At 41.3% G+C, this 576,716-nt stretch overlaps 2 protein-coding genes and 1 long non-coding RNA gene across 6 annotated transcripts; 1 reads left to right on the top strand and 2 right to left on the bottom strand.

Annotated features, from left to right (window-relative positions):
* Positions 1–34,217: 34,217 nt before the first annotated feature.
* Positions 34,218–82,413, top strand: LOC128897904 (uncharacterized). The gene is made up of 3 exons (XR_008462633.1): positions 34,218–34,308; positions 82,065–82,255; positions 82,344–82,413. It is a non-coding gene; the product is annotated as an uncharacterized LOC128897904 (long non-coding RNA).
* Positions 82,414–83,273: 860 nt separating this feature from the next.
* Positions 83,274–165,897, bottom strand: EPAS1 (endothelial PAS domain protein 1). 3 transcript variants are annotated; one of them, XM_054168227.1, is made up of 16 exons: positions 165,528–165,897; positions 121,758–121,948; positions 111,102–111,253; positions 110,405–110,489; positions 109,794–109,912; positions 109,491–109,693; positions 99,632–99,738; positions 94,662–94,809; positions 93,692–93,900; positions 93,185–93,384; positions 91,659–91,769; positions 87,740–88,218; positions 86,331–86,469; positions 86,129–86,246; positions 85,444–85,626; positions 83,274–84,598 (listed from the first exon to the last, which is right to left on the bottom strand). In XM_054168227.1, the coding sequence occupies exons 1-16, from the start codon at positions 165,551–165,553 to the stop codon at positions 84,447–84,449; spliced, it is 2,622 nt and encodes an 873-aa protein (XP_054024202.1). In that variant the 5' UTR covers positions 165,554–165,897; the 3' UTR covers positions 83,274–84,446. The 3 variants fall into 3 exon arrangements, with proteins under 3 accessions (XP_054024202.1, XP_054024205.1, XP_054024204.1); XM_054168230.1 differs by lacking the exon at positions 165,528–165,897 and adding an exon at positions 164,908–164,926; XM_054168229.1 differs by having other exon boundaries at positions 83,275–84,598; positions 86,331–86,454; positions 165,528–165,895.
* A 57,566-nt stretch (positions 165,898–223,463) lies between these two features.
* Positions 223,464–545,740, bottom strand: PRKCE (protein kinase C epsilon). Of its 2 annotated transcripts, none has more exons than XM_054168684.1 (15): positions 544,675–545,738; positions 443,132–443,195; positions 348,991–349,150; positions 347,876–347,910; positions 346,460–346,545; positions 340,575–340,707; positions 337,594–337,736; positions 336,409–336,505; positions 334,615–334,829; positions 332,520–332,693; positions 279,348–279,502; positions 256,418–256,556; positions 252,970–253,158; positions 247,985–248,131; positions 223,464–226,761 (listed from the first exon to the last, which is right to left on the bottom strand). In XM_054168684.1, the coding sequence occupies exons 1-15, from the start codon at positions 545,020–545,022 to the stop codon at positions 226,615–226,617; spliced, it is 2,232 nt and encodes a 743-aa protein (XP_054024659.1). In that variant the 5' UTR covers positions 545,023–545,738; the 3' UTR covers positions 223,464–226,614. The 2 variants fall into 2 exon arrangements, with proteins under 2 accessions (XP_054024659.1, XP_054024660.1); XM_054168685.1 differs by lacking the exon at positions 223,464–226,761 and adding an exon at positions 239,395–239,443 and having other exon boundaries at positions 544,675–545,740.
* Between the last annotated feature and the right edge of the window lie 30,976 nt (positions 545,741–576,716).

Below are 576,716 nucleotides of genomic sequence, written 5' to 3'. Positions count from 1 at the left end.
TTGAAAACAGTTACAAAACTCTCACAGTTCACCAGCGCTTTAGGGCATGGTGATGAGGGACTCTGAGGAGACCTGTATGGAGAGACGAAATTATTTTTTTCTGCATATTTTTTACATGTCCTGACTTCAGCTTTCTTCTTGCCTCTGAGTTGCCAAGCTGCTCACAGAAATGTTGGTTTAAGTATAATTAGGTCCTCTCAATCTTTTACCCTGCAATGAAATAGTCTCCATATGTTTCAGCACAAAAGAAGTTCTAATAGCTAAAGTTATTTGTTTGGTCACAAGTAGATGTTCATCCAGAAACAAGTCTGGGTTTCTGTTAAGGCAAAATGCTTAGGCTTTTGTCAGTGTCTTCACTCTACTGTGCCCCCAAAAGTTTACAGTGTTGAAAATCACTAAGAATCCTTGATGCTGCATGCTGCTAAGTGCAAGATGCCTGTCTTTTATTCCATTATAAATGCGATTCACCTGAAGCCTAGGGAGAATTCACAGGACTGGATTGCAAAATAACAGAAGGGATTTTTAATTGTAGATAATAATGAGGTTATGGTCTACACTGAGAAGCATATGCACATTTGAAACTTGCCATAGGATAGCTCTGGTTAGTTTTTGTGTAAGAACATATTTTTTTCTGTGAGATGATAAGGCAAACTTTCATCAGTGGCACAGTTCCATGAGCAATCTGTGTGACCATACATTCATAAAAAGGACTAAGTTGGAGATAAGGCCACAAGACATACCAACAACTGGCAGCGTAGTTCTTCACTCTTTATCTAATGGCAGAGTTCCTTCATTACCATCCATGGTCCTATAGGTCAGCTAGAGTTACTTGTTATGCCTAGTAAGAAATCCTTTCAGAACCCAGATAGTCAACACAATTAGAAATCTTTATGCCCACCTACTGAAATACAGGATATTCTCTCAATAAAGACAATAATCTGTTTTGGAAGACCAAGGAAAGCTTGTCTACTGTACCCCTTTCTTCTAAGATTTTAGGAGATCTGCAAATTATGAAACATTCATCTTTATCCTCATTTATCCCCAGGACAGAGAGATTTTAGGAGGCAGTGAGCAGCTGGATGGGCCATGAAGTCATGGAGGGGGTGGCAAGAGAAAGATATTGTAGAGATCTTAGAAGCTGCAAAGACTCTCATTAAATGTGTGAAAGAGACAGCTGAAGGTGCAAAGGGATAGTCCACTTGAATGGTGTGCACCTATGTTGAAGAATGGCTTAGAGAGAGAGGGTTCCTCCTGAAGCACTTACTGGGACTGTTAGCATTTGGAGCAGCCAAGGGCTGTTTTGCCACCCCCGAGTCTTATTTTCAAGAGAGGGAGTGGGGAAAGTATGGAGAGATATTTTGGAACGTAGTCATAGATGAGGATAAGAATGCCCAGAAATTCATGAAGCCATGGAGAGAGATGATTAACTGTATAAAGAAATTTAAAACAGAAAACGAACTAGCTGCCTTGGCGATGCAATGGCTCAACCCCTTTCAGCAAGAGAATACAGAGGGACTGTTTGGTCTTGGGGCGATTATAGGGCTAAGCCGCCACCGGCTGTTCCAAACCGGTTGTTCCACCTTCTCCAGCGAGTCCGCTTTCATCACCCTCATGTCCAGCACCACAAACACTTTCTTCTCGAGAAGAAGAATTCCCGCCGTCACCAACAGTGCCTCCCCCACCACCTAATGTTGAGATCGGTATTCAAGTATCGCAGGGCAATAAGAGTGATAATAGCGATAGTGATAGTGATAAGGAACTATCAGGTATGATCAACAAATTGATACTAGAGGGAAAGAAAAAGGCAGGGGTCCAGCAACTGGTCTGGAAACCAGTAGAGGGGTCTGCGAGTAGAGTCTCTCATAGGTGATGCAATAGGGTGGACTGGGCAACAATGACTAGGGAGGCAGCGAAGGGAGGTGACTAAGTTCGTAGAAGACTTAACGGCACAGGCTCTTCCTGTGGTGTATACTCGGGACCCTCAGGGCAATATGTTAGGAGAACACCATCCATTAGATTGGAAAATATTGTCACAACTAAGGGCAACAGTGAATGAGAGCAGCTTGCATGGTGAACCTGCACAGCAGATGCTGAATTTTATGTGGCAAGCTCACTGGCAAAGACAATGTGAAATTAGTGAAGCCACACCTCGTGAAATCAACGATCTCCTACATGGGGTGATAGTGGCTCAACTAATGGCCATTTTGCCACCATGGATATACAGGTCCGCCTTGGGCTAGAGGTGAATATGGAGAGCATGCGGACAGCAAGGCAAGTATTACGGCTAGTAAAAACTGCCCCATTAGTACTGTCATATATGTCAGTCAAGCAAGGTTTGGATGAGACATTTGCTGATTTTGTGGACAAAGTTTGTAATGCAATTAATAGGGCTGATGTCCCAGACCGCATGAAAGGGGCCCTGCTTAAGCAGTGTATACTTGAGAATTGTAATGCAAAAACCAGAACTATATTGGTCACATTACTGAGTACAGCAACAGTTGAGGACATGTTGGAGAGAATGTCCCAGGTTCCAGTTGGAGCCCAGGCGTTTGTCTTAGAGACCATTCAGCAGCTTGGGAGAGAGATAGCCAGTGCACAAATGCAGGCATTTGCCATGCTAGCTCCGCTCAATCCACCTAGACAGGAGGAGGGAAGAGATACCTTTGCTACAGGGTACTGACCCTGCTGCTCCTGTCCAGCTTTCTATGGAGCAACTTGAGATCCGGACTTACCAGTGGATGTGACTGTGCTCCAAGGACAAAGACAGCTCCTAGGTGCATTGATGCAATGCAAAAAGAAAAAGGGGGAGAGTACAGTATTGGTGTGGTTTTTTACCTCATTGCAGCCAAAAACAACTATCCAGCAAAAAACGGAAAATTTGGCTGAGTTAATCAAGAAAGGGTGAAAGCGAGTCCTCCAGATTACAGGCGCAGAGCCAGGCACTATTTATTTACCGATAAAGAGGGACGATCTGGAGTGGGCCACTCAGAACTCTCCTGCCATACAGCTCAGCCTGCTATCATCTCCGAGCCCACTGGATGTACAATCATTAGCTTCGTCTGTTTCGAAATGGATCGCCCAACAAGAGGGGATTGCGCCATCAAAGAGGAGCAACAAGCCACTAGCAAATGCAGTTGCGACGTGCAACAGCAACCTGGCAGGAAAATGGACAATGGAAGCACAAACTCTTGGAAGCAGAAAAAGGGGACTTCTTACAGACTCTTGAACTTGCTGCAGTTGTTTGGGCCTTTACAAAGTGGTTACAAAGCCCTTTGAATGTGGTCACGGACTCTCTTTATGTGGCAGGAATCATGGAGTGTATAGAAGATGCAAGGATCAGAGAAGTCAAGAAACAAAGACTGTTCAAATTGTTACGTGCATTACAGGCTGCAATTAGCCAATGTTCATTGCTATATGCAGTAATACACATAAGGAGTCACAAATGGGCAGAAGGCCTAGGGAAGGGAAATGACAGAGCTGACAAATTCTGCACCACTAAACAAGTTCGCTATGGCTAGGGAAGCACATGCCACCTTTCACCAGAATGCAAAGGGATTACATAGACAATTTAAGATTACTATGGAGAAAGCAAAGGGGATAGTGTGGGCATGTCCTAGCTGTAGCCAACATGGGCCAGGTCTTGGTGTGGGGGTGGACCCCAGAGGATCTGGCCCCCTAGAACTGTGGCAAATGGATGTGACTCATGTTAGTGCATTTGGCAAACAGAAGTATGTTCATGTTGTTATAGACACATACAGTAAATTCGTCTGGGCCACGGCTCAGATGGGGGAAAGAGCCTTGCATGTACAAAGGCATTTGACGGTTTGTTTTGCCATTATGGGAGTTCCAAAGAAAATAAAAATGGATAATGGGCCTGCTTATACTAGTGAAAGGATTAGAAAGTTTTGTCAACAATGGGGAATCCAACATGTTACAGGAATTCCAAATTCACCCACGGGTCAGGTTATAGTAGAGCGTATGAATCAGACATTGAAACGATACTTGGAAAAATATGCAGAAGTACAGGACCCTCAAGAAAAGCTAGCCAAGGCCCTTTTTGTAATGAACCATTTATGTATATTTTCAGATCAGGAACTTCCCCCTGCCCAAGTACATGCTGGGCCCCTTGTTCAGACAGATAGCAAACCATTTTATGTTATGTATAGGGACCCAAAAATTGGAATTTGGGAAGGTCCAGCAGAAGTACAATACATGGGTAGAGGATATGTGTATGTCTGTCCTTACACCAACAGGGCCATTGTGGATTCCATCCAGATGGACCAAGGTGGCGCCTACTCATCCTGATGGTGGTAGGACTCCCCTACCTAACACAGGGGATGACAGTGTTACATAAGGTGGGATCAGCCACATTTTGTTAATGAGTCAGGGTGGACAGTTGTGTTCCCACAAGGAAGGATGATAATCCGTTTGACATTTGGTTGCAGTCTGTATTTGGTAATGTTTCTCCCTGGTTAATGGGATTGCTTAAGGAGGGGTTGCGCTGGTTAGGAATAATTCTGTTGATATTAATTGTATTGAGATTTGTTTATGGTTGCATTATGCATAGTGTAGATAAGGTAACCCCCAAAGCCTTGATTGTGCAAAAAAAAAAAGGGGGGGAATTGTTGAAGAATGGTTTAGAGAGAGAAGACAGGGACCCCTGGAAGCATTGCTTTGACACTGATCAGGCTATTAGCGTAAGAATTGTCTGAGCTGGAGGTCAGTCAGCAAGACCAGCAAGCTCTCAAGGACGGCCTGTCCTTGAGAACTTGGTAAACAACTTGGGCGGAGCTGAGAGACAGGTAGAAGAGGAAGTAAACCACAAGTAGGAGGAGTATGCGAGCATGACCTTGGGTTAGAACCAACAAGACAATGACGAGTAGGCACACATTATCATACGGTTTTAAAAGTCTGATGCAAACCCGATAAAGCTGAACTTGGTTTATCACTCATATTGAGTCGGTCGCTTGTTCCGCCGCGGGAAAACTCCTCCGCACACCTAGGTTTCATGTTGCAGTAGCAAATTAATGGACTGAAATTGCAGCATGGCAGTAACTTTCTTTTTCCTAAAGGAAGGAATGTCAGCCTAGCTGCTGAACAAAAGCATCCAGTCAATAATGCAGATGTAACATGTTTCCTCTGCATCAAACTCTGAATCAAATGTAATCCTAATTCACATTTGAACTGCTGTAAGAGTTCTTTATTATTGTGTGTGTCTAGCTGATAACTCAGACTTGCATGGATGATAAAATTTAATAAAAATGAACCAGTCAGTAATATTTTCAGAATTTCTGACTGGTTCTATTTACCAAATTGAGGTTGAGAGTGGGGAATTAGGTCTTCATATATGTTTCTTATTGCTTGCACATTTTGAGCTGAAGCCTAAGCTCTCATAGTCTAAATAGGTTTACAGTGGTGCCAAGCTGAGGCGCATGGAGAACTTTTTAAAATAAGCAGCATGGTTTATGACTTTCTAAATGGTTTCTAGGCTCACAGTGGAGGGTTTGTCTAGTGCAGGCTGTATTAGAAAGACAAGTCTAGAACTGATTTCCTCAGTTTCGTACTCTGCTACTGTAGGCATCCATGCCATGTAATCTCTTTTGTACCCTCCAGTTGGCTCCAATCAGTATAAAAATAATTAAGAGTGCCTCAGTGAAGTGATCCAGCTCACAGACTAACCTCTTGCCATGCTCTGTTGATCCTAGCAATCAGCAGTGCGTTAGGGCTTTACTTGGCAACTTCAATCTTCCTTTACACAGGTATTTCCTAGCATTTTCTTCCCTAATCTAGTCTTTACTTCTTCAGTCTTCTGTTTTTGGTGGTTTGGTTTTTTGGTTTTTTTTTTCGTTGGTTGGTTAGTTGGTTGTTTTGGTTTGGGTTTGGTTGTTTGGGGGGGTTTTGGCTGATTAAAAATCTAGAATCAGAGTCCAACAGAAATCTCATTAGTCTAGAATCTAACTGCTCAGTGCTGTCTAACGTGAGACAGCACAAGATTGTGTCATTACTTGTTAAAAGTAAAAGTAATTTCTTTCCTTGGTGTGGTTTACTTTAAAACTAAAAGCTGAAAAAGAAGCGTGGAAATACGTGCGGAGAGCGAAATGTACAGTGTCAGATGTTCCTGCCAATAGCTGTGATATTCTAGAATAACCTCCCATGGTAAAGTCAGATCCTCTTGCTTGGGATATTTGGAATGGCATTGCATACAGCATTGGAGGAGAGAGCTTGTTAGTTCTAGAGAAGCTGACAAAATTCTGTCGTATGCACTTGTTTCATCCGTTTTTATACCACACTCAGTTATTTTTGTAATTATTTTTTTATATAAAGGAAACAGTTTATTATCAGTGAAATAATGTAGGACATCAAGAAGACAGGATGAGGTCTCTAAAAGTGAAGTACCAGAAAGCCACACCAATGCCTCGTGGTCCTTGCCACTACTAATTTTTTACTGATTTGGAGACTGATTGATAGCCCAGTCATCCAAAAGAGACTCCTGCAACTTCCGTACACGGCTGCAAGACTGAATGCTGTTCCATTTCACTATTGTAAGTACAGCATTATGTTGTACGTTAGGTAGCTAGTAGCTGCTCTAAAATCTAGCATGAGAGCTAGGAATTCAACATGAGTGCTCTTGTGTCCCTGAAGAATTATTCTGATTCACATGAGAACTGAATTAGACTAACATTAAGTTTTTACTTTGTGGTCTTTGTCACTGGTAGACTACAAGGATTCATGAAATACATGATATTACAGAAATTCCATAGTAGTACATGTTCAAATTATTTCATAACACTACTTTATGATAAATTTTCCTACTTTTCTACAGACTCATCCACAAAGCTGTCACATGACCTCAAAAGACATCCCAGAATTGATGTCAATGGGATAATGTTGTACAAAGTTATAAGCTGTTCTGTTGCTTAAAGTTTAATCTATAACTGTGTGTTATAAAATATCTCTAAATCTGTGCTATTGGAAGAGAGGCCATGAACATTCTAGTATGATTCTCTATCAGATGTGCCACAGTAGGTTTCTTAGCATCACCTGCTCCACTTACTTTTGATTGGGTAATTGTTATCAAACTGCCACTTTCTTGAGACAGCCAGAGCTTTTTTTGCAGTCAGTGGTTTGGATTCACAGTCAGCAGACTGAATAACTGAAGGCTCATTTCAGAGCTATCTGAGTTTCCCCACAGCAGTACTGCCATCTGGCCTGTTTCTTTTACATCATACTCCATGTCTCATTATTCTTTTCCTATGAGCTGTCTTTGTGTCTATTAATCATCACAACTGCTTCTTGTCTCTTGCTTGGGATTTAGTCCTCTAGTCTCCTCTTCTGTCTCTTCAGAATTTATTCCATCACAGGGTCTTTTTGATTGGACTGAATGAATATCCTCTTGCCTTAGAAAGATGTGAACTCTGTAATAGAGGTTGTAACTTCATCTGCATCTTGCTTATGTTGCCCTCCAAGCAAAGAACTGTGAGGCTCTACAATCCAGACAGGCAGTTACAACAAGGAATTGTGGAAAGACTAGTGTCCGCATGTAAGCACTCCAGAGAGTGGGAGACAATGAGCTATGGGCCTCTGTTCCTCCATGCAGAAGGTATGGCTGCCTGTTGGGGGACACTGATGAGCCAGCAGGCATCTGGGAAGAGTGACGGTTTGAGGGGAAGAAGGAAAAAGGGACTTGCTTCCACAGTCAAATTTCAGAGCTGAAAATTGTGGTGTTCAAGAGGAAGCTTTGCTAGGCTACAGTGCAAAGGGAGTCACTGATTGTCAAGAGGAAGCCATGCTGAGGAATGATACAGGAGCTTACGCTGTGTGGGTTTTTTTCCTTTCATCCATTCTATTACATTGATAGGGTCAAGGTAAGGATAATTAAACTGAAGACCCAAATTCCTGACATTAGGGTGGAAAAAGCAGAGGGGTCACAGTGAATGAAATGGAGAATGAGATAAAAGTCAAATTTGTCATCAATACAAATCAACTCCATGGAGTTATGAAGGGTGTAGATGTAACCTAAGGCCTTTCCCTTACAATCTTGGTAGAGCAGCAACAAGCCATGCAGAAACCAGAGTCATTAATAGGTCTACCCTCTCAATATAAGAGAATTGTAGTTTATTGATGCTCCAGCATTTTTTAACTGGAGTTAACATGTATTTTATATTCTTTAGAATCATAGAATTGATAAGGTTGGAAAAGACCTCAGAGATCATCAAGTCCAACCTGTCACCCAACACCTCATGACTAAACTGTGGCTTCAAGTGCCACATCCAAGCCTTTCTTGAACACCTCCAGGGATGGTGACTCCACCACCTCCCTGGGCAGCACATTCCAATGGCCAATTACTCTTTCTGGAAAGAACTTTCTCCTCACCTCCACCCTAAACCTCCCCTGGCACAACTTGAGACTGTGTCCTCTTGTTCTGGTGCTGGTTGCCTTGGAGAAGAGACCAACCCCCACCTGGCTACAACTTCCCTTCAGGGAGTTGCAGAGAGCAATAAGGTCTCCCCAAGCCACCTCTTTTCCAGGCTAAGCAACCCCAGCTCCCTCACCCTCTCCTCACAGGGCTGTGCTCCAGACCTCTCCTCAGCTTTGTTGCCCTTCTCTGGACACATTCGAGCAACTCAACATCTTTCCTAAACTGAGGGGCCCAGAACTGGACACAGGACTCCAGGTGTGGCCTAACCAGTGCTGAGCACAGGGCAGAATGACTTCCCTGCTCCTGCTGGCCACACTATTCCTGATACAGGCCAGGATGCCATTGCCCTTCTTAGTATCTTAAGTTGCATGAAATACAGCTTGCCAATGCTAACCAGTTTCTTGACTATCATTTGCCCAAACTTAATTTAAGAGGTTCTTGTCCCTTAACCTTGCTTGAAATATCTTTCCCTGACATCTATGCTACATACCAAACCAGCAGTGTGGGACTAGGCTCTAAGTGATGATTTTCCAATCAAGTCATATATCAGTCATATGAGATCAGCGAAGTTATTCACAAAAGTATTTGTTAGCAGAATAACATGAACTGACATAATTTCTATATCAAAGGAGATCTACCTAGTAGCAGTCTTCAAAGCCTTAAGAAAGAAGCTCATATTTAAAGAGGCAAGATGGTAAAAGGAAAGCAAGGTGAAGCTGCAGGCATAAGTTAAAAGTGAAGTAGAAAATAGCAGTAGTGTTTGTCATGGATGTGAGTGGCAAAAGGACTGGAAGCAGCAGAGATAGAAGGAGGTGACAGTAGTCAAGTAACAAGATGATCAACCCATCAGCAAACAGTTTGGCAGTCTCTCAGGCAAAACATGATGGACTTTGCAAAGCTGTGGAGGAAAGACTGATAAAATTTAAACAGAGACAAGGTATAAAGTGCTCCGTGAGGGGGGGATGAGGAAAGATGGTGCTCTGCTTATTCTTACTGAGTAGGAAGATGATCCTGTCATCCTTAAGGAGAGGAGGAGAGAGAAGTGGAAAGTCAGATTAAAAGAACAGATCTGCAGCAAACACAAGTGTTTGTTAGATAGTCACATTTAGATAAATGGCAAATTTATCTAAAAGTTTCACAAAGTGTTTCTAAGGTATTAATTCCTTTATGCTATTTCTCTCCTCCCTGTAAACTGAACAGCTACAGGCAAATGTACTTTGAAATACCTGGTCATTCTGCCCCATCCTGGAGTCTTAATTTCTTATGAACAGTTAATTAAGAGAACAGAGATCATCAGAAGATGAGCTGTGCTCCCTTTTGCAGACTTTGAGAACTGAACAAAAAGGAAATAAATATGAAAACTGATTATCCAGGTTTTTCTGGGATAGAATTACAGGTTGGCCATGGGCTGTAGGCCTTTAGCAGTTCTGAGTCAGCCAGGACAACTGACATGAGTTGGCTCACAAGTGTATCCTATACGATCAAACAATATAAAGGAATTTTACTAAGAAGGCTCTTCCTTGGGTTCTTCTTCTGCCCTTGAGGACTGCCTTCCTGGATATTGTGACTGCTGCACTTTTGCTGGTTGAGTATAACTTCACATATCTTGTATTTGAATTGGTATTTCATTAAACCCATTTTAATTTCAACCTGTGGGTCTTCTCTCCTTTTTCTGATTTCCCTTCTCTGCTGGGGAGGGGTGATCTGGTGATAGAGTAGATGCTATTGTCCCAGATAGGGGCTAAATGTAGACACTGACCTTCACAGGAGGCAGTAAAATATCTGTCAGGCGGGCATATTATCTTTTTAATAGATGATGGGCAAAAAGAAGTCCTGGCAGACCATGAGTCTACACTGGTAAATGCAGAGAAGCAGATAGAAAGAACTGATGAGGGTGCTCAAACTACTTAAAGCCTGTTTTCCCCAGGGAAAGCCATAAAACCTTGGACTTTGACAGATGTAGTTATTGTTGGATAACTTCATGGATGTCCAAAAGAAATAACAGAAAAAATATAAAATCTTAAGATCATAGATAGCATCAAAGCCATTTGAGAAGAACATTTGAAAATGCTTAGAAGCACCACCAGGTAATAGAAATGTGAATATAACCAGCAATGGGACTTACCATGAAGAATGGGATAAGAAAACAATTGGTAGGTGCCAGCCATATCCATCTATACAAGATAAAAATAATTTAAGGGCGTAGAGACTGAAGAGTTACAGTAGATGTGAGTTGCCTCATGCACAGCAGCAGGGTGTCATGCACATGAGAAAATATAGAAAATACATATGGAGTGCAAGATGCTTTCTGCTGTTTGACAAATATACCTCCCAAGTATGCAGAAAAGCATAAGATAGGGTGTGTGTGTAACTGAAGAGCAGCTCACAGGGTGGAATCTCAGCAGCTGTGATACTGTCATATTTGTATCAAACAGTGACAAAGTATGTGGAATTCTTGGAAAAGACGCACATGTACTGTGGAAAGGCACAAGTGAAGTGAGATACCTGTAATGTTAATGTTGTAGAATGGCCCATGCTTCCATATGTGCCATCAGCAAAACCTGCATGATACAGAACATATCTATACCATATTGCTGGGGTATGGAAACATTAAAAACATTGAAACTTAGCTTTTCTATGTAATGAATGTGTGCTAGCAAAAGTCATGGTACTGATAAGGGCTTGAGTTGGTAAAACTGGTTAGACTTCACTTATATTGGAGGTGTTCAGAGGAAGATGTTTCTGGAACTGTGTCCCCTGTGACACTGCATCACTGAAATCTCTAAAGGTAGAGCCTGCCATGTTTCACTGAAGTAATCACTGCTGAGGAAGAAACCTAAGGATGTATAAATTACAGTCTGGCATATTCAAGAATGAAAAAAAATGTGGAGCAACAATTGCAGTGCAAAATAGGCCAGCCATTTGATCCATAGGTGAAAGCTGTAGGCTGGACTTAATGAAATCAAGTTAAATTAAAAAGCAGAGATCATTTATACTGTCAGTTTATTATAAGAAGCAGGTACCAGAAAACCTATGCATCAGTGGCATCCAGAAGAACAGACAGAGTTGTGAGGTTGCTGCTGCCTACTCAGTGTGCCTGATAATCAGGTGCCTGATGCTCAGTGTATGTGTGGCACTTGGTGCCATGGTCTAGTCATGAGGTCTGTGGTGACCTCTGGGATAGACTCAGCTGTTCTGATTTCATTGTCCAGACCACCACAGATTCTCTTCAGGTAGGACAACCTAATGTCAAATGTAACAACCTGTAAAAATCAATTCTGATAGCTTTGGGCTAGAGAATTCTTCATCTGTTAAACACTGACTTGAGCAGGGGTTGTTTAGCCTGGAGAAGAGGAGGCTCAGGGGAGACCTCCTTGCTGTCTACAACTCCCTGAAGGGAGGTTGTAGCCAGGTGGGGGTTGGTCTCTTCTCCCAGGCAACCAGCACCAGAACAAGAGGACACAGTCTCAAGTTGTGCCAGGGGAGGTTTAGGGTGGAGGTGAGGAGAAAGTTCTTCCCAGAAAGAGTAATTGGCCATTGGAATGTGCTGCTCAGGGAGGTGGTGGAGTCACCGTCCCTGGAGGTGTTCAAGAGGGGATTGGATGTGGCACTTGGAGCCGTGGTTTAGTTAGTCATGAGATGTTGGGTGATTGGTTGGACTTGATGATCTCTGAGGTCTTTTCCAACCTTATTGATTCTGATTCTATGATAGAATTTCTTCTTAATCTTGCCCATTAGATCTGCAGGATCCTTGGTGTTTGTCATCTGTAGCTGTATTGATGCAAATACCTGATTTGGCGTCTTTTCTTTTTTTTTTTTTGGGTAGCTAATGAGAGCCAAACACTGAAACTGGTTATTTGCTCTTGAAAAAATATACTGACTAGTATTCACATGGTCAAGGAGATGTCATCAGGTGCCCAAATACTTTTCAAAACCTGCTTCCTAAATTTCTGAGGCATCTATATGAAGGATAAAACCCGGAGAAGGACTTAAGAACTATACTGTTCAACAGAAACTCAATGGAATTGAAAAATTGCTGATTGGTATCCTAGCACTTCAAGACAGCCATCTGGAAATGTAAAGGGGAGGAATAGACTTTCTTTTATTTCTTCAGAGGTAGCTTTTTGTTCTCCCCTTAGGAGTCACATTTGCTGGAGATGAGGGTTTCAAGCTATGATGTTTTTCACAAAATTGAAATCACAGAATCACAGAATCAAACAGGTTGGAAAAGACCTTTGAGATCATCCAGTCCAACCTATCTAATCAACTAAACCATGGCACCAAGCACCCCATCCAGTCTCTTCCTAAACACCTCCAGTGATGGTGATTCCACCACCTCCCTGGGCAGCCCATTCCAATGGGCAATCACTCTCTTTATGAAGAATTTCTTCCTAATATCCAGCCTAAACCTCCCCTGGTGCAGCTTGAGACTGTGTCCTCTTGTTCTGGTGCTGGTTGCCTGGGAGAAGAGACCAACCCCCACCTGTCTACAACCGCTTTTCACGTACCTGTAGAGAACAATAAGCTCTCCCTTGAGCCTCCTCTTCTCCAGACTAAACAATCCCAGCTCCCTCAGCCTCCCCTCAGAGGGCTGTGTTCCAGCCCCCTCCCCAGCCTTGCTGTTCAAGCAAGTTCACCCAACCTTTACTTGAGCATGAACCTTCTGTCTGCCTTGGAGCAGGCAGGCTGTGGCCGTGAGGGGTGCAGTACCTTGTACTTGGTGTTGGCAGGGATGTTGGTTTTCCAACGCACAGTGTAGTAGCGAGCGTCCGTGATCTTCTGGTTCTTTGGCAGAGAGTTGTCTGCCTAAGTGATCCGGATGGTGTCGTGGCTCAGGATGGAAGCCTGAACTCCCACTGGTGGCATCATGGGAGAAGGATCTGGCACTGGAGTGTATGGAGCATTAATAACAAATCAACCTCAGAAGCATCTAGGGGAATCGATGGGCACCATCATTTAAAGAAAAAATGGAGGAGGTGGTAATTTAATGGGAATAAAAAAGGAAACAAACAAAAAAAGGGGGAATGCAGGGTAGTGCAATGGAATGAAAGGTGAAAGATGGAGAAAAAGAGAGAAAATCCAGAGTTATTAGGTGACATCAAACTGGCCAACAAAATCACTCTTGCATTGTATTACCTTTTTAAGACAGTAAGAGAACAACATAGATGCACAGAATGGGTTGGGTTGGAAGGGACCTTCAAGATCATCCAGTTCCAACACCCTGCCATGGGCAGGGACACCTCCCACTAGCCAGATGAAATGTAGAATTTGTGTTTGTTTGAATCCTTCATCTGATTTAGAGTAGAGATACGAATTTAGATTTCCGCATCTCTTCAAGTGAGTAGTCTAATCACTGGATTGGTAGATATTAATGTTGTCCAAGAGGGACGTATATCTTATGGCTCTGTTTTGTACAAAATATGTAATAGGCCCATGTCAAGAAGTTTAGATGTCCTATCAGGAAAGGGGGAATGAGCACCTGATGGTATAAGGCCTTAAACAGTTTGTGCAGTGATCATTTTGGTGAACTAACTTTGCTTAGGAGGCAGGTGAAAACACTGAAGTCACAGAATCACAGTATGTTAGGGGTTGCAAGGGGCCTTGAAAGATCATTTAGTTCAACACCCCTGCCAAAGCAGGACCATCTAGAGCAGGTCACACAGGACCATCCAGGTGGATTTTGAATGTCTCCAGTGAAGGAGACTCCACAACCTCTTTGGGCAGCCTGTTTCAGTGCTCTGTCACCCTCACAGTGAAAAAATTGTCCATCAAGTGAATTATTCTCATAATGCTGAATGTCATTTTTCAGGTTGGTTTTTTTTTTTCTTTCTTCTGAACTTTTAACCTTTCTTCTTTAGGGCTGAACTCATCATACTTTAATAATCTACCTAATCACTTGAGCTTCCCAAGGAGTCTTTTGGCTTTGTGGAAGCATTTGCACTACAGGCTAAGAGGATTTCTGAAGAGGCATTAGCAAAATGCAGCATTTAAAAACTGAGCTGGGTATGATACTTAGTTCTGTGTTCTGCCCAGACTTACTTTCACATCCTTACTTACTGATTTGTGGGCCTATTATTGACATACCTTCTTCATTTCCTCCTCAACCCCCCTTTACATTTAGCTATCTTTTTGTTTGGTTCTGAAGCCTACCACATCCTTGCCAGCTGTCTATAATCTTTTGTGATCTTCATGCTTCAGAGATGTTTCAGGTCTTCCAGACTACTTGGCAGTGAAAGTGCTCTACTCAACTTTGGCAAATGTATGGAAAAATATGTCTTTAACAAATATTATCCTATTGGGCTACCTACTGTTAAATCCAATGACTTAGTCACATTGTTTTTCCCCCTTTTTGGAAAATACCAAAGTATACAGATAAAGACTGAAAGGCCTCTGATACTATTCGTAGCACCAAGCTTATCTGACCTCATTTTAAGAACCGTCATACAAATTCCTTTATGTTTTGATAAATATTTGAGCATCACTTATTTTCTGTTTTGACTTCATTCAGATATGGAGTGTGAAACAGCTGTACTAGTAGCTGTTGTACTCCTTGTTCTGGTATGTACTGATTTGAAACCTTTAACCTTTTCTGTACTTTCTGAAAACTAATGCTTAACACATCATATGTCTATGATCTGCATTGGCATTTATCACCAAAATGGTGCTAAAATCAAGAGCTCTTATGGGTGCAAAGGTTTATTCTGATTTGCAGTTAGTTAACTTCAGGGGAATACCATGATTTATGTAAAATAATTTGCATATTGTTGGTGGCAACAGTTTATTGATAAAGACATTTTCTAATATTTACTTTTGTCTTTGGGTTCTCTGATTTTTACAGTAACATAAAGATACTTTCTTCTGCCCCCTTCTCCATAGTAGGTGATGGAAAAACATGAGATTTTCAAATTTGACTTTTGAGATACTGGGTGTCTGGGTATGTTTGACTCCCTCCCATGGCTCCCATGAGAGAAAATGCATATACAGAGAAAAAGACAACCTGCTTTTGTAGCCTGCTGTATTTCTGCACTCCTACAATTTGACATCTTTGGTATGCAAACTTGCACCATACTCAAATCTCACAGCTCTCTCTCCTTCTTGTTCACACATCAGCAACCCACATCCTCCTATGTCCTGAGCCAGAAGAGTAGCTCCCAGCATAGACTGAGTTCCTCCAGCAAACACTGCAATTGGATCAGCCAGTCAACATGGAAGCAAGCTATTATTAATTGGTGGGCTGAAGGTAACTGACAGTTAAAGCATAGTTCAGCTAAATGCTTCCCCACACAAGGAGTTGGAAATGGCTCTTTCTATCTGAAAGTGATTCTGAGCCCATCATCACAAGGGTCATTTGGCCTCTCTGGTAACCATTTTCCTGTGTTGGAGCATTCTCATTGTGAAGAAGTTTTGCTAATATCTGGACAGTGTTTTCTTGGCTGCAGCCTGTGCTCATTGCCCCTGAGCCTTTCCCTCTGTGCCTCTGAGAAGGATTTGGCTTGGTCTTTTTTAACCAATGTCCATTAGGTAGTTAATACATAAGGTAGATCCTCTTCCTAGACATTTTTTTTCCTGTAGGCTGAACACAGGTCTCATTCATATGTTGTAGTCCTTTCATTATCTTAAGGTACCTCTGCTGGCTTTCCTTCAGTTTGATAGTCTTTTGTGTACTGGGGATCTCAAACTGGGTGCAGTACTCCAGATGTCATCTTATAAGTGCTGAACAGAGAGAATAAGCACTTCCCTTGACCTGTTGTCTACATTTTCACTAATGCAGCCTACTAGGTGATGACACTCACCCCCCATTAAGGCATATTGCTGACTCAGGTTCCATTTGTCTGCAAACACCAAATATCCTGTTTACCTGGTGAGTTGGAGGCTGTACAGCCCAGTGCTGCACCAGAAGTTCTCTGCTCTCTCACAAAGTCTGGTTTTTAATGAGTTTCCATTTCCTTTTCATGCTTTAGATGAGAAGCTCCTTTAGCTTCCCCAGTGGAGGTGGGGTAAGGGTGGGTAAACTGTCTATGAACTAGTGATGGTGTTGCCTGGTTCTGGATACTGGTAATATATTATATGGCCACTGAGACAATATATATAGACTGTAGTTAGGTATACTAGTCACAGGCTTACCATTTGGATGTACAGAAAGCTCAGTAATGGAGAAAAGTCTCCTATAGATTCTTCCTGTGCACTTACATGCCACTTCAAACAGTCTAATTGCTATTTAACTGGAAACACAGAGTATGAGACTATTTGGTGGAACACAGAAACAGGTTGCCCAGAGAGGTAGCTAAGGCCCCATCCCTGGAGATGCTCAAGGTCAGGCTCAATAAGGCTCTGAGCAGCCTGCTTTAGTGGAGGATGTCCTTGCTTACTGCAGGGGGATTGGAATAGATGATCTTTGGAGCTTCCTTCCAACCCAAACCATTCTATGATTCTGTGTTGCACATGCTCCATCTCTCAATACTACAAATATTTCTAACTGTATTGGTGATGAACACTTGCCTGAAGTTTGTTATGCTTTTATCTTCAGGCTCTTACATCTGACTTACATCAAACTCATGGGCCTTTACTGGACTCACTCCAGAATGGTTTGCCAAGACTTATGTCAGAATGATGCCATTTTTTTTTTGCTGTTGTTATGTTGCCATAGTAGTTTCTCTGGAAGCAAGAATGACAGCAGGTTGCTTCAGGGTGATAGAGCATTATTCTTCATTATATAAGACTGTTGTTCCTTGTAGTATTGTCTTTAAAACTTGGGGGTAAAGAAGGCTTGACTGTACTATGATGGTCAGCATTGTTTCTGAATTTTGATGTATAAGCTATGATATGACTTTGCCTTTCATCCACTTTATGCTATTGCATGATGTTGCTATTTGAAGAGATGGCTGCTTGGAGCAGCAACAGAGAAGCTGGAGAAGGGGGCCAAGTCCTTGCAGCTAGAGAGCTAGGTAATGTTAGAAGAACAGCTGTTAGGTGCCTCACAGAAATGTGGAAGGGGAAACTCTGAGAGTTGCTTCATGGAGGGGGGGAAAGGTGTGCTCAGGCAGTTTCTCTAGAGATTTTATGTGATAAAATTTGTAAGTATTTCACTTCAGGGAAGACTTCAGGCAGATAGCCAGGATGATGATGGTGAGTTGTGCTGGTAGAAAACTTCAGTAGGGGTTATATTAAAGACTAAGCATAAAGACCTGGAGCCAGCTGGGAAAGTTGGATGGATATTGTGTTGCTTGGTTAAGTTTTTCAGTAAGTGCAAATCCCCAAAAGGGAAATGTTCTCTGGGACATGTCTAACTTTCTGGGAGAATGCAAAGAGAGCTGAGAGACACAATATTAGCAGGGTTACACTCTGCCAAGAATATGCATGCCCTGTGGGATGGTGCAGTGTTGGCTTCCTCCCTGTGCAATACAGACAAATGCAGATTGAAGACAGAGACTGCCTTTCACATCAAGAGTGTCTGTATTCAGTTAATATTTCTTTGTTCTTTAGCTTCTATCTGAGTCATCTATTGTTCTTTGTTCCTAGAGTTTCTCCATGAGAGAGTTCAGTCTTTTTAATACTAATTTGCTTTGATCTGGGGCGAACAATTGCCATTGGGTCTATTTGTTAGCCTCCTTTCTTTATTCAGTTCATGTATTTGACTTGTTTCTTCTTTTGCATCTTTGTCCTGTAAGGACATGCCTTTTTATTTTGTTTTGTTTTGTTTTCTTGCTTCTCTAAAACACTAAGCATCATCTCCCAAATTGTTCTTTATATAGATATGTGTCCTGAATTATCAACTTCTACCAACTAGATTAAGAAGCACTGTTGTGCTTCCATTGCTCTTAGTTTAATTTTACTTCTTTTTTGAGCAGAAAAAAAAACACTTTAAAAACTTGCTAGTGTAAATAAGTAATGTGCTCAGTTTACCGGAGTAGAGCCCTGCAAGGAAGTAGTCTTGATGGCTTTAAAACTGATTTATTTTAATCTTTGAAGTAATAACTATCCTATTTTTTTAAAATTTTTTTTTAATAGAGTAATGGGTTGGGGCAGACCCCCTCCCCACCACGCACAGAAATAACGACTCGGACAGATTGCAGAAGTAGTGGAGAGTTTAAATAGAGAACAGTGAGTGTGTACAAAGGAAACATAGTGACAAGAAAGAGACCCCAACCCCACCTGAGGGTGAACCCAAAACCCCCAGGGCCCCTCCTTCCCCCCACTACTGTTAGGCTTTAAGAAACAGACAGTACTGGGACACTGGCTGAATGTTTTTGTATGAAAATGAAAACATGATATTCTAAATGAATTTCATTGGTGGAGGGGCAGAATGCAACTTTTAAGTTGTAGAGCAGTTGGAATTTTTTTCTCAGTTTGGGTTTTACCCTGTTCTGCCTGCCTGCTTCTCAGCAAACTAGCTGGAGCTGACCTTGAGGTAAGCAAACTAATCCTGCATGTGCTTTTAAAGCTTAATAACAACTCTTTCCCTTAATAACTGCCTTTCTTTCTCTCTCTAGCCCCTTTTTGGGAAAAAAGGGAGGTAGGGGGGGAAAGAGGGGGGTACAGGGAGGGGGGAACCCTCCTCTTGAGGAGGGATTTTTGTTGTGTATTTCTGTATATATATTGTAAATACCTGTACATATTGTGTTATATATAACCTGCTCTCCATATATGCTTGTAAATATAGTCTGCTTTCTCCGACTGAGTTTAGCCATGGTTACTTAGTCTGTGGGGGAGGGAGAGCTAGGCCCTCTCTCAACCCACCACAAGCAGGTATCAAAATAAATCATGGTGTCAACTCTCTGGTAATATCTTAGGCTTGAGCACAGGTCCAGTTGTTAACAGCAGGCATGATATCTCTGTTCTCAGAACACTGGAGATGGTTTCTCAAATAGCTATGCTTCCATCTCCTTCCTTTGTCAGTGTCTTATGCTAAGTTTTCTAAACAGAAATAAAAATTTTAAAATTGCCAACTATTGAAAGTGCTTCTACCCCTGCAATGCATGGAGTAAACTGTAGTTTAGGTAAACTACAGTTAGGGTAGTAGCAGAACTACTTCAAGGGTAAAGTAGAACTACTTAGTGATTGCCCATTGGAATGTGCTGCCCAGGGAGGTGGTGGAGTCACCATCACTGGAGGTGTTTAGGAGGAGACTGGATGGGGTGCTTGGTGCCATGGTTTAGTTGATTAGATGGTGTTGGATGATGGGTTGGATGTGATGATCTCAAAGGTCTCTTCCAACCTGGTTCTATTCTATTCTATTCTATTCTATTCTATTCTATTCTATTCTATTCTACTTCAAATGTGAGACTCAACACCCGACCAGAAAGAAATGACATTGTGTCAGTCGAGTGTTGTGAAATGCATGTAGGTATAAGCAGTGGGAAAAATTATCCTCTGTATTGAGGGCCCAAAACCAACAGTAGAAAGACTGCATTCATCTTTCAGAACTGGCTTTTCCTTGGCTTAGGCTCCATCAATGATCCAGCAGTTAAGCAAGGGGCTTAGAATGTGAAACAATTCACTTGGAAGCAAAAATGTAATGAATTCTTCAGTGATTGATATGCTGACTGCAGTGAAACCAGCAGCAACAGCAGCTCAGGTTTTGCAAATAATTTTGGTTTTTTAGAGCTTATTTTCAATGCCTGAAATAACTGCAAAAGTTCCTGTCAGTTGTTCAAAAAATTTTACCATTTTAAATGCATGCATGATTCTTAAATGTCCTATACCCAAATCAAGCTACCACTTTCTTACTAAAACTCTGGATATTGTTGAAGTCCCGTATAATTATTTCTGACTAAAAGCTGTCGTTAAGTACCTTGAGAGTGATACTGTGCAGTCTTGAATCTTGTGATGTAAATTAGAACTGTACAAAATTAGTATACAGTTTTAGGAAAATCAAACTGGTGGTGCTTCTGCACTGGTTGTTGGTACTTGTTGGCTTTCTTTACTTTCTCAAAGAAGTCAAACACAACTCATGATCCCAGCGGCGGGAGTGGCTTGATTTAAAAGGGTTTGCTGCGACTCGGGGGGCTCTGTTCGTCAGGAAGCCCGTATTCTCTTGTACTCTCTCATGCTCTCACACACTTGTGTGTACAGTAGGTGCTATGGCCAGGGACAAGCATGGTTGTAACTCGCAGCAAAAACTCCCTAACAAAATCAGTGTCGACCCAGACTGAGGTAGAACACAAGCAGGTAGCTGTCCAGGTATCTGGCTGTAGAGAGTGCTGGAGCCTGGCTCTTGAGATGCAGGGTAGTGGGGGCAACTCTTGCATAAGGTGTGAGCAGATTGACTATCAGCTTAATCTGGTGGCCAGACTGAAGGATGAGGTTGCTAGCCTTAGAAATATAAGGGAATGTAGGGAAGAGATGAACCAGAGGAGGAAAGGATGAACCAGAGGAGGAAAGAGATGAACCAAAGGAGAAAAGAGACAAACCAGAGGAGGAAAGAGTTGAATCAGAGTAAGCAGGCTCTGCAGGCTCCCCCAGCAGGGGCTGGTTATCCAAAAAGCAGAGGGGAATGGACGCAGATTCCTCTCAAAAGACACAAACTAAAACCTCCTTGCCTCCCCTCACCTTCCCAGCTGCTCTTGGAAAACAGGTATGGGGCACTGGAGATCGAGGGTGAGGTGATCCTGAAGCCACAGGACACACCATCTGGGGTTCTCCCTGAGGCTAAACAGCCTAAGGTTAAACAGCCTACCCCTGGCATCAGGACCTGCTCCCTGAAAAAAAAGAGGAGGGTAATTGAAGGGGCTGAAACTAGTCCCCTCAGGCAAGAGTCTGGGGGCAATAAGCTAGAGTCAGAGGTCAAACCAGCAGCCCAGCTGCAGTGCATGTACACTAATGCACGAAGCATGGGTAACAAACAAGAGGAGCTGGAAGCCTTGTTGCAGCAGGAAAGTTATGATGTGGTTGCCATCACAGAGATGTGGTGGGATGACTCACATAACTGGAGTGCTGCAATTGACTGCTACAGGCTCTTCAGGAGAGACAGGCAAGGAAGAAGGGGTGGAGGGGTGGCCCTGTACATCAGGGAGGCAGTAGATGCCATTGAGATGGAGATTAGGGATGATCGGGTTGAGTGCTTGTGGGTAAGAATTAGCGTGAAGACCGGTAGGGCAGACATCCTGGTTGGAGTCTGTTATAGACCACCCAACCAGGAGGAAGATGTTGATGAAGCATTCTATAGGCAGCTTAAGGCTGTCTCAAGGTCTCCTGACCTTGTCCTCATGGGCGACTTCAACCTGCCTGACATCTGCTGGGATCTCAACACAGCAGAGAGGAGACAGTCCAGGAGGTTCTTAGAGTGCATGGAGGACAGCTTCTTATCCCAGGTGCTGCGAGAGCCTACCAGGGACAAGGCTATGCTTGACCTCCTCTTCACCAACAGGGAAGGGCTGGTGGGTGATGTGGAGGTCGGAGGCTGTTTAGGGGCCAGCGACCACGAGATAATTGAATTCTCAGTATTTGGTCAAACTAAGAGGGGCAGCAAGAAGACCTCCACTCTGGAGTTCCGGAGGGCAGACTCAAGGTTACTCAAGGGACTAATTCAGAGGGTTCCTTGGGAAAAAGCCCTTAAAAATAAAGGGGTCCAGGAGGGCTGGACCTGCTTCAAGGAAGAATTGTTGAAGGCGCAGGAACAGGCTGTGCCAGTGTGCTGGAAGATGAGCCGCCGGGGCAGACGGCCAGCCTGGATGGTTAATGAACTTCTAATAGAACTAAGGGAAAAAAAGAGGGTGTATCACCTTCGGAAGAAAGGTGAGGCAACCCATGGAATGGTTAAGGATGTAGCCAAATCATGCAGGAAGAAAATTAGGGAGGCAAAAGCACATTTGGAGCTTAAACTGGCTTCTGCTGTGAAGGACAACAAAAAGTCCTTCTATAAATATATTAACAGCAAGAAAAAGGGCAAGGACAACCTCCACAACAACCCCATGCCGAGCTACAGGCTGGGGTCAGAGTGGCTGGAGAGCTCCCCAACAGAGAGGGACCTGGGGGTGCTGATTGACAGCCAACTAAACATGAGCCAGCAGTGTGCCCAGGTGGCCAAGAAGGCCAATGGCATCCTGGCCTGCATTAGGAATAGTGTGGCCAGCAGCAGCAGGGAGGTCATTGTGCCCCTGGACTCTGCATTGGTTAGGCCACACCTTGAGTCCTGTGTCCAGTTCTGGGCCCCTCAGTTTAAGAAGGACATCGAGACACTTGAATGTGTCCAGAGAAGGGCAACAAGGCTGGGGAGAGGCCTTGAGCACAAGCCCTATGAGGAGAGGCTGAGGGAGCTGGGATTGTTTAGCCTGGAGAAGAGGAGGCTCAGGGGTGACCTCATTGCCCTCTACAACTACCTGAAAGGTGGTTGTAGCCAGGAAGGGGTTGGTCTCTTCTCCCAGGCAACCAGCACCAGAACAAGGGGACACAGTCTCAAGCTGCACCAGGGGAAGTTTAGGCTCGAGGTGAGGAGAAAGTTCTTCACTGAGCGAGTCGTTCGTCATTGGAATGGGCTGCCTGGGGAGGTGGTGGAGTCACCATCCCTGGAGGTGTTCAAGAGGAGACTGGATGTGGCACTTGGTGCCATGGTCTAGTCATGTTGGAGGTCTGTTGGAACAGGTTGGACTCGATGATCCTGGAGGTCTCTTCCAACCTTGGCGATACTGTGATACTGTAAACAGGCAACCTTCTTCTTGGAGATCACCCCAAGCCAATCAGGGGCTGTCAAGGGGGTCTCTGTGGAGGTTCCTCTGTGACCATGGAGAGGACATGGACACCTGGCATGGCCAATCCACCTCTGCCCTCTGGAACAGAGTCCGGGGACTGCAAGGTGGGCACCATGGGGATAACTCATCCAGGCTGCCCCAGTTTCCCGAAGTGGTCCCTCTCACTCAAGAGACCCTTCCCCTAGTAACACAGACCCTGTGACAAGTGTGGACATCGCCACCAGCATTAGAGGTGCCCTACCTCGAGCCAGGTGGAGGCCAGGGACAACAGAGTATACTGGGATGTCTATGTGAAATGGCCTGGCACTTCAGAAGCCCTGAAGTACCGAGCTCTGGTGGACACAGGGGCCCAATGCACTCTGATACCATCGACGTACAAAGGGGCTGAGCCCATAAGCATTCAGGGAGTCACAGGGGGCTCACAAGACCTGACTGTACTGCATGCTGAGATAAGCCTGACCGGGAATGAATGGGGAAAGCACGACATAGTGACTGGTCCAGATGCATTTTGCATTCTTGGCATTGACTTTCTGCAGGAGGGATGCTTCAAGGACCCTAGGGGGCACAAGTGGGAATTTGGGGTGGCAGCTGTGGAGACTGCAGGCAAAGAACAGCTGTCCACCACACCTGAGCTGTCGGATGACCCCTCCGTAGTGGGCAGCCACACGTGTCTAAGAAAGACTACCTGACTGCTTTGACAGACTAAAAACTGCAATCCAAGGAAATATTTTGCCAGCACTCTTCATTTTAATCCAATCAACACCACTGTGATACAGTGTATTGGAAGGTCATCTAACCTGAGGGGTCTGAAACAGCTGATGACTGTCTACATACAACTCCATTTGCTGACCTTCCCATCTATTAAATATTATGTAGGAACTTTCAGTGTCTGAATACCAAACCCACTCATCTTTGGAATTCTTCACACTTGCTCTTAATTCCTTATTATTAACGTCCTGCTCTAAATTTGGCCTCCAATGTAGATGCCCATATGAGATGCACTATGCTTTATTAATTGTCTTCAGATACTGAAGTAGGTTGTGAAGAGAGACTTCTTACTCAGGCATGAATGTTTCTCACTCTCTTAAGTATACACAGTTATTGCAACTGCTATATACCCTACTGTATCCTTGAAGCTATGAAAGAATCATATAAAGAAGGAAATTACATTAAAATTTTGTCATATATGGCAATAAAAATAACAGCACAAATGACAGCAATAGTATACCTTCCTGCTGTACACTAGCTCTGCCTGCAAAGTGACAGCAAATTTGGAGAAAGAAGAGGAAAACAAAACAGCAGAAAAGAAATAATCACTTGAAAATGGAAGTAGCAGCCTCCACTTCTTTGGGTACAATGAGAAATGACTTTAGCTTCCTCTCCGTTATAGATGACTCCTGGTAAAAGTTTTTGGTAACAGTTTTATTGGCACTAAAAGATCTTAAAAAGGTAATAAAAGGCAATAAAAGCAAGCAAAGCAACCGGTTGGGCATGCGAGGGTACAAAACTTCACCCCACAGCAGCTTTACAAAAGCCTTCTTCATCTTATATAGTTACAGCATCTACATAAACAAGCTTATGCTAAATAGAAGGCAGGCATATGGTAATGAGTCTTCAGAATAGGTGATCAAATCCCTTCTCCCTACATTCTGTGTGGTAGGGGTCAAAGCATCCACTTGCACACATGCTCAGTCGTCCAGGCTTCTTATCTAAAGAAAACAAAGTTGTTCTCCTCAACCTTGGTGTCTCAAATTAGCCAAACACACTGCCTCTGTTTAAGTCTGTAAAATATGCAGCTCCCCTTTTGTCCTCAAAACAGGCTCCTGCAAGCTGCTGACCCCCAGTCCCAGTGCACTCTGAATTCCCTACCTTTAACACAAATCACAGAATCACCAGTATATTCATAACAATCCCCCATTTTCTTTTTGTCACCATTCATTTGTGTTAAAATTTCCAGATATTTCAGAACCACCTTAACTGGATCATAATTAAGTTCCTCTGTTTTGATCACCTTCAGATCATAACCATCTGCTTGTAACTTATTGGCATAAACAATTTTACCTAAAGGTATTATCATTTTAAAACAACGATTACAAAGAATTACACAGATCAGTATTACAATTATTCCAACAGGTATCACAAACAAATGTTTAAACCAACTTATATTCGATAACCAAGAAGGTAACTTATCCCATATTTCTTTAAATCCACAAGAAGTATCATCCAAAGAAATCTGATGTAATATTTGATTGTGACCTACAATCACTTAACATAACTACAGATTAACATAACTACAACAGCTTACATTTATGACTACACATACAACATGTAAGAAATCCAAAGCTAACCTACTTTGAGTAGATACTTTTGAAAGACTCTTGACTTCAAGCTCTTGAGCTTTTATTGCATCTGTGCTTGTATTCATCATAATTTCAGCTGTAGCAGAAAAATGTACTATCACTTTTTCAAGTTCACTAACCCCAAGCCAAAGTAGAAACCTCTTAGCATAACTATGAAACTTGCTATGCCTGGTTGGTTGTGGATTTGCTCCCCTCTTGGTTCTTCTTGCAAAGCTCCTGAGTAATTCCTGTGGCTGATTTACTATGAAGATATGAGGATAGACCAGTCCTATAGCACATCTTCCTTGCCATCCTAAGCATTTTTACCACATATCCAATACCATCCTGACCCAATAGGTATCTGCCATCCTTTAGGTATGTGTCCTTTCTTTCTGGTCTGATCAAGGCTCCCCATATTTGCTTCTTCCTAACTAATAAATTGTGAACACTTTGAATACTGCCCTATAAAAATTATGTTCCTACATCCAGGGTCAGTCCTATTTCCCCTTTATTCCTGCCTATAGTTGTCTCCCAACATTGCTGGATACAAGGTACAGGCATATTTACATCCAAGGGTTCTTCAAATTGTAATCTCCCCCTTAAGTGAGATTGTGGAATCTCAGTACAATCCTCAAGTTGCTGGGCTTTTGGAATGGTTTTTGTATTTCTGTTACATCAGGAAAGACTGTCCCTATCAAAGGAAACCTGTGTGCTGAATTCTCAGGTAGCTGGGAACATATCCAACAGTAAAAGGACACTGCTGCCTGGAACCCACGACCCTGAGATTAAGAGTCTCCACTGACTGAGCTGACTGTGCTCCCTTTCAACAATTGCAGATAAGTGTTCTGTTCTCATACCTTTACTTCAGATGTTATAATCTTAGCTCCATAATGGCCTTTCAACCTACCTATCATTACTAATATTGGAAGACAATTTATCCACACATGGGAACATCGTCTTTGATTTTGATTGGACTCCTTATACAAAAATAGGGTTAGGATCAAGATTGGGCTCCACCAGTATATGTTAACTCTGCCTCCTTAGCCTACTGGGTGCAACCAGCAGCCAGGTGTCACATCTTCTTGGCAGCAGTTACATTCTTCAGGAGCCCCACAGATTCCTTAACCCACTTTAAGATTTCATTTGGAGTCTCTTCTCTACTTTCTCAGTTAGCTTGTTTGCCATTTCCCATTGTGTATTTCAATTCCTCTTCCCTCAAAATCCTCTACAATAATTTTTCTTATGTCTTCCTTACTTTTTCCTTCTACTAACCCTTTCAATTTAAAAAAAAACTGATCTCCTTCTATGATCAGGTAACCCACCTGGTGGATGTGGGGAGGCCTGTGGATGTACTCTACCTGGACCTCAGCAAGGTTTTTGACACCGTCCCCCACAGCAAACTCCTGGCCAAGCTGTCAGTCCATGGCTTGGATGGGAGCACACTGAGCTGGGTTAGGAACTGGCTGGAGGCCGAGCCCAGAGAGTGGTGGTGAATGGTGCCACATCCAGCTGCCAGTCACTAGTGCTGTGCCCCAAGGATCAGTGCTGGGCCCCATGCTCTTTAACATCTTTATTGATGATCTGGATGAGGACATTGAGTCCATCATCAGTAAATTTGCAGACGACACCAAGCTGGGGGCAGGAGTTGATCTGCTGGAGGGTAGAGAGGCTCTGCAGAGGGACCTCGACAGGCTGGGCAGATGGGCAGAGTCCAACGGCATGAGATTTAACACATCCAAGTGTCGGGTTCTGCACATTGGCCACAACAACCCCATGCAGTGCCACAGGCTGGGGTCAAAGTGGCTGGAGAACAGCCAGGCAGAGAGGGACCTAGTGGCGCTAGTCGATGGCAGGCCGAACATGAGCCTGCAGTGTGCCCAGGCAGCCAAGAGGGTGAATGGCATCCTGGCCTGCATCAGGAACACTGTGGCCAGCAGGAGCAGGGAGGTCACTCTTTCCCTATACGCTGCACTGGCTAGGCCACACCACGAGTACTGTGTCCAGTTCTGGGTCCCCCAGCCTAGAAGCGTGTCCAGAGAAGGGCAACAAAGTTGGTGAGGGGCTTGGAACACAAGCCCTATGAGGAGAGGCTGAGGGAGCTGGGGTTGCTTAGCCTGGAGAAGAGGAGGATCAGGAGAGACCTTATTGCTGTCCACAACTACCTGAAAGGGAGGTTGTAGACAGACAGATGTTGGTCTCTTCTCCCAGGCACCCAGCACCAGAACAAGAGGACACAGTCTCAGGCTGTGCCAAGGGAGGTTTAGGCTGGATGTTAGGAAGAAGTTGTACACAGAGAGAGTGATTGCCCACTGGAATGGGCTGCCCGGGGAGGTGGTGGAGTCACCGTCATTGGAGGTGTTCAGGAGACTTGATAGGGTGCTTGGTTGCATGGTTTGTTTGATTAGGTGGGTTGGATTAGTTGATAGGTTGGATGCAATGATCTTGAAGGTCCCTTCCAACCTGGTCTATTCTATTCTATTCTAACTGAAAAAATACCTCATTGGTAAGCATTTAAGGAATTGTTATATCTTCATTGTCAATCAGAAATTCAGCAGAATTCATTAACTTTAGTAAAAGGCTGCCACAGTTCCATTTCAGTCACAACAACCCCACGCAGAGCTACAGGCTGGGGTCAGAGTGGCTGGAGAGCAGTCAGGTGGAAAGGGACCTGGGGGTGCTGGTTGATGGTAGGCTGAACATGAGGCTGCAGTGTGCCCAGGCAGCCAGGAGGGCCAATGGCATCCTGGCCTGCATCAGACACAGTGTGGCCAGCAGGAGCAGGGAGGTCATTCTGCCCCTGTACACTGCACTGGTTAGGCCGCACCTCGAGTACTGTGTCCAGTTCTGGGCCCCTCAGTTTAGGAAGGAGGTTGACTTGCTGGAGCGTGTCCAGAGAAGAGCGACAAGGTTGGTGAGGGGCTTGGAGCACGAGCCCTATGAGGAGAGATTGAGGGAGCTGGGGTTGCTTAGCCTGGAGAGGAGGAGACTCAGGGGTGACCTTATTGCTCTCTACAACTACCTGAAGGGGGGTTGTAGTGAGGCAGAAGTTGGTTTCTTCTCCCAGGCAACCAGTACCAGAACAAGAGGACACAGTCTCAGGCTGCGTCAGGGGAGGTTTAGGCTGGAGGTTAGGAGGAAGTTTTACACAGAGAGAGTGATTGCCCACTGGAATGGGCTGCCTGAGGAGGTGGTGGGGTCGCCGTCGCTGGGGTGTTCAGGGCGAGGCTTGACCAGGATGCTTGGTTCCATGGTTTAGTTGATTAGGTGGTGTTGGATGATAGGTTGGACACGATGATCTTGAAGGTGTCTTCCAACCTGGTTTATTCTATTCTATTCTATTCTAATACACATAGACTCAGGTGATCTTTACAGCTTGTACACATACTTATGGAGAATGGAGTTGCTCTACTCCCTACAATATGAACTACTGTAATATTAATGGCTATAAAACATGCTAAATAACAGATAGCTCACAAATTAAGTTTATGATGTAAGGATCCAATAACTTTTTTTTCCTTATCCCAATCACCCCCAACCCCTGACTTGTATTCTACAGTAAGATCAATTTCCTGGGTTATAGTTAGATGACTCAGACAAAAATGCATTAATAAATGAGCGGATGATGACGATTTTTTCTAGACAGTCAGATTTTGCAAGCTTTTTTTTCTATAGAAGTGGATGACCTTTTTGTATGTTCAGGCATAGGAGTCTACTGTCAACAGTAGTCCAGCCCAGAAGAGACTATTCTGTTTGGCAGGTTGGCCAATGAGACAGCTGCAGGTCTCGGTTGTCCAGGCTTTTCCTGGTCACATTAGCTGGCTGTGGGCCTGGCACTGCTCGAATTTATTGCAACGTGTTATTAGAGTTAGTTAGAGAGCAAGCAGAATATCTGAATCTAAATAATTGATGGTTTAGAGCTACTTGCATTTTTGCCTTCTCTTGCATGTTCTGTGCTTTAATCAAGACAGGATAGAAGGATGTTTTGCCCAGTGTGTGCGGCATTTGTGTTGTGGTTGCACATAGGAGCTCAGATGATGCACAATAATGGCACTAAGCTAAGCACCCTAGAAGCCCTGAAGTTTTCCATACACGTGTATTAGGGTTTTTCAACCATATGTATATATTAGTTTTGTTTTCCATATAGCTAATCCAGAGGCCTGGATAGGATCTCAAAATTATATGAAGCAGATGCAGTTCCAATGAAATCAATGAAGCTGTATCAGAAAAATAAGATTTTCCAGGATTACAAAAATAAGGAAAACATGTTCTTAGAAAAGGCAATGTATTGTACACTTTTTGCCTCTACTTTTGCTTGGGTTTTTTTATTATCTTTTCCTCACTACATCAATCATACATGTAGGATTTCAGCTATTGTTATATGGACAGTAGCCTAATTATAGAAAACTGATTTCCTCAATGTGGTGGTTTTAGGGTATGCCTTTAAAATGTAGTTACAGATTTCAAGCAGAAAAGTAGAAAAATATAAATAAATCACTATTGGGTGTAAAAAGGAAAACAAAAGATTATTCTAAACAAATTCATTGGGTAAATATCTGGAAGAAGAGGAGCTGTACCATAACAATTCTTCCCTTCTCTCTTCTCTTCTGATCTTGGCTGCTTTTGCTTTGCTCTGGAGAGACAACCTGTGTGCTTTTGGCTGGCCTTGGCTAAGTCTAACTTCTCTGCTCCTTTCTCTTGCCCCTTTTGTACAGGGGGGTAAGGGGAGCCAGGGAGGGAGAAGCTAGTAGCTTCCCCTGGTCCTTGGGCAGGGGTATCCTTGTGCTGTTTATCAATTGTAAATCTCTCTGTAATATTGTAACTCCTGGATATTTCATACATCTTCATTGCATTCCATTGTAGAGTGTAGATTTTGTATGTAAATACAGCTTCATTTGCTTCTAACTGAGTCAGTCTGGCAAAGTTAATGCTGGGGGGGAAACTTCAACCCACCACAGTGACATCATTTGACTTCATGTTGTCTCATCAACATATCTGGCATCATTCAGGGTCATTCATCTCTACAAATAAAGTTATACACAATAAATAATTTTGGAATGTGCTCTATTTTTTTTCTCATGTCCTTTGATTACACAATGACTTGGGCTTACCTGTGATGAATTATCATAGAGAGGTTTCAGAGATGGATTCATTAGCATGGAGGGAGGTGCTTAGGATAATTTAGCATGTGGTAGTTACCATATAACAATATTAAGCAGACATGTTGCTTTGTATTAGGGCTGTCTCTTCCTCTGGGACAGAAGCCATTCCCTCTGTGATGTGCCATCCTATGTAGCTACACACAGCTCCTACCAGCAGTAGAACAGCCAAGCACTGGCAAGCCCATACAGTCTTTATAATTAAGGTATCATGATTTCTGAAGTATCTACACTGATAGGGAGAGATGTCAGAGGTTGCCCCAGTAAAAAGGCACTTTGTCTAGTGAGAATGTGGCTAGACACTTTTAGTATTATTTCAGTCATGCAAGAGGATGTTTCCAGCAGAGAAAAGGTGAAGAGTCATCTACTACAGGGTATGTCAGCTTAGAGTAAGCACAATCTTACCAATATTCCAGTGCTGTTAGAGCATAATTTACCCATCTGTCCCCAGGCACATATGCCTTTCTCTGTTTTACTTAAGTCTTATCTCAGTTTGCATTCTCTTTGCATTGTGTTCTTAACAGCAAAACAACCCAATAAGTATTTGATAATAAGGCTGGATATGTGAAAACCTGTTGTCGTAGTTTGGGCTGGGTGCCCTCTGCTACAGGGGTGTTTCCTGTGTCCAGAAGTCCAGCCCAGTGGGTGGACACAGGAAATTAGGTATTTCTACCATAATCCCTTGCACCACTATACATTTTGTGGCAGGGTCTGGCACTTGCTCTTTCCTTCCCTCTCTGACACCTGGTAACTGGGGGAGAGATCTCCTGGCCATGGGCCTGGCTAGGCCCAAGGCCACGGGGGGATGGGCAGTCTCAGATCTGGCCAGCTGAGACTAGCCTAGCAGTGGTGGGGGGGAAGGAGGAGCCCTGGGGCTTTTGGGTGCACCCTCAGGTGGGGATGGGATCTTTCTGGATCTGTTTTGGGGTTCCTCTTGTCAGGACTGTATTCATGATTTACTTGACCTCAATCAAGATAGCAGTATTCTTCGGGCATGCCAGTGGCAATGTGTTTTAAAAAAACAAATCCTATGTATAAGGCTGTCTAAATCAAGGCAGCAGAGAAAAGAGTATCTCAGATCCAGGTAGTTTCCTGACAGTGTAGAATTGAGTGCAGGGTCTTCTTGCACTTCCATAGCCTCTGTTTCTAAAGCAGCAGAAGATCACAAGGAGGGCCCACTTTACATATATGAAAATTAAAGCAAGAAAAGTGAAGTTGCTTGCTATAAGTATGGCATACATATACAGAGTTAGAGAACTAGACCAATCAAAAAGAAGCTAATGAAGCTTTATTCCTCTTTTTCCAGCAAAGCTGACCATTAGCTTTCACTGAAATCCCAGGCCCCTCACCCATTTGGGATTTCTGTGGAAGTCAGTGATTTGACTTTGATGCTTATAAATACCTAAAGGGCAAGTGTCAGGAAGATGGAGCCAGACTTCTCAGTGGTGTCCAGTGACAGGACAGGGGGCAATGGACACAAACTGGAACACAGGGTGTTCCACATAGCCATATGGAAAAGCTTCTTCCCTTTGAGGGAGGCAGAACACTGGAACAGGGTGACCAGAGAGGTTGTGGCATCTCCTCTGGAGGCATTCAAAACTCACCTGGACATGTTCCCAGGTGATTTACTCTAGGTGATCCTTCTCTAGCAGCAGGGTTGGACTAGATGTTCTTCAGAGGTCCCTTCCAACTCCTACCACTCTCTTAATTCATAACTTATGAGTAAGACCTGTAAATAAGCTGCTTTCAATTCTGTGGTATTCTCTCACTGAAATTATAGGAATGCCATCCAGATAACTGAAAGAAACTTGTCATTGGTTTTCTGCTGAATCTGAAAACACTTTCTGTAGATAGCAGTAGCACAAGCCACTTCAAATACTTCTCTTCATTGTTGGTAACTCTTGGGTTTTAATTGACAGGAGTCTAATATTGTTAATTTGAATAATGGCTGAAACTTGGAAGTTTCCGAATACAGGGCCTGCAGAAAACATTATTTTTAATACTCATTGTATGCTAACTTTTGGGGAGAGGCACAAGGAGTTTGTAGTCTCTTGGTTTCTATTTACTGCACACAAGAGGTAATACAAAATAGTCTTAAGACAGCTGCCTCACCATACACACATATTCCAAACACATACATATAGCCAAATAATAAAACCAAGGGGAAAAGTTAGCCTTTCTCTGATTGATGCTTTCTGAGCCATTGTGGGTACCTAGGTTGTACTTCTGAATTTATTCCTGTATTGATGATAGATAAATGTCTTCTCTTTTTTTCGAATGAGATTTTTTTCTTTTAAGTGGAAATTTCTGGGTAGTTGCCTGGCTTCTGGGAGCAGCAGCTCAAAAACAAAACAAAACAACAACAACAACAAAACCACACCCCAAACATTGTTGAAAAATTTGCTCATAAAATCATGAGGTGTAGCAGTATATCAGTGAACAGGAAAATGCAAGCTCCTCCCTAATTGGTTCAGGTCTTTCTGAGTTTTGATTAGCTCTTGCACTTCACTGGTTGAGTTGCCTGGCTGCGCCCCATACCCCTATTTTACAACAGTAGACACACTCATCACAAAGAGTTGGGTTTCATGTGGAACCACAGGAAATGTGATGGTCTCAGCTCTTTTAAGTGTAAAAGTATGCAGCATTTGCAGCTGGTTTGGTTTCAAGAGAACAGCATGTAAAAAATGTCTTAACTCTTAAGAGTTGTATCATAAAGCTAATTTAAAGTTTAAGAAGTTACTACAATAAGCCCCAAATTATCAATTAGAAATAATAATGTCATAATTCCCATGGGTTTTGGCAGCTCATTTACAATTTATTGGTACCTGAGTTAGGAATTACCGATGTTGACAAAGCAAGGTGTTTGCTATTTCATCTACTAGTCAAGGCTACATTTCACAGCATGTATTTATCGCATTCTCATAAGGAGGCTGGCTGTGCCAAGTCAAAGGGATTAACCAAAACTTGCTTGGTGTTTATCAGCTTCGTTTGGAGCACTCTAGCCAGAATTTTCTCTAGAACTCAAAGCTGGGAGCTTTTAGAATGCTGCAAGGTCAGATTTGTTGCAAAGAGTTTGCACAGCTCTTCAATTCATTGGTGACTTCAGACTTCAGTTTCCATTCTGAGCCCAAGACGAGCTCCTGCCTATACACAGGCTTAACAAACCTGACCCAGCCCACCTTCTTTTCGTTTTTGTTTCTGCAGTGGAAAGCTAAGAAGAGGCGACGAAGAAACGGGCAGTGCAGCCAAAAGGAAGACTTTGCCAGAAGGTATTCTACTACTTTCAACCTCAACGCTGCAAAGCTCAGCAGGTCAAACGAGCCCTGTCTGAAAGTGGTGAAGGGCCCCGTTGCGTGACAGCTAAGCAAAACTCCAAGGAGACGGAGTTGGCTTTGCTGGGACGCTGAACAGCACGCACCCCGTGCAGCAGTAGCAGCCTCGGTTTCCCTGCGAGCTCGCTTGCCAGCCCCTGGACAGCCGTGGCCGGTCTGGCGCAGCATAGGGCGGCACCGCAGCGGCGAGAGCTCCGCCCCAGACGCCCCGCCCCGGCCGCCGCAGGGCAGGGCATGGCAGGGCAAGGCAAAGCAGGGAGGGATAGACTTAGGGGCAGGTTAAGAGTACGGGAAGTGACCGTCGGAGGGAAATCGCTGTCTGGCCCTGGGAGCAAGGGACAAGGAAACCTTGGAGAGCTTCAGTACAGCGCGGGGGTGAGTGATATGAGCCTCTCTGTTAGGAGTGGGTTTTTGTGCTTTAATGTGTATTTGACCTATTTTCACCTGTGCAATCCCAGCAGTGTTGCTCTGATTTAAAAAAAAAAAAAAAAAAAAAAATCCTCCATTAATTGGTGAAGAATTATTTATAATTTGCAGTTATGAGTGATGAGGTGGGACAAGAAGAGGAAAAAAACAATGGTTTTGCTGAACTGTGTCTATGTCCCAGCTGCTTGGCAGTACCTGTGTGCACAGGTGTGCTCCTGCCACTCTGAGCTTGGCAGGCACGGGTGGGAAAAGAGGGTATCAGCAGAGGCCGGTGGGGGGACTCCTCCCTTCCTGGTTTTAAAGAGCAATTTGTCTGTGGGTAAGAGTTGGGTGCAGTTCTGCTAGCTGTACGAAGCGTTGCTGTTGCTCTAGATTGGATGGTTTTGCTCCAGATCTTTTTTGAAATTAGTTTAAAGGCCAATCCTCTACTTGTTAGCAGTCATGAACAGCCACCTTTTAGGGATACTGTATGCATTTGGGGGAAGTGGTGAGAAGCAGCTTTCAGGTCTTCTGCTACCCCTTTTTAGATTAGCAGAAGCTCTGCTGGAGAAGGATGTTCCAGGTTCTACCTGCTGCCTTCAGATTTATAACCTGCTTTTGTGACTCTTACAGAATGAGGCAGGCTTCCAATTGTGGAGATGTCTCCCTAGTGTACAAAACTAATATGTGAAAATGTGTGCATACAGGTGGCTGGTCCTTCCTCTCACTGGTGAAGGTGAGGCCTGACTGGGTGAGTGCTTGCACCAGGGATGACACTGATCACTGCCACCTGTGGGCTCAGCCTCCTTAGAGGAGCCTCACACCCTAAATCTTCATCTTCCATTTTCTTTCCAGAGACCCAAACCATCAGACCTAAATTACAGTAATGTTCTTGAATTCTTTTGTTTGCTTGATTGAAGGGCTAGTTTTGATATGTTTTGCATGTTTAAAAGCAGAGGTGCACTGTCTGCATAAACACTTGTGATGTTGACTTTTCTCTAAAAATCAAGGTGTTTGTAGTGCTGTGATTAGGTTAGTTAATTCTGCATGACCTCTTGAGTTATGTTGTTGCTTTATTGGTGTTAAGAGAATTTTAAGAGCCTGCTGCAATGCTTTTGTCCAAAAACATAATCAAAGAATCAATCAGATTGGAAAAGACCAGGACCTTGCCATATATATGGCCTCTGTGCTACAGCCTGATCAAACATTCATTGACACCAGTGAAAATCATTCTGCTAACCTCAGTGGTGGCTGGGCTAGCTGTTGTGGCTTGTACAAGTACTCAAGAATATTAATGCTGTGGAGACCAATGGGGTAGCCGAACTGTAAAATTCTCATTGCAGCCACAGAACTTTCCAAGTGTGCACTGAGCAGCAACTTTGATCTGAGTTGTTTGGTGTTTCCCATAGTGTTCTTCTGTTAGCAGCAGAAATTGCTGGAGTGTTTGTTTTGGGGATCTTTGAGTATTTCAGTGAGGGAAGCAAGAAAATGTATCCTGGTTTGCTTTCTTCTGCATTCTAGAAGTTGCACTTTATTTCCATTAAGAAATCTCTGTCTATGGGGGTTTTTGTTTGGTTGGTTTGGTTTTTTGTTTAGGTTTTTGGTTTGTTTGGGGGTTTTGTTGTTGTTGTTTGTTGGTTTGGGTTTTTTTGTGGTCTACTCCCAAAACTCTCACTGCTGTTGTGAAACTGCTGATGTCCATTTGGGTTAAACTTATTGGACTTCAACCCAATTGGACACCAATATGAACAAAGATGGCTTCATGTGACTACTTGGGAGAGATGGGGGGGAGAAGATGAGGTGCATCTTGAAGATGGGGGTGGGGGTGATTCTGGTTGAAGGAACTGAATTCACTGTACTCTAGTATTTCTGTCTGAGGTGAACATGCCTGTGGGCTTTGCCATCTGTGAGGCAAGAGCAGATGGGTATCACAGGTACTGAGTGTGACGGTGTGCAGATGGACCAAGGGCCTTAGCAGGACATTCACACGCATGAATCCAAATCTTATTACTTAAATTTGAAATAGTACCATCCTCATAGCTGTTTCTCTATCCATAGCTTGGTGCTCCTGAATGACAGCTTGCATGTGTCTCCAGTGTGCTGCTGATCTGCATAGCTCAATACAAGCATCACTGTTTCTGGTCCCCAGAGCTCTGGATGCTGCTTGGATGCTTGGCCTGCAGCATTGATCTAAGTAGAGATAAATGGCCTATTGGACTTGGGTTCTTTCCAGTCAGGTTGCCCTCTGAGTGCTGAGGGTAACTACCCAAAATGTGGTGTCTCTCCAGGGCCTGAGAACCACTATAAATTAGTGGATTCTTTGGGTGGAAGTATTGGTATCAAAATTATGGGCCTAAAGCCTGGAGGGGTTGGAAGCAGTGAGAACTCGTGGAATGTTTTACCACCTTCTGGATTCCAATCTGCTCACTTGCAAAAAAGAAGGTACTAAGCCCTATTTTTGAGGTTTTTCAGGTGGCCTTTTTTAAGGATTTAGGGAAAGGTACAGAAGACTCTCATCTGGTTCTAGTTTTATCTCCCTAATTGTTTAGGTAGTAAAGCCTCTGCTCAGAAGAAAAAGCACTAGTGCTGGAATAGTCTAGCTAGTTGATAGTGAATTAAAAAAAGCCTAGAAGAAACTTTGGTCTTTGGGGGAAATGCTTTTTTAGTTATTATTTTTGCTGAGCTAGACTTCCAGAATCGATGTGATTGTCTCTCACAATATTCTTAGTCCTGGTGAACTCGGAAACAATGAAAAGTGTTGTAAAATTGATGGTGTGTTTAAAAAGGAGCATGTGCTTAACTGTATACTACTTATGTTGGACTAAATGCATGTGCAGAATGCTATTCCTTATAACATCTGTAAAAGGGAAATAGTAAGAAGCATGCAGGAGGCTAACTTGTCAGTTTTGACATATATCCCAGATGTTTTGGTGAACGGCGCTATATAAACATCAAGCCTCTTGGAAACACCTGGTAAAACGGGGCAGAAAACAACAGTAATGGTCTGTGTGAATCATCCTTAGTCCAAGCCTGCCCTCTTTTGGAGACCATCACTTGCTGCATTTGGGCTCAGAGGTGTATCTCAGTAGTCTCTCTGCTTTGTAACTGACCTGTGCATTCACATTTCTCTTTACAAAAATAAACAAACTAATCAATCAAATACACACACACAAAAGCAAGCAAGCAAGCAACAAACTAAAACCCAAATCATACAAACAGATGACACCAAGCTGCAAGCAGATGTTGCTCTGTTAGAGGGTAGGAGAGCTCTCCAGAGGGACCTTGCCAGTCTGGACAGATGGGCAGAGTCCAACACGGTGACATTTAACAAGTCCAAGTGCTGGGTGCTGCACTTTGACCACAACAGCCCCAGGCAGTGCTACAGGTTGGGGTCAGAGTGGCTGGAGAGCAGCCAGGAAGAGGGGGACCTAGGGGTAGTGGTTGACAGCAGCTGAATGTGAGCCAGCAATGTGCCCAGGGGGGCAAGAAGGCCAATGGCATCCTGGCCTGGATCAGGAATAGTGTGGCCAGCAGGAGCAGGGAAGTCATTCTGCCCTGTGCTCAGCACTGATTAGGCCACACCTGGAGTCCTGTGTCCAGTTCTGGGCCCTTCAGTTTAGGAAGGATGTTGAGTTGCTAGAAGGTGTCCAGAGAAGGGCAACAAAGCTGGGGAGGGGTTTGGAGCACAGCCCTATGAGGAGAGGCTGAGGGGGCTGGAGTTGCTTAGTCTGGAGAAGAGGAGGCTCAGGGGAGACCTGAAGGGAGGTTGTAGCCAGGTGGGGGTTGGTCTCTTCTCCCAGGCAACCAGCACCAGAACAAGATGACACAGTCTCAAGCTGTGCCAGGGGAGGTTTAGGCTTGAGGTGAGGAGAAAGTTCTTCCCAGAAAGAACTTCTGTGAAGAACTGCGGAGGATTTCTTGGCAGAATGTGAATACCTGATGGGAATAATGAACAATCCACACTATCAGGCCTGGGAAGAAGTGTAGGAATTGGGGCTGTGGGCAACTCGCCCTGGGAGCAGCACAGAGGGCTGAGAAAAGAAGACCTGTCAGCTGATGAAAAAAAGCTGCTCTGCAGCTGTCTGACCTTGGAAAGAAGGAGTTGCTAATCACAGAAACTAGCTATGCAGAGCACTGTGTAAACAAGCTTAACCTTAGAGGCCTATAAAAGCAAGAGATGTCAGAATGAAGTTGAGCTATGCTTTAACCATATTGGTGTTTGTCATAGTCTCCATTGCACATGGCACCCTGCGAACAGGGAGAAAACTGAAGTGCTGCTGGTTGCTTTGAGCGACGATTCTTCTTACCGCCAGGCAACTGCAGTGGGAGCTGAAGCAAGCTTGTGACTCACCCTCTTAAGGTAGGCACTGCAAACCTATAGAAATGGAAACGGAAGCAGCAGTGCAGTTACTAGGGAGTATTCTCTCTAAGAGAGGTGAACCCTGTAACTTGAAGAAGGTCCATGAGTTAATACATTGGGCCCGAGATAAGGGATTCATGCAAGAAATCCCGCTTTTATTTAGTCCACAAGCGTGGTGAGAGGTTGGAGATAAACTCAGGGATACAACAACAGCAGGGGAAAAAGATGCTGCGAAAACTGCTGAAGGATTAGGAATCACCTGGAGGGTGATTATTAACAGCCTGAAGGAAATGCAGGCAGAACAGTGTGTTGCTATGACTGCCACCCAAGTGTTAGTGGCAGCTCCAGATGTTACGGGGAAGGAGTCGTCTGCCGCTGGCGTTAAGGAGCCTTCTCGTATGGAGAGGTTTTTCTTGGGATCCTGAACTTTAGGTGCAGTAAAAGGAATGTCTGCTCCAATTACCAAAACAATAGCAGACATTAAGGTAGATAAAGACTCTAACGCTGAGGTGGAACAACCGCTGGTGGCACAGATGGAGGAAGAAGGAGGTGGAATCGCTAAACAAAGCGACAAAACACGGGGCAGATCAAAGTGTTTGCCCCGACAGGAATACTGACAATGCCCAGCAATAGAGAGCCGCTCCTCTGGAGACAGTTCTCCTTTCCAGTGTTCACGCTAGTCTAAATGCGTGAGGGGTCGTAATAGCGGCACAAATTCGTGGCGGGTCCTAAAATAAATAAAGTGCTGGAAGAAGTCTTGAAACAGGTACAAGTGAAGATCCCTGATCTTGCTGTATCAAATGTGTTTACAAAAAGAAGTTTGGGATCAGGTGGCGGTAATGCTTTAGGACGCAGCCACAACAGGGAACGCTGAAGCTCAGCGCTTGCTTCCCTTTTGGTGGATCACATTTGAGAGCTTAAAGCACAAGAAGAGAAAGCAATATTGGGAGTCAGTACAGAGCTCAGGATGGCAATGAAAGTAAGTGAAATTGCTATGTCTTCCTTTACAACGTGGAAATTAAAGATTCTTTAGAACAACTAGCAGAAGATCCTAAGGCAACTTCAGCATTAATTAACAGCACTTTGCTAAGCCCTCCTGCAACCTTGGAGCTGCAGACACTAGGCCTAACAGCAACAGCAGCCCGCTACCCCCCCGCCACTGTACCCCCCTGCTGCTGAGTCTTGAAAGTTTTCCAGCCTGTTTTGATTGTGGACAGAAGGGACATTATAAATTAAAAGATCACAACTCAGTTTTGTGACTATATTAAGAAAGGAAATTAAGGTTGGACAAGGTGACAAGGCTCTACCTAAACAGTCACAGAAAGACAACGAAAAGGCATGACATCAGGAGACAGAACAACAATTAAGTTCAAATCGCTGCCATTACTACTTACTGACATGGCCCTGCCTTCAAGGAAATTACAGGCCTGTCAGCCTGACCTCAGTGCCAGGAAAGATTATGGAACAGGTCATCCTGAGTGCAATCACACAACACTTAGAGGATGGCCAAGGGATCAGGCCCAGACAGCATGGATTTAGGAAGGGCAGGTCCTGCCTAACCAACCTGATCTCCTTCTATGATCAGGTGACCCGCCTGGTGGATGTGGGGCAGGCTGTGGATGTAGTCTACCTGGACCTCAGCAAGGCCTTTGACACCATTCCCCATAGCAAACTCCTGGCCAAGCTGTCAGCTCATGGCTTGGATGGGAGCACACTGCGATGGGTTAGGAACTGGCTGGAGGGCCGAGCCCAGAGAGTGGTGGTGAATGGTGCCACATCCAGCTGGCAGCCAGTCACTAGTGGTGTGCCCCAGGGATCAGTACTGGGCCCCATGCTCTTTAACATCTTTATTGATGATCTGGACGAGGACATTGAGTCCATCATCAGTAAATTTGCTGACGACACCAAGCTGGGGGCAGGAGTTGATCTGCTGGAGGGTAGAGAGGCTCTGCAGAGGGACCTCGACAGGCTGGGCAGATGGGCAGAGTCCAACAGCCTGAGATTGAACACATCCAAGTGCCGGGTTCTGCACATTGGCCACAACAACCCCATGCAGAGCTACAGGCTGGGGTCAGAGTGGCTGGAGAGCAGCCAGGTGGAGAGGGACCTAGGGGTGCTGGTTGATGGTAGGCTGAACATGATCCTGCAGTGTGCCCAGGCAGCTAAGAGGGCCAATGGCATCCTGGCCTGCATCAGGAACAGTGTGGCCAGCAGGAGCAGGGAGGTCATTCTGCCCCTGTACACTGCACTGGTTAGGCCACACCTCGAATACTGTGTCCAGTTCTGGGTCCCTCAGTTTAGGAAGGAGGTTGACTTGCTGGAACGAGTCCAGAGAAGGGCAACAAAGTTGGTGAGGGGTTTGGAACACAAGCCCTATGAGGAGAGGCTGAGGGAGCTGGGGTTGCTTAGCCTGGAGAAGAGGAGACTGAGGGGTGACCTTATTACTCTCTACAACTACCTGAAGGGAGGTTGTAGACAGACGGATGTTAGTCTCTTCTCCCAGGCAGCCAGTACCAGAACAAGAGGACACAGTCTCAGGCTGCGCCAGGGGAGGTTTAGGCTGGCGGTTAGGAGGAAGTTTTACACAGAGAGAGTGATTGCCCATTGGAATGGGCTGCCTGGGGAGGTGGTGGAGTCGCCATCACTGGAGGTTTTCAGGAGGAGACTTGATGGGGTGCTTGGTGCCGTGGGTTAGTTGTTTGGGTGGTGTTGGATTGGTTGATGGGTTGGACGCGGTGATCTTGAAGGTCTCTTCCAACCTGGTTTATTCTATGTATTAAGGGTGTTGTACATCATTGTAATAAACCCCACTGCAAAAAAGCTAACTTCGGCTATGAATTCGGCGGCGACCCCCCACACTTCTACCCTCCGCTCTGTACCTATGATGGCTTCGTTTGTCAGCCACCCTTTTACCTCCTCCCGTTTTTTGATAAGACTGTAGTTTATGAAAATTGTGTTCTGATTTAAAGCATCAGTACTAATTTTATTATTTTTGATTGTAATGTGTTTTAAAGATTTGTTATTTTGATGTTTGTGGTGGTTGAGTTTTAACAGTGTACCTAATGAATTATCAAGTAATAAGTACTACTAATAAATACAATAAGCATACCTTAATTATCATTTACTATCACAGTATCACTAAGGTTGGAAGAGACCTCAAAGATCATCGAGCCCAACCTGTCACCACAGACCTCATGACTAGACCATGGCACCAAGTGCCACGTCCAGTCCCCTCTTGAACACCTCCAGGGACGATGAACTATTATGGTTTGTATTTGATTGTAATAGAATAATAGCATATATTTGTGATGATGGGTAAGTTTAAGTAGAATAAGTTGTTTTATGAGTTCAGATTTCAAGTCTTTCTTTTGGTTTATACCTTCCTTTTTCGTTTGTTTCCTTTTCTGTGTGCCATGGAGACCTTCTTGCTGTCTACAACTCCCTGAAGGGAGGCTGTAGCCAGGTGGGGGTTGGTCTCTTCTCCCAGGCAACCAGCACGAGAACAAGAGGACACAGTCTCAAGCTGTGCTGGGGAGGTTTAGGTTGGAGATGAGGAGACAGTTCTTCCCAGAAAGAGTAATTGGCCATTGGAATGTGCTGCCAAGGGAGGTGGTGGAGTCACTGTCCCTGGAGGTGTTCAAGAGGGGATTGGACGTGGCACTTGAAGCCATGGTTTAGTTGTCATAAGGTGTTGGGTGACAGGTTGGACTTGATGATCTCTGAGGTCTTTTCCAACCTTATTGATTCTATGATTCTATGATTCTATCTCTCTCTTGTTTTTATTTTCTTCTCTTTTTGACATTGATTTGATAATTTAATGTTAACATAGTTTAAGTTTTTCAGGATTTTTGGTATTAGCATCAGTTAAGGGTTTGATATAGGTATATTATAAAATGACTTTTTCAGTCTTTTGTTTTTTTTAATTCATAATAGCTTTAAGGATTATATTTTAAAAAAAAAATCAGTACTGCAATCATCTCAATGGACAGCACAAGAGTCAAGAAGACAGAAAAACAGCATTTCCCATGAAGCTGAAAATCACCAGAACCACCTAACACTGATCACAATGACTATTATAATAATCTGAGACCAAAAGCAACAATGAGAAGAAGAAACATCTGAATTAAGACTGACTATTATGATTGCTTAATTGTTGTGTGATTGGAGAATATATTTACCTGGATTTATATGTTAACAGTCTGTCATAGTAAAGTAATAATGTTAACCTTGTTTGTTTTTCTGTATGCAAAGAATGTTAGGTTAGAATCATATAGTTTTGTTGCCTTTTGATTCTGTTTGTTGGGGAGTTGTTAGCTAAACTTTGTAGAAAAGGATAAACTTTATTATAACCTGTGTGAAAAATTAACAATAACTAACCAGTAACAGGAACTGTGAAGACAACTTATTGACAACAATTACTGAGATAATGAAGAATGGAAGTAACAAAAATAAGGATAACAGCACAAATTGAGACACCCAACAGTGAATAAACTAGCATTTTAAGCTGCCTTTGATCAACCACCTCAACATCTGGGTGCAGCATGGTGCAATGGGTGGTGCGAGCTCTCCTCCTGAGAAAGGAAGAAACAACAGAAAAAGGAATAGCCTTGATTTCTTTTAAGTCAAACATGTAGGGTGAGAGAAACTTCAGAGCCTTAACAGAACCAACCTCTCTGGTTGTTGTGGAGGGCAAACAACTGCTCATCTAGGCCTCTCCTCCCTGGTGGGTGACAGTGGCCTAACAGCCTGATGGTGAGAAAACATTGCAGCGTTAGAGCCAAGTTAGGAAATTCTTTTCTGGTGTAGAGAAACACTACCATTGGTGGACTGGCTGGCATCTCAGAAAGCTCTGGAAATGGATCCGGGGTGGTCTCATCCTCTCTGGCTGCGGCCATCTCTTCCAGCTTGAGTGGTAACACCTCGTGATTCATGAGTGAGAATGCGCAACTCCAACCCTGCACATGCGCTGTAACCCTCTATGGTTCAGCCAGGATGCTGTAATGCATGTTGAAATCAAGACCATAACTAGCAAAAGAGTTTTGTTCTATATAATTTTTCTATCTTTTCTTGTGAACCCCACAAATGTTGAGCCAACAGCATGGTGTAAGCCACCTTGTAAAACAGAACTGTTATAGATTTTGTTCTTAGAGTAAGATCATAGTTGTTAAAAGTCTAAAAAAAATATGTTGTATGAATTTGTTATTTAGTCTCTACAGATAAGGATATTCAAGAACTGAAATAGAGAGTAACACATTTGTAGATTGATAATGAAGGTTGGTTTAAAGGATTGTTTAAAGGATGAGAATTCTCTGGTTAGTTTCTTTTGATTTTTAAAACTGGGTTATTAATATTGCTAATTGTGATTGTAATGCTATTGATGTTGCCTTGCCTGGTTGGTCTGTTGCTGGGAAACTGTGTTGAATTTGTGGACTCTTTGATGGGCCAAAAGAGATTGACCTTGAAAGTATTGCTGTGTATCAGTGACCACAAAAATCATCTCCCAAGCATGGATTGTTCAAAAATTAAAAAGGGGGTATTGTGGAGGATTTCTTGGCAGAACGTGGACACCTGATGGGAATAATGAACAATCCACACTGTCAGGCCTGGGAAGAAGTGTAGGAGCTGCGGCAGTGGGCAACTCACCCTGAGAGCAGCACAGAGGGCTGAGAAAAGAAGACCTGTCAGCTGATGAAAAAAGCTGCTCTGCAGCTGTCTGACCTTGGAAAGAAGGAGTTGCTAATCGCAGAAACTAGCTATGCAGAGGCCTATAAAAGCAAGAGATGTCAGAATAAAGTTGAGCTATGCTTTAACCATATTGGTGCTTGTCATAGTCTCCATTGTGCTCTTTCCAACAAAGAACTGCTTCCTAACATCCAGCCTAAACCTCCCCGGCACTGCTTGAGACTCTGTCCTCTTGTTCTGGTACTGGTTGCCTGGGAGAAGAGACTAACCCCCACCTGGCTATAACCTCCCTTCAGGTAGTTGCAGAGAGCAAGAAGGTCCCCCTGAGCCTCCTCTTCTCCAAGCTGAGCAACCCCAGTTCCCTCAGCCTCTCCTCATAGGGTGTACTCCAAACCCCTCCCCAGCTTTGTTGCCCTTCTCTGGACACATTCAAGTGTCTCAATGTCCTTCTTAAATTGACGGGCCCAGAACTGGACACAGGAGTCAAGGTGTGGAACAACCAGTGCTGAGTACAGGGGTTGGTTCACAGAATGCTCTTCTATCTTGCTGTTAAAGCCTGCCTTGATAGCTTATTGTTTAAGGAGAAAGCATATTTAAACATTTCTGCTGGCCTAGAAACTTATGCATTTTGTTTTAGAGCCCCCCCCATTTCATGGGATATTCTGAGGCTAGAGGAGAGATTCTTTCCCTGATCCATGTTTCTGGCCAAAACAAATATGCCCTTGACACTGGAAGTAAACTGATGGAAGACAGTAAGGCTTGCAGAAGGAAGGCAATCCAGAGCAGTGCCACAGGCAGTGCAGTGAGACCATGACAGTTTAACTTGTTTTCACTTAAGTTGTTTTCCAAGACACCTTCTTTGAGTGATTTTGCCTACTTTTGGGTTGACTGCAAAGGACTATATTACTTCTTGGCTTGTCTGGGGTCATGTTATTTGTCAATTTTTAATGGAATACTGGAAATGTGGAATCACCCCAACACAATCTTGTATCAATGTCTGTGCTGGATGTGTATTCCCAACAATGTTCTTCAGCTCACTGAATTGATATCTGTTGTCCATTCTGCTACAGCAATTGCAATGGACAAAATGCTTTTTCTTTTCCCAGGAGAGCAAGGAAATTAACTGATTTCATCTTATGTACTGAACCAAAATTGTAGCATCAAGGATGTCCCGCTCAAAAACAGATACTCTGAATTTCTCTCTCTGGCAAGACTAGCTTTTCAAGGGTGAAATATGTTATCTTTTGTGCTCTTCTGTGCAATGAACAATCTTCTACTGAGACTAGGAAATGCCTGGGTTTTGTTTTCTTTGCACAATCTGATGTCTGATAACATGCTTCCATCGCAGAAGAATGCTGAAACCTGTTCAGAGGTACTAAATATATAGCCACTCTAATAGCTCAAGTCTTAAGAGCATCCTTCCCTAAGATGTTTCAGACTATCATCTGTGGTGGAACATATCTTTTAAAGTAACTTATTCTCCAAACCATCAGTACTGGAACAAATGCTATTCTCATTGGATACAATCTAGAAGAGCTGCTGCAAGATTTGACTTGAGTTTTGAATTCGTGGGCTTCAGTTGTTTGGAGCTACCATATTATTTCAACATACAAAATGGAAATAATTGGGTAGTCAGTGATCTGTAGAATTTAACACATATCACTGCATTTAAAAGACTAGAACAGCCTGTAGTGAACCTGAGTGACTCACTGGAAAAATCCCAGATGACTGGAAGCTGGCCAATGTGATGCCCATCCAGGAGAAGGGCTGGAAGGAGGAACCAGGGAATTCTGGACCTGTCAGCCTGACCTCAGTGCCAGGCAAGATTATGGACCAGATCATCCTGGGGGCAATCCTTGTGCACCTGCAGGATGGCTAAGGGATGAGGCCCAGCCAGCAGGGCTTTAGGAAGGGCAGGTCCTCCTCACCAACCTGATCTCTTTCTATGCCCAGGTGCCTGCCTGGTGGATGTGGGGCAGGCTGTCTGCCTGGACTTCAGCAAGGCCTTTGACACCGTCTCCCACAGCAAACTCCTGGCCAAGCTGTCAGCCCCTGGCTTGGACAGCAGCACTCTGAGCTGGGTTAGGAACTGGCTGGAGGCTGAGCCCAGAGAGTGGTGGTAAATGGTGCCACATCCAGCTGGCAGCCAGGCGCTAGTGGTGTCCCCCAGGGATCAGTGCTAGGCCCCATCCTGTTCAATATCTTTACTGATGATCTGGAGGAGGGTATTGAGTCCATCATCAGTAAATTTGCAGTTGACACCAAGCTGGGGGCAGGAACTGATCTGTTAGAGAGTAGGAGAGCTCTGCAGAGGGACCTTGCCAGGCAGGACAGACAGGCAGAGTCCAAGGATGTGGTAATGGTGGCAATAAGCAGTGTGAGCAATCTGGCAGTATAGGCCTAGAGCCTGACATGGTGGTAAGCCATGCTCAGCATAAATGCAGAAGTGGCTAGCAGTGTAGCAAAACAGTGCTGTGCCTGCAGCATGTAACTAAAGCAGGACACTGGTTGCTATAAGCACAGAAATTTATCTGGGTATAACAGGACATGCACCTGCATCAACAACCTTGCATGTTATTGGTAGTTTGACCAATAATCTATAGTAGTACGATGTGTGGTCACTCGTGGGGAACCAATGAAGCTATGCCAGCAATGCTCTCTGAGTCTATAGAAGTTGTAGAAGTTCCCTTAATACGCACTATACTATGCTATACTATACTCACTATACTCGCAATATACTCGTACAATAAAGGAACAATACTAGAGCATATTGGTCATCTGCATTGACTTCATTCTCCATCGCTGACACAAGGGCATGAGATTTAACATGTCCAAGTGCCAGGTTCTACACATTCGCCACAACAACCCCATGCAATGCTACCGGCTGGGGTCAGAGTGGCTGGAGAGCAGCCAGGAGGAGAGGGACCTGGGGGTAGATGTTGGCAGCAGCTGAATGTGAGCCAGCAGTGTGCCCAGGGGGGCAAGAAAGCCAATGGCATCCTGGCCTGTATCAGGAATAGTGTGGCCAGCAGGAGCAGGGAAGTCATTCTGCCCTGTGCTCAGCACTGGTTAGGCCACACCCGGAGTCCTGTGTCCAGTTCTGAGCTCCTCAGTTTAGGAAGGATGTTGGGTTGCTGGAAGGTGTCCAGAGAAGGGCAACAAAGCTGGGGAGGGGTTTGGAACACAGCCGTGTGAGGAGAGGCTGAGGGAGCTGGGGTTGCTTAGTCTGGAGAAGAGGAGGCTCAGGGGAGACCTTATTGCTCTCTGCAACTCCCTGAAGGGAGGTTGTAGCCAGGTGGGTGTTGGTCTCTTCTCCCAGGCAACCAGCACCAGAACAAGAGGACACAGTCTCAAGTTGTGTCAGGGGAGGTTCAGGCTGGATGTTAGGGAGAAGTTCTTCCCAGAGAGTGATTGGCCGTTGGGATGTGCTGCCCAGAGAGGTGGTGGAGTCACCATCCCTGGAGGTGTTCAAGAAAGGCTTGGATGTGGCACTTGGAGCCATGGTTTATTTAGTCATGAGGTGTTGGGTGATAGGTTGGAAGTGATGATCTCTGAGGTCTTTTCCAACCTTATTGATTCTATGATTCTATGACTACTAGTGGCCCAGAAGTGTCCTAACTGAATTCCTCCTTCGCTCTCCCTAAATGAGGCATGAATTTGAATGTAGCTTATCTTTAGTTGCTGATTCTTGGGAAATAGCTTGGGATTTTGTTGTCTGAGAGATTTCCCCTGTGTCATATTTGATTGAAATTGTTTAACAGATTCAAAATAACAGCAGCAGATGAGATAAACAGACCGTAAAAAATATACCCTGGTTTGTTAGAGAAAAAAAATCTAATGGAGTTCAGGGATCGTCTTGTAAGTATTCTTATTCCTTCTGATATAAGTTAGCTGAGAACTTAAGCCTCTTTGACGCTGACATACATGGAAATACGAGCCAAATTCCAAGCCTGGAAACATGGGAAAGGAGGAGCATCCTCTTTGCTCGGCATTTGACATGGTTGCCCAAAAGGTGGCAGTCTCTGCTAGCAGGAGCGTGTTTCTCTGGGAGGTGGATGATTTTCCTTAAGGTTCATTCAGTTCGATGTTCTGCGTTAGTTGGGGTTTATTTCCATCCCCTCCTCCCCCATAACCTTTGTCTGTCAAACAAGACCAGCAGCCTGTACATTTGACAAATACTAGTCTAGCACTGTAAATGCACACAGACTTTAAAATGACCTTTGAGTTAAACCAGAGCAGATTCCCCCACAAAAAGGAATTAGTTTTTGTTAATTCCCCTGCCCCACTCCCCCCACGAAGCTGAGTAATCAGAAATTATTAGAATGGATGCTCTGAATGTTTCATCTCTGTATCAGTGGCTGGGCTTCCTTAGCTTTTTTAAAACGTTGTCACAGCCACAACCCTCCCTTGGAAACCGTGTCAAAGTCCTGGAGCTGTATATTCCAGTTAAAAGGAAAACATCCTGACTTCTTCAGTGTTCACTCAGTTTGGGGTCAGATTTGAAGGGCCTGAAGCTGTCCCATGCCACAATTCAGACCGTGGACTGGCACTCGTTATTTGCTGGTTGTGCTGGATGTTTTTCTGGTTACTTCCCTGCCTCAATTCTGTAACTCCACAGGCACAGTTTTTCCTGAGCTACTGCTGAGCTTGGCGGCAGCAAACCTGCGTATCCTCCTGCAATATCCAGCCAGTGGTCATTGTGGGATGAGGGGGAATGCATGTCATACACTGGAATTTCCACCTCTCCCCCAGTTCCCTCCCCCAATCCCCTCCCCCATCACATCCTTAGACACATGATTTCCTCATCTACTTCTGTAGGCTTCTCCCTGGAGAGCTCAATGAATCTAAGGAAAGGAGTGGAAAATATCTGAAGACACAGCTAATTCTGTCCTTCCAACTGGACACAGAACCCCAAGTTTATCTCTTGGGACACTCACAGGCATATGCTTGTTATTGCTTAAAAACAAATGGGAAAACAGACTTTCCAGAATGGATTTTTTGCACTGAGGAGTCTGACAATTATTCCAGGCCTTTTTTGAGGTAGAGCTAAATTAACAAGGGTATTATGGAGGCAAAATAACTGGGACTGAGCTGTTTCTATTGTGCAGGTGCTCTGAAGTAGCTTTGTCTTTGCAGCAAGACAATTTCCATGTTGCTCTGATTTCAATAAAAGCGCCTTCATATGAATAACAGTTCAAACTAGCATGCTACCATTAGAAATTTCATATAACTAAGGTGTTTGTATCAGTGTTCTGAGACTGCATTCTCTTCTTAAAATGTTTATTGGCTAATAAATCTGACTTACTTTCACTAAAAAATTTGCATGACTTGGAATAAAAACCTGGCTTTTGTTTGGTGTTAAGAACGTGTTTGTCTGCCAGACCCTGAGGAACTGATGAGTGCAAATCCAGATACTTGCCTCACTGATATTAGGAAGAGCCTTTGGTTCTTTGGTTTATTGGGGCTTCAGAATGGGATAGTGAAAAGCCAACAACATAGGAAAAGGCTAAGGGCAGCTCTGTATCAGAGAAAGTAGATGAGAGCTAGAGAAGATTGGAATCAGAGCAGCAGTAATCATCAAAGACACTGAATTGTTTCTGTACGGTGGCAGATAGGTCTAAACCTTTCTTCCTTTCTTTCTTCCTTTCTTGGGAAAGAAGCTACTGAAAATGATGGATAAAAGTCTTTTGATGCCACAGGGAAGAAGATGAAAGGAATTAGTTGTTTGCTGATGCTTATACTATGAAATCCATGGGATATGAACACATTTTGGGGTTTAAAGCAAGGTGCAGTGATTTGTAATGTCATCTAAGCTGTTGAGCAGAGACTAGAAGTGCTGGAGATTTACATGGATTTGAGAATTCTGGGTTAAGGAGTCTCAAAGGAGACTTGTGAGTTATGTTGACCCCATCAGAGTAATCTGGTGGGCTGTTACTACATGCTTACCCTGCTTTTTCCACAAGCATTTGGTATTTGCCAGTGTCAGAAACAGACTAATCTAGGCTGTTGACGCTGATGTGGCTGAAAGATGGTTCCATCTGTTATGGATGTTGTGATTTTTAAATGTCATAATAACTAATTTTCATGTGGATAAGAACCAGTTTGAAAGGCAAATTAGTATGATCTTTAAAGGTTTTCTTTTTCCTTAGTATCATAGTATCAGTCAAGGTTGGAAGGGACCACAAGGATCATCTAGTTCCACCCCCCCTGCCATGGGCAGGGACACCCCACACTAGATCAAGCTGGCCAGAGCCTCATCCAGCCTGGGCTTAAACACCTCCAGGGAGGGCACCACAACCACCTCCCTGGACAACCCATTCCAGGGCTTCACCACTCTCATGGTGAAGAACTTCCTTCTCACCTCCAGCCTGAATCTCCCCACCTCCAGCTTCATTCCATTCCCCCTAGTTCTATCATTACCTGATATCCTGAGTAGTCCCTCCCCAGCCTTCTTGTAGGCCCCCTTCAGATACTGGAAGGCCACAATCCTTCTTCTTAAGCAATCATAACTTCCAAGTAACTTTCCTCCCTTCAAAGAAAATTTCATGTGCACGATAGCAAATTAGGTGATCTGGATTATTTCATAATTGGTGTAGAATTTGCTTCCATGTTTTACCCTCCCCCTTCTTCTTGACTTGGCACACTGCAAGTCCTCAGTAGGGACCAGATTTTGGGAGGTGAATGTCCAAACACCCAAAGAAAGCTTCCTATAGGCATTTGGCAGAGGAAAAGCCACAAATTTTTCTATTAGAAAGATGTTTGTTTTGTCTTTTACTTTTGATTTCTAACTGATCACATTCTGAAGCTTTGTGGGTCCTATGCATATTGCAGACCAGCTGCCACTGTCATTAATAGAAATACTTTCTTGAATGATTTTTTTTCCCAAAAAAACCCTCTTCTTTTCTTTTTTCTCAGTTAAATTTCTGTTTATTTTTTTTCAGGTGGCATTTGAGACCCATTGAAACACTAGAAACCTACTTGGTTAGGTGCTATCTAATCATTTCAGAGTGGTGGAATTGCCAATGATCCCAAAGATTATTGGTCTCTTTTCAATAAATGAAATCCAACAACAGACTATCCCAGCCATAAGTAATGAGGCATTAATAAAGTTACATAAGTATAAACTTTTTCCCCCCTTTGTTGTATAATCTACTAGGGAGTAAATTTCTTAATCAGATAAGGAAAGGAATGAATGTTAAATTCACATTGCTTTAAAACAGACCTGGAGTTTTAGTTTCTTTGGATCTTTGTTGCAAAGATGTTTGGATCAAAGCTTATTTCTTTAATGACAAATAAACTGCATTAAACACAATTATATGCCTTTCATGAGGATTCAAAGGCAGAACTTGTCAGCCATGCAAATATTTTGGTACATGCATTACAGGTTTCTTCTGGGCTGGGTAACTTCTAATTTAATTTAAGGAATGGGTGGGCGGAGAATCATATTTATAATAATAAAATCACTATTTCAGAAGAAAAGAGTAGGAGCCTGTTTACTGCCTTCAATGCACTTCACATCAGAAGCAAAATTATCACAGTTATCTCTAATGTCCTTTAAATTATTGTAATAAACTTCCTTTTCTTCTCTTCAGTATCCATGTGGAAAATCTTGTAATCTCTGCTAATTTTGAGGCAACAGTTTCCCTGAGTTTATTAGAGGCTTTCCAGAACAGTGTTAATGAAACAATGAGACATGACAGGTTGGGTGTTATGGTCTAATAATGATCTGCCTTGGAGGTTAATGGCACTTGCCTGGCAGGTCCTGGTAATAGGCAGCATGTGCACTAACTGCCCAGGTGTAGTTTTACTAATTCACTTTGGTTTACTCCATGCTGGATGTGCATCATCAAAACATTTGGCCCTTCACCCTTCAGGCCCTGCAGCCTGGTGTTTGAGGAGAATTAGAAGATTTTTGCCAAACAAAAATAATGCATCTCAAAACAGGGACTAAGAATGCTTTGCCTTGTGGTGTGTGGGAAACGACCTCCTGCAGAGGGGAGAGGAGTCAGAGTCAGACCTGCCTTCCCTCTCCTCCCCAGGCAGCAGCCTGCTGAGGATGCCTGGTGCTACACTCCATGGCTTGATGTAAGGCTGTGGCTGGGCACAGAATTGTGCTTTGCTGCCCTCTCCCCCTGCCCTGTTCTTGGTAGATGGTAAACTGGGCTGCGCCACTTCTGCTCTGTGCCATGAGAAAGCTTTGACTTTGACAATTAAACCTTGAGGACAAAGAGACTGAAATGCCGTGGGAAGCAGGTAGGAGCACAGTGTCTCCCATGCCTTCCTTCTTCTGTCCTTATAGGCTCAACAGGTGGGTTCACTTCAGGCATGGGATTGGAGGTAGTGGCAGAAGCAGAGCAGCACAGGATGGCACAAGGCAGGACATGCTCCTAGTGAGGCTACTGCGGTGGTGTTGTACATACATAGGCAGTGCACACTGTCAAGTGTTAATGCTTTCTGGTACTTGAGCAGTGGTTGTTACTGCAACATGTGACTGCTGAATAACCTATGTAATTATCTCAGACCTGGGAGAGGGAAGGAGCATTTTGTTTAGCTGAGGTGTTCTACTGGAAGAGGAAGAAGCCTGGAGAACAAACTATATATAATTTCCTTAGTTCACAGTTCAAACCCTCCTCCAAATCCTTCTGCTATAGTAAAAATAAGAAAACTGAAACCACCTACTTACTGTGTTAACACAGCCAAACAGGCCTGGGGGTATGAAGTAGAGTGCTGACTACTCCTAGGTGGGGATGACACAGAATCTGCTTTTGAATAAGAAAGTGCCACCTGCAGCTCCAGTGTTTTGAGTTACTTAAACCCAAGCACTACTCTGCATCTGTCAGAAAAGGGCTCAGAGAAGAAAATTCAGATCTGATTCCTGCTTGATTAATTTTGCTTGTAGGTAAACAGCCTCATATCCCAGCATTCATTTCAGACACTGCAGTTGTCATCACACTTTGAATCAGTTCCTTAACTAAGAATCACTTCTTAGTGATTATATCAGGTGAAATATTGACCTGTTGGGAAACAAGGGGGTGCAGTAGTGCTGTATGTTTGTGTTTTGCATTGTATTTTTTGGTTTATTTGTGGTTTAAGTGGCAGTTTTTCTTAGCAGCTGTTTAACTAGAGTCTGTGGTGATGTTGTCTGGTGCTAAAAATGGCCTCTTACACAGGAGAAGAAACCATAGTGTGAAACAAGGCTTTTAAATGCTATGTGGAAAAGGACAGACAGCAGATTTGGAGTGAAGAAAATTAAAATATCATCATTTCTGTGTAATTGCTGGCCCAATTCTTCTGCTGAAATTTCAGTTCCTGGAAAGAGTAAAGGTGCTTCTCTCTTCTCCAGAGGCACCGATGTCTGAAGGGGTGTCTGCATGAGCGCAATATCTGCAGCCTAACTGCTTGGGAGACCAGGTGTGCTGTGGGATGGAGGGGATTCAGGAAGCCAGAGTTCTATTTCTGGTGTTGTCTAGCACCTGGCATATGACCTGGGGAAAGGCATTCAGCCTCTCCCTGCTTGTGTTTCCTTACCTGTTTATACAGTCTGCACACTCTTCAGATAGAAGTTTCTTTGACTGTGTTCGATGTTGACTGTCTCCTTCTCAGTACTGAAGGACTATAAGCCTTAACATCTTTTGGTGGATGGGGAGGTCCATCATGATTCCAGTCAGGATTTGCCTGTGAGCAGCAAACACATCTGGTCTTTCCTGTGAAAATTGGGTGGTTCTTTCTGTTGTGATTGTTGAGTTACTTTTTCCATAGATAAGCTGGCCTTAATGTAATTCTCTAGAACTTAGTAATATAGTAGCCACTGCATTTTTAACTTTTTTTTTTAAGGTCAGAGTGGACTTGAGAAGGTGGTGAAACCATTTGTTGCACATTGGTCTCAATGATTAGAGTACATAATGAAACACACTTGTGGTATGGAGTGGTGACAACAATTTCTGTGCAAGTGACAATTCAGAAATGAGTATTTTGTTAGGGGACAATGTATCACCAGTGACCTCAGATAGGTGAGGCAGCTGCATCCCAAGGTCAAATTGGCAGTGAGACCAATGATGTGGGAGATTGTGGCCAGGTGGGGATTGGTCTCTGCTCCCAGACAACCTGTGACAGAATGAGAGGACACAGTCTCAAGCTGCACCAGGGGAGGTTTAGGCTCGAGGTGAGGAAGAAGTTCTTCCCAGAAAAAGTAATTGGCCATTGGAATGTGCTGTCCACAGAGGTGGTGGAGTCACCATCCCTGGAAGTGTTTAAAATAAGACTGGATGAGGCACTTGGTGCCATGGTTTAGTTGATTAGATGGTGTTGGGTGATAGGATGGACTTGGTGATCTCGAAGGTCTTTTCCAACCTAGTTGATTCTGTATTCTGTATGTGTTCCCAGGCCTGTAGTAAAGGCTGTGTACTGCTCCCTTACCTGGATGAGCAGGACAGAGGTCCTCTAGTGAGGGGTGTGGAAGAATACATATAGTTCAGGCCCTGGTTTCCAGTAACCAGCTCCTCTGTGTTGTTGCCTCTAAAGACACCTGTGGCTCCCGAGCTGATTCATCTCTTCACCAGATGACTCTGCACTCACACTCTCTTACACAGCTGCATGCATTGCATGGACACACAGGTCCATCCACCTGTGGTCTGAGTCCCAGCAGCTGCACTCAGAACCCTTTACACATGTATGCATAGTGGACAGGGTCTATCACCCAGTAAAAGAATAAAAAATTAACAAGATAGGGCAGGGTGCAGCCAGAAAAGTGTACCAAACAGTCAACTGGTTACATGTGACCAACCTGTTATATCCTTTTATCTCTGTATTTTCCCCATATGCATTCATCTCAAAATCCCATAAATCCATTCCATTTTCCACCTCTGGTGCCTTCCTTAAACATCTTGTAATAAGTCTTGTGCAATCCCGAAAATCTTTTCCCCCCAATCCAATAATATGCCCCGGACTCTGCTATAGTGTTGACCCATCTTAATGGGTTCCACACCTAAACACTAGGGCTGAGGCCCTTGCTGAGGCATTCCAAGGAGGGGCCCTGGGCAGGTGTCCCTTCTTCTGAGTCCTTAATTTGGGTTCCCACCTGGCCTTGTGCCTCTGCTCTTCTGGGATTGTGGAGATCAGGTTGTGGTGGTGTAATGGGTTGGGGCAGATCCCCTCCCCACCACAGGCAGAAATAACGACTCAGGCAAACGGATTGCAAAAGTGATGGAAAGTTTAACTAGGAAAACAATAAAAAACAACAATGAAAGTTTTACAGAGACCCACAAGCACCATGACAAAGAGAGAGATCCCAGAACATACCCAAGAACATCCCATCCCCACCTGGGGGTACACCCAAACCCCCCCCAGGGCTCTTTCTTCCCCCCCCCAACCCAGCCTTGGGCCTGAGCAGGCCCAAGGGAGGCAGCTCAGCCATTGTACCTAGGCAGCAGCAGGGGACGAAAGAGGAAGTGAAGACCCCACATGGACATTTTATAGGGGAGCAGGGCATTATGGGAATGGAATACCTGGCCCCTGTGACCACCCCCTGGGCTGGGCACACCCCTTGGGACCTCCCAGGTGTGGCCTGCGCAGTGGCATCTGGGCCAGCACCCAGCCTAAACCACCACAGGTGGGCTGATGGCTCCTGTGGTTGGCTTGTGAATAGCCAGAGCAAGGTATTATTTGAGCTTGCAGTCCTATCTCTTTGTGCTCACTTGGACACAAGCAGATGAATTTTTATCACATAACTTCACACACTTTTTAACTACATAAATAGGTAGGGGATATGTGAATAAGCAGGGAACCCCAAATCTGTGACTGGCTAATTTATGGCTACCCAATATGCTTAGCACCTGAGAAATGTGTGTGTCATCCCTTTAAGAATCGTACAGTGAAACCTAGGCCGAGCAACACAGCTGCTTTCCTATACTGGCAGATCATCACTTGCTTGCTGGTTTTTGTTTGTTTAACATAATTCTTCAGACTGCAAGTACAAAGCCATAATTAGTACGCAAGCAGATATAGCAACTTTAAAAATGGAAATCAAGCAATAAACCCTGAGGCAACATAACCACATCTTGGTTGTCACTAGCATGTTACAGAGGCACTAATTATGTAGAGGAGTGTATGGCTTCATAGGAAGTAAAGATAAGAGGCATTTATGAAGGTTAACACAATTTCTGCACAAAATTTGAAGGACTCTATCTGGTGATCACATTAGAAATAAACTCTCGAGTTTGTCCTTGTAGCAAGCAGTGTTGCTTATCCTGCTAGTTATTTATTGTGCTGTTGTGTGTGGCAAGGTGAAAGCTAGCAGGTTCTGTCTTCCACTCCTGTATCACTTAGTTACTGAATTCTTCTACAAAATACCAACATTCTTGTCAACCTGGGCAAGCATCAGACCTGAAAACAGGGTTGCTCTCTACCTTCAGCTTTTCCAGAAATGGCTTCTTTTGCAAATAGAAAAGTAAGCTGCAAGAAAGGCACAAATCTTTCATGTGGTGCTGGGTGGTGGCTGTGTTTAGCAGAGAGCAGCCTCTGATGAAGAAGCACTTGCTCCAAGCAAGCTGAGTGCAGGACTGTGGCTGGTCAGGGCACATGCAAGAGCTTGGCGTGGACATACATCTTGGTCTTGTCCATGCTGGAAAAGCATTGCACAGCATTAACTATTCTAGTGAAGTGTTTTATGCAACCCACCAATACAGCTGAACTGGTACTGCCAGCATTGTGGTATGATTAGACTATCTTTGCCATTTGTTCCTGTGTATGAAATCATGAATGATGCTAGTAGAAGACACTTAAATAACACTTTTTCCATGTTGCTCTACCAGTGGTCTCACACACACACACACACACACACACACACACACACACACACACTTTCTCAGTGTCACAGTGACTGCCCGCTATTCAAGGAGGACCTGGCATGATGGCACTTTGCAGGCATGTGTGCATCAGTACATACAAAGCCTTTAAGTGAAACTCACTCCAAACATAGTCATTCCTCTATGGCTTCAAGTGGGTGTATTGCATGGGCAGGGAGCCTGCTAGTGGAAACCCAGCCCTGCCTGTTCAAAGAGTTCTGAAAAAGGAATGACCGGAGATGTGCGTAAGGTCAAAATGGGTTACATGGACAGTACTGTAAATAATGGTCACAAAATATGGTCCTGAAGCATGACGTGAAAGAAGGAAAGTGTGTTAATAATAACACTTTGAGGGAAAGGAGGAATAGAGTAAGCCACAGTTGTTTCTTTAAAAAGGTACAAATCCTTTGTAATTTTTACTGAAGTTATTTTCCAGGTCCAAGCACAGAAGAGAGCAGTTAGAGCTACTCTGTGAGGTGCCCTGTGACAGAAATCTTCTGTTCTCCCCCTAGATGGGAATTAGTTATATTGTTCTGCTCAGTTGTAGACAAATACTACAATGTTTACCCTTGAAGAAGTTGTTATCTATGATAATCTAGGTAAAACAACAGCACTTCAAAGTGAAGATAAAACATAGATAAAGATATTTTCCCACCTGTGACCCTATTATTCCACTCTCTATTTATTATTCTGTATTTTGACTACATCTCTTTTCCCTTCTGATAAAATAATTTGTAGTTTTAATCGAGGTTTTCTGAATTGAAAGATGATGCCTAGCACTTTTCTTCCCATGAGAACCTCTTGCTTTGTGGTTTCTTGAGGAAGTTGACTTTAGCAATTTAAGATGTAGTTGTGGCTTATTTAGAAAAGACTCTGGCCGCTAACACAAAAATATATGCCTAAATATGCTAACAGGTGCAAAAGCTGTCTAATCACATGGTGGCTACAGGAAACCTATTAACCATAGTGTTTGGGTTAAAGACAGGTCACACTGATAATTAAATACAGAAAGTAAATTTATTTTTGCTTTTATTTTCATTTGGTTTTCTCCCCCTCCATTTTTCCTGCTGTTGCCCATGCTTACAGCTGGATGTTGATGTTTTCTATGTTCTAGACTCAGTATGAAATGTTGTGGCACTGACTAAAATCAGTGACAGTCATAGCTGTAGTAGGAACAGAAATAGAGGTGTGAGGTTAAGCAGATGTCAGCATTCATTATGAACTTCTGTGCTCTTTCAGGTTTCAGGTCACACAGCTTCCAAATACTTTCTGCATACTGATGAAATAAAGCTTCTAAAAATATATTTAGAAAAAACTAAAATTACTGTCTAAGTCATTGCTTAGATTGCCTTTGGCTCTAGAGACTGTATGCAAGGTCATATTGGGAATTTTATGGCTAGGACCTTTTCTTCCTCAGTCTAAAGAGAGAGAACACATACCCCCCCAAAAAAATAAATTGTTGAAGTAAATTTCAACTTTAATAAGTAGAAGTCCTCTGTTATACTGCCTGTTCTATCAGGTTCATAGTCTGGTGTGGCAGTTCAGGATGGGTGCCTCCTGTTTCTGCCACACAAGATACACCTCCAGTCTCCAGAGAGTCCAGCCCAGTAAGGAGGACACAGGAAACAGCCTATTTCATACCCATAATATTCTGTGCCCTATAAATCCATCTGCAAAGTCCTTCTCTTCCTCTTTCTCCCTTCTGCTTCCATGGGAGATGCTCCCTATTGGGTAATAGTGGGGAAGTATCTCAAGGCCTCTTAGGCCAGGAGGAGTTGGGGGAGGGCAGTCTCTGATGTGGCCAGCCTGAGACCAGCCTAGTAGTGGGGGCAGAATAAAGAGCCCTGGGGGTTTTGGGTATACCCTCAGGTGGGGAGAAGGGAAGTGATGGGAAGCTTTGGGTATTCTGGAAGGGAGTCTGTATGCTTTGGGATTCTTTTGTCACTGTGCCTTAACTTCTGTAAAACACTTACTGCTCTCCATTTAAACTTTCCATCACTTCTGCAATCCAGTTGTGTGATGAGTGTCATTCTTTTGCCCCTTTCAGGGGTAAGAGAGGATCTGCCTGGCTTCAAACCGGAACATGGGCACGTAAGTCAATGTATAGAACCCTTCTCAAAATTCTCCAGCTGCTGATTGAAAATCTGCTGATATTCTGTATCACAGATTCTTGTAGGCAGGGGAACCCTGGTGATTCATACTTATCTGTGATCCAAAGCATTTCACACTCATGATATTGATGTGCATGCTGGTTGAATGTTTGATGTACAGGTTACTGGTTTACCTTTTTCAATTTTACTTATTTTTTTTTCAAACATGACTTTCAGATAATTTATTATCATCTTGAGGTTAGTTGGTTCCTTCTTGCCACCACACCTGATTTTGAATCATCGAAATTTTTGAATCATGGAGCATATAACCACATCTGGGACTGTGTATAGTGACACAGCTTCCTAAGGCTGTTTAATGATCCCACACAGCCTGCTGTAGTGCCTATCCGTTCCGGGGCAGGAAGCATATCTGCCTGTTCCACAGCAAAGGCAGTGCTTCTCAGAGGTTAGGGCCATTAAGCCTGTGCAGCAAGGCCAGTCTTTCAGCAGCAAACAAGATATAGGTGATTCTGTCCTACCAATGGAAAAAGGTAAGTGAATCATTAGAAGGCTTCTTCCTGTGCTCATCTTCTCTTGCCCCCAGCAGGGCAAGGTGACATGAAGTGCAAGATTTTTATTTTTCAGGATGCCTGCTGACATGGTGAAGTGACTTCATCCATGTCTGCCCTCTGCCTGCTAATGACCAAACTAGTCTGCAGTGTATCCTTGGGTCTCGATGCCTGACCCCTTGTCTGCAGTTCAAACATCTTGCTTAGTTAGTTTATGCTACTGTCTATGCCTTTGAAACTGTGTAGCAGATAGAAACCACTGGATAGAATAGAATGGAATAGAATAGAATAGAATTAACCAGGTTGGAAGAGACCTTCGAGATCATCATGTCCAACCTATCATCCGACACCACCTAATCAACTAAACCATACAACCAAGCATCCTGTCAAGCCTCGCCCTGAACACCCCCAGCGACGGCGACCCCACCACCTCCTCAGGCAGCCCATTCCAGTGGGCAATCACTCTCTCTGTGTAAAACTTCCTCCTAACCTCCAGCCTAAACCTCCCCTGGCGCAGCCTGAGACTGTGTCCTTGTGTTCTGGTACTAGTTGCCTGGGAGAAGAGACCAACCTCCGCCTCACTACAACCCCCCTTCAGGTAGTTGTAGAGAGTAATAAGGTCACCCCTGAGTCTCCTCTTCTCCAGACTAAGCAACCCCAGCTCCCTCAATCTCTCCTCACAGGGCTGTGCGCCAAGCCCCTCACCAACCTTGTTGCTCTTCTCTGGACTCGTTCCAGCAAGTCAACCTCCTTCCTAAACTGAGGGGCCCAGAACTGGACACAGTACTCGAGGTGCGGCCTAACCAGTGCAGTGTACAGGGGCAGAATGACCTCCCTGCTCCTGCTGGCCACACTGTTCCTGATGCAGGCCAGGATGCCACTGGCCCTCCTGGCTGCCTGGGCGCACTGCAGGCTCATGTTCAGTCTACCATCAACCAGCACCCCCAGGTCTCTCTCAGCCTGACTTCTCTCCAGCCACTCTGACCCCAGCCTGTAGCTCTGCATGGGGTTGCTGTGGTCAATGTGCAGAACCCGGCACTTGGACTTGTTGAATGCCATGCCATTGGACTCTGCCCATCTGTCCAGTCAGTTGAGGTCCCTCTGCAGAGCCCTTCTACCCTCTAACTGACCAACATCTGCTCCTAACTTGGTGTCATCTGCAAATTTGCTGATGACTGACTCAATCCCCTCATCCAGATCATCAATGAAGCTGTTAAAGAGGATGGGGCCCAGCACTGATCCCTGGGGGACACCACTGGTGACTGGCTGCCAGCTGGATGTGGTGCCATTCACCACCACTCTCTGGGCTTGGCCCTCCAGCCAGTTCCTAACCCATCGCAGTTGCTCCCATCCAAGCCATGGGCTGACAGTTTGGCCAGGATTTTGCTGTGGGGGACGGTGTCAAAGGCCTTGCTGAGGTCCAGGTAGACTACATCCACAGCCTGCCCCACATCCACCAGGCGGGTCACCCGATCATAGAAGGAGATCAGGTTGGTCAGGCAGGACCTGCCCTTCCTAAACCCATGCTGGCTGGACCTGATCCCTTGGCCATCCTCCAAGTTCTGTTTCCCTTGGGGTTGAAACTGTCCTACTCCCAGTATTATGGTGGAAGGTTGGTAGTTAGGTAAAATTGGTTAGAAAATATTAAAGCTAGACTTAAGTGCGAAATACACAGAATGTCATGCTTCTGCCTGGTACTGGTTACTTGCAGGGTGGGAGCATGTGAATGGCGGTTCTGTAATGTTCCAGAGACATGCAACAAAGCTCTTGTGATCTTTTAGTATAAACTATTTTCCCTGGTGTAAAAACCCAAGCATGGTAATGCCACAGTAAACAGCTTACCTCTGTTCATCTGCTGCCTGGTTTTCTTCTTTAAACTGTCCTGTAGGAGATTTTTTTAAATGCAGGTGTTTAACAATGTTGATAAGGAGTGATGGATCCAGTGATTAATGGACAGAGTTCGGTTTGTTCTGCTACAAATTTCTTCTTAGTGTTCCTTGGCTGGCAACCTCTTAAAAGGTATGTTTGATATGAGAAACTTCTGCCTTGTAGTCAAGTAGGCTGTGGTTCTTCCTACTTGGTTTGTCACCCACTGACATCTCAGGAGCTCATCTGTGAATAGGATAACCTGTTTTCACAACTACAAGTTTTGTATTGGTCTTTTAACAAGCAACCATTTGTATTCTCGTAGCTACTCTGTCTTAAAACATTCTGATTTGTATGAACTTCGTTTGTTCACATGGTTATTTCAGTGTATTTAAGCCCTGTACCAATCTGATACTTACGTAATTTACCTAAAGTGAACACATGTCTATTACTAGGTGTCTCTTGAATATTTCCTGCAGACTAAAGAAACATGTTTGCTTCTCTGGATTCTTGATACCCTACATGTGGTCTTCACTTGAAGCTGCAAAGCACCCACCCAGATCTGCCCACTTCTGATTACATAAATTTTAATTGTATAACTGTAGGAGAAACTGCAGAGAAGGGGACAGAAGGGGGACTGAATTGGATGACAGCTTGTTCTGCTGTGGTCTCTCCTGTCACAAGTCCATTACCATATTTGATTGGAAGAAGTGCTCTGGAAGCTATGGGCTTTACATTTAAGTAAAGGTATAAATACAGGATATTTTGTGCTGTATTTATATCAATGGTGGCAGATGGGTTTTGTTAGCAGAAAGTAAGAGTGGAAACAGTTATCAGGACATTATATTGTGAAGTGGAAATAGGACCTATCCAGGCAAATGAGAAGTGGAAACAAAAGATATTTGCATTGCAAAAGGCCACGCAGTTCTTTGCTGCTCAAGACAGTATTGAACAAAGCCACAACAGATGCAGCAACATTGAATCTGTTCCCTAGAGAAGAGGAAGCCACCTTCTCTAGGTGGTGACAAGTCATGAAGGGAGAAAAAAGACTTAATTTGCCTGCAGTTGAACATTATCTTTTTGTTCTTATATATGCTTAAAACCGACTTCCTTGGAGAGGAAGTAGCCATTCCTGTTGTACAGCCTCATGCTATTCCTTCACAAGTAAGGAAACAGCCTTCTCAAAACTTATATTAATGGTATTTCGCCACCTGAGCCTGGTGCTTCAGTCTGAATGTCATGATTGTCCCCACTGCTCACATCCTGATTCAAATGTAAAGCAAGGTTGGTGATGCTTCCAGATTTTAAGGAGAGGGAGGAAGGATTGGCATAGTATTAAACTTTGCTCCAAGAGGCATACTGCTTTGTTCACTACAGAAATATGTATGGAATGGAGTGTGAATGTTGCATGCCTCTTCTGAAACTCTTCTGGTTGTATGGGTAGCAGAGCACTTACTATACCCTGGAGATACAAAGTCACTGTCAGTGCTTGAGGCAGGCTTTGAGGCTTTCTGGCCATACCAGAAAACATTTATCTAAGGCAATTGCACAGTACCTATCTTAAGGCAGCCTAACCAAAAATCTTACCTATACTCGTTGATGTAAAACATGGAAATTGAAATTCATGCATGTGTCACATGCAGAGGACTGAACTAGAGTCTCTAATGATTAAATGTGTCCGTCGTAAGATGATTCACAAGAAGCCTGTGCAGAGCTGTTATTACTGAGTGAGCATCTGTCCCATGTTTTCCTGGAAATGTTTGTATCACTTTGTCTATTTCTGTTTCTTCAGTACAAATTTCTATCATGTGTGGTACCTAGTACACATTTCTGAAGTCTGCATGCAGGTTGCTAGCAAGTATAATAGAAATCCAGGACTCAACAAACTTAAAGAAAAGAGTCTGTATTTATTGTATGGGTTTGTAGCATGCCCCGGTGATGTAGCAGAGCCCACCACTGCTTTTCACTTGCTTCATTCTTTTTTCCACTCTCTCCTCTCCTAGTATGACTAAATCTGTCATTTCTGTACTTCTCACCAAGTAACTGACTACCAAGCAGCATTTTTCTGTAAATACAGCCTCTGTACCTTTCCTTTTCTTTCCAGTGGTATTAGTCTTTGTTCTCAATAAAAGGAAGCCCTTGGAAGGTGAAGAAGGGATAGATGTGCATGTGGTTCTGTCCTCTGCCATACAAACAAAAGGTGTTTGGAGATTTGTACATGCAGCTCTGTCTGCAACAACTGCAGCACCATGAAGGTGGATTGAAAGCTTAAACTAAGCCCACTCTTCATGCTCTTGCCTGCCTGAGTGCAGTACATGGAATCTAATTCATCCTGAGCAGAGATCCATGTTATTCTTGCTAATAAATGCACTGGGCCAGTATAGAAAGGGCAACATAAACAGTCAAGGTAATGTACTTAGCCTCCTCGAAGAGGGATGATAGTTCATTACAAGGTGCACAATGCAGCTTGGTTAAGCAACATCTGTGAGTCAAGAGACCTGGGACAGGTGATGTCATAGGTGTATGAGATAGCCACTGAGCCTGAATGTGGCCATCTGCATAGACATGAATCATGTTCACCTGGTTCACTGAATGTGAATCAAGATTGAGACATGACTACTAAGAGCAACAGATGTATTGTAAGATACTAATGCCAAAATACAGAAAGTATTTGAACATTGCTATGGTTCTGTTGACACAAGAAAATACCTTTGTGCTCTACTGGATTTGTGCTGTTCTACAAATAAGAGGTGGAATGAAAAGCCGTAGGTTTATAAGGTCAGTATCTGTGGTCCTTGATCCTGTTGAGCTGCTATTTTGTTGGCATTACCCATTAAAATATTTATCTTCTGGTAAAAAATATTGTAATTTATTTTCTAAAATATCATGCTGTATGTTTAAAAATAGTTAGAAAACAAAAAATAGGTGGATACAGAGCATGCTGAAATTCCTGTTTTGGAAAGAGTTTATGTGCTCTTCAAATGTGTGGCCTTTAAAGGCTCACTGTGTATATAAAAAATGGAAGCAAATGTGTACACTTTGTAGTGAGGAATATTGCATAAAGCATTTTTATCTCTAAATACTTTGTCACATTCAGTAATAATAAATGCTTATTTCCACTCTACTCCCAGAGAAATTAAGGCAAAAAGAGGCTGTGTAATTCCTTTCTGAGCTACCAGGCAGTTTCATGCTTGTGTAAGGGATAAGTTTCAGTCACACAAGCAGAGGTCTCTATTACTGCATTTTGTATTCCAGCTTATATATAAAACAGTTGTTTGAATGCTTCTCTGACCAGAACTGAAGAATTCTTTGCTCAAGTTTTCCATACTTATGGCGAAGCAGGTAGGATTACTAACAGTCTCCACATTGCTTTGGTGACTCTTATACTTACAGAAAAACATCGCATATGAAGATATTCTATCATCAGTACACAGAAGAACTGGACTAATTCAAGTGGTTTAGAATCTTGAAATATTTTGTGAGATATGAAAATCCCCAGTGCACATAGGAGTGAAGTCACTCTCAAGCATGCTCTCCCTGTGTTCCTGGCCACCCATGATGAGAGTCTGTGAATTCAAGCTTGAAAAAAAATCTTGAACAGAAACAAAGATGCAGGAAGTGTCTACTTTAACCTTGCAAAATCATTTAAATTTAAGAGAGGAAGTTAATGTTCATACTTGAGAACAAGGAATGGTCTTAAAATAGGGCTAAGTATGTCTCAACTCTGCATTAAACTCTTCTTTTTTTGTCCCGCAATAACAATGTTATGTAGATAACCTAATGAATAAAAACAAGAACAATTTATGAAGGCAAGGTACCTATGAATTCAATATAAGACAGGCATGCCTTTGGCCATGAACTGTGATTGACATTTAAGCCTGGATTATAGGATCACTTTTGACAAAGAAGAGCTCAGGTTCAGAAAAGATTTGAAGAGCTTGGATGGAAAGCTGCTTGGGAAGCCCTGCTTGGCCTGGAAGCTGTGTGAAAGAGGGGAATAATTCCCATCTTGCTAATTTGACAATAAATGTTAAACTGTAATACAAGGTTATTGCTTGTCCAGCAATGTTAGAAGTTCACTTACTCCCTTCCCTTCTTGGCTTCTTTCTCTGCCATAAACTTAGTTTCAGCTGAGGACATATCTAAACCATATCAAGTGTTACACTGGCAGCAATTCACACTCTCATACTCCAGAGGGAAGACACCCTGATTCTGACTTCAGGAAGAATATCAGTCCTAGTATGCTCCCAAAATCCATGGGACTATCGAAGTCAACTCTGTGGAGCACATAAAATTTGACATATTAGGGATGTCTAGCCTGAGCTTTGTCTGGTATGCAAAGGTTGAGAACATGATACTAAATAGGCAAAACTAGCAATAAATAAGTCAGTCTGAAGATCTTTCCTCTACTTTCATCATGTCTCTGTGTGTTATATCAGACCTTTGTACATACCACCAAGATCAAAGACAGGCTCAGGGCAGTTCAGTGGTGGCTTTAAGTAGACCCATGTAATAATCTGCCTGTTGTAATTGTCAATAGAGTGAACCAGGAGAAAGGGTAGTATTCAAAGACTAAAGGTTGGGGTATTTTTACAAATACTGTGCCCAAAATGCAGATGAAGTCATATCGTAAGAAGACAGCTCTTAACACTTAGCTATGCAAGGGAGATATTTTTCTAGTCTCTAGTTTATGCTGTCCATTATCTAGGTTAAAATGGAGCATTCCAGAAGCTCTGACTCTTGTTAGCCTTTTGGGCAGTTGATCATTATAAGTGATAATTACGCTCCTGACAACAGGTTAAGCCAGATGCTCAGGAGCGGCTGCTCTTGGCCTTTTGGTGAAGTCACTTGTTTCATGGTATGAAGGAATCATTCCTGGCATCTTGCTAGGGAAAAGGCCATAAAAGTCAGGGGAAATTTTGCTGAATACAAGGTGCAGTATTACATCACAATGATAGAAATGTACATCAATAACAAAGAATGGAGAAAATGATGGCAGCTCGTAGAGGGTAGGAAAAATACCTCCTGGGCATCATTAGTCAGTGATTACTGCTCATCAGAAAGAGCTATTAGGAGTGGCATCTGGATCTGTTTCAAATAGTCTAGCTCTGGATTGTGGGAATATGACCTAGAGGCTTTTCTTCCATCGCAGGTAAAGTTCAGGTGTTCAGGATTTCTTTGCTAGTAAGTTTTGTGAAGAGAGGAAATAAAAGTTTACAGGGGAAGGTCACAGGTACTTTACTAATGGCAGAGTGGAAGGAAAATGCTTGAAAATCTTGGTTCTGACATTCCTTGAACCAGCAGATAATTGTGTAATTCCTCTGACTCTCCATAAACATCCCAGAAGGCATCTCAGAGATTGTGAGAGTGGTTACAAGGATAATCACTTGCTGTCACAATGAGGGGTTTACGAGTTTCCCGTAAATAAGTAGACCATGCAGGGAAATGTTTTGAAGGAGCTTTGATTCTGTTTTCTCTAATGGATTCAGAGGTGATTCTTTAAAACTTGTCTTTATGGATAGGAAATTGCAGTGAGGTTTTATTTCTTTTTTTTTTTTTTTGTACCATATGCTTGAAAATGTTTTGAATGAAGTACTTTTGAATCTGTCAGTATGCTCAGAAGACTGTGTTGTCTTAATCATACATATGCACAGATAATTCCATCTCCATAGCAGAGCTCATTTGTGTTGTCATCTGTCCATGAAATGCACCTTTCTTTTTTTTTTTGTTTGTTTGGTTTGTTGCTGTTGTTGTTTGTGTGTAATTTTTGGGAAAACTGAATCAGACAGAGAAGATAACAATATGTGGTTTGGGTTTGTTGGGGTTTGGTTTTGTTTTTCACAAATACAGAATTATACAGAATACAGAATTAACCAGGTTGGAAAAGACCTTTGAGATCATTGAGTCCAACCTATCACCCAACACCATCTAATCAACTAAACCATGGCACCCAGTGCCTCATCCAGGCTCTTCTTAAACACCTCCAGTAATGGTGACTCCACCACCTCCCTGGGCAGCACATTCCAATGGCCAATCTCTCTTTCTGGGAAGAATTTCTTCCTAACATCCAGCCTAAACCTCCCTGGGTGCAGCTTGAAACTGTGTCCTCTTGTTCTGGTGCTGGTTGCCTGGGAGAAGAGACCAGCCCCCACCTGGCTACAACCTCCCTTCAGGTAGTTGTAGAGAGCAACTGAAATTGGAGTAGCTTTCCATACTGTGTGGTCATCATGATGAAGCTCGATTTCTCACCATGGAAATTTTGAATTTCAGAACCCAGAATATCTGAAGATATTGTGTGCAGTAAACGGTGACATTCGCTCCCAGTATATTCCAATGAGATCTGAAGTCTCAGCCTTTGGTATTCATGCACATGTTTGCACATGAAGGAGCTAACATAAACAGATATTTGTGTGCTTCATTGCTTCACTTTTCTTAGGCAAATGCATATGAGAAAATATGCATGGTTCCAGGAAGAGCATATTAAAAACTCCTTATCAGGGCTAAACACTTTCAGGGAGCCTCAGGGGGATGATAAGAGTTCCTTCCCTGGTTTTGCTGTTCTTCAAGAGAATATTGCTAAAGGGCAAGCTGTGGAGGGGAAAAAAAAAAAAAAAAAGGTAAAAAAAGGTAGTGTTCCCCGTGGAGAAACAAAGACAATTCAGTTTTTTGAGTTGGTTTAATGAAGAAACATATGGCATGATACTTGTGCTGGTCTAGATGTTTTTTTCTGCTTTCTCATCTCAAAGGGACCATCTCAAAGGTTTGGTTGGGTTTTTTTTTTGTCATAAGCACAAACATTGTCTAACGATTGGGGAGACCTTGTGATCAGCTCTGCTGATGTTAGTGTTTCCTTTAGGAACTAATAAAAACACCTCAAGAAAAAAAATATATTGAGGAAAGATTGTAGAGTAACATATTCACGAATTACTGCTTTGGGTTTCCCTGGAGTAAGTATGAAGAGTGGATGTGTGAGAGCATGTAACAAAATTGTGATTGTTTGTTCCTCTTTATTGTTGTTAAACCGTGTTATTCTGTTTCATAATATATTTGTGTTTGGCTCTACTCACCCAAAACGAACTAACTTTGGGGTGTGTAAATCTTTCTTAGGTCTGAAGTCTTGCCTGAAAAATATGTGGGAACTTGCCTGTCTCCTCCCCCTACCAGTTAAAGCCTATAACTCTATATATTTCCTGCTGCATAATATTCTGCCTTTAAGCCTTTTTAGAATTAAAGCATTTGAGGAGAGAGATGATACTTTGGGAGTTTCAGTGGGTTTGATATTTCCAAGTGCATGCCTTCTGTGATGCTCTTTAGCATTTCTTGACAATTTCTAGGCAGAAAATTTGAAACCTTTGTGGAACAAACACACAAAACAGAGTTAGATGTAGCTCAAAATCTCAGACTGATGTAGTGTCTCTTATTCCTTGCTTTTCTTAAGGTTGTTAACACGTGGGCCCCTTTGGGTTCAGAACAGTTTCAAGGTCTTCATTCTATGCTTAGATCAGTAAAATACACTCTCACTTTTTCATGTTTCCATTGATTTCAGAAAGTCTCCACACTGAGTTCAGACATCCTGGTCTGAGGACATAGAAGAGAATAGCAAATGAGATGGGAAGGGTTAAGCATGAAAAATAGCCATTACAACAATGTGACATTTCCTGCTCTTCGGCTGTTGGCTATCATTTGTTCTGAAAGTGGTTTTCCTTGTCCAAGTAATCTATGATTGGTAGTTTTGAAGGTGAATTGAGGCACTGTTAGTTTTGTTTGTCTTTGTTCACATTGTGCAGATAGCTGAACTTCTTTGATGAAGATATGGTGGTTCCTCCAGAGTATTTAAAAACTGCAAGAATAGCAGCTGGGCTGGGAGATGGTGAAGGAATATCCATGTGACTGGAACTCTAGATTAAGTTTAGCATTTGAAGTTCATGAGGGCAGGTCTGCTAATTGCTTTGTATCTCATTCTATCCAAGTGCATCAGGCTGTCATTTGTGTGGTTTACATATATATATCAACTGAAGCTCATGGACTCACCCCTGCAACTTTTTCAATTAGAGATCAGGAACTTAACTATTAGTGACTGCTTAGCTACAGTGACACAACCGCTGAATACATACAGTGTTGCTGTATCAAACAGGGAGTGTGCCACTCCCTTAGGAAGCATTTCTTACGTGAAGTGTTGTTTTTGTTGATGCAAGTGGAGATGGGCTGAGTATGAAGAGGTGGACAAAAATTTCCAAGAGAATTCATATGTAGTATTGCATCACTAAGCCAAAAAGAAGTGTAGAGCGGTAGTGTGAAGGCACTACCAATGAGTTTTAAGTGCTCAGAGGTAGACGCTGATTTAAATGCTTCCTCTACATTGCCATTCCATGGCTGAAATTCCTCTTTCTTGCTATGTGTTATTATGGAAAATTCTAAAGAGTTTTGAGGTCCATTCTCAGAGGTAATTTGAAAACCAGCAGGAAGAGAAAATTCCTGCACCAGAGAGTTTCAAATCTAAATGGACAAGTGCAGCAAGGAAGAAAGGGGTGATACCCTCATCCTGCTTCCACACCTTTGATTCCTTCCTGTGTGGCTGCAAAGCCTACTGTCCCCTGTGCCACACACTCTCTCAATTTCCAAATGTAGCCTCAAGACTAACATTTAGGACCTTCCCGAGGACCAACCTTAGAAGCATTGCAGACCTCTGGTACTAAAATGAGTCAAAATCTGCCACTGGAGGTTGGCAGTCACGGTCTCCATTTTGATCCTCCTACTGAAACTGATGCCCCTGCCTTTTGTCCCAGTGCCTTTTGGTATACCCAGCAAGTTCTTGTAGCTGCAGAGTGGGGAAGCGAGTCCTCGTGGATTCTGGTGTCATATACTAACTAAAAAGAGGTGCCATGTCGTGGCAGGAGTGCTGTTGTTCATTTCTGTGCTTTCTGCCTGCTGTTTTTTGACCCCCTCTGTTGTGTCCTCCCTCCCTCTTGTGCCAGTGTGTGCCAGTCCCCCCTGGCGGGATGAGTGCACAGCTGGGCTGTGCAGCTGGCATGGCAGGGGCAGGAGGCGAGGACAAGCCCCGTACCAGCTGCACCCTCACACAGGAAGGCCTCCACAGCCTGTGTCTGCATCTGCCTGAGAGGTGATGTGTCTGCCGGTTTACTATTTGCGTGTGGCTTGCTGCCCTTACAGCTGTGTGAAAGCCATGGGACTCTGTTCCATCCTCCCCCATGCCTCCCACAGGAGGATGAGCATGCCTGGGGGATTCTTCTGAGGTGGTGACTACCCCCTGCTCCGCTGAGCGTGGGAGCTGCAGCTGGCGGTACCGGGTGGGCATTCTTCAAGTTGGGATGTGCATCTCTGGGGGGCCAAAACAGACTGCACCAAAACCACGAGAAGTTGGGAGCTGTGGTAGGATGATAAAGGATGTGGTCCTTTTCTCTGAAGAGTGCCATCATCCTTTCATTGCCCTTCCTGTATCCCTGATGTCTTTAAACTCTATTTCATCTTCCACCTTTAAATTTGCTTGAACACGTGTCGTCATGTGCACCTGTGCTTCACCCACATGCTGTAGTTAGCAAGCTTCCTCTTGTAGTACTCCCAGCAACACCACTTCCCTCATTTTGGCACAAGGTAGTTTGTCTTAGGGGAGTATTTCTTAAAGCACTGTGGCGTCTTGAATTAACATCTGATACAAATGTTGCTGAAAAAAAATTGGATCCCTCTTCCTGTGCAGCAGGTATAATAGGGCTTCTTAAAAGGCACAGTTTGGGAATAACCCAAATCCTTAATTAGCCTTCCTTGTCTATGCCAAACACACACTGTTCAGGCACTTTTGTTCTTTTCCCATGTCTGGGAGGCAGTACAGTCTTTAAAGACTTCAGTGAAGCCACTTGTTGATTTTTCTGTGTTTTAAATAACATCTGTGTTTTGAGGCTGATAGTGGGGGATCACTGTCTTAGTCAGTCATCTTATTTAAGCTAACTAACTAGCGTGTTGTCAAAAATATCTCCGGTTTGGAAGAAGTCTGACGCATTTTTGCTCTCACTTCTTTAACAGATCAGTTTGCATTTTCTCAGCTCCCATGCAAAGGGAGTCTGCCACCCTGGAACCAAGCTCTCATTTGAAATAACCTATGAAATATGCATGAAAGAATTCAGATATTTTTTTGTTTATTCTTAATTATTCCTAATTAAATGTCAGATGATCACTTGAGATAGTTGAAAGATAAAATGCTTATTCTACACTGAGCTCTTCAGATCCATCATCTCTAAGTTACTTACGTGCTGTAGTGCTGCTGGTGAGTGGCTCAGGTTTGTCTCCTATGAAGGAGAAAAACAAAAGCTCTTTCAAATGCCCAGTTTCTGTGGGTGAATATAGGCTCTTGACAATAGCCATGCACACATGCTGTGGTGTTAGCAGCCATCAGCCTGGGTGTGTGACCCACTGTGTATTCTGTCTCAGTCCTCCCACATCTGTCTCTGTAGCCATGCTCCAACTGATGTAGAGGGTACTGTTATGTGATGGGTGTCTGTTCCAAGAGTGGGAAAGGGGCAGGAGGTATACAGCTTTTTTTCACTGTGTTCTCACCAGTGATGCTCACACTTTGCCCTAGGAAAGTACTTGGAGGTTAACCAGGCAGAGGCCATGTGGAGGTACTCTTGGCTCTTGATGTGGCGTGGTAAATCTTCACCCCATCCCCATGGACTGGTCTGGGGACAGGAGGTTTAATGATTAGTACTTCTAATCCCCTAAAGCTCCACTGACTCTCAACTCTGCATGTTATAGGTGATGTGTAAAGGACTTAAAGCTTCTATTGTAGCCTGAGATTTATTGAGGCAGGAGTGTATTTCTCATGGTTGCCTTAGGGCTGTAGAAGGCAATAGATTGCTGGATTTTGTCTATAAATGCACCATACATTGAGTGGAAGTTGTCCTTCTGCCAGATTTAAACCACGGTACTATGCTGCTTGTGCTGTCGACGCACTACAGACTAAAAAAAGGTTACCTTGTCCCTCCTTATAGAATCATAGAATGGTTTGGGTTGGAAGGGACCTCCAAAGGTCATCTAGTCCAACCCCCTCTGCAGTAAGCAGAGGCATTCTCAACTAGATCAGGCTGCCCAGAGCCCTTTTGAGCCTCACCTTGAATACCTCCAGGGATGGGGCTTCGGCTACCTCCCTGGGCAACCTGTTCCAGTGTTCCACCACCCTCATGGTAAAGAACTTGTTCCTAACCTCTAACCTAAATCTACTCTTCTCTAGTTTGAAACCATTGCCTCTCATACTATCACTACAGGCCTTTGTAATCAGTCTCACTCCATCTTTCTTGTAGCCCCCTTCAGGCACTGCAAGATTGCTATAAGTTCTTCCTGGAGCTTTCTCTTCTCCAGGTTGAACAACCCCAGTGTCTGTCTTCATAGCAGAAGGTAGAGTGCTCTGTGACCTCCTAACTCTACAGTCTAGTAGTCCCTCATTCAACAGATGGTCTGGGCAGCTACTTGGGCATCTAGAGGATCAGAAGCCTTTCTTTGATTGCTGCTATATACAGTGACTACTACTTTGCTTTCCAAAGCAAGGGTGAGATGGAGATTTGTATGTGATGTTAAAGAAAGAAAATACTCAAGAATGAGCAAGTTCAAGCCAAGACTGTTTTGAGATTATGTTTTCATCAGTTGTGTGGAAGTTGACAGTGTTGCCTTTTGTGGTGCTCCTGTAATTGTGTGTACTCCCTGGTAAGTCTCTGTGTGTGCCTCTGTGTATTCCTATTAACTCATGACAAAAAGCTCCAAGAAGCACTGGCAGGTCTGTATTGCATGCAGCCTGGTATGGCTCTGTAATGAATCCCCAAGTGGGAATTTCCATTTCCACTTCTAGCCTTTGTCTCCTGCTGTGGATTATCTACACACATGTAGTTCATGGTTTAGGTGGGCTAACAAACCAGGAAGGTCCCACTCCCTACCCAGGTTCTAAACACGTTGTATACAGACATGGTGGGTAATTGACTCTTTCATGGGAAAAGAAGCACAAGCAGCAGAGCACAGACCTGCTGCCTGCAGACAGCCATTTGCTTGCTGGACCATCCTAAGCCACTGATTTGGCACATACAGAACATATTAGTGACCCTGCCAGGGCACTTAATAAGATTTTATTTTTGTCTAAGCAAAGTGGGATGGACAATGACTTACAATGATATACAACCTGAACTCCTGTAAATGACAGGGGGTGTTCTAACAGGATGGCTTTCTGCCTTTAAGACTAAGCAGGAAAATGTTGTAATGCTGTGGGTTTGGGATAGGGTTTTTTGTTGTTTGCTTGGTTTTGGGGTGTGTGTGTTTTTGGGATATTTTTACTATCACTTGCAAGTGGGAATTGAACAAGCAAAGAAAGGCCATTATAACTGTGGTTTCAGGGGCTGTTCAGCTTGGAACAAAAGGATTTCTTCACATTCAACCTCATTAGTCTGATTAGTGGGCTTGTAAAATGAAGCATGAAAATGAAACATGACATAGACATGAATTGGGTGTACTGAAATCTACACAGACTGCTGCTTAGAAATTAAAGGATGACAACCATCTTCTCTCAGCTGTTAGAAAGGTTATATTTTCAAAGTAGCTCATTTTTGTAGAGCCCATAAATTACATTTCTTTAACTGCTAAGAGGATACACTAAGAAGCTGCACCCCTTTTTTGTTTTTTATTTTCTTCTTCTTCTTCTTCTTTTTTTTTTTTTAATACAGCAGAAAAATCTGAAGATGTAACAAATTATCAGTAGAAAGAAATGTTGGACAAGAGCATGTTCTGATTGGGTAGAAATGGTGCCAGTCTACTTGTTTCCATTTTGAAAATGGAGAGAATAGTTGGTGTTACTTTTGAAAAGGCTTCTTTGTATCCTGCTGAACTCTGCCCTCAAGTGCATTTTGTCCTCTTTCTTTGGTTATTTCACAAATATTTGTTTGGTTAGATCTTGAGTGGAGATCCTGAAGGAGACTGAGTTTACTTTTTCAGCATTAATTCTGTTACTGGCACCTGTGCGGTGTAGGTGCAACACAGTTTCCTTTATCTAGTATTAGCTGTACAGCTACAATGTAGTATCTTTAAAATTGGTTTCGAATGCTTGTTTTTCTTAACAGAATTTAGTCCCACAATCCAGTATCTCCTTCACTGTGGGCTGACTGAGCTCTATGTATGTCTCATAATGTCAAAACTAGACCTGTGCAACTGCAGTGTGCTACATGACTGTGCAACTGTCCCATGTCCTTTGTCTTCTGTAAATCACTTTAAATAAATAAATGGAATCGTAGAATCAATAAGGTTGGAAAAGACCTCAGAGATCATCAAGTCCAACCTATCACCCCACACCTCATGACTAATTAAACCATGGCTTCAAGTGCCACATCGAATTCCCTCTTGAACACCTCCAGGGATGGTGACTCCACCACCTCCCTGGGCAGCACATTCCAATAGACAATTACTCTTTCTGGGAAGAACTTTCTCCTCACCTCCAGCCTAAACTTCCCCTGGTACAGCTTGAGACTGTGTCCTCTTGTTCTGGTGCTGGTTGCCCGGGAAAAGAGACCAACCCCTACCTGGCTACAACCTCCTTTCAGGTAGTTAGAATAGAATAGAATTAACTAGGTTGGAAAAGACCTTTGAGATCATCAAGTCCAACCCATCACCCAACACCATCTAATCAACTAAACCATGGCACCAAGTGCCTCATCCAGTCCCTTCTTAAACACCTCCTGTGATGCTGACTCGTAGAGAGCAGTAAGGTCTCCCCTGAGCCTCCTGTTCTTCATGCTGAACAACCCCAGCTCCCTCAGCCTCTTCTCACAGGGCTTGTGCTCGAGACCTCAATAAATAAAATTGAGCATGTATTTCAGTGCTGCTGTAGTACTGCTTTCAAAGATGAGTCATGGTGGTACTGAGAAGATCCCACAACTCCTTTTGTAACTGTGTAATCAGCATTTCCAGTAAGAGTATCTGGAAAAGGATTTCTAAATGCTCTCAAATATTGTGAAAAAGAGAGCTGGAAATGTTAGGTCAGGAATAGAATTTGATATCTTAGTAATGAGGAAAAGGAGAATCTGGCTGGGCAGTGCAGCAAATTGAGGAAGTACCTGATTGCTCTGAAGTGAGCTGTTGTGCATGAGGGCTGCTGAGCACAAGTGTGGTTTTGGTCTTAGCAAGCTGCTGCTATATTTTGGCTCACTAGCAATGGCAAAGTTGGGTATTAGCCCAGTGGGTGTGATATACTGTTGCCCTTCCAGGCAGTGAAGCTGCTTCAAATGCATGATGTTCTATAATGCCCAGCCACAAAGTATTCCCATGACCCATGGAACTAATATATTGCCAGGCTTATTTACTTCCACCTTCTTGCTCCATATATAAGTGAATTGTGTGCTAAACTAAGTAGATGGGTTTTGTGTAGATGGCCTGTGTTAGGGACAGCAACGTGCAATTCAAGGAACAGCAGTGTGTGCTGGGCACAGCCACAGCATGTCCTGCAGCATGATGGGTACTCCCATGAGTATCTTACAGAGATGATGGGTTCTATAGGCTGCAGAAGACCTGTTTTTCAGATGCTTGGAATGCTCACCCCTTAGGAACTGGTTTGTGGCATTGGCTTTGCAGACACAGGGGATTTCTTTCCTTGATGTGAGTAAGAATCAAAATAGTCTTCAACAGATTTCCCTGGAAAGGAGGTGTGAGGTGGGGAAAATGGAAGGGGAGGGAAGTGGGGTCATTTCTGTTTTCTTGGAAATGTCCTAAGGAATGACTCGGCAGGAGGCAGATGGGGTGTTTTCTGCTGCCTGAGGTGTCTTGTTTGGCACCCAGTCTCATACACAACAGGGAAAGCATTCTTCTTGTGAGTTTTGAAAAGTGCCTGCTTTGAGCAGGTTTCAGGACAAGTCTTGAGTATGCCCGGTGTGGCAGTCTGCCATTCAGAGACACCTGCTGTGGTTCTTGAGCTCTGGGCACTGGCACTTTTCACCCTATTCTTTTCAGCACAGGTTTGTGGAATTTGTGTACTGAACAGGTCAGAAGAAATCCTGCATAAACAAACAACATATTTAGCGCAGTGTGCGTCTTTCTCATACAAAACCGCCGTGTAAACAAACCTGCCCATCAGGGACTGTGTTAGCAGAACGGCGGAGAGCACTGACGACTTGAATGTTCCCTGTCTTTCCTGTGAACCTAAATGGGTTCCAGATACTTCACTGATTCCTGCTTCTTCTGCTGGTTACCTAGATAAGTATTTTAGTGAGTTGTTTTTTGTTTGTTTTTGTTAGGGTTTTTTGGTTTGTTTTGTTTTTCCTAAAAATGCTTTCTACTTGGTTTTTCATGAGGGGAGGGAAAATATGTAAGGGAGTAGGTTGCAGAAGTCACTCTAAAAATGAAAGCACAAGATAAAGTGTTTATTTAGAACATTAAGATATAATTGATGGTTACAAAACCCAGGGCTTTGTCTACTTTTCACAGTGTTTGAGTGGCTTTGCTTCTTGCTGTAGCTCTGGGGAAGGCAGAAAGAGGGTGCTAGATAAGAGGAAACCCATCACATAGGAGTTCAAGTTGTTGCCTATCATAAACCTCTTCAGAAGGCAGGTTTTTGAGAGGGGAGGGAGAGAGAGGCTGACCAAAAGTTAAAGGATTCATTCAGTGTTGGTGTCTCCTTTATCTTTGCAACTTCTGCAATGATCAGACTGGGCCTAAAAGAGATGATACTGTCAACTCCAAAAATTGACTTGAGATTAAATGAATTGAAGCTGTGAATGAGAACTTGTGTTAAAAGGTACAAATATATTAAAAATTATGATCTTCTCTGTATTTGGGCCAGGACAGGAAATCTCATCCTGATGTTTGTAGCTGAGGTTAAAACAATGGAGAGCAGTTTTCCCAGTAAACTTCCACTGGTTTGATTTCTGTGAGCTTCATTGTGCATCAGGGACTGCAGTTAAGGACAACACTATCTGTGTTAACAGTAAGGCAATTATTTATTGCCTGCACTTCCAGGAAAAACGCCAATAGATGTCATGCGACATAGCTAAAAACGGATGGTGACGACATCCATTTTCTGTTTGGTTGGACCCAGTGTAATAGCATCGTGTTGCTGCTGTCTGGAGGAGGGGCTCCATTAAAATTATGTCTACCTCTGCTCATCATGTCAGGTAACTTTTGTGGTTTGCCACTTGGGAGTTCTTGCAACTGCTCCTATGAAGTAATGCCAGCACTTGGACTTGTTAAATCTCATGCCCTTGGACTCTGTCCACCCATCCAGCCTGGCAAGGTCCCTCTGCAGAGCTCTCCTACCCTCTAACAGATCAACTCCTGCCCCCAGCTTGGTGTCATCTGCAAATTTACTGATGATGGACTCAATGCCCTCCTCCAGATCATCAATAACGATATTGAACAGGATGGGGCCCAGCACTGATCCCTGGGGACACCACTGGTGACTCGTGGTTTTTCTTTTTTTTTTAAATTTATGTTTTTTCCTTTCTGTTTCAAATTACAGCCTTTGCCAGTATCGCGAGAAAAGGACGGAAAGACTTTCAGGGCAGTGGTTTTTTTGTGGGGTTTTTCACTAGAGAATCTAAAGTAAAGTTTAGTTGCATGAGCAGTTGTAACTGGGAAAATGCTCCCTGTCGATGTCTTTAGAAAGAACTTTATTCTGGAAGACTACTGAAGTGGTGTTGCGATCACTTCATTGTCGCTTTTGCCAGCAGGTGCATTTTCATTTTGCCTGTGGGAGTGTTAACCTTTGAATTTTTTTCTGACTTGTGGCTTACAGCTGGACAGAGAGATCCTTGTGGGTCACTTCTTTGGGGCACCTCGGAGTTCTCCAAGTTCTGAACAGCCAGGATCTAGTGTAAGTGTATAAGGAATATCCAGGGCTGGAAATACCAAGGGATAAGCTAGACTTGGAAATAGCACCCTGAGTAAGGTTTTTGGTGTCTGTCCAGTATGTAGCAGCAACTGGAAGTGATGTAATGAGTCTCTGTGCTTCTCTCTATCATGGGCTGTTTTTTTTTCTGTCCTGAACACACAATTATTTTTATGGGGAAAAGGTTTAGGGAACCACAAATATGGATTTGCTCCCCACTAGACTTGTCTCTATGATGCTAACAGGGCTAAAAGATCAATCCTGTACTGCTGTTGGCTTTACAACCTTCAGCTTTCTGGGGAAATTGCTCAACTCTGCTCTCACTTCTCAAACTGCAGGAAAAACTTTATGTATGGATGGAATTTTTAGGATTTTGCTTGAAGTGCAGTGTCAAGGGGATGACGAAAGAATCTGTGAGCCAGCCAAACTTTTTCATACATAACCCTGCCATCCTTTCCTTGAGCAGCAAATGGAAAACAGACATCTAAAATGTAAGGAAAATGCTTGAACTGGGGGGGTGGTGGTGTGGCAGCTATCAGGGGGATGCACCAGCCTCCTGTGACTTGGAGCATTAAATCTGCATTCGTGTCAGGGTAAGGATTGCAGTCTGACATGCCCAGCAGCTAAAGCAGGAATGGGGGTTTGGACATTTTTAACATGAGCTCAGATTGAGAACCACAGAAAGTTGAGAGTCTGAGGAAAAAGGGCTGGGCATCTGGCTGATAGTTGTATTAAACAGATGGCGCAAGGACTTGACCAGAAATACCGGAAGACCCCAAATCTGCTAAAATCTGCTGCTTGCAACAAGGGGCAGGTAGAGATGAGGTAGGTTGGAGCAGGCTTGTGAGGAGGGGAAGGTGAGCTGGGGAAGGGAAAAGCAGCATGAAGCATGAAGAAACCAGAACGATGAAACCATAGACCTAGGTAAGGACTGCAAGCTACAGGAAAAAATGAGATTTGTGTTAGAGGAAAGGCCAGGAATCAAAACTAAGCAATAAAGGTTGCTTGCTGCAGCCGAGAAGCATGTTCATCTGATGAGAAACTGGAGGACTTTCCATGTTTGATGGATGAAAAAGCCAACAAGCTGCTGTTACTGTGTTTTATTTAGGACCTTTGGTCCTTCTGGAACTACATGCTGGAAGGTGACATCAATATGCTTAGAGGAGGCAACACTTGAGGTAGATTTCTTCTGCCACAGAAGACTTAGCTGTAGGTTTGCCTTTGCCACTGCTGTGGGAAGACAGAGATTCAATCACTAGAGCTGTTGGTGTAATACTTTCTTGCAAAACCCAGCCAGTGCCAGCCCTTCAAGATCAACAGTCAGGTTGGTGGAGCTTCACTCTGGTTTTCTGGTGCTGATGCCTTTGATGAGGCTCTCGCTTGCCAGTTTTGTCTGTAATTACAAGATGTAAACACAGACTTTTTCAAGTGGGAGTTTAGGGAGCTTTGTTTATTTTTCCTTTTAATGTATTTTATATATGTGATCCAAGTCCAAAGAGCTTCCAGCCATTGCTGTTAAGATGTAGCAATTTCCATAGCAGGTTACACATGAGAGGGTGATGTAGCTGCTGTTGCCCACAGCTGCCTGTTACTGTTGGATATCAAAGGCAGTAGTAGCTGGTGCTGGCTGGCTTGCAGGCAGTCTTTGCAAGCCAGGTTCATGCATGTGCTTCCCTAATGAGACATCTTAAGTAAGTTACTAACAGAGATGTGACTGAAGTGAGTTAAATAACTCCTTTATTACAGAAACTGAGGATTTCTTCAAGGAAAATTTTCCATGTGAGGTCTGTAGCACATCACAGACTGCAGGCTGGCTTTCAGACAAAGGAAACACCCATGGTGCTCCCAAATGTTCATTTATTAATGGTTTGAAGCCAATTTTAATGTGAAAACCCCAAAGAATGGGGTACATACCAACTGCTGGAGCCTTCCTATGGTGCTTTTGCAGCTTCAATTGTCACGGTGGGAAGGCAGCACAATGAAGAGCCCAGGAGAGAGGGAATCCAGGCCTGCTTTCCCTGCAGGTGAGGGTGAGCTCACACACAGCCTCAGATGGGAGCAGAAAAAGGACATGTGACAGATTTTGTTGTCCCAGGAAATTATACTGTTAAGGCTTGCTATTTTTTTTTAATGGTGTTTCTTCTTCCCTTGCAAAGCCTATAATACATATGTGTATGTATGTAAAACCACTAAAGGAGGGTGTGTGTGGAAAAACTCAAGAGCACTACCAGTATATCCCTTAAGGTACTTGAACATGGGAGTGGGGAATGCTGGTAGCTCTTCAGAATGAGTGCTAGCATTAAGCTATTTGGACACCCCAAAAAATAATGCCTCGTGGCACTGGTTTATATTGGCAGTTTGTGATTACAACCCATAAAAGACAGAAACTGATCTGAAGAAGTTAATTATTAGTTAAAAGATTGGCTTTTTTTGTTTTTTTAAACCCTCAGTTGAATAAGGATCTCACGTGTTGTGAGTTATCTCAGAGCAGTGAGTTAGTCTTTGTGCCCTGAAGATCAATGGGACGTTTTAAAAGGGAGTCTAGCAGGCACACGATCACTCCCTCTTCACCGCTGGGTGTTGTGTGATTATCGTTAATTACAACAGATTTAAAAGCAAGGAGTTACTTTCTACTGTCTGCTAAGCATCCCATTGAGAAAAGGCAGCAATGATAGCCTACTTACGCAGGTTATTCAGAAGATTTGCTGTTGCTGAAGCTCCATAGCGTCTATATGGGCACTGCATTGGTTATCAGAAGAGTGAAGCACCAATGGCTTCTACACAGTCCAGGCTGAATTTAAGTGCATGCTTGGAAATGAGTTTCTTAATCACAGGGCTGGAGCACCTCTCCTATGGAGACAGATTCTCTGAGAGAGTTGGGGCTGTTCAGTCTGGAGAAGAGAAGGCTCCGAAGAGACCTAATTGTGGCCTTCCAGTATCTGAAGGGGGACTTTTTAGGATGTTGGGTGGTGATAGGACTGGGGGGATGGAGCAAAACTAGAAATGGGTAGGTTGAGATTGGATGTTAGGAAGAAGTTCTTCCCCATGAGGGTGGTGAGATAGGTTTTTAAGACCAGGCTGGATGTGGCTGTAACCAATCTGATCTGGTGTGAGGTGTCCCTGCCCATGGCAGCGGGGGTTGGAACTGGATGATCCTTGCAGTCCTCTCTAACCCTGACAATTCTCTGTGTCTGTCCTACAGTTTGATCACTTATTACACAGACAAAGGTGGCAGTTTCTGTACGGAAAAGCACTGGCATGTTAACAACAGCGTCAGGATAAAGGACGGGGTGGATGAAGCACAGGCAGGCTTGTCAGGGTTGTCAGAACACAATACAATATATTCCTGCCACAAAAACTGAAATGGAGAGCTGTGGCAATGCAGCTTCTGAAATATAATTGTCAACCTAATTTTCTTCCCTTTTTTTCTTTTTCCTTTTTTTCCTGTTTTGTTAGGGCAGCATTACAAGAGCTCCTTGGACAAAAATAACACTTCTGAAATGGAAGCAGCAAGCTGAGCCATAGGACGTATTTCAGAAGGGTGGTCTGCAGGCCACTAATTCTCCATTTGAGGAAAGCTGGGTAAACTGTATGGAAAGCTTGATGGTACAGACCTTGGTAGGCTACTTCCTAGCTCTCAAATATGGGTAACTTCCATTTATTTTTTGATTCTTCAAAGATCAATGCAAACCTTTATTTTCTATAAATAATTTAATAAATACTTTTGTTTTACAGTGATACAACAAATAACAAACTCATCGCAAACAAGTCACAAAGGATTTAGGATCAGTATACTTTAATAAGGTATCAGTGTCAAAATACATTTCCTTATCAAGTTAAAGTTCCCATACAGTTATAATATCGTCAATAAGAATTCAGCAATATAGATTATGAAATAATTATGATAAAAAGTATGATTAATATTAAGACTTGGAATATTTTTTTCAGAGTGTTTTAGTAAACTGTTAGGGCATAACATTTTTAATGCTGAAACTAAACAAAGACGAAATAAAAGAGCAGTATTCAAGTGTCTTGAATCCTCGAAGCCTTTAAGTCCTTGCCACGGCAAATTTGTCAGACCTGGCTTGCCAATTTCAATCAGATTGTTAGGCTTTTAATGTATTTTTTCCACACAGGAATAACTTCACTTTGGGAATAGATTATTTTTTGCAATAAACTCTTGAAAGATTGCCTACAATAGGGACTGTAATGTTTTATATTCTCTACCAACAACAAAGGATCTTCACCTTTCCTAAGGATGTGTGGTTAAGACTCGCTTAACACAGCAAACTCTGAAGTGCTCTCTGAACCCAGGGCTCCCTCTCTGCAAGTGTCAGTGTGTGACATAAAGCAATTTTAAAAACTATGTTTCAGTAGAATCAGAAGTCTCAATAAAGAAAATTTTTAAGTTTCTAGGCCAGATTTTCACCTTTTGTATGTTGCCACTGCTCCTTCTTCAATGAAGATACAATTTATACCAGTGGAGGAAATAAGATATGTATCCCACCATATGTCAAAGTCTGCATGTGTTTTAATGTCAGAACTGCTCATTTGCATCTTATTAATATTTTAACTATTGAAATATGTTGTGTTTTAAACTTTAAAATCTCTTTGCCTTTGAAAGCTTTCAGAATCATATTTTTTAAAAAATATGTGCATGACAACTAATGGTAGATCAAAAAAGAGCTCTAAAAATGTCTGCCTGCCTTTTAGTGACATTCCATCTACTGATTAATGTAAGGCAAGTAAAAATGATAGAGTTCTGCCTGCCAGCTATCCTCAGTTCCTTTTTGTCTACTTGTAACTGAGTTAGCCCAATATGCTTTAAGTTCTAACGATTCAATATTGCAATTATATTGTGAGCTAGTATATAAGATGAAAAAGAGTAACATTAATCAGAGGCATTAGTACTGGATGCTGGTCAGTCCTGAAATATCAGCAACACTATTAACAAACACCACTAGCTCTAGCAGAAACAGCTCTTTAAATTGTTGTCTCACAGAAACAGGAAGAGTACCAGGAGATGATTAACAACTGACCCAGAGAGAAATCAAAAAACAAACCAACAAAGAACAAACCAAGAAACCCCAACACAAATGAAAACACAGGTCTGTATCCTCCACTGGTGTGAGTCTGTAGGACTCCCTTAGTTGTAGAGCCAGACAGATTAGGCAGCTGAGAATGTGGCTTGCTTCTGGGGGCAAAAAAAAGCTTACAATGTGCAACTTTCACAGATACCCACAAACATTGTAGTTCACCATTCACATTTCTTTCAACAAAGTGTATAAAAATGAAGGGAAGGGGTGGAGGTGGAAGGCTGGGAGTTTTCTTGAGTATGCTTTTCTAGAAGTTATTAACGTTAAATATGATAAATGCTGGAAAACAGAAAGACTCACAGGATTTTAATTTGGCAGATCAACAGAAAACTGTGGTCGGAGATCAAATTTGTTTCATTCATCTTTGGCAATAAAAAGAAATCTTTGCTGTACTGCAGCCAAAGCATCACGTGATGAGGCATTTATACCACAGCTTTTTATTAGCATGAAATCTGAGGCAAACGTCAGTGTATAAATTACTGGTAACGAGGTAAGGGGAGGGTAATCAAACTCTCTAAACAACACTTAATCGCGATAGAGAAAATACAGTAGATGTATCTTTTTAATATGAATAATAAAGTGAGAAACTTCAAAAGGCCACTATTTGGTAACATGGAGAGGTTCAATATCTAAGTAAAATCCTGTAAAAGTGTATTGGTATTAGAAATTGTTTACTTGCAAAAATATAGTTGAAAACTGAAGTGGTTCTGAACTCTATAGGCCACGGAATATTGCAGGTTGCTCAGGTTGCCTGGTCTAGCGCTCTGAGCAGTTCACTGCCCTGCAGAAGTGTAGAGCTGCCCAAAACAGGGATGTTCACCTCACAGTCATATCTTGTCAACTCAGGCAACAAGTAGGGTTCAAAGGAGGGCCCCAGCAGACGACTGGCCATACCTGGAAGAGATTAATGAATTAAGTCAGTCATGGTGCTGAGATGAGAGAGAGGACTTTTTTCCTCTCCTTTCTCTTCTGTCAGTTATAATTTCATTTTGTGTTTGTCAGTATGCCTCAAACTACTCTAGGGGAAGATTTGCCTTTGCTCAAATTAGAGAAGGCTATGTTTTGTCTCTGATTTAGAAGTGTTCAGGGTGATCAAACACCTAACACTAATACTACAACAAACCACCACTAGTTAACAGGTTTCAGAGCAAACCTGTGCATTGGTCTGCCTTAGACTCTTGCAAGTGTGTCACATGGACACATGCATTTTTTCACCTTCTCCCCAAGTTAGATTGTTCTGAGAAAAAATGGTGCAGGTAAGGAAAGCTGTATTAAACAACAGTTTCTAAATTGATGTCCACTCTCCTTATATCTTCCTAATAAAACTGACATGTATATGTCTCCCTTAATTACTTACTTTAACTTTTAGGAGGCTTGTGTTTAAAATTGAACCTAAAAACACCTTCCATATCAGTGCTGCAGTGAGGTTGTTTAGTCCAATTTAATCAATTCTGTCACAAGACAAGCGCATGTATGGAAGACGACTGGACCTCCAAGGTGAAAAGGTATGAAGTTTAATTGAAATGAAAGGCAAAAATATTCTTCCCCCCCAATTTACAAATGTAAACATTAAAGTCTCACACTAAAAAACAGAATTAATTTTTCATTCTGTGAAGCAGTACATATTTGGTTCTTAGGTTATCATCCTTCATTGTATCTTTGAAAGTGTTTCTTTTGTGGTATCAGTATTGGAACTAAATACCAACACTTCACCAATTTCTGTATCTGACAGTTCTTACCTGAGGCTTTATGAGCTGGCTGGACAGTATAGTCCTGATAATGGGAACTGTAAAATGGAGGGGGAAATGCTGCTCCTGCTTTCAAATTCTCGCCAGGGTTGCCACGGGTGGGTGGTGGTTGTTGCTGGTGCTCCAGTTGATTCATTGCTTGGCTCAGACCTCTTGAATTACAGACAAACTCATCTGATTTACATAGCAGGAAAAAAAGTGTTACATCAATTATAGTAGATAATACTAATTCAAAGCAAAGTGATCCTTGGCATGATTATCACACAGTGTAGGCACACTTATATCCTGTTCCAAAGGAAATCCAGAATCAGCACTAGCTCTAAAAGCAGCTCTGCGCCCAAGGTATGCTGGTGTGTGGAAACACAACGTTGTAGAGGGAAACTATAAATTCTAGCTCTGAGGTGTGCACATCCTTGGATCCACAAGGTAACCTCTTCTCCATTAAGCTCATCTCTGTTACTTCCAAAGCTAGTGTGTGAATGTACATGCAATTATCTACCTGGTAGTTCTCAAATGTGCCTTAAATTGTTCAGCTCTTAGTGGTACAACCTCATATTTGATTTTATCTTAGTGTAGTATTTACAGAGCTTATTTAAGCTTCCTTTTGAAAGAGTTTTTGCTTCTATTCAACCTGTCTTAATATTGTGTTCCAATATATAACTTTCTTTTATCTTACCAGTAAGAACACTTGTGCTGAGAGACTTCTTTTCTGTAACCAAGGAACAGTTTTCCCCTTTGAGAAACTTCATTCTCTTCCACATTAGGTGAGACGGGTTAATGACAGATGGATCTCCCTAGAATGTGAAGAAAGCAAAACAATTACACTGCTGACCACGGTGTGTCCATAGTTGTGAAGGAGATGAATTTCTTATGATTACCCCACTCAGCTGTTGCAACGCTTGTTCTTCATAATCCAGTTGTCGCTTAAGCTTCAAACTGTTAGACAGAGCAATTCTTGCTGGGTTTACATCTATGCCTCGTTGCCCAAAAGCATCCAGGGGCCTGTGGGGAAAAGATCTGTGGGTGTGTGAGCAAGGATGCAAATCTCACCCATTTTGTTAATTTATACAGATTCTTCTTTCCTTTAAAGAATAAGATGTCTTTGACACATGACAACAGCCAGACGGTAAACATTTTCATTTCCTTTTGTTCGTCAGCTCACAAGCTTTGGAAACTTTTGGAATAAAAGACTAATGAAAGTCTAGCATAAACAGCCTCTAGGGATCTCCAGGCAGACATAAAAAGAGTGTGGAAAAGAAAGTGATGCAATTCTTAAGGAAAGGACTTTGAGAGCCATACCTGCCCCCTCACTTTGCATATTAAGTATAACCACATAGGTTGCTGTTACGGGACAAACCCCCTTTTGGCAGATGCATTTACATGTCAACAGTAAACGTACTCTCATCCCTCCCTCTCCTCTACTTTCTGTTATGCAAAAAACATTCAAGATAAGAACGTATGTATGTGGCCCAGCTCACTGCTGGAGCACTAAAGTCTTCCAGTACTTTTTCTTAAAATGCATACAATCCAGCAGGCTTTGCAGAGTTCTGGAGTCATTGCTATCTGACCAGCAGGAAATCCATTCATGTATCCTTACAGGAAATTAAAAATTAACCCACATCTGCTTCTACCAGGCTGGCGGTGAGCACCACACCAATGTCCCCAGTGGTGCAGTCTGATGCCTACTGGAACATCTTATTCCATTGTGACCGTTTGAGGCTGTGCCTTTAAGAAAGAGACAGTGTTGGGAACACTCTGGCTGAATGTTTTGGTACCAGAACGAAAACACTCTGATATTCTAAACGAATTTCATTGGTAGATAGGCAGAATGCAACTTTAAGTTGTAGGGCAGTTGGAATTTTTTGGAGTTTCAGCCTGTTCTGCTTCTCAGCCTGCCTGCTTCTCAGCAAACTGGCCGGAGCTGACCTTGAGATAAGCAAAACTAATTCCTGCATGTGCTTTTGAAGCCTAATAACATCTCCTTTCCTTACTAACTGCCTTTCTTTCTCTCTCTAACCCCTTTTTGGGAAAAAAGGGAGGTAGGGGGGGAGAGGGGGTTACAGGGAGGGAAACCCTCCTCGAGGAGGGAGTTTTGTTGTGTTATTTTTCTTGGCTGTATATTTCTGTATATATTTTGTAAATACTGTACAAATTGTGTTATATATTTCATATATACTTGTAAATATAGCTTTGCTTCTCTGAATTAAAAAAAGAAAAAATAATCATCCTCCCCACCCTGAACATCTTTTCTGAGTAAAATATGTAGTTATACCACAGAAACTCTTACCTTTTTTTATACATGGGCATGCTTGGAGAATGTGTTGGTGGCCCTGAGGAGCTTGATAGGGATCCTGAATATTTATCCATGAGTCTCCACTTAGCAGGAACATACTCTAATGGGGGGTCAGGTGGCCACTGGGTATTTGGTCTTCCTCCCATTGAAGACAGCGGAGTGCTGGCTTGATTGTGGTACGGTGGGAGTGATGACCTACTGACATTGTTGAAGAACACTGATAGAGACCCATGCCCAGAGTTAATGTTTTTGTTTGATAGCTGTGGGCAGTATTTCTCTTGGAGGAACTGATTCTGTGACGCAGAAGCAAGGGGTTGGAAGATGGTACTCATGCTACTTGGACTCTGCTGGGTATTTTGTGCACTGTCAGAGAGAGGACATTCTTCTTGGCAGATTGGGCTGAGCTGGAAATCTTCTCCATCCATAGGAATGTAAGGAGCCAAGGTTTCAAGGTCCAGTTCATTGAAGTCAGTCTGCACAAAAGTAAGTTCATAAAGAAACTAGATGTTTATAACAGTAATAATAGTTGTGGGCGTTAATGTGATATGGCATAGTAGTAGATGTGAAGCTGCTGCCAGATTTACTTACATGAAACCGTCTAGCACCTATTTAAAGATATCTTATTTCTCTGGCTAGCACATGTTCATCTCCAGCAAAGACAGACAACAAACTAAAGAAAAAACCTCCCAGACAAGTAGTATTTGCTGCAGCAGGTTGTACACAGCCTGCAGTATCACTTGTGATATGAAGTAGCTCTTGTGCTTCCTTATGCTCTGAAGAATTTGTCTGCCAAGACTCTACATCATGAGGCATTTAGTTCAACCTCAGGCTTTTCATACCAAGACAGAAAAAAAATTTCTCTTAATCCAGCTACATGAAAAAAACAAAGCACCTAGAAATCTAAAAATTAAAAAAACCCAACACTTGGAAGGGCACTATTGCACTTCAGTCTGCACTCATCTCATTTTCTTCCTTTGGAGAATTAGTCATATTTAAATTGATTTCTCTTGGTTTTTGACCAGAGCACTTTTCTAACTCATTTTTCCCCACAGAGCTGCTGATGGGGTGGGACACACCTGAGTAATCAGATGATCAGTTTGAAAAAATTGAAGCTTGCATGTCAAGTCTTCCACCAAGTTTGATCCTGAACCACATTCTTCCTATTTGTCCACTCTTTCTGTTGTTTTCTTTGCCAATTCTGTCTCCAGACTTGGATAAAATGTCTTCAGGACATGGACTGCAGTCCACCTAAGTCTGCAAATTGCACTGGCAAACCTCATTCGGGCCTCATTCACCACAAACTTTCTATAGGATTAATAGAAGGAGATGAGTTTACAGTCTGAGGTGCCAGCCAGCAATGCCTGTTTCTTGCTCTCAACTATAAAGTATGAGCTCTTAACAAGAGCATTTTGATTACATATCTAAAGTTAAGGAGGCTGAATCAGGCCTACACCTTATCTTTTATTCACTCGCCCACTCAATGTAATGTTATAATAGTGGAAGATTAGAAGAGTTATTTATAGAGAGAATTTCTACACTTGCTCCTTGATTAGAACGCAGGAGATTGTATGTTACTGTGTGTGCAAGTCATTGTCACATGTTTCTGAAATCCTCTAAGAGGTAAGGTGAGAACAGTATCTCCAAAATGACAGTTTTCATTTCGTAGTTAAAGGAGATATGTGCTGTGAGGGGAGTTCCTTTTCCATTTTGATGTTTGGGATGGTAGCTTGCCAGCCATTAGGCTGATTAAACAAAAATAAAAATGCTGTTGCTTATGTTCTGTAATCAGTCTCTGCAGGCTTCCAAATTCTGAAAGCTTTCTTCTTGTTTTTTTTTTCTTCTTGGTAGTGCATCTGGGCTTTTGCAAGTGCACATTTTTGTTAGTGTTGTGCATCAGAGTTTTGGTGTATATGTGCAAATGCAGTGTGCAGATCACAAAATCACAGAATTATTGAGGCTGGAAAAGACCTCTGAGATCATCAAGTCCAGCCTGTGACCTAACACCATGACATCAGCTAAACCCTGCCACCAAGTGCCACATCCAATCTTTTCTTAAAGACCTCAAATGATGGCGACTCCACCACCTCCCTGGGCAGTCCATTCCATTCCTCACCCTTTCTGTGAGGATGTGCTTCCTAATATCTAACCTAACCTCCCCTGGCGCAGCTCCATACCATGCCCTCTTGTCCTGTCACTGCTTGCCTGGGAGCAGAGCCTGACTCCCACCTGACTACAACTTCCTTTCAGGGAATTGTAGTGGGTGATAAGGTCACCTCCAAGTCTCCTCTTCTCCAGGCTGAACACCCCCAGCTCCCTCAGCCTTTCCTCATACAACTTTCCCTCCAGCCCCCTCACCAGTCTCATTGCTCCCCTCTGGACCCACTCCAGCACCTCAATATCCTTCCTGAAGTGAGGGCCCAGAGCTGCACACAGTACTCGAGGTGAGGCCTCACCAGTGCCCAGCACAGGGCAGAATTACATCCCTAGCCCTGCTGGCCACACTATTGCTGATACAGGCCGAGATGCCATTGGCCTTCCATGCCACCTGGGCACACTGCTGGCTCATGTTCAGCTGCTCCCAGCCAAATCAGCACTCCCAGGTCTCTCTCAGCTGGGCTGCTCTCCAGCCACTCTGACCCCAGTCTGTAGTAGCTGCATGGGGTTGTTGCGGCCAAAGCGCAGGACCCTGCACTTGGCCTCGTTGAATCTCATGCCCTTGGCCTCAGCCCATTGACCCAGCCTGTCCAGGTCCCTCTGCAGCATCCTCCTACCCTCCAGGAGATCCACACTCCCTGCCAACTTGGTGTCCCTGCACATGTACTAACGGTTGACTCGATCCCCTCATCCAGGTCATCAATAAAGATGCTGAATAGAACTGGGCCCAGCACTGATCCCTGGGGGACACCACTGGTCACTGGACACTAGCTGGATGCAGCACCATTCACAACCAATCTCTGTGCCTGGTCATCCAGCCAGTTTTTAACCCAGTGAAGGGTGCATCTGTCCATGGGCTGCCAGCTTTTCCAGGAGGATGTTGTGGGAAACTGTGCCAAAGACTTCACTGAAGTCTAGGTAGACCACATCCACAGCCTTCCCCTCATCTACCAGGTGGGTCACCCAGTCATAGAATGAGATTAGATTGGTTAGTCAGGACCTTCCTTTCCTAAACCTATGTTGACTGGGCTTGATTCCCTGGTTTTCTTGTACATGCTGCTCAGTGGCACTCAGGATGACCTGCTCCATAACCTTGCCAGGCAACTGAAGTCAGGCTGACAAGCCTATCATTTTCTGTCGTCACATTGGACAACCTCCAGTCATCTGGGACCTCCCCAGTTAGCCAGGGCCAGTGATAAATGATGGAGAGCAGCTTAGCCAGCTCTTGTGCCAGCTCCCATCTGGACCCATAGACCTGTTAGGGTCTCAGTGGCACAGCAGGTCACTAATGACTTCCTCCTGGATTACAGGAGGGATATTCTGCTCTCCATCCCGATCTAGAACTCAAGAGCCCAGCTGCCCTGGGGATAGTCTTTTTGTTAAAGACTGCAGCAAAGAAGGTGTTAAGTACCTCAGCCTTTGGCTTCTGTTCTATGTTCCCTCCTTCCTCCAATAAGGAATGAAGATTTTCCCTGGCCCTCCTTATTTATAAAAGCACCTTTTATTATCTTTGACAGAAAGGGCCAGATTAAGATCAAACTGAGCTTTTGCACCTCTCATTCTCTTTCTACATGACCTTACAATATCCTTAAATGCTTCCTGGTTCACCTGCCTGTTTTTCCAAAGTTGGTACATTCTTTTTTCCCCCCTGAGTTCTTGCAAACACATCACAATATCTGCAGATACAGCATGCAGCCATACTACCTACTATTCAGGGGACTGATTTTTATGGCTTTTGGAAAAGATATTACTTCCTTACCTGGGAGGTGCACTGACTTTTTGATTCTGTGTCCATGGCAAAAAGTTTTTCAATCACCTCAATCTTAAGATCTTCATCAACAGAACTGTAATAATCCCCTGGGCTGCTTGGCTGCACAAAAAAAAAAAGTTCTATAAGCAGCAAGACAGCTACAACCTTGGCTTAGCACCATGAAGTTCATACTGTATTATTCAGCAATAGACCTTTCCTATGGGAAGAAATTGGCCAGACTGCATATGTAGTCTCTGAAGCAAAACTGTCAGTCCTGGCACATGGTTTTCTCCAACACAAGACTGGTTGTCACTACAAAACATAAGGCACCCAATACAGGAACCTAGTTGTCTTCTCAGTTGAAACGTTGGGGACTTTTTGGCGACTCAGACCGGGAACAAGAAATGTACTATTACATACTTTTGTCAGGAACGGAGATTCTTAGCAGTACATTAATGCCTTTATTAAGACTGGACACCCTCTGATAAAGGACAGCTAAGAGTGGCTTCAGCTCTTGAGGCGACACCCTGAAACATGTTCATTCCTTTGGTGGGGAACTCTAGCGGAGCTGCTATCAAAAGGCTGTGTTGAGTAAACGTTTTAAAGACTGTCCCTGAGAGCTATGTAAGCAGCTGGGGTGGGTTGAAGTTTCCCCCCAGCATTAACTTTTGTCAGACCACCTCAGTTAGAAGCAAATGAAGCTGTATTTACAAGCAAAACTACACTTTACAAGGGAATGCAATGAAGATGTACAAAATATACAGGAGTTACAATGCTATACAGGTATTCACAGTTAATAAACAGCACAAGGATCCCCCTGGCCAAGGGCCAGGAGAAGCTACTAGCTTCTCCCTCCCTTTACCCCCCTGTACAAAAGGGACATGAGAAAGGAGCAGAGAATTTAGACTTGGCCAAGGCCAGCCGATAAGCAGGTTATGTCTCCCAAGCAAAACGAAACAGCTGAGATCAGAAGAGAGAAGGGAAGAATTTTATGGTACGGCTCCTCTTATTCCAGATATTTACCCAATGAATTTGTTTAGACTGATCTTTTGCTTTCCTTTATACACCCAATAGTGATTTATTTATATTTATATTTTTCTACTTTTCTGCTCAAAATCTGTAACTAAATTTTAAAGGCACAGCCTAAAACCACCACAAGACTATAGCTTCTAGTTAAACAAAAAGGATGGGTCTGGGGCAAATTGCTAGTGACCACACTATTTCACATTGGCTTCTTAAAGACTAGCCCCATGAAAGGTGGCAGCATGTTCTTCTACTAGTTGTTTCAATTGTTATATTAATTACTGAGGGACAGCTGAGAGAAGATGAGGGTTATAGTTTATAGTTCCCATGTTTAGTGTTTTTACTATTGATGCTTAAGATGCTTGCAGTACAGGAGGGACATAGACACACTGTGTCTTGTCAATAAGCAAAGAGACAGGACTGTTAACATGAAAACATCATCTCCATATACTGATGGGCCTTACATACAAACCATTAAATGCCTTTCTTTTTTTTTCAATAGCAACTCTTACCGTGGAACAGCTACTATTGCTGCTTGCACTTGGAGTACTGCTGCCAGATGTAATCTGAGGCATTGTAAAGGATGGTATCATAAGTGTTTCACCTTCAGCGGTGTGGCTTTTCACTTCTGCTGGCCATGCTTTGTTTGGTGTTGAAACAGCACTGGTGAAGGCAGGAGCCTCCTCAAACTTCTGTGTCCCTGGATGGAGTTCTAACAATATCAATAAAAACTTTTAGCTCACGCCGTGTTACAATATACTTGCAGCTATTCGTTAAAAATAAACACTGCTCCTAGTTGCCATGACAGCAAGTTGGCATAGACTTAATGCATGTTGTTTAGTCAGCAAGAAAGCCTGATTCTGCTCTCATTCACAGAAATTTTCCACTGGTGTGAGCAACGTGGGCTTTTACAGCCATTACTCCCGATTTGTACACACAGCAAGCAGACCTCTTCTATTCTAAATGTGGGCTCACACGCACTTCTCTGTTGCACAGGAATGATTTATACAAATACGAACCAAAATCCAGGGAAATAATGGCATCACCAGGCGTTGGTGCCAGCTGAGCAAGTTCCTCTGGTTCCTCCTTTAACTTAGTAAACAGGAAGTCACTCTTCTCTGTCCCAGGGATGCCACTCTCATAGGTGGTGCTTACTGTCAGCAGGTGAGGCTTGAAGAGTGATTCCGTTTGGTCCATGGAGAACACAATGTCGTTCTTCTCAATTTCACTAACAAGAAAATAGGGTTTAGGCATTTTGCTTTCTTAAAAAAAGAAATGGGGCTAGCATAGGCAGGGCAAACTCTCTAAAGCTGGGGCTTCTACAAGCATTTTGGCCTCTCACAGTTGCATGCCAGGCTCTCAACAGGAGAGGCACAGTTCCAGTGTTGCCAAGCACCACCATCTCAGATGACGCAGAGTGTGGTCAGGACTTTTGTGGGAATACTTGGGGCTTTGTTGCTCTGCTTTTTAAAGGGATGTAGTCGGGGCTATAATGACCCAGACTATCAATCAAATAAGCATTTCCTATTTTGGCCCTGTCTAGGACCAAAAATACTTGCTTTTTGCCAAACAGAGGCAAAACTCCTGATTGGTTCTGATTTTTGAGGCAGCAAACAGCTTCTCCTAGCAACATAAAATACAATTACTTCTTAATTTCCTCTTTCTGTCACAGTATTAGGAAAACAAAACACATCAGCAGCTGTGCTGAACATTAAAATCTTCAGTGCGGGCTTTATGCTCTGTTGTATCAGCACAGCAGCCACTCTGCTGGAAGAGAAAGGCTGTGGTGTATTTCAAGTGTGTATGAGAATGGGCATGTCACATTTTTCCTTGCTGTCTAACATCAGTAAACAAGACTGAAGAAACATGACTAAACTGATTTCAGAGTAAAAATTGTGACTAAATGGACTCTTCAAAAAGTTTCCCTGTTTGTTGCATTTCTTCCAGCACATGAACCCATAGGTGGTTTTTCTGCCTTGTACAACTTACCTCAGCACATAGTTGACACAGACGATACACTGAGGCTGCAAGTTGCGAGTATTGTAAATCACTGTCCCTTGAGTCTCCAGCCATACATATCCTCCATGCTTGGCAAGCATACGGTACTGGCCTGTCACTACTTGACCTTTGGTACACACTGAGAAAAGGAGGCAGAGAGATATAAATAATGCAGCAGGACAAGAACGTACAGTACATAACACTTGGTTTAAATAAACCTGCTTCTGAGTTTCTGCTATGTGAAACTGCACTAAGACTTTTATTAGCAAGGCTGCTTAACCTGGGGAAAATTCAGCCATTTTAAATACAAAAGGGCCTGTTCATTTGAGGTTTCCACTGAAGCCTGGACATTTGAGTGCTGGCATTTGAGTTCTTGAAAGGGTCTGAATACTCAGACCAGACCATGTGAGTTAAAAAATTTAATATAAGATCTCAATTGCCCCTCAAATGCCTGCTGACTGCAGGTTGCTGGAGAGCCCCTGCTCTGGAAGTTCCTTAGTTTAGGCTCCCAAGTTGCCCTGAAAAGTCAATTTATTAAACTGTTAAATATTTTCCTTGTTTAGGTGATGGATAAGCCCAAGAGCCAGAGGAGTTAAAAGCTGTACTCAAACAAACAAACAAAAAAACACCTAAAGAAGCAATAATATTGGGGGTTAAATCTATACCTATATCTTTTTACACCTTAAAGTTAGGAGCTAGAGCTATCAAAACCACAAAGTAAAGATGCCACTAGCACATTATTTTCTTAAGAGGCTGAAGAAGTACTATCACTCTCAAAGAAAAAAAAGTATCAAAATTAAGAACAGTAAATGAGACTTTTGCTTGCAATTAAAAATAAAGCCGAACTATGGTATTTCTCTGTCTGCTTGAACTGTGTTCCCATGCAACAGCATGAAATTAGTAGACTAGAAGGAAGCAAAACCCATGTGACAAATCAAATAATGTTTATTTCACTCAAAATGTTTGTTTGTTGGCTTTTGTTTGTCTGTTTGTTCTCAAGCAACAAAGTGATAATAGTCTAACTTGGGTAAAGCTCCATCTAAATGTTTGGAGAGTGAAATCTACACACACCCACCCCCTCCAATTTTGGTAATGTTTGAAGGGAACAAGTTCACAGTGTACAGGTTTGGACTTTGGAGATGTAAAATTTAACCATGTCCTGTCTGTTGTAAATCCTTTCCTAAAAGCATTAAATATTGTCATGTGATTCACAGTTGTTACTTGTTAATTGGTGGCAATAAAATTCGAGCTGGAATAGGGAAGCAGTACTCATACTAATAAGAGCTTCTATTTGTAAGCAGACATCGTTGCACTGAGTAGTGAAAGCAGGAACAGGTTCAACTAAACCTTTGACCACATTAACAACTGTTCCCTTTAAACAGCTTTTCTGCCTGAAGACAGTATGCTATCAAGCTAGTACCCTAAAAATAATGCAATTTGACTGAGTAAGGCTGGAAACTTGACTCTACAGGCTTTGTACAGAAAAAATTCCTTGTGAATGCACCCATTAAGAGATGGTGTTCATTGTCAGTCTCTCCTACATCATCACTGTACAAATGTACAAATCTGTGCCTGTGAAATGCAACAAATGTTTTGCAGGTAATTGTTACTGTGTTTTTCCTTCTGTCTCTGAAATTTGTTTGTTTTCCTCCTAGGAGTATTTAATCATCCTTCATTTAATTTATTCAGACAAAGTAGAACATTAATTTTATTGATTAAATACTTTTGGTGGAACAAAATCAAAAGGCTTTCATTTCAAAGTGTTTTAGTGACTGGACTGTTCTGCTCTGCCTGTTAAACATAATTACACTGCTTCCTAATCATCAGCTCATCAACAAGAGTCACAGTGTAGGCACCTGTTACATTACAAAGAAGCTTTTTACTGCTTTAATCTTTTTTATTATTACTATTCGAAGCATGTCATGTTCTGATATAATAAAGTACATCAGAATCACTCCCTGGGGCAATCTCACGAATTACTAATACACTCATAACTGCTGACTTTGTTATCAATGCTACATTTAAGTTTCTGCTATCAGAGTGAACTTCTCACTTCTCCCACCACCAAGTATATATACCTGTATATATACCAGAACGAGTAACGTCTCAATGAAATAGGCTCCAATTAGATTCCTGTATCTTTGGGTGGAGAAAGGAGGATGGCAGGGATGAATTTAATTAACACAAAGTTTGTTTCTTAATTTATGAGCGACACTCATGAAACAGGATTCAATTGGAAGGCCTGTCAAACTTCTGATACATGCTACCACGTGGCAGGTGCCAGATGGTGACATTCAGCTCCCCACTAAAGTCAACAGCAAAATTCCCATTGGCTTTAATGGCAACAAGACCAGACTCTAAATGGTCCTGATTAGAGATTATGAATTGCTGAATTGGAAAATACATATCTACAGTAAGTCTTTTGTGTGCATTTATGTAACAAAAGAGAGATTTTCATTTTGCCTTCATAACCAGTGAAAAACTGGGCATGCTAAGTACTGCCAAATGCATTCTAATCTTCCCTTTGATGACTAAGACTTTTATACTCTATATGCAGCTATACTTTCAGCCCAGAACACAAACACTATTGTGGCTTGCATGAATGTGAGGTTGTTATTTCACCTCAAGAAAAAAAACCCACCCTGCAGTACAGTAAAACTGCAAGAAGCATGACTTATCACTAAATTAGAAGGGAAGGAGTTCTACTTCTATCCAAGAGACCCATTTGAGGTTTTCCTTCCTCTGTTCAAACTTCTGTCTCTTTACCCTATCTCCTGTGCCTCTTTGCAATACTAAATAATTGGCAGAATTGATGACTATTATTGCATGAATAGAGACTCTACACATAGCATATGTCTAATAAAAATTATTGTGCAATGACTACAATTGGGCTGAACATTAATTATGAGGTGGATATTTCCACGTACAAATGACTATGGCCGTGAAGAACTATTAAGGTTGGTTACCCTATGCATTAGACAACCTCTCAGTGGCACACACTATGAAAGTAGGGATTTCCTATTTAGAGGGCTTATCTGTGTTTTCTCGAGTCACAGCTTGCTGTCTACTTTGCCTTTGTTGGCCTGACTGTCTCAGAAGATGCAGGAAGTATTTCTCTTACTAACGGCTGATGTAAACTGATGGATCTGTTATGGACAAAGGCATTTATCACAGCACAGACGTTGGTCCTGTGCTTCCAACGATAAAAATCATCCATGCTGATGCTGTGCTATCATTAACATTATGGAGCATTTTGATTCTGAGTATTTATAACCTGTGCAGTGCACAGTGCCTTAACTTACCCCTGTAATACTTTCCTGTGCCTTCAGCCTGTTTCTCAATCAGACTTCCAAGTCCAATGGCAAATGTTTGTAGGACATGGTCCATTTCAGTAGGCACAAATGGCACCTACAGGAGGTGAACTGAAGTGATTGAGCGAGAAGTAACTCAATCACTACCTGGCCCAGATAGGTACCAGAAACTCCCCAGAAATTTTCACACGGACAAGTCCCAGCTCAGTGGTCACATTTGATTAGATATGTCTTGCTCTCCCTCCTCTGTTACCAGAGAGATTGCCATCTCTCATTTCATTCCCTTATTGTCACATTCTTAGAAATGCAACTCGACAATTCAAAAGCAACGGTGCAACACACCCCTGATTTCTCAGGCTGACTCTCAATAGCACAGCATAGGATACGGACATCCTGTCTATAAATATCACTAATTCCTTTTCACTGTTGAAAACATGAGCACATTGCCCAAGAAAAAATTTTAACAAACACATTCCCAGACAATTCTCTGAAAGTATGGTTTGATTTCTTTTTTTTCCTTTAAAGCTGCTGTGGAAACAGGATGATTCATACCACCACTGTTTTACAGCACACAACTTTAATCACTGCCAAACATTCTTTAAAGTAACGTTTCAACTCAGAACTGTCCTGGATCCTTGCCATTGGAGCTAACACATAGTCCCTTTTCCCCTTAAGGTCAGACAGTTATTCTTTGCCACTACTTTTCTCTCTGAAGTATAGAAAAACTTTCTGTAAGTCTGTTTGGTGGGCAATTCCCTACAGACATGACCTAAGGTATGGGCTTGTTCCTGAAGACAGAGACCTTGATCATAGTAACTACAAAGTGAGGGACTTTTCAAACTTGTATACTCCAGTCTAGATTTGCTTAGTTTTTATATAAAGAGAAGCATCGTATGATTTAGTGACATGTTGCTGAGAACAGGCATGGGTAGGAAATGCCATTTGTGTGTGAGTGCACTGTGCTGTGTCCAGTCAGAGTGAGAGTGATCGAAGATTTATATCCAGTAACTTAAAGACACTTTATGAGAAAGATAGGAAGTGTAACTGTGTGGCCTGCTGAAGGCAGGGAGCTCTGTGCTCCTGGAATAATTCCCACACTTCATATTTCAACAGCTAAAACTGGCAGTTCACATAGGCATAAGAACAAGAAGCTGCTGTTCCTGGCAGTGTGTATTATTTGTATAGTGAATATTCCTTTTAGAATGTCTCCTCGCACATCTCTTTTGGGTGGGGAAGATAATTTTTGGTAGCAGAAGACACACTCAAAACTACCCAGCAGTAAGTTCTTTCTATTATCCTTTATAGTTGTTCTTCCCGCTGAGCCCAGTGGTGTACCAGAAGGATAATACCAGCAGTACATGCACTTCTCACCAGGCTACTACTGCCTAACCTAGCTCTTTAGCAGATTCTTTTATTATCCCTCAGAGAGACAGTAACAATCCTTTCTACTATCCAAGTTGCAATTATGGCAAACATCAAGCCCTCTGGAGAGACTGTCAGCAGGTCTCAGCTAGTCAAGCACAGTGACCTGTGAGATTTCTTGCAAAGCTTAAGTACTGTTCTCAAAGAATGTCTGCACACAAAGTGCATTTGTATCCACGAGCTGTGTTCTATGTACAAACTCTGAAGAAAAATAAGAATGTGACTTACAGTTTTGGTGACTTTTGGTCATACTCTCCGAGTCCAAGGCATGGTAGAACTCGTACGCTGACCGGCCCAGCAGTTCCTCTGGATGGTAGCCAATCAACTCTGTTATTCTTGATTAAGAAAAAAAAGAAAAGAAAAAGAAAAAAGAAGATTTAAAATTCAGGTTGCCTTAGTCTTATGCTTACATTAGCAGGGTAGCTAATTGCTCTCATCTTTAAACAGAATTAAACCACAATAGGAGAAATTTTGTACTTCCAAATACATTAGGAGCTGTCGAGGACTTCTGATCATGCTCTGAAATATTTCCATGTTGAGAATAATCTGCCTTTTACTACAACTGGAATAAAAAATCCTAGGGACATCCTTATAGGTGTGGCAAATTTCCCCAGTCCTGTTGTGCAGTATCACTTACAGAAAGTCTCAACCGTTGCTGTCAAAATTCCCAGTACATGCAGAAATTCCCAACTACCATCATTCAAAATAAAATGTATGTGAGTGGGCTAGTGGTTGGCACCATCCTGTTTAAAAGTATGTGTACAATTAGACATTAAAAAAAAGGAGCCAAAGCCACAGAAGGGCTAAATCACTACCTTATGCACTGCAATTAATGAAAAAATAAAAGGGCAAGGTGAGATATTAACAGGCAGTTAAAAGAAAAAATAATCAGCCTTTCTATTTACTCTTTCTCAATTACATGAGAACTCTAGCACATGGATTAGGTTACTTGGGTGACTAATCCACAAAGTAGGATTTTACACAAAGAAAGCTATGATCTCAAAATCTAGGCTTTTTGTCAGAGCCTCTCTGAGTACTCAGGCAAGGCAGGATTTCTCACAAGTTCCTGGACAAATGGAAATAGGTCATCAGCTGTGCAGATGACTTTCTCTAATGAGGGAGTGGAGGAAAAGGGCTCTTTTTCCCTCAGTTCCACTCAAAATACCATCACACACAACTTTACAGGAAACATGATTAAGAAAAAAAATAATCCAACAGCAAAGTTATTATATCTTCTGGGAAAATAAAGAAACATTACTGCTTTCCAAGTCAACAACACTCTTGAATGCCTTTTCCTAGCTTTTACACTGCATTAACGTAGCAGGGAGCAGTAGCAGAAATGACTGCAAACTGCTAAGCTTGAAAAGCCAGGATGTTTGCAATGACTGGTCACATCTTGCAGCATGTCACAGCTGTCAACAGTAATGCCCAAGTTTTGTGCCTCATAACTAACTCCCTTGGAAAGGCTTTATCTGCCACCATCACATTTGATTAGTGACATTGCCTCTTTTAAGATACACGTCTCAGGTTTGTGTACTCCTTGGAAGGTTGGCCTTGGCCCAGCCCTCTAGGCACAGGCATGTCTTTACAAGACAGACACGTAAATACTGTAAAACAAGCAGCAAGAGCATGGCATTCATCTCCTGGATCCCCCTTCAGCAAAGAAGACACATAAGATGGAACTATTTTGTGTATGGTTTGAATGCCAAGGTGTTGAGTCAGCTTTTCCCTCACCTCCACAGAACTGGGACTCCTACTCCTGGGACACCTTGGTTTTGTCACTCTGAGACTGACTCTGGGTTTACAGTCATTTAGCTGAGCAAAGACTGTAGTTGTCTTTTATTAGGTCCCCCTCACAGACTTACTTTTCTGTTTATATTTAAAAGTTTTATTTATGCTTATAGTTAGACCAACAAAGAAGAAATTCTTGAATCAGGTTTCCAAGAGTTGCTTTTTTGACTCTCTTCACTGACAATCTTCTGAGCTTTTAAACTGCACTCCAGTCAAATCTATAACTTTGCTCTGAAACCACAATTGCCTTCCCCCTCCCACCCCCCATGAAAGCAGAAGTTCCTGTAATGAATTGGTTGTCAGAGCTGAACCAGCAGGAGAAAACATCAAATGCAGAAGAAGCCCTAATATAAGGAAGGCTCCCAAAATACAGTTGCTGCTAGGTATGATACAGTCAGCTGGGACATGCTGGTGTGAGTAGGCAGAGGCTTTTACCAGGACAAGCGTAAATACAGTTTTTAAAACCAGAAACTATGGCCTTTGGTTATATAATGGTATAGTATCATAAAGCCATCCCATTTAGTTTGGAGCTCATCACTAGTGAAAGGCTTTTAAAATTCAGGAAGCTGAGGATTTACCTTTAATGCAGTCATTGGGAGCAAATCGAATTTGACCAGGGAAAAGGAAAAGGATATATAGGTAATGGGGAAAAAAAGCTGCACCACGTACCCAGCAGCATCAATACAAATCCAAACCACATTAAAGCCTTCATGAGCATCAACAGTGCAACTGTGCAGCAAGCAAAAAATATGCATGACAGCAGGCTGAGGGACTCTTTATCATATAAGAATTGCAATCTCCATGCAAAATTGTCTATTCCAGTCCTGTAACTGCTCCCTCAAAGTGCTCCTCACTGTTCATGGCAAGCGCCTTCACTACAAAATTACTCTTCTTGTCATTCCGTGGCACAGCACAGCTTGCGGTGTGATCTTGCTGTAACGTCAGATTTGATTAGATCTAATGTAATTGTGGGTAGAAGTCAGCAAGTGATGGGTTGATATCTTTTTACTACAACCAAAAGCAAACAAACAAAAAAATAGCACACAGAAAGAGAAAAATAAGATACCAAAGAACTACCCACAAACCCCACAACACGGGATGAATTCTGAAGTCAAGCTTGGCAACAGTGAAATGCTAATCAAGATTAGTACTAAAATCAAGTTTTTAAATGCTTAATAAAATAAATATGGCTCAACACATTCACACTCATTACACTTCTTTTAAACCCTCTCATGATTTAAATGAGTTTTTAGAAAACCTTTGGAGCGTTTCTTTCTCTCGTTGCCCCAAAACCTGAACACTGGCTGACAAGTGTTTCCTTGAAGCAATTTCAAATACCTCTATTTTATAATAAACACCATCTCTCCAAGAATTCTTAGCAGTATTGGTTTTGGGTACATGAATGGGCAGATCACACCGTCCTCTATCCCTCCTTTAGCGCTGCTGACACTGAGAAGCTTAAAAAAACTCATGCACTGCAGGCAGCACAGGGCTGAAAATCAGATTAGCCAATTCCATGTTACATTATGCACCAGGACCAAAGCGGGCATCAGGCAGCTATCTCCAACTCCAGCACACGCATCCTGGGACTCTCCCCAGATGTTTGTAGAAGACTAGCCATAGCTGAGAGCCTGAACAGCACCTGGGCCAGGAGGCCGCAAGTGCTCCAACAAAGGTCCCTGCACTGACCTCACTTGAACATCACTTTGAGGTTTGTGGGTGAGGTGTACTCACCAAACTTGGCACGCCTATTAGCAACACAAAATGCCAAATGAATACACAGAGGACTGAATGCAAAAGAAAAAGGATCCCACAGAGGAGGAGAGGGAGGAGGCCAGTCACTCGTGGCGTGCCCCAAGGATCAGTGCTGGGCCCTGTGCTCTTTAACATCTTTATTGATGATCTGGACAAGGACATTGAGTCCATCATCAGTAAATTTGCTGATGACACCACGCCGGGGGCAGGAGTTGATCTGCTGGAGGATAGAGAGGCTCTGCAGAGGGACCTCGACAGGCTGGGCAGATGGGCAGAGTCCAAGGGCATGAGATTGAACACATCCAAGTGCCGGGTTCTGCACATTGGCCACAACAACCCCATGCAGAGCTACAGGCTGGGGTCAGAGTGGCTGGAGAGCGGCCAGGTGGAGAGGGACCTGGGGGTACTGGTTGATGGTAGGCTGAACATAAGCCTGCAGTGTGCCCAGGCAGCCAAGAGGGCCAATGGCATCCTGGCCTGCATCAGGAATAGTGTGGCCAGCAGGAGCAGGGAGGTCATTCTGCCCCTGTACACTGCACTGGTTAGGCCACACCTTGAGTACTGTGTCCAGTTCTGGGTCCCTCAGTTTAGGAAGGAGGTTGACTTGCTGGAACGAGTCCAGAGAAGGGCAACAAAGTTGGTGAGGGGTTTGGAACACAAGCCCTACGAGGAGAGGCTGAGGGAGCTGGGGTTGCTTAGCCTGGAGAGGAGGAGACTGAGGAGTGACCTTATTACTCTCTACAACTACATGAAGGGAGGTTGTAGACAGACAGATGTTGGTCTCTTCTCCCAGGCAGCCAGTACCAGAACAAGAGGACACAGTCTCAGGCTGCACCAGGGGAGGTTTAGGTTGGATGTTAGGAAGAAGTTCTGTATAGAGAGAGTGATTGCCCATTGGAATGGGCTGCCTGGGGAGGTGGTGGAGTCGCCGTCATTGGTGGTTTTCAGGAGAAGACTTGATGGGGTGCTTGGTGCCGTGGGTTAGTTGTTTACGTGGGTTGGATTGGTTGATAGGTTGGACATGATGATCTTGAAGGTCTCTTCCAACCTGGTCTATTCTATTCTAGTCTAGTCTAGTCTAGTCTAGTCTATTCTACTCTTTCTATTCTATTCTATTCTGTAACTAGTAGAAGCACAGGATAGCATATGCCTCATGGAACCAAAGGGTCATTTACAAAAATTGAGTCCAGGACACAAGACTTCTACTTTTGCTTAGACACCAGACAGAAAATTGTTCTTTGTGCAAGCTGTGGAATGACAAATTTGGAAAACAAACTGTATGGTGGTTTTGGATGGCACTCATGCCATGCTGGGCTTTGTGTTTCCTTTGCATTTGTAGAAGCTAAATTGGTGCTAATTAGAATAATAATAAATTTTGTTGAAGAAGAGAGGTGGGCCGAGAGGCTGTTTATTCTGTTAACCACTCATTTCTGAAAACACAAATACCTTTGGAGGAATCTTAATTTTGCCAGACTGAAACTTCAGTTTTCTGAGCTAAACTTGTCACTGTGACATACTAAGGTCAAAATCTCAGAAAGCACAGTAAACACATGGGCAGTAGCCCACTACCACTATTTAAATACTTCTGAGGCACTGCTTCAGTTCCTCTTAACAGACCCATTTCTTGGGATGTCGACTAAAGGCAGAGTTTTGTGCTGATGGTGCATAATGGAGAAACTAGTGATCTGAATCCTATTTCTGTATTTGTACAACGTTCCTCTGCTTTATCTCTTTGAGACATGGTAGAACAAACAAAGCTCACTGCTTCAAAGGCTGCATCTCCTACAAGATGAGCTATTTCAGGTGTTTTGGTTTCTCTTAAAATTGTGCTTTTCTGTTGCTCTACAGGAGCACAATGCTTTTTCTGCATACAATTTCTTGAGTTAAACAGTACTGTAAGAACCATCAGGACTGAGAAGTCTGGCTCCTTGTGAGAGCCTCCTGTAATGTTTATTGCTCACTAAAAAATAGCCGGGTGTATATTCAACTGGGCCATGTGTGGTCTGCGTGTGTGTGAGGGTGTGGATCTCTTAACAAAGTATTTCTGTATTCAAACTGTTACCAAATTACTGAATTAAATCAGTCCTGACAGGAACAAACAAAGTTATACTTAAAGCAGAATGAGTTTTAAAAAGAGAGAGAGAGAGAAAACAAATAATAAAGACCAACACAGCCACTACGTCTGGGGTTAACTACTCTGCTAGCCTGCTAGAGCAGGCAGCATGGCAGCATCACAGTCCTGCCAAGTACCCACATTTCCTCTAGAAAGTATTCATGGCTTCCTCTACTTTAACCCAGGCTCATTAAAACAAAACAAACCAAAACCAAATCCAAACCCCAAATCCTGGGACTACTGCCCAGAGGGATGACAGAACTGGTCGGGTGTATCTGCCCTGCTAGGCAAAGAAACTAGACAGATACATGAGAAACTTGACCAGGACCTAATTTTAAACTATTTGCCACATATACCCTGAAAGGCAAACTGACTTAAATCCTCATATAAGGTCCTGTGCCTGCATGTTCCTGTTCTAGAGGGGCATAACTAGAAGCACAATACAACTCAGATTCCTCTCAGTTGGGCACATCATGGACCTCACTTGTAGACTCGGAATAAACCTGAGACCAACACTGTTGACTTGGCATGTTCCATGCGCCTATTTCTGAATCACCACACATCCTCCTTCACTCCCTTTTTGTTTTCAAATATTCATTAAAATATTCCAATCAATAAAAAGAAAAAAAAAAAAGGTATAACTAATTTGGTTTCTTGTAACTAGTACCATACAATTCCCCAAAGCAAGCCATGCCTTTGAAGTAACAGAGAACATAGGCTTTTCAGCGTGCTGGTGCGAGGGAACTGGTTTGTGACACAGCCTCAAGTTGCTGCCTGCACACCTCAGCTCACGCACAACAGATTTGTTTCCTTATCCTTCTCTCCCCTCATGCATGTCACCCACAATTATAGGCAAAGACTGTGTCCTTCTCCCCTCCCGAGCACCTCAGAGAGGTTGTAAGGGTGAAAAACCATCACCACCTTCAGTGCCACAATACCCTTCCTGCCTTCAAAACTCTGTTCCCCTCCAAAACACAGCATATGGTATCCCTTTTTTATGCAGAAAGACTGCGACCGCATGTGCTGGGAGACCTGAAGTTTTCGACCCTTCTATCAAAGTCAGATGTATTTGTCTCCTTTTTTGGGGTGTATTCCTCCACCACAGAAACATACTGCCACTGTTTCTATCTACCCATTGCCCCCATGGCCCTGCACGGGAAGATATGCTGAGCATCAGCTCCAAGTTTTGGAGCCTTTTTTCTGACTGAAACACCCTCACTGGTGATCTTCCCTGACACAAAAGCATTGTGCAGCTGAACTAAATCCTCACTTGGATTATTGAATTGTACCACTGATCAACATTTCCGTATTACAGCTAAAATAATCCTTCCTGTAAACCACTTAGCCAAGGTAAGTGGAGCAAGGGAACATTTTTTATACTGCTCTCCAGGAATGGCTGAAACAGACATTTAGCAGAACAACCTATTTTAATTGTTTTTATCTCACAAACCTTTCTTTACAGGCTCATCATCCTGCAAAAGCTGTTTTCAGAAGATAAATGTTTCCCACCTAAGTACTGGCAAGTCATAGGCCCATAGATATGAATTATTTCATGGAAGGCAAAATATAAGGACAGTCTTGGCCGCTTCATATCACATCTGTCCTGTACCCTCCTAAGGAATAGCCAAAATGGAATCATGACATTTCATGTCAGCCAACTAGTTTTTGTTAAAAATTGTTGAAATGTAGCCAGCCTGTATTTTGCATGTTGGTCTGTGACACAGAGGAGATCACCAATGTGATCGCTATTTTCCACAAGGATAAATTTGAGCTTCATCTACAAGGGCAGCTCTCTTTTGTAGCCATTTAAACTTCGTGCTGAGGGTGGATTCTCCCATCAGTAAGGTCCAGTATGACTGCAATTCTTTAAAGTACTTCCTCAGAAATCCTAGAATTTCTTTAATCAAGTGCGTTTAAAAAAGAGTAATAAATGCTTCCCAGAAACAGGCACGTCCCTAACGCATGAACTGCAGAGGGGATACTCAAGTTTGCTACAGCAGAATTAGAGGGGGTAGGCTGCCATCAAGGATGTCAACCCTGAATTGGAAAGATACAGTCTCTCTGTCTCAGCCCTGCTGCATCACTGCTGAAAGGCCAGAGAAGGTTGAAAAGGGTTTAGGCATCTGACTGGCACACGTTGCTTTTCTTCCTCTGCTCCTCAGACTGGAATTACATTCTTGGCATAAGCTGCTCCTTCAATGCAATTTGTGAAGCAGCACCAAATTTGATAAGAACAGCTGAGTGTTATGCATTTTCATGTTTAGTGATGTGTTGCCTGTTGGACAGAAATCAACATCCCTCTGGGAGGGAAGGAAGAGCCAGGAGGATCTGCTGGGAAGAACCTGACATTTTCATGAAGTCTCTTCCTTCCCTGGTCTGGCTGGATTTTCTTATAGCTTTATTATAAGCTCAATAAAACATGAATGAAACATCCAGCCAAAACTATCTAATGAAAGCCATGCTGCTTTTAAGACCTGATTTTAAAGAAATTTTTCTGAAATTGCCCACAAGCCAATCCTCTAGAAGGTGGCAAATGAAAATTCTTCCCTGTACATAAGCTCCTGTTATTTAAGATGGGGCATAATAAGCATGTGTATCTTTAACAGGATAGTATCAGTCCCTCCAATTCTAATTTATAATTGCTTATATATTAAGTTTAGCAGAGGTATGTGAATGCTGCAATACAGCAAAATCCTCAATACCATATTTTTGCAGAAAAGTCCTATTGGTATCTTAATATTTCACCCTGAAAGTGTTAACAAGAAAAAAGAAAACAAGAGAAGTCTGTTTTACTGCTGTTACATCAGGGGACATTTCTAGTCAGAGCACACAGGCTGCTAAATTCTCAGAGGGGTCAGAAGAAGGTCAGTCACAAGTTGCTTAGCCTGAAGAAGAGGAGGCTCAGGGGAGACCTTATTGCTGTCCACAACTACCTGAAAGGGAGGTTGTAGCCAGGTGGGGGTTGGTCTCTTTTCCCAGGCACCCAGCACCAGAACAAGAGGACACACTCTCAAGCTGCAACACGGGAGGCTTAGGCTGGAGGTTAGGAAGAAGCTTCTTCACAGAAAGAATTGCAATGGGCTGCCCAGGGAGGTGGTGGAGTCAGCATCACTGGAAGTGTAAGAAGAGACTGGATGAGGCACTTGCTGCCATGCTTTAGTTGATTAGATGGTGTTGGGTCATAGGTTGGACTCAGTGATCGAAAAAAATCTCTTCCAGACTGGTTAATTCTATATTCTGTAATCTTTTTCTCATCTACATCTGCTAACACTGCTAGTTTATGTGACTGTTTCATCATATTGCTTAAAATAATATTCTGGTTTAGCACAGGTTTTAAAAATACTTTTGAAGGATGAAAAAACCCCTAGCTCTCAGTCTGCTGGGTTTTTGTGCTACATGTGAGCATATGTGTAATCCCCACCGTCCCTGAAGGTGTTCCAGAGGGCAATGGATGTGGCACTTGAAGCCACGGTTTAGTTAGTCGGGGGTGTTGGGTGACAGGTTGGACTTGACGATCTCTGAGGTCTTTTCCAACCTTATTGATTCTATGATTAGAATTTGATATTAGATTCAGGACTGACCTCATGAACCTTAGAAAACCCAAAACAAACACCAAGCTCACAGCAGTACAGACAGCACTTTCTGGGGACATGGGGAAACAGGAAGACAGGTATCTCTAACTCAGCTCGCACACAGGGAGGGTGATTACCACAATATGTAGACAGAGAGGTGAGGCAGATGGTATGAAATGCCTTGGAGATCCCAGGGGAAATCAGGCAGGTGAAGCCAAGAAAAATCTTCGATTTTTCCACTCGGGAGGGAAGTCTGGGGAGTGGAGAACACAGCCCCTTGCCTGGCACAACACCTTCTTCTCTTCATTTCACCACCGAAAGGAGCAGAGAGTTAACTAGCAGAGGTTGTTTGCTTTTCATTGAACAAGAGTCTGTAATCCTATTTCAAAGCTGCAGACACTCTGGATGCTTTAGCAATTCTTAGCCAATCTAAAGCATAAAGTACTTTCCAGCTAACTGGTAACAGCATCCTGGCCTAAAACAACTGTAAAACACTCCTTGATGAAGGTCCGTACTGCACATCATCTGAGACACTTAAAAAAATGAGATCAGAAATTCTGTTTGTTGATACCCAAGAAGCTAATGCTTACAGCTCTAAGTTGCCTCATCTTCTGCCAGTGAACTTGAATTCATCACTCAGCTGAAGGATGACATACAGCAGGAGTACCATTTTGCATAAACTGACTTTTGAGATGAATTAAGCAAGCCACTGAATAGCTGTTTTAGTAATAGACTGTACTTCTTGTCCTTGCTTACCAGGTTCAGTCAGGATGACATCTGGAAGGACTTCTTGTTCTGTTCAAGAAGACAGAAACAGTCATGGAAAAGACAAAAAAAAATAATCAGTGGAATTTACCTGTCATCACAGTAGGTAAATTTCATGTCCATGCTATGGCGACTCAGAAAGGTCTTGCTGTCCAGGGGAATGTCGATGTTTGACGGATGCTGAATAGGCTCACACATGATTATAAGGCAGGTGAGAAGAGGTTCTTTGTAACCACACAGAGAGTGTGGAGGGCAAGTATTATACACTTTAACTTGTCCAGTGCAGTGCAAAACCTGAAATAATTATTTTTCAATAAGAAATAAAATTTAGAATATACTTTTTCTACATGCCAAAATGTCTTTTTTATATCAAAAACACTTCAGAGTATGATACCTTCCAGGTGGCAGACTTGAGGTTAACAGTTCTGCCTCTGTTAGTAACGGTGCATTTCATCCTCATGAAGAAGTCACGCTCGGTTGACATCTCTTTGTTTTTCTTTCCAAAGCCTGGACCTGCGTAAGAAAAATGGCACATGAGTTTTGCTTCTTGATTTCTTTTATTTGTAGCAGGAAAGATTCAATAAAACCAGACTATTTTTCAGATAATTTACCTGCAGAGATCATCAAAGATGTACAGACTATCAAAGAGCAGTTTGTAGAGCTGCAACCTAAAACTTCTAAGTGGAGCTTAAATGCGACTTTGTGGACTTAAACCTATGTTTCAGCTTTCAGCACATACATCTTTGTGAAATGTTACAAGGGAAAACATTTAATTTCTGACTCAACTCCATGAAACAGAAGCACTGAGCCAGCAGTTGGCAGTGCTAGTACATATACGCGGTATCTAGCAAAATGAAACAGATCTGCAAAGTATTGAGTAACAGTTAATGATTACACTAGGAACGAGAATTCCCTTTACCATGACTATCAGATCTCTACTCTTAGCCAATTACTTCATTTGATTTTTTAAAAAGCAAACAGTGGCTTTTCAATTTTCATTATTACCATTTTTCAGACTTAGATTCTCTCGAATTTCTTCATGATCACATGGATGAGTGAAGTCAAAAATGCTGTGTCCAGTTAATTCCACCTGTGCAAAAGGAAAAACTATATTTAGCTAAATAAAAGCAACTAATAGTATTTATCTACTTTTGAATACCACCTATTCAGATGAAACTGGACACCAGAACTAAGTGCATCAACAGGATGCTCACAGACACAAATCCTGTGACCTTCCCTTTGCTTATCCTCCACATAACTTGGCATTTTCTCCCCAGAACAATGCCTTCTCTTTGTATTTGCTTGGTGCACTTAACAGTCAACATCACTATTTTCAACACAGGAGAAAAACCCCAATCCACAAAGCAAAAAAAGGGGGACCCATAAAAGCAGCTTTGTCCCCTCTGTCTCATAGTCTAAGGCACAAGTTAAGTAAATGCCTATTCTCGACACAATACCTAGAAAGGCAAGTTTGCAGTCATGAAAGGGGCTGCAAATTTGCTAGAAAGGGTGAAGGAAACCCCCCATTGATGTCTGGTGTGCAAGGTATCCACCTGAAAAATCAGACGTTGTATTTCCAGTCTTTTGTGCAGTGACACAGATTCTGTGTTTTGTTTATGACATGTTTTTTCTTCATTTAGGCATAGGACTCATTTCTAGGAATTGCATTACAAAGAGAGGAAAGTACTAGGGAACAAGTTACCTGGGTTAGACCCATATACTTGTTGACATTCTCTGACAAAAAGATCATGTCTCCATCCTGTGTCACCACAGCAATAAATCCCTCCAAAGCCTTCAGGTACAAGTTGTCCATCTGCTGGTCTGCCTCTAGTTCATTCTCGTTGTCAGCACATACTGAGGTAAAAAAAGCAAAAAAAGCATGTAACATCTTCAGCACCCCACCCAGCCTTTTCAATACCAGTACATACAGGCAACAAAATAATTTTCTGCTTTGTCTGTTTCTGCAAGATGCATTTCCAGTACATAGCACACATACACCTAGGCACTGAAGTGCACCTTCTTTGTGCACCTTCTTTGGCCACATGCATCCTTTGTCTCCTATCTCAAAGCACAGAGGCAAGCAAATCTGTGCACTTTTCCATCATCTTAATTATTCTAAGAAGTTCAAATACTGTTCCTAAAAAACATGCCTAAATAGATCCCTCCACTCAGTATGGAGATGCCTGTTAACACTATCTTTTAATACAATTAAAACCAGAAAACCAATCCCTTGAAGTGGTTTCTTCCAAGTAATCTCAGTATTCCTGAGAAAAAACAAAGATCCATCCCACTGATACCTGCTTTTTCATCTGCAGACATCAGAACTCCCTCAGGCATCACTTCACCAAACTCTTGATAAGCTTCATCGCCCATGTACACTTCTGTCCCACAAGGAGGAGATCTCACTTACATCCTGGATGTTTGCCTATGCAGATTCATGAACCCAGTGCACCTTACATATTTTTGAGAAAGACCTGCCACCTTTGTGCTGAAATCCAAGGGCACGCTAGAATACTTACTAAAAGTTGTTTTGGGTATTTTTGTTTATACTTTTCCCTGCTGCCTTTTGACTGTGCTGTAGAGACAACTGATGGCACTACAGTGCAGTTAGTAAGCAAAAGCCATAGACAGGGATGGAGTGCTAGACACTGTTCCTCCTAATGCCAGTCACACAAGTATCCACTCTGCGCTCTTGACTTCCCTTCGACATTTTTCAGTACGTCTCAGCTCCACGAATAAGAAGCCTGCAGGAGATGATTTGTAGATGGTTGGTATATTAAGAAAAAATCCTGTGTAGGAGCTGGCCCATTGTTTTCCTGACATGATTTAAGTTAAACTTCTGGGATTATTTCTTTAGAAAACTATTTACAGGTACTGCATCTGGTCAGTGTACCTCAGACACTCTATGGTGAGCATGTGTTTATATTTTTTTCAGTTACCCTCCACATTTGTGATTAAGTCATTGCAAGTATGTCTAGTGGGGTAGGGCTCTGAATTTGGGGAGAGAAGCAAACAAGCCCCCTTGTCTCAGAATAAAGAATAACCAGCTTCAACCATACACTGATGAAGATACAAGGGCATATGTAAGTCCTGTCTAGATCAAAGTGTCCCATGGCTTGAGGCAGCCAGGATGATGCGAGAGGGGCTGCAGCAATAATGCTCTCTATGCCCCTTCCTGGTGGTACAAGAGTGCTCCAGGCTAGGCCAACCACAGATTTTGCTGGCCAGAGTCTCCAGCCATAATTGCATGAGCCTCATTTGAAAGAACAGGGGGAATCTTAAATGAATTTCTTGAAGAAGTTGCTCTTTTTTGATGGTTTAATGTTGCCACTTCAGCATACCATTTTTGTTCTCTACTACACATAAAGTTAGCACTTGAGAAGAATTTTTGTTCTTTTCCTCCCTCAAACAGAATATTCATTATTTCCCTTTATATTTCTTGTTGAAGTACTCATTTTGGAAGAAGCCTAGAAGCAGGAATGGGACACTGCTTTGTAAAACATTATTAGAACTGGTTTGGATTTGGATAGGGAAAAGGCTGAGCCAAACTAATGCCTTTTTTACTTTGAAGTATTAATGAATAAAAGATGAGTTTGATCTATATACCTCCTGCAACTACATCTGCTAGTGCCTAAGGACGGACAGTGAGAAAACGCAGAGCGATCAGCATTTGCGATGCACATCCCACTGAGCTGCTGGTTGGAACAGATGAATGGTGAGAACAGTGACACTGGCTGCTGCTGCTGCATGCTCCTCCTGCTCCTCAACATCCCTCCCTGGCAGCAGTCCATTACTGATCATGCAAGCAAGGGAAAAAAATGGACTCAGTCCCACAGCCATTGGGAGCACTTGGTAGAAGGGAAGAGAAGAACCTCTCTGGGGATGGCCTGCACAGGCAGGGGATTTATCATTTCATGTTCTTTGCAGTGCAATTCTAACTATAAATGCAGGAGCCAGTTCCTCCTCAGTACAAAGCAATTGACTTCAGGAAATTACATCAGGGCTAGCATTTAAAATACAGAAAATACACAATAATATATCTGGATAGTATGCACTTTGACCATAATGACATTTAGGAAAGCGGGGGGGGAAAAAAAGAGGTAAGTGACCATCTGCTCCCAAGCTTGTTTCTGCTGTGTAAAGAATGTCAAGGGTCTTTTTTTTTTTAACTTTTCTGGAAGAAAACAAATGGTTTATTCAGCAGGAATCATGGCTACAGCCCAAGACAATCAGCCAAGTGTGGGTCCAGAGTAAAAATGACTTTTCAGCTCTAACCCCAGACCCTCCTTTCCATTTTTTTCCCCAGCTCATTAAGTTTGCATTAACAAAACATTACTATTCAAAGGCAGGAAGGCTATTCAATGCATTTCTATTCTTAAATGCCTCCAACAGTAAAAGACAAACACTTTTCTTGTATTATCAGATTATTAAGTTTGCTTTTCCATGTATATAAATTATATTACTTATACAAACACAAGCAGAGGACACAAGATCAGGGCTGCGGGTTCTTAATGTCATAGCTAAGCACATCATTTAAAGATATAGTCAGTGGTTACAGGGCTTTGTGGGACCAGAGTTCAAATTTTTTCAATTAAAATTACCTTTGTCTAGCTGGAGGTATCTGTAAACATGGACTGGGAGGAGGGAGGGAAGAGGGTTTGTGTTGCTGTGCACCTCCTATCTCCAATATCCTAAAAGCCCAACCATAGCGTTTTGCAGACAACCTCCAGCTTCACCTTAATAAACTTAATAAACCCAACTGCATCCCTTCCTTCTGCCTTGGCAACTCTGGCTGCATCAGGCAAGAGGAGCTGGCAGATAGGGGTTTCTGGTAGTACTGAATAAGGCATGTTCACATTTCAAAGGCCAAGCAGATCTATCAGCTGCGTAGAGGGAACTGTAGGCACTATCAGGTACATAAAGCTAGGTGACAAGTACCTCCAGGGACCACTGTGGTGCTGCCCTGTCTGTTCCTTGTCTGTCCCAAATTAGCTTCCCCCAGTGGTCTGCCCAGGGAAGCCAAGGCACTGGTGGATGAACCAAAAGCATGCATGTGTTCTTCCTGTGGCCAGATTCTTTCTGGTGGTTGCAAACACACAGTCCCAGGAGGTGTCATCTGTGTTAAAGCCCTGAAACATATTAACTGTCTTAAGAACTTTAGTGTGCAGCAAAGAAATATGCTGGGCACCAGTGTGGCAGCCCTGGTGTGCCCTGTCTCAGGTAACATAGCAATATAAATAATTAACAGTTGCTCATATGGCTGCTGTTACAGCATTATAGCTTGCTCTGTTTCTCCTGTGGAAATCACTAGCTATTGATACATAGAGGATATATACAAACTAGGAGACTGAAATATCAGAAGCAATTCAGTTATTGCCACTAGCAAAAATCTGATTTGCTTTAGAAAGAACCAGTTTTCCAGAAGAAAAACAAATAAAGGCATGGCTACTGCAGTCTGCGTCCAGAAATCCTTATTGTCCTTCACTTTGCTTTAAATTTTCCTCATTGATTTACCTTGCAGCTGGACTAGAGCATTAGCATAAGAATGTTCAGCTTCAGATGAAAAATATTTGAGAAAGCAAGGACCAAAAAGAAGTGGAAGGTTAACAGGAGGGCAGAACTTCAGCCTTCATTTTCCAATAGATCTGAGGTCACTTTATCCATGTAGTAGCACCCTGTGTAGACTTTCAAGATTTTCCAGGTCAAAGAAATCGAACTGTGGACTCAATTTACCCTGATTTTCAGTTTTGGTTTCTGTAGGTTTTTTTGGTCATCGCTGCTTTTCAAAATAGCCTCCAATTAAATTTTGAAATAATAATAATTTTTTTCCTACAACTTTTCCCATCTCCCCTCTGCTAATGGCAGTATGTCAGTTTAGGCATCATGACAGTAGAGCAGGAAGACAGGACTGCAAATATGCCAGTTTAATTATAAATTAATAGCGTATTTGGCAGAGTGAAGTACTGTAATATTAGTTTTCATATTATAGTTACAGTTATGGATCTGGGCCAAGATTGTGCTCATGTTGCGCTGGGAAGCCTATAAAGGAGGGAGAACCCCTGTCTAGGTGAGTTTGGGAGACATTGAAATATGTCACAGAGCCTCAGAAAATTGTAGTGGCCTCCCTGGGGTGACTGTCAGAGCTACAGCAGAATCAGGAACAGAACAACCATGTCCCATGTCCCAGTTTGACGGATCATCCACTGTTGACATTGTGGCAAGGCAGTATTTCACAGTATGCATCAAATTTTGGTACAGTATTTTTCAGTCAGTTGCTCAGTCTGTATTAAACTCTGGCAAGTATTTTTCAACCAGCTGTATTTTGAACCACTTTCTAATCACCAAAGTAGAATTTCTTCATAAACAAGAAACTTTGAACCATAATGGCAAATGCTTATTGTAGTGTTTATGATAACCTTTTATGCTAAAAATAGCTCTTGTAAACAAGCTTTGATTAATTCCCACTGTCAGGATGTGCACTGTTCCCAAGTTTAAGAACACTTTTTCCGTAGATGCTTGCTCATTTCCTTCAGTCCAACCTCTTGGAACAAGTCTGAAAGCTCAAAAATCAGGCTCTCCTTACAAGAAATAACTGCTCAGGTATAAACAGTCTCCTAGTGTACAGCCAATACTCCTCACAACACTTTTTAGGTGACTCAAGGGGCCCTCTTGGTCAGTTCAGAGTTAGAGTGTGATAAAGAGGGTTTCCACTGGAGCTCCCATTGCCACCTCCACAGAATTTTCACGGCCTTATCTCTCATCCTGGATTTTAGAAGTACCAGACATTTTCTTGGATACTGTGCATAGCAAACACCAGGCTATAGCTGCCACTCCAGAGAAAGGTTGTAAAAACCCCTTCATGCCAGTAGGCAAAAGTTAGGGATGATCTAAAAGCAGTTCCATCCTGCATCACAGAGAGGCAGCTTTGAGACAGACTTCTCTTCCTGGTTTCTTGTTTTGCATCAAAGGAAAGCAACAGATTTGTTTTTTCCCTTTTTCTTTCTTTCTTTTTTCCACCCCTCTGTCTTGACAGGACAGCACATCCTGTTCAAGGGGTTATTTTCGATGTGTTCAATAAAAGGTATTCAATTAAGGCACATCAAGAAAAGGCTCCTCTTAAACATGAAGCTTCAGGAAGGGCTCTTAGCTCAAAGTGCACAAGAAACTTTGAAAAAGAAAATACTTATGTTAGTGTGGTTTTGCTTGCAGAGTTTGTATCTAGCCAAATCACTCAAGTGCTCATTCCTGAAACCTGGTTCAAGTCCTGCAGCTGCTGGTGTTGAAAGGCAGGACCCATCTGATGACCCCGTGAGACCTAGTACACCTTTGCAAAACAGGGACATCACTTGGAGCAGCTGAAGCACTAAGCACCCAGCACCACTCTCATTCCTAGCAGCACAGTTAGCAAACAAGCAGATATGCTATTTTTAAAGCACTGGTTTATGCCACAATGGTCTGAGATTAGATGCAGCTCGTCCAGACAGTTAAACAACAATGCCCACATCACTTCTCCCTACAGTTTGTTTTCTCCTTTAAAAGCCTAGAGAAAAGCTATTTTTTCCCTTCTGCTCCCTGCTGGCTTTCCGGCTCTGTTGTCTCCCTCCCTTGAAACAACTTCACACTGGCTTCCTCGTGCCCTCCCTTCTCCCAAACAACTTCCGCTCTGCTTCCTTGTTACCTCCCCACTTCTGCTGCTGTCTGCCTGCACAGGAGCAACTCCCATCCAGTTTCCTTTGCTGGATCTCTGCACAGAAAAGACATCCGGGTGACCACACAATTGGGATGGGATTAAAGAAAGCTGGTAAAATTGTGTTTGCCTGATTAGCCTGACTAAAAGGTCTGTGGTCTCAGCTCACAGAAACTCACCAGTACCAAAGAGTTTGGTTTCCTGTAATGCCTTTAGCATGGGTGTGGGCCAAATAAACACCTAAAACTGACACTGCATGCTTATGCCTATGCAGGTTTCCTAAAGTGGGTTCTCTTCCTCAAACTCGGAGAAAAAAAGACTGAGGTAGTGTAAACAACTATTGTAATGTGAGCTGTTAACCAAGACAGTCCTTCTTTAACAGAAGGCCTTTATTTCTCTTTTGCCATCTATTAACCCCCTGAAAAACGTTAGGCTAATTTACTAGGTCTACTAGAGAACAGCAGGAGGCAAGTACTGCTCTCAGGTTTTCTGACTGTACTCTGAAGGACACAGGATCCCACGTTCAAAAGCACCATGGCCAACAAACAAACCATTTCCAGCAGAACTTTATAGGATCAAAACCTTTATTTAAAACAAAGATCAGTTCTAAATTTATCCCAAACATCTGAATGTGATGATGGCAAAAATGTATTATGTCAACTCAATTAGGAGACATCTTGAGAAATATTTAAGATGGTGATAATTAAATAATATTTCTACTTAGCATTCCAGTTATACCATGTTCTGTTCTGTGCACAACATGGAAACAGTATTATAAAGCTATTGTTTCAGTTTGCTTCCTGTGATACTAATCTCAATCAGACCGTCAGACGAACAGCCTGCATTTCTAAATGTTAAAGGCTTCCTCTCTAACATTCCCACACAGAACTGCCTACTGTGAAAATCAAAGGGAAATGTGTTACTAAGTTAAGCAGCAAGTTTTATAAAGCAAGACCTGGTATTTTTTACCCTTTTGAACTCTGAGATATACAACCAGCTATTTCCTATTATGATAGGACACAAGGGCCAAACTCAGGTCCTGCAATGCCTGCAGGAGACATGCACCCTGAAATCCAGAAGCTGGGATTTTTGGAGGCACGTAGCAGGAGAGCTCTCAATGAGGGCTCAGATTCGTTGCCATTCACCTGCTGGAAGAATGTAGGCATAGATTTCCCTAGCTCTTGGATTCCCGACATATAAATAATCATTATGCAGAAATAGCTAGTAAAACAGTCTGAGTTACAGAAGTGAAAAGCCCTATTACAACTCAGGGAATAATAGGAAGGGGCATGAGACACTCAATGGCAGTGGACTAAGACTGGCAAGTTGCCTACAGCCATCTCTGAAATCCCATCTGGAGCATCAGCTTGCAGAAAGCTGAGGATGCAGTCCTGGGAAGGACCTTGCTCTCTCCACGCCCAGCAAAACTGCCATGAAATGAAGGGCTGTGTCTGTGAACCATACCCACAAACATGGATACAATCTGGTGTACTAGCAGGTTTTGGTAGAATAATAATTACAAAAATAATAATCAAGCAGTACTCTTTACTGCCTTTTGAAGCATGTGTCAAGCTGCACTGCAAGCTTATTTTAATGACATTTTGTGTGTATGTGTGTATATATATATATGCAGTAAATGTTTATTTTAACGTTCTAATGAATGACAGAGCAAATACTCCCACTTAACTCTAGTTTACACTACATGTCTAGCCCAAATTATCAGCACTGCTTCCATGAAGACAACATAAAGCAAAGAGGAAGTCTGCAGGCTGGGGCAGGCAGTTGCTTGTCATGCACACTGCAGTTCTCCATCTCATCCTTTCCCCATTCACCTGTCAGATTCACTAGCAGTCGAACCAGGCTCCTCAAATGCAACACAGAATTAATGGCTAAATTCCAGTCTGCTAAACATGCATGTGAGACTGGGGCAGCTTTGCTTGGGGCTCAGAAAGGGTCTAAGAGCACAAGCATGAATGGGGTGTGGAGAGGCATCACACAAGCTCAGTGTCCATTGTGCTCCATGTTATTGTCAAGGACCAGCAAGCCTCTTCATCTGTCAGCGAAAACCCTATGACTCTGAATCATACCAGACAGCCTTCCAGTGAAAGCCAATATGTATATAAAGACAGCTATTATTCAGGAGCCCACCATTAAAAACTTAAATCCGCTTTCACAGGAACTGATGAGAAAAGCAGCACCCATTAAACATAACCTATATTAAGCAGCTACTGTGGAACAACAGTGTTAAATCAGTCCTGAAAGGCAGCATCTTTTCAACAAAACTCATCTTCCAGAAACACCTATACTCAATTTTACAGCCTTGTCTCCCAAGGGTTCTCAAAGTGATAGAAATTTACTTTGGCCAGAACAGTACTCTACATTCATCAGTCTCAGGAATCTCAGCAAGTGTAAGCTGTTAGGCAGCAGTTATTCCTTACATGAGGAATAAACAGTAGTCTGAAGTCATTAACCTGATCATGACAATGAAAGTTCTCTCCCTGATGCCACTTCATTCCAACACCTGATAAATTTTATCTTTCAAATATTCGTGGCTTAAATTTTTAGCCTTCTTGTTTAGCTTGGCTAGTTTAAATGTTAGCTAAACTCAAGAATATAAGTAGCAGATAAGGCCTTTACAAACAGTGGGTTTCTGAATTGAGTTCTTTAATTTCAGTGTATTCTTGTTATCAGAAAACAATACCCAGATCTTCCAGAAAATCAATCACTTTAAAGTACCTTAAGTTCAAATCCTCAGAATAGATGCACTGAAGATTTAATAACCTTTATCTACATCTCAAGCACCTATAGATTCAGAGATGGACAAATCTGCATTTGACTGGCACACATTTTAGTGAGCAGACTTACCCTGAGTCAATATTTAGACTGGGGAAGAGATCAGATTTAGGGCTAAGCAAATAACACAGAGAAAATCTCAAATATTAAAATCACTGACTGTTGCTACTCTGATGATTAATTTCCAGATTTCTTTCTAACTCCTGAGTCCTGGTGGTACTTCAAGAGAATGTAAATCAACTATATGAATCATACAGTTTTTCAAACTGTCACAGAAAAACCATATGTATATGTATGAACATCATATACTTATATTGAGTTGTCATCGCTATCAAATTATGTGAGCCTAAGCCTCAACACTATGGAGTGCTAAACCTTACGTGCTATCTGTAGATTTTTTTCATCACAAAGAAATTTAAGTTTATTTGAAAAAGTTTACTTGAAACTTATCAATTTCTAGGTGAGCAAATATCTTTTCCTGATAATGACAACATCAGATTATTTCACATCAAAGTTCAGTCACACATATATCCTTTCTTCAGAAGTTCGTTTTCCCAGTGCTGTGGCAGTCTCCAGGTCATGCTGTATAAATATTTGAAAAGTTGAAGCTGAGTTTTTATGAGAAAGTTACCACCGAACTGCCTTGGTCTATGGCATGTTTAAGTACATTTACCTATTTACACAACTTCAAGCACTAATTACATGATGAAATCAAGAGATGGTTTCCAAACACAGCAAATAAACTTTTTCTTTACACAGAAATATATATTAAAAAAGTTACAATCTGACTCTTTAAGCTAAGATAAAAAAATTAGTCATATTGTATACAATAGTCTTAGCAGAACCCCAAAAAATCAAACAAAAATTACAGACCATGCATAAGCAGAATTGAGTTTGTCATGTCCTTCAGTCTAACCAACAACAAACTGACAGCATGATCTTCCAGCAAATGAGATACTTCCTAATAACATTTATTAAAGTAATTGTCATGGTATGACTCAACTTTCCTTTGCAGAATCATGACCTTACTGGGAGTTTTGCCATCAATGAAGGCAAAGATAAAATTTTAGGTTTAACTCTCACAAACACCACAGTCTTTGTTTTGTTAATGTATTCTTGACAGTTAGTCACTGTGTGAAAGCTTCCCCAGAAACATCTTTTTTTTTTTTTCATTGCTCTTACAGGCTACTGAAACCACAGACCTAAGTGATTAGTGGAAAATAAGGGGGTTTTTGTTTGTTTTGTTTGTTTTTGTAGGCTACAAAATGATGCTGGTTCAAACTTCCTACTAGTCCAACATGAGCAATATTCTGATGACACAGAGTCCATTCATGTTGAGTATTTAAAAGTTGTTTGCTTTAACTATCTTACTCTACCTCATCAAAACCAATACCTACTACTAGTTGTTGGTGGATAGCACATCTAGTCCTTTCAAAGTACTGGACCTTCAGAACTTCCCAGATGCCTTTTGAATGCACTGTCACAAAGGTGCTTTGCCACGCCCAATCCAAATTTTCTTTTTTCAGCACGGAAGCTTAAGATATATGTTTGAATTTTGATCAGCTCCTAAAAGCTTAAAATCTTATAACTAATCTCAATAAACCACACTCAAAGAGTTTTCAGAGTTTCTTTTTTTAGAGAGGCAAATCTCCGTAAGTCGTTGTTTTGGTATCAAAGACCCTTCTATGACAAATATCACTTTGATTTTTCTATCCCAATCAAAATAATTGTAATTCTGATGACAAAACCCTACCAACCTACCTGTTCTCACAACATAAGCAGCCGTGTTCTGTTCTCGCTTTGGGAGTCAGTATACAGAGAACGTGTAATCTTAGCAAGCTGCCAACAACTAGCATTGAAGACTTTGCCAGATCTTACCTGAAGACAGAAGCTTGTGAGTTCGTAGGAAACTGATTGCCAGGCGCATTATGGATGCCTTGTCCAGGTGGGAACTGATGTTGTGGGGCAGGGGCAGCTCATGTGCCAGTTCATAGAAAACTTCAGTCTCTTTGCTTCTTCTGCATCTTGCTGCATCTCTTGATTTCTCCTTCCTCCGCTCAGAACTGCTCCTGGTAGGTAAAGGAGAGAAAGGAAAGGACATTTCTTCAAACGCAATTCATAACCCGGGAGAGGCATCCACAAAAGTAAATAACCTCAGTGATGAATCTCTTTGTTCCTTTCCAAATGTGAATTAAGAGAAGACTGCCACATCTGGAAAGGGCTTTGATTCTACACAAGTCAGTTTTGTACGCACAGCTGAGTGTAATAGGATCAAGATCTGCCTTAGGCAAGAGATTCAAAATGGAATAGCTAACTATTATTCTTGTGATTCAGGGATTGTTAAAATGTTGTTTGTTTGATCTAAATTAATTTACTTGAAATATACTTGGAGATAAGGTGACACTCCATTTTAAAGCTGGAACAATTACAGTGCATGTGAATGTGTCATAGATATTTCAGTATTACAGAGTTAGTGTACTGCACATGAAAATAAAAGGAGTATTAGAGTATCAAACATTGTTTATACATACAACCGTCTCAGCTCTCATTCCAACACTACTCTGGAAAACCACCTTTCCTTGACCATGAAGGATACAACATGGGAAAGAAATTACTGTTGCTTGCAAGAAACCCATCCTTCATAGAAGCTATTCTAATTAAATCACCATCTTCTCATTGTCTATGAGAACATAGGTCCTTCTTGAGTAAAAGAATGTAACCAACAGAGGTAGCCACTGTCAAATTCTGCAGAGAACAGAAGAGCAGGAAATAATGCAGAGGAAGAAGGTATTTCATGACACAGGGATGCAAAATTAAGCCACCACAGACCATAAAGCTACATTTAACATTGCAACAAACACAAAAGCTGTATGTATAATGGGTCTAGAATAGGACAGTTTAAGAAGGCACTTTGCTGACTCTACAGTTCTGCTAGAAAGCACAAGTTATATTTCAGAACACAAAGAACATGAATCCATTCAAAACCATCAGCCATGTATCTCTGCTGACAATATACTACAAGTTTCCTTCACTTTAACAAGTCCTTGCTTTGCACCTTATTCGGCCAGCACAAAACACATCTGTTTTCAGGCAAACTCCTGTTAACACTGTACCAGTGCAAATGGCACAGCTTGGATGAGCACAGAACAGGACATGGAGACAATCAGCCTCACTGTTTCTGCTGTTGTAGCTGCATATTCATTTGTAGAATTGCCAGTGGCAGCTTGCAATTTTCAAGGCTGCCTAATAATGATCTTATAACCTGCTTTTTCCATCGTCCATATAAAATAATGAGCCTATAAACTTAAAATATATATAGTTAAAAAAAAATAAATAATGTTAATACATAGGAGTGTATTCTAAACAAGACAATTTCTAGAAGACCTAGAGTGCCTACAAAAACCTCTAGTATGGAAACTGCAGATGGGTCCATAAATTAGAAAGAAGGAAAAACAGCTAAGGTGTGTGTCAAATACCAAGAGTAGAGGTGTTTGCTGGGGCCCAGTCAAAGCTGGGCATGATCCGTAGCAGAAATGTCCTTACAACACATCAGCAGGGCCCTCATGCTGCCAAACACGTGAAGCTGGGTATACGGTCTGGGATCACAGAGGTGCTCACCAGCAGGTGTGCAAACAGGACAAAGGACCTCATAAATGCTTATGTTATCTTCTTAAGATTCATGAGCAGCCCTCAGCAAGTGTCTTTCACAATTATTTTGCCTGAAGTGAATATTTTCTAACATGGCACCTGTTATACAAGGTATGCATAGGATGAGACCCTACACATACTACAATACACAATGGCAGGATCCCATTTTGATGACTTCAGGGACATTGCTGGAGCAAACTCTGACCCACCCAAGTTCAAATCTAAAGGAACAGGTGACATTACCTTCTTACTTTACCCTTGCCAAGAGTCATACTACACTCAAATGAAAAATATTCTCTTTGTACAGCTGTCCAAGAAGATGCAACAGAAAATGCTCCATGTTCTGGGATAGATGCTGGAAGCAGGACAGCCATGTGAACTACTTAAACCAATGCTTCTTTCAGAGGTATGTCTTGCTCTCTAAAGAAAACTGTGTTGACACTGTACCTATAAAGATGTTTCACTGGGAACAAATATTTTCAGTTTCTAATACCAAAACAAAACAAAACAAAAAAAAGAGTAAAACCAAACAAAAACCAAGCAGAACAAAAGCTATGTGGCAATATTTGTGAGAATTTCCAGTTGCAGCTTGGAAAATTTAACTTGAGCTATAAATGTTTGAGCTCTGCTCTAAATCCTGAGGTCACTAATTTTGCATTAAAACCAATCTGGACAAAACAAGATTCAATCCCTCCTCATTTAAATATGAAACTTTGAGAATGAAGTCCAAAGCCATGTCGCAATTTGTGCAGTAAAAACGGGTTGTATAAGACAGGATCTCTCATGACGCCACTCTGGCCACAAAGAAAAATATTTAGTTTTGCTTACCTCTGTAAACATATTTTTGAAGTGTGGCTAATGAGACAAGCTGGTTTTATTAACCATGGGCTGCTCAAGGTTTCTAATAACTAATGCTATGCTCAGAGAATGATTTCTCTTCACTTCAGACACTTTCCCTCAATACTGTTTCTGACTGATCTGCTCAGTGTCTCCACAGAGACACACCACACCAGAGGTTTCTGACATCAGGAAACAAGGGGAGGAATCAGTCTACCTCCTCGCTTTCAAAAGACTTTCTTGCTCGGTCATTATCATTTCAAATAAACAAATTGCCTGGTAATAATTCCCCCTGTAGCTTCTAGCTTCTCAATTTTCCTCCCTCCTTCCCTTTCTCCACACAGCCTCACATTGCATTGTTATTGCAGTCAGCCCAGCACAAGCACACTGAAACATCCCCACACAGCTAGCTTTCTTCCCCCACCTCCCCGGGAGAACCACGTCAAAAATGGTCATTCTGTGAAAAAGCCTCTACAGAAATGCAGTCTAATGACAGACCTCAGCAAAAAGCTGTATTTCCACAGTTCTTGTTTGCAGCTGGCAGGCCATTACATCTCTCTGCAGTTACCCTATTTTATGCCCAGGACTAGCATTTTACCCTGACTGAGGCTGGACTGCCTACAGCTAAAAGGTAAAAACTAAACAACTCAACAACCCGCCTGTTTGAAGGCCAGTGGGAAAGGCTGACACCAAATCCTCTTCACGCATCATTAGGACAACAGATAAAAGGTCCAGGCTCTAGCTAATTTATGAATCATTCCCTCCCAGTACATAAACCACCACTTATGTAGCAAAAATGTGCATGTGTGCGTCACTGCTTGGAGAAAGTGACGCAGGCAGAAACCTCACTCATACAGACCTGAATCAGATTTTTTAAATTGGAGAGGGGAGACAGAAGAGAAACTCACACCTTCACAATGAAATCACCACATGACCATTCCCAATGACAAGACAAGAATGGAAAAGCACAGATCTGGGGAGACTGAGCTGAGGAACAAGCCTGTGGGCTCCAACCAAGACTCACCTACACAGGGTGGCCAAAAGGCTGGAGAAGAAGGAAAAGGAAGACATTGCTTCTCAGCTAACACTCACCCAAGGTTGCCAGACAAAACTTGGGAGCCATGGCACTTAGAGGCACATAGGGATTGGAAGAGTTAAGGTGGCACAGGCAGTACTCTGGCACAGAATACTGTACCCTTAGGTTAGCTGTTTACATGATTTCCCACTCCCTCTTGGCATGTTTAGTTTGCACTCAAACTAGAATTTATGAGCTGATTGATGCATGTGAGCAAATATGACAACTAGCAAGTATCTGCCTTCTCAGGTGAAGCTCCCAACTTTTCAGGAGCAAAATCTCTCCATACTTCATCCAAGAACCCAAACAACAAACTGGTTCCAAAGCCACCCCCATGCACAGGAACAGAACACCCGTCAGAAGCATGTGAAGGGGGTGTAGAAATGCCCTGCACAGATCCCAGGAACTACATTCCTGTCTCCTTGTTCATGTCTGACAACCCCTTGCAACACAGTTCACTGAAATCATCCAGAATGCCTGCAGACAGAGGTCTTGCATGTTCAGAATGAAGATCATAATCTGGCTTTCTGAGACCTCTTACTGCAGGACTGGAAACTCCAGGCATGGCAACATATTGGCAAAACCTGAAGCCCCATGTAACAGATCTGGCTTAAATAACCCTGTGGAACTATCACATCAGCTGAGTGATAGTCTTCCTGACCCTGGGAAACAGCTGGGAAAAACTCTGGGGTGGCCAGTGCAAGAGAAAGACTGTGCTCCTGCCACTGCCCTGCCTGGGAGTTTACATGCAGGCATACAGCGTCACTCATAAGTCTAAAGTAAGGTTAGGCATCCACATAACCCTCCTCAGCTCAGCAGACAGGGATTGACCTGGGGTTTTGATCCCATTTCCACTGATTGTAACCATGCGCCCTCTTCGCAATCCCAATCCTACCAGTACTTAATCCCCACCAATAATCCTGCCTACCACTTCTATGCATACATCTCCCTGGTCCTTCTGACATGCAGTTACCCATCCAAAGCCCTTGGTACCCACTCAGGTGGTGACAGTGCCAGGTGGTCAGCTTCAGCGATCTTCCCTTCTGTCAAGGACATCAGTGGCTTTCTTTAAGTTAATGGAGGGGACTTGCCGAGATACAATCTTCTGCTCAGTGTTTCACCGATCTCAAGTCCATGTGGGTCGAAACTTCCATTGTGTACACACACACTTGCTTAAGATTAGGCAGCCCAGTAGTTGCATTGAAATATACTCCCACTTTCTGGGCTCCAGATAACAGAAGCTCTTCCAGAAATTGTAATCTGCACCTTGCACAAAAATACCTTAATACGTAATCCTTGGGCCTTCACTCGTACACACGTAACGCATGACACACAATGCTTTGAAATACACAGTTCAGACTGACTTGCTTCATGATTTTGATGACCCTTGGACTTTGCTTGAAACTGCTGTGTATGCAAGCTAGTAAAACAACAAGCATATTACTTTAAGTCCAATGGCTGCTTATTAAAGGTTTCTAGCTCCAGCACTTTACAGGTCAAGAATCCACAGTTAATTAAGCTGTCATTTGAAATGTCTGTAGTAAATGCTCATTTCAAATGGTTTAGAGTTAAAAGCCTCAAATGCTGGCTTGCAGAACAAGAAAAATACATTCTAAGGATGCAAAGATAAGAAAATATTTTACAACACAGATAAATGAAAAAAGATCAAGCACGTAACATGCCTATATAGATATGTATATCAAAAAAGAAAAACACATTTTAAACCTGTACAAATTCAATGAAAGTATCTATATTAACAGCTAACAACTGAAGATTCATTTCAAACTAGCAAATCCATTTTTGCCATGTGTTTTTATTTTATCTTCCACTCACCAGGTCTCCAGGTGATTTGTGAACCAGGATAATATCTAAAAGAGTATTTTGCTGATCATAAGGCACTCCACAGCTATCTCAGAACCACACTGCTTGACAGCCCCAAAGATGTGCTTGCACAGACACCAAGCAACCAGCGGTCATGCTTACTTAGCCTTAACATTCCTTTTAAAAGTTTTTGCAATCATTCTACCTAACAAGCAGTTTATTCTGTATGGCATGCTGTGCTTTTGAAAGCCTCCTCTGTTAAAGTAATAGAAGTGACCAGCAGTAAACAAAAACTGCTACAAACAATAATTTACTCGCTCACCAGAAACCCACATAGGGTGCCAAAGAGATCCTCCCTTATAACTCTTTTCAGTGAAAATAATTATTTCTAAAGTCTGAGAAGATACCAGATGCCCAAGTTCAGCACAGCAGCAAGAGCAATAGGAAGGGGAAGGATACAGATTTATTCTTGGACAGAGAGGGAAAAAAGAAAACAAAAAAAATGTGGAGTACTCATGTCAGGGAAGTGCTACAGTAGTGTTGCTGCACATTGGGATATGGCACCCAGTACACAGACAAAACAAATACAAATGAGGCCAAAATGGGGAATTTGTTAATAGAGGAAATGAGAGTTCGAAGGTAACAAGAAAAGCTACTAGCAGAAAGGGCTATTACAAAAATAAGGAAACGAAAAGCTTTCCACCCTTCCTTTAAAGCTGACGTAACTCATAGTAACTCACCAGCAACTGCTTGGTTTAATTGGGGGATTTCTTGCATTGCTGTTCATACCCAATAAATAACAAATCACTGCTAGTTCAGTAAACCTTGGCACCTACTACCATATCAATATGTGACACAATCCTTTCCTCCAAGTTTAAAGCCAATGATGAGAGGCAGAACAATGAGAAACAGGAGTTTCTCAGGGACAGAGAGGGAAGAGTTTGTGATATGGGCAAGGAACTAATTTCCATTTTCCTTAGGCCTTTACAAAGGATTCTTGGCTTTCAGTGTCTTTTAGCATATTTATGGTTCACTAAGCCCATGCCATCATAGGACCACCATGTCTGACAGTGACGCAGCCCAGGAATATGTTTTACTGAATGAGGAACACATCAGCTCTTTAGATAGCATATTTCCTTATGAACTCCAATGTCTGAAGCTCTGATGCTACCTTTAATCTTAATACAAATCCAGAACAGCTTCATTATTTTCTTTATTCTCATGACCATTCCTGGCATTTTTTTCTGCAAAAAGGTGGTACTAAGACAAATGCTTATACCACTAGCATCCTCTTTTTTTGGTATCACTAGCTGTATATAGTGCAGCTACTACACCTGCAACTTTAACTATCATTGTGAATATCAAAGTTGTCATAGCAATTTGGGAGTTCAGTGTTGAAAACCTTACTGAGGCTTCAGAAGCACTTACTTTTTTGTGTGTTTTTTTTTTTTTTTACAGCATCTAGGGTCACAGTATGTCACCAGAGTCTGATAATTTTAATCACAGTAAGCAAAACAATGTATACAGGATTTATGTGCTACCATTTTTTCTCTAGTTTTATGAGTACCTTGAACCAGAAAGATAAGTATTAGGATTTCATCAGCCATTAATCTGGTCCTAGATTATTTTACAGTGCTGTGAGTGCAGCCTGTTCTGCACTGGCCATGCCAGCACAAGTCTACTATCTCAGAGGATGTGGCAAACATGTCGCTTCTGGAGTAAGGCACAGCCCCATGGAACCATGGCATGCAGAGAATATGTCAAGCTGCTGTTTGATCAGCAGTTAGAACAGATAGAGGCATTGCCTTTATGCCTTTTCAACCCATTCCAAGGACTGGGATAGATGGCATAGAGACTTTTCTTGTCACTCAGTTTTCAGGCAGAGCAGTTTCCCACTTCATGCCACTGTGTGCATAGCAAGCCACAGAAAGAGTCAAGACAGTGCTGGTCACAGAAAGAGTCAGGACAGCTCTGATCACCCTTGTAAAGCTGCTGCAGCTCACACTTAAAGCAGATTAGTCTTCTCATATGAAAACAAAACTTGGAGAAAAGAAGCCCAGCACACGGTCAAATCTCAGAGACGCAAAATGTCATTTAAATTCTGTCTTTCCTTCCCAGACTGGTTTTGCACTGCTCTGCTCCATCAAGATACAGGATCATGGATTCCTGCCCTGTGGCAATCAACTCTCTGCTAGCAGCCAAGACACAGCAAGCTTCAGAGATAACCCGCGGACTTAAAAAGCCCACCACCAAACCCATTAAAAAATACAACAAAAAGGATTGTTTCAATGTTGACCAAAACTAAATTTGCTTTAAAAATCAGCAAAATTTTTGGTGGTGAACCACCCTGCTTTTCTCCATAGTTTCCACTTGCATGTGCTAGAGTCCCTGCGGCACAGCTGGAGCAGGAATCACATCACTGCAGCAGAGATAAGGTTATGACAACGCACAACCTAAGATCTCTATCAATGATTTGTGTTTGAGAGATTACAGACCCTTTCATCTCATGGCATTACCTGTAATAATCAGTCAATTTTGACAGCTAATCTAGAGGTCCATACATATTGTTGTTCAGAAGCTCAGCAGGTATTGCCAAGATCTATTTTCAGATAACACAACTATTTACCTACACTAAAAAACACATACCAAAGGCTGTGCTTTATCTCTTCACCAGAAGGTTAAAGCTAGAGGTGAAGAAAGTGCAATTCATATGCTGAAGGGGCCTCCAGAAGTTGAAATCAAAACTTAGTCTCATTTTTTCAGATGGGGGCACTAACCACATCCCAGCTCACAACTAGCATTTTTTATCAAGATGGCACACAGGTAATGAGGACGGCTTTCAATCAGGCTTCATTTCAAGCCTAATGGACAAACATTGCCATCACGTGACTTTACTCTCAGTAGTACATGCAGCAACACTTCAGCCTCAAACCCAGTCAGCCGTAAATGGTTGAGAGTCATGCTGAATATTGTTGGCAAATCCTGAGTTTTAGCAGTGTCTTAACCCTCAGGCACTACCCATTGACCACTGAAAGTAAAAACCCTGGCACACTGGCAGGCTCAGATCAAAATCCCACAACATTTTATCTCATCACACTGGCACATTTGCTGACAGGTTCACACAAGGGGCCTTTGTGGGTAGGAACAATGAGAGGTGCATGCAGCACAGGAAAATGGGTGGTGACCACCAAGGGCTAGAAAAAAGCCTCTTTCAAAGGAAGGTCTTTGAAAAGATTCGTTACACCCCACTCAGCTATTTTCATTACAGTATTTCAGTACATAAGAACAACACAGAGAAAATAAACAGTACACCCTTCAATATGTTGTAGGTTCTCCAACCTTTGAAAAGAGATCAACAAACCACAAAGATACAGAAACCTTCACCAAATGAAGCCATGCAAGAGGGCTGCAAGCATCCACCAAAACTGCCCCCACAATCTTTGTACTCCACGCATCTCCAGGATCTCCATGTAAGCCAACTCAATTAGACATCTTTATTTCCAGAGTAAAGTAATCAAAATTTATACCTGTATTGCCTGGTAAATAAATGATACTTAGCATTTACAGGGATCCTAAAGTAAATATATTGCCACAATTAAATGGAGTGCTATATAAGTTAATGACCCTCAATAATGCATTTCAGCATTTTTTTCCTAATTTTGCCAATTAAAACAGTAGCTAGAACTAATAAAATGTTTTGACTTAAACCAGCTGCAAGACAGAAAATGAATAAAGATAAATAAAGCAAATCCATAATGAAATGAGTCCCTTAAATCAGCAGTTATTTGAAGGCTGGAGGCCAATCTTTGAAAGTATGGAGGCCACGCCCTCACACAGGCTTGCTTCCATCACAGTTGGTGAGGTGGCCAACAGTGCAAAGCTCAAGTGGGTGAAGAAAGCCCAAGCCTTGGAAACACAAAAAGAGCACCTCCTTCTCCTAAGGCTTTGGGATGCCCTGTGATGATACTCTGTATAGCACCCTTACTTCCATGTTCAGTAAATGTAGACAGCAGAGCGTCTAACAAGGGAAATTTGGCCACTTAGTTTCACTTTGTTCCAAGCATGGCGTCCCTGCATGGATGCTCTGAAGACTGCAGTGGTGTCATGGACCAGTTTGAAATGAAATTGTTTTGTCCCCTTTAGAGAATGCTTGTAACAATCATTAAAACAACTCTGTGACGTTGCCTTGCCCTTCCTAAGTGTTGACTCTTCCAGAAATACAGTTAGGAAAACAGCTGTTGCAATAAAATCTCCATTAAATTATGCCAACCCTTCTTTACTTTTTGGACCTTGATCATTTTAACACATACTTGGTTATGATGGAAGTTACTGGTTTTGCCCTGTCTATCTCTTGGTGACTTGCAGCCATTCACAGTAAGAAGATGGATGTACACAAAGACAGGTTAAACAGCCATTTCTTTGGCAAGGAGGCAATAATAATTCTTGAGAACAACAATACAGACCCTCTAAATTTTGATCATTCCATGTGACACAGTTTCCTCCACTTCCTGCAACAACGATCAAGTGCAGATCCTGAGAGGCAGGCTACACCTTTGCCCTCTAGAGTGTGAGTTTTGTCTACACAAATATCCTGGGACAGAGCTCATTCTTAGTTCCTCCATTCTTTTCAGGTGGCTGTTATTTTATACAGTGGCTCTTTAATTGTCATTCTGCTCTTATTTATGTCATCAAGTAAACTGGAATAGTGACAAATTTACATGCTGTGCTTTTAATCTCTCATTAGTATTCGAGTCTGTTATTAAGTCTCAGAATCACAGAATCAACCAGGTTGGAAGAGACCTCCAAGATCATCAAGTCCAACCCATCACCAACCGTAACTAATCAACTAGACCATGGCACTAAGTGTCTCATCCAGTCTTTTCTTAAACATCTCCAGGGACTTTGACCCAACCCACCTCCCTGGGCATTCCAACGGCCAATCTCTCTTTCTGTGAAGAATTTCTTTCTAAGATCAAGCCTAAAAACTTCCCCCCTGTGCAGCTTGAGACTGTGTCCTACTCTTGTTCTGGTGCTGGTTGCCTGGAAGAAGAGACCAACACCCACCTGGCTACAACCTCCCTTCGGGGAGTTGTAGACAGCAAAACTGTCTCCCCTGAGCCTCCTCTTCTCGCAGCTCCCTGCAGCCTCTCCCCAAAGGGCTGTGCTCCAAACACCTCCCAGGGGAAGGGGGAAGGGGGAAGGGGGAAGGGAAGGGGGAAGGGAAGGGAAGGGGGAAGGGAAGGGAAGGGGGAAGGGAAGGGAAGGGGGAAGGGAAGGGAAGGGGGAAGGGAAGGGAAGGGAAGGGAAGGGAAGGGAAGGGAAGGGAAGGGAAGGGAAGGGAAGGGAAGGGAAGGGAAGGGAAGGGAAGGGAAGGGAAGGGAAGGGAAGGGAAGGGAAGGGAAGGGAAGGGAAGGGAAGGGAAGGGAAGGGAAGGGAAGGGAAGGGAAGGGAAGGGAAGGGAAGGGAAGGGAAGGGAAGGGAAGGGAAGGGAAGGGAAGGGAAGGGAAGGGAAGGGAAGGGAAGGGAAGGGAAGGGAAGGGAAGGGAAGGGAAGGGAAGGGAAGGGGTTAGGGTTGCATGTGAATAAATGTCTAACTCTTTTACTGGAACAGAACCAAGGAGATTATTTTCTGCAGTGATAGTAAGTAAAGCTTTATTATCTTCCATAAATCTTTACCACAGCTGAGAAGACACTGTTTACCTTTAACCAGCAAAAACTGAACAAAACCCTTCTGAAAGCACAGAGTGTAATACTGACCCACAGTGTGACAACAAACAGGGAAGCCCTCTGAGGTGATGTATTTTCGCTTAAGCTTCCAGAGGTATGGCATAGGCCTGTGCTTCTGCAGACACAAGGATTTTATTTCTATTATTACAGCATGTTTTATTAAAATGCTGAATGAAAATATGTCTCCCTGAAGCTCTGGTTTACTAACAGCTCTGGGAGGAGCATGAATGACAGTGTCAAGCTTCATCAGCCCAGAAAGGAAGAATTCAACAGTTTCTCTATCCTGTACATCAGAGGCTGCAGGATGAGCTTGAATTAATACAATCTGAATTCAAGCATTTATTTAGAAGAACAATCTAGTCAATTTAAGTAACTTTCAGGGATGGAGAATCAACCCACTGTAACATTTAGTAGGTTGCTCTACATGTCAGGCACCTTCACAGATTTTATTTTCCCTCAGTAAGAATTAATTTCTTACTGCCTATTTTTATAAGGCAGAAGTTATTTTGGGCACATAGGTGTGCCAACCCAATGGCATTTTGACTTTCAGCCTCTTATATTCTGAAAAATCTCCTGCCCAGCAGGTTGCATCACTGGCATGTTCTGGGAAGAAACAAGGCGTAAATTCAAAACAAACATTTAACATGAGAAAACTTCAGGTTAAGCAGGAAAGAATGACAAACTGGAGTCTGGCCAGAGGGGAGAGGAAGGACAGAGAAACAAGCAAGATAAACTATAGGGATTGGGGAGAAACAAAATCCCCCCCACAAACCTCTCCACTCCCATGCCTTAGCTCCCAGAAAATAGTGTTTGCATCTACTCTGGTGAATGCTGTCTCCTTCTGCCCTAAGCATGTACCAGCCAGAGTATATCCTTATTTAGGTGCTCTCAGAATTACACTATCACACAACTTTTCCAGGCATGAGCACATCTACAGATGAGTTGCTCTGAACAGTAAGAATCAAAGGGTGGCTACAGGAGGCAGCTGCAAAGCCTCTTGCTGTGTGACCTCTCTTTAGCAGTTATATATGAAGGACACAATGCCATGGAGCGTATCCTTCAGTTTAGGGTTGACTCAAAACAGCTATGTAAAGCCAGTCTCAAAACGTGTCTTTCTTATGTGCTTGGGAACTGAAGCTATTTCCTGAAGTGTTAAACTCCTCACACGGCAACAAAATTACTGGGAAAAACACCCTTGATATGGGGAGTGGGATGGCCCATGCCATCAGCCTCCAATCCAGGGCAAGGAGACAGTGCTGGCACTCATACACACATGGAACCCAAGCACATAAAGGGCAGCCCAACTCCACTGAAACTCCTTCCAAACAATGGTATCTATGGCACAAAGGACTACACAGTAGGGACACAACACAGTCCAAGATGAAGGGCTAGCCTGCAACACTACAAAGGCAAGTCTCCCATCCCCAAGGCCTGCTATGGGATATCACATCACACTTGTCCCTGGGACCAATTCTCACCTCACCACATTAACTTAAATGGAATCATCCTGACTTGCATGAATGGGAGATCAGAACACAGCTCTTCAAAGTAAGTTTTATTTTATGTTTATTGGCATTGACACAAGACAAGAAAACAGGAAATACTTTGCTCTCGGATTCTCCTGGGACATACCATGCTCCCTACAGCAGACCAGTTACTAGTAGGCAGTGACTATTTGGCATGGGAAGGAGCATCCAAATTTCTGCTACCAAGATGTGAATAAAAATTTTAAAAACTGAAGTAGGTAGAAACAGTTCTGGGGGCAGCTGAAACAGAACAAGGGGGCTGCATGGGGAAAGCTCTACAAGCTTATTACAAAAACCACCAAAAGTTTCATGTAATTCTATAGACGAAGGAAGAGTGAGTGCTTAGCCAGTCTGTGACACAGAATTTGCAGTGTCTCAATAGACTTCTTTTTCAGGATCAAAGAATAAAATTATTGAGTAACATTTGAAATGGTATCATCTAAAAGAAGGCAAGAAGGGCCACTAACAGACCTTCACTGAATGACATTCTGTACCACACAGAGGCCTTAGACATGGAGAGAACTGGAAACCAGATTTTTATCAAATCATCTCTGGAGGAAGTAGATAACACAATTCAGAAAATAGGAGAAAGATTTGGGAGTGCTGTCACCAAACTTAGGGAATGGAAAGGGAAAGCAGACAACCAAATCAAACAAAAAACAAACAAACAAACAAACAAAACCCCAACAAACAACCCATGGGTATAGAAAAACTTCAAGAGTACGGAAAATTTGCGGACCTAGAATTAGATAAATAGAGAGGTGAAGAACTTTTCACCCTAGGTGTCTTGCTTCACACAGCGTAAAAGGTGCAAATGTGGCTGAAATACAGGAACATCTGGACTCTGTTAAATCCCAGTTACACAATCAGTGATCATCTTAATTAACCAAGCTTTGAGAAGAGTCAGAAGGACAAAGATTAAACCTGTTTAACTTCATGAATAACACTTTTAAGAACAAAAGCACCCAGACCACTCAGAAGCTTCATCAGCTTGATGTATCACTACTTAGTAAATGAGAAATGGTCTTAAAGGAGCCACTTCTCATCCCCACAGGGGTACTGTAAAGAAGAAAAATTATTGCATAAAAGCTTTGCAGGAAGGATAAAATATCCTGTGTTAAGCAGTACCTTCATATAAACTTACATGACTACAACCTGTGAAAATACCACTCAGTTCTTAAAAAAAAAAATAATCTAGAATAAATCTTAAACCAAGATCTACTTTCTTCTTGCTCAAGTATTTTTCCCCATAGTGCTGTCCACTAACTTGCACAGTGCTCATCCATGTGGAGCTCCCATGACCATTTGCTTAGTGAGCACATGGTTAGAACTTGCACATTCAAGATCACTCTCAGCCTTTCCCAGAAGGTACATGGTCTCCTAATGAGAACAGCTCTTCCTGGGAGCAGAGATTATTTCATTTAGTGAAAAGCCTTTTGCACTGTCTTTTCCATTTTTTTGCCTGAATAAACTTCTTTTAATGACTGTCTGTCCAAACATCTCAGGTCTTCCATGCTTTATCACTGATCTGGCTGCCCACCTAAACTACCTAAACTGGCTAATTTTCTAGCATGCTTCTGACACATCACAAGCCAAGAGGTGTCGAGCACTTGCAACTTCCTCTCTGAAGACAGAAAGTTTAAACCAGTAGTTTTGCAGTCTATACCTCTACTTCACCCTGTCATCAGGGAACAGGGGACCATTTGCTGCAGTGAAATTGTTTTGTTAAACATCTATTTGTATCTACAAGTATGTATGTAAACATGACAAACATGCTGGCCTTGTTTTCTAAATAGTTTTGCTACTCCACATTGCTTTCTGATGTTTTTGTTAACCCATATGTAAACATGGTGCCAACACACGACACTGCTTTGCTATCCAGCTATGGCAATATGGCTTTGGTGTTACTCAAAGTTTTCCATCATTGAAGGACCTAGCTTGTGTATCACAACCCTGTCTGTTGTTTGCTACTCTAGACCTGCCACCACGCTTTGAGGTTATTGCCATAAATTTTGTGTTATATCAGTAAACTAAATTATAGGTTTTCTTCCAACATGGCATTGTAATTATTCCATTATATTGATAACTAATTATTATGCCACTAAATGCACCTTTGACGGCAGCTTTCACTTATTTAACAGTATTGCAAAAGAAGAACTTAATTATCTGTTCTGCTATAAACACATTTTTAATAGCACACTTTATTTCTAAACACTTTGAAGCTGCAGAAGGAATGAAGCAAAACACAGAATGGACACAACACAGAAGCAAAAATCAAAAGTATTATAACATTATAAATTTATAACAATAAATAGTAAAGCATGTCAGAACAACACTGACCCACATCACTTACGAGATTAACACAAAAGGTTTTGTCAGATGAAAAGTACTTAAGAAAGTCCATACATGCGGTATTTTCTCCTACACTACACATGAAAAAAATCAATGCACAACACAATATTGAATCAGAAAAGGACTTGTCTGAGCAGCAGCACTAAGATTGTGTGCTCTAGGTAATTTGATGCACAGCCACGCACATGAGAACCATTTCCACAGCTTTCAAGGTGCTGTTGTCTTTATTTTTGGGGGGCAATGAGCAGGACTTCATGTGTCTTCCCAGAGTGCCTGAACCAACAAGTCCTGGGCTTCCCAAGCACTGCAGCTCTTGCAGGCACACAGCTAAACAGCAATTGGCAGCAATAGCTGGAGAAGGAGCGCTGAAGAAAGAGCAGGTTTTTTGAAGGATGGTCAGAGGCAAACCATTTAGGAATGTCAGAGGGTAACTGCCCTTGACATTTGCAAGCTGGCAAGCACTGTACAGAAGCATTCAGACTGCAAACAGAATACTTTTAGGTACTGCAGCTAAAGTTTAGTGTGGTTATTCCCTATTTAGTCATTCACAACAGAATGGCTTTAAATAAATACTTTTATGAACTACAAATGTACCAATGAGCATGTCCAGCCTTTACAAGAAACCAATCATCCTTCAAGTACCCTTTGGTTAATGTTTTACCTTGGATGCTGGATTCCCATCATAAAAATAGTCTGAATTCCAAGCATTTAAAAAATTATCACTAAAATTCAAAAACTATAAGGATGGTTTACAAGGGAACTATGAGATTTAAATGCTAGTGCATGTGTATGCACATGTTGCACACATTAGAATCATTATGGTTGTGCACACACAAACACACGGGTCTCCTGTTTGTACGTTTGCCACCTTAACTTTTTTTGTAAGCAGCTCTGACATGACTTCAAACTTCTCTGTCTTAAGGCTTAAAGAATTATGTAAGTACATAAAAGATGATGACAAAGACGTACATAAAAGAAAGCATGAGTGTCACCTAAACACAACTCCAAGAATGAAGACTTTCCAGTAAATATTGTGTAACTCATGGTAACGTTTACAAGAGTTACCAGCTTCGTACTTAAAATAAAACTCTATTCTCGATTTTATCATTAGCAGATACATTCTTCAAGTTGAGATGGATAAAATTATATTGATAACTACACTTAAACTATATATGCGCTTTGACTTGGCAATACCGCAGTACAGAAAAAGAAGTAAAGGAAACCTAAATAGTAGTTGTCCCTCAGAAAGTTACCCCTGCTGGGATTTAGCATATCCACAACTTTTGCTCTAAGCATCTTCTTAAAAGATCCTTTTTAAAATGGGGAGGAGGGGAAGACAATAAAAATGAAAGGACAAAAGTAGATTGCAAGCACTAGCAAATATCATCCATTTAAACTGCTAATGGTAAGCTCTGCTGCTATATTTTTATCATTGCTTTTCTGAAAATTACTTTTATCAGTGATCATTTAGCTTTTATTTCATTATCTGGCACAGCAGACAAAAGGAAAACAGATTTGTTTTACAGCAGCTCCAGCACTTTCTCTATCCATTAACACTGACAAAGGTAAATTAAAGCTCTTAGACCACATTTGCAGGATGTGTGGTACTGAAACCTTGGTATCTAACCAACATGTATTTCTAACGGAGAACAGAGTGCATGATAATGTTTTTATACTCTCCACACAGTTAATGAAAGCTTTCATACGTTCATAGTTTGTATTTTCCCCCCATTCAGTTCTACCTGCCTCCACAAACATCTCAAGGCAATGGAGGAGAATGAGTATTTTAAACAAGGAAATTACTTCGTTTCAGTCATCTGAAGAGTGAATAGCACTCTCCTTACTTTGAGTTTTCTTATAGACCACAAAACCACAGAGAAGCTGTGTTTGATTAAAAATTTAAATATGCATAAAGAACTCTTGGAGAATGTTACGTTGTCCCAACGTTCTTCCTCATCCTTCTTTAAGACATGTTTTCAGCTGTTCTACTTAGTTCAGTAGCGGTAAACAGATTGCTTTCTAACTTTCATCTAAACCAATAAACTCATTTATAGAAGCTAATTTAACTACACAGCTGTTCTGGGCAAAGAGCTGCCTTTCTTTTAAAGCCTTAGGACAATGGATTTGATTACAAACAATTTTGCATGGAAAAAACCCAAAATATTATGAACTGCTTTAAAACTGCAACTAATAGTCATGAGTAATAGCCATTCTCCTAAGAAAATTATTTCTGTTCTTGCATGAAATATCCTTTCAACTTTGCTTAACAAAAAATGTCATATCAGAAAAACAAAATTTCAAAGTCTGAACTGTCAGATGTTCTGCTTTTGCTTCAAAGACTATCATTAAAAACCAGTTGAGGTAGGTTTAATTCATGATAGAGACCACATGAAAGTTTTCTCAAATGCAACAAATAGTATCATTCCAAATTGTTCACTCTCAAATTGCCACCACAACCCAAGCATAAACATTTATTAACATAAAATACAAAATTAAAAGCTAGAGACAACGTATTTCAAAGAAAGAATCTTCTACTTCGCAGAAGCAAAATGAAAGAGTTCTGCTAACATAATTTCTTTAATTCAGTTTTGTGACAGATTACCCACTGACACTGTCAAATGACATTTCATTTTCTAATAAAAGCTTTATTTTTCTTAGAATAAAAGGATTTTCAGCCTAAGATAAATATAGGCTAGTTTTTATCCCCCTTCAGCAATTACAAGCAAATTACCAATTACAAGCAAATTTTACTGCTAGGGCAGGTCATGTTGATGAAAATAGATTAATATTAAAGCACATGGAAATTTAGAAGAGCAAGAAAATACTTCTTGGACTAATACCAAGGCAATTTCAAACCACAAACATGAAGAAAATTTAATCATTTCTTTACAAGCAGCCATGGCTCCAGGGCTCCCAAAGTAATGATAAAAATGAAGTCACAAGAGAACTTTTACTGAGATGAAGGAGGAGGAAGAACATGGTAGTTGAATATTTTTAACCAGCTTTCCACAGATGAGTATAAATCAAGCTCTTATGATGCTTCCCTTTCATAACCCCCTACAGAGGTCAAAGGCTGAAGCTTTCCCAGCAATTCACTGTTCATAAACACTAAAAGTTCCCTAAATTTAGTTTATATATAACAAAAAAAGTGCTGTGGCCATTTACATCCTCTGTGGTCCCACTAGTATTGAACAGGGCACAAGCAGGACAGGCAAAAGCATATCTCCACATTTTCAATTAGTTTCTTTACCCATGCTTGCAAAAGTTAGTGCTTCTTGCACTTTTAAAAACATCCTGTCAAAGGATGACGAAACAAATTCTTTACTGCAAACACTCAGACATCTTGTCTAGTACAGCTTTTCCTAATGTATTAAAATTATTAGTGATCTGTTATTAAGCATTACAAAAGGACTTGGGGGTGCTCACATTCCTTGTTTTCTTCTGAGTAGAGGTCCAATGAATAATTTAAGTAATTTGAGACTGTGAGCTGCTCTGCAAGCTGGACTGGAGGAGCAAGTTCAACACCCTGCAGCTAACCTGGGAGAATCCTGGGGACGTACAGTTGGTGGGAGCTTGGCTACTCTGGCAAAGCTGAAGCCTTTGGCTCTTACTCCAGACATCTGACCTGCATGCTATTCCATGTCTACAATTTATCTTAAAACAACAGCAGAAACATGCTAGGAGCTGGAGGGATGTTTAATGAATGTGCTGAACTGTCTTGGAAATCATAATTCTAACTGCAGTTAGGACTTATTCTTCTAAAACTGTCTCTGATCAACCAATAAAATAAGAAAAAGCCTTTTCCTTGAACTTTTTGAAACACTTCAAAATAATAAGAGAGTCAATTACTGGAGATTGTTCCAAAAGTAGCTACCCATATGATCAGAACAGCAAAGAGAAACAACCGAGTTTCACAAGACATTGTCATCACAATAAAACTCATTTTAAGGAGACTTTTCTGCTTCGAGCTGTTCATACAGCACTGGGGAAGAACAAAGAGACATGAACAATGCTGTTCCACATACTGCACAGCCTAACCTGGATCAGTGAATCATCAAAGGGCCTGAGGACACAAGTCTCTTGATACCAGCTGCCCCATCTCCAGCCCTCAACCACTCTCAACATTTGCTGTGGGCATGCAAGAGCTGCAGAAGCCATTGTCAAACACTTGAAGCCTTCACAACAGGTTGCAATGGAGAACTTAGCTTCCGTGGGTTTGTGAATATCATTGGCAGTCGTAACCTATCTTTGTCACTCAGCTGATCTTTGACATTACTGCCCCCTACAAATATTTACAGGTTGTTTGGCAGATGTTGTTTCAAAAACAAGAACAGCATTGTAATTATGGTTTTGCTTTGTATATAAGTAGCAGTAACCACAAAATGTATTTAAGGCTATTTGCTGTCTATGCAGTTCTATCTAGCACATAAACGCCCCTCTACTAAACAGAACCTATTACCTCCTGGTGCCTCCCCAGCTTTTTTGGAGCACATCACCATTTCCTGTCTTCATCACTCTCTGCCTACATTAGTACTCTCCTGTCTCAGTGCTTCATTTCTCCTGCAACATCTCAGAAGTCTCCACCACAGACTTTACACTTCCCAAGTAACAACAGAGATATAGAAGAGTCTCAGCATTAGCATATACTAAATGCTAGTCACCCTACAGGAAAAAAATGCAAATTACTGCTTTCCATATATGAGGCACAGTCCTGGGGACCTTGTTATTAAGTCATTAACCTTCACCTTTCATTTTGACTACGTTTCCAGTATTCCAATGTTCCTTGAAACAGACTATGGTACTATTTCCCCATGCTGCAATTTGTTACCAAGTATTTCACTACATTGATCGAACAGTGGCAAACAAATGAGAGCATCAGTTTTTAAGCAATGAGAAAGCAGTTCAGTAATTACTGTGAAAATTAACAAACAGGGTCCCCACAATCCTTGTAAAAATCTGTTTGTTCATAATGCCTATTCAATTCCTAACACAAGACTTTCAGAGAGCTCTAAATGCCGTTTCTCTGCCTCCCAAGGCTGTAACTCTGCAACATACTGATGCTCCAGTTTATCAGGAAATGATGCTAGCCTTGGCTAGTATTTTATCTCTGTAATACCCCAGTGTTAGGCCAAGGCTAGAGCTGTGCTAAGGGGATGTAAAATGTGCTTTCCTGTGAAAAACAAACATGCAATTTGGAGAAAAGCTGGAATAATCTGCATTGAATAATTATGGTTGTTAGTATCAAATATTAATTTCTTGCAAAACAAGCAAAGCAGAAGCAACACAAACACTTATTCCATAAATGCTCTTACTAACCATCAGACTAGAAGCTGATTCATGCACACATTAACAATAGATGGGGATGTCTGCTTGAAAAGCACATATTGCCACTGAACTCAGCTGAAGGGATTCTTCCTGAAAATTCATGTAGTGAAAGTAAAGCTGGTTTACCCCATTTTCAACCCTTTCTACCCCCAGCATATCCTTGACTACAGAGGAATACACAGGAAGAGTGCTGGTGGGGCAGGTGAGAGGTTGATGTAGTCCAGCATCTTCCCATCAGCCCCTTTTGATCAGCAGACAACGTGCCCTATGTAAGTGCACAAAAGGCAGAGTAATGCTTCCCCTAAAATATTCTCCATGCATTTGTCCATAGATCTTCATAGAAGCACTGTCCCCAAGTTAAACCTCTAGTGGCTGCAGATACTTTTGATGACTGAAGTCTAGCATATATGCACGCCTCAGCAAAACCCTTTGAAACTACAAGATGTGGCAGGCCAGCATAACACTCAAGAGCTGAAACTGCTCTTCAGCTTTCTGTACAGCTCACGGTCCTGTCCTGCCAACCCTCCCATCTAACAGGTAACTTGCAGAAGTCTCCTCAGAAGAAAATCATGCTGGTGAACAGGGTTCCACAGAAAGGGCTGAGCCCCCTTGGTCCTTCCCAGCCCTCAGGCAGCATTGGTACTGCACGTGCCATCTCCACCCAAAAGACAACCTCACCAAGCCTGCAGGAGAGCTAGCACCAACAAAAGTGTACTTCTTATGCTCTAGTAAAATGTCCACTACATTATGATTTTCTTTGCCTTGACTTAAAAAATTACTTACTCATAGAAATAACATTTTAAAATCTGCCTCTCCTTCTCCTGTTTAGAGAAAACAAAGTGTGAAAACTACAAGATGTCATCCTTCTTTGTTGGACTTTCTTGTTGACGTTTCAAACACATCATTCCCTAATGCTTTCAAAACCACAAACAAAATCCAATGCACCATAAGCAACAGTAATATTTACTATTAATTTCTGCTTGATCGGACAACCAGAGAGCTTTTCAGTTCTCTACTTTGTGGCATAGCTAAGATTGCGCTTCCTCACCACAGCATACACTGGGGCTTAATGCTGATTTTACAGTTCTTTCATTTTGGTTTTCCAAACTGCATCCATTTAAGCTTTTTAAGCATACTTAAACACACACATGTACTAATTATTATTATTAGTTCTGTCCTCTAAGAGGCTACATATACAGAATCACTCCACTTCAGAGCATAAGAGAAGACATTCCACAACTGCCTAGGCCCTCAGTACTTAGTGAGATCAGATTTTATAGTATAAAATAACAATTGTTATTACACACCTACAACATTCCCTCGTGTGCACAGCTCCATAATGACAGCATGCAAGTCACAGTACTGCATGAGCTGTAGTGAGTTTTGTGGTAATGTTACAAGCTCGTCTTTTCCTGCTAAGAGATTATAGCCTCTGGACAAGTTTCATTAAATAAATTATGAAAATAGAATAAAATAAAGTAAATATCAGCAACTCTTTCTCAACTGTGATAATCAGATGAGGAGTACCTAAATAAAGGAGCAGGGCTCATTCCCCTCTGCACAGCACCCATGAAGAGGTTTACGTGTCATTATATGCCAGCTGCAGAATGCACTTTATGAAAACAGCTCTAATGCATGTAAGCACCGTGTTTTCAGTTATGATTTTACAGAGTCTCTTCCTTAGATAAATTTATTCTTGCTCCTTCAAAAGATCAGTCTGAGAAACACTGAGCAAGATCTTCAGTTTCAGGAAAAGGCAGGCAAGCGGAACTGAAAGCACTGAGTGTTAGTTAGGCAAGCTGCTCCCTTCTGCCTTTATCTGTGAGCACAGGCATTCTAAAAGTGCGTATCTGCCCTAACACATCTTTCAAAGGAGAGCAGTATCTCACTGCACCAAAACACGAGTGACGGAGGTTGATGTACCCCTCTGAGATATCTATCACTCCTCTCCTGCACTGCCTCTCCTTCTTTGCCTCAACTTTTAACAGCAAGGCAGGAGGAGTTCAGGACGAGTGGCCTCCTGAGCTGGGCGATGGGGTCAGGGAGCAGTGTAATGCCCCAGAAATCCATGAGGAATTAGTTTGGGACCTGCTGAGCCACTTGGACACTCACAAGTCCATGGGACCGGATGGGATCCATCCTAGGGTGCTGAGAGAGCTGGCAGATGAGCTGGCCAAGCCGCTCTCCATCATTTTCCTCCAGTCCTGGCTCACTGGAGAGGTCCCAGATGACTGGAAACTGGCCAATGTGGTCCCCATCCACAAGAAGGGATGGATGGAGGAACCTGGAAACTACAGACCAGTCAGCCTGACCTCAGTGCCAGGGAAAGTGATGGAGCAGATTATCCTGGCGGCAATAACTGCACATCTGAAGGATGGCCAAGGGCTCAGGTCCAGCCGACATGGATTTAGGAGGGGCAGGTCCTGCCTCTCCAACCTGATCTCCTTCTATGATCAGGTGACCCATCTGGTGGACATGGGGAGGCCTGTGGATGTGGTCTACCTGGACTTCAGCAAGACCTTTGACACCGTCCCCCACAGCAAACTGCTGTCTCAGCTGTCAGCTCGTGGCTTGGACAGCAACACTCTGTGCTGGGTTAGGAACTGGCTGGAGGGCCGAGCCCAGAGAGTGGTGGTGAATGGTGCCACAGCCAGCTGGCGGCCAGTCACCAGTAGCGTCCCCCAGGGATCAGTGCTGGGCCCCATCCTCTTTAACAGCTTCACTGATGATCTGGATGAGGGGGTTGAGTCAGTCATCAGCAAATTTGCAGATGACACCAAGTTAGGAGCAGATGTTGGTCAGTTAGAGGGTAGAAGGGCTCTGCAGAGGGACCTCAACTGACTGGACAGATGGGCAGAGTCCAATGGCATGGCATTCAATAAGTCCAAGTGCCAGGTGCTGCACTTTGGCCACGGCAACCCCATGCAGAGCTACAGGCTGGGGTCAGAGTGGCTGGAGAGCTGCCAAACAGAGAGGGACCTGGGGGTGCTGGTTGACAGCCGCCTAAACATGAGCCAGCAGAGTGCCCAGGTGGCCAAGAAGGCCAATGGCATCCTGGCCAGCAGCAGCAGGGAGGTCACTGTGCCCCTGTACTCAGCACTGGTTAGGCCGCACCTTGAGTCCTGTGTCCAGTTCTGGGCCCCTCAGTTTAAGAAGGACATCGAGACACTTGAACGTGTCCAGAGAAGGGCAACAAGGCTGGTGAGAGGCCTTGAGCACAAGCCCTATGAGGAGAGGCTGCGGGAGCTGGGATTGTTTAGCCTGGAGAGGAGGAGATTCAGGGGTGACCTTATTACTCTCTACAACTACCTGAAGGGAGGTTGTAGCCAGGAAGGGGTTGGTCTCTTCTCCCAGGCAACCAGCACCAGAACAAGGGGACACAGTCTCAAGCTGCTCCAGGGGAAGTTTAGGCTCGAGGTGAGGAGAAAGTTCTTCACTGAGAGAGTCATTGGTCATTGGAATGGGCTGCCTGGGGAGGTGGTGGAGTCACCATCCCTCAAGGTCCTCAAGAGGAGATTGGATGTGGCACTTGGTGCCATGGTCTAGTCGTGGGGTTTGTGGTGACAGGTTGGACTTGATGATCCTGGAAGTCTCTTCCAACCTTGGCGATACTGTGATACTGTGAAACATGTGGACTGGAAATCAGCATCCTTAGAATAAGCTTGCTTGAAGCTCAAGATGTGGCCCCGTACTCAGCCACACAAGCGACACAGGGTGTTTCTCTGCTTCAAAAGTAGATTACCAAGTACAGCTACACACTTTGTTTACTGAAGTCCATATTTAGACATGTATACAAGTGCATAATCTTCAGCTGTTTATTGAGACAAAACTTCCACTGAATGCAGCAGGTACATGGCTCTCTATGCAGCTGAGGATCCTAAATCTTCTGCAGCATCCATTTGCACATTTGTGAATAATTAAAGAAAAAAGAAAAGCAAAACAGAAAAGCAGGAAGAACATGTCCATGCAACTCTGACACTTGGCTATGTTTGGATTCAGAAAGGAAATGTGCTTATAACATTTCCAGTCCACATACTAAGTAAGGCTCAGCCCATCCATTTTGAACATGACTATTCAAACTGCTTCCACTTAGAAAGGAAATTCCTCTTTATTGATCATAAAGTGTGTTCTCTAGCAGGTTAAGACATGCTCAGCCCAGCACCTTTTGTAGTTCTTACGCTTATTCCTTAATCTTAGGGCCAACCCTGCATTAGCCTACTTCTACTATGCAATTCTTATTTGCATAGCTTATCCAGGACTCCAAACCCATCAATGAGAAGCAAGCTTGGTACTGGCACATAAAGTGGCTTCTCCATCAATGGCAAAAGCATTTAGAGGTGAACTGGGTTTATTTGGCATCCATACTGCTAGCGCTGTACAGTAAAGCCATACTAGGAACTCTGGCTTTGCATCCATCTGTCAAAAAAGGTTTAATACGTACCCCCCAGAAGTGCTGGTAATCACAACACTGTAAAATAGTCTGCTGGACGCTGATAGTATCACCACTGTATTACTTTGACAATTCTCCAAGCATTGTATTACCTAGACTGACCTCATTAACACGTTGATCCTAAGAATACAAGGTAACAAAACACTCTGAAATGACCAGAAAAGCTGCCTCATAGCACACATTAACCAGTAGAAGGTCATCTTGAGTGCAATCACACAGCACTTACAGAATGGCCAAGAGATTAGGCCCAGCCAGCATGGATTTAGAAAGGGCATGTCCTGCCTCACCAACCTCATCTCCTTCTATGCCCAGGTGACTGCCTGGTGGATGTAGGGCAGGCTGTGCATGTAGTCTGCCTGGACTTCAGCAAGTCCTCTAACACCGTCTCCCACAGCAAACTCCTGGCCAAGCTGTCAGCCCCTGGCTTGGACAGCAGCACTCTGAGCTGGGTTAGCAACTGGCTAGAGGCTGAGCCCAGAGAGTGGTGGTGAATGGTGCCACATCCAGCTGGCAGCCAGTAAGTAGTGGTGTCCCCCTGGCATCAGTGCTGGGCCTCATCCTGTTCAATATCTTTATTGATGATGAGAAGAGGGGAGGAGAGAGGAGCAGAGGAGAGAGGAGGGGAGGAGAGAGAATAAACCAGGTTGGAAGAGACTTTCAAGATCATCGTGTTGAGTTGCTGGAAGGTGTCCAGAGAAGGGCAACAAAGCTGGGGAGGGGTTTGGAGCACAGCTCTGTGAGGAGAGGCTGAGGGAGCTGGGGTTGCTTAGCCTGGAGAAGAGGAGGCTCAGAGGAGACATTTTTGCTCTCTACAACTACCTGAAAGGACGTTGTAGCCAGGTGGGGGTTGGTCTCTTCTCCCAGGCACCCAGCACCAGAACAATAGGACACAGTCTCAAGCTGCACCAAGGGAGGTTTAGGCTGAAAGTGAGAAAGAAATTCTTCCCAGAAAGAGAGACTGGCTATTGGGATGTGCTGCCCAGGGAGGTGGTGGAGTCACCATCACTGGAGGTGTTTAAGAAGAGACTAGATGAGGCACTTGGTGCCATGGTTTAGTTGATTAGATGGTGTTGGGTGATGGGTTGGACTTGATGATCTCGAAGGTCTTTTCCAATCTGGTTAATTCTAGTCTATTCTAGTCTAGTCTCCATTAAATTAACCAGATTAATAGACAATGTTGCAAGGAGTCACGTGTAGGCACAATGAACTTTTCAATGTCAAAGTCACTATGACAACTGGATAACTTGGATTCTTGGAAAAGATGACAGCATGAGATGATTTAAGCAAAATTTTGCCTAACTCTGATTACTAAGTCTATTCTAATGCTTTCTGTTAAAATGATTCTTCCATGTTTCACAGCAGATAGCATTTAACTGGAAGATCATACAAGATCTGAGAACAAGACACAAATCAATACAGTCTATTAAGTAAGTTTACAAACATACTGAAGCAACTGTTTTGTAATCTCTACTCTTCAGCTTTTCAAAACCATGCCAGGAACTGATTCGCCAAGGAACTTAATAGGTCAAAAACCTGCATCTAAAAAGGGGTCCTACAAAAAGTTACATTAGACAAGCATTTCTCTGAAAATGAGTTACTGAGAATGTTCTGCAACTACACAGTGTTCTATGCATAAATACATGTAAAAATAAGCATTTGAGAAATAATCAGTATAAAATGCAGTTACAACAGCAGCTTCATACAGTTACAAACTGCTATGAAATTCACTTTCAAAACATATATACAAATAACCCAGGCTAATAGCTGGTAAATGGTAATAAATACACTTACTTCAACAGCAGTGTAAAATTACTGTATATTTCAACAGTAGACACTTGCAGACACTGCTTGTATGGAAGCATTAAAAATCAGCAGAATGCAAAGACTATTCCCTGAATACCTTGATTTGCTACCCTTGTCTGTAAATTAATACTCTGGATACCTGCTGCACATTTTCAGGGCAAACATAAGGACTCCTAACTGTGTGGCTACTAATGAGAATTTCACTGTGCTCTGGGAATGTGCTCATTCACTGATACACTGCCCATCATCCTGCCCGCCCCCAAATCAGTGCCTGTATTTGTGGTAGAAATTAGAACGACAGCAGTGCATATTTCCAAGGTGCAGTCAATCCAAAGTCATGCCTCACATCTATCGCATCATGAGGCTGCGCCTGTCAATTTTTTGCCTTCAGACATGTCAGCATGGCCACACACTCCCGGTGCTGGCAGTTTCCCAGTGGAAGGGCACTTCCATTGGCGTCACCACCGGGACGCCTCCTGCCACCGACATGGCTCAGCTGCACGTTTGCAGGACTGGCCTTTTAAAAAGTCAGCCGTATAAACTGGGCAGTGACCAGATCAAGCTGCAGTTATACAAGAAGCAAGGAAATATTATGCAAGACCACAGGAAGTCAGAGGAGACAGCATTCTGGGCAGGCCTGGCAAGGAGTCTGTGTGAACTTCAGCGAACAAGCAAAGCTTGGTCATTGGCGCCAAATTCAGCAGAGAACATTCCCAGTGCTGCAAAGGATAACACTCCCCATGCTTTTGCCAGTGGGCTGTGTTCCAGGACGCCATGTACCTGATGAAATGCAGATAAACCCAGGTCTTATTTTTCGCCAAGTCTTCACTTATTTTTAAAATTTAAAGCATATTTTTGTCCAACATTTGTTAGAAGTGGAAAATGGTTTGTTTTCATGGCTTTGCTAATAGACTGCTTGTTCTTATGCTCCCTGCAATTTCAACTACAATAAGTGACCTACAAAGAAAATGTTTGGCAGAAGCCTCATTTTTTCCACACATCTTGCCTATCTGTACTTCAAGGCACTCTGTTAATAGGATATGTGAGTATTATGTATTCCTTTGGCATTTTGGAATAACCACTGCAAGTGTACTTGGCTCAAAAAGATAGCCTCCACCTTGCATACAACTATACTATTTGCACCCACTTCTATGCAGCAAATAGTTGGGGTTTTTTGCATTTTTCAGAACTACCTCATCCAGGCCCTACTTGGTGAAGGCATAAATTAAAATGCAGTAAACTTTGTTTCCAAAATGGCTGAGAATTGGCCTTAATCTGGCAAAGGCTTGCCATCTAGCAATACATGAGTTCAGACAAGTTTTATGCTTTGGTCTACTAAGCACCTTTAAAACATCAATGATAAAAGGCTTGAGGTGGGAATCCAATTTGAGGTTCACACACATGCACTGCCAAACAAGAAGCACAGCATGCAAAGTCTTACACAACACAAAACAATTACCAATTGTGATGAATGCAGATGAAGTATTCTCGAGAGAATATATTTTATGTTTTTAATCGCCCTCAAAAAACACACAATAGCACTCTCCTTCCAGAAAACACATAATAAAAATTTAAAAAATAATTAAAAAAAAATCAAACAGTAGCACTGCCCTGACTAGGGGAAGTGATTCTGAGAAGTATAATAGAACTCCAGCAGATACTGACTGCCAGCGCCAATGAACCGATTTAAACAGTTTTCATTGTTACCACTGCTTATGGGAACAACAAACTTACACAACTCTAAGCAAGAGACTCCCGTCTTCCCCACAGTTTGCATATGAAAAGTTTCCCATAACTTACTGTTTTTGCAAAACTAATTAATGAGCACTGCAGAAACACAGGAAAGCGAAAATGTTAGCTGTGACGCCACCTTCATTGTTACGGCTGGTATACCAATGCCCAAAATTAATCATGAACCTGACAACCAACACACACAGTTTGATGTCTCCAACCAAAATAGAACTTTCTAAAGTTGCATCCACACTTATAGCTATTCAGAAGTGCAGTTGCATCTCCAGCTGAAGACAGCAATACCTGTCCAGCAAAAAGAACTGCGCTTCCAACTGTACTTCTCAGAGCCGAGTCAAGCATATATAGGTGGTTTTAATATGGCCAGTCTAAAATGTCTCACAGTATCAAGTGTTCACAGAATGGGATGGGTTGGAAAGGACCTTGAAGATAATCCAGGGATACCTCCTACAAGACCAGGTTGCTCAAAGCCCCATCCAACCTAGCTCTGCACACTTTCAGGGTTGGAGCCTCCACAAGTTCTCTGGGCAACCTGTTCCAGTGCCTCACCACCCTCATCGGCAAGAATTTCTTCCTAATGTCTAATCTAAATCTAGCTTCTTCCAGTCTGAAGCCATTATCCCACACCCTGTCACTGTGTGCCTTTGAGAAGAAAGTCCCTCAACAGCTGTCCTGTCCTTCCAATACTGGAAAGTTGCAATAAGGTCTCCAGGAAGCCTTCTCATCTCCAGGTTGAACAAGCCAAACTCCCTCAGTCTTCTTAAAAGAGGTGCTCCAGCCCTCTGAACATCTTTGTGGCCCTCCTCTGGACCTGCTCTACAGTTCCATGTCCTTCTTGTGTTGGGGACTCCAGAGTTGGACAAAATACTCCAGGTGCAGTCCCACAAGAGTGGAGCAGAACAGGGAGAATCACCTTCCTCAACCTGCTGGCCACATTTCTTTTGATGCAGCCCAAGCTACAGCTGGATTTTCAGGCTGCAAGTGGACATTTATGGCTCATGTTGAGCTTCTCATCAACAAGCACCCCCAAGTCCTTTACCTCTGGGCTGCTTTCTATCCATTCTCTGCTCAGCCTGTATTTGTGCAGGGCCTTCCTTGCACATCGCTTTGCTGAACTTCATAAGCTTGTATTGGCCTACCTCCCAAGCTTGTCAAGGTACCTACTATAATTAATCATAGCTGTGTACCAGCTTCTTCATCCGAAAACAGTAAGGTCTAAGCACACTGAAATACTGGAAATGCCCAGAGTAAGGAGAAACATTTTACCTGTCTCTACTCCTGCCAAAGAGCAAGGCAAATGTCTCATGGTGAGTTTTAAAAAGCCACAAGGGTTAACTAGTGAACCATGCCACAAAACCAATGGGCTGTTGTGTGAACAAGGGCACTAGCAAAACCATGTTTCTCCATGTTCTGCAAACTCCTGCTGGACTCTGGTGCCTGTGGAAGAGTGATGAACTACAAGCATGAAGCTGGATAGAGTTACTACCCCTGAGGGTGCACTTGTGACTTACTTAGCCATTGGACATCTCTGGTCTCTACAGGGGAATGCACCTTTGCTGCAGATACTTGCTGAAGCTATTTCAACACCTTCTGAATATCTGTTCTGAGGAATTTAACATCTTTGAGGTCTTTACAGCCCTGTCAAGAATAGAGACAGAGATACACTGTAAAGTGTGTGAGACCTGATTCTTTAAGAAAACAATCTAAAGAGGATAGCTCTTCTAATTACTACCTCATTTTCTATTAAATCTTCTAGTAAAATTTACTTTGATGATTGTACTTCCTAGCAGTTTACCAAGCCAAAACCCTTCTATAAATTTCCTGTATGCAATTCATATTCAGCTACAACCAATTATGATACACCTACCAGCAAAAGCAATACAGCATTAACTAACTTGCTCCGGGGTGGAGGGGAAAGACGGTTTGACTCTCAATAGCTAATGTATCTCTAGGTCAAGGCCTTCTCTTTATTTTCCTTCAGTACACTAATTTCATATTCCATAGCTTCACTGTATGACCAACAACTTCTGGTACTTGAACAAACTAGATATTTTCAAAACAAAGTGTACTGAAATAGATTTACCCCTAAAGTATTTCCTTCTTACAACTTTGTAAATCAGACTGACTTCCTACATGAATAACAATATAAGAACAGATGCTTGCCCTGCTTTCCTCACATCTTACTACATGTTTGACTGTTTCTCTTGCTTACTCCACCAGCTAACAGAAGTAGAACTCAAGAGTTAACAATCACAACATACAAATGACTCACCAGGCTCATTCCACAGCTATAATACAACCTGAAATCATTTGATGCTTGCAATGTATTGATCACACCGACTCCCTCTGAAGGAATGCTCTGTAATGATTTCATGTTGGCATGATTTCTTTTGAAGATTTTAACGTATCAGGCTGCAGACACCCTTCACCTTTTGGCCCTGTCTTTAGGTGGACCTCTGCTCTACATTAGTCATCTCTGCAGCTGAAATCCTTACTATGGCCTTCAATGCTCATTTTATTCCCCAGGTTGGAAGAGCAGTGAAAGCTCACTGCTTTTTGAATAAACTCTTTTAGTCAGAATGCAATAGTGCTGGTCACCTTGACTCACTTCACACTTGCCTTCAAGACAGAATTTAGTTATTCCGTGTTTATGGTGGCATTTGTGTTTGAGGGATAGGGGATGTCATCTGAAGATTTGGCAGGCAAAGGGAAACGACCAGTGCTAAACAGATAACACAGCTTCTGGCATTATCTTCTTCAGGCTCTGCTTGTACAGCTTGCAGAGCTGCCAATAAAAGCCTGTATAAAACGTCTGGCTTTTCTCAGTGTCTTTTCTTTACACTGAAGAACCTCCCTCCTCTCTATTTAGGCCTGCCCTGCCAGCCCTACACAAGAAAAGACTTAACATGAATGAAGATTCAGAGGCTTCAGTCTATGTGAAGGCTTGTTTCTGTATTAACCTCTGAATTCATGTCAGATTAACCCTGTAAAACTCAGCACTGCTTTTCTTTCTCATGGCTTTCAGTTCAAAGAAACTGGGAGCAAGTGATTGCCAGGTGAAACCTTACTGAACTCCTCACCTGAAGAAAAGACTGGGTTTGGTATGACAGTGAAAACCTCCTTTTTGTTCTTGTTGCCCTGTGGGCTGCTCACTTGCACGCTTCATGATGAAATCAGGAAAAAAAACTAAGTGGTTTATCATATTCCACTTTTAGGGCGTTGATATCTCTTGCCATCACTACTCCAACTCCTCAATTGCTTGGAGTGTCTAAATTGCATATGGATCTTACGCAACACAAGGTGAAGCATATTCAAAGGTGAAGCAAACGAAGGTGCAGGTCACCAGCCAGCACGCAGGAGTAATCTACATATTGAGGGATAACATGAAGTGGTGCAGCAAAGAAAGCAATTAACCACATGAGGTAAAAAGAGCAAGAGGTAACCAAATTCCTTCCATTTGACTATTCCCTGTTCAAGCATTTTCAAGTTAAGTTTATCCCACAAGTTTCTTGCCAACATTTCATATAGAATTGTGTCAGACATAGAAAGTCTGTATTTTAAAATGTTTACAGTCTAAATAAATAAGCCAAACAAAGGGTGGAAAGAAGGATATACTACGATCCCAATTTTCCAGACTGAGGAGCGAGCATGATGACAGAGACCAGCCACTGCATGCAGGCTACACTACCAACCCAATGCCCCGAATCGCCAGCAGGACAAAGAGCCTGGGCCAAGCCAAAAGGAGGAAAAGGGCAAGAGGAGAAACAGCTTCAGAAGACAGAACTGCCTGCTGAAGATGCTGTTTGGTGACCAGGTCAGCAATCAGACACAGCTTTCACAGTCAGCTCTACCCATAGTGGCAAGCAAGCTCAAGAGACAGAGTCAAAAAACATGATTCTATAAAGCTTTGCTGTGCTTTGGCTCAGGTCCTCATGCCAAACAGGCTTTGTTCATGCCAACTGCATGATTAACAAACAAAAGTAGGGTTAGGGGGTTTGTTTTTCTTAAATGGGAAATAATGGGTGTTTCGAAACACCAGCATTAAGTTTCCCTCAAGATATCTGAACTTGCTTCTATTTAATTTTCAAGCTAGCACACGCCTAAGTGAACAGGATAGTCCCCTTTTATGAATCATTTGGAACATAAATAAGGCTTTGCTGTTATGTAAAAGCCAGTAGAAGCATTAATACAACTTGAGCACAGAAACGATGCTTCCCATAAAAACATCCCTTCCTATAAAAAAATCCCTCTGATTAGTAATGCAAAGAAACACATCCTTAACTCATTTTCAGGGGGAAACCCAAGAGCTGTAGTTAGTAACTGATAATCTTACAGCTGCAGGTAAATACCTACCCACAGCTAAACCAAACTACAGTCAAAGGAGAAATCTTTCTCCAAATAACACATGTAAAAATGCTGCACTAAGCAGAGGGAGTCAACCCCCCCTGCCCAAATATCTACCTCTTCTTAAAAATGTAAGTAATGTTATTTTGTTAAGATCAGGCACCATCATCTTAGCTGATTTACAGGATCACAGGATGTTAGGGGTTGGAAGGGACCCCTGGAGATGACTGTAATTCATTGGCTCACTGGAGAGGTCCCAGATGACTAGAAGCTGCCAATGTGATGCCCATCCACAAAAAGGGCCAGAAGGAGGAACCAGGGAATTCAAGACCAGACAGCCTGACCTCAGTGCCAGGCAAGATTATGCAACAGGTGATCTTGAGTGCAATCACACAGCACTTACAGAATGGCCAAGAGATTAGGCCCAGCCAGCATGGATTTAGAAAGGGCATGTCCTGCCTCACCAACCTCATCTCCTTCTGTGCCCAGGTGACTGCCTGGTGGATGTAGGGCAGGCTGTGCATGTAGTCTGCCTGGACTTCAGCAAGTCCTCTAACACCGTCCCCCACAGCAAACTCCTGGCCAAGCTGTCAGCCCCTGGCTTGGACAGCAGCACTCTGAGCTGGGTTAGGAACTGGCTGGAGGCTGAGCCCAGAGAGTGGTGGTGAATGGTGCCACATCCAGCTGGCAGCCAGTCACTAGTGGTGTCCCCCTGGCATCAGTGCTGGTCCTCATCCTGTTCAATATCTTTATTGATGATCTAGACAAGGGGATTGAGTCCATCATCAGTAAATTTGCAGTTGACACCAAGCTGGGAACAGGAGTTGATCTGTTAGAGGGTAGGAGAGCTCTGCAGAGGGACCTTGCCAGGCTGGACAGATGGGCAGAGTCCAAGGCCATGAGGTTGAACACATCTAGGTGCCAGGCTCTACACATTGGCCACAACAACCCCAGGCAGTGCTACAGGCTGGGGTCAGAATGGCTGGAGAGCAGCCAGGCAGAAAGGGACCTGGGGGTACTGGTTGATAGTAGGCTGAACATGAGCCAGCAGTGTGGCCAGGTGGCCAAGAAGGCCAATGGCATCCTGGCCTGGATCAGCAATAGTGTGGCCAGCAGGAGCAGGGAAGTCATTCTGCCCTGTGCTCAGCAGTGGTAAGGCCACACCTTGAGTACTGTGTCCAGTTCTGGGCTTCTCAGTTTAGGAAAGATGTTGAGTTGCTGGAAGGTGTCCAGAGAAGGGCAATGAGGCTGGGGAGGGTTGTGGAGCACAGCCCTGTGAGGAGAGGCTGAGGGAGCTGAGGTTGCTTAGCCTGGAGAAGAGGAGGCTCAGGGGAGACCTTCTTGCTGTCTACAACTCCCTGAAGGGAGGTTGTAGCCAGGAGGAGGTTGGTCTCTTCTCCCAGGCACCCAGCACCAGAACAAGACGACACAGTCTCAAGCTGCACCAAGGGAAATTTAGGCTCATGGTGAGGAAGAAATTCTTCCCAGCAAGAGAGATTGGCTATTGGGAGGTGCTGCCCAGGGAAGTGGTGGAGTCACCATCACTGGAGGTGTTTAAGAAGAGACTGGATGAGGCACTTGGTGCCATGGTTTAGTTGATTAGATGGTGTTGGGTGATGGCCAGAGCAGGACCATATAATCTAGTGCAGGTCTCACAGGAATGGATCAAGACAGGTCTTGAAAGTCAGAAAAGGAGACTCCACAACCTCTCTGGGCAGCCTGTTCCTGTGCTCTGTGACCCTTTCAGTGAAGAAGCTCTTCCTCATACTGAGGTGGAATTTCCTGTGCTATAGTTTACATCCATTGCTCCCTGTCCTATCACAGGGCACAAGTCCCTTCCTTCTTGATATGCAGCCCTCAGCCCTCATTTATTAAATCCTCTTAGTTTTCTCTTCTCCAGACTAAGAAGCTCCAGGTCTCTCAGTCTCTCCTCCTAAGGCACATGTTCCAGTCCCTTAATCATCCCCACAGCCCTGTGTTGGACTCTCTCAAGTAGATCACAGTCCCTCCTAAACTGGGGAGCCCAAAACTGGATGCAGTATTCCAGGTGAGGTCTCACTAGGGCAGAGTAGAGGGGGAGAGGAACCTCCCTCGATCTCGTGGACACATTCTTCTAATGCACCCCTGGATACCATTTGCCTTTTTGGCCACAAGGGCACATTGTTGTGCTTCCTCCTGTACAAGCACATTGCTTTCTCCTCTGCAAGCAAAGGCCAACCATCTCATGTGCAAAGATTGGCAAATTCCAGCTCTCTGCATTCCCTGATGTACATGGGTGAGCTTAAAGGATGATGAGAAATGGGTTGACCATAGGGATACGTTGGAAGTAGTCAACCAAGAGCTACATTGATCATAGATTTCCTTTTTTGACAAAGGGTCCCTTGAAGGAGGTATAAGAGAATCCTGGGACAGCTAGAGCCAGGGATGTGCAAAAGCCCCACCCACTCCTCCAAAGACAGCTCTTCCCTCCTGGTGAGAGCAACATGCACAGGCAATTGCCAAAGGATCACCTCTTCAGAGAGCTGGGCAAATGCAAGCCTTCCTAGAAGAATCACCTAGCAAAAGCTCTACATGAAAAATACCAGCAGCATTTCCACCAATTTCCAATCTTCTGTCATAGAGTATGAAACACACTGAAGAGAACTGAATCCTTAGGAAAAATCATGGGGTGGAATATAGCTATGACTGGTTTGTATTCCAGATAAATACTGTCTAAGGAGATGGGGAATGAGAAAGCCACTGAATGTTGAATTTCTTCTCACATCTGTATGCTGCTGCCTTTCCATAGATCTTTCAAATAAAACATTTTTTGTTCTAAGCAAGCTTCATATCAGCTTAAATACTCTCCATCTCTCCACAATTACCTAAGCCTGTGAAGACACTGTCCTTGCCATCAGCTGACAAGTATGTTATTTCATCATAATGGCATATCAAGATCCAACCAGGCAAAAAAAAATTATACACTCTGAGAAGATATTCTGGTACTTGCAGCAACTTTTGGATACAAATTGCAAGACGAGCTTGGCACAACGGTAGCAACATTCACCATTTACAAATACAGACATGCAGAGAGGTGGAAGCTTTTTAGTGTTTGTTAATCTCACAAACATCTTTGAAGTAATGTGACAACAAGTACCCAATAATATCAACAATTTACCGGCAGAGAGGGTGATACAATCGTGAATGAATGGACAGGGCTTGGAAGACCAACACCAGCCAGGAGAATGTCCCAACACAGTAACTGGATAGGGCTGCTTTGTAGTTTATCATACAAATGCAAGTGTGAACAACAACTGTGATACCAACAGTTTAAGCACCTTTTTATGGCAGTAAAGACCTTAGATATGCTAATAGAGAAACAAAATACATGGAATGTTCTTTAAAGCACTTCCACTACCTTTATAAAAGGCGCCTAATAACCATCCCACCTCATACTTTCTTCAGTTTATTATCCAGGCAAATATTTATCTTTAAAGGGCATGAATGTATCTTAAAGGAAGAACATTATACAATAACTTTTGAATGCTATTAGATGACTCCTAATAGATTTTTCCTGTGCTAAAAGTTGAAAAAGTTCATAAGGCCTCTGACACTACAAATCAGCAACAACATTTTGTTTTAAAAGGAGCAATAGGGCAGGCCATTGTTTAGATTTCACACAACTTATTCAGACCATCGTACAGGCTACTTAAACTGTCGTTCAGCAAATCACCTTTTGTACATTAAATAATATATACCAAGGGACTCAGAAGCTGACTAAAGAAAACGCATGTACTAGGCCAAAGGTGGATAACACCTGGGATCACTGTATAGCAAGATATTGCTCTATCTCTTACTTTAAGCAGTAGCTTTCCTGGGAAAGGCAAACATTTCTATCTGTTGCCATACATAGGTAGGTTTTCAAGAATGACTTGAAATTACCGAGCCTTTGAGCACAATCAAGTTAAAAATGCTTCATTATGCTGTTTTCATAGCTCCCACATTTTGACTTTCTCATTTATCATACCAGGAGGTGGTGGTGTAGGGCCAGTGATGTGGGCCAGGGGGTAGGGAGGGCCTTTATAGATCTGATTTAAATTATACCACTGTCTTTAAAAAGCTGTTCACATAACCAAAGCCAGAGAAGACCTTTGTCATCACCGAGTCACATCTCCTGCCTAACCCAGCGCAAAGACAACTAAATATCTTCATTCAAACCTGGTACCTTCTTTAAGCAATTGCAGTTTTTCAAAGACAGGGACATGAGTTCAAGGCCTCATGTGATGAAGGAGGACTTCATGAGTAGAGTAAAAGGAATACCTAATCTTTTGATTTAGCAGATAAACTCAAAGAGTCATCCTTAAAGGAAGACAGGAACTTGACTGAGGTCAGGCCACCGAATCAGATTCATGTGTGTTTCTCGTGGCTTTCAGTAAAACAAAGATGATGTAAGAAAAAAAGCAATTGAGTCAAGCACATGACAGATGGGAAGGAGGGAAGGGAAAATCTAAAATGCTTCCACAATCTCCAAATGTTTTGACAATCTCTCAGTCCTATCCCTTCCTTTTAGTGTAATGTCAACCCTCGTTTCTCTTGTCCTCTTGAAAATTATTTTCCACACATTTTTTGCAGAAAGTATTTTTTCCATTAACTGCATGTGCAGTTCTTTCAGTGCTCAGTAACCCTTTGTTCAAAGCTTGCACTTTATATCTTACCTTAATTTGCCTAACTAACCAAATGTATTTTGATATATTAGGCAACAAGTAACAAACATTTATTAAATATTAAGTTCGTATTTCAATAGTTCCAAATAGTTTCTAAATGACCCTGGTAACCTTATTACACATACACCTTCAGACAGATTACTTGCTATCAAGTGCCATAAGTTACACCTACATGATTCATCCATTAGGAGAGTAGCTCAGCTTAAAAAACAAAACAAAACAAAAAACACACCACCAAAACACACAACCCTTCCCATACCCCTTCTAATTTTAGCCTCTCCTTAGATAACACAATTTCCTGAAACAAAAAGAGAGGGCCAGACTGCTCACACGCCTCTAGCTCCAAAATGTTATTTGTAAATGCAGTTGAATGTATGCAATATTTAGTATCCAAATACAGCGTGCCAGCTTTCATTACTGCTGAAGCTGCAAAGAAAGCAAAGGCACCAGGAAATGTGTGATTTGTAGAAAAAAGTGAGACAGAGTGCACTGCAAACACAGCTTTTCTGTAGGAAAAAGAGCAGGTAGGGCAACCCATGAGAGCACAAGACTCAAGTATGAGCATGTTCATTACCCCACCTCCCTGAACACTATGGCTTCAGGTTCTAGGGACTGTCCTCATGCCAAAAGCAACAAGACAGCTACGATATTAAACTGGTCATGCCCACAGCAGCATGGAGGGTGACAAATATCATCTCATGGGATATATTGCTCATTGGTGCAACCCTCCCACAGCAGGAAAGAGGTAACAGTCATGCCAATTCAAGGGCATCCAGTAGAAAGGTTTTGTTTGGTTGGAGTTTTTTGTTTGTTTTGTTGGGTTGGGGTTTTTTGCCTTTTTTTTTTTAATTCATAGAAACTTAAGAGTGAGCTTGACACCAACCCATATCAATAAGAAATAGCATAATCTGCCCATCACCTATTTCATAAATACATCCTTCATTTCAACGTATTTAGATCTGCATAACTGATGCAAATACTCATGGGGGAATCATTCTGTTAACCTCATCTGCATCTTGGTGCACTTTAAAATGTACACTGCATTGATAGAATAGTGACCTAATCACCACTACACCTATAGTCAGGAAAAATAGCTGAGAAGATGTACTAGTTGCTGTGAATTCTCTTAAGATCACGGTGGGGCAGTAACTCTTAAGCTTGCTGACAATATAGTAAGAAACCAAAGAAGTAAATCCCACCCAAATCCCATGAATGGCCACAGCCCGGTTGATCTGTCCATCACAATCCTGGTTTAGAGACTGTCTGCATTCTGGCCTGGGGTTTTCAGTCATGTAGGTTATAGGCCTCAAGAAGTAGGGGCTGGAGGCATAGGCAAGACACATTTCTAGAAATGCCTTCTCTTACACCTTGTTGGAAACAGTACTAAGTTGTTGAGATCTTTTTGGAAAACAAAATACTTGAGAATCGTTAATTTAAGAGTGTAAAACTAATTGTGACTAACATTTGCATGACACAAAGAAAACTGGAGTAATTAACAGAACAGTATTGCACAAATAGCTGTAGAGGAATATAACCATTCTGTATATCCAAATTATTTTTAAATACAACCTGCCTTAGTATTGCTCATTTTTTTAATGTTTAGACTAGCAAGAGTACTTGGAAAGTATTGCACCCACCAAACCTAACAGCACCTTCTAACTTGGAACCTGGTGGGGGGAAAAAAGTATTTAATGGCTATGAATCCACCATAATAAAAAACATTACAGAAAGGCAGAAAGATCAAATATTTATCTTCACAATGAGTCTCCCAAATTATCAGCATAATCCCAAATCCCAAAACTTCTGTCATCAGCATACTTTCACTGTGCAACATATTCCCATTTATCTGCACAGGATAAACATGACAGAAGATGACCAGCATCTGCTGGATGAAGTGAAAATGACATGACACAGAAAGGTGCTGTACACCTGTGCTTTGTCTAAGTGCTAAACATGAGCAGAGCCAGCTCGTGCAGCATTCCTGCAAAGCACAAATCCTCAGAAGCCCTTGTAACCTCGGAGGATGGTACACACCGGGTAGCACTTGTGTTGCACACTGCTCCCACTGTGAAAGCTATTGACCTGTCCTTAAGCTCAAACGCTTCAGCGCTGTAGTGAAGGTGAAGCTACAGTTGTGCAGTAGAAGTCAAGCTTATCCAATTAGGCCAAGATATCAAGCCAGAAATCAGCCAAAACAACAGGCAAAAGGACACTGAGGCATGTGTTCAGGCTGCAGTTCTTCATTCATGTGCCCTTGGGCCACCCTCTGGTATAAAAGCCCTTTCCACTCTGTAGAGACACAGAAAAGGCTGTGAATGCCAAAACCAGATGGGGTGAGTGCGAGCAGCTAGCTATACAAGACCCACACGTTATAGAGTGCATTTTTGATGCTGAAACACAAGTCCTTTCGATAATTCCAAATAAGAAAAATTCTAAGGGCAGATGCTAACACAGAAGCAAACAGGAATAAATTAAATACATGGGCTACACATGCTGAGCAAAAAGAAAACTTCAACAACCTTTACATTAAGTCGAGTAATCTATGTGGTAGTCCGCGACAGCATTCGAAGCTTTATTAGCTGAAGTATACAAAGTTAGGTTTACAAGAATGTAAGGAACAACTTTCATGGGCAGATGGATGGATAAGATCATCTAATTCACCACCATCGCAGAGTAATAGGCAAGAGGTAGCATACCTGACAATGGTGACATGCCTTAAACCATAAAGCATACTGGACAGAAAAAACCCCATGAGACAGCACATTACCTGAAATTTCAAGTTTAACACCTTGGCACATTCCAATTCTCACATTTCTTGGCATTCGAATTGAGTGAGTGACTACCTGAGCTCTGGAGTGTAGTGCTGTGCTGTGGTCAGGACCGTTTGCTTCCTCATCCCGAGGAGAGCCCAAGTGACCTCAGGTTGGCAAAATCACCCTTCTGAAGTAGGTATCAGTGAAAACTGAGGCAAAAAGTGTCTCAGAGGAACTCAAGCGCTAATAAAGCCCAAAGTGAAAGGGTTACCTAATCAAAAACTAGGAGGAATTCCATTTGTTTACTAGCTGAACCAGAAAAAGTTAATCGGATTTATGTAATATTACCTTGTTAGGGTCACAAAACAATATGGTACAACTATATGAGTACCACTAGTTCAAAATCTGCCTGAGCTGCAGAATTGGTTTATTTGTTCTACAAACAGAAAACAAACAAACAAACAAAAAATGCCTAAACAACAAAACTGAAAAGGTGAAGCTAAATGCATCCTTGCTCAGTGGTACTTGGGTTTGTCCTGAGCCTGGTTTCAAACTTTTCTCAAACACACAGTTCATCTAAGGCACTACCCATGCCTAACAAAATAAGTACGTCCTTCAAATAATTAAAAACACATGCTGACAAAATAATTAAAAAAACAAACAAACAAGATATCTTACAAGACTACCCTAGTTAAATTGGGAGCTATCTACTAATTGTTGTGCTGCACAATGATCACAGATATTTTTTCCTTAGATTTTACTGTTTTGCTAAGGTGTGTTTTACCCTTCTACTCCTTCTTCCCCGCTTCCAATTACTGCCATTCTAGAAAACATCAGACTTTGCATTGAAGACTATGTGGACAATTATCTTTTAAAAATTAAATTGAAACAGTAACTATATTAATCTCAACTCTGTATCTTGGACTAACTTGAAATGTGGGAAATCAGCCTATAGAAAAAGTTAGAACATTTGTTCCGTAGGAAGCAACTGCTCTTTTCTACTGACAGAGCTTCCAAGGAGAACCCAAGGATGCTCTTCAACTTAAAAGGACCGCTAAAAGAATCAAATATTATCTTCCATAGAGCATCAGTTTAACAGTAAGAGAACTGGTCTTCTAAATGTATGTTCCAATGTTGCCTGCAAATCTGGTAAACCAGATTACTCCCACCGCCTTTTCTCCCTGAAATGAATTTATAAATACTATTAGCAAGTCAGGTTAGAGTTCCCAGCTGCATATCTGGATGGAGATCAGGCAAACAGTACAACTGCTAAACTCAAAGCAATAAATCTATTCTATTTTAGTACTGGAAAATTAAAAAATAGAATAAAATATTGGTTTAATAGGCTACACATAGGATTCAGTAGGCTACATATGCACAGACAGGGAGGCACAAGCACACTGCCTTCCATCTGATACTCTCCAAGTTCTTCCACAAACATTAATTTAAACAACAACCCCATGAGCCAGGTAACAATTAGCCTGCTTCTGAGAGACGGAAAATTGTCAGTGGACGGTCACAAGATTTACAAGATTTATCAGTGATAGAACCTGAATCAGCATTTGAGCTTTAGTGAAGTTTCCATGTTTGAGCCACAAAGCACATCTGCGTGCTGTCCTGCAAGACTTGACAGTGCTCAGTCCCTCACTGTATTTGAAAACAGGAGGTTAAAACTGAAAAGATTCAGATTGCTTCATTAAAAAGGGGCAATATCATGTAGTGTAGTTTCAATATTCACTATTTCATAATTTTCATTCTTATAAATGACTATAATATATTTTTATAGGTACATCACACAGTACTATGATTTTTGACTCTCTTGCTCAACACAAGAGGACATCTAGTGTACTTGTATCTTACATCCTACACAGAAGATAACTAGAACAAAAATACACTCCAGGCAACCGTTTAACCTTAATAGACTACTGTTTGATAAAGTACATGGAGAATGTATGGTTTCCACTATAATACTTCCCCTATTACATCGCCATAGCACGACTCCATTAAAAAAAAGGAGCTATTATACAACCCAAACCCCAGTGTTAAAAGTTTAGTGCATCATCAACTAGAAAGTACACGACGGACCCCAAAATTCTTAGTCTGTAAATCATATCATTTATGAACACAATCTACAGTCAGAACAGCAACCTAAGCCAGTAGGACTCATCCTTGTGACTGCCTGCTGTGCAAACCAGAATGAATAAATACTCGGTTACGAGACTTCATGGACCTTTATTCACTTGCTTAGCTTTCACCACATCAGCGCCCCTCACTCATCCACAGGATTGCTTATAGTCTTGAAGCCACGACTAGATACTTCTTAATATCCACCTGTGACTTCTATGCTCGGGATTGTGAGTTCTATTTTGAAGTCCAATCTCAAGAACAAACAGGAAAATGCACTCTTTGATGCAACAAAAAAAACCCCAAACCAACAAAAAAACCCCCACAAAACAAAAAACCAACCCACACAACAACAAACCAACAAAAACAACCCAAACAAACCCCACCAAAAACACACCGAAAATCTACCAAGTCACTTTTATTCCCTTTGGAGGGTTCATTACGGCAATACGGAGACGTACTTTACATGCTATCCACACAGCAGCAGGCGAACCGCAGGCCTGTGAGCCGCTCCCCGAGCGCTCAGCCCTCCAGGGAAGCTCGCCGCCAGCTCGGGGACTTCACCACCCGCAGGGGATGCGAGTGCCCGCAGCTTCTTGGGCTGGAGCGAACATGTGTCGAAATCCATTAGTTTTATACAACTTGTAAGCGTTTACACAGCTTGTCAATTGCATCCACCCAATTTTAATGCTGAAACACGCTTCGCTAAGGGTGCTGCCTTCAAACTCCTCAACCGAAAAGTTATTTCCAAATAGCTGGGTTCTAACTGATGATAAGCGAATAAGCATGACCACAATATGCGTTAAAGTGAAGCATCATGTGCGGTGGGCCTGCCGTGGCGAGCCGTGCCCCACCAGGTGCACCTGCCTGCCTGCCCGTCTGCCCGTAGTCGCCGTCGCTCCGCCGGGCACGGCCAGCGCCAGGGCCCAGCGGCCACCTTTGCTCCGAGTGGCGGCGGCCGCTCGCGACCTGTTGGTCGGGCCGGGAGCCGCTTCCCTCAGCGGCAGTTCCCAGGGCGCTGCTCTTTGAGTTGACGCCCGGCGGGAGCAGCTCCCCGAGGCAAGACGTTCCCCGGGTCGGCTTGGCGGCGGCCGGGCCGGGCGCTGCTCTTCCCCCAGGAGAACAGCGCGGGCTGTCCCACAGGAACGCAGCTCTGCTCCCCCTCCCCTGTCCCCGACAGCCCCGGCCTGGCCTGGGTGAATTAACCCCCGCCGCAGCCGGTGCCCGCAAAGTCTCCGGGTCTGGAAACCTCACAAAGGAGCCGCGGCAGCGAGAGGCGAAGCCGCGCCGTCCCGCCGGCAATGCCGCCCACGGGGAGTCCCGCACAGCGCTGCTGTGGACCAAGAGGGGAGCCGAAGGAAGAGGACGAAGCGGCCCCAACAGCCCAGAGCCTCGCCCGCGGCCCCCTCACCTTTTCTTCTCCTTGTCAGCTGTCATCGCGGCGGCTACCGGCTTCTGCGCCGCCTCTCGGGCCGGGCGGGCCGGGGCGTGCTTAGCACCTGCCCGCGGGACGCGGCCGCCGGTGGCTGACTGGCGAAGGGTCGGGATCTGATTCGGCCGGGTCGCCCCCGAAGCGGGCGTACAGTCTCAGAACACTGCCGAGGATTGCACGGCCCGCCCGGGGGAGTGGGGGGGAACGACGGCTGCTGTTGCGGGGCAGTAGCGGCGCAGCAGCGGGACGTACGGCTCAGCGCCACCCGCAGAAAGTTCTCACTTTAAACCTCGGGCCACCGCCGGCCGCGGGGGCAGGGCCGGCCCCTCCGCCCCGGACCCGGCACAGCACGGCCCGGCCCGGCCCCGCCGCCACCGCTGCACCCGCCAATGGGGGCCGACGGGACGCCGCCGCCGCCGCGCCCCGGCCTCCCCGCCCCCGGCACCGGCCTGCCCGGCGGCGCCGCGGGGGATCAGCAGGGCGGCCCCCGCCCCACCGGCACCGCTGTGGCTGCGGCGGGGGCAACTGCTCGCAAGTACCGGGACACCTTTCCATCCGCCACCGTGTCATGACTTTTTATTTAACTTTTATTTTCCCCTATAAGGCGTTTCTACCCTCGTATCTACAGGGCGGTCTTAGGGGCGGGGGGCACCGCAGCACCTGACCTGCGGCCGCGGAGCCACGGCGACTCTGCCCGAGCCCCAGCGCAGGTCCCGGCTTGGGAAACGGAGGAGCAGCCCCGCCTTGATCGCTTGGGGCGGCTCTTACAGCCCGAGGCAGACAGGCTTTGAAAAAATACATTTAAAAATAAAAACCAAAATGAAAGTAGTACTGGCACTCTTACTACAGATCGTGCTCGCTTTGGAACGACGCACCGGCATTACCCTCCCTGTGCTGGATCCCCTAGCCCCGCTGTTTTCTGGAGCGGTCACGCAGAAGAGGAAGGCGGCAACGGTCGGGGTCAGAGGGATGCGCAAAGGAGCGGGGACCCGCATTCCCGCCTCCCTGTTGGGGCTTCCTTCCTCTCCGTGTTTTGTGTTTTATTTTCTGTGTCACATTGCATATTTCAACTCGTGCACTTTTAAAACTCCTAGTTACAGACACACAGTGAAGTACGTCTGTAGCAAGAAGTGGCACCTGCTTTGGTTCACTGCAGTTAACAACATAAATAACAGTAAAAAGAGCCCTCACTTTTTTATTTATTTTACACCACACAGCTAACCTTGGTAGACAAGAGATTATGAGATTTTTTTTCTGACATTGTCTCTCTTCACTGTAGAAACTGCATTCTTATCCTCGTGTTTTCTAAGGATTTGCCTTACCCTTTTACATCTCAAAGCAAAGCACACCTTTGTGTTGAACTGAACCACGTTTAGCTGTACTTCTGGAAAATGGAAGTATTGCAGGCAAAATTAGCCCAACCATAGATGTATTTTTTGGTTATTCAAATTTGAACAATTTCCCTATGCCATTTCACAGGCTGTGTACAATGGGTTGGAGGGTTGTTTGGTGGTTCGGGTTTGTTTGTTTATTTGGGGGTTGGTTTGTTTGTTTGTTTCCCTTTTGCACAACATGAACATTTAAAGAAATGCATTTGGATTTGAATTTGCATATTCTGTTCTCAACTCTGAAAAGAGCTACACATGCTTGCACAGCAACAGCCTAATTATGTGGTAACAGCTGAGTTTTTCTTGTACAAGAGAATCTAAACAAAAGAAACCCACAAATATTTAAAACCTAAGTAAACTTAGTCAAACAGAATTAGTGTATGCAGGACTAAATTTACCCTTCTGGGAATAAGAGAATGCAATAGGATCAAAGAGCCAAGTCACTCATTTCCTAGATTAAATAGAACTCATCGTCCCTTGTTGATCTCTGCTGATGTCAATGCTCCTTGCTGTATCTTAAGGCACTTTACTAGAATAAACAATTTGCCATCAAAAATAAGACAAGAAAAGCATTCAAATTGACCAAATCTAAACCACTCAGTAAATCTCAAATATTTCACATCCAGCCTATTGGCCCAACTCATGTTGCCTCTGCCTAAGTGGATATAGTGTAGTTGATTAACAGTCTGAATCTCTTGCTCTATTGACAATGAAGCCGGAATATGTTTTCACAACAGGAGAATTCACATCTAAGAATCGCTTAAGAATGACCACGTGTCCTCTGTTGGAGGACCTAGGTCAATGCCCAGCAAAACAAGAACCTGGCCGCTGAATCAGGAAGGTGCAGCAAGCAAGACCGAGTGATTTTTACAGCTCCCTTGCAACTTCAGTTCCCAAGGCTAGTAATTCTGGTAACTGAGCTCCCCATCTTGCCCATGAGTAAAACAAATGGTCTCTCTTCCGGACTTCACTTGAATTGTTCATTCCTTCTCTTTCCCATGACTATTCAGGGAGGGAAAGATCAAATGTATAGTACTGTATAGTTTCATAGTACTTGATGCATTCTGCAAAAAGAGACCACACAGCACCTACAGGGGTGCAGAAAGTTACCTCTTTGCTAGAGAACAGAGGAGAATCACATCATTTAATTCTCAAATTCACCCTGTTACTGCTTCGATCTCCTTTATGGTCAGTCAATACTTATTAACAGCAGTATCCACCCTAAGGTGGACTTTCTCTAATCTTAGACTACTTAGAAGCTTTGATAGGAGCCACACCGAAAATGCATTTACTCTACCAACATACATTATTTAATCTGCAAGAGATGACAAGTGCCAGGAAAGCCAAGAAAAACTTCAAACTGATTGCAAGCACAGTTTTTCCTCTCAATATCACCATTGTAAGGGCTCTTTCTGTTTTGTATTCCCATATAACTCCTTATATTTTATATTGCATTTGCTATGTTTTACACTTAGCTGAGTAGGTATAAACTTGGATGAAAGGTCATGGAAAGGGAAAAAAGTACTCAGGAAACTAACAGTGAGCTAACTTTAGCAGGGGTTAGCCTCTGTCGCTTGCCCTCCTACTCCCCCTAGAATATAGTAGATGGGGATTCATTACTCTTGGTGGTCAGAGAAAATAAAGGTGGTGATGTCATCCACTCTGTTCTGGAAATTGCAGGAGATGACACAGATTGCTCCTTTATGAATTATTCTAGAGATGCTACAAGGAAGTTTTTGATTTCCTAAAATCAAACTTCAAGTGAGGTATTTGAGGAGAGTTTTTAACATCTGCCAGGATAGCATACGGCTTCTGAAAGGGTTCTTCAAGTCTTCAGGGGACCAGTTTATGTTAACTGCATTTGGACTAGGCTCTAAGGAAAAAACAAGCAGAAGACTTACAAAAATATAATGGTAGCTTGGAAGCAATTGTCACAACCTGCCCTCAAGTTTAAACTACATTGAGAAATTGGGAAATCTGCATGTGGTGGTGACTGGGCCCTAGGCTCTCAACTGGTGTTCCCAGGCAGGAACCCCATCACCCAAAGAAGATGCAGGAAAGCTCCTAATTGTATTGCATTTATTCTGGAACACACCACTGATTTAGGACCAGTTATGCTACATTGTTCTCAGGATATGCATATGTATGTAATCAAGCACCCAAATCAGCTCTTGCACCAGTTTGAATGTACATAGCTACCATGAGTGAAGTGAAAGCACTTCTAGTACTCAGTTCTATGTGTGCATGCTACTGGCATCTGTATTGATTGAAGAGTGTTGGTAAAACATACATAAGTTGAATGTTATTCAGAATTAATGCTCCAAAGTCGTCAGAAGGAAACAACTTCATCCCTTGCATGGGAGGCATTATTGGTTATAGAAGCTATTAAAAGCAGATTGTTGAGAGGACAAAGTGTTTCCATTTCATTAATAATCCCTGTTTGGTTTCTTTCTTTTTGTGGCTCCTCAATACCGTAAGAAAGTATGGCAGCAAAAAGTTGATACTTGTAATAACAAATAATGACATTATGGTAAAAGGAGAAAGGAGAGCCCTATTATTGCAACAGAGCTGATCCTTTGAAGGAAAGGGACAGGATCCTTCACTTACTCATGCCAGAATAAGTTACACCTACTGAATATTTATTACATGCAATAGCAAATGAGCCAGAAAATATCAAACTTTGGGTTAATTTGTAGCGGTGAAAAAGTACTACCGATAGAATACAAAAGACAGGAGGAAGTGGGGAGGAAGTCAGTGATGGAGATGTTATAAAACAAATGTCTTAATCATGCTGAAAAAAAAAAAGGGGGCACTGTTCCTTGTGCAACCACTCACTTACATATGCAGCCTCTTTCATAATTACAGGTATGTGCCTGTCTAAATGCAAATTCAGTAGCTGTTCTCTTTCTTCACAGTGGCACCAACTGCTTGCCAGAATAGGAAACAGCACCTTGGCTAGCACACCTGTGGAGTCTAGAATTCCTTTGCCTCTTGCTGCAGTTTGATGGTAGAGAGAGAATCATTATACAAAAATGTGTGTTAAGACACATATATTGCTCTTGCACAAGAATAGGAATATTAAGAACCTATAATAGCACACCCCCATTGCTCTAGGCAGAAAGCAATACACACTCTATAGGCAACACTGGACAAGTCAGTTTAAAAGGTAATTTTGAGGGAATACGTAAAGATGTCTTTACGAGCTTCCAAATACTAAGTGCACACCTTCAAGCAAGGCTCACAGATAAGCTCCAGTGTTTTGAGGCATTGATTACTTACAGGCACATTCCAGGCGTTTCAGCCATCACACTCCCACTGAAAAAAAAAAAAAAGAAAAAAGAAAAAAAAGGCATGATGGCCAAACTGTTGGGAATGTACCTGTAAATATTAAAAGGATTAAAGTTTCTCAGCTTATCTTTGAGCCTTCTTCAAAATGACATGCGAAGGATGTCTTAGGCCTATCCAAAGGAAAGGTAAACCAAAAAGTGTCATTAACATAGCAAAGTATTGCAATATAACCACTTTAGAAAGCAAGTCAGCGATGCGTAAGTACATAGAAACAGTCTGTCATAATGCTGGCAGCTATCATTTTGAAGTTTTGGGAAAGCTCAACCAAGAAACCAAGGAGAAAACACGCAATCCAGTTTGTTAAATAAAGAATGCTTTTAAAAGTTATTTTCCCCCTTGATGTTCAATAGCTTATTTAGAAATACTATGTTTCACAACTACTTTTTAGGGGTGGAGAGTGGGTTTTTTGTTTGGTTGGCTGGCTTGTGGGGGTTTTTTTGTGTTTTTGGGGTTTATTTATTTATTTATTTATTTTTATTTTAATTGAGTTGTGGCAGATAAAGGCTGAACATATTTGCTAAGCAGGACTCTGATTTTTCATCTAGAAATCAAACTACTGGGCAGCCAGGGCAACCGTTCAAGCTTAAAGATTTTGGGCAGATGTGAGACTCAATCATATTTTAAAATGTGCTTACTCTAGGAATATAGCTTGTTACTGTATGCTTTTTTTGCATATACTGTACTAATATTCCAATTTAACAAAAATTAAATATGAGGCAGATACAGCCTTCATTTAATTTTCATAAATTCTTTGGCAATGTTTCTTGAAGGTAGGCACCATATAGATACAATATTAATTGTATCTCCTATTCTATTTGAATTTATTTACTTCACTCTCCATATTACCATCGTTAGCTATTAATGCTAGCATCAGGCAGCAGAAATCTGCAGCCTCTTCCTTCTCCCTGACATTAGCTCCAACAAGGAAACAGACACAAGATCCCCAGAAGCTTGGTTTATTCTAAGCATTCACAACCAACAGTAACATCTAGGAGACTGGAAGGGAAATCTTTCTTCTGAGTGGATTTCAAAAGCCAGATTTTGTAGTCGTGTTTTTAATATCCATTGCCTTCTGTTCTCAAGAAAGAGTTATCACCACAGAGGAGGAAGAGGAGCAATATAAACAAGAGCAAAAGAGCACTCTGTGCTGGATGAATGTCCAGAGAGATAGGAAACTACAGCTGAAGACTTTTGCAATACTGAAGCTGATATTAATGCCTAGTAATTAACATTCAGTTACTCAGCAAATATTTATTTAGGGACAGTGGAACATGCCCATTGCAGTAAGTAAGTTTTAAAAAGAGCCAAGAGATTTTTTAATTAATTCTAATTTTTATTTTAGGAGATTAATACCAAAGGCAATGCAGCTCTTAAATCTTTTGATATCTGGTGTTTACTTCTAGAGGGTTTGTACGGCACGTGGGTGAAGCTCAAATGTATACAGACTTTCTGTATAGTAGTGAATATCCCTCTGACATAATCCCAATGAAAACTCAGGTTAGAAGTAATCTGAAGCAGTGAGCTCTCTTCCTAATCCCATTACTAAATGCTGGCAAATAGATTTGGGTTTTGTGCTTATTCATCAAAGAATAATTTAATGAAGATTTTGAAAAGTGTTTGGTTTAAAACAGTAATTTTAAAGTTACTGGCAGTTAACAAATCCACTGAACCCATTAACCCCGTGGACAATTGTCATCTAATGAAGGTGACGAGTTACTGAAAAACTGAAAAAAAAAAATCCTAAATTCTTCAGGCACTGCAATACTAATTGCCAAATCCCTGCCAAAAAAAGAGACCCTATTATGGGAGCAGAAAACAGCTGTGAAAAAGATAAATTCCTTATCACTGCATCCTCTGAATGAATCACAAAGTATTGCTGGAGATCTTTCTAAAGGCTAGCTTTTAATGGATGAGATTTTTGGTACTTGAAATTCCAAAGGTACCACTGTACAACTCGTAAATGTGTCCTGGGTACTCTAAAAGCTTAACTGACCTGAGACATTTTTAGTAGATAACCATAGCCAAGTGTCACTTAGCTCCTCTAAGTCAATGATGGAAACATAACTTCCATGAGAGTGTGACCTGGAGCAAGAGCCTAACTCAGGTTTTGGAGATATCTGGGCCAGCCTCCACCTACCTAGCACACCCACACTGCCCAGACATCTGAGCTGCTCACAAGATGCCTTCTCAACAGCCACAATATTACAGCAACCTGTCTATTTAAAGTGCTGGTAAAGTTCACCTTTTCCCCCTTCACCCTGAAACCTGTTCTATTTTGGGGAACCACTCGAGGATCCATTTGGCACTGGCCCTAACATTTGTTTCTCAAGTAGATCTGTTCCTGGAAATATTTGTAGACTCTTAAGTAGAGATAACATGAGATATTGGTCACAGTAGAAGAGATTCACATACAGACAAGGAATTGGATAGTCAGCCTCCCTTTCGCCCAAAGCCATCTCTGTGCTTTGTGTTTTAATTCCATTTCTACGTGCTGCATGCTTTGTGTGAGGCACCTATTATTAGTTGCATTTATTTCTACAGGGATTTCTACATTTATTTATACAGATTTAACTCCATTGCAAGTTGCTTTGGTAAGGAAATGATTTAACATTGTCCAAATCCTTAAGCCTTGGGTTTCAGCAGTCATAAGAATTAAAACAAGAAAGAACTTGACATCTTTCTGCAAAATAGGATTAACAACGGACTCAATTCAATCTAGTAGTGAATTTGTTCACAACATATACATACAAAAAAGTTTGTCATCCCATTTTTGCATACTCAGTATTAAGCAGCACCATCACTAACAAGGGTAAGTACTTACATTTCCACAAAGCTAAAGCTGGAGACTAAATATGCTAAAGTAGTCACTGATTCCAACTTACTTTTCATTTACAGTGCTGCAGGCAGCTACAGTCAAGATTTCAAATATCTGAAAATCTCATTCAGTAGCACAGAAGCTGAGACACTCTCGTACTTGTTTTTTCTTCTTTCCTTGCCAGTGAAAAAGGAACTGGTCCAAAAATTCACAGTCTTTTAAAAAGTCTTTAGTTTCAAAAAGTGCTAAAACCTCTGAATCTCTGGCAAGTTTATTAGAGCTCTGCATCTACCCCCTGCTTCAGAGCAGGTGCAACAGAAATATTTGCTCAAGCTATGGGAATTGTTGACTTATTGATTTTATGTATGTCCTATAAACAGGATAAATGGAGCAGCCAAAAGGAAAGAACAGTGTTTAGAACTGGTTTCTCTTCAGACTGCAAGGCTTCAGGAACGCAGCTAAAACCTCCAATTACATTTTTCAAATAGCGGAGCACGTTAGGCCAGTATAGCCCAAAATCTCAGCCAGCCTGACAGGCTCAGCAGGTTTCCTTCATGAATTGTGTCACCAACACAGAGACAAGCATAGCAGAGTCCCAGACATGCCTTGCATCAGAAGTGAACAATGAGCAACATGTGAACACCATGCTCAAGTTTTCAAAGACGCAGGTGGAAGCTTTACTGCACAAGTCCTACAGAACATCCATGCAAATTATGAAACTGAGAACAGGACCCCCCCTCCACCCCCACCAAGTTAACAGTAAAGGCCTCTACATCACTGAGTCTGAGATATTTCCCATCACCAACACATGCTTTTTTCATTACACTAAACAATCACTGGTGGAATTTTAAGTCTTCACTGATGCCAGATTTTGATGAAAACAGCAAGAATTTGAAATTACAGCACCCACTGTAATCACAACAATTTAGCTGAAAAAAAGCTTGGATATCAAAGCTTTTCTAAAACCTACACATTTCCAAACACTGACTGCATAGAACTTCATCTGATTATTGATCTATATGCTTTATTAAGCCTTTTCAGCTGTGTCATGTAGTGCATCTGGGTCTCAGAAAAGCATTGGAAAATATGTTATGAATGAAATATGTTGTGAGAAAAATAAAAGGACATTTAAAATTTGTAACAATGTCCAAGAGTAAGGTAACAATTGAGAATCAGGCTCTTAGCAAAATAAACCATGATTTGTCCTGAATGCAGTAAAGAACTTCAAATTTTAAGTCCTTCATTGACAAGATACTCATGATTTGGCTTAATCATAAAATCATAGAATCACAGAATGGTTTGGGTTGGAAGGGGCTCAGAAGGTCATCCAGTCTAACACCCTCTGGAGTAAGTAGGGGCATCCTCAACTAGATCAGGTTGCCCAGAGCCCTGGCAAGCCTCACTGAATATCTCCAGGGGTAGGGCCCCAACCACCTCCCTGGCAACCTGTTCCAGTGTTCTGTCACCCTCATGGTAAAGAACTTGTTCCTAACATGCAATCTAAATCTGCTCTTCTCTAGTTTGAAGCCATTGCCCCTGGTACTATCACTACAGGCCTTTGTAAACAGTCTCTCTCCATCCTTCTTGTAGACCCCCTTCAGGTACTGGAAGTCACTATTAGGTCTCCCTGGAGCCTCCTTTTCTCCAGGCTGAACAATCCCTGTTCCTTCAGCCTGTCATTGTAGCAAAGGTACTACAAGCCCCTGATCATATTTGTGGCCCTCCTCTGGACCTGCTCCACCAGGTCCATATCCTCCCTGTATTGAGGGCTCCAGACCTGGATGCAGTACTGCAGGTGAGAGGTTTCACCAGATAAGAGTAAAGTGGCAGAATCAGCTCTCTGGATCTGCTGGCCACACTTCTTTTGATGCAGCCCAGGATGCAATTTGCTTTCTGGGCTGCAAGCACACAATGTCTGCTCATGTCCAGCTTCTCGTCCATAGGCACCCCCAAGTCCTTTTCTGCAATGCTGCTTTCTATCACTCCATCCACCAGTCTATATTGATAGTGAGGGTTGTTCTGGCCTAGGTGCAGGGACACTGCACCTGCTCTAGTTGAACCTCATGAGGTTCGTCTGGGCTCACCTCTCCACCTTGTCCAGGTCCTTCTGGATGACATCCCATCCCTCTGGTGTATTGACAACACCACTCAGCTTGGTGTCATCTGCAAAGCTGCTAATGGTGCACTCAATCCCTCTGTCTGTATCATTGATAAAGATATTAAACAGCACAGGTCCCAGCACAGACCCCTGAGGGGCACCACTCTCTATTGGACTTCAAGCCACTGAGCACCACCCTCTGGATGTGACCATCCAGCCAGTTCCTTATCCACTGAACAGTCCACCCATCAAATCTGAATCTCTCCAACTTGGTGAGTAGACATGGGGGGACCATGGCAAAGGCCTTGCAGAAGTTCAGATCACATCCATAGGTTGTCCCTTACCCACTGACAGAGTCATTTCATCATAGAAAGCCACTAGATTAGTCAGGTAGGATTTCCCCCTAGTAAAGCCATGGTGGCTGTCTTGAATCACCTCCCTGTCCTCCGTGTGCCTTAGCATGGCATCTAGGAGGATCTGTTCCATGATCTTCCCAGGCACTGAGGTGAGGCTACAGGTTGGTAGTTCCCAGGGTCCTTCTTTCTGCCCTTTTTAAAAATGGCTGTAATGTTTCCTTTCTTCCAGCCCCCAGGGACTTCACCTGACTGCCAGGACTTTTCAAATATCATGGAGAGTGCCTAGGCAACTACATCAGCTAATTCCCTCAGGGCTCCAGGATGCATTTTGTCAGGTCCCATGGACTTGTGTATCTTCAGGTTCCTCAGATGGTCACACAGCTCATCTTCACCTACAGGGGGAGGGACTTTGTCACCCTGGTCTCCAACTTGTGGGCCATCAACATGAGAGCCATGAGGAGAGGGGTTGCCAGTGAAGACTAAGGCAAAAAAGTTGAGAATCTCATCCTTCTCCTTTTCTGTTGATACTAGCTCCCCAGTGTTGCTCATCGTTGGGGGCAATGCTTTCTTTACCCTTCCTTTTCTGGTCCATGTACCTGCAGAAGCCTTTCTTGGTTTTGTTCACATCCTTGCCAAGTTCAGCTCCAGCTGTGCCTTGGCCTTCCTGACCTCATCCCCACACAACTGGGCAACATCCCTATACTCTTCTCAGGATGCCTGTCCCTTCTTCCATTTCCTGTGTAGTCCCAACTCAGCCTTTAGTTAGACCAGCAGGTCCCAGCTCAGCCATGGTGGTCTCCTGCCCTCCTTGCCCTGTTTCTTACATGTGGGGATTGAGATCTCTTGTGCTCTATAGAAAGCATCCTTAAAGATCTGCCAGCTCTGTTCCACTTCCTTGTCTCTGAGGGCCATTTCCCATGGGGTCCTATTTACTGACTCCTTGAAGAGCTGGAATTTTGCTTTCCTAAAATGCAAGGTCCTAACTATGCTTCTCTTGGGCTTCATACCCCTTAGGCTGGTGAACTGCACTAGTGCATGATCACTGCAGCCCAGGCTGCCTTCAACTTTGACATCCCTGACGACCTCACTTGCATTTGTGACCAACAGGTCCTACAACACATCCCCTTGTGTAGGGCTGTTAATTTAAAAGGTTGTCATTGAGGCACTCTAGGAGCCTCTTTGGTTGCCTACAGCTAGTCATGCTGCTTTTCCAACAGATGTTGGGGTGTTTAAAATCTCCTAGAAGGATGAGAGCCTGTGATCATGATGTCTCCTCAAGCTGGAGTCAGAGGGCTTCATCAATAGGCTCCAGTTAGTTGGGTGCTCTGTAGCAGACTCCTACCACAAAGCTCCCTTTGTTGTCCTAATCCTTAATACCTACCCATAAGCTTTCACCCTGGCTATTTGTCAGCAACAACTGTTCTCACTCTGTCCACTTCTTTACATAGAGGGCAACACCTCCATCCCTTCTTCCTCTCCTGTCCCTTCTGAATAGTTTGTAGCCACAGTCCAGTCATAGGACTCATCCCACCAAGTTTTCATGCCACCATGTCATAGTTTTCTTGTAGCAGGATAGCTTCCAGCTCCTCCTGTTTGTTACCCGTGCTGCATGCATTGGTGTAGAGGCACTTCAGCTGGGCTGCCAGCCATGTCACCTTCTTAGAGGGGCACCCCATTGTTCCCCCAAGGTATTTCATGGGAGCTGCCCTTCTGTCTTCTATTACCTCAGGGGCCCCTGGCTCACCTCTGTAAGACCTTGGCTTTGCTGCAGTGTTCACAATGTGCTTCAGGGAACAGGTTGAAAGCCTTTACTATCACCACCATCCTTCCAACCCTAGTGTGTCTTCCAGCCATTTGTCACAGACAATTTTGATATTGTCACCATCTCCCACCTCAAGTGAAATGGCAGTCTGAAGGCTGTCCTTAAGCTCATCTCTAACATGCCTGGTTTTAACCTCCCTCCCCCTTTGAGCCTAGTTTAAAGCCCTTTCAATGAACCCTGCCAACTCATGTGCCAGGATCTTTCCATAGGGTGTTGGCATATTTCCATAGTCACAGGCACATAAATGACTTCTGCAGAGGTCTCCAACAAACTGAATTAGCTCAGTTTTCACAGTAACACATCTTTTACTTTGTACCTAAATATTTTTTTTACATACGTTATTTAGTTTTCATTTCTCCATTTACATTCTGTAGTTTTGTCTCCTAAAAATGTTCTGGAAGAGAAGATGCTTGTGAACAGATGCTTTTTGATGGAAATTGTAATTTTTTATTTTTTGCAGGCTGAGTGCATGCAGCTTCTACAGAAGTTTATATTCAAATTAAAAACTAGCTTATATTAAAAGTACTAAATATTTTTTACAGTTATTTTCACCAGAAAATACCCAATATCCCTATACACAACCTAAATTAAAGAAAACAGGAAGCCAAGCCTAAACTATCTATTCTCTAAGGCAACTTTCTGTTCTTTTCCAGTAAAATCTGGCATACAAATGAGAGAATTAGTCTCCCAAGAGATGAATAAACAAGTATTTTATGTAAAAATTCTTATATTTCTTCAATAAATAACAGAGACAGATTATGAAGTTTAGAGATTGAAGTACTGAGGTTGGAAGCTGTACTGCTCAGCTCCTGTCGTGTAGTATTGCTGCCAAGTGTCAGAATGGAAGCAGGATTAGTAAGAACTGAGCACAGAGGTTAGTGCGTGTTCTCCCCCTGTACTTGTGTGGGAGAAATTTCGCTTTCTAGCTGGGATTTTTAGTCTGTGAACAACACTGATGGTTAATTCCTACTAGCTTCAAACAGAAAGCATCTGTGAAACATGACTTTTGTGGAGTACCCCTTCAGCCACAAAGCTTTTTCTCCCCATGTCCCACAACAAGTGGTTTTGTGCTCTTTTGAATATTCCTAGATGGATATCCTGCAATTTATTGAACTAGCTGGAAAGCACCATTAAAGTGTCTCCTGTGTAAAGCACAGAGCAAGTGTGTATTCTGTTGATACTGCCTGGAATTTTTCGGTTCAGAAATCTGAGGATCACATTAGTCTTTAGAGTTACATACTAGATATTGATGTTTGAGATCATTAAACTGTTGTCAGAATCATCACACTCCAGGTTTACACCTTGCAGGGCCTCCATTTTTACTTTGCTGTGTAACTTCACAGCAAGCCTTTGACATCTCTACCACTTTCCTTGAGGTGCTACAAGCCTTCGTTGCCAGGTACTTCCTCAGCCTTTGCACAGGATGCCAGTGTTTGTTAGCTAGTGTTTGTTTACTGCAAGGTAGCAGTTAAAAGTAATCTGAGTTGGGGAAAGAACTAAGTTTTACTAAACCTTTCTAGAAACACTGTCCTTATCACAGTTGCATTTTGAGATGTGTCAGTCAAGTAGTTTTAATACACTCAATATCTTCAGCTAAATTGAGTCATTCTACCTTGTCATTTAAGCAGTGTGTGCCATCAATCAAAATGCTTTACAGAAAGCAAAATGTATTACGTAAACATTCCTGATTTCTAGAAACAAAGCTTACAGAAAGATTGTGGTTAGTGGGGTGTATTTTATACAACCATTCAGCTGTTCATCCTTTAACAGATTTTATATTAGTTGTTTTGTTATCTTCCCCAGAATGCATATATAATTTACCTTTCTAAAAATGCTGCTACAATGGTAAGTTTTGAGTCAAAACTCTTCGTCTTTCCCAGTTTCAAATAGCCATTGATGGAAGAAATCAGGATTCAAGAGACCTATTCAGCCAGCTCTTTTAAAACTCTCAGATGCAAGTCATTTCAGCCTGTCAACACACAGATCAAGAAGCTGTGCTTTTGTGTCCTCCTGTGTTATGAGTGGTACTAAAACACTTCTGATTTCATCCTGTGGTTTCTGTGTCACTGTACTTCTCTCAAATATGGAGAACAAATAGAAATGCTCAGCCTTTAAGCATGCCTGCTTATTCTTCTGTTTTCACATTTAAGTGAACTAATAATACTTTCTTCATTCATGTTTTTGAATCCCTTTCAGAATAGGCTCTGTCACTCATAGCTCTACCAATAGCTCTACCAATTTCCATTTCTTTTTCTTGCAAATTCTCTGTCATTGATAGCTGGATCTGCCAAGGAGACCAAAGTCTTTAACATCATCTTTGCATCAACATTTGCCAGAAGCTGGATGTGGGTAGGCTGCTAGTACAGTGACACCAGTGGCAAGGATTTTGCATTCTGTAGATTACAGACACACACCTGTCATAGAATACTTAAATATTGGCCTAATGTAAACTCAGAGCTAACAGGGAATGGTTGCTGTGCAGAGAACTTGAAAAGGCAAGCTCAGTGCCTGCTTCTGAAAAAAATGGTGGCAGGAGGTGGGGGACCAAAGAAGAAAAAGAAAAACGAGAAGAGAAGAAAAGGAGAAGAGAAGAGAAGAAAAGAAAAGAAAAGAAAAGAAAAGAAAAGAAAAGAAAAGAAAAGAAAAGAAAAGAAAAGAAAAGAAAAAAGAAAAGAAAAGAAAAAAGAAAAGAAAAGAAAGGAAAAGAAAAAAAAGAAAAAGAAAAAAGAGAAGAAAAGAAAAAGAAAAAAGTGTCAGGATGCCCAGACTTAAATTACTGGGAAAACTAGTAGATTACAGGGGTTACTTTGGATCTATCAAGTAAGTAATTATTTAATTTTTTTTTGGTCTGGAACACAGTTGCAGGCCTTCTAGATAGGAAGCAATGACTGTCATATCTCTCAAGTTCACTAGAACTGTCTGGAAAGCCACAGAATACATTTTATTTTTGGCAGTAATCCACTGAAGATAGAAGAGTTTGTAGGTGGAGGATAACATTGGAAAGAAAGGATAAACCCATCCTCTAAGTGGGTTTAAAAAAAGGAATTTAGTAAGAAAAATGCAAGTTACTAAGACAGCTCACTGCACAGATACAGCATGGAAAACAAGAGGCAAGGCAAAAATGCTGCAAGGAATAATTTGGACACCACAGGGTGGATGACCAAGTGAGCATACTTCCTTATCTGTAACATTATGATAGACCTTGCACTCAGACATTCATAAGATACATGGAAAACTTCTGCCACTTCACTCAGCTGTAAGGGCTGAACTCTTTCATGAAATCCAGTGCTCAAAGCATGATATGGACAGAGAAAGACAAGAAGACATCAGCAAGAGTTACTAGTAAAGAAATGCTGACCAATAACACTCCTCAAATATAAAAAAGCTTGTGCAAGAAAGGGAAGTATCTGGTAATCATCAAGAAGGACAGAACTGAGATTTCTAGAGAACAGGTCTAAGAGGAACATCTGAGGGAACTAGAGTTGGTCAGCCTGAAGAAAAACAGGCTGAGGGGAAACCTTATTTTCTCTACAACCACTTGAAAGTAGGTTGTAGTGAGGTGGGTGCTAAGGTGGGTGTTGGTCTCTTCTCCCAAGTAATATATGATAGGACAAGAGGAAATGGACTGAAGTTGCACTAGGGAAGGTTTGTGTTGGGTATTAGAAATAAAGGTCTTCCCCAAAAGGGTTGTCAAGCATTGGAACAGGCTGCCCAGAGGAGTGATTGAGTCACCAGTCCTGGAGGTATTTAAAAGATGTGCAGATGTGGTGTTTACAGACAAGGATGGTGGTGGAGTTGCCAGTATTACATTAGACTCAATCTTAAAGGTCTTCATTCAAAAAGTTACCTAACCATCACCATTGCAGTGGAAAATGTAAAAAAAAACAAAAACGGCACAAGCAAAATCTCAGGAATCAGAAAATAAACAGTGGAGAGAAAAGAGGAACAAAACAAAATGAAACAAAACAAAACAACCCCAAGCAACGGAAAAATAACCATAGAATCATAGAATCAATAAGGTTGGAAAAGACCTCAGAGATCATCGAGTCCCTCACCCAACACCTCATGACTAACTAAACCATGGCTCCAAGTGCCACATCCAATCCTTTTTTGAACACCTCCAGTGATGGTGACTCCACCGCCTCCCTGGGCAGCACATTCCAATGGCCAACAACTCTTTCTGGGAAAAACTTTCTCCTCACATTGAGCCTAAACCTCCCCTGGCACAGCTGTGTCCTTCTGTTCTGTTACTGGTTGGCTGGGAGAAGAGACCAACCCCCTCCTGGCTACAACCTCCCTTCAGGGAGTTGTAGACATCAAGAAGGTCTCCCCTGAGCCTCCTCTTCTCCAGGCTAAGCAACCCCAGCTCCCTCAGCCTCTCCTCACAGGGCTGTGCTCCACACCTCTCCCCAGCCTTGTTGCCCTTCTCTGGACACGTTCAGGTGTCTCAATGTCCTTCTTAAATTGAGGGGCCCAGTACTGGACACAGGACTCAAGGTGTGGCCTAACCAGTGCTGAGTACAGGGTAGAATGACTTCCCTGCTCCTGCTGGCCACATTATTCTTGATCCAGGACAAGATATCATTGGCCTTCTTGGCTACCTGGGCACACTGCTGGCTTACATTCAGCTGCTCTCAACCAGTACCCCCAGGTCCCTCTCTGTTTGGCAGCTCTCCAGCCACTCTGACCCCAGCCTGTAGCACTGCCTGGGGTTGTTGTGGCCAAAGTGCAGCACCCAGCACTTAGACTTGTTAAATGTCACCCTGTGGACTCTGCCCATCTGTCCAGCTTGGCAAGGTCCCTCTGCAGAGCTCTCCTACCCTCTAACAGATCAGCTCCTGCCCCCAACTTAAATAACAGGAAGAGAGCCTTAACCCACTATAAGGCAAGCAAATTGGTTATCATGGATCTGAACACATACTTTTCTAGTACAACTAGCAATGACAGACCACTTTGGTTTTTTTTCTGAAGGTCTGTAAATATACCAACGGAAGGCCCTTTTCCCCCTCTTTTCCCCTTCAAGCAGCAATTTAGAGGGAGAATTTTTTGGGCCACACACGTGTGCTATCTGCAAGTAACATAAACATGACTTAGTAAACTGTCTCCCTATAACTGAGCATTTCATTTAGTAAAATTAATTTAAGAGTGTTCTGAGACAATCAGCTGGCATTGGAACAGCAGAAGAGCAGCTAGTATAGCTGCTTTCACTCATTACAAAGCATGTTGAAACAGATTACTTGACAACTTCTAGCTTCTGTTTGAGTGAGCTGTCTGGTGGAGGAGAGGTTGTCAGTGTTCTGTGTGGCCATGCCAAGAAATCTGGTTATGTGTGTGTTGGAGAAGGCAAGCAGGAAAACTTCAGTGTGATATAAACAAGCACATTTGAACTTTCTGAAGTAATTCAGTAACTCACAAGAAGACTAACAGAAGCATATGGACATTTTGAATTTTTTCTCAGGTTGTACAACACAGCAGTCACCAAACCATCCATAAGCACTTATCACCATTACTGTGCAGAATAACTTTTTATCAGAGGTGGGTAATGCTAGAAATTGCTTTAAGGTTAAGTTCTCTTGTGCAGTTACAAAACCCCCTGAATAACCAAGTTGAAATCACCTGTTTATCTTTGCCAGGGGTGTCAGTGAGATGCATGCCTATTTTATAACTTACTCTACCTTCCAGGTTTCCAAGGAAAGCTGCACGTGTCAATAGACTGCTATATTTGGGTGTAACATTAATGCTACTGAAGGAACCTTGCCTCCTGGTGAGAGAATACCAGTCTCTGAGAATTCACAACTGGTTTCAGAGTGCCTTCACCACAAACCTCCTGATTATAGAGTTCTAACTATGGCTAATCCCATTACCAGCCACCACAGTGGGTACAAGCCAAGATGATACACATCTCTTTGTATTACTGCAATGTAATTTCTATTATTTCTTTCCTTTCATTTTTTTTTGTCTTTATGTTATTACTGTTTCTACAATAAACATTTCTGCTCTTAAATATACAAGATTTGAAATCCAGGAAGCAAAAAGTCCATGTCATTTTGCAGCACTAAATCTTTGATGTAAATAACTACAGACTCAGACTCCACCTGGACTTGGATGCAAAAGGAGCAGAGCCAGCAGATGGAGGAAGCCACTACAGCTGGGCTGAGAAAGTCCAAAGGAAGAAAAGGCTGCAGTTGTGCTCCATTGAAATGCAGACTGCCTGCCAAGTTCTCCAACTGCACTGCACCAGGAAGTAATCTTTTAATCAGATTTAAAAAAAAATAAAAAAAGAAAAGAAAAGGAGGTGGGGGAGTGGGGGAGAAGGCACATGGTTATAAAAAAAAAGGGGTGATTTCTCTATCCATTATAAATTGGCATTTTCCTAGAAGGACAGATTGTCTCTTAAGATATTATTTTTTATATTATTTTGATTCTAAGAAGGCATTTAAATACAGCTGTGTAACAGAAGGCTATCTCTTGTTTACAGTAGATTTTGATGCTGTGCTTTAAGCACAGAAACAGAAACAAACAGGCATCTAAATACATTACCAGTTTGCAGAAGCAATAAATTATTAGCTATTTCCTGTCACATTTTATATTATGTTAATTTGTTTTATTGTACACATCCTCCCATCCCACATATGGGGAAAAAATACTTAAATAGAGTTATTCATGCTTACATATGGGCAGTGTAGCTGGCATTAAAACACAACAGGTCAAACCCTCAGAGAATTGCACCAGTTATTCTGAAGAACTAGCCCTTGGTCTATGAAACATGTCCTCACCTAAAACAGGTTCTTTTCATCACCCTATCTATTTTTTTCTTTTTTGAATCTTCATTTAGAAGTTAACCCTGCCCCTCAAAAAGCCAAGACAAAAATCATTCAAACTGCCACCCTATCACAATAATCCTTTGTTATTTTGACTTGCCTAATTTAGTATTATCTTCAAGTTTGTTTCCTTACACAATCACCCAGTTAGCATGAGAGCAACAAGGGATTATGGGCGTTAACCACTTCTCAAATGAAAAGAATAGGTCAGAAGATTCTCATTGATTGCAGTAGGAATTAGATCAAACCTAAGTACTTCTCTGCAGGAACATGAATTCCACAGGCAAGCAGCACTGACAGTCTGTATTCTTCAAAAGCAGATAAGCTTTTTATCTGCTTTTGTACAAGTAAAATATTTTTATTACCATGAGAAATTTTGACAGAAATTTTGATTAATTCTATTGTAACTATTTATTCCCAACTTCATCAATGCTATAAATGCAGAAACTCCATCTAAAAGCAATGGTTTTCTAAAGCAATACGGACTAAACCTTTGTGCATATACAGCATTAACACGAAGGTTGAAACTGGATTAGGTGTCCAGTGTGTGTGGTTATAGTAAGAAAGTATTCTCATTTTCATTTGCATGGGTTTATTTTGCCAGTTCCTGGCAGAGGAAAGACTGAATGCATGCATCAGTTACTGTAGATCCGGTTCCTCCTTTAAAGTCAGCAGTGTAATGATCAATGAACTCTATCAATTTACACTATATCAGGGTTTCCTGCCCTGGAAAAAATTCCATATAAATAGTTTGGTAAGCAAGACTGTACTACAAACTCTTCTACCACAACTTTCTGAACAAATTCCATGTTCTTCACTTGTTTATAGTACTATGACATGTAATCCACGAAACCAATGGAAAGCTCACAAAGTATGCTCCAAACCAATTATCCTATTTTTGGCCTGTGTTTTATTTCAGGCTTTATCTGTGTGCATTAAACATGTCAATCCTGAGTCATTCAAAGTAATGAGAAGTAAAAAAAGAGAAGGGGAAAAAAATGTCAAAAAAACCCCACAGAAGTCCTAATCTTTGTTCTTTTCAGAATGCAGAAGTCTAAAGCACTTTTAGCACAGAGTTCTACAAAGATAGTTCATGCAGAGAAGTATCATAATTGGTAATGCATTACTTACACCAAAGCTGGGAGTTCCAACTAAAGGCCATGGAAAAGAGATGCTTGAATTGAGCACTTCTCTGGATGGAAGCTTGCACATGCATAGGAGTGCTCACACTGTTGCACTAAGCATACCCCATCTGTGCATGCAGATCCTCAGAAACAGAGCCATCTCTTTTAAGAAATATTTGCAGCCTGATTACTACCAATTGTCATTAATATTATCTAACTCAAAGTGCACCAAAATCATAGAATCATAGAATGGTTTGATTTGGAAAGGACCTCCAAAAGTCATCTACCCCAACCCCCTTGCAGTGAGCAGACATCCTCCATTAGATCAGGTTGCTCAGAGCCCTGTTGAGCCTGACCTTGAATATCTCCAGAGATGGGGCCTCAACTACCTCCCTGGGCAACCTGTTCCAGTGTTTCACTACCCTTATGGTAAAGAACTTCTTCCTAACATCCAATTCTACTCTTCTCTAATTAAAAACCATTGCCCCTTTTCCTATCACTACAGGCCTTTGTACACAGTCCCTTTCCAGCCTTCTTGTAGGCTCCATTCAGGTACTGGAAGGCTGCTATTAGGTCTCCCCAGAGCCTCCTCTTTGTGTCAGTTCCTACAACTGAACTGGTACTGTAAAAAGGTGTGGGCATTTTGTTGGCTTTTTGGTTGATTGTTTTTGTGGTGGTTTAAGACTGCGCTCTTGAAATTAGGAAGTGCACATCACCGAACAAAAACCCCAGTGCCTAGTCTTCTTGTCTTCTGCATCACAAATCATTTCTCCAGTGACAACCCAAGATTTTATTCCTTTTAATGTCAGACCTCAGTGGATGGAAAAGACCATCAATTACAATTTTAAAATAACTTTTACTACAAACATAATGGTCAAAGGAGTGTTCTTCAAGGGCACTTACCCACAGCAGATCAAAAGACACAAGAAATCTAAGGGTTTTAAAACACTTTTTTAAATGTTAGCTAATGCATTCATGGCATTCAGTTATTCATCAACAGTTAAAGAGACGGACTATCAGGCAGCAAAGCAAGAAAACTGGTGCAAGGCTTTTGAAAGAATAGGTTTGATAGGTCTGATGTGGAAATCGGATCTGCTTATGGCTAGATAAGAGTATATGGCTGCTGTTAATCATTTGCTGTATGCAACCAAATGGAGTTCTTCTGTGCGGGGATGTCTCTCACAGGTAAGAAGCCTCTGTGGAAGTAAATTTTGCACATAGTGGAAACAAGAGAACCAGGAATGTGTATGTATAAGAACACAAGGATTGAAGGCAGCCAGAACTCTGCTCATCTAAACACCACCCACATTTCTCAAAATGGATACTTTTGTAGGGCCCTTTACACTGGTAGTGAGGCAAACCAGCACATGTTCTTCACAGCACTTTTAACATGACTGCTATTGGGTTACATCCTTTAAAAGAGGCCCCAGATCTCAATCCATCATGGTGGTTTTGCTGCTCTCCAAGGCATACATATGTGCTTCATCAGTAGAGCTCAATTTCTATAAGCTGGGCCTGTGAGGCTCTGGCAGGGTGGCCCCAGAGGAGGGTTGTCCCTCACCAAGATACCAAGAGTTGCTAAGCCCTTCACATTCCTGTGATGTGGTCTGTATTTACTTTTGGCCAGATCATTAGCCAACGACATGAGGAGATAATTCCTTCTTTATCCCTTTACGAGAAGAGCAAGTGAGGACCAATATCAGGGACATTTAGGGTAAAGATTATGTTTTGGGTAGACCTGTTCCTCATTTTCACAGGAAGATTCAGAGTCATTTGCAACCAGGAGCTCATGTATGTGTCTGCACCAGCATGTATAGCTGTGCTGGTTAAGTCAGGTTCATGGGCAATTATTTCTTGTTATAACAGCAATTAAAAATAAATAAAATCTTGACTTTATAAAGGCCAGCTCTCTTAGCTCTGCAAAGTAAACTGCATGTGCCTGATGAAGTACATAACTAAGCCTCATGATGACTCCTGTTTGAACACAAGTGTACACTTCAGTGCTTACACTTGGCTGAATCCTTGATTTCCAACTCATTTGTACAAAAGTTTTGCGTATTTTTTAAGCAAAGGGGAGTTGTAAGAAATCACCTGCCTACTCTTCCCAATAACGAAGGAGCAAGTGTAATTTCCTAGTCATTTTCCACCTCTTGTTTTAAAACAAGCTTCACACTGATACATGACATTCATTTAGAGCAGAATAGAATAGGATAGAATAGGATAGAATAGAATAGGATAGACTAGACTAGACTAGACTAGAATAGAATAGAACAGAATAGAATTAACCAGGTTGGAAAAGACCTTCGAGATCATCAAGTCCAACCTATCACCCAACACCATCTAATCAACTAAACCCTGCACTAAGTGCCTCATCCAGTCTCTTCCTAAACACTTCCAGTGATGGTGACTCCATCACCTCCCTGGGCATCACATCCCAATGGCCAATCTCTCTTTCAGTGAAGAATTTCTTCCTAACATCCAGCCTAAAACTCCCCTGATGCAGCTTAAGATTGTGTTGTTCTCTTGTTCTGGTGCTGGTTGCCTGGGAGAAGAGACCAACCCCTTCCTGGCTACAACCTCCCTTCAGGTAGTTGTAGAGAGTAATAAGGTCTCCCCTGAGCCTCCTCTTCTCCAGGCTAAGCAACCCCAGCTCCCTCAGCCTCTCCTCATAGGGCTTTTTAAAAGGAAACACTTTCAGTCAAAGAGAAAACAATATTTGTTTTAAAGAGAGAGCAAGAGAAATGGTATAACCAGCTCTTTTAGACATGATCAAACTTAGAGCTGTGAGAGTATTTAAGCATGTAAGCAAAAGCACTAGAGTTTTTAGATTTTGGATTTCTTGTCAGATAACACATGCATATTAAACTATCAGTACTCTGAACATTTCATGATCACATGAAAAATCCTTTCACAAGCCAAAAGGTTCTCTTTCTGTCAGAAAAAAACACTGAAGACTCATCTGGAGTGAGAGTCTTCACTTCCTCTAGAATGACAGTCTTAATTCAAAGCTTTCCTTGCATTGCTAGGAGTTGGGACATCAAGATATCTAAATTTAACAAGAACATTGCAGATTTGAATTGTATACCCTGAGCACTTTTAAGATGAACATGGAAGGTAGTTGGTAGGAAGAACCACTGGGAAGGATTGGGGAGACTAGTATTTTTAAAAGAAAGAAAGAAAGAAAGAAAGAAAGAAAGAAAACCAACCAAACAAAAAATTCACTGCACCAAGAAATAAGGAGTGAGAGAGTTGAGTTTCCAACAGCAATGATCATCACTGCTGTTATTTTCAAAAAAACATTTTCCTGAAAAGCAGATCTTACTGACAACCTCCTGTAGAATCCCCCCAAATCCTCTGGGTCTTTGGATTTGCAGTGAGTGGGTAGATTGCTGCAAGTTGCAGGACTAAGAGCTAACCATCAAACTGTGAATGTGTCCACACTGTAATCACACCATCGTTTAACGGTGGCTCCGATCCTTTCCTATATCTTTCCTTATCTACCTTTTATTAGCATATCACCATTGTCAGGCTGTCCTCTTCAAGGATGGAGCCTAACTTTCCATAGTTTTGGGTGGGGTTTTTCTGTTTGTCTGTGGTTTTGTTTGTGTGTTTGTTTTTGGGTTGGGTTGGGTTGTGGTTTTTCTTTCCCTGCAAGATGCACAAATAACTCCCAGGTAGCTCAGCTAAGTGGCATGCAGTCATCGCACAGCAGACTCACATGCTTCACCATTTGCCAAATATGTGCTGTATAAATACATCTGTATGATGCTGTATTAATATTGTTTTCTGGCTGTATATTTTGAATGGGTTAACTTTGAAATTTCCAGGTGTCAAGCTTCAATCTAGCACTGCCCTAGACTGGATCACATGGATAACTCATTTGCAAGAACATTGCTGTAAGTTGTATTTTTAATCTTTGAGTAAACAACATTTAACAGTAATTATTATAGTACAAAGTTTTGTTCTTATTTTGTTGTTTGTCTTTTTGAGCTTTTTTTCTCATTTTGGGGGGGGGTATTGCTTGTTTGTGTTCATGGTTTGTTGGGGTTTTTTGGTTGTGTGGTAGGTTGAGAGAGGGCTTAGCTCTCCTTCCTCCACAGAGTAAGAAACCACAGCTAACTCAGTCGAAGAGCAAGCTATATATTTACAAGCATATATGGAAAGCAGGTTATATATAACACAATATATACAGGTATTTACAATATATACACAGAAATACACAGCAAAGACAAATAACACAACAAAAATCCCTCCCCGAGGGAGGGATCCCCTCCTTGGAACCCCCTCTCTCCCCCCCCTACCTCCCTTTTTCCCCAAAAAGGGGTTAGAGAGAGAGAAAGGCAAGTTACTAAGGAGAAGAGTTATTAGCAAGCTTCAAAAGCCCATGCAGGATTAGTGTTTGCTTATCTGAAGGCCAACTCCAGCAGTTCGCAGAAGAAGCAGGCAGGGAGAACAGGCTGAAACCTCCAACTCCCAAACCGAACTGAACTGAGGAAAAAAAAATTTCCAACTGCTTCACAATCTAAAACGCATTTTTGTTTATCAACCAATGAAATTCGTTTAGAATATCAGAATGATTTGGTTCTAGTACCGAAAACATTAGCCAGTGTGTTCCAGCAGTGTTTGTTCTTAAAGGCACAGCCTCAAACGACCACAGTAGTCGGTCGGTTGGTTGGGTTTTTATTGGTTAGGTTTTAGAATAGAATAGAATTAGAATAGAATTGACCAGGTTGGAAAAGACCTTTGAGATCATCAAGCCCAACCCATCACCCAACACCATCTAATCAACTAAACCCATGGCACCAAGCATGTTTCTGTTTGGGGGTTTGTCTGTTTGTTTGTTTTTACAGTTATCCTCTGATATTATCTTTTTTTTTAAGAATGATGCCAGCAATTCCTTACAAGCTGCCTTTAAAAAATGAAGAACAAAACCAACCCACCAAAACAAACAAACCAACCCCAAATCTAAATCCTGCACCATTATAAAACTGATTCTCTCAGGACAGTTATTGGTCATTTTGGAAAAAGCAGATGAATGTCTAAAAACCTCGAGTTAAACAACAGTAAAAAAAAAACAGACGCCTCCACCTCCTTACATCTCCTCACTTTCTAGCACTTTAGGAGCATTACAAGGCCAGCACAGGAAAGTTCTGGCAGGTAACTGTAGGCCCAGAGCGGCTCAAGCTGGTGTGGATCAGAAGCCCTTCCTCCTGGCCTCTCACACCACACACGAGTTGTCCAAAGCATTAAGGTTTTGCTGCCAGAAACATACTGCAGCTCCAGGAGACCAAATGAGCTGATCTAACTGTTCATCACAGATCAAAAGTATTTCCACCATCAAGCTTCCTATATTCCACCATGTCTCTCTTACATTGTGCCAGGCCTGATGCTCATTAGACTATTCTAATAGTCTAAGGAGGAGAGGAGGAGCCAGGAGGAGCCTAAAGCAGAGAAAAGAAATTAGGTACATAATTTTGTGCTGGTATTAAGACTGAATCATATCAAAGTCTGAGCAGCATGCAGCTGGTGCAAAGGAGAAAGACAGATATCTTCCCTTTGTGGTGAAAAACTGATACGTCTGCTTATTCACCCATTCTTTTGTCTGCTTCAGTAAGGGCACTCAAGGACTCCAGGTTGCTTACTCCTAGGGCAAAAAGTTATTTTGAGATCAAGACTAAAATCAAACAACTGGCTAATGATTCCAGCTGTGCAACAAGAGCAGTTCCTGAAGTTCCTGGTGTTTGAAAATATGCATCTGCAGCAGCCTCCTCCACAGGAGAAGAAACACAAACAGTCTTCTTCATAGTGGAATGCTGGGAAAAAACACCACCACTTCTGTTAGTTTTCTTAAGATCTTGGCTTTTGAGCTCCCTGGGATACCTCAGGAAATGTGGGTTTCCTCATCCAAGCCAGCCAATCTTGTAAATTGGTACTGCAGAAACCAGCAGCAGGTGTGGTTAACTCATAAAACCACTGAAGAAATAAACTGAGGAGACTCTAGCAATATGAACAGTATTAGGGCACGAGAGTAGCCACAGGCACTGTGTTGAATTCTACGAGGGGAAAAATATACCATCCCTGATCTCAATCTAAATTACCTTACATCAACTCTGAGCCAGTCCCATACTAGCTAGCTGCATTTTTGCCAGTTGCCTGGAACTGCTGATACATGGGGCCACCAGCTCCACACTCTAAAAAGTACAGAGGAGCAAGAGATGCCTTTTCCTTTGGTATGCAGTCTCAGAAATGCAATGTCTATTTGGGCATGCTTTAAGTCACAGGAACAGTCCCAGAGAAGCAGCCTAGTCAAAGGGCACAGCACTCTGCTATCAGATATACAGGTATAGAAAAGGTATTTTCTTGTACATAGAGCCTGTAACTGAAAAAGTAGAATATCAGGAATAAGCTTTTGAAATTCACAGTGGGTTAAAAGGAAAAAGTGATCTTACTAGAGGAAATGTGCATCTTTATAAACATTTTGAGTTTCCTAATGTAACCATCTGCTGATGGCTGGTATAGACAGGCTGCCTCTCAGAATATAGAAAGACTTGTGAAATCTTGATGCATAGCTATTGGTAGCTCAGTGCACAATGTCAGCCGACAACCAATAATGCAGCACAGCATCTTCCACAATCACCTGTGAGTTCATAGTGTGTCTTCATTGCTTTGTACTGCATTCTCTTCTGGTCCTAAACCATTTTCCACCTTGGATGCCCTCTTTAAAATATATCTGTATGTCCCTCTACACAGAAAAGTGTCACACTGAGAGCAGAGCAGGTGAAAAACTTGAGGTACTCTACCACAGCAAGTCAAGTGTAAAAGTCTAGAGAAACCACAGTAAATAAATTGCCTTCCAGCCATTTACTGTGTGCTATTTAACAGCTAAATTCACTTTAACCCCACCTTTAGCACTGTGGTGGTTGCATACTTCACTTTAAACACTGGTATCACATACCTGAGATTAGGGATTAGATTGCTGAAATTTGAGATCACAGAGCGGTTTGTCAGTAGTTGTATGATTTTTCCAGTTTAACAGGAACAGTAAGACTTAATCAAGTTCAGTTTGAGCAGAAGAAAGAAACAAAACTGCAAGTCTCCTATAAGAATATGTATAGGCATTACAAATTTTGAACCAGGGTAGATCAATGAAGATCTGGATCTTCAATAGATATTTAGGCTGAGCAATAGTGCCTTTTACAAAATCAATGGGCTTAGTTAAGCTATAGAATATTTGAACAAGAAGTACTACTTCAGGACCCTGTCCACTTCAACTTTTCTGATTTCTTTTTTAATTTGCTTTTTTAATATATTTTTTGGATCAAAGGCTCTTTTGGGGTTCTATGGCAACATTGTGATGCACTTCCAAAGAAAGGATCAAGTTAAAAATGACCACGCTTCCATCAGAACTTTTTAAGTTATATTGAAATCAGGCTTGAATGGCATTTTCATCATCATCCACAGATTATGTGATGAAGAGAGCAAAAAGATTGGTTAGGAATAAGGAAAAAATTAAATGGATTAAGACCTGGGAAAACACCAGCCATACACAAAGTCAGAAGGAAAATATTTTATCAAATTTTAGTTTAAACACAGTAACATACAAGTGAAGAGCTGGGCCTATTTCATCTCTGCTACAAAGTTGCATCACTGAAATTTCAGCAAGAATTAATTTGGCTTTTACAGTGACAGCAGGCAACATGATGTCTGACCAACACTTCAACCAACAAGTTTAATATTTGGAAGGCTTGAATAGAAAGGGCAAAATGTGTGTCTTTGCAAGACTAGTAGCACTACAGGCAGATTTTTCTCTGAACCTCTGAAAGCTGTAAACAACTGTGAGAGATTTTGGAGAAGAGCCTCAAAAATTTATGTGGTTGTAATAGCATAGCATAGCATAGCATCGAATTAACCAGGTTGGAAAAGACCTTCGAGATCATCAAGTCCAACCTATCACCCAACACCATCTAATCAACTAAACCACAGCACCAAGTGCCTCATGCAGGCTCTTCCTAAACACCTCCAGTGATGGTGACTCCACCACCTCCCTGGGCAGCACATTCCAATGACCAATCTCTCTTTCTGGGAAGAACTTCTTCCTGACATTCAGCCTAAACTTCCCTTGGTGCAGCTTGAGACTGTGTCCTCTTGTTCTTGTGCTGGTTGCCTGGGAGAAGAGACCAACCCCAACCTCTCCACAACCTCCCTTCAGGAAGTTGTAGAGAGCAATAAGGTCTCCTCTGAGCCTCCTCTTCTCCAAGCTAAGCAACCCCAGCTCCCTCAGCCTCTCCTCATAGGGCTGTGCTCCAAACTCCTCACCAGCTTTGTTGCCCTTCTCTGGACACCTTCCAGCAACTCAACATCTTTCCTAAACTGAGGGGCCCAGAACTGGACACAGGACTCAAGGTGTGGCCTAACCACTGCTGAGCACAGAGCAGAATGACATCCCTGCTCCTGCTGGCCACACTATTGCTGATCCAGGCCAGGATGCCATTGGCCTTCTTGGCCACCTGTGCACACAGCTGGCTCACATTCAGCTGCTGTCAACCAGTACCCCCAGGTCCCTTTCCGCCTGGCTGCTCTCCAGCCACTCTGACCCCATCCTGTAGCACTGCCTGGGGTTTTTGTGGCCAAAGTGCAGCACCCAGCACTTAGACTTGTTAAATGTCACCGTGTTGGACTCTGCCCACCTGTCCAGTCTGGCAAAGTCCCTCTGCAGAGCTCTCCTATCCTCTAACAGATCAACTCCTGCCCCCAGCTTGGTGTCATCTGTAAATTTACTGATGATGGATTCAATCCCCTCATCCAAATCATCAATAAAGATATCGAACAGGATGGGGCCCAGCACTGATCCCTGGGGCACACCACTAGGGCCTGGCTGCCAGCTGGATGTGGCACCATTCACCACCACTCTCTGGGCTCAGCCTCCAGCCAGTTCCTAACCCAGCTCAGAGTGCTGCTGTCCAAGGCAGGGGCTGACAGCTTGGCCAGGAGTTTGCTGTGGAGGACAGTGTCAAAGGCCTTGCTGAAGTCCAGGTAGACTGCATCCACAGCCTGCCCCACATCCACAGATGACTCTTTGCAAGAGCTAAACATATCTAGTCCACTTCAGCAGTCTCCAGCAGCAGCAGCAGGAGATACACCTGGGAGTTTTTGAAAAGTCATCCACTCAAGTCCAAACCTGAATGTACTTAGAGAAATGCAAAGCAAATTAGTTCCCTGGGATAAAATTAGACACTAGAAAGTAAGCTGGGAGGGTAGTGTACTCCACAGAAAAGTCATTCTGCTCTGCAATCAGTAATCAAGGAAAGCAGCTGCAAACCAATCCTCATTAACAGATACCAACAAATTTGAGTGAGTTTATTTACTAGAATTATGCAGGCCCCCAAGGAGTAACACATTTAACAACCCAATACAACAGAAAATGAGAATCTTTGGACCTGAAGAGAGAATGTGTGGTATTCTCTAAATTCAAACCCTGAAGTACCTCCCTTCTTATTTTTTTTTTTTTTAAATTAGCAGCACCATGATTATTTCAAACATCCAAATGCTTCACTAAAATTTTGATTCACTGTTTTATACTGAAAGCTCCTCCTCGTAGAAAAAAAAGAAGTTGTTACAACTGATAAGGGGAACCCAAGCTCTGTTGCAAAGAGCAGACAAATGCAAGGGGAGGAGAGTCTGTAGTTTGGCTTATACTGACTGATGCAAACATTCACTTTTAATTGGTTTTGCATCTGACTACATTAGCATACATGGGCACATTCCTGGACTGGTATTTCACAGGGAGTCACATATCAACAGGAAAAACAGAGTGCTGTGAGCTAGTATTTTGAAATTCTAAGGCCTGTATCTTACTGAAAATTGGCAATCTTTCCTGCATCATATTCCAGCTTAACATGAACTCTGATTGTGGTCTAGTCTAAAGCCTGGCATCTGTCAACTTTATAGTACACAGGTACAGAAATACAGTAACATTTGCTTTCTACATAATATATCCTTCTACTCGTGTTGGTGAGGACCATTTCACATCAAATCTTCCTCTAGTTCCTCCCACCACCCTTATCCTCACACAAACTTCATGTTCTTGTCTATTTTCCCCTTTAGCTCAATTTTCCCCTCCTTTGGGAACAATAACTGAGGCATAGAATCTTTCCAGTTATGTTTGTTTTTCCCTCAGAAATTAAAATTATAGACACTTGTAAAGGAAACAGACCCCACAGTAGTGGTTACACTTATGTTGAGTACATCATTTGGTCTGTGTATTTTAGTTGCCTTCTGACAGTGCTGTTATTTTAGCTCCAGGCCTTCTTGACTGCAGTAGGTCACTTGTTTCCAACAGCAATAAGAGAGAAAGAGCTCTGAAAGCTGTATTCTTCCCCCCACCCTAGCCCTGAGGATGTTGTTTTCCAGCCTAACTCAGTTTCCGGTTCCCATGAACAAGTTTGTCTCTGTTGTGTTTGGATTCACTGCACCATAGGAAAATGTTAGAAGGGTTGCTCTCTTTTGAAGAAAAAGCAAGACAGATTTTAATAGAAAGCCACCTTGGTTCCCACACATTAAAAAACAAACAAACAACAAAAGACCAAAAAAAACCCCACAACTATTTTTGCAATCTTTTTCCTTTATTTTCCTCTTTATTCCAGAAAATCTCTTTCATTTTTACTAGGGTTTTGAGTGGTACCAAAGGATCAGAACTCAGCTTTTTACAGCAACTCACTTTCCCTATGGACGGTGCTGCTCTGCCAGGAGAGGCTCCTGAGGATTTTGCCTGTTACAATTGCTGTTTCAGGAAAGTGTCTTCTGTCACCTCTTGAAATGCCAGCCCACATGCTCCCACCATGGCTTCACCAGCTAGCTAAGAATGAGGGCTGATCCAGTACCTTGAGATGGTTAGCATCCTTATTCAAACCCAGCCTACCTCTCTGTGCTTCAAAGAGGTCAGGAGCTATGAGTAGAGCTGGTAAACAAGGAACAGGCCTGTTGCTCTAATGAAAATCACACATGTTTATATACATATACACACACACACACATATATATATATATATACAGTCTGGTCTTCTGGAAGGCATCCAGGTGGGTTTTGAATATTTCCAGAGCCCTCTCTGGACTCCACAACCTCCCTGGGCAGCCTGTTCCAGTGTTCTGACACCCTCACAGGGAAAAATTCTGTCCTTATGGTCCCATGGCACTTCCTATGCCTCAGCTTCCACCCATTGCCCCTTGTCCTGTCATTGGGCATCACTCAGAAGAGCCTGACTGCATCCTCTTGGCACTCACCCTTTACATATTTATAAACATGAATGAGGTCACCCCTCAGTCTCCTCCTCTCCAAGATAGAGCCCCAGCTCCCTCAGTCTCTCCTCATAAGGAAGATGTTCCACTCCCTTAGTCATTTTAGTGGCTCTGTGCTGGACTCTCTCAAGCAGTTCCCTGAGGTCCTTGAACTTAGGGGCCCAGAACCAAACACAATATTCCAGATGCAGCCTCATCAGGGCAGAGTAGAGGGGGAAAAGAACCTCTCTTGACCTACTAACCACAGCCCTTCTAATACACCCCACCCCAGAATGGCATTGGCCTTCTTGGCCACCAGAGCACATTGCTGGCTCATGGTCATCCTTCCATCCACTAGGACCCCCAGGTCCTTTTCCCCTTCACTGCTCTCCTGGTTGTTCTTTCCCAGGTGCAAGACTCTACACTTACCCTTGTTGAATTTCATTCAGTTTCTCCCTGCCCAGCTCTCCAGCATAGGTCTCACTGAATGGCAGCACAACCCTCTGGTGTGACAGACACTGCATCCAGTTTTGTGTCATCACCAAACTTGCTGACAGTGCACTCTGTGCCCTCATCCAGGTCATTGATTGATAAATTGAATAGCACTGGTCCCAGTATTGACCCCTGAGGGACTCCACTAGATACAGGCCTCCAACTAGACTCCATCCCATTGACCACAACTCTCTGATTTCTTTCCCTTCAACCAGTTCTCAATCCACCTCACTACCTGATCATCCAGACCTCACTGCCTCAGTTTAGCTGCAAGGATGCTATGTGAGACAGTCTCAAATGCTTTACTGAAATCAAGATAAAGCACATCCACTGCCCTACCAGCATCTATCCATCTGGTTATGTCCTCATCAAAGGCTATCATGTTGGTCAGACATGACTTCCCCTCAGTAAAACCATATTGACTGCTCCTATTGACCCTCTTGTCCTTGATATGCCTGAGCACAGTGCCCAGGATAAGTTGCTCCATCACCTTTCCAGGGATGGAGGTGAGGCTGACCGGTCTGTAGTTACCCGGGTCCTCCTCCTTACCCTTTTTGAAGACTGGAGTGATATTTGCCTTCCTCCAGTCCCCAGGCAGCTCTCCTGTCTGCCATGACTTACCAAAGATGGTGGAGACTGGTCTGGCAATGACCTCTGCCAGCTCCCTCTGCACCTTCATGTAGATCGCATCAGGACCCATGGACTTATGTATGTCCAGATCACTTAACTGTTCCCTGGCCAAGCTGTCAGCCCATGGCTTGGACAGCAGCACTCTGCAATGGGTTAGGAACTGGCTGGAGGGCCAAGCCCAGAGAGTGGTGGTGAATGGTGCCACATCCAGCTGGCAGCCAGTCACCAGTGGTGTGCCCCAAGGATCAGTGCTGGGCCCCATGCTCTTTAACATCTTTATTGATCATCTGGACGAGGACATTGAGTCCATCATCAGTAAATTTGCTGATGACACCAAGCTGGGGGCAGGAGTTGATCTGCTGGAGGGCAGAGAGGCTCTGCAGAGGGACCTCGACAGGCTGGGCAGATGGGCAGAGTCCAACGGCATGAGATTGAACACATCCAAGTGCCGGGTTCTGCACATTGGTCACAACAACCCCATGCAGAGCTGCAGGCTGGGGTCAGAGTGGCTGGAGAGCAGTCAGGTGGAGAGGGACCTGGGGGTGCTGGTTGATGGTAGGCTGAACATGAGCCTGCAGTGTGCCCAGGCAGCCAAGGGGGCCAATGGCATCCTGGCTGCATCAGGAACAGTGTGGCCAGCAGGAGCAGGGAGGTCATTCTGCCCCTGTACACTGCACTGGTTAGGCCACACCTCGAGTACTGTGTCCAGTTCTGGGCCCCTCAGTTTAGGAAGGAGGTTGACTTGCTGGAACGAGTCCAGAGAAGGGCAACAAAGTTGGTGAGGGGTTTGGAACACAAGCCCTATGAGGAGAGGCTGAGGGAGCTGGGGTTGCTTAGCCTGGAGAGAAGGAGACTCAGGGGTGACCTTATTGCTCTCTACAACTACCTGAAGGGAGGTTGTAGACAGGTGGGGGTTGGTCTCTTCTCCCAGGCAGCCAGTACCAGAACAAGAGGACACAGTCTCAGGCTGCACCAGGGGAGGTTTAGGTTGGATGTTAGGAAGAAGTTCTATACAGAGAGAGTGATTGCCCATTGGAATGGGCTGCCTGGGGAGGTGGTGGAGTCGCCATCATTGGAGGTTTTCAGGAGAAGACTTGATGGGGTGCTTGGTGCCGTGGGTTAGTTGTTTGGGTGGTGTTGGATTGGTTGATGGGTTGGACGCGATGATCTTGAAGGTCTCTTCCAACCTGGTCTATTCTATTCTATTCTATTCTATTCTATTCTATTCTATTCTATTCTATTCTATTCTATTCTATTCTATCCTCCTCTGGGGTCTGGGGCTCCTGAGGACAGTCTCCAGCAGTATAGACAGAGACAAGGAAGGCATTCAGTAACTTCACCTTCTGTGTATCCTCTGTCACCAGTCACCAGTCGTTACTGTAGGACTTGAAGTCAACTGGAGTTTTTTTGCAGGTTGTTTTGGTTTTGCTTTTTATAGTCTAGATTAATAAGCTAAAATAGCCGACTGTTTCCATTAGTAGGTTACATACATAGAATACATAGAATAAACCAGGTTGGAAGAGACCTTCAAGATCACCACGTCCAACCCATCAACCAATCCAACACCACCCAAACAACTAACCCACGGCACCAAGCACCCCACCAATGCCCATTCCAACATGAATTGCCGTTCTATGAACCTAAAATGCAATTAAACTTTCAAGTCTGCACCAACACCTCAAATAGCTTTTGGACTTGACTGATTTCTAGCTAGCTTAGCAAAAGAGAATTAAAAGAGAATTAAGTAATTTTTAATTTGGAATTTATTTTAAAAAATAAAATTATTTTGAGTTTGGTTTGGTTTGTTTTGGTTGGTTGTTTTTTGGTTTTTGTTTTTGGGGTTTTTTTACTAATTACAGCATGATAAGGAAAAAGATGAAAAGCAGATTCCTCCACTCTTTCCTGGGAAAAGCAGATTTTGCATTTTAAGCACTATTGAGCAACAGCACATACATCAACCACCCTGTTTCCTCCATCAGTTTCTGTCTCTGCCTCTGATAAGTCAGACATCAATTCTGATGCAACAGCGTCATTTTCCCCTCCACTAGACACCAACCTTCTCCAGAGGTGCTCAGACCCTCATATAGCAGACTGGTGCTCACAGATGCAGCTCCAAGCTCAGGACTCTCTGGCACACCCCAATACACAACTCGGACTCCTGTGGAGGCACAAAAAGCCCCAAAATGGCTCAGATAAAACATGGGGGAGCTGCCATGTATATTTTTGTCAATGACACAGGTAAGCTACTTCTTACTTTATTTTTTTCTCCCTGCAGTTTCATGCCACAGACAGCTATTACATGCTCTGGCAATTTTCCTCTTGAAAACAGCCACATCTACTTCAGACGACAGAAACTTCAAGGTGCTCTCATGCGCCCAAAGGTTTTCGGCCAGGAAGAGAGGTACAAAGCAGATTTGAAAGCAAGATTGGACCCTCAGCCAACAAAACATTTAAGTTTCTAAGGACACTATCTCATGCTGAGACAGCTTATGTGGACAGTTGGAGAAACTCAGCAGGAGCTGCCCCCAGGGTGACAGGTGAGGAGCTCCAACTGTAGCCTGATGGAGAAGGATGCCTTGCCAGGGATGCACTTACAAGGTCGGCATCTATGAGGCATGTCAGTTGCCTGCAGGTAAGTGGATCAGAGATAGTGGGAGCCATGAACTGACCTCCATTTCCACACAGGAGCCACAGGTCCCAAGTTTGTATCGCTCTGGTTCCCCCTCCCTCCCCCATTGTGGGGTAAAATACAGCAGATGTTGAAAGATTTAAGGAAGTCCCACATATTTATGTGTATGACACAGTCAAATCCAAAACCTTAAAAAAGGTCCTTCCCTCCTCTGACAGGCTGCACAGAAGCATGGACACTGAAGCATGCCACATATGTGACTCACAGGAGCCAGGGCACTTAAGCTATTTTCTTAAATCTCCATATCTGGGTTCTTTACTGCAGTGGACATCTATGTATGGGGTACTGCCCTGTCTCCACCCCTGCCAAAGTCACATTTGTCCCAGTTCCTCAGCCTCATGTGCCAGAACTGATCAACCTACCCACTGCACTGGCACATTTCAGGAAGCAGTGAAGGATGGAGGGGTACGGGAGGACAGGAGTGTTTAATCATGAAGTTTGGGGGTGGGCAAGGAAAAAAGGCAGGAGTTATTCTCCACATCCTATCATTCATGGCAGGGCTATACCTGTTTCTGCAAAAAATTCTATTGGTGTCTACCCAGAGATTTCATCTCCCATGGTCCTGCCTGTCTTCTGCTGTTTTCATTTATGCCTCCCAGGAGAAAATAAAACCAACAAACAAATACACACACACACACACACACACACACACACAAAGCAACCACAAAACAAACAAACAAAAAAACACACACAAAAAAACCCCTGACAACAAAACCCACAGCAACACAAACAAACAAACAAAATCAGCAGAGTAGTGGTAGTACTGAGAAAATCCAGAAGGTCAAGCTGACATCTCATTGCACAGAGCAGTAATTCATTGATCCCGCACTGACCACACATTGCACAAGGCTGTGTGTCTGTGTGCAACGGAGGGCAGCACTGCTGGGCTCTGCAGGTCGGTACTATGCTGGAGAATTCCTGTAACTCTTTGGAAAGGCTCAGAGCTGGGGAATGCAGCCATACAGCTAGCCTCCTACAACAGGCCAGAAATCTGCATGGAAGCCCTGCATACCCTGCAGCATTTTCACTGCATGTGTAAATATTTTAGTCTCTTTGCTGCTGGTTGGTGAAGAGCCCTGCCCTGGGACTCTGCATGAACAGGATAAGGGTCCTGCACATCCTCCAGCTCTCCTGAGCTCAGGTGCTGCAGCACTTGGTGGCACCCACCTTAAAGGGTCTCAGTGACAGCTGTAGCAGTAGCACCCTGCTGATGGGGCTGGCACCATCTTACAGCTCAAATCTGCCATACTGTATATACGGCAGCTGCCTCCCCTATGCTCCATGGGACCCCTCCAGCCCTACCTCAGAAATCTCTCAGAAAAAAAAGCCATCACATTTCGGTTTGAAAGAAGCACAGGCTGACCACATCACCCTGCTTGTGAGGCCCAAATTATTGCTCAGGCAGTGCTAATTACAATTGCTTTGTGTGAGCCCTCTTACACAGGCAGCATTTTGTACCAGAAAGATAAAGAGAGTCCAAGTAACTGCAAAAATAGAATCAGATGCAATAACGTCTTACATAACTTTTGGTTAATAATAAGCCCAACTTTACTCAAATCCTAGTCACTCCTAGTAGTGACAAGACAGGAGGTAACTATAAGAACACTTTGAACTATTTACTTTGATGAGATTATCCATCCTGCACTTTATACATTGTTAATAAGGCAAGGATATGTTTGGGGTCCTCCCCCTTCCCTCTCATTGCAGAAGATTGTTCAGGTAGTTTGAATCAAACATCTGATTTAACAGACTGATTGCAAGTGTTAAAGCACATGTTTATTAATTATGTTTTGCTAGGACCCCAAAGATGTAAACATATACCAAGCAGGATTCTTAGCTGTTTTGTTTGTTGGGTTTTTGGTTTTTTTTTTTAACCTCCCTCTAAAATAAATGGAATAATAACAACAACAACAATGTTGTTATTACTACTACTTCCACTGGTTGGATAAACAGGGTACTTTTAAAATTTGTCCTGGCTATCCTTGTGCTTCTTGATTAGACAAACTGGCCTTTATAAACTATGTTTACTTCTGCCAAAAACCAACCTGCTTGGTCAGGGACTAAGCTGAATTTCTGATAAAATGGATTATCCATTTTGGAGCCCTTTGAACTAGGAAAATATTAGTTTTCCCTCCTTCCCCTCAGTGATTGTAACAAGGGTCTGAAATACTGTTATGGAGGTTCACAGAGCTACCTGAGAACAGGCTCTAGCCTGGGCGTTACTACTATTCAGGAGACCTTATTTGACAAAAGTGTTAAATAGATACTATTATCAGCCATACCTATCCTCTTCTGCCATGGAGACAGAAATGTTCTAAGACAGGTTAGAGACAAAAAGGCACCCAAGTCTTCAATAGCTAGGTGACTTAGAGCACACATTCCAGGAGAAAACAAAGGAATTTAAATGCACTGAAATGCAACAGTCCCAGCCTCAGAGATATTAAAAAAGAACATGCCCTATAAAGGAATTTGCAAGGTCACAACCTGGTAAGAATATTCATCTTCCTTCTACATGCTCCCAACTGGATTTGCAAGCTTCTCTAAAGGCTGTTCTAAGTTAAACATTGCTTCAAGTTTTGGTGTCTCAATAATATGTGTGCTGGTGCATCTATAGTACCAGCCACTAATGTGAGTTATTTAGATATGTCTGGTACAAGCAAATATATGCTTTGCTTTGCTTTTATCAGATCATCTGTTTTTCCTCAGTACAACCCAGATATTAATGACAGAGAATACTTCAAAAGCAAAGGCACTTCCAGAATAACATTAAACCAAAAAACACTCACTTTTCAATTACAAGCTGTATTTAACATTTTTGTCTACTTTTGGCTACTGACACCTTTGCTGTTGTTCTGTATAGTAAGTGAGGCAATGAGTATTTGTAGAAAGATAAAATTAAAGCCTATGTGCTGATGAAATGAGATACTTCTGTAAATTATGAAAAAGGTGATAATTGTGATCAGTCTTAATAGCATTTTTTTAACTTGAAGTGTTAGACTTCATAACTTTAGCAATGTTCTAACAATTTTTTGATGCCCCTTAAAAAAACCCAAACCAAACAAACAAAGCCACAAACAAACAAAAACAACAGAAGAATGCCTATATGCACACATCATAGTAACAGCTAGCATCTTCAAGTCATTGTGGAGGGAGCCTTCAAGTTCAGATGCGAGCAGTAGCACTGCAGTGGACATCCAACATACACAGAATGGGAGCAGGTATCACTGGATCACAGTGTGACCCTGAATAAGTTATTTGATTGCTCAGCTCCAGTTTCTCAGTTTGTGAAATGGGAATATTAATGTTTAACTCCCTCAACAAACCAGCATATACACATGAGTACTGGAAAGGCCACGGTACTTCCATGCTAGAAATACAAGTTAGTACAGGGAAACACCTTTTACCAAGAATTTGACCCTTTGCCATTCCCACCTCCCTCAAAAAAAAAAAAAAAAAAAGAAAAAAAAGTCTAGAATGACACAAAATTGACACAAGGCCTCATAGTGAGCATGGTTTGAGGATTTAACTTATCAAAGAGGTAAAAAGTAAACCTGATCTCAAGCCACAGCTAGTTAGATAGAGAGCAGCCATAATTAATGGGCTTCATCTCTCAGACAAGGACAAAAAAAGAAATTCAAATTACCCAAGGCTGCAATGAACGAAACAGCAGAAACAATCTTCAGATTGAAGCTGAAGAGCCTGTATTTCTCAGAGATCACTGGGTTACTTGCAGGCATCGCTGGCTGAGATCACACATGAATACTTTGCAGAGGGGTCAGTTTTGACTATCTTGATGCATTCTTCAGCCCCCATCTAGAAAATTATTTTTTTAAACAGCAATAATTGAACCAAAGATCTAAGAAGGTATCTTTATCTGAGGGCTGGTAATAACTCAGGAAAAACTAACATTGGCTAAAATGCTTAATAAAGTTTCTGTAAAAACCACCGAATTTGATAGTTTTAACATCAGCTAAGTATGGTTTAAACATGGGCGTGTGGGGGGGAATCAGGAGTGCAATTTTTGCCAGAAACAGGTGGTGAGGACAGCCCCACAGTGCTCCACCTGGATGGGGGAGGAAGGGAGAGACAAGTAAAAGAAAGTTAAAGGCCTCCTGCCTGACAGTCCTGGTGGCCTTCTATGACAACATTAACAGATGAAGGCCGAACAACTGATATCATTTGCCTGGACCTGAGCAAAGCCTTTGACACTGTCCCACACCACATCCTGGTCTCCAAGGTGGTGCAGGATGGGTTTGATGGATGGAGCATCCAGTGGATACAGAAGTGGCTTGATGACTGTACCCAAAGGGTGGCTGTCAATGGGTCCATGTCCAAGTGGAGGCCAGTGACAAGTGGAGTCCCTCAGGGATCAGCACTGGTTAAACATCTTTGTTGGCAACATGGACAGTGGCATTGAGTGCACCCTCAGCAGGTTTGCTGATGACACCAAGCTGTGGGGTGCAGCAGACATGCTGGAGGGAAGGGATCCATCCAGAGGGACCTTGACAGGCTGGAGAGGTGAGCCCATGACAACCTCATGAGGTTCAACAAGACCAAGTGCTGGGTCCTGCACCTGGGTCAGGGCAATCCCAGGCATCAATATAGGCTGGGCAGCAACTGGCTTGAGAGCAGTCCTGAAGAAAAGGCCTTGGGGGTGCTGGTGGATGAGAAGCTCAACATAAGCCAGCAGTGAGCACTTGAAGCCCAGAGAGCAAATCCCATCCTGGGCTGCATCAAGAGAAGCATATCCAGCAGGTCCAGGGAGATGATTCTCCCCCTCTACTCTGCTCTGGTGAGTCCCCACCTGGAGTACTGTGACCAGTTCTGGGGCCTCTATTACAGGAAGGATCTGGATGTGCTGGAAGGTGTCCAGAGAAGGGCCACGAGGATGAGCAGAGGGCTGGAGCTGCTCTCCTATGAGGACAGACTGAGAGAGTTGGGGTTGTTCAGTCTGGAGAACAGAAGGCTCCGAGGACACTTTATTGTGGCCTTCCAGTATCTGAAGGGGGCTACAAGAAAGCTGGGGAGGGACCTTTTTGGGTGTCAGGGAGTGATAGGAGCAAAACTTGAAGTGAGTAGATTGAGATTGGATGTCAGGAAGAAGTTCTTCCCCATGAGGGTGGTGAGAGACTGGCACAGGTTGGCCAGGGAGGTGGTGGAAGCCTCATCCCTGGAGGTTTTTGCAGCCAGGCTGGATGTGGCTGTGAGCAACCTGATGTAGTGTGAGATGTCCCTGCCCATGGCAGGGGGGTTGGAACTGGATGATCCTTGAGGTCCCTTCCAACCCTAACAATTCTATGATTGTATGAAATTATAGAATCATGGACCATCTTAATTTGGAAGGGACCTTAGAGATAATCTACTCCGACCTCCCTGCCATGGGCAGGCATGCCTCTCGACTATATTCAGCTGCTCAAAATCTTATTTAGGCTGCCTTGAATACCTGCAGGGAGGGTGCATCCACAACATCCCTGGGCAGCCTGTTCCAGAGTCCCACCACCCTTGTACTGAAGAACTTCTTCCTAAAATCCAGCCTAAACCTATTCTCCCTCAGCTTAAAACTATTCCACTCTTCTCCCATCGCTAGGCACCCTTATGAAAAGTCCCTCTCCAGCCTCCCTGTAGGATTCCTTTGGGCAGTGGAAGGCAGCTCTAAGGTCCTGTTGGAGTCTTCTCTCCAGGCTGAACAACCCCAGCCCGCTCGGCCTATCCTCAGAGCAGAGGTGTTCCAGCACTTGGATCATCTTTGTGGCCTTCCTCTGGACACACTCCAATAGCTCTGTGTCCTTCTTGTGACAGGGACACCAGAACTCATTGCAGTATTTGAGGTGGGGTCTCATATTATCAGAGCAAAGGGGAAGAATCACCTCTCTTGAACTCCTGGCCACACTCCCCTTGATACAGCCCAGGATACAATTTGCCTTCTGGCCTGCATGAGCACACTGGTGGCTCATGCCGAGCTTCTCATCAATCAATATACCCAAGTCCTTCAAAGCTTTTCTCAACCCACTCTGCACCCAGCCTGTATTTGTGTCTGGGATTAGCCTGACCCAGATGCAGGACCTTGCACTTTGGCTTGTTGAACCTCATACAGTTGTCACTGGCCCACTTCTCAAGATCCTTCTGGATGGCAGTCCTTCCCTCAAAGGTTTCACATCAGCTGTCTCACTACTGGGAATACTCTGGGGTTTTCCTCACCTGTAAGCATCCTGTCTTCTTTCCTGATCTGAAACCTTTGTGTGGGAATGCACAAAAGCCCATTTGTTTTCCACTTGTCCTCTCATTTTGGGTAAAGGTGGCAATCAACCCTCACAAAATTTGAACAGCATAGCCTTTTGAACCATTAATCCACCTGGAAATGACTGCATGAGGTAAACGGTAATGGACACAGACCAATCTATGTGTATTCACAGTTCTTTCAAACAAATCTTATCAAGCCTAGGAAATCAAAGCCCTGCTCTTATCCATTCCCATCATAATTAAGACGCCAGCATCTACAGACATCATCACTCAGTAATGCAGGCAAATCTGGAAGGGCTAAAGGAAGTTAAAACTACAGCTGTAAGCAGGAAAGAATTTAGATCTTCTTATCCAGCCAGTTATTCCTTCACACACCCCAGGTCAGCAGTTAAGAGCCATCTTCTAGATGCATGCCCCTTTCTTCATACAAATTAAGGGGCACAAAAAAAAAAAAAAAAAAGAAAGAAAGAAAAAGAAAAATCCCAGAAACTACTGCCCAGTTCCCTGGACTCTCTCCCCTTTAGAGTTAGAAGTCTAATCAGATTGTCTTTCTGTGAAAAATGGAGACATTCAGGCTCCAAACTAACTAGTGTTAAAGAATGCTCTGTTTGGATACAGAGGGCTTGGGTTTAGCCCCCCATCTTCTGTGTGATTTGAAAATTAAATATGAACTTAGCCTTCTACATCCTGGAGGTCAAACAGGCTACTGCATCCTAAAAGTAGCCTGGTTCAAATACTGGTGAAGACTGCGTTGAAATCATGCACTGCCGGCGGTATCACTCTCCAAAATGTCACATTACGGACTGTAGTTCATAGATGTTCACATGAAGTCGTATCTCCCGATTCAAAGGTGAAGTGACCAGAGATGAAACCACAAACATAACATTATATGATTTGTTGTTTACTCTCTATCCTTTACCAACACAGATTCATACCCAGCTGTCAGGGGATCTGATTAGGGTTTTCTTGGTTTGTTTGTGAGGTTTGTTTGTTCGTTTGCTTGTTTTGTACACAACTGCAAGTGTGTAAAGTCACATAACTTTATGTTGCTAACCCACCAATAAATAAGCACAGCTTTGAGTAAGTACACTTCATTGCTATCACAACACTGTTCAACTAAGAGGTTGTGTGACTGTTTGAGGCTGTGCCTTTAAGGAAGGGGCACTCTGGCTAAATGTTTATAAAATATTTTGTATTCTAAACGAATTTCATTGGCGAATTAAGGGGGAGGTGAGGTCTTAGACCCAGAGCGGCTGGAACTTTCGGTTCAGTTTCCTCCCTTCACTCTCCCTTTCAGCTGGACTGCTTCTGGGCTTCTGGCCAACTAACAGATAAGAGATACTAACTCACAGTATCACAGTATCACAGTATCACAGTCTCACAGTATAACTAAGGTTGGAAGAGACCCCAAGGATCATCAAGTCCAACCTGTCCCAACAGACCTCACAACTAGACCATGGCACCAAGTGCCACGTCCAATCTCCCCTTGAACACCTCCAGGGACGGTGACTCCACCACCTCCCTGGGCAGCCCATTCCAATGACCAATGACTCGCTCAGTGAAGAACTTTCTCCTCAATTCGAGTCTAAACCTCCCCTGGCACAGCTTGAGACTGTGTCCCCTTGTTCTGGTGCTGGTTGCCTGGGAGAAGAGACCAACTCCTTCCTGTCTACAACCACCTTTCAGGTAGTTGTAGAGGGCAATGAGGTCACCCCTGATCCTTCTCTTCTCCAGGCTAAACAATCCCAGCTCCCTCAGCCTCTCCTCATAGGGCTTGTGCTCAAGGCCTCTCCCCAGCCTTGTTGCCCTTCTCTGGACATGTTGAAGTGTCTCAATGTCCTTCTTAAATTGAGGGGCCCAGAACTGGACACAGGACTCAAGGTGTGGCCTAACCAATGCAGAGTCCAGGGGCACAATGACCTCCCTGCTCCTGCTGGCCACACTATTCCTAATACAGGCCAGGATGCCATTGGCCCTCTTGGCCACCTGGGCACACTGCTGGCTCATGTTTAGGTGGCTGTCAATCAGCACCCCCAGGTCCCTCTCTGTTTGGTAGCTCTCCAGCCACTCTGACCCCAGCCTGTAGCTCTGCATGGGGTTGCCGTGGCCAAAGTGCAGCACCTGGCACTTGGACTTGTTGAATGCCATCCCATTGGACTCTGCCCATCTGTCCAGTCAGTTGAGGTCTCTCTGAAGAGCCTTTCTACCCTCTAACTGACTAACATCTGCTCCTAACTTGGTGTCATCTGCAAATTTGCTGATGACTGACTCAACCCCCTCATCCATATCATCAGTGAAGATGTTAAAGAGGATGGGGCCCAGCACTGATCCCTGGGGGACGCCACTGGTGACTGGCCGCCAGCTGGATGTGGCACCATTCACCACCACTCTCTGGGCTCAGCCTCCAGCCAGTTCCTAACCCAGCACAGAGTGTTGCTGTCCAAGCCACGAGCTGACAGCTTAGCCAGCAGTTTGCTGTGGAGGACGGTGTCAAAGGCCTTGCTGAAGTCCAGGTAGACCACAGCCACAGGCCTCCCCACGTCCACCAAATGGGTCTCCTGATCATAGAAGGAGATCAGGTTGGAGAGGCAGGACCTGCCCTTCCTAAATCCATGTTGGCTGGACCTGAGCCCTTGGCCACCCTTCAGGTGCGCAGTTATTGCCTCCAGGATAATCTGTTCCATCACTTTCCCTGGCACTGAGGTCAGGCTGACTGGTCTGTAGTTTCCAGGTTCCTCCATCCGTCCCTTCTTGTGGATGGGGACCACATTGGCCAGTTTCCAGTCACCTGGGACCTCTCCAGTGAGCCAGGACTGGAGGAAAATGATGGAGAGCGGCTTGGCCAGCTCATCTGCCAGCTCTCTCAGCACCCGAGGATGGTTCCCATCCGGTCCCATGGACTTGTGGGGATCCAAGTGGCTCAGCAGGTCCCAAACTAATTCCTCATGGATTTCTGGGGCATTACACTGCTCCCTGACCCTATTACCCAGCTCAGGAGGCCACTCATCCTGGACTCCTACCTTGCTGTTAAACATTGAGGCAAAGAAGGCGTTCAGGACCTCAGCCTTTTCCTCATCTTCGGTCACCGTGTTCCCCTCCAGGTCCACTGAGACTTCAGGACATTGAGACTCTTGAACGTGTCCAGAGAAGGGCAACGAGGCTGGGGAGGGGTGTGGAGCACAGCCCTGTGAGGAGAGGCTGAGGGAGCTGGGGTTGCTTAGCCTGGAGAAGAGGAGGCTCAGGGGAGACCTGAAGGGAGGTTGTAGCCAGGAGGGGGTTGGTCTCTTCTCCCAGGCACCCAGCACCAGAACAAGAGGACACAGTCTCAAGCTGTGCTTAAACTTAGCTGGAGGTGAGGAGAAAGTTCTTCACAGAAAGAGAGATTGGCCACTGGAATGTGCCAGCCGGGGAGGTGGTGGAGTCACCATCCCTGGAGGTGTTCAAGAGGGGATTGGACGTGGCACTTGGAGCCACGGTTTAGTTAGTCCTGAGGTGTTGGATGATAGGTTGGACCTGATGATCTCTGAGGTCTTTTCAACCTTATTGATTCTATGATTCTTTTCTAGAGTGCTGGTTTTGCAGCTTTGCTCACTACTAATGCAATAAACAAAAGAAATGCAGGAGCACTGAGTAAGGGGATGGAGCCTACAGTTTCCCTTTCATATTATTTAATTAGAGAGTATCCTCTTATCTCTGCAGTGTTAAAATTTCATCACCTGTCAGGAGGCACCCAGGGCTTCCTCCTCAGGTGAGAGATGCTTGTTTGGCCTCTGCAAAACAGGGATTTGAAGAAACTGGTTCTTATCACTTAATCCAAGAGCATTCCTACCTCCAGACTGATGCGAAATGGATCCAAATTGCTTCTGTTTCTTCTTCCATCATAGACCATATCATAAAGGGTATCTCATCTTACAGATCCCTAATAAAGGACCAAATTTCTTTGCAGCTCTAGCTTTAGTTGACCTTACCCTGTTACAGATAGCATTATGGATACACTCCAACACTTAGCATTTCTCAGCAAGTGAATCTCTAGGGACATTACGTTTAGCAAGTACTTGGCCATTCTGAGCTGAGCTCCTCTCAATTTTGGCCACCAAAATACTTGGCAGATACTTGGATTGCACATGAAAATTACTGAAGGTGGACTTTAGAGCAAGCAGTGGCAAAGTATCAAAACGGTACTGAGTGCACAGTATGTGAACAATTTAAATTTTCTTCATCTTCCTCCTGCCTGGACTTGTTGAAAATCTAGTAGTTATCAGAAGAAATCAATCTCTTAGCCAGCAGGGCTACATTTCTAAGAGGGAAATGAAGTTTTTTGACTCAGAAAAGCACTTTTGACTTCATCTAATCAGATAAAAATAACAAAACTCCTATGTTCCTGACTGTGCATGCTAATGAGCCTTGCTTCTGTCTTGTGATTTGACAGACACATCTCTCTGCACCAATACCAACTTTAACAGTCCCTTTTCTTCACTCTTTTTAAGTTGCTTTTTTTGGGGGGGGCCTCATTCACATCATGCTGGTACTTTTGCCCATGTTATTGTGTATTGGGTAAAGTGAGAACTGAGTTAGGTTAAAACCAGCCTTTGAAAAATGTTTAAAATATGGAGGTGTCCATATTTTGGTCCAACCAGCACAACTCAGCTCTGTACCAGTAAATGGGGAAGAGAAATGGGAGGATAAGTAAGCTATCTCTAGGAAAGGTATTGCCCAGTCTCCTGCCACAGCTTGCACCTTGCCCTCTGTCTTTCTGCCACCCAGCCCTAAATGGCATTGTCAAAAGCCAGGCAGAAAGACAAAGAGAAGATGTTGAGTGCATAGTGAGCATGACATCCAGTGGTCACTGGCTAGTTTGGGTCAGCTGTCCTGGATGTGCTTCTTATGCTCCTGCTTGCTCACAGAGCAATTGAAAAGCCCTTAACTCTGGGTAAGTGCTGCATAGGAACAACTAAACCATCAATGTATCATCAACATTCTTCTCATACTACATCCAAAGCACAGCACTGAACCAGCTACTAGGAAGAAAAGTAACTCCATGCTAGCTGCTACCAGGACATCTTGCCAATGCTTTAGCTTTTTCCCAGACTACCTTTTAGACAAAGGATCAGCTCTTGTTTTGTAAGCAGCATCTTTGATATCTCTCTCAGCTGTGTAATGCCCACTGAGCACAGAGCACATAGCTATGCTGACAGCTATGACCACAGCAATTACTGCCCCTCTATGTCCTTCTTTGCTGTGCTCTTCCACCTGTCCAGTCTTCTTTTTAGATTAGAAATGCACTTCAGGGCAAGATCTACCACGTTGCCTAAAATGTAGATCCCCCGCATGGTGGGATCCTGTCAGCAGAGAGTACAGTTACTATTTCAAGTGGGCTGTGTTACTTTATTTCTTACCAATTGTATCTGAACCTGCAGTAGTTTTCCAAATGGGGAATATGAGTCTAATCCAGCAGAGATGTAAAGATTATTCGTCAGTTACAGGACAATCATTGAGTGGTCATTACAGTATTGTAGTTTTGACTGTGATGGTATGGTATGGTATGGTATGGTATGGTATGGTATGGTATGGTATGGTATGGTATGGTATGGTATGGTATGGTATGGTATGGTATGGTATGGTATGGATGAGAAACATCGTGGAAGCTTCATGCTCAGGGTAGAGAGAAAACCAGGAGAGAGAAAACACGGGGCATAGAAAATGAGCCGGAGATACTACCAGGGTGGATGATTCTGTGGACATTTTATGGACAGAATGGAGGCATCTGGACATGCCCCAAGTAAGGACTGCTAGATTTTGGTTCCTTTGTTGTCTTTCCACAGTTAGCACACTACTGCAGACTGAAAAAGAAGGGGTATATGTCCATACTTACTGTACTGTCAGGTACTGGAAGGTGCCAATACAGTTTGCTAAGTAGAAATTCTGAGTTAGTGCTAAGCAGCCGACTGATGCTCACTTTGCCGCTCCTAATTATCATTGCATAACACACAAAAGAGATGACAATACATACTTTGGAAAACATATCACCATAGCAGATGTCAGCCCTTCTTTTCCATTGTACTCAAGCCTATTGTACACCCAACAATGAAATCATCTGTCACTTCAGCTATCCTTATGAAAGACAGTTGTATATATTCATGCTGACATGTCAAGCAACAAGTAAATCTGATGGATATCAGCAACATTAAAACTTACAATAAGAGGAAAACCCATGCACTTCTAAATACTTGTAAAAAAACTCCTTCTTTTAATAGCTTTTAAATTTCAATTGACCAGAGAAAAGCACAGGAAAGGGAAAAAAATAAATAAGGAGGGGCATGACCAGTAGCACACTGGAGAAGACACATCATTAAATCCTGGCTAGATGCCTCCAAGAACTGCAGTGCAGATAAGATTGTTAAGAGCCTCATGTATTCAAACAACCAAGCTTGCAGGTCACTATCAAGCACACCACTCCTTTACTCTTTCCAGTGCAGGAATAACACAAATACTCTGAATATTGGCACTGCTCAACTCTGCAAGTGACCTGCACCTGTAACATAAACATGTATTCCTTCTCACCCTGGTCCAAGCTCCCTCCGCCCTGTGGCAGGAGAGAATGGCTCATACACTTCAGGGGGGCAAGATAGGACAGTCCAAAAGCATCAGAAGAAGCATCTGCTGGGATCTCACCAGCAGTGCAAACTGGCAGAGGGAACAGCATGCACAGCCCATCAGGAGAACAGCCACCAGTCCTCTAAAAACAATAAGAGACCAAGTGCCAGGGCTCTTCTCATCCTCTCCCAAAATAAAGCAAGAGACTAGGATTTTCCTTATCTCATAGTCTCAAGAGAATACAAGAGGCAGCAGAGTGCTGACCTTAATCCAGAAGCTGTGGGGAAAAGGGGATGAAACAACCCCTCCTCTAACAAGCTCAGTTTCTCCTCTGAGGGTTCTGGAGTATTTACAATTGTTTTATGGCCTGGGGCAACTGTATTTTGTGACTTAGTGGCATCAAAGTAATCTTTTTGTTCTTTATTTGTATGACATAAGGTACTGTCAGAGAACAAAATCCTCACAATGTGAGTCTTCCTTTGTAGTTGCAGTATCAATACGGATTTCTTATTTGGGGGGTAAGTTTGCAAGACTTAATCTCTTTCCACTGTGAATCTCAAAGCACGTTTCTCACATCGAAAGAACAGTAGAGGACTGATCAGTAGTCACATCAGCTGCCAATAAAACTACAAGTACTTGGAGTAATTCCTCCCCCCCCCCTTAGCACAGATCTACTTTGAAAAAGATTTCAAAGAGTCGATTAGTGTTTGGTCATTGGGCATCTGAGACAGAAGATGACTAAGTGAATCAGTAGCTCCTTTCATTTATAGTCACTCGTTGTGGGTATTGGGTAGCAGTTGCACAAAAGTGTATGGCTACTTTCATTGTACATGGAAACAAGCTTTCCAAGCAAACTGAGGGATAAATGTTTCTGCTCAGAACACTCATTAGCCTTCTGATCAAATCTCTCTTTGATATCCAAAGTGGTGCATTCCATGACCACATGCTATCAACTGCAATGCCACAAAAACTGGCTGGCTCGCATGCAGGTTTGTAATTTTGGTAAATCTGTTTCCTTTAACATACATACTTTTTGCAGCAAGGAGGAAAAAGTGGTTGTGGGGAAGAAAAGGGGTGTGAGGTAGCAAAACAAAGCAGAATGCCAATATTTCCTTTCAGTTAATGTTTGTACCTATTGAACCATTTTGCCAAATCAGAAATGAATTACCACACTGTTTCAGGAATCTGATGTAATTCTTTTCACTCCTGCAGCCTGCAGTCAGCTGGTATCATTTTGCAGGCTAGGAGAGCTGTGATGTACCGTCTTGGGGGATACGAACTCAAGAGCTGGATCACAAGTTTTGGAACTTCCAGAGCACAACACTGGGTGTCCCTCCTTCCAGGATGCGTTTCGACAGATGGTGGCAGCCAAAGAAAATCACTCAGCTTTCCCTGCCCCCCCATTAAATGTTGGGTAACTAGTACTCTGTTTATACATAGTTGGTAGTATCATCATTGTTCTGAGCTCCTGTAATGAAACATTTTCTACTCTGCTCCTGCTGTGAATGACACTGAATGAATTGCATTATCTTAGCCAAAGTCACAGCAGACACGGGGTCAATGGGTAAAACTGTCTACTGTGGGCAGAAATCTCACCAAACAGCTCAATCCCCAGCTGTGGACATGAACTGGAGGAAAACACAGAAAGATGAGGGAAGAGACAAAATTAGGTTGAAGGGAAAAAAAGAAAAAAAAAAATCATAGCAGTGGGAACATCACCAGAAATGGACTAAGACCAAACTAAGGGACACAAAAAACAGTGAGAGAGAGTGCATCTAATATAGGCAACTTTTGAATTACCACGTTGTTGAGGAGAATGGGCTGCAAATAGCCTAGAATTTTTGCAGGACACTCTGAAGTACTGAATATCACATTTTGCATGCCTCCACTTCAGTTAATTTCCTCCTGAGACCTGAGGATGCTGTGCAGTTTACAGACCAGGCTTTCAATTCTGTCGTTTAAGTAACTGCAGTGAACTGCCCAACATTTTACTAGCCAAGGCTGGAGCTGGAGCTGTGAGGTGATGCTTTGGAAAGGGCTGGTAAATCCTCATCTCAGGTTATGGAAATCACAGAAACAAAGGCTTTCAGCAAAGCTACTGCTACTGCATTGGCTCTTTCAGTGAAATACTAAGCATGCTCAGTTCTTTGACTATTGCTGCACAGGTACACACTGATGACTGTGACATCTGTCTGGTGTCTCTGGGGTCTACGTATCAGAAATATATCCAAAAAAGACTGTGAAAAAAAAAACCCCAAACCTCTTCACTAAAATGCTACAGTTCTGTCAGCCCCATAACTTATTACTTCCACATCCAACAACTAGGAGGGTGGGTGCTGATCTGTACCACTACTGTAAGCCCATAGGGTCTTCTTGGGAGGCTAAGTGCAGCAGGACTGTGTGCCTGTGATCACACAGTCCCTAGCATAATTCAGGATTCTGATCCAAGTGTGAAGGCTACAGGGAGTATGCTAGTAGGTCATATCCAGTTAAGCAATGTCGTTCATGTCTGAGTGGGAATAGGTGGCTGCTGTTCAGCCCCGGAAGGAACATAGGCTGCTTGGCTGAGGACCAGACATTCTTGACTGGAATCACTGGCAATTCCTCCCTCACTTTATTTAGGTGGGTCAATTTAACTTTTGCATTTTACCTCAATCTGCTAGCCGATGTCCCCTGAAAATTGCGGGATTTCTTGTCAGTGTTTTAAAATCCCCCTTCCGAGAACTTAAATTTTTATCTAATTTGGATTGCTTCATTTGAACAGCCATTTTTTCAGCAACTGCATCCTCTGATTCATCTTGCCAGCACTGGACCACAGCTGATTTCAAGATAGGGCAGCACTCCACTGATTCACCAGCATGGTTTCCTGGAGCACACAAATGTCCTTCAGTTATTTCTCACCTTTGCAATGGTGGTGAACTTGTTCAGTTAAGAAGTGGTAAGGTGACCTGAGATGAACTGCCCACTCCCTCCCACTGCAAAAGAATAGTCTTTCCCAGTTTCACAACCACACCACTTTCAGTTGTCTGGCATGCATATGGCCCTTTTATGAACTATTTCAGCCTTCTAAAATGGCAGAGAACTGACTCATGAAATTAACTGAATTGTTTATGTGGTGGGTTGAAAGAAAAGGCCCAGCTTCCCCTCCCCCACTAAGAAGAAATAGCCACAGCCAACTCAGCTGGTGAAGCGCAAGGGAAAAATGCTGCATTTACAAAGCAATGATCGCAGGGAATTTATGTACACAAATATACCAAATTTACAATACATACAGGAATATACAGCAAAGAAACAAAACCAGGAATAGGACCCCCTAACAGAGAGGGCTTCCCCCTGTATCCCCTTCACCCCCCTACCTCCCTTCTTCCCCAAAGAGGGTCAGAAAGAGAAAAGGGGAATTAACCAAGCAGAGGCCTAGTACAGGAGGGTTAGTTCTTATCCGTTATTTGGCCAGAAGCCCAGAAGCAGTCAGCTAGAAGGGTGAGCAAAGGAAGCGAAACTGAACAAAGTTCCAGCTGCCCCGGGTCTTAAGACCTTACTCCCACATATCCACCAATGAAATTCATTTAGAATGCCAATATTTACAAAAATATTCAGCCAGAATGTCCCTTCCTTAAAGGCACAGCCTCAAACGGTCACAGTTTACTATCAGATTAGCAAACTGGATCGTCTCAAAAGAGGTCAGGCAATAGCTAGAGCCATCAGAAAGCCGGTAGTGTGGACAGGAAGCCCCAAGAGGCAAGAAGGGAGACTGCCCTCTTTGTGCAGTGGACTGTGCTAAACAGGCTCTACACATTGTAAGTGAGAGTGGCTGCTGACCTAAACTATTTCCCGCAAGAGCGTTTCAAGGAACTGGTAAGTGGAGAGGAGGAATGGAGTAAAGTACCTACTGTACTTGAATCCCAGCTCACAGTACCCACGAGGCTGGAATCACATGGCTGAGATGGATGGGATCACCCTCTCTTCCAGCCACCATGGATGACAGGCTGGCGTAACTGTTGCAGCACACTACAAATACAAAGATCTTCTATGCTAAAAAACAAAACAAGACAAAACAAACAAAAAACCAAACCAAACCAAAAAACCCAACCACAACAACAACAAACCCCCCAAAACCAACAAAAAATTAAAAAAAAAGAAAATATAACAATTTTTGCCAAGTGCCCCTTTGGTCAGCTTGGTCAACCAGAAGCATTATGCTAGTTTTCTATTTTGAAAAACTGAGCAGAGTGGAAGTCAGAATGTCGATGAATTAAAGCATACACTAGATACAGAAAATATTTGCTTTAGCATAATTGTCTATTTGTCTTCATGGAAATCAACAAGTCATTCAGTGGACCTCATATTTGTTTTGGTGCATGCTTTGCTTTATTGCCTTTGATGTATGAAAAGTTTTTCTTGCATTGCTAAATCAACAGGATGAATGACACTGAAAACCACAGTGCCCATTTAGTGCAGCAACACAGTAGGGGTGGGATATACACTGGCATTGTTATTCTTCACCTGATGATGTCTCTACCTTTTCATGATGTTTCCATCATGAAGAAACATGCATATTTTCTTTGTGTGAGGACATATACAACACCAGTATACAACACCAGTAACAGAGGTTCCTTCTATTTCATATTAGAACAATCCACCTCTGCTTTCTTGGGAAAACACCCTAGCACACTTATCTGCCTGACATTTTCGACACATAGACTGTAACACCTGGATTTCCTGCAGTGCTTCAAAAACATTGTAAGGCTGGACTTAAAAAGTACGTCCTCCCCTTGGAAGAGCTGAGTGTGAGAGCCTTACAAACATAGCTTTGGGAAGGAGACAGTGGCTGAGTAGTAACCCTGATGGGAGGAGCATTTGGTGTATTTTCCATAGACATGGCAATCTGTGGGTTTTTATTTAGATGTGCCTCCATTATAGGCCAAATTGTGTACAAACACTCTGGATTAGTTTTAAACCAGATCACTCTTTACTCCTAGCAATTTAATCAGGAGCCATGTCAAGTTGCAACTAACTGTATACTCCCCTCCCTCAGGCACTGAGTAAGTGTTTGAACATAGGGTTGCACTGCTGAAGTAATGGTACTCAAGCTAGCTATTTTAAAAGTAGCTTGGGCATAATGTCTTTGAAGCACAGACATCCACTTTGAATTCCTCTTGTTCCCTCCTAGGCTTAGCTTTTATCCAAGATTCACATTCTCTCCCTCAATCACCTTTCAGCAATCCCTTGTTCTCTTTGATCACTGAAAACCTCTCCCATTCCAAGGGTATTTTGCATTCTGGATGGCTACTGTGTTTTGTGTCTTTCCTATCCTCACCTACTTGCTCCTCATTTCTTCTGATGCCATTAGAATAACCATCCTGTCTTTCCAGTCAGCTCTTTGAATTCCTCCAATGACTTCCTGTTCCATGCCAGCTCTCACTCCTGGCATTGCACAGCTGTGGCCTGTGAATGCCTGATAGTAAGGAGGTGCTCATGCACAACAGCCATGGCTGGTTTACATATTTCTATCAGGAGCTCCACAAGGGTGGGTGTTTCCCCGGCTGTTAGGCAGGAGGCGGCCTCAGCAGTTTCCCCACAATCAGCAGTGCATCTCAAGGTCTTGCATTCTTCTGCTTCCAGATTTTTTCACTGAGGAAAGCATGTTTATTGCTAAGTACAATTTTACTTTAGTATTGTATGGTTTTCAGAATTCCTGGAATCTGCTGTTTACAAGCTGGGTCAGAGGTTACAGAAATACTTTCAATATGCATGTAAGTGATATACCAGGAGTTTTTTATTGGTGTTCCTAACCTCCCTGGCTCTGGAATCAACTTGTGGGTGATTCAAATTATTGCTGGATAGGTCAGTAAATAAAAATTAATACTCTCCACTCTCCATCACCCAGACTCTTCTCCCAACATGGGTAGAAATATTAACAAGAACAAAAATACCAATAAAGCTCTCATATTTGAAGTCTTGCATCTGGAGATCATCTCTCAGTTTGTGTACCAAATACATGGTGGCAGCATTATCACCCACTGCAAAATACTCCCATGGTGTGTTACTTTTATCTCTGAGCAAGTAAATGAGAAAAAGTATAATGTGACCAAGATGAGCATCTCAACACATCATTACTTGGTATGGACCTCTCAGAAAGCTTTCATCGGGGATATACTGAGATGATGTTGTATGTAAATTGAATCTAACTGGAGGAAGGAGATTTCTTGGGTTGTAGTAAAGACTGCTGGTTTAATGTTGCCTTTGTGGCCCTTTGATTCATCAGAATAATGGTATTCTGCACACACTTTTCCAGTTCTTCATCCACTGAAGTAAATCCGTATCCAGCTACTGCATGACCAAGTCAGAACTGGTTATGTGCAGTGGGAGGTGGGGTCACAGCAACCCTGTATCTATAGTGTAAGAAAACGATGCAATTAACAATATGAGGCACTTGTTGTAACGTGAACTTTAGATCAGCACTTTACGGCCCACATGTGTTAGACTGAACACACCAACGATTTTGAGCTTTCCTAGAACACAGAGGTTTTCACACTTTGCTAGGTGTGACCATGTTTCAATAAAATGCTTACCCCATTGTAAAACCACAAACCCCACCTCCTCCAGGCATGAAGTACTGCATCTGATTGCACACAACTTTTGACTGTCTTCTGGTTTAGTAACTGAAAAGAAGAACGAGAGGGACTCCAAGTAGCCATGAAGCCCCTTTGTGGGAGACCACCAGTAGGTTTTAGGTGAAGCACAGTTTGAAAACACCTTGTGCTCAGAAACAGTAGTACAGTGAAAGCATCCATGCTCTTCCTCTGGCAGTTCTGCTGTCTTTATATTAACACAGTAAGAAGCAAAACTTCATTGTAGCATCTAGTTTCAGTTTTCTGGTTAATAAAATAACCGTAATAGTTCCTGTCCCTTCTCATGGTTTTGAAGTCTCGAGCTTCATACCGCTTGTGTCAATGAAAACAGGAGGCTGCTGAGGCAACTGGTCTCATTTTTTTTCTGCACGAAAGCACAAGTGCATTCCTGACATCTGAACACAATTCTTTGTGCTGGTATTCTAGTCTCTCTCTGTAACAGACATATTTGAGCAGGGATGTATTTACTGTCACTCAAGGAGTATCTTCTCTATTCCTAAGAGGTTGTCAAGGCTACAGCTACATAAGGTGACCAAACTAACCTAACAGCTCATGTATACCAAAAGCATGTTCTTTACTTTCCCCTTTGTGGCACTGTTTATGAATGCACAGCCCCTTTGGTAACATTTTGTCTTAATATATTTGGCAAAATGCGAATGCCTTTTGGCATAAATGAGTACCAGCCAGACACCAACTCTTGCTGTCACTAGCAGCTTTAGTATTCTCTCACTGCTGCATCCTGTGGTACATAAGACACTAGAGCAAACCAGTAGTACTGGGTGGTGATGACAGGTGTGTGCAATGCTCAATTCAGTTCCAAATCCAGTGCCCAAATCAGCAATAGACTCCAGGTCACTGACTTTCTTCTGAACTGAGTTTTTTCTAAGGGTTAAACATCTGTGTACAAACGTGAAAGTTCTTTAATGCTTTTCCAAATTTTGGACAGTCTTGCATAACCATTTCACAATATTTATAGTGGCAGCTTGTGTTCCACCTCAGGCTGCTACTCTTATCTCCTGCTTCCCCAGCAATGATGAGGTAAAAAGAAAGATGGAGTGGAAACTATTTTGGCACATATGTGCTAAGAAAACGTTTGTCTTTCTCCCCTTCATTGTAGCTAGTATGTCAGACGAAGACATATTCAGTACACTAAAAGCCTCTATTGACAGGAAGGGAGTAAAGTATGTCCTGTATATTGATTTTGGAAAATTATTTGTTGCACAGAATGTTCTAATACATATGCTGAAGAGAGGCAGCCTAACCAGAGCTATATATAGGGAGTACAAAAGCAGTAGCAAAACCATACCAAGAAGGTAATCATTGAAGGTTTAATGCTAAAATGGAAGTCTGAACTGAGACAGCATTTTGACCTGGTTAAACTCCTTTTTAAACTATTTTTATTAAGTTCTGGATACAGCCTATTTTCATTATGACTGGTGAACCTAATGGCATGCATATTAGATTTACAACTGATACTAATCTGGGAAGGCCTGGGAAATCATTGAGCACAAACTTGGATAAGAAAAAAATATGTAAGAATGCAGCAGAAAACACAACAGAAGACACTAGTCATTCACTAGTCAATCCATGTTGCATCCACATACTCAATTGCATGCAATTCTAGTCTCTGTGTTCAAAAGGAATACAGCAGAACTATAAAAGATTCAGATAAAGTTGACACAGATAACCAAAAATATGGGATGTGTCTTTATGAAGCCTGATTACAGTCAAGCAAAGGGTTTTCAGTCTGAATAAGCACCAGCTGAGGAAGGTTGTATCAGTGACCTATAAAATTCTGAATGGTATGAAAAAAGGTAAATAGCAATTAATTATTTATGCTCTTTCAAAGAGAAACACGGGCAGTACAGAATAGAATCATGTCACAGACAGAATGAACACAAAGAGGTAATTTTAAACATAGTGATCAGCTGAGATGTGTAGTTTATCTCCACAGAAATCTTTACATGCCAGAAACTGACATTGCTAAAAACCTGATCAAAAGAAAGATAATTCAGAGATATTATCCAAACTGCTGCATCTGATGCATTCTTCTTCTCAGATTTTTCCACATGTATTTTCTGTCTGTTATACTTTTATCCTGCCTGAGCTACTGACCATTGCTAAGACAGGATACCTCATTCGAGCAATATTTGGTTTGACACAGTATGGCTGCTCACATCTGCTTTTGGTTATATGGGTAGCTTATTCATCTCTCCCAGATGAAAAATTTATTGTGCCTAAAAACAGTCCACTCTGATCCAAGTCATTCTCATCTTCTCTGCATGCCTGGGATGAGCCAGTTCATTCCACCTGCTCAAAAACCTGTTCTGTTCAAACAGTATATATAGACAAAGACCCAAACGGAATGTCTGTAACTTCATCAGCTATTCAACTGTCCAATTTACTGTTGGATAAGTACTATGATTTTGATATTTGTTTAGGTGCTTTATCATATTGATTTACTCGTGTACCTGCCCAGACTACTAGGAAGTTATACACATTTGTAAATATGCACACACTTACACTTGTGTAAAGTGATCTAACATCACCTATGTGGAAGGCCAGAGAAGCAGACAGCATATAAGACACTTTCCCTCAATTTCTACTACTATATTTACAGCACAGACAGTCAATGAGACTGTGACTCCTTCCTCTCTAAGACTGCCATCTTTCAAAATTCTGCAGTCCCTCAGCAAGGATGACAACCCTTCTTAGCTGCCACCATTGTTACAGTGCTACAAGAAAACAGGATATGGAGTGATGTATTTGGAGGCCAGTGCTGCTTGCTGGTTGTAAGGTTAAGTTCTTCTGATGCTCTTAAGGTTACAAAACATACCCAGAAAAGAATCAAGATGTTGCATGGTTGTTGAACTGGTAAAAACCTGTGTGACAATGCTTATGCTAGTGCTGTCAACACATGAAATTTACAGGCACCAAACACATTCAGGGACTTTGAGAAGACTCAGCCCAAAGGAAACAATGGCTGTTTGTGCAAAACCTGCCAACCAAACAGAAAACACTTCAAATTAATTTGTTTGTAAAGCTAGACAGCTTACCTATTGGTATACTAACTGGAGATTGTTAATTGGAATTGCTGCCAGAGTATGTTGATAGCTGATCTATTGAAACAGAAGTTAAGAATTTTAGACCATGAAAATGGGAAGTATGTAAGGTGCAAACAGAAACACTATGAAATACTGAAATATTTCACACAATGCCACACTGACAGATTAAGTTAAATGAATTATTTAATAAGCTCTATGGACCTAATTAATTAAACTTAAGCATACTATTAATCCCTCTAATCAATACAATTAAAGACTAAAGCAGTGTCATGTGTTTGTACACAGTGCCCTACTGATGTGAGTTTTAACAACACAGCTAAGCAAAATGCAGGGATCACTTAGATGTCAGTGAACACCATGCAGTTGGTGAGCAGAAAAAGTCTGTAACTCACAGCTTGGTGCTTCTCACGTAAATCTTATATTGCCCCAAATCAATACTCTTCGGGTGCTGTTACCTGTGTTTCTCGTGTTTAGTGCTTCACAGAGGCTCTTTTTATCAAATTCTTCCTTTGCAAAAGGCCCACTCCTAAAAGACAAACTCATGGTATTTTGTATAACACAGAACAGGAAAAAATATTAATCCTTCATCTTTCTTTCTTCCTCTTTAGAAAATATGCAGGAAAACTTTGGGGGGGAAAAAAAAGATTTATGATCATTGTATTTATTAGGTTCTGAAACAATACACATTCACATCCTTTTGAATACAGTACATTTGGCACAGTAATAATGTTTACGATGAAATAACACTAATGAATGGCAAGAGATTCAAATTACATCCATAACAAAAAAAAAAACCCTGTACAAATAAATCCTCACAATAAAAAACCCCACAACCCTACCCCCCCAACTGAATACATTTTCTGTTTAGCCAGAACTATTCTGCACATAATTTAAAAAGAGGTAATTTGTAAGCATGTTTTGGAAATAATTATTTTTTCACCCTATGGAGAAAAATGTGTTTCCATTTTTTAGCAAAGTCTGTTTGGGAGGAAAACCAAGAAACAATGGATTCTTTATAATAATAATAATTAATAATAATATTTTTGGCATTTTGCACTTGTTTTACAAAGAAGGAACAGGAAAAATTTTACAGAACAGGCAGAAATGTAACAGAATGTCCATTTTCAAGAATTATCTTTAAAAAATGTTCAAGGTAACAGACAAACCTGATGTAAACCCAATGCAGAGAATCTAACTATTTATATTGAAGAAGTATCTGCCCATGCACAAGGTTTTTAACCTCCTTCACTTCTCTTTTAGCATTCTAACAAACAGTGCAGGTGCTGAGGCCTCCTAGAATACAAACATTTGCTAAATATCTTCATGTTAGAAAAGGGAATAGAGACCATGTAGCTTGCTTACAAAGGCTTTATGGGGTGCTTTTAATTCCTTCAAAATAAATGCTCAAGAGTTTTGTGTAAAGGCCTCTTGTACAAACAGTAGTGCACTATCCAATAAGTCTTCCTATCCAGCCTGCTCACGTACAGAAAAGAACACCTTAGCGTTGTGATCAGTTCTTGCCTGGATGTCAAAAGCTAACCATGATGAGGAATAAACAGAGCCAGTGGCGAGACACAAATTGATGGGCAGTTCTACAATATATTTCTAAAAGAGAAAGAAATTTAAACCTTGAGATGATGCAATCATTGCATGTTTCTGTGCTGGTACTCAGCTCCAGCAGCTAGTCTTTTCCCAGTACAAAAGATTACTGAAGATAAATTAAATTAAACTAAAGGCTTGATCCATTATTACACCTGTAGGCCGGACAACACATTAATTGATATACCATAATATTTAATATTTTGAAATCATCATCAGAATATATATAATAATTACACCTGAGTTTTAAAAACAAAACAAAATGGAACTGAATGTTGTCATCACTAACAGGCTATGAGCAGCCAGACGCAAAACTGACACAAACTAACTCATCTGCTCAAGACTGAGATTATCTCGTAAAGCCAAGGATTCACACTTTGTCCACTACGATTTGTAACATTCCTTTCTCTTTCCAACCTCTATCATGTCACAATAGAGTTGAAGAGAACTATACAAGAGATTTAGTATAGCTTAACGTATGTCTACATCTTTTATAACAAAAACCTCACCTCTCTGACAGTAACTTGAACCAATACACATAGAAGGGTATTGCACATGGACGTTATTATAATTATTCTGTCATAGACTAACATTTTAATAGTATGCCTGAACATGCAGCAGTTGATACCTCTATATTCAATGAATTCCACAGGCCTTGCAGCAAACACTATATACAAGATCTCACCTGTACAAAAGGCAAAAAAGCTTCTTTAGTGCCACTTTGCCAATCACAAGTATATATATTTTTGTGCAGCTGGAAACCCATGTGCAACAATTAAAATGGGTTCCAATGACTGCTCACTCAGTCCAGTAAAATATATAATAAAATGACCTCAGCAATACATGTACACAAAAAAAACCCAAAAACAAACCACAGGGTACTCCTGAAAATATAAGTACATAACACTGTTAGCATATCTACAAGAGGTAACTTCACATTAGTAATATTGTCCACATGAGTTACCAGTTCAATTCATACACCAAAAAAAAAATATCAATTTACAACTTTCAGTAATGTCAGTTTGTGAATGTTTGATCTTCATTTTTTATACACTTCAATATAATGCATGTATAGCCTTATTTTGTGTCTTTTAAAAGCAGATTTCTCTTTAGATTTTAAACAAACACAGTAGTATTAAGGTTTTGTAGAAGTGTGTAAAAGTAACACACTGCTGAGAAAATAAATATAAATAAGAAATCATACCAACTTAGCTACAATGGAAAAGGCAAATTTATAATGTTTATAATTAATTTCTTAATCTAAAATTAACTGTAAACACTTACAAGCTTGCCATCACATTAATGGTTTATTGAAATGGATATTAAATTTGGTAACATGGATAGTACATCCAATGTCCTGAAAAACTGTAAAATGCCTATATATAGCTCTGGTAAAGTACTATAGGCTTTTTATTCATTAGCCCTTTAGTAACTATCCATGTACTATGTCTTGTTTGAAATAAAATTTCAGTAATCTTTGTGACTCTTCTTATTCCTAAGAATTTTCTGTAAGTTGTACAAGAAAAGTCGTAACTGATGTGCTTCTTTGTCCATACAGCTTTAAGTTTATACCTCACCAAATAAATTCAGAATTGAGGATTACACCCCCACCAAGGCAGACTTCTTTGCTTACCAAAGAACAATGGTATGGATGAGCACAGATCTCACCATGACCATCAGTGCAGAAGAAACAGCTTGCACTTTCTTAGCTTAAATACGACGATTACAGATTGTAATGTGCTAAATCACTTTTAGTAACACAGCTTCATTTTCCACGGAAAAGATGCAATTTTGTCCTCTGAGGAGACCTTAGGAATCAAAGAAGAGTTGCACACATATGGCAGTGTGTTACATCTACAGTTTCTGACACAAAATCATTTTGCATCACTTTTTGAGACAGAAATTAAGAGCGCTTTCAGGTTAGAAGATAAAAGGAAAGTAACTAATAAATATATACTCTATTTTGGGATATGGGCTCAGGGTAAGAGAAGTAGTTCTTGATCTACTGAGTCTCAGTAATGTGATGATCTCTTCTGAATCGCTTCTTGCAGCATCATTCATCTTGTCAGCCTAATGTTGTCTAGGGCAGTAGCTCCTCTCCAAAATAAGAGAACCCTTTAAATTCTTCTTGATTGATTTGTTTTATAATTGCCTCATCCACTAGCGTTAATACTGGTTCTTCTCGTGTAAAGTCTTGATCAAAGTTATTTACATCCCTTTTGGTTTTCTGAGAAGAAAAATACAAATAAGGTGAATAGTAAAACAGCACGGTAAAATAAAAGGTACTCTCCCTCTTCTCCATCCCTCCTCCCCATCTCCCCTCACCCCATGCCCCCAAAAGGCAGAATTTTCTGGAATGATTGAAATAAAAGAGGAGCTACTTCACACAAAGAATAAAAGACGTATGAGAGAAGCTACAGGAGCAAATACTATAAATGAGTTCAGGGGAGGCCACAGAAGCAGTACTATAAATGAGTTCCCAGAGACTCACAGGTCTTTGACAGGCGAAGGAACAGCAGTATGATGGTAAAGCAGGAAGCTGAGATTAGGACTACTTTAAAAAAGCCTTTGGCATAGTAGGTAGTATGACTGTTTCCTATTAGATGTGAACATAGTAATACCTAATTTCAGAGGCACAGAGTGAACTGATTTAATTGTTTTCCCCATAATATAGACTGATGTTTCAAATCTAAGCTAACTGCTTCTCCATATCTGGCTATACTCAGATTTAAACCCAGATGTAGACCTTGCCACAGCTCTTAGTCCAAAATCCTTGAACTCCACACTGGCCACTCAGATTTCCTAACACAGCCAAATGCCATTCAGAGCACCACAGAAGTCTAGAGCACCTTGTTGCTTCAGTGAAATTGGGCCAAGAAAGTGTAAATCTACATGCCCTGGCTCGGATAAGACATCAAATAAAGACAGACTTGGGGTGGCCAATTCAGTGTTCTCAGGACACTCACAACAGTGACCACTTTTGACCATTTATGTGTAAAAATCCCCAAGGCTACAGAGAAAATATTCCCCATGAGACTTGCATTGTTCATGTTTTCCATGTTAGCAGCATATTTCAAGCATGTTGAAACAAAGATTTTCCTCTATGCTGTGTCCTTCCTCTTTGTTTCATGAAATGCAATAGTCAACTGAGTAAAACCATTGAAAGACTAGCTTTGTGTTCATCCTGCACACCTGAGATTAAGATCATGCCAGAAATAAAAAAGTTATTTGACTTCCAAAGTAAAATGATAAAAAATATAAAGTGAAACATCATAAGGTACATTAGTGATTCTTTCAATGTAGGCTAATTCCCTATTTTTTAATATATATATATGTATTTTCTTCATCAGCTCTACTGAGGCATTAAAACAGATAATTATCTTTCTCACAATTGTAACATGGTTGTAGCAACCTTCACCTACATTCCTTGTAAGAACTTTACAGATGCAGAACAAAAAAGAGGCCTGTATAGGTTCAAGACATTGTCAGTTGTAAACCAAGTACTTTCTAAGTGCAGACAAACAAAAATCCACATTCTCTATCTAAAAAAAATCCACTAAAAGGAAAGGATTGTGGCCTTTATTAATAAACATATATATATGTGTTTCTTATATAGAAAAATCCACTAAAAGGAGAAGAATGTGGCCTTTATTAATAAACATATATATGTGTGTTTCTTACATAGTTTACATTTGTAATATTTGATGTATACATAAGGAGTGGACATAAAGCCTATGTGACCTGTACATTCGAAACTGCATAAAGCCATGAGGGACACAGCTTTAGGCTTTTTCCCCACTGATTTGGGCAAATGCTGCATAACAAGAATGAAATTCCATATGAATTTTCAAATTCCTTACATCCCAACTACACTTACACTCTTCTTGCTCCTCACAGTTGAAGTATTTTAACACATTCATACAATGAGTTTGCTACAGGAATAGTCATTAAACCAGAAGAAGGCAGCTGAATGTTTGCAGAAGACAGAATTCAAATTCTGAACTGTGGTTCTGTTCAAGAGAACAGGCATTCTGGCCTGCATCAGGAATAGTGTGGCCAGCAGGAACAGGGAAGTCATTCTGCCCCTGTACTTAGCACTGGTTAGGCCACACCTTGAGTCCTGTGTCCAGTTCTGGGCCCCTCAATTTAAGAAGGACATTGAGACTCTTGAACGTGTCTAGAGAAGGGCAACGAGGCTGGGGAGAGGCCTTGAGCACAGCCCTGTGAGGAGAGGCTGAGGGAGCTGGGGTTGCTTAGCCTGGAGAAGAGGAGGCTTGGGGGAGACCTTACTGCTCTCTACAACTCCCTGAAGGGAGGTTGTAGTCAGGTGGGGGGTTGGTCTCTTCTCCCAGGTACCCAGCACCAGAACAAGAGGACACAGTCTCAAGCTGCACCAGGAGATGTTTAATCTGGAGGTGAGGAGAAAATTCTTCACCGAGAGAGTTGTTAGCCACTGGAATGTGCTGCCCAGGGAGGTGGTGGAGTCACCGTCCCTGGAGGTGTTCAAGAGGGGATTGGATGTGGCACTTGGAGCCATGGTTTAGTTAGTCACGAGGTGTTGGGTGATAGGTTGGACTTGAGGATCTCTGAGGTCCTTTCCAACCTTATTGATTCTATGATGCTATGACTACACTCATACTTTAACCACTAGCTATCCAGGGCAAACAAACTCTGGACTAGATGAGAAAAAATGCAATATATATTATGTTCAGGTTTTCATACTGAATGTATTTGTGAAAAGAGTTATTTCCCTGCTGAAACTAAAAGAATAAGATGACAAATCCCTCAAAGTCTGTGAAGGGCAATTATTTCCCAATAGCTACTCTTCCCATAAAACCATCACTAAGATTGAGGGTGGTGTTAGGTGGAATAGAGTGCAGATGAGTACATTTGAAAAAATGTCCCAACATCAGCATACCTAAATGCTACTGATTAAAAGGAATTGTACTGCCAGTAGAACTACAGTTCCAAACACTTCTGAAACAATAAACAACAGCATTTGCTTAGATTTAAAAGTTTATCATGTCTTCTATTGTGCCTTCAAGACCAAAGAAGGAAATAGTAGTTTTTACTTTCTCAGTTTTACAAACGATTCAATGTATTTTTGACAACACAGATGGAAATCACCCTATTTATTAACAGAAGAAGCATGGAGAAATACAAGATTGCAAGTGCATGCTAGCAAGTCTCTAACTAACCAGCTGATGAAATGAGATTAAATAGATCACAGAGAACAAAAGTGTGTAGACTAAGCCATACAAAACAAAAGGTAGAGTTCATAACGCGTGCTTCTTTTCAACAGAAAGATTTGAGAAACCCTCCTTAGCAACTTAGACACTTTCTTCCTGAAGCTGTGACTATTATGCAAGGCCTCATCTGCTAAGATAAAACAGGTCTGGTCACATTTCATCTACTATTGCTATTTTAATGTACTTGCACTGTTAATAGCCTATAAGCCAACAGCGTGAACTAATGTTTAGTAGCAGCATGAGGGCTCAGGATGAACGTATGAAGGGCTGTGGCTGTCTCCTAGCAGAGAAGTTGAGAAAAGAAGGAAGATCTGCAAGGTAAGAAGAGTACGTGAAATAAGCAGAATGTGGCTATTATCCGACTTTGAACATCAAAAAAAATCATAAAGGAAAAATATTGAGACTGTCTGGAAAATGCATCATCAAAAATGCAATAATTAAATGGGTGAGACTCTATTTAGTCTGCAGTTCCTGAAACTTTGGGACACATTATTTTTGCCTTTTCAAACTTTTTTGCAGGTAAGACTTCAGTTTCAGCTGACTGAAGATGCTAGGGTAATTAGGGAGAAATGAACCCTCAAAACCACAGGTGTACACCCAAACACACAGCATTTTGATTGTTACTTTTTTTTTTCCTTTTTTTAACTTAGGCTACATTTTTTTTCTCTGTACACCACCCAAACACCTTGTGTTCACCATGTGTCAACGCTACTCAAGAGTAGGGGCACTGAAGATAACCAGGAGCTTCCAACAATAACTGCCAAATTCCACTCTGCATTGAAACCGCTCTACTGCAGGCAGCATGTGGGCTAAGAGCAGCAGCATTGCCATAACACTTGTATTGCCTAAAGATGTCAAATCTTCACTTTTAAATTTAATCTGAAGAATGGCTTCTCCACCTGCACAGTACCTCTAGTAGGGAGTTGGGATAGTGACTCATTACCTCTCATACAGGAAACGTGCTGGATAGTTGATCTTGTTTTTTCATCCCAGCAGTGTTAATGTTTCATAGGTCTGCCATCTGAGCACTGACCCAGTGTGACCTGTTTATCCTAGGAAATATGGTGAACCTGCTTCATGTGGATGCTACAATCTGATTAGATGTAACACTTATGCTACAGAAACAGAATCCCTTGAATCAATAAATATTAACATGGCCTACTACCAATGAAGGATGACAATTTGTAAGTCAAAGTCTGTTCAAAGATTACCACTTCTGTTTGAAGAGCTAGAGGAATTAGAAATTTTAGAAGATTAAATCAGCTTTCCTAATTGCCCTGTACAACTTTGGATAAAGGGGTCTTGCTTTATGAGTCAATGCGCTTTTTTTCCTTAAATTTCTTCATATAATTCCAAAAATATTAAAATATGCTATTAATAAGCACACAGTAAACAGTAGGTTCTGGAACCATTTTATTTTCATTATTATTTAAGAAAATAGATAATTTTTCCATTATAGACTGAAGCTTAAAAAAACCTCCTAAACATGTGTGGTCAGTTTGTCAAGGACCTTGTCTGTTAGTGATTGCTAAATGATAGTATATGAATTCCAATTGGGAAAAAAACAAATCTAAGTTGATGTTCTTATCACTGAAAATACATTAACAAAGTTAGAACTTGTCATTCCTTCCACTAATCACATGAACCAAATATGAAGGACAGGAACCTTTAGTACTGAAAAGCCACAGACATCCTTGCAAAAAATGCACCTGACACTGGGTGTTCCAGATTTGGGCACCTTATGAGCTGTGTCACGATGCCAAGAGACTCAGTGGACTCTCTTCTGTCTAATAAGTATTAATTAATTCTCCAGCTCAGAGCCATTAAATACTCCATTATTTATTTTCATTTAATTTGCTGGAAATCACTGAAACTGTTTCATGTCCTTTGCAAGCTCAATGGCTCCACTAAATTTTGTTCTAACTGTCCAGTGGATTCAAAGGCTTCTCAGAAAGGGTGAAAGAAAGATGAAGTGGTGGCTAGAAAACAACACTGCCACAAAAGCATAGGTTTTGTACTTTAGGCTGATTTCCCAATTCACAATATGCTCTTTAGATGTAACTATAGGAATCCTCTTTAAATCAGTTAATAGAGTTCTGCTCAGTTTAGTCAAGTGAGGAGCTAATCCAGAACAGGCAGCCAGTACAAGTGAGTGAGGCCAGAAATTATCATTTTAACAATGAAAGAATATGTTGGAAGAAGAAAGAAAAAAAGTTCTGATATGTTTCAGAAAATGAGCATTCATGGTTTTCACAGTGTGAGATAGTGTCTACACAGAAATGCAGGGGAGCCTTTCTGTATTACTGAATGAAATATAACTTTAACTCTGCTCCACTGCAGTTTTCTGTCAATAGCAGTGGTTGATACCTCTTCAAGTATTTGCAGGTCCACAATGAAATCCCGGAGCTTGTAATTTGTAAGGGGAGCTTCACCAGTGGACCCTTTCAGTGCAGTGCCCTTTCAGTAGCACATCAAACACGTGACAGGCACATTAAATCTGGGCAGGAAGCTGTGCAGCTTTTGGTGTGTGGCTACAGGGGTAGGGGACAGCAGTGTGTTAGGAACAGGACATGTAGCAGGAGTTGCACCCTCTCATATGGTATCATTTTATCCAGAATTTTGTTTCAGTGAGAAAGAAATGATTCCCACGTTTGACACAGTTTTATTACGGAGAAATTCTTAGGTCAGGATGATCAGAGTTTAAATATGTTGTATTTACCTTGTCACTGATCAGATTTTCAGATTATTTTGTTCAAGACAAATGGAAACTTAAGGCATCAAACTGGTTAGAAGTACAAGGTTATGTGGCTAACTCTCTTATCACTGCTCTCCTGCCCTTTCGTTCACCTCTCCTTATTATAACAAGAAACACAGCACAGGCAAATGCTTTGCCCCAGTGATTGGATCTATTTTCATAAAGGTGTAGTAGTTTCTAAAAGCTGAGACAACTATAATGAGCACTCATTTTGACACAAGATTTCTTCTCTATACACAGAAATTCAGTATGAACATTGTGAAAGAAACAGGCTGAAAAACAGGACACTTCAGGCCAGTTTTTCTGTTTATGTGATGTCTCTTGAAGTACTTACATGCCTTGAGAATCTGCATCAGTATTGGAAGTATTTCCTAGAATGCCTTATTCCAGAAGATATGAAATACATGTTATCAAAATATATCTACATGTTATTAGTTTGAAAAGCATGTTATTTGTTCTCTTCACATGTGCAAGAGTTATAACAGACCAGCCATGTGCTACAGCATATTCAATGGAAGCTTTTGATGATAAAAAGTGTTTTGAATCCCAGTATTTTTTACAAGTGTACCATAATTTGTAACTTTCAAGCAGAGGGGCACATGTTTTCCTCCTAGGCTATGCTTCATTAGATGCAAAGAACATCAAATTAAGAGGAAGACAAAGGAAACTTTCCCCTCAACACCCCCATATGTTAATAGAGAGTGAAGCAGTATTTGAAAACCATGCTGACCTATGCAGTCCATAGTTTAATCTGTTACGGAACTACACAGATATTTAATAAACATGAAGCTAATTCACAGGATTTTACACTGAAACAGCATGTATCTTTCCTAGGAATGTGAACGGATCAAGCAGGAAGGAGGAACAGCCTAAACATTTAGGGGGTACAAACATTTAATAACTATATGGCCAGTATGCCCAGTATGGCCAGCTTTAGCATCCAATCTTTGGACAGCCTTTCTCCTGCCCTGTATGTATCCCCAAACCGCCATAACAAACCAAACATGGCTAACAAACCCACAGCTCTGCAGGGTCACTGGCAACCACCCTGCTTGCAGTTTGGGCAATGATTCTCTCTCAGAAACTGCTGTAAAACTGTTGTCCCCTATGGCTACACATGGGTATGGTTTTAGCACGAATGAGTATGCAGAACTACAGCTGTCTATACCAGATCTGCTCTGTTCACAGCCTGACTGCTAGAGCACAACAGTTATCTCTGTGCAAAACATCAATGGAGATAGATTTCACAGGAACAGCAGGAGAGGTCAACACTACAGCTTTCCACCTTAGACCTTTACCTTCAAGATCCATCTTGTACACCTTATCAGGGTTTGCTTCCATTAGGAATTAATCACAACATAATCACTGCACATAAACTATGCTATGCTAGAATATATGCATTTGTCAGAGCAAAAAGTATTGTGAGGAAAGAGGGCCAACTCCTGAATTTCTACACATTATTTTTGCCTTATGGTAGGTTTCTTGGAGGGTTTAAATACATGGGAAACAATTTTGTATTCCTTCTTGGGGCTGAAGTATGAGAACAGAAAGTAACAGAACAATCACAGGAAAGCAGCCTTCATCCACACAATGCAATTAATGTTGCAAATTTTATGATCCACTCTGCAACATAGATTTTATATATGTGCCTCTCTTAATTCACATTCTATTGGTACGGCAGTGCACCCAAACCCCTCCTCCCCCACCCCGCGGGAAGACAGGACTGGGTGGGGAAACAGAGAGGCTGAGATGAAGGGAGACAGGGGAGACAGACCTCCCACTCCCAGGCCTGCAGGTCAGTGGACTTCACATGGGCTCTTCCCCCCAAGCCATGTGTCCTGCCAGCCACAGACCCCGTGCAGGGCATGTTTTGGGCATGTTTGGGCATGTTTAAGCAGAGAGCTGACGGTTATCTGTTCCAGCCTTTATCTGGTGACAGTTCTGACAAAAATTAGCTGGCTGGATAAAACAGGTGAGCTGCAGAACATGAGGCTCTTCTCTCTTGGGTGTTTGCCCACCACACAAGGCTGATAAGCAGCAAAGCAGTTCAGAAGGATTTTTGATAAAAAGAGATGAAAGAGGCATTCCCACAATGGGCACTCAGCAGTGTAATTGATACACTCCTAAAGCCTCCAGGAACTTTCTACCTTTTGTTAGTAGGGGTAATCTACTGCTGTAGGTTTATCTTTTTCCAAACACCGTTTCTCAAACCATTTGTGACCATTCCTATATTGTGAAGATATTCTCAACCAAATACCAAACCTTTATAATCTTTAATGATTTTTGTATATAGTTACATGGGAGATGGAGCCAAAGTAATAAATAATTTATATATTTATTAATTTCTCACCTTGTCACCCTTTATTAGCAACAACTGGCAAGCCTCCACTGACATCCTCAACTGCTCTAATGTCACAATCACCAATGTCACCTCCCCCCTTACATCCTGGAACACATCCAAGATTAGTCCATTTTTGATTGTGTCCTCTTGAAATTGCATTTTAACCATTGTTACAGCAGATTACAGTAGCCAGGGTAGGTGCATCTGTGACATGCTAAACTGCCTGCTGTTGAATCCTCAAACACATGTGTAGAAGCCTTTTTGTCTTCCTCACCAGTAGCACCTTAGAACAAAGGGCTAGCTTTACCCAGAAAATGCAGTCAACTTGCAAAGAAGATAAAAAGCAATGCAGGAGAGTTGGCAACTCTAAGGCACACATCTCTAGAATTCCATCTCACAAATCACTGAAAAATTACCCAAATGGAGCTGAGCAGTGCACTGAGATATCTGGCCAGATTTACTTTGAAAAAGAAAAACAATCACTTTGCTTTCTATTCTTTCAGAAATCACAAAGACAAGGAACAAATTAAAGAGACTGATGCTAGTGAACAGGTGAACAATCTAATGAAATATTTCATTACTTCTGTCTCTGCCATGTATCCTGAATAATTACTGGCCAACTGACATTCCAAATGTTTTATTCTGCATACAGTCATATATTCCACTTGATTACAGAAAGTAACACATCATGGAAACATCCCTGAATGTGTTATGAAATGATAAATATACAGCACTGTCCTGTGATTACGAGATCCTCCTCTACTGAGGAGGCATGGACATCTACATTGTGATACAATGGGCACAAAGAAGCAACACAACATGAAAAGTAATAGTAAGCATGTACAGTGGAAGCATCATTCCAAGGCTCAGTCACACACTGGAATGGTTTGCATTATAGGCTGTAGACCAGGAATGCTACAGTTTTTGGCAAGACTGCTTTCTTCAAAGCATTTCAGGAAACTTATGCTCTTTGGTGATGATCATTAGCTCATTCAAAATAAAGCTTTCAGTTTAAATTGGATGATGCATATGACAGACACATACAGAGAAACAGTATAGCAGATCTTGCTTTATACCAGTGGAGAAGGCTACGCAGTTCAGAAGGATTTTTGATAAAAAGAGATGAAAGAGGCATTCCCACAATGGACACTCAGCAGTGTAATTGATACACTCCTAAAGCCTCCAGGAACTTTCTACCTTTTGTTAGTAGGGGTAATCTACTGCTGTAGGTTTATCTTTTTCCAAACACCGTTTCTCAAACCATTTGTGACCATTCCTATATTGTGAAGATATTCTCAACCAAATACTAAACCTTTATAATCTTTAATAACTTTTGTATATAACTATATATATAGTTATATATATATATACTATATATATATATAGTTATACTATATATATAGTTACATGGGAGGTGGAGCCAAAGTAATAAATAATTTATATTTTTATTAATTTCTCACCTTGTCACCCTTTATTAGTAACAACTGGCAAGCCTCCACTGACATCCTCAACTGCTCTAATGTCACAATCACCAATGTCACCTCCCCCCTTACATCCTGGAACACATCCACGGTTTAATTCTAGGACTACTGAATTGTTAGAGACCACATTCTGAAGTCAAATGTTTATTTTTAAGCCTTTGCAAAGACAGATTAAAATAAAGATCTATGTGAGGGTTTAGAGAGCAGGTGGAGCTGGTTGTTTTTTGTTGTTGTTGTGCATTTTTTTTTAATTATGGGCATTTTAATTAAGGACCTCCTTGAGAAGAGAAGGCTCAGGGGAGAGCTTATTGCTGTCTACAGCCACCTGAAGGGAGGTTGTAGCCAGGTGGGGGTTGGTTTCTTCTCCCAGGCAACCAGCACCAGTACAAGAGGACACAGTCTCAAGCTGTGCCAGGGGTGGTTCAGGCTGGATGTTAGGAAGAAATTCTTCCCAGAAAGAAAGAAAGAAAGACTGGCCATTGGATTGTGCTGCCTGGGGAGGTGATGAAGTCCCCATCACTGAAAGTGCTTAAGAAGAGACTGGATGAGGCACTTGGTGTCATGGTTTTAGCTGATTAGATGGTGTTGGGTGATAGGTTGGACTTGATGATATCAAAGGTCTTTTCTAACCTGGCTACTTCTGTATTCTGTATTCTACTCATACAAATTGTAAACTAAATTACAAAACAGAACAAGAACAAAACAAATAAACAAAAAAGGCATTTCACAATTATCTATGAACACCTACTGCTTCTGTATCTCAATATACTCCTTTCTACCTTTCCTCCAGACACTGGAACTGCTTTTTTTTTGGAACAGCTTTATTAATAGAGCACAATAAGACACAGCAGTTTGGAATGACACTGGTTTCTTTCTTGGTTCTGCTACTGAGTTTCTTTGAACTTGAGTAATTTTCTCCTCACTGTGCATCTAATTTATTCCAATTTTTGCTCTCCTAAGTATGGATTGTGATCTCTCTGTCTATAATTATCTACAATCTCTTCATTGTCTTTGCTTACATGGCTTTTTTCCTTACTGGGAACTTGAGCTGCTATTGCTGACCTGAGCACACAAATCCAGTTACCCTCTCTTCTTTTTCTTGTCAAATATAAACACAATCCTTTCAGAGAGTCATGGGCAGTCAACTCTTTGACTTCTATTTCCTAACCATTTAAAGATGCCTTCCCTGTCCTGCTGCTGAAGTGTCCACACATCAGCTGCTTCAGTCTACCATCTGCTTATTAGTGCATAATCAAATGTATGGCACTACTATGCTGAACTGTAAACTCTCATATTGACATTTTTTTGCTGTTCATTTTGGATTAACACCTTAGTAAGACACTGTTCTTAACTTTACACTTGCATAGTATACTGCTAATACAAAAGGTGCTGCACAATAAATAACCCCAAAGTCAAAGAAGCACTTACACTCTGTGTTCACTGGACTCCAGCTGTGAATGGGACTAGTCATAGATGGGTAACCCTTGATGAGTTTCCACTTTTTTTCTGATAAATTCATCAACACTGTCTGATAAAGAGCCAAATCCTGCTGCTTCTTAAATCACCTGGTGTGTTTCCACTGGCTTTTAATGGCATCAGAAATAGGCTCAACACAGGAATATTATTATCTACATTAATATGAAAATGTAGTATTTCTCTTCGAGTGCTTAAGAATGTACTGTAAGTAACCATGATAAGATAATTTCACTTGATGGTTTAGATTACTTTTAAAAAATAACACTGGAGCTTAGAGCTCCCATCAAGTGTGATGGAACTTGTCTTATTCTGAGGAAGTCCAAAAGAAAAGGAGTATCACTCAGTCTACTTATCATTCCATCCCAATGGACACCACTTAACAATGTACGTTTAATGGGTGGTTAAGTGGACCTAATTATTCAGTACTCTGTAAGACCAAGACTCTAGAAAACCAAAGAAATACTGCTGGATCTCCAGTACAGAATCAAAGCAAGCATAATACAAGTTGTTTAACTTGTAAATATTTGGGAACCTGCAGTGCTGGGAAGTAGCTTTCAAACTTCTGTAATTCTAGTGTTGTGATAATCACAGCTAAAACCAGGTGCTGCAAGCACTTGTGCTGAAGAGAATAAAACTCAAAAAACAAGACTAATCAAATGGGTAAATCCTGAGAAAACAGGACGTTGGTCATCCAAACAAACAACATTGAAATCCCTTTTAAAATACTATCTCACTAATTCTTGATTTCTCTGAATTTTGTGATCTAAGCTGTGCGCAAGCTCATTGAAAGCCATATATTTACACTCTGATCAAATTTAGTGGTCATACAAAGGGCCAAGCTAGTTGAAGCTTTGGAAACCAATGTCCTTTTTGCTGTTAAGGGAACAGGCAGAAGTGTTCAGATTTCTCTGCCCTGCCCAGTCACATGCTAGACTAATTGGTATGAGCTTCATAGCAGGCAGTTATGATACTGTTGTTTGCAACTGTCCACTGCAAGCTCAACTGAGAACTCAAACTTAATTGTCATCCAAAATATGATGCCTCTCCACTAGCAGTGACCTTCCTAACACTTGAACCAGTAGCAAAAAAATGTAACTTTTAGGAACCGGCTGACATAAAATATTCTAATTCACAAATCCCTGTGGCAGGGGCAGTGTGCTAAAAACCAGAGTGTTGGACTTCTGTTGCCATTCTGACAAGTATAGATTCTTCCCTGTTTCTAAATCAGGCTTTTTGCTATACCAGTATTCATCACCACAGTCTCACTCTGAGAAGAAAGCCCATTGTTTTCCTATGACTGAAACACCTGTGCCAAGTGGGGAATATATAATGTGCAATGTTTAACAACGGTACGTGACCATCTTAGGTCTCCAGATCACTCCTCAGTGTTTTGTCTAAGCAGTAACACTTCATGCAAAAGCATGCAGTATAGCCCCTTGCGTGCCCATCTGCTAAATGCTCATTGCCATGCACTGATGACTTAATGGAGATATATTATGAAACTGAAGGGACACCTCAAGGTTATTAGGCCTAAAAATGGACCTACCTTGACATTTTCCCCATATTGAAGGCCTTACCTTAAAGAGGGACATTCACACTGAAGCAAACTTGAAAAGAGAGAACATTCATACAAAAAGAAATTTACTTGGCCTGTAATTTCCTATGTTCCTTTTGGTGCTACTGAATGATACCGCATTTGACAGGGCTTCTTCCCCACAGTGTAAAGGTAAAGTCATAAATCTGCATGTATGATGACACAATCCACTGTCACAAAAAATAGAGGCGTGCCAAAAACCCCCACCAAAACAGTATCATGACTTCCCAACATCAGGCTAAAAAATCCCTCCTTAAAAAGTAAAAAAAAATTCTTTGCCTGTTAGCAGTCATGTATGAAAACAAATCTGAGATTACAGAACTTATGTTTCAGGCTAACATATTTGAAAGTTTTCTTCAGAAATGCGGTCCCTCTTTAAGGATTCCAGCCATATCTCACAGTAAGCAGACAGTTGCTGCAGCAATTTAAACACACACCTCTCTAATTGAACACATTTTCAGAAGCTGTTCAATGCATGGGGCAGGTGTGGCTTCTGCCTGTTTGCCTGTGCAAACAGGCCAGCTGCACACTCTGGAGGTGCTGATTTGTATTTGCTATATATTACCCAGTTTCCAAACACTGTGGGCATCTGGCTTGCCATAAGTCATCAACAAAGGGTTGCCAAAATTTTGCCAGTTTTTCACTGATTTAAGGGAAGGGGGAAAGAAAATTGTTCAGTTGTAACTCATAATCACTGGCTAGGGCTAGAATTTTGCATTTGGGAATGATTTTATTTCAAACCTTTGCTGCAGCGCAAAACTGAAATACGACACATTGCTGGCATCCTTAAGTCAAGACTTAACAAGGGAGTTCAATTTCACCACAAAACCGCATACAGACAATATGGCTCAGATAATGATAACTAAGGAGGGAGGGACTTCAGGAATGGTTTCTGATTAGAGTTACTGAGAGGTTCAAATTACTGTAGGAAATTTGAGATTGAGGATCAAGGCGAAATCTGTTAACACTGAGGTCTGGTATGACATAGAACATTCTTCCAAGGGAAGTGCTACATGATCAGTTAATTTAAAAGCCAGGATGATCTTAAACATTTAGTTTTTAACACTTCTCAGTCATATTTCTTTGCTGTCAGTGAACTTTGCATTAAGTATCCTGAGATTACCACAGAGTGGAAACTGAAGCATGAGAAGGTTAGGTGACAAATTCTGGACCACGTAATGAGTTTCAAGAAAAGCTGATAGGGGAACTTATGTATCTTCAGTTCTTGGGTCTCTGGTTTTAGCTACTAGACCAACTCTTTACTCCTGAGAAGTCAGAATTGAAGAAGGAACACACAAATATCCAGAAAACATTCTCAGTGATGTAACAGTAGGAATGCACAAGGCTGCAACACAAAGGGGACAGTCACATCAGATGAACTAAATGGGCCAGTGGCAGCTGCTGTTTCTCCATATGGGAAGATACAATGCTGCAACAGGTTATCATGTTTTGTTTCTAATGCTCTTGAAGAAATCATGAATCAAGAAATCATGAATGCAGAGGGAATATTAAAATAATGTCTTGTTCTGTGATAGCTGAACAAGTAAATCATTGTAACATGATTATTTTATTAACTTCATCTTCATAAAGCCACACTATGAATGGATTGCCACAGGCACTGATAAAGCCATTAGCAATAAAACTTTGGCTTAATTGCTAAAAGGAAGACATATGGCAAACATCTGTTTTACCAGGCTTTGTATTGCCCTCTGGCTCAGAGTTCTTCAGCTTTTTCATGTTGAGGATGTCTTAGACAAGGCCTCTAATTTTCCCAACACCAGTTCTCTGAATTCCAAACACAAGATCAATTCTCATTACACTGAAGAGAAAATATAGGGGTTCCTTTCTATTCTCATTTTTAAAATCAGATGCAATAAATTCTTATATTGACCATCTTTGATCAAGAAAGACTTCATCAAAGCAGCAGAGGAACATGGCTATATATATATCTCTATCTGGTGGAGTCACCATCCCTGGAGGTGTTCAAGAGGGGATTGGATGTGGCAGTTGGTGCCATGGTTTAGTGGTTATGAGGTCTTGGGTGACAGGTTGGACTTGATGATCTTTGAGGTCTTTTCCAACCTTGTTGATTCTATGATTCTATGATTCTATATACAACAGAGTGGATAAAACCAACAAGTCTGTCTATGTGCATGTTTGAAGGGTGTCGTAGTTTGGGCTGGGTGCCCTCTGCTACAGGGGTGTTTCCTGTGTCCAGAAGTCCAGCCCAGTGGGTGGGCACAGGAAATTAGGTATTTCTACCATAATCCCTTGCACCACTATAAATTTTGCGGCAGAGTCTGGCACTCTCTCTTTCCTTCCTCTCCAACACCCAGTAACTGGGGGAGAGATCTCCCGGCCATGGGCCTGGCTAGGCCCAAGGCCACGGGGGGATGGGCAGTCTCAGATCTGGCCAGCTGAGACTAGCCTAGCAGTGGGGGTGGGGGGAAGGAGGAGCCCCGGGGGTTTTGGGTGCACCCTCAGGTAGGGATGGGATCTTTCTGGGTCTATATTGGTCTCTTTTTTTTGTCACTATGCTTCCTTTCTGTACACACTCACTGTTCTCTATTTAAACTTTCCATCACTTTTGCAATCTGTTTGTTTGAGTCGTTATTTCTGTGCGTGGTGGGGAGGGGGTCTGCCCCAACCCATTACAAAGGGTTATCAGAGAAAACTCATCCTAAAAGGACAGGACTGTGCCTGTGGTGAGACTATGCTCACTGCACAATACCTAGCAGCTTCCTCCATCTCACAGCTCCTCCCAGCACAGTAAGGCACTGTGACCAGCAGCACAAGAAATAGAAGAGTGATTTTATTCTGCTGGTCTAATTTTCAGAAACAAGGAGAAATGTCCTCCTATGAGGAAAGACTGAAAGTGGGGAGTTGTTCAGTCCTTTTTTGTGGCCTTTACTTAAAGTCTTGCAAGAAAGACTGGGACAAACTTTTTAGTAGGGTCTGTTGCAACAGGATAACAGGTAACGCTTATTGCTGAGCTGTTGAACTAGACCTTTAAAGGTTTCTTCCAACACAAACTGTTCTGTGAATCTATGAAATTGATGCTAATTGAGGCTACCACTGACTTCAGCCAAATGAGTAACAAATTTTGGGCAGCGACGTTCCTCTGTCCCTTGTAAGTGGAACTGGGATATCATCCATCTTATTCCCCTGAGGAAAACCTCTCTGAGCTTCAGTGGCTGATTCTAGTGACATACCAGCAGGACACGAGTTCAGTCTGGAAAGCCTGGTGCTGGGCAGGTGTGCTTTTGAAATGGCAGAAAGAATTTGTTGCAGGAAATATAATAAAATATGGAGAAGATCGAGGAAAAAGCACAATATGACAAAATATACCTCTGCTTCACTTTCTCAAATATAAGTTTTCTCAGTCAATAACAACTTGGGACAATAAAAATTTCATCAATATACATTAAAGATGAAATATCATCATGTTTCAATCACTGGTTTTAATGCATATTGTATTATCTGGTATGGGACAGAAAGAACCATCCCATCATTTCACTAAGCGAGATCTACAATACTTATCATCATACCAATGACTTTGGGAAGAAATTAAACTGTTGTGCTCTTGTTTTCATTTGTGATGTGGCAAAAACACCTTGAAAATGGAAATAACCAACATAGGAATAATATGCCTCAAAGGGATTTCTGACTGGCAACAATTGCTCTGGAGAAAAGACATCTGTCTGCACTAGAACTGTACTTATTTCTTCCATGTGCAATTATATATTAATGTCTGCATTAAAAGCAGCAGGGAAGTGTAATATTATTCAGAAAATTCCAGGACAATCTGTGAAACTGTGAGAAGCAGGTTTTAAGAACAGCAGAAATTGCCTTAAAGAGACACTGTCAAGGTCATGTCACTGGAGCTAACGTGTAACAAATATCCTCTTCACAGCTATTCAGAAGTTCACTTGATTTCAAATGTACATGCCCCAGAGCTATTACTTTTCTGCTTTACATGGCATAAATTGTCAGTACAGTAAACCAAAGTCTGTATATACACATAAAATTGATTCTGCCACTGAAAAGCCTCATAATTCTGGATTTATGAAAGGAAAGGGTGGTAGACAATATGCATTATAGGACTAGGCCCCAGTCATGTTTTCTCTTCCAAGTCATTAAGCTGGAGGAGCAGCCAAAGGTCTTTCACAGCAAGTTTCAGGGCCTCCACATCTGCTTCTATTGTCTCTACCTAGCACAGCCTGGTGAAGGAGACCTGTCACTGCTTAGCAGCCTAAACCTCGGCCACTTGTTTGAGTGCTCCACTCCGGACACTCTTGGAAGCCTTTGGAAAACACAGGTTGGACTTCTGTAATTTCTGTAGAGGCTGAGGGAGCTGGGATTGTTTAGCCTGGAGAAGAGAAGGATCAGAGGTGACCTCATTGCCCTCTACAACTACCTGAAAGGTGGTTGTAGACAGGAGGGGGTTGGTCTCTTCTCCCAGGCAACCAGCACCAGAACAAGGGGACACAGTCTCAAGCTGCGCCAGGGGAGGTTTAGACTCGAGGTGAGGAAAAAGTTCTTCACTGAGCGAGTCATTCGTCATTGGGATGTGCTGCCCAGGGAGGTGGTGGAGTCGCCGTCCCTGGAGGTGTTCAAGGGGAGATTGGACGTGGCACTTGGTGCCATGGTCTAGTTGTGAGGTCTGTTGGGACAGGTTGGACTTGATGATCCTTGGGGTCTCTTCCAACCTTGGTTATACTGTGATACTGTGATACTGTTCTAGGCTGAAAACTGCTAGGAATGAAATTTCATCTTCAAAACCATCATAAGAATAATCAAATAATATACAAACTAGAAGGTCACTGATGTTATATTTCTAGTATAGTAAGGAATATATCCGCATCTATCCACAGCCTCAGTGAGATTTAAAAAAACCCAAACCACCTTAGAGATCTGCTTAATAAATATCCATGTGGTGTTTCTTCCAAGTCCAGCTGAGAAATTAAAATTTAAGGCTGGCAGAGCTGAGGAGACATACCTGAACTATGGAGATGCACAGGCCTTACAGTACCAGGTAATATAGCTCCTCACAAAATCTGTTACAGCAGAGAAAGGATGAAAGGTAACAGAAAGGAAGTTGGCTGTGCTAACCAAGGAACTCACTTGTTTAGGGATCAATAGAGTAGTGAGGCAGAAGAGAAGCAAGGTTTGTTTCCACACCAGCACCTCCATGACCTCCCTTGGCAGATTATTCAATTTTTTTGGATGGGACCTCAGTGTTTGAGTGTTTTCCCTAATAACTTCATGTGTTGATTGTCAGCATTTTATATTGCACAGAGCTCTTTTGACCAGACCCTTTTTGTTTTGTCTGCTCGTTTCTCTGTATGTTAGTTTTTAATTTTTGGTGGTGGTGGTGGTTTTGTTTTGAAAGTGTGTATGATCTAGTATTTATAAAATTTCCCCCCTTAGTCATCTTAATGGTTGGTCAGAAAATAGATGAATACTTGTGCAAATATATGCATTCTTGCATGAGCGAAGTTTTGTAAATGCGTGCAAAACTCAGATTGAAGGCACAGATGACTACATATACATTATATGCTTCTTTCCCTACACATATATACAAACACATGTCACATGCAAGAATGCCTATTTTCTGACTAATAATCTGGCCTCTCTTCTCGTAGCTATTGTCACAGAGCTAGGCTCTCCTGAACATAAAATTATTTGTTTTATCCTCTTTTAATATTACAAGCAATTAAAAAATAATCAACAGACCTATATCAAAACTGAAAGATGTTAAAACCCAGAAAACACTCCAAACACAGGCATTTGTTATGCTTTTTCCATAATCATTCCATAGCTACGGAGCAGTTACACTTGTTAATCTGAGTCAATGAATCTCAAAGCTACACCACCAATTGAATTCAGAAAGAAATTCTGTATCTAGATTTAAAGTAGACTTCATCTGATTAGTGTTCACCTTATTCCCTGTTTTCCATATTTATCAAAGTAAAAGCACTGACTTTTTAGCTTGATAAGTATCCAAAATCACCTTTTCAGCATTTGGAATTTATTGCCTTAGATTCCTTTACCATTAATTAATATTTATTTGTATGACCTTTCTCTACAGCTTAGATTAACATCAAACTTTACTTTTCAACTAATGAATTGTTCAGTTTCAAAAGAATAAGTAAAAATTCCAGTACGCTCAATGATTTCCACACACAATACAATCTGAACAATTGCAGAATTTATACAGCTGGTACAAAACAGCTGATGGATCCTAAACACAATGTAAATATATAAGGTATGTCCTTTCTAAGTGAAAAAACGTTGTATGTGAAAGTTGACAAGACCAGGTCATGAGGGAAGTTAGACAGTGCAGACTGAAGACATGAAAATAATATGGATGCCTGTAACAGACTACGGATTATCTAAGTTCACCACCATAAGGAAAAAAGAGTTCAGGGAGAAAACAAGCATACAGAACTAATATGCTGCAGGAATCAAATTTTGTAGAATGAAGAAAGTTGGTATATACAATATGGAAAAGAAATAGTACACAACATTATAGAAGGAGCCTGAACAAAAATGAGAAAAGGTGTAAATAAGGATGTATAAAATCACCCTAACAATTGAGCAAGCAGCTGTTTTGAACATTTTACAAAGGACTGCCCTAAAATAATCTGAACTCTCTATTAAAACTGAAATATCCAACAAAATACCATTGAAAGAAGGAGAAAAGAGAAAAGGAACAAAACAACAGGAGTTGATAAAATAGGATTGGCTTTACATTTTAAGACCATTGAAATAATTACCAGAAAGAGAAAGCAGCTGCACTGAGATGGTAGAAGGTATTTACATCAGCAATGAATAAAAATATATGACATAATAAATGATTCCTAAGAAGGACTGCCACAGCAGAAATATTTACAAAAGTTATAAAGGTAAAAATATCTGCTGTCAAAGGGACCATGCATCTCAGTTGTGAAAGGAAAACAGTCAGTAAACAGGCTAGAATTGAGGAACCTGGAACTCACTAGATGCAGTATTTTGTAACTGTGCATCCTGATTTGATAACTGAGTAAAGCAACAAAAATTACTGTGAAGTGAAAGGCCAAATACTTGGAAGATCAGGAAAAGAGCTACACACTACTCAGATAAACACTAATCAGGGCTGTCTGCTATCAAAGGGCTGCGGAAACTGACTGGAGAGCAAATAGCTACAGTATAAAATAGGCTTCAGATAGATAGTAAGAGGGTTGGTTTGGGTTTTACACATGCCGTGGCAGTGCCAGTACTTGTTAGGTCAGCTCAGGTACTAGTTGCAACTTGGCCACGCCACTAGAGCAGAGCTGGGTAACAGGGTAAGCGAGCTAGCCTGTCCACAACTGGCTGCACCTTTCCCAGGAGAAAAGCTGGATCAGACATCCACATGACTAGGTTTCCATTCTCCAACAAAAGTATAAAGAGAAACATCCCCTAACATTAACACTGTCTCTTACCAACTATTACTCCTAGAGAGATGTTCACAAGGGCTTTCACATACAGCTGACAACCCCTTTGGGCTCTTTCTACATAGCTACAGAGCAAAAAAGAGACTTCTCCAAGAACGGACCCAGAGCTCTCAATGGGCAGCCCCTCTTTCAGCCTACACAAGGCATTTGGGGAAAAGCATTACACTGTTGTAAAGGTAAAGGCAACAGACAGCAATTCTGCAATGACAGAAGGGACTTTTTCCACTTCTAGGTTTAAGTTAGGTTTAGTGTTGAGCCCAAAGTTTTGTTCCTTTTATTTCATTTAATACTTTTGTAAACTATCTAAAGAAGAAACAAACAAGTACCTTTATGCTATTTGCAGGATAATTAGGAATGTGCAAAGTCGAAGGATGCAAACCAATCTTAATGGATAAGTCAAAAGATTATTCTCTTGTACTGTTCAAGCACAAAATTAACTATACACATTCTCAGCTGAAAAGTTGACATTTGGTGAACTGTCCAGAGGAAGAGATGTAAAGCATTTTTGCTCGGCTTGTATACCTTCTGCATGTAGGGCTGGCTATTTACATATTTTTGTTACTTCAAAATAGAATGACTTGGTTATTGCCTAGCAAAATTTTACATCAATTTATCTAATCATGATACATGTTTCTGTCTCCCAGGAAGCTGGTTGTTTCTTTTTCCAAGTATCTTTAGTTAAAATATTATTAATCAGAAACCCTTTCTCCTGTCTTTCACTACAAAATCCAGTGGCCATCAGCCGCACAGGACTATAGCAAAGTTCACACAGAAAGCAGAGACAGTATATACTCAATTGAAACAATCTCTTCTGATCAAAGTATCTTTAGGAGCACAGGAAAATAGTTAAAGCAGGGCCTTGAACCCTGGTTTATGCTCACCATGAACATCTTCCTGTGCATCAAATCTATTCCTGACACTTACCTTCACAGAAACAATGACAAGCCAATCTTTTCAGTGCAGTTTTTACATTACTATTTCAACACCCAAAAGAAGTAATCTCGTATCTCAGAAAAGCAAGCAAGCAGAATTGCAAAATCAAGTTTTCTCTGAATGTTAGGCAAACTGCTACTTACAATCCGAGGTTTGAAGGGTGGCTTGATTTTCCTTTGTTCTAGAAGAACCCAGTCAATTTCTTTGAAAAATGGATGCTGCTTAATTGCATCTTCACCATTCTGTGATGCTACACAGCCAAGTCGTTTGTTTGGGTTTTTTGTCATGAACTACAGGGTAGAGGAGGGAGAGGAAAAATAGTTAAAACATGAATGGCAATGACTGTAAACCATTTGCAGTTCAATTATTCCTTACAATACCTATAGCCTAGTTTTGAGAGACTGTTCCTTTTTTTTATGTACCAGCAATAAGGATGGCCCTCTGAATTTCAGAAGCTCTGAAGTAGAGGGCTCCTGCAAGAAGCTCTTTCAGCTGTCTGCTGAGATCTTCTAATTTCATCTGACTGGGAGTGCTACACGAATAGGTTCTCTTTCTAGTTCCAGCTTTGGCCAAAAATACTAAAGCAAAGAAGGAAAAAATTATTGGCTCTAGAAACACTTCCAAATAGACGGTTAGGATAGCTTCTGCTGTGTCTTATTTGCTCTATCTTAACTATCATTTTCAGGAATAGGGGCTACATTTTATACTTACTGTTGCTTATTTTCTTCAGGTACATAGGTTGCATATTTATATACTCCACTGAAACAGACCTGTGGAAAGCCCTAACCTCCTTACTCTTTTCTAGGATTTTATTCTAACACAAGTAAGAACAGCACTGGCAGTTATGTGAATTGCAAGCTTCCTGTTCATATCTCTCAAGAAATACATGGGCTGATCAGTACCAGCAGAAAGCTTCCTTTGAGAAACTCCACAATGTAACTTGCCCCTTTCCTTTCAACTCTTGTGCGCTGCTACTAGATGGTCTCCTCTAGTGTGGCAATTTCTGAACTTCTCATTTTTAAACATTTACTATTCTTTTAAGCAAAGAGCTCTACAATTGGTACAAAACATTGAAACCAAATGATGTCAGATGATAAAATTTTTCCTGATTTTGCTATGTTATTTCTTATTTTATTTCTCTACCTATTTCCTAATGCGTGTTCACACAGAATCCTTGCAATTCAAGTAGCAATGAATGCTATTCTTATACACACATTCACACTCCTATTACACAATTATCCCAAGCTTTGCTATAACTTCACACTCAGCCATTTTTATAACATTTTTTAGATTTAAACAAAAAAGTGTACAAAGTGAAACAAAATGTGATCACTGTCTAGTGCCTGTTTAACCTAGGTCACACATTACATGCATCTGTAGTAAAAGAAAAACTTACAATAAATAAATCACTATGCCGCATAACCTTGCTTTAGTACTCCAGCTATTAGGTAAGTCGGTTTAGGAGTTTTAGTCAGATAGATCAAACATCCACAGGAGAATACCATTGCTATCGTGTTAAAGATATAACATAGACCATCAAGGCAATTCTCTCTGTGGTTTCTGACACACAAGTAACACTCCAAAGAAGATCCTTCTCTTTGGTCTTGCATTCAGCGGCTTCACAAAGCCATTTGCAAGTGGACAAGTCATACCTAAACTACAGGCCATATTTTCCATAGGCAGGAGAAACAAAGGTTTTGAAAGGATTACTGTGCTTTGGTGAGCTCTCTTAGAAAACCGGAAAACACATTCCTGCATTCCTCGGCTTTCTTTCACCTCCAGGACTGGAGTGGGCAGGCCAGGAACCAGCAGCCACACATCTTGCAGAAACAGAACACAGAAACTACAGGATATGCTTTTTATTCTGTATAATGCAGGTGTCAAAGAAGCAAAATCTGATCCTAGTATATGCCATGCACTATCTTTGTTTTAAGTCAGAGGCAGAGAAACCACAAAAACATGTCATTTTTAAGAAGCCCAGGATGCGAAAATATGGCTGGATAGTACAGTTTAGTACTGCACAAAATTTGTGAAACTTGGAAATGGATAATGAGGGAGAACTTCAAGAATGGATACTCAAACAAAATTATCACATGCAAACATGACGCAATAATCTCAGATTTCTGAGGTGGATATTTCCTTCCGTAAGTTTCATCCCCTGCAATGAATATTGACTTGCTCAACTTGTAACACTATTTCTGAAGCACAAGTTGACATTTATTGCCTATTGATGCAAATGTCAGGGCGGAGACAGATATTAACTCTACTGTGTTGATAAGATGGTTGTCATTTGAGCCAACAGACATAGCTCTAAATGTTGCCTTACTATTTTCCCATATTAAAGCAGTAATTTACTTCTATGAAAAGAGAGCCTTTCAAGATCAGAGTTCCTAATGACTTAAATGACAGAAGCCTCTTGCTGAGATAGCCATGTGACTTGGGGCCAGAATCAAGTATCACCTGGCTCCAAAAATTTTTCTTCTTAAAATAACTAGCACAGTTCAAAACTAGAGTTTTGCCTCTGCATCCAGTGGTGTCATGCGAGTACAAAGGGGATACACACTGTAGAGACAGTCCCTCTCCGTCACTTGCAAACAAACACAGGGCTAATTTCAATGAAGAATTGTTTTCCTTACCAGACAGGAAAGAATTTTAAATAGCAATTCCTGTCAATTCACAGAAACGGGACTAGTTAGATCAGCAGGATTTAATGGGATAAGCAACGTGCTGCCTTGTAATACTGAGCTGTAAAATCAACATCGTTAGAGTTTTAGTGGAAATAACAGGAAAATTGTTTATTCAGAAAATGAACATCATTATTAACAAATAGAAAAGAATGTATTCTTACTAAACTTTCTTTACATGTTGTTTGGAGAAGTGCAAAAATGCACGGTTTCTAAAGAATAAATCCCATGTCTCAAAGCACAATGTGAGGAAACGAAGTGTTCCAAAGTTAATCCCTTGCTAGCATTCCGCAGTAAAATACTTAGACGTCTCTTTCTTTCCTCTGTTTTTCCTGTTCTTCATTTAACTGAATGTGGATGAGGATCAAATGGAAAGCACATGTTTCAAACATGTTTCACACCACAGATGCATAGACAGTAGCTTGCTAAATATAAGGAAATGTTTTCTTTTAATGGCACAGCTCCATTAAATTCTATCAATTTATGCCCAATAAGAAGTAATCTTTTATTATACTGTAAATCAGTTTACTGAATACAAGTCTCTTTTTAAGGTTTATAATGGCATCAAGGTTTAAGTTTAGACAGAAAGATGGATTACAACCAAATACAAACTGCTATACTTAGTATAAAAATGCAGACCCAGAAAAACTGACCTTGTAAAAATTTACAGCAAAGGCATCTGTAAAAGAAATTAGATTTGACACTCTTGCACTTAGATTCCCAAAAATATATAGTTCACACTTGCTACCCAATTCTGTGCCTGCATTTGTGTGTAGTTGAAGTATAACATGTATAACCTCAACAGTTAGGGATCTCACTGCTTGCACCAATACAAACTAGACAACACAGAGAGGCTCTGACTGCCAAATCTGTGTCTCACTTTTGTCTCTAAAACACAGATCTTCTCCTAATAGTTAATTATGTTTACTATTAGTTAATTACTATTACTATTAGCAATTAGTTAATTACTATTACTCCTAATAGTAATTACTTTTGTACTACACACTTAATCAAGGGTTATCAGTTAACTTTTCCTTGCTAACAAATGTTTCTGTAATTCAGAATAATAGAAAGCTCAGTTACCATTGAGCCTGTGCACAGCAAATTGCTGAATTGGAAGTAATGGAAGGGTCTGGAAATGAAAAATGATAGCCAAAGTATCATGTCAGCTAATAGAAAGTCATCACAGAGGTATCTGAGGGGGAGAACAGGTTTGCTTTAGCAAATTTTCCATGTTCTCACTACAGTGAATGGAGCAAAAAGATACTCCAGTAAACATCTGAGAGGTTAACTTGGACTTCCAATCTGAATGACCTGCTAAAGCATCTCTCTCTCTCTAGGCTCGAGTAAGTCTGAGTATGTTTTTACTAACAGATGGAGATGAGTGTTTACACAGAATGTTATCTTTCCAATGGTGCTAAAACCAGAATTAGTTCAACATTTTATATAGTTTCCAAATGCAACCCTGCCTGAAGATCTCTATATGACTTTACACTACCAGCTGCCCTCTTAACTGAAAGTCTCTTCTTATTCCAGATGCTTAAAGAATACTACAAGTGGAAAGGCAGAAATTTCCCACTTTCAAAAAATCTAGAAAATTGGAATGAAAAACAAGTTGGTTTATTTATTTATTTATTTATTAAAGCCAGAAATCCTTCTCAGATTTTCAGACTATGGGGACTGGCATAATGCTTCTGGTTTGGTTTGCTTTTCATTTTAGGATGACACTTGCGCATGAGAAAGAATTCATGACAGTACCATGTTATTGAAGTAAATCTGACTTTAGAAGGACAGTCTAGAAACTGAAGTTGCCCCATAACACATTACGACCGATTAAAATATTTGCGGCATTTGGTGACATGTTTCTGTCAAGTCACTACTTACACTGAAAAAACAGAACACAAACAATTACACTAGAGTAAAACTGCTTATCAAAGTGTTATTTAAGCTATACAGTAGAATATGCAGCTGTAAATAAAGGGTTTTCAACCCCTTCTGATGATAGAGGAAGAAAGGCAGAAGGATAGGAAATTTTGTGAGTTAAATAAAAACTGTATCTTTAATTATGTAGTGCTTTGCCCACCATAGTGAACATGTGGCATATAAAGTGCTGAAGTGGTAGCATAGTTCTAGTTGGTTGGGTTTTCCCTGAAACATGAATCTGTGGTACACAGATTTACACAGCATACAACTGCGTGGAACACAAACATTCTGTTCCTTTCCCACAAGCAGTGTAATTTATCCCAGGCCCCATTATCCTAACAGTGGCACTCTGAACTGTGCCTGAACTCCCAGTGGTGACTGCTCTCAACAACTTTCAGCAAATTCAATTTTAATCAAGAAAAAAGAAAAAAAACAACAAAAACTCCCAATTCCACATAAAAAACACAATCACCCCCCAAAAACATGACTAGGAGGAAGAAAGCAAGTAATGGAAGACTCACTGCTTTTAAAATGCTGACAGCTTCTTTGCTAAGCCAGACTGGATATAAGACATCATCATGAAGGATGGATTCAAAGAGGTCATCTTCATTGTCAGCTTCAAAGGGGGGTTGCCCAGCCATCATTTCATACATGAGAACACCCAGAGCCCACCAGTCTACAGATGGGCCATATTCTAACTCCTGCAGGATCTAGTATAGAAAAAAGATTGGGTTGAACAGACAAGTTGGACAACACTTTCCTCCACACATTTACTGTTTCAACAGGATACACACTTTCTTTGTCCCACTGCCTAGGTGGGACTGAATTCCATGCTGATTTTGGTATCAGCAGGCATGGTTTCCCACCTATGCAATTTGTGCTAACACAGCTAAGTTTGAATGTGTAGTTGTTCTCAGAAGTACTCACTGAGTTTATCAGTCCCCTGAGTAAAAGAGCATGCTCATGAGCAAAAGAAATGTATATCCTTCCAAACTGTTTAAAGCAGGTCACGCTATAGGGGGAAAAAAGATCAGATAAACAAAACAGATTGGTGGAAAATGTGAAACATTTCCTTGTCTCTGTCTTGAACAAAACAAACTGAACCAGCTTGTAATGCTGCACAGAGATCATCTGAGAGATTTATTCTAGCCCTTTAGGTAGGGCAGAAGGAAGCCAAATGCACTTTTGTGCAAGTTCTTTTACAGTATTAAAACATTGTACAACACATGGCTGTAGGAGTCATGTTAACTGCTACTGCTTTGAGAAAAACACTGGCTACAACTTTTCATGTGTCACAAGTTCAACCTTGTAGCAAATACCTTTAGTGGGAAGAATACTGTGATACTGTGAATCAGGTTAGCACCATGTTTTACTGTACTACTTAGTGTTACAGAACTAGTGTTGCAGAAGGAACTAGTTTAACTCTTGGCTCCTGTTCACTGAAAAGAATCTTGCAGTTTAGCTGCAGTGTTTCAGCATGACAGAGGAGTGGGGAAAAAAGAGTGGGTGACTATTTAAGGTGAAATGAGTGCCTTAAAATTGGAATGGCAAACACACCACCACCTCCTTAAACAACACAAGTCAGAAGCCTTGTGGTGAACCATGTGAGCTTAGCACTGTATTTGGGAATTGCAACTCATATTAAACCAAATTCAGTCTTAACATAAAAGCAGAAATGAGTTTAGCATTTGAAGAAAGGTCTGGATCCCAAGTGGATTATTAGCTGGATGGATATTACATTTTATAGACATTAATTGCAGAAAAGGATACGTTTAAAAAATGTACTTTTTTGGAAGTGTTCTCAGCATTCTTTGGAACTCAGATATTGCTAAAGAAAAGGAAATTGAAACATAACACCATTATGTAAGAGAAACAGAAGCAAGAGATAAACTTCTGCTATTAAGATGACAAAAGGGAAGCCTGAGTTACTGAGTTCAGTAAACCAGGATTTTGTGTAAAAGTTCCTGGGATCTTACTACTCTTTCTTCTCAGTACTAATTTTCTAAAAATTTGCCAAAGTATTCAATTAGTATACTGAATCTGAAAAGAATTCCTACAAAACCCAAAGCATCATGTTGGTATTCATTTTCTTTTAGTGGCAGAATACTTTTTCAAACTCCATTGGACACACATTATGATTAGGATAGTTTCAAGACAATTTACACCTTATCAGTTGTGCTAACAAAGCTTTGTGGCTATGAACACTAACAATATGGATTTCTAATTTGTTGTCTCTTATCAATTATAAAATAACATTTTTCCTTGCTGCAAATCCATGGTTGGTGAAAGACAACCAATGACACTTATACCTTAAATCAGCACACTGTGTCTTCAGTGGAAGCATGCAAATGTTACCAACTAACCTAAGCCGACAAAGTCTGCCTAGCAGGCTAAATGTACAATATTGGTTCATTTTAGGCACTTGGGAAGGCATCTCATAATATATAAAACCCACACAATTCTCAGCCATTTCTTTTATCCAGTGAATGCCTTGAAACACCTTTGGATGTTCCCAACTGATATGCAGCATCCATATGTAAAGTTTCTACTTTTCTATGAAAGTCTCTACTTTCTGTTTATCTATACGATGACAAAATGCCACAAACAGAATATAGCATAGCATAGCATAGAATAGAATAGAATTAGTCAGGTTGGAAAAGACCTTGGAGATCATCAAGTCCAACCCATCACCCAACACCATCTAATCAACTAAACCATGGCACCAAGTGCCATCCAGTCTCTTCTTAAACACTTCCAGTGATGGTGACTCCACCACCTCCCTGGGCAGCACATTCCAATGGCCAATCTCTCGCTGTGAAGAATTTCTTCCTAACATCCAGCCTAAACCTCCTCTGGTGCAGCTTGAGACTGTGTCCTCTTGTTCTGGTGCTGGTTGCCTGGGAGAAGAGACCAACCCCCACCTGGCTACAACCTCCCTTCAGGAAGTTGTAGAGAGCAATAAGATCTCCTCTGAGCTTCCTTTCTGAGTTTTACACAGAGAGAGTGACTGCCCATTGGAATGGGCTGCCCGAGGAGGTGGTGGGGTCACCGTCGCTGGGGGTGTTCAGGACAAGGCTTGACAGGATGCTTGGTTGCATGGTTTAGTTGATTAGGTGGTGTTGGATGATAGGTTGGACACAATGATCTTGAAGGTCTCTTCCAACCTTGTCTATTCTATTCTATTCTATTCTATTCTATTCTATTCTATTCTATTCTATTCTATTCTATTCTATTCTATTCTATTCTATTCTATTCTATTCTATTCTATTCTATTCCTCTTCTCCAGGCTAAGCAACCCCAGCTCCCTCAGCCTCTCCTCACAGGGCTGTGCTTCAAACCCCTCCCCAGCTTTGTTGCCCTTCTCTGGACACCTTCCAGCATCTCAACACCTTTCCTAAACTGAGGGGCCCAGAGCTGGACATAGGACTCAAGGTGTGGCCTAACCAGCACTGAGTACAGGGACAGAATGACTTCCCTCCTCCTGCTGGCCACACTATTCCTGATACTCTTTCCTTAAAGAAAAGAAAAAAAAATATTCCCACAAAGATTTTAAGCAAAATCACACCAAACATACAGTCTCTTTTCTATGAATATGTCCTGCTGCATCTCATGAAATATTGAAAGTATTTTTATAATTACTAAAGACTACTGCTGGCAGTACTAAGTACCATCTAGCACCTCAAAGGCTAGTAAATGCCTTCACGACGATGTAGTCAGAAATGAGTGTATGGATAATGCTGTAGTGTTCAGGGTACAGAGAAACCATGCTTTGTCACACCTATAAACAAGGAATACTGCTTGTGAGAAGATGAATAACCAATTTCCGCAGGATTACCCAGGCAAAACTGCAGCAGAGTTTAGACTGCATCTCATCTGTTTTCACCTACATGTAGAAAATATCTAAAATTACCCATGTAAGAGCCTGGTGAATTATATTATCTATATTCTTAGTGCAGTGCAAAAATATACCTCTGGAGCTATATAGTCAGGTGTGCCACAAAAGGTTGTGGTGGTCACTCCATTTAGAATCCCTTCTTTGCACATTCCAAAGTCAGCCAGTTTACAGTGGCCTTCTGCATCCAGAAGAATATTGTCCAGTTTCAGGTCCCTGAAATAAAAAGGCATGAAATTAAATCATCACTCAAACTGTGATCACATGCTCTTCAATTTCATCCTAAACTACAGACTATGACAAATAGATGGTTTCAGAAACACCATTGAGAAACCGTCCTTCACGTGTGTGCACAAAAAGCTGGTAGCAGTCACTAAATAGATCTAGTTACAGGCAATAAGGAAGCAGGCAATGACTAGAGTTTTGTAAGATCAGGCCTTTGCTCTCTCTTTAGCTGCATGAAAGCATGGCTGGATTCAAGATAGCATCAGACATATTTGGGAAGGATCTCATCCATGTTTGCTACAAATCTAACGTTCTGTCTGTGTGAACAACGGTCAACAATGAATAAGTGAATAGATTAACACCACCTAATGAAGCCATTCTCTGTTTCTGCATTAGCACAAAGTAAGGAGTGACAAGTTATCCATCTTTGGGGGCACTATTTTCTGCAGTTAAAACCTGGCGAAAAATAACCTCACAGGAATATGCTGCATTCTTTGCATTGTCATCTTAGCAGCCACCTCTGACCACTTGTTTCACAAACATCTTTGTGTCGAAACCCACACAATTCTTTGGTTATTAAATTGAGTGAAGTCACAAGCAGGATGAGAAAGGAATATCCACCTTTCTTGTCTTGCCCTCCGCACATTTCTAACTATGTCATTGATGGCTATTGCATGTTCCAACACAAGGGATGCTGGGTACCATTTAACTTACCTGCCACTTGCCTTAGACTAAACTACAAAAGGATCTGGAAAGTCAGTGCACAAAAAACCCTCTCACTTGCATGAAAAAACTTCCACAATTAATAACACTTTATCACATACAAATAATAAAACAAGCATAAAACAAAGGAAAGAAGCTCCACTTATGTTACAAAACCAAGTTTAGTCTTCTGCCTAGGGTTTAGGTGCCTCTGCCCCACACAGAAGTGAAAAAAGACATTGCATGTATGAATGCAGAGAGAGGTGAGAATCAAAACCAGAACAAATGTCCTTAAGTAACTTTGTGGACACTTTATGATCAGAGCTTTTTTTCCCCCTAGAATAATTAGCAACATTTCCATAGGTAGAATCAATGAAAACAATAAATGTGTCAGCAAATGGTATATCAGATAGAGGGACAGAATCCCATGTCAACCTCTGTTAAAAAGTCACCCCAAAAGCCTATGAAAAGATGTGGGTTTTTTCCCAAAAATCCATTATGCCAACAAATTCCACCAGAGTAAGGGATAAGAAGTCTTCACATCACTCTGAGGATTTCATTCAAGAAGTATCTCCCTGTCAGATCCTAGACTGTAGAACCACAGGCACCGTAACATGGTGGAAGCATTCACACACATGAAATCATTAAATAACCCTTACAAGGCTGTGTTATGTTAAGAGTTCTTGTGGACATGTCCAAGGCTACCATATGATTGGATTTCCCCAGAAATGTTCTTTTTGCCCTGTTAGTCTGATTTCAGTAGGTGGATTTTTTTTTTTTGACAATTGCTCAAAATTTTCAGACGTGCTGGCCCACCTTTAGCTAACATATATTTCTCAAGCATTTACACAAAATAGCATAAAACTCAGATTTCAGGTACACTACCCAAGGTCTACATAATCACTGCACATCTGTGCAGCATATTAGAGATTTCTTGGAAGCAATGGATGACTTACTGTAGAAATACATTGCATTGTATACATGTTACAAAGTGGTTTTCACAAGAAGTATGACATGGGAAAACAAAGCCAGATTTACCTCATTAACACTAAATACACTGTCTCCCACATAAACTAACTTTCTCAGATATGGTTTATGTAGCTGAAGCATATAGTGGTTGTAGAAATGTTTGTTGCAGCCAATAGACTTTGCTATCTCCAGATCAGTTATACTTCTCTTGTAGGTCCTTGGCTGGTCACCCACATAAGGCCCCTTGCAGCAGACTACATATTTTACCATTCCTTAAGATCATCCTTTTCATGAGTTCCTAAATGACCCAAGATCTATCTGACTACACCATAATCCCCTACATCAAGCTGTTTAACCCCCTCAAATAACATCACTTCCTATGACTGGAAAGTGATTTGCAAGAATTGTCCAGTACCATGCAAGTGCAAACATATCAACAGATCTGTGCCCCTTAAAGAAGTCAAATCAAGAAAGTAAAGCTCCCCATTCAAAAAATCATCTATCTTCCCCAAAATGCTCTTCCAGTGAATTACAAGTGTTACTATCACCTGCATTAGGACAAGACCATAACATCATCGAATAGAATGTGATAAGTACAAGAATAGGATAAAGCTCTTGCAGATGGGAGAAGTAAATAAGCTTGTATCTTTAGCTTTTAACCTTCCAAAAGCAGTGTTATCTTGGATGTTTCTAAGCTAAGGAACAATGAAGGCTGTATTTCAAAAGGTAAAAGCGGTCAGACAAAGAAATCAAAGTATAATTAGGTTTGATGCAATCTGGAAATTGCTTCCAAGCCACCATCACAATGGACTGTTAGGAAGGAGGTCATAATAGAAATATTTATGACAGGAACTGATGAAATTTAAGAGGCTGCTATGAAAACTGGATCCACCTAAGTTCAGACTGGAAAGTGACTAGCAGAAGACTTATATGTTATCTATCACAAGTCTTACAAGGAGCGGCTGAGGAAATTGGGGCTGTTCAGTCTGCAGAAAAGGAGGCTCAGCAGAGACCTTAATGCTCTCTACAACTACTTGAAAGGAGGTTGTAACAAAGTGGGTGTCAGTTTCTTCTTCCATGTAACAAGTAACAGGACAACAAATAATGGCCTCAATTGTGCCAGGGAAGGTTTTCAACAGATATTGGGAAACATTTCTTCACTGAAAGGGTTGTCAAGCATTGGAACAGACTGCCCAGAGAAGTGGTCACCAGAAAGTCACCAGTCCTGGAGGTATTTAAAAGACATATTGATGTAATAGTTAGGGATATGGTTTAGTGGTGAACTTCATAAAACTGTGATGGAAAGGACCTTGAAGATCATATAGTTCCAATCTTTGTTCTATAGGTAGGGACACATTCTACTAGCTCAGGTTGCTCATGGCCCCATCCAACCTGGCTGTGAACACTTTCAGGACTGAAGCCTTTACAACTTCTCTAGGCAATCTCTTCCAATGCCTCATCATCTTCATGGGGAAAAAAAAGGGAAAAAAAATTCCTTCTAATACTAGGTTTACAATTGGGCTCAGGATCTTAAAGGCCTTTCCCAACCTCAATGATTCTGTGTTTCTATGACTCTATAATAACTCAGATCCCAGAAACAGGACTTTCCAGTGCAGGCAGGTGACACACTGGAGCTCTTAGGACCCATATGCTACCCTACCAAACTGAATGGAGACAAAGTCAGTAACCCAAGAAACTCCTAAGCGAAGAGAAATCTCAGTATTAATAAAACACTACCAGCAAGCCACCATGTAATTGAGAAAAACAGGATACTCACCACTGTTTTTATTTCCTTTAAAATTTGTGTAAGACATAGAAATTAGTAATAAAAAATTAGCTTGGCAGTGGAAAAAGAGAATGAACAAACTGAGCAATGAGAAAAATAGGAAGAGTCAAAATATTAAATTCTGACTACCTGTAAAGACTGACAGTAAAATGTAAAACCTATCTGTAAAAGCACACATCAATTTAACTTTCTTACCAAATTTACTCTTGCCAAACTATAATCCTGCCTGACAAAAAACCAAAACCACATCTGGGACCTCTTCATCAAGCCAAAACAAAATAATGAAGCTTATAAGCCTCTTCAAAACTCCATTAGATGTGCTGAGGACATCAGATTAATTACTCACATGATAATGGTATTCAGTAGCAATTCACACCATAGCTTCAAAGAAATTTGTAAGAGGCTAAAACAACAGCAGCATGACTCCTTTTAAAGTACAGATGGGAGGTTAAAAGGTAAGCTGGGAATCTGCCAAAGTTTCAAATTCATAGCTAGCCTGCAAGATTGTCATAGTTCATAAAAATTCCTGCACTAAAACCCATTCAAAATCATTCTGCCAATTTACAGTTGCCAGATTTAAAAATACAATACCAAACAAGAAAACAAAACCAAAACAAGAAACCCCACCAAAACTCCCTAGTTATGGAACTTTAAAAGAATTTATCTTAGTTAAATAAACACCTCACAGTTAAACACCTAAACTGAAACAGAGATAAGGAAATCAATGAAAAGTAGCAGAAGAGTTGTCAAGGAAGTTTGCTGTTTCAGAGCAGCAGTCTCACTGAAAGAAACCTTAAAGTTTTACTTTAAGAGCTCTATCTCCCTGGAACTCTTCTAAGAAACAGCTTGCTCTCCTCCTACATCTCAAAAAGTAAACAGCTATTGAACTCTGGAATGTAAATTAACAGAACGAGCTGTTCTGATCCATTCTGTCTTTTTTGGGTTCCTGTTATTAGTACCAGTTGTCTATCTCTAAATCAGAGCATATCAAATAATAGTGTCAGATAGCTCAATGACAAAGGTCTATTAAATTCTTCTTTTTCTCATTTTGCATTCTCTTTGTAGGAATTAAGAAAGTCATCTGTGTCTGACTAAATGAGTTCCTACAACCTGAGTAATTACATGCAACTACAAACAACCTAAGCAGTTAAGCCAGGAAAATGTCCAGATTGCTTGAATGCAGTAAGGCTACATTAAGCTATTTCTCTCTTTTGTTTGTCTGCCAAGATACTTTGCACAGTCAGTTCAGTTGAATTGAGCAGACAATTGCATAAAATGGTTTTTTTTTTTGGTTGTTTGATTTATTTTTTTTTCTCTGAAAGCTTTAAGCAGAAATTTAAGACTTGGTTTCTATTTCTGGAAACCTGCCAGCATCATAGTCACCTCACAAGCTGGAATGACTGGCAGGATCTCAAGAAAGAATCAAGATCACAACTGTAAGGTTTGTGCAAGTCAGAACAGAAGAGTGGGTGGACGGCTGGTAACCTGCAAGTAAACTTCCGTGACGTTCACTTCTTCCTTCACACACCAGTGTCATGAGACACTGACTGCCCCAGCTTTCTACAAATGTTGACTGGACAAAGCTTCACAGGACTGGGCTCTTGAAAGCCCAACTCCCAAGAGCAGCCAGCAAGGTAACAGCTTTGTGTGTGTGGCCCTATGTGTCACATGTGTCCTTTAGATAACAGATAATTTTCTTGCTGAAAGTAAGGCAATTAAGCAGACAAGATGACTTTTACCAGTAAAATCAGAAAGTCTGCCAAGCATTACTAACGGTAGCCTTTGAACACAGTAAACATTAGTGACTAAATAAATCTGTATTTGAAGAACAAGTAGCTGAGAAACATGATCACAAGTTGGTTTAAGCAATCACTTCGAAATGAATTATCGCTGCAGCATCTGCTTCCACTCTGTTGAATGAGCAACAAACCTGTAAAGCATATATATTTCACAGCATAGGTCAGAATGAAGCATAGTAATTATTATCTACACACAACAGCAATTGGAAGCAAGAACATTTCTTTTATAGGGTGAAAGTTCAGTGAAGGACTGTACCTTACTAAACATCTATAGAACATCAAAGTGGAAAGATCTGAAAGCAACATAAGTCTAAAGTACACAGCTACTGAACAACCATTATTTTTGGTGACTTACAACTGCAATAAAACCTTTTAATCATTGCCTTTGTTCCCCTGCACAGGAAAAATCACATCCTCTCTGCAGGCTTTAAATAGGTAAGCCCTTCATGGAAGAAACTACAGAAGGTAAATGGGAAACTTCCCCCAACAACATAGAAAAGCATCAGATTCATTCTCTAGATACTCCAGGTACTGAAAGTCGTAACTGAAGACAGTATGATCACTATATCAATTAGCAATTTCAATTAATAAAGTGAAGTATGTGTTTTTTTCCTTTCTATTTAATTGAGGTAACATTTCTACATTCCTAGAACTACTTTAACTTACTCAGTGGTATACAAATTGTTTTTGAGAAAAAGACACTCCTTTACAACAACAGATCTCTCCTGCATTCAGCATAAATCTACTCTTTGCTCTAAGTTTTGGTAATGTTGCGTTATCAACATAATTTTCAGTCCTAAGCAGTAAATATCACAGAGCTTGGATCATTTCTACCACACTGTCTCAAATGGTGTATTCTGCAAAACTGATGAATACAACCAAAATCTTTGTCTCAGTTACTCAAGGACACTGGCTCAAGCCAACAGACAGTCACAAGAGGGGTCTCCCAGGGACTGATATTGGGCCCAAGACTGTTTAATGTCTTTATAAGTGATCTGGATGCTGGGATCAAGAGCACCTTCATGAAGTTTGCAGATGACACCAAGATCAGTGACACTCCAGAAGGAAGAGCCACCCACCAGGAAGACCTGACAGGCTGAATGAGTGAATGAGAAAGACTGAACCAGATCCTTGGGGTCTCTTCCAGCCTGGCATTCTGTGATTGGTGTCCTCAAAATATTGATAACTAATATACTAGGTTACAATCTATGCAAAATGGAGTATACAGAGAACTGGTCTGAACCAAAAAAATGTGTCAACAGTTTTACTGCTAGCTCTAAACAACATAATCTCAGTTTCCACACATAAACTATGGGACAGGTATATCAGGACTGCACTGCAGAAGTGGATTCTTTTGTCACAAGCTATCAGTAAGGCTTCCCCACACTTCCAGCAGATCAGGGATCAATGGGAGAACTCAAACCACAACTTCTAAGAAAATACAAACTAATAATAAAGAGTTTTCTGACATTTTCTGACCTAACTGAGTGTAAACATGCAATAACAGCAGCATCACTGGATGCCAATTTGTGCCAGATGATGTGGACCTCCCTTACCTATGGAGTAGGAAATAAGACATGAACTGGACTGTACATGTCTATGAGTGAATTTATGAGCAGTTTTAGCAGGGAGGGAGTCAGGAGAAATCTGAGTGAGACTGATAGTGAGGAAAAGATGGTTCTGCTGCTTTTGTTGTGGTAGGAAATCTCAGGAAGTTCTGTGTGTCTTTGAAAGTCTTGGAATTTCTCTGCTTTGCTTTTATGTCGAGTCATTAAGCAATTACTGAGTTTATGATATAAATTTTCTTTGTCACTGTTATATTACTTGATATTATCAAATAAAGGCATATCCATCATAAAAACTATAGCAGAGCAGTATGCAGCAATATACAGAAAAACCTGGTGTGCAGATTTGAAAACTACTACTTTTCAGCAGTGCCAAGTTTGGAATAAAGCAGATCCACCTTATAGTGATGTGTGTCAGCATGCACAACAGCTAGCAGCAGACGAATTAAGAGCATTACTTGATTTCAATTAACATCAGAGATCCTATAGCTACTTTTCATCAAAGAAACCAGTAATAGTTCAGATAGCAGGGTTGACATTAATGGGAAATGAGGACTTTATTTACCAGAGTGACACTCATTGTCAGGTGTGTTTACCTTTAAAAAGTACACACCTTTACTTTCATTGTATAAAGCAACATCCATCAACCTGCCATTTGCACAGGTATATTGTGGCAGAGATGGAAAGAGGGATGTAGCAAAATGCTGTTTGCTAACATCCACCCAGGACATCTGCAGGATGCAAATACAAAACTGCTATCTGTGGCCCTGTAAACCCCAGTTGTTACAAGGCAAATGTATGGCTCACACGATGTATAACATGATCTGCTCCAGGGTCCTGAGACAGAAAAGAAGGCTGTGTGATGAACATGTACACAGACCTCATTATTTACTGATGTCTTAGTAAATTTTCTATAAAATCTAGATTTTCTATAAAATAATTTCTACACATGGCTTTGACCATAACTTTATTACAATACTCAGTAGCAGCTTTGGATATTATAGTGCCTGACCTGCTTATCTTACTATGCTGAGTTTCCTTAAAATAATGTGCAGACAAAGAAATGTGTCATACTTAACAGCTTTCCTTTGGGTGACTTTTCCTTTCTTACTCTTTCCAATTTTAATTTGTGAACATAAGCAAAATATGTACAATTTAAAATATGCACTATGTTAAACTTTCTCAAAAATTGTCTAAGCACAGAGGGGTGCAATCTCTATTTCTTTGTCAGGAAAGGGTTGCCTTTTACAGTCACAATATTCTGATTTGTAAAGCTTATATTTCCATGACCCCTACCTGGGAATGCAACAATTTTTCCATGAGCCTAAAGCAGGAATGGGATGTAGAGCTACAGCTGTGCGCTTGGGTTTGCCTACTGCCAAAGCCTGATTTAGACAAGTTTTATGTTGGATCCTAGTGGCAACTCTACCCTCTTGTGGCCCATAGGCCTGCAATTTTTGTCCCAAGTATGAGTTGTCACAAATGAAGCTGGCTTCTTGTTAGGCCTATTGCATAAAAAAAAAAATAAATTACTTTCTCATTTTGTAAGGTTTCTTGAGATTTTGCATGCCACTTGTGTTTCATGCTGGGTGAAAACATAGACTGCTCAAAGGCTATTCTGAAAGTACTGAGCAACTAGCTGATGGCCTGGTGCTGAGGCGAGAGGCTGGCGCTGAACAGAGGCTGAGCCTCCTGGGTGCCCTGGCTCCCCATTACCCCCAGAAGTGCCCCTAGCTTAAGGCTACCAGCAGTTCTCTCAGAGGTTTTCTTCTTTCTTTCTCAGTCTCCACTTTTTTAAAAAGCACCATTTTCTAACTTCTGTTTTTCTTAAAAGACTTTAGTTGAAAAAATCCTAACTAGTTCTACATATTCAGCCTGAAAATGACAGTGTGAAATCTGTACTACCACTAATGATATTTACTGTTTCAGCCTCTGCTACAAAGACCATGTGTTAAGTCATTGCTAAATATGTAATGTGATAAACCTCATCCTCACTGACACCTTGGTGATCCCACAGGACACAAAAGAGGTCCACAAACCCAGCCAAGGACTGACTCAAGCTGTGGTATTCTACTCTTCGAGGTTCAGTGCTTTCTGCTGTTATTTTTATATCTCAAATAACATAAAAATAAGATTGTATATTATGACAATAGGTTAGGTGGAGTGCAAACTGAAAGTGCCTCCTCCGTTTACAATCCCTTTAAACAAGCAATACTAAATCATTATTTGATAAAACCACTTGATGAAAGACAGCAAAAGCATGGCACGAAGCTTGTCAGGTCATGTTTTGAAAACTTAATTCTGAAAAAATGTGATCAGAACCTTAGAAACCAAATGTATTGGTAGACACAATAATTAACCTCGCCATCACTGGAGGTGTTTAGGAAGAGACTGGATGAGGCACTTGGTGCCATGGTTTAGTTGATTAGATGGTGTTGGGTGATAGGTTGGACTTCATGGTCTAGAAGGTCTTTTCCAACCTGGTCAATTCAATTCAATTCAATTCAATTCAATTCAATTCAATTCAATTCAATTCAATTCTATTCTATTCAATTCTATTCTATTCTATTCTATTCTATTCTAACTTTGGATCTGTTAATAAATATTTCTTTGGAAATGAACAGCAGTGTTGCTTTTTTTCTTTCCCCCAATGACCTTAGTAGGTGAGATGACAAAATCATTACTATTTCAACAACAATGAAATACAAATTATGCAAACACAAAGAAAAGAATATTTGGGTATACTGTGATACTGTGGGTTTCAGGCATGCAGTTTCTGTGCCTAACCAAAGAGACTGCAATTCTTTCTTCTCTTTCCTATTTTTGAGTGAAGCTTTCTTACACAGAGTAGAAAAACATACAGTCAACAAACACATCTACCCAAGTAGCATCTTGTATTTCTCTACCAGTTCTCATTCAGCTATCTCAGCAATGAAACTCTGTAATTCTTAATAACCCACAATTAGGAAATATTAGTGCCTTATCTAGATAACAGGAAAGATAGAATAAAAGGATATAACATCATCAACCACAATTCCACCCATTTTAAAACAGTATCTTAAACATGAAAGTAACTAGAGCCCTGAAATATTTTACTCTAGTTTTATGGTAATTTTCTTTCCTGTATTTTCTAGGATCCTGTCCCATGTTTACCCCACCAGACTTTAGGGTTTAAATGAGGTACCACAGTTTGCCTGAAGCTATCCCCATGGTGATCTCTGCAGATATCTCCAAATGGACAACTCATGGAACATGTGGGCTGCACAGCTCCCTGAAGAAGCTTTCTCTACCATCTGTAAATGCACTCCAGGACAAGTAGGATCCTGACTTGGAAGCTTTGTTGCATTCCTAATGCTAGGTGAGATGAATCTGAGCCTCTGTGCATATTCAGTATAAGCTGCTTCCCACCTTTCTGTCTTCCAGCTAGATATTTCATTCATATTAGTTGTAACACTTCCATTTTTGCAGAAGAAAGCCAAACAAAGGCAGATTTTTTAAAAAGACCTGCTTTCATTTGTTGTGTTATTCATGGTGGAATTACCACACATACACACACACACACACTTTGCTAGGCTTTGAAGTGATGCCCTGTCATAATTCTTAATTTTTCTCACTTATGTCATATGGCACTCTCCTGACTGCAAAAATTCCCAACAGGCATGTCTATCAAAAAGCCAGACATTTAATTGCTCTGCTTGGACACACCAAATAAAAGGCTCCAAAGCATTATTATTCCACATTGTTTCAGGCACATAGAAATAGTATTCTAAAAAAATAAAAACAACAGAAGAAAAGCTGCTACTGTAATCAGCCATGATTGAAGGCATTTCCTGTATTTTGCTATCAAACCAGTTGTTTTTTCCATTACATACTTAGTGAACTTTAGTAAGGTCAAGACAACAGAGAGAAACAAGATCAGACTATCTTTAATCAACCAGAACTGACTACACTATTCTCACTCTTGCAGATGTTTAGCCCTGGATTTCCCACATCTCCAAATTTCTTCTTTAAATCATAGATGCACAAACCAGGTCAGTATGAATTTACAATTTAGACAGTTGTTTTCAATGACACTAACTTGTTAGCCTTATACTTCCCCTAGCCTAAAGGTCAGTTGACCTCACGCTGTGGAACAATACCAGTATTAACTTAGTATAATGTAAGTCCAGTAGGGCGGACAAGTTTTCACTCACAATCACAACACTGAGTCAAAAGCTGCCCTCAGTTGGAATTCTGTCATTTTCATCATGTTGCCTATTAAGATCAAGTGTGGGTTTTTAAATGACTACTAAACAAAAGTCAACGTTACAATAGCACAGGCTAATTTGATCCAATGCTGTATGTGTCATTCTGTTGTCACACTGAATATAGAATATTTTAAGGTGTATAGCATGCCTGTCCTGTGCTCTGGCCCTATGCTTTTTTCTAGAGAAAAAGCCCTTTTTTATTCCATGGATGTCAAATGATCTTACTTCACTTGTTAAAGTTAACACAAATGGTGACAGTTCCAAGCATATTGTTGACTGGATGAAGAAGGGAAAAGCATGCCATGATTCCCAGCAGCTAGTAGGAAAACTGTGTTCTCTGGTACAGTTCTGTTACACAAAGAAGACGGCCAGTCTACCTGAACACTGCAGTAAGATCAAAAGCCAACTCATCAGACAACCTTATTATCTACTTACTGAACACAGGAGAGGAGATTCAGCTGTAGCAAATGACCTCTCAAGCTCACATGAAGTGCTGCTCTCCCTTGCCCCCTCCCCCTTTCTACCTCAAAACTTTAGTGAAGGTTCTCTTTTTAATTCAGCTGAGGTTGTTTAGCAAAATAAAACTACTGTTACACACATTAATTCACATTTTCCAGCCAAGGGATCAGATCTTCAACATACTGACTGATAAAGATGGTGAAGATGAAGATCTCTTAAAATATTACAATCTACTTGTAAAAGGTAGAACGTATCTCTTATATCCTCAATAATGTTTATTTTGTGCCTCTACTAGGAGCAAACATAACCATCATTAGATTCAGGGAAAAACTGAAACAATGTGGCAATACAGAGAACATACTCTATTACTTGAATTGGTCTTATTTTTCTTTTATTCCTCTAAGCAAACTCTACACAGTCTGAAAACTTTTAAAGAATAAGTTTGGGGAAAAAAAATAAATTAGTCTGGCAACCACAACATGGGGCATACAATTAAATGGCCAAATACAGGTGACTGGGAGCATATGCTGAGTAAGTCACTAATGCACCAACTAGCCATTGCCTCTGCAGTTCAGGATGCCCAAAAAGCATAAACGAGAAGGGCTGCCAAAGGTTTTTACATAGAACAAACAAATTTATCAGAATTCTCTTCCCTGTGATCCCAGGGGTGTCTTAGCAGGGAACAAACACAACTCCAAGCAGTGAGCAGACTCCTGTTAAAGCGCCATATCATGTTTCCATGGATAAAAATGCTTTCTTAGTCATAAAGGAACTCTGCAATGAACTTTTGTACAGACACTAATATTTTTTCCAACCTCACTTTGGTGACAGCTCAACCTCTAGGGTCTTTTTGTGGAAACCTTTCCACAGAGTGGTGCATGTAGTATTATGCAGAATGGACTAAATAAATCATGTAGCATAAGAGAAATTATGTAAGTCAGTAACAATGTTGCTCCCAGTAAAATGTTTACTTATATGGAATCACTAGAAAGATTTTTAGTATTTTTTGATTCTATTCTGATTTCAGTAGCATAGTTGACATGCCTAAACATCTCTTTACATAATCCTGTGGTCTGACCTTGGGAAGGGTATGTAGGCTCTTAATTTAAAACCTTTTCTAACACTACTGTACTTATCAAGGATCAAACCAGCAGCTGTCAACAGCAGTTTAACAGATTTCTGCAAAAACTCTTGTAAAAACAATGAGTTAAATCTATTTTGCTTTTTTAATCTTGCAAAAGGTTACACAGATAGATTTCTCTCTTTCAAAATTCTGTGGATTTAACAATTTTCCATTGCAGTGGAGGGATTCTGTCACAATTAAGAAGATTCTTTATTATATGTCTGTAGAGTACACAGAAAATGCCTGAAAAAAATTGGAGTTTCTTGCCCTTCTTTGTTAGTCTACATAGGTAACAAACTCCTGCTGCCATGGAAGCTTGTGCTTTGCACTAATGGTTCCAATTCTAAATGCTGCTTCAATATGTAATTAATTAGGGGTATGTAAGCTAATACAAAGAGCTACATTTTACAAGACACTGTTTTAATATTATGTAGCAAAAGCAAGTTACTTTTGCACCCAACCTCTGCCGGAAAGCTGCACAAACATTCCCAAAGAAACTTTTCTTGTGCAGGAAGTTTCAGCTGGAGCTGAAACTACTACTTTCAAATGTAGCTCCTGCAGCCTTCCCGTCTTGTCCAGAAAACACATGCTTGGGAATGCTACTTCAGACGTGGTGCCAATGTATAATATCATCACTTAAAATCTACTTATACAAGACACTTTGTTATTTTTAATAATTATAAATATAGATGCAATGGAAAGATGTCTCATGAGTTAGCCACATGAAGTAACATGTGGCATGACTTAGGAAATTTAGTGTATCCACTTTTGCCAGCATCAAGGTTATCAGCCTCTCTGTGAAGACAAAGGCTACTGGGAAGAGTCTAACAGACCAGGCCAAATGAGAGAGGCAGTTCTGAATACAAGATTTTGGAGGCTAAAACATGGAAAAAAACCCCAAAAACATTGACCCTGGGGAATTATCTTTGCAACTTCCATTTCCCCAGCAACTAGGTCTCTCTTCAGACACCTGCTAACCAGATCCTAGGCTCTGACAAGATCAAAAATTATGCTACAAAACTCCCAGAGGGTTGTATGGGCAAAGACTAGGAAGAAATATAATTATATAGCTTACAGAAGAACTATTTTACATGAAGTTTCATTAAATTATAATGTTCAGTAATGTCTCTTTGCATCCCTCTGACAGCCTTAAACTGAGCATGCTGTGAAATGGCTTTGCCCTCTGGTGCAAACGGCAATAATAATTTTAAAGGCTTGAATCTCTTATGCATCAGATAGTAGCCACACTTATGACATACAGTTATTACGTATTATCACATTCTGAATTCCAATGAGAAATGAATCTCTGAAAAAAGATTATCAAAACAATAAAATCAAAATGGGAGAGAAGTTGCAGAAGTCATGCTATATCCCAAAGATGTGTATATGACACGTTAAACTCAACATTGCCCAGCTCCGAAACAAGCGTGGATATTCGTTTAGAGTCTCTAGCAATTTGTAGTGTTGTCTTAAGACGCAATAATACAGCAAAAGAAATATTAAGGAACACTACAGTATGATTCTCAACCCAGAATGAGGCTTTAAATGATGAGATGAAGTACCCCATTAGCAATGGGACAGCTCAACCCTTTACTGTCCATCCTGCCCCAGGCATCATCCCTTCCTCTTTCTATCCAACACTGTAATTAGACAAACATAAATGTGCTTGACTGCTTATTCAAGGGATCATATTAAACAAGGTGTGCAATTTTTTTTCTATTTTCAGTGGCAGGATTTGGGGATATTAACCTAAATCTGTCTAGGATTTGGTTTATATAGACAATGATCTTGGCCAAACTAAGAGCACCAATAGCTGAGCAGGGAAGAAAAGGCTGTAGAGGTAAATACTTATACCATATTTGTCACCAAACTATCTCTAGTTTTATAAACTGAGCTGTGCTGCCATCTACTTTCCTCATTCAGTGTTTGAGGATCCTTTTATACTGTCAGGTATTTAAAGACTTTCATATAAATGAGAATCAGAGCCTCTTCAAATCAGTTATGGTGACTTTGGCCTTATTACAGATTATCAGCAAACAAACTGGCACACATTTCATCCTCAGTATACAGTACCATAAATGCTCGCTGTCCTCTTATCGGTGGTTAAGTTTAGGCAAATATGTACTCAGGCAGTTTCTTAAGTGCATCTTATTTTTTCCTTTGCTGTTTCAGATCTATTGATATTAGGAAGCTTTCACCTATCCATTATCCACTTAATTGAGCATAGAAATTCCATCTGACTCATTATTTGTTTGATAGAATACATTTAAGCATTTTTTAAAATGGGTGTTAATGGACAATAGGATCTCCCTTGGAAACCCTACAATAAATCAAGTAAATACCTGGTGAAGTGCTATAATGTCTATTTGTTACTACTTAATTTTACCCTTAATATTTCATGTCTTGACCACATTAAGTTCCTCAGTTCAGGTCATTAGTGACCAAGCTGTCTTTGGTTATTTTCTTTAGGGCCCTGCCTCTGTAATATTCAGTTTCATACCCAAGTGCACTCATACCAGCTGCTGGATTGGCTGTCTACTGTTAAATCTATCCCATCCTTCCCTTCCCTTGAAAGGACAGTCACATACCCTAAAACTGGAACTCCTTGTGAAACAACTTTTACAACTGCCACTGTCATATCTACATGGGGGGAAAAAAAAAAGTACACAACTGTATGTACTATTTGCATTTGACATGCTTCTTTGAAGTATGGTATTTTCTGTGACTTTCATACATCAGCAGAAAGAAATGAAAGTCTGGAGGAAAAAACATATCTATGTAAGGACTAGCACTGTTCTGGCCTATGTCCTTTATTTTTTCTTTCTCTCCTGTTTTGCAAGACTGACTACTGAAAACAAATTCCAGATGCAGGCATCGAGAAGTGAAGACCCATATGTGGTGTGTACATTGTAAGTAGAGGTGCTGCTGGGGCTTCTCCTAAGCTGGATGGTGCCACAGGAATTGTTTTGAACAGAAAACATTATACCCCAACATAAGCAGCCTTAAGGGGGTCAGCATTCAATTTAGTGATGACAGGAGAGTGTCTCTCCCTGGTGTAATCCATCCCTGGGTGCACCACAGTGAAGAAACGACACAAGCTCAAATTTCAGTGAAAGCTGGCCTTGGCCTTACTGCCACTCCTGCTTAGCCCTGCTCCCTATCTGCCTCTTCCACATGTACTCAATGCTGCTGAAATGATGAAGGCAGCGTATCTCTGCCACTGTCTACTGGTCTGGGCAGCTGCTTGTTTGGACTCTGTGAAGTGCTGGCAGCCAGGAGATGGGCAGTCATTATTTCTGACATGAGAAGGTAAGCTAAGTGACTCATTTCTGCTCTGGCCTTGTTACCCTCCCAGCATTCCGCTCATTTTCACCATAGTCATGGCCACCTGATCCATTTTGTATCACTTTCTGATTACCCTGGTTAGACTGCATCTACACTGTCCAAAGTCTTTGTGATGTTGCTCTGGTAGCAGGAGAGACTTGATGTACTCCCCAAAATGCTGGTGTTCCTACTGGCTCTATTTTATCTGTTTTAGTTTATTAGGCCATTTTAGTGACCAATATTATTTATGTTCTTACATTTAAATACAAGTTGTCACCTAAATAGGCATTTGTGCAGTTTTTAGAAGTTTCAGTACTAACTCAATTGTGTTAGCTTTCAGATTGGCTAAATTTTCATTGTCCACAGATTTTTGCAATGGTAAGCAAAGTAACATATGGCTTTTACTAACAGTGCCTTCTCAAACATGATGATTTTCTATTTTAAAATAAACATATTTTCAGCCTGAAAAGTCAAGGTCCCAAATCATCCAGGAAGCTGCACACATCATGCATATGAATAGTCTCACTGAATCAAAATCAGCCTATGAATACAGCCTATGAATATGATCTGCATACAGAAATGTTTGCTGGAGACTAAGTGATAAGTTCTTCTGTGACAAGGAGGTGGATAAAAGGAAGAAGGGAATAGGAGGCAAAGTTAATAAATGCAGAAATTGAGCCAAAAGTGACAAGGTTCTGACCAAAAGATGGGAAAAATTGTATGCAAATATCTTTACTGAAGTGTATCAGTCAGATTTTCTTCTAAGGTTGTTCAGTATTTTTAGCATTGTTTGGAACTGGTGTGTGTGTTTCTGTAGAAACTAAGATGTGCCTCAGAATTTTAGGCAAAATAACAGGGATTATCTTGTGTCAGTGCATTTCAGTTTTATATGTGCTGTAGCTCCACTGAATCTTTCTTTTGTGTATGTTTCTCAGTTAAAGTCTACTTATCAAATGCAGAAAGATAACACACATTTCATCTAAAATCACTGACATTCACCCAGAATTAAGTGCAAATATGCTCTGTAACATACCATTGCTAGTATCTGTTGAGAAGAGCTGTTGCCCTTTCTACTGAGTGTACCGGAACACGACTGCCCTCACAGGAATGTAAACTTGGCATTAACACGGGCAGATTCGCACTCCCTGCCCTCTCTCATTTAACATTAACTCACTCCTATACTGTTATCAGAAGGTAAAGGTCATAGCTTTATTTACATAATACACCACTATAAAAACTGTCATTAAATAAAAAAAGCTTTCACCAAATAAACATGAAACAAAAAAATAATGCTGACCTTGCTACTGGGAACTTCCCTTGGAAGTACCTTGTCATTCCCCAGGTGAGGTCAATGGTGCTGGTCTATCCCTCTAAATATTAACTGCCCAGCATGGCTCTTCTGTGCACCCAACTCCCACGCAAGAGACAACTAAGGACTTTCTTATGTTCCAAACCCAGGAGAAATTTAAAAAGCATTCTACTGCTGGCAAAGACTGCGTGGTTCATATCCTATTCCCACAGCCCTTACTCATCCTTCCACAGCTGGAAACCTTGTCAAAGGCTCTCCTTTAGCACAGCAGCCTTTAGCACAATACATAAACTGGGCAGATGGCAGGGTGGACTCCCTCTGTCCAAATGCCAGAAGCCTGGGAACCAACACTCCTTCCTGCTTCTCATCTCCCTCAGCTTCACTCCTCTCCACCCCAGCCCACTGCCTTTTCCTGCTTATTTATGCGTTTCATGACTGCTCGCCTGCCTAGATCCTGCAAGAAAAGTGCAAAGATGGCAGAAGGCCACCAACTAAAATCCTGTTGGAGCTCATGTTCAGTTTCAGACACCAGACCAGGCAGAGTAGAGTATGGATGTAGCCTGGGATGCCAAGCCAGCTAGGAGCACTGGTCAGGTGGCGTGGCTTGCACAGCAGTTCACAGAGACACTGGAACTCAAGACATACATTTGCAGCACAATTCATTCCTTGCTTCCTGCATTTACCAGTGGTGATGGAAATAGTTTGTTGCTTGCACCAGAAGGCAAACTGTAGCTTCTGTGTAGCAGACTCCTGCAATGAGCAGTTTACGGGCTTGAATTCAGAACACTCCTGTGCGTATATCTGGATATGTTATATGAGGGTATAAGGTCTTTCTTTCTCTCCTTCATGGACAAGATCTCAAGCAACAACCTGACTTTTAGCTGTTCAGAGATGCAATATGATGACTTTTACATGCTTAACCCCAAATTCAAATAAAAATGCTTTGTGCCTAGTTTTATATTTAAAAAAAAAGGGGGGGGGGGGGGGGGGGGGAAGGTGAATTTTATTTGGCTGCTGCCACTCAGAAATAACACAGTAACTTGGGAGAATGATGACTTTTAACATGTTAACCACTGACCATGCAACATTTTCATCAGCATAAATATAACTCGTCATTACTGTGCCAGGGCTGCACTGAATCATACAACCACCAGTAAAGTCAGACTTTCTAAATATTCCTATTTCACATAAAAACACACTAATGAAAATACTTTCAATTTTAGGTAGCTCTTCTTTCTGAAACACTGCTGTGTGTTGCCATGATAAATGGGAATGCCAGTAAAACTGACCATTCATGGAAAAATTCAGTGTTGAAACAAGTTCTCAGGGTATTGTGTATAGAGAAAAGCCTGGAGGTATCCTAGGATTGGCACCATTGTATTTGTATTTGCTCAATTCATTGTTAATATATCCTTCATCACACCCAACATACTAATTACAGAGTGTGCAGCAAGCTACAGGCTGGATTATTACTTCATATTGCTGAGGAACTCACAGTTACAGGAGGACTCCCTCCATGACCAGGTGTTATGTGATTTGAAGGTAACAAAGAGGAAGTTAACCCAAAGCAGGTGACACTAATTTCCCACTTTCCCATTTTTCAACCTCTCAGGTGAACTGAAATCGTGTACATTCAGTTTCCATCTTTTGTATTTCAGAGACAGTAGCCCATTTAGCCACTTGAATAGTCTTGAAGCATGTCAGAGATCACACAACATGCAACTACTGGCCCTTCAGGTCTCCACTGCAGCAAGGTTCATCGCTCATACAGTTATTCCCTAAATCAAGTACAAACTGGGAGCACTAACACTTACATTAATAAAGTGGTACACCATTCTAGCGCTGTTGTCTCTGTCTGGGGAAACAACAGTTCTTTGTATGCATTTTGGGACAGACTGGGCCATCTGTGTCACCTCATTTGAACTTGTAAAATGAGAGCCAGAAACATCCACCCAGGTCCCCCTGTCCTCAGCCTACAAACTGCAGGTGAAACAAGAACATGTATCATCTACATACATCTGCAGAAAGTGCACAGGAATGTTGAAAGTCAGTACAAGAGGGGAGTATGGAACTGGCAGTTTCTTAACACCCTGTCTCCATTTTCCCCACATGAAAATAGATAGTAAGCTGATGATGACTGGGCTTAAATATACCAGACCCCAGGGACAGGTGACAGTGAGCATAGTCCACAGCCTTTCATCAACATGTTCAAACTCCATCTCAGCTCACAAGCAAAGTGAGATTCAGTCCAGCCCTTAATTCCTGAAGCTTGGAGACATTTTTTCAAAGCGGTGCAATTGCACAGCACGAACGACGACTGCCAGAAACCAGTGTCTGATTGACTCTATTTGTATTATCAGGCCTCAGCTCGACATGCGCCTGAATAACTGAGTGCCAGATGAGAGAGAAGGTGGCAAGGATAATGCAAATATTTTTATGAAGTTGTTGAAGTGTTTTTGACACAACAACATTATACCCTTAAAAATGCCACACTGAAAATGATTCTAAAGTTTATCTATCATACAAGATGCATTTAGTAACTGCAGTATCTTTTCATACAAAAATTGTGAGGTTGATCTTTATTACCAGTATAAACTTGGTAAACAAAAGGAAGGCATATAATTCCAGTGAGCACACAGATAATTGGATAAGAATGGGAACAACCGCTAGGCCAGCTGCAAAGATGTGAACTTACAGAATAATTTCTAGTGCCAAACAGGGAGCTAGTTTTTCTCTTTCAGCTTCAGGGGAAATGAGGACACACTAGTTATTATAAAAGATGATCATTTAGTATCACCATAACACTTTCTAAAAATCTAACCAACAAGCCAGAGCATGAGCTAAAGCTAGTTATTTACTTCCAAAAATATAACTTTGTTTAGCTCCAAACAAATACTTCCACATACATGGCTGAAAAAAGATCAGAAGCTATAGCAGCTATTTTGAAACCTGCATTTCCATCAAACATCTTAGTTTATTTATAGATTCCCTACTTTCCTTGTGAAGCATTGCCCACACAAGCAGCATTTCCCACTTTGGAGAATAACCATTAATTTCACACCACAGTGTTTTTTCTAGAGATATAATTACACAGAAGACAAGTATTCTTTATTAAACTATGTGAAGGCATGTTAAGTAGCTATGTCTGGTAGTTATTCAGGAGCACAGGTTTTCTTTTCTCTTTCTCTTCTCTTCCCTTCCTCCCCCTTCAACCTCCTGCCTTTTCTTTCCTTGTTTGTCAGCTAATAGGAGCTTTGGAGAGGTAAAGGAATGACCCATGGCAATAAATGATGCAGTGAGGTACAGAAAAATCAGGCTGAAACTGTTCTGTGCAAGACAACTATTCTAACATACACTTGACATCAACAAATGAATTCTCTCTGGGCCTGGCACACTAGGAATGGATTGTGACATTTTCTTACAATTAATTCTTTAAAGATAATCTCTAACTTCTTCCTTCTACTTGCATTTTATAGAATAACTGGGATATGCATTTCATGAATTGTTGAGAATTCCCTTGTTGAGAAAACAAGTCACTCTTATTGACACAACTATGACCGAGTCCAAAAGCCTGTGTCAAAGTAGAATATAACTTAAAATGTTCCTATTGCTATTCCTGTTGTTTTTTAAAGTTACTGCTTTCATCCTACTACTCGTATTATTTCCCTCAGTTTGCCTCTTCTGATAACACCTCCATTGTAACATGCCACTTACAATTTTAGTGTTTTACTGTAGCATGCCAAAGACATGTCAGCACAGCTGCTGAATCAGAAGTTGAGAGTATCTTGCAAAGTTTAAATTTCAAAGCATTGTGTCATCAGAATGACATTTCTTTGGGGACTGAAGTATTTGGACAACAAAAAAGTCACATAAAGAACACAGGCACACAAAGTGATTCAATGCAGCTAGGAGCCAACATACAGCAGAAGCTACAGGCAAAGGAAAAGAGGGAGAAGCTCAAGACTTTGAGTAGAAACAAATCCTCAAAATTCTTCACCGTTAAAAGCACCAACCTTGTCTGTTTCCCTTATGATGGATACCTATAAATTCTGAAGCTGTCACCTTCAACTATCTAAATGTACAAGTACACAGCTTTGGAAATAAATGCAGACAATGAATAGGAAACATGAATGGGCAGCAAAGATAAGAAATATATTGGATCTTCAGCGCCTGAAAACAAACCTATGCAAAGTGGTAGGGCCAGAAGAACAATGTAGTATGTAAACGTAATACCAGTGGTAATAAAGATGGAGATCAAGAGCTGTAGCTAGCAAAAGCAATTAGATTCTTGACTGAAAGAACATCTTAAAGAGATATATTTTCCTCAGAAGATGCAAGGTCCTGGTGTTTGCTACATATCTGGAAAGAAGGTTCCTTCTCTGAGAAGTTTCCCTTTGAATCCCAGTTGGTGGGAAAGACAGTGGCCTCTGATAGGTTACCACTCAATCATGGTTACCAAACATTAAAAATTCACTTCTTTCCATTTCTAATACTTAATTCTAAGCCTTAATATCAATCTAGGGATGTGACAAATTCCACATCCTCACCTTAATGTTTCTTCTCAAGAAATCTGAGACTGCCTGTCCCTGAGATGACTACCCCAAAGCAAAACTGATGGTGAGGGTGAAAATACAAAGAGACTATCAAAACCCAGTTAGATTCACAAAACTTGGAATTTTTAGTAGACAAGACATACTTGTATCCCAATACCTGTAAAGCATGCTGCTTGTGTAAGTCCAAATTTATCACAAGCAATGACAGGCTGCTAAAAACAAATATAAAGAGAGAGGAAGGGTGAAATGACAAGATAAAGGACTTAATAATTAACACATTAACATCAGTATAAAATTTTTCACAGTGATTCCTTTTGATAACAAAAGCCTATCCCTAGATGCATTCTTCAGTAGAGTGCAACAACATGCACTTGTTGTGTGTGTGTTTGTGTGTATGTGCATGGGTCCTGAAGATTAGAAATTGGGAGAGGGGGCAGAGGTTCAAATAGATGCAGAACACTTGCAAGCAAATCAAAATCGCCTACAAAAAGCCACTTCCGGATGGTGACTAAGCCTTCCCCCAGACAAGAGGAAGGGGCATAAGTAAAGCATTGCAAACGACCATCCTGGTTGTATCAGAGTGGAGACAACTAGGACAAACAAACTCAGGAAGTGGCAGGGAGTTAGAAACAGAGAGGAAATCTATGGCACAGAGAGGAAAGTGAAGAGATTGTGCCGATCCGCAGAAGGTCACCTCTGGGTCGCATTGTGCCAAGGTTTTTCAAACTCACTTTATTTGGACAATAATACAAATCTGGCGCACACAGCTGGCCACTGTTGCAGAGGCTATTCAAATGTTAACATTCTCAATGATAAACAGCCAAAAAAAGTTCTATGTAAGCAAACTGGAACAAACAGCCAATCTAAACTGGTTGCTAAGAGACAGAGGATTTCAGCCAAAGCCAGCCCAGAGCCTCAACACTTAAGTTTTGATCAAATAAAGTACCTGTAGATGACACCATGTTGGTGAAGAAACATGAGTGCTGATGTGACCTCTGCTGCATAGAAGCGGGATCGAGGTTCATCAAATTTACGAGAGCGCTGGATTTGAAACATTAAGTCTCCTCCATTTACATATTCCATGACGAAAAAGAGGCGGTCCTGAAATCAATTAAACAGTGTTACTTAGCTAGTTTTGTTAGTCGCACAAAGGACTGCTTGAAGCTACACTTTAGGTGACTGGAGAATTACGTCAAGAAATGAAAGAAACAAATCCTACGACTCTGAAAAACGAAAAGCTGACAACCAAAATACCCCAAACCTACAGACAGAGACAAGAGTCTCAAAGAGAGTAATGAGAAAAAGAGAATAAACTCAGTGTGTAGTAATAAGCAACACACAAATCTCCACACATCAACAAATACATATGGAATTATAATCAATTTTATATAATAACAGAGATACTTACATGATGCAATTTCTTTTAAAATTCAGCTATAACAATGAAGAGATAAAGTTAATCCTGTTAACCTGAGCGAATTTCAGGCTTCTTATTCTCCTCTTATCTCTTACCAGCTCCGTTGTCTGCACAGTACATTTCCCAAATCACGTTAAAATAAACTCAAACTGTTAAGCCATTGAAACCAGTGTTTCCAATCTCAAATACATACACATGACTTTTTGAATTGCCTCATACTTTCAATGACATATAATTACATTCTTTATGTATCAAGTTCTTCTTAATTTTCTTCTGATGCCTTCTACTTCAAAGTTCAAGTTTTCAATACTGTTTTCATGACAGAGAACTAGAAATGAGGTTTGCTTATGAACAGCAACTGAAATTTTTCAACAATCACCCTGTTTTGATGTGTTTCAGAAAAAAACCCCAAACTGAAGCATATGGTGAAGCAGTCAGAACTGAGAACACCAGGAAACTAAATGTGTGCTTGGCACATTGAACCATTTATGATCTGAACTGGAAACACAGATGAAGGCACAAGCAAATAGATTACACACACCTACATGATACAACTTAGATCCTATTTTTTGCAAATATTTCTTATAAATTTTCCTATGCTGCACTAACAGCCCTAAATCATCACCTCTGCCCATTCACTCTTGGTTTGTAAGCTTACTTCACATTCTTTATTTTATTACTGTAAAATATCTACTTTTTCTGAACACAAGTTTAGACAGAGACAAAGGTCACCCTTATATGGCATGGAGAAGATATCTGAGCATATATTCCTTGCTCTGCATGAGATCAAGTGACACAAACAGTTCATTCTTTGGTCACACAAAGTGACACACAGGTGTGTAAGTGTGGAAATTCACCAGAGGGAGTCCATCTCCAACCTTCATGTCACACTGCAATTAGGCTCAAGCTTGTAGTGCCTGATGTGCTGGGTTGAAGCAAAGGAGACAAGATGTGACACTGCTTTGGACAAGCAAAACAACAGAAGATGGAAGTTAATTAACCTCCCACAAATGAACCCAAGACTGCAGGCTACATAGTTTATATAGATGAGTCCAGAAACCAATAAATGCTTGCCATTTGTCTTTAATCATTTGCTCCAAGACTCAGATTCAATGCATAGGACATAAAAATATCCTTAAACTTCAGTGTGTGTCCTAATCCTGCTCATTAAGTGCCTAAATGTTTTACTTATCAGGGATGTTTCCTGGAGGAGGCTAGAAATGTTTGGCTGACTTTCTGCTGATTAGAGAAAGAGGATGCAGGGAAAAAATCCTTGTGCCTTTCCCTCCCTGTGCCTTGGAAACACAGAAACTGCCCAAATTCAGGATTCACGTGAACTGGTATTCTTGGTAAAACATCACTAACAACTTTGGTACATTTTCCAACATTTTTCTCACTATTCACCAGTAACAAAAAACTACTAAAGAACATCATCAACCCTTCTGCCTGTGTCATACATTCAAAAGAGCATGGTTTCAGAGCCTCGACTTTGTTCTTTTTTTCATTGCTCGCTACTGCTGATAATAAGCATTCAAAATCACAGTGCAGATATCTTGACATTAGTTCCAGAGAGAAATGAGAGAGGCAGAACAAGAATGCATATTTTTGCTTAAAATAAACAAAGGTGATATTTAAAGGCACTAATGAGAATTACAAGCTTGCTTTTAAAAAAATCTGATAGGTCTCAGATGGTGTTATGATTTCAGATGCCAGAGCTACAGGAAAAATGCAGTCAGTTTTGTGACAAAGCCAGTCAAACGCACAGCTGTTTTGGTACAGTACTGTAACATAAGAAGATGCAATGTCCCTAAGAAGTTGATGTCCTTCATGAGGCTCCCGATTACTTCACTACAGACTAACTCAAAGAGCAGCTTCAGTACAACTTTCCCCTTCGCAGCTTCTTGCCTTATATTACCTCACATGGATATACTGCGATGTTTCAAGTACAAAACTCATTTGGTCTACAGACTAGGGAGCATCCAACTAACATTTGGCTAAAGTAACTTCTCCTAACACTTGCTGGAATGAAATTGAACCTTCTTACATCTTTATTTTACCCTTTGCAGAGTCAACAGTCTGGATATGATGGGGCACAACCAAGAAAAAGAAGCTGCAATTCACATGCTTCTGAACAGACATGCTCATTCTCCAGATTGCTACATTTTTGCTGCACCTGTATCTCAAGTATAAAACAAATAATGCTGATGCAAAGTGATTGAGCTGCTGTGTCTTACAGTTGTGCCTCCCAAACAGTGATCCTCAGCTTGCCATTTCCTAACATGTTAGGATAAGCATTCCATCATTTTTATACTAAATACTCCGTTTGATCCAAATAGAACCAGCGTCTGTGACATTCACCAAATGGCTAAGTGCTAATACTCAACACCAGAAACTGTATTTAGTTAAAGCTTCAAGTTCCTTTATCAGCTCAGTCCTTTGACATTTCCAGCTTAGCCAAGTCTAGCAGAGTATCTTGTCATCAGACAGTCTGAACAAAAGCTTTAGCATTAGCTCCATTCACAGAGCTCAGCAGTACTATCTCTCTTACCTTATTCCTCATTATGCATATCCCATTCTCAATTTGAGAATGGCAGATTCTGCAGAACTATACCTACTAAGACCAGAATTAACAACTTAGTAAATGAAATTGGTCTGTTGTTGCATTTTTCTCCTGATTTTTTCCTGTTTTCCTGGGTGCACATTTCAGCTTTCCAATAAAAGCATTGTTTGAAACTCCTGTTCTCTATTTACAGTGAGTCTGGGAAAGGGTTTGGAAAGCACTACTTCCCACTGACTAACATGGGGTGATCAGTATGCAGTACAACATAAAAATGTGCAGCAGGCCAGAGTTTTAACATTAGAAGGCATCAGTTGTTTTGATGAAAGATATTCTACCCCTATGAAGACCACTTTCTTAAAACCACTGTCTGGAGTTTTCTTTCTTTTTTCTTTTACACTTTTTTTTTGGTCAGGAATATTTCATGATCATCTGGGACATAAATTTACATGAATAAAAAAATGCAAGAGGAGAGAGACATTTTATGAATATGAGCTGAATTTGGTAAACTATTTCTGCCCCCCACCCTGATTCCCATAAGTTCAACAACACTGGACACACTATTCTGATTTTTGCTAGTTACGCGATTTTCCCCATCTTTCATCAAAAGTTAATGATCCAAATACAGGCTCCTAACCCTCTATCTCCCTTCTGTCATAATGTAAGCACAGAGAGAGAATGAACCAAGAATTCTGTGACTAATGAAAAGAATTCATCCTTGAACAGGAGTTGTGAAATAATTGTACTATGTCTGATTATATGTATCTCACTGTAGGTATCACCAGGATGTATTCAAATATTGAAGTGGGAGAATATAAAGTGAATACCCTAAAAATGATATATTAAGGGACAACACAGTGTTTACTCAGTTAAAAATGAGATACAATGTATGACTTTGTCATTGATTGCGTTCCAAAAGAAAATTCAAGGGGTTTGGTTTGGACTGCATTATTTTTGGGCTCTATTTTCATAACATTTGAGAAGTATGCTTTGATGAACAAAATTCATGTATAGCAGTCCTGGGAACTCTTTAATTATATAAACTGAAATAAAAGGTAAAATCACAAACAAAGACATTATATGTTAATCCTCTCTTGGCATCTCTAAAGCAAAAAAAAAAGTACTGCAAAGTAATCTAATATATTTTCCTAAGTAATTAGATTCTTTTACAGGGTTTATTTTAGCCCTTAATCATACCTGCTTTTCCTTGAATTTCTCAAAGGGTATGCTTGACTGAGAATACTTCAGATAATAAATGGAAAGAAAAACAGTGCAGAGAGCATGGGTAAGAAATTGAAAAGCAAAGTGGGTATCAAATAAACAAGCTAGAAGACAAGACGTTCAACTTCACTCTTTCCACAGTATTTTCTGACCATAAATATAACCACTATATTGGACTGCATAAATGCCTGCTTTAACACCTATATTCTTCCAGTCTCACCTCTCAAATGTCTTAATTGAGATAGTCTCCTCTATGCATTATGTCATCAAAAGTGGACTCCAAAAGCAACTTCTCTTCTAGTCTCTGTCTTTATCACTATTGGGAGACTTGTCACTTAAATTAGAAACCTTTTTTCATAACTTTTCTCATTCCACTCCTTTAATTGTGCCTCAGCTTCATTTTTCATCCTCCTTGCCCTTCAAAATAGCCATCCTTTAGTTCTATAGTAAATTCTTCTCACTAATCCTTTACTCTTTATTTTGGTTATTACTACCACATTTGCTCTTCAAAACCATTCTCTGATTTTTGGTTTTATTTATACACTTTTGGTTAACCTCAACCTTTATACTATGGGCACTCCTTGTCAGTTAATATTTGTTTGTTTTCAAATAGAGCCTCTACCTTTTGTTTCTTTTGTGCATGTTTTTAACTGGCAAAAGGGGGCTGATTTCCAGAAACACAGAATCATGGAATGGTTTGGGTTGGTTTGGAAGGGACCTTAAAGATCAGGTAGTTTCAAACATCCTGTCATGGGCAGAATCACCTCCTACAAGATCAGGTTGCTCAAGGCCCCATCCAATCTAGCTTTGAACACTTTCAGGGTTGGAGCCTCCACAACTTCTTAGAATTGTAGAATCATAGAATTGTTAGGGTTGGAAGGGACCTCAAGGATCATCCAGTTCCAACCTCCCTGCCATGGGCAGGGATACCTCACACTACATCAGGTTGCTCATAGCCACATCCAGCCTGGCCTTAAAAAACTTCCAGGGCTGCGGCTTTCACCACCTCCCTGGGCAACCTGTGCCAGTGTCTCACCACCCTCATGGGGAAGAACTTCTTCCTAACAACCATTCTGAATCTACTAATTTCTATTTTTGCTCAATTCCCCCTAGTCCTATGTGCAGGGCTTCATTGCCTCTCAAGGGAAGGAGCTTGCAGAGCTTTGCATTATAAAATCTTTCCTACTCCTCCCTGACACCCTAAAAAGTCCCTCCCCAGCTTTCTTTTATCCCCTTTCAGATACTGAAAGGCCACAATAAGGTCTCCTTGGAGCCTTCTCTTCACCAGACTGAACAGCCCCAACTCTCTCCAGCCCTCTGATCACCCTCATGGCCCTTCTCTGGACATGTTCTAGCACATTCAGATCCTTCTTGTGATAGAGGCTCCAGATCTGGATGCAGTACTCCAGGTGGGTTCTCACCAGAGCAGAGTAGAGGGGGAGAATCATCTCCCTGGACCTCCTGGATATGCTTCTCTTGATGCAGCCCAGGATGGGATTGGCTTTCTGGGCTTCAAGTGCTCACTGCTGGTTCATGTTGAGCTTCTCATCCACCAACACCCCCAAGGCCTTTTCTTCAGGGCTGCTCTCAAGCCAGTCCCTGCCCAGCCTATATCAGTGCCTGGGATTGCCCCAACCCAGATGCAGGACCCAGCACTTGGTCTTGTTGAACCTCATGAGGTTGTCACGGGCTCACCTCTCCAGCCTGTCAAGGTCCCTCTGGATGGCATCCCTTCCCTCCAGCATGTCTGCTGCACCCCACAGCTTGGTGTCATCAGCAAATCTGCTGAGGGTGCACTCAATGCCACTGTCCATGTCACCAACAGAGATGTTAAACAAGACTAGTCCCAGGAGTGATCCCTGAGGGACTCCACTTGTCACTGGCCTCCACTTGGACATGGACCCATTGACAGCCACTCTGGGTGAAGCCATCAAGCCAGTTCTGTATCCACTGAATGCTCCATCCATGGAACCCATCCTGCACCAGCTGGAGACCAGGTTGTGGTGTGGGACAGTGTTGAAGGCTTTGCTCAGGTCCAGTTGAATGACCTCAGTTGCTTGGCCTTCATCTGTTAATGTGACCTTGTCATAGAAGGCCACCAGGTTTGTCAGGCAGGATTTGCCCTTGGTGAAGCTGTGTTGATTGTACCAAATCACTTCTGTTATTCTTCTGCCTCAGCAGTGCCTCCAGGAGGATCTGCTCCAAGATCTTACCAGGCACAGAGGTGAGACTGCTTGGCCTATGGGTCCCTGGGTCATCCTTCTTTCCCTTCTTGAAAATGGGAGTTATGTTTCCCCTTTCCAGTCAGTGGGGACCTCCTCAGACTGCCAGGACTTTTGGAATATGATGGAGAGAGGCCTAGCAACCTCCTCCCCAGCTCCCTCAGCACCCCTGGGTGTATCCCATCAGGTCCCATGGACTTGAACACTTCCAGGTCCTTCAGTTGGTCAGAACCTGATCTTCACTCACCATGGGCAGTTCCTTCTTCCAGCCCCTGTCATTATCTTCCCTTATTCTGGGAGTGTGGCTGGAGCCCTTGCCAGTGAAGACTGAGGTAAAGAAGTCATTGAGAACCTTAGCCTTCCCCATGTCACTTGTCACCAGGTCACCTGTTTCCTTTCTGAGGGGGCCCACACCTTCCCTAGGCTTCCTCTCACCATTACTATACCTATAGAAATGTTTACTGTTCCCCTTGATCTCCCTGGCTAGATTTAATTGTAACTGAGCTTTAGTTTTTCTAACCAGGTCTCCTGATACTCAGGCAGCTTCCTTACATGCCCCCATTCCAGCTGTCCTCTCTTCCACTCCTTGTAGAGTTTCTTTTTGTGTGCCAGGGTGTCCAGGACCTCCCTGCTCATCCAGGCAGGTCTCCTGGCATTCTTTCCTGCTTTCCTCCTTGTGGGTATACTTTGCTCCTGGGCATGGAGAAGGTGATCCTTGAACAATGAGCAGCTCCTGGGCCCCTCTTCCCTCTAGGGCTTTGTCCCACGACACTTCGGCCAGCAGACCCCTGAAGTGATCAAAGTCTGGATGTCTAAACTCTAGGGTTGCAAGCTTGGGATACATCCTCCTAGTTGCCCTGAGGATCTTACATTCTGTTGCTTCATGGTCACTACAGCCAAGGCTATCCCTGAGCCTCACATTGGTCATCAGGCCTTCTCCATTGGTGAGCACAAGGTCCAGCATAGCCTTTTCTTGTTGGTTCCCCTACCATTTGGAGGAGGACATTATCATCTGGTACCTGGCTGTGTTGTCCCTCCAGCAGATGTCAGGGTGGCTGAAATCCCCTAGGACCAGGGCCTGTGAACGTGAAGCCACTTCTCTTTGCCTGTGGAGTGCCTCATCTGCTTTGTTCTGCTGCTCAGGTGGCCTGTAGCCAGACCCCTACAGTAAATCACCTTCCAGCTTATCATCCTTGCCCAGGTGGAGCTTGTACCCATCATTTATCCCTACATTCCAGTCATGGGAATCATCCCACCAAGTTTCACTATGTCATAGCATTCCAGCAGCACAGTGTCTTAATTCATCCTGTTTGTTGCCCAGGCTGTGTGCATTTGCATAGAGGCACTTCATCTGTGCTGGCAGTGCCCACCCCAGCGTGAATCCCCCTTGGTTCCCTTGGGGTTTCCCAGTGCTTCATCCTTGGCTTGCCTCAGGGCAACAGTGGAAAGACCTTGCTAGCTTCCCTCTCTCTGCCTCTGGTGAGCTGCCCTGATGTCTGTCACAGGCAAGCATGAGATTAACAACCCCTCTTCCCCCTGTCCCCTTCAAATCTAGTTTTAAAGCCCTATCAATGAGCCCTGCCCAACTCCTGCCCTAGAATCCCTTTTGCCCCTCTGGGGACAGGTGCATCCCATTGGTTGTTTGCAGCTCTGGTGCCCTGTAAACTGAACTCTGATCATAAAATCCAAACCCCTGTCAATGACACCAGTCCCAGAGCCATGAATTGACCTCTCGGCTCTTCCTGAATATTCCCTCATCCATTGCTGATGTCAGAGGGATGGAGAAGAACACAACTTCAGCTCCTGATCCCTTTAGCAGTTGCCCCAAGGTCCTGAGGTCTCTTCTAATTGATTGTGAGCCTCTCACTGCTGCATCATCACTACCCACCTGAAAAACCAGCAGTGGGTAATAGTCTGAAGGATTCACAAGGGTGGGAAGTTTACCTATGACAGCCTTTACCCAGGCCCCAGGGAGCCAGCAGAGCTCTCTATGAAGTGGGTCTGGTCTGCATATCAGCTCTCTGCTCCCCTCAGCAGGGAGTCACCTACAACAATGACCCTTTGATTTTTTTGTTTCAGGGTCAGTTTTATGGCTGGCCTGAGTCAGGTCAGCCTTGGTGGCACTTCTGGCCCTTGTGGCACTTTTGTCCTTTGTGAGTGCGTGTCTTTGCGCACAACCAGTTCCTCCTGCAGAGCCTCATATCTGTTCTGCAAGGGCACTGTGGGTGGTGTGCTTCTCAAAGGAGCACAATTGCTCTATTTGTATCGTTTGTTTTGTTGACCCTGCACATGTGAGTTACTGCAGTTACTGCAGCGGGGCTGGGGGCTTGCTGATGAGAGGATATTGAATCCTCTGCCCTACTAAGAGTCGACTCCCATCCTGTATTTGTAAAAATCAGTTTGTGAAAGTTATCAATTTCCCTCTTACTCTCCCTGATGCTTCGTAACCTACTCACCTCTTCCCTGAGCTCCACCACTTCATCCTGGAGCTGTGGCAACCGGCTAAGCAGGTCAAAACCTGCTCACACCTCACACACCCACAGGCAGTGTTGCCCCCTGTTGCCTGTGAAAGGCTGTGCCATTCTTCACAACCTGTGGCCTGAGTGCCAATATCCATTTTGGTGGGTGCAGAGAGCACAGTCTTCCTCCTCCAAATAGCCACCATCATGCCTTCAGTAAAAGTGAAGCACCTTGTGTCCTGCCCATATGCCCTGCTTGTGCCAGCTACTGAGCTAATTCACAAGGAGCCCCTGGGGTACACTCAGTCTCTATTTGCTCTCCCTGTGCCTGTTAGCCTGCCTGTACCAATGGCCACTTGCTCCCAGCTGTCTGCCCACACCCCTCCCTCTCATGCCCCACTTGCTGGGTTCCAAAAAGCAAGACAGCTGTTGCCTTGCAGCTTGCAGTCCAAGAGCAACCTGTTCCATAGCCTCACCACCCTCATGGAGCAGAACTTATCCCTAACAGCTAATCTAAACCTAGCTTCTTTCAGTCTGAAGCCATTATCCCTTGTCCTGTCACTACATGTCCATATTGAAAGTTCTTCTCCAGCTGTCCTGTAGGTCTTCTTCAAAGACTGGAAAGCTGCAATAAGGTCTCCCCGGAGCCTTCTATCCCAATTCTCTCAGCCTGTCTTCCTAGGAGAGGGGCTCCTGCTCTCCGATCCACTGCTAGACCCGTTCTAACACTTCCATGTCCTTGTCTTGGAGACTCCAGAACTGGGCACAGTATTCCAGGTAGGGTCTCCCAAGAGTGGAGCAGAATGGTGAGAATCACCTCTCTTGACCTGCTGGCTACGCTTCTTTTGATACAGCTCAGGATTTAGTTGGCTGGCTGGGCTGCACAGGCAAATTGCTAGCTCACATTGACCTTCGCATCAACCATCACCCCCAAGTCCTTCTACCCTGGACTGCTCTCTATCCATTTTCTGCCCAGCTTGTATTTTTGCTTGGACTGGGCTTTGTTGAACTTTGTAAGGTTGGCATTGGCCCACCTCTCAAGCCTGTCCAGGCCCTTCCCTCCAGCACACTGACCACACCACACAGCTTGGTGCTGTCGGCAAACTTGCTGAGGGTGCGCTCTGTTGCACTGTCCATGTTGCTGACAAAGATGTTAAGCAGCACTGGTGCCTGTACCGATCCCTAAGGAACACCACTTAACACTTGCCTCCAATTAGAAATTGAACCACTAACCATCGCTCTTTATCTCCTCATAAGTCATCAAGCCACTGACTATCACTATCTCCACTTAGACATTTTGCCATTGATCATTGTTCTTTGAGTGTGATCATCACACAAATTTTTGTATTCACTGAGTGGTCCACTGTCGTAGTTTGGCTGGGTGCCCTCTGCTACAGGGGTGTTTCCTGTGTCCAGAAGTCCAGCCCAGTGGGTGGACACAGGAAATTATGTATTTCTACCATAATCCCTTGCACCACTATAAATTTTGCGGCAGGGTCTGGCACTTCCTCTTTTCCTTCCTCTCCGAGACTTGGTAACTGGGGGAGAGATCTCCCGGCCATGGGCCTGATTGGGCCCAAGGCCACGGGGGGATGGGCAGTCTCAGATCTGGCCAGCTGAGACTAGCCTAGCAGTAGGGGGGGAAGGAGGAGCCCTAGGGGTTTTGGGTGCACCCTCAGGTGGGGTTGGGATCTTTCTGGGTCTCTTTCTTGTCACTATGTTTCTTTTTTTGTACACACTCACTGTTCTCTATTTAAACCTTCCACCACTTTTGCAATCTGTTTGTTCGAGTCGTTACTTCTGCATGTGGTGGGGAGGGGGTCTGCCCCAACCCATTACATCCACCTATCAAATTCCTGTCTTTCCAGTTTAGAGACCAAGACATTTTGGGGGAGAGTGTTAAGTGCTTTGCACAAGTCCAGGTAGACAACATCAGTTGCTGTTCTCTTGTCCATCAATGCTGTTATCCTATCATAGAAGGCCACCAAATTTGTCAGGCAAGGTTTGCCCTTGGTAAAGCCATGTTGGCTGCCACCCATAACCTCCTTGTTTTACATGTGCCTTATCAGAGGATTCAGGAGGATCTACGCCATCATTGTGCTATAATAGTAATAAACTCTCAGGACATAGTAGGCTCAATCCAGCTCCTCTTTGTGCAGGTGTTATTAATGACCAAGACATTCCTAGCAGTAAGATCAGATAATGTGGCCAATCAGTTGTGGTTTAACAGATGACACTATACAGTAGACTGTATAGTTCTTGTTTAGATGTGGAATACCATTGCTGAAGAATAAGCCTCTATGTAAACCCTGTATAGAAGCTTAGAGATGGACTTTGATGTATTGTTTACATTAATTACTGTGTAGCCTTTAAAAGATTTTTTTAAAAGTTGTTACCAGTCAGTAACTTGTCTGTCCTTTGTTTTCCAATTAAAATCTCATTAACATTAAATCGCAGACAATACATTGATAGACATAAGGTCAAGTACAATTCTCACTGCAATCTGAACAATGTGAACTCTTTTTTCTTTTCCTTTCAAACAAGTCCTACCAGCTGGGGGACCCAACATACAGTTCAGCACAACCTCATCACTGAAATATTACAAAACCGAAAATAAATCACCCAATCTGTCTCCCAGTTTAAAATCTGGGATGTGCATCCATGCTACAAGCCTGAGAACAGACCTTTTCACTACTGGTTTTGTCTCACAGTTCAACCCTTCCTCCTGATTCTCACTCCTTCCCTAAACTAAGTACTTCCCATGAATACAATTTTTCCTTTGAGTTCAGAAAGTTGTATTTGATTTTGATTTCTCCAGAGGCTACTGAAAATATCAACGAAACTAATATGTGCATTAAATACAGGTAAATTTAAATGAAAAATACTTTGTATTCTAGTAGAATACTGTTACATAAAGGGATATGTTTAGTGCCACAGCCACTAAAGTTATTGCAAAACAGAAGTCAAAGATATAACCTTTATTGCACAAGAAGTCACAGAAATATATTGCCTTGGTATGATCTGTAAGTGATATTTTATTCATAAGCATGTATGGAACTCTTTTCCAACTAGCACAAAACTGTGATTACTTAACTCTATTTAAACAGGATGCTCAAACAGTTTGTTTAAAATTACCTAAAAGTACCAAAGCTGTCCCACCCCCTCAGAACTTGAATAAACATTTCCTGCCTCTGCTGGAAATTGCACAGGCCACACTTGTACACAAAAACTATATGCAAACGTCCAACACCCTGAGCAGAAGACTAAGCAGAATGGCAGATTCATCTTCCAGCATCCCAGCATTAGGAAGGATAAATATGAAAACAAGGGAGAAAACAAAAAAAACCCCAACCAATGAAAAACTACCCTGTTCATTTGATTCCTTTTCTGAGTTTACAGTAATAATCCTTCAACAGGACACTAAAATATGTTATCTGTCACTGATTTCAGTGTTTATACTCAGGGCTAATTGTGTTGGTTTTTCCTGTTTTGTACCAGGACTTTCATGGGGTTCCAAATAAGAAGGAAACAATTTCTATGAATCTCCTATTTCTTGGAATAGCTGTCCTGCACACAGGGGATGTCTGCATCTCCCCATCTTCCACTTCAAACACACACACACACAAAAAGCACACATACAGATTTTGTATTAAAGGTTTTGGATTTTGTTTTGTCAACCATACACTTCAAATTTCTCCAAGCTTATGAATACTGTTATATCTAGGGATTTATTGCTCAGTTTATTCAGCTTTGTCCAGTACTCAATTTGGAATCCTTTTTTTGCACTTAAAAGAAAGAATGACCTCAAAGTGAAAACTACTACTGGAGCTTACCTTACCCAAAATACCAGTTCCTAGCTGTGCTGCAAGTTATATACTTTTTCCAGAAAATACACTTTTATTGCTTTCCAACTTGATTTCTTATGCAAAGAACTGGCTATTGATTTCTTGTGAATTGATCACAAAATACTTCTCAGACACCCCAGACATTATGTCAATAGAGAGTCTGTGAGATGAATCATGGTTTTAAAGTGTTGAAAATGGTTTCAAGAGCAGCTGGTCCTCCTTGAGACACTGGATAACTCAGGAAAACCCTCCCTACTCTACCCTATGCTATGAAGGATAGGAAAATCTACAAATTGAATGTAATTACTTTCCAAACAGTGCTTTCTGAATCAGTACAGAGATCTCCAAACCTTTACACTGTATTACTGTAAAGACTTGCATTGTGGCATCTACGCATTTATAATGTGACATCTGATCTTCATAAAGCAGAGCTGGTTATGTTGCCTTGGTCGTGGGAGGTTTGCATTGCCTCCCTGTGGAATATCGATACTGGAATCAAATAGTGTTTTTAACACTTCTTCATGCACCTAACACATCCCACAGTAATATTCAAAGAAGAAAATATGGCTACTGTATGTATATTGAGATAAACTGGCTGGCTGAGGGTGGGGGACTTATTATTTACCAGCAGCAGACCACAGAACTATGGAAAATACAATTTAAAATTCAAAGCAGGACATACTAGCCAGGACCTTGTGGGACACGATCAATTCTTTAAAAAATTGTCAAAGGGTATGATTGGGTTTTACCTTGACTGGCATTTCAAGAAGGAAGTCTTGTTTAATGACTTTTCCAAAGACAGACTCAATAATACTTTAAAACTGTTAAATATTAAGAGAAGCCAGACTGTGCCAAGTTGGAGAGAGTGAAAAATGTGCTATTTGGTATGTTCTTAGTACTAATACTTCTAGCGAAGTTTAGGTGATTGCTTCAAATATTCTAAGAATCTAATTCCACATTACTCTAGGCAGCAAAATACTCAGACTTTAACATCACTTTTGAAATGCAGAGGCCTTCATCTGTACCACACCTTGAGTTTCTTGTGTCCAGTTCTGGGCCCCCTCAATTTATGAAGGACATTGAGACACTTGCACATGTCCAGAGAAGGGCAAAAAGTCTGGGGAGGGGTCTGTGAGCACAGCCCTGTGAGGAGAGACTGAGGGAGCTGGGGTTGCTTAGCCTGGAGAAGAGGAGGCTCAGGGGAGACCTTCTTGATGTCTACAACTCTCTGAAGGGAGGTTGTAGCCAGGAGGGGGTTGGTCTCTTCTCCCAGGCAACCAGCACTGGAACAAGAGGACACAGTCTCAAGCTGCACCAGGGGACGTTCAGGCTGGCTGTTAGGAAGTAAGTTTCTTCCCAGAAAAGAGAGATTGGCCATGGGAATGTGCCTGCCCAGGGAGGTGGTGGACTCACCATCACTGGAGGTGTTTAAGAAGAGCCTCCATGAGGCACTTGGTGCCATGGTTTAGTTAATTAGATGGTGTTGGGTGATAGGTTGGACTTGATGATCTCGAAGGTCTTTTCCAACCTGGTTAATTCTATGCTATGCTATGGTATGGTATTACAACCACGTAATTTTTTGAGGCTCTTCTCCAAAATCCCTCACAGTTGTTTACAGTTTTCAGAGGTTCAGAGGAAAACCTGCCTCTAGTGCTACTAGTCTTGCAAAGAAACACATTTTGCCCTTTCTATTCAAGCCTTCCAAATACTAAACTTGTTGGTTGAAGTGTTGGTCAGACATCATGTTGCCTGCTGTCACTGTAAAAGCCAAATTAATTCTATTCATATTCTATTCTATTCTATTCTATTCTATTCTATTCTATTCTATTTCTATTCTATTCTATTCTATTCCATTCCATTCCATTCCATTCCATTCCATTCCATTCTATTCTATTTCTATTTCTATTTCTATTTCTATTCTATATTATGCCTTCAGCATATATGAATGCTTCAGTGATACCTGTAATATAATATCTAGTGTTCTGACATGCTGTCTACAGGGCTTAGTGGCAAGACTCTCTTTAGCTCAGATGGAATCGAGATCAGGATTAGATTTTTGATGTTGTAATATGTGAACTTTGTTAACCAGGGACATCCAGTGAAGAAGCAGAACAAATTATATGCATTGGCATTTCATCAGTTCTACCCCCTAACATCTAACCTTAGAAATGAACTTTGGGGAAATCTTTAACCACTAGTTATCCTGGAGAGAGATGTATTCTCTTCTCACTGGATATTTCCAGGAGTTGGTAAAAATGTTTCAGTCTGTGCCAAGCTGCAGTGTTGGTAGCCTCAAGCTCCACAGTGAGTTCAGGAAAGGAGTGCTGCTCCCTGGAGTGATAAGCCTGATCCCTGCCTGCTCCCACAAACCCCAAGCAAGCCTAGACAGCAGGGATGCAAGAAGTGTGCCAGCTGCTATAATATCCTCTTTGTACCCTTTCTCTCATACAAGGGAGAAAACAACTGGAATCCTTTGCAGAAATGGTGTGTTTTGTAGACCTAGTCACTTCAAAAGGGCTATCAAGTAGGGAAAGCTTCTGAGGCCATTTCCCTAATACCTTCATTTGATGACAGATAAGCTGTGAACTGCACCTTTTATGAAATTCTTTGATCTCATCTTCTTTTGGTGTTGTTTGGAAAAAAGAACTGTTCTGGTGAGATAATTTTAAAGACCTCTCATTTAATGGCCTGACACACATGGCAGAAAATGACATCAAGCCTGCACAATGTCATTATGCAGAGTATTTTACAGTGTGCAGGCAGCTATTAATATTCCTTTGTTCATACAGGAAAACATAAGCACTGTCTTCCAATTACAATTAACTATGTAGTTTTTAAAGGCACATCAGAACTTCCAAGAACAACTTATAACCTGCTTATAACCTAATGCTGCCTGGGCATTTAGCTTATGTTTTCAAGCACACAAGGGAAATGCAAAGGATGGTATGCAACTAATAGAGAACACTCTGTAGTGTAGCCAGTTGGTCCATCAGCAGTGGCTTCTAAAGGAAAAGGAACCCAGCTAATGAAAATGATGGGATGAAATACTCATTCAGTAACCATTTTCTGAGAAATTATTCATTATTCTTGGAAAAAAACCAAACCCTCAGTGGATAAATCTTTATCATTCAGTCATGTTGTACTGAAACAGTGGGTTTTTTTGTTTCAGAGATGCAGCCATCTAACTGAAAAGCAGTTGTCTTCTCAGATCTATGAGAAGTCATGGTCCAGGAGGAAACTTTGACACCATCACCAATGAGTTACACGTATAAAATTACCTGAAGAACTCTGCTCGAGATATGATTCCCAGTCACATATGTCATAGAATCATAGAATCAGTCAGGGTTGGAAGGGACCACAAGGATCATCTAGTTCCAACCCCCCTGCAGGGACACCTCACACTAGATCAGGCTGGCCAGAGCCTCATCCAGCCTGACCTTAAACACCTCCATGGATGGGGCCTCAACCACCTCCCTGGACAACCCATTCCAGGCCTTCACCACTCTCACGGTGAAGAACTTCCTCCTCACATCCAGCCTGAATCTCCCCACCTCCAGCCTCATTCCATTCCCCCTAGTCCTATCACTACCTGAGATCCTGAGAAGTCCCTCCCCAGCCTTCTTGTAGGCCCCTTTCAGATACTGGAAGGCCACAATTAGGTCACCTCAGAGCCTTCTCTTCTCCAGACTGAACAGCCCCAACTCCTTCAGTCTGTCCTCACAGGAGAGGTGCTCCAGCCCTCTGATCATCCTTGTGGCCCTTCTCTGGACACTCTCCAGCACCTCCAGATCCCTCTTGTAAAAGGGGCTCCAGAACTGGACACAGTACTCCAGGTGGGGTCTCACCAGAGCTGAGTAGAGGGGGAGAATCACCTCCCTTGACCTGCTGGCCACACTTCTCTTGATGCTGCCCAGGATCTGATTGGCCTTCTGGGCTGCAAGTGCACATTGAGAGCTCATGTTGAGCTTCTTGTCCACCAGCACCCCCAAGTCTCTCTCCTCAGGGCTGCTTTCCAGCCAGTCACTGCCCAGCCTGTATTTGTGCCTGGGGTTGCCTCGACCCAGATGCAGGACCCTGCACTTGGTCTTGTTGAACCTCATGAGGTTGGCTAAGGACCAGATATACTGAACCAAAATGGACACTACAGCAGAAATACAGGAGCATATTTTATACTTATATTTAACTGTCTACATGTTTGGAATTTGAATTTCACTTAGAAGAATCACCAAAAAGCAAAAAGCTTTGTAACAGCATAAAGCAGAAATACAGAGAGCTTTTGTCTCTCCCCATGCAACAACAAAGTTTTGTGATTGCACCAACCTGTGAAAGGAGTGGTGTGGTGCATTACAGAAAATGCACTGGAAAAACCTGCCCCTTCTTCCAGCTCAAAATTGTACTTGCCCATGAACAGAACAGTAGACGCTGTAGAAGGAAAGGTGACAATGCAGATGCAGAAGCTATTTAAACACTCGATATGCTGTAAGTTAACTTGGTTAATAGGAGCTTGATGTGAACATTAGTCCATTTACTAAGAATGAAGCCAACTAGAATTCGCCAAAAGTTTTGAAATCTCTTTCCATGTAATGTGGGAAGAAGCTTTGGAAAACTGTGGTGCAGCAGGGCCAGCTTCTCTACCTACTGGCTAGGTATTCTGATAGTCTGTATGTTACAGAAACTTACTGCTTTTAAATGGTTGGGTTTGTCTAAACAAAAAATTGGGAGAGGATGAGAAAAATGGTACTTCCCCTGCAGCTAATATTTTTTCTGAAGAGGAATCACTAAATGAAACTCAGGAAACCAAGCACACAGATTAAACAGCGGGCTTTTATCAATTCCAGCACAAACTTCTTATTTTTTGAAGGTGATAATTTTGCAGTCTCTGGTTGGATAGCATCTCTCTTAAGTTCATCAATAAGTCATTAATAACTAGTGTTCCCATCAGAGTGATCCTTTGCTTGTTCTTCATACTTCCTGACTAAGTAACTGAATCATTTTGCAGTAAGGAAAAAAAAGGAGTATTTACTGACACACCTAGCATTACACAGGATTTTATATTCAGTACTTTTACACAAGTCAGAGCACAATAAAATATTCTCTGGCCTTGATTTAGGACTCAATTGTCTGACTTCTGTTCATAAGAACAGGCCACTGACTCCTACACAACATATTGTGCGATTAAGTGGTAAAACATTGCCTCATTTATACTTTTAGAAACTTTGCAGTGGGGGAGAACAGGGAATCCTGTGCTCCATTCAAAAGGAGATGAATGAAGTCTTTGGCAACATAAAAATATTCACTACCAGAGAAACAGCTCTTCTCTATTATGTGAAGCGTTTCAGTAATGTTCCCACGTACTTAAAAACAAAGGTCAGCCAGTAACAACAGTTGGTTCTAGCTTGACAACACAGCAAGAAATTTCTACTGCACTGTGATCATCCAGATGGAAAATTTATATGAGATACTGTCATTTCAGTTCACAAACTATGACCTGGATGCCAGAAAAAACCTTAAAAGTCTACAGTTTACTTGAACATGATGTTCTGAATAGTACAAAACAGTTGCATTTGTACTAACAAAACCTTGCTAAGGATGTCAAGTTCCTTAAAATGAGACATTAGCATGAGTAACTGTGTCTCCACTCACATGAAAGAAAAACAGCATGGTATTATTTTGCAGTCTGTACGAAAGAGACTTTCTTTTTGGGAACCTGCCTGAGCCAGAACAAATAATTATGACAGCAAAACCAGATGTGTTGCACCTCTAAAGTAAATTCAGAGATGTTTCCATTCAGAAATACCTCATTGCAGTTTTTTTCTTCAGGACTCCTCTTTTCTTACAGGTCTTACATTCATACTACTGTCACAGTGACGGTCACATTAACATGCTGATGCTAATCTCAAATTCAAGTTCAGCCCTGCAGATTGTACATATAAGAAACCCCAGCATTGACCTCAAATGTATGCTATTATTAGTTGTAATAAAATACCATAACAAGACCCAGTGGCAGACCAACTTTCCACTGGTACTGTTCTTACTAAATGCAGACTGAAAGCTCCTCTGTACGGGAACTCAGTACATGTCAAGAAGAGGTATGGCTAGGATATACAAGCAGAAACAGCAAGACAACTAGTCAAAATGAGAGCAGGAATAGTGCTTACAGGGCATCTGCTCCCTAAACTGAGTGAGTTGCAGCATTTGCTGAGTGCTGGAGCTGCTGCTGCAGCCTCAGGAACAATTTCACTCTGATAAGCTCCAGGGATTGCATGTTATGCCTCACTTTTTACAGGTACCCAGCCTCTTTCCCACTGAGCAAGCTTCATCACATTCACTGCAGCAATGAAAGAAGAGATGCTCACCTACAGTTTGGAAAGGGTATTCTTCAATCACAGAGGACAACACAAAATTTCCATTGAATAAGGGAGACTAAAAGACCCATTGTAAATGTCATGCCTGGTGCAAGGCTAAACACAAAAATGCGTCTTTTCTTCATCTCCTCTTACACTACCTTTCTTGCTCCCAGGCCGCCCCTGCCCTAAAGTAAGAGCTAACCTAAAGGTCAATATATGACTGTTTCTAAAGATTTTCAATGCTTTTCCTGAAATGTTTGCTTAGAAAAATAACAATATCATAATTCTCTTGTCATGGGCTGGAGGTCGGTACAGAGGTCAGTACAAGGAGCAGTTTATGGGCTGAGCTTCCACCCTGGGTGAATGCTCTGAGCAAATCCCTGTGCAGCTTCTGTTGCTAAGCAGAAACTAGATAACCTGCTCTGCTAGAGAACAGTTGCCAGAGAGAAACTTAATCTTCATGTACTCTCTCCTGTGCCTCTTGTACACACCACTAAACCACTCACAGACTGTTTCATGCTTAGATTTGTTCTCATGCAGAATCCCTATCCCACAAACCCACAACAAAAAGGGACAATGAAATTATAACTATATATAAAGACTAAAAATGCTAACATTTAACATGATTAATACAAATTTGGATAAATACATCACCTTAAAAAGAACTAATACGGACACAGATTCACCTCTTCAACAAATGGTAAGAGGATGGCACATCCACATAGAGGAACCACATCAACTGATACAGGAAGAGGAATACTAAGAGACTATCACAGTACAAGACTTTCTGCTGAACTGAGCACTATCATCTGCTGTAGCCTCAAATTTTGCATTTAACCTTCTTTGCATTTCTAAATTTGCCAGTGATACACAGTCAAGGATCTGAGGGTACTTAAAGGCACCATTGCTCCTGCCCAGCCTGCTCTAGGAAGGGACAGCCCCTCAACATGGCCTGTGGGAGTCCCATTTAAGTCCAGGCCAGGGCTGTAGGTGTGCACCTCTGGCCCTAGCTCCCAAATGATTCTTGGATCTGGTTCTTCCTCCCACCATCTCAGGGGCTGTTAATAGACACCCTTACCAGTACCCAGGTCTGTTTGTCACCTCTGGACCTCATGAATCTGCACCAGCCATCGAGGCTGGCCCATGCTAGGTCACTCTCAGCACCTGGTGTTCAGTCTGGTCCTTATCAACAGTGTATATCAATTTCCAAAGGTATAAACAAATTTGAACCAATGGTCATTAAATTTATAACCCCAAAGGAAAGCAGTTAATATTTGGCACCATGTGATTCACAGGAATTCCAGGTACAGGAAGATTTTCTGTCTGAAGCATGGGTTGTCCTTTGCATGATTTAATCACTAGCCAAGCGGCTTCTGGACAAGAAAGCAGAGGGAGAGATTTCTTGGCTTACTGTGGAGATGGCAAGTGTGTGACAGTTCACAGATGAGAACTTTGCTCTGGATTGCATAAGGCTGAACTCTAAGACTCAGTAAAATGCCAGTAGGTTTTAAAACTGGATCAGCAAGTTTCCTCTGAAGATGAGCATGGACACACACATTGTGAGGACACAAGGACATTACCAACAATCACTAACCTCTGGGCAAAGCTTTTGTGAGGTCAGATTTGCACCTGCTGCTTGCAGCAGCATACTTATGGAGGCTTCAGGTTGCATTCACTGGGCACCCTTAGTGCGTACTGAAGCACGCCTAATTTAAAACATTAATCCTGTAATTACATGCTTGTGTGTGGAAATAATTACACATTTTTAATGGATGTTTATTTTATTGATGAGGTCTCTAAATTGGGTTAAGTTTGCCCACTAGGTGCTCAATGAATTTCTGTCTTCCCATGGAGCAAAATGATTTTGATACACAGCAAACAGACTTCGACTTATCTACCCTGTCTGTAGTCTTTCAAAATTATCTGGAAATCTGCTTCTTTCGTTTGTTCTTTAGCTGGTTAAAGGTTAAAAAACTTTAAAGAACACAGAATTTATTGCAACATCAAAGATGATTACAGAATAGTCTGGCAGTTTATTTCTCTGCAGAATGTCCATAAAAAAGAAAGATGTGTGCATCAGGAATTTGCAGAATGCATTGCACTTCAAGATAAACTGAAAAAGGAATGTGCATGTGTATGAATAGAGTTCCTATTTTGACAGTTACCGAAATAGCTTAAGTGGTACCACTTTTCTTTTTTTTTCTTTTTTTTTTTAATCTAGGAGGGATGTTTCTGAAAAATCCTTAAAGAGATGACAGCATAGATTCAGGTCAGAAAAGTTTCATTCCAGGTTAAATAGAAAATTTACATGTTTGTCATGGACTGAGCTGAACCTGCTGCTGACATCAAACCATGCTGCAGTCACGCCAGCTTCACAAAATGAAAGTGGTAACTGGAGCAAAGTATTATGGGGCTTGAAGTTCAGAGTGCAACATGGGAGGTTTCCTGTTCTGGTTGCTGCTTCTGGGTTCTGGCTTCTTGAGTGTTGGCTCTGCTCCGCAGGGAGGGCATAGCCGCTGTTTTTGGCTTTCTGTTTTACACTGGGCTTCTCCCCCTTGTATTTCACTCTGCTGCTTTGGCAAATAGGCAAAGCTAATTGGGCATTGTGTCATTAGATTAATTAGATTATTAGCTAAGGCAATCATGCATTGTGATTATGATATCTCATGTTATATTAAACTCTTATCTCTTTAGCTCAACCCTGATTTTTCTGTGCCACTCTTCCCCTCACTTTTGTGTTTGGGGAGCAGACAGGTTACCCCTTGCACTAAACCATTACAATGCTTCAAAGCATGATAGAGAGGAATTAGAAGGTGGAACTTTACACTGGATTCTTGGTATGTTTACTGCCACAAAATTTTCATCCATCTGGTGCCATTACAAGTAGATAATGCTACCAAATAGATGGAAAGAATTAATCTTAGAAACTAAAACCTAGGCATGTATGGTTTGCAAGCATACCTTGTCAACAATTTCACTAAGTCTTTGAATTAAAATCGGAGCTACTTTTTATTTATTCTTCCTAAAGAAATGAGGGGCTAATGTAAACTCAAGGTCACATCAATGTTACCTTGCAATAATGTGTGCAGGACTCCTGGAGTGGAAAGTCCACTGCACGAGGCACTTCCTGCTTACCCAGAATAAGGGTCTCAAGACAAATGATAGAAACTGGGGCATTACCATGCAGGACAGCAGTGCCAGTGGTGTGAATGGTCCAGTTTAAATCCTGTACTGCCACTACCCATTACACTGTACCAAACGCCAACACCACCATAGAACTGGAGACAGACTGTATCCAGCTACTTCAAATAGGTATTAGAACCATTCATGGACCATAGATCCATAAGCAGTTAATAAAAGGGATAAGGCACAGAGGTCCCTTCTAATATCCTTATACAATTCTGGACGCTGGTGGAGTACAAAGGGAACAAACTGCAGAACATGGCACCTACATGCCCTCTCTAAATAGCCTCTTTTATTGCATTGTATCAGTAGCAACAAAATGGATTAGATGGGCCACTGATCCTGCCTTGTAGGACAGTTATTTTCTTAGGTTACAAAAAGCTTACATGATATATATATACATATACAAAGACACAACCAAAACAGATTATTTTAAGAAGACCATTATCCTAGTGAAGGTGGCAATCTATCTGAAGACTAACTGCATTATTATAGCAATTATTTTAAAAGAACAATGAAGGGGGTGATACAGGGCAGCACCAGGAGAAAGACTGAAATTATGATTGCAGCAGCTTGAAAGAAGAACGATACATTAAAATACAAAGGTCATATTCATTTTAACATTATTTTGGAAGAGTCTGTAGATTACCTTGTTTCAGGTTTTCAGTTCATACTTGGCTCTGAAAAATTTGCAGTTGGGATTCACAAACTAATACATTAAAATACTGAAACAAAAATGCTTGGAAAAAGAAGAGCAAACAAGGGCCACATAACTTGTACGTACCAGGTCTTCCCACTCAGAAAAAGAATTGTGCAGCTTTTTCATCTACCAATGAATTGTGACATTTGCTAATGGACAACAATGGAGATAAATGTAAAAACAGTAAAAAAATTCCACTGACCAACCTGTACTTCCAAGGATGCAGTGTGGTATTAAAAAAATAACGATCTCCTTTAGAATATCATGTTGTGAATAAAGTTCATTATCCTTCCAAAACCAAACCAAACCCCAAAAAATCCCTTAGCCTTTCAAAATACAGGTATTTATGTCAACTGCAGTTTTATACAGATTCAAATGATGTATTGGAACATTATGGTTGTACAGATTATCCTCTGAAGAGAATACTTGAAACTGAATTGACAGAGGAATGTTCTAAAGTAAGTTCACAAAAATGCATAACCACCTCTGTTATTGGCGTATTTCTAAAAAATATGCACAGTCTGCTTTTGCAATAGGATCACCTTTAGTTTCACTTATTTTACATTGGGAAAAGGATATACTTGCCACCATCAGGTGGGTTGTGTTCATTGAAGCGAGCAGGAATAAAACGATACAATTGTCCCAGCTCTTGTCGGTCAGGAAGTAAAACGAAAACGTGATGCCAGAGCAAGGCAGAAAACTCCTACTAGCTTTCTGTCTCCTTTTCCTTTTTTGACATTTATTGCCCTGCTGTTAAATTAATACCTTTGCTAGAAATAGACCTTTATGAGTATTTAATAGGTAATTATTTTAGATTATACTGCTTTGGTAGCTTCCAAGTTTCTGGTTTCTAGTCAAACATTTCAGATCAAGCATTTCCTATGAAGTGTGAAGTCAGCCTGTGAGCATGTGCACAGGCTGCACTGAGTGGTGTGCATTTTATGAGGGTATGTGCAGTGCTGTACACATTGCATATGAAGAATTTTTTCAAAGTACTTCAAGAACACAGCAGAAGGGAAGGCCTTCAGTCTTGCAAGTTCAATCATAAGATAAGTTTTGAGCAAAGCTCCCATAAGAATGAAGAAAATCTGTCTACCTATAAGGCAGAAAATCTTTTACTTGAGTATTATTTAAAGCACCGTTTTTATGTACTCCCTAGCTAGCATTTTACTACCACAAGCAATTTACTATTACTGTGGAACCTTTTTAGGCTTTTCACCTTACACGTCCTTTTTGGTTCTGAAATCAGTGCTGCACTGGGATGAATTTCTACTTTGGTGCAAGTTACTGAGGCATCAGAGACAGCAATCAGCTTCTTTTGCACTTCTCAGATTATCCTTATAAGTGACACAGCAGTTTTACTCCTACCAAGACAGTGACAAAATAATTGCTTTTACCAAACATTTTAAATGTCATGTTCTGCAAAATCCATATCACAAAGTAATTGCTTTTGCCTAAATGTCAACAATATAAAGCTCCACAGCTGACTGAAAGCAGATGCCCTTCTTGTCCAGCCCCCAAAATTTTGTTAAATCCACCCTGCCAGAAAAAGAGTCTAAGTCTGATATCAAAAGATTCCCCAGGAGTCCTAAAGGCAGTCTGGCAACAATCACTAAGGGTCCATTCACCACCTGAAGACTGCAGGAGCATGTTATAATCCACCCTACCTCACCTAAGGCTTTGAGGCAGCCCCTTCAAAGTGAGCAAAATGTGGATCTCGGACCTTCTTGAGGTTTGTTGCATGATATTCTACAATAACCATGGAAATAAAACCAAACTTAGGAAGATGCCATTCACACTGTTATTAAATCATGAGAAAATACAATCCACGTAATTATGCAGAAACTAGAATGATAGTTAAAATACAGGCTGGACCTGGTTTAAGCATTCTGCCCTTCATATTTGCTAAATCTGTGTTAGCCAGAACAGCAAGCCTTACCACTCTTTTTTCCTGGTCAGGCTTAAAATTTAGCAGTTCCACTTAATTTAAATACAGTATTGTTTTACTGGGGAAAAAACCCACATAGCCTGGGCAGTAAACTAGCTGATTCCAAGTGTTACTTTCCATCATAACACAACTTGATGGACCTTTGCCAGAGTGATCTCGGCCTACAGAGGGACAAGGCACCTATCCTTTGAAAGGGGGTGGCCATGGAAGTGTCCTGAGTTGCACTGTGCTCTCTGCAGCTTGTCTAGTGTTCCAGTGCTGGTTTATTTATGTCTTACCAGAGTAGAAAACATCTAAGTTTAAGTAAATTGAGGTCACAAGATGTAGTAAGCTTCTATAAATCTAACTCCACCATGGTATTAGCTCCTTGGCAAGCTTTTGGTAATACGATCTCATATAAATAATAACCTATTCACTGGTATGAGCAAGTCAAAATTTGCTTGAATCAATGCATCTGTAATTACTTAGACTGGTCATAAAGCTGATGAAATGTTTTTAATGGTACTGGACATTAATCAAGCAAACCGCTGTAGTATTGGTAGAGGATATTATTGTCTATGTACAAGCATTAAATTGAGTAAGACAAAATACTGACTCAAGCCTTTAGACAATACAGAAATTGAAACTTCTTATAAAATTCAAGAAAATTGTTTTTCATGTTTTCAGTGCAAGTTGAAATCTTATTAGTCCCATGAGGACTGGATGCAAAAATGTTAGGCAGAATAAAGAACTTTTTCTTTCTATCTGAACTAGACAAAGGAAATAGTCTAATATGATTCCTACTTGGGATGCAGGAGAAGAAAATTTCTTGTCTATCCTAAATCAATTGCTCCTTATTTGTAATCTGTTTAAAACTGTATAAAGCTCTAAAAGTCTTTCATTCTTACTGAATCTGAGAGAGAAAGGAAGTCTTTGTTCAAAACATATTAAATAAAATCACCAAAAAAATGTGAATTATGTAAAACCTAGTAAGATCAGAAACAATAACCTGGAAATAAGCATTCAGGCAGCATAATGGTGGTTTTAATTTTTTTTCTAGTACCACATCATTCAGTTTAATCTAATTTTGTGACACTTTGTTAAGATTTATATGATCAATTGTAAGTAGGTCCTTTTACAAAAATATACCTAATAAATATTTGCTCAGCTAGAAGAACACTAGGTGATTCTTTTACTCGTAGCCATGCTAATTTTTTCCCCAGCATAAAAGCAGAATTTAGTTGTTGAAGGAACGGTAACAGTTATCACTGGCCTTGTGATGCTGCAGAGCTGCAGGCAGTCAAGAGTTTACTCTCTAAGCAGTTACGTTTTGAGGCAGAGCCCCCGGAATGCCCTGGAATGAAGGATGGGATGGGGGGGTGAAGGAGAAAAATAACTGAGGAATAAATTTACTAAACAATATTTTCAGATCCAAGAAATTTCACTAATTATAGAGTCAGACACTGCACTATTAATTTCTCGATAAGCAGAAAGCAAATTGCTTCTGTGTGGTACAGGGAAACTAGTATATAAAGTTAAGCCGATATTAGATGTACTTGTAAGACCACATGTTCCACTACCATCAGCTTAAATTGCAGAAATAAGAAAAGCACATAAATCTAAGTGTAATGTTATTCTCTCTTTCTTTCTTTCTTTCTTTCTTTCTTTCTTTCTTTCTTTCTTTCTTTCTTTCTTTCTTTCTTTTTCTTTCTTTCTTTCTCTTTCTTTCTTTCTTTCTTTCTTTCTTTCTTTCTTTCTCTTTCTTTCTTTCTTTCTTTCTTTCTTTCTTTCTTTCTTTCTTTCTTTCTTTCTTTCTTTCTTTCTTTCTTTCTTTCTTTCTTTCTTTCTTTCTTTCCTTTCTTTCTTTCTTTCCCTTCCTTCCTTCCTTCCTTCCTTCCTTCCTTCCTTCCTTCCTTCCTTCCTTCCTTCCTTTCTTTCTTTCTCTCTCTCTCTTTCTTTCTTTCTTTCTTTCTTTCTTTCTTCTTTTTCTTTTTCTTTCCCCCACCAGGCTCCATGAATCACATACAGAATCATAGAATCATAAAGTCAATAAGGTTGCAAAAGATCTCAGAGATCATCAAGTCCAGCCTATCACCCAACACCTCATGACTAAATAAACCATAGCACCAAGTGCCACGTCCAATTCCCTCTTGAACACCTCCAGGGATGGTGACTCCACCACCTCCCTGGGCAGCACATTCCAATGGCCAATTACTCTTTCTGGGAAGAACTTTCTCCTCACCTCAAGCCTAAACCCCCCCTGGCACAGCTTGAGACTGTGTCCTCTTGTTCTGTTGGTGGTTGCCTGGGAGAAGAGACCAACTCCCTCCTGTCTACAACCTCCCTTCAGGTAGTTGTAGAGAGCAATAAAGTCTCCCCTGAGCCTCCTCTTCTCCAGGCTAAACAACCCCAGCTCCCTCAGCATCTCCTCACATCCGGGGATTAAAGACCTAAGTGTCACAAACTCCTGAGCTGCTCTTCAACATCCTGGAGAGATGGACCAGCATTTCTTCCATAAAGAAAACCAGATCATTCATTCCTACCTGCAGACTATGACAGAGGTGATGGACATGGCTTAGTTCTACTGCATGCCAGCACATTAGTAAGAATATCTGAACTATATTTCAATATTTCTAGTTCATACTATACATGGCACTCTGGCAATTGGAAACATTTTAGTTAGTAGCTTCTATTTATAAGCTTAACTGAACTGACCATATTAGAAGTGTGACTTTAGGTGTAAAATGGAGAATGGGGAAGCGTTTTTCTTTAAATTTTGCTTGTAAAGCCACCCTTTTTCATTAAGGTGTTCACTACAATTTTGGGGCACTGTAGTTAACACCACTTTCTGTGCTGGCTCTCTTCTGGAGAGTTCAGTAGATAGTTCTTGTGAACTGTTTACCTCTGAGATAATGCATCTCACAGCAAGCTTTGAAAAACCCAACAAAACCAAATAAACAAGCAACAAACTTATTCCTTTATTACTGAGTTTCACAGTTCTGGTCTTCCTATATGTATTCTTTTTTTCATGGAATGTTCCAGGGAATGGTTAAACCTGACATCCTGTGGTGGTTTTAGGCTATGCCTTTAAAATTTAGTTGTAGATTTTGAGCAGAAAAGTAGAAAAATATAAATAAATCACTATTGGGTGTAAAAAGGAAAACAGAATATTATTCTAAACAAATTCATTGGGTAAATATCTGGAATAAGAGGAGCTGTACCATAACAATTCTTCCCTTCTCTCTTCTCTTCTGACCTCGGCTGCTTTTGCTTTGCTCTGGAGAGACAAGCTGCGTGCTTTCGGCTGGCCTTGGCTAAGTCTAACTTCTCTGCTCCTTTCTCTTGTCCCTTTTGTACAGGGGGGTAAGGGGAGTCAGGGAGGGAGAAGCTAGTAGCTTCCCCTGGTCCTTGGCTGGGGGATCCTTGTGCTGTGTATTAATTGTAAATATCTGTATAGTATTGTAACTCCTGGATATTTTGTACATCTTCATTGCATTCCATTGTAGAGTGTAGATTTTGCTTGTAAATACAGCTTCACTTGCTTCTAACTGAGTTGGTCTGGCAAAGTTAATGCTGGGGGGGAGGAAACTTCAACCCACCACACATCCACATTTTTACCATCCGTTAGTTTTATCACTGAGCACAGCACCAAGCTTTATTGATGGATTTGCAACATCTAGCATTGCTTTGTTTGGACAACTGACTTGAAATGAACATTATGATGCAGTATTAATCTGTTGAAATCGTCTCTAGAAAGTAACTGTCAGTTATTCTAAACTAAGACATAAATTTCTGTCTCACACTTGTCTCACAAATTTTCAAAATCTTGTTCATCTGTTTAGCTGTCCTTTAGGAATTTGGTCTTAGGTAATCAAATTTTAAAAACCTTCAGCTACAGTTTGTATCTTGTTGCAGAAATGCTTTAAGAAAAAGAACAGCTACAATTAAACACAGTTCTTTAAAAATTAGCTTGGTACAAGTACAGGGCTTCTTTTTATTATTTTTTTAAGCCTTTGGGGGCTATAAGAAAGACTCAAAAACATAGCTACAATCCCCTTTCACTTTAATGAAAGTGCATGAGAAGTTCATTTTGTGCAACACAGATGCATATTAAATGGTAGCCCAACATAATCTCCTACTGGCGAGGTGGGAAGACCAGACAGAAGTTTAGAAAAAGCCAGCCATTATTTTTTGGGTTTGCTACAGATAAACTTAAACACTTTAGATAGCATTCTTAGAATTCCACTGGAGAGACAAAGGAGTTTCTGTTTGGTTTTCTAGGAGAGATGTGAATTCAGAAACAATGTCCTCAGGAGATACATGCCACGGCTGCAAATAATACTGCAAAAGATGTGTGCTACAGATTTAAAGCAATCCCTGCTCAATACAAGCTTTCCACATTACATGTTATTAATTATGCACCCTGGAAAACACACAGAATGCTGGATATGGTGAAACACCACATCAAAGTTACATATAACATATGCATTCCTACATTGGAAATTACCTTTTGAAGGACCTGGGAAAAGTTTTTAATTTTAGCTTTCAGTTAACTCTGACAATAATCCTTAACTCTTCTGTCACCAAATCACGTGTCATTAATCACAAACCCGCACGTGTGTTACTGAAATCACTCCAATAAAGAAACTGATGATGTGTTTCAGACGTTGCTGTAGACTTCACTTGACTGGATACTTAAAAAACAATTCAATAGATGCAGCCCAGTTAAGACAAAGAATAGGACTCCCTGAAGAAAATAGACAATATACCTGAAACTACTTAAAGACAAGACACAGCCAAAACTAGGACCGAATTATGTACATCCCTGAAGTAAGTGAAATTGTTTGTCACAGTAAAAGCTGGATTTGGGGCTGAAGGAATAAACTTCACTAAAAACCAACATCACTAAGGTAAAGCTATGCATACAAAAGTGCATGCATCCTGCAAAAAAATGTAAAACACACACACAAGAATATGTAAAAGAGAATTACAGAAGCAGTAAAAGACTCAAAATCCAAAAAATGCCAGAATGAAGAATGCTTGTTTCATCTAGCCCCCCCTTTGTCCCTCTAGCCTGCAGCTTGGCTATGTTTTCTCTTGAAACTCCACTATATTACTGCAGAGAAGCTTAAAGAAACATTGTAAATGAAGCTGATTTTTAGACAAAGGATGGCTTCAAAACTAACTGTGACTCTAAACAGATAGAATGTCATAGCCTCTAACCAGTCAAGCCTACTAGTGAAGCCTCTTAGTTAAAATTGTTCAGATTTAGTGTGACCAGTTCAGGGCCCCTCAGTTCAGGAAGGATGTTGAGTTGATGGAAGGTGTCCAGGGAAGAGCAACAAAGCTGGTGAGGGGTTTGGAGCACAAGCCCTATGGGGAGATGCTGAGGGAGCTGGAGTTGCTTAGCCTGGAGAAGAGGAGGCTCAGCGGAGACCTTATTGCTCTCTACAACTACCTGAAGGGAGGTTGTAGACAGGTGGGGGCTGGTCTCTTCTCCCACGCAACCAGCACCAGAACAAGAGGACACAGTCTCAAGCTGTGCCAGGGGACATTCAGGCTGGATGTTAGGAGAAAATTCTATACAGAGAGAGTGTGCCATTGGAATGTGCTGCCGGGGAGGTGGTGGAGTCACCATCATTGGGGGTGTTTAGGAGTAGACTGCATGGGGTGCTTGGTTGCATGGTTTGGTTGATTAGATGGTGTCGAATGATAGGTTGGATGCAATGATCTTGAAGGTCTCTTTGAACCTGGTTTATTCTATTCTATTCTATTCTATTCTATTCTATTCTATTCTATTCTTCTATTCTAGTCTAGTCTAGTCTATTTCTATTCTATTTCTAATTCTATTCTATTCTATTCTATTCTATTCTATTCTATTCTATTCTATTCTATTCTATTCTATTCTATTCTATTCCTCTTCTCCTGCATTCTCTCAGCTTAGCAGTGCCACCTGAAATAAAGCAAAAAGTGTTGTTCATAGAGTAGGAAAATATATCGATATGTTCTGGGCACAATTTTCTTCCAACTTTAAGATAGCTAATAAAGATGCCTCGCTTTGGAGTCCTGTCAAGCTGAGGTCTCTACAAGAAGCCAGGGTTTATCTCCGATTTTGGTGCTAATTCGGCAGAACGAATCTAGGCACAAACCCAGAACTGGCGGTTACAGCTGTGACTGCTCTGCACCTAAGGTATTCACTTATAAAACAGTCATAGGAGTCTGAGCTGCTCCCATGGTATACCCAGTGGTTGTTCTGTGAAGCATTCAGACAGCATAAATACACAGGCTGGGAAAGAAACTAGCATAAATTTTACACCAGGTACCTAAACAAGGCATTGCACTGATTATCACAGAAACAGACACTCCCTTTACTACAGCAATGGTCTGGGATAATACTGTACACAATCATGGAATTAAGGACTGAGTATGAATACTGAGAAGGCTGAATTACACAGGAAATCTCAGCACAGTAGTGAATTATCCTACACTTCTTTAAAAGTAACCATTTGTATACAGGAGGAAGATATTAATATGTTCTTTCTCAATCACTTCCTACTGGATGTAAGTGTGGGCAAATCACTGGACTAAGAAGTTTTGGGGAGCTATGAGACAAATTCTTGCACTAAAAATTCCAAAGTACAAGATTTTACACAGCATCTTAAGTGATTTATAAGGAGGAAAAAAAATAACTCTCCTTACAAAAGCAATGAAAAGGGGAAGGCAAGAGTCAGAAAATTAAACTAAACATCTCCCTAGCAGTCCTGAGTGACTTCCACTTACCCAGCATTTCACCTTGCACTGTATTTGTGGGCAGAAAAAATCCTCTAAATGGAAGGGAAACCAATCTTGGTGTGGCTGGCTAACGTTAAATCAATTTTAGAAAATGCTGTCTTTTTGCTTTGTCAGCAGGTAACCTGGTAAAGACTAGGTTTATATCTTTGAAGGCGTGCCCAACAATATCTACGGAAACATTACACTGGAGATGCTGACGGAGAAGGGACATGTTTAACCTTGGCAAGGGGAAGAAGGGGAACTTAACAATAAGCAGTTTTCTTTTAAGCAGCAGCTGGTTTCTTGAACTTCACTTAAGCAGAGGAAGTAGCATCCAGCTGGGCTATTGCTATAACAAAGACCTTGACTAGCACAGAATAGGGGTTGGGCAGTAAAGGGAGGCAGAAAAAATATCTTCATATATAAGATACTTTATATGCAAGTACAATTTTTTACAGCTATTCAATACTGGAATGCTTTCTCTTCCTCTAACTTTGTTTCCACAGAAAAACAGAGGGTTTGAGCAATTTCAAAGTGTTGAAAAAATTGTTTCTAAGAAATAAAAAAGCAACTAAAGATCATTGCCTCACAGAAGAGGAATGTGTAGTACAAGCGCTATTGTGATAAGTGCCATGTAAGGAGATACACTCAGAGAAACTGCTCCCCCCGCCCCCTTCCTCCTCCCCCCAAGGATTCTTGGATACCATGGCAATATTTATTTTGGGCCTATCAAAAATAGAAGGAAAAAAGCAGGGCTGGAAGGGACCAAAATGAATGCTCCAGCAGTTCTGGAGGGCTCAGAAGTTACTCCTTCCAGGTGTTCAAACTCCTGAGCAGTCTCCCCAAATACTGGTAATACGTGTTACTCTTACATATTCCAAGCAACACCAAAATAAAAATAATGAGACTGCCCAGAAAGAAATAGTTGTGATATGAGAAGATAAAGTGTACACACATTCTAAAAATAAGTGAAAATGATCTTTGCACTCCAAAGGCAGCAGCCAAACTCCTGACAGTCCTTGTCCAAGCAAAGTTCTTAAAAATGTGCTTTCGAGGAGATTGCCAAACACACAGAGAAGGTTTTACACTTTGAATGGAGCCTGTTCTAGGATGCACAACAAGCACTAATGGGAAAAGGATTACATACTGAAGTGCAGGTGGACAATTGGTCAGGAAAGCCCCCTGCTCCAGGGAGAATTGTGGAAGCCCTTGGTCTCCCTTCACAGACTCTGTTAGTGACACAGGGATGTAACTCCTACTGCAGACGTTCACTATCACCACTTTTACACATAAGTGACTTTTAAAGCTCTAAAAAAGAGGAAAGAAAACAATGACATTCTGTGTTACTGTGATCTTCAAGTAAAATTCTGACGTGGCAACCACCAAGGGCAAGAAGTTACACAAGCAACTCCCCATTATCAAAATGAAAATGTGACATACCCCTTGAAATGCCCAGATTATTCTTGACTGTAATCCAGAAACTTCAAAGACAAACCATACACAAGAACTGGAAGTCTGGATATCTACTAAAAGAAACAATACACTCAAGCAGGCTGTTCCTAAGTATCAACAATGTGTCCTGCACATCCTAGAGCTGGAGTTTGCATAATAAATTTTACAAGAGTTACAAATTAAATTGACATAGTCAGATAATGGTGGTTGCTTAAAGGCAGCACTGATATTCAGATTCTTTGAATCCAGACAGTTTATCAGTTTGTAAAAGATATGCATTATTTACTGACAATGATTGCTCTGGTCCAACATATATGCAATACTTTCAAAAAAATCTGAGGGCTTCACCATGGTTAGGCCACACCTTGAGTCCTGTGTCCAGTTCTGGGCCCCTCAGTTTAGGAGGATATTGAGACTCTTGAACATGTCCAGAAAAGGGCAGTAAGGGTGGGGAGGGGTCTGGAGCACAGCCCTGTGAGGAAAGGCTGTGGGAGCTGGGGTTGTTTAGCCTGGGGAAGAGGAGGCTCAGGGGAGACCTATTGCTCTCTACAACTACCTGAAGGGAGGTTGTAGCCAGGTGGGGGTTGGTCTCTTCTCCCAGGCTACCACCGACAGAAAAAGAGGACACAGTCTCAAGCTGTGCCAGAGGAGGTTTAGGGTGGAGGTGAGGAGAAAGTTCTTCCCAGAAAGAGTAATTTGCCATTGGAATGTGCTGCCCTGGGAGGTGGTGGAGTCATCGTCACTGGAGGTATTCAAGAGGGGATTGGATGTGGCACTTGGAGCCATGGTTTAGTAGTCATGAGGTGTTGGGTGATAGATTGGACTTGATGATCTCTGAGGTCTTTTCCAACCTTATTGATTCTATGATTCTATGACACCAGTAAAAATGCTTTATACAGCACTTTGTTTTGACACTCTCATCTATAGCCACAAACCTGTACAGCTATATATCATTTCCATGGAACTGTTCAACAGCCAATGTGTTTCTGATACTAGACAGAATTTCTCATAACACTTTAACACATGGATGACTAACTACGAGGCTAAGATGGAGTAACTGGTTTTCTTATACTAGAAACTAGAAAGTTTGCAGCAACTTGAATGTGACAAATTCAAATTGACTCAACTCATCTTTGCAAGTCTACATTTTTCTGAAAGCTAGAATGAAATTATTCTTTGAGATTTAATGTTTAATGTTCCAATACTTATCTACTGTGAACACTACAGCTCTAGAAGTTTCCTTTTAGAAAATCAGATCCTAATTTTTGTTTGCATGACTTTTCCCCTATGCCACTGTTGGACTGCACAGTGTTTTTCCTGCCACATAAGCATGTCTATAAGAAGCCCAAACAAGTTCAGAAAGAGTTATATAACATTTTTTGCATTTCTGGGGACTACAATTAAAGCGATAAGATTATGGCAGAGATCCTAGAACAGATTAAGTACAGATTTCTGTGACGAATGAAAGTTTGGGTCATTAAAAGTGCAAACCTATATTTTTTTTCTTTAAACCACACACAGTTCAACAATTAGGACATAAAATTTTACATTTAACAAATACCTTTAATCAAGAGTAGTGGTGCCTATGTTAAGCAAAAAAGAAACCATCACAACACAAAAAAAGAAAAAAAACCCCAACCCAAAAAATTGCTAGTAGCAAGCCTGAGTAAAAATATCTGCGCTGCGTCTAGATTGAAGGTAATTACCTGAAAGGACATATCTAACTGTAGACCTAAGGAATGTACAGGAATTCTTAGGAAGGAAACATTTTAAGAACTCCTGACAGAGATAACTTGGGATGTACATAGGACCGAAAGCATCTCCGAATCCAGGTAAATCAGTAGTTTCATAGACCTTGGAAGTTCTCTGAAGACAGAGCTTAGAGTGTATTTCAGTATACTGAAGTGTTAAGACTCTGTGGTTTGAAAATTGGAAAAATAATAGCCACCTAGCCTCCAGCATCCATGAGTTGGTTTACAGCAAAAACCCCTTAGTGTTGAAAGATAGCTATGAACAGCTTACCAATATAAAATACTCCTACGTATTTCTCTTCACACAGATAATGTCTTTCTGCATTAAAAATGTGACTGTGCTGTAACACAGAAAAGTAACCATGTGGACATCTGTTGTGACCCTCTTCTTCCTAGATGATGACAGCAGGTATTGTTTCCATACATTAGTCATAACTTCAACACTGAACACTCTTCTCAGCTCAGTGACAATGAGTTTCAATGTATTTTTCCCACCAAAAGCATTTTAATGTGGGACTTCAATGGTTTCTCTAGTACTGTTGTATGGAAATGTAATAAAAATATACAAAAATCTTCCAACTCAATTAAGTATAACTGACATCATTTACCTGGACCTGAGCAAAGCCTTTGACACTGTCCCATATGATAGCCTGGTCTCCAAGGTGGTGAAGTATGGGTTTGATGGATGGAGCATTCAGTGGATACAGAACTGGCTTGATGGCTGTACCCAAAGGGTGGCTGTCAATGGGTCCATGACCAAGTGGAGGCCAGTGACAAGTGGAGTCCCTCAGGGATCAGCACTGGGACCAGTCTGGTAAAACATCTTTGTTGGCAACATAGACAGTGGCATTGAGTGCACCCTCAGCAGGTTTGCTGATGACACCAAGCTGTGGGGTGCTGCTGACACGCTGGAGGGAAGGGATCCATCCTGAGGGACCTTGACAGTCTGGAGACCTCATGAGGTTCAACAAGACCAAGTGCAAGGTCCTGCACCTGGGCAATCTGAGGCACTGATATAAGCTGGGCAAGGACTGCCTTGAGAGAAGGCCTGGAGAAAAGGCCTTGGGGATGCTGGTGGATGAGAAGCTCAACATGAGCCAGCAGTGAGCACTTGCAACCCAGAGAGCCAATCCCATCCTGGGCTGCATCAAGAGAAGCATAGCCAGCAGGTTGAGGGAGGTGATTCTCCCCCTCTACTCTGGTGAGACCCCACCTGTGTCCAGTTGTGGAGCCCTTATCACAAGAAGGATCTGGAGGTACTAGAACATGCCCAGAGAGGGGCCATGAGGATGATCAGAGGGCTGGAGCACCTCTCCTATGAAGACAGACTGAGAGAGTTGGGGTTGTTCACTCTGAAGAGGGCTACAAGAAAGCTGGGGAGGGTGTCAGAGAGTCATAGGACTAGGGGGAATGAAACAAAAATAGAAATAGGTAGACTCAGATTGGATGTTAGGAAGAAGTTCTTCACCATGAGGGTGGTGAGACACTGGCACAGGTTGCCCAAGGAGGTGGTGGAAGCCTCATCCCTGGAGGTTTATTAAGGCCAGGCTGGATGTGGCTATGAGCAACCTGATCTAGTGTGAAGTGTCCTTGACTGTGGCAGGGGGGCTGGAACTAGATGATCCTTGAGTTCCCTTCCAACCCTAACAATTCCATGGTTCTAAAAATCCATGTCTGAAATCACTGCAGTAAATCTAGCTTTTAAATATCATGTGAATATGGTTTTAATCACCAATACAAAATTTGATGCAAATTCCATACAAAATCTTTAATCAGCTGCAGGAGCCAGAATTGTTTGGAAGGTAAGAAAAAATTAAAATGCCAAACTTCTTTAAACAGCCCCCAAACTTTTAAAATTGCGGCAGACACATTAAGAAAAGAACTAACCTGCATTTAGGGGAAGCTGGATGAATATTAACCAGGACAGAAATATATTCCTGCAAAAGCATATGTGCTTTGGGGGCATAAATTTACAAATATATTCCTGTAAATACACATGGTTTGGCCAGAAAAAGAGTGACAGACTGACCTGTTTCTGTCTCCCGAAACATACTGTCCTTCATCCTCTTTTCTGATTCAGTACAGGAAGCAGAAATTGTTTCCAAAAGTACTCAAAGTGTATACAAATGCTCAATTGGGTTTCAAGAAATACGAGAAATAACACTCAATATAGCAAAGGTAAACTCACTTGTGTGTGCTTTCCATGTAATTTCACCTATTTGGCTTTTCTATTTCATCCCACAAACTCCTCTAACTGTGGGTAAGGCACAAAGTGTAGCCAGCAGGTTAAGACTTGTGTCTATCTAACTGAGCCGGGCTTTGTTCAAACACAGGATGTCAAAATTGCAGACTTCAAACCAGTAACTGTGTGCTTGGCAGTGATGCTAAGCAGAGCAGCAGCCAGGGAGTGGTGCTGATCCTGCCTGGAGCTCACAGTCTTGAGAGAAGATAGCGTCACATTTGAGAATGTTCAGACAAAATTGCCTGAAGAAAGGAGAATACACAAAGACATGCAAGCTCCTGAAAGATTGATGGGTTGGGAGAGTGCCAACATCAGTGTACATTACTACACAAATGCTTTGCAACCTCTAGTTCTTTTCCCAATTAAATTATGCATTTCATATACAGAAGGCTACTGGCCAGTTTCTTTTTCTCTCCTTTAAAAATCCACATTGGGATAGTTTCCATTCCATTTGGGATCAGCCATTGTGAATCCTCTACTGCACAGGTATTCCACAGTCTGCTCCACATAATCTAACGCTGCGCAGAAGCAAGATAATTACTTCCAAAAAGGGACATGGAAAATTATGGCACATCACTTTAGGAGTATAATTAATCTATGTACAACAGCCACTACTGAGGCTTCATTGACTATAAACATGAGAACAACAAAGAAAACTACAAAAGCCCCACCCCAAGACCCAGAAACAAAATGGTAAATGCACATTTTGCTCGCACAGTTGCAGTGCTAAAAGCTGAATTTCTGACAGATGAAACATGGAACATTTTATCCCGCCCCCTCCTTCCGTACTCATGAGCAACTTAATAGCAATCATGACAATAAATAGTTCAGGATCATATCTAAGGTGATGCAGTTTACATGCAGTTTACATTTTGTTGTTTCTGTCTTAAAAAGAAAATTCATTGCTGTCTGGGTAGGCAAGGCTGCATGGGATTTCACAGCTGGCTTACTGTCCCAGCAGCAAAGTGCTGCTCAGAGGAGCTATAGCTCCTTTCCCACTTGCTGCCTCACAGGCACCAGCAAGTCTCAGGGAGGTTAGAGCTGCTCATTGATACACATGGATTATTTTTCACAGTTCCAGTTTCAGCTATAGTTGCAAACTGATTCAAGGCATCCATGCAAGGGCGTACTGGAACAAATACAGCAAAAAGACTGAGTAGACCCATCAAAATGGAGTAGAGGGGAAGACATGATACTGTGATACTGTGATACATCCTCATGAACCAGCAGCGCAGTCTCAGATCAGTGTGCACGTATCATTAAAGCCACACTACTACCCGGTCAATGTTCAAATGGCCTGGAATAAAACATCAGTGTTTCGGTTTTGTACAAACAGACTCAAACTATTTAATTTCCATTTTTCATCCCTCAATATTTCATGTCACTTTTTCAGCTACACTGAATTAAATGTAGTAACTATTAAACAAACAAAATCCAATCTCCTACCTCACACAAATTGGGGTATATCCTGAAGAAAAGGTTTCAGTGGCTTATACCTCGCTGTCTGATATGCACTGAGTAGATTTTCTGTATTCTTGTCACAAACATTTTTATCAAGTGACAGAGTGCAGCAGTAAAATATTACAAAATACTTCTAAAAACTATGCAGTGCCATCAACACAGTTTCTTTCATCATTAAGAGCGTGATCAGATGCAAAATAACTTTTATGAGTTCTGGATCAATTCACAGTCTCAGTTAGAATTTTTGTACTGCCATTTCATTCTTTCACACAAACAGTGACAATGTAAAAACATGAACTTAAAAATTAGGTGATGTCTTTAAAGACAAAGCTCTCAGAACCCTTCTCTCAATAGCAAAGCTGACTACAATGATCATATAAGGATTAAAACAATGGAAAAGCAAGTGCAAGTTTTGATAAACAGCAAGTTAAAAATGAAGGCCATCTATACACTCAGTTGTGTTGTTTACCTGCTAAAAATCCCATTCCAAGTGTGTAAAACCTGCAAGTTTTAAACTAGATTCCATAGCTACTTGTATTAAAAACATAAGCAGAAATGGCCAGTGCCCTGGGGAGATTGCTAGCATCAGCTATGAAGTATAAATGGTGCTTGCAAACAGTGGAGTGATGGAAGCTTCGCAACAGTTTGAGAAGATATGGAAAATTCCTTTCAGAATTTTTTTGTACTACATATACAAAGCTAAGGCAAAATGCCTTTGCTTGCATTGTCTTTGAATAATGCAAACAGTATTCAACTAAGACACCATCCATAATGGGTGTTTGCTTGATCAAAACAAAAACACAACACAAAACAAACAAACAAAACCACACACCAAAAAAGCATCCCTCCCAAAACATCAGAGTAGTTATATCTCTATCTGGCAAATACTATCACTGTACTTTCTGGTAGAAAGATTTGAGTGCTCTCTCAAAAAAAGAAGCAGCTATCTTTCATTTCATTATAAATCAACTGATTACACTCTGTGCACCAGAGAGTAACATGACCATATTTAAATTCCAAGCTATGGAGTGTTTCCTCCCTAAAGCCACAAGGCTTTTCTGCATATTGAAGAACATAATATATGAATAACTTCCTGTTCACAGTTATCAGTATCATAAAAACAAGAATTGGTGAATTATATATTTAAAAATTTATTTCAAAGGTTGACATAATTATTTTTAAAATAAACAATAATTTTAAAAAGTTCTTCTTTTATAGCAGTTGTGATGTTATGTGAAACAAGGCAAGAAGAGGGTAAATTTATCATCTTTCTTCGTTCAGGATCAAAAACTACCCTCAAAAACTGAACTGACAGACCAACACAGCAAGCCAGGAAAGCAGAATGATGCAACTGTTGTCTTGATAACTAAAAGGATCAGAAGAAATCTCATATTCCTGGCATTACAAGATGACAAAATGTTGAACTTGTAGTTTATATTTGCCCTGGTGGTGTCACATTGCATTTCTACAACTATTCCTGGAATAAAACATGTTCAGGGAATACAACACATCAGAACCTTGGTCGAGTGCAATATTTCATTCTAAGAAAAGAATATTAATCATTAAAAAATGTTCTCTGGAATTCGGAACAAAAGACCAGCAGTACCAATTTGCACAAACATAGCCCTTGTGATTCAGCAAGTACACCACAAGTGATTTGAAGCTTCCCATTCAGTACTTTGTGGTCTTGCTAATCCAGCATTTCAAAGCAAACTTCAGTTATACTGACACAATTTCCCATGTCTTTGGTTCCATAAGAGAGAGAAGGCCTTTTTGAAATCTTCACCTACTTTAACCTTGAGGCTTCATGAGACTCCTTTGAAGTTTATAACCTAAGGTTTCTATGGGATAACAATTTCCATAATTCAAAGGAGAGCTTTAAGGAAAGATTGCAAATTGCTACTTGTTAAATTAGCAGGCATCTACCCTTACAGGGGAAAAGAAGCAAAAGGAAAAATAATTTAGAACCTCAGAATTTTTCATTATCAGATTATCATGTTTTTCACCTTGTCAGCATTCTACTTAAACCCATGAATGATTTTATTTGCAGTCTATCTTCCTGAAATCATCAGTAACTGAGAAAGGCAGTACTTGAAGGTCCAAAAAAATGATACCATTCTTCATTGTATCATGATCTGATCTGAGAACTTTTTTTAATAGTTTAGGTTTCTTTACTTGAATACAAGACAGTAAATTCAGTTTGCCAAGACATAATGTTCACTTTGCTGCTACCTGAATAATGTGATTTAGCATTTGCTTCAAGGATATTTCCAAAAAGAACCCATAAACTCGGATGTCCTCTAACCTCTTCAAACAGCAACTTCCACATTTCCTCAAAGAATGTAAACAACTTTAAAACCAACTAATGGATACTACTAATGGATTAAACATTACTTTTCTCTGAACAAGGCCAATAAATAAACCTCCTTTCTGTCAATGTTATTTACAGAATGATGTTAACTGTGCAATCAGATAATGGTTAATGAATTTTAATGATGTCTGTATTGTGTATTAAATCCTGAACTTGGTGATATTTTAGTTTCCTATGGCTTCTTAAATTGAAATCAGTCTAAATCTAGTTAAAAAGCAAAGTGAAACAATACTCAGATACTGGGTTACACATGTGGCAGAGTTTACATGTTAGCCTAAGGGAGATTTGAACCACTTTGAGTGTTTTATATAATACCAGCCACACTGAACTGCACTGTGGAAAGTAGCTAATCTCCTCAGGCGTATCACACAGCAATAATTCTTTCCTAACTTTTCCCACAGATTCATGGCAAATTTCCAAAAGTTCAGAGGTTTGGTGACTTTAAGTCTCTTTAAATTCAGATTCCTACCTAAACCTCCTTCATTTCTGATCCAGAAATCTCATTAGATATGTTCATCCTGTTTCTTGTTATGCTAGAAAAGCTCTGTGAGATTCCTTTCCTATGCTGCTGCAATGCAGCAGTTGACATTAAAGGACTCACTCTTGAACTGCAAGCACGAAGGGGATGTTTATGTATACAATACACAAAGTGAACATGTGGCAGGCTGTATGAATGAGACCTCAACAAGATGACCACAAAGTTTCTCACATCTGAATGCAGCTATAGAGGACTTGCCAGGAGTTGAACACGTCAGAGGGCTACACTGAATTTTAAACTTCTGAAGATGGTCACTTTTCCTGCCCAAACCTTATGGCATTTTCACTGTCTGGTTGTCTAAAGATACAAGTGAGATTTTTTGGGTATCCTATGAAGCTAATTAACTTCTTGGTTTTCAGCACTTGTTCTCCTACTGTATGGGTCCATAAATAAATCCTTGGGTTATACTTACCAATATATCCAACATAGTTATTCTCATTTCTGAAAGAGCTGTTTTCATCTTTTCTTTATGAAATTCTCAGATAAGTGTATTTGAAAGTTTCTGAATTAAGCTTAAAATAACCTTTATTTCACTTCTACTTTAGAAATGCAATAACAGAATACTGCAGACAAAAGTCTGAAAGAGGATGGCATCACTCTTTGGCATGCTTCTTAATTAAGTCTAATGAATTATGCATGATTTTCTTTTGGCTCTGGCATGACATTGCCAGCTGTGGTTCACTGCTTACGTTCCTGACAGAACGTGCAAGATACTGTAACATTTATCTCTTCCTTTCAGTACCTTAGCTCTCAGTGATGGAAAGTTAACTTGAGAACTGTTCTAACAAATTCATTATGTACTATTTACCTGTATTATACTATACAGTATTTTTAATCTAATGTATGCATAACAACATATTATGGAAATGTCTGTCAAAACACCTGCAGGGAATCCTGTTTTCTTCTAACTGAGAAACTTCAGTATGCTTAGTTGCTATTTTTGGATGATCAGATACATCATGTCACCAGTGTAGAAGGTAGTGCAACTACATCAGTTCTGAGATTTTTAATGGCATAGGACACTACTTTCAGAAATATCACTAAAAAGAAACAGTATAAATATTTGTACTGTACTATAGGGTTGTCCGTTTGCAGATGTGGTATTAAGAGGATTTCTCCACTCCAGGCTTTTTAACACTTCCAAGTAACAAAATGATGTGCAAAGATGCCATCTCATTACATGTAAAATCATTACCTTTGGCTCAGGGAAAGCCAAAGTCATCAACCTCCTGATACTAGGATAAATGTTCTGGGAAAATGCAATGGTATGCTTTACCCTTTACCTACAATCTTCCTGGGCATCTGCTTTGGCACTACTAAAGGCAGGATACTAGGCCAAACAAACAGCTGGCTGTCCTTAAATTAATGTGTCTTATGCAGACCTTCATGAGGTAAGAGCCTGTTTTTGCCTTTTCTTTGGCCCTTTATAAAAATTAGCTTTCCAAAGGAGTATGAAGAGAGTCTAGCAAGACGTTGAAATTCACATTTCAAGATAAAAACTACTACATGATTACACAGAAATAACGAAGACCGATAAATATATGCAAATTCATAACCCTTCCTGAAAATGAAGCTTTAGAAATATTCATTGGTCTGTGTAAGCACCACACAGTGATTTTTTTTTTTCTATATAATAAACATGAGTCACCTGAGATGGACTTTTTCAATACCTATTGAAAGTCATTATTCCTATCTCTCTCTTCACTATCTGGATTTCTGTAGTTCTATAAATGCAACAGTGACCTTTAAAAGCATTAATTCTATCTACTTTTTTTTCCATAGTTTCCTGTTTCCAGAACATGATTAATTTTTGGCACAGCACATGCTTCATACAGCTGAAAACCCTGGCAACTCACAAGTATAAATTAGTCACACAACAGGAAACACTGCCCAGAATTATGCCACCATTTAAGCCATCCAAACCCTCTGAAATGTTTAAAGCAGCATAGAAGAAAATAGCGCATTTAATCTTCAGGGTGTAGGTTTTTTCTCAATTCAGGAAGCAGATTTAAGGCACAGAATTTGGCATAATGATTTTAATATTGGGTTTCTAGAGATAGAAGAGATAAAATTATTTCCACAATAGACTTTTCAATAATCCACTTATCAATTAAGAGTATTCGAAATCACTTATCTTTTGTGATTCTGTGAAGCTTCTTAGAAAAAATTATTTATAAAAGCTTACAAAATGGAAGATTTATAACTGGGGCTTTCTTGGACATAGCACGGATAAAATGGGATAGATCTATCTAGGTCACAACTTAAAAATTAGTCTATGGAAATAGAGAGCCTTACTACTAGCTGGTATTATTACATTCACAGTTACAGTAGTAAAATGTGTAAATTAACCTTTAAAGAACCTTTTGCAAACACTCAGTTCCCTTATATTGTGCCAGCTTTAAAAGAAGAAAACATTTTTTTTCCAGCATATCTATTGCTATTATTTAAATTGGGTTAAGTAGTGCCATTGGACAATTATTACTTTTAAGAGCCACACTGTTCTGACAAAGTCTAGTTGTTTGATTGCAACAAAGCTAACCTTACACATAGAGTGTCACTGTGTGAGAGGCTTCCAGTTACTAAACACACTGTGTGCTGCAGGAAAAGATGGATCAGTACACCCTGTGCGGGAAAAGTAAAATATTTATGCTACGCTGTGTAGAAGAGAAAGACTGAGCGAATCAAGTAGAAGATTACCCTTTGGGAAATGATTTAAAACACTGTTTTACACTAGTTTTAAAATATAATTGACACGTTGGTGGAATACATTCTGAGCTCACAATATAAATAATTCATGCTTCAGTAATAATCAGAATTTACTTACTATGAAAAGGAACATTTCCTGGAACTCACATCCCTTTTCTCTTTTCAGTCTCGTTTAAGGGTGACTACACATAGTTTTGGACTTGGGAAGTGGAGAACAGTAAGTGTTTCACAGCAATTCATAGCCATTTGCTGTTAAGATGAAATAGCAGAGTCCACAACCTAAGGTTCACTGTCATGATCTCCCAAATGTTAAACACACTTTGCATTCCAATGAACTACTGTTTTAACAAGTGCAGCCAGGACTTGGAAAGAATCTTTATTATTTAGGTTTCCTCAGTTCTGAGCAATCACTTTTTAAGGACCAATCAGTTTACTAGACAAGAGCAGAAAGCATTAATGACAAGATACAGTTTACCTGCACAAGTTCTATACATCTAAGTTTACTATTTCTTACTATTACTGGAAGTTATACATACTCTGCATACAGCATTTCAGCCCTGGCATAGAGATACTGTGCACTAACAGGCCCACAAGTGCCACAACATTCACTCTCCTTCAGAGTCACTTCTCTTAACTGCTAAATTGACATTGTAGATCACCTTCCTTGTCATCTTTTTTTAAGGAGATAAAACAATGCCCTGAATGCTTCTTAGTTTGCAGAATGGCCCTGGGCTTACCTTATGTGGGAGCATGAAGAAACTCTCTACAAAGAGGCTTCCCCACATCAAACATGAGACTATAGGATGGGCATCATTACTTTTAACCCACAGTAATTAGGCAAGAGTAAACCCTTCTGCTATGGAAAAAATGTGTTTCTGCTAAAACTACTCACGCACAAGTGAGATAAAATGGCATAAGCTGCATTCCCTAAAATCTTCTCTCACATTCAGTAAGTGTAAAAATAGTTTAAAGGTGTGGTTTTGAGAAGGAGAGATTAAGGGCAATTTAAGTTACACCCTAGTCAAGTTTGGCCCACCCCATGCATAATGTATACTGTAAAAGACAGAATATGACAAAATCAAAATTACTCTGTGTATATGTTAAAAAAAACCCCACAAAACAACACCAAGTAAAACTTAACTAAAGATGTAAAATCAAATGTTCTTTAAATTCCACTTCTTTCCCCTGGTGCCCAAATGAATGCCAAACAGAGTCACTTCCTGCATTTAGAAAAGAAGCTATAGAAGAATCAAATTTTACATGCAATTTCCTTTTTCCTGACTCTTCCTTTGGGATGCATTAGTTGTTTACTTTTAAAAGCAACACTTAAACAGAGTATTAAATGTTTTCCCACAATCACTTGGGTAAGACAGGCTTTCTTTAAATAGTTTTAAAACAGTTCACTAGCATAAATGAGGCATCCTGACAGCTATTCATGTGAGCGTTATATTTCAACTTATTTTTAAGATAGGCTTTATTTTCACAAATTGATTTTTATATTGAGTCCACTGGAGGAAATTTGTAAATAGTGCTTTACAGTTATAAAATACATGAAAAAAAACAAACCACAAAGGGCACAACCACAAAGGATCAGTGGGTTAATGTAGGTTATATACTCAGGTCTCTTCTGTCCCAATTTGGGATCTTACACCATGAGTGAGGATTGTCTTGATCCCTAAGTGCAGAGGAAGGACAGAAAGGGGAGTCACAGAACATGGCTGCAGGGTAACAGATCCTGCTACAAACCAATTGGCACATTTCCTCTAAGGGCTTCTGCTGTAAGACAGCACTCCTCTCTCCCAAAATGAAACTAAACCAAAAGCCACAATCCAGCCTTAGCCTGGAGGATTTAATTTAAAGTAGCACTGGCTATTTATCTGGCTGGATGAGGAGCTGTACTCATCTGTTGTAAGATCAAGAATGACAGATGAGGAACCAACCAGAACGATATTAACACAGCCATGCAAAGCTTATTCAGAGATTTTGTGAACCCAGTGAGTGATGGGTCTACTCCAGCTCTGTTCATAGTCAGTCACCCACTTTGCCCTATTTGGATGACAATATTCCTAACTCCTCTGACGTCTACTAAAGCGTGGTGCACAAGACAGGAAAGTTACTGGCAAAGTAAATACTCTGAAAATTCCTCCCTTCAAACGTGTCTCAACTGGAGAAACATTTTTTTTTCCAAGAGGAAAAGTGTGTAGTATGTAGCTCCAGCTACTCTGTCCAAGAGACAAGAAAGCAGTACCTAAAAGGTCCACCCATTATCCTAAAAATTCCTCCTGTATGCACATGACCACATCAAGACTATAAACTTGACATTGAATTTTACACTTGGCTGCACTAAGATGTTTCTAACACAGTGAACAACTGGTATAGTTAACTCTAAAACCCTAATATGCAGACAAAAGAACCAAGTAAGTAAACCCAATACAAACTCCAGCTTGCCCTCACCTATTTCACGATGACAGTCACAGAGAATTGTGGACTTGGGACTACTCCTGGGATTGTCGAGGCCTCAGCTGGTTACAGCAAGCAATCCACAGAGCTGCAGCTGCAGCACTCACTTGTATACATGCAAACTAGGAACAAGCCCTAGCTTTGAGAGGGTGTGAAAGAGTCCTGTTCAGTTTGGGTGCTACATCACAAAATAAAAGTCCTTCCTGCCTGAAAGAGAAGCATTTAGACTCTTCTGATTGATGCTAGAGAAGTAATTTCTCCTACAGGCCCTTGACGAGCCTGGCTGCACTGATAGCCTGACTTGAAGTTTAACACTAAAAGGACTAATGCGAACAATGAACCTTCAGTGAGCTAACCAGGCTTTAATGATCCTTTAAGAGCAGCTAGCAATAACTGAGCAGCACAATAGCAAGTTTCCCAAAACCGGGTCATCATGCTGGAAACAGGGGCTTGTGTGTGAGAGACAACGATTAGAGTATTTAATCATCAGCTTTACCGTTCCAACTGTTCCTGACCACAGTGCCTACTTCTAGACAATACAGTGATCACGGTCAATGAGCAGCAGTCAACAGGAAATCTAAATTTAACATACACAGCACCCAAATACTTTAAAAAACTCATTCTGCCAAAATTTCTTGCATTTACATGACTTCTTGACTGTATGATACATCAAACATCAGCTACTACTCCAGCTTCTACTACTTCAGGAAATACTCTGAAGAATGAGTCAGTATCAGCTAATTTCTTACAACATGGACTGCCTCTAGAAGCCAGCTGGTAACTATTGCACACATTCCGTGTACATGTACATACAGTTAAATTATTAAGCTTACACAAGTACGTACAAATGTATAAAAAAAAGGTTACCTCCCATAATATTCTACCATTTAACCATAGTTAACACTTACCATTAAGAAATCTTTGTCAATAATTTTATATTTAAATTGCATTTAAGCATTTTAGCACTGAAGCAGCTAAAAACACAGGGGATAATTTAGTCTTTTTTCTCACACATGTGCAAATTCACTGAAGCAGAGATAATAATGAGCAGAATTGAGGTCTAAAAAGTTCTAATTTGACACTAATTGGTAATAAAAAGCAATGCAAACTTGTGTTAAACTGATTACACCCATATAGCAATATCTGCATAATGGCTTTAGCTGCTTAGCAACAAAAGTAGAAGAATACCAGGTAAAATGGATTATAAACTCTGATTAGTCCCAGATGAACATAACAGTGGCCAGCCAGTTAGGTTAATTGCACTGTTTCTCATAAATGACACTCATCTGAGCTATTATTGCAGAAGACATTTATTTTTTTGTAGAAATACACATAAGAGACTTGCTTCTACGTTACCAAAGACAGCTTTTGTCATATCCTACAGTGATTCTTCTTAAATTAATTTAGGCATCATAAGCATTAACTTAAAGACATTATAAGCATATGATTCCCTTTCCTTTTGCTATTTTACACTTTCCTACACAAATAAAGCAAGCAACTTGAAAAATGGAACTCAATTTTTCACCTTTTGCAGTGTTCCACTTTTCCATACTGATCCTTGTACACTGAAATAGTGATGTACTATGGCACTTCCAAATCCTCCATGGAAACACTTAAACACAAGCTGTGCGTAGAGGAAGAACTGAACTTACTCTTGTTTTTTGTGGAGGGATCTGATGCAAAAAGGGGTTCAGAGATTTGCTAAAATCACAAAGGAACAGCATGACAGCTGAAATGCAATCTCCTAAATCTTAGCTTTATAAACACCAGCTCTGCAGCATTACCCAGAGCATGCTAGAAACAATGCACACACAGAGAAAGGAACAGTACCTGAAGAACAGTAGTCACAATCTAGGACAAACCGGTAGTAAGCCACTAAGTAGAACATAACAGTTAAGGGATCAACATGATCATAAGAGTCCCCACAGCCTGTTACTGTATCCTTCAGTTCTGCCACTGTATGGTGGCTAATCTCTTCCCTACAACAGCAGAACACAGGAAAGAAGTGAGTGGCCTTGCAGGTCAGCTGAAGAGCTATACTTCGAACAGACACGCTGCTTTTAACATGCAGATACTTGTAATGGGAAAAAATATTTTTATGGGTAGGATAACTCTATTTACACATAGTAACTGACTTTATCTTTTAATTACTTCTTTTCTCGAATTTACCCGTAGTAATTGACTTTATCTTTCAATTACTTCTTTTCTAGAATAGAAATAGCTATAATGATGACTTAGGGACCATTACAAGTTATGCCACTCTACCATTCAAAGGGAATATTGCTCTTTTCTAACAATACTCTCAGTTATGTCTGTGTGAAGAGCAATCTTGTTAAAGTACTCTGAAAAGAGTGGGGGGGCGCTATTTTCAAACTGATTTGATCTAAGCAAGTTGGATAGAAAAAGCAAACTGTAGATGTTAAAAGCAGTAGCTCTCTAGTCTTCTAAATCTGTAACAAATTATAATAAACTTGTCACTGTCTTAAATAATTTAAAAACATTTTACTAGGATAATTCATTACAAATGATAGGGTATGCACATCTATGTGTATGCATCTCATAGGGTAGAGGTCTAGAAAATCTTATGTAATATGAGGGTGTAAGAAGAATAAAGTTTTGGATAATGTCTACGAAATTCCATTATAAAAGGCTGATTTTCACAGTTCTGAAACTTTCAGCTGCGAATAAAGTACAAATACAAGAATGTCTTCAGAGTAAATAGCTCTAGAAGTATTTAAAACCTTGTTTGCCAGCTATTTGACTGAAGCACTATCAATAAAACCTCATGTTGATATTGTTCCATAGTTGGTCACTGAAGCATAGTATGAGGTTGGAGTGAAGAAGACACTAAACTGGGCATCAGTGTCAGGTAACGTACTCCTTACTGAAAACACAAGGAACCAGCACACAGATGAAGAGAAACAGAAAACTGAAGGAAGAGTGAAAAAATAATGCAAAAAGAATGTAAACAGGAGTTGCACTCAAAAACATGTGACGTTTTCTCAATAAAGAACACAGTGAAGTCTTGAATAAATCAAAGATGATCACAAGCAAAGGTCAATGATTACAAAAATGCTGTACCCTCTATGCTGGGCCTTGGGCAAGTTCTGCTATGACAGTGCCAGATACAGAATTCAGTATTCATCATTTATATTCCAGCTGACAGCCCACAGGCAAAACAGAACTCAAACCTCTGAATACACTGATAGAGGTATTGACCATATTATGACAAAACAAGAAGGGAAATGCTGCCACAGGATAGGAGTGTTGAAAAACACTATTCAACAGTGACATGGTTTTGTAAAATGTGCTACACAAAACATCTGAGTTCCTTCTATGCAAAAACATACACCAGATTCTGTCCATAGATTTTATGCTCTTTCTAATGTGTAGTATGGGGTTGCTGAGTTCATACCTCCAACTATGGCAGACAAATCATCATGTATCAGCTGCACACACTTTACTGCAAGCTTTCGAAAAGAACCCAGCTCTCAGATTCCAAGTTACCACAAAAGATCACAAAACAGTCTCTGAAGCACAATATTAAATATATAATACATATATTTTTTAGGGGATTCATATTTTTTGATGGGCTCAAACAAAACTGGTTTGATCAAAGATAGCTTTTGGACTAAGTAGGAACATGAGGTCCCAGGAATAATCCTTTAAAATAAGGAAGCTGGATGGGACAGCTAAAAATAGATTCAGGTATGTAGGGCTAAAAACACATTAGTCTATAAAGTATGGTGTTACTAGCTTTTGAATTCCAAAATTATTTAAAATACGATCCCTTACTTGGTGAGATGATTATAATATCATCTAGTAAATGATGCTGATGAAAAGTCTGGTCCATGTAAAAAATCAAGTAATACTTGAGCACATTTACTGTAAAAAGCACATTGGGTAACTTTTCTGCAGTGTCTTCAGCTTATCACTGAAGGAAAGCACTGTAATATATAAAGTCTATCTCATACATTCTTGTTTTTGGGGAAGAGGAACAAAGCAAGTAATCTTATTACATTAAGTCAGCCTCTGAGACCTTTAAGAATGACTACTGAGTCAATCTTCCCATTAAGTCAGTGTATATGACAAATAAGATCTACTTCAAATGTAAAATTGAATTCCAGTGTGATCACTTCAGGGATCAGTTCTTCAAAGTAAAGCAGCCATGGCAGAACATATAATTGAAGTGTAAGTAACTAAACACTACTGTTAAAAACATTTTTAACTCTATTGTACAATAGCCATTGATTCAGATCTGCTGGAGGGTAGAGAGGCTCTGCAGAGGGACCTTGACAGGCTGGGCAGATGGGCAGAGTCCAACGGCATGAGACTGAACACATCCAAGTGCCGGGTTCTGCACATTGGCCACAACAACCCCATGCAGAGCTACAAGCTGGGGTCAGAGTGGCTGGAGAGCAGTCAGGCTGAGAGGGACCTGGGGGTGCTGGTTGACGGTAGACTGAACATGAGCCTGCAGTGTGCCCAGGCAGCTAAGAGGGCCAATGGCATCCTGGCCTGCATCAGGAACAGTGTGGCCAGCAGGAGCAGGGAGGTCATTCTGCCCCTGTACACTGCACTGGTTAGGCCGCACCTCGAGTACTGTGTCCAGTTCTGGGCCCCTCAGTTTAGGAAGGAGGTTGACTTGCTGGAGCGTGTCCAGAGAAGGGCAACAAAGTTGGTGAGGGGTTTGGAACACAAGCCCTATAAGGAGAGGCTGAGGGAGCTGGGGTTGCTTAGCCTGGAGAAGAGGAGACTCAGGGGTGACCTTATTACTCTCTACAACTACCTGAAGGGAGGTTGTAGACAGGTGGGGGTTGGTCTCTTCTCCCAGGCGGCCAGTACCAGAACAAGAGGACAGTCTCAGGCTGCACCAGGGGAGGTTTAGGATGGATGTTAGGAAGAAGTCCTATACAGAGAGTGTGATTGCCCATTGGAATGGGCTGCCCGGGGAGGTGGTGGAGTCACCATCATTGGAGGTGTTCAGGAGGAGACTTGATGGGGTGCTTGGTGCCATGGGTTAGTTGTTTAGGTGGTGTTGGATTGGTTGATGGGTTGGATGCAATGATCTTGAAGGTCTCTTCCAACCTGGTTTATTCTATGTATTCTATTTTAACTATAGACCATGTTGGAATCAATTTTTTTACCTGTTTTCCCACTGAACCTGAGCAAATTGGGTTGGGCATGTCCCTGCTTACTGCAGGGGGGTTGGACTAGATGACCTTTAAAGGTCCCTTCCAATCCAATGCGTTCTGTATTCTATGAAATCATTCAGTGACTAATTTTCTTGGCACATTTTCATTTTTTTTTGGTAATTTATGAATAATTTATAGCTTTAGCAGATGCATTGCTTTTCCTTTTACAATTTTTTTTTTCTTTATAAAGAGTTCTTCACAGATTGTTCATAGGCCACGCTCAAGAAAACCCTTCAATTTTTCAAATGGAGATTTTTAATTTGATTGGCTATCACCAGGCATAGTTTCAGCTGTTTGACAAGAGTCACTAGCTTATAACTTGTAAGTATATAAATCACTTCACTATCAGTTCCGCTGACTTCAAGCAAAGCCACAAATAATAGCTTCTCTCTGCACAAGAGATCTAGGAAGGGAGAAGATGACAAGAAGAATTTCTGATATCTTGCTTTGATGCATGATGCAAAAGAAGGGAGAACAGATTAGAAATACAAAAGAAATTAAATCTCCAGGAAATCAAAGCAAGTGGCAAGAGAACCTTCCACGTAATTCACCTAATGTAAAGCTGATCTTAACCAGTGTTCTGCCATCTGATTCACACCAAGCTGCTGATACATTTATTTACAATTTGGCAGTGTGGTGTGTTCTGTTTGCAGAGTTTATTCTCACCCAAGTGCTAGCATTTTATCATTTTTTTAATGTGAAATAATATTTATCTTTCCAGAAAAACTTTGCTGGAAGATCCTTCAGACACAGATTTCTGTAACTCTAGACACATAATCATTACAACTGCTTAACATATACAGTTTTGGTTATAATATATGAATATGTAGCTAGCTACACATGCACATATACACACTCATCCACACCATTAGTAACGCTTAATTGTTCAAAATGCCAGTTTAATTACTGATTTAAAGCAGGAACCTTTTCCATTAAATGGACTCAAATACTCAAATGTAGTTTCTTACTTAAAGAAACCAAACAATCTGGATATTTGAAGGAAGCTGGTTGCTTTTCAGGTATTTTCCTGTGGCATCTTTTCGTGTGGTTGTTTTGTTTTGTTTCTTAAATTACGCTCATTTACTGCCATCTCTTGGTACTTAGAGGGTAATAGCATTTAGGCTACTTAATAGTAGTCAGTATTCCTATTCAATATTACTGAAATGGCAAACGTTTCTCCAAAATATTTTTGCGGTCTTGCTGTACTGTCATGTTGCTGTATTTGTTCTGGAAATAGTAAACATTGTTCCTTGGGAAAAAAAACCAAAAAGGTAGAAGGCTCAGGTATCTTACCTTCGTCTGGAAGCAGCAGTAAAGTTGTGTTAGGTATGGGTGTTTCCGTGCTAATGCCAGAATTCTCTTTTCTGTCATTGTACAGTCTACATCATCATCCTGAAGTATGACATCTTTCTTCAAAACTTTCACTGCATATACTTCATCTTTTCCTTTCAGCTCAGCTAACATTACCTAAAATGAACAGTAATTACATTTACATATGAGCAACAAGATACCATTAACTCAGGGTTACACATGAGTTTGCACTGGAAATACACAGCAGTGTGCCCAGGTGGCTAAGAAAGCCAATGGCATCCTGGCCTGGATCAGGAGCAGTGTGGCCAGCAGGAGCAGGGAAGTCATTCTGCCCCTGTACTCAGCACTGGTTAGGCCACACCTTGAGTCCTGTGTCCAGTTCCGGGCTCCTCAGTTTAGGAAAGATGTTGAGTTGCTGGAAGGTGTCCAGAGAAGGGCAACAAAGCTGGGGAGGGGTCTGAAGCACAGCCCTGTGAGGAGAGACTGAGGAAGCTGGGGTTGCTTAGCCTGGAGGAGGCTCAGGGGAGACCTTATTGCTCTCTACAACTACCTGAAAGGAGGTTGTAGCCAGGTGGGGGTTGGTCTCTTCTCCCAGGCAACCAGCACCAGAACAAGAGGACACAGTCTCAAGCTGCACCAGGGGACATTCAGGCTGGATGTTAGGAAGAAGTTCTTCCCAGAAAGAGAGATTGGCCATTGGAATGTGCTGCCCAGGGAGGTGGTGGAGTCACCATCACTGGAGGTGTTTAAGAAGAGCCTGGATGAGGCACTTGGTGCCATGGTTTAGTTAATTAGATGGTGTTGGGTGATAGGTTGGACTTGATGATCTCGAAGGTCTTTTCCAACCTGGTTAATTCTATTCTATTCTACACAAGACAGCTATATACTTGGCTGAGTGAAGTTTTATATGTTATTTTAGAAAAATGTACCTGTGGTGTTTAAATCTTATGTAGACAGCATCTATCAGTTATCAGTATCAGTATCTATCAGTATCTGTCAGTTAAGAAAGCAGAAGATAGAAAGGTTTTATCCCCTCACTTACACATCTTAATGAGTGCCTATAAGTGAGATCTCAAAAACTAAAAAAGAAAGCAGTTGATATTGAACAGGAATTTATTTCCTACTTTATCTCCCATTTTTGTTAGTGAGATTTGTGTGTGATGAACTTAGCATACAATCCCATGTGCCATTCCAGATGTTTTAAAGTTGTTGATTTTAACTGCTAATACTATTTAAGGTTCAAATTCTATACTCTGTTTAAGGTGATTCCTGCCCTAAAGCTACACTAATCTTCAGAAAAAGGATTAGAAAACAGGGAGATGAAAGAACTACTTCAGTCCTGTCCCCCTGTATCTAGAGCTCCCTTATATGAGGAAAGGAGGAGTGTACTTGTGAAACAGATTGACATTTTGGTCTTCCTTGATTCCATGATGCACAGCACTGGGAAAGAAAATCTGTAAGCCTTGTCAATACAGCAATGCCCTCTCCACTCTCACCAATGTTCTACTGTGTGATGGTATCTGGTGAATTACATCTTTGCTGTGTATGTGGTATTTTGGACAGCTGCCTAAGCCTCTTGCATATCTGAGTGGCAATGCTGGAGTTCTGCCTCCTCCAGCCAGTACTGAGCATAGCCACTGACAAAAAAAAACAAAACACAAACCATTCTGTCAAATAAGTAAACTTGAACTGGGTATTATCTAGAAAGGGAATGAACTCAGTACACCACAACATTAGTACTGGGCTGTTTTTACCCTGCCCAACCACAATTATCTTGTTGAACAGTATGTGTGTAACTCTCTGCATGTTTTCATTACCAAAGTCCTGAAACAGCACAATATCAACATTTTGTTTCAAATGACTTGACTCTAGTTAGCAAAATGAGCTGAAGTACAGAAAATGTCAGCTGATCTGGAGGCTGATATTCCAGATCTGTGGAGTAAAAGTTGCTTTTACCCAATGAGTGGAAGCACTTTCCTGAATGTCACTATGAATACAGTCACAAAAAGCCTGCCCATCAGTAAAAAAAACAACAAAGAAAAACAAAAAAGCCCCACCAAACCCCAAAGCTACCAACCTTGCCAAAGCTGCCTTTCCCTAATACTTTGATGAAGTTGAACTCTTCGAGGCCTATTCGCTTGGTCTGGGCCTGTTTGACCTCTCCGTTTTCACCATTCTCCCCAGCTTTGTTAAGCTGGTTGTCTGTCGATGTTGTAGCAGTTGCTCTGTGCTCCTCTCCTCGATTGTCAAATGATAATGCTTTCCTAATATTGTTTTCCAGCTCTTTGATTTCTGTAGAAATGTGATAAAAAGGTGTTTGTTTTCAAAAGCCATCAGAAAACCTGCCTGTGTTAGTTTACATCAGTTTTGAGAAAGGACATTCAGCATCCTCGAATACTGTGTTGAGCATTCTGGGGTTAAGAACATATATTCAGCAAACTGCTTTTCTGCCTTACGGCAATCACCTAAAACCCTTCTCCAACAGGAAGACTGGCCTTTTAAATTGAAGCTAAGAAAATGACACCTACAAAACATGAGTGTCAGAATAGCAGTTGTTTTAGTGATTTTGGGTGTTCCTGTACCACAGAGAAGTACTTTTTTGGAATAATCATATCTTCCTGCAGCATTTACTCATCTGCCTGCTTAAGTATTTTCAGTTGTGTCTTTGAAAGTTCAAAGGATAGTTGAGTGTCCCAGTCCTTAAAGTCAACAGGAATGCAGCATCTTACTCAGCTCCAGCTGTTATCAGATGCCTGCCAATAAAGTATTTGACCACTTCCTAGCGCTGCTTCAAGCAGCAATTGTGTAGGTATGCTAAATGGAATGGTTTCTCAGTGTTAAATGTAGTGAGTTCTGGTGACTAACAGACCTTGAGGTCTGCCTTGAGCTCTTGCATAGTACTTCTGCCTGATAGCCTTGAAAGGAAGAGCTACAAAAGTGAAATTTAAGAGGGAATATAGAAAAATGCTTTGTTCTTAATTGAAGCAAAAGATCAAGTATTAAAAAAATACTATTTAATCAAAATACTGCCCGTGAAACTAAAAGACTGACAAATTAAAATGATTTCTGGATTAGAGCCTTACAATACTTATTACTGCAGACCTTTGAAAGTGTCTTCCTTGATAATAAGACTGAGAAGTTTCTCAACTGTAAATAATTTTCAGAGACTCTGACACAAAAGCATCCATCTTCCTACATCTTGGTGTAAAGATTTTTTGGTCATCAGCTTGCACGTGTGATGGTACACAAGACATTTCACAGATGTCTGATTTTTAAAAACAACAGTCAGATCAGATCCAGAAAGTGCTGATCAGAGGCATGTTCTGTCAAGTCAGGTCATATCAGTGAAGATTAAAATATCTGTCTCCAAATCTATGCATGGAAAAAAAAAATCACTGAAAGGAAACATGATTTTACAAGGTCTCTAGAGACAACACAGGCATGCTGGCATAGCCTAACTAAATGGAAGTTTTTATTATCACAAATGTTCGACCTGGAATTGCACAGAGGCAATTTTATTTATTTCACTAACAGAGAGAAGTTTTCCCAATAAGTAAAGGTTCTCTCAGGGTCTGTAGTTCTGTTTCAAATGTCCTCACTCTTACAGTAGAACATATAACCTCCTTACATAAGGATATTTGTTTAGGCACGGACTCGTCTAGTACACTTAATAATTTAAATGACTGTTTTACAGTTTTCCCTATAAAAGCCACTTAATTTCACAGACTAACAAAATGATAAGTAGGTCTTTTAAAAAAAGTTTTGCAGTTCATAAATTTAATTGCTTTTTTACTCCACACCAAGAAGGAAAATACAATACACAGCATATACACAGTAAGTATCAGTTAGGAAATAAAAAGACATATCTGACCTTGATCACATGGTGAAGTTGGTGCTGACTTTGACCTATCTTCTTCTGATGAAGAGCTTCCAGGAACTGGCTGTTGAGTCTCTGCACCTGCAATTAGCTATGAACAATTCCAATTTTAAGAAATCATGGGGGCTTACAAGAAAGCTGTGAGGAGACTGTTTACAAGGGCATGCAGTACTAGGATGAGGGGCGATGGTTTTAAACCAGTGGAGTAGATATAGATTGGGCATTAGGAAGTTCTTTACTGTGAGGGTGGTAGAATGCTGGAACAGGTTGCCCAAGGAGGTGGTGGAGGCTCCATCCTGGACACAATCGAGGTCAGGATTGATAGGGCTCTGAACAATTTGATCTAGTTGGGGATGTCTCTGCTTGCTGCAGAGGAGTTGGACTAGATGATTTTCAAAGGTCCTTTCCAACCCAATGAATTCTATGATTCTGTGATTTATTTCTTTAAGTGAGAGCAATGGATCTGTTGTCACAATTACACAAATAGAAAGTGTGGCCAAATTGTGATACTGGCTACATAAACAATCCAGAATAATTCCATCAGCTTTGGATGTAATTATATTGACCTATCCTTTTTATTCCAGAACAGTCTAGTTCTTTGTGATGAACTACTCTAGAACCATCATCTGGCAACCAGCTCCTTTTCATGTTGGTCATGATCTGCATTTATAATGTCACAGAGTAGCACTGTGTCTCAATACAATACCAATTCTGTACCAAAGCGACATCTTTGTTTCTACAAACTGTTGTGCCACTCACTTTCTTTCTGTCAAATCATATGCCTCAAAATTAAAAACAAACAAACAAACAAATACCCCCAAAACAACCCAACAAACCCAAACAAACAAAAAAACCCAAACACCAAAAAACGACCCCACCGAAAAACCAACCAACAACCAAAAAACCCCCAGAACTCCTTCTGGATTCTATAAAGACTCCAGGCTTGCAAAACTGCAGCAGGTCAAAATAAATTGTGTATCAAAATTCAGAATAGATTATTTGTGCTTACGAATCAAAAGCCAGTCTTAGCTCTGTACTGACTGAAAATTTTCTTTGTGAGTCAAATGAGTGGTACTGAAGCCCAGCTTGTACAGTTGCAGTAAGCCATGCTCATCTCAGGTTTTTTTTATATGACACTACATAGTAGACATAGTATGTGGCACTACATAGTAGAATTACCTTTTTCCTCCTCTGCCCACTGTTAGTGATTTTATCCGGAGTGACTCCAAGATCTGCAAGAACTTTAGCTATGCCTCTAGCGTCCACTCCACAGTTTGGTGCCACATTTGTTTCACAGCGTCGATGTACATTCATCTTGCAAACTGCAATGAAATGTAAAGTTGTACAGTAAATTAAATACTACCTTGGCATGCATTTGCCTTATTTAAATCAGATCTTTTTGGACCTACCAATAACTTTTTTAAATAAATGAAATTACAGTAGAAAAAGACTTAGCTGAATTTATGGTGACACATGAATCCTAATACAGAATTACTAGCCTGTTTAAAATTCTTCTACTGCGATTATGTCAAATAATGATTACATGAAAATAGTGATTACATGCAGTACTCAGAACAGATACAGGAGCAAATGAAAATATCTAACAATCTCAGTAAACCTTAGATAAAATTTGAATTAGAAGAAAAGTCCTTCATAGCTCAGATTTAGCAGCCCACTTCTGCTCTCATAATCAAAGTACAAAAGTAGTTCCTCAGGTATTATTACTACCTCTTATTCTATTTTACTCATGTAGATTAACTGCTCATGTAAGTAGGCATAAAGCCACACTGGTTTAAGTTTTAATAAGTCTTTGGCACTGTTAGACATTCACTTTCTTTAGATAGCAATCCATTTAATAAGCAAAGAGCTCTTAAATATCATCTTCTTAAACTAGCTCACTAGTAAGAGGAAAAAACGTCATATTGCTTCCAGGATATGGGGTATGAAGAAGAACATATAGCTCCATTAAAAATAGCACAGTGTGGATTTGTTAGCAACAGATGACGTATAATATCTTAGACTTCACTGCCCTCTTGTGGAGCAAGGCATAAGGAAAGCAAATCTGCAAGTGTAATTAATACTAGATTAACATTCAATTGCTCATATTCCTAATTTCATTATTTTTCAGAGGAAAAAAAATCTTAGAATTATGCATTTATAAAGCTGCATTTCATTACAATGTTCATCAACAATGACTTCACGGTATAAGCACAACAGAAACAAACCACATTTTCCTCTAAGACCATGCACAGGCACTGTACCTGCAGCAGTAACCATGTGCTTTGGAAAGCAGGTGTCTTTCCTTTTCAAGTACCTTTTAGCTCACAAGAAGAGCAAAAAGAAATTGTTACATGTGACATTTTTTTCAATACATGTATATTTGGTGACAAAAGTTCAGTGGCAAGTAAAATGTTTGGCGCAGGATGCATTTAACTGTGGACACGGACAAACTGGACTGCTTGAAATAAAGGAGGCAGGAAAAATTGGTGCAGTCCAACTTCATGAATGTCCTTTATAAAAAGAAGCACAGGAATAAGCAGTGAAACAACAGAAGAAGAAGAAGAAGAAGAAACCTCTGGGACACACTCTTTTTGGGGGTGTTAATAACTATGCTAGGCAAACAAGTACATCACTGAAAAAGGGAACATTGCTCAGCACTTGTGAAGAGAGAAAAAAAAGCACAGAGAAAGTATAATTTATAGCTCAGGTGGGTTCTAGATTTTATGAAGACAATACTTCATTTTTATAGGCACTAATTATATGAACACTGGCTCTTTCAACTATTGCTTCTATGCATCTGCTACACAGGAAACACATACATATGAGAAATAACATTATTTTCTACAGCAAAGAGCAAACGAACCTCTCTAGTACTTGAGAGAGAATACAAAAGTGAACCAATATACTCACAGATTAAGTGGAGAAATACTACAGCTCTGGTTAAAATTCAGAGAGAAAATATCTAAACAGGTTAAACTGAAAAATTTTATCTGAACATATGCCCACCATAATTAAGATAGTGCTTAAAGTCTTCAATAGTAGTAAAGTAATAGTATTTAGTCTAACATTTTTTTAACTGATCACTTTCTAGAATCACAAGGAAAGGTTTGAACTTCAGAATGCCCTCAGTGTGTATCAGTTTGCTAGGAAAAAAATTTCTTCTTTCCCTTGCTACTCAACAATTTGTGACATGAAACATTAGGTCTGGCCTTCACCAACAGTTATGACTCATCTAAATACTACATGTTTATACACACACATATATGACTCCACACATCTGCAGTTGAGAAGTGTACATAACATGATTTTCTCTATTTATGAAGCTGGACCTACCCATTTGTAAGGGTGTAACAAATTGAAAATGCTTGTAATTCTATTAGTTACTGCTTTATAACAATGAGGCAATCCACTTGACATCACTCTCATCAACATACTAATTGAAGTATTTTATTTACTATTTCTAAAATACAACATTCCTTTGCAGGTTTGTACTATTTTCTCCCCTATTTAGAATATATACACCTGCTTGAAACGAGGAGATATGGAACCAACCATTTCTTTTAGCCAGCTAACATGACATGAATGCACCTTCCAGCAGCAACTTCAGAGCACACAGTCCTTAAGCTGTAGAACAAAGTTAATCCTTTGTTTTCTGGAATAGAGGGACTAGGCAGACCATCACAAAGGATGTTTTATCTAGATATCAGAACATCTCATCTTCTGGATAAGGGCACACAGGACTGGTTTTGCCTAGCCTAGCCGGTACATAACAGTAATTTTTGAAGATGGTATTAAAGCAAAAAGCTGATGGAATAATGATGTTAAACAAACATCATCACAAACTTGAAAGCACAAAAGGCATATAAGATGAAGGCATGTAGAGTCTCATGCTCTCAATTTTCTGTCAACTTCTAATTTCCTACATGGCAATAAACCTACACAGCAGCAAGTGCAAAATATGTTTCTGCACCTCTGTCCTTTGCATATGGTATTGGCTGATGTTGTGAACAGCATTTTTCTAACCATAATGGCAATCCCTACAGCAGTCTGCTATTTACATTCTATTAATTTCTGTATATGCTGGAAAAGACCGAATTACTCAAACTATTCCCAAGTCTTCAAGCCACTCACAAAGAACAAGAAAAGCTCTGAATCCTTACCTTTGCATTGTAAACCTTGTCTCAAAAGACCCCAGAGCAATGAACCACAGTGGTCACAGAATGTGGGCACTTTGTAGTTGTGAATGCTGAACTTGTGAGGCATATTGACACTGAAACGCTGGGATCCCACTTGCTGAAAGAGGAGAGCACAACATATTTAATTCTTATTAATTTCTTTCTGATCAGCAGATGCCAAGGCCCCACTATGTTTTGAAATCATACCGAATTCAAACAAGATGAAATAGATCTGTGCTCAGATGATCTTTGCATTAGATATACTGTATTAGATATACCAGAGTTCTCATTGTTTGGAGAAAAGGGATGGAAAGGCTGCTGTTGTCCAAGAGATAAAGACTAAAGTCTACTTCCTAGTACTTTGGGGAACAACAGATGGATAGCTATCAGGAAAGATTTCTTGATGTGGAAGGCAAGGAAGTCACTTCCAATTGTTTCAGGAGAAAGATGCCAAACCAATACAGATCTGAGAATTAGAAATACACCACAGCTCCTTTACTTTTTCATACCAATGATAAACTGTGCTCAGGGATTCCAAGGTATGATTACTTACTGTCATCGATACATTTTTATAGTGGCCTCTGTATAGCAGAGGATTTATGTGAATGTTTTTCTTTTCCTTTTCTATTACCACTGGCTTCTCTCCAAAGATCTTGTACCCTTCTAAACAATGAGACCATTTTATCAGTACAGCATACAAGTCTCCACCAGTCTGGAGCCTGGAAATATAAATCTACACAAGATTTTGTATCTTCCTGTGAGTACTATGCAAAACCAGCACTAGCCAAACACAGTCCTTTATCATAATCCTATCCATGTGATGAAGTTTTGGATGGAAAATATTGGTTGTGAACCAGCTATTAGAGAATGCTTCCAGTATCAAAAATAGTTGTGAATTGCGTAGGAAGAATCTCAGTCAACCACTCAGTCAGTGGTTGTAATTTAAAGCTAGTCTTTTTTAGAATATAAATTTAGACTTTTAAGAAATAAATGTAAGGAATTTTTCCTGTGTGGCCAAGGAACTGGGATCACCCACAGGCTACCTCACCTTATGAGAACAGCCTATCCCACAGAGGGAAAAGGGTTCTAGGAAGGGAGCTGGCAGGTCTCATTGACAGGGCTTTAAACTAGATTTGAAGGGGGAAGGAGCTGAAACCAGTCCCCCCAGACAGGAGTCTGAGGGTGGTAAGCTGGAGTCAGGAGTGAAACCAGCAGCCCAGCTGCAGTGCATGTACACAGTCTCAGGCTGCGCCAGGGGAGGTTTAGGCTGGATGTTAGGAAGAAGTTCTATACAGAGAGAGTGATTGCCCATTGGAATGGGCTGCCCGGGGAGGTGGTGGAGTCACCATCATTGGAGGTGTTCAGGAGGAGACTTGATGGGGTGCTTGGTGCCATGGTTTAGTTGTTTAGGTGGTGTTGGATTGGTTGATGGGTTGGACGCGATGATCTTGACAGTCTCTTCCAACTTGGTTTATTCTATTCTATTCTATTCTAATACATGCAGCACGGGTAACAGACAAGAGGAGCTGGAAGCCTTGTTGCAGCAGGATAGTTATGATGTAGTTGCCATCACAGAAATGTGGTGGGACGACTCACGTGACTGGAGCATTGTAATCAATGGCTACAGGCTCTTCAGGAGAGACAGGCAAGGGAGAAGGGGTGGAGGGGTGGCCCTGTACATCAGTGAGGCTCTAGATGCCATGGAACCAGAGATAATCAGGTTGAGTGCCTGTGGGTGAGAATTACAGGGAAGGCCAACAAGGCAGACATCTTCCGAGGGAGCTGGGATTCTGAGGGAGCTGGGATTGTTTAGCCTGGAGAAGAGGAGGATCAGGGGTGACCTCATTGTCCTCTACAACTACCTGAAAGGTGGTTGTAGACAAGAAGGGGTTGGTCTCTTCTCCCAGGCAACCAGCACCAGAACAAGGGGACACAGTCTCAAGCTGCACCCAGGGGAGGTTTAGACTCGAGGTGAGGAGAAAGTTCTTCACTGAGCAAGTCATTCGTCATTGGAATGGGCTGCCCAGGGAGGTGGTGGAGTCACCATCCCTGGAGGTGGAGGAGACTGGATGTGGCACTTGGTGCCATGGTCTAGTCATGAGGTCTGTGGTAACAGGTTGGACTCGATGATCCTTGAGGTCTCTTCCAACCTTTGTGATACTGTGATACTGTGATATATCCTGGTTGGAATCTGTTATAGACCACCCAACCAAGATGAAGAGGTTCATGAATTATTCTATAGGCAGCTAGAGGCTGTCTCAAGATCACCAGACCTTGTTCTTATGGGTGACTTTAACCTGCCTGATATCTGCTGCGAACTTAACACAGCAGAGAGGAGGCAGTCTAGAAGGTTCTTATGCATGCATGGAGGATACCTTCTTATGCCAGTTTCTGAGTGAACCTAGCAAGGGTAAAGCTTTGCTTGACCTTCTTTTTACAAGCAGAGAAGGGCTGGTGGGAGATGTGGTGGTTGGAGGCTGTCTGGGGTCCAGTGACCATGAGATAATTTTTCAATATGCAGTCAAGCTAAGAGAGGCAGCAACAAAACCTCCACTCCGAACTTCCAGAGGGCAGACTTCAGGTTACTCAAGGAACTAACTCAGAAGATACCTTGGGAAACAGCCCTTAAAAACAAAGGGGTCCAGGAGGGCTGGACCTACTTCAAGAAAGAACTCTTGAAGATGCAGGAACAGGCTGTGCCAATGTGCTGGAGATGAGCCCCGGGGCAGACAGCCTGGATGGGCAATGAGCTTCTGAGTGAATTAAGGGAAAAAAAGAGGGTGTATCATCTTTGGAAGGAGGGAGATGTGACCCATGGAATGTTTAAGGATGTTGCTAGGTCATGTAGGAAAAAAATTAGAGAGGCAAAAGCCCATTTAGAGCTTAGCCTGGCACTGCTGTGAAGGACAACAAAAAATCCTTCTACAAATATATTAATGGCAAGAGGAGGGCAAGGACAACCTCCACTCCTTGGTGGACATGAAGGGGAATATTGTAACTAAAAATGAGGAAAAGGCAGAGGGACTTAACACGTTCTTTGCCTCAACTTTTAATAGCAGGATAGGTTGTCTGCAGGACAACTGGCCTCCTGAGCTGGCAGATGGAGGCAGGGAGCAGCACAGTACCCCTGTGATTCAGGAGGAAGTAGTTAGAGACTTCCTTAGCCACTTGGATCCCCACAAGTCCATGGGACCAGATGGGATCCATCCTAGAGTGCTGAGACAGCTGGCAGATGAGCTGCCAAGGTGCTCTCCATAATTTTTCACCACTCCTAGCTCATGGGAGAGGTCCCAGATGACTGGAAGCTGCCAACGTGATGCCCATCCACAAGAAGGGCCGGTTGGATGAGCCAGGGAATTCCAGGCCTGTCAGCCTGACCTCAGTGCCAGGCAAGATTATGGAACAGGTCATCTTGAGTGCAATCACACAGCACTTACGGGATGGCCAAGGGATCAGGCCCAGCCAGCATGGATTTAGGAAGGGCAGGTCCTGCCTCACCAACCTGATCTTCTATGATGGGGCTGGGCTGTGGGGCAGGCTGTGGATGTAGTCTGTCTGGACTTCATCAAGGCCTTTGACACTGTCCTCCACAGCAAACTCCTGGCCAAGATGTCAGTCCCTGCCTTGGACAGCAGCACTCTGAGCTGGGTTAGGAACTGGCTGGAGGCTGAGCCCAGAGAGTGGTGGTGAATGGTGCCACATCCAGCTGGCAGCCAGGCACTAGTGGTGTCCCCCAGGGATCAGTGCTGGGCCTCATCCTGTTCAATACCTTTATTGATGATCTAGACGAGGGCATTGAATCCGTCATCAGTAAATTTGCAGGTGACACCAAGCTGGGGGCAGGAGTTGATCTGTTAGAGGGTAGGAGAGCTCTGCAGAGGGACCTTGCCAGGCTGGACAGATGGGCAGAATCCGAGGGCACGAGATTTAACATATCTAAGTGCAGGGTTCTACACACTGGTCACAACAACTCCATGCAGTGCTATAGGCTGGGGTCAGAGTGGCTGGAGAGCAGCCAGGCAGAAAGGGACCTGGGGGTACTGGTGGACAGTAGGCGGAACATGAGCCAACAGTGTGCCCAGGTGGCCAAGAAGGCCAATGGTATACTGGCCTGGATCAGGAATAGTGTGGCCAGCAGGAGCAAGAAGGTAATTCTGCCCCTGTACACTGCACTGGTTAGGCCACACCTTGAGGACTATGTCTAATTCTGAGCCCCTCAATTTAAGAAGGACATTGAGACAACTGAATGTGTCCAGAGAAGGGCAAAGAGGCTGGGGAGGGATCTGGAGCACAGCCCTGTGAGGAGAGGCTGAGGGAGCTGGGGTTGCTTAGCCTGGAGAAAAGGAGGCTCAGGGGAGACCTCAATGTCATCTACAACTACCTGAAGGGAGGTTGTAGCCAGGTGGGGGTTGGTCTCTTCTCCCAGGCAACCAGCACCAGAACAAAAGGACACAGTCTCAAGCTGTGCCAGAGGAGGTTTAGGCTGGATGTTAGGAAGAAGTTGTTCCCAGAGAGATTGGCCATTGGAATGTGCTGCCCAGTGAGGTGGTAGAGTCACCATCACTGGAAGTGTTTAAGAAGACACTGGCTGAGGCACTTGGTGCCATGGTTTAGTTGATTAGACGGTGTTGGGTTGGACTTGATGATCTCTGAGGTCTTTTTCAACCTGCTCTATTCTATTCTATTCTATTCTATTCTATTCTATTCTATTCTATTCTATTCTATTCTATTCTATTCTATTCTATTCTATTCCATCATGAAAGATAGCCCTTGCTATTGCACAAAACAGAAAGGGACAGTCAGCATTAATTTGCATTTCTGCTAAAAGACAGACAACAAAATTCCATATAAGGTAAAGCATTCACTGGTTACAGTTGAAGGCTACAACTGAGTAAAAATCCATAAACCCTATCCCCCCCGAGTTGTTCCCTTTCAACCTAGTCATAAAGGATGCCCCAAAGTTGAGGAGTCTTGAACACTACAGCAGTCACATCACTGCCTGTTGCATATCTGTCCACAGAAATCAATGGTCATTTCCTAACCAAGCTTAAAATGACCTTCTTAGCTGAGAGAGACTTTTAACCCATGTGAAACAGTTGCTTTGTCCCCTTTTCTGATCTGGAGCTGAACATGGTGTTGGCAGATATATGTATTTACTTCCCTGACAGTGCCGTTGCAAAGGCATCTTCAGGTGATGTCTTATTTAAATGCACAACAACATAAAGCACATATTGTGTTAATTACATTAATATGTAAATGGTTGCTAGTGGTAGAGAATACTTATTCTAGAAAATCTGTTATGCAGTGCCTTGTGTCATCACTACTGTCTTATACAATATCCATGGGCATTCTTCAATACACAGATGGCTTTTGTTCTACATTTTAACAGTTCTGATGACAGTCTTTGTTGAGGTGAGACTTTGCAAGCAAATTCTGGGCTTTCTTTTAGGTTGATGCAAGATACCCAAGCATACTGCTTATCCTATCAGCTGCCAATGACCCAGCCATGTAAAATGCAGTAAAAGGGATAAAAGGTCTCCACTTGTTTCTTTTTGAAACAGAATAAGAAAACTGGTATTAACTCAGAAATGGAGGATGTTAAAAAAGGACTGGAAAGACCTTGCTGAGACTATCAGCATTCAGATAATATAAAAAGTGTACTAATTAGGAATAAATTGCTGAACAATAATTCCCGCGTAAATGAAACTGTTGTGGTAATCTGTCCTTCCAAAGTAAATGCTACATTACTTTATAAGCAGAAGGGCACAAAAAGACTGGTAACATTTATTGACCAAACAGAGGAGATGACACTACTTTGAACAGATTAAAGACGGAATTTTATCTAGAGAATTTATTTTATAAATATTTACCTCGTCATGAGTTTCCTGTTTTTTTAAGCCAGCACATTTCGTTATTATAAGTTCATGGCATCTCTTGTGGACTACACAAGTGCAAACTATAAACAAAAAAAACAAACAGATAAAAGAATGAGTTTTCATGAAGCAAAAGACTCATCTGAGAAGACTAGAAGTGCTGGGACTTTAAAGGCTGCAAGTGACTTGGTGAATCCTTGATGAAGTAAGGCTGGGAAACAAAGGTAGAATATAATGGACTTCAGGAGAACAAAGAATTGTAAGAGAACTAAAGCGTATCTGCCATTGAACTACAAATTACCTTTGGAAATATTAACCACAAATATTCTCCATTTTTTACATATTTGATTGATCTGATGAAGTCCATGATATGCACATTATAGAAGTCACAATGGCAAATACAATTCCTGTCTGAAGAGCTTCCAGTGGAAAAGAGACATAAAGATAATTCATTGCAAAAGTCAAAGAACAGAAAAAACCAAGTAGAACATTCTTTCTGTAACATGTTATCATAAGCTGATAACAGTAAAAGGTTTCAGGAGCCAAAAACGCTTTGTCAATATTCATACTGATTACATACTCGATGAGTAACTTTTGCATACACAACAGATTGAAAGATTAAAAGTTACAAGGTCTAACATACTGCAGGATTTAAGGTCATTCAGTGAAGAAGAAACCTGCAGAGTAAAATAATTACTTCAATTTTCTTGTACTATTGGTCATTGTTGGAAGACAAAAAATAAATTAAAATCAGAACTCAAGGAAGTAATTCATATAGTGTACAGATCCATTATTTGCATTTGTTTATTTACAATGAGATTTCATCAAGTCTTTTGTAACTGAAAAAAAAATAAATCATTGTTAACTTGATTATTTCTACTTGTCTGATGAAAATTAAGTAGAAAAGCATCATCCCAAGAGATGACTGCATAAAAAATTAGGAGTATAAGAAACTGGCTTAAAAATGAAGCACTTCTGTAGTCTTTCCTATAACCTTCTATAATGATGACCTCTATAATTATCTCATCTATTTAATTACAGTCTTAGCAATTAGTTGGCATTTTTAAACAAAGAATCTTAAGCAGAATAAAGAATTCAAAATTTTAAAATACATGAAGTGCTAAATTAAACCAACATCTGCAGATATGCCCCCCCTTAGTTGAATGTGCATCAAGAGATACATAGGATGTGCTGTTAAGTGATGTTAACTGTGCTCGTGCTTTATATATGATGCCTAAGGACAAGAGCTTCAACAAATCTTACTGTGACTTGCTGTAAAGATTATATCTTTGTAAGATAAGCTTATTCTGACCACATTGCGCTAAATTCTTGTACATAAACTATGCCCAATGAACATATCATGCATATTGTAATACCTACATTCAAACTGTCCTCTTGTAGATTTGCTCTTACCTTGACATTGATATCCCTGTTTTCCTATTACACCCCTGAAAATAAAACAGTGTTTTAGAAAATTAAGAACATGTATTTATAAAAATGAAAAACATTTTTTCTTCTCTTTACTGGGTATGCACAAGTTTAAAGGACTCAATAATCTCACAACCGTATGCCTAAACTGAGATAAGTTCAAAGTAGGAATCATATTTCAGCTGTTAAGAAGGAACAAGTAGAACAATAAGCCTACAGAGTACAAAGTAAAGGCATATTTACTACAATAAAATAGGCAAAGCTGAAGGGTACATAGGGAAGCCCTACCATGGTAAAATAGTCATCAAGCAGGCCTTTAAACAGACAGAATATTGAATTTGCCAATATTGCTGCTTGAAATCCCCTTAGCTAATGTAAAGAATAACCTGCAGAGAAATGTAGTTTGTGTACAATTCACATCACCTCACATTAAGAAAGACTGATTCACTACAGATTCTTAAGATGCACTAAATATGGATGAATAGAGTTGCTGAAAAATAACTGGAAATGGAATGTCTCTACCATTTTCCCTATCTGAGAATTGCAAGTACTCAAAACTAAGGTAAATAATTTCTAAAAGGTAGTTCTAGACATACAATGCAATAATAAAGACCCTGTACACTGAGCACCAAAACCCTTGATCATTCAAAGTCTAATATCCCCATATTCCATTAAGTTCAGTGGGATGTATAGGGGCTTGTCGTTTAATAGGAGGAAGATGGCAATACTTAAGCACCTAACAAAGAATTTAGTCATCTTGGCAAAATTGGTCTAATTTAGGTCTAAATTTACACTTTAGGTCTAAATTTGCACCTACAGAACACTAGACTGACTCTACCTGGAGTTTATCAAGTGTACTAGACAGGAAGAGATTAAACTTTGTGTCTCAGAGGAGAAAAAACACACAAAGTAAAACAAATTCTAACATTTGTGATGGAAATGTAACAGTCTTTAATTATCATCTGCAAAACTGGTGACAGCTTAATATTAAAATGAAGAAGAAAAGCACTAGTACTGTATGCCATTTATACTTCATCAGAATAGGAGGGAATGTTAATTCCTCAATTCAACGTTGCAAATAAAGCAAAGAGGCTTCATACCATATAAAATCTCTGCAGTGCGAACAATATGTTGGTTGTCTAAGATAAGTGGCCATAAACTTGTGTCCATTAACCTGGTGTACTCTGCGTCGCACAGCACCTTGCCGCTTCCTGGGGCGCATACGCTCCCGGAACACACGTTCTTCATTGTCTTTGGGTGCTGAAACAGAGGAAAAAACAAGAAGCATTGGCTATATCAGACACAAATATGGGAAAACTCAAATGCAGTACAGAAGCAGACAGTCTCCAAAATTAAATCACCATCTCTGCCTAGCTGTGAAAGAGAGGGCAAGGGTTTTCACTGACTAGTACAGGAACTTCTGACCTGTGGGCTCTTTAGTCTGCGATAAGAAGACTGAGAGGGGATCTTATAAATGCATGTAAGTGTCTAAAGAGTGGAAATAATGAGCGTAGAGCTGGGCTCTTTTCAGTGGTGCCCAGTGATAGGATGAGGGGCAAAGGGTACAAACTAGAACACAGGAGATCTCACTTAAACTTAAGGAAAAACTTTGAGGGTGACAGAACGTTGGATCAGGCTGCCCAGAGGTTGTGGAGTCTCTTTCTCTGGAGACTTTTAAAATGGAGGTCCCTTTCAAGCCCTACTATTCTGTGATTCAGCAAACCTTCATCTGCAAATTGTTGCTAAGCTAGGAGTAAGTCTTCTGTGCTTCATCTACATCAATCACACTGACAACCTCTTTAACAGTAATGACACCATTATTTTCTCCAAACAGCTTGGACTTATGTCTCATCTGATGTTCAAAGGGCAAAAAGACCGAAAAATCCCAACATCCCCATCTCTCCATACACCAAGAGAGCGCTCACGCATATGCAAGAAAGGCAAGTGAAAAAACATATAATTGAGCAGAACAAAAAAATCCATCCAAAACTGACTTCATAGAATTCCTGAGTTTCACACTCTTACAACCCTCTTTGATGCTGGTAAACTTCCCGCAAAATGTGAGGTTTAATGGTTGAGGATGGATACCTTTGGAAAAATATTCCAGAGTGCACTAGGTCTTTTTTCTCAAGGCTTTGTTTTGAAAAGTATCACTACCACCACCATAGTATTCTGTATGCATTAAGCAAAAGCTGAGGATGAATTAGCAATGAAGAATAGGACACAGTTGTCAATGAATGACAGATTTTACAAGCACTCCTTGAGCACCTTGCATCAGTACAAGAGAGTATCAGATTTGGAGGGAACCACATTAAGTCATCAATTGCCAAGTGAATCTATGCACTCACTACTTAGGAAAGTATTTAACACTTGTTCTCTGTATTTCAGCTACCCTGAATCACTATAATGGTCTGATTTCCATCTGTTGAAAGCTTTTCTGTACATGAATGATTTCTCCAAGCAACAGCAGAGTATTTACCAACAACACAAATAAAGTTCAGCAGTCTCAAATTATTGTACAAACACTGAATTAAATCCTATTTGTGAAGGCTGTAAAATTAAAAGGCATTGATTTAGGAATTCCCATGAAATGTTCTTAAATTAAGCCGATACATGGATATCCTGCAAAAACACAGAACACAGACCCACAAATCACGATCTATTTCTGTCACTGCACATCAAGGACTAAAACCCATGACACTAGTGAATTCAGTTGTGCACTAAAAAGCCTGAACTCCTTACGTATGAACATCTTATAAAACCTTCATATTCAGAGTGGGTTATCATCCTAAGAAGACACATCTATGGGGTGGACAGAATGACACTACTTTTCTATTCTAAGTCAGCTCTCAGTAAACAAAAACTGACTTATACATAAAATTATTCCCTTTATTTATGCCAAAGAACAATCAAAAAGCAATGGCTCCAGGTCTGCCTTCAAGAGATAAGAAGTACCAGCTAGGTATCAATTTTGTTTATTTGTATTCACTGAGCAAAACATTGGTGTCTAATAAATACCATAGCTTCTTGAGAGAAAGACTGTCTTCCACAGAGAATATGTAACAAATATTTGGAAACTCTACCAAACAGTCCTATTTCCATCCAGTGCTTTTTTGACTTTGCAAAGTTGCTGGCAATCTTTTCAAAGTTGTTACAGCAGAAAATAATTCTATATTAACACAGAAGTGTTTTTTTAGAACACTGTAGTTTTCTAAAGGATGTAGCCTAGATATGAGAAAGTTAAAAATCTCAATCTCCTGGACAGGGTTCCGCAAAAGTTATCTGCTTATATGAAATGAACAAGATAATCTGACAGTGCACAGTTCACACTTGACATGATAACCAGTCTTTTCTCTTTTTTTCATCTTAAGTGTAATTCTTTGCAGATAAAGCACCTGTACTTTCACAGGGCAGACAAAAATCCTCTTGTTTAGGCTAAACACAGTATCGTGGCATTACTGTAACTTTCTTAAAAATCAATAAATTCTTACTGTATTACTTTCAGTTCTATATTTAATACGTAATTCCATTTTTCACTTACAACACTTACAGTTGAAACAAAACAGCATCATTTTAAGGAATACATTGACTTGAAAACAGGTAAGAGCAACGTATCTGAAATTACCAGATTAAAGGGAAAGCCTCAATTACTGTGTTGCAGTTTGAGCTGGGTGCCCCCCTGGTGTGTTCACTTCCTGTGTCCAGAAGTCCAGCCCAGAGGGATGGACACAGGAAATTGTGTATTTCCTGCCATGATTCTTTGCACCACTATAAGATCCAGTGCGGGGTCTGGCACTCTTCTTTTCTTCCTCCTCCGCCAGCCAGTAACTGGGGGAGATGTCTCCTGGCTTTGGGCCTGGCTAGGCCCAAGGCCACGGGGGGATGGGCAGTCTCAGGCCTGGCCAGCTGAGACTAGCCCAGCAGAGGGAGGGGGAAGAAGGAGCCCTGAGGGTCTCGGGTGTACCCTCAGGTGGGAATGGGATGCCTCTGGGTTTGCTTTGGGATCTTTCTTTGTCACTGCGCTTTGGGTTCTCTGTAACATTCACTGCTTTCTATTTAAACTTTCATCACTTTTGCAATCCGTTTGTCTGAGTGTTTTATTCCTGCCCGTGGTGGGCAGAGAGGGGGCTGCCTCAACCCAGCACATTCTGATATAACTTCCACACAAGCAGCATCTCTGTGTGTGAGAAGGATACTCAAACAGCTTGGAGAAGTGCAGTTTTCACAAAATCACAGAAGCATTCAGGCTGGAAGAGACCTTCAGGATCACCAAGTCCAACCAATAACCCTACTCTACAGGTTCACTTCTAAAGCATATCCCCAAGCACCACATTCAAATGACCCTTAAAACACATTCAGGATCAGTGACTCAACCACCTCCTTGGGCAGCATGTTCCAATGCCTGACCACTCTTGCTGTGAATTTGTTTTTCCCTAATGTCTAGTCTGAACCTACCCAGCAGGCCGTGCTTCAGTTTACCCAGAAAGACATCTATAAGCCCCTTTGCGTAAGGTGCACTGAAACCATAGTCAGGCTCTTTGCATTGTAAAAGCCTAGGAGCAGACAAATGTGTCTTGTTGGGCAGGGGGACAAATCCTGGGTGAGGCAAGACCCAGAGAACCATCCTCCTGCAGCAATAAGTGACTTCCAGCTTAAGCGCCTGCTTCTCAAACCCAGACCTTGCAGCAAAGTGCCAAGAGAAACAGGCTATTGGATATTGCCAAGAGCCTGAAACCTTGAGACGGCCTGCCAACCCTGGGAAGTGTCAAGAGCTGCCTGCCATCATGCTACGGTCAGCCTGGCCATTGGGACAGTGAGACAGCCCTGCCGGCAACCAGCGCCTCTCCATGTGGGTGGAACTCCCATTGCTCTGCGTAACTTGGACTATATTGCAGCTCCAGAGAGAATTCTGGAGAAATAAAATTGTGAGTAATTGTTTCTCCCTATACAAGCCTCTTTCTAAAAGGTTCTATCTGTCTTACTGCTGGCATTTTGGCAAGGATCCTGTCAAACCTGCTCCTGGTGGACAAGCAGCATAACGCTGCGTTCGATTCTCTTTCCCAGGGTTATTTTCCCTGGTTTGCTTAATACTGTTTAAACTGTTAACATTGCTTATATCCATTGTAAATATACTACAGCCATACCCATTAATAATTTTGGGGGATTTTTTCACATTGCTAACTAATTATTTTTTAAATCGTATTTTCCTTATGAATAAATAGTAATTCATATTCATAACAAGAACTCAATCATCTCATGATCACTGAGCCCTAGACAGTCTCCAACCTTTACTTCCCCCACAAGTTCATCCCTGTTTGCAAGTAGCAGGTCCAGAAGGGCACCTCCCCTGGTTGGCTCCCTCACCAGTTGTGTCAGGAAATTATTCTCCACACACTCCAGGAACCTCCAGGACTGTTCTCTCCCTGCTGTATTGTCTGTATTTCCAGCAGACATCCGGGAAATTGAAGTCTCCCATGAGACCAAGCAGTGGTGATTGTGAAACCTCTCTCAACTGCTTACAAAAAATTTCATCTGCCTCTTCATCCTGGTTGGGTGCTCTGTAACAGATTCCCACCATGACATCACTCTTGCTGACCTTACTCGTGATTCTTATCCATAGGGACTCAACCCTATCATCACCTTCATTAATTTGCACAGTTTTGTATGTTTCCCTAACATAGAGGCCATTCCACCATCTCTTCTTCCTTGCCTATCCCTTCTGAAAAGTTGGTACCCATTGATTGCAGCTCTCCAGTTGTGGGACTCATCCCACCAGGTTTCTGTGATGGCTGCCAGATCATAGTTTCCCTGTAGCACAATGGCCTCCAGTTCCTGTCTATTGCCCATGCTGTATGCATTGGTGTATAAACATTTCAGGGAGGGAGTTGAGTACATCGTGTTCAACCTTGAGGTGAGGTAGACCTTCTGATTATCTAAGATGCCAACACACTGCTCCAGAAGTGTTGGGCCACTACACCCAGAGTTCCTGGTGTCAAGGCCAGCTACATCCCTGTCCCCCTTTAAAACTAATTTAAAGCCTTGTCAATGAGCCCAGCCAGCTCATGAGCAAGGATTCTTGTCCCCTCGTGGAACAGATGAACTCCACTGGTTGCCAGTAGACCCGGTGCCAAGAAAACATCCCCATGGTCAAAACCCCCAAAGTTCTGTTGGTGGCACCAACCTCTAAGCCATGTGTTAATCACATGGATTTTTTTCTTTCCTTCAGTATCACTTCCTGTCACTACAGGGATTGAGTAGAAAACCACTTGTGCTCCAGAGCCCTCAAGTAATCTCCCCAAAGCCCTGAGGTATTTTTTAATTGCTTTTTTATTCCTATGCATTGCCTCATCACTCCCAAGCTGCATAACCAGCGGTGGGTAATAGTCTGATGGCCTCACCAGATTGGGGAGTCTCTTAGAAATGTTCTTAACCCATGCCCTAGGGAGGCAGCAGACCTCCCTGTGGGATGGATCAGGCCTGCAAACTGGGCTCTCAGTTCCCCTGAGAAGGGAATCCCCTACTATTACCTTGGTCTGCCTTGGATAATGCTGGAGGTCAGTTAGCCACTTCCCCCAAAACTGTCTCTCCTGTCAGTCTGCTGTTCCATGTTTATCATTAAAGACTAGCACTTGGCCAGATCTGCACACCACATCCTGCTTTAGTGTCAAACTGCATAGATGAACTGTATGTTAAAGAGCAGGGACTCCCCAGCAGTGACTATGTCTCCACCTCACCTCTCATTACAGGCACATAGAGTCCCCACCTTGCCAGCTGGCAGCGCTATTTGGGGGGGAGGGTTAGAGTAGCATCTGGCATTAGACTGCATGTCTGGGCACTGGATGACTGGACATAGGCCTTTCATAAAAGCTTAACAAGCTGCAAGAGAAATTAATTCACCCACAAGCTTTATCCTCAGTTTACATTAAATTTTACTTGTTCACTGTTACCCAACAAAAACACGTCAACAATGCTTTTCCACAGTCCTCAAGCAAAATGCTGTCACAGCTTGCATGATTCACCCTGCTGCTGCAGACCACAGGCACAAAAACAAGCATCAAGTTTTCCAGGTGACTCAGAAGTGGATGAACACCTCTGTGCAGGCTCATGCCCAGGGTTGTGAACCTCTCATTTATAGTGGCAATAACAATAGCCTCATGTTTAAATTAAAATCCATTTATCTCATACGCAACAGCCACACTAAAGATGTTCATTTAACTATCTGAAGACATTTATCATCAGACTTGGTAGAGGTAGATAATGGCTGGACAAGTTCTGACAAGTCATTTCCAATCAAAATGATTCTATGACTCTATGAAATGGAACTACATTGCTCTGCCCAAATGTCTCTCATTGATCACAAGAAAGCCAAGATCAGTAGTAGCTATCAGAAAACAGGGATTACTTGGGAAAATCCCCAACATTTGCATGATACATCCAACAGATGTCTTCCATTTATGCTTTAGATAATACGAGTGCCCCAAACAAAACTGACCTTTAAAGATGTTTTTTAAAGTTTAGACTAGATCATAGAATTTTTATGCAATATAGATGTTTTTATAGAGTATAGATTCTGTAATAGATTTTTAAAAAACTATTAGGATACCACATACTGTGTGTGACACTCCTACTTTTATCAGAGGAGTTAAAATAAAGTGGATTTCTCATAGCCAAGTGGAAGGGACTGAAATGTATATATGCCTATGGCTCAACATCATTAGGGATAATGGTTTGGTATAAGGGAGCTTGGCACTTGGGCCCCTGGGGTTAAGGGGCTTTGTGCTCAGGAGACTCCCTGGTGGGATTTAGGACCCCGGGACTCTCTGGCGTCACCGCAGAATCCAGGTGGCAGACCGCAGGTGGCAGAAACACCTGGGGGCAGGGTTGAGAGCCCTGAAGATAGCTTTAGGCTTGCACTCTGCTGACCAATCCGGGCAGGTGGCAACTGCTTGGCGGCAATGTGTGAAAGGGTGAAAGAGACTTCCCGGAGGGACTGTCGAGCTGTTTAGGGAACTGCTTGAGAACTGCCGGCTGGGAGAAGGAGCTGCGCGCCTGCCCGCGGAGAGCTGCCGCGAGGAGCCGCCGCCTGCCTTTCCTGCGCTCCTGCCGTGCCTGCCTGTCGGCGAAGAGCCGGTGCTTGCTGTACCTGCGCCTGCACCTGCCTGCGTGCCCTGGCGTGCGCCTGGCCCCGCTCCCCCTCCCCTTGCCTCACCACCGCGGTATCTATTTTGCAGTCTGTTAATAAACGCTTTTAGGCACTTGACTCCGTTTTGAGTCGCAATTCTGTTCCCGAGAATACAGAAGTTAGTCTACGTTAAAGGTCCAATTGGGTGTCAGTCAGACGTTAAGCTCAGCTGCACCCAGCACCAGCTGGAACGCAACGGGGTTTAATTTCTGCCCATTTCCCACCATTGGGTCGTGACACCAATCTATAAGCAAGCTCCAATATACTCTCAGTAGCTCTACTAAAGGGTAACCATTTCCTCCATAAAAGTGGTTTCTTTATGTAACATACATTCTGTTCTCTGTTTTGACTTTGAGCCCTTCAGCCATTTATATTATTCAGTTTATCCGTCTTTTCTTTTTTTAAAGGCATTCATTTCACTTCCATTTTCAACAGAAGGAATAACAAAGGCTCATGATAATTTCCAAATGTTCATGGAGAAGCTGTCAATGCAGCACATTAACTTTAGGTTTTATACATTAGTACTTGAGAACTGGCAAATTCAGAACTAATTTTGTCCTCAAACTATACACGTCACTACTTCTTTTTGTCGCAGCCAAGAGTAACACTGAGTTATTCGGAAAACAACAGCGTATCATTGTTTTTATAGACTCATACACAGAGACATATTGCCTACAATTTCAAAGACTGAAAAGACTTGCAGGCTTAAATCCAAGCTCTTACAGAAGTGTTACAAAAGACGTAGCTGGCATGCAAAATTGCACAAAATTCATGAATACTTGCAAAGTGGTTGTTTAAATGAGCTGCCTGGAACTACATTTAACACTGTTAATTGTGTCGTATCTGTTAAGTATGAATTTTAAGCCAAAACTTGAAAGACAAGAAAGTGACATAATGCTCAGCCACCCTCAAAGGTGGCAAGATTGCAGGAAAGAGACTATACAGCATATAACAAAGACTTGACTAGTTCAGGTCTTGTTTCATACTAAACTGGCTGTAGCATAAATGAGAGGTTGTGTGGTGCACCAATGGCAACAGGCAGAATTATCCTGCATAGCAAAACGTGCCATTTCCATTTCTTGTCCTCTACGTTGTAAGTATTTGCAGAATTCTGATAACAAACAAAAAATAACAACAACAACAACAAAAGAAAATAAAATAAAAAATAAAAAAGAGAGAGAGATTACACACACAGGCCAAATATCGTGGGTGGCTTTCTACAATGAGTTCAGGTTCAAATGTATACACCTTCAAACATATGCTTATCTTTAAATGCTTAAATTCTGGTCTAAATGACAGATTCTGCTTATACGTTCTTAAAGACTTCCCTTGATACACAAACAGACGAAAGTGATTTGGGTTGTGACAAGCACAGAGTTTTGTTTCAGGGCTTGTTTTTTTAAAAAAACAACTCAAGCCAACCCAACCCAACACTTGTGAAGCTATCCAAATGAAGATTTACACATGGTTCAAACAATTTCTACATAATCATTATCATGAATACATTCACTACCTCACTTAAAGCTGAAGAAACAACTGTAATTCACTTAGTAAAGGAGAACATGAAGCCCATGAGATATTGAAGAGTCTCATAAATACTGAAGACCTGATTGCAATTTCAGTAATAGGAAAAGTCTGACTGAGCTTTCAGAAATCTGCTATCCTTGCTGGCTGGCAGTAATTTGGACTGTGTTCAAAACCAGGGGCATGGAGATTGGTACCTAAAGCAACCAGGAAGATTAGTTCTGCACTTGCTTAAGTAAAATTCTCATTCAAATGACTTTGAGACTTTCCTTAAGAAAACCTTCAAAATGAGCCCTTAAAAGCTTCTGTTCTCCATCTGCACAGTACCCATTTTCTTACCCTGCAAACGTGTCCTGCAAAGTAATTGCTGTGTGCTCCTCAGAGCATGCCCAGCCACTTGTGGTGGTAGTGGTGGTGATCAATATGCTGGTGACACGCACTCATATTGAATGTTCTTTGGTTGCCTTCAAGTAAAGGAGGAAAATGTAAATACCAACAGTCAGGGCTGCTCTAAAAGATGCAGTTTTCAAGTGATGTACACATGTATGCTTGTTTTAACAAAGCTCTGGACTACGGGGATATTTGCAGAGTCAGCTGACCTCTCTGTAGGGTCAACACCTGAGTTGCTGGTGTTCGTAATTTCCTGGAAAGGAAACGGTGTTGTGATGCTAAGAAGGAAAACAAGCACTGTGAGAATTTCAGGACAAAGCCCTTTTCCCAGCAGTAGCTATTAAACCAGACAGATCCCAAATTACAGTGTTTTAAGCATGTGTTTGTGATAGAGTTCAACAGTATTTGCTAATAGTTGCAAAAGCTATACGGAGCATGATGAAGCAGAACCTTGCATGATGCGGGGCTTCTGGTCTTTCAGAAGAGTTATTTCTTAAATATTTCTCCAACTTCAGCTTTGTTCCTTTGCCACAGAATAACAAAAGCTTAAGTGGCAGGCACCTAGGAGATGCACAAGCCCAGCCTCCTGCAGTGTGAAGGGTCTCATGTAATTCAGGTACCCTCAGGTTCCATTTTTCTGGCAGCTCTTGAAAATCTCCAGCAAGGAAGATTCTACAACACACTAGTGTTATCTTGTTTCACTGCTCTGGCATGCAGACTGTTTTGCTAATAGCCAGCATAAATCCTTTGGCAGTAAATTATGCTGGATGAGTGAATGTCAACTTGAAAAAAACAAGTTGCTAGCACAGAAACTACTGAAGTATCTCTAGCAAGGCAATCATTATCCTGTTGTGTACCACGTGAAAGATCAGGGGCTGGGTGTGGCCAGAGATATAGCAGGATGTCACAGAAAAGATGATGGTAAAAATTTTGCACACTTTCCAGGTCACACCAAGACAGAAGCTGCTTTGAATGAAACAAGTCCCTGTGGATATCCCAGTCATATGCTAGCAGCAGAAAAGCTGTGATATCTGAAGGTAAAAGTGGGAATGAAAACCACTTCCTGCCACCTTTAAGCTACCAGTCTCAGTTGTCTTGTTAATTCCACTTCCAGGTCCCACTCCTGATAGAAACAACTTGCTTCCATCCAAGCCTAGAAATGCATTAAAAAAAAAAAAAAAAAAGCAGCTCACTTGTGCTAAAATCTCCATATTCAATCTTATAATTCCATGCAACCACATTGAGTGTCTAACCTCCACAGGTCAAACATAATTTTGTAAGGGTTATACCCCTCCCACAGCTCAAGTCTGTGGTATACATTGTACGTATTTGAGTTTCAGAGTGCTTCACGGTGGCAGTGAAATCTTCTTACCTACAAGTGGGTAAGATGCCAAAGATGCCACCATTGCAGACATGAGAAGAACACAAGCATCAGGAACTTTACTTTAGAGAAGTGATCCTTCTTGCTTTTGAATTTTGTCCTTCATTTATTTCTCGATGAAGTACTAACTTATACTTGTGCCCTCCATGGGGCAAAGAGAGTCCGCTGCAGAACCTGTTGTGACTCAAAAGAGCTTCACACAGTGCCTATGCAATAACTGAGAAAGCCAGAGCAGTGTAAGAGCTCCTTTATCCCAAGCAAGATGAATCTTTCCCATTGGTCTGATTGATTTTAGTATAAATTAAAAAGTACCAAATCCTCAATTCTGTGCTCAAAAAAATGCTTGGGAAGGTAAGAGGAAGTTTCAAGGGCAGGTATTATGACAGTGTTATATTAGCATTCTATTTGGAGACATTTTTTCTTATACATTCAGCTAGTGGCAATGATAGATATTTTTCAAAAAATTAAAACAAAGGTTGTGCAAAGTTGGAAATTATATCCCCCTACACACTATTAGAGTAGTAAACCACAAAGTTTCTGTACCTTAACGTAGATAAAGCCACTCTTGAGACTGTGATGGTTCAGAAGAGGATTTAACCCCAAATAGTAGAACATGTTAGTAGAAATAAGAAGCGAGACAATCATTTTCATGGCCATTGTTTGCCAACTAGTTTCAAGATGCCTTATACCTGTTTTCTCACTGTAACTATCTTTACAGACAACTGCTTTGTCTGCTTAGGCAAACAACAATACTAAGACCTCAAATTATTAAGTCTTGGGAAATAAATCTTTCAATAGTGAAACAAGAAAGTAAACTATCATTATTTCAAAATAACTTTAAAAGGCTCTGTTTTCTGAAATAAGCTCATACTTAAAGTTGTCCATAGAAACAGTATCTAGCCTCTGCTGCACTATTTCTTTTTCTCACAACACAGTCTTTGTAATTTTTTGCCTTTGAGCATGTGCCACAGTATCTCCTAGCCTAGACAGGCTGGGTCAATGGGCTGACCCATCACTGGCTTAAAAGCTGGCTGGATGACTGGACAGAGAGTGATTGTGAATGGTGCTGCATCCAGTTGGTGTCCAGTGACCAGTGGTGTCCCCCAGGGATCAGTGCTGGGCCCAGTTCTATTCAGCATCTTTATTGATGACCTGGATGAGGGGATCGAGTCAACCGTTAGTACATGTGCAGGGACACCAAGTTGGCAGGGAGTGTGGATCTCCTGGAGGGTAGGAGGATGCTGCAGAGGGACCTGGACAGGCTGGGTCAATGGGCTGAGGCCAAGGGCATGAGATTCAACAAGGCCAAGTGCAGGGTCCTGCGCTTTGGCCGCAACAACCCCATGCAGCTACTACAGACTGGGGTCAGAGTGGCTGGAGAGCAGCCCAGCTGAGAGAGACCTGGGAGTGCTGATTCGGCTGGGAGCAGCTGAACATGAGCCAGCAGTGTGCCCAGGTGGCATGGAAGGCCAATGGCATCTCGGCCTGTATCAGCAATAGTGTGGCCAGCAGGGCTAGGGATGTAATTCTGCCCTGTGCTGGGCACTGGTGAGGCCTCACCTCGAGTACTGTGTGCAGCTCTGGGCCCTCACTTCAGGAAGGATATTGAGGTGCTGGAGTGGGTCCAGAGGGGAGCAATGAGACTGGTGAGGGGGCTGGAGGGAAAGTTGTATGAGGAAAGGCTGAGGGAGCTGGGGGTGTTCAGCCTGGAGAAGAGGAGACTTGGAGGTGACCTTATCACCCACTACAATTCCCTGAAAGGAAGTTGTAGTCAGGTGGGAGTCAGGCTCTGCTCCCAGGCAAGCAGTGACAGGACAAGAGGGCATGGTATGGAGCTGCGCCAGGGGAGGTTAGGTTAGATATTAGGAAGCACATCCTCACAGAAAGGGTGAGGAATGGAATGGACTGCCCAGGGAGGTGGTGGAGTTGCCATCATTTGAGGTCTTTAAGAAAAGATTGGATGTGGCACTTGGTGGCAGGGTTTAGCTGATGTCATGGTGTTAGGTCGTAGGCTGGACTTGATGATCTCAGAGGTCTTTTCCAGCCTCAATAATTCTGTGATTTTGTGATCTCCGTACATGTTACAAGTAAGAGTCTGTCTGACTCTTGTATCTGAACTCTGTGCCAGCTCTTCATCTAGCCAGGAAGCCAAATCTGGTAAAACTTTGGACCCGTCTGCAACAACTGAAACATGCTCTGAGACAGACCCACCACAGCAACCTGAAGCCCTGTGTTTTCACCAAGGAAACCTTGACAGCCACCTTAAGGATGGCAGTCAAGCAGCCTGACAGAAAGAGCAAGCTTTCTAATATAATCACAAGCAATTTGAATCACGTTTCTCCTTTTTTGTTTCACCACTTCTATCTTTTATTAAATTGGTTCTTCACAGTACAAACATATAATATACCTTTGCTCTGCTGTGGAGCCTGCAGGGCACTGAGCTGGTAGAAGTGTGAGTACTCACTGGAACTGGACAACACATTTTTCCCTTCTTGGACAGAGGGTGTAGGAGTCTATAGGTAATCAGCCTTTGGACTTTTCATTTCTCACAATTCTACTGCTGAACTGAATAAAACAAGTGATACTCGAGCTATGCATCTCCTTAGAAAGGACTATTCTCTAAGGCAGCTGCCACCAACAAGTAACATATAACCCATAACACACTTTCACCAGTGTTCCAACATGCTGCTGCTCTTTTTTGGTTTGTGTCTTTTACTAAGGGCTGTATTATGACAATCCTGTCACCTTCTACCAACATTCTTATCTTGCCCATTTCCTAAGTGGGCAGTTCTTGCAATCGCTTGTGAGAGACAATAATCAGCAGCAAAAGAACTCATTCCCTCTTTCCATTGTCCTTCTTGCAATTGTGGGAGGAATTTTTCATATTCTGATACCCCTCTCCCTGCCATGCACATAACAAAAGCTTAATTAAGACTGTCTCTGACTCACAAGCAGACTTATTAAAGCAACTCTGCCGTCTGTGTCTTTCAACATTAAATAGATTACTACTAATTTCCATTCAGACAACAGTAATAGATATATTATGTAAATCCTGAAGTACTCATATGATTTATTATCAGCATACCACTTCAAAACCCCAGTGTAGCAAAATATTTCTGGATATGGCTGTATGAAAGAGCACATTCCCTGTGCCACAGACTTCAATGGAAATCTTCCAATATTTAAAAGCACTATTTACCTGCCCTGCTAGATGTTAATTCTAAACATCTACTGCATGGTAAAAATGGAAACGTGCTAAACAGTATGTTCTTTCTCCCTGCCAGGCTTATGGGTACAGCATCAAGAGGAAATTGCAAATGGTGAATTTGCATATCATCAGCAGAGTGAATATGTTATACAGGTATTTATTGGGGGTGACTGACAGAATACGGCAGAATGACCACCCTCGTTATCTGTCATTGGCAGAAGAAGTATTTCTCAGTTATATTAAGTAATAGAATTTTTACACTTCTTACCTGCTTTTGGATTTCAACATATAGATTATTTTACTGTTCGAACTCTATATAACAATAAAAACCAGAGTAATGGGGTGAGACCACAGTGTCAATCCATCCTACTTTTGTAGAAGGAATTTGGGTGTACCGTGCATTTGCTACAAATTCTGCTGTGTGCTCTGATGTTGTATTAGACTGCTACTTAAAAATGTACTGCTGATTTTCCCTTTTTCAGGTCTTCACACAAAAGTACAGTAAAAGGATCTCTCTCCTGCTTCTTATGATTCCCAGCAAAGGTCTGCATCATTTGAGGTTTTGCATAGTGTGTGAGCTGAAATAGAGAATGACATGAAAACCCTGGCTCTTGCTAAAGGAAGCAACTCCTATCTAGCTCTAAGGTTGAGAAGATATTTGAAAGAATGTGACAGGAAAGCATTTAAAGGCAAAGACAAAACAGTCAAAGAAGAGGACACTTCTCCAACTTTAGTATGGGAAAAAATCTTGTCTCTATACACTGGAGGTATGACTTCAAATCAGATACAGTTTGCACAGCAAGGTTTTAGTATCAGGGGATGTACAGGGGTGGCTTCTTTGAGAAGCTGTTAGAAGCTTCTTCTATGTCTGAAAGAGTCAAAGACAGCCAGTTCCAAGATGGACCTGCTCCTGGCCAAGTCTGAGCCCATAAGCAACAGTGGTCACACCTCTGTGGTTAGATTCAAGAAGGGGAAAAAGTTGCTGTGCAGATTTTCCCATGGATGATCCACATTGTAGTAGTCTGCTCTTGAAGGGAACCCTATGGAAGGGAATCATGCTGCAGCAGTTCATGAAGAACTGCACCCTGTGGGAAGGAATCATGTTGTTGAAGTTTGTGGAGAACTGCCTACTATGGGATTCCACACTGGAGCAGGGGATGAGTGTGAGAAAGAAGCAGCAGCAGAGACACATGTAACAAACTGACTGAGACTTCCTCTCCCCAATCCCCTGCACAGTCTATGAAGAAGGAGGGAGAGAATTTGGGAGCTAAGTTCAGCATAGGAAGGAGGAAGGAATAAGGGAGAAGGTGTTTTTAAGCTTCAGTTTTATTTCTCATTACCCTACTCTGATTTGATTGGTAACAAATTAAACTAATTTCCCGGAGCCTGTTTTGCCTGTGACAGTAATTGATGAATCTTCATGAACTTATCCTGACCCATGAGCCTTTTGTCATATTTTCCCTTCCCCTGTCCCATCAAGGAGTGGCAGTGACAGGGCAGCATTAGTGGGCACCTGGCATCCAGCCAAGGTCAAGCCACTACAGTTGGTCAGACTTTGTCTTACTGCATAAGACATGCATGGGCAGAGAACGCCATTCTCTATGCTTGAACAACAGGCTACAAAAACTTGCTTGTTCCTGACTTTTGATACCTTCTTGGATTCTTGATACCTTTATGTATTTATTTAGTACAAATTCCCCAACGCTTGGTAAGACAGATGTATCAGTGTTTTTCACATTTCCAGTGTTACTGTGAGCATGTGGCTCAAGCATTCACATACAATGAAAAACGCTTCTGCCTTATAAGAAGATGGACACTTAAATTTCCAGCTGAGTCAGAATTTCAGACAAGATTTTAAACCTCAGCTGCATGAAGTAATCTAATGGGACCTGAGCCATTTTTCCTGACCCATGGTCTCTAATAAAAAGAGTACTCACAGAGGAAAGGATTTGGCAAACAGCCTTTCAAGAGGCAACAGATGTGTTGATTGAGATCTGTTTTGTTTTTCATCATTGTCTGAAATTGATGTAATATTCAATCATGAATGTTTAAGAACTTACTGATGGAAGCAGCTGGGAAGTTGGAAGGGTGGGATCTTGGATGATGAGGTGACTTAACTGTGGGAATAGAGGGGGGAAAAAAACCCGAAAACACAAAAGACCAAAATGGAATCAGGGACAGTTTTAATCCTCTCACTTTGAAGAAAGAAACTCAGGGGAAAATAGGATGTAAATGAAGAAAGAGGGAGGAATTAAAGTCAACCTAGGCTTATGAAAGAGAACACATCTGGAAACACTCCTTTTCCTCCTTGTAGAACACACTGTGAGCAATGCAGCTCACATCAGTCAAGCTTCAAGGCCAATTTCAGTTTAGGATTATTGTAAATTGTAAAATTCCTTTCCTCTCTATCCATTTGCTGTAAAAAAAAGGTTAACTCTCAAAAAGGTTAACTCTCACTATCACAGAAAATTCATGCATAAGAACTAGCAGATATATATGTACAAAGAGTTAGCTACAGAAAAGGACTGAAGATTTGTGGGTTTTTTTTCCACAGGGATCTAAAGATCTGTCTTGCAGTGCTTTAAAGAATGGATATTCTCATGCCTTAAGAAAAGATGTTAGACTTGCTAAGGTTTTCCTAAAGGTACTGAGACAACCAAATTCACTGAAAGAATTAACAAAAAAGCATAGATGCTGCTTTAGACCCACTATTGTTTTCTACAGATACATGACACTGAAAGCTAATTCAAAATATGTTTATGCAGAAGAACTGGTTTTCTTTTCTCCTTCAGCACATCACTTTTTATTACTTTCTAAGACTTTAAAGTATTTCAGTACTATCAAATCCCCACAGCACTCACTGAAGGCTGATTTTCAAAATACATGTGAAGACTATGCAAAAATTAATAACATGTGTGGGAGAAAACCTGCTTCTAGCATTTCTTAAAAGTGGAAGTCTTCCAAGAAAAACACTTGTTAAACTCTGGACTGTGGATCTGTATACTGTAGCTGAAAGAGAAAATGGAACTCTGAAGAAAAAAAATTACTGAACTTTTTCCTTATCTTCTTCAGCACAAAGATCAAATCAAGTACTACTTCAATATCCAAACAACTTTCTCACTATTTAGTCCAGAAATTAACTCAGACAATTGAGACAGAACAGAGCAGTTCTTGGTATGATTGCTGATTCAATTTCCTCTTACTATTCTGGTTCAGCACTGACCCTGTCTTCACACCAGTGGTACTACCTTTGGATATTCTAAGGCATCAGGTTAAAGTCTCCGGCCACTAACAGCACAAAACTCATCTTGAAACCTGTGTGCACCATGAGGAAGATGGTGTCCTGGCAAAATCTGTGGAGAACCAAGGGAATGACAAGAAGAATGCCTGCAGCACAAAGGGTGATTATTTGTGTATCTTAATGCTCTACACACACAGTTACATGATACAGTCCTACAGTTAGGCCAGAGAACAGACACATACGTAAAATAAATCAGAATTTGTCTCAATTTACTTACAGGAGAAATGTATAAAAAATAATATAAATAAATAAATAAAACCCTTGATAGTCTATGTCCATGCTGTAAGGATACAAAGTTATCTAGGAATTGTGAAATACTAACCTCTACAACTTCATTCCACTTGTTTTATTTAGTCATGGTTCAAGAGACAGCAAATACTTTAAAAAAAAGCTTTCCTTTAAAAACTCAAGTCAGAGCTCATGACCTCAAACCCTTTCTGCCCTCTTTGGTTTCCTAAGCACCTCTGCTCATATTCAAACACTACATAATTAATTTTAACTTAGGCTTATCAGGTTGCTGAGTATGAACGTGAAAGTCAGCTGGCTGTAAACTGAAAAAATTCATTCGGTGCCTCCTTATTCCTGCTGCCACTGATTTAGCTGTTCCCATGGTAAATTCAAATACCAGCACAGGAAGCTGTATCACATATCAACTCACAAGCTGGGAAGCGTGTTGTAATAGATCCCAGAACTGTCTGGCTGAAGGATGTGGCAGTTGACAGCTGGAGGATGAATTTATTTTTTTCCTTCCCCTCCATCTCCTTTTTTTTTTTTCTTAATTGAAAAAGAAAAAAAAAAGTAATAAAAAACTGTATAACCTCAAGAATAAGACATATGGCAGCATTTCCAAGCTAGTTTCAAACAGATTTTGATTTCTCACTTACTTTCTCTTGAGTGTGAATTACCTAAGAAGGTGTCAGAAATTCCTCCAAAAAAAAATTGCTTTTAACACTGGTTGTGTTTAGAAAAAAGATCTTACAGAGAGAAGCTCCACTTTTTAAACAAAACAAAACAAAAACCAATTTTGACAGCTCTGTAGCTGGAGCTGTTGGCTTTACCCATATGACACATCACAACACTCATGAATTCAATTTTTTTTACAATCAGTTCAATTCCCCCCAAAATAATGTTTCCTCATTAGTAATGAGACAAAAAGACCATAGGGAAAGATCACCTCCCAGATTAGAAAGAGGTTTTACCATTGGAAATTACTAATCCCCTACAACACCTTTTCCTTTAGCAAATATATATCAAAACCAGATTCCTTCATGTTGGAAAAAAAGTTCTCTAAACATCTTTTCTTTACTAAAGTGTTATCTTTGCCATTATCATAGTATCATAGAATCAGTCAGGGTTGGAAGGGACCACAAGGATCATCTAGTTCCAACCCCCCTGCCATGGGCAGGGACACCCCACACTAGATCAGGCTGGCCAGAGCCTCATCCAGCCTGGGCTTAAACACCTCCAGGGATGGGGCCTCAACCACCTCCCTGGACAGCCCATTCCAGGCCTTCACCACTCTCACAGTGAAGAACTTCTTCCTCACGTCCAGCCTGAATCTCCCCACCTCCAGCTTCATTCCATTCCCCCTAGTCCTATCACTACCTGAGATCCTGAGCAGTCCCTCCCCAGCCTTCTTGTAGGCCCCCTTCAGATACTGGAAGGCCACAATAAGGTCACCTCGGAGACTTCTCTTCTCCAGACTGAACAGCCCCATCTCTTTCAGTCTGTCCTCACAGGAGAGGAGCTCCAGCCCTCTGATCATCCTCGTGGCCCTTCTCTGGACACTCTCCAGCACCTCCAGATCCCTCTTGTAACAGGGCCTCCAGAACTGGACACAGTACTCCAGGTGGGGTCTCACCAGAGCTGAGTAGAGGGGGAGAATCACCTCCCTTGACCTGCTGGCCACACTTCTCTTGATGCTGCCCAGGATCTGATTGGCTTTCTGGGCTGCAAGTGCACACTGAGAGCTCCTGTTGAGCTTCTCATCCACCAGCACCCCCAAGTCTCTCTCCTCAGGGCTGCTTTCCAGCCAGTCACTGCCCAGCCTGTATTTGTGCCTGGGATTGCCTCGACCCAGATGCAGGACCCTGCACTTGGTCTTGTTGAACCTCATGAGGTTGGCTTGTGCCCACCTCTGCAGCCTGTCAAGGTCCCTCTGGATGGCACCCCTTCCCTCCAGTGTGTCTGCTGCACCACACAGCTTGGTGTCATCAGCAAACCTGCTGAGGGTGCACTCAATGCCACTGTCCATGGCACCAACAAAGATATTGAACAAGCCTGGTCCCAAGACTGATCCCTGAGGGACTCCACTTGTCACTGGCCTCCACTAGGACATGGACCCATTGACAGCCACTCTTTGGGTGCAGCCATCAAGCCAGTTCTTTATCCATCTAGTGGTCCACCCATCAAACCCATGTTAGAATCATAGAATCAATAAGGTTGGAAAAGACCTCAGAGATCATCAAGTACAACCTGTCACCCAACACCTCATGACTAACTAAACCATGGCTTCAAGTGCTATGTCCAATCCCCTCCTGAACACATCCAGGGATGGTGACTCCACCACCTCCCTGGGCAGCACATTCCAATGGCCAATTACTCTTTCTGGGAAGAACTTTCTCCTCACCTTGAGCCTAAACCTCCCCTGGTGCAGCTTGAGACTGCCTGGGAGAAGAGACCAATCCCTACCTGGTTACAACCTGCCTTCAGGTAGTTGTAGACAGCAAGGTCTCCCTTGAGCTTCCTCTTCTCCAGGCTAAACAACCCCAGCTCCCTCAGCCTCTCCTCATAGGGTTTGTGCTCCAGATCTCTCCCCAGCCTCATTGACCTTCTCCGGACATGTTCAAGTATCTCAATGTCCTTCTTAAATTGAGGGGCCCAGATTAGCATACCATTAGTTAAATAAAAGTATGTAATACATTTTGAGAAACAAATAAAAATGGGAAAAAACTTTAAAAAGCTAAGTTAGACTATGTAAAACTGTGTTTATAACCTGTTTGTTTCTTTATTCCACACCTTAAAAGCAGCAACCAAATTATTCTAATAACAAAGAAAAATAAATCTTGATAGTTGTTGGTTTTTAACAAGAAGGAAAGAAAAGCAAGGAAATGGAAACTCAGTATTTCAAGATTTGAGTCCTCCAAAACCACCTTTCTTTAATAAGAGTAACTCTTCACTACTAGTCCTTGAGTTGTTCCAAAGTTCCCACTAACACCCCACATCAAATACATGAAACCAAACCTTTCTTTTCTGTGTACTTGGAACACTTCTTGAATCTGAAAATCTACACAAGCGAAAATCTACAATTCGAAAGTCACACAGGTGCATCCAAACCAGTCAACTGCAGTGATTTTGTGATCCTGTAGTTTTGGGACCCACATAACAAACTTACAGCAGAAAGTACAGATGTTATAAGGTACAGTGAAACTGTCTAAATTGAGCTCCACTAAACATATCTCAAATCCTAAATGCCTCCATGTTTTGGATATAGAATAGCTGTCTATATTTAGGAACTTGGACCACTGTGCATTGCAGAATCAGTTTCCTTCTTCTCCTACATGCAAGAATATCATTTTAGTCACACAGTACCCATCATTTAATGATGGAAAAATAGTCACAGAAATGGGCCAAGAAAATCAGATGTAGCTAAGCAATTTTCACTGAGCCCACACAGAACATTAGGAGGAAGAAAGCATTCCTCTGAGCAAGCATTAGCACTATTATTAACAGCATCTAAACTTACTTAAAATAATTATTCTGTTTCAGCAAGCAATACAAATTATGCTTGTACCTTAGATAGAAAGACAGACACCAAATCATGAATATGATCCTCCCTCTGCATTGCATTTATCATTACCAGAAGCAAGGCAAACAGGTATTCCTGGAAACTAAGGGTGAAAATAAATCTTAATTTAACAGATACCATTTAAAATATTATTAAACATTGCTATTATTGTGCTAGAGGTGTGGGTTTGATAAAGATGTAGAAAGCTGCATCACAAATTAAAATTAGTAAGATCTCAGTCTGGCATTTTCCCACTGAATACAGAGAGATCAGCAAATCACTGCTGCTTGCCACCAGCAATGAAAGAGGTGTGCGGCTCCACCATAGCACCAGAAGCACTTTTTGAATTACCTCTTCCAAAACATGGCCTGGGCAATCATGAAATGCTTCAGACCAGTGAAAATCTCCAGTATTACATTTCCCCCTTTCATTCCACAACCCTGTAAATTAACACTGACATTTCAGAACATCAGCTGACTGGTGATGTTCTGAGGGTGAATTCCTCCTAACAGATACTGAAATACTACTGGTAAGTTACCCACTTTAACATGATGTTATACCACTGGTCCCAAAATAGGAGCTCTCTCAGCCTAACATTCATCTCTTTAAGCAGTTCTACCTCTGAAACAAATGTTCCTCACTCAGAAATTGCTACAATATAGTGGTCTTGGTCAGGGACCAACTCTGATAAACTGCCAGGAGTTTTGAATTATATTGCTGTAAACTCACACAAACTCTGCACATGTCAAATAAAGAAAGTAATGATTCTCTGAAGAACAGTTCTTTGGAATATGTTTTTAAGGTGCTTTACAGATTAGTAATTGCAAAATTAAAGCAAAAACCTCCCTGAAAGCGTGAGCCTTATTTTGGAAATTAAAACAGAAAATTCCCTTCTAGCCAAATTATAACTTCTTTTTTTGCCCCTTATCATTTTTAATTGGTCTATTTACAATTAATGGTGTTATTCCTGTCATTTTAAGTCTAACTCGTGAAAAAAGCATTTCTCCTACAGCCAATTTTCCCTTCTAAGATTCAGACACCAATTCTTCTTCTCCTTCCACCTCTGGGGCTCATAAGGACAACAGCTGGAATTGAGAGAGTTGGTTTTATCTACTCCATGGCATATCTCAAGGATTTTTGTATTCATCTATGCAATGACCACAGTAACTATGCCAGTTCAAACTTTGGGAATATAGTCTGTTAAGGAAAATAATCTGTGACAGATAACATTATGGAGAAGCTATGTGACCGTTTGAGGCTGTGCCTTTAAGGAAGGGGCACACTGGCTAAATGTTTATAAAATATTTTTTATTCTAAACGAATTTCATTGGCTAATTAAGGGGGAAGTGAGATTGTTGGACCCAGCGCGGCTGGGACTTTCCTTCAGTTTTCTCTTCCTTTGCTGTTCCTTTCAGCTGGACTGCTTCTGGGCTTCTGGCCAAGAGATAAGAACTAACTCCTGTACCAGGCCTTCCTTTTTTCTGCCCTGCTAACCACCCTTGTCTCTTTTTCTACCTCTTTGGGGGGAGAAGGGAGGTAGGGGGGTGAAGGGGGCACAGGGGAAAGCCCCCTCTGTTGGGGGTCTGGTTTCTGGTTGAGTTCATTTGCTGTATATTCCTGTATATATTGTAAAATACCTGTATTTGTGGTGTTACATATAATCTGCTTCCTATATACGAACATTGTTTGGGTTCTTTTCAGCTCAGTAATTATGGCAATATAACGTCTTCCACTTTGCCGATCGAGATAAGGGAGTTTAAGGTTCCAGGAGGTCAAAGAGTAACTTTAAGTGGTGGCTGGGATCCAAAGGTGATTTATTTGACGTGTGTAATCCTGCTGTTGGTGATAATTAATGTGTATCTGCTGTGGGCTCTGTGCAGAGACAAAAAGATTTCTAGACCATGTTTTGTCATTAAACAAAAGTCCAGAAAGCGCAGGCGTGCCTCTAGGTCTGCCCCAGAGTCATCCAGTGACGAGGAAGGAGGTGAATCTGTGTCAGTTAGGAAAAAAGCAAAATCTACTGGAAAATCTGCTCTAAATGCTACTGTTGATGATTCTGGCAAGCGGCCAGGGGCGGCGGCTCCCATTCCCAATATGGCGACCGGTAATGAGGCAAGGTCATTTCCGTCCGCCATGACAGGACCCCCCACAGCGGCTGGTTTGGATCAAGACCTGTCAGCTTCTATTAAGGTGGCCATAAAGTCAAACACAGCTCCAGTTAAACAAGTAGCAGTCTTGAAAACCAGAGCTGGAAAGGCCAAAGCTGATCCAGGAGCTAATGGAGGAGAAGAGCAGGAGACTGATCCCGGTGAGGGAACCTCTGCTAGAAAGGCTGATCCTGGTGAGGGAACCTCTGCTAGACAAGGGCCTGCTGGAGATGAAGAGAAGGTTTGTCTTAAAGATACAGCTGAGTTATTGAGATCATCACAGGATGGAGATGCAGCTAAGACAGCAGCTGGCAGTGGTGCTTCTCAGCTTAAAGAGATCATTAGGAGAGTGACAGCAGGATTATGGGGACAAAAGGTTGATGAAGATGTGAGAGATGGAGAGCAAGATGACATTTCTGAATGCTCCTCCCCTCGCGAGGAATTGCGAAACGTGCGTAAGGATTACCTCAGAGCAGATAAGGAACCCATCCTATCTTGGCTTGCTAGGTGTTATGATACAGGTGCTCCAGCTCTAATAGTTGGAGACAAGTCGGCAGCTCAGCTAGGAACTCTCTCAAAGGATAATGGAATAGATAGACATCTAGCCAGGATTCTCGGTAAGGTTAATCTGTGGATACGCCTTTTAATGGCGGTTTCCCTGAGATACCCTTCCCGAGATGACCTTCCATGGAATCCTAAGCCCTGGACTACCATAGATGAGGGAATTAAGCGTCTGAGAGAATTTGCTGTTAGAGAGATACTCTATGGTGAACATGAATCTCTGAATCCTGATGGTATTCCTGTGGCAGCTGGTCTTGCCAAAAAGCTCATTAAACTTGCTCCTTCCAATTCTGCGAACATTTTGGCAAGCAGAATTGTAGCAAGAAATTATGATGGAGATCCTCCTACGGTTGGTCAATTCACTGATCAACTGAGACAATTGGATGATAGCATGACACGTGTTTCTTTGGTTTCAGCCATTAAAGCTCTGTCTAGTGAGATGAAGGATTGCATGAGAGAGCTGAAGGATGAAATCAAAGATTCCATATCCCAATTGGAACAAAGAGATGATTCCAATTCTTCCTCCAGGTGGATACAGGTTTCATCTGTGAGGAATAGACATCCTCCAAGGAGGTCATTCCAAAACAGATCAAACCAAAACAGACCACCAAGTCAATCACGTAGGACCATTTGGATAACTGCGTGATCAGTTTGATGAGAACATGAACAGATGGGATGGCCAACCAACTTCTAATCTTTTCAGGAGACTGAGGGAACTGCAAAGTGGCAGAACCCAGGGTAGCAATACCAGAAGGGTAGCTGTTACTTCCACAGTTCCCCAGGACAACTATGATAGCTCCAACAGTGGCTCCAGTTCTAACACTGCACAGTGTGCTCATTGCACCTGTGGACATGTTCCCCATAACTAGGGGTGCCCTGCCTCCCGCCAGGGGGAGGAGAGGGATAATGGAGATAACAGAATCTATTGAGATGTGTACATCCAGTGGCCTGGCACTTCACACTTTCGGAAGTACAGGGCCTTGGTTGACACAGGAGCTCAGTGCAACATATTGCCATCAAATTATCAGAGTCTATAACTATTCTGGGAGTCACTGGTGGATCTCAAGAGTTAAGTAAGGTGGAGGTTAATATAAGTGGAGGAAGCATACAGTTGTGACCGGACCTGATGCACCTTGCATTTTGGGAATTGATTTTCTGAGAGAAGGGCGTTTCAAAGACCCTAAAGGTTACAAATGGGCTTTTGGAGTAGCCTCTGTAGAAATTGATGGACAAAAGCTGAAGCTGTCTGCTAGACCTGAACTTTCTGATGAATCTGCAGTTGTAGGACAACACAAGATCCAGGACATTAAATTGATGGCTGCTTCTCAGACTGTGCATCACAGACAATACAGAACCAACCGTGACTCTTTGTTGCCCATTCAGAAACTGATTCGTCAGTCGGAGAGTCAGAAAGTCATCAGCAAAACTCATTCACCTTTCAACAGTCCAGTGTGGCCTGTGCGAAAGCCGAATGGAGACTGGCGTCTGACAGTGGACTACCGAGCCCTGAATGAAGTAACTCCACCTATGAGTGCAGCAGTACCAGACATGATGGAACTCCAGTATGAGCTGGAATCCAAAGAGGCCAAATGGTATGCTACCACAGACATTGCTAATGCCTTCTTCTCTATTCCCATAGCAGAGGAATGCAGGCCTCAGTTTGCTTTCACCTGGAGAGGAATCCAGTACACTTTCAACAGATTGCTGATGGGCTGGATCCACAGCTCCAGCATCTGTCATGCAGTAATCCACGATGCTCTGGAGGAAGGTGGTGCTCCAGAACACATCCAGTTCATCGATGATATCATCGTCTGGGGTAAAACTGCTGAGGAAGTCTTCGAGAAAGGCAACAAAATCATGGACATTCTTCTGAATGCAGGTTTTGCCATCCAGAGAGACAAGGTGAAAGGACCTACCACAGAGATCCAGTTTCTGGGAGTGCAGTGGCAGGATGGACGCCGACACATTCCAGTGGATGTGGTAAATAGAGTCTCTACCATGGCAAATCCCACGAACAAGCAAGAAACTCTACGTTTCTTGGGGATAGTGGGATTTTGGAGACTGCATATCCCTGGATACAGTCAGATTGTGAAACCTCTGTATGATGTGACTCGAAAGAGGAACAGTTTCCACTGGGGACCTGAACAGCAAGCAGCCTTTGAGCAGATAAAGCAGGAAGTAGTTCAAGCAGTGGGTCTGGGACCTGTCCGAGATGGTCCAGACATTAAGAACATTTTGTACACGGCTGCAGGTGACAATGGTCCAACCTGGTGCTTGTGGCAAAAAGCTCCAGGTGAGACACGTGGACGACCTCTTGGCTTCTGGAGTTGAGGTTACAGAGGTTCAGAGTCTAATTATACTCCAACAGAGAAAGAGATTCTAGCTGCCTATGAAGGAGTGAAAGCAGCTTCTGAAGTAATTGGAACTGAATCACAACTTCTCCTAGCTCCCAGATTACCAGTTTTGAATTGGATGTTCAAAGGCAAAGGTTCCACACCACATCATGCTACAGATTCCACCTGGTCTAAGTGGATGGCTCTGATAACACAGAGAGCTCGAATGGGAAATCTCAAAAGGCCTGCTCTGGTGGAAGTGATCTCAAGTTGGCCTGAAGATACCAACTGTACTAGACCTCCAGAGGAGAGAGTAACTCGTGCTGAGGAAGCTCCTCCTTACAATGACCTTTCAGATGATGAGAAGAAATATGCTTTGTTCACAGACGGTTCCTGTCGTCTCGTCGGGAACAAGCGAAGGTGGAAGTCTGCAGTGTGGAGTCCAACACTCTGAGTTGCAGAGGTGAAGGATGGAGAAGGAGAGTCCAGTCAGTTTGCAGAGGTAAAAGCTGTCCAGCTAGCTCTCGACGTAGCTGAACGTGAGAGATGGCCAAAGCTTTATCTCTACACCAACTCATGGATGGTAGCCAATGCTCTATGGGGTTGGCTAAAGAACTGGAAGAAGAATGGCTGGCAGAGGAAAGGAAAACCCATCTGGGCAGCTGAACTGTGGCAAGACATTGCTGATCGAGTCGAGAGAATTCCAGTGAAGGTGAGACACATTGATGCTCACATTCCTAAGAGAAAAGCTACTGAGGAACAGCAGCACAACCATCAGGCAGATTTAGCTGCAAGAGTTTCTCAAGTAGACAAGGACTCTGAACTTGATCTCGACTGGAAGCACCAAGGTGAGATATTCTTAGCTCGGTGGGCTCACGATTCATCGGGACATCAAGGCAGAGATGCAACATACCAATGGGCTCGTGACAGATCCATAGACATTTCCATGGATGCTATCACACAAGTCATCCATGACTGTGACATCTGTGCTGCTATTAAGCAGGCAAAACGAATTAAGCCCTTGTGGTATGGTGACAGATGGTCCAAGTACAGGTATGGTGAAGCTTGGCAGATTGACTATATCATTCTACCACGTTCTCGTTCGGGTAAGCAATATGTGCTTACTATGGTAGAGGCAAACACTGGATGGCTGGAAACTTATGCAGTTCCACATGCAACTGCACACAACACCATTCTCGGTCTGGAGAGACAGATCCTGTGGAGACACGGAACTCCAGAGAGGATTGAGTCAGACAACGGAACTCACTTCAAGAACAACCTTGTAAAGAGCTGGGCAAAAGAGCACGGCATTGAGTGGATTTTCCATATTCCTTACTATGCACCAGCTGCAGGGAAGATTGAATGCTACAATGGTTTGTTGAAGACCACTCTCAAAGCCATGGGAGGTGGAGCTTTGAAAAACTGGGAAAAACATTTAGCACAAGCAACCTGGCTGGTGAATAGTAGAGGTTCAGTGAACCGCGCTGGACCGGCACATTCAGATCTGCTACGGAGAGTAGAAGGTGATAGAGTTCCTGTTGTTAGAGAAAAGAACCTGTTAAGTAGAACTGTTTGGGTATTTTCACCCTCAGGAGAGGCTAAACCTGTCCGAGGGGTGGTTTCAGCTGAAAGTCTGGGTCACACTTATTGGGTAATGCAAGAGAATGGTGAAATTCAGTGTATTCCACAAAGAAATTTAACTTTAGCTGAAAGAGTTTAATTTCAGACTGTTGTACAGCTACATCGCCCCCAAAGGAAGAGTCCCTGAGGAATCTACGGTGCACGAACCCTGAGAACCCTGAGAAGCTACATAAATAAAATAAAATGTTTTATACTAGAATAATGTTATTCTTAATTTCAGAGCAACATACAAGTAAGGCTGACAACATCCAAGTAAATATTATTACGGTAGAATAAGCCATGTATATTATTGTTATTCATATACCACACAAAAAGATAAGCAGAAGCTAGAGTAAGACCAATAAAAGAAGCAGGGTACATTATATTATAAGTGCTTAACATAGAAAATGAGTTAATGTAGAAAGCAGAAGTGAACTTAGTACTGCTTAAAGGTAGCAAGGTTATCTAGAATTTTTTCCTATCTTCTTATTGTGTCAGCATCCAAAAAATTGAGCCATGTTCAATAAAGTATAATAAATGTCTTTTACAGAGTGCAGTACTGTGCAGTCTAAATAAAATAGTAGAAACTTATTTAAAAAAAAACTCTTCACAAAAGTTATTATTGGCACTGACTTGGTTATGAATGCCCCTTCCAATTTCTTTCTTATTTAGGTGTAAAAAATAGTGCATATAGAAGATGGCAGGATTTTTATGTCTTATTTACAATTTAATAGATAGGTAGGCAGGCAGAGAGATCAACCAACTTTTAAAATTTACAGTGCATGGTTTACTGTGAATGGAGATATTTTTCATGAGAGACAGGAGTTACGGATTTTCTGTTTTATTTTTGGTCATTACATCTTTCTAGCAGATTATGATTCACTCACCAGTCTTCAAGGGAGATCAGTGCACATGAATATTTTTAAACACAGTGCGTGCACAATTTAACACCCATTTTCTGCGTTAAGATTAGACCCACAGCGCAGGAAGGCTCAGCACTTCTACCCATGTACCTATAAGGAGCTGAGGAGAGCCCTATGGCTCAAGCTGGACACACGTTCCTCAGAAGGCAAGCTGCAAAGCAGCATGCAGCATGGGGACTTCTCCAGACCAGACTGAACTTCTGTTCCTAAGTGGAATCCTCAACACAGTGATGCAGATGTTTAATGCACTGCTTACAATTTTAGAAAGGCCAAACATTTTTATTTAACAGACATATGGTGTGGCATGTTTTTATGGACATGTACAGGTATGAACACAGTCAAATGTGATGTCTGAGGAGATGCACACGTTTCTGCTGTGTCTTCTTCTCTCTCTGGAATTTGAAGGATTGCAGAAGAAAGCAAATTTACCAGCACAAAGGCTGTCTTATAAACTTTACCAATGTAAACTCTATTTTGCAAGTGCAGTACCTCTCTCATCACCACCTTTTACCTACCCTGTCAAACACAGGCCTTAGGAGACTATTGTGCTCCCCAGAAAGGTGTTGGAGTCACCATCACTCAAAGTGCTTAAAAAGAGACAGGATGAGGCACTTAGTGCCATGGTTTGGAATGGAATGGAATGGAATGGAATGGAATGGAATGGAATGGAATGGAATAGAATAGAATAGAATAGAATAGAATAGAATAGAATAGAATAGAATAGAATAGAATAGAATAGAATAGAATAGAGCAGGTTGGAAAAGACCTTCAAGACCATCAAATCCAAGCTATCACCCAACACCATCTAATCAACTAAGCCATGGCACCAAGTGCCTCATCTAGGCTCTTTTTAAACACTTCCAGTGATGGTCACTCCACCACCTCCCTGGGCAGCACATTCCAATGGCCAATACCTGGGAAGAATTTCTTCGTAACATCCAGCCTAAACCTCGCCTGGTGCAGCACCTCTTGTTCTGGTGCGGGTTGCCTGGGAGAAGAGACCAACCCCCCACCTGGCTACAACCTCCCTTCAGGTAGTTGTAGACTAAGCAATAAGGTCTCCTCTGAGCCTGGTGTTGGGTGATAGGTTGGACTCAGTGATCTCAAAGGTCTTTTCCAACCTGCTGAATTCTGTATTCTGTATTCTATAACCATGACCAAATATCCCAAGGCAGCAACCCATGTAAGCATTTCATTTTCCTTGCTACATGAGATCTACTCCTCTTAGTGCTTGAAGTTTTTCAAGACTACTTTGGTTTAGTGACAGTCCACAAATTAGTACTCTGTTTCTAATTGTTGCTGAATTACTAAGAATTGAAAGTAACATTTAGAAACTTTAAGTAAGGAACTTCTGAGAAAGTGAAATTCCTAGGAGAGAGATTCTCTAAAAAATGCAAGAATACGTTAATGTTTAAAATCATAAGGGATAAAGAAACAAGTCTATTATTAAAGTGGAAACACTATAGGAGCTATACAAACTCTGGGCATTTGACAATGAGAGGATTCATAATCAAAGCAAACAAACCTTTGAACAAGACAGTTAAAACAGAAAGGTTTGTTCAGCTTTGAACCTGGAAGGATGGGATGTTTGGAGTGTAAAGCCCATATACACCGCATAAATTATAACAGATCCCTAAAGGGATAAGTTGCCAAACTGTCTTCAAAGAATGCTATCATTGAACACGGAGAGACTACCTGACAAAACTTAAACAGAGAATGAGCATATGTAAAAACATTAAATAAATTTAACTGAAGAAGCTTGGTTTATATTTAAAACATTGTGCCATAGACACGTGACAATATAACTATGATGACTACAACTGGTCATAGTTTTGTGCTGTCACTTGCTTTAACGGGTTTCCTTTGCAGAGTGAATTGAATGTGGAGTTTGCTTCTCAAACAGGAACACCAGAACAAAAACTACATTACCTTACTGAAAAAGTTCACATCCACAAAGCATTAATGAGCATGTTGTTTCAGGTGATTGCACTAACTTTTTTGTTTAGCAGAACTCACATACAGAGTTTTGCTCCTGAACAGCTCTGTGACCTAGTTTAAGGCAAATGTAAAAAGACTGTATTTTTGGCTCTTTAAATCAAGGGGCTTTGGCCTTTGCAAACTTTGCTGAACTGTTTTGGCTGCGGTGCCTTTCCTTATCTGCCTAAGCAATACTCAGCAGTATGGAATTTGCTTCCACTGCATGCTGGAAGTGCACTTTGCAAAACCCATCAATTCTTTAGTGAAACATCATTCATTGTATTTTACAAAACAATTTTGAAGCATTTTCAATACATCCACACAACGTCCATCAGCACAGTAGAAAGGTACCCAAATGGATCCAAGAAAACGTCCAGAGTGGTGCGGGTCTATAAAAACACGACCTGTCGGTTAACACATGAATATATGACCTAGCGCTTTGAGCACAAAGGAATGAGCACCAGGAATCAACTGCTAAGGCTGACTTACTGAAGGTTTCAAACTCTGCAAAATCAATTAAAAGAATCAGGTTTTATTATTGAACACAGACTAACTACATTAACAGTATAAAGGAAATGACTGAGCCTCAGAGTTAACGCTCAGTGGATTTTATAAAAAAAGAGCTAAGTGATTTAATTACACCTTTCACATCTGCCTGCACACACATACCCCATACTTCAACATTAAACTTAGTTTAAACCCTTCTACTAAAAATAATTTTTGTTACAGAGAAGCAAAAGCAAAAAGATTATTCAGAACAAAAATTTTCATTTCAGACAATGCATGGTGTGAAAAGACATGTACCTTCCCATGTTAATGAGCATTTCAGTAGCAGCACCGCTTACGTAATAATCATAGGGTTTATGGCAGCTGGTTATTTTGACAAGAAATCTGAAGGAGCTGTATGAAAATAGCATGGAAAGAAGGAAAGAAAAGCAATAGGTCTGACATGTAGATACTCCTTTACAAAGAATGCCAAGTCTGTCCTTTGTTACTTGGTTTTCATACTGAAGGCCCAACTGTGAATTCTATGAATAGATAAAAAAGGAATTTGCAGCAAAAGGTCTTAAGGAATCCATCTGCAAGAATGTTTTTGCAAGTCCTTCTCCCACTGAAATGGAAATTGCTAGAAAGTGAGTGGGCATTTTCTTAGTTTTGAACGAAAGCCTAACTTTTTAAATAGACTGTAGCAAACAGTGAAGGGGGGGTGGAGGGAGAAGGAAAAAAATGAGTACAGCTCAACTGTGGTGCTGGAAACTTCAATTTCAGTTTTTAATTTCAAAATGGGGACCAATCCTGTTCTAAAATACCAACGAAGGAGCTTTATTACTTCTTTTCAACAGGAAAAAAGGTTAAAGCAAAGAGATGTAATTTACAGTAAATCCTGACAGATAAAAGACATCACTTTATTGAAATATTTTATTCTAAATACCCATTTGGAAGTTCAATCTTTACTAACAGCACAACACAAATGAACAAACTCTGACCACCAAAAATAAACCAGCTGTGATAACTTATAAGCAGTTTTGAAATACAAAACATATTAGTGCGTATTTCTTAAAACAGTTGTTGATTCTAAACAAGACAGCCACATGGTGGCAGAATAATCAATATCTTGCTCAGAAACACACAACCAGATGGGTTTGTACAGCACAGCAAATGATTTGCTGCTAACAGCTATGACGAAAGACACATTGGCTCAGTGCAATTCAGCTCTTAGAGCTGATAAAGGTACTTATTTTCCCAGAACATTCTCGCTATTGCAAGCTGAATTCTTACTTTATAGTCTGAAAGTCTGTACACATGGAAACTTCAAATTAAAATAAGATCAGAATATTTTATATACAGGATACAGAATTAACCAGGTTGGAAAAGACCTTTGAGATCATCAAGTCCAATCTATCACCCAACACCATCTAATCAACTAAACCACAGCACCAAGTGCCTCATCCAGTCTCTTCCTAAACACCTCCAGTGATGGTGACTCCATCACCTCCCTGGGCAGCACATTCCCATGGCCAATCTCTCTTTCTGGGAACAACTTCTTCCTAACATCCAGCCTAAACCTCCCCTGGTGCAGTTTGAGACTGTGTCCTCTTGTTCTGGTGCTGGTTGCCTGGGAGAAGAGAGCAACCCCCACCTGGCTACAACCTCCCTTCAGGGAGTTGGAGATGACAATGAGGTCTCCCCTGAGCCTCCTTTTCTCCAGGCTAAGCAACCCCAGTTCCCTCAGCCTCTCCTCACAGTGCTGTGCTCCAGACCCCTCCACAGCTTTGTTGCCCTTCTCTGGACACCTTCCAGCAACTCAACATCTTTCCTAAACTGAGGGGCCCAGAACTGGACACACGACTCAAGGTGTGGCCTAACCACTGCTGAGTACAGGGTAGAATGACTTCCCTGCTCCTGCTGGCCACACTATTCCTGATCCAGGCCAGGATGCCATTGGCCTTCTTGGCCCCCTGGGCATACTGCTGGCTCATGTTCATCCTACTATCAACGAGCAGGCTTTCAGTGAAGTTTCAGGAAAAAAACAAACAGACAAAACTATCACCTGTAATATCATACTCAGCTTAAAAATTTGGAAGAAGTCCCATTTGAAAATGCAGTACAAATTACAGCATCCACTGAAAGCTTTATATACCCAACCATAGTTTCTATTATTTTTTTATAACTTTCAAAACAAAAAGCTAGAACACTAGTTAGATTATATTAATTTGGGCTCCTACTATCAGTCTGTTTTGCTTTTTTCTCATATTGTTGCAAGACCCTCTCAGATCCAAACATATTTTGCTATGCACAAGCCAGGAAGAACTTGAACTCCTCACAGTCACCAGCCAGAGCAGATCAGGGGCTGAATTAGACACAGCCAGCCCATGCACAGTCCCAGACTGCAGGAGCAGTCCCAGCGTGGCTGCTCAAGCTCAAGTCAGTGCTACGCCAGCAAACTGACAAGTGCACCTGCAGGGCAGAAGAAACTATTCCCTCTCCTTAACTTCAGCACAATCCTGACACAAGCTGAAAAACAATTAACCTGCTAACCCAGAAAGACGACTCCTGAACGAGCCTGAAAGCTTTACCAGCTCACCAAGCTGAAGTGAAACCAGGCAGAAAACATACTGAAGCAAAATTCTAGAGAATATCTGATGCAAAATTTCTAATATATATGTGTGTATACACACACACACACATATACACATATATATGTGTCATGAACTGAAACAAATGAATCTGTTTTGTGACCAAAATCAGGAAGCCAAATGAACGGATTTTGCAGTCTTTTTATACAACTCTCTAAATGTAGCTGCTACTATTTATAACTTTGAACAATTACACATGATGCTTTTACCTCTCGACAGCTATTTCTTTTCTGCTTCTCAGTGTTTACTGACAAAACTGAAAATGCCCTCAGCTAGATTGCAGCTAAATAAAAGACTGAATGATGAAAGAGGTACATCCCACAGAAAATGACGTTGATGATTTCATGTCATAGCCATAAATATTAGTCAAGTCTTAGGAAAAATATTACTCACTGAGTTTTTCCAATGATTTTTAGCATTTGTGTAAGGTGGAAAAAAGACACAAGGATCCCCTCTAACAGTGAATGAAAAGCCCACTTACACTGGCATTTTATCTCAGATTAGACGCCTTTTAGAAACAAGTCACTTGATCATCCATATCTTGCACACTTCACTTCACATCACCAAATGCTCTCAGACAGCACAAACTGAATGCTTTTTCAGCAAAACTAAGCCAGACAAGATCTAGCCTAAAGTAAAACCTTCAAAATACAGCATGGACACTACATCCTCAGAAGTCTTTTAAAGCCCAACCCGATGGGGGTGGACAGTGCTAATGCAGACTCACCAGGTTTTGGCACACCTTTCAGGAACCAGAAATAAAGCAGTGTTGTTGCTGTCTCAAATTATTTTAATGCTTTCTTTTCTCTGTATATTTCAGGACGTCTATCATTATTTATAGCAACGTTAAAGTACAAGTTTATCAAACCCAGAATATTATCAAGTGCTTTTTAAAATAATACCAATTCTAGTTATGGGAGTATCTGCATCAGGTTACTGTTTCAGCAAGATAACAAAAGTAAACATAAAACCATGGGAGAATCACTGAAAGTAACTTGGGCAATATAATTTTATTTCCTCAAATCATAACTACTACACAAGAAGTAGGACACTGCAATGGGACTCCGCCGTGAGCGCTTTTGGGGAGGGTCTGTGCATCTTCCATGTCTGAATGACAAAATGTTTGTATTGGCAAAGGGCACTTAAGCTAGGTTCTGAGATGCAGTTAGACAGAATGCTAATGTTTTAATTCCTCTGACTTTCTTTCCAGGGTAATAATAATTTTTAAAAGGCTACATAATTAAACATAACTAAAGTAAAAATTTTGTATTAAATATTTCTTTCAGCTCTGCTCAGCATACGCAGCCATAGTAGAACATACTACCAACTCCCCACTGTACATTATTAGTTTGACTGACGTCACAAGCACAAAAGTCTGAATTTACAGGGGAAAAAAATAAGTTGTTGCATTTGCAATCAAGTTTGAGTTAGAAGCACACTTAAGGAAAATTTATTCCCTTACTAGATAATACATGGAAACATAACATGTCAGCTTCTCTTTAGCTTTATTAACTTACATATTGTTAATTGCTTATACATCTACATTGCATCCAGGACTGCAGTGGCATTGAACCCCAGCTATGCATGTACATTCATAATTTAGCCAGTCAAAGACCTTACAAGGTCATCTGGCTGGGAGCCCATTCAAAGCACGAATAACCTCAATGTCATTCAGAGCTCATGGCACTCATTTGTGTAAGCTCTCTCTGTTTCTCACTTGTAGCCTTAAGACATACAGCTGAATAATTCACAAGGTCTCAGATTTCTATAGCCACAGGACTAGAATAACAATGGTACTTGTAACTTGTGAATATTTTATTAATGCTGATACATCCCTTTGAAATTAATGTAACAGCATAAATATATACGAGCAGAGAACAACAAAAAATAATTAAAAATATAAGGTATTTGATGAAGCATTTAGATACTCAGGTGTACTTGCTAACTGAAAAAGTTAGGGAAAAAATAGAAGTCATCTTAGATCCAAATTCCATGAAATCACATTTCTAGAAAGCTGGCTGCTGAACAGTGATCAAGCAGTGCTAATACTGGTCACAGCAAGCGATTTCCTATTCAAGTTATAAGGGGGGGAAAAAAATCACTGAGGTTCTTGTTACAAAGTCATTTTAGACTGTCATAAATCTTGCTGTCAGTGGAAGAAATGATCCTCTGTCTTGTCAATTCTCCTAGAGCATGACCCCTAGTTTTTATGCTGCTGCATGACAGGTTCAGTGAGGGCACCGACATGTTGAAAATCAGCACAGCAAGAAGGGCTGAAGAGGGCCAGATCACAGTGCATATTTAAACCCAATCTCATTTTAATTTCCCAGAACAATTTGACATTAGATTGCATGCTATTTTTTTTAATTCATGCCTTCAAGCAGGAAACATAACTGTGCATTCTCAGGATTCTCCAAAAGATTCTGCCAATATGCCCTTACAAAAGGCATACTGATGACGGGCTTATGAGGTTCAACATCAATGACAGTCTATTAATTAGAGGTATAAGTACAGGTACATCAGTTTTACACAGTGAAATGCTCTTACATTTGCACAGCCCCTTTCATATTGGACTATCACCAGCTGATTTAACATCTGCAACTCTGATGCCCCACTGGTCCCTTTTCCTCCAGAGCCCTGGAAAAGCAAGATTCCTATTGAAGATTAAAAGGTTGCAACGCTTAAGCTAATGGCCCTTGATAAAAAGTATTTCCCAGCTTTGCTTTTCCCAATCTGCATAGAGCAAGAATGTTGTTTCTTCAGATAACTCTGTGTATTTTTTGCTTTCATTCACTCTTCATAAAGCTGGAAAATCCCAGCTTGTCATCTGCTGGATGGCAAAAAAGGGTATTTTTGCCTGTGCTTCTGTGAAGATTTGAGCTGTACTCAGATCTAAGTTTTATGACACTGTATCTGCCAGCATTCAAGCTCTGAAGCCAGGAAAACCTGATGTTGTCCCTGAGGCATCCAGTGATAGCTGAAGCACTGCAACCTAAATCCTTAACAAAACCAGGACCCTTGCTATATGTGGCCACTTGATTTATACTCATTGAGACCTGGCTGGACTAGCATCAGAGTACAGACTTCAAATTTACTTATACAAATTAATGGAAAGCAGTCTTAAACTAGAAACTTCATATAATAGCCAGACTTAGGAAATATGCTCTTCCTGGCATCAGTGCCCAGGCTATTAAACTGCTGTTTAATAGCAGTATGGGGGAACTGCTTCAATCTGCTTTTGGTGATGCTTCTAAAAATGTTATTTTAGTAGTCCTGAAAGTCCTGAAACCTATGTCAGCCTTCCTGACACAGGTAATTTCTGAAACTCATTGATTAAATTAAGAGACAATCTATCCACTTACAAACAATTTTAACAAAGAGAGCTAACAGCCATAGAAAATAATTTTGCTCCAACTTATAACCTTATGGCATTCTGTCTCTTAGGGATTGTGTCAATCTTGTCATCAATTTGGAAAAAAAAAAAAGCAAAGCAGCAGTTGCCAGAAATTTTGTATTATTTCAGTGGCTTCAAAACACTTAAGACAAAAGGAAAGCTGAATCTGCCATTCATTGTGAACGATCTATGCTTGCTAAAAGGAATTGAAAGGAGGAAAATGTCTGCAGTTTGATGAACAATTTCTGCCTATAGACTGCAGTGGTAGTTGCTATTCAGGAGTTTAAGCCTCCTTATCGAAGCTTTAGAAACAACTTCTGCACCATGTACTAGGAAAGTAGCAGAGCCTTCTCATTTAGGCCAGCTCCTTCTGGTTTCCATCTTCCATCCCCTTTTGAAGTTCCCACCCCCCTGCTGCATTCCACACGTCCATCCCAATACACCAGCCAAAAACAGAGGACAGAGTGCCAACACTCTGAAAGCTTAGATAAAACTGCTGTGCTCTGCTAGCTTCTACAAATGCGGCTTCTACCTCTCCAAACATTCATCCCCTTTTGAGCCACTGAGCAGTCACAGCTCTTCTTGTTCCTCCATTCACTCCCAACTTCATATTGTTTTTTCACATCACTTCTGGTGCACTGAACAGCATCCCAAATGTGGCCCAGATTCTGAGGATCCAAATGCTATTTAAATCCCTAGGCTACTTGGCTCACAGAGCTTTTTACCTCTAAAGGCAAAAAGCCAGACATCACTAGACAAAGAGATGTGAATGAAATGAGGCTAACTTGAGTATTCCCCTTCCCTTGTTCACAAAATGTTATTTCTTATTTATTCTGGGAAACATTTACGATGAGGAACTGAACTGCTCTGTTTTCTGCGGTCCCCTAGTACTGTTAGACTGCAAATTGTTTGGGGAAACCAATAATGGAAAAGTTTATTAGAATATTCTGAGACATCTCACAGAACATTTCAGCTAACGTTATCATTTACAGTATCACAGTATCACCAAGGTTGGAAGAGACCTCAAAGATCATCGAGTCCAACCTGTCACCACAGACCTCATGACTAGACCATGGCACCAAGTGCCACGTCCAATCCCCTCTTGAACACCTCCAGGGATGGGGACTCCACCACCTCCCTGGGCAGCACATTCCAATGATGAATGACTCTCTCAGTGAAGTTCTCCTCACCTTGAGCCTAAACTTCCCCATGCGCAGCTTGTGACTGTGTCCTCTTGTTCTGGTGCTGGTTGCTAGAGAGAAGAGCCCAACCCCTTCCTGGCTACAACCACCTTTCAGGTAGTTGTAGAGAGCAATAAGGTCTCCCCTGAGCCTCCTCTTCTTCAGCCTCCCAGCTCCCTCAGCCTCTCCTCATAGGGCTTGTGCTCAATTTACTTGCCACAGTTGCTATTGCAGACTGCTGTTGAAGGACCGCTACTGAAAATCTCTGCATTAAGACACATGTTGATGGGATGCTTCTACCAGTTTGAACTTTTATGCAGAAGAAAAACTGTGACTTAAGAAACCCCAACAACAAGAAGAAAACCCCTCAAATTCTATTATGCCTATGAAAACACAGGCTCTTCATGTGTGGGCTGCTCACTTTGAACAGCCTCCCCCACCTAAACCACTGCATATTTCTCCTAAAACCAGACACTCATCTCAGGAGAAATAGATGTGTGCTTCTTTAAACAAATGAGTCTGTATGACTGTGAGTAAAACCATTCTTTTTAAAATGGTGTCATTTGCTTAACTGCTAGAAATGTACTTTTTGTTATGACCTCTCAATATTCCACTTTGACATGTACCAATATCTTGGGTTTAATCAGTAGCATCTATATCCTTACAGCATCATTGAGAATTCTACTAAAAGCACCAAAAACTAGTTCACATAAACCTGGTTTATCAAACTCATTTCTACTGCCAAGGCTGCCAAAGGTTCAGGCGAAAATAAGAAGTGAAATGCTCTATGGTAGATGATTAATTAAAAAAGACTGTGAAATCATCCTCAGTCTAGCTTTCATTATTAATTTGTTACTAGCTGTTCACTTGCTCAGCTGCAATCTTTCACAGAGGGCTGTTTTTTAAACAGATATGAGGCACCAACACAAAAATGTAATGGGAATTTCCTCTAAGGAGTCACCTTTTAAAAATTTTCCCACATCCCACTCTCTGACAACTCATCTAACGAGCTTCTTACCACTCAGTGGTACACAACCTTGCCAATGAGAAAGTGGAGTTCCACAGCTCACTATCAGTGCAGAGGAGGGGCGGGGGAGATCTGCTCTCTTCCTCTCCCTTGGGTGGGAAAGGAAATTGCTGAGTCCTTTGCTTGTGATTTGTCTGTCAGATAGGATCTAACAGACAGGAAACTGAACAACCTGGTTCCTCTTCCCCCTTTGCTGCAGTGCTCAGTGTCAAAGGATACTGATGGGGTGAGCTGCAGACACTGCTGCTCCCCAGATGCCCTGAAGTGAAAGGTGGTACCTGCAGGGAATGGCTCTGTCAGGCAGGTCAGACAAGACAAAGCTCTGCTCTGGCCTGTGTTGTTCTGTATAGCACAGGCATCCATCCTTGCCCTTCTTTCAAACTCAGAGGACCAGACAACTCTGTCAGTTACACCAGAGAGCATCAGCAATACCTACATTTCAGTCAAAGATGCCATCTAATATGACATGAGATTAATTATTATTTCTGATAAGCCCTGTACATTGGTACACTAATATCTCCTCTTTTACAGTCTCTCTTTTACAGTCTCTGCTATCATCTACTAGATATTACACTTTTGGGGCCAGAGGTTTCAAAAGAGATGTTGGGTCCCCTGTGTAAAAAATACATATGTTGATACTTAATTAAGAAACCTTCAGGTAAACATTATCTTGGATACTTGGTTTGACAGAAAAAGCAATTTATTTTCACCAGCTTTTCAAAGTATTAAAGGAAGTACACCTAAGATGCTACAAAAGGCACCACAAAATACACCTTACAAAACAAACCAGAAGACATTAATTTTCTGCAAAAGCAGAAACATGAACACTTAATATTATATTACAAAAAGATCTCTGGTAAAACTACCCCTTCCAGAAAATACTGAATTTCACCTCTGCCAGAGAATTTCTAGGATTAAACATTTACTCAACCAATCTATTCAGTGCAGAAATGCATCAAAAATGGATATAGATCTAAAGTTAACATTTGGATGTGTTATGGGCAGTAAGAGTGGTGTGGGTGTGTATATAAATATATAGATATTTATAGATGGTCACCAAATGCATAGCACGAACAGGCCAGAAAGGCACCTTATGTTTTTTGCTCTACCTTTGTCTCTCCTACCCTCAGTCTGCTAAAACAATATGAAGTATTAGCAAGGCTCTGAAATGCAAAAACCCAAACAAAACTACCCAACCCTAAACCAATTAACTGCATACTCATGGCATAATAATTACACTTAGCATATACAATGCAAAAATTATCTCATGCTCACAAATTAACAAGATGTTCTTGATATTGATTATTTTGCAGGGTAGAAAGTTTTCTCCACTGTCTGTAAGGCCCTCACACCTAGCACATTAATTCCTCTATGTTTTATATCTTTGCTGCCAGTTAAGGTTATTTAAAGAGCCAAGATCGTAAGAAAAATGAACAAAATAAGATCATGCATAAAGAAACAGTTATACTATTTGACAGTTTCTTAATTCCATCATTTTCTTCTGTCTTAGCAGATCATTAGCAAGGAACAATTCATATTAATAGAAAGGAAGAATCAGACTGTTGTTTGTATGAGTATGAGAAGAATTGGACATGCAAACTAGACAGGATAAGGGTAGCTCTAGACAATCTGGAAGTGTTTGGCAGCTAGTATATTCCAAACAGGGCCTGACAGTGATTTTAAAAGAAGTCTTTAAACAACCATGGCCTGAGCAGTTGAATGACCCCAGACAGTTCTTTATGTAACAAAATGTATCTCTCTTTATAGGAAGAGGGAAGGTAAATTAAACAAGCAGAACTTAAACCTTTTTTTAGAATAGAATAGCATAGAATAAACCAGGTTGGAAGAGACCTTCGAGATCATCGTGTCCAACCTATCATCCGACACCACCCAATCAACTAAACCATGCAACCAAGCATCCTGTCAAGCCTCGCCCTGAACACCCCCAGCGACGGCGACCCCACCACCTCCTCAGGCAGCCCATTCCAGTGGGCAATCACTCTCTCTGTGTAAAACTTCCTCCTAACCTCCAGCCTAAACCTCCCCTGATGCAGCCTGAGACTGTGTCCTCTTGTTCTGGTACTGGTTGCCTGGGAGAAGAGACCAACCTCCGCCTCACTACAACCCCCCTTCAGGTAGTTGTAGAGAGCAATAAGGTCACCCCTGAGTCTCCTCCTCTCCAGACTAAGCAACCCCAGCTCCCTCAATCTCTCCTCATAGGGCTTGTGCTATATCAGGCAACATTTGAAGCAGGCAACTTTTGAAGATGGGTATCTCTACACATATTTGGGTTTAATTGCAGCTATTTATGTTTGGACCATCCGGTCTATTTGATCAAACCCAGGAAAAAAGTCCATTCTTGGTCAACATCTTCATCACCAGCCTGGACAAATGGATACCCTCAGCAAGTTTGCTGATGATACCAAACTGGGAGGATTGGCTGATACGTCAGAAGGCTAGGTAGCCATTCAGAAAGACCTGGATAGACTGGAGAGCTGGGCAAAGGGAACCTAATGATGTTCAACAGCATAAGTCTAGAGTCCTGCATCTGGGGAGGAACACCACCATCCGCTGGCGCAGGTTAGGAAAGCAGCTAAATGGAGAAGGACTTGGGGAGTCCTGGTGGACAATAACTTATCTATGGGACAGCAATGTGCCCTTGTGACCAAGGCCAGTGGTAGGTATCCTGGGGTACATTAAGAAGAGTGTGACCAGCAGGTTGAGGGAAATTCTTCTCCTTCCCATACTCTGCCCTAGTGAGACAACATCTGGAGCACTGCACCCAGTTCTGGGCTCCCAGTTCAAGAAGGAAAGGGAAATACTAGAGAGAGTCCAGCACAGGACTACAGGAACATCCATCTCATGAGGAAAGGCTGAGAGCGCTGAGATTGTTTAGTCTGAAGACTGAGAGGAGATTTTATTAATATTTACAAATATCTGAAGGGTAGGCATCAGGAAGAAAGTGCCAGTCTCTCCTCAGTGGCACTCTGTGATAGAACAAGGGGCAATCAGTACAAACTAGAACATATGAAGTTCCACCTCAGTATGAGGAAAAGCTTCTGAGATGCTGGTGAGACACAGGAACAGGTTGCCCAGGGAGGTGGTGGAAATCTCATCCCTGGAGGCTTTTAAGGCCAGGCTGGAGGTGACTCTGAGCAACCTGATCTAGTGTGAGGTGTCCCTGCCCATGGCAGGGGGCTTGGAACTAGATGGTCCTTGAAGTCCCTTCCAACCCTAACAATTCTATGATTCTGTGGTTCTGTGCTGTGAGGGTGATGGAGCACTGGCCCAAGTGGCCCAGAGTGGCTGTGGAGTCTCCTCTGGAGACTTTCAAAATCCACCTGGACACATTCCTGTGTGGCCTGCTCTAGGTGATCTGGCTTTGGCAGGGGGTTTGGACTTGCTGATCTCCAGAGGTCACTTCTGACCCCTACCATTCTGTGATTTTAGGATCTCTCTTTTGAGGTAACAGTGCAATTTTTATCAGCACCAGGATTTCAGATGCTACAATAGAGCTGTATGACGGCACTCTTTTAACATTTTCAGGTAGATAAGAAAACTGAGCCAAACTTGCAGACTTTTAAATTATGGTACTGTTCTCTCAGACTCTGGGATTGGGCCAGACTGACAGGGTCTGATTTTGTCAAGCTTGAACAGTCTTTTGCCAAACCTAATTTATGACTATGTGATAGATTTCTTTATTTATTTGTATATTAATAAGCAGATCACAGCTAGAGGAGGTTAAAGGCAGCATTGTGCATACAGCAGTGTTCATTAAACTGATTTAAATTTAAAAAAAAAAAAAAGGATTTTTCCTCCCTTTGCTCCTCCATAATGACTTACCCAGCCTACTTACATTCATCCTAAACCAAGGTATGGGTTTCCAGAATACTCCTTGAAAGAATCAAGTATATGAAATGAATATATTTTAGCCTGGTCTTTTTACTTGCTGTATTGCAAATCATAAAACCTGCACAATCTATAATCCAAACTACAAGAAAACAACCAGTGATCACACACCCCAATATAACCAGCACCTTGGCTTTATATGAACCTCGTTGCCAGTAATGGCCCCACCACAGAGGTCTACCTGTGTGCTCCTTGATGCCATACGGCCAAAACCAGCTGCAGACATTATCTGGAAAACACTAAGGTGACATGGCTGATGCACAGTGCCATTGTCTTGCTAACCAGGAGTTTCACTTTATTTCATAGTTCAGCACACTTACTAACATCTCTCTTGAAATAACAAGATTTAAGTAATGGTTGACAGAAAATTATGAAGAAAAATAACTTTGTCTTGTTTTACCTAATACTATTGCTGGAAATATTTACTTGATTTTTAAACTGATGTTAATAAAACATCATATGTTTCAAACGAGTGAAAAGATAAGGAGCTTTGACATATGGACAGACTGGAAATGGCAGATGGTAACAAAGCAAATATCCTAAGAAAAACTTTACCAGCTCTTCTATGAAAGTTAAGCTCCCACCACAGCTGCAGACCTGCCGTTTAACGCCAACCCTAGGGATGTAAAGCTCTGTTCTGCATCTTCAATTAAGCAGCGAAGTAATTCTCTGATCCAACATCTTTCCAAGTGTTATTCAAAAATGTTAAAGCAGAAACAGATCTTTCTCCTGCTCAAGAACTAACGGCATTGATCTGATTTATAACTTCTTTAGAGCAAATATTATTTTTCCAGCTTTCCAGTTTTCTCTTTTCATCACTTTGATGCAATGAACACCATACTTCTTAGAAATGCTCTTCAATTTATGGAATAATGTAAACATGAGGGAAAATGTTTTCATTGTGATGGTGATGGAACACTGGAACAGGCTGCCCAGGGGAGCTGTGGATATTCCTCTCTGGAGATATTCAAGACTAGATGTGTTCCAGTACGATCTGGTATAGGCAATCCTGCTCTGGCAGGGGGATTAGACAAGATGATCTTTCGATGTCCCTTCCAGCCTAACATCCTGTGATTCTGTGAATAAGCCTGAGTAATAGCTGGTGTAAATTTAGTGCTACACCGAATGTGAGGTGACTGCAGAACATTCAAAAATTTCTCTCTGCACTGATAAAGGTGTAAGAGTCAATGATACATCTGCTTGAGTATAAGGTGATATGGACATGGTTTTCAAGTGAGTTTATCTGTCAAATTTCCAGAAAGAATTTTATATATATTTTACAAATAACAGACATAATAATAGTAATAATAGAAATAGTAATAATTATAAATGCAAGTAAAATGCACCTATGACCTGACTCCTAGAAGAACCAAGATGCATGACAGCATGCATTTATCAAATTTACTGGGACATAATTTCGTTTTTATAAGGCAAACAATTATGTGACACTGTACAAGCATTGTTCTCTTAGTGAAAATAGTTGGCAGTTAAAATCACCTTGAAATGAAAGATCCATTATATTCATACTCTTTAATAAATGTAAGATATTAAAGAGGACACTTTTTGCCACAGTCTCTTGGCTTTTCTGATTATTTCTTACACTTTAAATTACAAGTGTAAGCTTTCTGCTATTTTCATAAGATATCTTCCATGATTTTTATTTTCAAAATGCTTGTTATGTCACTTACTTTAAAAACTGTAGAACGATGAAAAATTAGCTGGAAGGAACACTTCATGAGTTTGTTCTGGAACACCATTTATAGAAATGCCATTTTGTCATTTTTACCCCGAACAGAAATTCTGTGTGATATTTCCACCCTTATACAACTGAACTCATTATGCTGTTTCCATAACAACAAACAGCAGTACATGAAATTAGATCCCAATAAGCTTGGGAGAAAATTAAGTTACAGCCTGCTAATGTGTCTCTTAGAGACTCAGTGAATGAGAAACCAAATCTGCAAAGCTGGCAATGTGGGTACCTAATAATAGTGGGACAAGTGGTTAGTGTCTCATGAAGGGAATCAAGGAAAAAACTGCCTCAGCTAATACCCATGAGGTAAGAAAAATCTCTCACATAGAGGCTGTATGGATGAACACATTTAACTTCATGTCTTATCCATGAGTTGTCCAAATAGCAGACGTTTAATAAAAAGAAGAATAACCACTCTGTGGGGTAGACTGTCGGACAATAGCTTGTCAATTGGAAAATTTCTTCCTAACTCTTAAGGATTCCTACAGTCCTCCCTTTCTGTTCCAGATAATACACACAACTGAAGTTTTAAAACTTTTATAATTGTTTATAGGTGAAGAGTATATGTAATCAATTTCTTTTGGATATTGCTTTGATTTTTTAAAACAAAAGAAGTGAACTAAGCCCATGATTGACCTTCTCTCAAAAGAACTTGGCCTTAGCACAACACCTACTGAATTCCAGTGCTAAGCTCTGTTGTCGCTCTGTGTCAAATAATTCTAACCAGTGATCAGTGACATCATCTTCACACACGCAATATAGACAGGTGGAAAGTCTATTTCAAACTAGAAGTTAGTGACAGAGCTGTCTTCTCTCACTAAAGCCTGGTCTGTCAACAATGACAGGCAAAAGCATACCTAATAATTAAAATAATGCTACAAACTCATAAGAGTAATGATCCTAGATCACATCACGCTCCTTCTGTATCTCTCTTCTCTCCATCTTTCAACATCCAATGGCAAGCAACAATATAGCATGGTTCTGACTCAAAAGAATGGAGAAAAGAAAGATCAAAGTACCTAAATCTCAGTAAGAAACATCATTCTTCAGAACTGATGATTTACAGAATCATATAATTGTCAGGGTTGGAAGGGAAACTCAAGGATCATCCAGTTCCAATCCCCCTGCCATGGGCAGGGACACCATCCACTAGATCAGGTTGCCCAGAGCCACATCCAGCTGGCCTTAAAAACTTCCAGGGATGAGGCTTCCACCACCTCCCTGGGCAACCTGTTCCAGTGTCTCACCACCCTTACGGTGAACAACTTCCTCCTAACATCTGATCTAAATCTACTCTCCTCTAGCTTGGATCCATTCCCCCTAGTCCTATCACTCCCTGACACCCTAAAAAGTCCCTCCCCAGCTTTCTTGTAGCCTGCATCAGATATTGGAAGGCCACAATAAGGTCTCCTTGGAGCCTTCTCTTCTCTAAACTGAACAACCCCAACTCTCTCATCCTGTCCTCATAGGAGAGGTGTTCCAGCCCTCTGATCATCCTTGTGCCCCTTCTCATGCTGAGGTGGAACCTTCCATGTTATAGTTTATACCCAATACCTCCTGTTCTGTCACAGGGTGCCAACAGAGAAGAGCCTGTCCCCTCCCTCTTGACACCCAGCCCTCAGATACTTACAGACATTTATTAAATCCCCTCTCAGTCTTCTCTTCTGCAGACTAAACAGCCCCAGGTCTCTCAGTCTCTCCTCATAGGGCACATGCTTCAGTCCCTCAATCATCCTGGTAGCTCTTGTTGGACTCTCTTGAGTAGATCCCTGTCCCTCTTGAACTGGGGAGCCCAAAACTGGATCAAATATTCCAGGTGTGGCCTCACCAGGGCAGAGTAAAGGGAGAGGAGAACCTCCCTCGATCTGCTGGACACACTCCTCTTAATGCACAGGATCCCACTGGCCTTCTTGGCCACAAGTGCACATTGCTGACCCATGGATAACTTGTTATCCACCAGGACTCCCAAGTCCTTCTCCACAGGGCTGCTGATTTAAAAAATAAAATAAAATTGACAGAAATAAAGGACGTTGTGAAGGCTAGAGAAGGTGAGGAGAAAGTTCTTCACCGAGAGTCATTCGCCATTGGAATGTGCTGCCCAGGGAGGTGGTGGAGTCACCATCCCTGGAGGTGTTCAAGAGGGGATTGGATGTGGCACTTGGTGCTATGGTTTATTCATGAGGACTGTGGTGACAGGTTGGACTTGATGATCTTTGAGGTCTCTTCCAACCTTGGTGATTCTGTGATTCTAGAAACTCTAAAATTAGGCACAGTAGCCATATTTTTGTTTGTATTTCACAAACCCTTTTCTGTGCCAGGCTTCTGCTGGTTGAGTTACCTATCAAAGCAGATGAATCCTCCTCGCTACTGTGGAGATACAAATCATTACTGCCATTTGGCCCCTGCTTTCTTCTCTAATTTGAATGACCAAGAAGGCAAAATGGGTAGACTTTACATGCCTCTGTTACAAAGATATTCCTACTTCAAACAGGATGATGCAGAGCCGCACAGAAGGAACATCTTATTACAATCTATGCCAGATATCTTTCTTTGTGGGAGACTGAATTATCATAGCAATAAAGTTTTCATCTATGGCCTATTGAAAAAAAAGGTTCTTTGAAGCATAAAAATCTATCGATTTAGGAACAGGAACTACATTTCAAATATGTACTTTACATGTCTGATACATTACAGGTTTCTTGCAAGAACTAAATTCCATTGACAAGCTTCCATCACCTTATTGGTGTTGCTCCTAAGCTTCAAAAGTACTCATTTATAAAATATTTGCTGTAACACAAAACAATGGTACTGTCCTAGCAGTATTCCCAGAAAGAGAGGCCTGGTCTTCAAGAAGTAATTGTGAGCCTATAAACTGAAATATAGTTCCTTCAGTGAAGAATTTGACAATTTGCACTAACACATACATAAAAACAGTCCCTGCTCTGAGCCTGTTGTGATGGCCATAAAGGTGTACTTTTTCCCTAGTCCTTATAGGAATAGCAATCACAATATGTATAAAGTATTCATTCACTCTGAAAAGCCCTTTATGCATGGGGGGAAGGTTTTGGTAGAAAGGCTTTCATGCAGGGACGTAAGTTCAGAGCACAACAAAAGTAGTTTTCTTTAAGGCTGAAAGCCGTCTTCAGAGATAGCTCACTACATGATAAGCCATGCACTTCTAGTGGATGTGAAGGACAGAGCACTTCATTCAAATTTGAATCACTTGATACCCATACCTGAATGCAAGTGTGGATTATGAGCATTTTCCAATGAATTAGTCTTGGGCACCAATTGTTTTTTGTAATGTGGTGGGTTGAAGTTTCCCCTCCAGCATTAACTTTGCTAGACCAACTCAGTTAGAAGCAAATGAAGCTGTATTTACAAGCAAAATCTACACTCTACAATGGAATGCAATGAAGATGTACAAAATACACAGGAGTTACAATACTATACAGATATTTACAATTAATAAACAGCACAAGGATTCCCCTGGCCAAGGACTAGGGGAAGCTACTAGCTTCTCCCTCCCTGCCCCCTTACCCATCCTGTACAAGAGGGGCAAGAGAAAGGATCAGAGAGGTTAGACATAGCCAAGGCCAGCTGATAAGCAGGTTATCTCTCCTGAGCAAAGCAAAACAGCCAGAGATCAGAAGAGAGAAGGGAAGAATTGTTATGGCATAGCTCCTCTTATTCCAGATATTTATCCAATGAATTTGTTTAGAATAATTGTCTGTTTTCCTTTTTACACCCAATAGTGATTTATTTACATTTTTCTACTTTTCTGCTCAAAACCTGTAAGTACATTTTAAAGACATAGCCTAAAGCCACCACACGGGTACTAAATATGGAGCACAGATAGCTTCTAACATCAATAAGCCTCGGCCTTTTGACAGTGAGGTTTCCTCTGGTTGACAAAACAGACACAGAAAGAAAAATATTCATCATCAGGGTATCAGAAAAATCAGAGTACCTGTGATCAAAACAGCTTTCTGCACAAGAACAGAGCAGGTCATTACCACTGGCACACTCCTGTCAATTTGGCACCAGCCAAGCTGCGACGGACTGAAGCAACCGATGGAACTCCAATCCAGTCGCAAGGCCAGGTCAACATGATCTCACTACAGTCACAACTGAGAGGTTGTAGACACAAACTAATTTCTATGGAGTAAAAGACGAACTTAAATTAACAGTTCATCAATAGTCCAAAAGAAGTTTAAGAACTTCCTATTTGCTTTAGGTCAAGAGCATGCATACAGCAATCATCAGATACAGCAGATAACAATGCAGTAGAAAAAAATTACAATCAGTTCCTAATCCATTACATCCGAACAACATTTTTAATCTCATTTAAACCATCTCACAGTGGTTGATGGTGAAGAAAACAACTTCAAAACAAAAAAATGACCAAACGTCTGCAAGGACAATACGCAGATATAAGACACTTAAGGGATACTACTTTTGATATTAATTTCACAACAAATTATTCCTGCAGTCTACTGAGTAAGTCAAGAGAAAGGGTAGCTGTTACTCCATACAGAACCACACATGCATGTGATTGCTTCACTAATATAAACTTCCACTAAGGAAAAAAAAAAGTTTCTGCTCCTTGTAAAATGGTCTTCTTCAGCTGATTAGATAGGAGTCCCAAAGGTCTCTTCAGAAGAAAGAAAAACCTACAGGTTGCTGTGTAACAATACCGTCACTTCACTTACTGCTTCAAGTTTCAAGCCCAGCAGTGACAGCTTCCTAATGATTTCAAATACCTTCCAATGTACAAATCATTGTAGCAGATAGAAATGAGAGGCATATTCCAAGGGAAGTCAAGATCTCTAAGTATCAGCACCCCTGCATAATTTCAAAACACTATTTGCTTATGGAGCAAATAGCTTGGTAAGTATCCAAGGTCTTAAGCCAACCACAGATAATTAACCTAAAGTTTTGATTTTTATACAGAGTTTTCAAACATAAAAAAGAAACAGTGTCGTCACTACTTCACGAAATTCAGTTTAGACCTCTGAAACCTTTGACAAAAAGGAGTACCTAAATCAACAGAGCCCCCCCGTCCCAAATGAAAAGAAAAGAATAAAAAAGCTAAAGTACATGAAGGTTTTCTTCAGGGTTTTTGTTTGTTTGGTTTGGTTTGTTTGGGGTTGGTTTGTTGTTTGTTTTTTTTGGTTGGCTGATTTGGGCTTCATTTTGCTTTGTTTTGTTTGTGGTGCTTGGGGTTTTGTCCACACTCACAACGTTATCGTTGGTATTCCTATACTGGGCAACTAAAATTAAACCTCGAGAGGTTAGTAACTTGGCATGCGCTCATCTCAGAAACAATTCTACAATTTCCACTTGCATGAAGCAAGCATAATTACACTGAAAAGAAAAATAAACTTTATTATTAAACATTGTGGTGGTTTTAACATATAGTTACAGATTTCAAGCAGAAAAGTAGAAAAATATAAATCAATCATTAATGGGTATAAAAAGGAAAGCAGAAGATTATTCTAAACAAATCCACTGGGTAAATATCTGGAAGAAGAGGAGCTGTACCATAACAATTCTGCCCTTCTCTCTTCTCTTCTGATCTCAGCTGTTTCGCTTCGCTCAGGAGAGATACTCTGCCTGTTTTGGCTGGCCTTGGCTAAGTCTAACCTACTGCTTCTCTCTCCACTCCTTTCTCCCTTGGCACAGGGGGATGGGGGGAGCGGCGGGGGGCAGGCAGTGGAACAGCAGTGGAAAACAGAGCTTTTGTGTTGTTTGCTAATTGTATACATCTGTATAGTATTGTAACTCCTGGATATTTGGTACATCTTCATTGCATTCCATCGTAGAGTGTAGATTTTGCTTGTAAATACAGCTTCATTTGCTTCTAACTGAGTTGGTCTGGCAAAGTTAATGCTGGGGGTGAACTTCAACCCACCACAACTATGTACTACGAGCGGCACTGACTTCCTCTACCTCTTTTCTTTGGTAAAACCCAGAAATTGCTGAAAGATGGATGCTTTATTTTAAAAGTTTCATTGAATATAAGCAGTATTAATACTTAAATTTAACCTGCCTTTTTGCAAGGGCCATAAAGGAATCCAGTGCTGCTACTGCCTTTGCACGTTTCTTACTTACTTGTCACTTACTTATGTGCCATCACTAGTAATGCAATTTTCTAAGAATCATCTTTCTAACAGTTTCCTGTGCTGCTACACTAAAGATGATTAAGTCTATCAAGGAAGCTGTAGAAGGGATAATATTAATATTGCATTCATCTTGAAAGCTACACATCAGCAAGCTATAAAATACTAAATGTCTACGGGAAAGGTACTGCTAGATAATAAATTTTATGTCAAGAAATTAAAGCAAATACAAATGCAAGAAATTAAATGCAAAACAGCATTATCAGGCAATGAATTACTTATAAAATGTAACGGCAATCCAAATACCAATAGTTAAAATTTTTTTAATCCAGTGAGAATGTTGATGAAGTAAGTTGGAACTCCAAAACTAGAGGGAAGAGCAAGAATACAGTTAATATAACTTCACTGTCTGAAAAAGCACAGTTCAGGTTTAAAAAAAATAATCTACCTCCTCCAAACAGCAATACATGAAGAGTAAAGGACCTTTGTTTAAACACACAGCTTCCAGTACAGAATTCACAACAGAATCACAGAACATTAGAGGTTGGAAGGGACCTCCAGACATCATCAAGTCAACCTCCCCTGCCAAAGCAGGACCACCTAGGGTAGTTCGCACAGGAATGCATCCAGGTGGGTTTTGAATGTCTCCAGAGAAAGAGACTCCACAAACTCACTGGGCAGCCTGCTCCAGTGTTCTGTCACCCTCAGCTCATGTTGAGGTGAAATTTTCCATGTTCAAGCTTGTCTTATAATTGCACACCACCAAAAAGCAGTTGGCCCCCTCCACTTAACACCCACCCCTCAGATATTTATACACATTGATGAGATCCCCTCTCAGTCTTCTCTTCTCCACACTAAACAGCCCCAGGGCTCTCAATCTCTCTTCACAGGGAAGATGCTCAAGTCCCCTCATCATCCTCATGGCTCTCCGTTGGATTCTCTCCAGCAGGTCTCCATTGCTCTCGAACTGGGGAGCCCACAGTTGGACACAGTATTCCAGGTGTGGTCTTACTAGGGCAAAGCAGAGGGGAAGAACTTCCCTAGACCTGCTGGACACACTTTTCTTAATGCACCCCAAGATACCACTGTCTCTCTTGGCCACAAGGGCACATTGTTGTCCCATGAAGAACTTGCTGTCCACTAGGACTCCAAGGTGTTTCTCCATGGAGCTGCTTTCCATCAGGGCAGCCCCTAACCTATACTGGTGTCTGCAGTTATTCCTCCCCAGATGCAGGACCCTGAACTGATGCGGAACCCTTACTGAACTGCTTGAGGTTTGCCTTCACCCAGCACTCCAGCCTGTCCAGACCTGGTTGGATGGCTGCACAGCCTGATGGGGTGTCAGCCGCACATACCCCACCACCCCGCCCCCTCTAGTTTAGTATCATCAGATTTAATCTATATTGAGAAGACAGAAAGAAATAAATTCATGCCCTTCAGGGATTCTGAAGTCAACTCTTCTCCCTTGTAGGTTCCCTAACAACAGTGCACAGAGATGCTGGTTTGGTGAGCTTAGAATAAAAGCAAAAAACATGGTTTGGAGAATTTAACCTAAAATATATTCAGGCCAGTTGGTATGCATGACAGAGCTTCCTGTAATTGTAATGAATCTGGAATTAACCCCCCCATTAAAAAATAAATAAATTAATTCTAATGCAAAGCAACCATATAAGTTGTTTTTGGAAACTGCAATAAACAAGGAAGAATCTAACTGATTTTCAATAAGAATTTTGACCACAGGTTCAAGTGAATCTTGTATCAGTTCTCATTCCTCTCAGCACTCATTTAAAAATGAGAAATAACCTAATAATGAAGCACAGCAGAAGTTTTCTCCAAAAGATGTCTCTAGCAAAACAGATTTGAAAATAATTTAGCTCTGAATATAAATGCTGAGTATGTAATTTAATGCAAGTAGCATTGTTTACCAACATAAATAATTCACTATTTCCTGAGGATTGTCTCCTCAATTATTTTTTTGCAATGGAATGACAGAATGCACCAGCTCTTCAGAACCATCACAGCTTTAATGTCACCTTTAAGAGAGGAAACCCAATGCCAAGAGAGCCTCTAATCAACCAATTCTTCGAAGTATGGAAGGAAAAACATCCCCTTGATCTTTTTTGCATCTGCTTTTTCTTTTCCTAGTGCATTATGTACTAGTTAACACGGTAAGAGTGTGAGACCCATATGCATTTTATATTATTCCTCTTGCAAGCCCTCAGGCTTGGACTTTCCAAAATGGCTGAGGTGCTCCTGAAAGCTAAAACGCTTGGTGCTTCAGCACATCTGAAAATCATCTTCTGAAAACCAAGCTGTATGTCAAGAGCCTAACTAATTCAATGCCTTTTGGAAGCAATGGGAGCTGCCTTACTATTTCCTTTTACTTTGGATAATGTTTTGCAGGAAATACAAGGAATTGCTGGTGAAACTGCTCCTGTAACAGACACGCTCATCCAATATGCAAAGTAGTCTATGGGAAAACTACTGCAGCAGGTTACAGACACAGTATAATTAACTTGGAAATAACTTCCAGGACACTTTATACATTAAAATCTGCAGATTTGTGTGCAATTTATGAATGTCGCAATATTTTCCCCGTGACCAAATACCATGCTAAGTATCAGCCACGCTGGCTATGATTTCCTGTGACTAGCTCTAAAAGTGATCGCTTCTTGATTTCACTGAAGCTCTCTCAATTTTTTCTCAGGAAGTGTTTACAGAAATACATGTCCTAATGGCCATTACATATGGCCCTCCTATGCTTTCAATCATTATTGTAGTGTGATAACTAGTGATAATCTCCCAATGCAGAACAGTCCTGAAAGAAGGAGAGCAAAGACATTTTTGCCCCAGGACAATCCTGCACATGCAACAATTAGAGTAATAAAAATAGCAACAGCAACTCCCCCCACAACATATTATGAACATACCTGGTTAGCAATATTTTTAACACTTCCAGCATTTTTGCTCTGCCCCTTTCTTAACATTGTATTTGCTCATTTTGCACTGCAATGGACTTGGTTTTGTAGTACCAGATAATCATCTTGCACGGGTGAAAGCCTTAGGTGCTCACCCATGCCAACAGCCCCATTCTAGCTATGAAATACAGGCAGCCCATTTTGTTACTTCCCTGTGGTGGATTAACGCCCATTCTGAAAACAAAAAAACAAAGCAGGGTCGAGGGCTTGAGGGTACTTTGCACTCCCTGCAGGGCATTTCCCCTCCTCCCTTCCGGGAAGCTGAGTCTGTTCCACGCCCCCCTCCCTGCCCAGTTAGCATATAAAAAGCAGGACATCATAGCTGTTAGCTCTCCTTTTGGCTCCTGCCTCCCCTGGATGAGAGCTACTGCGGCTGCTTTCCTGCCCCTCTGCCACGTGGTTGGGCCTGACCCTTCTCCCTGCTGCCTCCACACCTCTTCAGAGAGAGGCTGGTTTTGTATTATTCTTTTTTTTGTCCCCCTCCTATCCATCCTTGTTCCTTGCCCTTGTAAACCTTACCTGTTAGTGTTATATATATATTGTTTAAAGAAAACTCTTTACCTCTCTACTTCCAAACCGACTCCAAATTATTGTTTGGTGGATTTGCTCCTTCCTTTTTTCCCCCTCTCTGCTGAGAGGGAGGAGGGGGGAGTGGGGGAGAGATTCTCAGCCTTGCCCCCATCTGAGCTCTTAACTCCCAGTTAAGGCTCAAACCACCACATTCTCCCACCCAGACTGATAGCAAAGGACTAAAGAAAAGGTGGGGGAACTCCAAACACTTCATCTTCTGTAGAAAGATTAGTAAAACTATTCATCATGCTTAAAATACATAAGGACTTCTGAAAACTAGAAAATAGGCTTGCATCCCGCTGTAAACCAAACTCTGGTTTAACAATCAAATTGTCTAAGTTTTGAGAATTCAAGGTTGGGCAGAAATTTAGAGGTGGAAATTAAAGTTCTGGGGATTTGCAAATGTGGCTAAGCAGATATGGTCCATTAATCATCTTTCCAAAATCCTAGTTACCTGGACAACGATTTAGTAAAATAGGACCACACAAATAAGTTAATTCAAATTACATTTAATTGAAATGAAGGAAGCAATTTTTCAGGTTCTCTTGTAAACTCAGGAAATAATTTCAACACTTCTGAAACTCATTTCATGTTTGGAATGTTTTCTTTGCAACTGTTTGAAAGGCCTAAAAAACCTGTGCTAGAAATGTCAATATGAATTGTGTTCTACCTACTCATGCAAGTATTCTGCACATTTGACCTCAAAAACTCCATTGCTATACAATTTAAATCTTTCTGCAAACATGTTGCATAGTGTTATTTTTCACTCCAGAACCTAAAATCCCTGACCATTATAAGGAAAAATGTCTTCTACATTACTTCTGTGTAAATCAAGAGATAAAACCTCCCCAACTATGCTAATTTTCAACCACCTACCTCCCCCCCGCCTTCCAGTTTCTGAAATTTTGCTCTGTTATTGCTAATCACAGACATGGATTTCATGCTTCAAGTTTTACCATGAGGCTTTTGAGTCATCTTCTGATCCTGGCTCCTTGCTTTTTGGAGAAAGGAGAAGAAACTGATTTCCAGCAGTACAATCAAGTATAATGTGAAGGATATGAAGAAACATTTTGATATTGTGTGTGGAATTATGTATCATTATTATGTCAATTTAAATCATGCCTAGGAAGTCCACAGTCTACATTCCCAGAAATTCATTACATTTTTCAGCAGTCGGCTCTATTAGACACTGCCAGCCGCCATGCATAAGTGGCATGATTGGATTCTTCTGCACACTGCACTGTCAGTTTGAGTTACAGCCATATTATTCAACTGCAAATACCTTTTTTTGGCTAAACACTCTATTTGTATATTTAGCTGAAACTGGGACAGCAGCATCAAACATTCTAAGGAGGAACAGATTAGACTATTTTTGTTGTGTTGGTAGGCAAATTTCTTGATTGTGTGAGGCACTCTACCTTAACTACAGCACTAAAAAAACATATTATCCCACTTTTGCTACTGTTAGGGACAGTACAGTCATCAGAATTATTTCAAACTGACAAAATGAGTCTAAATTTTTCCAAATGTTTAGTTGCCAACTTTATAAGAAAGAGAGCATTGTAGTGGCCCAAAAAAGATGGCAAGTACAATGTAAGTGCTTGTCTACACAGAGAAGCAAGTTGGAAGGGCTGTTCCACATCAGTTCCCATAGCAGATGTTCTTATTTAAGAAAAAGTGCTTTTTTCTCAAATTAAGAAAGAGTAGAAGCCAAGGCACCCTGAGGCTTTGGCTACATGGAGTAATACAACCCTAATAAAGAGTCAAAGTGAAAGAGTCACTGTTTTTCAATGTGTACACTAGAGTATTTCACAGGGTTTTAATCTCGCCACCCTTTCCTTTCTGCCAGTAGATGACTCTGGAGTGATTTATAAGGAATGATTAGGATGCACAGTTTTATAGACAAATGAGGGCACCAGGACTTGAACAGCAGAAGATTCAACCTTCTGATCCAGGAGACCTTACCAGCATGATTTCAGACAGGCCATACAACATGGCTGTAGGCCACCATCTATAGAGGGAATTGATCTGATGGGAGGAAATCTTAAGGTTTTAAGACATTGCACAGCAAGGCCAAAAAAATTCTATTTCAAACATGAACAAAATTCCACTACTTAAAGATAATAAAAATAAAACTCTGTGAAAAAATAATTAAAGTGCTCATATTAAACAAGATCAAAATAGGTAAAAAACCCCAACCAACCAAAATCCCCCAACAACCCCTCTTTTCTCCCCCATTTTGTTGTCTTGGTTTGCTTTTTCCAAAAGAGGTACTGAATCAGATCAACATTTCACTTCATTGTCTTCAATATCATTTTGACTCTGCATTTTTGATCTCCCTTCTACTTGCCAGTGAAACAGACTGAGGAAAAAAAAAAAAAAAGAAGATGAGCAGGAAAGAATTTAATGTCTTTCAAAGGTCTGTCAAAAAAAAGTTCATTTTTTGCCTAAACCACCCCTTACATTTAAATGCAAGAAGAGCTCTTTTGCTTTTACATAATCAGTTCCAGAGGCTTTTGATTTCTTTTTGCCCAGCCAGTGAAATGAAGTATGTGCATCATGAATCCAAGAGTACCCAAGGGAAAAAGAGAGAGCATGAGTCCTGTCTATATCTTAAATAAGTTTCTTACTTCTCAAAATGGTTGTCTTTCATAGCATCAATAAGGCTGGAAAAGACCTCAGAGATCATCAAATACAACCTATCACCCAACAACTCATGACTACTAAACCATGGCTCCAAGTGCCACATCCAATCCCCTCTTGGACACCTCCAGGAATGGTGACTCCACCACCATTCCAATGGCAAATTACTCTTTCTGGGAAGAACTTTCTCCTCACCTCCACCCTAAACCTCCCCTAGCACAGCTTGAGACTGTGTCCTCTTGTTCTGTCGGTGGTAGCCTGGGAGAAGAGACCAACCCCCACCTGGCTACAACCTCCCTTCAGGTAGTTGTAGAGAGCAAGAAGGTCTCCCCTGAGCCTCCTCTTCTCCATGCTAAGCAACCCCAGCTCCCTCAGCCTCTCCTCACAGGGCTGTGCTCCAGACTCTTCCCCAGCCTCACTGCCCTTCTCTGGACAGTTCAAGTGTCTCAATATCCTTCTTAAATTGAGGAGCCCAGAACTGGCCACAGTACTCAAGGTGTGGCCTTCCAAGCATCTGAAACAGTACTCAAGCTGAATCTCTTTATTTTTATGTTTTTATCCCTTCATTTTTATGTTACAAGTGTTTTTTCTTTGAAGAGTTCAGAAAAATCAAGAAAAACAGAAGAGCCCTCAGATCCACCTCAGGTGGATGGGGTTCGTAATTCAAATGAATGGGTACCTCTTCCCCAAGACCTTGCGGTATGCACATCGGAAGCAACAACTAGTGTTGTAAACAAGCCATGCACAGGGGTGAAAGAGTTCCAGAATTTTTATTTAAACTGCATTTATTTTAGGGGGAAAAAAAATATGCAAATTTCTTCCAGAATTGTGATCAATACAATTTTAGCTGACTGCATCTAAGAATCAGCATGCACTTTGGGTTAGTCTTGCTTTGGTGGCAGCTCTGCCTAAAAATGAGGAAGAACTTCTTTATGATGAGGGTAACAGGACAGTGGAACAGGGTGCCCAAAGAGGTGGTGAAGTCTCTATCTCTGGAGTCATTCACAGCCCACCTGGATGTCAACCTGTGCAATCTGCTCTAAGTGAACCTGTTCTGGCAGGAGCGTTGGACTAGATGATCTCCAGTGGTCCCTTCCAATCCCTATCATTCTATGATTTCACCTTTTCTGCTGTCACATACAGGGACATCTGCAGATGTTGGAGCAGCCACCTGAGGGCTCCTGTGTTTCTTCCTTTCAGGCTAAAAAACCCCCAGAGTTTAACTAAAATTAAGTTTACAAAATAGAATTAAAAGATGAAAAATAACATGCCATTATAATGATCTGAATAAGACACCTAGCAGATGCAGAGTTTATTTAAAATAATGTAAAAAAACCCAGATTTTGAAGACCGCTGTAGTTGGTCAGTAACTAAGTGTGTGCAACCTGTAGACACTTCAGTGAAATTAAAAGTCTAATTATTATGTCACCTGGTGCACTGCCTCTCTAAAATAACCAAAAATAACTTTAAAAAGGTGGCTACAGTAAAAAGCAAGCAATAAAACCTCACGATGACACAACTAAGACACACCAAGAGTGCAAAGGAAAGCCTCAGTGAGAGGCTAACAAAGGTCTAAAATTTATCTTCTGAGGACCAATACTTCCATTTGCAGAAGGAACTTTGCCTTTCCATGTAATGAGTTAAAAAAACCCCCACGAAGTAAAAGCCCAAACTAGTACAACTCTGAGCAAATCACACATGCAGACTCAGGAGTAGCTTTAATTATTCTTATATTTATAATAATATTAATTTATATACACAATTGATTGTATTCCATTTCACAAACTGAAGGGAATTCATTGGTAACTGTAAACATGGAAATCTATGTGAGAGGTCTGAATGGTGTGAACAGATATAAACCAATTCATCCACAACACATACCAGGAAAGATGGCAGTTTTCAAAGACTGTGTGACAAAGCTGCACTCCCTGAAATCCAGGTAAGGTGTTGCAGGGAAACTCTAGAGCTCTTTCAGCTGAAACAATTCAAATAGCTGGATTGAGCCTATAGTAGCAACTTTACTACTTTCCTATTTCTCACTTCTATTTAACACCCAAGCACAGCCATCAGAGTTGCAGCATGGAAATTATTTGCCCAACAGTTGGAGCACACAGAAAGCCGTAACATATTGGAACAGGTGAGTAATATGAGCAGAAAAAATAGCTGAGGAATAAATACCTTTAGGGCTGCACATTTACAGTTCACCATGTGGGACCAATGAAGGCTGTGATTTAACACTAAAATGGGCCCTGCACAGTTTAAAACAATTGTTAATAAACCATAGTAAGATTCTGACAAAGAAGAACGACTGGCATATAAAGGCATTTTCAACTCAGTTTGCATTTGCAGTTCTGTACGGAAGCAGCTGAGGGAACTGGAGGTTGTTTAGCCCAGTGAAAAGGAGGCTTGGGAGACCATCTTGCTCTCTACAGCTACCTGAGAGGAAATGGAGGTTGGTCTTTTCTCCCAAGTTAGGAGCAACAGGACAAGAGGAAACAGCCTCAGGTTGTGCTGGGGAAGGTTTAGGTTGGACATTAGGAAAAGATTCTTCCCTGAAAGAAGTCATGCCCTGGAACAGGCTTGCTTTTCCACCACAGACATTGTGGAGTCACCACCTCTGGAAGGATTTAAAAGACATGTAGGTATGGTGATGTAGGTTTGGTGATGGACAGGGCAGTGCTGGGTTAATGATTGGACTCAATGATCTTATCGGTCTCTGCCAAGAAAAACAATTCTGTGAAAAAGTACTTTATCAAAAGTACTTTCTTAACACAAAGGCAGAACAGAAGCAGTTTATAGAATTGAGGAGCCATTTTCTAAAATGTAAGTGTAGGAATTCACAGAAATAAAGCAAAATAAAATATGTGCTTTAGTAAACTACTTGTATGATATAGAAGGAATTTCTGCTCCATTATTAAGAATAAGCTGAAAATATACATGCATGTAAGAGCTAAGAGACACTTGGTGTGATGCAGTGCAATGATGTTAATTTAGTGGCCCATTGTTTGCAGAGTATGCATAAAAATAGAAAAAGATTCTAGCATCTGTATCTTTTCAACCCCAGAATCCTGGTAATCAAAATGGAAAAATTCAAGTAATGAATGAACTTACAAGGACTAGCCTAGAACTATACTAATATGATTATATATCAAAATTATAAAGGCAATGCCAGACAGGAAGAGATCCTAGTGGTGTTACCAGGTATTACAAAGCAGCAGAGTAATTCCAGACACAAAAAGGTGTATAGAGTTGTTTTTTTTAAGGTAAATAGAGTTGCAAATATCTCATGTCTTCAGGCTCTGGCATCACTAATGAAACTGTCATAAGCAATACTGGAATTTGGTATAAGGTTTTCTGTTTGATACAGAGGAAAACAAACAAACAAAAATTCCAAGGAAAACAGGTAGTGAAACAGAAGGTAAAAATACTGGACCACTAGCAGACCATAACTCTATACCAGGTGTCAGACACTGTCAGCATCCAGCTTGACACCAGCTTCAGCAGGAGGATACTACAAGATGGAGAACGTTGTCAGCGCTGCAAGCTTGCAAATCTGGTGACATTTGTAGCATCTAAGTGCCTTTTCGAAGAAGCACAGAGGGTCCCTTCAAAATTCTACTGCAATAGAAAAGAGCTGTAATACACCCATAATAATAACGTCTGATATCTGTAAAATAAATACAAACTAAAGATGTAACCACATCCAGTCAAGGTCACACATTCTAGTGACGATATTTTACCAAAAACAGTTCCGTAACATTACTTGTATCTCAACACTGATATGATCAGTTTGCTCTGAATGTCCTTAGTGCAGCTCTCTGCAGGCACAGACTTGTGGCCAATGACTTTCAGCCACACTAGTCTCATTTCAGCAGTGCTAGACTGAGGGTCGAAATAGGTCATACACTGGAAAACTAGTCACAGCAACTGCCTTTTTTCCCCCCTCTGCTTTTCCATAAACAGCAGAGAAATTTGACAATAAGCCAAATACTTATTTATAGACACTTATTTTTAGGTATTTGTTTTAGTCACTGGCACACAATTGCAGCTAAATGTACTTATTACTATCTGGAGATCTATTTTTTGAGGTATCCTCCGTCAACGCAAGTTTTTGTTGCTCTGTGTTTTGCCTTTCACGTGCATGCTGTATTCCACATTTCCACTGCGCCTGGAAACTGTGTGGTTTTCCTAAGTAAAACATGCAACCTTGAAGACCCCTCTCAGGTTTTATGTAGAAAATAAAAATTGAATTGCTGTGCATACTGGCTTTCTGAAGTAAATACCAGAGTAGGTAAGTAAGTACCAGGATTCTGTGCTATGGCTGGAATGAGCTAGTCGCTGCTCGTAGAACCAAATTTTTCACAAACACTGCACAGTAACCTTGACCAAGACTTTCAATTAAAAGCCATTCATTTCCACTGCCTAATGAGAAAGGCTGAGGCTTCAACACCATGTTTGTTGTTTACACAGACAAAGCATGAAATGAAAGTGGTGCACCCCCTTTTCACAGGCCAGGGCTTCTCTACTGAATTGACACCTGAATGGTCATGCCTCTCTCGGGGATTCTTCTCTTACCTCACAACACAGCAACTTTATCACTTTGCATTTTCTGTATCTTTCTCCTTGCCCTCTTTTGTCTGAATCATTTACCCTATGCTCAGGACAAGGCCTGAACTAACCTCAGTCTCCATATGTTTGCCAGTTACTCACTGACATATGTTTAGTTCAACCTCTGCAATGTAAGAAATTTTTGTTTAGCCCATTTTGCAGGCTGGTAAGTGAGCTGAATATTACAGAGTACAACAAGAGCTTGTGCCTGGAAATTCCTTAATACCAGCACCACACATTTCAGCCAGCTCTGACATTGCAGCTATTAGCAGAGATTTAAAAAAAATGTCTAAGCTTCTCACAGGGCTTGGAGGAATGCAGCCATTGCATTGCACAGAGGCCTGAAGAGACACACCACTGGGTCTACATGCACAAATGGACCCTCATGAATCCTCATAAAACCTTCCCAATTCTTTTTCCTCCACAGAAAAGAAAGACCAAGGACAAAAATCCCAGAAAGCCAATCCAGAGATCAGCAGTTAAAAATCACTGTTAAAAACAGCTATCCCAGCTTTCTTTGGAGCTGTGATGCAGTAGGTAGCTGGGCTCATTTTCCTGTTCAACATTTAATACTACTTTGCATTGAAAAGGTGAGTCAATTCCTCACCTTCTGATCCTCTGGTTTTACAATATTTCAGACGATGCAGTAACAGCAGTGTCTTCAGAAGCACTGTGCAGGCAGAATGCAACTGTGTTGGGTTACACCCATCCTGGGTGGGGGCTGAAAAACCCAGCCCACAGGTGGGCAGAGAAAGACTTGTCTTTCCCCTTCCCAAGAGGAGGGGTCCCCTGGGTCAAATGTGGTCTATTCCACTCCCCTTGCCCAGCAAGCCTACCAAAAGGGTGGACATCTTTTACTGCTCTTTTCTTTTTTTTTTGCCTTGGCTGTTCAAGACTGGTTTCCTGCACTGACCATGTGGTTGGGTCTGGTTTCTCCAAGCTGCGGCCACGTTCTCTGAAGGACTTGAATCCACTTACATCCAGGGAATACAAGGCTATCCAGGCTTGATTTTGTATATTTTCCTATTTATCCTTATCCCTTGCCCTTGTGAACCCTCCCTGCTATTGCTATATATATGTATTTTGTTAAAAAAATGTTAAAAAAAATTTACTTCTCCTACTTCCAAACTGGTTCCAGACTATTTCTTTCATACATTTACCTTCTTCCCTTTTCTCTACCCCTTTTTTACCTTTTCCCTTTTTTTTACTTTCCTTACTGGGGAAAGGGGGTGGTGGTGGTGCAAGAATCTTAATCTGCTATCACTAGAGCTTTTAAACTCCAGTTAAGGCTCAAAGCAGCACAGCAACACAAGCCCTGCACACTTTTTCCTCCTGCAAATGCTGTAATTGCTCTTCCATTATTAATGCCGACTTAGAATGTCCAGAACCAGGTGGTTACTGGACACATACGCTACCTAGGCCATTTACTGTTTCTCCAATGATATCAACACACAGATCAATTCCCCATTTACCTCCTTGCTACAATTGCTTCATCAATATTCATAAGATCCAAGAGCCTGATATTGATTACTGCATCTGATGGACTCATTATGCAAAGTCATCACGACCTCTGAAGCAGTTCTACTTTTGTGACTTATCTAGATGCTTGTTAATATGTTTTGTGATATTGCTGCTGATGCAGGAGCAAGCAGAGCAATCTTTAACAGTACTCTTGAGAGGATGCACTGTTTCCACACCTGTATGGCATGTCACACAATACTAAGAGCGCTGTCACCTTATCCCCAACTTAACAGGAGCCCTTGTTATCACAGAGCAGAAGGAAGTAGTTAATATTAACTGATCATTATTAACATTCATCATGGAAAATCAATCTGATTGCACTATCATCGCCTTCTGCAGTCAGCTGGGTTGTTGGGATATTTACATAATATTGAGCTCCTGCTAACCAAAATTATGGTGGTTATATAACATCTTTCAATGTCATGGTGATTCTGCAAACAAAATCTATTTTGTTTATCAGCACCACGGCACAAAATGAGCGTGTTTTGTAAACATTTTCCAATGGCAAATCTTTTACTGCTTTGGCTCTCCAACGTTAATAGAGACACGAGACACTCTTCTTTGGAAAGCTAAGAACAAAGTAGTACAACTACAGTGTGAATTAATTTTCTATTTTTCAAAATTCTAACTTTTTTTTCTGAAAGAATGATATTCAATAAGAACACACCTTTAAAAAAAAAAAATAAAGGGCACAAAACCAAACAACAAACTAAAACCTGAAACAACTCTCCTCATATGTTAAGAAACTGAAAGAGTAAAAGCAAAAGTTAGAGAAATTCTGAGGTAGAAATTAGTCATAATGTGGTAAACTAAATAATTACATAGAAGGGAGTCAAGTATGTTATCATGTGGATTTTAAAAAGACATCAGTAACTCAGAAACTATCATCTGACTTCAAGAATAATTTAGTAAAATAATATTGGTACAACTGTAACTGTTCCATTATACTTAACTATGAAATGAATATTGGAATGTTTTGCACTGACTATGTCCGATTAAATCAAGATGGGAAAAAAAATTAGCACACATTTTATCATGGTCATGTTCCAATCTCCCTCTCCCCTTCAAAACATTTTTTGTGGATAAATTACCCTATGTGCCAAAGTTACAATGATTTATCAGGCTGGTTTCTCTTCAAAAAGTAAAGTTGGTCTTAATACTGAAATATAATTTGAAGGTTCACAAGATAATCTGAATATATTACAATTTTTATTTATATATACATACTTACACACAGGATTAGCACATTATTCTCTCCTTTGATGTGAACATACAGTTAAAGGCTTTTGGAATATAACTGCACACTGGTTTTGGACTTGTCCCCTACAAGTATGTCAAAGCAGAACAGCTTTATGATTACATTGCTTTAATCTTCTCTACTGAGAGTTAATCTAACCCACATATGAAGTTCTTATACTTAAGTAAGTTAGAGAGAGATTTCCCCTACAGAGGTGTAATTGAAAATTTGCAGATCTTGAAAAGGTGAAACATTTTTATCAATCTGAAACCTAATGATAAGACAGAAAAAAAAATGTCAGAAAGCAGAAGCAACCTGAGCAATTTAGCAAGTGCATCTATAGCTAATCTTGGTTTAAATGTGATAGGTTGGACACGATGATCTTGAAGGGCTCTTCCAACCTGGTTTATTCTATTCTATTCTCACATAGCATTCCCATCTTTAGAAGGAAATTAAAGCAGAATATAGGCATCTTTTATTAAGTCTAGACTTCTGCTACATCTGAGACTCTAAGTAACAATGGAGCAAGATTAGAGCCATATTTGGCCTATTTTATGCAGTGCTATAGCTAGTTCTTTCAGAATTATCTGAAATGCACTTAAAAAGGAGAAACCTCAAAATACTGTTTGCCATAAAGTATGTAATATTTTCATTCTTCACATCAAAAGTAAATCAACATATGCTGCAGAATAATCTTAAAACACAGCTCCAAAACCGTGAATGCCCCATTAAAGTAATTCACACTTAAGCATGCTGTAAAGGCCCAAAATGTTATGTTCACTCAGAAGTTCATATTTTTGGAGCAATATGATCTAAAAGGACAATATTTTGCTCCAGAGAGGGAAGCAGAATTAAAAATTCAAAGCACATATTCTTATTCTGTTTCACAGCTAAAGTATCCTCCAAGTAGTATCAGTCATTAAATTCCTTAAAATTGCAGCAATTTTAATGTTAGAACTAATTAGGCAGCAAGCATTATGAACCCAAGCATATGACTCGAAAACACTAACTCTTCAGTTTGTATTAAGGTGTGTGCTGTGTTACACCCATCCTTGTTGGGGGCTTATAGAACCCAGCCCCAGGTGGGCGGAGAGAGACTTGGTTTCCCCCCTCCCAGGAGGAGGGGTCTCCTGGCTGAGAGGTGGTCTAATCCACTCCCCCTTGCTCTCTCTTTCCCTGCTTCACCTGCTCGAGAGAGATCATCTGCTGCTGCTGCTCCCTGCACTGACCACGTGGTGGGGGCTTACATTCCAAGCTGCATCCAAGCTTTCTAAACAACTGAATCCACTTACATCCAGGGAATACAAGGCCATCCAGCCTTACTTGTGTATATTTTCCTATTTATCCTTATCCCTTACCTTTGTGAAACCTCCCTGTTATTGCGATATATGTATTTTGTTAAAGATTTTACCTGTTCTACTTCCAAACCGATTCCAGACTTTCTTTTGTGAATGTATTTCCCTTCCCTTCCCTGCTTTGTTTTACCTTGCCACAACAACAACAAAAAAGGGGGAGGGGGGGGGGGGGGCGGGGCAGCGGGAAGAAATCTCTATCTGCTACCATTTGTGCATGTTTGGAGTGAGGGCATTTACATGTACCAACTGGCACCTCTGATTTACAGAACTGCAGAACTTCATTTCCCAAATGTAGCTAATATAGATGTGTTACTACTTTTTGCATTACAATCACTGTTCATACTTACATACCAGAACACTACCATATATAAATGATTGAATTCCTTCCACCACCTAATATACTGTGATTCTGTGATCCTTACCGTGGCTCAGTCTCTGGTATCACAAGCAGCTACACAGTGTACACTGCAAGTATGTGGAGGATTTGTATGCAAAACCTCAGCACATGCTTGAGCAGGGATCATGGAGGACTGAACAAATTAGCAGCTATAGACTAGCTATAGAGGGTGAGACCTTGCTCTTGAAGCGAGTCCAAGGGAGGAAACAGCAGGCCATGACTACGTACCGTAACTGTGCACTGCTTCCTAAATCCAGCAGCCTTGGAAGAGTGTAGTCAGCTGAGAATATGGTGCTACTGCTACTCACTCTTTAAAGAACTCAGCCCCAAAAATCAAACTTCACTAGACAGAAAAAGACAGTTTGTTATAGTGTTCAAATTAAGTTCCTTACTTTATTTTTTTTGTAAGTCCTAATTATTAGTCGTTAGGCAGGCTTATTTATTGATTACCCTTCCAACCTGTGACTGTTTTAGGCTGTGCCTTTAAGAAAGGGGCAGTTGCTGTAACACTCTGGATGAATGTTTTAGAATAATAATGAAAACAAGATATTCTAAACAAATTTCGTTGGTAGAATGCAACTTTTAGTTCAGTTTGTGCCTCAGTTTGTATTTTTCAGCCTGTCTGTTTCTGTCTCTCTCTGAGCAACAGCTGTGCTGGATGGAGTTAACCTTGAACTAACAGATAAGAAACTAATTCTTGCATATGCTTTGAGCTAACAGAATTTCCTCCTTAATAATTTCCTTTTCTCTCTCTCTAACCCTTTTTGGGGAAAAAGGGAGGTAGGGGGAGGGAGGGTGTATGGGGCGGGGGGGGGACCCTCCTGGCTGGAGGAGGGAGTTTTGTTCTGTATTACGTTCTTTGCTGTATATTTCTGTACATATTGTAAATACTGTGTATATAATATCTGCATTTCATCCTGCTTGTAAATATAGCTCTTATCGATTTTGCTTCTCCGATTGAGTTGGCCGTGGTTTCTTTGTGTGTGTGGGAGAACTGAACTTTCTCTCACCACCACACAACCATACTTTCCAACATTTGAATTCAAGATAATTTCATTTAAGTCATAAACATGTGCTAAAAATCCAAATAGCCACGTTTGATTCTAAATATAAACCTACTCTGTGTGTCTCTTTCTGATGCTACCATACCCTTCGACTGAAAGGCTCCAAATGTTTGAGAAGCTGCAATGTTAAATGCTGCAAAAAACACTGGCTACAGAAATGAAGTTACCCCACTTGATTTTGAACCTAGTAGAAAGCTATCAGCCTCTCTGACACCTCTTTCCAATGCTCCATGAATTCCAGAAGGATAAAATGAAGACATAACATAGAATCATAAAATCACAGAATGTTAGAGGTTGGAAGGGATCAAGGTAAACCCCCCTGACAAAGTAGGATCACCTAGGACAGGCCACAGAGGAATGAATCCAGGATGGTTTTGAAAGTCACCAGAGGAGATTCCACAGCCTCTCTGTTACAGTGTTCCATCACCTTCCCAGTAATGAAGTTTCAACTCATGTTGAGGTGGAACTTCCTGCGTTCCAGCTTATACCTATTGTTCCTTGTCCTATTACTGCGCACCAGTGAAAAGAGACCATCACCTTAATTTTGACACCCACCCCCAAGTTACTTATAGATACTAATAAGATCCCCACTCATCATTCTCTTATCAAGACTAACAGCCCCAGTTCCCTCAGTCATGCTTCACAGGAGAGATGTTGATGTCCCTTAATCATCCTCACAGCTATCCATTGGACACTGTTCAGCAGATCCCTGTCTCTCCTGAATTGGAAAGCCCAAAACTGGACACAGTATTCCAGGTGTGGTCTCACCAGAGCAGAGTAGCGGGGGAGAAGAACCTCCCTAGACCCGCTGAACAGACTTTTCTTAGTCCACCCAAGGACACCAGTGGCCTTCTTGGCCACAAGGGCACATTGCTGTTCCATGGACAACTTACTGTCCACTAGGACTCCAAGGTCTTTCTCCATGGAGCTTTTTTCCAGCAGGATGACCCCTACTCTGTACTGGTGCCTGGTGCTATTCCTTCCCAGATGCAGGACTCTGCACTTGTGCTTATGGAACTTCATGAGGTTCTCCTTCGCCCAGCTCTCCAGCCTGTCCAGATCTTGTTGGATGGCAGCATAGCCTTCGAGTTTGTCAGCCATGCCCCACCCCCACCCCAGTTTTTTATATACACTCTATGAGGAATCCAGAGTAATTGCAGTATACTTCAAGTTACAGTAAAAACTTACTCATTTTGGCCCTGTTTATGATAAGGGCTGTTGTGGCAGCTCCAGTTAACAAATAGGCAGTTGTTGATTAAGCTGTAACCATTACTGTTCACTTCTTCCCTCTGGAAAACCATGTATCAGACATAAATAACAGAGGTGACTGGTGATAACTGGAAATCCTGTTTCACAAAACCTGAACAGTTTGCAACATTAGTTCTGTTTAGTGCTGAACACCTGTAAGATCAAGTTACACAAGTTCAGTTCTATGACCTTGCCTACTGAAGCACCACAGCAATGCACTGCTGAGGTCAAAACTATGCTCTGAGGGGCATTATAAAATCAGAATCGATCTAGGGAATCTTTTCTGATGGCAGTAATGGCTTTGAAAAATTGCCTTTCATCCACCTAGAACAAGATACTGTTACTGTGAAGTGCCATCTATGGTCTGAATAAAACAGTAATAAAAAAATGGAACTTATAACTGTGTGACATAGCATTAATTTATCCTGTTGCCTTTAGGATAACATCATCTAGGCACATCAGGATCATTTGGTCCTTTCAATGAGTTGTTCACAGGAAAATGTAATCAAAATATCCATATGAGTCACACAAATTCAAATGAGTTTGGATTGTGCAAACAGCGTAATTGTGACATCAGCACAACGAATCTGACAAATTTTGCATGGATGCTTTTCAGTACACATTCAACCAGTTAATTAAATGTTTATTGTGATAATCATATTAGTCCTAATCTGTAATGGTACCACAGAAACGTCATTAAAAAATATCTTTTTTCCTCCCTCTCTTTTACCACAAATAAGAACAACAAAACCAAACAAAAACAAACAAACAAGCAAACAAAAGCATGTACCAAAGTAACAAAGAGTCTTACAAAAAATCAGAAATTGGCTAAACTTCAACAAATAATGATCCCAAAGAACGTATTTGGCAGTCTTGTTAGAGGGATGCTTCATAGAAAAGACTGGTTTTGGTCCCTGCAGATATCTTTTCCATGACATGGACAGCTCAAAGCCCTGCTTCCTAAAGCTCTCAATCATCTTCTGCTAGGAATCACAACTACAGATCAGATATTTCTATCTTATGAGACAGGATAATTTATAGCATTTGCATGCTATCTTCAAGATGGGAGTGGCAGGTCATTCAGTGTCAAAAATTGGACTACACTGAAATCTATGTTTTTAGGTCAGTGAAGTATGCCAAACTCTCAGACTACTACTAACCCATTCAGATCAGAAGAGTGCTCAAAGGCACAAGCTTAGTTTCAGGCCACAGGCAAGAGGGCAAACTCCAACCACCAGATCCATCCCCAGTAGCAAAGGGATGAATCAGTGGCTCCACGGTCCATGGACAGGGACAGTTACAAATAGCCTGTTTGTTTAAACCATGTATTTTGACAGATCTAAGGTCAAAATAATGAGCAATTTCTCAACAGCTCTTTTAAGTACCAACAAAACAAAACACCAACCAAAAAACCCCACCAAAAAAACCCCAGAAAATGCCCATGAAAAAGTGCTTGCATTAACCATGGGATTACCAAAGTCTGCTTTCCCACCAGTTTGAGATGAACTCTAAACACTTCTGAACACTCCATAAAGGTCCTCCCTTCTTTATCAAGCCATTTACTTTTCACTGAGCTTGTAGAAGCATAATTATCTTTGACATTTCTCTTGCTTCATCACATTTGAAACAAGCCAGCAAGTTCCCAGAAAGAACAGTATCTTCTTCATTAGGAAGGAGGCAACACAGACACAGAAAGATGGAATAGCTTGAAGCTGTTTCCAGAGGATGTGTATGCTGGGGAACAGAGAAGAAATACATTCAAAATTATGAGAGGCAACAGGTCTGAACAACATGGACCCTTCACAGAGTATTTCTTTTTCAATCCATCCTTCAGACTCTAACAGATTGTTATCATAATGTTTTCTAGTACTATGTACCTGAGCATGAAGCGTTTCAGATCTTCTTTATGAGTTCCTATATTTAGAACAGCACCTCCTGAAAGAATCAGGAAGTTTCTGATTTATTTTGTCAAAATGCAAAGCTGAGTGGAAGCATTATTTAAAGAAATTCAGTTTTAAAAGCCCGTGTTACTTAAGGAGGTTTAGTTAAGGTCCTTGATTTATTTGTATTATTTTTATTGACAAAAGTTGTTTAAGAAAAATTACTGGAAAGGGATGGAAAATACATTCTTTGACAAAACTCCAATATCTTCAGATGCTTCTATGTGAGATATATTTTTGTCAAAAAACTCTCATACAAAAAAAAAACCAAAAACAACCCACCAAAAAAATTTCCTGTCCAGTTCTGGCATTGTGCCTTTCAGTGACCAATAATAACAGCCTGGTAAAAACAGAGCACAACACACAGGATCCAAGTGTTTCCTCCAGATGCACCTGCAGGGCTCCTTTTGCCTCATATGAAAAAGAGTACAGTCTCTCCTGGATCTTCTCTTTGCAAGATTATAATCCTGGATCTTCTCTTTGCAAGATTATAATTTGAAATAAATACACTTAGGTGCATCAACTTCATCTGATTGTCTTTGCATTTTTATTTCTTTCTATATGTTATTCCACAAGGAAGCACATTCTGCATGGAAGTAAGTGAGGACAAGAAAGTACTGTTCTATCCACAGCTTGTGTATGAAGTTAAAGGCAAGGCTAACAAAATTACACATTTCTGTCAACTGAAATGAAGCAGGGATACAAATGAGAAAGCCAACATAGACTAAACATAGAAACAATCTGCACTTCCTGTTAAGCATGCAATAGAAATACACTGCTACGTCTCCGCTTTTGCTGCTGCATTTTAAATATCCCTCTCATTGAGAATTAATTCAGCCAACACTAAAACTGCCTTTGGGTAACACAGAAAACATTGCAGTGTCCTGATAATGAATTACATTACATTTCATCACAGTGATCCTTGATGCATGGTGAAGGTGTCAATCAAACTACACTAGAATTATTTGCACTGGGCTTTACTAAAGTGTTTTTGGAGAGCGTGCAGTGAAAGCATGCAGCCTTTTGGCTGCATGAGTGCTGGGTAAGGGCAACTCCTGTTCCTGATTCCTGGTTTACAGAATACTGGGAAACAACAGAAGCAGAAACATGAATCATTTGTTTAAACTAAAACATCCTCCAACAAGAAACTCCACTGGGTTATCAGGCTCCGGAAGTAGCTGAGCACTACAGCTATTGCATGTGCAAGGCTGAGACAGCAGTGCTGTCAGTCAGACACGAGAGGGGCTTACAGCACCAGAAAACTACTGCAATACAGAGAATCCTCATCTTCCACAAACATAAATTGTTAAACATTCTTAGAACAGTGACAGATACAAGGTGAATACTTTGTGTTCTACCCTAATGCTGCACAGCTGTTTCTGTACAGTTGTCCAGAGAGGCACCTCTAAAAGCACCAGTAATTTGAAATGTTGTAGACACAGAAATCAGACCACCGTCATCAGACAGCCTTCCTAGTCATCTCAAGAGCTTTAGATGGGACTACAGATAAACAGAGCCTCTGTACAGAGATGCAAAACAGTATTACTCACATTATTCTGCAGTTTCTGAAATTTCATACCAGACTATTTCACATCAGACAAGTCACATTTGCTTTGCTACCTTTCTGTCTTCAGTCTATTTTATACAATTTACCAATTCTACTGTCTATCATTTCTGTGGTTTTTGTTGTTGTTGTTGCTTGGGTTTAAGCACGCCAACATCTAAGTTTAATTGTTCAGGATAGTGTTTACTTAGGCACTGCAATTTCTCCATAAACACGGTCATACTAAAAAGAAGTTAAAAATGAACTCACCTAGGCAGAGATTCATGTGCTAACCAAATAGCAGGAACTATTGTAAAACTACACAGGAAGTTAAAATTATTAGCATTACCAGGGGGACTTAGAAAATTTAGTTACAACTTTTAAAGATCATCGTACCTAAGAAATCCTTCTAGAAAACATTGTATAAGATAGCCATTTGTAGATTTTAGTGCTTTCCTATGAATATCAAATTTATTTAACAAGTAATAAAATAGGTGGTTACAACAACTTTAATGCAACCCTAATATACCCCTTTTCTGAGAACTTGTCAAATCAGCATGTTTCACATAGCATCTAAGGAGCTGAAGGTTTATAAATTCCATGCTGTTCTATTATTATTCACATCCAAGTTATTTTAAGCATTAACAGTAATAATAAAAATTTATTTTTTAATGTAGGATGTGCTTTTCTTACTTTTTTTTTTTTAAAGGCATTATAGACAAGATATAAACAAACCAGCAATAATCATGGTTGCACATGACAACATTGCTGTTCCTTAAAGAACGTATTTCATATTGGAAGAAACTGACAGGATTATCTCCGGGTATCAGTAATAAACAATCATAAATAATATACCTTCTACATTTATGTTTATATGTATTTGCCTAATAAGTAATGGTGCTGTTTATGATAGTTTTCAAGTACCTCACCAAGAAGCTAATTTATTTATTTGGCTCCCATCAACCAGTATGTGAATTTCCTCAGCCACATCCAGAAGGTGACAGTGAGCATAGTTCCATGCCACATTTGCTTCTTTTCCTTCTTTTGCCTGACAGTGAAAAGCACACTGAATTGCAGAAATACAGCTTCATATGCAAGATCACAAATCATGTAAGATCTACCAGCTGTTACTTCAATTAGTAAGGGCAAAGGCAAGAAATCCTGTAAGATTTAAGTGCATTGCATGCCTAAATGTAAGACATGGTCAAATTACTTTTCAGATAATTAATTAAGTATCCAAATACAACTTTTTGTGGCTATAGGACTTTGCTCAGAAATGAGCAAACAATGGATGGAGTTCCCTTGAAATATATCCCTTCACTGATTCTGAAATTCAGCCACAAAATAACAGTGAGTAGGATGCAATTTTCTCTACAAATGTTGACACCATTCAGGAGAAATTGCATCTAAAAGTCACAGAAGATTCAATCCTGCACAGCTAACTTCATGTTCCATGCTGAATGTATCAGCAAGGGTGTTGTTTATAATGAAGGGGGTTTGGGGTTTTGTTTCGTTGGTTTTGACGTATCCATGAGGAATTAGAGCTAGACCACCAACTGATTCACAAAAGCCACCCAAGTATTTCTCCAATATCAAAAGCAGAAAGAGATTCCTTTTTAAAACTTCAAGATTTTGCTTTTGTCTACAGTACCAACTCTAATTTACCCTGGTAAAATACCATGAGAGATAAAATATTTTCCCTGAAAATCAGAACAGAGGTTTCTTTATAATAAAATGTGCTGGGTTAAGCCCAGCCCAGTAGGGGTGGGCTCAAAAAAAAAACCCCTGACCCCAGGTGGGCAAAGAAATTTGACCCAGGTGGACAGAGAGACCTAGCCCCCATCCCAGGTGGAGGGGTTCCCCCAAGTCAAAGTTTATTCCACTCCCACTTCCTGTCCTCAACCCTATTTAAGATGGGACAAGTTCCTGCCTCGCGCTCTTTCTCCTTCTCTTGGCTCTCTGACAGCCTTTTGCTGTTGCTGAGAACTGCTAACCACATGGCCTGGCCTGCTCCATGTGGTCCCAGACACCTAAGGGACTGCATCCAAAGAGAATCCATCTTCCATATGGAGAATCCTTTGCCAGCTGCTTCTGGTTTTATTTATATTTTTCTTTATCCTTTTTCTTATACCACTGTAACCTTCCTTTTACTTAAATACCTTCTATTTTTTGTTAAAATTACTTTTTTTTAAACTTCCAAATCAATGCAAGACTGTCCTTTCATTGTTTTACCTCTCTCTTCTTCCCCTGCCTATTTTTTTTTTCTACTGGGAAAGGGGAGAATGGAGGCAACCTAAATCTGTTCCATTGGGCTTTTGAGCTTCAGGAAAGGTTTAAGTGGCTACAAAAAGCAAGGACTATTTAAAGATGGGACAAATGCAGAGCCATGATGGAATCCATGCACTGCAAACAATGTTGACATCATGGTACAGTTCACCCTAGAGTCAGTTTTCCATGCCCTAGGCAAATGCTCAACTGCCTTTTATCAGCGCTATTAGTCATTACCATGACAGCAATATAGGATGAAATCAGCATCTGTTACATTGCATAGTTACCTTAAATGCCATCTAGCCACTGAAACACAAAGGGCTGGAAAATTACTTGGAGCAAGATTGCACTTTTTCATGTGCTAGTGCATTTTTTCAATTGATGTAAACACATTAAGACAGTTAATCAATTACAAATCAAAACCCATTCTCTGTACTATTAACAAATGTAGCTTTTTTCATGTAAAAGCATTGTGTTGAAATACTTTGAAATAACATTAACATTTGAGTAACAAAGCATAACAAAAATAATAACAATCTAAATAACAGAAGTAAATTAAACACCTCCAAGGATTTTCCACTTTAAAAATCTTCCATCATCTAAAGCAACATCTTGGTTTTTTCTTTTATAAACTTTTATCATGTTCTAACAATGTGCCATGGGTGAATGTTAATAATTTTGAATTCTTTCACAAAAGCAGCTAAGCAATAGTCCCAGAAGGACTGGAAGAATTACCCTTATAGCTCCTTCAAAGCATCAGTGCTGCCAGTTTCAAACATGACTTTCTGCAGCCTGAAAAGATGTTTCAGTTATTTTCACTACTAACTGCCCTCTTCTCCCAAGCGTTTTGAAGCAATGCAGTGTGGAAATTCCACTATTTCTACCTTATGTTATAGTGACTAGCACAAGGATAAAAGACTCAGCAAGATGGAAGTACTCTGATACTCCACACTACATCTGTAATCTGGAATATTTTATTGAAAACTCCAACAAATTAGCACCTTTTCACTAAGGTGCTTTCCCCCCCCCCCAATTTGTGTCACACAGGTGAGACACAGGATAAAGAGCCTGACATGCAGCCTGTACATCAGCAATCCCTACTTGTCCTGCGTGAGTAAGAGTCACAGTTCTGGTTCCTGAAAAGAGATTTGGTGGCAATTCAAAAACTTTACAATGAATCACTTTCATGTCAATATTATTGCATGACTTTCTATCCCAAACTTGATTTTCTTCACAACTGAAGCCTAATGCATCTCTGAAGTGAAAAATTATTAATGGAAATACTTAAGTCTGCCTAGCACAGATCCTACAGGAGAAAATCAGCACGGCAAATCTTTGGCTCAGCCTTCAGCAGCAGCAAACCAGAATTTGCACCAAACACTTTTCCTCTAAACTGACAGAATAATTTGGTAATATTTCCTTCATCTATATATGCAACTCAGAAATTAATATTTTAAAGTCATTGCATTTTTTTTTTTCAAAATATTCAGAGGGTTGTATTTGAGAATGCAGTAGGGAGCATGTAAGCTGATAGCCCCCCCTTTAGGGAGCTGAACTCAAGGTCCAGTGTCCAGCTCCCAGAAAGCAACTTGCCTCATACTCTGTCATAGTTAGATGGCCTAAGGCAAAAAAATAAAGCACGTGCTACTAGCTGGAGGCTCCAAAGTACTGCAATGAAAAAAAGATATTACAACATCAAAGAAACAAACAAACAAAATCCAAATGAACACATTAAGAAAAACACAACAAAACACAAAACCAACAACAAACCATCAAACAAACAAAACCAACAACCAAACAAATCCAGAACAAACCACCAAACCCACAACCTAGAAATGTCAACATTTCTAATGACATTTTCCTCAAGATCAGAAAAGAGCCTTCTTATAAACAAAAAGGTGCTGCCATCATGCAGCAGCTGACACGGAAGTATCCGTTAGTTTTATATAGCTTTTTGCTTCACAATGCCTGACTGTCTGAGTTCAGACTGGTAACGTGGGCATCATGAGAATTAATCTCGGCTCCTATATGCCCCAGTCTCTTTGCAGTCTTATCAGCATGATTCAATTTTGTATGTATTTAGCCCTGGCAGTCCTGTTTAATAAGCATTCACATTCAAAGAGAAATCAAATGTAGTAAATTGATGATTTCTCTGAAGTCATGAATACTCTTTTTGCTAAGGCAGCTTCCTGAATCCTATATTCACTGACCAGCCCACTATCTTATAATCATATTAGGCAGCATCTGTTTCTTCATGTAAAAATGAATCTTCTAAAGATGTTGTAAAGCTTACTCAACATATAAAGTGTTTTATGATGCTAAGAAACATCCTATAAATGCAGTTATTAACATATACAGGAAGTCTCTTCTGTATTCCATGTAAAGGACATCAACAATACCAGCAGAAGGAATAAGACCACAGTATCAAGATTATGACTTGTACAATATTTTAACTCTAAATGACATTATCTAAACCATTGTTTTCATACCTCAGGTAAGAGATGTTTTGCTGCAAGGTCAGTTGATGCTTAAATTTCGGCAAGTTTTTTATACTCCTTGTTTGCAGAAACTCCTATATATCTCCTGCTTTCCTTTTTGGCTTTTAATTTTGTTTTCAATTAGCTATTTCTGTGCTTTTGCCAAAAGGAACAGAAAGATTACCTCTAGGCCATAAGCAAGAACAGGAAGTGAAAGTAAATAAAACAGTCTTACAAACAGTTCTGCCCTTCAGCAAGAGCTTTAGATATTGAGGTGCAGGCATCTTGAGCAATATCAAATAAAGAGCTCATTTTGGTGGTTTATCACCAGCTGTGATGAAAATAGCTGATGGAGGTAAGTTGCTTTAGTTTTCTTCATTCAAATGGAGATAAACATGGTGGAGGAAACTAGGCACAAAATGAAGATCTGAGGCGAGTACCAATATTTAGGTGAGACCACAATGCCGTAGAACAAAAACAGGGAGCACTGAGAAGCTAAATCCATCTAAACTAGTAACAAGCTGTTTCGTGTATTCCAGCATCTTCCAATTAAGTGATACCATTTCTTATCTCTAGGAAATTTCCAGACAGGCACAATGATAATCCAGAAATAAAACTGTAATGTGCTCAAGCTGGATAAATAAATACATCAATGCTATTATAACCATTATTGATTATTGATGTTTTTGATGAAACTGTAATGGAAGTTCTTGCTTTTCTGATGCAACACACCAAACACCAACATTGTCCAGGCACTCAACAACAAGTTTTTCAGTTATAGATTATTTCTTTCAACTTAAAAAAAAAAAAAAAAAGAGAGAGAGAGAGAGGAAAAAAAACCCACCAACAAAAAGTCATGCATATACAGACACATAGATGTGTTCTTTTGACTGATGGAAACAGTTTCATCTGAATTTTGTTTTTTCATCTTTTCAATGACAACAACAGTAGCTCCTACGTACTTGGTTTTCCCTATGGATTCTGTTTCTCTTCTCAAACACAAAACATATAATAAGTGGTGTTTTGTATTGGCAGCTCCGTGCCTCTTTAATGCTATATAAAGGCAGGCTAATTTATCCCTAAACTCGTAATAAAATACCAATTTGCACGGGTTTCTTTAGAATGAACTGTAAATAACAGACAGCCACAACTTCTTCGCCACACCTAAACAGCAATTTTACCTCACGCTGATTACATATTTGATTTATCTTGGAAAAGCTACAGGAGGAGGATCACCCTGTTTGATGTTCAACTGATTCTGTTGTCTATGTAACTGCTTTTACTTATCCTAACTACAGGAAGCTTTAAAGATCTCAGCAAGGAAAGATTTACAGGAAATTACAGATTCGAATACAGATATCCAAGTAAGAATCAGTTTTGCTGGGGCAGGGACTTCACACTCTAGCCTGCCTGCACTCCTGGAGATGAAGCTGGCAGGAAGCAGAAGGGGAAGCAATGCACTTCAGGCCAGGATAAGCTCAGCAGGAAGCAAGGAAAGGCACTTACAGGCCAGTCAGCAGGATAATGAATTCAATCTAACGTTACAGTAACCAGGAGAAAAAGAGGTTTGACTTTGATATTTAGCTCCACATTCAAACAATGCAATTAATTGTCATCTGCTCTCTTCCTCCCATTGTAACAAGGCATAAAACAAGCTTTGTTTGGGTTAGCATTCAGAAAAAGAGAAGACACTACTCATGCGCTGGTGCTGAAAGCTGTGCATAATCAAAACTCATACAAAGGAACATGGGACAGATAAAGGCTTTAATGCCCACAGAGACAGATACCAGGTGGCTTTTCACAAGAACCTAAAATAGATAGGTGGCTACATCTCAGGGAAGCAAAGGAACAAAAGGAGAAAAAGCCTTGACTCCACATTGCTTTCTGTGGAGAGGTATCTGCCTCCAGAGACATGTTTCCCTAACTGCTGCAATTTTTCCTTGGGAGTCTTTAGAAGGAGCTACAAAGAGCAAGCGCTAACCATGGGGAAAGTGAAAGAAATAATGATGTCTTTAAAAAGAAGATGGAAATTAGGAATATCTTTCTTCAAAATTAACTGCAGTTTTGTGCCTGTCTTTCACGCTATTGATTACACAGCTACACAAAAGTAGCAGTATATTTCTAATAAAGATATCAGTATTACTAAAGCTAAGAAAATAATTTCAAATTCAAATCACCTGATCTTTAACAGCATACTTTGCATTCAGCTGCTCTGTGATCAATATACACCAACCTATAAAGTCAGCACTCAACTGTTTTTTGAGGAAAGAGGACTAGTAGGGAAAAACAGGAAAAGGTTGAGTATGCTAGAGATAGGAAACTAGTAATAAAATTTAGATCAGATTGAATTTTAAAACCCTATTATTTAACTTTCTTCTGAGTAATCCTTAAAAGAAATTTCCATTTTTCTGACTAATTTAAATGCCAACTGTATGTGTCTCAGGAACAGAGAGGAGAATAATGAATAAAATGAGAACTCAACATCAGTACCAGCAATCTGAAGAAACAGGTTACAGATGTTAAAAGGCTTTGTCTTTCCAGTGCAGGTATGAGACTGGAAGGTTGGATTCTTTCCATGCTGTCTTCCAAACCTCTTACTGATGTAAAATGTTTCCAGTGGAACTGGGCTGGACTCATTGCAATCATAGAAAAAGTACAGCATGCCTCATGTTATCCAAAGTTCCTCAGATCAGAAATGCTTCAACCATTTCAGTTTCACCTTTGATATAGCAAATCCAATCCCAATCTACACAGTAATGTTAGCAGTAGCAATGCTGATAGAAAGAATACAGAGACATGGTAACTGTGACTGCAGCAGCATATGGTAATAACATAGTCTCATTTTGATATTTTATATACTTAAAATATTTTGGGCAAAGAAATGAAAGGATACAAGTTCTCAAATACAACTTTCATAGTCTGTACCTCTGCCATATATCCAGTAAATGGAAACTGCCTTCACTGTTCTTACTGTACATTAAATTATAAATCAGGAGTTTTGTTCCCTAGAAAAAAACATACTAAACTGCAGAGAAACAGGTATAGAATGTATTGGATGGTGTTAGTTGCATCAGCTTTTCACAAGGTTATTTTCAAATTACTTCAAAATTGTTACAAGGTTTTCTTCTCCAAAGGCAGCAGCAATTAAATTAAATACTTTCCATAGCTTGTTATCTGTAGCTAAACTGTCATAGAAGAATGATGTTTGTATTTCCTACTCTGAATCTTTCACTGAGTCACCATTCTCAGTTTGTAAGAGAACAGTGTGCCTGACAAGTCCAGTGAGTGACCTGCTGAGTTGGTTGGCTCAGGAAATGGGTGTTAAGTCTGAAAAGAATACAGCCCATGCTATTTGATAGCTCATATCCCAAGTCAGACTTTCTGAAGCAACATGGAGTTAGAAATCTGTGAATAATGAGGACTGTGGTGCTGCAAAGAAACAGAAAGATGAACAAGTGGATCATATTTTTATATGTCAAATGGCTTGGACATCCTAAATGGAAAGTCTGTGAGGACATGATCCTTGAGAGAAGACATCAAACTAGATCCCACTGACTATGTCAAGTCTCCATATCCCCTTCTCCTACTCAAAAAATTAGGAAAAGGACTTGAAGAACAAGATATGATTACTTTAGTCAAAAACTCAAGCATGTATAAGGGAAATGCTTAATCTATCTACAAGAAGCTAAATTAATGTTCAGCAATGTATATATTCTTCTGAAATGAACGTAACACAAACCCTCCAAAGCTGTATGTTTAGAAAACAAGAAATGCCATTTCTGATGCTGATTGTATCTCACACAGACTAAAGGAAGACCTTCCCTCAGCATGCATAATTTATGCTTTCTAATAATAAAGAACAACAATGATAGCCTTTTTAAAACCAACCAAACTACACTTACAAGATTTTTCATCTTCAAGTCCTGAAAGCATTTAGTAGAGTCTTCAGCTTCCATTTTGTTTTGGCTTTGCTGGTTTAAGATCAATTCTGAAACCTACGACTACTACTATTGGACATGGGGAGAAAAATTAATTCTGGACAATTTTCCACTCCTAAATTTAAAAGTGTACTTAAGAATGGGTAACTCCTGCATTTGTACACAAAGGTACTATATTTAGCAAAATGTCCCAAGAAATTTGTACAATTTAGTAACTAAAGCCAGCAAATATAGCTTAACGGTAATCCTTTTAAAAATGGCAAAAACCCCGCCCCACACACGAAAAGGTCTTTTGAGATTCTGAAACAGGGATAAATTGTACTTTAATATAAAGTTCATTACACCACACTGCATGTACATTCTACTTTTTCAGTGAAAAGTATGTTGTTAACTGAAAGGGAGATAGAAGTCTAAATCTCAAGTCCTTTTCCAGTCTTTATCAAGCTCTTTCTTTCAAGGAAAGTTTCCACTTATTGATATTGGTCTTGTAGCACAATGAGCAGATCTCCTCCTCCTGCCCAAAGTCAAGATGGCTTATGTACAAATTGCTTGTGAACAACTTGGATTTTAACCAAATAATCTTTTTCTCAAAAACATTATCACCAAAAGGGTTCATCAGTGATTCCATTGCATGTATCAAGAGCTATAATACTGTCTTGCCCAAAGAACTCCATTTGCACCAGTCTCGACAGATTCACTGTAATGATGTTTCTCTTCACTCCAAAAACTATGGACACACAAAAACTGCACACTCTAAACCTGTCATCAAGGATGTCAGGAAAATCTGCTGTATTTACAGAATGCATAGAAATTAACCATAAAACCCCCTCAGGATTTTTTATAAATTTTAAATTTAAATTTTCTTCAGAAACACTCTAAATAAAAACTTAGTCTACAGACTGTTCTGACACCTAAGTAAATCAGACACTGATACCCAAACTGCTGTAGTTTAAAAAACCCCACCCCACTATTTAAATGTTACTTACTGTGTTTGCAGATAATCAGACCTTTTCCTTTTTTTTTTTTTTCCTCTCCTCTGTTCAGCAAATATTCAGTGTGATTCTTACACTGACAGTTACAAAACACCAGAACACCTGTGAACTCTTCTTCTGAATATAATGTTTACTGGACATTACAGGGTACATTGCTTGTACACTTAAATGAAATGCACAGGACTATTTTCATAAAACTAAAATCTCACTCACTGAGGCAGAGCCCCAAACCTCATTTTAATATTCTGGCCTCTGCATTTGAAACTTTCTTCAGATGCAGAAGGCAATCCACAGTAGTCATTCAAGTTTTACAAGCCCCAAATAAAGTCCTTACACGGGATTAGCAGGGGGAACTGTACTGCTACGTGGGCAGTCTTTCAAAACAGAAAACAGGGTGGCCTCAGTTGTCTGTTGTACCACAATTACATACTGCACTATCACGTTAATAAGGCCAGATGAGATTTTCAAGCACCCTGACCAAAGGCTGTGAGAGCAATTATATTCACATAGTTTCATTTTTCTGAAGTACAAATGGGAAAAGAAGATCCTTATGCCTTTCTAGTTGTTTTCTTGCCTTATGATACTGCTGCACAAATGTAAACAATTACTTTGTTCTGAAAAGGGAACAGTACAGCTGCTTCAGTACTTTAGACAGGGGTGAACTGATACCCTAGGTCACATCTACCTACTATGGAAAATTCACTAATTGCAATGGAAGACGTCTCTTTTACACGGCATCATTCACAGTGAAGCAGACTTCCAAGATCACAAGATGAAGTTTTAAAATGCTATTTTTTTTATTTAAAAAAAAAAAACAAACCAACAACCCAAAGTCAAATGAAGAAGAAAAGCACATGCTTAGGAATTAACTGGAAAGATCCAGGTTTCTGGTACTGATCTGGGAATCATAAACAGAGAAGTAGGAAAGGCACATTTCTCAGTGTTTCTTTGCAACACTGTAATATAAATGAGACTTTCTATCTGTTCTGCCTCGGAAGAAAGAGTCCTGCTGGTGAAAGCTAGACTTACTAAAGCTCCTCAGATGTATCCAGGTTGAGTATTTTGTGCTAGATTCTCACATTACTTCATTATTTATTGACAATTAAGTTTATAATATAATATATCAGAAATATAAAGAAATATTCCACAGAAACCAAGGGTCTATGCCACATGCAATAGCTGGAAGCTGAACACATCAGGCAGTTTGTTAAAGTTGCCAGAGCAGATTAAAATCTGTTTTAAATTACTCCTGATAAGCACACATAATTCATTTTTTGGGAAGAGTATGTTAAAGAAATGTGGCAAAAATAATGAAAGCAAACTACAAATCATAGCATTAAAAAAAAAGGAGAAAGGACTAGGCAGTGTTTAAATTGGAGTATTCAACTCAGCTTGCAATACTTTCCTTAGTACAGTCCTCCTGAAAATCCAGAGACATGATGAAAAGGCCTTGCTCTTCCTTTTTGGACTTGCATCTTGCTTTCTTTAAAGCTTTGTTTTTAAAAACACTAACTTGCAGGTAATACAGAGATCCTCTACTCAGACATTTTCATGTCCAGAGACTGTCTTTTATTGTAGCAAACCAATTTTCCCCCTACAGGTACAAAGTGTCTATGAAAAGATTATAGTGGAGAAAAGGAAAGAGTAAACTCTGAAGGTACCTTATGGAAAATTAACTGCTATTTTAAAGGTAACTCCTACAACAACAATTTGCCAGAGCATTTCTGTTGTTTCAGCCAAATCATTATCTGCATGAATGTGAGGCAGCAGGGTAAAGGATGGTGAAAGGAGAAGCAACATTCCCAAGTCTTATAAATCATACTGTGTTCTGAGACCACCACAAGAACTAATACATTATTAAGACTGCAAATGCCTTTGCAGAGGCATTTTCCAGAACATATTATGGTTAGCAAAATCTTTAAAGAACACAAAACATCATTATATTTTGGGATAATGAAATTCCAATTCATTCATTTCATTTGTGTTGCACAATCCACAGATTTACTTAATAATATGCCTTAAACATCTGTCGCAGAATGAAGGTCTGCACAGCTGCTGTTATACCAGTAAGGAAAAAAGCTTCTGACTGTGCAAGTATAACCTGCAAAACCTGCCAGACTTCTGACTGAAAGAACTACAATCAAGCAGTGGCAAGCAAGCACAGGAAAGGGACTGTCTTTTTAAAATATCTCCTTATTATCTTTTAAAAGTCTAAAGAGTCAGGCTTTTACCTGAGAACTAACAATCATACTTTTCAGTTAAGTGACTGATCTCTTAAATAGGCTCTACAATATGAAAAATTATTTCTCTTTGTAATATATTACAACATTTTTCAATGCTTATTTTCAATAGATATTTATTACATCTCCATTTGAGTGGAATAAATATGCAAGTCTATGCAAATTTTGAGCATATACTAAGAAGGAAGTTTCCTGAATTGACTTCTGTTTACAGTTGTACTCAACTGTTTTAACATTTCAAGACTACACCAAAGAATACACCTAGTTTTGGACACTCCAGCTGTTTAAACTACCATAAAAACAGAAGTAGATTTTTAGGCTATGCGGGAGGCAGTAAACGTTTGGTTAATGACATTCACTACAGACATTAATGCTTCCAAAACTTCCACAGCGTCACAGGTACATGGAATGGCCAGGAATGCGGCTAAACCCATCTTTACTCTATTTATTTCCTCATCTACTCATCCCCTAATTGATTAATCAAAATAGACTATACCAAGACTTTTTTCCTCAGCGATACAAACAATAAGCAGCCTGGCTATTATTGGGGAGCATAAGTCTAAAGCAGTAACAGATCAGTTCTGAGCACAACTGCAACAGAAGTGTAGAGCAAAACATTAACAAATCACAGAGAGTACAGGTTACGTATTTTATGAAGTACAGCCAAAAACCCAACCTATAATATGTATTTTTCACATCACATCATGCTATACAACAAGCATTGAATTAATCTATGTTATGTCTTCTATTGTGAAATAGCTGGTCATATACTGACTTGCAAAAATGTCCTTCTGTTTCAAATCTTACACCGGTTTGTCTTTCACTCATGTATGACGATACCACTATCATCCTTAATTCGACACTTTTCTCCAGTTTTTTTCAAAAAAACCGCCTCAGGCTTATGCAGTGGTAAAATAAAGCATGTCTAACCAAAGGCCTTGCACAATTTTGTTAGGAAAAAAATAACATATGGAAATCAAAGCTTTTACTATATAAATGGAGAAGAGGTTCAGAAGTTTGGAACATAGTATTCATATGAGTTTCATTACTTTTCTATTTCAGTCTAATGCAATTTTCCTTAAACAACTACAAACTCTTACAGTACAATACAAAGGCGCCTTTAAGCCAAATCTTCTACCAGTGTCTCGCTCCCTGCAAAGCACTTGTTTTGGCAAACAGCTAGAAGCCTGACAAGAAAAGGTCATCCATCTTTGCCTGAAAAGCTTGAGCCAGCTTTATACAGTAAGAGCTTATTACAAACACACAATGCTTACCACATGTTCAATCAGCTAACTGGATGCAATCCAAAGAATGGCTATAAATCCACAGAGAGATGTTCGTTATGAAGGCATCTGCCACACAAAGTCAAAATTACATAAGCGCTCTCTGGAGACCCTCTTCATTGAGCTGAGCAGTTAAAAAAGATCCTGCACTGAATTGTCACCAAGTGCTGATTTGCATTTGCGCTGATACCTTTAAAACCAATGTTGGGTTTTAGCAGTTAGTCTGCAAAGTTCATCTTCCCAACAAATGCCTGTGCCATTACTGCTCTTGAAAGTTAACAGTGAACTTCAAAGAACTTAGTATGGACTCACACTGTTATTTCACACCTCCTCCTCTCAGGCTTTCCAGTTCCTGTCATTCGGGTAACAATGCACAAACATCTGCTTTCAGATGCTGTGCTATCAAGAGGTGAAATTCAGAGGAGAAAATGAAGGCATAATAGAAGGATAAAAAATGTTAAGCATCTTTTATTTCTTTGATTTTACCCTTTTCCCTCGCTTGTGGTTTGACCGGCTGATCTTCAGAGGTCTCTTCCAACCCCTATTCCGTGATTCTGCAGTTCTGTGTGAATGGGGAAAAGTAATATACCAAACCTCACCTACATAAAAAGTCAGAGCTTCAAAGGAAACAGGTCCTCACTTGATACATTGCATAATGAGTTTTGAAAACAGAGTCTGGTTAAATTTGAAGTTGGCTCATACATTTGCCGATGTTCTGCTAATGCAAGGAAGCCTACAGAAGGAAAAACAAAAAGCTAGCATAGCTACCTTTACCCAAAATATGAACAAAAATGTGATATTAGGTGTTTAGAAGAAATGGAGTCCTCCTTACTGAGACTGAACAAATGTGTGCACCAGGTTTCTCTGACAGTATGTTTTGCTTTGCACTGGGGAGAAAATCTTCATGATATGGACACTTCAAACTACCTCCTCAAGCACAGAACATTCCTGAAAACTTTCAAGGCATGCTGCATTTATGAAAATGCTCTGTCTCATAAAACTACCTGAGTCACAGGACTGAAGAAAGACACCATTCACTTAGCATTGCAAGTTCAACACTTTTCTGGTCAGATAGTTTGAGACTACTTAAACTCTCATTAAAAGCCTCAGCCTTGAGTCTAGAAACGGAATGTTCATTTGCCTTGCTGAATCTTGGTAAACAGCTTCCTAGGCATCAAGCAGCATCCTTCTTCACAGATACTTCACATTTTATTCCTGGAAGACTGCCTGCCCCAATGCCACAACAGATCCATTCATGTAAATCCACCTCTGTAGCAGCTGAAGAGGCTTGCCCTGCCCCCCTCCCCCCTCAGAGGGCAGGAAATGCATCTCCCTAGACTCTACATGACTCTTCCTATGCCACTTCCAACACATCAGCTTCCTTCTCAGACATTAAAAAACAGAGAAAGCTGATGATGTGTGTATATTGAATGGTCTAATTTGGGGTTGCAAGTAAGAGATAAGAAGGTCTCTGTGGTGAAGTTATCAAAGGACTATGTGATTTTCTTATCCATCTGTTTACCATAAGCACATGGGTTATTATATAATAGGTTGTCCATCCATTCCCATTAAAAAAACCTAACCAACCAAACATGAACAAACAAACAAACCCAATCTAGAAAAGTGGTAACCTTTGTAAACAAGGTAGTTAAACCAGCACAGAACAACTAACACAATAAAGAAGGTTGGTTCTTGTGTAAAATCCCAAAATGCAATGAAAAGCTTGTGGTTAACTTGAAACTTTCCTTTGGAAAGAGATGCTACTGCTAGAAGGAAAAGCAAAGGAGGGCTAGAAGTATATTCTCATGCAAGAGACTTATCAGTGGGAATAAAGAACAATTTATGCCTTCTAAAAAATTAGAAATGTTTCTAGAAAGAGGTGAGCAGTTCTCTACTTATTGGAGGAGTATTCAGCAAAGGTGTATCTACCTAGTCATATACTGGAAAGTCTGAACAAATACAAGCATTTCTCCACAGGTTGTTCAACACTCCAAGATCAGCAGCTGATGACTACCAGAAACAATTTCATGGTCTGCCTTCTTTCAGCAGCACCAGGAATGTCTATAAATGACAATAATCAGAGATAATTTAAAAAACAACACTAGCCAATCAAAAAAAGCCCAACCCCCCAAAAAAACCACACACAAAAACCCCAACCACCCAACCAAAAACAAAAACAGAAACAAAAAAACCCACAAACCCAAATCACCAACCTGTCAAAGCTGCTATTTGCAAGGGAAGACATTAGTGAAAGAAAACACCACTCTCCACCAACATTAAAATATTAGACACAGCTAAGCAGAAAAACTAGCTTCTGGATGTGTGCCATTTAAACTTTTGAGATTTCTTGGTAAGCTGTGCTGCTCTTCTCTGTTCAGACAGTGCCTGGCACAACCAGATCTCATTTTCTGGGCCCTTATAAGAAGCATAATTAATACTTATTAATGATAATGATGACTACAAAATAGACTAAGGAACAAATGGATACATTAGGCTACTAACAGATCTCTGCCAAAGGGTGCTAAAACATGGAATAGAAATACAGTTTTCCTTGTTCTATTGATTGAACGCCTGCAGCAAAACCTGTGTATGTTCTGATTAACAAGCGGTGTCTATGCTATAGATTTATAGAGACACAAAAATGGCATTAAGATACACATGCTGCACCTTCTGATACTATTTTATTTTTTCCTACAGAACTTCTGCCATAACTTGACAGTCAGCAATAAATGTATTTGCAAAACTGAGAGCCTTCAAGTAAATGAGCTAAGAAGAACTGGGAAACCTCTTCCAAATTATTGGAATAATTGTTTGTTTTAAACATTAAATGCTTAACCTTAGGTATTAAGGTAAAATTCTAAGGGCTTCTTTGTTGGATATTTCAATGCAAAAGGCCAAATAATCAATCTCAACACAACATTTTAAATTCACAAAATACTGCCATGATCCCAGCTAACAGGCTTTATTGTTGAATATCACCTTAAATACTTTATCCTGTGAAAGTGAATTATCTTATGAGCAGATGCATCTGAAGGTGAAGCTATCAGTAGATGCAATTCTTTGTAACTGCATGTAGGCTTAACCAAGAACTTCCATCAGACAGCCTTCTCCGGTACCTACCACCTCCAGCACAAGCTGTGTTTATTGCAATGCAACTGCATGCTGTGAAATGGGGACTCTCTAATCGTACAGAAAGGCAACTGCATAGTGCAAATAGGACATTTAACAATGATAATCACTGCAATTAATTAGACATACTATATGGAGAGTTTTTAATAGTTCCTGAATTTTTATTACCTTGCCTACAATAAATACAGTTAAGAAAAAACCTAGCATTTCAAGGTCATTCAGAAGTCCTTCTACAGTTGATTCAATACTGACATACTGCAAATGGTAATTTAATTTCTAAGTTGGTAGAAAGGCAGCATAAATAACTGTATGTATTTGTGTCACACGTAAACCAATGATTCCAAAGAAAGAAGAAACCTACAGTGACAAATGCAGCAGGGAGCTGCAAGATTTTAAACATAGCAGCATCTGTCTCTCAGTTTGTATAAAACAGACTTTGATGAAAATGTCTTTAATTGTTCCACGGGCATTTCTGAAATAATGCAAAAAATGTCACTCACAAAACTCTACAAGCACTGAAATGGACGAAAAAGCACTGCCAAAGCATGTCAATAAAACTCTCAATGAGTGCACTTCAGCCTAGAATGAATGTAGAAAAATCAGTATCACCTGAGACAACAATCAGCACTGAAGAAATTAATAAACCAGCACATCTTATAGTCTCCTGTTCATCAAAAGACTGATAAACAGGCACACCCTTCTTTCTAGGCCTGGCAGGAACTGCAGAATCAAGACTCCAAATCCATTCAATCATTAGATCCGGATTGCAAAGTAACAGTGAATAAACTTGACAGATCCTTCCCAAGCTAATTCTTATAAACACCAGTGTACTATAAACTTTGCTTTTCTTAAAACTGCATATATGAAGTAGAGTCACCAGATGTTTGGTTAATAGCAGAATTAAATTAATACATGCTTTGCAAGTCTGGCAAAATATTCTGGCCGCTTAACAACAACAACAATCACCCATATTTTGACCTGCTCTCTCCAAAGCAAGTTTTCAGAAACACTTTCAGAATAAGTTCCTATGTGCTTACTGTGGTGGTTTTAGGCTATGCCTTTAAAATTTAGAGATTTCAAGCAGAAAATTAGAAAAATATAAATAAATCACTATTGGGTGTAAAATGGAAAACAAAAGACTGTTCTAAACAAATTCATTGGGTAAATATCTAGAATAAGACGAGCTGTTCCATAAGAATTTTCTCTCTTCTCTTCTGATCTCAGCTGTTTTGATTTGCTCGGGAGAGACAATCTGCCTGCTTTGGCTGGCTTTGGCTAAGTCTTAACCCACCGCTCTTCTCCTCTCCTTTCTCTACTGGGACAGGGGAGTAGGGGGAGGGCAGTAGAGCAGATTCCCTGGTCTGTGACCAGGGAGCTTTTTGTGTTGTTTGCTAATTGTAAATATCTGTATAGTATTGTAACTTCTGTATATTTTGTACATCTTCATTGCATTCCATTGTAGAGTGTAGATTTTGCTTGTAAATACAGCTTCATTTGCTTCTAGTTGAGCTGGTCTGGCAAAGTTAATGCTGGGGGGGAACTTCAACCCACCTCACTTACATACGGCACAGTACATGGCTCAGCGAAGTTAAGCAAAAATTCCAACTAATACTACCAGGTGCTTTGTCAGACCCACAAAATTGGTATTTCTTGGTTTGACCACAGGGATTTGTTTTTAAAATATTCCTTAAGGTTCTGTGTGGGCAGGTACTATCTGCAAACACTTCAGAAATCCAGTGAAAATATTAACATTATAAATGATTAAATTTTATATAGAACTTGACTGATTAACTGTTGCAGTTATTTCAGCCTGTGAATAGATACCTTAGTGCATGTCTGCATTTGGGAAGCTGCCACTGACACAGCTGTTTCCATTCACGGGAAACACAAATACCTATTTACTCTGAATGCACAGAGCCATTTAAAATGAAGTAAACCTGCAGAAGGTAAATAACCCTGCAGATCAGTTTTGGCATAGAGACTGTAAAGACCTGAATCACAGGTGTTATGGAAAGAATAGCTAAATAGTTTTAAATGGATAATTCTAAAAATGTATTTGAAGAGCCGTTTTCTCTCCCTCTTCCTATGTCTACGTCAGAAAAGCACGCTGAAGTATTTGGCAGAGCTGTTTTTTTTAAAACACAATGGGAATGCTCACATTTTAGCAGAAAAAAAAATAAATCCTAACTTACAAGAGCATCACCTTCTGCATGATAATTCACTTAGTATTTTCAGAACGTGGGCCAGATAGTCGCTACTAGAGAACTCACATAAAAAATGCTAAAGTAGTTACTCATTCTCCCTCTCAGTGCAGAACAAACATGAAGAAGCTAGGAGCAGGCACCAAAAGCTGGATTAGTGGAAAAAAGGTGATGATAAAAATGTTCCTGTTGGGTTTGTTGTTGCTCTTGTAAAGGCTCATTATGTAATTTGCTTTCCACATCTCAAACTTTAGCAATTGTGTTTTCCAAATATTTTCTGCTTCAAAGACGAGAATGGGAGCAAGAACAAATCCAAATTCCCTGAGATTTGAACAATCTACTGGGAGAACTGGCAGTGCCACAATATATTCAGTGGAGAGTAGCCTAAAGCCTTGGTCTTCCCAGGCTGCCCTCTACCTACTGTTGGACAAGTAAAGCTTATCCTTCAGGCAGCGTCTGAAATAAATTTCACAACATAGAAAGTGGCAGAGAAGCTGGCAGAGCTCTATAACCTCCCATGGATTTGTAGCTTGTCTTTAGAATGGGGGGGAGAAATAAATCCAACTCAAGCCTTTTTTCTACAGTTCCACATAAAAATACCTGCCAGATGCTGATATTACTATCTACTCTCAACAAGCCTTTCTCAATCTAACAGGGAAAGGCACAAGTACTCTTTACCATCCTTTTCAATCTGTCATATTCCCATCTGTTCTATACCCCTGAGCCACACAAGTGCTGAAAATCCATGAATTATTCGATTTAGAGAGGGAAGGAAGAAGATAAATTGTGTACTCTTGCTGAGGAAGTCAGTGTATAACAATGAACCGTGTTCATTGTTTTGCCATGCAAGTGCAAATAGTGCAGAGGGATAGGCAATCTGACAGCTGGGACTAAGGGACAATGGAATTTTAAAAGGTATATAATAACAACATCTTATGTCTGTATAGTGTAAAAGCTTATTAAATCTACCGAGAATATACTACTAGTAAAAATGTTTCTTCTTCATCCATCATTTAGCATTTTATATGTAAAAAATTTCAGTTCATATAGCAATTTAGACTCATAATGTCTCACTTACAAAATTAGGACTTTTGCTTCATGGAGGCAAATTAATACAGAACAAAGTTCTCTGTCTATATTAATGGAATTAACTATTCCTAAGTCAACTATACTGATTTGGATATGTATCTTTAAAAAAAAAAAAACTTTCAGAAGTGTCAGATAACTTGGTAAATTATTGATTGGTCCTAATTAGAAACCTACATATGCCACCCAGAAGAAACAAGTCCTGTTTTCAAGTACACAGAATTGCAGGATAATGCTGCTTGGCAAACATACATCCAAATGGCTGAGATTTTTTTTATTGCCTATATATTTAAAAATACTGCTAACTGAGAAATATACAAGATTGCTGCTTCCTCCAGATAATATTATTAGCACAACAATATTTATTTTCATAAATTGTCAAATTTTTCCCCTCCAGCATTTGAACTGAAACAGTGATACCCATTTGCACGGCATTATAAGAATGCTATGTACTCTGTCGATACACATAATAAAGACTGGAGTTCAAAAACAAGACCCTGGTTAAGAAATTAGGTCAAGAGTACCAATCACCTCAACTGACCCAAGCAATTCAAAAGTCATGAATTTAGTTTAACCTTCATCTTATTTTCCTTTCATAGTCAACAAACACAGATCAATTACAGTGAACTGAATGACACTACAGTGAACTGAAATGAGCAAATAGATCTCAGATGTATTGTAGTTGCACACATTTATAGATGTGTATATAGAGAGACAAAATGAAATAGGATTAATTGAAACAAATAGAGTAAGTTACTTTCCATGTGGACTGTTTCTGTTCACTACAGACAGATGCATACAGCTGTTATATTAAACTAGGTGCTTTACTAAGGCAGCAGAAATGAGAGGACACTCATCCAAAATTAACTACACCTCAGCCCTAATAAAACCGTCTAAAAATAGGATTTCATAACCTCACTAACAAAACACCATAAAACCAGTTTATGAACAGTTGTACAAAGCTGATCCAATTTCCCTTGTGAGGAGAATCATAGCCTTCCTAGAGAATTTTGCAATACTACTAGACAACACTTTTCCATGATTATTTTGGTGTATGAGAAAGCTCTAAAACTGTATGAGTTCCATTGTGTTTTGCAAGCATGCCAACTTGTTACGGATTCTACAAGGTTCAGCCTAACTAAAGCCTCTTAGCCTTCCCAAGGGATTCTTGTAAGACAGTATTTCATAAGCTGTTTTCCATCAGTAGCCTGTTTCCATTCAAGTGATTCCTTTCATCACTAATATAGAGACACAAATTCTAGTTCTGCAAATTTCTTTCCAATGACCTTTCAAGTGTCACAGAGTAATGCACCACATAATATAGGAGACATTAACATAGCTGGGTTTATTTCTCCTGTAACAAAAGGTATAGTGTTTCAAACAACTCTTGAAGAACAACATCACACCATTCCAGCCCTCTGACAGTCCAACACAACTGAATCACACTGTGATGGAAGAGTAACACTATGTTCATCTGGGTATCAATTAAATGGAGGTTGGAAGAACCTGGCCTATGACAGGACAGCGGCACTGCCTTTAACCACATTTTTGTTCCATTCCTGGTGTGTCACCCAGTATGGTATGTGGAAACCACTATTTAACTGATATTTTCTTCAATATGCAGGAAGACAAAAAGGCAGAGCACATATTATGTGGGTACAAAATGTGGCTACAAGATGAAGTTTACATAACAGTTTGCTTTGTTTTTAAATTCAGCATTTATAGCAATATGTGTTTTTGCAAGCTGCTCTTAGGACATGGTCAGAGCACAGCAATTCCTTAAGAAAATCAGAAGCATAAACCCATTTTTCTGTTGTTTCTCAACTATTCCAGGCAAAATAATTTAATTTTCTTTTTTTTTTTTCTGTTTTCAGCTCCAGTTAGGGCTTCTGTGAGTCTTCTTTATGTACCGTGAACCAATGATGCTCTCGTTTAGCTGAGCTCTATGAGCTACCGGGCAAAGCTATCGGTGCAGGTAAGTTAGAATAATCAAACCCAAAGCGGCCATCTATACCGTTTCAGCAGGTCAGGCTGTCATCAAGAGTATGACTATGATACCCAAGTTTGCTTCTTCGTCTCCTTCCCACCATACATCACCTGACTCTGTTCCCACTTAACAGCATAAAAAAGAAATAAATTAAAAATCTTAATTTAATATTTATCTTCCATCTTTCTTTGGTTTTTTGGTATTTGTTTTTCCTCCAAGATGTGACTGCTGTGTCATAAAAATGAAAATGTGTCTTATCATGACAACATTTGGGTCATTACATTACTTGAAAAATAAAAAATCAGTGGAAAAATACAGATTAGTGGAATAAAAACAAATAAACTGTTTCCCCTCACCTTTGACATCTTGTTATGTCTACCTACATAATGGTTAGCATTGTTCAAAAAAAAAAAAAGAATCTGGAAGTTTCTGATGGAAATTATTACAACTATTCTCATTTCATTACCATATTTTTAGCTGGCATTGTTACCATCAGTGAGTAAGATGAACTGCAACTGCTCATTGCCTCACAGGCAGATACAGCAAAATGTGTTCACTTCAACTCAAGCTGACACAGATTAAAGAGGAAACTGACACACTTCCTATAATACTTTCATCACAAAGGCCCTTGGAAGATTCCATTCGTGAAAGAGTAAGATAAAATATTGTAAGTCCCTACCTTCACCTGATGATCCTGAAAGGTCTATGATGACATACACTCTCCCTTCTGGCTCCAGGTCAATCTGCAATCAAGAAGAGAATTAGAAGAAAACTTACAATGGCTCCCAAAGCAAGTAACTTCACATGCATGAAACAAGTTTCTAACATTCATAAAGCCAGGTACACACAGGACACGTAGGAAAGTCTACAGTTCACTGCCAATAGTCTCCTCTTACAAAGAGGTGTTGAAGACCCTGCACATTCCTCAAAGTAAGAAAGAAGTGTATGTTTTTAACAAACTTGGAAACCTTGAAATTCAGGGAAAATTACAATTCAAGTATTTGAAGAACTGTTCTGCCATACATGTGGAACACTATTTCCAAGGCAACAAGAAAGAAAGTAAAAAACTGGTAGCATTGAACAACTTTTAAAATGTAATTTATACAGAGCCCGGCTATGCAAATGTGAAAAAGCATGCTCATACATTCATACCCCAGTGAAACTGATCAGCTCTGGTCACAGAATGGGGGAAGAGAACACATATACAGCTTGTACTGCAGGTCACACATGTTTATAATACTCCCATTGTATCCTGACTGAAGCAAAGAAATTGCTTTGCCAAAGTCAAATGACACGGTGCTGCCTCGTAAGCCACCAGCAACATAAGGGTATGGCACCAGGACAGAATAAGATGATAATGAAGAGATCACTAATCTGTACTAATAACTTGGAAGACACATCTGGTGGTCTTTACAAATTAGCAAGTAAATGAGGAAAGGAAGGAGATATCAAAACATCCAGGCTATGTCATGCTTTGCCTACCTATGTTCAGCAAGCAGCTTCATGATGCCACTTTTTTTGATTCCAAGTTTCTCTCATCACCTGAGAAGGCCTTTAAAAGAGGAGCATCTCTGCTGCTTCCCTCTTCCCACAGCTGCCGAATGCATCAGGGTGATGCAAAGTCCTCCCTCTATGAACCAGTTTCTCACAAAAATAACCTTTCTGTGCCATTTAAGAGCAAGCCAGTAGAGGAGTTCACAGGTCTGGCTGATGTCATCGGCTCAACAGATCAAGAAAATGATCTCAGCAGCTGTATTGTAAATAGACATGGCAGGAAATAGGTGCTAGCAATGCCAGGGGTTACTCAGAAGAGAGGAAAATGCATGTGTGGTTGAGTGCTTTTTCATAAATAAAGCATTGAATATTAAGTGAAAAATTGAAAATTGAAAATTTCTGAACTGGCAGCCTGAGTTTTGTGGGTGAGTTTTGTGGGGTTTTGTTTCATTTGGTGTTGTTTGTTGTATTTTTTTTTCCACTAAATAAAGCTACTGATCTCTGCAGCTTTTAAATACGAAAAATATTTGTAGATCAGAGGCACAGGTGCGTGAGTAGACTTTGATGTCTGTACTGAGGGAGGCTTTTGAAAACTGCTATAGCACTCACCAGATGGCTGTATTAAAGACAGGCATGTCTAATGCTCTGTTTATATCAGCACTGTAAACTGTTCGGTTAAGCTTTCAGTAAAATACTTTATGCAGTTCAAATCCCAGTGTGCACATAAACATGAAAAACCCAATACTATCTCTGCAGAAGCATCAGATGTCTAGAAGAGATAGTGACCATCATCACAAAATCTCTGTTCTGCCCATTTAAGTACAAACACCATTGGAGACAACTTGGGAAAAGACTGACACCAAAGTTTCCATTACCCATCGAGTGGACTGTTTTCAGTACACATTTATTACAAATGCTGTTTACTAATTTCAGATCAGAATTTTTTTGCCAATGCTCTAAGGAGAATGAACTACTTATAAAAGGGAGTCACTTTTGTAAGAACGTATGTTTCAGTCCTAAAATATTCTAATACCAATGAGAATTAAATGGATGTATTTGTGGGTTTATAAAATACCCATGTCTCATTTCATTGAGTACCTATGCTGCCAGTCTCACCAGTCACAGGAATTGGTACTTTTTTCAGCTTCCTCAGCTTACATATAAAAAGAACACCTCCAAAAAAGCAGAATTCCCTGAACTGAGAGGAGTCCTTCTTTTGCTCTCTGGTCTTTCAGGTATCAAAGCAAGTATGGAACAAAAAAAGACAGATTCAATTCTATTTTTCCACAAACTATTTCTAATTTAATGCCTAGAAAAATAATGATATAAATACCTCCAAAACAGGCTGATTACTAGAATCTAGACTGCACGTCTCTTCTTTCACTCTATACATTAAACTCCATTTTGGAAGAAGGTGGAGCCTACGCTATGTCATTGTATAAATACATAACGAAAGATACATATAGTACAATCCAAAGTTTTCATTATTTTTTCACTAAAAGCCCTGAAAATTACTACATGTGAAATGCCCCTAGACATGTGTAACCAGAAACAGAATGACTGGCCAAATCCAGCGGAATATAACAGACATCCTTGAATACAATGGAAACAGCCTGACCATGGCAATTCTGATTCTGACCCTTCTCTTTCTCTAGAAATAACTTCCCTCTGAATGCAGTCAAGCACACATGCAGAGAGACACTATGAGGAGTTACCTGAAGAGACACAACTGTTCAAAAGGACAAGAGGGAACAACATGAGATGCAAACTAGAGATGGAAGAAAGGAGTTGATGTAAGGGAAGCTTTTAACAAGACACATTGCAAAACACATGCCTTGAGCAGACACAGCACATTTTCTACATGCAACAAAAGATGTAACAACTGTAACTGAGCACAATGTTTGATCACCAAAGTATTGTATCCTGTTACTAGCCCGTGCCATTTTGGTGACTTTTGTTAAGATACAGAGTTTTAATAGGTGCAAGTAAGATTAATTGTAAAGGTACTTCAAACAACTTCTGTATTGCTAAAATAATCCTTATGTGGCAGCATATTGAGATGAGTACAAGAGTTGTTGGAATGCAGCACAAATCTTGAAAAACTCCAGGCATGAATCAAGTATATTAGGAGTCCTTTTTGGGGAACAAAAGGCAACCATCCATAAAATCAGACATACTTTCAGAGGAAAAAAACTGTGTTGAAAGCATGGCCCAAGTTTCAGCATATTGAAGGCATTTAAATAGTTTCACAGACATTAATGGATTTTATTTTCAACACCCTTGTGAGACAGTTCCCCATCTGTAGAATGAGATATTCCCAAAGGCACAAGCTAGACTAAATGGCTTGCCAGAAAATCATACAAGAAGTCTATGGTTAATCATGAACCAAACCTCAGTCTCTGAAAACCCAGAACGTCCACCGGACCATTTCTCCTAGTCCTCAATTAAGCTATACTTTGTCAAGCAATACCCATCCTGTCTTTCTGCAATATCAGCGATCTCCAACAACACATAATTTCCTTTCTTTTCCATTCAGATAATACTCATCAGGAAAAACAGTATCAAGCAACAAATTGCTTAAGTATTTCTCTGCAGCATTTCCAAAGCATCACAATTTTTGGACAGCTGTGGAGCAACGTAAAATTTCATCAAACTATGCAGAGGTTTGTGAAAATAGTTCAGCTTTTCAGTAAGGTTTTCTTTTTTGCAAGCCTTGAGCTCCTAAAATGTTCTGACAAACGGACTCAAGAGATCATCTAGAAGCTTCCCATTTTCCTCCTCTCCGGTCCAAGACTTAATTCCCACTCTGTCTTAACGACAAATAAAGTTTTCCAAAGAGTGTGAGTACCAGAGGTGGACAGTTTTTAGAGGCTGGACACAGATTAATACAAGGTAAGTTTATCTCATTCCATCGGCCTGCTGAATATCTTATATTTTGAGCACAAGCTTGTTTCTCTTCTCATCTGGGTTTCTGGCTTCTCCATCCTTGCATGCTTCTTGACTAATCTTCTGTTTGGACTATAAGGTATTGCAGGTAGAGACATAACTGGGGCTAGCTGTAATACACAGCCCTCTGGGCCCTGTTGTGTCCAGAGGGGGGTAAGAGAGATCAATTTTGTACAAGGGGGTCACTGTATTGCTAAATTGTAAATTCACGTGTGTGTATGTATATATTTTCTATATATACGTGTATATGCTAATTGCCTTTTATACTTTTATATTTAGTCTGCTTTTGTAAATGCAATTTCATTTTACTTCCAAAATCCTGAGTGTGGTAAATTTGCTCCTTGGGGTAAACTTCCAAATTGTTGGGAGGTCTAATCCACCCCACCACAAAAATTCAGACAGAATTTTCTTAGACTGAGATTTTTCTATGGAAACCACACATTCTCTCTAATCTTACAGGGATGAGGAAGATTAGAATATGTTTTGCTTCATATTTGAATATGAAGATTTTACATTCTTGAGCACTGTACAGCCTGAATCATCGCATCAACACGTTGGAGAGGTTTTTCAGCACAGAGATGTCGCATGCTCTATAGAGCAAACGGAGACCTGCTGTAAACAAGTTATAAACTGCTATCTTTAGTGGCTCAGTTCCCCATTACTGTGCGTTTTTATTTGACTATAACAGAACTCATCAGCCACCTATGTTTCAAGACAAGAACATTATCAAAGATTAGGTACACTGTGCTCATGTAAATACCAGTGTGTTTCTTGAGAGACCATTAGTCATTGACCTAAATCTCAGCTATTAAATAAATAATAATGACTAGACACATGCATTTTCCATAACAGAACTTCCTAATAGCATAGAAGTTGAGTAATTTTTAATCTTGATGTCTCTTAGCTGGACAGTATATGAAATACAGCACAAACCCTTCAGCCACAAAGCTCTTTATGATTTTGGCAAAAGTATAAAGCTAAACAGACTATATAAGCAGCATAAACAGAAAGAACTAAATCATAAAACCTGCTTTGCACCTCTTGTTGTGATGTTCTAGGATTAACTGATATTTGGTTAGCTTAAAGTATAAACCTCCAAGCACATGATCTGTCACTGCAGATGGCTGAGTCATGAAGGACTTGAGAAGTCAGTATATATTAATCCTTACTGAGCACAACATAGAATCATAGAATCAATAAGGTTGGAAAAGACCTCAGAGATCATCAAGTCCAACCTATCATCCAACGCCTCATGGCTACTAAACCATGGCTCCAAGTGCCACATCCAATCCCCTCTTGAACACCTCCAGGGATGGTGACTCCACCACCTCCCTGGGCAGCACATTCCAATGGCCAATCTCTGTGAAGAATTTCTTGCTAATATCCAGCCTAAACTTTCCCTGCTACAGCTTGAGACTGTGTCCTCTTGTTCTGGTACTGGGTGCCTGGGAGAAGAGACCAACCCCCTCCTGGCTACAACCTCCCTTCAGGTCTCCCCTGAGCCTCCTCTTCTCCAGGCTAAGCAACCCCAGATCCCTCAGCCTCTCCTCACAGGGCTGTGCTCCAGACCACTCCCCAGCCTCGTTGCCCTTCTCTGGACACGTTCAAGAGTCTCAATGTCCTTCTTGAACTGAGGGGCCCAGAACTGGACACAGTACTCAAGGTATGATGCAACCAGTGCTGAGTACAGGGCAGAATGACTCCCCTGCTCCTGCTGGCCACACTATTCCTGATCCAGGCCAGGATGCCATTGGGCGCCTGGGCCCACATAACAGAAAGTTTCTCTTTGAACACACAAATTCTCTGAAAGGAGGAGGGAAGGGATTGTGTTTGAAGAGGTGATATCTGCAGATGCTGGGGTTGTTACATCTTCTGTTTTGAGGGACATTTACTTCTCCACCACTGACAAAATATTTCCATTAAAATACTGAGGAAAATCAGAACAGGTGCAATCTAACAGAAAATTACTAAAGAGAGTTTCTGCTGTTTTATTGTTCTTTAACCACAAGATAATAAAGTATCTTATTTTAACTTACTTAATAGAAAATAAAACATTATTAGTGACACTTTTCAATACAGTCAAAATGACTGCAGATGAAATAATGAAAAAAATTCCAAACCCACCATCATTACTAGAACAGAAGCAATCTCTTGATCACAACAGCTAGAGGTAAGACTAACACTGAAAACTTCTCACAGCATTCGTGCCCGAGTCCCTGGCAAGCTCATCTAAAACAGATAGCTTTGCAATAGGCTCTGTGAGGTCAACAAACTCAAAGAATCGTAGAATGGTTCATGTTGGAATGGACCTGAGAAATTTTTATTTAAAAATATTATCTGGAAATGAATAGATTCCACATGTCACATCATTAATTACATGAGGTAAATGTGACTTTTAAAAAAGCTGCCCAGAAATCACGTTGAGAAAACTTCCCTCTGGCGTCTGTTTACTTCTGTGATTTTTTTTGTACCACGAACTGTTGCTCTTCTGGACAAAGCAAGCAGGTCCCTGTCAGAGCCAGTGCGCTGCTACAAAGTTCACAAATCTGCCTTTCATTATGAATGTTACATATTTGATTATTGTAATTACAGACAAACATAACACAGCTTGCTGCATTGCAATTGACCACAACGATACATATAAAAGTTAGGAGATTTTGGCCGCAGGGGATTCTATCATTTATTTACTCATACTCAAAAGTCAACAAAAAGACATCAAACATTTTGCATGACCTACAGAAAAGATCAAACACTTTCCAGTGCCAGACACATGCATAGACATAATACAGAACAGAAGCAGCCAGGGATAAACAAGATTCAGCTGAAATAACCACAGTATTCCACAATCAATTCTAAACCAAGAATCCTTCCATTGCTTAATATAGCGTATGCCAATATTCAGCCTCAGTGTCCTGACTCACACATCATATGCCTTTGATCTTCCACGTACCTAAGGCCTCCCATTTTTTACTGCATAGTAACACACAAGTATCTTTGTGCACAAGCATGCACATCTCCACACTCAGAGGTTATGCACTCATCTTGTGTATTACAAGGAGGAAAAATCTTTATGGACCACTGTACTGTGACTAGGGTGCTCATGTTTAATTTTCTGTCAGAGTCCAGAAAGTGAATTTGGACAGATGACTATATTTACATGCAACAAGACAGCAGAGTAGTACAAATGGCTGCAAATGTATGGAGCTACATGACCACAGAAGAATCACTGCACAAACCCAAGCTTCTGACTTCTTGATCTGAAAAGAGTGTGGTCATTTCAGGCTATGCCTAGAAAGTTTTCCATGGATCTTGAACAGAAAGTGGTAGAATATAAATAAATTACTCATGACAGGAGGAAATAAATCAATGAAAGTGAAATTACTTCATGAGCTGAAAAAGTCAATAATCGTAAGACAGAAGACTGTCTAGACCATTCAGGGCATTCTGAAGTGAGTAGGCCAATGGAGACTTGTACCAGTAGAAGTGTTTCAGGCATCTGCCTGTGCTGTTTTATTGGTTTACTTGACCCAGTACAGATATTCTGATGATGTAAATGTCTCCCACTAGTAAGTCTTATGAAGGCTTATAGTATGTTTTCACTGTACTATCATGGTATTCACCCTAGAAATGGAGACTGTATTATTTTAGTAATATTAATGAGGATGACATACAAAGAACCTACACAAGCCCAAAGATAACATGAAGTAGAATGTATAAGACTTTGGTTTGGTTGAACACTCAACTAGACTTGTTGAGTGGAAGGACAGTAAATCTCTCTACAAAACAACAGTTCACATAAAGCCACCCTCTTGACATACCTGCTAAATACATTTCAAGAAGGAAAAGAAACTTTTCAGAGCACAATCCTTCCCCAGCCAGATGGCTATTTGATTTAAGAATAAATGAACTGCATCACGTGGCAAGATGTGACCTGTAAGCACCGCAAGGCTTCTCAAAATCTGTTCTTTAAAGCATTAGTGCAGTGGCACTCTTCATAGGGAAATCATTAGTTGTCACAAAATACTTAAAACGCATTTATCATCTTGGCTTATGTACATTTTTTAAGGTCATGCTACAGAACTGAATGTAGAGTTGCCTGAACAGAGAATCAAACAAATAATGGTTAGCTGACAACTACATGTTAAAAACTAATAAATGCTGAAGTACCTTGTTAGAGCACAACTTCAAATAACTACTTGCTCGTTTGCCCAAGCAAAACTCCCAGCTGACACATTTGTTCAGTCTCAGAAATCACCCAAAGTGATAATTTAACCAGAGTTATTTGCAGCTTCTCTTAAATTCCAAGAGTACTTCCTTTGCAACACTTTTGACAATCACCATGAAATGGGTATCTGGATAACAGTAGGTACATGGATAAGCAGAGGACACCAGGACTGGCTGGTACTTTTCCTGGCCATATACAACAGTTTTGGTGCACTTCACACACTTTTCCTTATTTACTTAAGTAACTTCTATATTTCCTTAATTCTCTTAAATAAGTCTTACTGTGAGATGTCACAGAATCACCGAATCACCAAGGTTGGAAGAGACCTCAAAGATCATCAAGCCCAACCCATCACCACAGACCTCATGACTAAACCATGGCACCAAGTGCCATGTCCAATCCCCTCTTGAACATCTCCAGGATGGTGACTCCACCACCTCCCTGGGCAGCACATTCCAATGGCTATGGACTCCCTCAGTGAAGAACTTTCTCCTCACCTTGAGCCTAAACTTCCCCTGGTGCAGCTTGAGACTGTGTCCTCTTGTTCTGGTGCTGGTTGCCTTGGAGAGGAGACCACCCCCTCCTGGCTACAACCTCCCTTCAGGTAGTTGCAGACAGCAATAAGGTCTCCCCTGAGCCTCCTCTTCTCCAGGCTAAGCAATCCCAGCTCCCTCAGCCTCTTCTCACAGGGCTGTGCTCCAGACCCCTCCTCAGCCTCGTTGCCCTTCTCTGGACACGTTCAAGAGTCTCAATGTCCTTCTTAAACTGAGGGGTGCAGAACTGGACACAAGACTCAAGGTGTGGCCTAAGGTGTAGAGTACAGGGCAGAATGACTTCTCCTGCTGGCCACACTATTCTTGATGCATGCCAGGATGCTATTGGCCTTCTTGGCCACTTGGGCACACTGCTGGCTCATGTTCAGGCAGCTGTCAATCAGCACCCACAGATATCAAGCAGCACTACCTGTCTCCTATCAAGCATACAATATTTTTCTTGTCTTTATGGTCAGGCACTCCTTTCTAGTACTCTCCTTCTGCTATGTATACTCTGGGAAACTCAGAATATAGTAGGAAACACCCACAACACATTATCATACAAAGGATGAAGGAAAGAGCTGTGATGGTTCTTAGACCTCAAAAATCAGAAAGATTAACACGTACAAGACCCAAGACTGAGGTGGCATAAATTCAAATCCTTCCTAAACAAAGAGAATAATCTCCCAAGGCAGGGTATCAATAAATGCTAGGAAACAGTGATATTTGGATGATGTGAAGCTGCTCCTCAGTTTTTCACCTGTTAATTCTATTATAGTCTAGGAAAGATTCTGGAACTTGTCCATTAACCAATTGTAATCAAAAGTTAGGAACATTGATGACACCCTGGTTTGAGTAAAGCTCTCAACTGCCTCAGAAAGATCTCCCCAGATCAGCTTTTAGAAAATAAATAGGCCATACATGAAACCTCTTCACAAACTGGGCAGGCAGAATTGATCTCAAGGCTCTTCCTACAAGAAGCTCACATTTTCGGTCTTTCAAATGCTGATGTGCAACACCTTTCACTGACTTTAGAGTGAGGTCCTTCTAGAGTTACAACCATCAATTAGCCAGTCAGAAGAAAGCAGCAGGGAACGGAATCCTCTTTGATTCAATTCTAGATCAGGTTCAGCTGTAAGTAAAGCTGTGCTGGCCTTGTTCCAGCTAGCAACAAAACTCACATCTATGTTTTGTTTCAATTAAGAACAGCAAATGAAAAAAATAAAAAATTAGCAACTATTGTTTATGAGTTTGAGTTCAGTTCAGCTCCCTGGGAAACATGGAGAAAAGCCTTTCTTATTTGAAAGGCTTCCACATTAAATGTTCTCTCTATTTGTATTCAAGATAGAAATTAATCCCCCATTAGGAAGGAAACAGCTTGATTCAATATTCTACAAATGGACAAACTGTATATTGATGACACTTGCTGGAACTTTTAAGTAGCATGCTGATGTTTGACATCATCATCAGCTACAAGCCAGAGTTCAGCAGCAGCAGCAGCAGAAAAATTCTGGTTGGTAAATTCTCATTCTCTCATTTTGTCAATTTGATTTAGATATGACTGAGACTCCCCTTCCCCATACCCACCCCCCCCCCCCCCCCAAGTAAGGTGGCTAAAATTACAGAATATGCCCTGGAGTTGTGCCCAGAAACATCTCTAATCTCAGGAACTGGCTACTAAATACTAAGATCTTTCCCCCAAAATTTCCAGAAAATTAACAATATTTTGATTTAGGAAATATCCCCAGATGCTACCATGATTTGCCTGAAAATTCTCAGGAATTCAGGATTCTCCTTTCAATGCAAAACTTGCCTTTTAACATGACAAAATCTCTGTTTAACTTTGCTGTTTACCTTACTGTATGCTTTGTCAAATTTAGGCTGACAATCAACCTGTCAGCACTGCTGAACAGTGAGTCACCACATACAATGATCAACATTTCTGTTTGAGTTTTCACCTTGGCATCCAAGGACAAAGACAAACGTGACAGGGCTGAGCTCTTAACTACTGAGACAGCTGCAAAGTGGAACAGCTCTGCAGATTACCACCAGAGAGGAGACAAGAAACACCACTTCAAGTACGGAAAACTTAAGAACGCTGATGAAGTAACATAATATGTGGCCTGAAATTTCTTCAACTAAAGACCACAAATGAATGAGAACAAAGAACCTAGGGATGAGTGACTATCATGGGAATGTACAGAGACAAAAGTTATATATGCAGCTCAATAGTGATATGAAGTTTTGATAAGCAAATAAAAAGCATTAAAATAATACTTCAAGAACAAGGCTATGATAAAATGACTCTAAAATGGCTGAATTTTATTTTGGAAACAGTCATACCTTCATTTTTTTTTAATCTCATTCTTAAATCCTAGAATGCTTCTCGTTACTATTTCAGCTGTCCTGCTAGGTCAAAAGATCAGGTGGTTGGGGTTTTTTTTTTCTAGCACATGGTCTAAGCTTTTAAAAATGAATAACTGTTCAAAATAGTTTTTTAATCAAGGCACAAAAGATGATAACTGAAGAGGTTTTATTATTCATCCAGGGGATTGCAGTAAGATGTCTCTGTTTAGATACCCATGTTCAGTAACTTCAATGCCATTTTTAAAAATGCATCTTCTACCTTCCCATTCAGGCTCAGCACAGATGCCCCTCTGTTTGTGAGGGAACAAACTAGAAATACAAGCAAAAAATGAATAGTCACTTTACAGAATGATCTGAAATTGGTTATTGAAAGGGAAGGAGGTCACAAAAATACCACAAAATATTTATTTAGCAGTTAAAAAAAATAAATAAAATTATTCAGTGAGCACCAAGATGAAAGCATGGATACACAAGCTTCAAGAATCACAAATAAACTTTCTTTTACTGGATTGTGAAGATGGAAGGAAAAAGTATGTTCAACACAAATATTCTCTATGTTCTTTCACATATATATATCTGTGACCTAAGCTGCTTTACAACAAACACTGACATTACAATAAACAACCATCGCAAGATATACAAACCACAATAGTAAAATAGAATTGGAATCAAGTATTTAAACAAAAGTATCCTTCCTGGAAATGCTCTTCTACTAACAGCCTGCCAAGAATTGCATCGATTCCAAGACTTTGTTCAAGTTATGCTGAAAGTTGAGTTTTAAAGACACTTGAAAGAAGTGAATGAAATAAATAAAATACAAGTCACTCACAAAAAGAAAACCAAAACCTTTGCCATTTTTTAAACAAAACAACTCTTTTAAAATAGTTGTTCAGTTGAGAATGAAAAATTTCATTCTGCTATCATACTACATGACACACACAACTGCAAGCAGTACTTACAGAAACTGGCTGCTGTGCAGATCTGTTGGTCCGTTTCCATACTGAGCACACACAGGAAGACACCAGATCTGCATCAACTCCCCTCAGCAGCTCAACTTCCCTGTCCATCACCCCTTTGACACTGAGGTTTTAAGAAAATATATCTATAGCAGCCTGGGAGCTCTATGCACCTCTGAAATCTCTGTCTGCTATGTAAATAGCAAAATCACTCTTGTTTCCTACAGGAAAAGCTCATTTCTAGAATCTTGTACCAGATAAACATTTTGTCACTAACTGAGACAGTTTCTAATATTATTCATACTAGATAGGGTCAAACATTCGATTTGGGGGGGGGGGGGGGGGGGGGGAGAGTAAATTTCTTACATAACCAGAATTGGCAAAAAATAGCTAAGAAAATTATCAGAGAATGTAACTCCTACTGCTATTTTATGTGTCCTTCTAAAAAATTGCCAGAGGAACCACCATTTTTATTTACCAAAGAGAACACCGTTGGAACATTCTCTCTTTTTTATTCTGTATTTCCTTTAGAAAGTACTACAATATGATCTTTGGGTAAGATTTAATAGTGCTGAGGTTCTTTTCCTAACATAGTTTTGGTCTTGGTATGATGATGTTTTATCCTCTGTTTAATGATCAGATAAAAAAGATTAATGAAGATAATTCTGTTGACAAAATGTCTATCCTGAGGACTACAATTAGCTGTGATTCACTTGGATTTCCTCTGCAGTTTTAGCCATAACAAATCCAGAGCAACTCCGAGACTCCTTGGATGTCAGCTACAAAATACTTTGTTAAAAGAAAAACCAAACAAAAAACATCTATAGCCCATGCTGCCCATGATTCAATGTGAAACGGAAACCCAAGTAAAATAAAATTTAGCAGCTTGACACATGCTGCCAGGCAACCTATGTTCCATGAAACGCAGAGACCAGAAAATAACATCTTGAATACAGAGATTACAGAAAAGGAAATGGCAAAAATAGCTACTACTATTATTACTGTTCCTGAAAAGTTAGTTGGCAGAGTAGAGCCCACCAGCCAGAAGTGGCACACCAGGAACACATACATCTTGCAAATTCCTTAAGAACAAACATGTTGTGGTGTGTGTTGCATTAACTGACATTTTTCTTGAGCATTTATTTTCATTTACTGCTTTTAAAATTAATCATGTGTTCAGTTTTCACATGTTAGATATGAGTTTGACACTGTAATATGGTGGAGTGAAGTTTCCCCCCAGCATTAACTTTTAAGCCAGACCAACTCAGTTAGAAGCAAATGAAGCTGTATTTACAAGCAAAATCTACACTCTATGATGGAATGCAATGAAGATGTACAAAATATGCAGGAGTTACAATACTATACAGGTATTTACAATTAGCAAACAACATGAGAAAGCCCCTGGCCAAGGACCAGGGAAGCTGTTGCACTGCCCCCCACCCCCCTCTCCCAAGGGAGAAAGGAGTGGAGAGAGAAGCAGTAGGTTAGACTTAGCCAAGGCCAGCCAAAGCAGGCAGAGTATCTCTCCTGAGCGAAGCAAAACAGCTGAGAAGAGAGAAGGAGGGAAGAATTGTTATGGTACAGCTCCTCTTATCCTACATATTTACCCAATGAATTTGTTTAGAATAATCTTCTGTTTTCCTTTTTATTCCCAATAGTGATTGATTTATATTTTTCTACTTTTCTGCTCGAAATCTGTAACTACATTTTAAAGACATAGCCTAAAACCACCAGAGACATGAAAGATGCTGGGTAAACCTTTTTAAAATCTCACTCCTTCAAACACCCATGCAAACTTTCCAGTATTTCCTGAATTTAAAAATTAACAAACCACAAAAGAAAGCCAACACAAACCCAACAAAAATCCCACACACACACTTAGCCTGCCTTGTTTTGCTGATCCTCTTTTAGTTCATGATGAAACGGGAAATGCAGAGTCATTTAGATCTGCATTCACATTTGGTTCTTTGGGGAAAAAAATCAATTATATTTCAAACTTGTTTTTATATACAAGAATATTCAGGTTTGGGTAATATCTTTATAGAAGCTTCAGGTAGATTTTATACTCCTGGAACTGGACTCAAGTTAAGTGAAGAATTTTAGTTGCATTAGATCTTAAAATTTAACTCTGAATATACAAGAGCCATCCAGTTCTGGTAATAGATGGCACAGCATACTGCCTGCTGCTTACTGTCCTATTGAGCCAAGCAGGTTGAGTAATGCTAATGCCTGTCTTCCATTAAACAATTTCAGACTTTTCTGTAAGATGTTTAAGGATGAAAGATCTGCTACACCCCATGCTACATGGTCTCATTAGTTTATCACTTTTAATGCGAAAAGAAGTATGTGTTTCGCTGTTCATTTTATTCTATCTGGCTAGCCCTCAGTTCTTATTTCACCCTTCTCAGATTAAAAAAAAAAACACAACACTTTTCACATGGCACTGTTTTTAAAATGGTACTTGACATCCCCAAATTAAGTAACATACCATTGTTCCTTTTATTTAAAACAAACCAGTGAGCTCAGAGTTTCTCAATATACAGAACTTCCTCCAAAATCTGAATGCTTTCAGAAATCCTGTTCTGAACTCTGCTCTTGACCTGTGGTGTCACCCTGTGCAATAAACTTAATTCACCCTCCATGTGGCTATTCCACCTCCTATTTAGTCTAAATAAAGAGTTCAAATTGAAAAATAGTTCAGGCTGCCCTTAACACAGTTATGCAATTAGACCATGACATCTTTATGATTACCTATATTGGAGTTTGCCAGTTCTAAGCATGCTTTCGTGTTAGTAGCAATTTGAATTTTTAAAGTGATTAGGAGTAATCAGCCATTATTGTAGCCTACTCATAAACCTGCACATACTTCTGCTATGACGTACCTATCACTTCCCAAAAAGCAAGCATCCTTACCCCTTGATTTACAGAAAAACATCCATTTGGTGTTTACAGTGTCAGGCTGCACAATTCTAATTCTACACAGAAACCGCAGAGATAGGTCTTGTAGCAAGTCTGTCTGGCCCTCGGTAGACTTTTTGTCTCAATTTCCAACCAGTTTTAAAAACGTTGACCATCCCTAATCCTCCTATGTGCAGCCTACAGAAGGAGGAGGAATAACTTCACACCTGAGGGAAGCATAATGAAAAATCTGTCATCTGTAAGGCAAGTGGAGGCAGGCTGGATGTGCTTCTCCAGGAAAGTATCTACGTTTTGCATACCCTTTCATTCCTCCATCTCTGGCTGGCCTACAATTTCCACAAGCACCATCCCTCAGAGCTTGCAAAAATCCCTACCTTGGCCAGCCCTATAATCAAACCAGTCCTATCAGTGAATTTCAAAATTCTCTACTCTGATCTCCAGCCTTACCTGAAAAAAAAACTATTTTAAGTGGTGATCTGAAAGAGAGCTACATATTCTTTTTTTTAACTAAAAGTGTATAAATAGTTCCCAAAGATTTCCCTGACAACAGCAATAGCCATTTATTTCAGAGAATTCATGGCAGGCAAATTACCTTTATATTCTAGAATAAAGGTTTTGAGTGTGTGAGCCTGAGGTTTGTTTGGGGTTGTTTTGTTGTTTTTGTCCTTGTTTTGCTACACACACACACCCCCACCCCCCCCTTTTTTTTTTCTTTAAATGCAGTGTTTTTTCCTTACTACTAATAATGATGAAAATGATTCATGCACAGTCATGACCTTGTTAACCATGTGGGCAATCCTCCTTGAAGTAAGGCTCTCTGGGGAATCCTATAGATGTCTGTGTAATATCACAGAGCAACAGTTCTGGACTGTTTGCATATCTGATTCTCTGACTCTATCCAATCTGTTGCTTATAACTCAGTCAAATCTGTTCCATTTTAACTATTCCCAGAAGTCTCCACAGTTTCTCTTTTGGTCATTTTCTGCAAAGCAGCTAGCTTTAAAAGTGCTTTCATTTTACCCATTACAAAATCATCCCCCTCATTAAAGAAAAAGGTTCCCTCTCTAACACTTCCAAGATACACATCATGCATGCCAATAAAGCTGCTAACTATTCTTTAATAAATTAAAAAGGTATTCTTCAATAAAGATGCAGTAGAAACTAGTAATGATAATAGGATAAAAATGTTAGCACTCTCAGGACCTGTCTCAATGGTAGTTGTTATTCAGCCGTGAAGACGTGACTAATTTGGGGTAATTTGGTCATTTTTCTTATGCTTTTCTCAGGAAAACAAAGAAAAAAAGAATTGTGTGCTCACAACTGAAGTGATACATTGAGCAGCCTTCTCCAAAGGCTACAAACACTGGAAAAAAGCCATCCAATTGCTCGTTTACTGTTACAATTTTTTCAAGACAATTGGTTAACCTAATGTGATGTTTGTTGTGGGGTGGTTTTTTTTTTCAAATCTAATAAAAATCAGGTTAAATCTCAACCCTGACCTGCATTTTTTTCTCATTTTCATCTTGGATTGTTTGAAAACAAACTCAACTGTTCTTAACACTGTTAACAGTTTCAAGAATAAACATGAAGCATTACCAGGTATTGTAGAAGTACTTTACTGATTTTTTTTCCCCCCACTTCATGACAAAGCTGGAAGCTCTTCACTTAACCCAGGAGGGATGAGAGCTGTTACTCCCGGGACAACATGGACACTGAAACTGTTACAGACTAGTAAGAAGGCACAACCAGGCAGCCACCTTGGGCTTTCCTGATTCTCCTCATCCCCTGTGTCCTTCACTCCTCTAGAAATTGTTGCTTTATATCTAATGTAAACACTATCAGGTTTTCTGACTGCTACCATTAATTTACCACAAAGTAAGGGAAACTTGCTTTGCTTTGCTCTGACTCATTGAATAATATCAAAGGAAACATCTCTGAAGTACGAACTTAAGGCCTGACTAGTTTCCTCGAATTTATGATCATTTAAAGAAGATGAGATTCCCATCCTCCCTTCAACTTTTGCAATAAAAAATGCAAGGTGAAAAATACAAGCAGTAGCAAACATGCTAACATTAAACACAACGGAGAGAGACTAGCTGTCCTACTGGACAGCCGCGCTGCACGGATCTCTCAAGTCCCAACAGACATCTTGGCAAGAAAAAGCAATACTGGACTAAAACCCAGCGTACACAGAAGCTGAGTTAGCGTAATTTTGAGAGCTGACATTTTCTCTGCACAACCAATGCTTCTCAAGGATTATTTTTTTTTCAGGTACAAAACTAACTATGAACTGATGAATCAGTATTTCATTTTAAATTATTTTCCTAATGTGGCTTTCACTTTATAACTAGGAATTAAGGTATATTTTTAAAACATGAAGACATCTCTGTTACATGCTGGAAATAGTGGTTAATTCTGAGTGTCCAAGAGACAACAGCTTAATCTGGGAATCATAGTCCAATTAACTTACATTAGACCAACAGCTACTTCAAACACTTCCTACTCTGACTCTTCAATGCCTATTTTATTATAGCTTTTTCTAGGAATTTAAGCAGTTATTTCAAAAGATATTTTTATATCAGAAGATTTCAGTACCTAAGGATAACATCTATTACTTGCATTTAATTATTACTATGCATTTCTAATTTTCTATAAAATTACTGAATATCAAGCTTTCTGAGAGCTGTAAATCACTTATTCCTGCACCATGTCCATATTCAGTAGTGTTTTCTTTACAAAAAGTCACTAAAAATAATAATATACAGAAAAACATAGCTCCCCTCTCATATGGCTAAGCAAGCAGAACCCATGTCAAACCAAACTGTCTGTTTTAGCCTCAACTATTTATTGTTCTTTTGCCTGCTCTTACTTTGTACATATATCAGGATAATAACTGAGTTCATACTTCAAGAACTTCTATAAAGAATAGCAGTGTAAAGGCTGTTGTGAAGAATCACACATTGAAACACTGCTTCTTATGACAGCTTTGCCCTCCACACCAAATTTCATAGAATCATAAAGTTGTTTTGGTTGAAAAAGACCTCCAAGATGATTGAGTCCAACCATTAACCTGACACCAACATGGCCATCAAGCTGTCTTCCTCAGTGCCATGTCTACATATTTCTTGAACACCTACAGGGACAGTGACTCCACCACCTCCCTAAGCAGCCTGTTCCAATGCCTGACCACCCTTTCAGTAAAGGAAATTTCCTAATATTCAATCTAAACCTCCCCTGGTGCTCTCATTCTATCACTCAATGCTAGGGAGAAGAGACAAACACCCACCTCACTATGACCTCCTTTCAGGTAGTTGTAGAGAGCAGTATGTTCTTCTCTCATCCTCTTCTCCAGACTAAACAATCTCAGTTCCTTCAGGGGCTCCTCCAGATGCTTCATCAGCTTCACTGCCCTTTACTGGACACACTCCAGCACCTCAAGGTCTTTCTTGAAGTGATGAACCCAAAAATGAACACAGCATTTGATGTGTGTCCTCACCAGTGCAAGTACAGGGGCACAATCACCCCCTTACTCATGCTGGCCAAACTATTTCGGATACAGACCAGGATGCTGTTGGCATGTTGGCCACCTGAGCACACTGCTGGCTCATGTTCAGCCTGCTGTCAGCCAACAGCCTCAGGTAATTTTCTGCTAGACAACTTTTCAGCCACCATTCCCTAAGCCTGTAGATGATTGTGAGAAACAGAAAACTACTAAGAGGTTTACTCTGCAAGTAGGAGGTCCTTCCAGAGATCTCAAAGACACTATTTGAAAGTAAAATTGGAAGAGATTTTTGGAGAACATAACAGCAACGGTGGTCAGCTGCAGTCTGGAAATAATAAGCGAATCAGTATTTAGAAATAAAACAGCTGAACTCCAATGATATCTCAAAGATAATAAGCTGCACAAAACCTGCCAAGCCTCCTCACAGTAGTTTTGTATTAGACTGCTTCTGGGTCTTCTGCACAGATGGCACTAGCAAACCAGCATTCAAAGAGCATCCCAGGAATATCTGGGCTTGGTCATTCAAAGGTTTTAAAACAAATAAATCAATAAATCTGCCAGACCTCATGGTTCCATGCTAACTAGAAACATATGGGGTCGGAGTGGCTGGAGAGCAGCCTGGCAGAAAGGGACCTGGGACTACTGGTTGACAGTAGGCTGAACATGAGCCTGCAGTGTGCCCAAAGGCATCCTGGCCTGCATCAGCAATAGTGTGGCCAGCAGGAGCAGGGAAGTCATTCTGCCCTATGCTCAGCACTGGTTAGGCCACACCTTGAGTCCTCTGTCCAGTTCTGGGCTCCTCAGTTTAGGAAAGATGTTGAGTTGCTGGAATGTGTCCAGAGAAGGGCAGCGAGGCTGAGGAGGGGTCTGGAGCACAGCCCTGTGAGGAGAGGCTGAGGGAGCTGGGGTTTGCTTAACCTGGAGAAGAAGAGGCTCAGAGGAGACCTTATTGCTCTCTACAACTACCTGAAAGGAGGTTGTAGCCAGGTGGGGGGTGGTCTCTTCTCCCAGGCAACCAGCACCAGAACAAGAGGACACAGTCTCAAGCTGTGCCAGGGGAAGTTTAGGCTCGAGGTGAGGAGAAAGTTCTTCGCAGAAAGAGTTTTTAGCCATTGGGATGTGCTGCCCAGGGAGGTGGTGGAGTCACCATCCCTGGAGGTGTTCCAAGAGGGGACTGGATGTGGCACTTGAAGCCATGGTTTAGTAGTCATGACGTGTTGGGTGACAGGTTAGTCTTGATGATCTCTGAGGTCTTTTCCAACCTTACTGATTCTATGATATTTGGGGATGTACAGAAAGAAATTACACCCTTACTGGCACAATACTTTCTTTCCCTTCCCTAAATGATCATCTTTACTGGTAGAAAACATCTCCACAAAAAAGATGCAGCTAGTGAAAACAAAATAAAAGACTGACACACTACAGTAATGGACATTTGGTCTCTTTAAGAAATCAGACACACATAACAGAAAAAGTTCTAGTTACCCATCTCAAAATTACCCTCCTTAAAAATACCTGGTACTGCCAAAATAGTTATAAACATGTCTGTGTTTTAGTTCTCTCTTACTTCGTCATTTGTGGCGTACCGATTTTGCTAAGAGTCACCATATGGATGACACAAAAATAGAGATACCCATGCAGTAACAGTCAGGGATACTTTCATCCCTCAAGTGTATTACAAACCACGTGTAGCCATCTCTAGAAAGCATAATCAGAAGAATACAGAGTAGGTTTCAAAAGAGTGGAACTTCAACAAGAATGCTGAATGAAGTTCTAATGCAAACTCTACCACAGACTCCTTAATATCATTCCAGTGCTGCGAGGATTAAATGGAGCAGGGAGGGGGAAAGAGGGGAGGGAAGGGGGAAGCCTTTTTCTTATAAATTGTATTAATTTTATCAAATTTTCGAAAAAACAAAGGTCACAGTAGATCTGCATTTCACTGTGGTGTTCCAAACCTAAGGTGCCATTAATTCTACTCATTCTACAGCTCCAGGCATCACACTAATAATAAATTAACACTAAACATCTTGAAACTAAAAAAAATATTTTGCAAAGTAAATTATAAGTGCAGATTCCTATGTGCTACATACTGAGCAGAGATTTAAGCTATGGTTCCTACAAACAGTATAAACAGCCCCCCTCTAGTCCACAAATATCCATCTGAAAAACTAATCCAGTTTTATCTTACCGAGGTTAATCCAGATTTAGCTGGTATTTTGTGTTTTAAAAACAGTATACATAAATATGGGGTTTATTAACTCTTCAAATTTAGACCAATACAGGTAAAATTCCCACACAGAATCGTCTTCATAAATCATTTTCAATGTGGAAAAATGCTACTACTCTGTAGGAGGTTGAGGAATGAGAAAGGGTGAAACCACCATTCAAATCATGTATAGCAGTATTATTCATTTTCCTTGTTTAGTTTTGCTCCCTTCTTGAGAGTGTCCATGCGCAGGATAAACCAATTAACCCTTAACTTTTATACACACAAGAAACAGAGACCACTGCAAGCATTTGACACCGTATCTCCTACTGGATTCAGCGTTATCGGGCATTCGGCGTTATCGGATGTCTTTGCAGCCTACACACAGGACAGAAAGGACTTCTCATGAAGTTGTATTATTCTCATAACACAAGAGTCAATTCATGGAGGACAAAGGAGATAAGTAATACAGATGGAAAACAATACTAATCCTTACAACTTCAAAGAACAGAAGAATATGGAACACTGTGCACAAGCCAAACTCCTGTTCCCAACACACAAAAGTCCTGAACACAAAAAATAGCCTACAGAGATTTTGATTTTCTTTGTGACTCTGGCTGTGCCATGTGTTTGATGTTTTGCAGTCACATAATTTCTATGCAGTCTACCTGGTATTTATAAACTGGTGCAATCTAAGCACTGTTGTAAAAGACATTCTGAATTTTGGACTCCAAGCAAATGAAAACATTACATCCATTAAGCCTCTCTTAAAAGAGATTGGTCTTGAGGTACCTACTAAAAATACATTAGTAAAAAAATTAAGATGAAAATCTGCTTGATCCATTTGGTAAAAATATTTCTAGTAAGTTGGCACTGCAGCCTCTGAGCCCACTGCATTCTTTTGTTTCTAAATCTTCAGATAAGCAAAGAAATTTGCTCTGCTGTGTTACACACCAGAAGATTCAAAGATCTCAGGAATGTTTCTGATGTTATATTTGAAGAGATGTAAGACTAAGGCACCTGAAAAAGAAATAAACTAAACAATATGGAGAAATCCTTGCCTCCCCATAGGAGAAAGCTGTAGAGTAGTCTTCTATTACATGAAAAGAACACTCTGCAAGCTTGTATAGGGACTGCATGATTTGATTCTTTTTCTACACAAAACTGGTTACATTTCCTGGCCCAAGAAAATAGAGCCCAGTATACACAAAGTCTTTGATTATACACCTGGAGCTGAGAATGTCCCTTTACAAGAAGCCTGCTTTCTTCTAGGTTGTATGTTCCTTCTTGATTAATTGCCAAGGAATTACCTATTGCTTTAGAGAACATCTGTTACTATTCCATCTCCCAGAATCACACACACATCCATTTCTAGTTGCTACGTACAAGTTTTGAAACTTGTTCTGTTCAGAGCCTGTGTTAGGAAGAAAAAAGAAGAGGGAATCTTCTCAATTTTATAGTTGTACTTTGTCTTAGGCATTGTTATAACCTGTCTCCAATAGTGAAAATGAACAAGATTACTTTGGAAACTACCATGGGTAAAAAAAATAATCTGAAAGCAATACATATAAAAAAGAGAAGCGGCACTAATTTGGGCATACAGTGATCTCATAGGGTCTTTACACCACATAGCAATTAATTTGAACTCTAAGCATAAATCTACTTCCACACCAACCAAGCAATTCTGTGTTTCAGTGCTACAGTCTCAGGTTGAGAATTAATTTTTAAAAAAACCAACCAAGTAACCAAAAAAAGAGCATAAAAGGTAGACTTTATGAGGAAAAGGGTTTCTTTTACAAGTAAATCAACTCCAGTTATCTAGGCAAGAAAGTTTATGAAACACTTGACATGCCCCTTTATCACAGCCACACTGACTAAATCCTCTCAATATTATTTTAAAAGTAAACAAGGGACTGAACTGTGATTTTTATTATTTTTGTTGAATACTGACCATGTCATAAACTGAATCAGATGTTTGCAGAATCAAGTCCAATTCTGCTGCCAACAGTAATTTCAGCTCAGTAGAGTAGCTCTGGCAAAACGTTACAAGACAGTATAGGCTCTCAGGAAGAGTAATGAATTATTAATTCTGCAGCAGTAATGTTGAAGAGTGCCTGTGAGAAGTTTTAGCCCATGCAGCAGCTCCAGGATAAAATATCTACATCATATTCTGAGGAGTTTCAAGTAATACCAATCAGATTTGGCATTTGAAGTAAACGCCTTTGTTCCCTTCCTTAGACATCCTTCACAGATTCCTGTTGTTTTCTTGTCTTCTCAGGTTTCCAGTATAAGGATTTATTAATTCCAAATAATGAATGAGTGGAATTCAATTTTAAACACAGTATAAGAAAGCAAACAGGAAATCTCTGAGAAAGAAAATCAGCAGACTATGTACTTTATCTTAAAAGGAGAAATCATGAAACACTTTTAACCAGGAAAGCAGCCCACAAAACACATAGTTATTCACCTGCTCTCTTGTGACGCCTGTATTTGTGGCATATTAAACTGCAAATCAATTTCACTGCTTACATGCTTAACATAAAATTGGTTTTCTTCATTTCAACCACTTCATTATCATACAAACTAGTGTGAGCACACTGAAACTGTAAAACTAAACTGTTCAGTAACACTTTAAACTTGCTAACAGAAGTTACTGAAGTGAATGCTACCTGGTACCAGCACGGATGACAGCAGAAACATCGGGAATTGACCTATGTGCATGAGAGGGTACATAAAGAAAGTACTTCCCTGTAACTTCACAGGCCCTGCACACCATCTGCTGCATGCGTGCAGTGAGCATGCTCAGGGGCTCTCCTCCCCACTCTCCCACTCAGAACAATGGCTTTTCTGATGCTAGGAACAACTTCTTCACCAAGAGACTCTCTGCCAGAGCAGACCTACACCTGGCCTGATTTCAGCCTTTGTCACACTGGGAAAACTGAAGTGTAACTTCAGGCAAACTACAAAAAGTACATTTAGAGCAGTATGAACTGAGCTGAAGTTGGTATGAATACCATTAGCACATGAAGGCAGGAACAGACACATTCCCCTGATTTCTTACTTTTGCCAGGACTCGTTGCTCAAAAGGGCCAGTGCTAGCAAGCAGGATGTCTTTTCTTAACCACCTCTACAACCTCTAGAGGCACTCAAACTTAGAGCAGAATTAATAAGCACTTTGTACATTTTCATCACTCAAGTAAGTACAGCTGTACTTCTGAACCTAAGACAGCTTCTCAAAGACTCCCTGCTTGAAAAAAACCCCAGACATATGTACTATGCAAACTATACATGAAAATAACCACCTACATTTATTTAATTAAATATTAACCTGGTCCATGTCACAATAAACCTTGTTACAGTACTAACAACAAAAAAAGCCCTCGCAGTCCTACCATTTGTTTTGTGTCCAAACATCAAACTCCACAGTCCTGTCAGAAGTTTAATCTAAAAATCTTGATTAAAATTACCATTTCACCATAGTTTAGTACTGGTCTACAGAACAGCAGTTATCAGTGGTGAAAATCTCATTTGCATACTATCGACAGCACAGTAATTGGTGAAGACAAAATAATTTTTTTCCATGATTTTTAAATTTATTTTTTTTTAAATCTTAATTGATCATGATGATTCGAGACGAAGAATATTTGGAGCATACATGAACTTTCAAAGGATGGTTAAATGACATTGAATTGGAGCTCATACCTGTCACGTCCCAGACCAATAATTAATGGAAAGTATTGAGGGAGTGTGGTGACGAAGTTATTAAATTTATGAATATGAAATATGAATTATGAAAATGGTATTTTTATTATCAAATTATTAATAACTGATGAATCACCAACTTATGTACACGTTCTAGTGCACGTTTGTGAAATAGATTCCACAAGTGGCTTAGTGTTATGATTGGAACTTAATTGAACTAGTTACAGGCTATTTCCATATTTATATAATGAAGGGTGCAGTTCTGCTGCTTGGCCACTAGATGGCGACTCGGTGGGACGCGGGCAGCTTCTGGCTCCACGCAGCAGTATTATAATCTATCTATGCGCCAGTGCTTGCTCTGCTAGACGCGGATACTTTGAACTGAGTGCTAGTGGATGGAAAGCACGTAGAAGATACTATGTAGCTGAAGTTTGTAGCAAAGTGGGAGTCCGGCAGACTGTCGCTGGACTGGTTCCTAAATGAGTTAGATGGCGATGTTGGGTTACTGTCTCCTCTCTCCACAGCAGTGGAGAAGGAAATAATGGAACCTGGGCTTGGCTCAGAAGCGGGTTCCCTTCAGGACTCAGTCGATTCCCTCCAGACGACAGGGATCAGTCCTGGTCAGGGTTGGCCCGTAGGGTCGGCCCTCAGGAGTTGGCTCACACGACAGGGCGGGGCGACGGTTGCTGGTGCGTTATGCGGCGGCTTCTCATTTGCAGGATGCTCAGAGTGGTCCTGGGTTCGGTGCAGTATAGGCACGAACAATGCTTTGGTTTTCCCTGAGGTTCACAGGACTCAGAGCGGCACACGTGGCAGCTCCTCTCCCGCTGTGGCGGGGCTAGGCATCTATGGACTCGATCTTGATCAAAGTCCCTTCTCCCCAGCAGGTCTTACCCTCAGGGGTTGGTCCAGTCCTCCGGTGGCACAGTAGGCTCTCCCGGTCGATACGACTGGCTGTGACGACACTGGGCTCCTCGGCCTCAGCGAAGGTCCTCCCTCTGTGGAGATGATCCTCCAACTGCTTCTCACGATGCAGAGGCTTTCAGTGTGCGTGCATGTGTAACCGAAGCTAACAGCAATAAACTCAATGGCAGAGGCTGCGGCTCGAGAGTTGCTCCTCTTGAGTGAGCACAGAGACAAAGTGAAGAAGGGGGCAACTTGTTTACCAACTGGGGTGATACTTATAGATTCCTCGAGGCTGGGTTTGACCAATGGGCACTCTCAAAAACAACTAGCTTCAGCCTATAGAAAGCGTGAAGCTAGAATTCTGCCATATTTGGCGTTTGCACAAGCACTGCATGCGCTGGGTGCGTGCTCGCCTGGCTAACGCCTTGGCTTTTGTCTTCCTCCTGAAGGAGGGGGAACTTGCCCACATGCTGGGACAAGATTCAGTATCTGGGCATAATGTGCCTTCACCACAGGGAGAAGGAAACAAAACCATAAACCCCTCCCTACTTGTATGAGCTCCATTACCTTCCCTGAGTTCCTTCACTACAATTGATTCAAACTGAAATGATAAACCCGTCTTTTCCCAATGATGCAATGCCCAAAGTAATTTTCAAGACCTTTGTTTTCAATTGCCACATAATCTTTGCACCATAATAGCTTTGTGCTATGTCATTCATCTTTTCAGCCATATGGATCTTTGATGGTTTTCCCTGCTTCACCAGATGACAAAGGGTTAAAAGAGGTTTTGAGAGCAGTTGGCTGATTTTGTGATGTTCTCCAGCAGCCTGAACAAACAGGAAGCCCGGAAATGAGTGATAATTGTTAAATAAGAGCTCTTAAAACACCTGCTTAGCTCTAACTGATAACTATTAAAACATTATAGTAAGTTAAAAACAAAACCCCCCAGGGAGATTTCCACCTGCTTTCCCCATCTATTTTCTTAATTTATACAATGAGATGTTCAGAAACACCCAGTGGATGTGGAAGCATGACCCCCTCCAAAAGCAAACACAACATGCAAGGCTAGTGTGATCAAACACCCTTCTAAACCAATGTAAGCACTTCCATCCCTTTGCTTTTCAGAGAAGAGTAAAGACAGCTTGATGTTTCTGAAGTTTCCACCCAAAGATTTTTCCAAATGTGACTATTTGTACTTCTCCCCTGGCCACTCATCCTACACAGTGAAAAGTGGCTTTGCAGGAGTAAGCCATTTTGTAAGGCAATTAAGAGAAAAGGAAAGGATTTTGAGGCCCCGGTTGGAAAGGCATAGACTTTGCTTGCCATTAAACTTAGTTCAAAGGCCTTCTGTATTGTTAAGGTTTGGAACACAGACAGAATCACAGTTATTCAGTTAGTTTTTTAAAAGAGAAACAAACAAACAAATAAACAAAAAACAAACACCAAAAGCAGCAAACCCAAAAATCTAACCAGGAAAAAAAAAGGCAGACAATAAAACACAGAATCTTTGGGTAAAGGAATACAAGGATCAAATGAAAATCAAAGCTGCTTGGACTGTTGCCATGAGTGTTATCTCTATTCTAACTACCCTTTTTGTAGGGTATTGCATTTTCTGGGTGGGTTGTGGACAGACATGGATAATTGACTTGCCTTTTATGCAACCAATTTCTATTCCATTAAATCCATTATTTTGAAAGAGAAGGAAAAGTATTTATTATTTATACATCTCTGTGCATCTTGTTGATACAGTTAACAAACCAGTTCTAAGTATTACAAAGAAAATTATCCCTCCAAATGTCAAATAAAAAAGCAGACGAAAAAATAGGAAGTTAAGCAAGGTGGCAATTCATCAACTTTAAACAATATTTGTGTTGTCAAAAGCAATCTCATTTGTAATGAATGGGCGTGCCATACATTCGAGGCTGTTTACTTCAAGCAGAAGTCAGATTTTTTGCAACTATAATGGCTTTCAATGAAAAAGAGTCAGAATTTAATTTCTTTTCTTCACTGACAAACAAATGAAGTTACAGTAAGAAGAAGAGGAACAGAAAGCTGCAGCTGATTTAAAAATATGTAAGCAGGTCATCAGGGCTTGCTCATCAGAAGCTTGTACTCCTAAATCACCTTGGTAACTATGAGAGTTCAAATTGCTGTCCATTACCACTTGCTGCGAAAAACAGAAATGTCATAAAAGCTGAGTAACTAATAATTTTTCAATGGTTCAGCATTATTCAATATCTGATTTCAAACTCAGAACTTAAAGTAGATGTATATTTGAAAATAAAGTCAAGTGCATTACCACAGCAGCTTGGAAACAATTTGCTGAACATTTGTGCTATTAGCCTAAACACAGCAACTTAAATTACAGCTCCAATCTAAAAACCTGTTGGCCCTGTCAAAGGTCAACATGAGACTGACATAGCCAGGAAGACTTCTCCTTCTCAGAAATAAAATAACTGAAAACATTCTTAGTTGTAATGTCATACACTTCGTCACACACAAAACATAAAGAAAAGGAACAAAAATTGTAAGCTTCTATGAACAGCTCTAATCTACAAGGGGAAAAAAAAGTATAACATTTATAAATGGATTACTAAATGCTTAACTTCCTCAATAAAATTAGTTTTATTCTAAAATCCTTAAATTTTTTGGATGATTTTGTTTAATCCTTCCCATTATTAACATCTACAGGAACAATCAGATTTAAGTAGAATACATAGAATTAACCAGGTTGGAAGAGACCTTCAAGATCATCGCGTCCAACCCATCAACCAATCCAACACCACCTAAACAACTAAGCCACGGCACCAAGCACCCCATCAAGTCTTCTGAAAACCTCCAATGACGGCGACTCCACCACCTCCCCAGGCAGCCCATTCCAATGGGCAATCACTCTCTCTGTGTAGAACTTCTTCCTAACATCCAACCTAAACCTCCCCTGGTGCAGCCTGAGACTGTGTCCTCTTGTTCTGGTACTGGCTGCCTGGGAGAAGAGACCAACATCCATCTGTCTACAACCTCCCTTCAGGTAGTTGTAGACAGCAATAAGGTCTCCCCTGAGTCTCCTCTTCTCCAGGCTAAGCAACCCCAGCTCCCTCAGCCTCTCCTCACAGGGCTTGTGTTCCAAACCCCTCACCAACTTTGTTGCTCTTCTCTGGACTCGTTCCAGCAAGTCAACCTCCTTCCTAAACTGAGGGGCCCAGAACTGGACACAGTACTCGAGGTGCGGCCTAACCAGTGCAGCGTACAGGGGCAGAATGACCTCCCTGCTCCTGCTGGCCACACTGTTCCTGATGCAGGCCAGGATGCCATTGGCCCTCCTGGCTGCCTGGGCACACTGCAGGCTCATGTTCAGTCTACCATCAACCAGCACCCCAAGGTCCCTCTCTGCCTGGCTGTTCTCCAGCCACTCTGACCCCAGCCTGTAGCACTGCATGGGGTTGTTGTGGCCAATGTGCAGAACCTGGCACTTGGATGTGTTAAATGTCATGCCGTTGGATTCTGCCCATCTGTCCAGCCTATTGAGGTCCCTCTGCAGAGCCTCTCTACCCTCCAGCAGATCAACTCCTGCCCCCAGCTTGGTGTCGTCAGCAAATTTACTGATGATGGACTCAATGCCCTCATCCAGATCATCAATAAAGATGTTAAAGAGCATGGGGCCCAGTACTGATCCCTGGGGCACACCACTAGTGACTGGCTGCCAGCTGGATGTGGCAGCATTCACCACCACTCTCTGGGCAGAGACAAACAGACAAAACAGAAAGCTCCAAATGCTTTGGTGTCAATACATAAATACTTCCACATGCCACTGTAAAACAGCAAACCTGTACTTTCTTTTATATGCAGCAACTGATGTCTTTTTGTGTATATATATATATATATATATTTGATGCTTTACAGCCAATGCAATATTTCTAAGTTTTGCTGTTCCAATAAAACATTCTCTGACTTATTATATAGCAATAACATTTTTCAACCCAATTTTTATTTCACTTAAGATCTGCCTAGAGAAGGACAAATGGCTTTTAAGACTGCATCTTAAATGCTACAAACCTGGCTATTTCAACAAGGCCCACTGATTTGTGCTCAGCCAAAACTCACGTGAGGCCATATATTCCCACTCCAAAATGCAGCACCCAACCCAATCCAAAGTACAAAAGGACTGGACACCATACCCCCATGTCTGTTAGTGGCACTGTGTGCACCAGTGAATTACCTCATCTTTATGTATTGTAGTGCTAATTCATCTCAGGAATTAAAGTACTCTGTTTTCTTTTCTATAAGGAACTAAGTTATTCCTTAAACTCTTCTTAATTTAGTACTTTTAATTTTGCATTATCACTAACTCACTTGGGGAACTTCTCAAAAGACAAGAAAGATGAAAGGATGCTTTTGTGCATGTGATATCAAACTGAATTTTCAGTAAATGGGTAGCTTTCAGATCAGTCAAATCAAATGCAGAAGTACCAATATGAAAATATAAATAAAACCTGCTGCAGTGGGAAGTAATCAGCTGAGAATTATCATGCACTGCTCTGCATTTGTCTCAGGAATTGACATTGCAGTCATCTATTTCTTTTATTTTAAAATTATTTACCTTTTTTTTTTTAAAACTGCCACACCCATTATGTGAGAATCAGAGGTTTCTTAACCTCCAAAAAGCTTTAAAAAGCTTTTCTAGTTCATGCCATCAATATCCTTCTTAGAGGACACAAAAATTCTATTATTAATTATCACTCAGAACCTTGCGATAAAACCAGGATGGATTGCTGTGGCACAGAGAACTCCACAGAAACATGTTATTCTTTGGAAATTTGTTGTAAAAAATCAAAATATCTATGGTGATAAAGTCCCTGAACATTTCCTGCTTTTGTGTTTTATGCATCTCTAAGCCCTTAATAGAAGATTTTTGCCATAGAGCTGTACCATCTCCAGAGCACTTCATCGTGATTCAGCCTGGAAAGTAAAGTACAGGAAAGTAAAATTTTAAAAAGTTCAATGTTATCACTTTTCCCAAGCAATATTTCCACTCTTAGAAATCACATAATTAGATACTATTAATTGCAAAGGATAAGGTTTCCCAGTTTGGCTTTCTCAGTGCAACACAGATGCTTAATGGAATCTGAAGAGAAATCATTACTAATGACATACAGACCATTCAAGTCCATCTTGTATCTCCATCAAATACATATGTTGTGATGATCTAATGTGGAGAAAGCATTAATTGCATTTAGTTTATAAGGTTACATTCTGACCTAACTTTAACCCCAGAAAATATCAGTGGTATTCATGTGATTTCAGCTGCTGTTGCATATAAGCAAAAGCTTACAAGAATTTTTGCAGCAACACCTGCCCCAGCTCGGTTCACAGACTATTCTCCAGGTTTATCAGAAACCAAACCTGAATTTTGTAAACCACTGGACAAGCTAATGGGCAGGGTTAACCTCACCTTGATAACCAGCTTTCATGAGGTTCTTCTGTCTGCTTTTAGCACTAGCTCAGAACAGATATTCCTTTCCATCCTCCACCCACAGCACTATCCCTCTAATTGCCAGTGCTGTACTTTTCTTTAGCTGGACCCGAAAGACTCTTCAGAGTAGTACTTTTATACAGAGGAGTGGCATCTTACATTGAGTTCCTTACCCTGCTTGGCATCATGTCTAACTTGAATTTAATACCTGACAGATGTTTGACAGGGCAGAATTCCACTCAAAACTAATAAATACACCCACTGTTATGAAAACATGGTTCTCCTTTTCCTGGTGGCAAGTACACATGGGGAATACTGTTAGTCCTAGTTCAGATCCTACTTAGCAAATGCATGTATCACATAAGTAATCTTTACAACATATTACCTGTCACTTTTACTAGAAATATTACAGGAAAGATAAGATACTAGAGGTTGTGAAGGCTAACCTTAAGGTTATCAGGGTTCATGCAGAATAGCTTCACTAAACCTAACAGCACAAGTATAAACAATACCAGAGAGAAGCAGACTTCCAGGGATAAGAAGAGAGTAAAAGGTCTTCAGGTCAGAAGGTTGTTTCATAATAGAAGAGTTAAAGGGCATTTGGTCTACAACCAGTTGAGCATAAATACAAATTAGGCCTGGTGAGATGCAGAAAAAGGCTGCTTGCTGGTGGGCAGGGAGAAGTCCTTTTACTTAGAGCAAAATATTTAAGTCAGTTGTCAGTGGGAAGGGATCATACAAATGAAAGCATGGAACTTCTGAGCTCAAGAGCTGTGGGGACCAGCAGCAGAAACAGCTCTCCCAGGGTAGTTCTGGAAGGTGTAGAAAAGCTGTTAAAAGACAAGTTCAGTGTATTTAAGCTTTTTTCTTGGATAGCTAACTCCTTCAAATTGAAGCAATACTTAATTTATTATCTCTACACTTTTGTCCAAGAGGTACTCAAAAATCTGCATTCAGATACTTGAGAAAACCTTTGTCTTTGTTAGAATTAAGAAGGTTTACATAGAGTTCCAAGTGTGTAATTTCTTCCTGTCCTTCCCATCAATACATTTGCTAATTTTAAAGACCAAATCCTTCCTTTACTGCTTCATTATTCATAAAAGAGACAAAGGATGCTTGCTTGCCACTTATTTCTGCTGAACAACAAATATCGTGCTGGTTTTGAAACAGATCCATGGGAGCAATAATAAGCGAAAGCCAATTGCTGAAAGCTGAAAAATAAGTGGAAGATAAAAGGGCCATTATTCCAAAATCAATAACACTGCTCCCTAAAAGGCATTCTACACTGAGGTAATCACATTTGCTGTGGTGGAGCTGCAGCTGCCACACCGTCCGGGAAGGTTTGCAGATGGGTCCTGGTGCTGGTCACCACTACAAGCAGAAAGCAGGAGTGGGGCTGAGAGGCGGTGAGTGGGGCAGATAGCAACAGAGAAAAGAGTACACAGCCAGTGTCTCAAATTTGTTTGTTCAGTGGCCAAAGTCTACAGTACTGCACAGATGAATTTTCAGGGCAAAGCCTTTTGAAAAAGTACTTTGCAAGCTTGTAACCTATGGGATCTTAACACATTCTGTTTGCTTAATTCACATCTTGCTCTGAATATTTAACTTCTGAAAACACCACTGCGATGGATTACTCACAGGAGACTTACATGAGTTTCTATCTATTTTTCATTTTGTCTAAATATGTGTACAAACTACATTATGCTTCCTGTAACTGAAAACATTATGTATGTTATCTTCAAATAAGACTCTGGGGATATGCTGTATTTGAGACACCATGATAAACATACCAATAATCCCAAGGAAAATTACATTGGCAAATCCTGTATAATCAGGCTTTTTGATAATGTAGACATTTCCCAGAATCATCTGAGATGGTGAAAGGATTCACCTATTGCTACAGGAGTTATGGATCCCATCTAATAGAAAGTCATACATACAAACTCCCTGGAATAGCTCCAGAAACAAACCTTCACAACCTGTCAGAGTCAGTGGAAGAGGAAAACAGCTGGCAGGCATTTTCAGCTTTTTCAATGAGGAACAGAAGAACCAAATCAGATAGGGAACATTTGCAGGATTTTCTCCAAAATAAGCAGCAGCACAAAAAAAAAGCCTAGTGGATATCTGTGGGGATTCCGTGGATCTGATTCTGCAACCCACCTGAGATGAAATGCCACAGTATGCAGCATTCTATCAACCAGCACATTGAGCACAAGAATAAGAACAAGCTTCATTAAAACCTGCACACAATTATTAATGCATAAATATCCTCCGCACTTGAAAGTAAATTTGAAAGTACCTGAAAAATAATCTTTTGTAGATAAAGTTTTGCTTTATCTAAAGTTTAGCTTTATCTCTATACCAATTACACATAGTTAAAAATACCAAATACACAGATTTCAGAAGCTTTCCCTCTTTTTATCAAATATTCATAAGGAAGATTTAAATGCCACTTCCAAAGAACCAAATCAGCAGGTTTTAGAAAACCCAGATTAGTACCACACCGCAGCTTATTTGTTTAAGAACAAGTAACAGCAATTATTAGGATGAAAAGGACAGCCTGTTAACTCACCTAGCATGAAGGCTTAAAAACAGATACAACTTAGCTCAGTATCATTAGCTCTTCCAAGGCTGCAGTAATTTTTCCTGTTTATATGGTTTATTTCTAGACCTTGTATTACACATTATTATTATTATCTTGATCGCACAGTTGTTGCCTTAACTATTTAATGTCTGTCCTTGCAGACATACAATAAGCACCAAGAGGGTAACTCTGTATGAATAGTAATGATCAGGGAAGACTAATTCAAAAAGAGGGAGGATCTTTGAACACCTAGTATATCTGAAAAATTCATGCTTAAGAAATCCAGGCCTTGGTTTCTCCAGGCATAACATTAGGTAATTAACATTACATATGCTATCTTTTTTTTTTAACCTAGAATCAAAAAATGGTACTTTGGGGTAAAAAAAACCCCTGCAACCAACAAACAGAAAAAATGTCTCTCATCACAATTTTTAGTAGCAGATAAGAGGAGATGAGGTATTTTGAGTTGCAGATATTAACCATATTTTGATGACACAACATGCACCCTGGGAAGGAGGTTATGAATAGGAAACACTCCCTACTACATTGCTATTCTCAGGCTTATTCAACCATATTTCTTTGCATATACAAACTCTCTCTAAAAATCAATTTTAAAAACACACTCAGGTAAGGTTAGCAATGTAGCTCCACAGAGTCACAGAATCACGGAATGTCAGGGGTTGGAAGGGACCTTGAACCATCATCTAGTCCAACCCCACTGCCAGAGCAGGGTCACCTATACCAGGTCACACAGGAATGCATCCAGGTGGGTTTTGAATACCAGAGAGGGAAACTCCACAACCCCCCTGGGCAGCCTCTTCCAGTGTTCTGTCACCCTCACAGGGAAAACAGTTTTCCTCACATTTGCATGGCACTTCTTATGCCTCAGCTTCCACCCATTGCCCCTTGCCCTGTCATTGAGCATCACCAATAAGAGCCTGAATCCATTCTCTCAGCACTCACCCTTTACATATTTATAAACATGAATGAGGTCACCCCTCAGTCTCCTCCTCTCCAAGACAGAGCCCCAGCTCCCTCAGTCTCTCCTCATAAGGAAGATGTTCCACTCCCTTAGTCATTTTTGTGGCTCTGTGCTGGACTCTCTCAAGCAGTTCCCTGAGGTCCTGCTTGAACTGAGAGGCCCAGAACCAAACACAATATTCCAGATGCAGCCTCATCAGGTCAGAGTAGAGGGGGAGGAGAACCTCTCTTGACCTATTAACTACAGCCCTTCTAATACACCCCACCCCAGAATGGCATTGGCCTTCTTGGCCACCAGAGCACATTGCTGGCTCATGGTCATCCTTCCATCCACTAGGACCTCCAGGTCCTTTTCCCCTTCACTGCTCTCCAGCAGCTCAGTCCCCAACCTATCCTGACCCATGGGGGTGTTCTTGCCCAGGTGCAAGACTCTACACTTACCCTTGTTGAATTTCATTCAGTTTCTCCCTGCCCAGCTCTCCAGCATAAATCTCACTGAATGGCAGCACAACCCTCTGGTGTGACAGCCACTGCATCCAGTTTTGTGTCATCACCAAACTTGCTGACAGTGCACTCTGTGCCCTCATCCAGGTTATTGATGAATATATTGAATAGCACTGGTCCCAGTACTGAACTCTGAGGGACTCCACTAGATACAGGCCTCCAACTAGACTCCATCCCATTGACCACAACTCTCTGATTTCTTTCCCTTCAACCAGTTCTCAATCCACCTCACTACCTGATCATCCAGACCTCACTGCCTCAGTTTAGCTGCAAGGATGCTATGTGAGACAGTGTCAAATGCTTTACTGAAATCAAGATAAAGCACATCCACTGCCCTACCAGCATCTATCCATCTGGTTATGTCCTCATCAAAGGCTATCATGTTGGTCAGACATGACTTCCCCTTGGTAAAACCATGTTGACTGCTCCTATTGACCCTCTTGTCCTTGATATGCCTGAGCACAGTGCCCAGGATAAGTTGTTCCATTACCTTTCCAGGGATGGATGTGAGGCTGACCGGTCTACAGTGACCTGAGTCCTCCTTCTCACCCTTTTTGAAGATTGGAGTGATATTTGCCTTCCTCCAGTCCCCACTAAAATCACAGGGCTCTGGATAGATTGGAAAAATTACTGGAAAATTGGATGAAAAAAAGTTGGGCAGCTAGCATGAGCTAAACTTTTCCTCTAAATGTTTTTTTCCAGGCTATAGAATAATCAAGACAGTAACCACAGGATACCCATGTCCTCTTTGAGAAAGAAGAACAGGAAAGGCTGACAGAAATTACTGTTGTAGCAACTTATCCATAAATGCTTGCCACATATTTGGGGAATATCTTCTTAGAAATCCACAGGGACTTCAAAAAAGATTGAAGAACCCCTCTTACTTTTATTCAGACAGCTCTTCTCTTTCATATAGCATAATAAGGTAACAGCACTTGCTGATAAGTTCTAGTTACCTTTTATCTTCTTTAAAAAAATTGTTTACTTTATCAATGACCATTGGCTGCTTTCCAGTTTATTTTCACACTCCATATCACCTTTGTCCTTTTTCTCTTGGTTGCATATACTGTCAGAAAATTACTATTAAATACATTATTTTACCTTGCAAAAAACCCAAAGTGTACTAGAGAGATTCAAAAAGATGGAGAGAAGATGCTTTAGAAACCACAGCAGCATTTCAGAACATCATTTTGAGGAGAAAAATCTGTTTTCACAAATCCTGTGTAGGATAGGAATTTTAATGTCCATTTCTTGCTTAGAAAACTCCTTTTCACATATAAGAGACCAATAGCTGAAATTCCACAAAAAAACAGTGGACCAAATCCAGATCACATGCATGAACAGATTTTCTAACTTGAATATCAGCACAAGTTCTAGTGCTCCAGTACAGTTTAGATCAATCACACTCTTAGGTGAATTGCTACCTTTTTTTTTGGTACTTGGCCACAGATGGGATATATATTTCTGGTCCAAAAACTAAAATACACCCTGGCAATTGAAACTCAGGAAGGTAATGTTAGCTACCATTGATAAGTACTGAACATATTGTGCAACAGTCTTTGAAAGTCCCCATTAGTTAAAACAGGAGCAGCGGTATTACTTCTGAAATATAAATGCTGTAATCACCCAAACTAGAGCACAACATAGAATCATACAATCAGTAATGCTGGAAAAGACCTCAGAGATCATCAAGTCCAATCTGTCACCCAACACCTCATGACTAACTAAACCATGGCTCCAAGTGCCACATCAAAGCCGTTCTTGAACACCTCCAAGGACAGGGACTCCACCACCTCCCTGGGCAGAACATTCCAATGGCCAATTCCTCTCTCTGTGAAGAACTTTCTCCTCACCTCGAGCCTAAACTTCCCCTGGTGCAGCTTGAGACTGTGTCCTCTTGTTCTGGTGCTGGTTGCCTGGGAGACGAGACCAACCCCCACCCGGCTACAACCTCCCTTCAGGTAGCTGTAGAGATCAATTAAGTTCTCCCCTGAGCCTCCTCTTCTCCAGGCTAAACATCATAAACATCATAAATCAAGCCTGGATGACAACTGACACTAAACAAGATACAGACTTCACAGTCTTTGTCAAGTAGAAGTTACAGTCTGCAATAAATTAAAAGGCAGGGGACACTGGAAAAGTTACCTAAAGAAATAATATGAAGGTTCTAATGTTATTACAAAAGGAACACAGTCTATGAGAAGCCTTGAGGTTATAGAATTTTGCCAGAGATGCTGAGGGTGCAATAGTGACTCTGTGGAGTAGGGGAGAGCTTAGATGACCAGGAGTTTCACTCCCCACTGCAGGGCAGCAAATTTAAATTTTAATTCTGCAGGGACAGAAAAAAACCAAAAAGAAAATGGGCCGCACATGAATCCCAAATGCCACCTCAACAGGCTAAGCTGAAAGGTGCTAAGTACATAGTTGGTCTCCACCAGTATCTAATACTGATGCAATCACTGACATCATCTGTACGCTTCAGCACTTGTGTGCTCAAATTCCCCTTATTCCCTCTCTCTTGCAACTATTATGGATACCAGATCCAAGTCCAAATTCTTCTCTTACCTTTATCTTTTGCATGATATGACTAAAATGTGAGCAGTATTATAACTGTAGCAAATACAGACCTATAATGGATGTCTTCCTCTTGTTTTGAAGTCCTCATCCAAATAAAGGAAGCAAAGGTGGTTGGATCCTGATAATCATCACAAGCCAACTCAATACTTTGAAATTAAGAACCTTCTTCAGCCACAAGCCTGGCATTCCCAAAGGATGCCACGTGGGCCTAACCCACAAAAGCCTTCAAACAACAACCAAACAACCAAACTAAACAAACCAAAACCAAAACAAACAAAAAACCAACAGTAAGATGCAGCACTGTGAGCAAAAAAAAAAAGAGCTTGTAGCAGAAACAACTGCAACTGAAGAAAAGCAGATAAACATCCTCAAGCAAAGAAAGATGATTAAGAGTCAAGAGTATTGAATAGAATGAGAACAGATATATTTGGCTCTTTTGTGGCTCATATCAGTTTTCAGAAAGAAAGGTAGCAAAATGTTTGCTAAGAGATACGTAAAGCACTTTTATTTAGAATGAATTTGGTTCATTGCTGGAGAAAAAAACTAATGAAAGACAGAGCCATAACAGTGACACTGCCATAACTATCACTCTGCTGTTCTGTGCTTTAAAAGCTGAGTGACATACAGCGTGCATTAATGACCTCTCTTTTAGCACTGTGATTCCAAAAAATGCAATGATTGGGCATGAGAAGTAACTAAAACTATTACTAATATACTTAAAAGTAATGCTTTGGTACTTAGGACCTTGCATTACTAAGCTGCAGACTGTTGACTAAAGCAGGGAGATCTGTTAAATGCTACGATTAAATAAAAAACCCCAAACTTGCCACTTAGCTGATTCCAGACAGCTGCAGTTTTAGGAGAAGAAGATTAACAAGGCAACAGAAGTTGAATTAACTGTTACAAGGCAAGAAAAAAGTTAAATGAATCAGGTGTCATGCTGTCTCCATTTCAGTGAACCCCCAGTGGACCCTGATCTGAAACCGAGTGTGGGGAAAAAGGAAGGGAAAAAAACTTTCTGGGACTCTCTTTATCCAAATCTTTGGCCAAATCCTACCTCCTGCTTTGTTTAATGGAACATTTTTCAATATATTTTTGCAAAAAGGCTTGAAAATATAGGTATCAGAAAATCTGCATGTTCAAAGGCAGATTCATCTGCATGTTGCAGAGACACTGACACACTAACATTACTCAAGGAAAATAGCACAGAAACACTACCCTGGTTTATGATGGTGTACTTTACAAAGCAGCATGTGCACAGCCATCTGCAAAATATTTCTCATTGTCCAGCAATAAATGCATGACTAACCAGTGACAAAATGATGAGACTTTCCACATAGTTTGGGGAAAGAGAAAAACTGCTGTACATTCAATAGAAACACTTGTTATGACTCCCAGAGAACAGCTAGATTAATCTAGGAGCATGACAGGTCAAAATCTTCACTCCCACTAGATGGCAATATTGGGGTTTTTTGCAAGCACAGAATATGTTCTCATTGCATGGAAAGTGCAGTGGTTTTCATGTTTTCCAAGTTGCATTTTCTGTTTAAAAGTGAAAACAAAAATCCAAACTAGGCTTTACTGATCACAGGAGTGGGGCGAAAAAGAGTTTATAACACATGCGGGTTAGCCAACATAGGCATTAAACTGTAAGTAAAGACAACAGCACCTCAAAAATGCATTAGTTGCATTTATTATTCAATATAGGCTTTTAAAGCTGCTAGTCTTACAATTAGGTTCACATCAGATCAGGTTCACATCAAATCTTCAATTTAGTCTTTCACCACTGTATCAAGCAGGATGTGGCAATGGGAAAAGCACATTCAAATCCTGTGGGAGAGAGCATCTCAATTTACTCCCAAACAACCTCCTGTGAGATCAGCAGGAACTTAAACGGTACTAAAGAAGCTCCAAATTAAATAGGGCTCCAATTCTAGGTCTCATAGTCAAAGGAAGGATCAAAATGACAGCAGGCTTAGAAAGAGCATCCTGATTACTTAAAAAAAAAATAGAGCCGGGGGGAAGTAAAACCTTCCAGTTTTTGAAAGAGACATAATGTCTATTATACTTACATATGAACCAAAATGCATGAAGATATGTTTCTAAACTCTTCAAATAATTCCACAAACAACATTTTAGGATGCTTTTTATGGTAGACTTAAGAATATTCGAGTACGAACAGAGCCAACATGGAAAGCCATTGAAATCCTCATTCAAACAAACAAAAAATACCCTAGTGCTCTTAAAACGCTTCAGCTTAAAAAAGAAAATTAAATTTCCATTGTGAACAGTTAAAAATAAATAGCCAGATGCCAATCATCATAGTAATTCCTATGTTTAAATATGTCCTCTAAAATTTGCTGAAAGAGCAGGGTATAGATGCATTCAGAAGACAGACAAGCAATGTGCAAAGATGAATGGAAGGCCCCGCAGTCCAGACACACACAGCACACTGGATGAAGGGTAACGCCTAGGCATTACAAACCCAGCATTTGGAAGAATAAAGTTCAAGGTTACGCTGACTTGAATTCCTGTGCTAATCAATGGCCCTTACTTACAAACTGGAAGCTAAGGGAAAATGGAGAGTATGTTTGGAAGATAAATGCTCACTGAAGTAACCAGACTTGACAACAGGCAACATACAGAATACTAATCCAAATTATGCAACATTTTATTTGAGAGACCCATTTCTGGTATGCTAGGATGCTGACACAGCCTACACTTTAATCACTTGCAGAAAGCTTACACTCTTGTAACAAATAAAAGCACTAGCATGCAATCCCAGAACAGTCCTGACTCCTGAACTCAAAGCTATTTCAGAACATGAGACAGACAGCCATTTAAATTTTGTTCATAACTGATTAATCCACTTTGCCAGTAATCTCGTTAAACAACTTTGACAAAACTGAAGGAAGAACAATACAACTTCATTCCTCCAATATAAAATATTACACATATACTACCCTGATATTTTCAGTCTTCATCAAGGCCTAGGAAAAAAAATGAACACATTATGGATCCTTTAAACAATGGCAGCAAACAATGAGAAATGTTTATTCAGTCTCATAACTGCTTACTTAAACATTCTGCAAAACATTTGGCACATTGTCAAAATATCTTGAAATTTCAGCCTAAACACATATTGTGGTGATGGTACATTGACTTCCAAAAGAAGTAATCTGTCATCAAAATGTTGTATAATAAATGGACTTTTCCCCATCCCATCATTTTTCCTCTCCTCTGACTTATATCTGCTTAGCATATGAGATACATAGAAAAAGTTTTCTCTTCTAGGAATCGGTAATACTGTCCCACTAACTCCAAACAGGGAGCAGAAATTACAGGCAGGGTAACTGAAACTTGCTCTCCCTTTGGGCAATGTGCCTCCAACCCAGTATTCTGTTCACACAAACTCAAATGCACGCACATGTGTTTTACTGTGTTTAAAATAATAATATTGTTGTACACCCATCAGCATGTTTCCAAGCATTCTTAGAAAGTATTAAAAGTTTTCTGAAACTACATTTTATATGAATGAAAAATGCTCCTATCTTAGGAAGTTTCCAGTTAGTGCTCTCTCCCAAATTCCTCATCATGCTCAAACGATCCTCAAATCCTGCACGGCTGGCTCCAGAGTTTTTAAATGCTAGTGACAAAGAGAGCCATGCATCCCTAAGTGACAGCACCAATTAGCTCCCTAACAGTGTTAGTGTAGTATAGATCTGTCCCAGTTTCGGGATCTCCTTCAGCAGAATTGAGATCAGTCCCTTCATAAGGACATATATTATCTTAAAAGAGATGCAACTTAAAGAGTATATTATATGCAATAACAAAAGGAAAATGGCCTTGTTTCCAGCCTTGCATTTTCCATCAGCTGGTGGCGCTACAAAAGATCATGCTCCAGTGAAGCACAGAAACTAACATAGTTTATTAAGTCATTCTTTGTTAATGTTTGTGAAAAAGAAAATCATCTGAAATGTGAACATCACTCTGGACTAGTCAGAAAAGGAGTAAGGTATTCAGAAATTAATAAAGGTTATTTGAATGTATCCATGTAGATACAAAAATCTTAAATGCCTTCCTATGTAATGCTGACTTTCCTTGTTTCCCAAGGAGAGGATTCTGCAGGAGCTGTCAGCACTCTGCACAATAAAGCCATAAGTGATACCACTTACGCTGCTATCACACAGCATGGCCCATCAGATGCTGTGCTATGCAGATATTTGTAATCAGTGGGCATCCAATTAACAAATCAATACTCTCATGCCGCTTTTTCTTCTTCCACGAGACTTGATGGTAACAACAGGCTAAGACAGGCTTGAATATTCTGGATGATATCAAACATCAGTGAGAGAGAGACACCCACACAATTTTTACATTTTGAATCCAAATTCATTGTTCATGCATGCTTGATGCAAACACATCACTCAGACCATTCTATTTTAAGTATATTAATTGTTGCATACTGCCCAACTTTTGCAAACTGTCCTCTTTCCGACCATGTGGCAGGTATGTAGAACACCTACCCTCGACTCACACCCAAGTCATAACTCTGGTGTCATCATAACATGTTAATAATACATTGCTCTCTTTATTTGGTGATTAAGGCTTAGAGTCAAAACCTAGGCACTTGACATTTGTGCCAAATATGTGATAATTTTGTTTTAAAGGCAAAGAACATCCACTGCAAATTCACTGAATTTGCCAAAAGGAATATTTCATTCTCACAATAGTCACGTGCTATTCATTTGTACCTTACCCTGGGAAAAGCCATTATAAATGTAAACATTTCAGTAAAAACATTTTGCAGCAAATTAAAATAATGTATTGCACCAACAGAGAAGGGCAGGACAGAACCTGTGAGGGCAAAGGGAGCCAGTAAGTCTGACTTCGGAGAATTAATCAGGGGGGGGAAAAATTATCAAAAGTATTCCAAACCCAAAACAGGAAAAGAACTTCCAAGCACATCAGAAGGAATGCAGGTGAGTAAGTCACCAGGATCAAATGGGTTGCAAAGAAAATGATCTTATCAAACAGACCTCTGATGGACTGGGGTGGTGGGATGGAACACTGCACATAAGGGTCAAGTTTAAAACATCTCTCTGTTAGGCTTTACTGTTTTGATACAGAGAGGTAAATGCAAATATTGTCCAGACTCTAAAAAGATGGGGTGAATCCAAACAGTCTTCCTTCCTTCCTTCCTTCCTTCTGAAAAAGTAAACATTTAAGGCAGAATCTGCTTCAGCTAATAGCTAGCAATCTTCACTCACAGGTTCCTTGCTCTCTACAGAAAATCCTAGTGACAGAGTGTGTGGGAGGTGGGACGGAGAGTTAGGGAAGCAGAGGGGAAAGTACACGGTAGAGAAGTAAGTTTATTCCCTACAGATAGCCCAGCTCCAAAAATTCTTCCATGCAGTCACTTCTTGAGCTGAAAAGAGACCAGTCTTCTCCCTGTTTGCATCTCTGCACCTCACAATACTTCAGGATCAGAGAAGTGGACAGAAGAATTTCAGTGTTACCACTGCAGGACTCAGTGGTGAAACACTCGATAACTTTACCAAGGCCAGGATTTTATGGCAGATTCACAAACAAGTAATTTATAAAAGTCCAGAACAGGCCCCCAAACTATCTGTTGAGGAAAAGCAAGAATCTGATGAGGTATTTTCCCTGAAGTCTGCTCTTTCTGTAAGAAGGTTTTATTTTATTTGGCTCTAGTTGTAACATACTGCTACATGTCATTGTAAAACACAAAAAATATTCATTCATAAATATTCAGTAACATACTGAACTTACAATGAACTACGCTGGCTGCAGCAGCAAATTTAACTCACAACACACTCCCAGGAAGCCACACACAACTAGATCCGATTTAGCTGTTGATATTAAGAGTGGCATAGTAATAAAGCAGATCCTTGATTTTTGAACTACACAGCTCACACTCATACAACAGACAAGACTTGAAGCTGTTGCCATGAACACTATTTGCTCTTTTACAGATGTCTCTCTCCAACAAATTCCTCCACTACCTTTAAAGTCCCTCACTTTTGCTTTATCTCCCCATGATGTATGAAAAAATACAGGCTGTTTATTAGTCAGAGTCTTGTAAAGGGAAACTGAATCCTAATAATGACGTAGTGAGATTCATTCTGTAGGCAACTGCAAACATGTACCTACCCACTTGTGGTACAGTCTCTGTTGCAGTTGACTGCCATGGAATAACAGACTTTGGATGTGAAGCTTCAGCTGCCTAAGAACACAGAACTAAGGTTTGAAGCAGGAAGTGAATCACATCACATACAACTGAAATTAAAAGTTTGTTATTTGGTGACCAACTTCCTTCTTAGGCATGACTGTCCTTCCAGACCAACACTAAGGACTGCCTGAGTATCTTCAGGAAGAAGAGATGCAACATCTCTATATGGGGAGATTCATACTTTGAAACCAGTGTAAAGACCTGGATGCCATGTCTACAAAAAACAAAGCAGGTGTCATTACTGAAGCTCTTCCCATATATGTTCCATTAACAAGAGGGTGTTTCCAATTCCAAAGCCACTGCTAAAAATTGGTACTTGAAGTAACATAAGGAAGTTCTGACCACAGAAAAACTAACATCTATTGCAGTCACAGCAAGGCTTAGATTTGCAGCCTATCAATTTGAGACCGATACTCTGGCAATTCTAAAGTAGTCATAGCAATGTTTAAGGCATTCTGCTCTACCAGCTGATAATGAAAAGTGAAGCTAGTGATAACAATGATTCAGTGATAACAATGACCTATTAATTTACTGCAAAATGAAAGAATGATCACTTTATTTCTTTGTTAAGGAATTTTTAGCTCCATATTTCTGTTGCATCAGTAGTACTTGAGAAAGAAGGATTTGCACCAGGTATAAATCAGTGCACATTCCAATGGAATTGAATCAAAGTCCATGCACTGCAAGCCATTCTCTACTGCTGCCAAGAAGGAGAGAGGAATGGGGCTACAGAATCATTTGGCTCATGCTGTGCTCACGGGGAAGAAAAAGTCCATGTACACTGTCCTTCAAACCCATACTAAAAAGGCAGGATAGACAATATTTAGAAGGGTGAGCCCAGTTTACTCAGCAGTGTCTATTAAAGGAGTTTCTGAACTTGTGAAAAGAAAAAATAATTGATTTATAATTGTGAATGTTAGAAGTCAAATATTTCTCTAATACTAACACAATCTACCTGAAAGTAAACTTAAAGCACAGGAAAATAGCAGCAGCAATCATGATAGAGTCACTAATGGAAGCAGAGAAGTGCTTCCTTTTCAGCAGTTACCATTCCAATGCAGAGCACCTTCAGCAGCGTTTTTTCCTAGAACAATTTTTCAGCTGTCTAATCCTGCTTCACACACAGCCAAATCTCAGTCCCTAGTGAGAGTAGATGGCAGAGATGAGAATTCAGGAAGGAAAAGAAGAATGGTAGAGAAATAGATTTTTGAGACATAGCCCAAATTTTACATAAGAGGATTTTAATCCCCTTGTTTTCCTGGTTCAGAATAGCTGGTTGCCCTTTCTCAATCATTTTATACACATTACTTTTATTTCCTGAGGTAGGTAAATAGAGAATAGAGTTACATTTTAGAAGATAAAACCCAAAATTCTCCTTTGTACATGCAGACTCTGCAGATTGGGCGTAAGCCTTGAGGTTGCTGGCATTGGGGGCAGAGAGAGGAAGTGTGCAACCACAAACTTTGCAAGGCTGTGTTGCAGCAGTGGTGAGCCTGCTATTGTCAGTACGCAGGTTCAGTTTATTACAAGAATATGAAATCACAGAAGAGTTTTGGCCAGCTTCATATGGGCAACACCTCTGCTTTTAAACAGACTGCTCTTGGGTGTCTTCTCTCTCAAAACAAGGCAAGAGAGCATTAGATTAGAACTGATCCTGCCAAAAAGACTATCTGAAGACCCCTCTCCCTTCAACAACATACTCAAACAAACAGCCCGCCCAAACCATCTGCTTAAAACTCTGTATCGGTGGTCCTCTTCCAGGCTAGGAGTGCTGTAAGATATGCTTCCCAGCTGCAGAAGAGGAACACCACAAAAGGTATCTGCAGAGAGGGGAACCCATCACCAAAGGTAAAGTAGTTGTCCGACCACATTGACTTCCACTACATCCGTTGCACTGCACTCACAGAGTCAGCAGGCAGATCTGCTCTGAAGGCTGCAGGATCACCACTGACAACAGCTTAACAAAGTTAAAGGAGCCCCTTTACCAAAGTAAGTGCAGGCAAGTACACCTTTACACTGAAACTTCATCTTTTAGGAACCCTGCTAACTGCAGATAGTTACAGTTTATGTAGAGAAATACTTGTTATTTACTTTTCAAAATGTATTGCTTTCAGTCTAGTTAGCCATCTCCAGCTTCAGGAAAAGAAATATTTGTATATTCTAAATAATGAATTTACCATTTATTTACATAAAGGACTGGCCAGCCTGATCTAGTGTGAGGTGTCCCTGCCCATGGCAAGGGGGTTGGAACTAGATGATCCTCATGGTCCCTTCCAACCCTGACTGATTCTATGATTCTATGATATTCACTGACAGTAAGTTCCATGTCTTTTGCATTTATGGTTAATCTTAATTTCAGGAATGCAGGCAAAAAAAATCAAACAAATCTTCAGGGACAGATATGCTGCAACACTTGAACTACTATGAAAATTCACTACAGAAATTCCTACATGCATCTTCTGGCCAATTTCCAAACAATTATATATCACAGCCTTTTGCCCCATAGGTATTTATCCTATGTCTTGAATGCCTTTTCTGAGGAACTATGTTGAAAATTTTCTAAGTGATACCTTCCTGTTCACTTACTACTTTAGGGGCATATCCAGAGATTTGCATTAAACTGGAGAGTTAGGTTTTACTCTGCACAAAACACGGTGACTTGCCTTACAGTTATGTCTGCTTAGGCATTTTACAGAAAATTATTCAGATGACTCCATAGAGACTAAGTATTACAATTAATTCAACATCTGAGTGCAGGCATTTGGACTTACCATTAGCAATTCGAGATACTCAGTATCTCTTCTGCAAGATACCCTTTCTAAAGAAAGAAGCAGCTGGAAGGCAAGGGGCTATGGGCACAAAAATGCTTTTTCACTTGGTTGGCTCCATCTGTTTGACAAGTTATGAACAGATGCTCCCTATCTTCCAAATGCATTTTACCAGTGACCAGAAAAGTCAAATTTTCAGCAGACAAAACATCATCATCCAAAAGCAGAGACCAAGAACTTTCAGAACCACTCCCCTTTGAACTGGAACAGTTTGTACAAAAACAGATGTAACATTCACAGACAGAACTACGGACCATTAAAGTAAATAGAGGCTATTTTTCTCCAATATGTAGATTTAGAAAAGAAGGAACACATAAATGAAAAGAAAATTTAAAAAAAAGGGAGGGATAAAAACCAGAAAGCACCTTCAGGAGAAAAGGAGCCACGGCATGTGCTGTTCAGCTGTGGAGCAAAACTGGGTTGTGCCTACCACCTATCCTCTGCTTGCTGGCCCAGCATTTGGGCCTAGTTTGCCTCATTTTGGGTCTATGTCAAACAGTCTCCATTGGGTCACCACTTCTTTTCTGCTACAAACTAAAAACGAAAGGAAAACAATTGAGTCCATTTTGTAATAAATAAATTCGAGTGAATATTTCTGTGAACACCTCCACCTTGCATGCCTCTTCCTAAAGCAAATAAGAGCTGTCAGTACCTCTGCTCCCTTGCCTCCTACCATACACTTCCACAGTTGAATAACTTATATTCCTAAAAGCAATTTATATTCCTAAGTGCCCACCTATAGGAAAATAAACCCCTGCCAATTCTCTAGCCCTCTCCCAATCTGGAGGCCCACTGAGTTCTCAAAAAAACTATGATCTCTATGAGGACAGGGACTTCATATGCTCTTAACTTGTCATTCAATGGCCAAATTGCATCTGTGTTCCTCAGTCTTCTAGACAAGCTTGATGCTTGCAAACACTTTGATTCCAGAGCTAGGATGGAGTCCCAGAGCTCACACCAAAGCAAGTCAAAAATTGGCTTCAGGGTTATCCCAAACACACAGGCCATCACTTTGCATCTGCTTCACACATTAGGCAGAGTGAGCACAGTTGAGACATCCCTGAGGAAGCCAGCAATGACCTAGCAGGGCTGTTCTTGGAGAGGAAGAGAAGCAAGCATCCCACTATTTAGTCACTGAAGACAGGTAAACTCCACATTAAAGATCCAGACAATCAGAGCTCATGGGTATTTTTCTACTGTTACCATCTTCTAAGAGTGAATGAAAACCTTTGTTAAACCCAAGGAGGTTATACCTGAAGTATCCTGTCTACAGTTCCTGCTATGGCAATGAAACCTTGCATGCATCCCAGCCGGCAGACTATAAAACTGAAAGCAACTGAAAGCAAGGCTACTGTGAAAAGAAGACAGCAGCAATTTAAGAGATATTTCTTCCAGACCTCAGAAGGTTAGGAAAATGGCCCAAAACCTTGTTGAATTCCAGTTCAGCATTATCTCTCAGCACTGGATGCTACTTTTTCCATCACTGATTCAGATCCCCCCTTGAAGACAAGCCATACACCAGGGAGTGTATGAGAGGGCAGACTTACAAGTGTGGCCTCTAAAGGTAGTCACAGTCCTGAGAGCAATAGGCAGATAGGCTGCAAAGGTGTTTCTTCATCACGTCAAGCAAGGCACAAATCCCAGCCTCATAACATACGATATCTTCACATTTATTGCTCTACCCTGCCTTGCAATATATTAGTGGGGTTTCGAGAGAATGACAGGTTCTTAAAAATAAGTGCTAGGAAAAAAGGAGAGTGACTGAAGATGGTAGCAGAGAGGATACAGGTGAGGTAAAGTCTTAATAATTCCCAATCATAGTACACCAGAAAGTCCTACTGCTAAAGTAAACTAAGATTTTAAGGGACATACACAGCGAGACATACCTACTTTAACAGAGGGTAATCCTTGGCCTCCAAATGAAATTTTCTTTAGTGACTTCTACTGTGTTAATACTTTCCATTGCAAATTTCAGCTTGGAGACTTTCCCAATCCTCACTATGAACCGTGAGCCAAATTATTCACATTTTCAGGCTACTGTAGTAACTGAAGTCCTAAACAGTATCAAACCTTGCAATTGTTAATGATACCTGTTGCTCAAGCCCCACTATCCAAACTCAGAGTTAAGGTGACAATTGGTCAGCCATTCCTATTAGTGTTCAAAAACTGAAAAAAAAAAATCTTTTCTTAAAAATATAACTTTTATCCTACTGTATTTTGAAAGCCAAAGTAAATGCAAGAGCACAAACATAAAACAATGTTAAAGATATGGCCAGCAGAGACAGAACTTTGAGCAGGGGTTTGAAGCACCTTTCTGCAGTTGCTACCCATGTAGCCACAGCAAACACAAGCGTGGCACACGCTTGTAGTGGTCAAAAACAAACAAAAAATCATCTACGAGAGCTATCACGTGAGGGAGGCAGGTGAAATGACTGGTGCTTGGTAGCAGCCACATGACCATTAGGCTTCTTTCTGAGAAATCTGCCAGTAAATTGCAGCAGCAATCAAGCTGTAAGACTCACATCTTACTCGTATTTTAAAACTTATTTTATTCTAAAGCTTGTGAAACTTCAGAAATGCAACATTTCTCTGTTTATCTTGTGCAACTGGCTGCTCTGTACACAATGTAGCACTGTGAGGTTCACATAAAATTACATGCAGAGTGTTGTGCCTTCTGCCCAGCTGCAATACATCCTTGGTATACCACTAGGTATGAGGAAAAAGAACCATACTAAGTTTTTCTTGTCCATACTAAGCAGTATGGAGCAGCACCAGAAAAATAACTTACTAAGCACCCTTTTAATCCCTAATTCATAAAAGTCAGAGAGATACACAGTTTGTACCTGCATTCTCAGCTACCTGCTTCTCTGTCATCTATTCTCACTTACTTGCTCACTATTTGTATGCGCCAAGAAGAAATGCACACAGCTTTTTTGCAGAGTGAAAAGCCATTATCTGCCCACAACCAAGTGCAATGTGTATTTGAACAAGGCCACAAGGGACTACTTAGTATATTAAAAAGATCCTTTGGTATCATCTCTGTCTTAACCATCTCACTGATAATTGATTTGGCAGCAGGTTTTTCAGTTTCCTGTTCAGATTAGTCAGATCTGCTACAAAGATGTGAGTTGTGTTGTTACTGTAATACAACTGTCAGTCAGTAACACTTGATCGAGAAATCACACAATGTCAGGGGTTGGGAGAGACCTCCAGAGATCATTAAATGCAACTGCCCTGCCAAAGCAGGATCATCTAGGGCAGGCCACACAGGAAAGTATCCAGGCAGGTTTTGAAAGTCTCCAGAGGGGACGACTCCACAACCTCTCTGGGCACCCTGTTCTAGTGCTCTGTCACACTCACAATAAAGAAGTTTCTCCTCATGTTGAGGTGGAACTACCTGCGTTCTATCTTGTATCTGTTGTACCATGTCCTATCACTGGGCACCACTGAAAAGAGACTGGCACCTTCATCTTGACACCCACCCCTCAGATATTTATGGATGTTGATAAGATCTCCTCTCAGCCTTCTCTTCTCAAAACTAAACAGCCCCAGTTCTCTCAGTCTTTCTTCACAGCAGAAATCTTCAAGTCCTTTAATCATCCTCATGGCTCTCCATTGGACACTGTCCAGCAGATCCCTGTCTCTCTTGAATTGGGGAGCCCAAAACTGGACACAATACTCCAAGTGTGGTCTCACCAGGGCAGAGTAGAAGGGAAAGGGAACCTCCCTAGATGCGCTGGACACACTTTTCTTAATGTGCCTCAGGATGCCACTGGCTCTTGGCCACAAGGGCACATTGCTGTCCCATGGGTAACTTATTTTCCACTAAGACTTCAAGGTCTTTCTTCATGGAGCTGCTCTGCAGCTGTGCTGATGCCTGGTGTTATTCCTCCTCAGATGCAGAACTCTGCACTTGTCCTTATTGAACTTCATGAGGTTCACCTTCACCCAGCTCTCCAGTCTGTCCAGATCTTGTTGGATGGCAGCACAGCCTTCAGGTGTGTCAGCCACCCCTCCCAGTTTCATATCATCAGCAAACTTGCTGAGGCCACACTTGGCATTTATGTTCTATTTCCTAAGGATTTCTACATAAACTCTGGAGCTTGTACTCTAGGGGGTTATGCAATATATAGAGCTGTGATGTGACCTCCCAATAGGGCTTGAAGTTTAATTCTGAAATTCAGAATCATCTAATGAAGACAAAACATAAATCACATCTTTTACTAAGTCAAGTATAGAAAGTACAATGTAACTGCAGCCTGCAAGCTGGCTGGTCAGTGAAGTAGTTCCAAATACACCACTCACAATAGTTTTATGTGGTAAGACTTACAGCTTTAAAGAAGTCATTGGAAAAGTTTCTCTGTGCGCAGGCATTAATGAGAGCACCAATGACACTAGGTTTTGAGAGAAGGGGTGTTATTCCCATCTGATCAGACAGCAGGTTCAATGATACACTGACTTCTCTCTGTGTAAATGAAGTTGCTAAGCTAATTCTATCAAAGTCACTGCAGTGGTATTGATAAAGAACAGACCCTAAGATTTCCAATTAAAAATGGCTTCCATGTAATACAAGAGATGTGGCTGTAAAATTCACATAGTGGTTGCTTAACATCAGGCATTAAGCAGACCAGTGGTCTCTTTTGTAACATCTCCACTCTGTTGCTAGTAACAACTGCCCTTTTTTGTTTGGTTGGGGTTTTTTGTGGTGGGGTTTTTTTTTTTTTGTGTGGGTTTTTTTTTTTGGTTGGTTGGTTGGTTTTGGTTTTTTTTTGTTTTCCCTTTGGTTAGGAACAATCACAATACAACCTCACTGGAAGACAGTTAATTTCCTCTTAATGCTAAGCTCTTTGCAACAATTAGCATTCCTATTTCAAATTTGTTCTGAGGTAGGGAGTAAGTTTTCTCTTTCCCATTACATATAAAATGCACAGAGAGAGGCTGAATATCAAACATCTGGCATAGTACAGGAAAAGCAACACAACATTGCTGCAGTAAGAACAAAGGGTAACACAGATGGCATAAAGGATGTTCCATGGAAAAGGTACATCCCAATACATACTTTTCATGAATACTCTTTGTGTCCCTGTTTTGGGTATCAAGGTGAAATTAAATTGGGGGTTGTTAGGAGCACAGAGAGGCTTTAGTACATGTATTGGTTCATTGGCTCTCTTACACAAAAATCCAATCATACATTTAAATATAATGCCCCAACTGGACTGATAATCTTGTTTATACAGAACACCAAACACTACAACAGTTATTCAATGAAATCATTCTGAGGCAGAAATACTTCATGGAATGCAGATCGTCTTCCTTGTGACTATGGCAACATACACTTTAGGACAGTATTCAGAGATGCAGGCCTGTGATAGGAGTTGTTCTGCAAACACACCCTTTAACTTACCAGCTCCATGGGAAACATATCCCAGTTTAGCTCCTAAATTCATCTCCATAATGAAGAAAGCCTAAAAATCCCCTCCCAGTGACTTTTGACTTGTGTGGCACTCTGATTTGAAAGAACTATTGTATTTACTTTACAGTCTGTAACGCATTACCCAGGCATTAACAGCAGAAATGCAAATCTTTAAAGTTTTAGGAACATCCATTCAACATTTTAGACATTATAGTGTGCACATCAGTTCTTCCCTCCTCGTTGTGATGGCCCATCCAACAATATATTGAGTGCCCCTATTGAAATCAGTTCTATGACAACCAAAACTGTGAACAGGCTGCTGCTGATGATGATGTAGACACTTCTAATACTGGTTACCCTTTTCTCTTTGCTAATAACTCAGTTTCATTTGACTAACTTCTTTGTCAGAAACCTGGCATAAGAAGCCTCATATGCATAACTACGAACTGCCTTTCAAGAAGGAACAGGATCCCTAGAGTGATTTCTCTGAGTTCTGGAACACGTCTATCTGCCACCAATCCCCAGGACATTCTGACATCTATCCCTACAGGACCTACCCTGGCATTCAGGGGATGATCTTTCTCACATCCTTCCCCAGCTTGCCTTTAGCCACCATCAAGATGAAGAGAAGCAAAAAGTAGTCACAAATAAAAAAGAAGCTTCTTCATCCCAATTACCCCTTTTTGTCAGCAGCTTAACAAGGCTGGTCCTCTTGAAGTCAGTGCAGTTTACCAGTGACTGAACCTTTAAAAAAATATAAAAACTGGAAGAAAGCAATACTCAGAACTACAGTACCTTGCTGAGCATACCTCCTCCTGCAGTCCTAACATTTTACTTTGAGACTTGGGCTGTTGACACTGAAGGCACTTGACAAAACCTCTTCTGTCATTCACATTTAACTAGTATATTGCCTCTTCTTTTTTAGGAGCCATGAGATGCAGTACTTGTCTAGAGTCAGTAAAATGTTTTCCATTCATTTTATTCAGAAGCTACTGCAACTGATGAAGAAGACACAGAAACTAACAGATAAGGCTACATGAAAGGCCTTATCTTTTCATTTAGACAAGGCCCAAGTTCCTTTGGTAGGATAATAGAATAATATCTGCACTCCAGATCCATCAACCTAAAGGATAAAGTATAAGCTCTGTTCTTTTGTTTAAGCCTAGCAATAAAAGGTTATGCTGAACGAAGCTTGTATATTTTTTAAAGAATGCTTAGACAACCCTCTTCTGTTTCCCTCTCACAAACTTTAATGCCCCTTGTTAATCTATATATGCTTTTAAGTATGTTCATCAGCATGGTACCTGGACATTGTATTAAATCAGAGACGTAAAGAGCACAGCTTTCTGTGGGGTAGCTAACCCATGCCTGAGCTGGCAGGGAAAGCCACTGAATTAAACCATGTTATGTTTATTTCTATGAGCTGTTTTGTTCAGCTATGTTTTATTATTTTATTGCCTGTATGACAGCAACCCCTAAGAAGACCTGCTTAGTGTCATAAAACCTCACATTGTATGTTGTAGGTTCATGAAGTTCTCATTTTCTCATCATAGTCTGTAGCAGGATGCCACAAACATCTCACATTCTAGTCTGGGGATCTCTCATTAAGTGGGACTCCTACACAAAAGGAGGATTAGGAGCATTGCGCACCTTAGATAGGCAATGTCTCCCCTACCTTTCTGTTTTCACCTTCTAGAGCGTCAGTTACCCAACCTCCTCTGCCTTCCACTGTAGTGCCACAGCCTAAACCATACCAAAGGCAAAGCCACCGTTCTTCCACCAGTTTATCTCAGAATAGTCAAAGACTCATCACAGTAGGAAATTATCACACAGAAAGGAAGCTTCCTCTGCAAGCCCTCCCATCTGGTTTGCATGAGACAGCCGATATAATAAATCTCATAACACGTCATAACTACAGCATAAATCCTCTTTGCTCTAGAGATGAGACCTTCCTAAAGGGTTTTACAGATGTCACAGAAAATTGCAGGTGACCTACGTTCTAGAATTTCTTGTAAATTTTTCTGACGTTGTTGTTGAAAGTGTCATCTAAATTTACCCACTGTGATGAACAGTCAAAACTACACGTTTCCTATGGTAGAAAAACACAACCCCAGCATATCAGCAGTGAAACAGATCTAACAGTCCCTGCAGAACAAAGTTCCTGTTTACATAACAACCTCAGTTACTTGAAAGACTGGGGAATCTGTGAAAGGATGATGGTAACAAATACTGAAGAAAGTCCCAAAACAAGGATTTTTATTAATCTGAAATACCAGGCATAAGTTAATGAAAGTAGTCTGCCACAAGCCCTAAAGCTGATGTGCTACTTAACACAGCAATAAGAATTAGTTTCATCTATTCAATGTATTTTTCACTCCTGTATGGTTTCCAAGCTTTGTACCACATAACTAACCTAGATGTTGAAGTTTAATTTAAATGTCCAGGTTAGCTGATGGGTTTCCTCATTTTATAACCATCAGTTTCTGTTCCCTCTACCTGACCCTTTCTTACAATCAAGTTGACTACTGGAGATGCATCTTTTTTTTACTCACCTTCTTTAACATCTATTTTGTTTTCTGTCATTCCTATCATCTCTCACTTTTTCATGAATTATTAAAATAAATTTATTATACTGCTTAATCTGCTCACCATAATGCTACAGCTTTTTGAATTCAAAGCAGGAGATAAAAGAGTGACAAAGCAATGGAAAAAGAAAACTAATCACACTTACTTAAACAAGAACAAAAGAAAAAGAGTGGACCCAATAGTCATGAACATGTTTGGATTTAAAGCACATCCTTTTCAACCCATCCAGTTTCTTTTTAACCAAGAAACACAACTCCTTTTCTCTTGCATTCAGCATGCATATGTCTGAAAAGAGTGATAAATCAGAAAGACTTTGCCATATTTTTATAATATCTCTGCTCTTGATAGCCACTGTCTTTTCCTGGAAAGAAGGGAATAGGAGAGATGTGTATCGTGTCAGGAAAATGATGTAAGTGGTTCAACTCATGCAACATCAATTTTGATGGATACCTACTTCTTGTCAAACACAGGGCTATTCTTTGATGATAACACACTGGGTATTAGAAAGAAATTCTTTACAGTGAGGGTGGTGAGACACTGGAAAAGGTTGCCCAGGGAGGCTGTGGATGTCCCCTCTCTGGAGGTGTTCAAGGACAAGTTAGACAGGGCCTTGAGCAACCTGGTCTAGTAGACGATATCTCTGCCTGTGGCAGGGGGTGGGGAGTGTTTGCAACTAGATGATCTTTAAGGTCCCTTCCAACCCAAACCATTCTATGATAAAAATGTAGGTGAGGAGTTTCAACAGGGAATGCTTGGCAGTTGGCTTTTATGTGCAGCTATTTTCAGCATGATACCGTGCAACAGCAGAACCCCAGCTACACTGATTGCCTACTGCTTGCTGGGTGTGCAGGATGCCACACAACATGTTTGCCAGGAGAACATCATTCAGAGAAGAATGTTATAGGTGAGTCTCTCTTACACCTACATTATCTTGATATTCAGGGTTAATTCATACATACACATTTTACCAAGAGGTCTACCATGTGGGGATTCTTAAACTGTACTGTATCATCAAATCAATGCTTGATCTGTCCCTATTTTCTTAATATACTTGGCTTACTTTTTTTTTAGCTTGCAAAATTACCAAGATACCATAGTGATGGGAAAAACAGAAAACATAGAAACAGACCAGATTCTGTTCTCTTTAACTGAAATGCAAATTCCTTGTTTCACACAGGAAATTTTAGTCAGACAAAAATTGCATAGATGCAAGTCTTCCCAAAGGTAAGTTTTGAGAATGAACAATTGAAGTAATGGAAGCCAAATATTCTTTACATATCACCTGGACAAAAAGGCTGCCACAGTAAGCAAAATCAGATGAACAGGCCACAAAGTATTAGAATTGCCACTGTAAATTACTGAAAGCCTCCAGTACCAATACTCTCCTATCAAAAACTTTCTTTTTCCAACCATTCAAATCCAGCATCATCGCCACACTCTAACAAGAAGTCTCTCACATGATGTTTTGCACACCAGCTCAGGACCTCTGTAAACAGCCTCATGACAAAATAACTAAGCCCCACCTCAAACTTTGTAGGTAGCAAATTATTAGGAATTTAAATATACTGCAGGTCATGTCCAACAGAGATTTACTCCCAACTTAGCCACGCAGCTGTCAGCACACAAGCCATTCAGTTTGTACCTGTTTCTGCAATTGTAACTGTGTCAAGCAGCATCTGCTAACAAGGTTAGTCCCTTTAAGAAGGATTTAAACTATTTTTTTTCACATGAATCAAGCATTTTATCATGTGGATTTCAGAGTAATAGGCCTTTTGATTCGCACACATCCTGAAAACGTCAGACATTTCTTTGAAAATATCTTGCCAAAAAGCTATGAAAAATGGATTTTATTTCAGGCATTCTGCGTTGTTATTGACAACAGAATGGTTTTTCAGCCTGCTATAAGAGTTTCCAGGATCTCAGATTTATCTCTCCATCTCCACACTTCTTGTTCCCTAGCAGCTTGTGTAACTTACCAGTGATACATTCCCCAGCATAGGCTGTCAGTTCTGTACCCATCTGCAATGACATTTCTAAGTCACCATCAAGATGACCTAATCAGCATCTGTTCTTGCTGTGCCCACGTGCTGCCATGACATTTATTTCTTTTATTATGATTTTTTTTCACATGCAAACTTATGTTACGAAGTTCTAATATAACATGCAAAAATGTAGCGCTTTTTTTCAGAAGCAACATCCTAAAACTGTTTCTGATCCTTTATTTTTCTCTCTTCTTTATTAGGAGAAGCTCTGCTGTAGCTATAGCATGCTACTACATGTAGTTACCCATCCTATTACAATCAATTCTGGACATACTCACCTTTGTAGCTCAGCTCTACACAGGGTCAAAACTAAATGAGCATAGAAATTTACTTTGAAATGTGCTTGAAATTTATGGGATTTTACTCTTTTCCATAAAGCTTAAGATAATCTTTGACACTGATTTTATTTGCAAGATGAACTGTGCATGCTGAAGACAGAAAGCAAAAAACAATGTTTCCAAGAAGCCATGAAGATGCTGAAATGCAGAAAGTAGGAGGAACACAGAAAAACACTACAAGAGAACATAAGAGGATGGCATGTCAACAGATGCAAAAATATCACAGTATCACCAAGGTTGGAAGAGACCTCAAAGATCATCGAGTCCAACCTGTCCCAACAGACCTCATGACTAGACCATGGCACCAAGTGCCACGTCCAATCCCCTCTTGAACACCTCCAGGGATGGTGACTCCACCACCTCCCTGGGCAGCACATTCCAATGACAAATGACTCTCTGGGTGAAGAACTTTCTCCTCACCTCGAGTCTAAACCTCCCCTGGCACAGCTTAAGACTGTGTCCCCTTGTTCTGGTGCTGGTTGCCTGGGAGAAGAGACCAACTCCTTCCTGGCTACAACCACCTTTCAGGTAGTTGTAGAGGGCAATGAGCCTCCTCTTCTCCAGGCTAAACAATCCCAGCTCCCTCAGCCTCTCCTCATAGGGCTTGTGCTCAAGGCCTCTCACCAGCCTTGTTGCCCTTCTCTGGACACATTCAAGTGTCTCGATGTCCTTCTTAAACTGAGGGGCCCAGAACTGGTCATAGTACTCAAGATGTGGCTGAACCAATGCAGAGTACAGGGGCACAATGACCTCCCTGCTCCTGCTGGCCACACTATTCCTAATGCAGGCCAGGATGCCATTGGCCTTCTTGGCCACCTGGGCACACTGCTGGCTCATGTTTAGGTGGCTGTCAATCAGCACCCCCAGGGTCCCTCTCTGTTTGGCAACTCTCAGCCACTCTGACCCCAGCCTGTAGCTCTGCATGGGGTTGCTTTGGCCAAAGTGCAGCACCCAGCACTTGGGCTTGTAGAATGCCATCCCACTGGACTCTGCCCATCTGTCCAGTCAGTCAAGGTCCCTCTGCAGAGCCCTTCTATCCTCTAACTGACCAACATCTGCTCCTAACTTGGTGTCATCTGCAAACTTGCTGATGACTGACTCTATCCCCTCATCCAGATCATCAATGAAGATATTAAAGAGGATTTGGCTCAGCAGTGATCCCTGGGGGACGCCACTAGTGCCTGGCCGCCAGCTGGATGTGGCACCATTCACCACCACTCTCTGGGCTCGGCCCTCCAGCCAGTTCCTAACCCAGCACAGAGTGTTGCTGTCCAAGCCACTTGCTGACAGCTTAGCCAGCAGTTTGCTGTGGGGGACAGTGTCAAAGGCCTTGTTGAAGTCCAGGTAGACAAATACTACACAGTATTTAAAAGGGTTCATTGGAGGCAACTATACTGCAAACATACAGAGTCTGCATCAAGGCAGAAAAAGGTACTGCAGTGCACATCACTGTGGGCATGGCTAGCCTTTCAAAAGTACAGCATGATCTCCCCTGCGTCACTGTGGCCCACAAGCTGGTATTGAAGGGGAGGAAGAGGAAGATAACAACCCACCAACCACCTGTCCTCTCTGAAGCATTCAGTGCCAATATTTGTAAGGGAGAGCCTTAATTTAAAACCCTCAAACATACAGACAGATCGTATCCCTACCCTCATCCATCCTTTCAAGAACTACCTCTGTCTTTGTTCAGATATTAGGACCTCTTCAGATCTGGTAGCAGGAACTTGGGTAAGTCAGAAACTTTTATTTTCTTTGCCCCAGAGGAGGTATGTACAGTATTATATCATTAGAACACATACCAAAACTTTCTCTTTTGATTGTGCCCTACAAACAATGTCTGCCTTGGCCTACTCATGCAATGGTTAAGTGTACTGCATGCTCATGAGACAGAAAAACAGAAAAGCTACAGTTCAGTATATAGAGCACCTTTACCTCATTAAGCATTGCCTGCAAGAGTGTATACCATAACCTCAACACTGTAACCCTATATTCCTATAACCAGCACAGTACAGCAATCAGCTCAAATCCGTGCAAAGCAGTTGTATGATGATATATTTGCATTGAATGTCATGTTCCAAATTGGAACTGGCAAGCATCTTGGCCTCACACAACAATGCCATATGGAGTTACATCTGATACTGCTTGAGCAGAACTCCCCTCCTATCCAGTATACATCAAACAGTGCTGAAGATACGCTGGGGTATTTAAATAGTAATAATGCGGCTCTGAGGGCTAAATTAAAGATGTGCTGCATATTAGAAATGATTTGTGCACTAAGATTAAAAAAAAAAAAAAGAAAGAAAAGAAAAAGCCATTTGCTGGCTTTTGGCAGCAGAATCTACAGCTATGTACAAAAATACATTTTACTTGATTACTTACATATCAACTTTCTTAGTGGAACAATTATAGGACTAAGAGCACATCAAAAATATAAGCACAGAGAGAAAAGCTCAGCTAGCAGATAAAGGAGGAGTTGTGCATCCAGCCAGAACAGGGTGCAAGGCTGGGCTGGCTGTCAGGAATGGCAGCTCCACTTCAGCTGCTGCTTTAAAACTCTACAGATGTGAGTTTTGTGATTGAGTGAATCAGGTTCATGTTTTCTATTCACACAAAGAACAGCTGAGACGCCTGTGTTCCCTCACCAATACACTGCTGCTCTGGCCAACCAGGGTCACTTACAGGGAAGGAAAAGTCGTTCACATCTCCACTTTTACTGCTTCTGCAGAATGTGCAGTTTATACAGTTAGAGCATGCTGTCACTCTCAGCACAATTCAACTACTTTCTGTCAAGGCAATTAAAAGATTACCAGTTACAACCTGTTGAAAGAATTTCTCTTTTAAACACCAGTCCACTTGTCCAATTCATGACTAGATCAGGCAGCCATCAGACAGAACCACTCACTACAGCCTAGATCACGATTTCAGAGTTATCATATCACTGGAGTCCTGTCACCAAGTACAGTCCAGGTGACTGTTCAAGGCTCCAGTGTTGGACAACAGATCCTATGAGTACAGTCTCCCTTAATAATAACAGCATCATTTTTATGAAGGAGCAGAATATTCCAGAAAGGCAGACAACAAAGATTTTGTTCCAGGATATTTTAAAAACCAACATTTTGGATTTTTTCAAATTAGTCATGTGGCATGATAGATACTTCAAAAACACTACAATGACTAAGTATCTGATCGGTCACATCCCAGAGGTTCTTCTTCAGTTCAGACTCACTAATGACTCCACTGGGAATGCACACTGAGTGAAGACAACAGGATTCCTTCAACAGTTTTCATTTCCTGGAGCACATTGCTAACTGCTATTAGCAATTTGTTTTCCTAGGTTCTCAGAGGTCAGCATACTTCTAAAACGGGTCCTACCAATGCAGAAACAGGCCTTCCTCAGCCTCGCAACAAAGTGGCCCACCTGCCCTATCCACTACCTCCTCTGCAGTAATACTAGCCTTCCAGAAAAGCACAACAAAACTGATTCTGCCACAAATTTTCAGAGATCCCAAATGAATGCATTTACAAGACAACTGTGCTGTGTCCCAAAGCAACAAAGGGAGAAAAAAAAAATTGCCCTTCAAGTTACTCCATAATTATTATTAATGCTACAGCTTCAGATATAAAAAACATTCAGACCATCCAGAAAACACAAATATTTTATTTTGCATAGCACAGCATATCCATGCCTGCCATGGCTCAAGCAAAGCACAGAAACTGGCTGCTCTGCAGCACACTCCCAGAGATGAACCAATCAAACCCACCAGAGCCTAGAACACAGCAAAATTACTATCAAACTACACTAGCCTACTATCTTTTCAGTAACTCCATCCATGCCATCAAAGCCTCTGAGTATCTGAGTAGCTTCTGAGCAGCAACACATCAATGTTAACTGACCTAATTGAGATGCCATGCTGAGTGCAGGAAAACAGTGAAGACACACCTCAAGTCCACAAGAAGAGGTCCCAGAATACAGAACTCTCACAGCCCCTTTGCCACAAACTCGTCACAACAGTTGCTTTCTGACAGAAACACCCTGCTGGCATCAGGCTTGTGTTTCTCAGGACAGTCAAGCCACTCCACTGTACCTGGGGAGTACCTGCAATGGAGGTAATCTTAGCCCCAGACGCTACTCTTTCACGCTGGTCAGTGCACCACTGGTGCTGCACAATTTCAATCCTTAAACGTCACTTGGTGACTAATGAAAAATGTAGGAGACTGTAGTTCACTGGACTTGTGCTGCTTGGTGACAACATCTCATTAAAAAAAACCAACACAATATGAAGCACAGTAATGGAATAAAGAAACTCTAATTTCTATAGGAACATAAGCCAGGCTTTAAAAAACTGACAAACGTGCCAAGTACAAGAGGATGCCAGTGTATAAAGTTTGTCAGGTGATCATTTTCACGTATTTAGGAACTAATTGCATCGTAAAATAGATATTAAACATAACACATCTGTGTATGAAGTCCTTTTGACATCTGAGTGGTTAGCACTGAACCACACCTCCTTCTACAAATTTTAACCTAAATTCCCTTATGTGTCATAATTCTATGAAAGTTCATGCAACTCATCAATCTCACAGAAGTTTTGCCTTAATATATCAAGCCTCTGCTGCCAAATGGCTTTAGACTAGAGCTGACATCTCCAATATTGCTAATGCAAAGATCAGGTAGATGTATTCAAAACCAACAAAATTACATTAAAGTGTTTGCGCGCAGCTACTGCTACAGGAAAAGACAGAATTTGTGCTTGCCAGTTATAAATAAACAGACATTTCCTAACCTTCAACTGGAGTTAGGTCAAAATTGTAGTGCTCTGGTATGAACTGAGGAAAAAAAAAAGAATAAACACTCAATGGTAAAATTCTAAGTTAAAACTCAGCATATCAGAAGCAATTAACAGCAAGTCTGGACCTTTGTGTGCCATGCAAAACCCAGCAAGCAGGGAAAGCTGTTCAAAAGCATCTAATGGTTTTGGATGGCTCATATATTGGGAGCCTAAAAGGAGGAACTGAAATGGGTTCAATTTCCAGAAAACAAATACTTAAAATGTCCTGAAAGACATCCCAATTAGACAGTCAGAATTTGGTCTACCAGTCAAAAATTCCTGCAGCTCAGCAATGGAGCCACTCTTGACCTCACAAATTATGTGTCTTATCTATAAATGTCCAGAAGACTGTTCAAATCCAGACAAGATGTTTTTCTTCTTTTTCCCCTCATCAGTGTCTCAGAGGACTCAAATTGCCTAGTGAGATTCCTATGAGAATTTTTAAAGGCAGATGAATTAACTTCAGCTACCTTGGGAATCATGGTCTAGAACGAACACCAGTAACTGTTACTTTTCAGTGCAGCTCTTTTTTAACTCTCAAATTAAACCATAAAATTCCTAAATCTAGAATTTAAGTCCCATAGACATCAGAAATCACCTAAACGTTTCATCAATTGGTCACCTTCGTTCTTCTTCCAAGCCATACATCATTGACACCCAGATGTATAAACAAGGGGAAAAAGTCAAATTAAGGTTCTTGAGAACCAATAATATTTTAGCAGATACAATTTATAAACATACAAAGCTATTAGTTTTAGATATAGCATCAGCACACGTAATAAACTTATCTTGGAATGTAAAAGTACTGTACTGATTTCGCTTTCTTCTGTTGCATTTCTTATCTGCAGCTGCTATACTACCAGTATATTGATCCAGATTTATAAACCAATTACATTTTCAAGAATGCTTGGGTGACTTAAGTATTTTAAGACCCATTAAAAAGCAAACAAAACAAAAACAAACAAACAAAAAACCCCACACAAAAACAAACAACAAAAACCAAACAACAAAAAAAACACAACTCAGACAACTACAATGTACAGGACATATGTATCCCTAGATGACAAACTCCTTGCAGATCTTGATCGTAATTATTTTAATAAGTTTTTGCTGTTCTCTCAGCTTGTTGCTGTTTCCATAAATGCTATGTAATTCCACACCCCCCCATATCTTTCCCTTTCATTTGCAGGCTGCCTGTACTACTGCTTCACAGAGAGGCTCAAACCAGGGTAACTATAGAAATTACCTCTGGAAGTTGCACAAATTAAACTCAGGTTTCTGGTTTCCCAGCCCACTGCCGTACATATTTTTGATTGCTGTTTCCAGGTACTATTTTCACTTCAGTGTGTGCAAATCTCTCTTCTCTTGGGAAAAGCCCTCAGAATAATAATGCTGCCTATGAAGAGCAAAGTGGTATGGGTGAAAGGATGTCTGCCAGGAGGACAAACTCTGCATCTGCATATCCTCAGAGAGAGAAGATAACTTAACCCTTACTGAATATAATTGCCTAAGGAAAAATGGAATTGAAAATTTAAAATAACAGTAACTTTTAAGAATCACAGCATCACACATACTTAATTGATGCCTCTCTTATCAAGCACCATCTGTTCTTCTTTGTTCTGAGTTTACACAAACTTCAAGAGAAGTACTAGTATCAGTGCACATTTCCACAACACTTTACTAAAGAAGATGGCCAAAGTTACGTCCTCATACCCAGATGAAAAGTAAAACTTTGAATAAAAGATTCTCCACAAATAAAAAGTAGCTGCAAGTTTCTTCTTAAGAAGATAATGACTAACAAGCAGGTAAAATCAAGCTGTGCAGAATCTGTTGTTCTATTTTTAGACTCTGCAGCTGTAGGATGAATGCTGAGGTACTGTGAATTATGTTAATTATGCTAACATGCCTCACAGTTGCTTACTAGGCATGCTTCCTATTATCTAGACAGGATAAGAGCCTAAAGAACATCTGTACAGACTGAATGACAGCCAAGACCTCTGTGGATGATCCTACTAATATTAACTTTTTGTTGAAATTATCTGAACTAGACATGCTGTAAGAAAACTAACAATTTGGGGGATGTTTCTTCCCAAAAGAAATTATTTTTAAAAGATAGTTTAGAAATGCTAAGTAAATAAACAAATGGCATTCCATCCACTTTTGGCAGGATGTAAAACACAAATCATCAGATCATGTGGAAAAGGAGCTGACTTCCAGTATAAATACATATTCTGATCTCTTTGTTTTATACAGAGAAAACAATTAGGATTTGGGTCAGATTCTTCACACTGCAGAGAACACCAAGAGACAGGCCTCACATCTGACTTCCAGCACAGCCTCCCTTCACATGGTTGTAAGTGGGCCACAGTTACTTCAGTAACATGCTTTTCCCTGAGACACAGTCTAAGATTGACGATGCCACCATTTGTTCTCCTACAGAGGCTTTTTCATTTCACAACTCAAATCAATGCTAACCACTGGGTAACTCCAACCAGTTCGCTCCGGACACCTCTTTGACACCTTATGTTAGGACACATTAAAAAAAAAAAATCACCTTCAGAACACACTGGGGCTTACAAGAACTCTTGAGTCCTGTGTCCAGTTCTGGGCCCCTCAAGTTAAGAAGGACACTGAGACACTTGAACGTGTCCAGAGAAGGGCAATGAAGCGGGGGAGGGTTCTGGAGCACAGCCCTGTGAGGAGAGGCTGAGGGAGCTGGGGGTGTTTAGCCTGGAGAAGAGGAAGCTCAGGGGAGACCTTATTGCTCTCTACAACTCCCTGAAGGGAGGTTGTAGCCAGGTGGAGGTTGGTCTCTTCTCCCAGGCAAGCAGCACCAGAACAAGATGACACAGTCTCAAGCTGTGCCAGAGGAAGTTTAGGCTGGAGGTGAGGAGAAAGTTGTTCCCAGAAAGAGGAATTGGCCATTGGAATGTGCTGCCCAGGGAGGTGGTGGAGTCACTGTCCCTGGAGGTGTTCAAAAAAGGATTGGATGTGGCATTTGGAGCCATGGTTTAGTTGTCAGGAGGTGTTGGGTGATAGGTTGGACTTGATGATCTCTGAGGTCTTTTCCAACCTTATTGATTCTATGATTCTATGACTTAGAAGAAGCCTTCGAAGACTCAAGAGACTGCCTTAGAACTTGACAAGCAAAAACCCACCTTGCTATCCACAAGGTCGAGGAGAGCATTTGTCATTTGTAGCACATAGGAATACAAGAAAAATACAGGACAAACAGGGCAAGCAGAGAAAAGAACTTTCCACCTTAAATAACCATCACATTACCCAAAGGAACAGAAGTCTGGTGAGCTGAATGAAGTTTATTAGATTCCCTGTGAATTGCCATCCCTACTTGTGGGAGCAAAAGAAAAAAAAAAAAAAAAGCAAAATCACTTTTCTTCCACAGTGGCTTTACAGTGTAACTTATCTAAATGAAAGTATAAACGCCACAGATGCTTTATTCATCTATTGCTCAGGGGAACTCCTTCAAAAATTAGTTCCTCTGAGCAACTTCACACCCTTATCCAATACTGCAAATGACACAGTAGATCTAAGACTTAGATTTGTAATACTCTAAAGCTAACTCTTCACTCAGCTGCATTTACAACAAATCCTTTACACTGAGAAGTCCAAGACAGACCACATTTTGCAACGTTTGGAACTGGGAATCACATCGATGACATCTATGTTCAATGCTTTCATTAATATCCAACTGTTCAGATGGCATGGTGCCTACTTTGAAGTCAGCTGAATCTGGTCTCCAGGGCACAGATGCCAAGAAATTAAACATAATTTTCATGTCAGTGCTGCGGGGATCATAGCAGAAAGGCTTGCTCTCCTCCTCAAGAGGATACAGTCTCAAGCTGTGACAGGGGAAGTTTAGGCTCCAAGTGAGGAGAAAATGCTGCCCAGGGAGGTGGTGGAGTCCCCGTCCCTTGAGGTGTTCAAGAGGGAACTGGACGTGGCACTTGAAGCCATGGTTTAGTTAGTCATGAGGTGTTGGGTGACAGGTTGGACTTGGTGATCTCTGAGGTCTTTTCCAACCTTATTGATTCTATGATTCTATGATTTACATGGAAGCACTGCCATTAAAGAAGTTCAACTGCACTTCCATGGAAGATAGAAAAAAATTCCAAAAGGAGTGAAAGGTGTTGGAAAGACTAACCTCATGGGGTTAGAAAAAAGACCATGGCTTCCACATTATATTAGCAAAGCCAAGTTAAAAGTAGCAGCAATCTGAAATCCCAGACATGAGGAATAGGAAATGCAAATGCATGTGGTGGTTCACAGTACAGACTGAGAAAAGGAAAGTTTTGATTGGATATAATGATCGTGGCACAGGAAAGTCTGAATTTTGTAACACACTGGGAAAAAGAAAATAAAGAAAAAGTAAAATCTGTTAAATACATACTAAGAACATGCTTCTCAAAGGAAGTTTAACTGTGAAAGGAAGAGAAACACTTCTGTTTTGCATGAAAATCATAGCTCTAGTTAGAGACATACAGCTGCAACATCTGTGTGGTATCCTGTGAAACCCCTCCTTTTAAATGGCACTCTGCAGATAAAACACTTTTTTGGCTACAGTCTCATGTAGTTCTGAGCCAAAGTTCATATCTGCTCATACCTCCACACACACAAAGGATTGACTAAAGCACCAACTGAATTTCATACCCTGTGTGTCACATTAGAAAAGCAAAACAAAACCCCCAAACAAAAACCCCCAGAAAAAAATCTCACCTGTAACTAAACACTCATGACAAAGTAAAGACATTTTTAGTTTGTTAACAGGGGTCATGAGTGTGTCTGTGAATCCATAATTCAAAATCATACCTACCATCCACTATTACATCAATTCATTCTTTGGGCATTTAAATTACTGCAGTGCATATTACATACCATAGTTCTGCCAGGTTTGGACTATCACATATTTTTATGTGTTGATGGGAAGTAACCAAAACCCTCTAAAGAAAATGAATTATTTCATTAAGTTACAGATTGCACCTACTACACTCAGATAAACCCAGAAAAGTGCCTCCAGGATCTGTGCTGTAGGATAAATAGGGACCACACAAGAGTTTCTTTCTGAAGATTGACTGTTATGTAATTGCTACATAATATCAAGTTAAATTGCATGAACTGTATCTGGACCCCAAAAGGATCTAACAATTTCATACAGCTTATCAATATATATTAACATTTTTGCTTATGGGAATAACTGTTTCCTGTTTCACGTTATTCTAACATGGCATTTTGATGAAGAAAGAAGAAATGTTAACACACTTTTTCAACCACCCAAAGTTTTCCAGAGAACATCAGAAGTATTCCAAAGTGCCAGAAAACAGATACAAAAATTAGTATACTCAGATATCACTTTTGCTGCCTATCTCACAAATTCAAAACCAAATTTCAGCAGGAATTTCTACACATTATCTTGCTTGAGGTATTAGTTCTAAACAGTTTTAAAAATGTGCAGTTGTTATTTGGGTAAGTATAATCTTAGACAAGGGAGTTGCAATACTCACGCTTGTAATAGTAAAGAAGACACAAAATAGTGTACCTTCTGAAACAACTCTGCAGTTCCTACAAGATTACAAGTGAACAAATTGTAGTTGCCTTGCTGTCTTCTCCCTATCAGCAGAAGACCCAAATATCTTCAGACTCGCTTTGTGTTAATCATGCCATGAGACAGTGGTTTTGAACTCCCACAAAGCAAAGCTCTATGTGCAGAGAATACATTGGGGAAACAAATTCATTAAAGCTTTTAATTTAGAAGACTATTTTAGTGAAGTTACAACTGGAACTGATTGCAATTTGCTGTGTTGGTATAAACTCAAGGTCTCCACTGCAAGCAAGTCAGTGTAAACACTCTGCTATTCTTCGGCAACAAGTTGTGGACTTGTGTTCTGATTCCTCCTCACTGCAGATGACACACTTCTCTTATGAGATGCACCACAGCTTTTTTTTCAAGTGAAGTTAAGCAAAACTTGTTAATAATTTTAACTGTCATGGTTAATTTCTTGAAAAGTGCATCCTGTATCTTCACTGAAGCCACTGTATAAAAGTAATTCAGCGTGGAAAATATTAAATCAATTTAATTTATTCACAAGGATTTATCTAATTAATAGAATAGAATAGAATAGAATAGAATAGAACAGAACAGAACAGAATAGAATAGAATAGAATAGACCAGGTTGGAAGAGACCTTCAAGATCATCACGTCCAACTCATCAACCAATCCAACCCACATAAACAACTAACCCATGGCATCAAGCACCCCATCAAGTCTCCTCCTGAACACCTCCAATGATGGTGACTCCACCACCTCCTCAGGCAGCCCATTCCAATGGGTAATCACTCTCTCTGTATAGAACTTCCCTCCTAACATCCAGCCTAAACCTCCCCTGGTGCAGCCTGAGACTGTGTCCTCTTGTTCTGGTACTGGCTGCCTGGGAGAAGAGACCAACATCTGCCTGTCTACAACCTCCCTTCAGGTAGTTGTAGACAGCAATAAGGTCACCCCTGAGTCTCCTCTTCTCCAGGCTAAGCAACCCCAGCTCCCTCAGCCTCTACTCATAGGGCTTGTGTTCCAAACCCCTCACCAACTTCGTTGCTCTTCTTTGGACTCGTTCCAGCAAATCGACATCCTTCCTAAACTGAGGGGCCCAGAACTGGACACAGTACTGTAGCCACTCTTCTTTGAGAAGGATATCTGGGATAGAAAAAAATAAGCTACCTGCTCAAAAGTAAAAGCCTATGAATCTATTTGCTCAGTGATGCCAGTTCCCTTCACCTATCTGCAAATTAGACCATTTTCAGGTGTGACAGCAAACCTCACAGCTTTGATGCAAGTCACAAATATCTAGACTTAGCTACATTTTTATTAAGAAAAACTGGTGTGTGAAATTACAGTGAGAGTGCTAAGGCACTCCAGCCAAATTTGAACTTGGGCACAGAGTATAAATAGTTGACAGAATAATCCCTGAAAGAGCAACACAAAGGGCTCCTATGCTAGCAGCTATACTAGCTATGCTAGCTGCGGCATAGCTGCTGCGTTTGCATCCCAAAGAACCCCAAGTTCAGACTGATAACAGGAAACCAGGGACACCTCATTGACAGCATAACCCTCAAAATCTTTTTGTTTCTGTTCTGCACAGTGAAAGTACATAGACAACAGAAACAACTTCTAACCCTGCACAGAGCATTTTTCATTTCCAGATTCAGGATCAGGATTATTTCATGTTTATACCTTTTGTGGGTTCTTCTGTGAAATCCTGCAATTCCTAACAACTCAGTGGAAATTACCAAATTCACTGCCTACTGCAGACGTTACTTTTCAGAAGACTAAGAAGTTAGATATTCATCATAAGTAAAGTTCTCGTTTCTGTTGGCAGGACTTGGATGCTATTCTTTGATACAAATGGGAAATAGCTGAAGAATTCTGCTTAAAGAATCTCACATAAGTTTCAAGACAGGAAATGAAGAGTACTTTTTAAATTATTCTACACACTGATGGGAGCTATTAGGTTTTACCTTCCAGCACAGACAAAAAAAATAAAAAATCAAAATGCTGTATTTCACCAATACCTCACATATCATTGTGGAATCTTTCAACATGAAAAGCAGCAAAAGTGAAGAGTGAAATTCTGATTCCACTAATCAAAACAACTCCTTGAAATTTTGTGACTCATTTCACTGAAAACAGAATTTCACTCAATATTGTTCTTTTAAGAAAAGTAAAATTCAAATAAATGGGATGCCTGTGAAGCTGTTTATAAGACGTTTCTGCCAAAACAGTTCAGGACAAAACAATAGTATTTTTCAATTCCTACCTCACCAGGAATTTAAACTTCCATTTACAGCTTTACCATCCTAACATTTTAACATAATTCTGCATACATCTTTCATGTTCTACAGACTACTTCTCACAGCGTGAACACTTTCACAAGCTCTGTTCCTCGCAGGCTTAGCTTCACAAAAAACCTTGAAGAAAGAAAAAGTATTTTAGAGTAGTTTGTGAATGCAGCAACAGAGGTTTTGCTAGGACATGGTGAAACAGGCAGGAAGAGGTGAATACAAACCAAAAGAAACAGAATCAGCTAAAAAGTAGTACACTTGGTCTGAGCAAAGAATGAACCAGGACAGGAGACAAACGTGAACAGTAGACCAGGAGCACATGAAGTAACATATGACTTATACAGTGTCTCTAGCAAATAACTAACTTCCCTTTAAAGGAATACTATGGTATTTGGTTGCTGTGTTCTTAGCAGTGGCCTTCCACAGACAAGATAATAGTATGACTCAGTAGAACTCACAATCTGCAAGGAAGTTTAGGCATATTACTTATTAATATCAGTACAATTATTGAATCAGTATATCTTCTGAGGGTTATGATCCTGCATTAACGCTTGTCATTGTCATTACTAACTACTGCTTAATGACAAAAACCATAGTATCTGTGGACATGTGAATTTCACGTGAAACCAAGAAAAAGTCACATTCCCAGGCCAGACATCAATCAATAGAATTCAGGCTCTCAAGGTAAACAGGTGGTGTTATCTGTTTCCTGTCAGCAAGGGCACTGGAGAATCCTTAATTACTAAAAGATGAAAACTGAATAAGAAATTAACCCAAGGTCTATGGCAACAGTATCTTAAAAGATGGCAAATGGATTCCATAAAAGAAACATGAAGTGTATCAAGGCACTACATTGATGGCCTCAGAATTATTCAAAGATTTATTTATGCATTCAACACACTACTAACAGAGGTTACTATCTTCTAAAAGTATCTACTTTCAACATGCAAGTAGAGGACTCCAAGAAAATCAAGAGGCTCTTTAATGTAGAAATAATTAATTTTAGGTTAAATTCAGGACTAGATAAGGAGTCACATACAGAAGCTTATATTTGTCCTTTGGGACAAACAGCTTTTCCTTGCACTTCATTATAGGGACTCAACTCTGATCTCTATACTGTTTTAAAAGGAGGAACAATTATCTTGACATAAACACAAATAATTCCTTATAAAACATCCCTTTTCTGCAGGTACTACACTTATGACCACTGTTAATTTTCTGTTTCAACTTCTTTAGTTATGAATACTCAAACCCTGAAGCCTCCACTAGAACCTCTAAGAAACAGCCTTTATTAGGTTACAAATGTGTATGTTATGATATTAATAAGAAAGGCTCAAAGATTTGACTGTGCTGTTGTATATGTTCTGTGCCCTTCCCCAGTTTAGCTATAGTTTAGCTAACCACAGAAGCATCAAACTGCCACATAAGTAACTATATTGACTGAAGAATCCTCTTGTATGTTTTACAACCAATCAGTCAAAGCCATGCAGGACTTAGCAACGGGCTCTTCCAAGGGCATGCCTAGAGTTTCAAGGGCCTAAAATCAAAGACTACAGAGGAGATAACATGTAAGATTATGCTCAGTCCTCATGGCCACGTATTTGCAATGACTACATTCAAATAGACTAAACTAAAGAATCTGTATAAACATCAGTCAAAACTTGCATTGTGTAGGACTGTGTAAGTCTTGAAGACTTAGTGGCCACAAAACATTATCAATGGTCTCTCTACCATCTTATTAAGTACAGTAATGAACAGCAGTACTGAACAGCAATGAGTGCTCATATCGATACATAATCCAGGACAAGATAGATTTGCCTTCAGCACCTCACAAGAAATTTGCCAATGACAAGTCTCATGCTGCACCAAGGGAAGTTTAGGCTGGAGGTGAGGAGAAAGCTCTTCCCAGAAACAGTAATTGGCCATTGGAATGTGCTGCCCAGGGAGGCGGTGGAGTCACCATCTCTGGAGGTGTTCAAAAAAGGCTTGGATGTGGCACGTGAAGCCATGGTTTAGTTATTCATGAGGTGTTGGGTGACAGGTTGGACTTGGTGATCTCTCAGGTCTTTTCCAACCTTATTGATTCTATGACAGTAATAGCTGGGTGTCTGCTCTATGGCTCTGATCTCTACTTCCTATGTAGACAAACAACTTCTGTGCAAAAAACTGACTCTGTCTCAAAAGTTATCTGAACCTGCTCTCCTAGTCATCTGCTGTGTCCATCCCAGTAGATTTATTTAGACAAGAAACGTGATTTGTTACTGTTTGTATTACACAAAGACAACGGATCTTTGGTCCCCAGAGAGTAAAACAACATAAATAAATCACAGTAAAAATTGCACTAGACACCTTAGAATTCAAGTAGTGTCTCCTTGCATTAAATCTCTAGGGACAAGAAAACCATAGACAGGAGCCAATTAGATATTACCATTTACAAGACTAAGAGCACTGCATCTGTGCCTTCTGCAACCTGAACAGAATCTTCAGTACTTTATTGACACTTTGTTCTGAAGGGAAACAACACATCTTCATTCTTCTTTGTAGTCACTCCACCACCACTTCATGATTTTGTTCTCTACCTCATCTTCTGCATATCCCAGTGCCAGAGAAGCTGAACTAGCTCACATCATAGGGAAAGCTGAGAATGTCTGAACGTCATTTGATGTGATGCAATAGCTCAGGTGCTTTTCTTTGCTAATACATATTCAGAACAGATAAGGGTGATGAAGGACCTGAGAGGGATAGATACTACTCAACTATTACAATTTAACTTAAAAAGGAGTAGAAGGAGAGATTAATTTATGGATAACACATCATTCACTCTTTGAGGTAGCAATTTTCTTTTTGTGAAATGCCTGTTAAAACAAGACTGGGGTTTTTTGTTGGGATTTTTTTGTCTATCCAAAATTAGAGCCTCAGGAACTACAATAGAAAACAGAAATAATATGAGATTTACATCTCTATTTAGAACAATGCTATCGCCTCAAAAAGCTCTTGCAGAGCTGCGTGACTAATGCTAACTAAACTAACTAGCAACAATTTTATACCTTACTCATTTAATTAGTATTCTGAAATGTGATTTATGGACTGAGAAAAAGTGTATCAAATCTGGTATACCACTTCTTACTAAGAATGCTAGTATTAAGAATAAAATACATTAAACAGCAGACTGCAAAGGAGAAGGATGTCTCAGCTTCTGTCATACTGCAGGTCACGCCATCACTTGTTTGCTTATGGTTTGTTTAGAAAACACCCTATTGTTGTCTAGAAACAAATGAAAGCAATCCAGCCTGCCTTCACAAATTTATGCAGCCATGTGATCTTGTATATTTTTTTGGCTTTTATTTGCCATCAAACTTAACAAACTAAGTACTTCTTTGAACTAACATGCTTTTCCAAGCACTTGAAAACTAATCCTGATGAAACCCATCACTGCTGCAAATCAACCTGGCTACTTCCTAACAGTTTAGATTACCTTTCAACCATCCACTCAGCAGTCTCCAAAATCTGTAGCAGGGCGGAGGCTGCTATTGTTTTAGCTTCCTGGTCATATAAAGAAGCTTAGTCCTTACTACCATCTTAACTCATGGGACCACTGCGCTCTTAGTTTCAGGGAGGGTGCAAAAATAAAATTCACAATGTAAGGAAAGTGAGCAGTGAATGAACATTGGCTGACAATATGCCACAGCACGAGATTTCTTCAGTGGTTAGATAAAGTTGTCAAGGACACCACAGATCAGGGAATTTCTAATTTTCACACTTTCCTGGTGTAAAGATCACCATTGACAAAGTATTTGCACTGAGCGTTAGGACCATACCAAGGATACTAACTACTGCGGCCAGAAAATGGCTTCCCTCCTCCATCACATTCAAACTTTCAAAATTATTCTGCTGTGTATTAAAATGAAGGCAATTAACCTGTAACAGATGTCTTGAAATGAAATGGGGAAAAGAGAAGAGATACATCCCTCAAACAATTACATGGTTAGGCTACTTGAACGCAACCTAGAGACCCACAGTCAGCGAAGAAACAGGGCCTTGAAAGTGCTCTCCTGCATGCCATTGAACCACTCCCATCACAAGCTGCTGGCTAGGAGTAGTAATTCCACTCAGGATCTCATACTTCTCCTGTGTAAATTACATGAAAATAGCCACACTCTACTAAAATCAACAACAACAAAACAAACCCACCTGCAGCAGATCGGTATTTCCAAAATAAAAATTGGATTATCAAAAAAGTCCTGATCACCTGGAATAAATAGGATAGGCTAGAAGTCTTCAGGTTGCTGATCTAGCTTTCTCCTGAACATGGGAATTCAGACCCAAGTTGTTTTTTTCTGGCATACTCACACATCTGAAATAACAGCAAGCTACCTTTATACTAGCAACCTTTATATGAGTCTCCAGGTAACCCTGACTGCCAAGGAATTTACAGCTTTGCTCCATTGACAACGGAAGCTACATTAATGATTTATCAAGCTATCATGCAGGCAAAATTCACCTTTGCCACACACACCCCAAAATCCACAAGCTTTCGACCAGCTATACATGATGACATGTATATGGCATTTTAAAGGTGATGCAAAGTGTTTTGGTAAGAAATGATAAGGATTCCTGGGTCTCTCTAGACTACTGACAACAGAACTATTCTACACGTTAGTGTCTAACCACAACCACTGAAGCACCGAGGCCGGAAAAGCTGGTGTCTCTACTCTCCTTCCAAAGAAATGTAAGAGAATTAGAGAATCATGAAAATAAATATTCAATTTGGTTAGATATTGTCTGTATATTTGAATTAAAATATCATACAGTGTACATAATTTCGTAATTTATAGACAAGTGGACCCATACAGAATATAGATTCATTAGGCAGCAACAAACATCCTTACATCACACTGGTCAGGCTCACTGAACAGTAGTTACATTGATAATACTATGCTGCAATGTGGTAAAAGCTTTCTAGGCACAATTTTAGGATGGCTACATTAAAAGGAACAAAGACAGGAAACAACTAGAACGGTTATCCTCTCAGAACAGTTAGTGTTACACTACTAATAATTCTCAGCACAAACAAACATGAATAAATATATACATACATGTATTAAGAAAAGCAAAAAAAAATGCATCAATCCCTTGCTATTTGGGTCTTGCAAATCAAAGACTCTCCCCCTTCTAGTTTTATGTTGCTGGGAGGTTTGAAATGCTAAAGCAGTGGAAAGAAGCAGAGCATTAGCATTCATTTGAATCAAGGCAGAGTCACACAACATATACACTTCTACCAAGTGCGCTAGTTGGCTTTGAAATTTGCCGTACAGAAGGTTCACGATTTCCCACATTTACAGGGAAAACGTTTTCATTTTCAGAAAGTGTACTGCTCAGCACCACTCTCTCAAGTACCTAAGAATGTTTGAAAATCTGAAGCTAACACCGATGCAGTAGTCTTTATCAGCTGTATTTGCTAAGGTGTTGCTCAAATTCTATCTGTAGTTTCCGGTGACAATGATGTTCTCGTTCGCCACAGAACTGCCAGATGCCAATTCATAAGGTTTATTTTTCAAATGCCTTAACTTTCTCAAAAAGTGAGGTATAAAAATAATCCAAGTGACCATTGTGAAGTTCCAGGAGTGCTATGAACAAAAGTTATACTTAAAACTCATGTATCTTCACCAAAAGCAAATGCAGTAAGACAAATGGGAAGAGGTTAATCACAAACAGGTGGTCCCCCATGCACAATCAGTCAGGGTGGAGAGAGGACAGGCTGCATAGGCCATGTTCAACAACTCACATGAAACTGGTGTACAGTGCTAGAACATTTATTTATTTATAAAATGTTTAAGACACCTCTGCAGCTTGTACATCCAGAACTTGCCTTTCTCTTGCCTACCTTCCCGCACCATTCTGTGCCCCACAAGCCACAAAGGGATCAAAGCTCTTCATGTTTAAGGTTTGTGATCATGCCCCACTAATGGAAAATTTCATTGCATCTTCCCAGTGACCTTATGAGATGCTGGCTGCTTCCTTTCTGCATTTGTTCCCACTTGTGATGGCAGTGAGTGTATTCCTGACTGCAGACACCCCTGTGTTTCTTCTCACTGGTTTCCTATGGGACAGATTCAGCATCCCCTACTACAGTAAGATTCACTCAGAGTTCCTGTAAGCCCTTGTAAAGGCAGAAATCCTGGTGCAGTCAGAGGAAGAGTCTGTCAGTTGCACCTTCAAAGACTAAGCTAGCTTTTGAGCTACTGTAACTACTAACACCATTTTCATAAAGGATTAATATGACTTCTTACTTTCCACCATTTTCACTTAGTGATAACTAATTTCTATATAAAGATATGCATAGGATAAATGGTCACCTGTTTCGAAGTAATGCATGATGTCACAGCACAGCTAAAGGCTCAGTAAGAAATTGATACATTTTTATGCCAAGATAGAGTATCAGGCAGTGAATTCACCATGTGTGACCGTTTTAGGCTGTGCCTTTAAGAAAGGGACAGTTGCTGGAACACTCTGGCTGAATGTTTTGGTGAAATAATGAAAACAATATATTCTAAACGAATTTCATTGGTAGATAGGTAGAATGCAACTGTAAGTTTTAGTTCAGTTTGAATCTCAGTCTGTCTGTCTTTTTCAGCCTGTCTGTTTCAGTCTCTCTCTGATCAACAGCTGTGCAGGACGGACTTGACCTTGAACTAACAGATAAGAAACTAATTCTTGCATATGCTTTGAGCCGACAGAATTTCCTCCTTAATAAATACCTTTTCTCGCTCTCTAACCCTTTTTGGGAAAAAAGGGAGGTAGGGGGACAGAGGGAGTACAGGAGGAGGACCCCCCTGGCCGGAGGAGGGAAAGTTCTCTTCCGTATTACATTGTTTGCTGTATATTTCTGTACATATTGTAAATACTGTGTATTGTGTACATAATCATCTGCATTTCATCCTGCTTGTAAATATAGCTTATATTAATTTCTGCTTATCTGACTGAGTTAGCCGTGGTTTCTTTGGGGGGGGAGGGGGAGAACTGAACTTGCTCTCACCACCACACTATGACACACAAATAATGCGAGCAGCACTCACCTTATTCATTTTGCATCTGCATTCAGCCCTTCCAGGCTAAAAAGATGCAAGATGAAAGCCAAAAGGCACAACTAACTCAGCTGTGCTTTATTCCTCCTAAACCTCTGGCTATGGATAAGCACCATTGAGGGGGGTTTTAGATTCCCCTGATACCTCTGCACACTCAATTTGCTAAGCCAGAGGCATGAAATTGGCATAGGTTTTAGGGGATTTGTTATTACTGTTATCCTACAATGAAATTATTTAAATTAGAGAAAAAGGGAGACAGTATGGGGAGAGATATGTGTAAACAAGTCTCACTGCAGTAAAGAGTAAATACTATTTGGCAGACCAGATGGCTGGCCTGTTATTCTTGAAGAAAATCCTCAATATACCTCTGAAACCTTTGATAGGCTGAAAGGCCAGCAGCCTTTCCCACACCTCCTTCCCTTCCTTCTCACACACACACACACAAAACCCAAAAAAGCCTATAGGAAAAATACCATCCTCATCTAGGGATAAAAAGAAAATAAATTATTTAACTGAACATCCAAAAAAACAAATGAAGCACTGAAGTAGTTCACTACTTGTAGCTTGGGTATCTACCAATCGCCACCAATCTCCCACAGCTAAAAACCTGGAGGATCACACATTCCTGCTCTGAGTAAATGTCTACCTGCCAGACCAGTACCACCTCCTTCTGCCTTCCAGGCAATTACCCCAAGACCCTGGAAAGGGCCAGAAGTAGTCCTCTTTCTCAGAAAAGGAACAACTTTCCCCTGTTTACATTTCCCTAAAAGGCTCTGCTTTCTTGAAAGAGCTCCACTCACTTAGGTGATAAAGTAGCAGTTACTCTTTCCAACAGCCAAATTCAACATGTCTGTCAACGTCTCTTGGAACAGCAGCACTTTAACTGTGATGGAACCCTTAATTGAGAGTTTACACAGATGCTCAGACTGCATTGGGTTGGAAGGGACACTCAAAGGCCATCTTGTCCAGGGACACCTCCAATTATATCAGGCTTCTGATCTTGAACCTATCTAGGTTGGGGCCTCAACCACATCCCTGGGCAGCCCATTTCAGTATTTTACCACTTCCACTGTAAAGAACTTCTTCCTTATGTCCAACCCAGTTTAAAACCATTGCCCTTTGTCTTATTGCTACAAGCTCTGCTAAACAGTCCTTCATCAGCCTTCTTATAGGTCCCCTTCAGACACTGAAATGTAGCTATAGGTATCCCCGGAGCCTTCTCTTATCCTTGCTGAACAGCCTCAATTCCTTCAACCTGTCTTCACAGGAAAGGTGCTCCAGCCCTCTGATCATTTTGATGGCTCTCCTCTGGACCCTCAGATCCATGTCTCTCCTGTGTTGAGGGCTCCAGAGCTGGACACAGTACTCCAGGTGAGGTCTCACCAGAGTGGAGTAGAGCAGCAGAATCACCTCTCTTAACCTGTTGGCCATGCTTTAGTCTCTGTCTGCCTCACAAACCCAATCCGGATAATGATCCTGGTTTCAAAGTTGCAACTTTAGAATAGTTTCAGCAGGCTTTATAAGGGACATGTAAAACCAATTGCTGAGCTAGGGGGAATCGACACCAGTCAACTTCTTACAGAGCTAAGCCCGTATATGGTTGTTCTTAATATGGTACTTTGTACTTTGCTACTAGAGACACATAAATATTTTATTTTTGGATTACAAGGGTTGCAAACAAGGTATGCCAACTAATGTCAAACAGAATAGCTTTACAAATTCCAGGAAAGTTACGTGCAATGTTTAGACAACACATACCCAACAACAGGCTTATTCGTAGTTACAGTAATAAGAGACAAGACATATACTCAAAATAAATGACCCCACTGGAAAATTCAAGGCACATTACTATAATTAAGCCAGAACATTTTCTGCAAAGTCATATTATGTACACTTTTTAAAGTGAAGCGTCTATCTGTTCATACATTTTGGTATTGAGACATCATAATCTTTATTATTCCAATATTTTTAGGCACTATTCAGCTCTGCTCCTCAGCTGATTAATTTTTAATTACTTTTAAAACCAGTTTTGGTAAAACCAGCTGTCAGAAGTTCATTAACTTCAATGACATAATATTGAACTCAAATATGAGCAACTCCTTTTAGCAACTGAGTACTGATGTAATGCTTACATCTCTGTCACAGAGGGCATAGTTTTGTCTCTCCAGATATATGATTGTACAAGCCCTTTGCTTTCTATTTCATCCCCAGTCTATGAATTAATGCAAAAACTGGCCTATGATCAAAGATCCTTATTGACTGATCTGCACTTCTACTGCAGCATCTGCTACGATGCCTACGCCATACTGCCCTCTCTTAACATACCTGGGCATTCCACAAGAACACGTTTGCTTCATTAGGGCATAGCACTTAGATTTACTTGGATCCACTGTATTCACTTGCTTTTGAGAATGCAGTTTCCTTAAGGAAAAAATATATCATTAGCAGCTGCAATACTTTTATAATAGGGAATTTCAGTTACAAATTTATTTGTTTTCTTGCTCAAACAATGGAATATCACCCAGTGACTGCTCTGTCACTGGCAAGCTTTTACAATTAAAGGCTGGAAATAAATTGCCTCAGGTTGAATAAAATAAGCCAGCAAACAAAACAAAAGCAAAAGCAAAGCTGGAGCAATCTCAGCAACATATCCTCTCCTCTCTTCATCGTTATCAAGCTCTAGCCAACACCCACTTCCACACAGAACCAGAAGAAAAAAGTAGGCCTTGCCGTATGTCCCGGAGGTTAGCAAATCTGGGCTGTTAAACAGCAGGAACTGGCAAATTCTAGAAGAGCAGAGTCCTAAAAAAGACGCTTGCCAGATACTTTTCTCTCCCACTCCAAAGAGGCTTCAATTCAATGCCTTGCAGAGCCTACATCGCTGGTAAAAAAAAAGAAAGCTGTATTTTTGCCGGCATTTAACTGCAGTCGTATTCAGTATCTGCACAAAATTAGTACTGCTAACTCGCTCCACCAGCATTATATGTTACCTGCTATGGGCATAAAAACATTCTTGCCTAGTTTTCAAAGCTGGCAGTTACTAGGCGTTCTTTCACTGCCTTTAAACTGAAGACACACAGAGAGTGTGCAAAAGCAAATGGACAAGAAGAAAGAAAAAGTTACAGCAAACATTATACAACAAAGTGCACACAGAGCCAGATTTTTTTCAGCACGGAGTTTCAAATACTCACCACTCAAAATTCAAAATAGATTAAAAAAAACAAAAAAAAAAGCCCCAGTAGTTTCTGTTGTGATACTTAGGACTACAAAGTTAAACAGAATTTAACAGTCTGATCAGTTCATTAGCTAACAGCTAACAGCTAACAGCTAATGAACACTAATTACAAAACCTCTTGTAACTTAAAATTACATTTATTTACACACAAAACATTTCAGCAAAAACTCATGCTCTTACAAGCCCTTGATATTTCTTTAAGAAAATATGATCAAAATCCCTCAAAGTTGTGTTTTGGGTTTTTTTCCACAGTATCTCACTTTTCACACATCTGTGTGAGGATGAATTGTGGCAGTGAAGTTCATGGTAAGGATGAGATTTGGAGTAGAGGAATTCCTGTTCTCTGAAGGTCATGCGTCAGAAATACCCTTTTCTGTATATCAGGCTTCAAAAGGACACCACCTCACTTCCTGGTCTGAGCTGAATATGCTGTGAATTTTCAAAGTAACACTGATGTGTTTTTAGCAGTTCAATTGGTAATGGCTAAATCTGCACTTAAAACCCCCAAAGCCCAACAACAATAAAAATAAGGCTATCACGCTGTAGCTGGCTGCACTCAGGCTGTCTGCTTGTGGTTTCCTTGCAGAAAATTTCAACAGCAAAGGGACTGTTTTATTTGCAGGAGTGGGGGAAAAAGAATATTTTCCCAATATGACCTGCTCCAATTTATCTTCACACAAGCTTTGTGATGAGGGAATATAAAGTATTTTGTATTTTTAACATTTAGTTTATTTGCAAACCATTCCAATTTTGCTTGGGCACAAAGAGCAGGGAGGGAAAAAAACTCAGTGAGAAAAGCAAGATTAAACTTTCTCCACTCCCTACCAAAATCACTACAAAACACGGGAAAAACAATGTCTCACTTTAAACCCAAGAATTGGTTAATCAAAGTAGTCGATGAACGCACACACCAGCTAGAAAAAAGTCTTCTGTCAGTACTGTACATAGAGCCACTACCTCTGGTAGCCTCAGAAAACAGGAACTGCCATGCTTCTGCAGAGTGAAGAAATCTTCCAGTAACCCCCACAAAACGCACTGAGTAAAGGTGCAAGAAACCTCCTAGTGGGTAATTACTGAATAACAAGACCAGCAAGGCCAGACCACTTGCCCTCTTCCCCCTCACTTTATATTTGGTTAATAATCAGACACATGATCAGGTGAGGATGATGGGTCCATGTCCCAGTGGAGGCCAGTGACAAGCGGAGTCCCTCAGGGATCAGTCCTGGGACCAGTCTTGTTCAACATCTTTGTCAGTGACATGGACAGTGGCATTGAGTGCACCCTCAGCAAGTTTGCTGATGACACCAAGCTGTGTGGTGCAGCAGACATGCTGGAGGGAAGGGGTGCCATCCAGAGGGACCTTGACAGGCTGCAGAGGTGGGCACAAGCCAACCTCATAAGGTTCAACAAGACCAAGTGCAGGGTCCTGCATCTGGGTCGAGGCAATCCCAGGCACAAATACAGGCTGGGCAGTGACTGGCTGGAAAGCAGCCCTGAGGAGAGAGACTTGGGGGTGCTGGTGGACAAGAAGCTCAACAGGAGCTCTCAGTGTGCACTTGCAGCCCAGAAAGCCAATCAGATCCTGGGCTGCATCAAGAGAAGTGTGGCCAGCAGGTCAAGGGAGGTGATTCTCCCCCTCTACTCAGCTCTGGTGAGACCCCACCTGGAGTACTGTGTCCAGTTCTGGAGCCCCTATTACAAGAGGGATATGGAGGTGCTGGAGAGTGTCCAGAGAAGGGCCACGAGGATGATCAGAGGGCTGGAGCACCTCTCCTATGAGGACAGACTGAAGGAGTTAGGGCTGTTCAGTCTGGAGAAGAGAAGGCTCTGAGGTGACCTAATTGTGGCCTTCCAGTATCTGAGGGGGGCCTACAAGAAGGCTGGGGAGGGACATCTCAGGATGTCAGGTAGTGATAGGACTAGGGGGAATGGAATGAAGCTGGAGGTGGGGAGATTCAGGCTGGAGGTGAGAAGGAAGTTCTTCACCATGAGAGTGGTGAAGCCCTGGAATGGGTTGTCCAGGGAGGTGGTTGGGGTGCCCTCCCTGGAGGTGTTTAAGACCAGGCTGGATGAGGCTCTGGGCAGCCTGATCTAGTGTGGGGTGTCCCTGCCCATGGCAGGGGAGCTGGAACTAGATGATCCTTGTGGTCCCTTCCAACCCTGACTGATACTATGATACTACCAGTTGGGGTTGTAGGTATCAGAAGAGCAATGTAGTTGCTATTCTAAAGCCTTGGTGACAAAGATATACAGGAGCAGAGAGTTCCACACATAGAAATGTGAAATAATGCATTTATGTGTGGTAATACTGAGTTATTACAGACACTACTTATTTTTTAAATGTTGCAATTACGATGCTAATTTCTCTTTCCTCTTCACCCACCTCAGGCAATACTACATTGCAGGACACTACCAACTTTGATTCACACTCTCCAGTAGAAAACAAGGCAGTGAAATAAGAGGGAGGATGGAGCTTTTTCCTCTTCATTTAACAGATTTAAAAGCACACAGATTTAAAAACTTCACCAAACAACAGTTCACTATGTGTTCTATATTACCTTGCATGAGATTATCTTCTGTGCAAGACCTTCCCACAGGGCCTCTGACTGGCCTGTCTCATGGAGAGGGGCTTCACAGCCCACACAGTGACCTGACCAAAACTAACCAAGCTATCGCTATTTACTGGTCATCTTCATGAGCTAAAAAAAGAGCAAGAGTTGCAGTGTGTAACTCTTTGCCCATTCCTTGTTCCACTGATACTATGGAAAAGAAGGGGATAAATAGGACTCTCCTTGTTCCTTGATGCTCAGGGAAACAACAGGAACATTTAGCCCAGTCAAAATCAGAACAAGGTATTTTTAGAGCTCTGTAGGCTTCTGGATGCACTTTCTGAAACTGATAGTCTGCAAGTGAAAAATATCACACAGTTACTTATTGCCTGTATTAGTAAACAAACTGGGAGCAATTCTTCCCCAGCTCTTGAGCACTGCAGGCCTGGCTGCAGGAAAAGTAGTCTCACACCTTCTGTTTCAAAACTAAGCACTGTTATTCAATTACTTTTGACCCTATCTGTACAGCAGAGAGTAAGATTTTGTCTGGTCTTTTCCCAGAGTAGGCACTGTCTGAAGCATGTTTACTTTCACACTGAGAACCCAAAGATTCAAAGGACAGTCTGCAAACAATTCAGAAGAAGTTATCAGTATTTCTCAGGAAAATCCTGTACACTAAATACTTGCAAAGAAGAAGACGTAATGCGAAGTCTATACCCTAAGGGAGGTTTAAAATGCAAGTCCCAGCATAGCTGCTCTTTTGACTTCCTTGCTTTCCAGTGCAAAGAACCTTCTTTAGAATCATAGAATCATTTCATTTGAAAAAGACCTTTAAAATGATTGTTATCATCTAACTCTACAAAGTCTAATGCTAAGCCATGTCCCTTAGTGCCACATCTGTGCAGTTTCAATACCTGCAGGGATGGCAATTCAACCACCTCCCTGCAGAGCTGATTCCAGTGTCCTGTTCCACCTTTTCAGTGAAGAATCATCTTCTAATAGTCAATTAAACCTCCCCTCGTGCAACTTGAGGTCGTTTCCCCTCATTCTGTAACTTGTTACCGACGCCCACCTCACTACAGCCTCCTTTCAGAAACACTGATTTCAAAATGCTGACTTATAACAAATGGTGATGTCAAGGAATATGCTGTATTTCCCAGACTTGTCCCTTGAATTATTGTTTGTATGATTTCCATTGCTTCACGATGGGGAACAATGCTCCCCAGGCTTGAGAGGTGACTACCTCCCCCAGAAAAGAAGCAACTTCATTTCTTGTTCACCAAATTTGGTTTAGCTTCCTTGTGGCCTTCCAGAAGCTGTCACCATGCACCAAGAGGGAAAAATCTGCCCTAGAAAACAATACCCTGCCACAAATGACTATAGTTCAGGGTCTGTACTTGAGATATTTCATGGGTGCTGCTAGTCCACTGACATGGAGATGCTTTTCTCTGGAGCACAAGGAAGGCTCTGAAGCTTTGTGATTAACTGAGCACGGTCAGCTTGCCCCTCCTCAGAAAGAATGAGGAAACAGAGGTAGAAGAACCTGTTTGATGGAACTCTGAGCACTGAAGCCTGAAGCAGGAGGTAGAATTAAGCACTGTTTCTTTCAAAAGTCTGACTAATTTTTCCTCCTCTTTGCATCCAATTCATTTATAATTTAGTCAGTGAACACACAAATTCTATTTAAGCCACAGAAAACAGAGCAGAAGACAATCCATGGCAAAGGTATGCAGAGGGAGACTATTCAAAACACCTTTGATTCAAGATGGTTCAAGCCTTCCACGCAACATTAGTATAGATTTAATGTTAGAGAAAAAAAAATAAAAAGTCATGCTTCACTTCCATCATGCCATTAAAAACTTCAGTACCATATCAGATAAGAGTTTTCTACACACTACAATAACCAGATGCAAAAATTTTAGCCACCTGCTCATTGCAATAGTAAGTAATTACAAGAGGGCTGAATTAGTTTGACTATTGTATGTACATTTCTCAGGTCATATTTAGAGCATACAGATTTGCTTGTGTAACTTGTAGAAGCTACTGTGAAGAAACAGGTAGTTTTTCCCTTCAGCATGACTAGCAGTGAAGCCTCATTATAGCCATCCTCAGTTCAAACAATGCAAACAAAGACTGCAGTCAGAATATCAGTAGAAAATTCATATCTCAGGGACAGTAAAGTATTTATTTGTGAAAGCAACTACATGTAATTCAAACATCCTTTGCAAGTTCTGAATCTCTATGCAGGCCATGGTGTATTGAGATGCCTACAGACCATGAATGGGGCAGCTGAAGTCAAAGCCACATATGAAGGGCTCTGAAATTCATTTGAAAGTGAAGCACTACATCAATACACCCTTCTCTAACTGCAAGCAATACTGGCAGTTTTAAAAAGTTGACAGGAGTAACCTGGTTTTACTTCAGAGAGTAGATCTAATCTTAGGACCTGATCCTGTCAGGAACTGAGAGCCATAAACTTACTGGAAATCAAGCAAGTTCAGCATTTCACTGGAGACACTCAGCACCTCACAGGTTCAAAATCATACTTTTTAAAAGTTACTTCCTATTTGTCCTTTGTTTACTCTGGCTTATCCTGAACAGAAAGGCTTTCCAACATAGAGATAACTTTGGAAATGATTACTCTCGTATTCTTTGATGATTTCAAAAGGCAGGAAAGAATCTCTCCCCTTTCTGAGGGCCACCCAGCTGAGGCAAAGAGCATTACTTTTTTCAGGCATGCTATTAAGAGCCAGTAATAACTCACTTGAGTTGCCCTGGCCTTGAAATACCTGACTGAACTTGCTTTTGTTCCCTCTCAGTAACATACTTTCCTTCTGTATCGGCTTTCACACAGTTACCCTTCAGGCAGCTCCAAAATTGAGGCTGACTGACATCTCCCTTTCCAGTCAACGTAAAACCTTTCTATGGAACATATTCACAGCTTTAATGTGTTCTATCTGTTAGGTGACCTATCTCACATTTGGACAGAGCCACTGGGAAACAGTGTAACAAAGTAGGTCTTCAAATTAAACTTTCTAATGATTAAATATGTTAACTGTAACTAAAGCTGCTACCAGTCTCTCTAGGGAAAAAGAGAACACAGGAGGTGGAGAGCGGCATCTTCTTTCCTAGATTCTTAACATGACAGAAAATCCAGAATGAATTGGATATACATGCCCAAATAAATGAAGACAGAGTATTTCATACCTTCTTACCCTCATGTAATCCAGTTATTATGAGTGAAAACCAATTTTGTAATTTTTTTTTCTTTTTACTCAGGCCAGCACATGGATGCTCTTCTGCAGCTACGGGCTGTTTCTGAACCAAAATCCCTCACAGGAGTTTTGATAAATGCAGCTTGGCACCATGATTTTTAAATTTTGCCAGGAGCAGAAGTGAGGTACTTCTCAACTGAGGAGATGCAAACAACAACAAATGAAACAGTACCACTGAGAGCACAGGTGAAAGAGAGAAGTGGTACTAGAAAATTAGTATCCCTTGGTATAGCAGGGTTGAAGGAAAGTAGCATTGAGCCTCCGGATTTGAAGATGCAGGTCCTGGGATTTGGGAGCTGAGCTTCAGGGCAGATGGCATTTCCAGGCACAAAGGTGTTACCCACCCAGGGATTTCATTTACAGCTCTTACCAGAACCTGACCTGTCCATAGTGTCTGCACAATACTTTTCAGATGGAAGAACTTTAAGTTATTACACTTGAAAATCCAGCTGTTACATTTATACTGATCAGGAAGTTGAAGAATACACACAAAATCAAAACAGAATGCCACCTCCTCACTGTGAAAGGATAGCAACGGGCATATTGTGTCCTTTTCTCATTTCATTTGAGCTCCAAACACAATAAATAATGAATAATTTTGCAAAGCAGCTCTGAGTAGCTAAAGTGACACCTCTTTTTAACTTACCCAGAATTTCTCTTCCTCAAATTCACAAAGCCTGTTGCTATAACCTGCATCAAATTTATCCCACCCAGGATCAGTCCAGAAAGGTAATGTGTTAATCCCAAATCACATTAGCATATCCTGTGTAGTGACTGTGGCTTTTCCAAAATCAGAGACAGCCTTGTGTAAACCACAGGCTAGTAGTCTGTCAGGCAGGCAACATGTGGTGGTTTAGGCTGGGTGCTGGCCTGGATGCCACTGCACAGACCGCACCTGGGAGGTCCCAGGGGGTGGGCCCAGCCCAGGGGGTGGTCACACGGAACCAGGTATTCCATTTCCATAATGCCCTGCTCCCCTATAAAACATCCATGTGGGGTCTTCACTTCCTCTTTCGTCCCCTGCTGCTGCCTAGGTAAAATGGCATGAGCTGCCTCCCTTGGGCCTGCCCAGGCCCAAGGCTCGGGGGTGGGGGGGAGAAAGAGCCCTGGAGGGTTTGGGTGTACCCCCAGGTGGGGATGGGACGTTCTTGGGTATGTTTTGGGGTTTCATTTGTCACTGTGTTTCTGGCTTTCTGTACACACTCACCGTTTTCTATTTAAACTTTCCATCACTTTTGCAATCCGTTTGCCTGAGTCGTTATTTCTGCCCGTGGTGGGGAGGGGGTTTGCCCCAACCCATTACACAACACAAATATAATCTTACTGTACCTGCTTTATAAACACACTCAGGTGTTGAGCTATCAGGCTTTGCTGCACTGCACAGCTGTTCCACAGCACACACCAGCTGCACTTACTCACTCTTCACACAACTCCAGGTGTAGAATCCTAAGCCACTCTACTGCTGGTAACAAACAGGAGGCCCTATAAGCGGAAAATGAAATGTTCTGTTTCTTCTAATGAATGATCCAAATGGAAATTCCCTTTATGCTGAATTTAGTGCATAAACAATCAAACAACAAATATTTCAATTCTATTTTATCTGCTGTTGTCTTCTACCATACTAACTACAATTATGGGATTATAGATAATATACAAAATTATGAGTTAGGATGACAACTTTCAAAGGTGCTCAAAACAATTCATTTTACATTTCAAAGTAATTTGTACATACAGCTCTTCAGCACCTTTGACATCCTTACGTACATTCATACACAGGTAGACTCAGTGCTGGAGGCACTCCAAGCACATGCATGTAGGATACCTCTAAATGGTTGGGTTTTTTTCAGTGTAACCACAAAGCTGGTGCTGCCCCCAACCAGTCATTCAGGGGGGCAGCACAACTTCAAACTACTGACTACTTTTGACAACTCAAGTGTTAAAAATGCAGCAAGATGGAGTCCCTCCATTTCCATTTGTTGACTACAACTGAAGGAAAACAACACCACAATAAAGTGGTTGAAGAATTGAAACAGAAAAAAAAAATCCAATCAAATCATAAACCAAACAGTCTGAAAAAGCTATGCTCCAAGAAGGAAGCAGAAATATGAGGTAAAAATCCTTCGTTTAGAAAAGGGAGAGTAAAAGGAGTAAATGACAGAGCAGGAAGAAGCTGCAAGACAGGAAGAAAGATATCTAAAAGATACCAGGCAGAAAGCTTACTTCAGTAGTCTAGATCTCAGTCTCAGTCTTCCCTCTGTAAAGATGAGGATACTGAACCTCCACTGCAGAATGCTTTTGATTATAACCATAATGCTTTGCCATACTTCAGGGTGATATGAAGGAATACATTTTCTCTATCCATTACACTTCCTCTCAGGAATGCTGTCAAGATGACTATGCTCAACGTTCTCCATACTCAGACGTTTTGCTAATGGATTTCATTAGCATCTATGTATCACTACGTGTAAATCTAAAGCAGACAAAGGTCTCTTACAGAGCTGTTGATATAAAAGGCTGGATTATTAATTTCATAAGAAGACTTTATATCTGAATTATAAGTGATTGCCCATCCCATCTTTTCTCATTACTGACATCCTCATCTGTTCAAGGAGTAATGTGAATAAAGGCAAAAACTATAGAGGTGAGAGGACATAATGTGTTATATCATAAGCAGATGCAGGACAACCATGTAAAAACTTGTCTGGCCAGTTCACAACATGTAAGACTATGATGAAGTTATTACACATTATCTCATGTCTCAGTAAAACTTCAAACCATAAAGTAGTCAAGATCAAGAGCACTTTCTGTGATGTGAAAGTTAATTCCAATCTCACCGGTTAACACAAACACCATGCAACACAAATGGCAATCATTTTTGCATTATGACCCGTTCTGACATTCTAGAATAGAATACAATTAACCAAGAGATCATCAAGTCCAACCTATCACCCAACACCATCTAATCAACTAAACCATGGCACCAAGTGCCTCATCCAGTCTCTTCTTAAACAACTCCAGTGATGGTAACTCCACCACCTCCCTGGGCAGCACATTCCAATGGCCAATCTCTTCTTCCTAACATCCAACCTAAACCTCCCTTGGCACAGCTTGAGACTGTGTCCTCTTGTTCTGGTGCTGCTTGCCTCAGAGAAGAGACCAACCCCATCCTGGCTACAACCTCCCTTCAGGGAGTTGTAGACAGCAAGGAGGTCTCCCCTGAGCCTCCTCTTCTCCCAGCTCCCTCAGCGTCTCCACACAGGGCTGTACTCCAGACCCCTCCCCAGCTTTGTTGCCCTTCTCTGGACACCTTCCAGCAACTCAAAATCTTTCCCAAACTGAGGAGCCCAGAACTGGACACAGGACTCAAGGTGTGGCCTAACCAGTGCTGAGTGCAGTGGCAGAATGACTTCCCTGCTCCTGCTGGCCACACTATTCCTGATCCAGGCCAGAATGCCATTGGCCTTCTTGGCCACCTGGGCACACTGGTGGCTCATGTTCAGCCTACTGACCAACAGTACCCCCAGGTCCCTTTCTGCCTGGCTACTCTCCAGCCACTCTGACCCCAGCCTGTAGCACTGCATGGGGTTGTTGTGGCCAGTGTGTAGAAGTAGAACCTGGCACTTGGATGTGTTAAATCTCATGCCCTTGGACTCTGCCCATCTCTCCAGCCTGTAAAGGTCCCTCTGCTGAGCTCTCCTACCCTCTAACAGATCAACTCCTGCCCCCAGCTTGGTGTCATCTGCAAATTTACTGATGATGGACTTCATTCCCTAGTCCAGATCATAAATAAAGATATTGAACAGATTTTGAAACTTTTATTTAAAGAAGTCCTGCTGCAAAGACCATTTTCCTTATTTGTGTAATGTGGTCTGTAACAAAGTGCCTTCACTTTGTTGACTGACTGTCTTATTTACATGTTCCTTGGTTTGGCAAGCTACTTAAGCTTCAGCCTCTTTCTCTGCTGACTCATGTGAATAAAAACACTCTCCCTTAACTCAGACAACTACTCAGATAACTACTGCTTCCCCAAGGGCCATCAAAAACACTTTTGATAGTTGCAACAACACACCATTTATTTCTTTTGCATAGTTCTGTTCTGAAAAGTATCTGTATTTTGTTACACATTTTCTACAGCTTTTGCATGTACCTTCTGTCCAAGACCTCTACAGATCTTATGTTGTAGATTATGACCTTACTGTCCAAAAGAAAGAAAATAATTTCTCATTTTACAGCATAATCTCCTCCAGGAAGAAACTATGAATTTTCTATTTCTGCACAACCTACCACATTGTGAATGTTATCAAAGAGAAGGTATTAACTCCTACATTCAAAACTGTCACTCTGCCAGAATGTGTGCATCCACGCTCCTGAGCTTTCCGTTTCACCCATCTTTCCGGGAATATCACTAGCATCAAATACATTTTCATAAGTGCATAAAATATCTAAGAGACTTCACTATTTGCATTGTAAAGACGATTAACCATGCATAAAGCTTGTATACAGGGGTTCTGCAGTCTGGCACACTGCTGCTGAGAAGCAGACTTTACTTGCTAGCCTGCAAATAGGGTGCAGGGCTGATTCACAGTTGCTGGAAAAGCTGCAAATTTTTTGGCAGTTCTACAAAACATTTTGCCTGCCATTTGTCTTGCTGATCACTGCCACAATTACACCCAGGTCCCAAACAGAAGAAACCCTTACAGTCCAGTGGGAGATTGATGCAGGGAGAAGAGAATTCACCAGAGCTGCCCCTGTATCTCACTCTGTCTCACACCCATTTCAGTCAGATGCTTCTTTTTTTCTCTCATTCTTTCAGGAACAGCTTAAATACAAAATCACATCCTCACACTTCATGACTGATTTAAAAAATGTAAACTTTAGATTACACTACAAATTCTGAAAGCTTTATGGTATTAATAACACTGATACAACAAAACAGTGCTTGGCTGGAGACTGCACACATTTTTAACCCAAATATAACAGTTGAAATATGTTAGAGCCTGTAAGTTTGAAGTCCAGAATATATGCAAACAAGTGTCAAAATCAATTCCATTTTACTTGTTCAAACATTCAATGATTTATGAATGAAGTATCAATAAGGGGGAAAAAAAAGTCACAATTTTGGCTTTGGGGTTTGAATACTCCTTGGTTAGAACCATCAGTTCTAATCAATGTGTTCACAAGCAGTTCACAATGCACTTACAAATTCATCCATAAACTGTTCAGGAGCTGAGCTTACTATAGATACAACCACTGAAACACAACTACAGAAATAACCACTGATAAAACACAGCTGGGAAACACTTTCAAAAGACTGCTGAATCAGGAGCCTAAATTCTTCATGGTTCTTCCACATATCTGAAAAACTTATAATCAGTCTCAATTCTAAGAAATACATAAAGTGTAATATTAAACATACAAGGAATTCAACTGATGGCAATGTAACTGCTCATCTCCCTAACTTGCCTAGTAGCACGAAGAAATCACTGTGCATCTAGATGACACACATGTTCTCAACAGTTTCAGTAACAGGGAACATCACTCAAAGAAATTCCCATTCAAATCAATATAGAAACACCAGCTTTGGAATGCTATGCAAGACAACTTATGCCCTGTCTGCCCTTCAGTCACTAGTGTACAGCACTCAATACAGAGTTAAACTTCTTTTGTGTTTGTTTAAGGTATATTGTTTTTCGCTTACTCACACATCTACTTACTAACAAAACCAACACAGAAAAGTTTCTGCTTTTTGTACTGCACTAGACTATGACAGAGGTCTACTCTACCTGATCTGTTTTTTTATACTGTACTACAATTGTACAGGGAACACTTTTCAAAAAAGGATCAGGACTCCATGGTCTTACTAAATTCTATTAGTCCCACTAATATGATATCCCCTACCCGAGGCTTCTTGCAGCAAACAGGCAAGGTGGACACAAAGAATGAGCCTGAACTGGCAAGGAAAGAGCACCTAAAGAGATCGCAGGAACTTGTCTAGGTCCTGGTGCCTGAGCTGTTACCGCACCATGGAACTGTTGAGCTGAATTAGTATTTTAAAACCTTTTATGTGGCCTTTTAAAAAATGCATGTGTAAAGCTACCTCCTAAATATGACTGCTAAACCAATATTCTGGGTTTTTTAAGTAATGGACTTTACTACATATATATATAAAGAAAGAATTGCACAAAAGTCATCAGAAAGAGCTATAAGGTTTGGCTCTGCAGGTGAAAAGCGCAGTCACTCCCTTCCAAGGCAGTAGGTAATATGTCTATAAAACAACTAAGGGAGTATAATACAACTCTTCTTTCATCTTTCGTCTTTTCCTCCTTTCAGACCTGGTAAGTTATTAGCACAAAGAGTAAAGGTGTGGAATAAAACTTAACAAAGCTTATCACAGCTCAGTGACATTAGCACATAAGATTAATTCTATGTATCATACCTATATTCGACTATTGTAGTGGTAGTGTTCTAACCCAGGTACTGATAAAGAAAAAAGCTCATACGTAACAACACAGCTCATAACAGCTTTCACAGAATTACAAAGACAAATCCTGTAGTTCCCTAAAAGTGGGTGATCCCAAACATTCTTAAAGCTACATGGGATAATCCAGAAATTTGGGAAACACAGACTAGATCATAAAAGGTGCCCCTCTAAACCTGTCAAATCCTTGAAGACAAACACCAGAAGCATCAGGATCTCTATATATCCCCAGCAAAATTTCCACTATTGCTTCTCCCCTTAAGACTTTGGTTTAGGGACACCAAGCAAAGCTGAACTGATAGGTTGATGCTAAGCTACATAGCTACCAGCCTGCAATGGCAGGCAGTTTTCTTTCTTTTGGCTTCCCTCATCATCCTTTTTTGCCCTGTGCTTGAATTGTACGGGGGTTTTTGGCAGAAACCGTAATTTCACTTTATCCAACATAAAAACACCAAGCCTTCTGTGAGTAGGAGTCCCTGAAAATCCAATGGTCAGTACCCACTAAAATTGTATAGCAGTGTTTACACTGCTTGGGAGAATCTAGTTTTCAGGGGCAGACCATGTTCCTTTGATATCACACTGACTGAAAACCAGAGCATTCGAAGCTCCTTCCTTAAACCATTTCTGTAGTGTAACTGGTAACTCAGTACATGACTTCTGGTTGAAAACAATTGCTCCAACAACCACCAGTCTGACAAGTTAGTTCCCTGCTGCTTGTTGATCAAGCAGGAACATGCTTTGGATGAGAGCAGCTGTGCTTCCAGAGATCTTCAGACACTGAAGATGCTTCTGGGTCCTACTGATATTAGGAGCTCTCTGGTCCACCAGAGTGAGAAGAGGAGAGGAGCTGGAGTGGCAGGAATAAAAGCAATATGGATATATGGGAAGTAATAAGAAGGAAAAGGAAGAAAAAGCTTGACAGCCAGAACATTAGGACAAGGTGACAGCAGTGAATTAAGGAGAAAAGATATGAGCCATGAAGTTCCAGTCTGTGGCTCAGTTGGTGGCACGTAAGACCCTTAATGGGAAGGTCATGAGTTCAAGCCTGCAGTGGGCACTAGTGGCCTCCCTACTCTATTCATGGGGTCTGTGGTGACAGGTTGGACTCGATGATCTTTGAGGTCCCTTCCAACCTTAGTGATACTGATACTAAAATGTTCAAGAGGTGCTCCAGTACTATGGGCTTACGAGAAAGGAAAAGGCCAGGAAATTCAGAGGATACAAGAAAGGAAAATCCAACTAGAACTAGAAGAGAACAAAGCAGACACAGCATGAGTGACCCCTAGCCATTCCTTTTCCAACACATTTTCAGACATCATTTTCAAAGACCTGCTGGACACACCTATCCCAGGATACCACTGGCTCTCTTGGCCACAAGGGCACATTGTTGTTCCATGGAGAACTTGATGTCCACCAGGACTCCAAGGTCTTTCTCAGTGGAGCTGCTTTCCAGCACGGCAGCTGCTAACCTGTGCTGGTGCCTATTGTTATTCCTTTCCAGATACAGGACCCTGAACTTGTCCTTATTGAACATCATGAGGTGTGCCTGCACCCAGACCTCCAGCCTGTCCAGGTCACATTGGATGGCTGCACAGCCTAACGGGGTATCAGCCAACCCCCTCAGTTTTGTATCATCGGCAAACTTGCTGAGGGTACTCTCAATTCTCTCATTGAGGTGGCTGATAAAGATACTGGACAAAACTGGACCAAATACCAACCCCTGGGAAATACCACTGGCCACAGGCCTCTATGTTGACTCTGTGCCACTGATGATGATGTTCTAGTTTTTCAGTGTTCTGAACAATGAAGAGTTTTAAAATGTGAAGAAACCCTGGTTCCCCACAATAAGAGACTTCTGTATTTACACTGTGAAGTACTGACAGTTGGAAATACTAAGTTTGCCTACTCTTCATTTAAGGTACATAGCTACAATGGGAGCTCTCTGTTCAAACAATGCAGACATGGTAACATCGAGTCATTATTCTCACTTTTGCATTCCTGTCTGTGATGCAATTGCCCAGCAGTACACCAGAAACAAGCAAAATTATTCCACTGTCTGGAACAATTAAATCAGCTCAAGTTAGAAGATATAAGGCAGAAATGGCTGCCTGCAAGCCTCTGATGGAATCAAACTTTTCCTTCTTTACTTCTAAAAGAAATGGTGTTTCTTCCAAGCCCTACAGAGTTGAGTAAAGGAAAACCAGAACTGTGTAACTCTTCCTAATGCTGCTCCCAGTAAAATAAATGTTAAAACTCCTGTTATATTTAATGGTCATGTGCCAGGATCACTAGGGGCATTTAGCTGCACTATTCAGAAATGTGAAATCTTGGCTTCTGTAACTTTTGTTAAATCACAGTGATGATAACTTAAGGTTTGTTAACTCTTAGAGGAATGTAGGAGGACACTCAAAAATCAAGTTTACTAGCTATTCAAGATACTGCCTGTAAGCAAAGATCAGATTAGGTAATAATTCTGCAGATATCCTTAAATGACATTCATGTGCATTTTGCATTATTAAAATATACTGCAAAGTACGTAACCACCACAAAAGTTACTCAATCTCTAGAATTATTTCTTAGTTTTACAGTTCCAGTTTCATATTAATATTGCTGAATACATTTTATAAATCTTCTGGTGACCATCTGCCAAACAGGAACACAGTTGTTTACAAATGCAAAGTTAAAACTTTATAATGACTGCTTTGCCCCCCAAAAGTAAAAACCCCTTTAACTGCTACAATTTGCATGACTCAAAACAGCATGCAAAACATCCCCATTCTTCAGACCCTTCTCTGTCTAGCTTGACAAAAGGGTTTGCTTGGTGTCATCTCTTCCCAGACCAGCAGTTTTCCAAGCTGTCTTTGGACTTCTGATCTTATTCCATATCCAGATAGTTCCAGCTCTACCTTTCCATGTGCCGGGAGGGAAAGTCTCTCTCAGTCCTCTCTGACCATGGATTTCCCATTACTTGCATACCCTGTTGTTTCCAAAAGCTCTTTTACCATGAGCTATAGCTGTCCTTCTCTTACAGTCTAATAACTGGGGTAAGGGAAAGGAGATTAAGACAGCACTGGGTAAAGCAAAACTGAATTCAACCAGACAATTCCAAGCAGAAAACGTCTTGCCTCTAACTTTTCACAAGCTGTATTCACAGCCTCCCCTCAGAATTAGAAGATAAATTAAAAGTTCATTTAAATAAAAGTTTAGTTAAGGAGTGAAAATTAATCACATTTAGATGACAAGTCCTACAATTACAGCTTAAATCAAATCCTCACTTCAGCAGTATTTAAAGAATTCTAGATGGGGAGGGCAGAGATTCAGTTTTGAGGGCTGAAGAATGCAGAAATCAGGTTTTCACATGCAAGATCTGCAGAAGAATAATAAATCAGTAAGAACAAAATAAAGGTAAAGGATGATGTTACATGGTCTTTATTTTGAGTTTCCCCTTGGAACACAGGCCCCAATTGAGGAAAGAATTTAAAACACGTGCCTATATGAAACCCATGAACCCAGTGAGTCATTTACTCACAACAATGCAGTTCTGCATAGTGCCCATGGAACCACCTTAAAGCCCAGCTTTGGATTAATACCTATGAATTGGACTATGTTAATGGCAACTCTGTTCTAACAAATTCTTTCTGCATGGTTCAGAAGAATTATTTTTACTATGTGGAAATTTGGATCACTATCAGTATCGGTATTAGCCAGAATAGGATGAGATTCTGATCAGTCACCAGATCAAATCCTGATCCTGTGGGATAATTCAGTGAAATGTATGCTCTGCTACACATTTTTAGCAGTTTTTTTCATGTCTGAAGTGAGACTTCAAAAGCCACACAGTGAGCAAAGCAGGCCAAAAAACCCCACAAAACCCAAGAAACCACCACAAAATAAAAGAAAATTTAACAAAATAATTGAAAAAAACACAAACAAAAAACAGGTCAGTGAGCAACATACAGCCTTCAACTAGTCAATTTGCCTATGCCAGCTCATCCCTGTCTCCTACATGCATTGCCTTCTGCTGTTGCCAAAAGGGCAAGCTGAGTATGTGGGGCAGCAGCAACTACTTGTTACCCTCCTCCAGGTTTCTCTCCGTGCCTCATCTTTTCTTTTCCAAACTTTGCCCTTTTTCTCTCCTTGCAGTAGCAACTGCACAGGCAGCTTTTTTTCCCCTCTCTTGCATCTCAGGAGGCTGGGAAGCGCTGCAGGTAAGCATGAGCTGCTAGGAGTGAACATTTCTAACAGGGAGTAGGAGGAGATTTATGCAGCTGTAGAAAGGGATTGATATAAGATAGTGGGTGAGCTGCGTGGTGACTGTACCACATCCCCAACAGAGAGGAAAAAGAGAAGACAGAGGGGGGTGACAGGCTGGGGGAGAAGGTAGAAAGACCCCTACTTGTACAAAATGCACTCCAAAATCTTCCGTCAACCACCCACCTTCACAATTATACAGTCCCTATGAAATCCTGCTGATGCCCTGTAGCTCTCTCACCCTCACCTCCCCCCCAAGCTTTGCAGACCTTGCTCAATGACAGCTTTGTCATGCAGAAACCTATCAAACAGGACAGCACTTTCCCTTTCATTTCAACAAATACTCTGCTGATATCAATGCTTTTCAGCATTCCAAGAACAGCAGCTTAAGTGAGATGTAAAGCTTTCACAAGCAAAACCCTAGGCCTTTAAACACCGTTAGCACAGGTAAGTTCAGCCAGCAGATGAAAATAAAAATGAAAATAGGCTACAGTCACACTCTACTAGCCCAATGCCAACTTTCAGCAGTGTGTGGCACAGAATTTAGCAAATAGGATGCCCTGCCCTGAAGGGATGACAATTCCACCCTCTCTATGCCAGCTACAACACCTTGCTGACTGAAAGGATTTCAGCAACACAACTGGCATTAAAACAAGCAAACAAAAAAAATCAAACAAAAGAAAACCAACAAAACCCAGAAGAACTCTGATAAGTACCTGAATTACTTCAAGTAATTCAGATTAAAAGCACTGGAAGGAGATAGTTTTACTTCTCAAATCCATGGACAGCTCACAGGAAGAAGGATTCAGAAAAGTTTAAATCCCTTCCCTGCTATTACCTCTAGGGTGACATTCAGAGTCCTGTTAAGCTGGCTGTCTGCTTGTATGGACCTAGACCTTCAACAGGAAAATTTCTTCAATAGTACACCATAAGCACAACACAAAAATACATAACAGTTCAAGAAGTATCTAAAAGAGTGCACTTCTTCCCCATGCTATTTTCCATAAGCTTGCTGTATGCAATGGTGGCACAGCTGCACGACTAACTTCACACTGAGAAAATTCACATTGAAAACAACACAGAAGCTCTTTGAAAAGTATAATGCTTTAAATTTAGATCTTAAGAAGAAGGACTGAAGAGAAAAATAAAACAGAATGTAAGGAAGTAGCAAAGAAATGCTCACTGAAATTTGTGCAGTGGGATATTTTTTTTCTGTCAGTGTTAGGGATATTTTCTAAGATAGCAGAAAACTAAACTTGTTTCATTAATCTCAATACATCTGTAAAATATTTTCAGTGGGGACAGAGTCTCTTCTTGCTAAAGATTGTGATGTCCTCTCTTATGTAGTGAGTGCTGCTGCTCAGACTGCCAAAGGATTTCCTGGGACGACTCACTAGGTTTTCTCGTTTACAGCCAGGCTAATGGCTAAGACCCTTTGATGGAGTCTTTGGCACAGGTCCAATCACACTGATTTAATCTACTGTCAACTCTGGAAAGTGGACTTGAACTCAGAACCTATACTCCCAATCATCCCAACACACAAACATTGATCATGCCAATTCACAGAAGTGTAACCACCCAGCTAAATATGAATGGAATTTTCCTTCTTGATCTCAGTTCTACTGATGAAAATGCAACTGCATTACCAACTCAAGGGCAACATTTACATATGTCACACATAAGTAAGATAGATAAGGCATAGCTTATTATTACCTGAATTACCTAACTCAAAGGAAAAAATATGGCCACAGCTTTCATGTTACTATTTCATTTTTCAATGAGAACTTTCAGGTTTTTTACTGTTCTCTATTTTGTATTTTTCCAAGTGTAAGTTCACCACCATCCTCTGGAATACTCCGTGCCATTTTGGATAGCACACTGCATGCTTACAGAAAAGCCTGTAGTGTTATACATTCAAAACTCTTTATAGCTGCAGCATAGCCAGGACAAAAATAAATTGCAGAATTGACACTTTTACTGTCCTATGTCTGTACTGATGCACCACTGGAAAACCAGGTATCTTTAATGGTCACTGCACCTTTTGTAGAAAGTCAAATAAGTATTTTATATTGATCCTATTAAAAAAAAAAAAAAAGTATATATTCTTTTTAAAAGCTTTCATCTGGTAAAACCTGAACCACTTTTCTGGGCCACGACTATATTCAGGAAGTATACATATCATAAGTTTAATCTATAGACAAAAGTAACCAGGATTCTACATATTTATCTGTCTTGTCCTAATACAATAGATGCTATCATGATTCCAAGCTCTGTACTTGTTTATCACCAGTGTTTCCACTGTAACCATGGCATCAGTATACTGCACAGGCTTAAACAGTGAGAAAAATACCCAGCATTTTCCTAAAAACCCCATCTCTTACAAAAATGAAAGGATTAGCACAGTAGCAAGAAATAATCAAAGTAGGTGAGCTGGCTAAAGAGAGATACAGTTTCTTTTTAGGGGAAAACCCCACAACATTGTTTCTTTGCAAGTCTTTTGCATTTTGGACTTCTGACAAGAACCTAGAAATACCCGACAGCAAAGTAACATAACCTTGAGTCTAGTGCAGACATTATAAAATAAATATTGATATTTCCTTTAAAAATACATGCAGTATTATATGGGATCAAACTATTGAATATATTGACAAGAGTTGTTCGCAGAACATGAGGATTTTTTCAAACCTATTTAAATAGTGACAGTCCAGTCCTGCAAGAGCTGTTAGATCATTCTGAAGGTAAAGAGGGGCAGCAGGGCTATTATGCCAAATACACTCAATATTTATGTGGCACCCAGTTCAAACCTTCAGGACTGTTTAAAGGGAATGGCATAAAAGAGCTTTATGGTCCCTAAGAGTGTTTCTCGGTTTGCATTTATTTGGTATTTCAGGTAGTAAGGATGAATGGGATCATGTGATTGTTGCTTGTAATTTGTTTGTTTTAAAGCTGGGAAAAACGGTGGGAAAATATCTGCCTTAAATGCCAAGAGTGAAATAAAGGAATTAGTCCTCTTAATAAAAAGAAGAAACTGACTGTATCCTACCAGCAGATCTTAGTCTTGGTTTAGGCCACACGCATTTTCCTTGTACTGTGAAGTCCATTCATTTCATAGATGACTTCCCTTTTTTAGGTTTTAACATAGACTCCAGACACTGGTTGAAGATATCAATAAATGTATTTGCTTTGCTATGGACTCCATAGAGATGTCATGACCACAGGCCTTGTTTTAATTCAGTGAAATAAGACATAATACCAGCCAGTTCTCTGAAGGTCCCTATCTACTAACAATCTAATAAACACACTCAGTATTACAATTACAGAGACACATTGAGTAAACTAGAAGATTTTGGAAAGGGTAAAGTACAATCCAACAAATACTTGCCTTCCCACCAACGCTGTGACAGTGAGGGTGGTATACACTGTGTATCATATGGACCGAAAAAACACAATCCAAAGTATGAAGATTTACAGCCCAAAATTAGGTAAGTGATGATTCAGAAGATGCATTATATAGAGGTGATCAGTTATGGTCCATTGCCATGTCCTTAATTCTGCCACATAACAGATAACAAGCATAGTCACTCCCTCATATCCTCGCACCCAGTGAATGCTGGACAGCAATGAATCCTAGTGCAATAAAACACAGCATTTATCTGATTCAGCTCTGTAGTTCCTCCCAGACCATGTTTACAATCTGTTAAATTCCACTGTTTATCAAAGGAACATATTCAGACATTTAAGTTCACCTTTAAAATCACAGCCAGAGCGTACCTCAGCACACTAGCCCCACCAAAATTCAAACGTGGCATCAGCAACCAGCAAGGTCCTTCCAGATTTGGCAACAAATCCACAACATGTATCATACACAAAAAGAACCTGGGAAGTTACTATTCTTTCACTAAAATCTGTGATGACATCCTCATCCAATCATTCTCAAAGACTAAATCCTTCCTCAATTTCAGGACAGCCACAACTTCATTGTCATTCAATCCAGGTAAAAGACATCTGCAATACTTCTGCATTTGTCTTTTCCTGATCTGGCTGTTTTTCCTGTGCCCATCACCCAGTTTTACTATCCAAGCTTACTAACGTGTAGCTTGTACAGAGCATCAGAATAATCTAGATCCTAGTTACCACCATGTAACATATGAAGCAGAAGTGAAAAATATTTTAAAGTTGTAAACATAAAAGTTGTAACAGTAAAGTTATTCAGCAACTAATCACTATAAATTTGGTCTAATTCTTTCACACCTTTCCATCATTCTGACATCTCTTTATACCACTGCATTAAGTAAAGAAATCCCAAAGAATACGTGAAACTCAGAGCTATTAACTCTCGCTATTTTTATTTTGGTCCTGAGTTCTTTGTTTGCCAAAGAAATACTGACTAGTATCCTTGACCATACACAAAAATATGAGCACACACATTTCAGACGGCTGGCCAAGCAGAGCACATTTAAAATGAGAAATCAGCTACTATTGTTTTATTATATAACTTTTTACAAGATATACCATTTAATTATTTAACTGCAGAAATGTGAAATGTACATATTCACATTTCCTTCTTTTCTTTTGTTGTTGGTGGTGGTGGTTGATTTTTCTGTGTTATATCACAATAGCTGAGGATGCTGGACTAAGGATTTTCCATCTTTTTTGCACTCCCACTGAGGATTGTTAAGCCTCTGGGTCTTCAAGGTGCTTCAGGAGCTGTTAGACACATTATGTACACATAATTGCCTCACTGGGGCCAAAATCCACCAGTACCCTTTTGGCAGTTTCAGGCATTTGAAGAAGCATTGCATTAAGTCTATGGGTAAAGGTACAGATCATCGGGAGAAGGAAGGAGGAGCACCAGCGTTGATGCAGTGAGCTTTCAAGTGACGTGAAGACCCTGAAGTGTCTTATATCAGAGGTCAGGCCTGGATCATCATTGCCAGGGTGACCAAGAGCATTTACATTGCAATGATGAACTTGGTCTAAGTGCTGGACCTGTGTTTGTGGTAATAGTCTCTACCAATGCATTTGTTTGAGGGTTTGCAAACAAAGATAACTAGACTTGTATTTACATAATGTAATTTCAGAAACTGAAGTGGCAATTATATATCTCTTACTTAGATTCAGCATATTTTTCTTTCCTCCCTTGCCTGTAGACCACATACATTAGATATACAGTAACCAAGACTATCTCAGTATAACAAAGCATGGAAATAATGAAAAGCCTTCAGAGTCATTACATGCCCTTGGCAACCTAGCTCTGCAAGACAGATGCTGCATCCAGAGCCAAGCCACTGAAAACTATACATATGTGTATGCACCTACAGCACGAACACTTACCCAGTCCTCGAAGTGGCGGCTCCCGTTCTGCAGCAAGTCCTCAAACTGTATAGTGCAGTTAGCTACAAAATCGTCATACCCGATGGGGGCATCATGGAAAACAGCCATCTCTATCTTCCTGCCATTACAAACGTCAGTGACAAATTCATCGTTCCAAGCAGGACTGTTGGTCTTTTGCTTGGTTGAGGTCTGACCGATCCTGGAGTCATCCACATTGAGGGCTATGTAAGGGTCCAGCAAAAAGGTCTGTGGTCTGGGACCCACTGCATGTCTCAGAGACCACGCTGTGGGTTTCAGATTCACCGCCTCGCAGATCTTGATTTTCAGCAAGCCATTGAAAACCACCATGGCTGGATGGCTGCACTTTTCCCGGGATCAAACACTCGCACACACTCGCACCAAAAGGGAGGGAGGTCGGTCTCGCCAATAAATAGGAGGGCAGGTCTGGGAGTGGGAGAGCAGGATACAGTACGGGTCTCTTCGCCTTGCGGCTGTTACCTTTGATTATTTAGCCTTTGCTCTTGCGACACCCAGTGAATACATTTATTTTCTTGTCCGTGTTTCTAACGGAAAACAAGCGAGGGGGGCTGACGGGGAGAGGGTGGTGTCCGCGGCTGCAGAACCCCCCGAATGCAATCAAAACCCGAGCATAACCAATCCGTGGGGTGAGCAAGAGCCTTTCCCCTTCCCCTAGACCATAGTCCTGGATCAATCTTTGCAGAGAAGGCAGAGCCGCGATCCCAGGCTCCCGCACACGCCAGTCCTGCCCGTGCGCTGCACAACAATACACACACACACACACAAATCAGAAACACCGGCCGACACACCGGCCCTGCCTACTGCACAGCCTCCGCTCAGCAAACATACACCCGGGGACCTTCCATCCGCGCTGGAGCCCGGAGCCGCCCGTCCTGTGCCGCCTTCTTGTCCGCCGCCGCCAAGGCCAAGGACCCAGCGGAGCGACCCCCGCGCATGGGGGGCGACGGCAGCGGAGCGGGCCGCGCGGGTCTCGGCGGGCTCCGGCTGGGCGGCCGCCGCCCTGGCGATGGGCAGAGCCGCCGCCGCCTCCCGCCTCCCGCCGGCCGCCCCCCGCCCGCCTCCCTCCCCGCCGAGCGCAGCCCCGGCCCGCCTGCCGGTGCCGCTCCGCCACTCGCTCCAGTGCAGGAAATGCGCAAAAGACGTCAGTGTGTGTGTGCGTGCGTGTGTGAGTGTGTGCGCTGCGAGGGTGCGGAGACAGCCCCGTCCGTGCGTGCGTGTGTGAGTGTGAGTCCTGCGAGTCCAAAGTTTTTGCCTGTTGGGGGAGCACTGCGGCCGCAGCCAGCCGGGCAGCCGCCTCTCGGGTCGTGACTCCCATGGGCCCTGCTCACGACTCCCACACACTCGCCTGCGGGCGGCTTTCCGCGGGGGCCTCTGTTTTCCCCCGCTCGGCCTCCTCCTGCCTCTTCCTCCCAGGATAAAGTGGTGAACCAAGCGTGGAAAAACCACCCATGGCCACTTTCCTCCCCTGCCGTAAATAGCCCGGTTTTATTAACGCTGTTGATCACGAAGGTGCTGCCCCCGGCCGCCGCGTGGTGCTGCCATTACCGACAGGCACAGCTACTTCCACCATGCCAGGCGATGCTGGCGCTGCGGGGCTGCCAGAGGCTCTTTCCCACAGGGCTTCCTGCGCCTCGCTCCCTGTGACAGCACCGCCCCCGGGATCTTTCTGCGCGTCCCGGTCCGCAACTGACAGGCGACGAGTCAACAGCTGTCCTCGCCTCCCCGGCACTGCCGCCTGACAGCGCCGAGCCCTAGTCCCCGCCGCCGACCGCCGCAGCCAACCACCCACGTCCCCCCCGGCGCCCCCGCCCGGCCGCCGCCGCCGCCGCCGCGGCAGAGACAACGCTACGTCAGCGGAGGCCGGGCCAGAGGAAGAGTTTCCCTGCTGTGTGCGAGCGCCGGGAAGTGCCGTCCGCTGACAGGGGAAGCGGCCTCCCGGGCCCGGCCCGGCCCGCCTCCTCCCTTTCCCCGACCGGCGGGCACTACATGGGGTGACGGTCGGGTCGGGCTCGGGAGTGCCGGGGCGGCGGGGCAGAAAATGGCTCTTGGACGCCCATCTCTCCGTGGTGTTGGTCGCTGCCAGTCTCTTTGTTTGCTGCGGGTCAGCTGGCCCGGCAGAGACGGCCTGTGCTTGCCCCACTGCAGCCCCTCGCTGCCCAGCACCGCTTCTGTGTCTCTGGCATTGAGCTGGCATTGACGGGGGGACACCACGGGGAGTCAGTCGGCACTGCCCTACGTGGTACTGAAACGGGGGAGGCGGAAATCTGAAATGGTGTGACTATGTTAGTGAACATTATCTACACGGCAGATAATAGTTCAGTCATTTCTTCACCGTGGTACCAAATACTGTACTTTAAATAACTGGGGAAGTATGTGCAGCTTGGCTTCTCTGCAGAACAAATGTACTCAAGATCTAAATGGTTTTCTTTGGTGAAAATTATTGCTCCCTTATTTATTTTTAGCTACTGCTTTTGCCAAACTTTTGTGAGAAAGTCCCTGGAAAAGGGATGGACTTTGCCCTTTGGTGGGATCTGAACTCCCTGTGACTTCACGAGGGAAACCAACAGGCAGCACTGCACCCAGGAGCGTGGCTGGTGTGCTTCAAAAACATAGGCAACATAAAAGGGAGAAACTCAGTTGCTTGGATCCATTTGAGAAGGACATAAAAAATGCACACCTGATATTCCTAACTGGAAAGGAAAGAATAGATAATTGTGGATTTCTACAGGTAATGGCTCAGGAGGCAGGTATTATATTTGGAGATGATGAAATAGCTCCAGTATCTGTGCTTCCAAGTAGCTTCCAGATAGAAGATACGGTACTAATGAAGCCTAAGGGTCATGAGAGCATTCACATTAATGGAAGATTCACTTTTTAGCACCAGTTGCCACTTAACCTACTAATCAAAGTGGAATTACTGTAAAATCTCTATGTTCATTATCATCTTGACAATCCCCAAGCACAATCACTTGATACAAAGCTGTGATATGGAGCCAATTATGAGAAATGTCTTCCTTTGCAATTCAGCTTCTGAGCTCATAGCAGCCGTGATGCATCTGCATTATTTCGCTAAAGAACCCTCCTCGCAGGCTCTACCAGAAACTGACAAATCACCTACTCCTTTCCTCCCACCTCCTTCACAACCTACCATCTATGGTACTATATATTAAGCTACATGGTCTTACATTTACTGTGTCAGAAATAACGCTATAATTAAATCTTTCCTCTGGATGTTTGTTTTTGTCTCATAAAGGCAATCTAAACAGTATGCTCCATTTCCTTAGATATTGGGAGACGTAAAAGTCAATCTGATATACACTGTTTTATCTTTCTATTTAAGAGACCTGCAACTATGTGTATCCCAAATACTCAAGGTAAGACTTAAGTAAATAGTTTCCATGGTGAGTTTAATGACCTAGCAGCTCTATGAGATCACACATACAGATTTAAAAAATCTGGATAAATTAACCAGCATACAAAAGAATATAAATAAACCTTATCTTTGACTGATTGCATGTATAATTATGGTACACACAGCTAATCCTTGATATCTTATTTAAGTCATCTTCACTTTTCTGTGCACTGAAGCAACCTAAGGTTTGGTTTCACAAATCATTGTTTCTGGGAAGACTGCCTGCATGAATAAGGGTTTATAAGGTCACTTAGGTTGACATGGCTCCAGCCTTACACTACTTAGGAAAATACACATACCTTGCACTGGTTTAATTTTATTATTATTATTGTTGTTGTTGTTGTTGTTGTTTATACTTTGAGAAATCATGTTTATGTCAAGCATGAACTTCTTACACTTAGCAGTTACTAACTTACTAAAAGACAATATTATTTAAAATCCAATAATTCACGTGCTTTGAGCAACATTACAATGCTTCCTGCAAATTTTATCTGAAAAATTGGCTCAGTGGCTCACTGAAACTCTTAAGTAATGGGCAGCAAAGAACATTCCAACTGTAAGTACTGTTTTCCACTTAAAAGGTTTTTTGATATCTGTTTGCTTGAATTTCTTTTTCTTCCTCTTTCTATGCATTTGGAAGAATTTGTTTCTTTAAGAGTTGAGGAGCAAATGCTATTCTCTTTCTCACAGGAGGGTCAGGGGAGGAAGATACTGCACATGCAATATTTCTCCTGCAGAAAGCCAATAAGAACTCTACACACATTTCTGTGCTCTGTTATAAAGGCTGTATATAACAGAGTGGTAAACCATGCCCTGTAGTTTAATTATGTTTGGTGTTTGATGGGGTTTTTATGTTTGGTTTGGGTTTTTTTATAATCTTCCCAGCTCTGTGTTTGGTTTTTTTTTTCAAAAGGACACAGAGGGCCTACATACAGGGTACACAGGCTCGGGACTAGTCAAAGAGGTCTATCTACTCCACAGAAGTAACTTTTGCTGGTAGAAGTCGCTCTGCTCAGCACTGTGAAACCAAATTGCACATAGCTTTGTATCAGGAGTGCTCCCAGCCCGTTCTGCTCACCCACAGGCGTGTCTGCACATTAGTGTTTCAGTTTTTCATTAGCATTGCCTCAGTCCAGCTGCTGCTTGGTTAGGGTGCTCTGCAAAGGTGTTAGGAAAAGAACCCCAAGTGATCATATAAGTGCAGCCTATTTGCATCAGATTCTGTTTGCAGTTTTGCTTCAGGAAAGTGACTATATCAAACTGGTAACAGCAAGGATGGCAACACCAGCACGCGGTCATCTGCAGACAACGATCGCACAAAACATGGGTTACTCCTGCCAGTTCGTCTCAGGCTGCGCTTCCCATTTCACGTAGAGTAATAGCGGCAGGGAGGGACGAGCAAGCTCCAGGCAGCCTGTTACCCTGAGTCAACGGCTGACCTTTCCCTGGCCTGTGAATCCTCAATACCTCTGTGGAGAAACAGCACTATCTGGTGGACCGAGTGCGTAAAGCCCTTCCAAGACTCACCGTACGCTTTACTCAATTATTGCAGTCGCAATTGCAACTGCTTTTGAAGTCTTCTTCCCCAGAGTTGATAGAAAGCATAGTGGATTTTCAAGAGATTTTTTGGTTTGGTTGTTTAGGTTTTGGCTTATTGTTTTGGGGTTTTGGATTTTTTTGGGGGGTGGGGAGTGTTTGTTTTTTTACAGTCTCGATGGCAGGGGAACACATTTGGCTGAGTCTTTACAAAACTAATGTTAACGTCATTTTCTTGTACTTTCCTGAAGAACTGCTTAAACCTTGGAGAAATGTCAGCAAATTTTCAGCATTTTGCAAGTACAGCAATATGCAGGAGTAAGAGGAGACTTTGTGTTGTTTTGCTTTTAAAAGGAGCATCTTAAACTAAACAGATGCATAAAGAATAAAATCAGGCTTGCATGCAGGAGTGATTTTCAAAAACACCTTTATGTCAATAATTAAATAAAAGCCAGAACCCAAATTATAAATATTGTGATATTTGAGGACATGTGGCTCTGAATGCACATGGGGAATGATCACATATCGAGCATCACACATGTGAAGATGTTCACTAGTATAAGTACATGCACTGAAATCCTTTGAACCTAATGGATATGTTTATACAAGTGCAGTAGCTGAATGTTAGCAAGATCAGTTCCTTGCAAGAAATCAAAGATCATTGAGAAATGCTGACTATCTTTGAAAGTCAAATTACTATTTCTCTAATTTTGGACACATTGTTATGGAAATAAAAAGAAAAAATACTTTTTAAAAAATGAAAAAAAAAGGCATCCTCAAGAGCATTTTCATTCCTGTTATGCTGTAAATGATCTTGAGGGTATACCAATAGCTAATTCGTCTTTTCTGAATATGAAGAAGAAACCCAGTTTCATTGAGCTTGGTCCAACCCCCAGCTCCATTCCAAAGTTTCCCTTGTGTTCAGCCAGTTTCTTAGTAATTTATTCTTCACTCACAAAGCATGTACCTGAGGAAGTTACTTAAGGCACACATAATGTTCTCTGTGAAATGTCTCAGCAAAAGAGATCTTGTCAATGTGTGATTAATTAGCTCTCCAACTCTCTCTAGTTTAATTATACTTTTGGTACCCTTCCCAACCTCTTTTAAAAGAACATCTTAAACACCACCTCCATTTTGTTAGCTTTCATTGGAAATAAATATCTCAGAGTACATTTGCATTGCAACTCGTGGGGTTGCATGACTTGCAGCTTTAAGGTACCTGATCCTGGCAGACTTAATGACACAGTGACTACCAGCAAGCCTGATTTCAGGTATGCACCTGGTTTTCTAGTCAAGACTGAAACCCATGTTATCATACCTTCCTAGCAGTTCTTGTCTGAGCTAGATAGATTACAGACATCTCAAGTATATCTGCATGTCCTACAAAACCACATCATCAGTTGCAGAACATATGCTTATTCACATCTAAGCTAGAAAATTCTGGCTCAGTTAGGCAGGGCTGTAGACCAGTATGATCCCAAACAGCTGTGCCAGGGACTCTCACCATGGTGGGGTGTTTTAATTATTTTCCTATTTGAAGAAGGTGATTTTATTATACATTAGCAATATGTGTCTCCCCAGTAAAAATACTGGGAATGCACCCCAAATATACAAATAGGCTTCCATTTGGTCTAGTGTATATACTGTCTTAGCCTTATTTTATATATAGCTTTCTTTGCTGGCAGCGTTCACTGTGGGTCTGCCATTTGCAGGATTGGTGCTATTCTAGATATGGAATTGCTGGAGAAACTCATGAAATGTAAAATGCAGATCTGATCTGTTCTTGATTTATCAGCCTTCATCCTGAGAATTTACAACAGGTTTCTTGGGCAACGAAACTTAAATGGCATTATTCAGAACTATAATAGGAGTTTGTTGATATTCAGACTCAATTATTAGGTAGTCCTTGCTGAGAGTAATCTTGGGATAGAATGGCAAGGAGAGAATTCTGGAAGGTATTAGGCTGCAAGAGAGAATCCTCTATGCTAGACCAGCCTGTCCATGCATGTTGGGTAAGCCTTGGAAGAAGGGTTTTTCTAAAAGTGTGTCTCACTTTCTGCATCAGGACCAGAAGACAGGAGCAAGAATTTGGGTCTTGCCTTTCAGACTATTGCCTTCTTGAGCAGCACACAGGGAAAAACTAACCAGTATATATGCTGCTTGAATTAATGATTTTGTATCATATAAAACAAACAAAAAACCCAAAACCAAACCCCAATAACCAAGCCCAAACTAACCATGCAGAGTACATGGCAGGGGGGGGAAAGAAGCTCTTCATTCCTTTCTTCTGTACCAGCTATGCAATTTCAGTGAAGGAGTAAACATAGTCTAGTGCTAAATGCAATTCCTTTCATCATAGAAAAGCTGGTCCTCAGGTTGTCAGAGCCCCCTGAGCCTGAACACCCAATGCATTTTAGCATTGGTTGTCATTTATCCATAATTCCATTGCCTTTTGCTCTGTTTATTTCTCTCCCTAGAATATCACAATACTGTTGCTATTGGAAACTGTTCCCCATTTGAGGTGGACTCCCCTGTAAGAAATTCTCTGGATCTCAGTGTGTTTGCCTCCCCAAAGGGAACTGCCTTTCTGCTTCCTCACATGCTACAGGAGTGCAAACCATACAACATATGGCAGGATACGGCAGAACAGGACAGAAAGAATCCTGTTCTGCTGAACTGCTTTAGTGTGAGTACACCAGAAGAAATTTTGAAAATAAGTGAAGCTCTGAGTCAGAGCAACTCTATATTTATGTGCCTAGCCATAAGGGGCCTGAGAACAGTAGCAGGGTGTAAGTGCTTTACTGAAGGATTCAGCCTACTGTCTTACCCGGGACCCTGTACAGGGTTCAGAGCATCTGTCACTATTATGTGTGACACGCTAAAGCAAGCTCATTTAACAGTTGATAAGTTGCAATGGAGTAATAAGTGTGCCCAAGGTGTAACTATCATTATAAGCTTCTGCTAATTTTTCAGCTAATTTTAAATTATGCATTGGTTCAGTAGTATCACTTCCATGGAAAAAGTACAAACTTTTCAAAACCTCTTCACCACTTTACAGAGCAGATGAGGGATAAAGAGAATGAATAAAGGGCTGCATTTTAGAAATGTGTCTGAATTTTGAGTGCTGTTACTGTAAAATATCTGACTAGAGGTATTTTAGGTATCTCAAGTGGACCATTTTTAGAATTTCACCCTAATCACCTGCTTAAAATCACATATGAAGTCATTAACAGAGTCATTAGTAAAACCTGTATCTCGTGTTTCCCACAGCCTTCTCCTGCCTTTTCCCACTCTAGTATTCAAGAACTAAACTTTTTTAAACTAAGAAACTAAGACAGAATACAGAAGTGATATAATGATTTACAGTATTTGCAGTATTGACATGTAGGACATGCTGAGCTGTGTTTTCTACCTTGGCTTCATCAACCAGTTTCAATGAAAGGCAAAGCCTAAAAATGCCTGTACCAATGGCATCCTGGCCTGCATCAAGAACAGTGTGGCCAGCAGGAGCAGGGAGGTCATTCTGCCCCTGTACACTGCACTGGTTAGGCCGCACCTCGAGTACTGTGTCCAGTTCTGGGCCCCTCAGTTTAGGAAGGATGTTGACTTGCTGGAACGAGTCCAGAGAAGAGCAACGAAGTTGGTGAGGGGCTTGGAACACAGCCCTGTGAGGAGAGGCTGAGGGAGCTGGGGTTGCTTAGCCTGGAGGAGACTGAGGGGTGACCTTACTGCTCTCTACAACTACCTGAAGGGAGGTTGTAGACAGACGGATGTTGGTCTCTTCTCCCAGGCAGCCAGTACCAGAACAAGAGGACACAGTCTCAGGCTGCGCCAGGGGAGGTTTAGGTTGGATGTTAGGAAGAAGTTCTATACAGAGAGAGTGATTGCCCATTGGAATGGGCTGCCTGGGGAGGTGGTGGAGTCGCCATCATTGAAGGTGTTCAGGAGGAGACTTGATGGGGTGCTTGGTGCCATGGGTTAGTTGTTTAGGTGGATTGGATTGGTTGGATGCGATGATCTTGAAGGTACTGCATGGAGTTGTTGTGGCCAAAGTGCAGAACCAGGCATTTGGACTTGTTGAATGCCATCATGTTGGACTCTGCCCATCTGTCCAGCCTGGCAAGGTCCCTCTGGAGAGGGGTATACTTGCCTTAATGCTGCTTTTGTAAAGTCAAATAGGAAACTGACCCAAGGGAACTAAATGTAGGGCTGCCAATCCCTAACAAGTCCAAGATAAAACAAGTTATATGGATTATTTTTTCCATGTGGTCTGAATATTAATTAAAATGTTTATATTAATTATAGTGTTTCTCTGAAAAACAACAACAAAAGCCAATGAAGAAATCCATTGTGTGTTTCTTGGGGATTTTGTTTGTTTGTTTGTCCAGTTGTTGTTGTTGTTTTTTGTTCTGACCAGAACTGTTAAAATAATCAGATGAAAATGTAGTTCATAACATAGAATACATAGAATAAACCAGGTTGGAAGAGACCTTCAAGATCACCGCGTCCAACCCATCAACCAATCAAACACCACCCAAACAACTAACCCACGGCACCAAGCACCCCATCAAGTCTCCTCCTGAAAACCTCCAGTGATGGCGACTCCACCACCTCCCCAGGCAGCCCATTCCAATGTGCAATCACTCTTTCTGTATAGAACTTTTTCCTAACATCTAGCCTCAACCTCCCCTGGCGCAGCCTGAGACTCTGACCCCAGCTTGTAACTCTGCATGGGGTTGTTGTGGCCAATGTGCAGAACCCGGCACTTGGATGTGTTCAATCTCATGCCGTTGGACTCTGCCCATCTGTCCAGCCTGTCCAGGTCCCTCTGCAGAGCCTCTCTACCCTCCAGCACATCAACTCCTGCCCCCAGCTTGGTGTCATCAGCAAATTTACTGATGATGGACTCGATGTCCTCGTCCAGATCATCAATAAAGATGTTAAAGAGCATGGGGCCCAGCACTGATCCCTGGGGCACACCACTAGTGACTGGCTGCCAGCTGGATGTGGCACCATTCACCACCACTCTCTGGGCTCGGCCCTCCAGCCGGTTCCTAACCCATCGCAGTGTGCTCCCATCCAAGCCATGGGCTAACATCTTGGCCAGGAGTTTGCTATGGGGAACGGTGTCAAAGGCCTTGATGAGGTCCAGGTAGACTACATCCACAGCCTGCCCCACATCCACCAGGCGGGTCACCTGATCATAGAAGGAGATCAGGTTGGTCAGGCAGGACCTGCCCTTCCTAAATCCATGCTGGCTGGGCCTGATCCCTTGGACATCCTCTAAGTGCTGTGTGATTGCACTCAGGATGACCTGTTCCATAATCTTTCCTGGCACTGAGGTCAGGCTGACAGGCCTGTAATTCCCTGGCTTATCCAACCGGCCCTTCTTGTGGATGGGTACCACGCTGGCCAGCTTCCAGTCATCTGGGATCTCTCCAGTGAGCCAGGACTGATGAAAAATCATGGAGAGTGGCTTGGCCAGCTCATCTGCCAGCTCTCTCAGCACCCTAGGATGGATCCCATCTGGTCCCATGGACTTGTGGGGGTCTAAGCTGCTGAGGAGAGCTCCTATCACTTGCTCTTGGAACACAGGGAAATTATGCAGCTCCCTGGCTCCTTCTGCCAGCTCTGCAGGCCAGCTGTCTGGTAGACGTTCTTTCCTGCTAGTAAAAATTGAGGTAAAGAAGGTGTTAAGTACCTCTGCCTTTTCCTCATCCTGTGTTACAACATTTCCCTCCATGTCAACCAAGGAGTGGAGGTTGTCCCTGCCCTTCCTCTTGCTATTAATATATTTATAGAAGGACTTTTTGTTGTCCTTCACGTCAGAGGCCAGTTTGAGTTCCAAATGTGCTTTTGCCTCTCTAATTTTCCTTCTACATGCCCTAGCAACCTCTTTAAACATCCCATGGGTTGCCTCACCTTTCTTCCAAAGATGATATACTATACAGGCATGGCATTTTTCTGAAGTGCTATTCACAAAAAATGTTTCCCATCCCTGATACTAATAGAACTCAACAAGTCCCTTGGGAGATCCTTGATATTGACATCCTTAACATTCTATCTGAGTCTGGGGAATGCAGTGTCTTTCACTCATCCTTAGGGGAAGTAGAAGAAACTGCATCTAGAGGTCCAGGTGTAGTGTGTAAAAGACTTGCACAGAGAAAATCCTAACATTTCTACTTATGAATTACTTTACTATTCTTGCAGGTACCACAGCACCTCATTCTTCATAAGATAAATAATTAAAACTATATATTTACTCACAATATGTAGTATTTGCTTCAGTTTTGTTTTCTCCTATTTATCTGTTTTAACCTGTTTATACTGACATTAACATATCTTTGTATTCCTTATGAAGTGGTGAGATTTCTGGTTTGTGCTCTTATGCTCCAGTTTGTATTTGAATTCATTTTTACACTAGGTTTAGCCTGGGAAGAAATGTTAGCACTTTATTTATTAGGATAAACAATTGTTTTTTAAATTCAAGGTGCAGTTCTTTTATGTACCTCTTCCTCCAGTATATGGAAGTAGCTTATACTTGCTCCAAAATACAGAAAGCTGTGATCTACACTAAGGGAGAGAGGAAGGAAAGGGGGATAGCAATCAGGTTAAAAATTGTGATATGGTTTTGTAATTAGAAAGTATTTATGATCACAGAAACAGCTATTTTGAAGCAAGATCAAAGTTGAATTCTAATGTATTTTTCCAAGACTGTGCTGATAATATTAATAACTTAACAAAATACTTCTTTTGGACTGAAACTGCCTAACCTTTTTTGTATAAAAATTTGAGTAATATCATTCCAAGCATTTGTGCATTACGTGTGGATTAATACCATAACCTTTTTCAGATCTTTCAGTAGTATATTTCATGCTTGAACATTTGAGTAGTGGCAGAGGGCAGAAACATCTCACCTAGTTTGGTTTTGGGTTGCCTTTTTTTATTTTGTTGTGATCTAAGAAATGCCAAGCCTGGAAAAAATAGTATAATTGTATCAAAGTTCTGAATATTAAATGAGGCATTTTTCCTCAAAAAACCCAAACCTTTTTATTCTCATTCTGAAAGGACAGAAACAACAATTTCAAGTGCACTGAGATATCAAAATCTTAAAGTTCTGGTGTCCACGGATGTTGACAAGATCACGAGGCAAAACTTCCATCGTACTTAGCACCTTTTAAAGCCACATCACTGTACTGAGGTATGATGGCTTCGTACCTAATTGTAATGACTTCTGTTTTGTATTTTTTGAAAGAGTTCAGATGTCTTCCGCTGACTCAGAAATGTATCTGACAACTAGATCCATGTGAACATCTGTCAGGAAAACAGACAAGCAGAAATGAGACATAGTTGAAGTACAAGAAGTCTGGTATTGTTTGAATTAAAACCCACCAAGTCCTACTTCATCCATTAGGTCATTAATGGAACAGTTTGAGTCCTTCACTGAAACTCGACACTCCTTTGGGAATACAAATCTGCTGATGAGAGACAGTGTTCAGAGAGGTATTTGAAGTTGTCAAGCTGTGACATGTTGCCACTCACCTTTCTCCACAGGGACAGTGGAATATATAACAACATGTGGAATATAAAATGTGGATAGCTTTCTTCTTATTCTTGTTTTTTAGTGTATTGCATGAGGTGAACAATAATGCATTTATTGCAAGCTGTCTGAAATACTGTTTACAGGGGGTTTGGTGGGGTTTTTTGGTCGGTTGGTTGGTTGTGGGTTTTTGTTGTTGTTGTTTGGTTGGTTTTTAGTTGTTTTTGTTTGTTTTTTTCTGGTTTGTTTTGTTTTCTCCCCCTAGCTTAGCAGGTGAGTGCTTGTTCACCTCAGGAGACAATCTGTAATTGTATCATAGCTGTTCTGAAGCCATGAAGCTATGTACTGAAGCATATGTTCAGGTTAAAAAGGCATCTGTACTTCAGGAAAGTGAAACAGAGTGAGAATAGGACATACATATATGGGTTTTCACTTGACAGAAGTGAGTTCAGAGTGTTTCAGCCTATGGTAGAAGAGACTAAGCAGCAGTGACTTAGTGCACTGGAAGTGGGTGGTTACTGCAATGGAATGGCACAAATGTTCCATCCTCAAGAGGACTGATACAGGATTGATGCACACTGCGTGATTAAAGTTAAACATGCTCCTGGGAATTGTCCTGGATAGGAGTGTTTTCTAGATTTGTCATGTTCAGCATACCTGCCCATATCCTTCTGCTTTACAGGACAGCTTTCCAAAGCTCTCTTAGGAGGACAAAACAAATGCATTCAATTCTATGGAAGGCCCTATTAAACTCTACAAGAATTCACTCAGTATCTTCTTCAATGGGACCCACATCTCTGTGTCTCTCTTTCAACCTCTCACTTCACTTTTTGTTGTTGTTATTGTTTGTGTTTTTTTCCCCCACAAAGACCCTGTATGGAGAAGTGCTTCTCTGACTGGACAGAAGTGCTACACAAAAGGAAAGCCAAAAGAATACTCTTTGGTATCATGTGTATTTATGACTGGGATACTGTTGTGACACTAGATTACTACCCATCAACAGTATTGTTGTTACAGAAGCAACACACTTCTGTATTGGTTGTTGCTTGATGTAATTTTGTCTGACAAGAAGTTGAGAACATGAATATCTGCATTTTTAAGGGAGATGAAGTTGAATTGCTGCAAATGCGTTCAAACACAAAGCGACAAAACGAACAAGTTAATGTGATTTTGTTTCCCATCATGAATCTTTCTTGTTACCTGCTTTCTTGTCACACTGCTGTCAGGTCTAATAACATAGGTGTGTCATCTTCTACCGTGAGTTATCCTCAGGGTTTGTCTTGCTGATTTTTTGGTAATGGAAACTTCAGTCACAGCCTGTCCAAGATACAATAGAGCATCAGCCTGCTTTTTGAGTTATGACAGATGTATTCCTGCACTACTCCTGTTCATTCAGAATGGATTTGGTTTTGCCTAAAACAACATAATGCTTGCTCTCATCTATTCCTGTTTGCATAAACTCACACTGTTGATTTTTACTTTTGGGTTTCTATGCAGCCCATCCCCACTCTGCCAATGATGGCTCCTTCCTAACCAGATGTCAATACCTTGCTCTGATCACTGACTTTTCTTCCATTTTAATTCCAGTACAGAACTGTTTTCCTATGCTGCCCTTATGCCTAGGGGTTCCCTAGAGACATCTGTCCACGACCCACTGGGCTTCAGACTCAAAACTCTCCTTTACTGTAAAACCTACCAATAAGCACAAAGGTCCACACACAAACCCAGATTTGTCTAAATAATGACAGATTAGGAAAGAAATACTAAAGGACTTTCAAAGCATTATGTAGGTGCCTCCTATATGCCTCAGTCATGAACTTTACAAATTCCTATGAACAGAAGGTATAAAGAATCACAGAATCATTCAAGTTGGAAAAGACCCTTGGGCTCATCAAGTCCAACCATTAACCCTACCAAAGTTCACACCTAAACCATATCACCAAGCACCACATTTAACAGCCTTTAAACACACCCAGGGTTGGTGACTCAAACACCGCCCTGGGCAGCACATTCCAATGTGTGACCACTTTTTCTGTGAAAAAAATTTCCTAATGTCCAGTCTAAACCTACCCTGTTGCAGCTTGAGGCCATTCCCTCCTGTTCTATCACTAATTACCTGTGAGAAGAGACCAGCACCATCCTCTTAACAACATCCTTTCAGGTAGTTGTAGAGAGTGATGAGGCCTCCCCTCAGCCTCCTCTTCTTCAAGCTAAACAGCCTCAGCTCCTTTAGTTGCTCTTCATAACATTGATTCTCCAGGACTTCCACCAACTTTGTTGCCCTCCTCTGCACTGGCTCGCACCTCAACATCTTTCTTGTATTGAGGTGCCCAAAACTGGACACAATACTCACCAGTACCAAATACAGGGGAACAATCCACCTCCCTACTCCTGCTGGACACAACATTTCTGATACAAGCCAGAATGCCATTGGCTTCCTTGGCCACCTGGGCACACTGCTGGCTCCTATTCAGCTGCTCATCGGTTAGCACCCCCAGGTCAGCTGACTGCTAGACAGCTTTCCAGCCACACTTCCACAAGCCTGTAGCATTGTACGAGGTTATTGTGGCCCAAGTGCAGGACCTGTCACTTGGCCTTGTTGAAGCTCATACTGTTAACATTGGCACTCTCTCTAGATCCTCCCTACCCTTATGCAGATCAGCACTACCACTTAACTTGGTGTCATCTGTGAACTAACTGATGATACACTTTATGTCCTTAAAAGAATGATCAGGCTTTCTAGTTTCACCACCACGAGTAAGCAAAGAACACAGTTTATGGGCACTGAATAGTAGAGATCACTGTAAATCTACTTTCAAAAGTATTTAACCAGTACGTCTTCCTATAGCAGCATGGTATTCAAGCTATTTGATGTCACGTTCCCTCTCAAAGATTGGCCACACATTTATTAAGATACATTACTTCTGATCTGACCTTCCAGCAATTTATCTCACTTTTACTTCCTATTGCTACCATTTAAAAGAGACAGTTTAAAATAGTGTGACTGTCAAAATAACACTGTCTAAATAATACATCCAAATTTCCACAGTCACCTAAAGCCTTTATTATGCATTTATAAATCTTAGTGATAAAATATAGATATCAAATAATTGCACTGGAGTATATTTAGTGAAATGACTGTACTTTTTTTCACCAGTGAAAGGTGAAGGGACCAGCTAAAATGAGAACTAAGCAGCTAATGGAAGAACACTTAATTTAGGAATGTGAGGAAGTGTAATATGGCACACATATCCCAAATTAAGTCTTGTGGAATTGCAGAGCTATGACTGCAAAATCATTGTGTGTATATGGGTGGGAGCTGACAAGTATCTGTGATGGAAGCTCAAAGTTTCTCTTTAATCAGATAATAGGTTGACTGGTATTTTATTTACAGAAGCAATTACTTCTGGCTTTGTACAGTTAGTTATTGTAATAGTTAATTTGCAGAAATAACAACCAATATCTATGTGTCAACATTCTCCATTCCCTGGAATTTTTGGAATTTCTTCTGAGAGAATGAATAACCTGCAATGCTGCAGGGAAACCGAGATAAACACAACCAACCACACTGCCATTTTCTATGCTTGTTAGTACTACTAAAGTCGACATTGCTGGATCACCCTTTCTTCAATCTAACAACATTGCTTTAAATTTAGCAAAGATGAGGCATTGCATGTGTTTATACTACTCCCAAGATGTTCATCTGGTTACAAAATAGCATCATAGAATCATATTATCATATGATTCTATGATTTCATGTTACTCCCAAAATATTCCTATGGTTACAAAATACTGTGCATGCTTTGAACTGAACAGATACTGCAGCTGAGTCTGCAAGGCTGACAAAAGCTGTTTAAAAGAATGAGCACTAGGTTTGCTAACAGAGACATTTTCTCAGTATTTTTAACAAAACTGCAGGCTGCCCTCATTGTAAAAATGCTGACATAGCTTACAACCACAACCTGAAAGTAAGCTCTAACTTTACCTGCGTAAGGCCATGCTATTGTCTAGCAGGATCTTCCAGTGGTAGCTGGTGGTGTTAGTCATCATTTCAGAAGGGAAAGCACATGACTCCTGGCAGCCAAGAGCTGCAGCTTTCTGAGCTCTCACTTAGGATCAGGATAATCCATCCCCATCCCCAGCTCTGTTGATGACAATGGCATTTCAGGCAGGTGATAAAGGCCTTACTTGTCTCTTATTTTCATCTTCACAGTTGTGTAGATTTGGCCACACATATAAAAATCCTCTTTTGACTTTTAAACACAAACTTGCTTTCAAAGATGGGAAAAGAAAGGAAATTATGACTGAGAAATAAAGTTCTCTGAGCAATAATTTGTATCAGGATATCTAGTACTATGGCTACATTTTGACCACATACAAACTTTACGTTTCAAAATTATCCACAGATTGCTTAGTTAGCACAGTTTAAATGTACCTGCATAAACTTACGTCAGTAAGTAGCAGACAAGTAGGGAACATGGCAAACATCAAACACTAACTATACATGCACTGACTTATGCAGCCACTTTAAGTGCCTATAGTTGAGCATTATCACAGTCATAACTTATCCTCATGTTTTAGGAAAACTTATCAGTAGCCATTTTACTGTAGAGGAACCAAGGCACAGAAACAGTCTTTTATTGAGGGTCATGCAGGACATCTGTAGTTCAGAAGGATTCAGATCAATCCTCCCTACACCAAAGCCCTTTTCAGCTTGCTGAAAGCATCTATCAATTTGTAGACACTTAAGCTGCTATTCAAAGAGACAGGAATAATGGACACATATTTGGGCCTCTTCACTTGGCAACACCATCTCCTGTTTTCAGAAGTGACATATTCAATCCCTCTTTAACAAGATATGTGGCCTTGTGCCTGTTGAAGGTCCCAACCTGGGGGCTTCTCCAGAGCCAGGGGAAGAAACAGGCCACTATAATTTGCCTCTGAAGCACTGTAGTCCCACACTTGGAGAATAGATGGTCAAATATACAGATATATGGGGTAAAATAAAGAGCATACATGCTTTTGTATGGATAATAGTACAGAAATCACAGGGGGCTATTTCAGTGGACCAACTTTGAGTGATGTTTAGTTCTGATTGTCTCAAATGTGACTTTTAAAAAAATTAAAATGTTGCAGCCTCATAAAAAGGTTCCTAGAATCTTGAGCATGCTTTGCGTATTTACAGGAATCACAGGAATCACAACTGACTTCTACAGAAGTAGAATTGTCCTCTAGCAATCCCTAAGCCATTGCTTGCTTCTGATTCTCAAAGAGATATTTTCTTTTGAAATGGATGCAGAGAGTATCCCAGGAACAATAGTCTCCCCTTCAGTCTTACTTTCCTTACTTTCCTTCCAAGCCCCAGTTCTTTTCCCATTCCCTTATAAACAGGACATATTAGCACATAATGGAGCTTCAGGAATAATTCTGCAAACAGCTCCTGGATCAGCTGGGAGAAGAGCCACACTATAGTCCTCTTGGCAGCTGTACAGCTAGCAGATCATGTATGGAATACTGATGGATTTTGAATATGCAGGACATGGTTCTTTTTGCACAAGGAACATAATTTGTCTGTGCTTTCATCCTTCCCACCATGGAAACAGCAAAGCTCTGAAGATAAATGCCAGTGCTTTCTGGAGCAATTCAGTAGCACTTCAAACACACTCTGACACTAAGTATTTCATAGAATCATAGCATCAACCAGGTTGGAAAAGACCTCAGAGATCATCAAGTCCAACCTATCAACCAACACCTCATGACTAAATAAACCATGGCCCCAAGTGCCACATCCAATCCTCTTTTGAACACTACCAGGGACAGTGACTCCACCACCTTCCTGGGCAACACATTCCAATGGCCAATTACTCTTTCTGTGAAAGAACTCTCTGTTTCAGCTGTTATGTGCACAGAAACTCTACATCATATGGACCATGAACACTGCATCATACACAGACAAAGAAGAGCTGATGTACATTTCTACAATTACACAGCAATGGCCAGTAGACTAAGAAAGTTGGTTGCAGTATCTTCTTCAAAGGGGAACTTAAAATATGAGCATAAAGGACCCTTATTTTGAGAAGACATCACAATAAAAACAAATACTGTAAAGACTGAGAGGCATCCAAAGCCTGCAATGGTGAAGAATTCTAGACAGGCAGAAACTAAAGGTAGGCTCTAACTATCCAACCAAATTGGTAAGGTTACAGTAGCAGCAAAAGTCACAGTGCTCACTACCACACAAAATAAAAAGTGCTTTGTCCAGCTGGCAAGTAGGAAATGTGAATGCAGTGCAAAGTATTTCCTGAGAGATCTCTGCTTCTGATGATCACAGTATCACAGTATCGCCAAGGTTGGAAGAGACCTCCAGGATCATCGAGTCCAACCTGTCACCAGAAACCCCATGACTAGACCATGGCACCAAGTGCCACATGCAATCTCCTCTTGAAGACCTCGAGGGATGGTGACTTCACCACCTCCCTGGGCAGCACATTCCAATGACCAATGACTCTCTCGGTGAAGAACTTTCTCTTCACCTCAAGCCTAAACTTCCCCTGGAGCAGCTTGAGACTGTGTCCCCTTGTTCTGGTGCTGGTTGCCTGGGAGAAGAGCCCAACCCCTTCCTGGCTACAACCACCTTTCAGGTAGTTGTAGAGGGCAATGAGGTCACCCCTGAGCCTCCTCTTCTCCAGGCTAAACAATCCCAGCTCCCTCAGCCTCTCCTCATAGGGCTTGTGCTCAAGGCCTCTCACCAGCCTCGTTGCCCTTCTCTGGACACGTTCCAGTGTTTAAATGTCCTTCTTAAACTGAGGGGCCCAGAACTGGACACAGTACTCAAGGTGTGGCCTAACCAGTGCAGAGCACAATGACCTCCCTGCTCCTGCTGGCCACACTATTCCTAATACAGGCCAGGACGCCATTGGCCTTCTTGGCCACCTGGGCACACTGCTGGCTCATGTTTAGGCAGCTGTCAATCAGTACCCCCAGGTCCCTCTCTGTTTGGCAGCTCTCAGCCACTCTGACCCCAGCCTGTAGCTCTGCATGGGGTTGCCGTGGCCAAAGTGCAGCACCCGGCACTTGGACTTGTTGAATGCCATCCCATTGGACTCTGCCCATCTGTCCAGTCAGTCAAGGTCCCTCTGCAGAGCCTTTCGACCCTCTAACTGACTAACATCTGCTCCTAACTTGGTGTCATCTGCAAATTTGCTGGTGACTGACTCAATCCCCTCATCCAGATCATCAATGAAGATATTAAAGAGGATGGGGCCCAGCACTGATCCTTGGGGCACACCACTGGTGACTGGCCGCCAGCTGGATGTGGCACCATTCACCACCACTCTCTGGGCTCGGCCCTCCAGCCAGTTCCTAACCCAGCACAGAGATTGACATTTCAATGAATCCCAAATCAAGTGGTTATTTAATAATGATCACCCATATTACTGCTGGGCATGCTAGAGTGTTTAGGAGTCAGCGGCATAGATGAAGATGCCATTACACTGTATTTTTGTATAAACACAGGCAGTGAGATTGTCTCTCCCTCTCACAGAACTTTCAATATAAATATAAGGCAGGAGGAAACAGAAGAAAATGAAAATAGATGGGGATTACACTTTGAGAGTATGTTGGCAGAATTCAATTATTCTAGACCTTGCAAAGAAACTGAGGAGTTTTTGAAGCAGGAGGAGGGGCGTTTGTGGTGTTTTTTTGGCAGATGCTCTGAGACCTGCATTGTCAGCAACAGGCCTTTGCAAATTCATTGGGAAATTACTGTTTTTTAATTCTACAAGGCCACACAGGGGACTGGACGTGGCACTTGGTGCCATGGTCTAGTCATGAGGTCTGTGGTGACAGGTTGGACTCAATGATCTTTGAGGTCTCTTCCAACCTTGGTGATACTGTGATACTGTGACAGGTGCAGACAGATACAAGCAAGATCTGCTCATGCTCTGAGCTGCCCAGGCATAAGCCTGCTTCTCTCTGAAAGATGTAGTCATATCAGTGTGGCACCATCCCCAAATTAACATGCCCCTCATCTCAGCAGTGATCATCAGCTTAAGTTCATGCAGTTATCTTACTTGTGGACTGGGGCCCTCCAGTGTCTGACAAACTAAGGGTACTGATAGCATTATCCAGCCCTTCCAGCTACTTCTATGTACATATACCTTCATGTCATTACACATTGTCAGCTTTCATTGAGATTTGATTATTAAAAATCACTGATTCTTTTCTCCCATTTTCATTTCTAAGAAAATTTTTGTCAGCCTGCCAAGATGATAACAAAACTTAAGAACATCTTGTGGTTCATCTCACTCCATCACCAAAGCAGCAGTAATGGTTGCAGTACAATCTATCTCACATGCTGCCAAAGCACTGAGGTGGAAAACATGAGTATGGATTATATTCTTTACAAAGCCTGAGTGCACATCATACAATACTCAGTATGTTCCTGAGATGCAGCCAAGAACCAGGTTGCACTCTCATACCATAAGTAATCCAGCATCTGCCCCCAATTGCAAATTTTTGGGAACACTGCGAAGAAGTGGATCTCTTCCAGTTCTCAAGGGGGAGAGATGAAGGCTCAGCAGATTGCCCTGCTGGCTCGCCTCCCTTCATGGCATTTCACATGGCATCAATTTTCCAGCATCTAGAGGAAGAGAAAGAATTGAAGCTATACTGACTTTCTTCCCACTGACCACTCTCAGGACCCATAACACATCACCCTATGCTAAAATGACAAATGTTAATGTTTCATTTGTTTGTTTTTATGGCTGGTTTTGGGGTTTTAATTGGTTGGTTGTTGTTTTCCTTTGTGGGTACTGTGGAAAAGATACAGGATTCAATCCCCACTGGTAGTGGGGATTAGAGAGGCAAAAGCCCATTTAGAGCTTAGACTGGCCACTGCTGTGAAGGACAACAAAAAATCCTTTTACAAATATATTACTGGCAAGAGGAGGGCAAGGACAACCTCCACTCCCTGGTAGACATGGAGGGGAATATTGTAACTAAAGATGAGGAAAAGGCAGAGGTACTTAACACCTTCTTTGCCTCAACTTTCAACAGCAGGATTGGTTGTCTGCAGGACAACTGGCCTCCTGAGCTGGCAGATGGAGTCAGGGAGTAGTTATAGTTCCCCTGCAGTCCAGGAGGAAGCAGTTAGAGACCTACTCAGCCACTTGGGTCCCCACATGGGACCAGATGCGATCCATCCTAGGGTGCTGAGAGAGCTGGCAGATGAGCTGCCATGCCACTCTCCATCATTTACCACCAGTACTGGCTCACTGGAGAGGTCCCAGATGACTGGAAGCTGCCAATGTGATGCCCATCCACAAGAAGGGCCAGATGGAGGAACCTGGAAACTCCAGGCCTGTCAGCCTGACCTCAGTGCCAGGCAAGATTATGGAACAGGTCATCTTGAGTGCAATCACAGCACACCTGAAGGATGGCCAAGGGATCAGGCCCAGCCAGCATGGATTTAGGGGGGGCAGGTCCTGCCTCACCAACCTGATCTCCTTCTATGCCCAGGTGACTGCCTGGTGGATGTGGGGCAGGCTGTGGATGTAGTCTGCCTGGACTTCAGCAAGGCCTTTGACACTGTCCCCCACAGCAAACTCCTGGCCAAGCTGTCAGCCCCTGGCTGGGACAGCAGCTCTCTGAGCTGGGTTAGGAACTGGCTGAAGGCTGAGCCCAGAGAGTGGTGGCGAATGGTGCCACATCCAGCTGGCAGCCAGGCACTAGTGGTGTCCCCCAGGGATCAGTGCTGGGCCCCATCCTGTTCAATATCTTTATTGATGATCTAGACAAGGGGATTGATTCCATCATCAATAAATTTGCAGATGACACCAAGCTGGGGGCAGGAACTGATCTGTTAGAGGGTAGGAGAGCTCTGCAGAGGGACCTTGCCAGGCTGGACAGATGGGCAGAGTCCAAGGCCATGAGATTCAACACATCTAAGTGCAGGGTTCTACACTTTGGCCACAGCAACTCCATGCAGTGCTACAGGCTGGGGTCAGAGTGGCTGGAGAGCAGCCTGGCAGAAAGGGACCTGGGGGTACTGGTGGACAGTAGGTGGAGCATGAGCCAGCAGTGTGCCCAGGCGGCCAAGAAGGCCAATGGTATACTGGCCTGGATCATGAATAGTGTGGCCAGCAGGAGCAGGGAAGTCATTGTGCCCCTGGACTCAGCACTGGTTAGGCCACACCTTGAGTCCTGTGTCCAGAGAAGGGCAATTAAGCTGGGAAGGGGTTTGGAGCACAGCTCTGTGAGGAAAGGCTGAGGGAGCTGGGGTTGCTTAGCCTGGAGGAGGCTCAGGGGAGACCTTCTTGCTGTCTACAGCTCCCTGAAGGGAGGTTGTAGCCAGGATGGGGTTGGTCTCTTCTCCCAGGCAACCAGCAGCAGAACCAGAGGACACAGTCTCAAGCTGCGCCAGGGGAGCTTTAGGCTGGATGTTAGGAAGAATTTATTCCCAGAGAGATTGCCCATTGGAATGTGCTGGCCAGGGAGGTGGTGGAGTCATCATCACTGGAGGTGTTCAAGAGGGGACTGGATGAGGCACTTGGTGCCATGGTTCAGTCAATTAGATGGTGTCAGGTGACAGGTTGGACTTGATGATCTTGAAGGTCTTTTCCAATCTGGTTAATTCTATTCCATTCTAGTGCATGATATGAGACAACTGCACTCAGTTCAGCTTTTACCTTTCTGCTAGACTTAAGCCATATGAGAATGCTGCCAAGAATGCTCATCAGAGTTCAGTTCTGCCTCCTTGTGGTTATTGAGCTATGCCAGTCTCACCATTTTCTCTGCAACACTTCCATTTATCAATATTTGCATGAAGTCTGGTGTAAAGATTACACAGGGAGCTCTAAGGATGTGGTGGTGGTGGTGGTGGTGTTTTCAGCCTGGCTTTGCAGCCTAAACAATACTCTTTAAAGACAGCTTTAAATAAAAACAGCAATCAGGCATACATATTTGTATGATGACATTTATACTAGGTGTAGTTACAATATAACCTCTCATCTAAGTGTATTTTGCAATCAAGTGCATGCTTATTTCATCCAGCCTGCAGACTGCTACAAAACTGTAACGGCACAAAGCTGCAGCTCACACACTGTTCATTAGCAGGGCCCATTAGTTCAGGCTACATGCTGCACTAGCTCAGGCTACACAACTTTTGTCCAGAGCACAGCGAAGATTGATCTTCTCCTTGAAACCCAAACCAAACCAACCAACCAAGCAACCCACCTCCCCTGCCCCAACACAACCAAGCAATCAAGTGCTTAAGAATTTTTAAGCATGATCTTGAGAATATATTGAGTAATATTGGAATAGGCTGACACTTAAGGCCCCTCAGTTTAGGAAGGATGTTGAGTTGCTGGAATGTGTCCAGAGAAGGGCAACAAAGCTGGGGAGGGGTTTGGAACACAAGCCCTATGAGGAGAGACCGAGGGAGCTGGGGTTGCTTAGCCTGGAGAAGAGGAGGCTCAGGGGAGACCTTCTTGCTGTCTACAACTCCCTGAAGGGAGGTTGTAGCCAGGTGGAGGTTGGTCTCTTCTCCCAGGCAAACAGCACCAGAACAAGAGGACACAGTCTCAAGCTGTGCTAGGCGAGGTTTAGGCTGGAGGTTAGGAAGAAATTCTACACACAGAGAGTGATTGCCCATTGGAATGGGCTGCCTGGGAAGGTGGTGGAGTCACCATCATTGGGGGTGTTCAGGAGGAGACTTGATAGGGTGCTTGGTTGCATGGTTTAGTTGATAGGTGGTGTTGGATGATAGGTTGGAGATGATGATCTTGAAGATCTCTTCCAACCTGGTTTATTCTATTCTATTCTTCTGAAACCAGAGGGGCAATCTGTGTTTAAACTGAGTCCTGTGCTTTAATGTGCTTTTTTACTAGTTTGCTATCCTGAACAGAGATAAATATAAGCATGTGCTTTCCTCAATGGAGCTCTGAGAACATTAGCACACGGGAGTTCAGACATCGATTTATTGGTGTTGTCTAGCCCTTGTCAAAGAACAATAACACAAAGAACAAGTGTTACATGAAGCACTGCATTAGAAATTAAACCCTACATATGTAAGAGGGGAAAAAAAGCCATTTGGACAGTTAGATTATTTTATTGAAAATTATCCAATTTAGAGAGTTTTAAATTTTATACACTTGGTTTTACAACTGGTTGGTTCTTTTGAACTCAGCTCTGAAATAAATGGGTAAATGCCTTTTTAAAGGTTTAGAGAAATTTCAGTCTTAATCTTTTGCAGCAGGGGTCACTATAAACAAATCTAAAAAAAAACCTGCCAGCATAGAATACATATGCCAGGACAGGCAGGAAAATTACTGATTATAGATAAGGAACAGTGTTGCTGCAGGCAAGCATGAGAAAAAAAACACCACAAACCAACAACCAACCAAACCAAAACACATTTTTATTTAGGTAATTCCTTTAAAATCAGTTGTACAGGTTTAGCCCATCCTTACAAGAACAATGACCCAATTTCAAACTATGAATTCAACAGAAATAAAGTTGACTTCATGGTATGTACTCAGACACAGGAATTTTCATTCAGTGTATCAAAGGATTCTGATGACACAGGCAGTATTTTTATGTTCTGCACAAAGTTTCGCTGTGTTAAGAAATACAATCAGACCACATATTTAAATATAATTTTAATGCTATTTATAGTCAGAATCTTTTGTCCTTAAGTTATATAGTGCACTGAGTTCCCAGGTTGTTTTCATATTAGCTTAAAAGCAGCATCTAAAATATAAAAAAAAGTAAGAATCTTACCTATTAAAAATGATGAAGGATCAGCTGAACAACTGTTTGAGGTTCTAACATGATTTCATACCTATGACATTAGCTGGTTATATTACAATAATGCACTCTTGGCACTGGTTATTTCCCTAGTGTTAGACTAATTGACCTTTTGCTTAGCTCTTACTAGGAGAAAATTGTAAGTGAACCAGCTCTGAGCCTGCAAACACACACTCGATTACCTTTAAATACGTGAACAGTCCTACTGAGGTCTCCAAGTCAGATCCTCAATTTGTACAAATCACAGGCCTTATTTAAATCAACAGAGCTGTGACAGTTTATATCAGCTGAAGATTTGGCACAGAGATAGAACCCCATGCACAAAGACAAGTATGTGCATAAGCCTCTTTCTGGGCCCCTGGAAGCTATAGAGGTTGGGTAAACTCTATAGAAAGAGAGACTGCATTGAACGCAAGTGTGTTTAAAGTCATTCCAGACTGTTAAACACACATTTATTATAAAGCCAAGCTGAAAAATTATGAATTATTTATTACACCTTAGTTACATTTAAGATGTTGCTGTTCCAAGGCTGGAGGACAGCTGGCTGGTAGTTATGACCACAAGTTACAAATATTTATGATACAAAGCAGAAGACCTTTTAGGGTAATGGAAGCTCAGAAGACAGACTTAATGTAGCAGCTAACTTTCTCTGCTCTTCTTGTGATGGCTCCAGAAACCAGCACCCATTACACTCTGTGCATGAGATGGACTTGACAGAATCCTTGCTTGAACATTAACTTGGTAGATACAGATGACAAATCAATAGATGATTTCAGGGATGCATAACTTGATACGAAACTTTAAGCGGGAGACTGACATTTGGCCACTTTATCCAACGCTAGAGCAGAAATATCTATAGTTATACGGAAAAATAATATAAATTCTAGTCTGCATTGGCAAAGAAATATAAATAGCCCTTGTATATTTGGATCTACATGTTGCTGTCTACTCAGTGGGCTGGCAGAAAAGGCATACATTTGTTTCTGCATCTTCTACAGTCACTTTTGATAGAGTCAGCTTCACACAACAATTATCTGCTTCCTAATAATCAACTTTGTGAAAAATAACCAACCCCACTTCACAGAGAGATTATTTTGGATAGCAAAACAGTGGAAACATTTCTGACAGCCTTCAAACTGCCATGCACCAAGAACTGAACCCAGATAGTTTACATCTCCACTCTTCATCCTCAAGTGTAAGGCGTCTGATCTCTTTGCACTGCGGCAAATGGGGGAATACTGGCCCCACGGCCCTCACACCTTCACCCCAAGCAAAACAAGGGGAGAGCCTGTGGCCACCAACACGAAGAGCAGAGCGGAGTCATAACCACCACACCAAACACATCAGCCTGTGGCACCTCAGGCACCTCGAGGCCATGCTGGGCCCTGGCATGCTGTTGCAAACGGCGTGCCCTTAAGAATCCTGCAAGCCACACCAACCCGAGAGTCATGCTGGAGGAGACCTCAGCCTGGTGGGACCCCCTTGTGCAGCTGCGCTAAGGCACAGAGACACGCTAGCACGGGAGCCCGGGCTGGAATGTCTCCACAGGCTCTCTGGGCACTCTGCCCCAGTGCTCTGCCATCCTCAAAGGAGAGCCTCGTTTGTGTCCTCTTCCCCTTGTCCTGTCACTGCATACCACTGAGCAGAGTCTGGCACCATTCTTGCCTTTTCGATAAACATTAATGAGATTTCCCCCTCTCCTCTTCCGCAGGCTAAACAAACCCAGCTTGCTAAGCCTTTCTGTGAAAGGCAGATGTTCCCCTGCCCTAAGCATCAAAATGGGTCTCCGCTGGATTGTTACCAGTAGTCCTCCTTCTCTTCTTGAACTAGGGAGCCCAGAACTGAACGCAGTAATCCAGACGAGGCCTCACCAGGTTTCCACCCGGCCCAGCGCAGGCACCAGCACACGACCAGGCTTCCCGCCGCCAGCCCCCGCCCCCTCCTCCGCTCCGCTCCCCTCACACAGGACCCGCTGCAGGGCAGGGCCGGAGCCCGTACCGCAGCCTCCACTCCGGCGCCACCTGGCGGAGGCGGCGCGGTTCGTCCGTCTGGTGCCAACGCCAACTGGCAACGGGAGGGCAGCAAAGTCGGGCCTTGCGCACTGCGGTGCCGAGAACTTCCCGACCGCTCCAGCATCGACCCCGAGCCTTTCGGCCCTGGCGGAAGCTGCAGGGCACCGGGGGCGGGGCGGGACCGTATCGTTTCTGATCCCGCCCCGCTTCGCTGCCCGCTTCCTGCGGCGCAACGTAGCAGTCGCTTCCTCCTCCTCCTCCTCCTCCTCCACGCGGTGCGTCGGGCGGGCGGCTCTGCTATGGTTGCCCTGGCGGCCCTTTCAAACGCGGCAGCTGGCAGCAGGGGGTAACGTCGGGGGAAGCCTCCCGCCATCCCCAGGCTCAGCGGGCGGGCGAACGACGCAGGGCGGGCAGCTGCTTACGGGGCTGCGTCGTCCTCGGTGCCCTCCGCACTAGGCAGTGTCGGCAAGCGAGGGGTTTCCTGTCGTCTCGGTTGTTCGGGTAGAAATGAGCCATTTGCTTCCTGGGTCTCCGACTCTGCTCCCTGCTTCTCCCCCACGCTATGGGGAAGGGGTTGCTCGGGGTCTCCTTGTACGAAAGCCGGGAGCGACGGCCGAGCGGGACCCAGCAGTGCCCCGGGGGAGCCGGGCCACCCACCGGGCTAGGGCTGAAACGGGAAGGGTGTTTTAGTCTCGGCCTCCGCTGGGATACCTCTGTGCCCCCGCCTTCCATAGGAGCAGGGCGGGGCTTGTGTGGTGGCTTATTCCCTTGGTTCTGCCAGGGAATCTGTGCCCTTCCCTGGTACGAGGGGTGAAATTTAACTCCATTAGCCCTTCCTCTTGGAAGCTTTTAACAGAGGTGAGGAAAGTAGGATGTCGTCTGGGGGAGAACAGGTCTGCGAAGTATGGAAAGTGTATTTCGGGGCCTAAAAGCAGTGATTTGGATGGTAGTGAGTAACCAAGCAACAGCCTGTTTAATCTTGACTCCCCTTTGTGCTTGCAAGACTCCAAAACGAGCGTTATTGGTGTGATGAGCTCTGCTGTGGCTGTCATTGTGCAGAGCAGAGGCATGTCTTCGAGCTCCATCAAAGAGTGAAGGCATCCCATCTAATTAAACTGAATGGGAGTGTTACCGGATGGCTAGTTCGGTAGATTGGAGGAAAGGTGTAGCTCCATGTAGTGTGTGGCAGTCTTTCTGAGTCAGAGGCAGTTTCCTGTTTCTTTCAGAGAATGTCTGTATGGAAAGAGTTTATCCTGTTTCTTGTGTGCATCTCTACTGCTTCATTGACAGGATGTTGCATAATGCAGGTCCCTATAAATGGGACTGCTAGTTACAGGAACAGGCTTGGAGGAGAGTGCTTTCTAGGGGCACGACCTTGGTGATTTGCCTTTTTGGAGGTACTGATGTAAGTTGTAGCCGTAGGTGGTACTTCTACTAGTCTTACACCTTTTCCTTTATGAGTAGCTTTGGGGACAGTTTTGCTGTATGTGTGTACCCTTTATGTCTCTCTTTCTGACTAATTTTTCAGTTAGCACTAGAGTCTTCTGATCTATGTTTATGACTCCTTTCTTAGGCCATCCTGACTGGCTTTGTGCACGAAAAGTTCTTGGAAATCTGCTGCACCAGCTTCTCTTAGTATCAGGTTCTGCAGGGTTTTAACCTCGAGAGGATTACAGTAAGTTGTATTTATATTTTGAAGTACAGTGTAGTTGTTATAGGTGATAAAAACCTTCTGGAGTGATAGAACAATTCCTCCCCAAGTCACTGCCATTGGCCTTTTCCCCTTTGCTGCTGGCAGTATATGTTCATACTTTGATTTCTTTTTAGTATGTTCTTCTAGCATGAAATGGAGGTGTCTTCAAATGACAAGTGAAATCAAACCATTGAGAGCCTACCAGTAATAATTGAAGCAGATCATCCTTCTGCTACTAACAGTGGTCTGAAAGGCATTTGTCATAGGATTCATGTCCTGCCTCAGATGCTTGTTATAATAAACTGTTGTTTGCTTAGTACTTAAGAATTTAAGTACTGAAGTATTTAAGAATACTTAAGTATTTAAGAAAGTAAAATGCAAAATTCTATTATCCCTGCTCTTTTATTCATGCTAGAAAAGCCGAGGCTCTAGAGCAAAGCTTGAGGAGCTTCCTGCATAGAATTCCTTTCTGGAAAGGACACATTCATTTAGCTAACCGTGGGAGAGCTTTAGAAATGTCCATGTGCTTTTCTGCTGGAAAGGGTTTTTCTGCAGTTACTGATAAAAGTCAGTTTCTAAATAGATGTGAGGTGGTGTGTGTATTGGTGTGGGTGGTGGCTTTTTCTTTTTTTTTTTTTTAATTCTGTCCCTTTAGGCAGAACAATCTCTTGTGAGTTGTAAGGTGCAGTAGACTCTGTTGATATTCCTATCTATATTGCTCTACTTAAGAGGGATATATGTGACTCGATGTAATCGTGGTATGAGTTTTAAATTTGCCGAAATGGCACTCATTCAATCATCCTGTGAAAGTACAACCTTTTCTATAACTTTCAGCTGTTAAATATAATTTGTTTTCTAAGAGCCCTGTGGAAGGTATCACAGTCTGTTAGAACTCCTGGAGCAATTTCTGTCTGTGAAAATTGTTGCTGTAATGGTGGAGCTACAAGACAGCCTTGTGCTAATGTGGGGATATTTTTAGGGTTTTGGGAGAATGACTGGGGGAGAGAGGGATTATAAATTTAATTACTTTTAAACTATTATTAAACTGTTCTTTCTGCAGCAGTCACTTATGCATTCCAGATTCACATATTAAGAAATTTTACTTTTAATTAATTGTATCTTTCCATGATTAGGAAGGGTGAACAGTGTATGGAATGCGCTTCAACATTTTAAAGCCCCAATCTACATATGTTCTACCTGCAGCCTAGAACTCCTTTTTGGGGAGAGAGACCAAAGGAATGATTACTTCCTCACTGTATGCTTTGTGCATGCTCATATTAAGATTCTGTACAGCAAAGTTTATTCTTGTTTATTCCTGGTGTAGCTCAACATCAAGCTATATAAGCTTTATTTTAGTGAGCAGGTGACAGGCAGGGAGGAGTGTGCTATTTATAACCATCAGGATAGCTCTTATGCATTGAGGTCAGCATTAGAAGCAGAGAAGTGGTGGAAACAAAAGAACTGGCAGCTATTTGGAGAGTAAACCTGGGAGGTATATTTACAGCAGCAAAGACTGCAATAACTCAACTCTTCCTCACTGGACAACATAAGAACTCCACAAAGTCTTTCTTTTTTAAGTAGAAGTATTTCTGAGAAACACAAACATTTTGGGTTTTGTGGACAAGCAAGTCTTTAGTGATTACAGAGTGTGTGAAGTGAAGAGAATTTGGGTGTTTCAATCAATGACGTTTCATCTTGCCTGCTGTCATTTGGGAGAGGGATGACCAGAAGAGTTCCGATTCCCGTGAACAAGGGGTTAATTGTGGTTGAGTGTTGAAGGTTTCAGCCTATTGCAGAGAAGCGAAAGATCATATGTAGATAGATCTGAAAGGAAATTGGAATTGAGAGCTTAAGTATGTGGTCATGGTCAAAGTTTCCTGAGCCTAGCTCATGTTGCCTGGCCATGGAAGTAAAATATTGTTGTCCTCTGTGAACAGCAGATCTTAATAATCACCTTACCAACATGTTTAAAAATTGAGGCATTTTCTGGCAACATAAATGAAATAAAAAAACGTGTTAGTAAATGTTGGAACAGAGCTTGTAGGAATTCAATATGCCGATTGACACGCCAGTGAAATCCTGCATAGGATGGCTGGATAACTTGAGCACATCACTAGGCACTCTGTGTTTACTTCCTTCAGGTGATAAGCACAGGAGATGCCAAGCAGTGTGAACACTTGCCATGAGGTACAACAGCACTGAACACAGACACGGGAAGGGCAAAATGTTTGCTCTAACCTGCCTCTGGTGTAAATTGGTTACTCTTAATTTTCTCTCTTCTACAGCTGTGGGACTTTTCTGGATTCAGGAAGGGGACACATATCTATGCCAGTGATAGGTTCATTTCTAGGGTAAAATCCAAGCCTCACTTTGAGTATGGTTACCTGAGGGCAGCAGAGAAGGAAGAGCCTGTCTGGAAAATGCAATAGGAGACAGGTGGCCAGATTCACGCTGTCTTGATCGCAGCATGCTGTGGGAGGATGAATAAAGCTCTTCTAAGCTCCATGAACACTTGAGGCATGAGATGTAAGGGGACCATATCCCAGTAGGAGCAGAGCACAGGGTGAGTCAGTGGCTTGTTTGCCTTGTCAGCAGTGTGCCCTTGTGGCCAAGAAGGGCTGGGGCTTTTTATTCTGGAGAAGAGAAGACTGAGAGGGGATTTAATAAATGTTTATAAATATGAGGGCTGGGTGTCAAGAGGGAAGGACAGGCTCTTCTCAGTTGCACCCTGTGGTAGGACAAGGGGCAGTGGATATAAACTACAGCACAGTAGGTTCTACCTCAGCATGAGGAGGAAATTCACTGTAAGGGTCACTGAGCACTGGAACAGGCTCCCAGAAGAGGTTGTGAGTCTCCTTTCAAGACCTGTCTGGATGCGTTCCTGTGTGACCTGTGCTGGATTATATGGTTATGTGGTCCTGCTCTGCCAGGGGGGTTGGACTCGATGATCTCTGGAGGTCTCTTCAAGCCCCTAATATCCTGTGATCCTGTCACTTAGTCAGT

Source organism: Dryobates pubescens, chromosome 16 (genome assembly GCF_014839835.1).
Source record: "Dryobates pubescens isolate bDryPub1 chromosome 16, bDryPub1.pri, whole genome shotgun sequence".
NCBI lineage: Eukaryota > Metazoa > Chordata > Aves > Piciformes > Picidae > Dryobates > Dryobates pubescens.
The sequence above is the reverse complement of the archived record's forward strand: the minus strand, read 5'-3'. Positions and strand labels throughout refer to the sequence as shown.

What these genes read in the sequence shown, in the direction of transcription:
- EPAS1 (XM_054168227.1), bottom strand. Translation starts at nt 165,553, where the DNA reads ATGACAGCTGACAAGGAGAAGAAAAG. An exon ending in TCACAAGCTTCTGTCTTCAG is followed by an intron (nt 111,254 to 121,757) that starts GTAAGATCTGGC and finishes TTTTTACCTCAG; the next exon opens with TATGTGCTGACAACGAGAAT. An exon ending in GCCAGCTCATAAAGCCTCAG is followed by an intron (nt 84,599 to 85,443) that starts GTAAGAACTGTC and finishes AATCTCTTCCAG; the next exon opens with GTATGGCCAGTCGTCTGCTG.
- PRKCE (XM_054168684.1), bottom strand. Translation starts at nt 545,022, where the DNA reads ATGGTGGTTTTCAATGGCTTGCTGAAAATCAAGATCTGCGAGGCGGTG. An exon ending in TTCAGGATCATCAGGTGAAG is followed by an intron (nt 349,151 to 443,131) that starts GTAGGGACTTAC and finishes CCTCTGTTTCAG; the next exon opens with CACCCAAAGACAATGAAGAA. An exon ending in GTGGGCAGAGGAGGAAAAAG is followed by an intron (nt 336,506 to 337,593) that starts GTAATTCTACTA and finishes AATTGTTCATAG; the next exon opens with CTAATTGCAGGTGCAGAGAC.